The sequence below is a fragment of the Papilio machaon genome, chromosome 7, assembly GCF_912999745.1.
Source record: "Papilio machaon chromosome 7, ilPapMach1.1, whole genome shotgun sequence".
In the NCBI taxonomy this organism is placed as follows: domain Eukaryota; kingdom Metazoa; phylum Arthropoda; class Insecta; order Lepidoptera; family Papilionidae; genus Papilio; species Papilio machaon.
Genome location: NC_059992.1, coordinates 4,943,155 through 5,429,522, shown reverse-complemented (window position 1 = coordinate 5,429,522; position 486,368 = coordinate 4,943,155). Strand labels below are relative to the sequence as shown.

At 33.2% G+C, this 486,368-nt stretch overlaps 33 protein-coding genes, 1 long non-coding RNA gene and 1 pseudogene across 35 annotated transcripts; 15 read left to right on the top strand and 20 right to left on the bottom strand.

Annotated features, from left to right (window-relative positions):
* Positions 1-1,374: 1,374 nt before the first annotated feature.
* On the top strand, positions 1,375-10,648 carry LOC106714959 (acyl-CoA Delta-9 desaturase). Of its 2 annotated transcripts, none has more exons than XM_014508102.2 (5): positions 1,375-1,592; positions 3,929-4,154; positions 4,837-4,967; positions 9,502-9,707; positions 9,975-10,647. In XM_014508102.2, exons 2-5 carry the CDS (start codon positions 3,938-3,940, stop codon positions 10,477-10,479), a joined length of 1,059 nt encoding a protein of 352 aa, XP_014363588.1. In that variant the 5' UTR covers positions 1,375-1,592; positions 3,929-3,937; the 3' UTR covers positions 10,480-10,647. The 2 variants fall into 2 exon arrangements, with proteins under 2 accessions (XP_014363588.1, XP_014363589.1); XM_014508103.2 differs by lacking the exon at positions 1,375-1,592 and adding an exon at positions 2,819-2,949 and having other exon boundaries at positions 9,975-10,648.
* A 1,933-nt stretch (positions 10,649-12,581) lies between these two features.
* On the bottom strand, positions 12,582-18,188 carry LOC106714811 (probable protein S-acyltransferase 23). Its single transcript, XM_014507925.2, has 9 exons — positions 17,688-18,188; positions 15,903-16,099; positions 15,448-15,622; positions 15,259-15,358; positions 14,716-14,981; positions 14,224-14,466; positions 13,731-13,966; positions 13,234-13,489; positions 12,582-13,037 (listed from the first exon to the last, which is right to left on the bottom strand). The coding sequence occupies exons 2-9, from the start codon at positions 16,034-16,036 to the stop codon at positions 12,846-12,848; spliced, it is 1,602 nt and encodes a 533-aa protein (XP_014363411.1). The 5' UTR covers positions 16,037-16,099; positions 17,688-18,188; the 3' UTR covers positions 12,582-12,845.
* A 1,493-nt stretch (positions 18,189-19,681) lies between these two features.
* On the bottom strand, positions 19,682-21,450 carry LOC106714832 (ELAV-like protein 2). The gene has a single exon (XM_045678606.1). The coding sequence runs from the start codon at positions 21,426-21,428 to the stop codon at positions 20,523-20,525; it is 906 nt and encodes a 301-aa protein (XP_045534562.1). The 5' UTR covers positions 21,429-21,450; the 3' UTR covers positions 19,682-20,522.
* A 2,117-nt stretch (positions 21,451-23,567) lies between these two features.
* On the bottom strand, positions 23,568-32,342 carry LOC106714793 (proton-coupled amino acid transporter-like protein pathetic). The gene is made up of 6 exons (XM_045678540.1): positions 31,936-32,342; positions 31,496-31,673; positions 28,231-28,588; positions 27,505-27,680; positions 26,821-26,993; positions 23,568-23,963 (listed from the first exon to the last, which is right to left on the bottom strand). Exons 1-6 carry the CDS (start codon positions 32,195-32,197, stop codon positions 23,725-23,727), a joined length of 1,386 nt encoding a protein of 461 aa, XP_045534496.1. The 5' UTR covers positions 32,198-32,342; the 3' UTR covers positions 23,568-23,724.
* Positions 32,343-33,078: 736 nt separating this feature from the next.
* Positions 33,079-35,062, top strand: LOC106714859 (5'-AMP-activated protein kinase subunit beta-1). Its single transcript, XM_014507978.2, has 5 exons — positions 33,079-33,564; positions 33,671-33,817; positions 33,967-34,098; positions 34,242-34,340; positions 34,528-35,062. Exons 1-5 carry the CDS (start codon positions 33,247-33,249, stop codon positions 34,672-34,674), a joined length of 843 nt encoding a protein of 280 aa, XP_014363464.2. The 5' UTR covers positions 33,079-33,246; the 3' UTR covers positions 34,675-35,062.
* Positions 35,063-36,944: 1,882 nt separating this feature from the next.
* Positions 36,945-40,254, bottom strand: LOC106714873 (UDP-galactose transporter senju). The gene is made up of 4 exons (XM_045678638.1): positions 40,182-40,254; positions 39,515-39,638; positions 38,436-38,619; positions 36,945-37,580 (listed from the first exon to the last, which is right to left on the bottom strand). Exons 1-4 carry the CDS (start codon positions 40,252-40,254, stop codon positions 36,945-36,947), a joined length of 1,017 nt encoding a protein of 338 aa, XP_045534594.1.
* An 847-nt stretch (positions 40,255-41,101) lies between these two features.
* Positions 41,102-44,507, top strand: LOC106714975 (TBC1 domain family member 23). Its single transcript, XM_014508134.2, has 2 exons — positions 41,102-41,271; positions 41,535-44,507. Exons 1-2 carry the CDS (start codon positions 41,243-41,245, stop codon positions 43,543-43,545), a joined length of 2,040 nt encoding a protein of 679 aa, XP_014363620.1. The 5' UTR covers positions 41,102-41,242; the 3' UTR covers positions 43,546-44,507.
* A 3,045-nt stretch (positions 44,508-47,552) lies between these two features.
* Positions 47,553-110,237, bottom strand: LOC106714704. Its single transcript, XM_045678636.1, has 7 exons — positions 109,990-110,237; positions 59,906-60,114; positions 57,532-57,667; positions 50,083-50,216; positions 49,633-49,809; positions 48,224-48,440; positions 47,553-47,695 (listed from the first exon to the last, which is right to left on the bottom strand). The coding sequence occupies exons 1-7, from the start codon at positions 110,060-110,062 to the stop codon at positions 47,553-47,555; spliced, it is 1,089 nt and encodes a 362-aa protein (XP_045534592.1). The 5' UTR covers positions 110,063-110,237.
* Positions 50,642-51,824, bottom strand: LOC106714976 (brachyurin). Its single transcript, XM_014508135.2, has one exon. It carries the CDS (start codon positions 51,803-51,805, stop codon positions 50,933-50,935), a length of 873 nt encoding a protein of 290 aa, XP_014363621.2. The 5' UTR covers positions 51,806-51,824; the 3' UTR covers positions 50,642-50,932.
* Positions 64,188-65,085, top strand: LOC106714977. The gene is made up of 2 exons (XM_014508136.2): positions 64,188-64,218; positions 64,291-65,085. The coding sequence occupies exons 1-2, from the start codon at positions 64,215-64,217 to the stop codon at positions 64,689-64,691; spliced, it is 405 nt and encodes a 134-aa protein (XP_014363622.2). The 5' UTR covers positions 64,188-64,214; the 3' UTR covers positions 64,692-65,085.
* A 4,732-nt stretch (positions 110,238-114,969) lies between the features above and the next one.
* On the bottom strand, positions 114,970-122,714 carry LOC106714831 (glucose dehydrogenase [FAD, quinone]). Its single transcript, XM_014507947.2, has 6 exons — positions 122,701-122,714; positions 122,013-122,408; positions 119,552-119,776; positions 118,183-118,315; positions 116,482-116,601; positions 114,970-116,226 (listed from the first exon to the last, which is right to left on the bottom strand). Exons 2-6 carry the CDS (start codon positions 122,401-122,403, stop codon positions 114,987-114,989), a joined length of 2,109 nt encoding a protein of 702 aa, XP_014363433.2. The 5' UTR covers positions 122,404-122,408; positions 122,701-122,714; the 3' UTR covers positions 114,970-114,986.
* A 13,503-nt stretch (positions 122,715-136,217) lies between these two features.
* Positions 136,218-149,036, bottom strand: LOC106714705. Its single transcript, XM_045678635.1, has 7 exons — positions 148,941-149,036; positions 142,445-142,681; positions 139,259-139,387; positions 138,831-138,945; positions 138,566-138,744; positions 138,388-138,453; positions 136,218-136,303 (listed from the first exon to the last, which is right to left on the bottom strand). The coding sequence occupies exons 1-7, from the start codon at positions 148,981-148,983 to the stop codon at positions 136,218-136,220; spliced, it is 855 nt and encodes a 284-aa protein (XP_045534591.1). The 5' UTR covers positions 148,984-149,036.
* A 7,610-nt stretch (positions 149,037-156,646) lies between these two features.
* Positions 156,647-165,810, bottom strand: LOC106714932 (phospholipase A1). The gene is made up of 8 exons (XM_014508059.2): positions 165,558-165,810; positions 161,587-161,653; positions 161,378-161,487; positions 160,655-160,812; positions 159,948-160,096; positions 159,160-159,386; positions 157,955-158,117; positions 156,647-156,771 (listed from the first exon to the last, which is right to left on the bottom strand). The coding sequence occupies exons 1-8, from the start codon at positions 165,604-165,606 to the stop codon at positions 156,702-156,704; spliced, it is 993 nt and encodes a 330-aa protein (XP_014363545.2). The 5' UTR covers positions 165,607-165,810; the 3' UTR covers positions 156,647-156,701.
* Positions 165,811-168,544: 2,734 nt separating this feature from the next.
* On the top strand, positions 168,545-176,697 carry LOC106714945 (annotated as a pseudogene).
* A 1,117-nt stretch (positions 176,698-177,814) lies between these two features.
* On the bottom strand, positions 177,815-261,083 carry LOC106714972. Its single transcript, XM_014508132.2, has 12 exons — positions 260,648-261,083; positions 237,823-240,257; positions 237,554-237,690; positions 213,589-213,681; positions 210,323-210,469; positions 182,123-182,355; positions 181,718-181,850; positions 180,361-180,491; positions 179,880-180,137; positions 179,491-179,790; positions 179,089-179,378; positions 177,815-178,959 (listed from the first exon to the last, which is right to left on the bottom strand). Exons 1-12 carry the CDS (start codon positions 260,654-260,656, stop codon positions 178,749-178,751), a joined length of 4,377 nt encoding a protein of 1,458 aa, XP_014363618.2. The 5' UTR covers positions 260,657-261,083; the 3' UTR covers positions 177,815-178,748.
* Positions 261,084-262,170: 1,087 nt separating this feature from the next.
* Positions 262,171-264,669, top strand: LOC106707382 (palmitoyltransferase ZDHHC23-A). Its single transcript, XM_045678736.1, has 6 exons — positions 262,171-262,642; positions 262,776-262,985; positions 263,212-263,289; positions 263,410-263,586; positions 264,276-264,379; positions 264,485-264,669. The coding sequence occupies exons 1-6, from the start codon at positions 262,434-262,436 to the stop codon at positions 264,520-264,522; spliced, it is 816 nt and encodes a 271-aa protein (XP_045534692.1). The 5' UTR covers positions 262,171-262,433; the 3' UTR covers positions 264,523-264,669.
* Positions 264,670-265,560: 891 nt separating this feature from the next.
* Positions 265,561-267,951, bottom strand: LOC106714706 (coiled-coil domain-containing protein 191). The gene is made up of 6 exons (XM_045678752.1): positions 267,353-267,951; positions 266,741-266,961; positions 266,533-266,678; positions 266,076-266,459; positions 265,838-265,992; positions 265,561-265,711 (listed from the first exon to the last, which is right to left on the bottom strand). Exons 1-6 carry the CDS (start codon positions 267,949-267,951, stop codon positions 265,570-265,572), a joined length of 1,647 nt encoding a protein of 548 aa, XP_045534708.1. The 3' UTR covers positions 265,561-265,569.
* Positions 267,952-269,194: 1,243 nt separating this feature from the next.
* On the top strand, positions 269,195-270,606 carry LOC106714902 (post-GPI attachment to proteins factor 2). The gene is made up of 3 exons (XM_014508025.2): positions 269,195-269,727; positions 270,045-270,263; positions 270,435-270,606. The coding sequence occupies exons 1-3, from the start codon at positions 269,316-269,318 to the stop codon at positions 270,560-270,562; spliced, it is 759 nt and encodes a 252-aa protein (XP_014363511.1). The 5' UTR covers positions 269,195-269,315; the 3' UTR covers positions 270,563-270,606.
* Positions 270,607-271,308: 702 nt separating this feature from the next.
* Positions 271,309-274,059, bottom strand: LOC106714825 (L-2-hydroxyglutarate dehydrogenase, mitochondrial). The gene is made up of 4 exons (XM_014507940.2): positions 273,654-274,059; positions 272,700-273,572; positions 272,404-272,624; positions 271,309-272,042 (listed from the first exon to the last, which is right to left on the bottom strand). The coding sequence occupies exons 1-4, from the start codon at positions 273,746-273,748 to the stop codon at positions 271,882-271,884; spliced, it is 1,350 nt and encodes a 449-aa protein (XP_014363426.1). The 5' UTR covers positions 273,749-274,059; the 3' UTR covers positions 271,309-271,881.
* Positions 274,060-274,969: 910 nt separating this feature from the next.
* LOC106714707 lies at positions 274,970-285,132 on the top strand. The gene is made up of 17 exons (XM_014507812.2): positions 274,970-275,174; positions 275,629-275,769; positions 276,628-276,759; positions 277,158-277,280; positions 277,372-277,448; positions 277,689-277,837; positions 278,076-278,295; positions 278,671-278,863; positions 280,188-280,422; positions 281,472-281,638; positions 281,901-282,072; positions 282,466-282,612; positions 282,929-282,999; positions 283,251-283,367; positions 283,797-283,892; positions 284,309-284,442; positions 284,925-285,132. Exons 1-17 carry the CDS (start codon positions 275,097-275,099, stop codon positions 285,130-285,132), a joined length of 2,460 nt encoding a protein of 819 aa, XP_014363298.2. The 5' UTR covers positions 274,970-275,096.
* Positions 285,133-287,894: 2,762 nt separating this feature from the next.
* On the top strand, positions 287,895-292,238 carry LOC106715066 (aminoacylase-1-like). The gene is made up of 9 exons (XM_014508275.2): positions 287,895-288,076; positions 288,633-288,805; positions 289,044-289,209; positions 289,458-289,604; positions 290,121-290,197; positions 290,429-290,545; positions 290,768-290,863; positions 291,187-291,320; positions 291,975-292,238. The coding sequence occupies exons 1-9, from the start codon at positions 287,938-287,940 to the stop codon at positions 292,234-292,236; spliced, it is 1,311 nt and encodes a 436-aa protein (XP_014363761.2). The 5' UTR covers positions 287,895-287,937; the 3' UTR covers positions 292,237-292,238.
* A 382-nt stretch (positions 292,239-292,620) lies between these two features.
* On the bottom strand, positions 292,621-296,068 carry LOC106714708 (aminoacylase-1-like). Its single transcript, XM_045678634.1, has 8 exons — positions 295,981-296,068; positions 295,477-295,649; positions 295,106-295,277; positions 294,888-295,034; positions 294,104-294,180; positions 293,909-294,019; positions 293,376-293,509; positions 292,621-292,882 (listed from the first exon to the last, which is right to left on the bottom strand). The coding sequence occupies exons 1-8, from the start codon at positions 296,066-296,068 to the stop codon at positions 292,621-292,623; spliced, it is 1,164 nt and encodes a 387-aa protein (XP_045534590.1).
* A 999-nt stretch (positions 296,069-297,067) lies between these two features.
* LOC106714916 (aminoacylase-1-like) lies at positions 297,068-301,287 on the bottom strand. The gene is made up of 9 exons (XM_014508042.2): positions 301,064-301,287; positions 300,568-300,740; positions 300,261-300,432; positions 299,773-299,916; positions 299,388-299,464; positions 298,919-299,029; positions 298,629-298,724; positions 297,945-298,081; positions 297,068-297,383 (listed from the first exon to the last, which is right to left on the bottom strand). The coding sequence occupies exons 1-9, from the start codon at positions 301,212-301,214 to the stop codon at positions 297,119-297,121; spliced, it is 1,326 nt and encodes a 441-aa protein (XP_014363528.2). The 5' UTR covers positions 301,215-301,287; the 3' UTR covers positions 297,068-297,118.
* A 1,851-nt stretch (positions 301,288-303,138) lies between these two features.
* On the bottom strand, positions 303,139-307,475 carry LOC106714888 (aminoacylase-1-like). Its single transcript, XM_045678685.1, has 9 exons — positions 307,231-307,475; positions 306,560-306,732; positions 305,919-306,090; positions 305,598-305,741; positions 305,208-305,284; positions 304,971-305,081; positions 304,110-304,205; positions 303,722-303,855; positions 303,139-303,475 (listed from the first exon to the last, which is right to left on the bottom strand). Exons 1-9 carry the CDS (start codon positions 307,382-307,384, stop codon positions 303,214-303,216), a joined length of 1,323 nt encoding a protein of 440 aa, XP_045534641.1. The 5' UTR covers positions 307,385-307,475; the 3' UTR covers positions 303,139-303,213.
* Positions 307,476-310,440: 2,965 nt separating this feature from the next.
* LOC123720926 (aminoacylase-1-like) lies at positions 310,441-315,383 on the bottom strand. The gene is made up of 9 exons (XM_045678684.1): positions 315,182-315,383; positions 314,737-314,909; positions 314,095-314,266; positions 313,788-313,931; positions 313,405-313,481; positions 313,147-313,257; positions 312,618-312,713; positions 310,901-311,034; positions 310,441-310,708 (listed from the first exon to the last, which is right to left on the bottom strand). The coding sequence occupies exons 1-9, from the start codon at positions 315,333-315,335 to the stop codon at positions 310,444-310,446; spliced, it is 1,326 nt and encodes a 441-aa protein (XP_045534640.1). The 5' UTR covers positions 315,336-315,383; the 3' UTR covers positions 310,441-310,443.
* Positions 315,384-320,592: 5,209 nt separating this feature from the next.
* On the top strand, positions 320,593-340,223 carry LOC106714709 (protein dissatisfaction). The gene is made up of 10 exons (XM_045678760.1): positions 320,593-320,602; positions 325,211-325,291; positions 325,609-325,770; positions 337,158-337,324; positions 337,522-337,701; positions 338,003-338,113; positions 338,747-338,986; positions 339,288-339,374; positions 339,599-339,708; positions 340,031-340,223. The coding sequence occupies exons 1-10, from the start codon at positions 320,593-320,595 to the stop codon at positions 340,221-340,223; spliced, it is 1,341 nt and encodes a 446-aa protein (XP_045534716.1).
* A 624-nt stretch (positions 340,224-340,847) lies between these two features.
* On the bottom strand, positions 340,848-343,638 carry LOC106714711 (cysteine and histidine-rich domain-containing protein morgana). Its single transcript, XM_045678667.1, has 6 exons — positions 343,434-343,638; positions 343,187-343,323; positions 342,867-343,069; positions 342,033-342,249; positions 341,546-341,740; positions 340,848-341,220 (listed from the first exon to the last, which is right to left on the bottom strand). The coding sequence occupies exons 1-6, from the start codon at positions 343,510-343,512 to the stop codon at positions 340,993-340,995; spliced, it is 1,059 nt and encodes a 352-aa protein (XP_045534623.1). The 5' UTR covers positions 343,513-343,638; the 3' UTR covers positions 340,848-340,992.
* A 407-nt stretch (positions 343,639-344,045) lies between these two features.
* LOC106714712 (WD repeat and FYVE domain-containing protein 3) lies at positions 344,046-372,284 on the top strand. Its single transcript, XM_045678794.1, has 55 exons — positions 344,046-344,509; positions 344,667-344,912; positions 345,153-345,311; positions 345,759-345,951; positions 346,217-346,281; positions 346,616-346,737; positions 346,840-346,878; positions 347,686-347,887; positions 348,329-348,648; positions 348,835-349,208; positions 349,624-349,793; positions 350,727-350,894; positions 351,452-351,597; positions 351,740-351,896; positions 352,222-352,415; positions 353,080-353,238; positions 353,465-353,596; positions 353,722-353,876; positions 354,388-354,609; positions 354,948-355,097; positions 355,337-355,506; positions 355,638-356,012; positions 356,086-356,370; positions 356,462-357,048; positions 357,131-357,286; positions 357,441-357,732; positions 358,032-358,152; positions 358,278-358,453; positions 358,976-359,071; positions 359,804-360,013; positions 360,223-360,401; positions 360,508-360,686; positions 361,040-361,242; positions 361,467-361,651; positions 361,939-362,197; positions 362,457-362,605; positions 362,966-363,069; positions 363,197-363,294; positions 363,476-363,705; positions 363,782-363,887; positions 364,397-364,546; positions 365,190-365,408; positions 365,800-365,951; positions 366,061-366,188; positions 366,589-366,823; positions 366,903-367,129; positions 367,564-367,817; positions 368,269-368,517; positions 370,065-370,241; positions 370,326-370,581; positions 370,681-371,088; positions 371,207-371,416; positions 371,506-371,678; positions 371,771-371,878; positions 372,007-372,284. The coding sequence occupies exons 1-55, from the start codon at positions 344,309-344,311 to the stop codon at positions 372,169-372,171; spliced, it is 10,845 nt and encodes a 3,614-aa protein (XP_045534750.1). The 5' UTR covers positions 344,046-344,308; the 3' UTR covers positions 372,172-372,284.
* Positions 372,285-377,478: 5,194 nt separating this feature from the next.
* LOC106714713 (protein numb) lies at positions 377,479-382,704 on the bottom strand. Its single transcript, XM_045678633.1, has 6 exons — positions 382,483-382,704; positions 380,730-380,881; positions 378,630-378,841; positions 378,242-378,437; positions 377,822-377,996; positions 377,479-377,718 (listed from the first exon to the last, which is right to left on the bottom strand). The coding sequence occupies exons 1-6, from the start codon at positions 382,687-382,689 to the stop codon at positions 377,479-377,481; spliced, it is 1,182 nt and encodes a 393-aa protein (XP_045534589.1). The 5' UTR covers positions 382,690-382,704.
* Positions 382,705-382,741: 37 nt separating this feature from the next.
* LOC106715030 lies at positions 382,742-406,996 on the bottom strand. The gene is made up of 3 exons (XR_001357192.2): positions 406,655-406,996; positions 395,409-395,432; positions 382,742-382,758 (listed from the first exon to the last, which is right to left on the bottom strand). It is a non-coding gene; the product is annotated as an uncharacterized LOC106715030 (long non-coding RNA).
* Positions 406,997-407,324: 328 nt separating this feature from the next.
* Positions 407,325-408,175, top strand: LOC106714927 (cytochrome c oxidase assembly protein COX20, mitochondrial). Its single transcript, XM_014508054.2, has 2 exons — positions 407,325-407,494; positions 407,730-408,175. The coding sequence occupies exons 1-2, from the start codon at positions 407,441-407,443 to the stop codon at positions 408,042-408,044; spliced, it is 369 nt and encodes a 122-aa protein (XP_014363540.1). The 5' UTR covers positions 407,325-407,440; the 3' UTR covers positions 408,045-408,175.
* A 1,153-nt stretch (positions 408,176-409,328) lies between these two features.
* On the top strand, positions 409,329-416,696 carry LOC106715021 (xanthine dehydrogenase-like). Its single transcript, XM_045678793.1, has 8 exons — positions 409,329-409,446; positions 410,887-411,041; positions 411,261-413,385; positions 413,474-413,782; positions 413,872-414,209; positions 414,300-415,104; positions 415,317-415,484; positions 415,834-416,696. The coding sequence occupies exons 1-8, from the start codon at positions 409,375-409,377 to the stop codon at positions 415,882-415,884; spliced, it is 4,023 nt and encodes a 1,340-aa protein (XP_045534749.1). The 5' UTR covers positions 409,329-409,374; the 3' UTR covers positions 415,885-416,696.
* Positions 416,697-417,527: 831 nt separating this feature from the next.
* Positions 417,528-426,439, top strand: LOC106714714 (xanthine dehydrogenase). The gene is made up of 8 exons (XM_045678536.1): positions 417,528-417,720; positions 419,566-419,720; positions 420,950-423,122; positions 423,210-423,518; positions 423,624-423,961; positions 424,509-425,313; positions 425,511-425,678; positions 426,349-426,439. Exons 1-8 carry the CDS (start codon positions 417,649-417,651, stop codon positions 426,397-426,399), a joined length of 4,071 nt encoding a protein of 1,356 aa, XP_045534492.1. The 5' UTR covers positions 417,528-417,648; the 3' UTR covers positions 426,400-426,439.
* An 870-nt stretch (positions 426,440-427,309) lies between these two features.
* LOC106715018 (transport and Golgi organization protein 1) lies at positions 427,310-434,875 on the bottom strand. Its single transcript, XM_045678563.1, has 13 exons — positions 434,684-434,875; positions 432,860-434,605; positions 432,488-432,687; positions 431,876-432,167; positions 431,438-431,634; positions 430,699-430,830; positions 430,319-430,467; positions 430,028-430,129; positions 429,538-429,749; positions 429,034-429,172; positions 428,649-428,816; positions 427,953-428,089; positions 427,310-427,394 (listed from the first exon to the last, which is right to left on the bottom strand). Exons 1-13 carry the CDS (start codon positions 434,778-434,780, stop codon positions 427,351-427,353), a joined length of 3,615 nt encoding a protein of 1,204 aa, XP_045534519.1. The 5' UTR covers positions 434,781-434,875; the 3' UTR covers positions 427,310-427,350.
* Positions 434,876-435,661: 786 nt separating this feature from the next.
* LOC106715019 lies at positions 435,662-439,685 on the top strand. Its single transcript, XM_014508204.2, has 7 exons — positions 435,662-435,722; positions 435,906-437,198; positions 437,275-437,428; positions 437,948-438,209; positions 438,435-438,558; positions 438,669-438,829; positions 439,464-439,685. Exons 1-7 carry the CDS (start codon positions 435,662-435,664, stop codon positions 439,683-439,685), a joined length of 2,277 nt encoding a protein of 758 aa, XP_014363690.2.
* Positions 439,686-486,368: the final 46,683 nt, after the last annotated feature.

Sequence of the window (486,368 nt, the reverse complement as noted above, 5' to 3'; positions counted from 1 at the left end):
CATCAATTGCTACAAAATACCATCTGATTCATTTTTTATGGAATGTTTTTTTAATTTTCATGATTATTTTAATTGACATAAGTACATTTTTTGTGTATAAAAAAGTTGTAAACGTCTTTATGTTGTATACTTTGAATTTCAAAAGATACCTAATAATTTTTATTCACTGACTACCCCCAAGCCCCCGTAAGTGTATATTTCCAACATATTTTTCTGAATATTTTGTAGAAGTGTAAAGTTGTATCGTTATTTCATCATACAAATTTCGTAATAATATAAATAATTTCTCATAATATGGTCTGATTTATTATGTTACCTTAAAGCATTTGTTTTCGCGGAGAGTAAAATGGCCGGATCACTACATTGGCTCGTGTATATAGACGTGTAGTTCAGCTGGGAGCGAGCACGGCGTGGCGTGTTGCATCGCGCCACCGTGTTGTCCAATCCTTGGGTTCCGTGAGCGGTCGCGCATGCCGCGTCGCGTTGACTCACTCCATCACAAAGACAATGTTGCCAGCTTTCAGATATTCACAGTTTAATATGTAGTTTTTGCTAAAAAAATAAGATGAAAATATTAATACCTCTTAAAATAAAAAGAGCAGTAGCAATATAAAGCTTGTTTAAACTTTATGCAAATTAAACCAGGGCAGGGGTCGATAACGCTCTGGATGTGACGCTGCGGCCTTTTAGCATACGCGAATCATATAAAAATCGTACTCAATCGATTAATGAGGATTACGCACCATTTCTATCTCTCAGTACAAGTTACAAGTTCACACCTAACCCCTTATCATGGTAGTCTTAAAAACAGATTAGATTTTATACAAAAACTTTATTTATGCAACTGCGTTTTCTTTGTGTGTCCGCATGTACATTGATATATTTATTACATACTTAGGTTTTTAAGGATAATTTTTGGATATTAATTTGCATTATTTTTATTTCTTAAATATGATCAATATGAGTATTTTTTCTGATAATTACAAAAAAATAGTGTACAATAATTATTTGGGTGTATAATTTGTGATAAATCTTATATATATTATGCGAAAAATCGTAGGTACTTTAGTATTTTTAATAATTTTGTGCTTACACTTGAAAATTAATTGTATCGTATGACAATGCAATTAAAAAAGTACCAATACAAAGTTTCTCCAGGTCTTAAGTTTAATTTAAATAACTCATAAAACTTTCACTAAACATATTTGTGTAATGATTTATAGATACGTACATATATTTATGAATACATAAATATGAAATTATGAATATATTAATGAAAGTTATATGTAAACATACACACATAATTAAATTAGGTGTATTTTTATTGTATGGAATTTTAAATGTATCTACTGGCAACACTGATTTACGTCGTCATCACGAAACTGCTACAGCAGATGAATTGTGACGTGAACACGTGAATAATGGTAATGCCGGGTCAGAGATTATAATATCGTTCGTGATAAAGGTTTATTGGTTTTGTTTATCAATGTCAATGCTTATAACAATCTTTGAATCTCAAAAATATTCGAAAGTGAACGTTAAATCGAACCTGTAAGTGTAATCGGTGCATTAAATTTGGATTTATCAAGAAGGTAAGCCTTAAATAATGGTCGTGAAATACAAAAAAATTATGCGTATTATAACAAAATAAAAAATTGTGGACCTATAATAAAATCTAATTAGGTAAAAGTAATGTAAAGAAATGAACAAATGTTAAGCGCTTATTGGAAAAAGGCCAATTATACATTTTATTGTTTCTTTATTCGCATATTCTAAAAAGCTTATCAAAAATTGAATAGTCGTTAGTCGACACAGGATGGAATTATATTGAAAAGAAATATAGATATAGAATTTGGCGACCATAATTTTTTGTAACTTGGATTGCATAATGTGCAATATAAAATTCGCATTATGAAGTTTTAGTTCACATCACCGACATTTAATTAGGTTAATTTGGTTACGAGCGTTACAGGAAAATCAATCAAAACGACGTGCTCATGAAACATCTTTCACCTTTACTAAATAAAAATATATTAAGTATTATAAAATTGAAAATTGTGACGAAGTATGTACGTGTGTAATATATTACATAAATTTCAGAATTAAGAAACCAAATCGTAAAGAATTTTTAATGCACAAATTTATATCTATCTCTTGTGTCAAACGAACGAAAGTTGCAAACAATGAAACCGTGCATGCATATTTTGCGTTAAAACTCGTCAAATTCTCGGATATTTTTAAAATACTGAAATTTTATGGTTGTATGTTAATAAGAAGATTTATGCGTTCATTTGAAATGAGATATAGGTATGGGTAATGATCGTTTCAGTCACGGCCCACCTTGTGACAATAGAAAATGAATTGAGAACCTCTAACTAGAAGAACTAGTTAGAACAACTAGAACATTTTCTGTTAACTATTGTCGCGTAAAACTACCTGTTTGAAATTATACAAAAATTAGTGTAGATATAGCGCCTAACCTTTTCACTGCCGTAGAAAAGATTATCGACAAACCATTTAAATCATGTTGTTAATGTATTTAATTTTATTTAAATTTCGGCTGTGGTTAAAAAATTTACGTTAAAATATCTACAAATATGTTGACGTAATACAACTTCCTAGACACATATTAGCATTTTAAATAAACTTGTGTAAAGGTGGAATTTCAGTATCTGTGCACCAGGATATTGAAAAGGGTGAAGTGTGTTATTCGGATTTGCTTTATCCGTAGTATAGATAAAATATTTATCTTTTAATACAAATATATAAATACATAGTAATTGTATAAACACATATATATATATATATGTGGCACAGTTGGCCTTTAGGTTCATTCAACAGTCATCTTTAAAAGCGCAAAGTCTTCCTAAAGTTTCCATACAGTACTTTAATACAATACAATACAATCCAATACAACAGTGTTTGAGTTTGTTTGCCTTTATCAATCATGTAAGTTTAAATTATTTTATAACGTGTTCTTTATCGTATTTCGAAAAGGAAAGTAACCGGTAATATAACGTTGTGCTAGTTTTTAATTAGCACTAATATGATAAAGGTCTATAAAGATTGTTCTAGTGTGTAGGTCTATAAAGAGTCCTAGGCTACACGGTAAGCCGGTGCTGGTGTGAGGGCCGGTGTAACCCTCCGCCTCTGAATATGCCGTCGTTATCAATGTCGTCATGTATGGGTGTCATATTGTAATGGAATTGTTGTGACACTAGCTGTGATAAAATAGACCCTCCGTCATATACTTATATTTTATTTGCTATTAGTTTGCATAAATTAGACTTTTATTAAGATTTTCGGTGCAAAAAAAAAACTGTAACTGCCTCCTTCAGAAACTGTTTTATAGCGGTGTATCGAGCGTGCGTCTCTTATCATCTTCAAAAATATGCACAATAAATTCAAATATAACTTCTGCGAATCTGTTTAAAAAACAACTTTATCGAACGTCATCTGTATCAAGATTTGAATATGTATAATAGTTTATTCCAAATTTATAATGTGAATTAAAAATTTACGCATATTGTACAATTTTAAACATGACTGAAAAAATGTTAATTTATCGTATACATTAATTTGAATACGAGTTATAATTCAAAAATAAATTAGTTTTGAGTTTTTCTAAAAAAAAATACATCTTGGCCGCGTCTGAAACTCCTCTAATTGTAAATTTAGGTAGCGGTTCCAAAAAAAAATATATTAATTGTTTCAAAAGGTTTTAAATTTGCACGCACGGAAGTAGGCAACGTAGACGAAATTATGAAACAAACGAATTAGAACCAGTAGTACTTATGAACATTGACGAATATTCTTTGTCATACGCTATTCACAACGAAATTTTTAATAATCAACAAAAACCGTTAAGTTCCATAACAATTAGCGATTTTCATAAAAATGATATTATAATATCTTCGTCTATTTGCAGTAATTCAAGATGGCGCCAAAATCGGCGGACGCTAACGGGGTGCTCTTCGAGTCTGACGCAGCAACACCAGACCTGGCGCTGGGCAGCGCGCCCATCATGCAAGCTGACAAACAACCGAGAAAGCTTGTCTGGAGGAATATCATCGCCTTTGCCTACCTTCACCTTGCAGCTATATATGGAGGCTATCTCTTTTTATTCCACGCTAAATGGCAAACAGATATATTTGGTGAGTATTTTCATTTTGAATGTTTCATCAGATAAAAAAAGTTCTTTTGTCGCTTCTCTGATTGGTTGAACATCAACTGTATTTATTCATCAACCAAAAAGTCTATAAGCCTACAAACCAAGACTACAAAAAGTTTTTAGTGTATAAATATGCACTGCTTTTGTATTTTTTATCTATTTAATAATTAACATATTATTTCGTGAGGAAGACATTTATCTATAGTCACCGTGTAATCTGTTTTATAACTGTATAGATTACCAAGATAAGATTATCTTTTTGTTTTAAATATAAATCAAGTAGGATGTAATGTTCCTAAACACTTAATAATACTGTGCAATCTCTTCCGCGAATGTTCTTGATACAAAAGTTTCTAATTCCTGTAAAGGTCTTCCTTGTTTAGTCATATTTTTACCATATTGTTATTCCATTATGACAGAAAGATTAATCCCCGAGTATTTTCGGTGTTAATTACTAGGTTAGAAAGGAAATGTGCAAATACATTGAAAGTAACAGGTTTCACGAAGATGAAATTCCCGTAACTAGCACGTATGTTCCCTTTCGTGAAGTCCTTAGAAAAGTACCATCAATATTGATGAAAAGTAGTAGGAAAACAAAACATAGCTTCAAAATGTATAAAGACCAATTATGATAGGATTTTAAAATTTAATTATATTGTCCTCAGCGTACATTCTGTACGTGATGTCAGGTCTGGGCATCACGGCGGGCGCGCACCGCCTCTGGGCACACAAGTCGTACAAAGCCAAGTGGCCGTTAAGACTCATCCTTGTCATCTTCAACACGCTAGCATTTCAGGTAAGGTAGTTTTTGATCATCGTCATCATTATCATCATCTCCCTGTCCTTGTCCCACTCACGGAGGGTCGGCGTCTCATGTTTTCTTCCGCCATATCGATTTATCTTCCGTTATTTCAGTCAGTTGTAGAAGTAATTTAGTTTTACATTTATACAATAATCAAATAAGAATGTGCATGAACCTGTGTCCTGTGTCCTGCATCATATTGTGACGTTTAGTTGAAAGTAGTACGTTTCTAGTTATTTTTGATAGACTGAGGTCGTTGAAGGGCAGATTCTTATTAGAAAAACATATGTACGAATAGCGTAAGATGAATGGTTCTTTATAGAGGTAATGGCATGATGTTAAAATTCTGATTTATATTTTAAAAAAATGTTTATACGAACTGTGTCATGTTTGTGTTGCATGTTGTTTTTCATAACTCTTACCTTGAACAGATTACATGTAGTTTTGCAATGAGTGTCAGACAGTTCTTGGACGATAGCCAACAAAATAAATTAAATAATTTTTTTAGCTCATTATAAATGTTTACGATATCTCAAACTTTCCACTTGAAGGGAGTAACCGTGAAATTTCACTACTGTAAGTTATATGTTTAAAACACAGTTTGTCTCTGTTTATTCAAATAAAAGGAAAGGGATGACAATGTGTTTTTATACAAGTGTTTTGACAGTGAAAACCCATATTAAATGTGTCGCGAGTGACCTATGCTTTGCAGAATTTGATTGTCATGAAGAGCGAAACGTCATTCAATTAGTCTTTTGCTGACATAAAATCTCGCTGTTTAAATGTTACTAATATTACAAATGCGAATGTATGGATGGATGAATGTTTGTTTGAAAGTATCTCCGGAACGGCTCAACGGATCTTGATGAAATTTGTCACAGATGTAGAACATTGTCTGGAAGAACACATAGGCTACTTGTAAAAATTTTTTCTTTTAATTCCGCGCGGACGGAGTCGCGGGCGACAGCTAGTTTTAATATATATAAAGATAAGAAGTAAAAGTTCAGAATAGGCAGCAGGCAAACGCTGCGTGGGCGATGCTTTGTTGACGGTAGATAAATTGCACTCATCGTTTATCAAGATAACAACACGACAGAGGACGGAGAGAACATTACATTTTATGTTATTATTGAAATTGCATTGTTTTTTTTTCTTTATACATTTTATAAACATGACACTAATGTGCTTTCTTGATCCGTATCTATCTAGATTCATGCTTAATAACTGAAGGCAAATGGGTGTTTTTTATGAATTATATTAGTTCAGTGTTATTAACCTTCTGAGAGTTCAAATTTAGTTGCACTAAAAGTATTAATTAATTAGAACAGTTAACAGCAATAAATAAGCATTGTGTTTACGAACGTGACATTTTTTATACGAGCACTAAACATTTTATTATCTGTCAATGTACCTACTTTTAAAATATTACAATAAGTTCATCGACAGCCTTGTCCTCTAATGCACCGTGTTGGCATTAATTCAAATAATAATTGCTAATAAAAATATGAACTACGAGGGGAGGTCCAAAAGTTCGCGGAATGAAAGGGTTGTCAATGAAATATAACAATAAATTTATTTTTCCTTTTCAATATAATCACCCTTAAGTCTAATACATTTATTCGATCTATGAATTAATTTTTCTAAACCATCGAAAAAATATTTTTTGTCTTTGGCCTCAAAATGGGCCGAAATTGCCTCCTTCACTTCATTATCGTCGGAAAATTTCCTTCCCCTTAGCTCTTTTTTTAAATTTGGAAATAAATAAAAATCGCTAGGAGCCAGGTCTGGACTGTAGGGTGGGTGAACAAGTGGTTCGAACCCATGTGTGTGCAGAGCAGCCATGGCAACTCGGCTCTTGTGAACCGGCGCGTTGTCTTGCAAAAGCAACACACCCTTGGCCAATTTTCCTCGACGTTTTTCTTTAATTGACTCCTTTAACTTTTCTAATATGAGTGCGTAGTATTCTCCGGTTATAGTGGTACCTTTTTCTTTATAATCAATGAGTAATATTCCCTTACAATCCCAAAAAACAGTGGCCATCAACTTTCCCGCCGATTCTGACACCTTGAATTTTTTGGGAGGTGGTGTACCCTTTTTGTGCCATTGCATGGACTCCTGTTTGGACTCAGGTTCAAAGTGATGAACCCATGTTTCATCTCCAGTAACAATCCGCTCCAAAATCTGCACGGGCTCGTCTCCACACAACTCCAAAAAGTGCTTAGACGCGTCGACGCGCTGCTGTTTTTGAAGCGGCGTGAGCATTCTCGGCACCCATCTTGCACTGACTTTTGTCATGCCCAGGTGGTCGTGCAGGATACGCAAAATAGTTGTATCTGATACTCCAACAAATGCAGATAATTGTTTCTTCTTCAAACGTGTGTCTTCGAGTACAAGTTTTTCGACTTTTTCGACGATGTCTGATGTGGTGGCGTCAGCTGGCCGCCCAGAGCGAGAGTCGTCTTCAATTGAATCTCGACCATGTTTAAAAAGACCATGCCACTTATAAACCATTGTTTTACCAGGGCACTGATCTCCATAAACGGCTTCCATTTCATTTAAAATGGTTTGAACGTTTTTTCCTTGCTTGGTAAGGAATTTTATCACAGCGCGATGTTCAATTTTCTCCATAGTTGCAGTTTGCTTCCGGATTGACTTGTTCAGCAGGCGAGTACTCGTAAACGAATGGCACTATAGGGTTGAAATGTTATATATATACTAATTATGAGTGCCCAATTAGTATGACACTAAGCGAGCTACCCTATCCCCACTCCATCCCCTCCATTCCGCGAACTTTTGGACCTCCCCTCGTAGGTTATTTATTAACTCACAGCAGACGTCATACTTGATGTAAATCTCAGCCGATTTCTAAGAAAAACTAAACCTACTAAATTCAGTAAGAAAACCTTGAATGTCGTATCGGCATCGAATTCAGGACCTGCAGTGTCTCTTTGCACTGAGATTTGGGGCATCTTTCAGACCTGATAAATACTGCACTCAACTAGTTATCTATTTAAACAAGAAATCTGTCTGACTATACCCCATACATAATACTTTTGGGAAGAAAATAATTTATCAGTGACATTCAATGTTTCTCAAGATCTCACGCTACATTCAGACACACAATAGAACGGACTACATACATAAAAACCTACTGTGCATGTTCCACTGTATTACGTGACTTGAAGAAGGCAAAATATATTAAATACGTAAAAAACCGCTTATTGTTCCGTCAGTTTCATTGACAATTTTGCATTCAGTAAATCACTGCGAAATTACTCCTCTTTAAGCAATTTTCCCGCTAATTTAGTGTTGTTTACTCTGACTCATGATATCCGTTCAGATGGATAATATTGGTATTTTTAAAGCAGCATTAACTTCCATTAGGCGACTGCTTTATGTCCAAGTGAAGTGGTTTATAACTTACCAATAAACTAACTGACACAATACTTCCTGGCAAAATATTTTTCGTTTCACAGCTTATTTGGATATTGCGAGATACGATTTTATTTGAAAACTAGCTTTTACCCGCGACTCCGTCCGCGCGGAAAAAAATGCACACAAGATAAAAAAGTTCCTATGTCCGTCTCCTAGTTCTAAGCTACCTCCCCATCAATTTTCAGCTTAATCAGTTCGACCTATCTTGAGTTATAAATAGTGTAACTAACACCACTTTCTTTTATATATATAGATAGATAAGTTCCAACTTATTCAGTACATTGTAAAACAGGCTCTAAATATAATAATTAATAAAATAATAATTTAATCAGATCAAGTAAGGTGACTTTAAAGTAATGAAATGGTTAGACTAGGATCACATTAGTAGATCCTACCCAATATAAATATTTCGTTTATGTTACAGTTGTATGTTCAGTACTTAAAATGTATCGCGGTCGCATATTGTTTCATTAACCTGGCTTCATAGAGGTTAATGTGCTTACAGACAGTAAATAATGTATGCAATAACGTCTGGCCTACATGACCTGTTTAAAGTTCAAAAAGTGTAATCGGATTTCTGATTATTCTACATAATACTCAGCCAGAGTACACTTCAATGCTGCGTGTTATTTTGATACAGGGTCTGAAATGATGATGCAACAAAAACAATTGACTCATACTTACGTGGTTTTAATGGTTTACTTTAGATCCTAGAGTAAACCTCAATTAACAATTACATTGTCTAATAAAATATATTAGTAACAAAAACGAATCACCTTATATTTTCTGCGTTTATAATTTTAATATTCATTAGCATGAAAATTTATATAACAGCGATTTTTGTTAAGATACGATTACAAGTTATTCGTTTGCGTCATAGAATTATTTATATAGTAGATACCTGTGGTTATGACCGTCCAAATGTAACTGCATATTAATAAGATTTTTTTTTTAGTTTTTACCTTTGTTGCCTACCAATTTTAGTAATTTTCTATTATTAAAAGATGGCATGACATCAGGAGGTGGTTAGACTTTTTTTTTTGACAATCAATCTAATGGCAATAGAAATAAAGTTCGTTTTCTAAAATTGTAGGATTCAGCAATAGACTGGGCGCGTGACCACCGCATGCACCACAAGTACTCGGAGACAGACGCGGACCCGCACAACGCGACGCGAGGCTTCTTCTTCTCGCACATCGGCTGGCTGCTCGTGCGCAAGCATCCCGAGCTCAAGCGCAAGGGCCAGGGTCTCGACCTCAGCGACCTCTACGCAGACCCCATACTCAGGTTCCAGAAGAAGTCAGTATCCGTTATTGATTTTCTTAATATTTTAATTTTCATAAAATAATTTAGACTAATAATAACATTTACTTTAAGTTCAAACTATAGGTATAGTTCAGAATAAAACTCATTTGAAAACACATTATAATATTAGCCAGATTTTCTCTATGACATTTAAAAAGACAATTAATGAAGTTGATTAGGTCAACTTGGAATCATAAGCTCGACCTTCATCTTAACATAAATAACTGAAGATATTGCTAATGATAAGAAATTATGTTGCAGATATTATCTTATCCTGATGCCCATAGCGTGTTTCGTCTTGCCTACCGTGATCCCCGTGTACTACTGGGGTGAGAGTTGGGTCACTTCCTTCTTTGTAGCGGCTCTCTTCCGCTACGCTTTCATATTAAACGTTACTTGGCTCGTCAACTCGGCTGCACATAAATGGGGCGATAAACCATACGACAAACACATCCAGCCCTCAGAAAATATATCCGTCTCCATCTTTGCTCTCGGTGAAGGCTTCCACAACTACCACCACACCTTCCCCTGGGACTACAAGACGGCTGAACTCGGCAACAACCGTCTCAACTTCACCACTAACTTTATCAACTTATTCGCCAAGATCGGATGGGCTTACGATCTCAAGACCGTATCGGATGAGATCGTACGTAACCGTGTGAAGAGGACAGGTGATGGATCCCATCACCTCTGGGGTTGGGGTGATAAAGATCACGCTAAGGAAGAAATCGATGCAGCCATCAGAATTAATCCTAAAGACGATTAAATCTTATTTCTATTTTGCTTATTATTACGTATAACATTGAAAATTGTTTTGTCTCAAGGATCTGGACATTTGATGTCGTAAAGTTAGAAGAAAAAAATACTTTGAAATTATAAAAAAGCAAAATAATTTTTAATGTTTTATTTAACACCCAAAGATTTAAATATAAATAAAATGGTTCGATGAATTATTTACACAGATGCTCTACTCTAAGATTATTCTTTACATTGTTCATTAACAGTTAGTTTTCGAAAAGAAATTTTTTTTTTTTTTTCATTTTTGTCCTCTATTTCCTAGCTTCGATTCCTAATTTAAAGTAAAATAGTTATGCAAAAAAATCTGGATTTTTCTTCGATCACATGTTTTGAAATGTCGAGCATCTTTGATTTATTATTATTAATATTTAAATCTTTGACATATTTAATATAAAAGCACTGCGAAGGCACACGCTGTTTCTAACTCACACACAAAGACATTTTACATAGTCCTTTTACTAATTTACTCTATTAAATAACTGTTAGATGTTAAATTTTCTATATTACATAGTTCTAAATGATTCTGAAATAAGAGAAAAATACTAAAATGCAGAACTTTAATATATTAAAATATGCATTTTTAAATATATTATTTCAGTCATATTAATGATTAATATATGTGCCTGAAGACAGTATTAGTTTATTTAATTCTATGTTTTTTTAAGTTAAATCTGATTTAAATAATTTTTCATATATTATCTTGTTAACTACAGAAAAATTGAATTTAAAGCTTTTCAAGTCAACTGTTAAAATACTTCAGCACAAAATTCGTATTTAGAATAAATCTTCCATAAAACGTCTTACCAAATAGCCCTTCCCATAGATATCAAAAAATGTTTACAAATGTATCTTTTTTTATATTGCATAGTTTTAATTATTTTTTCATAAAACCAATTAAAACCTTCTGTGCTATATCAGCTGGCAAATTAACTTACATGCAAAAAAAATCGTAGTGTCATTTATCGTGTTAATTTTGTGTTATTGCTTTTTATGCATTATCATTGTTATTTCACAAGCCAGTGTTATCTACTGATAATTTTTTTTTGTCTATAATTTTATCTAAAAAATTAGTCACTGAAGGAATTAAAATAATACAAAATATTTAGAGGCATTAAATTTTTAATGTTTATAACAATAAGAGTAGTGTTTCACATTTGAGGTAACAAAAAAAGCTATATATTCTATAAAATATATAATATCTTTTCAGGACGTAATAGTGATGTGGTCGTCCATTAATCGCGTGATGTTTTAGCAACTTTTTAAATATCTCTGATACGTGGTTATATTACAGATTAGTATACCACTATATCTAGTTAGAAGTCGTAATTCAACCACTTTCTTCACGTGATGGACGATCACTGATATAGTGCACTATTTATTAAATATTAAGTTTTTTTTATAGCTTGGTAGAGTTTGACATGAAATAAACATCTACGTATAGTGTTTGTGTATTATGTTACACATGTAGCATCATTAATGAAACGTTGTGATATATTTAAGAGGGTAATTAGAAAGTAGAGACGCTTTTTTTTTTAAGTTTAGATAATTTTCAAAATTTTATTCATAACCAGCGTAATATAAATGTGCTTAACAACATTTAATGTAGATGTACTTTTGCTTGTGTCAGCTATAAATTCACATTATACTGAGACTGATGAAATATTTGTGTTTTATTTAAATAATTTCCCATTACATCTTACTAATATTATAAATGCAAATGTTTGGATGGATGGATGTATGATTGTAAGTACGGAACGGCTCAACGGTTAATTTAGCACAGACGAATACAGTCTGGAAAGAATATATAGGCTACTTGTTAAGTTTTTTTTAAACACTGCGCGGACTAAGTCGTGGGTAACAGCTAGCTATGGCCGGCTATGTAATCTTGTAACAAAATGTGCCTTGAGTATTTTTAAACTAAATTTTAATCTTGGCAAAAACGCACAATGTCTAAAGCTTAGTGAAAATTGTTGCTTTCGTTAATACCGCTACGCTAGACATACAAGTTTCAGTTTTTCAGTTCAAGTTTGTGCAAGACACATTAGCAAATTTAAAATTACAATACGGTGCTATAGAACAATCGGCACTTAATTCCCGCAATCACACAAGTTTTAAGTTCTTTACAACGAATCCTTTGCAAATATTCCTGCGCAGCCACTTCTAAATTAAATATAATTTCAGCAAGTGAGGCAAATGCCTTCAAAGTCTTATTAAGCGTTAAACTGCAAACTTAGTCTTAGCATTCCTGCACGTTTGAGCCTGACGCGACAAGATGACAGCTTCCTTTGCCTTCTTCCGCGACAGGCTGCAGTCGCTTTGTCAGCGCACTTCGTATCAAATGCTCTCATCATAGAAGAAGTCATGTTCATCGTACTTATCCGGGAGACAGACGAAGAATTCTATGAAGTTCATGATAGGTCCTCGAGAGAATGGATTCTGGTAGCGTCCTCTCTTGTCCCTCAAGTATGGGTATCTTTTGTAATTAAACATTTCGTTAGTAGTCAGGTTCATGCACGCGTGGAGGATCTGCGGACAAAAACATAAGTCAACACTAATCGTAGATTTCTGAGACTAAAATCCCCGTTTAAAACATATTATCTTTGTTTTGTCAAAGTTAATGAGTTGGATGACGATATGTTTTATACAAATATTTTGATTTCAGAATCCAACGATGAGTAACTTAGCTAAATGTATTAGTTAAATAATTTAAAACAATACTCACAGAAGTGCAAGTGAGGATCCAGCCGAGCGCGCAAAACGTTATAGCTTCTAAAAGTCCCAACATGTACAATAAACCAAAACCCTCTAAGAACAGACAATAACATGCGAAGTATATAGATAATGTGCAGTTGATTGCAACGCTCATGACGAATAAAAAGAACCACATTCGGTTCCGAACGCCGATGCAGTTGTAGATGAAAGGACAGTGATGGTCGAAGTACGCAACGCAACGTTTGCAAATCCGACAATGTTTGGCTCTGGAACGAAAGGAACATTATATGAATTAAACAGATAAACACATAATACGTTGTCGGTTAAATTCATGAAGTACATAAGGTAGTAAATATAGTAAGGCCAGAAGACAGGAAGAAAGATAAGGTGCTGTTTTTAAGAGCGCAAGAGTTAGGTCATTCTCTGCCATAAGAAGTATTCATGCATTAACCTAAATAAAATAGGTAAAGGTTTAATTTTGTAAAATAATATTTACTAGTACTATACCTCAAAGGTCTTAGGCACCGACAAGTGTGACACAAACGTGACAGGATAACGTTTCGTTTCTTCCACTTATCGTAGTAAGGTATCTGTCGAATAGCGCGGTAATATGTCTCCGAGTTCTGCGGGATGTAGCCGGGGTCGCGCCGGTTGGCGACCACCCAGCTCAGCCACATTATTACGTTCCAGTATAAGAAGAAGTAATGCGATAGACGTAATGTATTCCATGTTAGTGGTATGCACTGAAAAATGACAACGATAACATTATTATAGGCTAGATTTTTTTTAATTATGAAAAAGAAAAAGGTTTTAAGAACGCACAATAAAGGATTTCTAGCTAGGGAATATTTTCCTAATTTAACAGTAAGTATATTTTACATAATCATTTACAATAGTACCCGTTTTCTAGTTTTGAAGTGAGTAGTATATTTGAATTTTCATAAAAGACGCAATAACTATTATTTTACATAGTTAAATAACAAAATAGCTTCGTTATTACCCTTATTATGTACATCGGATAGCCCCACAGCAGGACGGATACCAAGAAGAACAATAACGGTCCTTTGGAGTCTCCCGCGCCGCCAAATAGTAGCGCCCAGAGCTCAGAGAGTGGTGGCATCCAGTGCGATTTCCTTTTCATCTCCTTCTGCAGCAGTTTGACAACCTCGGCGTGTCGGTGGCTCTGCGCCAGCATTAATGGCGTTTTGCCATTCTTGTCGCGAGGTTCTAATTCCGCTTTGACCTGAAATTAAAAAAAAGTATGTCACAATTGATTTATTTCATTCATCTTAGGGTTTTCGTTGAAAGATGCAAACGACCACTGCTACGATTACGAAAAGAACAAAGGATTAAAATCGATTCGCCCTCATAACTATTTATGAACCGCCTATTAAAACTTATGTTGTACAAAATTATGCAAGATTATCTATCATAAATCTTATCAACAAATACGATAAATATGAAGATATTGTGTATGTTCAATATAAATTACCTTTTCACATAGCAATCTAACACATGTGAGGTTCCCGGAGAGACAGGCGAGATGTAAAGGCGTTGATCCGAAATTATCCGTGCAGTGTAAAGGCACACCGGAGTATATCAGTAGGCGCACGAGATCAGCGTGCCCTTTGTAGGCGGCCCAATGCAATGCGGTGTCGCCGTTGATGTCAGAGAGACGAGTCGCCGCGCCCATGCCCAGTAAATACGCCGCGGTTGCTGTCTTACCGTACATACATGCCGTCATTAGAGGGGTTAGACCTGAAATTATGAAATGTATTAGAATTATTAGTTGAGCTTAGACGTGTAGAAATAGTTGTGAAGTAAATTAGAACGTTCGTGTAATTTGTATGTAACGCCTGAGGTAATACGATTAGCAAATGTACAAATTGCCGGAAAATACATCCAACTGAAAATCAACCCGAAACGAATCCTTTGATTAAAATATCATAAACAATGTATAAATATTTAAATGCTACGACTATCTTTAATATTCTAATTAAATTTTAACGAAGTTATAAACGAAAATAGATTTGACCTTTAAAATCAGCTGCATTGACTGCGACCCCAGATTGCAGCAGCACTTGGACAACAGACGCGTGACCCTTTCGGCACGCCCAGTGTATTGGTCTTGGTCCCTGAAACAATCATATATAAGGTTACATATAGAATTTCACTTAAGAGGTAAAAGGAAAAATATAACTGTATAAAGAGGTGTAACGTGTACCTGTGTGCCCAAACACGAGAGGTCGACCGGCGCGCCACTCTCGACGAGGTAGCGCATGACGGCGACGCTGCCGTCGAGAGCAGCCCAGTGTGCGGGCGTGTAGCCGTGCTGGTCACGTGCGCTCAGCACCTCCACACCCAACTTCTCCACCACCTTCTCTATCTCACACACTTCTCTGTCAACATATACAAATTTACTGTAAAACATGCCTCTAGGCACTAAGCTCTGAAAAAACAACACGCAAATTTACAGTTTTAATATGGAATCAGATTCAAAATCCTGTTTGAGCTAGGTAGCACCGCTGCTGATTGAAGAAGTTTCTTTAAGTCCTTCCGATTCCTAAAATTGTGTGCTGTGCAGCATCTCATCCGAAATTGGCCGCCATTAAATTTGCATGACACAGCACGACAATATAGTAAGTACCATTTACTTTAGAGTTCTGTGTTCAACTATACCCGGATCGGACAGCCTCGAAGATGAGTTGATGTAGATCCGAGAGATGTGTGAAGTTGGTGGTGATGCGAGGGGGCGCGGCGGGAGTGTCCGGCGAGAGCGGGGAGCAGGCGGGCAGCGCCTCCTCGGCCGCCATGTTGCAGGGGGGCGGCTGCGGGAGCGCCCACACGCCCCGCGCCGCCCCCGGCCTCGGGTACACCTTATGAAAAAAAACAAACACTATAAATTTGCACCTATTTTGCAGTACACATTACCAAAGGGACAGCTTTTCTATTTTTGGCTACTATTAACGTACACTTAACTCAGGTAAATTCAAAGTTTCATTTAAGTTTAACCAGAGCACATATTATACATATTTACAGAAATACGTAACCCCATTTTGAGGTAACTTAACCATTGAGGCTAGGTAAATCTAAAAAGGCACAGAACGTTATTATTTACTACCTAATCACTGAACTATGTTGCTTCATTAAAAATCCACAGTTTTTTTTTAATTGAAATACCCAACATTCCTTTAGTTTTAAGGAATATGCAATTTCAGACGGCTTTACTTTCCTTAAAAATTATTTGCATGAGGATAATAACATGGAATAATGATAAAATATTCAGTAACGGTCTGTGGTAGTAATCAACAAGCAGCCTTATGAAAGATAAAATATTTTTATATTGCAAAAGATAATTAACATATAAATTGTTTCAAGTTCATAAATTTTACACAAAAAAAACACTGTACCAGGAACGAATTAATTTCTTGGTAAGGGCATATAAAGTTACATATCTTGATACAACTATATATTTCTATAGCAAAAAATATTGAAAGACTATGTATCAACGCCGCACTGCGGTTAAACAACCGCATGACGTGTCTATATCAGTTTACATTCGACCGATTTTTGTTTTACTGCACGTAAATATGTTTATTTTAAACAAATCTGTACTTACCATTTAAATTCACTTTCAAAATAAAATTTTAGTAATTTTTTTTACATTAACTCAATGATACAAAAGTATACAATGAAAAAATAAAATATCAGATAATTTAATTCTTCACACCACTGTATTGTATCCTAGAAAACTACACTCTAACATTTACTCGTAGTGTGGGCGTAGTGACGGTTTGAAATTAAGACTAATTCCATAATTGTCGACACAACGGCACCGCTAAGTCGAAATGTACACATCTCGAGAAACTTTAACTTATTCAAACCATCATTTTACGTTCATTCGTTAAAAAAAACTATGTAGTTGAAATAAAAAATTATAACCAAATAATTTAATAACAGAATCTAAAGACTCAAATATTAGGTATACCGATGTAATCAGTGATGCAAGTATTTTACTTTTAAACAGTCTGAAAGAGATTTATAATTACCTAGTACCATTATAGATTGGTTTTATGTAAGCTTTTCTCTATAGATATTTTATTTTTGCTCAAAACCACTAGATGTCGCTTTAACATATCTTCCACGACATGCAACCACTTGCCGTGCAAATTGATCTGAACTACAAAATGTTCATGCTGGTTTTTATCGTTGGATTGACATTCAGTGCTACTATGATTTTAAGGTTATTAAAGTGAACTAGCAGAGAATATGAATAGATTGTGTGAAAGATGATAAGCGTAAGAAAGGAGTGATATTAGATATAACGCTTAATATATGTTGTATGGTAGAGTAGTACATATCGTGCTGACCCTACGTAGATAGAAGGGCAGGAAAATTATGTTTAACTCACAGAGCTGTCGTAGGCACTGAACTTGTTAAATTTAACAATCATGAGAACAATACCTTGCTATTCACGGCGAGGCCGACGCCGACCGCCGCCGAACCTGTATTCTCTCCGTCCGCCACGGCCACTGCACCTTGACACCAACAATCAAAACTCCTCTAGACCTACAGCATTCACAGAATACACAAATCTTATAGCAGCAAATAACGTCCACTTGCAGCAACAAACAAATGCTACTGTCTCTCTATTGATTCTTAATTCTGTGGGCATGCGCCGTGCTGGTACCTTGAAGCGCCATATTCAAATGCTTGGAAACTAAAAGTAACAATCAAATCAATAACAGATTAGAATATTTAGCTTTTTTATTTGATATTTGATCATATTGAAAGTAGATTACTAGTATATTTAGGTATATTCGTGAAATGTAATTACAAAGATCATTTTCATGATAACATAAATGGTATAAAATATGTTCGCTGTCGTGTATGAAATTGCACGACGTGTTAACAATGACTCACTTTCTAAGAGTATAGTAAGTGCGGTAATTTATATACCTACGTACATTGCAACGGTTAAATAACCAATTCCATCTTGTAGCCTAATGTTTAGACGACCGAACTCGAACATCGTGTCCCAAATTCGATTAAATCGTGTTATAAATAATAGATTATTTAAGCCTCTATAAAAGTTACGCTTCATAGTTGGCGGTGTTAAAATTCACTATCCATCTAATAACGTTGAAACTATGATTGCGTGTTGTATATGTATTGCATTATACATCGGAAGTAAATCAATTTCAATACCTCCGTATTGAAGTGAAAACGTTAAACGCACATTTAGTACACTCTTATACCAAATAGATTTTAATGACAAATTAAATGTATTATTTGGAATTCAATTTACATCCAATACCAGTACTGGACCGGCGTGGTTGACTATGGCCTAGTCAACCATATATTAGGCAAGCTCCTAAGCTCTCGTTGGGGACATAAATATGAGGTGAAGACCATCCATTATGCTGTTTTTTATAACCCATTCAATAGTGTGTTTACTCGATTTGTTAATAAATACGTTAAAGCTTCCATACAAATTGTAAAAATGTTTCTAATATTAAATGAAAAAAAATTGATCCTACTAATTTTCTGTCTGCATCTTTGAAATATCAATCACAATTTAATACATTATTTGGACTGCAGATAAAACGGGTCAAGGTGTCAGGAATACGAATGATTTAGATAATTATTCATTAAAGTATTGCACGCTTATTAAATACTATTGTACTTAACCACGGAATGATGCTTTGATTTATTACGCTAGTGATACTCTAACCCAGTTATTGCTATCTCGTGACGTAATTACATCATCATAGGTATTTGAAATAAGGTTGCCGCTTACGAGAACAGACAGTAAGCAACCTATATCGAAATATTTCAAAATCGAGAAATTAAATATATTTTCATGATATATTTGTAACTGTAGAGGTAAATGAACTCGCCAGGGTTTTATATCTTTTAACAATTTCTAGTGGCAAAAATAAACTTTGAAGTTTTGTAACTGATGGTGATAGCAGTTGTGATTTTTTAAGAAGCTTGATTTCGAAGCAAATTTAAAACAACATCAGTTTTGAAACTCAGATATTTCATATTATATATATGTGTATTATTTTGTCACGTGTTTACAAAAAAATAATTATCTAATTGGATTCGAAATTGGTTGGTTCAAATTATGAAAAAAATCAATTTAAAATTTATAAAAATCATTTTTAATGATTATAAATTGATAAATGTTAGTGACAATATACCACAAAATTATTGCTTCATAAAACAAAATTATTAATAAATATTTATACAAATTTTGGACAACATCAAAAACCGAGACTTAATTTTACAAATGTATAGTGCATCAAATCCAATATAAAGTTTATTACTTATTGAATTTAAAATATACACATATATAGCTGTGTAAGAAAAACAAAAAATTTAATTTCTAATTATAAAAAATATACAAAGTAAATTATATAAATTTTGAAATACATGCCTATTTATAAGATATAGGTAGAATTAATATTGCAATTAATAAAATTTTCTATTAAAAATTTACTAGGGTGCAAGTCAATGTAAAATAAAACAGAAGCTATTTATAATTAAATGAAGGCAGTGTGAAATAATACAAACATGTGCTCTCATTCAAATAATGCACTAATGTATGATGTCAGACTTTCATCAACACATACATTGTGAGCCAGTTGAATACAACAAGCTGCAACTCACTTATCACCACCAAGTAGAAAATATCCCATAAAAGTTGTAGACAATACAAAGACACATTAAAATTGTGAAAATGAACTTTAATTCAGCAAATTTTATACTAAATGTATAAATATGATATAATCTAGATTTCGTTTTCACTACCTAAATAGACATCATGTTATAAAAAGTGTACCACTAAACCTAATAGCTGATTTAACATCTCATTGTGGCTTAAATTAATTAGATCTTGTAGAAGCACATTCTTTAGAAAGGTTGATTATACTTAAATAATAAAAAAAAAATCAAAGCACATAGCTCACAACTGATGTTGAAGTCCAAATAACATACATCATTACAAATCTTAAAATCCTAGTAAACTTGAAACATTTAACGAGCAAACTGAATAAATTATTATTCATAATAAGAAACAAACTTAACAATGTTGATAGCTCAAAGTAATATAATATTTTTTAACAAGAGTCAACAGACTTCACAAACAGTAAGTGCACTCCGGCTCCCATTACAAGCTCCAAACTATTTCATTTTGTATCAAATGATGCCAATCAATGGTAAAGAAATCCAATCATTTTGTCTATTTATTACTGTATTGATATTGTAAATTGTATAAGGCCCCAAATTGCGACATTATCTCTTTTGCGTCTTGAAACTAATAGAAAGAGGTTGGCCATGGAGGACATAGCCGTTCAGGCTCTGTATGGCCATCGCCGCCTGATCGTAATTTCTCATAGTTACAAAGCCAAAGCCTTTGCTTTTATTAGTTTGATGATCCTTAATTATCTTAACAGATACAATAGCACCATATGGACCGAATAATTGCCATAAAGTCAATTCTTCTACTTCAGGAGCAATATTATAAATATAAATAGACCAAGTATTCGGGGAGCTGTGGTCTCCTAAGGCGCTCATGTGATTAATCCAATGATAAGGCTTCACCAATGGGTTTTTAGAAAAATTATTATTATTGTTTTTATGTTTGTTTGGATTACTCTTATTAGCATACTTAACAGTTAATGGATGCATAAATCCAGGCGGCGTAGTGCCGTGGATACTCTGGATGGCTCTCTCAGCCTCATATTGATGTTCATACAATACAAAAGCTATGCCGGCGGCAATACGAGAATTGACTATTTTACCAAATTGTGCGAAAAGTCCATGTAAATCCTGCAAGGTCAGTTCATTAGGTAAATTACATACATAGAGGTTCCAGTCTGCTTCCGGTTTCGATGGTGGTTTTAACTCTGGATTGAGCAGCGCGTGTGATACCTTCAGAGTCTTGTTCTGCATCAACAGACCATTGAAAGCCTTTCGAGCTTTGACTGCATCTTCAGGACAAGTATACTCGACGAAACCGTACCCTCTGTTCGCTATCAATTTACAACTTTCTAATTTACCCATGGTTGAAAAAAGTGAGAACATCATATCCTGCGTCATAACTTCAGGAATGTAATTGACGATGAGCTTCGTTGGTGATTCGTCAGGGCCATATTCGTTATTTCCATGACAATTACCGTCTTGACACGATTCCGACATTTTTTAATTGTTGTCGCCGAATGACATTTGGCATAAGCATTGCCACTTTCTGTGTTACGTTCCGAAACATCAAAAATTTTCTTTAACAACAACTGAGAAAAAAAAAAGATAATTTGCCAAATTAAGATTCAAAATAATATGAAAACTCACTACTGAATTTCAGATGAAGCTTTTCAGCATTTATAAATTCACATTATTTTTATTTCTGTTGTGTTTCGGACGATACAACCACTTGGTGCCACAAACTATTTGGCCCGGTGGGCAAAGTTAAAAGAAGTAATCTAATCATGTGTGCTGTATTAAATTCCAACAAAACATTATTTTCTGGTAGTATTATTTGTGATTAAAGCGCTATTATTAGTAGGCCAGATAAGCTCGTGGAACTACACCCGAGTCCATCAAGAAAGATTTCTACAACAAAAACTTGAAGTGTTTTGCTCTAGTGTCATCGTTAAGAGTTGTTTGTCCTCCTAATATAAAGGATAGGATTTTTCTATAGTTCCAGTGAAATTAAACTGTCATCTTGACAGCATTATAAACAATAAGGGAACGGCAGCCAGGCCGTATAAGGTTACCTACCCTTTTTATATTTTCAAAATACAAAAAAAAATCAAGTGTGACGATTTAACATGTAGTTTTAATTTCTAATACCATGAACATGGGTATCATAAAGCTAATATAATTGTTTCTTATTTACCACCTTTTACTGTAAAAAGAGGACCAAAATTATTCAAATCAGTTCACATTTACGTCATAAACATAGTTTAGGAAAATTACACACTCATGTAATGCTGTCATAAAATTTATTGCCTTAAACATTTAGTACATAAATACATGATTTTTTTTGTAATCGTAATACGAGTACATTTTATTACACAGCGTAGATTTGCAACACATTTTGTCAACTCACATATAAATATTTACTCTACATACTTGAAAGCTTTTTAAATACGAAAACAAGAAGCAGAAAAACAATTAAACAATTTTTGCTCGTTATAACTGTAGAAAATTTAAAAGCGCGTAGAATACACAGCACAATATCAATGCACATTAAGCTTGTCGAATTAATATTTTTTTATTTATTAATAATTATTTACCTTTTATTATGGTAACATCAGCTTTAGTGAAAAATATATTATTTGATATATAATATTAGATATATAGATTCAATATATAATGTTTGGTAACTGTAAATGTGCGTTTTATATAAATTTTTGTCACATTTGTAACTTAAAATCCTTATTTTTTATTATTATAGTCATAGTATACGTCATCGGTACAAACATAATAATCTATTTTGCTAAATTAATAGCATCATTTGATTCTAAAATTATAACCAACTTTGATAAAAGTTTTCAATTATCCTATAAAATAGATCTTTTAAATGTTAAACGTGTTTTGGTATATAATGTAATTAAGCGTTTACATATTTAAATATTCAAATTTATGTATACTAAGTTAAAGTATGAATACAGATAGAATTTAATATTTGTACCTTTTCATAAATTTTTTGATTATTATTTTTCACATATCGCAAAATTACAATATATTAAAACATCTTTTTAATATAGTTTTTATAATTCCGTTAAATTTTCACAACTTTTCAACTCTACAATAAAATGTTCTACTTTTTTTTTAATTAAAAGAGTTGATAATATCCACTATAACTATTTAACTGCCATTTTGTGAAAGCGATAAAAACATTTATCAATTAACAAAGATAAAATATTTTAACATTAAAATAAAAAAAAAAATTGTATTATTCTATTTAAATATATTGTATTAATTGTGCTATAATTATTTCAAGTTTCAAAAAATAATCTAAATTCAATGACAGATGGAATTATTTATCTATGGTTTTTCAATCGCTTTGAAAGCACTCAAAGACAACATAAAAATTATCGCTAATAAAAAAAATAATCACACACATTTGCGTAAATAAAAATTATCATATCACAGTAATCGTTACTTACATCAAAATATTAACAAAAACATGATTATAAAAATAAAAAATAAATCTTTAACATATTCACTTTGGATCAGAATTAACTCGTACGTCTTATTGCGAAGCGTCAATTAACATATTGTTTAATAATTTAGTTAAATAATGTAACTAACATTGTATGATATATATTAAATTTGTAATACTTTTATAAGGGTTCTACTAAAAAATACATTCTGAGTATATTGAATCTACACCTACCAGCTATGCATAAAATCTCTATTATAAACTAAATAAAATTATTGTCATTGTAGAATTTGTCTGTTTCAGAGATCTGTATAAGTTGTCTTTGGTTTACGGGGTTTGTAGAATATTATCTATGCTTGCGTAAGTACCGAATGCAAAACCGGACACACCGAATACTATAATTAATACATCTTTCCATAGCTTCCAGTCATCTTTACCGAGCCTGTCTGGCCAAAACGTTATGATCTCGATGAATGGCGGAAAAATAATCGCCAAAGCGGAACTGCTAAACGCTCCCACTAAGGAAATGATACCACTCAGATTGGGAATGATTGCCGCCAACACAACTGAAAAAAATATAGATTATAATTATTAATAAACATATTTTTATGACACTTTCGAGATTTCAATGAACGACGCGACAAAATGTAATTTGTAACGAAGTGTTATGTGTAAAATATGAAGTACTGCATATCAATATTTTTTTTTATTAAACCAAAAAAATCTAGATGTCCTACAAAATAATTTATTAACAGAAATAGATTAAGGACAATAAAATATCCATATTCATAAAGAAATTTATTTAAGGATTTTTTGGTCAACGTCACTAACAGAACGAGTCCTATATGTGATCACTTAAAAAAATAAAACAGTTATTAGACGGACTCTATGTATGTACTCTTTCTAGAGATTCGCCCATTTAGAACGTAATAAGTACAACGACCGGACTAAAATTAGAAAGATCAAAGTTAAAAAAAATAGTTGCGCAGTTTTAAGACATAAACAATACGTCCCGTTAGATGTATAATTTGACGAGCTAGTCGTTCTTCAATCTTCAACGTAGAACGAAGTCAATGCGATGATTACTGAAACGAGACGGCCTACATACGGTCTAGTACCGATGAAAGTTAACCAATTTGCTCCACAACTCGTCATATTATAACGAGCTATGAGAACCTTTTGTTACTGGCCTAGCTTTAAATATATTTAATCGAATATAGTAAAATAGATTTTCAGTTTCTTTATTTTCAGAATGGTTTTGGACTCGATGAATTACTGGTTTTTGGTCACTGTTGTAAAGGGTATATTCGGATAGCTTGCAGATTGAATCATAGTTGCATGCATTATAAATACGTAGGCGTCGTAAGAAGAGGCCTTGAACTACAATGCCAGCCAAAATCAATACCAGTGACGCCAGCCTCCGTTAAAATGCACGTCTTTATCTCCCTACACTACTATAAAAGTCATTTATATGTGCATTTTTTCGATGTCGTATGCAATAAAATCTTACTAATATTATAAATGCGAAAGTTTGGATAGATGTATGTTACAAGATATATCCAGAACAGCTCAACTGATCTCGATGAAATTTGGCATAGATGTAGAACATAGTCTGGAAGAATTAATTAAGTTTTTTTTTAATTAATGCGGATGGAGTCGCAGATGACAGCTAGTATTCTACACTTCTTATGGTATTTTAAAGTCTATCTTTTGAAATTCAATTGGTGTACGTAAAAATCAACTATATTTAATTGTTTGTTACTAATCTTTATTAGATATGTATATAAGCTTTCAAAATTTTAACCGTCACAAGTAAAATAGTATAAAATTTGCATGAGATAAAATACAATTCAAAGTTATAAGCTAAAATGTGTACGCGGAAATGTATACGAATTATCAGCATGACATGGATCGGCAATTAAATGTCATTCGATAAGTACGTTATTGACATCTGGATATAGGACAGGCATGCCATTAGCAAATAACCAGATACGCCCCTGACAAGATAAACAATGTTGTAGTTAGGAAAATTGTATGACATCATTCGTTTTTCTCTTTCTTTATATGTAGTTCTATTCGATTTGTGATATAAATGATTAACTGTTGGTTTCTGAGGCCAAAATATATGAAATAAAAAAACATGGGACCCATCTGCAAGCACTTCCTTTCGATTAAAATATTTTTTATCAAAATCGGACCACCAGGAGCGGAGTTTCGCGGTAACACACCCAAAAAAAAATACAGTCGAATTGATAACCTCCTTCTTTTTGAAGTCGGCTAAAAAACATATCTTTGACAAAAGAAGACAACAATAAATTTTAAACAGAGATTTTGGTTTCAGAAACCAAAGATACTTCAATTTTATTTTATTTATATGAACTTGTTAACTAAACTTCAAACCGGTCGTGTCGTGTGTTTTCTATGTTTTGTTTAAATGTGGCTGCGATAAAAAAGTATTTTGTTGTATATATTTTACATATTAAAATAATATTAAAGTTTAATTAGCGTCTAGTCCACTGTATTTGATAATACAGTTTTGAAAGCGATAGATAACCTTTTAAGTCAAGTTATTACATATTTGGGACAATTAACGAGTCTTGTTTCAAGATTAATTTGTTCGAAGCAATGATTTAAGTAAAATATTGACGTGATTTACTTTTGTTTATAATAATCTTGTAAAAAAAATAACACCGTGAATTTGCTCTAGCAATATTCACTTAAGACATGTTACGATGTCAGTTTTCTAAACTCGTGATAACAATGAAAAAATTTTATCATGTAAAAATGAACTTTTTAAGGTGAATGAGGAGTTATTTATTTTTTCTTACTTGATTATGAACGCAATATAATATGACCTCTAATATTATAGATGTTTATTGGTAATGAAGAACAATTAATACGTTAACTAAACCCCAATAAACATGCAATATTTTCCATAAGTGAAAAACTCGGGCTAGAGAGAAACCTCTATAAGCGAGAGAAATATCGCGGTCCGTTGGACTCTCGCTTATCTCGGCTCGATTGTATTACATCCCATGAAATTGCCAACATAACATTTATAGCGTTCCCAATGTATAACGCCATTTCAGTGGCATTATACATAGTAATAATATTTTATTACGTGAAATTAAACTGATAACGTAATTGCTGGGACAATAAATCTAAGTAAAGTGTATGTACCTATTAAGTAAGCTGGCACATTTACTTAATGCAAGTTGTGTGTATTGTCGTAATGCTGCCGAAGGATTCATAAAAGTTGATAAAGCATAATACAAAAGATGTTTTGTTTCGAGAAAGAAAAAAAATTTCTTCGAAGAACAATTATTTTATCTTTTTTTTCTTTATTCGCCTATTTTTCAGTGTTAGGTTCCAAATGAGATGCTTTATTAAATTGATACCATTAAATAAATAAATAAAACTTACATGTGATAAATACCATAACGACTCTTGTCGCTGCTTCGCCGTGTTTCAGAGCATAATCTGAAGTCAATTTAGATTTAACATATGGCCATACAATATTCATGGGCACGTAGAACTGTAAGCCGAAAGACAGGAAAATGGAAAAGGCCATCACGGCTCGTACACTTTGAGCCAACCTAAAAAAATATAAAAGTCAAATAAAATAAACAGATTACAAAAATACGGCTTCCTAATCTTTTTAGCCGACTACTTACAGATGTACTATTTTAATGTGTTACCCACATTCGGAGAAATTCTGTGCATTTTTTTTTCAAATTCAATTTAACGAATTTATTTTGATAGTAATTGAGTAAACTCTATTGCTGTTAATAACTTTATAGGAAAAGGTCTTTTATCCAGTTGCTTTTTTAATGTTAGCGCCTTATAGTTCCGCAACTCGACAAGCTGGAATTTTGCTTGAAAACTTGCTTTAATACTTATTCCTAAATCAAACAAAAGTCTATTTACAATGCCCTTTTGTTCTGTGCTAGTGAACGTATTAATTCAAACGGATTCTAATAATTCATAAGCGGATGCCATATCCTGCTTATATGAGGCGAATTACCCGGCCAGTTGGCAAAAATAAATAATAATAATTTCCTTCTTACAGTATTTTTTATTCTAGAAACATCTAGAATGTGTACTTACAAATCGCCCGGTAGGTTTAAAGTGATACTGCCATGGACATGATTGCCATACTTCAAGTATCCAAAGAATCCAATAGATGCGTACAACACGGCAACTATCACCATGCCCGTATTGAGCACGCCATTCCATCCTCCAAATGCTTCTGGTGTTTTCATATTATTCTCTAAAGGCAATACCTAAAAACAAACTTTATATATAAAGCTACATATTGCTATAAAAAGTTGCAATTAGTTAGCTAGAGTTAATCTATTAATTTGGAAAAATTAAATATAAGGACATATTGTATATTTAATAATTTAACTTGCTACGCACTTTTGTGCCTCTATTCAAAATTAACCAAATGTTAAAATATTCATAACAAAAAAAAACATATAAAATTATTCGAATATTTTTTTTCGAAATGAACACCGACTATCATATTTATAACGAGTTATTCAAGTTTTGTAGTGAATTATAAAATTTGTAGTCATTTCGGTTTTATGCTTAAGTTAAGGACGTGTATGTTTATTTTTCTAACTGCTTATTTGTTATATTATAATAAAAAATACTAGATCTTAACATGTTCTATATAATCACAGAAACAAAACATGGAATATTTAATATTCTTACTAAACGCAATTTTAAACTACATGCTACATACATTGTATGAACATAAATCTATTACTTTGTTATCTGTATCCTAATCTACAAACTTAGTCAGTGAAAATCCACAGTTAATGTACTCACCATTCCAATGCCCTCAAACGCAAAGATAGCGGTCCCAAAGTACAAAGGTAATTGATGCCAGCTCGCAAACGGTTTCACAGTATTGGTGTGCGGTAAGTTTTGCAATATATAATAAAATGTCACTATCAAACCCCAAGCTGTCATTATAGAAGCTACCAATGAAACTGGTGTCAGGTACTTTAAGTTCTTCACCATAGCCAAGGCCAAGAAACATGGAAACAGTAACACTAGATACGTATGTACGCTCAGGTTGATGTGAAATATTTCTAACGTATCTTGAAGATTAGTTGCAACAAACAAAAAGTAAACACAACAAAATCCCAATTGTGTTATTACCAAAAATATATTTACTATATTCCTGAAACAAACATATTATGTACATATTGCATCGGTCATTAGAAAGTGATTTATAGAGACAGAAATTACACGGTTTATTGCCCTGATAAGTTACAGCTACCAATAACTTATAATTGCATAATTTGCTATATGTATCAATTGAGCGGAAAGTTTTATTAAATAATCTTGTAGAATTTATATGCCTTTTGAATTATTATTCTAACTACTACATGTTACAGAGGTATGTAATAAAACGTGAACAATAATATACCAACTTCTTATTCGTTAACATATAAGCAAATATATTTACGTTAAGTATATGCCTGCAACACTTTTCTACCTTATGTATTATTAATATATAATATATAGTTGGTTTCAATGGATTAATCTTTTTGTTCATCAGTGTATTTAGTTCGCAATTTTGATAAATACTGCAATGAAATACTAAATGTGAGTTATAATCCAAATGAAACTTGCAGAATATAAGCCGTAGTTGAGATTTTGGCTAAAATATACATTATTGACGGTCGAGTTGGCGATTGTAGCTTTTATGGCGAACACAATTATATCTAAGGACTTTTTTTGACCGAGATTTGAATGAGAATTACAGAACAAGTTATCTAGTAAATCTTACTAATATTATAAATGCGAATGTTGAGATCGATGGATGGATATTTGTTACAATGTATATCCAAAACGGCTCAACGGATCACTCAAATAGATCGATCGATAGAGCATAGTCTGGAAGGACACATAGGCTACTAATTGAGTTAATTTATTAATTCCGCGCGGATGTAGTTGCGGACGACAGTTAGTAACTAAATAATCCTTAGTTTCTGACATCTAAATCCCTGTAGAAATACGTATTGTTATCTTTGTTTTGTTAAAGATATTGAGAGGAATGACAAAATTTTTTATACAGTGATTTAAGTCTCAGAAACCAACAATAAGTCTCGTATATTATTTTCACGATAGTCTGGTACACCGTATATCGTAATTTTAACATTTACATTCGACAATCACCTAAATGACTAATACAAACTAAATAGAACTAGCAATGCACTAGTTATCTCTGTGAATTAATTACATTCACACCGCAATCAGTTTCAGTCAACATCAACAACAACGATTGATAAATGAACAGTACAAACACAAATAATATATTTTCCACTCATTATTTAGGTTGTAGAAAATCTTCCACAAACAAAATTATTTATCTCGAACAATAAAACGCGTGTGAATTGAACTTTTGTTGATTTATCGATTTTTAATTGATCTAACATTTATTAATTAATATTTGCTTTACAGTCGTCGTCAAGTTAATATGGACAATAGCAATAGACGGTTCGTTTCTAATAAGCATACAATTGTAATATTTAGTGTAATATAAATATTTAAGGGTGCAGCTTTTCGTCAATAAACTGCTCTTGCAGTTTGCCGAAATTATTGTATCGTAATTAAATTTGATGTACTGTAAAATCTATATATATAAAAGAAAGTCGTGTTAGTTACACCATTTATAACTCAAGAACGGCTGAATCGATTTGACTGAAAATTGGTGGGCAGGTAGCTTAGAACCAGGAAACGGACATAGGATAATTTTTACCTCGTTTTCTATTTTTTATTCCGCGAGGACGGAGTCGCGGGTAAAAGCTAGTAAATAATTAAAAAAGATTCGCCGTATTGTTATAAATTGGGGGCCCACAGAAATGTTACGGGTTACCGCTAAAAGTAGGTTGAGGATAAAGCAAACATTACTTTAGATTGGAGGCTATAGTGATCGACATGTGTTAACAAAATTAAGATTTATGATCGTTATAAATATTTTAGTCCTAATAAGAAAAGGGTGGGAAGGGAGGAAGTTTGGCGGAAGAGGGGACGCATAGGAAGGGTAAATATTCTCTTTCTGTGCGTTCCCTTCTCCGTTGATTAAAGGTAGGTACCGCATCTCAATTTGCGGATGTCTATGAGCAACGGTCGCTTCTCAATTTTGGCGAATAAAGGAGGTCATTTGCTCGATTGCCAACTTTTGATATAAAAAAACCCTATTTGATCCATTAAGGTAGTGAATTACATGTTTTTAAAAAAGGACGCCATCAAAGAAATTTCGCTTCGAAATTGTTAATGGTGTTTATGATCCCCATACTGCAACCGGTAAAGACGAGAAATTATGGGTCTATCCATTCTGTTTACAAATTTTCAATGTTAAAAATTTAGTTCGTACAGGCTGGATCGTTAAAAACGGTGATAAAATCTAAGAGATAGTGGAATTTGGCGTTTAATTATTAAGCTTTAGCTTGATTAAATTAATATCTGTTTTATTATATTTTGTTAAAATAAAAAAATGACACTAACATAAAAATAGTGGTCGAAAGTGTAAGTTTTAAAATGAGATGTAACAGATAAATCAATGTATAAGGTCGTTGACCGAGGTTGGAAAATACACAAAAACCGTACGGGGATAGAACAACGACCGTTGAGGTGGTATGAATTGAATTTGGAACTCATTCGTTCTTTAACGGCTACCTTAGTCCGATTATTGATCGCCCTGTTTCTGTTTCGATTTCACAGACTCCGAGCATTGCTCGCTTTAGTCATTGAGACTCTACCGTATGTAGTCACCAGTAACAGGCATCGGCATTTCGTTGATACTGCAGTATTTGTGACGAGATTTTTTTTGAACCTTGTACAGTTGATTCCGATTCAAAAATTAACATTTTTCTAGTGTTATAACCCGTCTACGTTAAGTAAATAGTACTTCGTTCACCAAACTCGTCGACGTCGAAAATGACTTCGTACTGTAATTCTAGTAGGTGAAATACGTAACATATAGGCCAGGACTGTAATCATTTTGAAATTAATATGCAGTGATAATACATATTTTCTTTGTTATCGCTACTTATAAAATCATTAATTAAAAAATACTTACTTCATTCTTTGAGAGTGCGGTCGTAGTGCTACTGGGCCCATGGCAAATGCATCTTCAACAACTTCCGCAAAACCCATCGCCGGTCTTTGATTTCTTACACAAAGCTCGGTTGCGCACTGAACTAATATATGCATGCAATGTGTGCAAATAAATCCCATAAATAATGTACCAAAAACACCTAAAAAATATTTTTATAAAATATAATAAACCTACAAACCTAACAACACATAATAATTTCAGAGGAATTTACCGATAAATTGCGATTTAATTTATTTTATAATTAATACTATGATTTTTTTACTATACACAAAACATCGATTTACTCTAAAATTATCAAATGTGAACATAGTGCGACTGTCCCTAATTTATTATAACAATTTATGCCATTGATATTTATGTCCTTTCTTTCTTATATTATAGAAATATTTAAATTTACCTACCAAAATATAATCCCGCATTTTTAAAGGCGTCGGGCATTGCTAAGATACCAGTGCCAATATTCCCTTTAAGTAGGTGAATCATCGTATCGAAATTCGAAGTGGGATGTTCCAGGTGCCTTTCAGATGCAGGATGGTACACATTTTTCACCTTTTCGTCCTTTGGAGTAAGGATAGGTCCAGTCGCTAATTCTAGTGTTTGAATCTCGTTATTATCTAGGGGACTGTTTGGTCCTATTAATAGTGGTTGTTTTTCGTCGTTCATTTTTATAGGTGTCAATATCAATTATAGAAACTCATTACTCTCATAGACTCATATCACATCATAAAAATTTATCAATTTTCTTTCAACGAAAAATTACACTAACCACGATCGACAATTCGCAACTGACTGGACTGACATGACGTGAGCATGAGAAGGAAGTGAGATCTTCTCCTGACACGAGTGCGAATGCGATAGCACGATGCCAATTAGCCGCTGCTGTACGAGCCCTGCCGAACTTGCCGAGACTCAGATTAAAAATTGCCGAGAAGATCGATTTGTTATGTTGGTATTGTAAGCGTAAAAAGGGTATAATCAAAGAGTAAAATTTTACAATGTTTGTAATACAATTTGTAAAAACTAAGGGATTTAAAAATCTTGACAGGACTTGGAAGGCATGTGGAGATACTACTTTACCTACACGTGGAGCCTACATCTGCGTTCTGCTTGAGAAATACGACCACTCAGAACACAGGCGTAAAGAAGAAGAAATTCCGCATTACATCTCATGAGTGTGCGAGTCGGATCTTAGGTCAAATTCTAACATCCTTTCTTCTTCCGAAAAAGTAGATTCGGTGGGGGTTTTGCGTCTACAAGGGAAAATGTCCCCTTTCTGTACGATCTCTCCACTGTCGATTAAAGGTAGGCATCGCATCTGCAATTGTGGATGTCCTTGGAAAAGTGACCATACTTCACTATTTTGGCGAATTCAGGTGGCCAATTACTTGTTTGCACACATTTAATAGTCAGAGTTTGGCTTAAAGCTCTCGTAACCATGCTAAAATCTTCAAAAAGAAAAAAAACATTGGTAGTCTCTGCTTCTTTGTCAATGTCAATTGTCTTTGCCAAACAAAATAAAACTTAAAATATTTTTCATGGTTAAAATGGTTTAACTCAATAAAATAATGTAGATATTTAACAGTCTCTTAATTATATTTTACTCGATGAAAACTTCGATTTGACGACTATTAACAAAAATTCTATACATGGTTTCATAATACTCATCGTAAATCAGTACAAGGTTTTCTTGTCAATTGTTCATTGTCGTTAAAATGGGTAATGCGGGAAGTAATCAACCTAAAGAATGGCATAAGGATAATATATCTAAGCAACTTGACGCGCCATCATCACCGAGTAAAGAGGGAGAAGCTTTTACATTTGATAAAAGAACTGACGATGAACCAAGCGGCCGCGAAGATGACAACAATATTGAAGACGGAGCTCCATATTATACGAAGGCAGTTCCGGAAAGTAATGTGGAGTATCAAGAAACTTCGGATCTACCAACTACATTAACGGACAGTAGTAATATCGTTGACGACATCAAAGTTTTACCAACAGTATTCAAATGGGAAGGTGGAGGAAAGCAGGTACATTTTATGCGAGAACTAGGGATTTATTTTAAACAGTTTTCTTGCTAGACTCTCAGTATGTGAAACAAAGAATTTATATAAAAGTGTTTTTCTGGACTTTCAGGTTTATATTAGTGGTACATTTACTGACTGGAAAACTATTCCAATGGTGAAGTCTCATGGTGACTTTGTGACTATAATTGATTTACCTGAGGGTGAACACCAGTATAAGTATTTTGTTGATGGGGAATGGCGTCATGACCCCACTGTGGTATGTATTGTAATAATGTTAATTTATTACAACCTACTGATGTATTTATTACTGTCTGAAATTATAATTGGACTCTTTATTTACATTCTCTTCATGAGTAAATTCAATGAAGAAATAAGAAATTCTTAACCTTGTTATTCTTTTTACAGAAAGTAATAGATAATGGTATGGGTTCTAAAAATAATTTAGTTACTGTGAAATTGTCAGATTTTGAAGTATTTCAAGCACTGGCCAAAGATAGTGAGGGAATTCACAGTGGAGCACAAACTGAATATTCACAGGTATTGCTTCATCTAACCTTTTCTGCTTAAAAATTATTTTTAGTAGTAATAGTTTTAAGAATAGTTCAACATAATTAATAATTAAAATATATACAGTTTATGCAATGTTAGAATTTATCAATAAATCTTGTTTTTTCTTTCAGGAGATACCACAGTCTAAGCCATGGGAGAAAGTAACAGGCCCTCCAATATTACCACCTCATCTTTTACAAGTTATTTTAAATAAGGACACTCCACTTTCGGTAATTTAATTATTGTATTATTTTACAGAACAATGCAATCTACATTAAATTGAATCAACTATAAAAAAATTGGGTATTCATAATGATGTTTTTGTGTGTGAATTTTTTCAGGTTCATACATATTTTATGTCTATTACATTATCCAAATACAAGTTACTTTCATATATAATATTTCAATTTGTTTCAGTGTGAGCCTACATTGTTACCCGAACCGAATCATGTCATGTTAAATCATCTTTATGCATTATCTATAAAAGACGGTGTTATGGTGCTATCGGCTACTCACCGTTATAGGAAGAAATATGTTACAACTTTGCTGTACAAGCCTATATAAATACATGTTATTAGTACAATAGAAAAATGTATAATGCCCGGTTTACATAATTTCAGTTCAATGGTCGAAACTAGCACTGGATTGCAAGTGGAAAGTTGTAAAACCTTACTGAATCCACAGGTTATTTAGTGCTGGTTTGGATTGGTGGACTGGAATATAAACTGGGCATAAAGATATTTATTTTATGCTTGGTGTAATGCTAATTGATGTAATTTAATTGTTGCTTTCAAACTATAATAAAGGCAGAAGTCATAAAAAAGTAATAGGTTGTGTGTATATAAAATAACAATGGATTTATGTACTATCTAAAGTCTTTTTGTAATTATGTAAATTGTGTAGAAATAAGTATCTGCTTCTCTATCTTGTATCTGTTAGCTTTGTTATGTGCATTGTGCAATGTTTGACATATTTTATTTCAGTTTATAATTAAAAAAATAGGAAATTAATAGATAACAATTAGCTTTTTAATTCCATTCAATTTTATTAAATACATTTTTAAAACAAATGATTTGAATATGATGATAATGGATCTTTTAAAGTGGCCTTAAATAAATAGTGAAAATTAATAACAAAACTTTTGACTTTTTCTTTTTACACAACAAAAAATACTCTGATATATATAGTAATAAGTTGCAAACTTAGTTACATGAAGCTGTGAACTTGTATTAACAAATATCACATGGATAAACATTTAAAAGATTTTAAGGGAATATTAAGTATGAAGTGAAACAATCAATACATAAAGTATGAGATAAAACATACTAACAAAATATTACCTATGTATTAAACATACTTCTACAGTTAGTCTGTCTGTTAGTCTGTCATGGCCATCCCTTTCATTATCTTTGACAACAAAGATAGCAATATGTTTTTGTATGCAGGTGTTTTGAAGAAGGAAACACTGATTTTTACATACTGAATTTGTTTACATAATTTACATTAATCCTGGTAACAAGTAGCTTCATAATTATATTATGTAGTGTTAACAATACATTGTTAGCTTATTTCTCCACCCAGAGGTTCTAGTGCCGGTTTTAACTCTATCAGCGCCCTGGACGAGATTTCTACGGCGCTGCCTATTTTTTATTCTTGAGGGCAGATTTCGTCCCTTTCTGTCCAACGCCCTGGGCGGTCGACTAACCGCGCCCTACTCTAACGCCAGCTGTTCGAGCCTACCCATAGTTAGGGTCGTCTATTAAACATCACCCTAATAAAAATACATCAATTATTCAAATAAAATGTAACATATTTTGGCCTTACAATTTTTTTATGATCTGAATAGAGCTATTACTTCATCTATCTCGTCACTGATCTTAATGTCTGCATGGAAAGAGATGAAAAACAAAAATTATTAACTACATTGAAACAAAAAGCTTTTTTTCCCTAAACAGTTATCCATATTGACTTATAATATTTTATACTATTCAATATGGCTTTACACACTATGATTACTGGTTACATAATATATTAAATACATTACTAAATAAAAGTTTATGCGACTTTTTTGGTAACTTTTTTTTAATTAAGTCGTTTTCTAAGATTATTAGAATATGTTGAGATGAGATGAAAATCTACAATGTCTTTTTATGTCCATACTAGCTTTTACCCGCGACTCCGTCCGCGCGGAATAATAAAATAGAAAACGGGGTAAAAATTATCCTATGTCCTTTTCCTGGTTCTAAGCTACCTGCCCACCAATTTTCAGTCAAATCGATTCAGCCGTTCTTGAGTTATAAATAGTGTAACTAACACGACTTTCTTTTATATATATAAGATTAATAGAGCTTTGGCCTTTTTCGTAATCTATGCGTTTTAAAAACCAATAAGCTTGACTAACACTATAATACTAAATGGGGGAAAACAAATTGAATGACTCCTTAACTTAGTTACGAAAATTATTACCCTCCTATCAGTCGGGCAATAAATGACCTTTCCAAAAAAAAAAAAATTATTATTTTAAAGTGTTTCAAAAGATTATGTTAAAAAATTCTATTATAAAATATGAAAATCGTATATTCATTAATTCGAGCAATTTCTTTTCCTTGTAAAATCTGCTTTAGTTAGCTCTGTAAGCATAGGCTCGTCTTCGGTACCAAGATCGAGTTCAGAGGCACATTACATAAAACAAAATGCTATAACTCTGTTAAAACACAGTCTGAAAAGCAAAACATACTTTTGTACGGAAATTTGTATGTGATCTTTTAATTTTTAAATTGCGATGAAAAAAAAGTCCTTGGAAAAGGTCAACTATAATAAAAAAAATATAAAATTTAATCAGTCACAATTTCTAACAGCGGTTGTTTATCTTTATCATTTGAGATGTTTGTATTATTAACAGGATTCTTAAAGTACATTGCAACAGCAACACTAACCAGACATATTGATATGATAGTGAAGCCTGTAATAACAATATGAAATAGTATATAACATACAACAGCTGTTATAATAAGTTCCAAAGCGCTAGCATATGTTTTTAAAATTGAATTTAAATTCTTCAAGAAAAAACTAGTTACTATACCGACAATGGCACTGTTCACAGTAATTAATACTACAGTTATATCTTTTAAAGACTCCATATCACGAAAGATATTGCCTAATTCCCCTTTGTACATTAAAATAAATAAATTACAAATAACAGAATCGAGATACATAAATACATTTTGTAAAAATATATCTACATTAGAACCTTTGGTTTTCAATAAATATTCATTATAAGTACCGGCTAAACAAGAGCAGAAATTTTGAAAATTTATTGATAAAAAGTATATATTAAAAATTTGTAGCCATATATCTGTATCATCGTCAGATTGTACAGTTGCCGCATCAAAATTTTTAATCATACATCCTAATGTTAATATGACTAAAGAGATCCATTGCATAGATGTTAACTTCTTGCTAAACAGGAACTGAAAAAAAAAATAGCACACATATAGTACATACAGGAAAAAATTAACCTAGTTAGTTATCGCCCGCAACTCTGTCAGCGCGCAGATAAAAAAACTCAATAGGGTGCATATAAAATATCGTAAAAATCGGATAATTATAGTAACTAACAATGTGAGAGAATTTTATACATAACTAGCTTTTACCCGCGACTCCGTCCGCATGGAAGAAAAAATAGAAAACGGGGTAAAAATTATCCTATGTCCTTTTCCTGGTTCTAAGCTACCTGCCCACCAATTTTCAGTCAAATCGATTCAGCCGTTCTTGAGTTATAAATGGTGTAACTAACACAACTTTCTTTTATATATATAGATATATAAGATTTAATTTACCCACATGGCAACATTTTTTTTTAGATTATCTGAGCATAGTCATGTTATATTCTATTTATATTTGATTCTTATCATTTGCTCAGTTTATTCAGTGTCATATAACATTGAAAAATCTTTGAAATTCCACTACTGAAGAAGGGGATTCCTAAAATGCCACCAACACTTATTGCTGCAAGAAAGTATTCATTGCTATCTCACAGTAGAATTCCACTCTGGCGACACATTATTAGTACATATGGTCAATATGCCCCTTTCATTCTCTGTGACAAAACAGATAAGCGAATTTTCAAGGGATCCCTGAATTTTTTCTTGTTTAGAGGCTTTCTTTAAGGTCTCTTTAACCCAAGTAACTTGCTTATGCAGGTCACCTGTCAGAACTTATCCAGTTTTGAATGTTATTTTTTTAATTTTTAGTTTTTTTTATTGTTACAGTCAGCAAGGGCTTTATGCCTACTAATATAAAATAAGTAACTTCTTTTCACTCACCTGAAATAATAATGCAGTAAGGACAACCCTGAATTGCAGGAGAATATAATATGATGTAGGGTCATAATGAGATAAATTAATAAATGCCAAGTTGTTGTAAAAACAATACAACAAAGATGGTATAAAATACAGCAAAAGAAGATTGTAGTTTATTGCAATTGCTTTAAAAATGTGCGGCTTATTTCTGAAACAAAAATAATTAACTAGTAGTACGGGTTTCATATACTTAATTTGCTTGCTGCTTGCTTATTTGCCACATTATACTATAAATATATATATATTTACGGGGTTATTTTTTAATTACCTGAAAATAACACAGCATTACCTATTGCCAATACTGATCATATTTATGAAATAAAAAATTTAAATCAACATCAAATCGAAATTATTCCAAACAGTAATCTATATTGCCTTTTTTTCTAGTAATTAAAAATAAACATGTATTTATTGTTGACATTTTTTAGAGTCTTTTTTTAGTGACAATTAATCTTGTCTACATCTAAATGATAAGGAGTTATGAAAAATTGTTGCCTACTCATTTAATTGTTTTCAGTTATTAATAATAATTTATCAAAATATAAGATAAAGAATACATTTCAACAGGTAAAATAACTATACTATCTGTATGCATAGCTGTAACATCCATTCCACATATTGTTTTACATATCCTATTGTTACCACTGCAGTTGGTGGCTCAAACATCAATTTTCATTGCCAAAATACCTATAAAACATATTGTTATTTCTGATTTTTCAATTGAAATGAAGAGGCCAACAATACATTGTTACATTTAATTAATTAAAAAAGTTTATCATCATTGAAAGCGAATCAGGTCAGAAAAAAATTATTAGTGTGATCTTTTTTAACTACAAATTATACCATACTATTTGGATAACATACAGATTTGCAATATATATATATATATATATATATATTATAATACATCTTACTCCTATTTCATTAAAATCAAATTAAAATTTGCAGTTTAAACTATAAAATTCACGAGTTTGGCATTTATATAAATAAAAACAATGGGTGGCATAAATAATTATAACACATTTAAATGAAAAAATACTTACTCTCTTTTTAATGTGTAAAATGTAGCCGATATTATTAATTTTAGAAATTCTGAAAGGAATACAACAAGTGTAGTGTTGTAATCGTATCCACCATTTTCAGTTTTCGAAGCAGTCACAAAAACGCCTGAAAAATCAGAAGAAAACATTTATCTATAATTTTCCTTTCTGACAACTTAGCTGTGGTATTTCAAATTTTTTATCTAAAGTGTAACTTTTTAAAAACATACCTTGAAATACGAATAAAATGATGTACGAAGAAAAAATTATAAATGCTTCCTTATTAGGGAACAATTTATTAAATCCTTTCATTTTTGTTTTGTTTTTTTAATTTTAAATAAGTATGAAATTTCTTTATAGCTTTCAGTGCACTTATTTATCATTTATTACATCTTTTTAAAAATAAATGTATCTCACAATTCACTACAAACTATACTAAAAAAACACTTTTCTTGATACTGCTTGCTACACTATAAACACAGCACTCGGCGGCAGTCACAGTGCTGTCAAATGCAGAGTATATAGGGTATGTTCCGATATACACTGCGAGCACTGCACAGTGCTATCACTGTAGAAAAATTCGTTCCGTTATGGACTGCCAGTAAACTGCCGCAGTACCCTAGGGAAATATATGACGTCATAAATCGCCGCCATATTCTACTGTGAGCACTGGCGTTTTCGAGGTAAGGCACTCGCAGTACTTTGATCACGTGATCAGTCAAAACCACCCGAGTGCCTGACATCTTATAAACAAAGCTACAGTTTAATCAGAAAATGTTAAAGTTCTGTAATTCGTTTGGATTAATAAATAAAACAATGGAAGAATTGTAAAAATTAACCTTATTAGACTGTGTTGATAATGAAAAACATATTCTTTTTTATGAAAAAGTACTTATTTTTATTACATTATAAATTCAATTTATAATTAATATTAATTAAAATATTTTTAATTTGACAGTACTCCAAAACAGTTTTTTTAATGCACTAGAAAACTTGAATACACTCATTTGAATGTCGCGTCAAAAAATGCGGCTGACAGTATACGAGATTGCGTTCCGTTTTAAATCGTAACCAGTTTAACTGGCTACAAAGGAGCGGCTTCACAGTATACTGAATTGACGTCACACTCCACAGTGGTCGCAGTGCATATCGGAACACACCCATAATTTCTTAATCTGAGGTGTCAAATAATCAATAATACGCTTCTGCTTCGTATGTCAGAAACAGGGCTGCCAGTTAAATTCTATTATTTTTGCACCAACGCTTGCGTATAACCGATTCACAAAATAAATAAAATCTTTGAAAAAGCACTGATAAGCGGTTCATAAGCATTACTATATATGAATACTTATTTGTTAAAATGTTGTTGAGTTATCAACAGGCACGGTAAAAGGGGCCTTATATATATTGGTAGCAAACAGCAATATTCAATCTGTTATTTTGGTGTGGACGGAAATTCAACTGACAAAATGTTGACAAATGACAGTTTTGGGAAAAAAGTCTAATAAATTGTGAATTTTGTTTGCGAAAACAAAAACCTAATAATTCTTTTAAGAAAACAAACTAATTATTGAATCTTGGTGTATTTGTAGGTTGAATATAAAAAAAATATACTCAGCTAGAATATATTTAGAAATAATGGCTAGCTGCTTATAAAAAGTGACACTGAATTTTCTTCATTTGTGTACAGAAAAAGATTGAATAGTCGTTTTATATCTTATTGTAAATACTATGGCAGGCGACGAAGATGATAACACATGGTAAATATATGTTCCAAATACGAATGTGAATGTATCACTGTGAAATGTATTTTATATAGTCTTATCTAAGTCCAAGTTGTTAATCTCTTGTGAAATTTTGTAAAACTGTGATATGTCAGTTATTATACAGTGATTCAACTCTAATACATATAGTGTCTAGGAACTGTTATGCTCCTAGCGAAATGAGGAATTTACTTTTAATTGGTGTTTATATAAGGTAAGGTTCTGTTCTGGTTTAAAAATAACATTGTTTATTATTTTAGGCTTATTGAGTTGGAGTCAGCATTGTTAGATGGATGTTCACCGCAAGAAATCAATGTTATTACGAAAGGCAAGAAGATTCCAGATAGTCTTCGCCCAGATGTTTGGCTTGTATGTCTAAATTGTCAAGATGGTGTTAACCAATTACTTTTATTTGATGAAATTTTTGATTTACCAAATCAAAATGAACTACGTGATGATGTTAAGAAGTTTGTTCAAAGATTGGATAATGAAGATGAAGAAAAACTAGCAGTAATATCAGACATAGAGTCAATCATTACATTTTATTGTAAATCTAAGTCAATTTCCTATTCTTCAAATAATGGTTGGATAGAGATTCTGTATCCATTATTAAGTTTGAAATTACCAAGGTCTGATACATACAATTTGTTTGAAAAAATAATAAAGCTATACATTCCAAAAGGCTGTATAACCAATGGGGTCCCCTTTCATATTTTACGATTGGTTCTACAATATCATGATCCGGAACTTTGTTCCTTTTTGGATACAAAACGAATTACACCAGAACAGTATTGTTTACCATGGTTAAGATCTCTGTTTGCTGGTACCTGTAATTTGGAGGTAGTACTTTTTATGTGGGATCTATATTTTCAAAGATCAGACCCATTTTTCATCTTTTTCCTCTGTCTAATAATGATTGTAAATGCAAGAGAGCAGTTACTACAAATGAAAACTGAGGAAAAATCCACAATTATAAAAACTTTAGTTGGAATGCCTGGTGATTTAGAAGCCAATGATGTATCAGATTTTTGTTCGTTAGCACATTATTACTCATTGAAAACCCCGCAATCATTCCGTGAGGATGTGTTAGAAGTACTATTTTCAGAAAGTGGCTTAGAAATCAATTCAAAACTTTATTCCCAAGCTTTATGTCTTCCTGTAGCTGTACACGAACTAATCGAGAGTGCTACGGTTGATGCTGCGGACGTGGACAGTGTAAAATTTTTCTTGGTGGATTGTAGACCAGCAGAGCAGTATAATGCGGGCCATTTGTCAACTGCTTTTCACCTCGACTGTAATCTGATGTTGCAAGAACCGAATGCTTTTAACACAGCCGTGCAAGGCTTACTTAATGCACAACGCCATGCTTTAGCGGCTGGCTCGCTAGCTGCAGGTGAACACTTATGCTTCGTAGGCTCAGGAAGAACTGAAGAAGATAGCTATGCACATATGGTTGTTGCATCATTTCTTAAGAAGAACACCAAACATGTGTCGATGCTCGATGGTGGATTTGTAGCGATTCACGACTACTTTGGCCCTCATATGACAGATTGTCTGGAAGAACATAACATTTCCACATGCCTCGTGTGTGCCCCTAATAATAACAATGTTAATAATGAACCACGCAAAGCGAAAGTCCGGGAAAATGTACCAGCTATACAACTTTTCAGCAAGTTATCATCTGCGATGAAAGCAAAAAGTCAAGAGGTGAAAGGGAAATTAATCGAATATATTGTTAATCCTAACGCGAATGTTAATAACGGAGAATGGCACGTTTCTGCCAATGATCGTAAAGATCACAGATACAGAAATGTTCCCCCTGTGTTCAGTATAAACGACGAAGATGACGACTCACATTCCGATTCACGAAGAGATATCATGAGCTCTGATGCTTTAGAAGAAATAGTCGAACTGCAGACATTCCTTAAAGGACATAATGTTATAGACAACTTTCAATGTCAAGAAGTTTTACTTAACGGTTACATGTATGATTCATATCTGATCGTCACTGATACACATTTAATTATATTACGTGAAATACCTAATAAACGTGGTTTTGCGAAAATATTATCACGAAGACCGCTTTCTACTATTGTAAAAATAACTGCCAAGAAGAGACATCCAGAACTAATAACGTTCAAATATGGAATACCAAATGGTGATGACCTACTAATTAAAGATATGGATCGCTTTCTTATACCTAACGCGTCCGTAGCGACTAAAGTGGTCTCTAATCAGATCGTACTACAGTTGGATAATAAAAATCAGTAAATTAGCAGATAATTGTCTTTACTTGATAAGAGACATCGAATGTTGAGTCATTACCTTTTAAATGTCGATTACATTTGTAGAATTGAACGTTATTTAGGGTAAAAAAATAATTATTATTATTTTAAAAGCATTAAAAACGACGAATTAGCACATGCATAACCATAATGTCTATATTCCGAATAAATTAAATATTTAGGCAAATTTTAAAACTTATATTTATCCACTAAACTGCCTTTCAAGCTACTACAGCTGAAAATTGGCTCTACAGAAAGAAAAATAGCCCATGCTTGGATATTTCAACCTTGTATTTCATTTACTCTTATTGTCTTACGTCATTCCTATTAAAGCAAAAATTGTGTTAATCTATAAAAAAAAATATCTGAAAGGTACTTTGAATATGTATAGTAAATAGTTAATAGTATTCCAGTTACCGCGATGCTGAATTTCATTTTCTAGTTTTAGTCTACAGTAAGGTTTCAAAGCCATATGCGATATGCATTTATCTATATTGAATACCTACAATAAGTCTATATTGCACAGAGTACCTAACTTAATATGATAACTTCACTGAAGCTAAGTAAATACAATTGAAAATGAGTCTATACTTCATTGCTGTGATTTTTACAATAAACAGTTTAACTTGGATAAGCTAGTCATTGTCTGGTCTAGATAGACGACTTCCATAAGCGAGAAAAATATGGCGGTCCTTTGGACTCTCGCTTATCTAGGTTTGACTGTACATGGTAACATTTGTATGAAAATCCGATATGTATATCGTTCGTAAAGTTCATTATAAACACAGCTTTAGTGTTTATTTTTATTATTTTTTCTGTAGAATAAGATCGCATGTTTAAATAGATATTAGACCTCACATGTGCATTTGCGAAACGCACAAATTAACAAGCTTGCCATGAATGTTTTATAAAATGCGAATAACAAACAAATTAATTTAAATGGCATAAAGAGGCATAAATTTTATAAGTACCTGCTTTCTATTTCATTTTTAATCATTAATTTTATTTTTAATAAATAATTTTCTTTCGTATTTTTAACGTGAGTAACTACTATTATATTAAGATTACAAAATATGATTGTATTTTTTTATATATGCATTACTAGATTTGATCTCTGATTTTTTTTACAAATTACGGTTATTGGACATTGTTCGTTTTAAAATTTACCAACGTTTTGTATTATTAATTATTCCAAGGAAATTTTCAATTGAATTGCCGTCTTATAAAGCTTTATCAATTATTAAAATAAAATGTATTTGAAATAAGTGACATCACGAATGTATGTTTTTTATAATTATGTAGATATGCACATTTTGTATTTTCAATTATATATCCGACCACTTTATATAAGTAAATATAGTGTTTCACGTATATGATGAACATATTTGTTGTGATATAAACCACATTATACTTAAAATAGAGTTTTTATTAGAGGTATTATTGTTATAAGTTCTTATAATTACCATTGATGTTATATTTATTTTATTCCAATAAAATTAGGTGATATAGTAAATATAGTATTTTATTTTCGACCATTCGTCGGTACAGAAGTTTTCAGATACCTTGGCGGCTCTTAACTTCGCGCGAGTTGCTACGCAGGACACAATTTTCGGTGTACCGGACCTTCGGTGCCGATGACCTTTGGCGGCTAAAATGTTTGAATAGAACTATACTTAAATCGAGTGATAGACTTGGTCGCCTAATATTAGTGATCACAGCCCACGAACTGCAGATGTAAGTTAAATGAGTTTCCTCCGTTGAAACATTTGTAAATAAATTTTAATTCTATTTAAAAGATCAGAAAGTTAAAAGAGCACAGTTAGTTACAGTAAGGGTTTCAGCAGTAGAATTTTAGATTAGGAAATAAAAGAACAAATTCTTGAAGTATTGAAATGTTTTATTACACGGAAATCTAAGAGGCTTAAAAACTATAAGATCGTAAAGATTAAGAAAACATTTTCATATCATAATTGGAAAGAGTTATCTGGTACATCAGTTAGTAGTGTCTATACGTAGATCAGTAATTTTAATTTAAAGCAATTAGGATACAAGTGTATTTTCAAAAAATGTTTTATTTCGATTAGGATCTGTATATTTAAGATAGTATATTTTTCTATTAATAATTTATTGTGTAAAATATTACCTTAGTTATCAACAAAAACAAAATTGCCATAACTGTTATGTGCAATGTTATAACAATAAAATCAATTTGTGAGAATTCAAAATATTCGCTTGGCGATAACAAATTGTGCTGATAAAATAAAAAAAAAATTCAGTCGAATTGATAACCTCCTTCTTTTTGAAGTCGGCTAAAATATACATTCGCTAGAAGAACTCCATGTAAAGTTAAAACAAAATTACCGTAGATTAAAATATGTATATTCAGTATTCTATTAAGGTAATTTATTAAATTTTTATCTAAGATATAAGGTCTACATATGGAGCCACTTACCATAAGCACAATAAATGGACTTATGTTTGCACCATTCCTGAGATTTCATTGCCAACACACGTATACAAAAATATGTAACCATAAACTTCCTTCGAAAAGAAATATAACATGTTTTATACAAGTATTTCTGTAGAAATTTAGGTTCAGACTAATGGGGAGCGAAATTATACCTAATGTATTCCAACTCACAATATACCATACTCTTTTTAAAGATGTTAAATTTCATTACGGTTTAAGGAAAAAAAATTCTGAAGTAATCTGAGTTTTACAGTGAAATTTTCATGTAAGAACTGAAACACAATATACTTATTGAACATTGAAAACATCAGAAGAAGCAGTACACAACACCTATTATATTAAACATACATCCCCTTAATATTATTTGATCCCAAGTAACAAAGAGTTAGGTAAGTCCGTCCATTTCGGTTTTTATATGAATATTACATTATATAATACACGGGATCTTTCACGTCTACAATTGATTAATTTTATTACTTTTCATAGTATAGATATGTTGTTTTTACGTCTTATATTAAAGGAATTGTTCCAGGCAACATTGATATGTTTAAGTTTTGGCGATTTCGATAAAATCTAGGCACAACAATGTTTAAGGTCGTCACAATATAATATTTTGACAATTACCAGTGGGTTTTCACTGTCGAATCACCTGTACAAATGTAGTTTTCAAAGAAAACTAAGTAACAGTACATGTTTTTGTATCCAGGGACGGCGTTAGATGGCGCTGGACAGAGAAGCGTGCTACAGAACTGCGAATTACAGTCTCACGTAATCGTGTTAACACCCCACAAAGGCATGGTAAAAAGAGGTCGCCGTTGAAATCTCGCCCAGGGCCTTATTAGAGCTAAAACCTTTACTGTTTGTATCATTGTTCGACAGTAAGAACTCACGATAAATAAGAATATCCGAATGATCTTGACCTTCGATCATAATGTCCATGAATGTAAATAAATAAAAATATCGATTTAAGTTGTTTTCAATTATTCCGTTATCAATTAATCCTAATAGTAAATTAATTAAATTGTGAGCTGTCAGACGGAACTACTAAATTGTGACGACTTTAAAAAGCCGCTAAATTTAACTTAACCTAATAATTATATCTTAATACAATAATTACATATGATTTAATTTCTTAATATTAACTGAACGTTTTATTTTACATCATACGATAAAAACTACTGATAAAATATGTAGTCTTAACATTCTGTATAAAGAGGTTAATTATAAAAGACTGTTAAAAATAAATATTAACGAAACAACCACAACGTTATGAGTGTTATAAAATTATTTGAGATAATATTGATTAACGGCTAGTATAAAATATCAAAATGAGAAGAAAGTGCGTAAATAATCTAATAAAAAAAAATACAAAATAATATTTATTCTATAATATTATAAATTAACAAGGCATTTTTGGCAAGCTATTAGAAATTAAACCTCCAGCAGTATTACATTAAAATGATATTTATATTTTATCACAGCCCAATAATTAATTTGATTTAAAATATGTATAAAAACAGCTGTCAAACAATTCTTTTGAGGCTTATAAAAGGTATTGAAACAAAGACGTGCGAAAGAGTCAAGCTACTGGCTTTTGATATGCTGGATCCTGCTTTTGTCGTGTCATTAGATTCTTGAGAGTATGTCGACGGTTTTATTAAATCCACTGAAAAAAAAAACATTTAAGTAGACAGACAATTATAAGAGATGTCGACGCCAGTAACAACATCTGTTACACGAATGGGCCGGATCGCCGGACGCAATACCACGGCTACACAGAAGACACGCGTGAAGTGGACGCATTTTCGCGTTTCGTCTGATGAGTGTGCGTGCCGGAGGCCTAATTTTAGTCCGTTTTCCCTTCTCATCCTATTCTTTTAAGGAAAGGATGAGAAGGGGAAGTGGATTGGACGGAGGAAGGGCCTAATAAGAAGGGGAAATATTCTCTTCCCACGCGTACTCTCCTCCGTCGATTAAAGGTAGGCAACGCATCTTCAATTGCGGATGTCTATAGGTATTGGGCAATGGTCACTTCGCTTTGTCAGCGAATTCAGGCGGCCGCTCGTTCCTTTCTTACCTTCTGATTTAAAAAAAGACTCAACATTTTTGTTCAACCACTACTATTGGCCTATACTGTGATAATAAAAATATTTTTATTTATTCTTTTTTTTATTTGTAGACTATTGTTACTCACCGACAACTGTATCATTTCTAACGTCCGCGAATTTGTCATCAATACTTCTGAACTCTGGAATGGTGCTTACGCAGGTCACCTCTAGTCTCCCCGTTGCTAGCAGTTGTATTTCAGAAACCGATACGTAAAGATCCCGGCCACGGCTCGGTCTTCGACCTCTGTGTCGACTGTTCGTCCGATTCACGTTTGTTTCTTCGAGATTATTCACTAATTCAATCTGTAAAGTAAAACGATTAGTTATTCAAATATAAATACATATTTTTAACTATGTATTCATTGATTCTAATCCAAATTTGTACATTCATTTTTTATTCAGTTTAGCATTTAAGCAATTCTGTAATGTTTTCTCATACTACATTGTTTAGAATAATATAAAGTAAAATGTCTAAGTCTAACTATTAAGTGACCAGTAAACGACTTTAGTGTCGCAGTTTTTATCAATGTTCAATCTTATAAATCGAACGGTACAATCGAAAATATTACATTATTTAAAGTTTTATTACATTTTCAAAATTCCTTCGAGCGTACTGGAATGCGAAGTACTGCTGAGGTCAGATGGCTGGGGAATTGTAAAGATAGGATCGCTGGGTACTCGTACAACAATCTTGTGCGAGACGTATCGCTCTGTCTTTGGATAGCATTTGAATAAAACGACCCTTTAGAGAATACATCGTGCATTGGTGGCTCACATGAATTTAAGATTTACAGTTAAATAAAATATTTTATTTTTATACGTGTTTTTTATGTTAAAAAAAAGAAGAGTTATAAAATACCTAATAGGTGTGATATGTTATTATTGCTAAAAGGACAATTTAAAGATAAATTGTACCTTAAATTGCACTTAACTTATCTATCATCATTTAAAGCTGCACCCACATAACATGTGCAACATTTTATTTAAATTGAATTGATAAATTAAACACGATTCGGAAATTAAATAAGAAAATCTAAAATAGAAACCATTAAATTGTAGAACTACATGATTTTAACGAAATAAAACATTTGCCTTTATAGGTGTTTTTACATTGTAATTAAATTGGAGTGTCTGTATGTAATATCGAAATCGTTTTTAGTGCACATTATGTATTTGCTAATAACGAAAAAACACATTTTAAAATTTTTAATCTGAATGTATGTCTGTCCGCAAGGTTGCGTTTGTGCCGGGTAATCTCCGGAAAGATTGGACCGATTTTGACTTGGTCAGGAAGGTAGCTGATGCACGCGGACATATTATAGGTTACTTTTCAAACGCTGTCGAAGTCACGTGCTACAGCTAGTTAGAAAATAAAACAATGAGCTCCATTATACTAACCTAACCTACCACTATAAAAATCAATATAAAAACGGAGACGGAGAATTTAACATTCGTTACTTTTTATAAATGTTTTGTGACGTCACACTATCCTCACCTGATTTTCCTTTATATTACATCCAGGTGCTTTTGTAGCGACGTGTGAGATGTGCGTGAGCGCCAGCACTGGCGGTGGTGCACTGCCACTCTCGTATTCAAACGGCTTCTGCAACCCTCTGCGTCTCTCGTTCAAAGGTACACGGTACTTATGAGAATGGACCACAAGTTCGTCCATCTGTAAAAATCAGATATATTTTTTATATCAAGTGGTGATCTGCCTCTTGGTATTGCTAGTTCGAACGATTTAATTAAGATACATAGGTAACACTTCATTTTTGACTAGTTGATTTTTCTTTTCAAACTTGATTGCGGGTCGGAATAACGCAGGAAAATCTGTATGATTTTACGTGTCGTCGGAACAACGCAACGTGTCGTCTGGTTTGCTTTGGGTCAAAACAAACCAGATCGTGTGCTTTGGAACCACTAGTCGCTTAAAAGTTACACTTACTTTTCTACCGTTAATGAACCACGTGATATGAGGCGCGGGGAGAGCGGGCGCGGTGGTACAGTTTGCACGGAGAGTCTCACCGAAGCTGATATATCGTGTGGGGAAGTCGATCCTCGGATGATGCTTTTGTGGATCTAACAAAGGTAAATATAAATAGTTGATTTACAGAAGCCAAAAAAAGCGAAAACTTTATTCGAAAAAAAAATTTGGAGAGAAATTCGTTTTTGACTAACTGAGATTTTTGAAATCCGAAAGAGGATGGATGTGGTATGACAACATGTTGTTTTAAATATACTAATTGTTATACATTTTATGATCAACTCATACCAAAAATATTAATTAATTATTGTTTAAAAGTAACATATTTTACACATATTGCTATCTCTGGTTTGTCAAAGATAATGACAGGGATGGCGATATGTTTTATACAGAGATTTTGGTGTCAGAAATCCACTGTAAGTCTAATTAACGTTCACTTGTTTTTTCCTTCTTGAAATGTAAGAATTTGCGAGATGTTTCCATAGCCTGGGATTTATGTTTCTTCGACTTGTGATTTATCTCTCCCTTTCTGCTACAAAACTGTTTGGGAAATGTTTTTCTATCATTGAGATTCAGGACGATACACGTAACGCTTTTTGCTGGTAATAAATAACAAAATTTAGTGTTGTATTCGTGGAAATAAAAGGATTGCTTTGTTTGATTTTAATTATTTATTTGCACGTTACGTTGCATATTAATGCGGTGGTAGTTTTGTCATATTCATTTCTGTTGTCGACAAGCCTTAATTTTCGCTTTAGCATTATTTTGTTTGCACATTTTGTTTGTTTACTATCACATTTAATATCTAAAATTACATGTGGCGGTGTATCCAGTCAATGTACGATGTCACTCTCGCGAATGCCGATGGAAATCCTAACTCACAACCGTCTTGTGCCACAAAGGAGCTAACACCGATAAGTATATCTTGACCCTGAAATGAGTACGTCAAAGGTCCACCGGAGTCACCCTGACAGATGCCTACTCCGCCGGCGCCGTTCGTGCAAATATTCGAATCTAAGATAGCATTTCCATATATCGCCCGACACTGTTGCGTCGATATAGCTTGAAGAAAGATATTCCTCACCATAGTGTTAGTGGTAGGTGTGCTAAGATCAGAGTATCTTCCGTATCCGGCTGTTTTAAACCAATGTCCTGTAAAATCCATGTTAAGCAGATGCCTATGCGGCAAAGCTATCGGTCTAATCGCGTCCGAGAAACTGACGTGCATTGGTAAATATAATATAGCAATATCATTGTTGAGAGTTCTCGGGTTATACTGTGGATGGACGGCGATCGTGAAGGTAGGTATTCTGACTCCACCGTGGAACAGGAATGGAGAACCGAGGACGACGGTGAAACGCCAAGCGGTAAACCGGCCGTCGTTCCAGCAATGAGCGGCAGTCAGCACTCTTGTAGGCGAGATTAGAGATCCTCCGCATGCCGCCGGAGAAGGGAGACCTATGACGTCTATTAGAAGACCTGCTAGGTACGGGTGCGATCCAATTGGCGCGATAGCTCCTCCGACGATGCGCGACAGTGGACCGATTAAATATTCAGAATTTTTTATTCTGCGCGCATCCTCCATTCCAGATTCTAGACTCCATTTAGAAACGCTTTTTTGCCACGCCGCTAGCGAGCACGACCAATTAACTAAGAGACACGCCAACAACAGAAATGATTTCATTTTGAATTTGTAATGTGCAGTTGTAATTTAAGTTTCGATTTATATATTATTATACTTTAAATACTTTAATAAGTATTATCTTTAATCGTGACACCGGGCTTGTGGATTAATTTGACAAATCATTTTATTACCTTTAATTAAAAGGGATTACTTTTAAGTACATATGGAGAATTAAATCGTCATAATAAATAATTACATTTTCTATATGATATATATTACTACTACTAAAATAATTTGGACGATTTAAAAGATCCCAGTCAATAAGAATTTATGTACGTTTCGTGGTTCTATAAAATATCGGCCTTAGATTACTATTTTTTTTAATTAGACTTACATACATTAAAACAAGTTTGTGATCACTGGCCAAAGTTGATAAATTTTAACAATGTAACAATTAAAAAAAATACTTTTAAATTATTTATTAACAAAAATTGAATTTTTCAATTCTAAGGTATTTAAGAGTAAAATGGAATAAAAGATTGTTTAATCAAACTTACAGGATTGTAAAGACAAGGTTTTTGTTTCGTACAAAATAATTCCTCCCTTAGTTGGACACATGCGGTGATACTCTTACGCATGCTGAGAATTAAGTTTCTTGCGGCCACCTTGGTATCCAATTCGTAATACGAGGGGAGGTCCAAAAGTTCGCGGAATGAAAGGGTTGTCAATGAAATATAACAATAAATTTATTTTTCCTTTTCAATATAATCACCCTTAAGTCTAATACATTTATTCGATCTATGAATTAATTTTTCTAAACCATCGAAAAAATATTTTTTGTCTTTGGCCTCAAAATGGGCCGAAATTGCCTCCTTCACTTCATTATCGTCGGAAAATTTCCTTCCCCTTAGCTCTTTTTTTAAATTTGGAAATAAATAAAAATCGCTAGGAGCCAGGTCTGGACTGTAGGGTGGGTGAACAAGTGGTTCGAACCCATGTGTGTGCAGAGCAGCCATGGCAACTCGGCTCTTGTGAACCGGCGCGTTGTCTTGCAAAAGCAACACACCCTTGGCCAATTTTCCTCGACGTTTTTCTTTAATTGACTCCTTTAACTTTTCTAATATGAGTGCGTAGTATTCTCCGGTTATAGTGGTACCTTTTTCTTTATAATCAATGAGTAATATTCCCTTACAATCCCAAAAAACAGTGGCCATCAACTTTCCCGCCGATTCTGACACCTTGAATTTTTTGGGAGGTGGTGTACCCTTTTTGTGCCATTGCATGGACTCCTGTTTGGACTCAGGTTCAAAGTGATGAACCCATGTTTCATCTCCAGTAACAATCCGCTCCAAAATCTGCACGGGCTCGTCTCCACACAACTCCAAAAAGTGCTTAGACGCGTCGACGCGCTGCTGTTTTTGAAGCGGCGTGAGCATTCTCGGCACCCATCTTGCACTGACTTTTGTCATGCCCAGGTGGTCGTGCAGGATACGCAAAATAGTTGTATCTGATACTCCAACAAATGCAGATAATTGTTTCTTCTTCAAACGTGTGTCTTCGAGTACAAGTTTTTCGACTTTTTCGACGATGTCTGATGTGGTGGCGTCAGCTGGCCGCCCAGAGCGAGAGTCGTCTTCAATTGAATCTCGACCATGTTTAAAAAGACCATGCCACTTATAAACCATTGTTTTACCAGGGCACTGATCTCCATAAACGGCTTCCATTTCATTTAAAATGGTTTGAACGTTTTTTCCTTGCTTGGTAAGGAATTTTATCACAGCGCGATGTTCAATTTTCTCCATAGTTGCAGTTTGCTTCCGGATTGACTTGTTCAGCAGGCGAGTACTCGTAAACGAATGGCACTATAGGGTTGAAATGTTATATATATACTAATTATGAGTGCCCAATTAGTATGACACTAAGCGAGCTACCCTATCCCCACTCCATCCCCTCCATTCCGCGAACTTTTGGACCTCCCCTCGTAACAGGGCGAATTTTTGTTCTCTTCCCTTTCCAACCCTTTTCTTATAAGGGACGGATGGGAAGGGGAAATGTATTTGGCATAGGAGGAGACGTATAGGAATAGGACTCCTCTGCGATTACAGGTAGGCAACGTATCAAATGCCAATGTAAATGGACAATGATCGCTTCGCTGTTTTGGTGAATACAGTGGCCGCTTGCTAGTTTGCCTTTACTGTGGTAAAAAATTGTTATGAAAAATAAAGTAAACTTATCGCTTGACTGTACTTATCAAAGTATTATTTATGGCCCCGCTTAGTTTAGATTAACGAATAATATTGTAATTACAGGTTCATAATAATTCTCCCGATTTATCTTGAAGTTGACAAACTTTTTAACATCGTTATCTTTTTTGGATTTTTCAGAATTGTGTAGACAAATAATACATTTACATTTGTTTCCTTATATCTTTTTATATCAATTATCAGACAATCAACTATGAGTATTGAATTACTAATAACAACAAAACATTTTACTAATATCAGTTTGCAGGAGAGTTTTTTGACTGACAGACTAAAATACTTAGTTGACTAAAATACTGAATTGTTCAGCAAAATCCATGCCCGAGTTGATTTCGATATGATTATAAAATCTAATAATTTTTAAATTGACCGTTAAATATGTTTTATTAAAAAGCGCAAGTTACAGCGTATACAATTTTCTTTCCATTTACACGTGTATTTTCAAAACCCGTAAACGATCTGAAATTGCATTTAAACCGGTGCACTCTTACGATATCGTCTCACGCTCTTTAAAACCCATTCGAGCGTATAAGCTGCTCACAGATGGACAATTTAATTCAACTTTTCTGTTTTGTTTAACAGATACGTCTTTTAGAAGGTTCATGTATTTATTTACATTAAATTTGAACATTTAAAATACGTAAGTAATTGTAGAGTAAAGTTAAAGTTATGATTGTATTGGATCTATCAAAATTATCTCTGTATGCCTATTAAATAGGTAAAAGGTAAATGTTTTTTGCACATTAATTAAATAAATTAACTTCAGATTTAATCTTTCTATCTTCCTGGAATCGATTGAAATCGCCACCCGTCACGTTTCGTCTTCCGAAATGGCGAAAAGTGGATTGCGGAGGTTCGTTTAGCCACGCCAAATGGAGGTCCGTGATCTCTGCTTACCCCTCTGGGTTACAAGCTGAGTTGTGTATGTGCCAATTAAGTAAACCTTCATTTATTACTATTTGTCCTTTGGTAAAAATGTCTGAGACCGTGTTTGCTAAACATGTTACATAAGTCTTTAAATCATGAAACAAAAATTCAGAATCAAAAAAGCTTTCATTCCGTAGGTCTCAGCTGATATCAGTTAAGGGTGTTTTAAAAATATTAACCAATTTAGAGTCGTATCCCAGTGGAGCAAAGTCGAAAATTCAATAATTAAATATTTGAAATATTTAAAGTTATTTGAGATTCATATCACGAAGAGCCCGCTTCGTGCATTGAAATCATATGCTAATGATTGTGTTTTGAAAAGGTTGGGGAAGCTCATATTTTGTAAACATGTCCGTATATTCATAGTTGAGAGTGTATGTTATTTATAACCAGTTAACGAACAGTTTAGTCGTTAATCAAATTAAAAGTTATTACTTTAATTAATTTAGACACTCTGGATGTGTTTCATGTTTATATTTTACGTATTGTTTATTCCTTAATTAAGTAGTACTAAATGTTGTAATTAACCTTATTGGTTAATTAGTTTTTTAAGTTATCAATTGTTTATCTATCTTGTTTATATCTACAAGTATATTGTGTTTTTATTAGAACCACAAATATTGTTTTCATCTGAGATTCGAATTATGGAACAACGACTTTAAAGCTAGGCGATATTTTAGGTAAGCTAAACGTAAACGATGTCAATAAATAACGTAAGTATTTTTGTAACAAAGAGAACAAAAGGATCAAAAATAATCCTTTTTAATCGTTTAATCTAATTGTATATCGTTAAATATTGCCGAGTATTGTACGTAAACTTTTGTCTTAATCTTTAGACGTCTAAAAGGTCGTCGTCTAGAATCTAGTAGATTGTTGATGTTTTACAGTTCGATGAATATATTATTATTCTCAAAATCGAGTACTATTTGTGGGTTTGAACTTCAGCAAGTAATTTAAAGATATCTCAACTCGTATGTGGTAAAGGATAATTATAATGCACTGTTTTGTAGCGTCCACACAATGATGAAGAGAAGTTTTCTTTAACTACTAAGTTTTTTTATACAAAGTAAGGTGGGAAACGAGAGAGCGTCCGCTTGAATTCGTAGACGACATAGCAAAGCGATCGCTGCCCAATGCCTATAGACATTAAGTCCTATAGACATCGAGTCAACGGAGAAGTTGACTCATAGAAAGAGAATATACTGCCCCTCCTCCGATAAATCCCCATGTCATTCCCATGGAAGGGGAAGAGGACTAAAATTAGGCTTCTGGCACCAGGCGAGCCGGCCAATTCGTGCAACAGATTTTGTTGCTGGCGTCTACCATTGTTAAAGTATCTTGTCAGAGATACAAATTTAAATCCTACATTTTAAATCGGTATCAAAATTTAACACAATTATGAGTTAAATATTCATTTACTAAAAACCATTCTCAGAATTAAGCCTCTTTGATTGATAAATTTTTGAAATTCCTAATTGAATCGAACCCTTAACAACACCTATTTTACAATATTATTGTTATTCTATATTTATACTCATCAATACATAGTATAAAACAAAGTCGCTTTCGCTGTATGTCCGTATGTATGCTTAGATCTTTAAAACTACGCAACGGATTTTGACGCGGTTTTTTTTAATAGATAGAGTGATTCTTAAGGAAGGTTTGTATGTATAATAAATGCATAATATAGTAGAGAAACACTGATAAATTTAAAGTTTTCTAATGTGATGTCGTAAATAAGCACGTTTTTTTGCGCTTATATTGCAAACGCTGGCTGAACCCTACGAGATAGACCAAAATAATGTACTACAGTATTGTTCACCTTAAAAAGTTCAACAAAAAAGTCCGCGATGGTATATGTCTATCTCTTAGGGATAACCCAGCATAACCATTTTTATTCTTTTATGAAGTGATTTTAAACAATACAGCATTAATCCTTATCCATTTAAGTACCTTAAATAAATTGTGCATTTATTCTGTAGTAGGTATATTTTGCATTGCACCCGTGCGAAGCCGGGGCGGGTCGCTAGTAAAATATAAATGTTTGTGTTGTGTGTACAAAAATAAATGACGTCACATTATTTGTCCAGTATCATACGAACACTAATGAGTCAGTCGACAATCAACTCGATATCCCACAAGCTAATTGTTGATATCATTTCGTATTTAATGTTAAGCTGTCACGTCTTTTTAAATCAAACTAAGTGGATTATAAATTACATATTATTTGAAGACGCAGACTAAAACTTCAAAGACAATAAGGTCACAAATGTAACACTTCAACCTAGGTTTAGAAAAAAATTAATATATTTAAAAAAATAATTACTCTGTAAAATGTAGACACTTATAAGTTATCGTTCACCATTTGATTCGATAGGTTCAATTTCTACACTATGAATTGTGAATGTTTAGTTCGATCTACAAGTTCATAGTTAAAAAAAATCCTGGTCAGATTATAAAGTGACAGTCAGTCACATTCGATCGCTGACCTACAAAATAATAAATTCTTTTGATTAGAAAAGAGTTTGCACATTGAGGCAAATGAATGTCGTAAATAACTTTTTAAATTTACTTATTCCTACTTAGGGCAATACTTACGGAATACTGTAAGCTGCTTAGCGGTGGATTCTTTGGTATAAATTGGCGTCTCCATGGATACTTCACAGGAATAACTGCCGCTCGCCGCAAAGTCTAAGTTCTGTAGGATTATTGAATTATCTGTCGCCAATGCTATCTGCAAGTAAATAATAGGATAATAGGTATACATTCCGTTGACCGCAAATAACAATTAAAAAACTCTTTCGGGCTTATTAATAATAATAAGCGGTTGTTCGCGACTTCGCCAGCGTGAATTTTTTTTGCCTAAGTTACTTCTGCATACATCAACTACAGTCCAGTGTAGTAAAAGTCGCGTCAAAATCGTTTCACCTAATTCGGAGATTACCCGATCAAACGCGTATTTGCGGACAGACACAGACAAAAATGTTAAAAAGGATTTTTTGTTATAAGCGCAATACATCGTTTGTATAAATTATGACATTTTTGTGATATATACACACTGACATACTAATTTAACTAATTGTATTAGGAGATTTCTGCGACTCTTACATCTGTGGCTTTTAATGTTTTTTGTTCTGATTACTAACTTTAAGCATAGTTATGTTATAAATTTTAAAATTTTAAATGTACAAAGACTAGTGGGAAAAGACAAAATGAAGAAATTAGGGTTTCAAAATGAGTTATGTATGACTTTAGCTCATTTTAAAGCCGCGAGGTTATATGGAAGCTGAAAGCTTATAGACGTGAGTATTATCTTCACTACGTGACTCAGAATTCCAGCACTTTAAGAACAATTCGCCCAGAATTTAAATTTTATAAGGAATATAAATGTAGATGTAATGATGGCTTGGTATTATATTTTACGTATAAATAAAATTGCTATCTTCAAGTCGGCATTTGATGCCCAAGTTCTGTAAATCGGTTTCTTGAATATATTTAAAAATCATATAATTTATGCAGCACTTGGACCTTCTTTTCCTTGAAAAATTGCTTTTTTATTTCCACTTGAGAAGTTTGAATGAGTCAAAGAAAATAGTAAAAATATAATTAATATGTCACATCGAAAAAATTTTACTTGTTCGTTATGAAAAGGAAGAAAATCATAAGTACAATAATAATATTTTGGCATAGAAAAATAGGCAAATAGAATTGTTACTACATATAAAAAATAAATGTAGAAGTTAACCCAACGAGAAATGGAATTTTTAATAACACGCGTATACTGTTTCATAGAGACTGGCCACGCAATACAGTCTAATTGTGTTTGTAGGTAACAATGATATAAATTGGCACCTAGCGAATTGTTCCTACCTACTACTGCTACTACTCTGTGACCCGGCTCTGAGGTCGACCTGTTACGCCCTCCTGCAGCTAAATGAGCTATGTGCATGCAACGGAACGTACCAGCGAATTAATTTTAGTGCAACTTTGCATTTCTGTTTTGTCAGGCGCCTTTACCTTCATAATTGACACCGACATTTTAGCCATTTACTAGTCGTTTAAAAGATAATAATTTTTTACTTTTGGATGTTAATCCATAAACAGTCAGATTGCAAGACTCTTATCATCAATCACTTAAAATTATTGTGTAGTGTAGTGATTCATTACTACCAAAAGATATCTGCAAGGTTATTGAAGGTAGTATGCGCTTAGCAGTGCAACAAGACTTTTGCAGTCTAAGTTTCAAATGTACGTAAATCTATATTTAAATCGGAAAAGGCCAAAATTATTCTAATACACCATTAATTTCAGTATGTAACAATATGTTCATATGTTGAACAAGCACGTTCTAAACCATGGATATTCACTGAACTATCATGAGGAAGGTTGTTTTGAAATTAAACATTCAGTAAAGCTTTTACAGCGCGTTTTCCGTTGTAAATAGCTTGGTTATCCTACACGTAACTTCGACCCGGAAAATTAACTCGTCTCGGCTATTACACGGCTGGTATCCGTGTTTGTTGCCTTTTAAGGTGTTTGTATATCAAGTGAATTTGCGAAATTTCCTTTGCTCTTACGCTGAGTGACTATTACGACGTGTTTTTGATGACACGCACAAAGGGTTTGTATTTGCCTCTGTTGTGACGATTTTATTAATTTAATTAATAATTATTTTATGGAAATTACTAACTAAATACATTTTAATTTTGTTAAATAACTTTCATTGTGTCTGTTGGCTGACTAACTGAAATTGCGAGTGCCGTCCAACTGTTTCGCCTCGCTGAAGATAGATAAAAAAAGTATACAAAATTGACTTACTTTTGATCAGACCTTCGATAATTTGGAGAATAATTAGTTTTGGTTTAAAAAAAGGGGATGTATTTTGAGGCGCGGCAAGTAAACTCTAGAGCCTTGTAGTTTACAATGTTGAGATTTTTATTAGGAATAATAATAATTGTTACAAGACACATACATTCAGTACTGCTCCTGGGGTTGTGAAGTTCCTATACGGCGGTTTCCTGTCCTTGATGTACTGAAATATTTTGGTGCCGTGCCTGAGGAAGACGACCTTGTCGAGGAGGTGCGGCGGCACGTCGTGCACGCACCGCAAGCGAACCGAGCCTCCCCGCGCCGCCCACCGCTCCATCTGCAGCTCAACGCGGACCTCTGTATGACCACGACCTGGAAACAGTCATATTATTGAATGCATTTTACATCTGTACTTGGTTAAATGGCACAATGACCTCAATGACAAAGATGATCAATGAGCCGACCACTAGCTGTAGACGACGAAAATATAATTAATGCCATTTTCTATCACATCGCTCTAAGTCTATATGAATTAAATAAGGACAATGTGGGATACAGGATCTTAACGATTTATTTACTTATCATGGAACATGGTTTTATTTATTTAGCTTATATTATCACTCACATGTAATTTTATAGAAATAGCTGCAATGATTTATTTCGTTGTTTATTGTTTAAGTCGGTGCAAGCCTGTAACTTCTCGACTCGTGGTGTAATTTAGCATATGCCAGTTGGTAAACAACATAAAGAAAATTACTATGGGAAATAATTTCATCGGTATCGTGTTCGCTTGTACAAAACTTTATTTAGAAATATTGTGAAGTATTACGCGCATATTATGGTTGATTACGATTCAAAAGATACAAGTAAGTCAAGATTAATTAATGTAAGTCGCCAAAATAAGTAGGTACTACAACAATATGTTTTGTACAGGTATAACGACGGTGAAAACTCTCGGTAAGAGAACCTCGATCCTATTTGAATATTATTTGTTTTTTAACACTTCACAATTTATTGAAGAGAATTTTTTAAAGGTCTTTCATTTCTTATATTGCAGCTATATGTTTACTTCGGAGTTTATATCTTATTCTTCTTAGTAACGTGATCGGATTGAAAGTTATAAATTATGCACCTGTTTGTGTGCATTGGGTTACAATTTTTAATTCATGAGAAATGCACGTTGGAATTGCAAAGATCTAATTGCATTATTATAAATGTAATGATGTGGAAAACAACGGTCATATAACAATTTTCTACTTGTACTGATGGATTATATTTTAAGACGTTATGAACTAAGTTTTACAAGCCTATAGAGGCCTGCGAACGTTTACGAACATATTTCTCTAGTCTACTCTTTATCGAAAGTTAATTTAATATATATTACGAATTAAAACATAAAAGTTTCTTTATTTGATGAGCATCGTTCATGCATGACCGCTGGTATAGAATCCAAACAGAGTGAAGGTCATACATAATTTACAATCCTCTATCCGACAACGTACAAAGCGTTCCGCTTTCCCGCGCCGCATTCCCGCATCACGTCTGTACCTGAGCAAAGATATCTACACATTCGTGTTATATTTCATTTGCATAAAATAATATCTGTCTTTGGTTATGTTGTCTGTGTAATATTAACGCTTTTGGTGTATTCAATTTTTCTTTATTCTTCATTTTATTTACAACAGTTCTTAAAACCCAAGTTGGTAGATCACATGTTTTCATCGTTTACTTTCCACATATTTTTGTAGTTCTATATAATTTAAAATATCATATTTTGATTATCTAGAATCAATAATTGCATCTACTTAATTTCAATATCTTGAACCTTATCTAACGAAGAACTGTTACAAGTCTTTTTTAGCCTAAATTACTAACGAAAGTACATAACTTCCGAAACAGTAAATTTTACACGCCATTCCTCATACTCCTAATGTAAAAACATCAAAATTAAACGTTTCCTTATCTTTGTTACATGATTTTAGTTACAATTCAAAATTTAAGAGGCTTATAAAGAAAATAATGAAACGTTATGATGCCGATTGCGACTCACAATGAGTTAATTTCGTGTCACACGGCCGTTCTAGTTACAATAACAACCTTTACGACATGGCGTCATTACAAATTTATTTAATTAGCATTTAGTACTAACGTAATTATACGTTATGTATTACGTAAGGGAATTTCTCTTAATTATTAATTCCTTTATATTTGACAAAACTTTTTATTCTTTTTTATTTACATTTATATTTTTTATCATTAATATTCTGTCTCGCTCTTTCGTCTATTTTTAAGGCAAATCCATAGTTCATTTTAAAAAAATTATGTGTAAAAAAAAGTAAAAGTTGCTTTGAAGTAGCTTAAAGCAGATGTTGCTAGTTTAAAATGTACAATTCATGTTGCACTGCATGGACGAGATACAAGTCGCGTGTTTTAAAATTTAAATTCAGATAAGATAAACAAGACTTACGGACTTTTTCCTTTAGACTGGGTATATAAAAAACTTAGTTTTATTAGAGTTTATACATAGTAATTTTGATAATGAGCACATGGAACAGAACAGAACTGTTCAGAGTCCGCAGTAGTTAGCTCTTATGAATTTATCATCTGTAATGTCTCTATATTTCCATAATACCACATAACGCAAGTAATGACTATATTTCGCTCATTTATTTCTATTTGAAGCTTTTAATGTAGCGAATTTCACAGAACTTCTCAATTATCCTCGTCTGAACTTGGTCTAGAAGTAGTTTAACAAGACGTGGGAGCGGTACGCTAAAGTATTCAATTATAAAGCTTTAACTGAATAAAATAATAAAATGAAATGAGCCAAACTTTTACATATGAAAAATACACGAGAAACTGCAAATTGTGGCCCATTTGTATGTTTTATATGGATAACTTGTTTGACTGTGTGTTTTGTTAATTTCGATTTTTTTACAAGATATTTTTGGTTTAGACCATCCCCTTGACCATGTCTACAGGAATATCATATTTAGGAACTAAGACATTCACTTAATTGGTAATGTATTTTTGGGTATATTAGGCCTTCTACTTATGTGAATAATAAATAAATAATATTTTTTTAAAAGCTATTGTATACTGTAGAGGTACCTATAAGTTATCGATTCTCACTGGAGTTTAAACGCAGAGCAAGATAGTAAATGGACGACCAGCGGCTGCAAACATCTGTACGTAAACCGACCCTTTCGCGAACCTCATTTATAATTCACGAACCAATATTTGTTTACCACTTCCTATTGCGCTTAGGGAAATCACAAATTAGTCGACTTTTTTTTAGAAGACGTGAAATTTATACTTGATTTGTATTCACAATTTTTGTACCATTTTTTTAAATGTTTAAATAACTTTAAACTATAACAAGTTTTACTAACATTTCTTGTTTTTAAATTAAATCCAATTTTTTTTTCTTTAAACGTGAAATCATTCTAATTTTACAAATGCGTATGTTTGGATGGATATATGTCTAGTTCTAGGTATCTCCAGAATGGCCCAATTAGCTAAGACGTAGAACATAGGCTATTAATTAAGTAAATGAAAAATGTGCGCAGACAGTAGTTAAGTTTAAAAGATTAAATAAATAAAATTAATACACAATAGACTTTACTAAATTGTTTGTAAACAAGCACTTCAAGTGTGAAGTCTGCCAAGTAGAATTAGGTCACGATTTTTGCCATTTGTTGGTGCAGACGGTTACTAAACTCCCGCTTGTTATTAAAGTAGTTGTAGTGGTGTTAAAAATTTATTTTTGATTTCGATTAAAAAACGACGCTAGTGTTGATTGCTGCTATAATTATTAAAATTTGAATACTTTTGTTATGGTTTCCACTTTAGTTTCTATTTGCAAGATATTATCGATTAAAATTCGTACATATCGTATCGAATATACGTATTCGTTATTAAGATTCGTATTTGCGATTAAATTATCAAATTTAAATTAATTAGTTGAGTTACATATAATCCATGTAATATTTTTCCCATTTAGGATACAAAATAAGTTAGTAATAAGCCCGCAGACTATGAAATATTTATGAAATATTTTTCTACAACTCGTTTGATAGAATTTTTGGCTTTCCAACTTTAAATTGAAATCCGTTCGTTAGAATAGTTATGAACTTGTTTCAAAGCAGGCACTTGCAGTTGAAAAACTCAAAATTGAAATTATAACGGATAAGGAAGGGATTGATTTCCAAAAACATTGTTAATCTAAAGTTAAAAAAAACATATCAGTGATCAGTTACTTTGTTTATATTCTGTAGTGCATTTTGTCATAGATTATAGAAAAATAATCTTTGTCGTACTCGTTGTTTATGTTTTGTGTTTACAAGCAAGTTTTGAAGTCCATTCCGTTAAAGTTTTATTATGAAGCAATAATTATATTTTGCCACTATTAATAATTTAATATTTGGGTACAAAAATTCCTAAATTTGTTAAAAAAAACACTATTACATAAAATGGGTGAGCAACGCATGACTTAAACTTTTAAAATTACGAATCTTTAACCAAATTAAAGAAACTTTGCTTTTTTAGACACAGAAGACCTAACATTAGAGGAAAAATGCGAAAATCTTATGAATGTGGTCGTCGAATCTCGAAAAAGATTTGGTAAAATGTGCGTGGAGTATGAACAGAAAAGTTCGATAATGGAAAACAAAATACTCAATTTGCAACTAGAATCTTTATCAAAAGCAAGGTTTAAGTCTAAACATCCGGTTCCCGACATAGATGTGGATAGTATGAAGAAAGAAGTCGATGATTTCATCAGCGACATACAAGAAAGACAACAGAGAATTGAAAAATTGAACAAAAATTTGAGAAAAACAGAGCAAATTGTATTACAACTTAAGGAAGATAAAATTGGTAGAAAACTAAGGCAACCACTAACTGCACAGGCTAGGATAACTACTACTAAGAGTCATAAATCAAAATAAAAGTTTAACCCGTTTGGTGGTTTGCATACTCAGTGATCAAATAATATGCCTAACACTGACAAGGATCATATCTTGCTGGTATGTATTTTTGTATACCATATTATAATTAACTAAAGTTATATTTTAGTAGATATAAGAAAATATAATAGTATGATGGCTTAAAGAACAAAAGAAATTCCGAGCATTACTCTCCATGATTATTAGTTAATTTCAGTTAAACTAACTTCCAATAAGTGTTTAAGTGATTTGGTGGTGATTTTTATATGTTCCAATTTAAAAAAAATGTAATAAATCTTATTGAAAAGCATATTTGTATATGTTACATCAAACTATGAAGTCTCATTGAAAGTGTAGTGAGATTTACATTGGCCTAACAATGTGCTGAAATTGAAAATGAAAAAATTAGTCACAGTGACAAGTATTTACTGATGTTATTTAAAAACAAGTATAGCATAAGTATCTATATTTTGCTGTTGTATAGTAAAATAAAAATACAGATTTTAATCATAGTATTATTATTTCCTTGTTAATTACTTTTAGTATATAAAAAGAAATAGTGGAAATAACACCTTATGGGTTTCTTTGTGTGGAATTTTATGGTCCTCCTAAATTATTGATTGATAGTTATGTGAAGTTTTAAACACTTAATTACATGCTTATCAGATAAATTGCCAAAACACCATTTCCTATTTAATTTCATGAATATGTTCTACAGCCCGACTCCTTTCCTTTTCCCTTGCGCATGCATTTAGAGTAGTGAAAAAGATATGAAAAGAAAATATCCAAGGTAGGCAATGTATCAATTTTTTTACTTTTTTATTTTAAACTAGCTTTTACCCGTGACTCTGTCCGCGCGGAATAAAAAATAGAAAACGGGGTAAAAATTATCCTATGTCCGTTTCCTGGTTCTAAGCTACCTCCCCATAAATTTTCAGCTAAATCAGTTCAACTGATCTTGAGTTATAAATAGTGTAACTAACACGACTTTCTTTTATATATATAGATTAATAAAATGAATTAGGTGGTAAAAAACAATTGTACTTTATAAAATAAAATATACATAATGCATAAAATATTATATTTATCCAATTTTGTAAAAATATTTTAATGATTTTGTTTTTCTATGGCACAAATTAAAACTTTGATTTCTTGAAACTTATAAAACGTTGGTTTTTGCAAATAAACAGCGTGGATTCAGTGTATTTCTGCACAATTTTATTTTATTTACAATCATGGTAAGCTTTCCAGGGCTACAGTGTTGCCCTTAGAGATTAACATAGTAATTCATCGTACTTAATTATGCTGTTTGTTGTGCACGGTATTTAAATTTACTTCGCTAGCGTAATAATAATAGTTTATTTGAACAAAAAACACTTATACATATTACATCAGTTGTTGGAGCATCCTTTTAAGTATATAATACTAGCAGGATGATCCGTTCTTGCGTAACATACATTTTTTTTACAAGATAAATACCTAACAAATAAATAAATGACAAACAATTTGGGTACTTAAAAAGAGTGCATACAATTAGTGAAACATTGCAAGTGTTTATTATGAGTGTTCGGTAGTAATAGGATATAATAATATAAATTATAATTACTTCAATTATAATTATAGAAAATATTTTATCTTACTGAAACAACTCATATAGTCTTTATTATTATCAGCCAGAGTCTGACCATAGTAAAACCCAACACTGGTCGTAAAATTAAAGCTTTATAAATGAAACAATTTTGAACATGTTTTTTAAAATTTTTTTTTGGTACTAATTTGAAAACGTGCTTTTTTATGCTTCTATATTGTATATCTACGGTTTGTCTAGTATAGCCGTTATTACTTGGAAGCTACTTCCTTTTAGTAGAAGTACATACTATGGTTTATTTTCATATCAATTGGCTTTCTGTTTTTTGGATTGAACAAAAATTTAAGTATATATTCACGAGACTTATTTTTTATCTATCTCAATTACACAAATAGCATGTGTTTGCGACATTAAGCAAAACGGTCGCCGCAAGTCTTTGATTTATCGAGCGCTCGCTTTTGTCCACTGGGACGAATGAAGAAGCTTATCTATGACGATTCGAATACGATGGCATTTTGCATACAGTTTTAGAGGAAAATTTAATCTATATCTAGTTATAGTCAAATACACATATATATAGGTATTGTTTAAATTTTAACCATTGAAATGATTATCAAGTGATTTTCAACTTTTTGTTACGGAAGTGGCCGCGAGATTGCATTTTTTTATATTTTATGTTTTTATAGTATAAAGTTAATAAGGATTGCATGTTAAATATAGTATTGTTTCAATTTACACATACGTATACATTATTAGCTAATTTTATTAACTGTTTTAGTGTAATATCCATTAGAGATAACTTTGAAACTACTGTTAAATTACTCAATGCAATGGCTTAAAAGCAGTGAGTTAAAGTTACGAACCTCTGAAGTTTGTATAATATTAGTTCTAGAATAGTACCGCTTCATGTAGCAAAAGATAATAAACTAATTAATTGCATGTTTACAATTTAAATTGTAGTAAACAATATACTTTTAATAGTAGATTAAAATATTTGTTATTTTTTAATAGTTATTTAAGTCATTAAGAAAACTACACGAGTTTTCTTCAAAGTCTTTCCTTTTCCAATTAATTTCTATGTATCTAGGGAATTAGTAACAAAAGTTAGCGTAAAGTTATGTAAGACTAACCTGTATCAGCCGCTATGAATGCTGCACGATGAAAGTTCTTAACTACGAAACTTCGGTTAACTTTCTCAAAATTAAATTATAATTGACGTTCCCTTACAATAATTTAATAGTTATTCAGTTTGCTAATACGAGAATATTCTATTATAAACACGTCAGTTAATCGTTGCTTTTAACTGATTTAACTTAGGCATTAAACATATTGTGCTCTCTTTTGTCAAAGTAAATAAAAAAGTAAATGAGACAGATGACAAAATGTATTCATACATGTTTCGATAGTGAATTCTCAGTTATATGTAAGTCCAGTCAAGTCAGAGTTTCGCAATATGTCTCGGAATGACTGATAAAGGGACTTACTACTACGCTGTCACATTCAGCTTGATGGATTGATGTAGTACAACGCAGCGTATGTGTATCTTTAAGGCTCCTTTTTATTCATCAACTAGTATTTGCTGGTTCTTCCGAGCGGAATTAAAAAGCTACCTAGTATAAATATAGCCTATTACACCCGGGCATAGTGTAGCTACTCCACAGTAGTTTCAATACAAACAATCAAATATTTCCTTTTTCTAATATTGAGCATAGATAAAATAAGCACATATAAATTTTCCTTTTAATTAAGAACTAAAACAAATAAAAAAACTAAGCTATTCAGTAATTTTTAAGTTACAAAAAATAAAATGTAAGGTTAGAGACTAACACAACAGTAAACGTTTTCCTTTATTCACTTATGTTTTAATAAAATGACCTATAAAATCTAACATTTTAAAGGCGATAGTTACAAGGGACAAAGACAACGTACTAAAAGTCGCTGCCGTCTCAAAATGTTTCGCATCCAGTAAAGCAACATTGCGGCCAATAAAATTGTAACTTTTATAGCCTCTAGGGATTACACACTTTTGCCTTCACTTTATTCTAGGTTGTTGGCAATGTTCAAGAAATATCAATACTTTCGAACGACTATCAAAACCAAGTTAACGACTGAGTTAAACGTTAATTGACTTGGTCTGTTTATTTCGGTCAAAACTAGTAATTGAAATTACACCCATTTCTTGTTGATAGATCTATCTTAAATTTGGTACAAATCTTAAGTTCTAAGGACAATACAAAACAAAAAAAAACGTCTGATGTTTTACATTTTTTAAGCAAATTAAATAAATTTTAAGTAAACGGTTAAGCACTATGAAAACATGTAAATACTAGGGCTGGTTGAAAAGAATCCGAAACGACAATAAAAAAAAAAGAAATAAAACAAAATTTTACTAGAAACGTAATTTGCAGTCTTTTACGATCTCAATACATGTAATTTTAGGAAATAATAATTATTTGTTTAAAAAATATTCAGCTTTATAGTGAGACAGTTTTCATTTTCATGAAAATGGAGAAAACGGAGGTTCGTGCCGTCATAAAGTTCTATGTTTTAAAAGGGAAATCGGCGACCCAGATTCAAACTAAGTTGAATAGTGTGGTAGGGGGTTCTTCACCTTCATTTAGCACTATCCACTCTTGGGTGGCAGAATTCAAACGAGGACGAACGAGCTGCAATGACGCTCCCCGTAGCGGAAGACCAAATGAGGTAACTACCCCAGAAATGGTCAGTAAAATAAAAAATATTGTATTAGAAGACCGTCGATTAAAACTCAGGGAGATAGCCCAAATTGTGAACATCTCATCTGAACGCGTTTTGAACATATTACATGAGCATTTATCTATGAAAAAGGTTTGTGCCAGATGTGTGCCGCGGCTTTTGAACGACGAGCAAAAGAAACAAAGAGTGAATGTTTCAAAGGAGTGTTTGGAACTTTTTAGACGGAATCCCAATGAATTTCTTCGTCGATTTATAACAGTTGATGAGACCTGGATCCACCACTACACGCCGGAGACCAAAGAGCAGTCTAAACAGTGAACTAAAAGCGGCGAACCCGCACCAAAGAAGGCGAAGACGACATTATCGGCAGGCAAGGTTATGGCAACCGTATTTTGGGATGCTAGAGGTGTCATCTATGTGGATTACCTTGAAAAGGGGAAAACAATAAATGGCCCATACTATGCAAACTTGTTGCAAAAGTTGAGTGACGCAGTGAAACAAGAAAGACCCCACTTGAATAGGAAAAAAATATTGTTCCACCACGATAATGCACCGGTCCACACTGCAAAAGTTGCGATGGCAAAAATTAAAGAGTTACGCCTCGAATTACTGCCCCTCCCGCCATATTCGCAAGATTTGGCCCCCTTCGACTTCCATCTGTTCCCAAATTTGAAAAAATGGCTCGGAGGGCAGAAATTTTCGTCCAACACTGCAGTGATTGACGCCGTTAATGGCTATTTTGAAGGACTTGACAGTTTTTTTTATAAAAATGGAATAATGGCCCTGGAGAAGCGTTGGTCTAAGTGTATTGAGCTAGGAGGAACATATGTAGAAAAATAAATTAAATTTATTCAAATATCTCTTTTTTCTCTTCTTCATTCCGGATACTTATCAATCAGCCCTCGTACCTAGCCAAATAATTCATGTTCGCCGGTATTCGCGTTAATCTTTGAATAATTTTAAATAGACAAACGTCTTATCACCAATTATTGGGGATTAAACATCATTATGATAAATTGTAATTACAGCCTCCGAACGAGTGGGTCTGAAAATGAACATGGATAAGACGAAGATCATGTCGAATATCCATGTTCCACCCACTCCAATAACCATCGGAGGCCATACCCTCGAAGTTGTCGACGAGTATGTTTACCTAGGACAAACTGTCCAGTTAGGTAGGTCCAACTTCGAGAAGGAGGTCAATCGCCGAATCCGACTTGGATGGGCAGCGTTCGGGATGCTACGGGGTATCCTCTCGTCCCAAGACCTACCGCAGTGTCTCAAGACGAAAGTCTACGACCAGTGTGTGTTGCCAGTGTTGACTGAGACGTGGCCCCTCACTGCGGGCAACTTTAGGCGGCTCAAAGTCACTGAAAACTTTGGGGGAGGCCTATGCCCAGCAGTGGGCGTTACGAGGCTGAATGGATGGATGATAAATTGGATTAAGTAAACGCTTGATAAAAAGCAAAACAAAATGTTTAATTGCTGATATTATCGGGGTTTTGTAAGCGTAGTAATTTTGTGCTCAAACTGAAGCGACAGGTACATTAAGTAGTACCAATTATCTACGAATGTTTAATATATTTTTAATTTTGTTATAACAATAACTTAAGTTTTTTCCTTGTTAAAGAAATCACTTGTATTGTTAATCAAAAATGTTTTATTCATTATTCTTTAGGAAACAGGAAACAAAACAACGAAATGACGAAACGTGGGCACTTCTTGTGCATAATCCAATTTAAAAGTTTTATCGTAAGTGTCATAATGTAAGTCATTACACGTTCATGTAATAAAAATATATATAAGTTTTTAATTATGAAATATACATAAATACATTTAATATAGACAATAAATAATTATAAGCACATAAGCAAAGTAAAAATTTAAAAGAACAGAAAAGGTTTTTTTTATGATTATTTTTCTCAACTTGTATGGTTTTGAGCCTTCTCAAAGATGTCGGATGTCCATGAGCGATGTTGATTTCTTAGCATTAAGGGTCCCTTTACGTTTGCCTCCTTATGATATAAGAAAACAATGGAGTAACCTGTCTATACTTTTTTGTGGGAATCACTTGCCATAAGAATAATTCAATCTTTTGTTACGTGTGTGCAGAAATTCCCGAGAGGTTGCGCAGGGTTGTACAATTTTACGTGGCACAGCCGCAAGTAGGTTGCACGTTTTATGTGAGACATAAATCCTTCGAGTTGTGTTCGCTGTACTTATGTCGATCACTCGCAACGAGTTCCTTTCATAAGTCTTCCGGGCAACAATGTGGTAACTTTTTTGTTCTCGAACCAATGATCGAAAACCGTTAATTGATGCAAGTTCTTCGTGTTTCTGTCTGTGTGAAAATACCTCTAAAATTTCGAACAATATGATTTCATATAAACTTTGGATATTAATTTGATGTAATGTGACACATTTAAATGTGTGCTAAATTTTTATAGAAAAAATGGAAAGAATTTACTTTTTAGCTAGAAAGCTATCTGTGACATAGTTCTAAGTGCATGTTTTAAATTGATAATGCACAAGTACATTAAGAATTCTTTCTATTAAAATAAACTATTCCGTATTGGAAATTTATGAGCAAAACTTTGAAGTGGGTAACTGCGAGATCTTGCTCTCTATTATTATTTTATGTTCATTCCTTGTTTTCTCCGTTGAAAGATATACAATATGCAATAAGTGCTTGACTTTGTCTGCATATATTACTTAAGATTTATTATAATATTTCTACAGATTTGTAAGACATAAAGTGTAATTGGAGTATGTTTTTATTTTTATAACAAAGAATATTGAATGCAGATTAAATATGGTTTTTATTTATTTCACCATTTTATATTATTTATAAAACAATCAATGTATATATTATATAACCGATTATAAAAACAATAAGAATGCGCTTTAATATTAATTATCTGTTCACTATGTATTTGATGTAACGAATTACGTTTTGTTTTTTTAATGAATAAATTATCAATAATGTTCTGAATAATGAAATAAATAAATTAATCACAAAATGGCTTGCTGTCCGAGCTGCCTAGTGAATAGAATACAAAAGAAAATAATGAAATTAACATCGTTGTTTATTGTTACCGTATTCACAACACGTGCGTAAAGGAACAACTTTCGGTAATTATTTGGGTAAGTCTATATTATTCAGATATATTTTCGTATAAACAGTTCAACTGTTTGTGTGCGTTTAAAAAAATTACTTGCTTTTTTAACATTTATGCAAAACTTTAAAAACCTTGTGGCTATTTAAATTAAGTTTAAAAATAACAATTTTTAAAGTGGCAGTTAAGTTTTGACAACTTATAAACTTAAGCTATTTGAAACAGTACTAAACACTAACTTGGAACTTAACGACATGGTAATGTCGTTTTACATTCACTTGTGCATACGCTTTATAACAATAACAGTTCTTCAGTTGTTTTGGTAACAATTAAAGTAAACAAATTACTTCTTGTTACTTATTTTAATATGACGGAATGTGCTAAGAAGTTAAAGTTATGTAAAAAATACCGTTTAAACAGTTTCACAACTTTTCATGAGAATTCTTATTTGTGTATTTCAACTTTCAAACATTAGTATAAGACCATATCATCATCCCTTTCGTTTTCTTTTATAAAAAGATAAAGCAATATGTACTTTACAGCCTTGTATAACAAGATGCACCACACGGCAAAATGATTTTTTTCTTTCCGGTGACATAGAATCGAAGTGTCTCATGGAATTATTCATGGATTTATCCAATTCAATATTACACTTGGATTTCATTTTTTTTCACCGAATGTGAAGCTTTGGGACTTATAAATAATTTATGTTCATATGATTTGAAAAGGCTGGTCTTATTTTATGTGACGTTACAGTGAAAAGAATAGACATACGGCATTGTTCTCCGATGGTTTGGTTACAAGGACATTTAAAATTTAAACAATAAAAGAAAACAAAGAAAGAAATTCTGAAAACACAAACATAATCTAAAGCTCTTGGTAAACTTTAATATTTTTTGACGCTGTGATTGACGTTTTTGTCCAATAATTGTTTGATTTGTTGAAACAAATTTACAAAAAATAAAAATATATTTTACTAATAAATTTGTTTTATATTCCAACGAAATGAATTAATTTGTTGATATTAAATGCGCATGCGAATAAATAGTTAAAATCATACTTGCATTAAAAACAAATTTAATCTAATACATCACTTATGGGTAAATGGGTCAAGTGTGTTAGTACAGCCTTCAACGGAGATGGAAAATTGCGTTTAATAGAGAGTTTTTATTTAATAAATAGTTGCCGTAAAAATAATTATAACGTACCATTATAAACACTAAATAATGATTGCAAATATATATATATGAATTTTGTACCCGTGATTATGAAATAGTAATTTCCAAAAATATAACGGATCACAAAACAAAATCAAAACAATACCAAAGTATACCTGCTTGATACCAAACAGATATAGATGTAAACACATAATATGCGAAAGGCTTTAGACTTTTAGAGATTCATAACTAGAATATCTAAATATGGAAGAACATTGTAAGTCCGTAATCCACAGGCAGTAGACGTTGTATGAATTATTAACAATTCCCGGAAAGGGTAGAATAAGTTACTGCAGGTGAAAGAACGAAATGTACTGTACTGAATGAGCAATGCAAGTAAATAATTTTCGCTTGTAATTCCTTTTTCGTAGTCTAATTACGATTACTTGACGCAGAGTATTTTTAGTTTTTTCTTCACTAAAATTCGTGAAACGGTTAAACTACTGTGCAAATATGCGTTGTGTCGGACATTGGCTTTTTAATTCCTAAAATAGCATGTAAGTGTAGCATAGCATTAAATTTCCAAATTCATTGAAAAGAATACTGTAGCTGATTCGATATTCAAATCATAGTTTTAAATTTGTTGTTGGAATGTTCTGTTTGCATTAGGTTTCATTGCCAAAATTTTTGCAATATTTTTGGACAGTGGAAAATAATGTTTAAATTAACTATAATACCAATTGTGTAGCGTAACATCAATTTAAAATACAATTTTGCTCTTTAGATTCCTATGCAAACCAATAGAGTAAGTGGAGTAAGTATCGCTAGGGTTAAAACTTCTTTACTTTCAAACATATTCCGAAGTTAATAACGAAGAGCTCAATAAGTATTAGAGTTCGGCGTTCGGTTGGATTCAGATAACACTCAAAGAACTGGAAACTCTTCCTCGATCGCTGATAACATCGATGTTTAAAGTTCCCACTGATAAAACTTCTCTCAGCTTCCCCTGGATAGGTTACAAAAGTTTAGCCTTTCACTATATTATGGTTTATTTTATATTTAAAGTTTTGGTTCGGTATTTTTACTGACTTTAAGTATGGAATAATGCTTGAAAGTTAAGTCTTGTGGTCAAAGTAGTGTAAGATATGTTTGTTCTAGTTATGAAGATTAATTTACGTTCTTGCATTAAATAAGAATGAAAATGTTATTAAATTTTAACTAGTTGAGGTTTAAGGCAACATAAATGCACGAAAGTTATCAATAAAAATCAGAATTTTAATTTTAAAGTTGTACAAATAATTTTAATGACGTTTATTTAAACAAGTTTTTAATTCGACTCGACAGTTGCATGAGAACAAATAGCCCGACGAAATAACGAATAATGTACAAAATGTACGTTGTCAGTAAACAGAAACCATTAGCTCGGTAGTTTCGTGTCAAATAAATCACTAAAATAAAAATTTAATATGAGTTAGAAAATAAAAACACGTAAACACATTTATAATCTAGTAGGTAATGTAAAGTTACTGTAGACGGTACAACATATGATAAAAAAATTTAAAAAAAACTTTATGAGAAAAAAAAATGTTTATTTTTTTTTTTTTTTTTTTTTTTTTATAGGAGAAGGGGGCAAACGAGCAACGGACCGAGAAAGAATGTTTATTTTCTCATAAAGTTGTCTAAAATTATATTAAAAGCAAAAAAAAAGTGGAAAGGCATAATGTAATAGAATTGTTTCCTCGTGTCAGTATTGTAGTGACAACTGAAAATATTGTTATTGCAAGTGGGTATATGTTTTGGAGCTGACCCTCGAGGACTATATCAACCGGACCCCTCGTTCCGGCAGCCAATTCAACCCTTTTCCTTACTCTCAGAAATATAAGTATTTTAGTTGAAAGTGCGCGAAAATTAATATTTATTATTGATACTGGACTACTAAAGGTTACTCTGATCCTCGACCGAGGCCATTTTCAAGCTCTAAGTAATTTTAACGATAAACCTGCATCAAATGGATTCTATAGCTTGAACATTTTCACTAAACCAAGAAGTATTTGATAGTGATAGTTTTTTCATAAATGATTTCAATTCATTTTATATTTGTTTGGTAAAAACAAGTTACATGAACATTTCATTATTAAATAGCACCGGTTCGTTTGCAAAACTCTCGTAACTAACTTGATATTGCAGCGGCGTTTCACAACTCCATACCGACACAGTTTGATGAACCAACAAAACAAAAATGTTATGAAATGTGTTGGTGTTATTTAATTTACTATTTTATATGTATGTTCAGATTACGTTTGTCATTGAAATTTATAATTATACGCGTTAATAAAACTACATAAAATTGTAAGTCTTGTGTTCGTGAATTGTGAGTTATTTAAAAAAATATATTTATTAAATAAAAGTTCATTAAACCTGTAAGTTTTTTATTTTGTATCTCTCATTATTTAATCTTTAAAATAAGGAAAGTAAAATAAAGACAATTGGCTTAAAGTATTACTAAATCAACATGCAAACTCCCAAAAAATGATTTAGCATTCTATTCATACTAATATTCGAATAGCTTCTTTTTAGTAATACTAATGATTAATGATACAGATTCACGACCAGAACGTCATAAATAGAATTACAAACCACCTTTTTACATTAATTTAAGGTTTTATTTGGGATCTCGTTTGAAGTTTTGTTTTTCTAATTTAATATTTTTTAATCGTTCAGATTACCGAAAAAATATTAAACAGCTTAGTAACTTTTCGTTGCAATTTCTTTCTCTTACGTATACTGACAAGATCAGGAATGAAATGTTCATACCGGCAACAAGTTTACTAAATTTTATTTTCATAGAACTGTTGCAAATTCAATCTCAGAATCTTTTCTATTTCTAGTAGTATGAAGAGCGCAAAGGAAATCAATTTTTATAAAACTCAATTTTAAAAGCCGACAATTTCGTGATGTCAAAATTTTAAAGGCTTAACTTTTCGATCATAAAATATTTTTGTTGAGAATCGTAAGAAAAAATTTAAAAAGCACAAAGATCACAAAATATGAAGAATTTGTAAATAGAAAAAGTTACAGTATACAATCAAATATTTTTTTGTTAAAGAAAGAAAGTTAATGGTTCAATACTAAAGGTAAAATATTAAAAAAAATAACTTTCTAAATTAAGAAACGATTAGACATTGAAATAGCTAACAAAATAAAAAAAGGTAATAAACGAATTGAAAAAAAAAATCGTTGCATGTGAAAGCTATTATTTTCAGGCACTATCTTGATTGAATTCAAACCGATTTAATTTTATTATCAAAGCGCTGCAGCAAAGTGAAATATAATGTTTCGACTGTTTGAAATTCCCTTTTACAGTTTTGTACATTTAATATATTTGAAAATATGTAAGTTTTATTAATACCACAGTCGAAGAACTGTAACGATCATTTAGTTTTAAAAAATTTGATTTAATTATGATTTTGCTATTACTTATTTTATATATTAACTACTATAACTCTTTAGTATATATAGTTTTAAATATATAGTCAGAAAAATGAATAAAAAAATAATTTTAATCACATTTCTTTCTACCCAAAGGCATAAATTTTACGATGCGCATATTGAATTAAGCAATTTCCTCAACGGCCTGTCTGACATGAATTATTTAAATGTAACGATTATTGCCGACGTAAGTGCTGAAATAATTACAGGATTAACAATCGTTGCTTGGCTGTGGAGGTATCAGGCTTGATACAAGCTCCCACAACTATAAATGAATCGAGATAATAATAATAAAAATGATGTTAGAAATACAAATGATTTTTCGTTTTGGCTTTTTTTTCAGTTATTTTTAGAAAACGGTGGTCTGTTAGGTAAAGACTTTTATGAAGGTTAAATTATTTATTTATAACTTGAAAAAGATTTGCCTAACGAATACAAATGCTCGTTAATTGGAAAAATTAGAAGTGTTCTTTGTTTTTCATTTGTTCCCGCTGCATATATGAAACATTGAGTATGTCCGACTTTACATTGAAATGTTTTCTTTTCTCTCGCAACAGGGGCACTGATTGTATGGTCTAAATAAACAGAACCCACTCTGAATTTAGATGAATACCACAACGCTTGGCCGCCTGCCTATGCTATTTGGAGACTGAGTTCTTGAGATTAAAATATAACAAAAATGTGCTCGTGTGTCGTCAGTTAACAAGTCGTATAAATTTAAAATTATTGACTTCATAGAATAAAGAAAGACTCAGGAAAAGGGAACTATGATGACATCATCGGAATCAAACAATTTCCTACTTCTCTCTTTTATCAAATTTAAATACCGTGGATTTACTAGTACTTAAATTGCATATTTATTATATGCAATTTACTATGACCTTATAAGATCTGGTAGTCTTCATCAATTTATTTAGGTTGTAGGTATGCTTCTGCCAAGTAGGGTTGGCGACAGGCAGGCGGCCGGCCGTAAAAACTTAAGCCAAAACTTTAAGGTTCATAAAACCTGTGTGCCGACCCTACGGAAGTGGGATAAGGTCAGGGAGATGATGATGATGATGATGTATGTATGATGTATGCTTCTGGTGTCTTAATTTGTACTTGTAGTCTTCTAGACTTTATGTGTAAAGCGCTTATTTATACGTGTAATATTACCTTAAACGTCCGTGTTGTAAATACGTTTAAAGTTTACAGTTTACAGATCACCATGTTCCAAAGCCATGAAACGAATCGCTCGAGTTGATATAATGTTAGCTCCAGCAAAATGTTTTACGTGCTTTGTTTATAAAATTTCGGCTTAGTATCTTTAACTACTCTAATTTTTAATATGTAATGTCTTATGATTTTGTTCATGTTTGATTGTTTGAATGTTATAATATTAAGTTTTTTCCCCTCATACAATATTTATCGGGTAAGTGAATTCTTTTAAGCTGTAATTGATTCAGTCGAAACATTACCAACATTGTTGGAAAATTACTGAGCTACGTTAATTTAGTAGCAGTCCTCTACGATAAATACGATAAAATTAGTGCTTATACGATTCGTTGTTTTCTTTCTAATGCATTTAGTCTAATGGGGTAAGATTTGGCGTGCTGTCTTTTACGGAATAACCGAAGCGAAAGAATAACACGGTGGGAGGTTTTTATATCTATTTTGCGTGTCTTACACGATTACTGGATTCCTTTAATAATAACCTTAAGTATATAAATCGTCAGAGTTCTTTATTTTTTGAAAATTTATGTATAAAAAAGGATTTCATGTTAAATATTATTTATTAAGATTTCACATATTATTATTTTTTATTTTTGTTTGTATATCATAAGGTGGCAAACGAGCAAGCGGCCACCTGAATCCGCCTAAACAGCGAAGCGACCGCTGCCCATAGACATCCGTAATTGCAGATGCGTTGCCTACCTTTAATCGACAGAGGAGGGGACGCATAGGAAGAGGATATATCCTTTTTCTGTGAGTCCCCTCTTCTGTCTAATCCACTTCCCCTTCCAATCCTTTCATATGAAAAGGGTGGGAAGGGAACGTGGACTAAAATTAGGCCTCTGGCACCACACTCATCAGGCGAAACGCGGAATTGCTCCCACTTCACGCCTGTCTTCATTATTATTGAAAAGCAAAAGAAATACGACTATGGTTTTGATTTTAGTGGTCCGTTTCTCAATAGTTCTCTAAAAAAAGAAATCTTTATCATAATTTATGATATCACTGTTATCCATAAAAGTAAAGGAAAGATTTTACTAACTCCTATAAATACTAAGTAAGTATATTCCTTAATGCGTATGCTCCCGTATAAGAATTAATAATAAATGTACGTAATTTCGACCCATATCAAATGTACAGAAGGAATAAATTATCTTGACCACATAGATCTTAGATATAACTGGATAAAAGTAAACTAGTACCATCATTTTGATAATCTGCTTTGTTCCGTTGTTACACACTATTGACAGTAAAATAAATGAGCACAATCAATTTCGTTGTTAACTCGTTCGTATCACGTCTTGCACTCCCTTCGCGCCTAAATTTGTCGTTGTAATTTTTAATGTTAAACTGGCCACGTCGTCACAATTTCGTTGGCATAAATGACCTCTTATTTTAAATAGATAATTTAATTAATTCTAACTATTGCGTCTATTTTATTAGCGTCATCTGTTGTTCATATTATTGATTGACCAATTATTGATAATGTTGGTAAGGCTGTTTGAGGTTATATTAGGACTAGCTGTGGCCCGCGACTCTGTCTGCGTGGAATTAAAAAACTTCATAAGTAGCCTATGTGTTCTTCCAGGTTGTGTTCTGCGTCTATGCAAAATTTCAGCGACATGCAAGCCAAGCAAAATTGTTTGAAGGTGTCTCCTTCTGGAGACACCTTTGCAATTAGGAAGATTATATATTAATATTAAAATTTTTATGTCATGTTAACGTGTTAATTATTAAAAATTACATGATTGCATTGGTAGCAATGATTGTCTACAGCATACCAAAAAATGTTAGTTTATTCGATACCAAGTTAAGCAAACTTCTAAGCTAATTTGAAATCACGTATTTGTTCAATTGTTTTGGAGTCGTGGAAGATATATACAAGCAATTCTTAAATTTTTAACTAGACATGAATCATTCCAAAAAACACATTTTATTTTTACATATATTATACATTTTTGGCAATTTCTAAAAAAAAAATCTTTTACTATAATATACTATAGTTTACTATATTGTATTTCTATAACATTTTTTTTATTATATTAACCAATTAAATACAACATATTTCAATATTATCCTAAGATGTGATTACTGAAATGCATTTCAGTTAGTACATCTAACGCTAGTTCGTTAGGGAGTTTGTTTTTCGAATTAATTTTCGACAGCCAGAGCGGCTTTTAATCAAGATTATTCGCGAAACATTTCTCTTTAAAAGTTTTCGCTAATTCCAAGTGAATTGTAAAGCAATTCACATATTCTCAAAGGTTAATATTTTTCATAAAGATTCTTCCGGACAATTTGAATTATACGAATATAAGGTAGGATTTCGAGTTGTAGCATTGAAAAATTTCTTACCACGTATATTTTTAGTTCGGATTTAGATAGTTCGATTCTAAAATAATTTGCAGCAAGCAACTGTCTTTATTAAAATTATTACTGTCTTTCTATCCGTTATTTTGTTAGATAACGCAGAGGAAGACATTAATTTTAATCTATTTTTTAATTGTTAAAAATTACAAACAGACAGACATTAAAAAATTTAAAAATGGTTTTTCGTTATTAGCAACGCAAATTCATATATCATTTGTACGAAATATGTTTTTTTTTTCAATGTTATATACAGACGCTCTAATTTTATTAATATGTATAGATTTGAAATGCATCAGGATCTTACGACCTACATTTAAGTAATCGCTTCCGGATTACACAAGTTTAAGCGGCTCAAAGCTCGCAGTTAAGTGAGCATGAAGAAACTTCGAAGCGAATGTAGATCGTTGACGACAAATTACGTAGCTATCAAGACATCGCGTTTGATCATTAGAAGCGCAATTTGTACGGTGAATAACTTTTAATTTATAGTACATTGTAACTAAATAATAATATATCATAAATTATCTTAACATATCTATAAGTATAAAATACAATAGGTAACATATTCTTAAAACGAATATTATTTTAAAATAATTATACGCGTTCAAGCTATAATGAAAAATAAAATATAACCTTTGATGGATTGCTATTTAAATTGACAACTTCTCAGAGATACTTTTCCACTACATCGGAAGAATTAGATCGAATTGATCTGAGCATTGAATATAGGTTTAGTAAAAGTAAAGTGTCACGAAGATATAGTTTTGAATTCAAGTTTCTTTTTTCCTTTCGTGTTTCCTTCCAATGGTTAGATTATTAAAGAAATGAGCGAATTACGCGTGTTGTGTTTACGTTTTCGTTTAAACGTATTTAAATCTATTGTCTCTGTACCTTTGGTAATGTCTTTTGGGGTTCTACTTAAGCGGTAATCCTTCCAAAATATAAAGTATACAAGTTTTGATCGCAGAAACTTATTAGATGTTGGCCTCTTGGATTATATAGTCACTGGACTGCTTATTATGTACATATATTTGCATAAATCGTGGGGTTAATATATTCAGGGTTTGTTTCAAAAGTACGTTATGTATCTTTCGTGATCAAATTTCCCCTTTTATTATCAACAACGAGTATTATTTTAACTGTTTTTTGTATTATGAAGACTAATTTTAGCTTATTTAATAAACAATACTTTAAAAATCCATGTTTTTCTGCATAGAAGATAACATAGGAACCACTGACGAAATATTTGAAACCTGTATTTAATTAAAAAAATAGAGGAATTAAGAACCTTCTCCGTTTTGAAGTCGCTTAAAAAAGATGTAACGCATGTGAGGCGACCAAAATGTTACCTGACAGTGAATGGGCTCTTTACAAAAGTACTTCGACTTTTGTGCATAAGACTTATTTCTGGTATTAATTTTAAGTGTAAGTTCATTTTCATGAATGCTCCCTAAGGATTATACGGGAAGATTATTGTCAATAATACCTTAACCTGAATTTAGAATATGTCTGTAGGGAATAGAGGTATCTCATTTTGCATACATATATTTAGTATATTGCAATAACAGTTTAAAATAATTTTGCTACTGTAAAATAATAATACATTGATAATCTTTTACAATAATAACTTAAAAGTAATTTCTGCTTGAAACCGTAGGTAATGTCGACCGCACACATTTGGCTTTAAAAGCGTCATGACCTCGGAGTGATATTTGTATAACTAGGATGCAGACGACAGGCGTTAGGTTTGCTTCAGCAATATGAGTTTCAGGAAACCGAAATTATGTCACGTAGGTGTTCGAGATATTTGCTGCATAAAATATATAAAGCTTGATTTTATTTACAAAATGTTTCGATATTTTAAAACAGACGAGATATGGGAGAAAGGCAAAGAAATAACGCTTCATATTTCCATTTTGAAAAAGTAAATTAATTTTGCGATACGCAACAACATTGCAGACAAATAAAGCAGGAAAAAAATTGTGGTAATTTAGAATCCTAAGACGTGTATGACTAAGTTAATTAATTTTACATTTTAAATTCCTTCATTCTATGCTTACTGGTAGATGTCCGTTATTTGTTGAGGATGTCATTAAATGAAATTCTACAGTTTTAATATAATTGTGCAAAATTCTGTTACAGACAAGATTTCTTTTAATGTTTTTATACGATGTGTTCGTAGCACATACTTTGGTGTGTTCCTGACACTGTAAAACAGCTCGCCGACGACTATAAAAATGTCCCGTACGTAAGATACGCTTCCCGATAGACTGTTCGTCTTACAAATAAATTTCTTAACTGCTTCCTTAGTGTGTTCTGAAAGAATTATCTCACGTCTTGTAATCCTGGCTGTCATGCTGTAAATGTCATTTCAGTGTTGCCAGACTAGACGCCTTGCCATTTTTAAATTAATCCTGAAAATCTTAATATTTTATATTAAACATAATAAACGTACAAATTGTATTCATACACGTAATCAAACAAGAATGTAATTTTTTACGGTATCTTGTTACTCACGAATTTAGTTATTTCCGTCCATGTGTTACGAGGAAATTATAGTAACGTTACGACTACCATTAACTTACACAAATTAAGATTGATCGTTTATATGTGAATGTTGTTTTCGCCTTCAAAATAATGACTTGCATTTTTTCATGGAATAAGCCAATATAGATTTGGAATAGCAAGAAAAATAATATAAATCTTATAAGCTTGACATACATTGGATATTTTTTATCTTACTTCTTATCTTATTTTAACAACATTATAATTTCGAACGATAACAACGTTACCATGTAACTTGAGAACGACTGAACGGATCTGGATGAAATGTTCAATAAACGTAGATTACAGTCCGGAATAGCACATCGGTTACTAACTCAGTTTTTTTTAAATCCCAAGTGGACGAAGTCGCAGGCGATACTTGATTTTCAATCAACCTTTATTTTTTAATTATCCTTTGAGTTTCGAAAAGTAGTATTCGAGTTCGTCTTATCTTGACATCGATAAAGAAGTGACGTGTTGAGTGGAAATAACACTAAACGAAATCTTCGACAATTTCGATTTACCGGTTTCGTCGACACGCGATTTGTACACGCCGAATAATTCTAGTAAACAATGTCAAACTAATTTTTTTTTGCCTTCTTAACAACGCCGTCAAGAAAACATTTAGGAACAAAAGAATTTTAACATCGAAAGAAACGATTGTTTTAATAATAGGTTATTATTCTGTAACTATGAATAACCTTTTAATAACTGTAGTTAAGAAATTTGAATATTAAATTACTAAATACTGGGTTGCGAGCGGTGAAAGAAAGCAAATAGAAAAACAAAGTAAAATTTTAGCTCGCTGCATGTTTTTTTTAATTTTAAGTATCTAACTAACATACTTTAGTAAAACGGGCTCTACCGTATGCCATATTTTTTGAGGAAAGAAAATGTTGTAAATAAAACTATAAAACAAAAAAATGAAAATTTGTGTAATAAATTTGTAAGAGAAAACTTTTGCTATTACTGAATATTAAGTCTTCGTAACGCAACTAAGTTTTTTCGCGACCTACTTCCCTATGGCGTATTCAAACAATAATTTTATTTAATTTTTATTTTGTTTCTCATATAGTTATTACTAAAGGCATGATACATTTAAATGTTGAATTAAATGAGTGTTCCGTACAGTTGGGTTCGTCATATTCAATGACCAACTATAATTTTTCTTAATTCGCGGTTCGGCTATTATCATGTAGGTAACCCGACATATTTTTATTTTCTCCCCGCACATGTGGGTAGTTGGAAATCCCTCACCGCTTCGGTCAGGCCTGCGGAAGTTGTGCGCGGAGGGAAGTGAGTCGGCAGCTAGATTTAACGTTGATAGTAATTCGGAAATTGGATGCAAAGAGTTACACATCGGACGTGGCGTTTTCATACTTAGCGTCGAAGTCGCTTGAGGATGCGGTTTTGCGTTCGAACCGTAAACGACGGAGACTATAACGCACGTACGGTAAACGGTACATACAAGTGCATCAGCAGAGCAGAATCAAAGGTACCTATAGACTACTTGACTGACCTCGACAGAATTACCAGGCGCTTGCAGTACGTTGAGTTGGTAAGTGACCTTCAAGTTATTTGCTATATTACGTGCCTTTGCCTAGTAATCTTTTGTTTTATAATCTTTTTAAAATGTGTGTCACTTTGTAAAATAAAATATTACAAAATAGTGTTTAACAAGAATTTGCTGTGTTTTGTTATTAAGCGTTGCCTTGCGTAATTAAGTTTTTATAAAAAAAAAATACTTTTAGACGCTTCGTAGAAAATGTTTATTACGGACTACTGTTTTACAGGCTTTTTTTTTTCATAATTACTAGCATTTCTTAACTTGTTTGGGACCTGACTAGACTGAAATATTAATCAATATTTAGTTAGTTAGTTATTATCAAACCTATTAATAGTCGACTAACAGAATTGAATCATTTCATTAATACAACGATAAGTTAGACTCGATTAATCTTCAGTCAAACATTAAATGAGATATATTGCAAATGTGTTTTAAACACTAAATTTAAATAGTTTTGTGTATTATTTGTATACTTAGTTGCAAAACAAGTGAACCAGTAACGATGGAACTTTGGTCGGTTCAGAACAGAAGTTAGGCGGCCGTTAATAGTAACATAGTTCCGAACTCTTGTATGCAGTTCTCAAATATCTTGGTCATATTAAATTATAATACGTTGAAAATTAGTAGAATTCACTTTGTATATATATAGTTATAATATCGCTTGTTAACGTAATTTGTTTTAAGGATAGAATCTCAAGCAAATTGTTGTTTGTGAATTGATGTTTTGTCAGGTGAATAATCAATCCGACGTGTTTTACTATAAAATTGGGAAAAACTAGAGCATTACATTGTAAATGGAAACAAAACTAGACGAAAAAGTATGTATAGTTTCTATCAAAATAAAATCACAGAAATACAATCAATATTCAGTGAATCGAAGTCGAACAAAATTGTTTCAACACCGGCAATAAGTTATTCGTCCTTTACCATGACCTTTGTTAATCATTTACACCGCAAACCGCTCCAACTGGCGGACTGCTGATTTACGAAGCTTTTATACGATTACATTTAAATAATAATTCTGTTAAAAAAACTGCAGCATCTCTTCTACACAGCTCCGGGTTTCAACTGTGTAAAGACTTGTATAAATAATAATGGGATCCTTTTCATATTATTATCGAAATACTATTGAGTTTTTACGTCCTCTGTTGTTACAGTAACGATAAGTTATTTTTAAAAATTATATTTAAATATATTGAGTTATTTAAAGTTCATATAATTTATATAGTTTCGTGTGTGAATTTTAAAAGGCTACTTAGGTATGAGAAAGTGAAAGGTTGAGGATGAAAGCGGTGCCGCCGCGTGCAGATTGCTTCACCCCGTCCCCGCCCCCACCACTTGCCTCTCGCTATTGAGACTATCATTTAATATTTAGCATCCTACATTGGTACTGTATAGCTTTCGAGTTATGTTTGCCTTTACTATGTTTTAATAATGTTCATTTCTTCTTAAGAATAATTCAAATTATAAAGATAGATTTGAATTTTATTTCGTGCTTTGGAAGATGAATTTTGTGCTTTAAATTATAAGTAACATTTGCTTTGTACAAGTAAGTTAGGCAAATATTTTGAAAATGGATACTCGAAATATTTGTCATAATTGTAAAACTAACTTAAGTATACATTTTCATGTAGGTTTTATTTCATCTTTATAATATTACATACGATTCATTTACTGATTATTTACTGAATTACTGACTGATTTAAGGGAAGAAATTATTAACAAATTGCAATTAAAAATCGCAAATAAAAGATAAGTAAAAGTGCTTCGAAACGTACCAAGTTGTATGTTATCAAGTAAATTATTCATACTAATTGCATAGAGACAAGGAATATCTATTGCCGATACAATAACATGAGCTCTACTTGTATTTGCGTTCAATGTTCGCACATCAATTAGTTCCGTAAATAACAGAGTGAAAATTGTAATCAGAAGGAAGTTTGTAAAATATAGACTTTAATAGGTCTAAACAAACTAATGCTTATCTATGGTAGCATTTTTAATTAAATATTTACTTAACAATCAACTTATCTAAGTATGACATTAGCAGCAAGCTGGATTTAACGATTACCTAATCGTGCAGAAAAAAAGAGACAGCTACGGAAGTTTAATAATAAGTACTAAAAAAAAGGATTTTAAATATCACGTGTAAATTATTTGGTTTAAAATTAGTGTTTTTATAATAAAATAATAATGCAGAATTGCGTGTCCTATCTATATTGTCTGTAGGAAAACAATTTTAAATACAAATTTATGAGCAGCAAGTTAGATTATAATCTGCATAGTGTACCTCGTTATCAACAGGGAACAACGAACGTGTTTGTTATTCCTATTGTTTGAAGTGTGACATTCAGATAAAGTGCTCTTCAGTATAATACGATTTAATAAGTACTAAACGTATTAAATAAGAATGTACGAGTGCTCGATCGTCGTGTTGTGAGAGTTGGAAAATCAAATTCTGAAAATAAACCATAGTAATTTCGTGACATATGTAGATCTCGTAATAAATTGTACGTTAATGGACGTTCCCCGCGTCACGTATTCGCATTGTTTACTGAACATTAGGTGCAGGTTCAGATATGAACCATTACGAAGTGAAGCTAACACATTTAAATCTCCAAGAACATAACATGACTATTTATTATGTTAACAAAGAAGAACGCTATCTTGTAAGTCTCAATATTTTTCAATATAATTTGATCGAATAAAGTGCATTGATGTATAATTTGGTGTTGATTGAATTGCAGTGTTTTTGGCTGTAATTTTAAATAGATGGATAGTTTAATAAATAAATTTGCTAAGAAGCTTTACTTATCTTGAAATTTAAATGCAGCTATAAAATGAAAATTTAACGGAGTCGAGTAGTAAATTAAAAGCCTTATTAGAATTAACAAACACCAGCTTGTAGCAATTCTTAAAGTTGTAAACATTTATTTCCCGCGACTTTCAATATAACAAGAAAAACTTGATAAAAAATGTAAGGAAGAAAATAAATAAGAAATGTCTGGGATCGGGCAATCGTAAATTTACCTCGATATAGCTGAAGTACCGCGGTGACTTTTTCTACTTCGTACAATTCAAGTATATACTAGTAACAAGGAAATTGAAGAAAATGTATACAATGTTCTAAATACCATCATTAAAACATCGTAATGAGTATGGAGCAAATATTATAATAGAGTTTGACTGCATGAGTATAGATTTCAACTTCAATGTTTATCGCAAATCGGATAGAATATTAGATAAATGGCCTCTGATGACACCATAGTAGGTAAAATGGAACTTACATAACTTTACATATAATATAAGTTTATTATAAATGGTATTCAATCCCGTTAACAATTTTTCATTTTATAAAGAAGTTTTTAAAATAAGCTTTTTAGTATTAAGCTACGGCCATAAGAAACGTACGTAAATCTGAGTGCATGGCTAGTCTACAGAACCTCTAATGTAACATATGTACGTGCTACGCCGTAGCAAAATAGGTCACTACGCATCAAGTTTGCGTGCGGTAAAACATTAACAACACTGATTCATGACTTGCAACTTTGATAATCATCTAAACAATGCAATTTACTGGCCCTAATAGATATTGATGGGAGTATTGAAATGTTTTGAATGCCGTCAAATGAGATAGGGTTAGTGAAACGACTGTAGGAGGCAGGTAGAGTCATTGTTTGTACGTAAGGTTCATTCTTATAGTTTAAATGTGCATTCGTTCATCATTATTCTAAAGGATTTATTTTTATTTATTTTATCTTCATCATTTAATATGGTTTGCTGCATTTAATAATGAAGCTATGAACGTTTTTTACCAATCGCACTTTATATCACATACCATTTTTATTGTATTATGTATTGTTATATTATATTAAAACATTAAATGAATTAAGTAATATGAACAGTACTTAATTAAGTGGAAACGGTTCGTTTGTCGTCCTCTCGTTTAACTAACTTGATATTGCAAGCGGCGTTACACAACTCTACTAACACAGTTTGATAATTAACAACTAACAAAATAACGAATTTCTAATAATTGAGTTGATTATTTTCGCTGAATTTGCTTTGGACTACAGTTTATTTTTGCAATTCAGTTTATCGGAAAGTGACATTAAGAAACTAAGTTGTTTTTCTCTCAGTAACAACAACAGTTTTATGTTCTCAATTCAGTATCTTTAAGCCAGGACAAGAAACGACTGGGTTAGTAAGTTTTAAAATGGGATACTAAATTGTCAATCGACTTGTACAAAAAAATAAATAATTTCTTAATCATCTTTTGCTTTTAGCTATTATAATCCTAAGAAAGCTATTGCTTAAGACGGATTGTATTATAAAATAATTAACATAATATTTAGCGATAAGACGACCCACTTTAGAGACAAGGAATGTTGAGTGGAATGTATTTCATATTCATGTTGCCGCGACGGCAATGCAGGTTTATATTTAATCTACTAAATACTCTCTAATTATTTCCGTATTACCATATCATACCATAAAATGAGTGACCACCCTATAATTTTAACTTCATTATATATATAGCTTATGTCCACAAAAAAACGTAGTAACTAACCTATGCGCTATTCTAGACAGTAATCGATCTCTGTGCTACCTTTCATCCGGTTCTGTTTAGCCGTTTTAGAGTTATCAACGTCCATCCATACAACTAAACCTTCACATTTATAATATTACTTATTTAAAGACAGTGGATTGTGAAACCTTTCATTGTAACCAATAGTATAGAATATTATAAGTCATTTTTTAGAAAAATATCTTACTTTTATTGTTTTATTTAATTCAAAACACTATTTAACAATAGATAGAGTTTATTACAATTTTAGCAAATGTTTTATGACATGTCTGTTAAACAATACGATGATAGAACTAGTGGAAAAGTTTAGTTCACGATGTCCCGTCTTTATATTTTTTAAATATCTGATTACGTTGATTTAACAAATACTTGACCACGATCCTGTCTGATGGTGTTTGTTCTAAGTGGTGATGTGCTCTAAAGATAGCGCTAGTTAGTATCTAAGTATATATGATTCGAAAATTCCACTGTCCATTAGAAGCGCTTATGCATTTCAGTTTAATTAATAGTTCCCCTAGCGTGGTGCAATTTATCACAGCAGGAGGACGGACAGAGGAAGTTACCACTGCGCTGTCACGTGCAGCGTGATAGATGGATGTCCCTTTAACCGAATGTATTCATCTTCGCTCTAAAACTTTTTTTTACCTCAGTTTTTGTTTTGAATAGGTTTTTACTTGCCTATGTGTGAATTTGTCTTCATTTTAGTGGAAATTCGGTTAAATGTAAGATTTATTAAAAGAAGAAATGGCAATAATAAGGCGATAATGATCAAGCATGCTTAAGTATAACGCCCAAGTTCGAATAAAGGTGTGTAAAATCAATATTTCTGTCTAATTATGTAGATAATAGCTAAAAAGTTAATACGTACTACTTTAAGACGTTAATAACACTAACTGTAAAAAAATACGCACCTTTCTTAATCATAATATTATTTGTCAGAATTTTATTAAATATAAATATATGTAACCCATTGATTTATTTTTTAATAATTTTATTTACAAGATATAGCATTATTTGCAAATGACGGTCCTGTGAATTCGGGTAAAATTTGATTTCAACACGTATTCATGTGTTGGTAATATTCATTATTATAATTAATTTTAAATCAATCGAACTGGAGCCGACAAGTTTATTCAACATGAAAAATCAGGCAAAGCGAATCAAAAATAACAAAGCCAATTAAATTACACAGAACTGAAAATAATTTACAACAATTAATCACGCTATAACGATCAAAGTGTTATGTCAAATTTTACCCGTTTGTCGAATTTGAATTTCGAAAGAAAATTGATAATTTTCTTCCTTTTCATTTTATAGCTTTAAGTTTTATTTTGTGTTAACAGGTAAGAATGATTAATGTTCTAGTTAAAAATAAAATAGTTACAATGTAATAAATTTTCTCTTCTAAAATGTAAGTGATCCATTATACTTAAATCTGGCGTTAAGTTTTTCAAAGCAACGACGACCCAGCTTGACTTTGCTCCTTTTATCAAATTATTCAAGCTTAAACGCGTTAGCCTGTGACCTGCTTTAGCTAACAAGCAAACGTTGTCGAACTACTCCTTGTGAATTTGTTAAAGAAACTATTAAATTATAAAAAAATTAACAAGATATATAAAATACATATTAACTAACATTAATTTTAGGACAAGACCAAAACTTTAAATATTTTATTATCGACTTAATTTTTTTTATATCATTTATTTTTATGTTTTTGTTTATTTCTTATATTTTTTTAAATGTAACTTAATTATATAAATTTATTTCTTCCGCTAACTGCATACTTAAGTACACTTTGTGATATGATGGTTTAATTCAACTGCCAAGTAAGGCAATTTACAGGATATTCATGCTGTAATGACCGGACTTCTGCGATAATTACTCAAATTAAACGAGTCTTAAGAAACAAAAGTTTGAGAAAAATGGTTTGCACTTTATGCGACTCTTATATTAAGTACTAGCTGTCGCCGGCGAATTTCGCCGCGCGGAATTAAAAAAAAAAACGCTATGGAGCCTATGTGTTTTTCCAGACCATGTTCTACGTCTGTGCCAAATTTAATTATGATCCGTAAAGCCGTTCTTGAGATACCTTCAAACAAATATTCATCCATCATTCATCAAAACATTCGGATTTATAATATTAGTAAGATATATGCCACTGTAAGCTTTTCTGAGGACTATATTGAATAGTCGCTTAATCCAAAGTGTATGAAGCTGTAATTTTCTAGTCCATTACTTTTTTTAATTACAGACAATGAACGTAGTAATTTGATCTATCATCAAAGAATTTACTACCGGTAATTATCATAGTTAATTTAAATAATTATAAATTGATAAATGTAAGTTAATTTTATTATAAAACATGTTTATTTCTTAAATTATACGAGTAGTTTTATAACAACACAAAGATATTTCAGGGTAAAGTTACAGAGTTTGTAGAAACACCATCTGTTTTACGAGAATGTTGGTGCTAAGTTAGGAGATTTAACAGCTTACAAAGTTTCTGTATTACTGCAAATAATTAACATATTCAATGTTTATTGAATATGTTAAGTTAGTTAACTTGAATGTACAGCATATATCATTATAATGTCTCAAAAATATGTTAAGTTACAAATTATCGATTTCAGACATGATTTTTTTTAATGTTTTTATATAAATTTATTAAGAAATAAGACATGTACTAAATTACAAATAATTACTTATAATATGCCCGCATGTGCTAACTACTTTCCAGAGAAAGTCCTGTCAAAATCAGCCCAGCCGTTTAGTAGATTACCCGCAACAAACACGGCTTGCGATCACACAGACAGACAGACAAAAATATAAGATCTACCTATTACCTCACAAGGATTGCATTAAAACGTGATAGGAAGGCTAATGTGCATATGTAAGCAATTATATCTTATCTACGAGTAACTTGCCACGATCTAGATCGAAAGCCAAACGTTGATTCATTATTAAGCTTCTATCTCCAAGCTATTTCAATCAAGTGAAAGCTGTTCTAATCAAACCGAATAGTACCATATAATATATATATAATATATATATATATATATATATATATATATATATATATATATATATATATATATATATATATATATATATATATATCACATTGCTAAACGCAATTAAACTATGAACATGCTTAATTATTAAAAAGAATTTCAAAATAATCACGCTTTAATATCCTTTAAACAAATATTGTTGTTAAAAATACAAAATGTAAGCAACAATGCGACAGACACAACAATTATAATCTATATACATAATGCAATTTGTATGTGTATTTTAAAAATGAAATAATCATTATTTCGTACACAAGGTGTATTTTCGATGCTGAGGATGAAAAACTAATTTTGTTTTTCTATGTTAGTGTATCTGGCTGCAATTGTTTCGCGTTTGTTCCGGGTAAGATGTAACTGTAACGGCTGGAATGATTTGACAGGACTTCGACGGGAAGGGAGCTGATGCACTTCGAGTATATTATAGGTTACTTTTTTTTTTAAATTCCGCGCTGATGAAGTTTCGACTGCTATCTTAGAACTTTACTATAATAAAGGCTGGATTTTTCGTGTCACTATTTTGCAAATACAAATAAAAACATTTTAGTATCTTGAAGATGTAAGGAAATAGATAGATTGGTACATAGTTGGAATAATTAAACTACAATCGTCAGATGAGATGCTCGGACGCACACAGAAGCAAAAGAATAAATGATTAAACAACGCAGGTTACATTAAACAGAATAGTAACGCTGAAATCCAATGGGAGTCAAGCGTGTGCAGCCAGTAACTCTGTGTTCCAATGTGGATATTGTATCGCCCGCAAGGGACCACGCTTTATTTAATAGGAAAAGAAGAATATTAAAACAGTTTATCTTCATATACAGACCCGCTCAACGCTTACGTTCGCATATTTCGTATAAAGAAAACTTTGTTCTTATAACGCTATTAAGGCAAAAATATTAATACCATAAAAAAGTTGAAACTTTTATAAATAAATAAACATCTTTTATTGTCCAAAATTACACAATTTAATATTTTCGTGAGAAAGGTTGATATTGCGAGGTATGTTAAGTAGTAAAGTGAAATTTTGTAATGTAGAGAGATAATCTTATAAGTCGGTAATTTATAAGCGTAAATTATGAATTTTCTTATGTATTTATTTTCAATATAAATGTACATTTAAAACTGGGTTTAATAGACTATTGTAACTAATAAACAATTCATTAATTCTTGTTATTTGTATTTGGATGATTTAAGTATTGGTTATATAAAAAAAATATTTCTAAGTTACGTTACTTTAAAACCAAAATGTAAAGTAAGCGTTTAAGTGGAGACACTTGACCCATGTAACATTGAAGGGTTGCAAGGGTTCCAAGGGTTACGGAGTACATACACAATATGTATACGTCTGGCACACAGCTACCTACGAACCCCAGGAATACCTCTCCTCTACCTGTTATCACCGATAATAGGAAAAATATACAAAAGAACTTCTGCGTAAAACATTGTTACTTGGAAGAATAAAATCTTAACCGTTGCTCAGGAATAGGAATTATAAAAAAAAATGCGATGTTAAGTAAGCAATACTGTATTATTTTAATGTACGAGACTTAACGAGGGTTTCCACCAACAAAATATTTGTACAGAAACAAATACTGTTGTTTCTGTTATTTTAAGGAAAATGAGAGGAACTATATTATGTTTTATATAAGTGTTTCGGTAGAGGAAACACACTGTTAGACATGTATTGGTAAGTTAAGAATGTCTTTTATTTTCTATCTTTAGTCTTCAAAGCACAGATTATTTGCGGTTAAGTTAGCCTTCACAGCGATAACGACAGTTATAGCTAGTTTACTTTTTATGCCATATACAAATGTCGCGAATACTATTGTGGGAATTTCTACTATAATTGAATGTTTTTTACACTCGAGTGGAGAGTTTACGTCAGACTTGACCTACTTATTGTTCGCACGAGTGCATTACTAACTCACAATAGAACTGAAAAAATTTCAAGTGGAATTTGTTTTCTACTTTTACTATTATTATATGAGGCATAACTTTGTGTTGTATTTTATTGGAGAAAGGGATTCAGAAAGAAAATAAAATAGCGAATGAAATTAAAGTGCAGTTGACTCTTAGTAGAGGTAAAACCGAAGTCAAACTCTACTTACTATAAACCTTTTAAAGCCGATCAATTTTTTGAAGTAATTAGAGTTTCGTTAGAAAGTAATATCTCACATAAATATGAACATTATAAATGCTTCAAATATTACATTATCTATCTCAAAAATTTTACTTGCCAAAGTTATGTGCTTATGCTTTTTGATAAAATCGATACAGGAAAATAAACCATCATTAGATATTTTTTAATATATTATATTCTCACCATGATCATTATTTTTTATATAGCGTATTATGTAGAATACAAGTGAGTAAATGAACATGTCTATTAATACGTGGTAGGCCGAAGTAGAGATGGCCAGATGTCGTCGAGCGAGATCTTAAAAATATCGGCATTAAGAGCTGGATGCAAAAAGCACAAAGTAGACCAGTGTGGAGGAATTTACTTGATCAGGCCCAGGCCCACCCGCGGCTGTAGCGCCTCAGATGATGATGATTAATACGTGAACATATAGCGCGAACGGATGAGTGTGAAAGACTCAGTAACTTAATATGACGAAGAAGTACATACACCTATTTTAATCAAATATAAAAAAAAAACTTCTTTGAATATGAACGTTGTTTGTAAAAATTAGAACAATAGGCTACCACTAGTAATGTTCGACTAATAATAATAATAGTTTGATAGCCAACAAAACCAGACACAGAAAAGTATTTTTTTACTTTCTCTCGAGTTCTTTTATAATATTACCATCGGTCATTGATAATTGCAAAATGTTTAATCAATATAATGAAGTGATGCAAGTTAATTACAGCTAAATAAATAAAATGTCCATTTTAAAAAGTTGCCCTTAAGTGTTGAGGGAGAAACATCTTTTCAATCTACTTGAAGAGATACCGCACGGCGTTAGCTAACACAATTTTAGGTCGACACATTGAAGATATTGAAACACGAGTGCCCCCGAAGCCATTTGAGGCGAGGTGTCTCAATGAATTCAATTTGTTGCTTTCAATTTCTCAGAACTTTCGGATAGAATATATCTTGTAAACATTTACTCATCGGTTGTCTGTCGTGTTTTTATAAAACATCGCGTTTTTTGCATTTTAATTTAATAGGGTAATTGAAGCAAAACGTTCAATTGTTTTGATCCTTTCTGTTCCTATCTTTTCTACTTACTAATTAATTTAGTAATGTGATCCGCATACTGATGACCTTGCCACTGACTTAAGACTTAAAATATCATTTTACGAAAGACACGCTAAAACCGTTTCTTTTTTATAAAAAGGTAAAATGTTACCTAGTTCGTAATTTATCGTGACTTTTTGTGTAACTATTTCCGCCGATAATTAATAGAGAAATAAGGATTGTATTTCGGTTAACTCAATTATTTAAGATTAATTATATGGTTTGTATTGTTATTTATAATGAAAGCTTGATGATAAGTAATTTTTCACAACATTATTATAAAGCCTACACATTCTTTAAACATATTAAGTATTCATAAAAAGCTTGTGATAGTAATAAGGTTGTTTTGAGGTAGCTGAGATAGAATTTTTTATTATTTGAAACAAATAGAACCACAATAAACACTTTTATTTGAACAAAGTTCCCACGAGAGGCTTTAGTACCTACTGGCCTAATTACTTTGGGAGAGGCCACAAGCAATTTGCATCTGTACTTCGGGTCTGTAGTTTGCGAAATAGCTGTGTCGGTTGGATCACTTTAAATTTGAGTTTAGCGAAAGTATAAACCGAAAAACCTTAAGTTTTCGATTTAACAGTATAGTTTAGTAGTTTTGCTCATAAAATTACAATGTTTTAGAATGTAAGCAATGAACGTGTATCGAAAGATATTAACGTGTAAAATTATTACACAGATTCGTTGAGAGATACCGTCGTTTAAAAATTAATCCTGGAAATATATCAAGGTACTCGAATTCTACTAAACATCGTCTAAAATATAAGTGAAGCATTTAATATGGAAGGAAGTAATCGTGTTGTAGATGGCGATAACATATCTCTGATAGCTCGTAGCGGCGATAAAGCTGCCTGCTGCGAGTTGCGACCCTCTACGCGCTACGTCGTACGCTACGGTACGCTACGCTGCTACAGATAAGCTTTCTCGTAACGCTATTTAATCCACTTGTAAGTGAATTGTTTTATATTAAATACAGATTTTTTACTTTCAGATGGTATATATAGGGAACTGATGTATTTTACAATTATGTATAAAAAATATATATTTAATATCAATTTCTTTAATTGAACACAACGATCAAAATTAAAAAAGCGATATCTAAACTTAAGAATTCGTGGTACATAATTTAATAACTTTATTCAGTTATGAAAAAAAATTAAGTTAATTAGTTGAATAGTGGTTTTAAATAGATATTATTAGGGTATTTCTATTTATAGACGTTTTCCAAGAACACACGTAAATAATCTAACCGCAATAATCAAAAATGAAAAATGATAGATCAAGTTTATCTTAGTGCCTTATACGAGTATGTTAAAAGCAGTGACTTGCTCGATTTCTACTTATAGTCGAATTCCCCAAATTTAATATCATTATTAGACTAAGTATAGTAAGTTGTCGTTGTTTATATTCTTAAACAACAGTACATAACAAATATATTCATATCGATGTTGAAATAACAATAATGAGCAGTAAAATTATTTTACTGTGCGACATGCTAATGTGTTTTTGATAAGGCTAGAGCTAGATGGCGGCCACGAAAGCCAGCTTATTTATGATCATACGATGATAATGGTTTAAAATGGACTTAATGAGTTTTACGATATTCAAGCATGAGATAGTGAACTTATCTAATTAAAAATTTATTTTCATGGATGTATAACTAACAGATACATCTATATATAAAAGAAAGTCGTGTTAGTTACACTATTTATAACTCAAGAACGGCTGAATCGATTTGTCTGAAAATTGGTGGGCAGGTAGCTTAGAACCAGGAAACGGAAATAGGATAATTTTTATCCCGTTTTCTATTTTTTATTCCGCGCGGACGTATTTAATAATATACATAAAAAAATGATAGGTCTCAAAAACTCCAAGGGTCAGTTATTAGCAAATAACTTTATTTATACAATTAATTATATTAGAGTGTCTGTATCTAATATAGAAAAAAATATTCCGTACACAAGATGTATTTGCGTTGAATATGACAAAAACATATTTTTAAAATTGTTATCTGTCAAATCTGCAAATCCGTGTTTGTCGCGACAATCTCTCAAACGATTGGACCGATTTTGACGGGATTTTTACTGAAAAGTATCTTATGTGTCCAGGAGTAACTTAGACTATTTTTTTAAATTCCGAGCTGACGAAATTGCGTGCAATAGTAAAGTTTTGTGGTATCACAAATAGCACGAAAATTAAGACCTTGACGCGCGAGCTTGCATTTATAGAAATTTATCGACTGGCTTTTGTCGCCGGCGTCCGTCGTCCGTACTACCTAAATAATGTTAGCGGCGTTAATTTCACAAACATATTATGATTTATTGACTATACATATTGTATAATGAGTACAGCTATTTTAGAGTTCAGACTTCATGTTTTAAATTTATTCTGTTCTTCTGTTTTCATTTTAAAAAAAATCGTTTTAGTATGTATCGGGTATCTGTATGATATATTTTATTTAAACTGGTCATTTTGAAATAATAAGGCTAGAGACAAATTCGTTGATACAATATCTTTCATCAGTAATGGACAGATATATAAATGATAGTTAACAAAATATCAGCATATGTGTAAGGGTCACTGCCACACTCACCGTGTACTGAGACCAAAATCTCTTTATAAAATATTAGCTTTTTCCCGCGACTCCGTCCGCGCGGAATAAAAAAAAAAAAAACGGGGTAAAAATTATCCTATGTCCGTTTCCTGGTTCTAAGCTACCTGTCCACCAATTTTCAGTCAAATAGATTCAGCCGTTCTTGAGTTATAAATGGTGTAACTAACACAACTTTCTTTTATATATATAGATGTAGATAGATATCTTTATCTTTGACAAAACAGAGATAACAATATGTTATAAACGATGATTTGAGTCTCAGAAACCCACGGTCAGAGACGTTAAATACAGTCAATACAGTTCAGTTAGTGAATTGAGTACAGTTCAATACAGTTACAGCAGTCTCTTACTGTAAATCTATCTATCTTATATAATATTACAAATGTGAATATTTGTTTGAATATTTGGATGGATCTCCGGAACGACTCAACGGATCTTGATAAAATTTGGCACAGATGTAGAACATAATCTGGAAAGACACATAGGCTGCTTATTAGTTTTTTTATAATTCCGCACGGATGCCGTAGCGGGCTACAGTTAGTTTATTATATTGGTGTATATGTTCAAAGGGTAGATTTAAATCCCATAGCCTTATAATAGTGGAATACCAAAGCAGTAAATTATAGCGCTAGTTTTCATAAAACTAGATATGCACCTGTCCCATATTTGATTTTCCCTCATAACTACCCTTAGCCATGAGTTAAATTAACTATCTATTCCCAAGCTGGATTATGACATCGATTTAAATGCAATAGTAAACTTATACTAGGATGTTCCAAGCCGGTGATTTTATGTCGTTAAATAGTTAAATTTTTAGTACTAGAATATTGAGATAGGTTACGAGAAGTTCAAGAAAACTTTTGCATCGAATGAACTAACAGAAGAATAAATATGAAATTTGTTCGTGAAAAAAAAAATGTAAAGACGAATATTTTGAATACAACTGTAGTAATTTATAGTGCGAACGATTCGAGGTCGATAAATAATATGTTTATCAAATGGACTATCATTATACCACTCCGTATGATTAATTTGTCGGTAAGTGTATGTCCATTAGACATTTTACCTAAAAAAAAAACACGAATAATAGTAATAACTCTTGCTTTTAGATTATATAGTGACATAAAACTCTTGGTTTTCACTTCGAAACCGTAGTGTATCCTTTTCATTATTTCGATAACAGACATTGGGCTTTTATATGAAAACTCTAGACAGTGTCTCAAATATATTTTCAATTAAACATATGTCAACCCTTTTATCGTACACTGATATTAGACATGACCAGATATCATGGTAACTTGAGAAATAAATAATTACTAATTCAGAAAGTAGTTTTGTTGACTACTTTGATGACCACAATATAAATCACCAGCGGTTAAAGGGTGAAAATACGTGTTTAACTAAGCAGTGTCTAACCGTATTTTTTGGAGTAATTCAGAATAGGTTTTTATACAAGTGTTACAGCAGTGGAATTTAATGGTAATACATTTTAAATGATTGATGAATGATGAAATGAATGATTTTAAAAGAAGATAAGCTTTTAATTACTGCATTAAGTAAAAAAAATGATGAAAGATTGGATATCTTATAAAAAGGTAAAAGAAATAAATGTTATAGTGTTAGATCGTTAAAGTTCAGTCAAGTTATGAAGTTTAACGCAAATTGCTACCTCGATTAGATTAGAATCGCTATTTGTGGCGAATTGTTGTATAGGTTTTGTTCAAGTAAAATTTGAAAATACAAATTTAATTACAACCCATTTTTATACAGTAAAGAACTTTAAGTTTTAGTAAAAGTTTAGTAAAGAACATTCAGTAATTCTATTACTGAAAGCATTAATAAATTATGCATTTTATTAATTTTCATTGAATTATTTTGGTGTAGTTTGTGTTTATATAATACTAGCTTTTACCCGCGACTCCGTCCGCGCGGAATGAAAAATAGAAAACGGGGTAAAAGTTATCCTATGTCCGTTTCCTGGTTCTAAGCTACCTGCCCACCAATTTTCAGTGAAATCGATTCAGCCGTTCTTGAGTTATAAATAGTGTAACTAACACGACTTTCTTCTATATATATAGATATTAAAATTATTTTAAGTAAGTTTTAATATATTAAAATACTTTCATATCATATTGGCAATTGGTAAATAAATATTCAAATTTAAAATAATACATAATGAAGTACATAGATACATTGTTAAATTTTCTCGCCATTTTAATATCGGTTTACTGACGCATAATTTTTTAGTTTCTTTAAACTACTACTGACTAGTCGTGAAACTTTTTTTTCTAGTTTAAAAGCTCCTAACTTAAAAAATATAAAGAACTGTGTACATTCAGCGCTGGTTTTTCTTTTTCGGGAATTGAAACAATGCCTCTTGGAATTATGCATGAGCTTGTCTCACATAATATACCCTCTGCGATTTCTGTTTTCGCGGAAAAAAAAAATTGGAGGAAAAATTCAACTTTAAAACCGTGTTCGCTGCAGATACATTTGGGACACCATCTATATATATAAAAGAAAGTTGTGTTAGTTACACCATTTATAACTCAAGAACGGCTGAATCGATTTGAATGAAAATTGGTGGGCAGGTAGCTTAGAACCTGGAAACGGACATAGGATAATTTTTACCCCGTTTTCTATTTTTTTTTATTCAGCGCGGACGGAGTCGCGGGTAAAAGCTAGTATTAAATAAATTATGTGTTGGGATTAAAATTTAATACCTTAATTATAATCAAGTATTTTTTTATGAATTGTTTACTGAAGCTACAATATATTTATGATTCTAATCTAGTCTTGACGATCGTATCTTGAGTTTTAACTACAGTTATTTCTGTACACCGGAGTATTACCATCCCTCTCACAGTTTTTGAAAAATATTGAGATGAGAATATTTTGTGGTTCAGTTCTGGCGATGGAAACTCATTGTTACCACCATTAAGTGTAACAACTGACGGCACAAAAGAGTATAATATGATATATTATTTCATGCTCACATGTATGTATTGTTATATACATGTACTTTTAGTTTCAATTTATGAAATTGTGTAGAGACTAGCGTGACTGACACCAAGGTGTAGCTAATAGCGCCAAAGGACGCTGACATCACACGTGTTATAATACATGTTCCACTGGGATTAAACGCCATCATTAAATGTCACAACGATTATTATGATAATTGAACTAGAATGAAAATGTACAATACATTACAATGAATGAGGTTACAATTTCAGATCGGTAGTCTGTTACCAGCTTCATCAAATACTACTGCCCGCGACTTCGTCAGCAATTAAAAAAATAAAAGAATATGTTAAAAAAAACCTTATAATATGCCATGCATCATCTACCTTCCCGTTAAAATCGAAACAGCCGTTTCGAAGATTTCCCGGAACAAACGCGGACCTGCAGTCAGACAGGCAGACAGACGAAAATTTAAAAATAAATGGATTTTCATTGTCAGCAACGCAAATTCATCATGTTTGCATTTTCTTTTTCGACATTACATACAGTAATTTCAATTTGAATAATTGTATAAATAGATAGAGAAAACTACGTTTTTTTATGTCTTCCCAGTTATTTACTTTGTTAAAACAAAGAAAACAATGCTTTATTTACAGGTCTATTGAGAGTAAAATTTGTAAATAATTATACTATCATCATATTAAAACAAGTATATATTCAAAAATTCTTAAATAATGTTACGAGTCTCTCTAAACCTTTTTAAGTCAACAAATTTTTCATCGTCACGTTTAACCACTGGAAATTCTTTTGTCTTTAGAGGTGCAGTGCGGTGCTCAGGACAGCTTACTAAGATTTTACTCTTCAGTTATTTATAAATACAAACGTTTTTCAATATTGAGTTATTTCACAGACTTCTACTGAGCTAAAATACCATAAGCGCCCGCAAACAAATTTTTACAAAAAAATGTGAAAGCTTATGGTTGATTTCTCTTTTTTATTTTTAGCCACTATCCTAGACATCGATGTCACGTGAAATAGTTTTCCGAGCATAAACATAGTCCAGTACAAAGCTTGACCTATATTCGTGACATTTAAGTACCACAGATGTGTCTGAATTGCCGCTTACATTATATAGTAAGTACGTTTATATGTGTTGAATTCATAGTTACGACAAAACATTTGTCTATTCATTAATTATAGTTTATGAGAGAAATGTTTGTGTGGGACGAGTTGACGACGAGTGGGACCATTTTGTTTATGAAACGCTTATTTCTGTGTAATATCTACCTACGCTTTAGTTGACTTAAGTATTTTTATTACTTTGATATTTATACAGTTAATAATGAAAGATGTAATCGTGTTGACAAAAATATGGAGATTCAAAGATATTAAAGAAGGCTAATAATTCAAATTAAATATTTAGTTCACATGTTTAACATACAACATAATGAAACCTTGCTTTATTTCTATTGATTAAAATATTTTTCCTTCATCAATACTAGAAAATTCAAGGTTTGTACATCGCTGGTGTGTTTTAGTTGTAATTATATATTGTCCGCTTACATTAAATGTCAAATAAGTAGGTCAGCCTTGATGTAAACGGAATATCGCGGTCTCACTCTTTTATTGTTAACTTTATAGGCCTTTGTGTGAAGTGGCTATTGTTTTTTTTTATTACGTCCCTAAGTTTATTTGAAAAGTACATTTTATGAATAAAATTTAATTACTAGGTGACGCAATCGATATTTTTATTCCAAGCGCCTCCGGAAATTTATTATAAAGTTAAAGTTATTCGAAATTAAAAGTTATAAATTCGCCAATTCATTAAATATGGAAAAACTTTTTTATTGTGAAGAAAATGACCTTCAAACATATGATAAATATTTAAAATACGGTTAACGCACAAGAAAACTTAAGCTATTACTGTAACTATTAAAACTTAATACGTTAAAACTATTTCATTTCAGACGAGGTTTCGCGTCGTATGCAAACTTATAGTTTGAAAAGTTATTTTAAACAAGTTTTTGAGAAACGGCATTAAAAGTTAATTTTGTTTTTCAAATTCTTTTCAAGAGGAAAAAACAAGATTTTATGCTATGTTAGAACCACTTCGACATGATATACTGACCATTCTATGGGTCATCATTGTGGAAAAGCTTATATTAAAAATAATCCCATCCCTCTCATTTTCATTATACTAAGACTACGGCAGTACTTTCGGCAGTAAAGTTTCATAAATACGTATCCAATTCCGTATTCCAATTAATTTGTAATCGATACCAGAAGTATTTTAGAAGATAAATCCCAAACGAGAAATAATAACACTCATAAGAAACATGTTTTGCGATATCCAACATATTATGTATTAAATTGTTTTCCCTTTGTAGATACTCTTCAAAGTTAACTTGGAAATCTTTCGAGGAATATATTTTTCATGGTAACAAAATACAGAACATCATAAGGAATTCACAATTAAGGAGAATTATAAGGAGTTCAAATCCCATGATACGTTATGAATAATAAATGCGATACTTAAACACGTTCAACTATACAGAAGATGTTTTAAATCATAATGTTATACTTGTATTTAATATATTGTCAGCCATCACATTTTATTTGAAAAAAAAAAGAACATGTGTAAAAACAAGTATGATGACAGTCGAAACCCGCAGTTAAGAATGGCTAAAGGAATCAAGGATCAGCGTGTGTAGAAAATGTAACATTCGACTATCGCTATCGCTAGTAGAATTGACAAAATATGTCGAAATTTATAGGAAAAATATATACACGTGACATATCGAAAGTTATTGTCACTTCCATTCATTTTTGACTTTTAAATTAGTGACTTCGCTTATCGAACGCTACTGGGTCTAGCCCCCCTGATAAATTATCCGACAACGTATAACAAGTATCGTGAAAACGACTTGCTTCTTCGTGGCGTCGATACACGATGTTTCTCATCTTAAATGTCCCTTTGGGAACGTTTATGTTCGGCCTCTTGATTTTCTTAATATTTAGACGGTTTGCCAAAAGCAAGTATATGGATGATCAAAATAAACTTCTTACTTAAACTAATAAATGGATGCACTTGCTGAATATGTCGCCTAGACTCGTAGATACTATATGCTACGTGGGCTCGCTTCAAATTTGCGGATTTTACATGTAAAATATTACAATGATAACTCACAGAGAAACAGGTTTGCACGCTATCATTTATTCATGTCTAAAACGTGGTTAAATCAAGTCTTGAATAAAATATCTTAAAGTTGTTGACAGAGATTCATTTGCTAATTTTATAAGTAACTTAAAATGTCACATTGCTTACATGTAATTCTTAGTGTTATGTCCTTGCTATATTTTGGTTACTAAAACATAGTATTGAAAGGTATATTGTTTAATAATTTAGTACCCTACTACAGCTCGAACCGCCCATAAGAATACGCTACGCACAAAGGTACATTTTACTAATCAAAAATAGATTAGTTTAGTGCAGGACCAATCAATATAATATGTATATACACACACGAAAATAGTTCGAACACTATTGTTAAAATGTGATGACCTAATTTATTGTGTTTAAATCTCGAAGACAATTAACTATTTCTTGATTATTATAATCGAATCTGCAATAGACTTGATTTTATGATAATTAAGGAAGTTTTGTAATCGTTGTGTTTTCATGAGATGTATTTTTATCTAAATAATAGTTTTCCGGTGTTTTACTGGACACTAAGTAATATTGATAAAAGATAAATTTACCTTCTTTACTCACCAAAAATGACCTCAATTATTTTTATACGACAAAGACATAACAATAGTAATAACGTTAAGTATCTGAAAGACAATTACTATAAAAGTTGACACAAATTGTATATCAGATGACTTGAAGTGCTGATGCTCTGAAAAAAGAAATTTTTTGCGAGGAGCGTACTTAAGGGGCGCTCAGTATTTGTTTACAACGTATCTTAAAAACTTTAGATTCATAACAAGATACAAAATTTATGTTTGCTATAAATTATAATTCAAATAGTATATTTATTACTTTACAACATACATCAAAGTTTGTAATGTGTAAAAAGAATCGAATTTTTATAGTTAAATATTTATGTTAGGTTATATTTCAATTTTTAACATTTCCTTTAAGAATACTGTTGTAAATAACAAGAGAGTACTACCTTTCTAATGTTTATTGAAGTGAAAGATATATTTTTAGAGAAGCTATTATTTTAGTCGATTCATTGAACAAATAAGACAGATTATGTATCACAAAGTTTGTGGAGCAATTCTAAGAAATTAATGTTACCTTCACTTTACGTTTACATTTTATTGCGTTTGTTTTTGATTTGAGATTCTAACTATACTCGTATGTTTCCTCTGCCTAAAGATTTGTATAAAACATCGACATACATTTAATTCTTGTTGAAAAAACAGCTATCAGCGAAACAGCTACTTATTTTTTGATCTTGCGTGTTTTTAGATATTATAGTTTTGTAGTTTTGAGGTAAAAGGGATTTAAGAAAAATTCAAAAAAATCAAAACAAATATGAAAGTAAGAAAAAAATGGCTCGCAGCGCTGTAGAAACAACCCTACAGAACGTTTCTTGTCACGAGTGTCCTTAAGGGATGTTGAATGTTCCATTCTCTTCCCAGCCTCACTATATAGTTGAAAGGCAAATATTAAAAAAAATGCAAACAAAAAAATATGTTTCAATAACCACAAACAGCTGAAGAAGGATATAGTTTTTATAGGCACTTAATTTATTTAAGCTAAAAATATTAAAGTACTACTACTTCGAACGATATTCTATGAAACTATTGCGATTAAAAAGGTCATAATGCCACGAAAAAAATCAAGTTTCTTAACACGTGTCTAAGGTATTACTACCGTTAATTTTTGAATGTTGCAATTTGTCTAAAACTTCCTTATTACACAGTAAGTGTTGTTTTTTTAATACCTTAGAAATAGTTTTTGCGATAAACTTACTACGAAAATTTACGTTTACTACGTCAATTATGTAGCTAAGTCAGAAAGGGATTCGTCTTGAATTTCTTTTTATATTTACTCATGGCGCGCCCACTTACAGTTTGGTACGCCCACGCTTGCGCGCAGTACGCCGTGGGTGTGAATCCCTCATTATATCAATGAAACTTCAGTGTGGCGTATACTAAAGAAAAGTCTTTACTTAACTACAAGCAGATCATTAATTAAAGTGTACTAAAAAAGGAGGTTTTTTTGTCGAGAAAACTAGACGAATCTGATCCTCAAAGTGTACAAAACATTTTCGCTAAACCCTTTTACGCAGTTTAAGACAAATTTATTTAGAATTTCATTGAAAAAAACAACAAAGTGCGTAAGTAAATAAAATTTCTCGTCCATTTTACAAGCAAATAATAGGACGAAATATGATTTGAGACGTTTATGGCCGGATATGTGCGGCTGTTATTTATGAAATTGGATTAGACTTGATGGCTTTTTTTACCGAAACTATTATTGTAAAACATTAATATTACAGAAGTAAAGAACGTATTTAACAATGTAACAAAGCTTAATTGCGAATTTAAAACTAGAATTATTTTAACAAAATCTTTGTAAACCTTTCGCATCAATTTATGTCGTATTTGCAAATAGAAAAATTCTAAACGATATTTTTTGGCAAATTTTGGTTAACTCTTTCATTTGTAATACGCTAAAACGTTTTCCTGTCCGCTCTTTGAATGCGAGCTTTTTACGGATTTCGGTGAAATATAAAAGGACCTCAGCCCTTAATTTGTTTTTTATTATTTTCAGAAATCTGATTTGATTTATTGCTGCAATAAACGTGGTTCCCTATACAACTGAACACCGAAACGTTTTGTTGAACTAATCCATTAATACTTATATAAAATTTCCATTGCCTTATTTTGCTCTTTTTCAAATTTAAGATATGCAAAATGCCAATCGTAAAGTGAACAATTAACATTCAGACGAATTTGGGAAATGTCGTTTCATCTTCGTCGTTGTTACACTTCGTTTTTAATTCATAATAAAAACATGGTTTTGAAATTTTGTTGTATTGCAAAAAATGGAAATTTTTTTCGGTAGAATTAAAAATTTGATTTAAGTGTTATGACGTAACACTATGGACTTGGTTGTGCACATTCTTATTTAAAACGTAATAACTGAGAGCAACTTCTTATTTATATCGATCAGTATACCCGGATGTCGTGTGCTACGAATAAAGTTTGCAAAAAATATCTTCAAATATCGTAACTTGTGTTTACTTGTGACAATCTCATAAGCTTCACACGTTCGCATTTGCTTATAATTTTGTTATTTTATTACCTTACATGTCTGCAGAGTATACGGAAGTTAAAATAAATTATATTATTACGACCGAAACTACTTATTTGTTTGGAAAATTATATTCAAAAACAACATAGCAGCGTCATCTGTCGAGTTAAATTTATAGTAAATCCGAAGAATAATATATATCTATCTATATATATAAAAGAAAGTCGTGTTAGTTACACTATTTATAACTCAAGATCGGTAGAACTGATTTAGCTGAAAATTGGTGGGCAGGTAGCTTAGAACTAGGAAACGGACGTAGGATAATTTTACCCCGTTTTCTATTTTTTTATTCCGCGCGGACGGAGTCGTGGGTAAAAGCTAGTTTATATATAAAAGAGAGTCGTGTTAGTTACACTATTTATAACTCAAGAACGGCTGAATCGATTTGACTGAAGATTGGTGGGCAGGTAGCTTAGAACCAGGAAACGGACATAGGATAATTTTTACTCCGTTTTCTATTTTTTATTCCGCGCGGACAGAGTCGCGGGTTAAAGCTAGTTTATAATAAAACCTATGAAAAAGCAAGGCAGCATTAACGTAGAAGAATGTGAGTCTCAATTAAAGGTAACAAATAGTTTTAATAGATAATTTAAGTGTGCTGAAATAATTATATATTGTTATATAATACTTTCACCTTTGTGGAAATACCACACGATCAGTCACATGACAAGATTGATTACAGCGTCTTTGAAAGAACTACATATAAAGTCTAGCAAAAACTTGTCCTTGGCCTTTAAAAGTTACGAATATATGAAGAAAAATTCTCACAATGTTGGAAAATGACAAGACACATAATGAAAAAAAATATTTCTAAATACATATATGCATAAAGTACGTATGTATTCTATGAATAAAGGATTACAAAATCTGCTGCCTTTGAATAAACATTGATATTTCATAGAACAAAAGCAGAATATGTCCATTTCTGTTTTTTTAGCGATGAAATGGAAAAAATTGTTGAAGTAACGCCTACGTCGGCTATTGTCATTTAATGTAAACCTATTTTAAAATATGAGATATAAAAGTAGGAGAAATAAAAAGCTAAACATCTATACCGACAGATATTTTATATACGTACTTTCATCAATATTAAAGCATATTTTGAAAAATAGCAAATAATTAATGCAGCGTAATTTTGAGCAACTTTAATACGTGTAATTTCAGTCGAGTTTATACACTAATGATTTTCAATATCCACAAGCTAAGCTTCGATAAACCACGTGCTGTTAATTGATCGAATGCGATTGTATCGTTTTTATTAACGTACCGTAATTAATAAACGTGTATCGCATTTTAATGAATATGAAATACAACATTCAAGAATTGCGAACATTAAAAGTCAAGACAAATTATACGTTAGAAATAATGTGACTTGCAGGGCTGCAAAAACGACTCGACAGAGACGTTTCTCGTCACAAGGGTCCTTAAGGGATGCTGAATGTTTGCTCATGCCCTTCTTAACTTAGAAATACAGTAAAGATTTTACGGTCGTTGCAAGTAATGTTTGAGAATTTAACGATATTTACAAAGATGACTGCGGAGGACAATTTGAAGATAAATAAAGTAGAAAAATAAGGTGTACCAAAGGAGACAAAGTTATAAGATATCAAGGTTGTACTACAGTTTGTTTGTATAAAAGCATAATCGCTGAAATAAACCCTTTTAGGATGTAAGGAACAGGTATATCAGATTCAGCCTCATTACTATTTTTTATTCCTGTCTAATCAAAGATACATTAGCGTGCATGCAATACGACAACTGTGATTTACTTTTGTTCCATATATATATGTAACAATAATACAATACAATAAATTTACAGCAATACCAATAAATTTCTTCGTAACATTCATTTGATTGTTTTCTATTTCAATCAGAAAGTAAAACGCAATCACTTGATGTGATGACACATTATATTGTGAATGTTAACGAGAGGGATCGTAACTTTTACGTTTATGTTCGTATTTCACGAGCCGTACGATAAATAGCATCACGTGGTCATATAACTGTTTGCTGGTGACAGTACATAGAATTAATTGCTTCCAATTAAGTTAAAGATATGTCTTAATTTGTTACAAAATGAACTGACCTGATCGTGATTATGGGAACTCATTATAATTATCAGTTTTTCATTCATAAAAAGAGCGAGCTATCAAAAATCGCTAAAATAGCTAAGTGGGTATCTGCAATAAGTTTGAATTACAGTATAATTATAAGTGACAAATCTTTATTTCTAATGGTTAATCTAAACTTGGGTTTCCACCATCAAATCATTTCTATAAAAACATGTCATAATTAGTTTTCTGATATGAATAATGACAATATGTTTCTGTACTAGCTTTTCGCCGGTTAATTCTACGAGTACTTGGTATTTATGAAACAATCCGTAGCTTTTACTTTTTTAATAAACCGTATATTCTTATACACTCACTTGGGAGTCTGGATCGAAAGAACTTTAGGTAGCAAAAAATACTTCGTGCATTTAAGCTTTTGTGCAATTGCATTAATTATTACAAAGATGTAAAGTTTAAAGTTGAGTATTTATGTTTCAACAAAACTACACACCGAAACTTTGTAGTTTTGTTTAAATAAAATATTCAACTTTAAAATAAACGCGAAGCAAAAAGAAGCAAATCTTTCCAACTACATTCCTATGTAGTTAAAGAACATAAAATTATAACAAAAAAACATAATTAAAAAAATATATTCGATGCATACTCACCAGCAATAGCTCGTCCCAGCAGAAGAATGCTGAAGAAAATCGACAACAAACGTTTGGTCCTCCGCGCCGCCATCTTGTTCCTTGATCACAACCAATATCAACTATCACTGCAAACCATTCCTAACGTATTCATAACACTAATTATTAATTAAATAAACATTGAACACATTGTCTATTAACTCTTTCATTAATGTTCAACACATTTCAATATTTTAAAGTTGAACATTTAAATATCCAAGAACACATAACATTACACTTTATTCAAAACGAAATTTAATTAATTGAAATTACCATTTCATTTTCATTTCATTTAATTTCAAAATGTTAGTTTCGTTACATTAAATTTGTAATTGTATTCTTCTTTCTAATATTATAAATGGAAATGTTTAGATAGATACATATATGGATGGCTCAATGTATCTTGATGAAATTTGGCACATATGTAGAATATAGTCTGGGAGAACAAATAGGCTACTTATTAATTTTTTTAAAATCCGAGCGGACGGAGTCGCGGTCGACAGTTAGTAACTAATAAGAGGCAATGTACACCGTATTGATTGAGTTCTTCGTCGAAGGCAATCATGGTGGTGGTGATATACTTGGCAATTTCAATTTAACGTGACAGTAAGCGCATTATATGGGCAATAGAAGCGAGCGTCGTAACTCGTTCGTTTATGTCGTTTTTCACGTCCTACGCAGTAATAGCTTCACGTACCAAGCAAAACCTTGGAAGGGAAGGTACGAGGTGGGCATAGACTCAACAAGATAAATAATAAAAGTATTTGGAATTTATCACCTCCACCATCTTGATTCATGATCCAGTTAATGCTTAATATTTCAAAAACTCAACGTATTACTTTTGTGGCGTTCCAAGATTAAAACGTTCGAAGTCTTTGCTAGTTAAGAAATGATCTCGAATTTTTATTTCGAAATGAAAATTGTTTTGAGATCGAATTTATTTTCGTCCTACCATTTTCGACATTTTCTTTTTCAATATTCCATCAATGAGATAATATCTCATAGTATATCGTCATTTTATTAATCGAATAAGAATAGATACATAAACAGAACATCTCTATTTATATAATCGAAAGATTGTATAAAGATTTATTACAGGGTAAATCATATTTTTCAGTAAAATTTGGTATAATCTATCTTAATGGAAAAGCTTATTACTTTAAGATCGGCAAGCGCATTATGTAAGCATAAAATTAATGTCGCCGCTGTAAATAAGCGAGTAGTGCACGTTAAACTTCCTTTCCTCCTTATAGAGCTTTAATGATGAAAGCTTTAACCTTTATATTTGAAAAATATATTTTTTTTTAATTTCTTTGTATTATTTGAATAATAAAATATTGTATTATTAGAAAGTGCAAATTTAACTTCTGATAAAGAATTACCTAATGGTTTATTTTGTAAAACTTTTGTTTTATAAAAAACCTCACGGCCATTATGTTGACAAATCGCTTTGATGAAGCTTATGAATGGAACGGAATTTATTTCAGTTAATTTGATTTATCACCTCCACTTCACTCGGAGTCAAAAGCCCGTAACTTACAGCGCTATAATAAATCTGAACTTTTTCTGATTTTCAAAATTTTCCTCAAATGTTTACTAATTTTTACGAGATAACGAACGTAATGTAAGTGTTATTTTTAGCTAATTAAAAAAATCATATGCAATAAAATTATTTTTTCATAAAAAATAAATTATCACCCACTTTTAAATATTAAGAGAAGACAGAACAGCATATTTAGTTTATGCCACTTACAAGCTCAAACATGATATCCTTAAGTTCTGTTACCATTGTACTGAAATAGTCTAAGAAGACTCTGTGATGGATGCAGATTAATTTCGTAAACTAGTAGTGCAACTGATTAATTAATTGGCAATGAATGTTATACGACCACTATATAATATGTTACTAATAAATTCAGTCTTTGTAAAAAGGTCGCACAAAAATGTTTTTTTCGTACTGTTTTCTTTCGTGTATTTCTATATATCACTGTTTTATTCATAACGTGTCGTCAGTAGTTATTTTTCCCAGAGACTAAATTGTGGGTAAAGTCCTTCGAGATATTTCCACACAGTTGTTTGAATCTATTACGGTTTTTAATAGAAAATATAAAATATTTTTAGCCCAAAAGTCGAAATATTTCGGAAGGTTTTGATTTATTGGTCTACTAAATCGTCCTTTTATGATTGAAAATTTTTTGTTCAAAAATGTTTTATGCGCGATATTATACACTAAAAATAAATGTAAAAAGTATGTTAAAATCTTAGCGGTGGTATCGATACAAAATATCTCTTTCAGACTAGAGGGAAATAAAAGTAGTCGAAAAATAGACTCTGCCTCTCTTCATTTATTCTGCTTTATCAATTACGATGTACGGAAAAATAGTAGCACTTTGACTTTAGTAATCTTTGTGTAATTTATTAGGAATATTTTTATAATTGTGTAAATTTTACGCTTTATTTTATTTAAAAGAAGTTATAAAAATTAGCGCTTTAAAACAAAAAAACAACTATATTAACTAATTTGCATTAAATTACATTACGAAAATGATCATATATGATTAAGATAGAGAAATTAATTTCACAAATTTAACAATAATTCCTTAAACTTACGACTGAAACTTTCTAGCAATTCTAGCAGTTGGTCGGCATAAAATTAATTTTTTTATTTCTTACAACATAAATTTAATATTAAACTATTTAGTTGTAAAATAATCACTACAAAACTTCACTTTATTTAAAAAAAAAAACAATATTTTTTGCATGAACACTGTTAGAATATTTCACATAGCTTTTTTTTGGTAAAAGCTCTACAACTTGCCTCACTTGTTGAGGGAGCGCGAGACACTTTTCCAACGTTCGCGCGCGCCACTGAGCGTGGGCGACTGCGCTTCCCGCCCATTCATTGAGCAACCTCGACTTTACTATGAATTCTCGATTCGAACTCATCTCACTGACATCTAAATATTATGTTGTTACTTATAAGTAAGCTAATTAAAAGAAATACAAAATATTTTATTAACTTTCGTTAAATAAACGCTTCAAATATAGAAGTCTGACAGATGAACCTTCTTTTAGACCAGCAATTAGTGTATAACTAACATAATTAGTGTTGATTTCACCTCGAAAGAATACATATTTTCAAAGTGGGTTCTATCAAAAACTGTATAATTAGAAAAGCAATTTTCACGCCATATTTGAAATTCTTAATTTCGAAATACTGGAATAAAAACATACTATAAACCCTCTTTTGGAAAAAAAGATAATTGTTTCAATACGAGCATTAAGGAATGTGTAAATTCACGGCGATAGTTATCAATGTACGGAACCTAATTTCGAGACTCGTAACACAATAAGTAGTGGAAATTGAATATATGCAGCGGATGTATCACAACTTGAGTTGGTTTATATTGCAAACATGTTTACTTATGATGTAATTAAATTAGTGTTAAATTTAGTTCTAAGTTTAAAATTAACAAATAATCGTGTTTTTATCTTAAAAAAATGCATATTTTCTTCATCCATTTTCTCAGTATACTGGTGCTCCTAATCGCTAATAACAGCAAATAAACGTAACTGCAACTTTGCAGCTAGTTATCTCATTTGTATTTTTCATTTTACTTAATGTACGCTTAAGTCATATAAATCTTGTATAAATTAAGAACAAGTTAAAAAGAAAATAATATGAAACAATTTTTAACATAAGTATAGATTTAGTGTTCACGCTTACATATCTTTGCTATGTTATTTCGGTAGTATCTTATGAATGAGTGCGACTCATAGGGTGTTGGTATTCAGAGTGTGTAGGCGTCGAAGGCGTGGAGATTTCCGCGATAGAGGACTCCCTTTATGAAGGTTGTTGTTTGAATACCCAAACGATTACATTCTCACTTGAGGTTTATGTAGACGGTATTTTTAGAAGCTCGTTTTCTTGTTTTTTGTTCTTTTCAAACAATTTATGTAGATTTTCTTAAACTGTATGAAAATTATATTTATGTTTTAATAGTTACTAGATATAATTAGTTATCGAATTCGTTATATTAAAAAAAATATTCATACTTATTAACCTGATTTCATAAAATATTTCTTAACGTAAATTCGAACGTAATATAAGAATATTTTGTTAAACCGAAATGAGTAGTATTTTTATTATGACAATATTCAGAGATCCATTAATGGAACTCTACTGAGGAACCATTAATTTTCTTCGCGGAAAGATGAGTTGCTTAAAATCTTTCAGTAAACCTTAAGGTATTGAATCAAGTCATGACCACATCTTTTTAAAGGTACTTTGTTATATTCCGTCGATGCATTTTAACGCTAATAAATACAACAAATCATATAAATATTAATAAAATTAGATTATCTGTATGAAATATAAATCTTCTTATCTATATCTATATATATAAAAGAAAGTTGTGTTAGTTACACTACTTATAACTCAAGAACGGCTGAATCGATTTGACTGAAAATTGGTGTGCAGCAGTGCAGCTTAGAACCAGGAAACGGACATAGGATAATTTTTAATCCGTTTTCTATTTTATATTCCGCGCGGACGGAGTCGCGGGTAAAAGCTAGTAAAACATATTTCGTACACATGATGTTTTTGCTGTCTGATGACGAAAACCAATTTTTAAATTTTCGTATGGCTATCTGTTCTTAAGTTGCGTTTGTATAGGTTAATTTTCGGAACGGCTGGACCGATTTTGGCGTGATTTGATGGGAAGGTAGCTGATACACGCGGGTATTCATAATATGCTACTTTTTTAAATTCTGCACTGACGAAGTCACGGGCGTCCGGTCGTATGACATAAACCTACGTAATACAAGACTTTAACTTCTTTCATATCTTTTCATATCTGAGCAATTTTTTATTTAAATAGCAAAGTCACAAAATAGAAAATTCAATATAAAATGGTAATTAAATGAAACATAAATAATTTATAATAATTTATTAACCTTATGAGTAAACCTAACTAGTATCACACGACCACATTTGACCAAATCTTTTTAATCATATCCGCAGCCTTTTCACCAATCATTAATGCCGGAGCAGTCATATGCCCACTAATTGTGTGGGGCAAAACACTCAAGTCTACAACTCTCAGTCCGTCCACTCCATATACTCTTAATTCGGGATCAACGATAGCTTCAGGGTCGTTAGGAGGTCCCATTTTACATGCACCTACGTGATGGTGTAGGGACACTACCATTGTTCTAATAGCGCACTCCCAATATAAATCAGAACCAGGACCATGGTGTTGGCAATTAGGATATGGTGGCAGATATAGCTGGGCACCGTATTTTTTAAATGGCTCTGACTCTCCCAACTTAATTACATATTTAATAGCCTCTTTCATTGTTTCCATATCTTGTGGATCGGTGAAATAATTACCGTATAATTTTGGATGTGAAAATGGATCGTTATCCCTAAGCTCGAGGTAGCCTTTGGACTTCGGATGAAGAAGTATCGGAATAGCGGACCAAGTGTCAGAACCATGGAGACCACTGAATGCAGTTACGTATGTCTTGTCTGATATTTTCAAACTTTTTCTAAATGCACCACCATTGTCTGAAACTATAGAGCCACCCAAGTTAAGTAGTTCTACGTCTGGTACTTGGCCATCAGAATGCGAAGTTTTTATAAAACCTACAGCCTCCACTAAACCGGGTGTCGTCATCAAGCCATCCCCGAATTGTAACCATTGCATTAGATTTGGGAGTGTAGCAACTTTTAATTCTTGTAAACTGGCATTGTTTGAATTTAATTTAAACACTATTCCCGGGAATGCTATATGATCGTATAAACTTTTTCCAACTCTTAAATCACTGATTACGGGAATTCCTAGTACATCTAATTTTTCTTTTGGCCCGATGCCTGACAACATTAGCAGTTGTGGTGAACCTACAGAACCAGCTGCTAGAATGATTTCTCTACGACAACGCGCAGTGTGCTTGATGTGATTTTTAAGATACTCAACCGCATATGCTCTTTTGGTTTGAGGTTCAATTACAACTTTAGTTACTTTAGCATCAGTTAGTATGTGCAAATTCTTCCTTCTTTTATGAGGGTGTAAGAAAGCTTTAGCGGCGCTCAGTCTATGTCCTCTATTTTGTGTTGTTTGAACATATCCAAATCCGAGTTGATCCGGTGCGTTGTAATCGATTGTCGGGTTGCCGTGCAATCGTCCCGCTGCGAGAAAAGCTTCAACTAGACCAGTCCTGAAAAAACATAAAATCGATGTTAAATGAACTGAAAAAATTAAACCTGTCAGGGTGCCTTTTTCAGTTCAATCGGTGGTTGTCAAACGTGAACACGAAATGAGATAGACACTATAATATCTATTAATAAAATTAGTAAATACAGTAAAAAAAATGTAGGCATGTTATCATTCAAACCACAAATAGTCCATTTATACCTTATCAAAATTCGACTTGATGTGCGGATAATTCTAGTGATTGAGTCTATTCACTCACCTGAACGGGACATTCTCGACCGTTAGCTCGCCATCACGTCCACTGTACGTAGCGTTTTTGTATTTCCTTAGTTCGCATCGCTCCGATTTCTTATAATACTGTAGAATTTCGTCGTAAGACCTACAATAATTATATACAAAATATAATTTATACAACAATCAAATAGTGATTTAAAAGCTCTAATACATGTTTTCAAGTTTAACTACCATTAGCGTGCTTAAGAAATATTCAATAGCTAAATTTTAAAGTAGTTGCATAAATGTTATGATATATCATTTTATGTTTGTCCTAAACGTTACTCTTAAACAATGTTTAAGTAGAATAAATTATTACTAGGCCAGCTATAATAATTTGAAGTAAAGATATTTAACGTAAAAAAATTATTTATAACATACTACAGTAGAAGTTATTTCAATTAAAGCCTTGTAGTTGCGTGTCTATATTTTATGTAGGCTTTTATCAGATGTAATCAGAGTTACACGATTTCATGGAAACATACTTTAAAAAATAACATACAAACACGCGTCTTATTATAGATAGTTAATCTTTTAAAATGTTTTACATTTCATTCAGGAAGTGCTTTCGGAAACATTAGAAACCTTATGTCATTTCAAGTCTTAGTTTTAGTTTTAGTTATTAATTTAAAACAAATTTATTTACGATGTCAACATTAAGTTAAATTGGATTTAAAATATTGCACGATTCTGCTAGAAACAATTCATTTTATATGGTGCTAGATAACGTTGAACGAAGTTTAGTTACGATTTATGATAAATCGATATTTGTCCATAAAACTTCTGCCTCTTAGATTTAAGATTTATATCTTCGTATAAAGTTCTAGACTGCCGCTCTTTCTGTAAATCTATGACTATCATGAACAACATCTTACTTTTAAAAACAGATTAATTAGGTTAGGTCTAAAAGTTTTGTACGACAAAATTAATTGACTGTACCTCTGTTATGAAATCGACAAGTTTAAAAATGTTGGATAGTTGAAATAAAAATAAGGCGTAATGAAGTGACTGTCTAAATAAGTCTGTAATAATAATAACAATAATTTCGACATTGCACGACTTCTGAGAATCAAGACTCATCGGGCGTATCCGATCCATTAGCTTATAATACAGGGAGCCAAGATCTACACCGGCTTTAGAATTCGGTATCTGTTGTAGTTTGATTTCCAGCTTTTGCATGTTCATTGAATAATACAAGTTTGCTCTTCATGAATCAATGTTTTGGTAGAGAAATATTTTTTAATTGAAAGCAGGATTTTATAAAAATTATATTAAATTTTAAATAAGTTTTAATAGTGCCTTTACCTCCGTCATTATGTTACTGTTACGTGTAAAACTTTGAAATAAATAAACACGAGTTTATAGTTACGTTTAATACGTTTTCAGTAGAGTTTCACTAAACGATTTCCAATACTGTTCTCTAAATAAATCTAAAGCCTTACGTAGCTGATTTTAACCACGATGGTATTTTGTTTTTCAGTAAGATTTCTTTGTTTGTATCAACAGTTAACTTAATACTAACAAATCCCAATTTAACTTTTGTACAAAGCACGTCTTGACTTAATAAGTAAGATACAGTTTAGGCTCGGTCCCGAAGGTGCTATTAAAGAGCCCGTGGCACCGAGGTAAGCTTCGCTGTATAATAATATGCAAAGTGGTTCATGAGATAGATAAGTTTCAAACGCACCATCCATAGTTACCGTCGGCAGCGATTCTATCCCAATCCTGAGGGCGACCGCGGGAGTAAATCATGTCGTTAACGACACTGCTACCCCCTACAGCTTTGCCTTGGGGTGAGTAACAACGCTGTTCTTCACTACCTATAAACAAAAGGAAGATATTACACATTCTAATGTCAGGAAGTTACGTCTATTCTATTTTTAATAATGAGATTAAACACATAATATAACTATCAAGGCTGTTTTCGGTGTTTGATTGTTTTGTTTACGATGCACGCAACATGTTCCGTAATTTTATCTATTCTATTTTTGTTCGTTAATAAAATACACGTTGATCGTACCAAAGACATTAAATGTACAGAGTGAGAAACATTATTGCATTCCGTAGCCAATATAATGATGTCCTTGCATGGAATTTGTAGCTATAAAATCTCCATAATAAAGCACTGGTTAAGACAGGACTTCGAATTATAAGTTGTTTACAATTTGATGTCCTCGTTTTCGAACCGGTTTCTTTCTACTTTTAAATGAACATCCCAGTCTTTTTATAAACAGAAGATGAAATTACGACTTTTTTTTTAAATTCCAATTTAACCGCGCACATCCAAGTTGGCATATGTAAAAATTATTTTACGTTCAAGTTTAAGTAAGGAATCCATATTATTATTACTTTTTATTTGTAAATAGTGCTATGAGGCGAATCACTTGAACTGTTGAATTTATTATTGTTGATAAGACAGATTTAGTATCTGATATTCATGTTTGACACGTTTATACACAATTTCATAAAAAAAAATAAGTACCTTGAAATTTTAATATACAATTTATATCACTTGGAATGGTATCTCTAATAACAGAATTTAAAGCTCTATTTTCCAAACAAAAGTACTTGTAATCTTCTCGGTAACAACGAGCTATCCAAAGTTTGTATCAATTGAGACTACTTATTATCTCTTGTTCGCTGTTTTCCGTAAACGGTACAAATACCATAATAAGCTAACCTTGTTAACTAGCTTTAACCGGGAAAACAAACTGGGACCAATTTGGCTTATTTTTCGTTTACTCAACATCCTTTTCTTGCTTACTATAGAAAATATTCTTGGTAAATAAATGTCATTCTTTGTTAATAACACTTTTGTTAACGTAAACACTTACATTTGTTTGATTAATATAGAGTATTTACTTGTCTTTATGAGAGTGCATCACAAACGCTTAACAATTGAGTTAACAGTACTATATTAAAAATTGATACCGAATAGATAACGGCGACCATGTAGCTATTGTTCCAACATAAAAGTATGAACTCCTGCTCTACACATTGGTCAACATGTTGGCGAATGATGTTGGCCGATGTGAAAAGACCGCATTAAAACTTACCCAAGCACACTCCTGGTTGATGTTCCATAGTATATGGCCACACGTAATGTGTTAGTTTGATATATGGCGCAAGTGCTGGTATATCTGATAGCAGCATCTCAGGTTTGCCAGCTTCAAGCAACAGAACAGTTGCTTTAGGTTTGCCTTCAGTAAGCCGCGCTGCGAGAACTGACCCAGAAGTGCCAGCACCGACTATTATATAATCATACTCTTCCAACAGTTTACCTAAAAAATTAAATTCTTGTTATGTACTGAATTTCTTTTACTACAATGAGATTTATGTATAAATCTTCTTTGTTTTAGTTAATTTCCTTTCAGTCACAAATAAAACAAGTAATTTTGTATTATAATAGAAACAACAATATCGTAATTATCCTGAAAATATAACGTATTTATGGCCACGCTGCTTTGCCATTCATCAAGTATTGTAATCGCTTTGTTTGTTTTTGCGTATGTATGTGAAAATTAAAGAGACTGTAAACAGACAGGATGCATGTATAAATAATGTTGCAAACATATATGAACATATATGACTGATTATTCACACATTATAAACTTGTCCTAGCTATAGTAACATAAGTCATAGGTGTGATAAAGAAGGTTATAGAAAATTATATTTTAATAAAATACTGGTCTGTAATAAAAAACCTGTGTAGCTTCCATTCCGCAGCAATTCATAAGAATCCATAGAATTAATCGGAGTAATGGGAATATATTTTTGATTCTATGGACCATCGGCTCATTGGAAAAAAAACACTCGAAAAGCTTAAGAAAAAAGCATTCTTTTATGTGTCGTTTATTAACTCTTATAATAGAGCTCTAATATAGTATCTGATGGTAATATTTACTGATACTTAGGGACCCTAACCTATAGCTATCGTTGAGAAGCGACTAGTACGATCGTTGTTTATTTGAGTTGTGAAATGCCTGTGTAATAAGCTACGCTTGTATTTATGTTCATTATTACGATATTTTAACTGCATAAGGCAAAGCAGCTATAGCCTATATTAAATTACTGGAAAAAAAAACAGTGAGTAATTCCAACCATCCGAAGCAATGGCTCAAATGGAGGCGTATTTGAATTTTTTTATAACATTATAAAAATTATTTTTATAGGAATTGCTGCGAATTTGTGGATTATTAATTGTAGTCATTAAAGAAAGTCTCTCTTTTGTCTGTATCTTTAATATCAAATATAGTATTTATTTTATTCTAGAGTTCCACATAAATTGCAACTCTGTCATTAAAATCTTATTGTATGAAACCAAAAACAAATACTTTGATTTATTACGCGAAGTGTAATAATATATATGAATAAAGACAGTAATTTAACGTATAATGAATCCCTTCTATGCATATCCGGTCATCATTAAAGCAACGTTATTTGCGAGCGAGAAACAATCAACAATTAATTTCTGTGTTTTGGCCCTGATTATACTCGTATGAACTATTGTTAAAAATTGTTTGAAGGTAAATTGAATCAGATTAGGTTATATCACATTGTTTTCGTATTTTGTGAGAACATTTGCTTATCAGCTATAGTCATCATACTCGTGAATAAACTGGGATTCAGGATATGACCTCCTTACTTAATGGAAGATTTCCCGCAGCTTCTGAGTGCATAGCTTCATTGTGTATTAACATTGAACATGTTATTAGTCGTGGTATTTTGTGCCTAGTTGTTAATGGCGAACCATTAGTTGGCAAACAAAAAGTGGCTACCTGAATTCGCTGAAATAGCGAAGCGACGGAAGAAAGGACGCACAGAACAAGGATATTTGTCTTCCTGTGCGTCCCCTTCTCCGTCGAATACATTTCCCCTCGCCAAACTTTACTTATAAAAAAGGTTGAAAAAGGAAAGGGGACTTAAATTGGGCCATCGTAACGCACACTCGTTAGACGAAACGCGGGATTGCTTCCACTTGACGCCTGTCTTCTCTGTGGTCGTAGTATTGCACCGGGCGAGCCGGCCCATCTTTCTAACCACCACTCTTAAACTGCGCAACCGTTGGTAGTTCTAATTAAAAATAGAGATAGGAATAGCCGACAGTATCTTGTAACTCGCTTTTTTAATTGGGAATGAAGCAAAAGCTCTCTTTTGTATATGGCATTAATTTTAACTTAATGTCGAAAATGCAATCATTTTTAATTATTAATCTGATGAAAGACTACCATAGTTTAGCGTTTTTGGGGGATATCTTTAACGACGTATTGTTCACCGACTTAATGTTACCATGTTACCAACTGCTATGATGAAGTTTTGCTACTCACAGCTCTTTTGAAATCGTTACAATTGTGTATTCATAATTCTACCAGATGACAACATTATTGACAAAGAAAATTATTAATATAAAAAAAAGAAAACGGCAATATGTACGGTACATGTAAATTGGTTAACATTGCAATGTTAAGGTATTTACACAGACCCCTATGGTTAGAATGATAAAATCAAAGCACTTACCCTCTGGCAATTGATACGAATCCCGTAGGAAATCGAAAGGATCTCCCGCTACGTTGGGAGAATAATTAACTGACATTGTTTGCATCATCATATCGACTATGGGACTTTGTGGATATGACCAGTGCAAGAACCTTTTCTCTCTAGGTTTAACATCTTTGATATCCTTTTCATCAGTTTTACTTTCTTCGTTTTCAGGTTTAGTCGTACTTTCCGCAACATAAGGCCATAGTATTCTTTCGTTTCTTGCACTTTCTACGTCTGGGTTGGCAATCTCATTGACATTCTGGTAAGGATTATCCTCAACTGTGACAAATTCATCTTTGTCGATAACAGCACTTTGAACGTAACTAATATAAATGGTCACAAATGTGATCCACAATATTTTATTCATTATTTCTGTAAGTAAAAATGTCATGATTCTTCTTATCCGCATTTGTAGATGAACAAAATAACAATGTACTGGTATTTAAAAAAAGGAGGCGCATAATGCACCGAGAAAGGCGTACGTTTTATTTTTTTCTACTAATCTCTAAGGCTCAAATAAATTCCCATATTTTGCAAATCAAGTAAGAACTTTAAATTGAGCTTGATTATAAATTTATAGGAAATAAAAATTTAATAGACTACAAATATAAATATTTCTTTGTTCAATTTAATTTTTTTTTAATGAAACTATCTGAAGACTTACCGAAAAGGATAACCAAATTATTTTTTTAAAATTTTGCGATATTGAAAAAAAAAATCCTGCGTCGCGTATTCTCGACGAGCCAACAGCGAGTGATCGTTGTGAACTGACCGCGCGTTTAAACCAGCCTTGACCGTGCACTTGGATGTACCGCTAACTCACCGCAATACGCTTACAAAGAGGTCTCCGATAAGAGAACACACTTATTATACTTTTTTACTGGGTCGAGGTAATTGCATTTTTAATCCTCTCGAAGCTTTCTTAGCGTATACATGACTAGAACCATTAATTAACAAATTAGGATCAGTTATATTTAAATAGTGTGTATTAGAATAGTAAGTATGTTTTGAAACTGTGAAAAAACTTACCGAAAACGTAAAAAAGTTTTGTTTATTTACCTTTCGTTTTGTATGTTTTTAAACAAAGTAATATTCTTTTCACGATTCCATCCTTTAAAAAAAGTTTTTGCGAAGTAATTGTAATTTTATACTGTGATATTTTTGACAATATTATCTCCCGAAAGTTCGTAAATGTTCTCGGATGTACAGAACTCGATCTGTTTACTCGTATAAAGTGCCTGATTGGTTTTTAAAATAAAACATATCATTTTATCATTAAACAAAGGCATTTTATTTCAGCCACTTATTCTTACGTTCTGGTCTTGAACTTTACATATTGAATTAGAAAAAAAAAACAATTTATAAAGTAAGTGAATTGAAGTTATCTTTGACTAGAGAGTTGGGAATTTGTATGTCATGATAAGTGACGGAGTACCGTAAGATTGAAGGCAAACACCTCTATGCTAACGTGTACGGTACATATTATCGTCTACGCTTTTCAGAATTGGCAGGAAGTTAACTCAGTTCACACATTTTGTATGAAAGTTTATATTGATAAGTAACTTTAGAGAATTTTGTTAAGATTCAATTAAATGCTAGTGAGAACCTATATAGAAAATAACTTCTGATTAAGATTTTAAGTTCAGAAAGGAGCTTACAGAACCTACCTACAAGAGCGTGCATTAACATACAAAATAAATGGTAACGTACAGTTATATTTTATTTAAAAAATTATAAGTTGAAGGAAAATGTATTTATTTATCGTTATATTCTAAATGCTTCTTACAAAGTATAAATGATAAGTTCAATGCAATATTTGTGCGAATCGTTCAAAATGTAATTGCTCTTTGTGTTGTTGCCTTATTTAACGAGTACATAACACCTTGTTACATAGCGTTACGTCTAATTAGCATTAATGTATGAACGCACATTGCTTGACGTGACTCTCAACCCTATCGTGATTGTTACACACGCGGATTACTACTGAGTTTTTATACACTGTCGAAACACTTGTATAAAAACAAACAACGTCCCTCTCACTTTACTTAATAAAAAAAGAAACAACAATATGTTTTAATACAAGTATCGGCAGTGGAATGCGATTGTTCCTTTTCTGATTATTTATTGAACGATACAGCATGTTTTACTTTAATTACAATGCAAATTAAAATTATTTTGATAGAAGGCATACGGTTAGCAAAAACGGTCAGCGAGGAATTTAAATAACAAAAACATTGATGTATTTACGCAAAATTGTTTTTATTTTTTAATAGCTATTTCGGTCAATAATAAGTGAAATGGCGACTAACATATTTATTTTTAATTGGTACTCATCTCATAGTGAAAAATTGTGAAGATATCAACGGGTTTTTGAAAGCTAACTTAGTTATGAAAATAATAGATCTTCGATGTAAAGATTCTATCTATAAGATCTGGCACAAACACGTTAAAATAATAAAATAACAAAAGAACCTATATCAATAATAGGTCAATGACCGTACGAAGTAGGCGAAAGTGATAAGCATTCGCGGCCTCGGGGTCAGTTGGCTCGTGGGCTCGAGGATAACGGACCGGACTGACAAAATAACACACAGATAATAAAAAATAAGACAAATAGTTTAATCTCGCTTGTATCATTCGGCTAACAGAATTTAGATGCCGGATTAAACATAGTAAATTCTCTTGAATCATTACAAAGATCTATCGATGGGTGTCCTCATATAGTAAATTAGCTTTCCTAAGTCCTATTACGAGAAAGTTCTTTTTCATTGGATGATATGTGCTGGATATTATACACGGTTAAGCACGACTTTAATAATATTAATAAGAATACCACTGTGCCAAGATGAGTTGACCTAACTATAACCGGCTAAACAAGTTGCGAATTTCACTTTTCTATTGATAAAAAACATGTTTAATTATGAGTGAAATTTATTTTATCATTATAAAGCAATTTAATAAACTATCACGTTTGAAGATGACATATGTAGGACAATACCTATATATGGATATATGACAAGATTAAAAGACGAAAGTTATTCTGTTTTTTCAATTGACGTTTGAAGTTAGCACATGTGATAGGTTTTAATTATTTCTGTAACGTGATATGATGTGACTATATGGGCTCATTGGCGCCAACTAATGTAACTCACATTATTTGAATTTTATATTTCCGGGATCATAGCTAGCCTATGTGTCTTCTAGACTGTGTTTTACATCTATACCAAATTTCATCGACATCCACTAACAAGCATCCATCCAAACATTCGCTTTTGTGTAACCTGTGTCTATTATGGAAAACTTTACTAATCTATATATATAAAAGAAACTGAACTGTATTGACTGTATTTAACGTCTCTGACCGTGGGTTTCTGAGACCCAAATCATCGTTTATAACATATTGTTATCTCTGTTTTGTCAAAGATAAAGATATCTATCTATCTATATATATAAAAAAAAATAAAAAAATAAAGAAAAAAAATAAAATCCAGTTTATTAGCCAAAAACAAAACAAATCACACTTATAAGGATATCGATTAAAGAGAAAAACAAAACAAAAAAATAGTTTTTGGCTAAATGGGAAGAGGCTCAGCTGATGCTGCCTCCAGCCTGTCACTGAAGGCCGCGCTGGTTTTCAGCCTCCCCGTAATAAAAGAAAGTCGTGTTAGTTACACTATTTATAACTCAAGAACGGCTGAATCGATTTGACTGAAAATTGGTGGGCAGGTAGCTTAGAACCAGGAAACGGACATAGGATAATTTTTACCCCGTTTTCTATTTTTATTTCCCGCGCGGACGGAGTCGCGGGAAAAAGCTAGTTTAATTAAAAGTAAACTTTATGATAGTCAAGCCATTATACTACGTGTAAAAGCATAATTATTCTTACTAATATTAAAATTCGGAAGTTTAGATGGATGCACGGATGGATGTTTGTTTGAAGGTATCTTTCGGAGATCTTAACATTCGCATTTATAATATTAGTAAGATGTTGTTTTGTTTCTAGTGTCAAGATTAAATGTAAGGAGATTGTATCAGCTGTTTTAGGTAACTACAGTTGTATTCCTCTTAAAGGTCTGTTTTTTAGACGTTTAAAATGTTGCCAAGGAACTAAGAATTACTTGTAAAGCTGAACGTTGTTTTAATAAACGTGTATAAATTATTAACTCTAAAAAAGGTTAATTAACAAAGATAATTATTAATTATAATGTTTATTACTTAAAGCCGGCTAAAATCCAAATTTAATTGTTAAGTGGATACTCTAGGCCACGAGAATGAGAATCTTGGAATATCAGGAACTTATTTAATCATAGTTTAATTCTGTGTGTGCGGAGTATTGTTTTAAAATTCTGATTTTATTATTTTTATATGTTCTTTAAATGTAGGCAACAACATTGTTTAAGGACAGCTTCAATTTGTTCATTGAAATGTCGGTCATTTTCTTGTGATAATGTGATTACTGCTCACTGTTTAAGCGTTGTAAATAATCGGCAAGTTCTTTGCGGGATCTTTCTAATAAATGTTAAAAATTCTTTCGAATTTTTTTTTGTCATTATAGTCATATTATGTTTTTTGTTTGTTTATGTGTTTTGTTTCTATTTGGTTAAAATCTAAACTTAAAAAATCCATACCATATGATAAAGCTGTATGCGCCCGAAACATTATATAAAAAATAGTCGATGCTCGAAATTAATATTTCCTGAATAACGTTTTTTTTATAATAATTTAGTTATACTGAGCGTTTTAATACACAACAGTGCCATCTAGTTTTAGCCAAACCACACTCTTAAAAAGGAGGTTTCAAGAGTCTACCTCATGTCTCATCATGTTTTTGTTTTAACTGTGATGGTTTTCGCTAGATGTCTCTGATCTTCAGTTTCTTACTCACAAAACATTTACATCTTTTGAATTAGAAAAGTAACACTTTTGATTTTTTTTCGTTAAATTTATGTTACATTAACAAAAGGGCTAATCTTAATACAATTTCAAGTTTGAATTTGAAGTGCATATCGAAATATCTCGAATAAAATTCGTTAAATAAAAATAAGTTATATTTTTAATTTAAAAATTAATTTAGCAATAATGTAATAAATACCTGAAGCCATGTTTTTACCAGCAAATACAATCAATTTATAAATAGAACATGCTGCAAGCGATTACGTGCATAGGATATTTTAATCTCCTTTTGATTGACGCGGTTTAATTATGCTGAATATCATAATAAAACAGAACAACAAAAAAGATATAGAGGGATGAACAAAAAATATTGTAATCCTCGCCAGAGTGGTATTTTTTAATTTGTTTTATAAAGTGAATTTCCCCTGCAAATGTTGTGTATAAATTGTTTTTTTTATTGAAATTTTTCATTTTTAAAACCCGTTGTCTCCTTCACATCTCTCTTCTTTCCTTTTATTTAATCAAATCTATAAAAAGAACTTCCACTTCGTGGTCTTTACTGCTGCATTTACAAAAGTGGAAACTAGTGGTGATTTTAAGAAAGCAAGTAAGTTCGATCGTGTTACATTTTTTCATAAAGCCAGTGTACTATAAGTATGTCATGTTACCATGAATCTATTACTATGATTTGCAAAAATTGTAAGAGATTTTAGAGCAAACGTACCGATAAGATTTATGACTTTATTGATCAGTCATCTATTAAAACAATTTCACACTACTCTCGATATTTTTTCTGCCTTTATACATCGTATTTTACTCCAATAAATTCGCATCCACTGTTATTTTTGGAATAAAGAGAAATAAAAACGTAACTCATAATTAATTGATAATTATAGAATTTGGTGATTCTCGTGAAAACGAAAATAGAAAATTTATTTTACACTATAAATTTAAATATCACCGACTTAGGCGCAGGTTAACGGTAGTAGAGCCCGTAAACAGTGATCCGCAGTAACACCTCTTCCATAAATGGGCTGATTCACCCGGTGCAATATCGAGACCACACAGCGTGTGATGAGTGGATGAGAACATACTGGGGGCTTAATTTAGTCCTCGTCCCCTTCCGACCCTTTTAGTACATGGAAAAGATTAGAAGAGGACGTGATTTTGGCGGAAAAAGGACGCATTAGTATGATAAATAGCCTTTTTCTGTGCGTTAGATGGGCAGCCAGCAGTCACTTCGCTATTTTGGCGAATAACGGTATCTGCTTGCTCGCTCGTCACCTTATACTATGAAAAAAGGTTAACAGTCAGTTTCCCATATTTAACTGTACTCTTTCAAAGCGAAACAGATAGGAGTTGAACAAGACAAAATAAGTTATAAAAAATAACGCTTGCTACACTGACTATCTATAACTAACCTTCCCTAAAAATCAAAACTCCAATATCGATTCCTTGTGTTATTGCTCTCACACGTCGCTTGTAGCATTCAAGTCTCGTAGAGGTTTTAATTCTCTTTCACGTGTCACCTCTAATCTTTGCATAGTATGGGCAGCGGGTAGCGGGCAGCGAGCACCGGGAACCGGGCAGCGGGCAATCCAAATCGTTATCTCAACGGCCGGACTCGACCATACAAATTGGCGGCACAGATTAACCCGATCGCAAACAGTTTTGACACTTAATTGCAAAATACTAGATTATTTCCTTATAAGCGTTTCTTTGATATTCACAGTTTAATAGTAAGCGCTTCTTACATTTTGCCACAGAGTATATCGTCGCGTTATAGTGCCTTTCTAAAGGATAAATAACTACCTTGAAAACATCGTAAACACTGTCAAAGGTGGATTCTAATAGAAATTGAGCTCACTTTTTACCAAAAACTTTATTTAGGTTAAGAAAATGACCGTATTTGAAATTATGAAATTTGATTTCATTAATTTTGTAATACTATCATTATTTTCCTTTTTAATATAAAAATGAAAAAGCGACAAATAGCCGTTGCGGAAATTGGATCTAAGTGTTACAAGCTGGTAAGCTAGCTAAGTTTTTTGTTTTGTAGGATAATCACACCACGATTTTTCATGCACGTTAATCAAGAATTAATTTACAATTTTGGTTGACTACCAACCTTAAACACTATGAAAACTTAACAAAACAAAATGTTGTATTAACATAGATCATAGAGGAGAGTCTGAGAAAATAATAAACATTTGCAATGAGAATTCTGAAACTGTGAAGAGATGTTAATTATTTAATATTAGAATCATGCTTTGATAAAAAAAATCTCTGCTCGTTGGTTGCTGTACGTGAAGTGTGACTGTAATATATATTGTAAAACGTAACCAATTTGAATCTTTGCCAAATGAATGGCCCACAAACGTGCGCGGCTGCGCCGGTCACCTATTTAGCGCCGCAGTAATTATTGATAGAACGTACATAATTACTTTAAAATATACAACATTACTAATAAGAACGCTTTGCACTAATGATATATGAATTGGATGTAAATTGATGCGTGTTTTTTAATTATGGCAGATATCTTTGTATACTTCCACCGTTAGCTCTAGCTGTCGAAACCCTTGTGCATCCTTCTTATTCTTTTATAACATAACTGAGATGGCAATATGTGTTGTACAGATTTTTCGGCAGCAGAAACTGAAGGTTTTGACATTGACAACTTCCGCACTTTCTGGTCTTACGCACTAAAAACAACGATTCAAATCACATGACATAAACGCGACAAAAGCATCAAGATTTGTGCAACCACATACTTTTCGTTTACAGTTATTTAAATTGAAAATTTTATAAATATTCTTAATACCATTGAAAACCTGTGTAAGATGAAGTAGCACATTACTGCTGTTCTCGTCGTGAATCTGAAAATCCAATTACCGTGAGATAGGCGTTCCGTTACGCCCTCAGGGGTGACGACGCATCTAAATCTTGACTTTATTGTCGCAGACGGAAATATCCCGGTGATTACTTAACATAATCATGTACAGGAACCTCGTATTTTATCGCTAAGGTCATATTGGAAGTCGATAAACATGCATGATGTGACAATTTTTACATATAACCCTTGTAGGATCCGAGGAAAAAGAATAACACGATACACTCACGAGAAATTTTTGAAACCAAAAAGTCAATGTGAACGACAGAATAAAAAAACAGCATTATCAAATGTTTTTATTCTTTGTTTTAGCCAGTTACCACGGCACTCGACACGTTACAATGTTGCGAAAATATTGTACCTAGTACATACCACTGACAGTGAACACATTTTCCGCTTTCATGTTTTATTTTTATTTTAAGTAATTTCTTGATTTATTTAAGATAACTGTTTTGATAGGTTTCCTTGATTTATTTAAGTTAACAGTTTTTTTTATATTAAAAATCTAGCGCTTGACCACGGGATCCCATCCGATGAAGTGATGATGTGGTCTAAAGATGGTACTTAAAGGCCCCCATGTCGTACTTGGATGGAAACTAGAACTACACTATAACTACTACAGTTTAACCTAGAAATATTAAAAAGAAAAATAAAAAAGGACTGGCCAGTATTTTACGTTTGCTTATCAACAGTTTCTAATTTTACCATGTCCTCTCTTGAATCGACAATGTACGGCACAAAGCTTTAACGCTTTATCGATACCTAATTTCCATTGTTTAATCGAACGAGGAATTGTTCAAATGTGTGTCAGGTATGGACAAGAGTAGAATTCGTTTTTAATACCAGCAGTTATTATGTTTCAGGAGTACAATTGAAACTGTTGACTTTTATATTTATTAACATAGTATTTATTTAATTATTTAAAAAATATTTTTCACATTAAATATTGTACTTTAATATTATGGTACAATCATGTAAAAAAATTATGTTGTTCTTAAATTAGTGGTAAGGAGGTGGTGTTTTGCTGATGTTTTAGGGACATATTTATTTATTTTGCAGTAAACAATTGACTGTAATTGGTCAGTCTTTTGTCTTTACTTTATATTACGGTTCCATTTTATATTACGGTAGCTAAGGACACTGTGGTTTTGTGGTGCCGTCGTAAAGGCCCCGGAATTTTAAAGAAAAGATAGAGGTGAATATTGTACATGAAAATTAATTATGAAAATTCTTTTTATAACTTAAGAATGTGAATAACTGATACACTCTTATAGATTCATTATTATTTCCTTTAGCGATTAATAGCAAACGAGGTCAGTTTCTATGAATACAACCGCTGGAGGTTACGTTGAAAGAAAAATAGAAAGATTTTTTTTAAATGCGGCGTTCGACTTTATGTGTCCGATCTTGCGATGTTTTTTTTAAGTATATTACATACATAATATCTAAATTTCATAATATTAAAAATATTAAATTAATAGAGATAAATTAGTGTCCCTTTTAAAGGCTATTTTTATGTAGTTATTTATGTGTTTTTGTTGTTACATTGTAGATATATAATAATCCCAAAAAAGAGAAAAGATGCTCAATAATCACGAAAATCAATATTAAAAAACTGCTTCCACATTTGAATGATACCCACCTTTAGGGTTTTCTGTTACGTTTCTTTGTTCGGATTTGTTATTTAATCGCAAGGGATAAATTGCTATTGTATGCTGTATTTCCAATTACGTTGTCGCTAAGATACGGAGTAATTTCACGGGTCCTTGCAGGAAAAATTATTCGACTATTCAATGGTTGAGGATACAACTGAATTGAGACGAGGTTTGACGCAGGGTAATGATTACTTCAAAGATTTTGTTTTTCATTAAGAAAAGTAAATTCCTTTTGCAACGATTCGAGGTGAATTAGTTACATATATTGCAATTAGATACAAACCCGTGCACGCGGATAATAAAATAAAAAAAATAACAAAGAAACAAACTTTGATAGCTTTTAGGTATTATTATGCATGAAAATATTAATCTTACGACAATTTGCTAAAAAAATTATCCAATACAAATTACTTCATGAATAATCACAATTAGTAATCTTTTTTGTATTTATAATATAAATTCTTTTATTTTTAAAAGGTTTAAAATCAATGGATTAAGTTATCAATTTAGAACGGACTCATTTTTGTTTTGCAAAATTTGTTAAAAGATTTGCATAGCGTCGAAATTGTGTTTCTCCTCAATCGCGTAATCCTAGATCATGCTCCGACGTTCATAAACGAAGTTGTTTCTGTGTGCACTATCCGATTGAAATTCTAATAGAACCTGAGACTAAAGGAAATCGAACGAAAAAAGTACAATGAATCTATACCGTACTGCTTTTTATACGTTCCAATCTTTTGTATATTTTAAAATTTCTAAAGAGAACATCAATTTCAAAAACCCTTTTTTATCCGTGTGACCGTTAACATGGATGTTTAATTTAATATTTTGTTGCAATACTTACTGCAGTAACAAAAACTTCACCCTTGTGTAATAAATATATTATTGTGGTTTACATTTGTGTCACATAAAACATACGTCTGGTGAACCTCGTTTAATGCAAATTATGAACAATAAATAAAATACATTTATTAAATGTAATGAAACTCACTCTACTACACTTTAAATCAGGGATTCCCAAAGGGTTCAAAATCGAACCCAAGGTGTCGATATTGAACTTAAAGCATTGCTAATTCTCACTCTGTCTTCTTCTATTCACCTAAGTCAGAATAAAAAATAATAATAATAATAAAAATAATTGATCTTAAAAGTAGATAATTTGGCCATGGGGGTCTGTGGACACGGTTCACTTTAGAAAAGGGAGTCACTTGTCCAAAATAGTTTGGGGATCCCTGCTTTAAATAATAATATCCGCATTAACATTGATTTTTCAGGAGATTTAGATAACTTAAAGCGAATTTGTTAATTGTAGCGACGAGGTACTTATTCGGTAGTACAAGAACTAAATTGTGGAAAACTTACTTTTAGTTACAACAACGATGAAGTGCGTATTGAAATAGTTATTCTTTTCAATTTGTTTCATATTACAAGGTACAAGCAGCCATATGGTCACCTGAATTCGCCGAAAAAAGCGATTACTGCCAGTAGAGATCCGCAATTGCAGATGCAATGCCTACTTTTAATCGACGGAGGAGGGGGACGCACAGGTAAAAATTATTTTCCCTTCCTATGCATCTGCTCCTCGGTCAAATGCACATTTCCTTCCCAATCTTTCATAATTAGAAAAGGAGTGGGAAGGGAAGAGAACTAAAATTAGGTGAATTAGGTGAAACCTAACATTCATGAGACGAAAAGCGGAATTGCTTGCACTTCATTCCTGTCTACTGTTTGATTGTAGTATTTCACCCGTTGAGCCGGCCAATAGGAGCAACAGATGTTGTTGTTGCTGGTGTCTACCACTTCTCTTCTTCTCTATATTACTTTTTTAATTATCTTTACCTAAGTAAGATATTTTATAAGACGATGATTTTCTCTTTACTAATAAAAATGTATCATTTTTCTTATTGTATACAAAAGAAAATTATTAAAGTAATAATACTCATAAATTTGTACAAGTATAATCTTTAGCAAATCTTTTGTGGTCTCGTCTTTTGAAGTCGCAATAACCATTTTATCGAAAAACGAGAAACTGTTGTTGTTATACGTTTCCAATTATAATGTCGCTAAGGATACGAAGTAATTTTACGACTCATTGAGCGAAAAAAATATTGACTTTTCATTAACAGGAAAATGTTTACATATTTCGAAAAATATCTCTTGCCATGACAATTTTTTCATCATCGTTTATTACAACGGCTTATATTGAACTTTTTATGCTGTTTTTTTACGTATACATTATTTATGTAAGGAAATAGAAACTCGAATTTAAATAACATGCCAAATATTGGTTGACGTAGCTTTTCTCTCTCATAAGAATGATATAGAGAAAAAATAATACATCAGATCTTAGTTATTTAATTCAAAACACTTTATCGCTTTGACATTCAAGTCAACTTCCTATTGTCTTTTTTACGTAACCACATTTCGCAATTGTCCAAATAAAATGTCACATACCAAAATTAAAATTCATTTGTCCGCGTTGAGGATTTCAAAATGTAAATAAAGTTACTTGCTAAAAACTTTACATATTACTCGTGGAATGTATTTAAGACGGGATCAAAATGATGTTGAATTGTCGTAACAGGCACCCCTTTACTCTTGCAAACATAAGTAGAATTTCTCGAACTCATTCCCCTTTATTAAACTCTATCACGTTTATAATAACAATAGGTTTTTTATATTATCTAAGAATAGATTATTAGTATATTTAGCATGATTTCTATGTATAATTTTCTTTTTTATTTTATTATATTTGATGCTAAGAGACCAAAGAATAAGTTTTTTATTTAAATTATTTCAAATTTTCTAGAATCATATTGCACATTTCTTTCTATCGGGTTGGGAAATGCATAGTTATAAATCAATTAAATGACTAAAGTAAGAAAAAAATGAAAGTGACATAATTTGGCTTGATTCCAACAAAGAAAATAAGTGTATTACATTAAACATGAATGTTATAGCAGTTAACGGAATGCAGGCTAATAAATAGTAACTTCTGTGTTATATTTTTGTTTACAATCTTGTTGGTAACAAACGGTAACCATTAAGTGTATTTTCTACTTTTTTTCAATTACCTACTTATTTATTTTTTGTTCTTTATGTACTACCAAAGTCATTCGTAATAAAATTAAAAAGGAAAAACCTTTTTAAAACAAGCTTTAACATGTTCTTGTTAATTTAAATTATTCGTCAAGGCGGCCAAATGAGCCCAAACTTGTGTCGTTTTAAAGCCAAGTTCCTTTCCATTACCTTTCAGTTCCATCATCAGATCTGCACCATGTCACACGATTTACATATGTGTACTAAATTTCAGCTCAATCAGTAATCAGGAAGTGGATCAAATTTAATATGCAAGACTTGATGACAAATATCGCGACAGGTCAAACTAAACAAATGCTTGTCAAAACCAAATTATCACAGTATAAAGTCCAGGATTGGTAGGAATATCACTTGTTTCCTTATTAAATACTAGCTTTTACCCGCGACTCCGTCCGCGCGGAATAAAAAAAAATAAAAAACGGGGTAAAAATTATCCTATGTCCGTTTCCTGGTTCTAAGCTACCTGCCCACCAATTTTCAGTCAAATCGATTCAGCCGTTCTTGAGTTATAAATGGTGTAACTAACACGACTTTCTTTTATATATATAGATTAACTTGTTCTTGTTTCCTTATTAAATATCAAAGCCCATATTAATTTCTTCATTTAATTTATCTCATACAATACGAACTAGTATTGTAATCTCTCAAAGGTTATCACGATCTCTACACGTATCTATTTAAGCAAAATTCAAAGGGAGAAGAGCAAAATTACCTGCGTGTATTTGCTTTACTTTATATTAACATACACGTATGTACTGCGAATACATTACCCTTAAGTCTAACGTATAATTCGAGAGTTCTCATATCATAAAACATACCGCTATTTAGAGTTTTCCTAAAAGCTTTTTTGATAAAATATTTTATAAAATAGAACCTCCTTCGTTGGTTTATTTAAGGAAAAATTCTAGAGCTAGAATAAAAATTCTAAAGCATCATATTTGTTTAGGGGAATATGTAGTATTTAGTTTTTGTACTAAATACATTAATGGTTCGTTTTACTTGTTTAATATTTATGCTAACGGCTTTAAGATATAAATGCGGGTGTATCGCTGTGTGTGTATATTGTGTTGAACTTTTGACGAGAAGAAAATGACCAGAGATGAGAACTCGTGTAATGGGTACGAATTTGTTTGCGCTAGTGTGTGTGATTTTTAGTGTGTGACGGCAAAATAAACGAAACAATTTTTCAACATACAAAATTTATTGTTTTTATAAAAACATTTTTATTAATTGTCATACCATCCAACTTGATTGTTTAATTTATAGCTAATAATAATTATCTAAGCGGCACAACGAAATTAAAAACGCCACAAAATTAATTGTAAAATTAATAAAATAATTCGAATAAACATTTATCACAGTTTCTTTTATTATTCACTAAAAGATGGAAGCTAAATAAATTTGACGTAATAATAAATCAAAAATGTTCAAGTATAGGAAAACATATCTAACAAAAACATTGAGAGAAATATTCGTGAATGTAAAATATAAAGAAAACAAATGGATTCGATGAACAAATGTTTGTACAATATAAAATGGAACTCAACAACAAATAATCTTCACGAAAATTTATACAACTTCTTACAAAATTAGATATTTATTTTACATTATGTAAGGATGTAATATAATTATATCATGTATTACTTATATATTTATACATTTATACTTCAAGACGAGAATTGAGAAAATTATCGCAAATCCGTTGCTTGTAGAGTTCGTTGCCCCCGAGTCTAAAACAAATAATAACAATTCTAATTAAATTCAAACAACAAAATTTAACATAAATAAATACTCTATAAACACAAAAGATAAATTTATAAAGGACACGTTAAATATATATATATATATAAATTATATAAGTTAAATATCTTCTTTGCATCAAACTCGACACTGGATGATAAAGGTAACTCGCCGCCGAAAATCCCGCGCGTTGAGACCTCTATGTCGGATATCCAGTTCATCCAGAGATCAGTGCGTAAAGCGCTGCTATCTCTGGATGTCAACAAGTCGAGTGGGCCTGATGGTATTCCTCCTATTGTGCTAAGGACATGTGCTCCTGAGTTAGCACCGGTCTTAACGCGTCTTTTCCGGTACTCCTACTCCTTAGGCGTGGTCCCGAAATGCTGGAAGACTGCCCTAATTCACCCGATCCCTAAAAAAGGCGACAGCTCGGATCCAGCGAACTACCGGCCCATTGCCTTAACCCCCTTGTTCTCCAAGATAATGGAGTCTAGCATTAATTGCCAGCTCATGAGGTACCTGGAGGAGCACCAGCTCATAAGCGATCGCCAGTACGGTTTCCGTCAACGTCGCTCTGCTGGTGATCTTTTAGCGTACCTCACTCACAGATGGGCTGAAGCCATTGAGAACAAAGGGGAGGCCCTAGCGGTCAGCTTGGACGTAGCGAAGGCCTTCGATCGGGTGTGGCATAAAGGGCTTCTTTCGAAGCTTTCTTCCTATGGGCTTCCCGAGAGACTATTGGCCTGGATTGCCAGCTTTTTGGAGGGTCGGAGCATCAGAGTCGTTGTAGACGGTGCATGCTCAGACCCTAAACCAATTAATGCTGGCGTCCCACAGGGCTGCGTACTGTCGCCCACTCTCTTTCTTCTGCATATCAATGACTTGTTACATCATAGTAACGTCCATTGCTATGCAGACGATAGTACGGGCGAAGCTTTGTACACAGCCCGAGCTAATGTTTCTCGGGATAGCGTCATCGAGTACCGGAATAAACTTGTGTCCGAACTGGAGACCCTTCTGGGTAATATCTCTGATTGGGGGCGACAAAACCTTGTCGAATTCAACCCCAAAAAGACACAAGTTTGCGCGTTTTCCGCCAAAAAAGAACCCTTTGTCGTCAACCTTAACTTTGAGAACACTCCTCTGGTTGCCTCAGCCAGCATTGGTATCCTCGGCGTTGACATATCGAGTGACGTCCAATTCCGTGGTCATCTGGAAGGGAAGGCCAAGCTGGCCTCTAAGAAGCTTGGTGTCCTAGGGAGAGCGAAGCAGTATTTCACGCCAGCCCATCGCTTACAGTTATACAAAGCGCAGGTTCGGCCACATATGGAATACTGCTCGCATCTCTGGGCTGGAGCTCCTAAATACCAGCTTCTTCCTTTTGACCGCGTGCAACGACGTGCCACTCGAATCGTCAATGACCGGGGTCTTACCGATTGGCTTGACTCACTGGCTTTGCGAAGGGATGTCAGTTCCCTTTGTATCTTCTACCGCCTTTACCACGGGGAGTGTTCCGAAGAATTGTTTGGAATCATACCTGCCGCCGAGTTCCGTCATCGCACGAGTCGACAGAGCGCCAAATTTCATCGCTACCATCTCGATGGGTGGCATTCCACAACGACGAGGTTTTCACGAAACTTTCTACCTCGCACAGCCGCGTTGTGGAATACTCTGTCCTCGGCGGTATTTCCAAACAGTTACGACTTAGGGACCTTCAAGAAAAGAGCGTATACCTTCCTTAAAGGCCGGCAACGCATCTGCGATTCTTCTGGCGTTGCGGATGTCCATGGGCGTCGGATCAAATAATTCTCGGTCCGTTGCTCGTTTGCCCCCTTCTCCTATATAAAAAAATATATATATATATATATAAAAATAAGTAAAGAAGTGGGTAAACAAGCAGCGGGAACACCGAGGTTTTCATCAACGCCCATGGACATCTGTAATACCAGAGGAACCGCAGATGCGTTGCCGGCCTTTGAGATGGCGATACTCTTGCTTCTTGAAGGTCCCTAAGTCGTAGCGGTAGTTTTATACTTTTATTTTATGACGTTTATGCAAATGTATGAAAACTTACCATTTGATAATCGTTCTTGTGGTTTGTTGACCTCAAATGTGGCGATATATGCGGTTGGCATTAATCCTGTGAAACGATTCCCTTGTTAATTATTAACTATGTTACAAATGAGACCCTGATTATTTTAAGTATTCCTTCTCCCTTCATCATATAAAACATAATAGATTTTTATAGTTACCAGGATAGTATATGGTGGTTCTATTAATCGTATAATTAGCTGGCGGCAAAGACAGCTCACATACGAACTCTTCGAGAGGCGTCTTAACGTCATCGTCGTGTACCACGGCTGTTGACATTACCGAGTAGAGACCCCACGAGTCCATCTTTATTTCTGTCACTGTTTGTTTTAATGGTACACTGTAAGAAATAGTTATTGATATTTTTATTACTTTATTTCTCGTATCTCGTTTTTTTTGTTCGAAGAGAGTAAGCAACGAACTCACCCATTTGATAGTATGACCATTATAGGTTTTGGATACATATTTTCAGCAGAACATATTAACGTGACTAGGAAAACGTATTTCTTTTCTTGGACGAAACGAAAATTTTGTGCTGGACCTGCGTACGAATTAAACAATTTTTTATTGCAATGAAGGTCTTAATCTAGTTAGACACAAAGTTAGATCTATTAAGTAAAATGTCTAAATTATCATCTCCCTGGCTTTATCCCACTTACGTAGATGCGGCGCAAAAGGTTTTATAAACCTTAAGGCTTAATATTTTTACGGCCGGATTTCTGCCTGGGATGAAAAATGTATATTAAAAACATAAAATTTTAGGTACAATGTCTAAATACGTTGTTTTTTTTTTAATTATAAAACCCATATTGTCTAGTTCTATGTTATAAAATAGTTCGCTCTAGTTATCTTACTGTATACAAGCATTGTCCTCGTTTGCCGATCCTCCTCTAAGAACGTCGAGACGACGCAAGTGTAGTTTCCGCTCAAATCTGTCGTCGGATTCCGTATTTTTATTGCTCTGTACGCTTGCAAGGGATCATCTGAAAATAGATAAATACATTTTGTTATATTCGTAATCGGATTATTTACTAGAAGTCGACCTTTGATTTCTCAAGGTAACTAAAGTTCCCTGACAAAAAAAAAACAGGCAAATTTTTTTTAACAAAGTAATTTGTAGTTATATGTCCTTGGATTAAATTTTATAAAACATTTATTGGAACGAAGTTCCTTATCGCGCGTTGTGAAAGGGGGCTAGACGGATAAAATTCTTACGAAAAGTTGTCACGACACTTTTTGCTATGGCACTATTCACCATGGCAACGAAGTGACAATATTTAACGAAAATTCATAGAAATAAAATGTACTTCTTGTGAAGACTTAAGTTTTTTATTCATAGAATAAACATTGGTTCCGTCACTAATTAATTGAAAGGAACTTCGTTCCATCCGGGTGTCCCTTGACACCTCTCAAGTTTTTTTTTCTTTAAAACTAAACTTCCAAGTAACATTTTATGTAAAAATATTGGGAAAGGACTTTATAGTGGCGACATATTGCAAGCCGCGGTAAAAAAACAGGGAAACTTACTCCATAGGTACCCTTCTTGATTTTAGGCTTTGCTATGATGTTTGTTTTCTTTATACAATATTATAAAAAAAAAAAACTATAAATCACTCCCTAAAGGTCACGCCTAAAAGATTTTTCTTTTAATAAAGCAAATTATTACAATAAAAATGGTTCAAGAATGTCTATAGATCAACACATCTGCAATTGTTTATTGTATGGACAATGAGTTTCAAATATACAAAATTTTCTCAACTTCTTCGTAACTAACCGTAATGTATTCCTTAAAACATGCCCTCTTATACGTTAATGAGTAAAATTTCTAAATAAATAAATAGCTAAGACAGAATTTTTAACTCCATAAAATATTTTATTCACTTTCACCTCCATAGAGATCTGAGTTAAATGTGCATGCATGCTTTGTTCGACTGCATTATTCGCTCTATAGCGCATATCTTTGAATCTTTTAAATTAAGAATTCCCCTTCGTACAGACGTAACTGGAAGGCATGCGCCTGTCGCCGTCGCACAGCTCAAGAGGCTGGCAAACTGCGCCACCAACCGAACCTTTGTAACGGAGGAACTATTTACAAACGGAACATAAAAACTTACATATTGAATTGAGCTGTTGCAAGTTGTAAGCTTACATTGTTATATTTAAAGTGTAATATAATATTCAAATTTCGCAATTACCATAATTCATGTTCAAACAAGACTGTAGTTTTATATGATTTGTATAAGGAACGTAGGATAGAGTCGATTAGAGATTCAAATTACATGCACATACGTATGAGTATGAGACATTGATTTCTGATGATACTATAATAAAACAAGATAAGGTTGAACTCATTTTAGTACATGCCTGCTATGATTTTTTTAGCAGTATATAACAAAGGAGCATCGGTCTCTTTGAAAGCAAGCTTTATAAAGGATGACTTTTGAGCTTTAGAATGCACTCTAAACCATTTAACTTCGTTATCGTTAAGTGCATTAGAAAAACTCTGACTAACGCGAAAAAGTCATGGTTCGAAGGTATAATTAATTCTGCCTTTTTAATAAATAATTGTAAAAGCAAAGTTTTTCTATTTTAAATTCTTAAGTTTAAGTTTGTATTCGAATGAAATGTTATTTATTTAACGAGAAAATTAGTAGTAAAATATAGCAGCAGCATACATAAGTTACTAATATTTCGAGTTCTAAGTCAACTAAAAGACAATGAAGCTATATTTAAATAGTGTTTATTATTGCTAAGTATTTACTAGATTAAATATACACACGGTAAGAAAAATCCGTCAAAGTAACATATTCCATTACCGAAGCTAACATCTTAAGAGAGATAATAAAGTAACATGATGTAAATAATAAATCCATCTTAAAAGAACTAAGAGGCTTTTTACTTAATCTTATCAAACGCAATAAGGAGCCAAATATTTTGTAAAATCTCCGTATCAAAGTAATCATAACTTGTTTTGGTAGTCTTGGCAGTGACTGTTCAAAATAAAGTCCAAATATTGGTATATTACTCCTACTCGGTCTTTTGTGCTTCGGACAATAGTGTCTACATATTTAGATGCCAAAAAAGACAGATTATATGCCGGACTAATATATTTTAAATATTTAGAAATTTGTATTCCAAAAATTACTAAATGATTTGATTATAATATTTCTATGCACTCTTACGTCCTACTTTATATAAAATACTAACTAGCGCCCATGACTCCGTCCGCGCGGAGTTAAAATAAACTTAGTAGCTTATGCTATTACAGACTATGTTCTACATCTATGCCAAATTACAACAATTTATACATCCATCCATCCATGTTAATATTGGCATTTATAATATTAGTAAGATTAGCAGATTATTTTAAACTTATGAATGTTTCTGTTAACTATTCCAACTAAGACGATTCAAATCCACGACCTCGTGATCGAAAACATGAACCCTTAACCATTAAACAATTCGCGTATAGTTAAAAGAATGTTAAGTGAACCATATCTCGACTTTAAAACTAAACAATGATCAAAATACAATTAAAATATATTTAATTTATATACAGCAGAATCGTAGCCAACAAACTTAGTTCGCAAACGGAGTAAAAAGTTCGGAAAACTAAATCCTTTATAAGACAGTTTCTAGTTGACAGTTGTAGGGCATTGCTGTACAATTAGAAGACATCTTTTACGCTTCTATTTTAAACTGTTTATTTATTTGTAGTTAATAATCGTTAAATACGAAAATATATAAATAAGTATTACTTTAAATATGTAAAATTTTTAAAAATATACGATAAAATTAGTAAAAGAAACTATGTGTATAAATTATACATCTTACTATTATTATAAATGTGAGTTTGGATGGATAGATGGATGTTTATTAGAAGATATTTCCGACACAACTAAACAGATCTTTCTGAAAATGACATAGATGTATAACATAATCTGGTAGAACACATATGCTACTACAAGTTTTTTTTTAATTCCGCGCGAACGAAGTTGCGTACGGCAACTAGTTATAGTAATAAGTACAACACAACTTACCTGAAATTTTAAAGTCCAAATCAACTTTCCCCTTAAGAAGTCCAATAACTTGTGGCCGCATAGGCGGTATCCACTGATACACGAGCCCTGAAGATCCGTTGAAGAACCATTTCATAACTAGGCCGACCTTTGGAGACATCTCGTCGATGCTATATTGACAGTCAAGCACCACGGATTGGGTACCAACTTCCACTAAAGTTGGTACCACTATATTTCTGATATTCACCCCAACACATTCTAAAAATATTAAATATATATTAAAAAAACATTGATATTATTGACTTTATTACCATAATATTATTATTTTTTTAATATTCCAAATTCTAGGAAATCAAATACAAATATTTAACGTGTACATAATTTTATGTGCGTTTAAGTTTTCATGAAAAATTCTTTGCATTGGACAAATATACAGCTATTGTAAGGTAACTAGAAATCATTTTGAAACGTTTCTTTTAGCTTTGTAACATTTTAATTTAATGTTATTTCTTTATAATAAAAATAAAGCCGTGTATAATAAACCTGAAACAAGTTCTATTTCTTTCTAAAATTAGAATTAAATATTTAGAAAACTTTAATAATTAATGACTGAAATATTATAAAAGGAGTTCAATAAATATGAAATACTTTTAAAAACAAATTTCTAACTTCTCAAGCAGTAGGTCAATTGCAATTAAAACTAGCGGTGGTTATTTACTAAAGTTTTATACAACAAAATATTGTTACGCCATCTACATCCGCCTGCTGAGCCTGCACTTAGCAGAGCGGAGCTACAACGCCATCTACATCCGCCTACTCGCCAGCAAAACGGAAGTCGTCGCTGATCAATCTTTAACGCCAACGATGTCGTCACATCCCGTGAATCTACCCTATATAAGCCGTTGCACTGACACCGCAAGTTCAGTTTTTTTTCTGTCGTCGGAAGGTCAACATAACTTCAACTTCAGTTTGCTTAACTAATGAACTCGGAACCAACCACGCTGCCGGTTACCTGCTTGTTAGATAAGTACTGATTACTGAGTCATTTCTGCCTTTTTGTCATTTTGTATTCGTGATGTTAGAATTACAAATCAGTTTAAACTCTAGCCTTTGGTAATGATGTGTTGAATTTTGTGTTGAATTATTGATTTCGTGATAAAATGTAAAATCGCGTTGTGATAGACATCTTTCATCTAGGACTTTTAATAATTCGCTTTAATAATTTCAGAAGTGGGATAGGATCCGCGTGATTCTATCCAATTTGCTCACTGTGTAGTTGTTTGTATTTTCGTGAAAATAAATGCAAAGTGAAAAATGTCTGATTGTTACCGTGATGGTGATAATCGTTGTAGTCGCAACAAGTTGAATCGAGATCAGAATCGTACCAGTGTTCGCGAAGCATGGGTAGCGTGGACCAAGCCATGGATTCTACATGGGAATATGTGGGCAGTGAGACGCACGCGCTGTCTGTGTTTTTCACAGCAGACAGGATTGTGGACGCGATCTATTCAATTTGTACTGCGGTAAGATTGGACCAATATTTTTATATTTTAAGTTTCATGCCAAATAAGTCAACATCAGACTTTTCAATTAATGTAAAGATGTGTCCTTTACTAAAGACTGAAATTGAATACCTCGATCAGTTTATTAGTGAGGGTCAGGTAAGGCCGAGTCGTGACAAGATTTTAGCCATTACCTAAGTCGACGGATGTCATTATATCTAGTCATTGATGCCCTTTATGAGTTCAGTTTGCTATGCTCCAGGTATTGTCGAGATACTCTGCGTTGCGTAGACTGCGGGTTACCCAACTGCAGAAGTGAGATAGTGAACGGACTGTGAGACGTTCTGTATCAGGAGATGCCTCTAGGGTATCTTCAGGATTGACGAACTGCAGGTTGCCATTATTATCATGTAGAAGACAATGACTGCAGGATTGATATCGTTTGTAGAGAGGATGTAAAACTATTACCGAATCAGGCGGTCCTAGTGTTAGTAGAAAACAGAGGTTCGTCTGGGGGAACGAAGGTATTTTAATCTTGCAGGATGTGAATACATCGTACCCTCTACGATACTGGAGGGGCCTGGTGGCGTGGTAAAGGTTTACAACTTGGGCTTGGAGGACGTAGAATTCAAGGCGGGGCAGGTGCTAGTTCGCGGACAGTTGTGTGAAGGTATTGGGCAGAAAAGAAAACGAAATTGTAAGTCAAATTCTTTTATGTTTTTTTGGTGTAATTTTGATGTACATAAAGATGTGGCTGGCTCCGTACCGTGCTGTTTGAATAGTTCTGTTGGCTTCGTACCGTGCTGATCGAACATTTGTGTTGGCTCCGTACCGTGCTGGTTGAATAGTTCTGTTGGCTTCGTACCGTGCTGATCGAGTATTTGTGTTGGCTCCGTACCGTGCTGTTTGAATAGTTCTGTTGGCTTCGTACCGTGCTGTTCGAATATTTGTATTGGCTCCGTACCGAGATATTAAAGAAGTTCTTCTGTCGATGTTAACGCTGTAGATTTGAGTAGAGATGTCGACCGTTCACTTTCGGTTGAGGTGGTAGGAGGAACGAGATTGAAGGATATCGATGTAGGCGAATTAAATATTTTCGATTTGCTTCAGTTATAATATGACCTCTTAATAAAACAACGCTCATCTTTTGTATCCGATACAAATGAATTAGGATTAACCAATTTAGCAGAAATTTACATTAAACTAAACGCTGACAAACCAGTTTTGGCAATCTATGACCGTGGTACATATTATTCATTGCTGACGCTTTCTCTAAATTTGTTATTGCTCTCTGTGTTCGAACCTAAAGTTCTGCTGAAATCATTTTAAATCTAAGAGAAGTTTTTAGTTTATTTGGCTACCCTTCCATCATAATATCTGACAGAGGTCTTGTATTCTTCAGTAGACACTTTAAAGATTTTCTCGTAGAACGGCAAATCAAGCAGGTATTGGACTCTGTAGCAACGCGAGACGTTGAATCGAAGAGGTCGAATCGCACAATTTTGAACGAGTTGAATGTAGCGAGTGAGGAGAACACGTGGGACTTGAAGCTGCCAGACGTTGTTTTTTGGTATTAACAATTCTTTGCATGATACCACACGCCACGCCCCCTTTAATCTTATGTTTAAACATAAAAGTAGGGTGTTGCCAGATTTAGAAATTAGTGAAAATAATTTAAATTTAGATGAGTCCAGACTAACAGCTTCCAGAAATATTGTAAATAAGCAAAATAAGATGAAATCACGGTTTGATAAATCGAGGAAACGCAGTCATTCGTATAAAAAAAGGGGATTTGGTGTTGTGGAGGAATCCAAAGAGTTGTGCTCAAGCAGGTATCAATAAAAAGTTAGATCCTTCTTATGCTGGAGCCTATAAGGTGTTTAAGGTTCTCGGACATGATCGGTATATGATAAAAAGTGTGAAAAGTTTCAGAGGTTATAAACACTTTAATACCGTAGTTGCTGTAGACTCGCTGAGACCTTATGTTGGTGCTATAGGGTCAGATACTGAGGCTGATAATGATAGTGTGCTTGATACAGAAGATCTTGTAGATCTTCTAGAAAGTTAACTGTGTACTAATGTGTTTCGTGTGGTCACTCAATTACAGGATGGCCGAGCTGTTACGCCATCTACATCCGCCTGCTGAGCCTGCACTTAGCAGAGCGGAGCTACAACGCCATCTACATCCGCCTACTCGCCAGCAAAACGGAAGTCGTCGCTGATCAATCTTTAACGCCAACGATGTCGTCACATCCCGTGAATCTACCCTATATAAGCCGTTGCACTGACACCGCAAGTTCAGTTTTTTTTCTGTCGTCGGAAGGTCAACATAACTTCAACTTCAGTTTGCTTAACTAATGAACTCGGAACCAACCACGCTGCCGGTTACCTGCTTGTTAGATAAGTACTGATTACTGAGTCATTTCTGCCTTTTTGTCATTTTGTATTCGTGATGTTAGAATTACAAATCAGTTTAAACTCTAGCCTTTGGTAATGATGTGTTGAATTTTGTGTTGAATTATTGATTTCGTGATAAAATGTAAAATCGCGTTGTGATAGACATCTTTCATCTAGGACTTTTAATAATTCGCTTTAATAATATCGTCGAGAAAAATCTTTAAATTATATTCTCATTCACAAAATGTTCTATTTAATATAAAACTTTGTATATTTATTTACTGCCTCAATGAATAAAAAGAGAAGAAAGGGTTAGATCTACGACCGCCTTCAATATTTGAGAACGGTTAATTTCTATAAATCCTATTTGTTTTTCAGAGGAAAATTCCAAAGGGAACAAAATTTATTATAGCGTGTTAAAGTTTGTTTAAGTAATAAACAACCTATTCAGTGCTTGTTATATTTCTAGGAATTCATTGTATGAAGCAAACAACAGGTTTCGCAATTGAAAAAGAAGTAATGTGAACGTAACAATGGTTCTGGATAATGGAAAATGAAATAATAATATCACCGTGACATATTCCACGCTACGACCAGACAATTTGTTATTCTTACTTAGTTGTACACACAAAGCGCCGTATTATTTTATTTATTCGGCTTGTAAGAAACCCATTGCACGAATTAATAATGTAATAAAAAGCGAAAACAATTTAATAAATAAAGACTTTTTCTAAAAGTAAACATCACGAAATATATTTAACAGTGGTAGACGCAGGCAACAACAACATCGGTTGTATGAATGGACCTGCTTGCCCGTTGCAATACCGCGACCACACAGAAGACAAGCGTGAAGTGGAAGCAAAACCTCGTTTCGTCTGATGAGTGTGATGCCGTAGGCCTAATTTTAGTCTTCTTCCCCTTCCCACCCTTTTCTTATAAGGAAAGGATGGGAAAGGGGCAGTGGATTTGACGGAGGATGGGACGCATAGTAAGCGGAAATATTCTCATTCTGTGCGTCCCCTCCTCCGTCGATTTAAGGTAGGCAACGCATCTGCAATTGGAGATATTTCGACAGATTAGGTGGTCGCTTGTCACCTTATACTATAAAAAAATGAATCTTTACAGTAATTATGAAATTTATTATAATATTCCAACAATAAACAAACTTACTCTTATTATTAAAATATATATAAAGTATACAAAATATTGAACGGAGAGAAAATATTGCATCCATATAACAAAAGTTGTATTCAGAAGGAAAGAAATATTATCTGTAATATAGGTTATATTTTAATAACTAATATTTTACTAACGTTACTTTTTACTCTGTATATAGAATACAAGGAGCAAAATAAGATAATAAAGCGTACACGGTTATACTAAAGTTTGTAATGAAACTGCTTCTAGCATTGTGAAGGTAAACCCAGTGGTACATAATGCCCGTTACTGCGTAAGGTGTGTTAGGGAAATTGTAATGAGAAAGCTTACACACAAATGTGCTTATATTAAAACATAACAGAGTAAATAACTTCATATTTTGCTTTCATTATTTTATTATTTCTAAAGTTATATATTTAAGTTGGTAAAATGTTCTGTAATTTTTTATGCAAAAATTATCATTATACTGTAGTGAAGGAATAAACCTGAAGTAGTGTAATTTTCAAAGTCCTTGTAACAAAAATTTGTAACTTTCTAAATCTAACTTCAATGTACACTAATTGAAATAAGTTTATACTTTTCTGGTGTGGTTGTTTTTCAATTATATTAATTGCCTTTGAAAAATATCTGTAGGTATCTGTATTCATACTTCTAACATTATAATGTATTTTAATATGTCCATTTTAAACTGCATTAAATTAAGTGAGTTACTAAAACAGATAAAACAAAATAAGTAAGTAGTAAACAAAATAATAATAAATGTAGCACTAAGAGCATTGTTTTGGTAAGTTATCTTGCAAATGGCATATGAATAATGCATCGTCTTTATAACCAAAGTACGCCAGCATAGCCACCTAGACAACTGGACGCTTTTACGAATATTAGAGGCAAGGTATCGCAATGGCGATTATTATTTATTGCACAATTTGTTACCGGCTTAATCACCCTCCCGCTGCTCTTCAACTTCCCTTTTATCTGATTTGAGTTTCGGTAGTTATAGAAAAATTTGGAGATGTTATGTCTTTTAAAGCTTTAAAACTATGGCAAGTTATGTACTCATAAATGCTAAAAATATGGTTAAAAATCCTGAAAAAAAGCTATTACAAAATTCTTGACATGGCAAGTGATTTTAATACTTTTTATTCACAATATTAGCGTGCTTGGTTTAAATCTTACCTATTTATATGTCAATTTCTTTCATATGGTTAAGTTTAAATTTACTTAATACAAAAAAAAAAGTGTTAGGTGAGAATAATAATTATTGTAAATTATGTGACCTGGAAATTCTACAAACTATGTAACTTTAATAAAAGCAAGTCACTATTATAAAGAAAATTCTAAATGGAGGTTGACAAGAAAATTACATACGCGCGCTGCCGACAAAAGTTTTAACACGCAAGTAAAAGCAAAATTTTATTATTATAATAATTAGTGTATAATAGCTAAGGAATAATACGAACTTGAGGATAATATTAGAAGAACGATGTATGTTGTTTGATCCATTGCGAACTACATAACTTGTCACGTGTTGATGGTGTTACGAAAGTCTTTGAAAGGAGGTCGTATGTTGAGGAGGTCCACTCGACACTGTTAGAGCGCGAGAACTGAAAAGTTTGTGGTGATAGAAAAAGTCTGTGCTACACGCATGCGTACTTCGGTATGCCTGTTGATTTACTTCAAAGCTTCGACTACGGCAATACTAAAACCGTAATTACCAATGTTACAAAGAGCTTCTCGTGAACAAACAACTCGCGGATATAAGTAATGAATGTAATTTTCTCTTCTAAAAGCACTAAGTATTACTTCTTTTTTTAAATTTCCGGTTTATTTCAGTCAAATACAGTCAAAGCGTTAAAGTTAAACATTTCATTTAAAAATTAATTCCAATTTTAAAATTGCAAATTTAAAACCGCCTCTCGAACTGGCAATAACTGAAGTTTTCGCCACACTATGTCAGCACCATGAATGGATGTCCTAAATAAAACCAGATAACGCTAGCATTTTTTCTTGCCAATAGAATTCGGGGTTGCTGCCCATTTTGGTGCGTTGCCAGCTTCAATAATCTCTTTATTCTTTGGATATGCTTTTCATAAACAAATCTATGAGGATGGACCACTGGACGGCATACGAGTTGTAATATCGGAAAGCTATAGTAGTAACTACCTACTGACAGTATTTTACTTAACATAAATAATCTTTACATTTCATTAGAAAACATACTTATCATATTTAAAAATTATAACTCTTACATTACACGCTAACTCCCGGCATACACGGACTGCTTCAAGCAATCACTAACGACTACTACAAGCGGTTAATATAAATCTAGCAATTTTTATTATCGGCAACTGTAAATTGTGGATCGAGTATAGCGAAAGTCAACTGATAATTGCCCAAATGCCAACTGCTTGAGACCTACTGTTTGATACAGTCCGTGTATATTGCCCTTAAGTCAATAAAAGTCGTCATGCTATGTTGCCATATTTACAATCTCAATTATTTCATTTAATACTGGTTAAGTACAGACAAAATGAAAATAAAACAAATTAATGCATGTTTTTCTCTTAAAAAATATCTGAATCTTGCAATTAACAAAAAATTGAATTGACAATTCATTAGCTGTAATAGCTTAATTCTAAATATAACTTTTCACCGGGACACATTCCGCAACATTGGCTCTGCCCCAATGCGAGACAAAACAAACTTTTAAGATTTCAAATGACAAGCAAAATATCAAACTTGTGAAACTGCAATAATTCTAAAAAAAAAACTAAGTCTAGGGTATAAGATAAACGTAATATCATTTTATAAAGTACAAGCCCGCGACTCTGTCCGCGCGGAATTAACAAAAAAAAAAACTTTATAAGTAGCCTATGTGTTGCCTATCAGACTATGTTCTACATGTTTGCCAAATTTAATCAAAATCAGTTGAGCCGTACCGGAGATACCTTCAAACAAACAAACATCCATTCGTCCATCCATTCATCCATCTAAACATTCGCATTTATAATATTAGTAAGATTATTTTTGTTAATTAATATCGTAACAAAATGTTGATTGTAATTAAGAACATTTCAATTAATTTATTTCCATCCATTGTCATTAACGAAATGATGAATACAATCATTTGGCAGATAGAACCGATAGAATATAATGAAGGAATCGTCCAAAGCTTTACATTATTCATGCCAATACATTTCATCTTAATTCCCAAGTACATTAGCATTGAAAGTGAATGAAATGGACGGACCTCGCTAAACTCAGCATATGTTAATAATTTATAGATCGTTGTTCTAATTGATGGATATATTATTGTAATAGTTGTGTTTGTAGAAATAATTTGAAATTCACATCTTGTTTTAATATTTGACCGGCCTCGATGGACTGAACGGTTCCCTGACTCGATCCAGTCGCAGGGTTACCGAAACAAACTTCACGTTTAATTCTATTTAAAAGTTATAATAACCTTTGATTTATATCTTGATTGAAAAATTAGCTACGAAATAACTTTTCTCGTTACTTAAATTTGTATAATGTTTTAAGGTTCGTTTTTAATTAAGGGAAACAAAGAATACAGTAATAAATACTACGAAATAAACTAGAAATTGACTAGAAAATCCAATATTCCATTGTAGGGGTACACTATGACTCTCTTGAGAATACAAATCAAATCACTCCATACGTACTCTTCAAAATCGGACAACCTATGTAAACTTCAAAGGGTCACAATAGAACGGACATTCCTGTTAAAATCTCATGTCTATCTCGTTTAAAAATGGAACAAGATACTAAATATTTTTTTAATTCAATTTGAAGACAATATCACATCTCAGCTCAGAGTATACACGTTGTTTTCGGAGTGTTTATCTTTGTGTGCACGTACCCGTGTTGATTTGTCCGGAAAAGCGGACTTTACTTGGAGCATCGCTTCTAATTAACGTTTAAATTGAAATACCTTTGGTTTATTATCTGCATGGAAACTTTGTATGGAACTCCGAGAATATCTAATAATATTTTATTAAATGTTGATTTACAAATAAATGAATATCTCATTTAAACTTATTTAATTGGTAAATGTTTGTATTTAATTATTTTGATTATATTTCATGAATTCATAATGATCACAAAAGGCCTTCATGTGAAACATGAAAAGATGCCAATCCACTGTTTAAGGGCCCTATTATTTTGTATTTTATTTAATATTATTTTTAATACGTATAATAAAAGGGGTTATTACGTATCTTATTGTAATTGTAAACATCGACACCCCTAAAGTCCCTGAAGAAGTTTACCTTTTAATAATAAAATGGACGACTAGTAGAAGTTCGATAAAACTAGGAGGCGGTCGCCAATTTATGTCTACATTAGAATGAATAAGGATGGTCAATAAGTTTGTAGACGTAACACTCGCCGGTACCCGCTACCCACATTGATCAGGCAAACTAAAAAGTAACGGGCATTTGAACTACCCAAATCAATACCGTCTTGAATACTGTCGAGTCAGGAAAAAGTACGTGAAAATTTTGTCCTTGAGTTAGCTAAACTTAACTAATGTTCAAAAATATATTGTAGTGCGTCTCATTCTCATTTAAAAACCGAGAGAAGGATTTGTTTCAATATGTGTTTCGGCAGTGAAAACTCACAGAAATAGTAGTGGTTTGGTTCGCGATGTAACATTAACAATTTTTATATGTTGTTAACATTTGAATTTTATATTGCACTACTACAACCACACACATGCACAACAATAAACAATACGATGAAGAAGTTTTTTCGACCGCGAGTTTCCAGTTTCCGCAGCCAAATAATTTGTATATAAAACATATTTAATATATGGTTGAAGAACACATTTACAATAAAATTTGTGTTACATAACTCTACCCATATCTGTATGTAACATGTATTAAAATTTAGTTCAAAGCGAAAAGCTGACTTGTTTTTAAAGTTTTCATCAGACAGTGCACTTGAAGTATTTCTTCAGCGTATAGTTCACTTCAAATATGGGTTCAAGTTTCAAAGAAGTGTTTTCACAAAATATTAAGGATATGGGAACTTTGTTACTTTGTGGGTTTTATTTTTAGAGTTAAGGAAACGAAGAATATGCTTGTTTTGAAGAATTGCATGTGTGTGTGTTTAATATTGTACTTTGCTTAGTATGTTCGGATGCGAATGGCGCTTCTTTTTTGTAAATCTGTGGAATAAAAAGTCTTTACAGGGTTTCACTTGTCAAAAACTTGTCTACAGTATGTCATACACGTGTAAATTGATAAAAAAATGAACTATGTAAAATTGACGAATGGACAAATGGTAAATAGGTAAATGCTTTCTTGATAGTTTAAATTGTCTGCAGTAACAGAAAGTTATAGTTTCATTAATGGTAAATATACGGTTGTACCAGACTGGAAGTCGGTTGTCTAGCGTTCAACCCCGTTCTTATATTTGCATAAATTATGAGCAGCAGTGCCTTCAGCCAGGCCTCAAGGATATTTACCTTGAAGCATCAGTTATAATTATTGTTCAACGTAGCTTGTGCAAGAATTAATATTTTATTCCACAGAACTGATAGGTGATTACAGTATTTCAAGGTACATTGCATCGATTGATTAGTTTACTATATTCTTTTTAACTAAATGCAAAAATAGTAACTTAATTAGAAAACTGAGATAACTTAAAACTGCTAAGAAAAATCTTATCATAAACTTCAAAGCGGCAAAGGCTGTACCCTAGACGACTTGACTACGACCTGCATACAGTAATATACTCGTACATATCTTTTCTTAGCTAACAACACCTCGTATATCATTTTTATTAACTGGTTTTATCAAAAAATGGTGAATTTTTTTAGTAATTTCTTAATAAATAATACATACTGAGCGATTAAGAAATAATTATTTCATTAGTTTTGGTCGATTAACTCTATTTTAACATTTTAACTATGTTTCTTTATTTTTCATCTATCATGTGACCAATGGTTAGACGCGGAATGAGCAGCTCCATCTAAATGTATTAAAATGTGAAAACTGCCAATTTTCGACTTGAGTGGTGTTTCAACTAAGGGACGATATTATGATTAAACATCTAAGACAATAAGTAGTATATAACAATATATGTTAACGACAATATAATATGTAGTTAGTCATATATCAATTGCAGTTGTCAATAAATCATAGGTCCCTTTTCTTCCACGTGAATGCATCAATTGTTATGACAAACCACAATGCATGTGGAATGTCACCAGCAGTGATTAAAAAAAATACCTTATCAATAGTTGGAAGCTATTATAAGAGAAATAACAAAGTCTTAGGTGCAAGCAATTTGTATTCCGGATGCCGCGGCTCACTGAACTTAATGGCAATAAATTTTAAGGCGAAACGAAATAAAGGGGCCTCTGGTAAATACAACCCCTTTCAGATTTTCGTAATTTTTAGAGGTTTTCTCTCCTCGGAATCTACGTTTTATTGATGTTATTTTGCTTTACGAAAGTATCGAATAACATTTGTTTGCTGTTTTATCACCTAAGTAATTCTATAATTCTAAAGATAAATAAACAGTAGATGTTGGGAAATGAATGCTTTTAATATATAATTATTTAGCGATATTCTTTTACTTTGGAATCATTTTATTATGATATTAGAATCAAAATATATTTGAATTTTTTAACCAAAATTTTTTGATAAAATATATTTCAAAGTCCTATGAAGTATTTTGTAATTTGCTAAATTCCCTTAACAAATTATAAAGTTCTCAACAAAGTAATTCACTACAATCCATGCGCGAAATAAATAATTGGCAGTCCACTTTGAATGAACCACAAACACACATCGTGAACTAATTTTCAAGTGCTCTTTTTTCCTCCAATTCCCACAAGAATTAAAAAGGTCGAAGCGAGCAGACTACATCGGAGGGTCGGTCCCGCAAAAAGTTTTGAAGGCTTTAATTTAGCCCGTTGTTAATTCGCGCGCGACCGATTCAAAGGCACTGCCGGCCATTATTAAAAGCGTAAATTGTCAAACAGATGTTGCGAACGACTTTGGTTGCGTCCCGCCTAGTTTAAAACGCAATGAAAATTTTATCAGTACAATAAGGGCTCGATGCTTCGAGGCCTATCGAGTAATTAGGCTTTTGATATGACATCGTTCTGTCTCTATTATGTTTTGTTTTCGATACACAGTCATTTATAATTCAACATTTTACATACCAATGGTTTTTGTTTATTATTTGAACATTGACTTTTAAAACTAAAAATATGCAACGATAGCGATAAATGTTTTAATTCGAATTATTAATCTTCACAATTTAAAATTAACCTTATGTTATCCGGCTTTTAGTTTAAACTTATTAATTAGCTGAATCAAATAAAGTAAAATCCTTAACTTATAAGTAACAAAATAAGATTAGCTTGGCTGCTTTACTTCAAGAATTTAATCAGTTCTTAAAGAGGTGTTAAAAATGTATACGTTGTTAACTTTTAATACAACTAACACTTAATTAGACGTTCTAATTTACGAGATTATATCTAAAACTTTCATTAATCTAACTAAAAGCTTTTAATATTGACATTTTTTAAAGCTCATATTAAAGGATTTTAACGTAATGAATTATACTTTATAATAATACCTAAATAGTTAATTGTTCGACTTCAATTCGAATTTCGAATTTTAAGGTTTTAAAGTTTTTACTAGTATCTTCTGGTATCATGAATGTAAAAATTTAATTATTTAATATAGTTACTCTTATATTTATCAAGTAAAAATGCAAACCACCTCAAAAAACAAAAACCTCAACAAAAGGACGTTAGAAATTTTGCCTTTAAATTTCACATACAGCTATTTAAATATTTAAAAAATACAGATAGTACTTTCATTGTGTACTTTCTTATTATAAAATAGGGTAATACGAAAATGTAGGAAGACTATAAGGGAAAATATGTCCGCTTCAAAGCTATAACCTTTTTTCTCGTATCATGCCTTGTTCACAACTCATTCCTATGAACAGTTCGCTGCTGACTGTTTGCACAGGGAGGATGTCGCGCAAACTCAATGCCCTCCCCGGGGGAATGTTCCTACGAATGTTGGACATCGCAGTTGAATAGATATAAGTACCATCTATAATTCATTTTAACCAAAAATCGTTTATTTCAAATTATATCCTTAATTCTGGCTGTTGAGAAAGATTAAGTGAAAATTACTTACGTTGCATGAACCGGTTTCTAAAATGGATTCATTGTCTCACTGTGGGGTTCCTCTGGTGAAAGACTAGTACAGAGTTTCGGCAACATACATGAAGAATTACATACACACTGAGGGGCTATCCTAAGTTATTGGTGAGTAGGCCATAGTCAACCAGTGCGAATTGGTTGAATTAACAACACATATCTTTGAATTTCTTCGCAGATATGTGTAGGTTGCACCACGATGTTTTCTTTCATCGTAAATCGAAAAATTCGTTGGCACATAGCGGGATTCGAACCAAAGACCTAATACAAGTCAACTGCTTAACCTCTGAGCCACCGATGCTCTTACAGTAGGTAATATACAAATAAGTATAGTGAAAACATTTTCTTTAGCAACTTTATTAAGTGTAGATATAAAAGTCGTGATTGGTGAAAAAACGAATCTTTTGTTCTGTTTTCAATAATAATTATGATATTCCAAACTTGATATTAATGAAGAATCCATTTGGCTTTCATTTCGAAAAGTCATTTGGCTTTTAAGTGATCAAATTGATTTTTATCACAAAAATAATCTTTACAATCTTTCAGAAGACTCGTTCGATTCATAGCATTTTTAGGAAAATTAATATTCTTATTTGTTCTGAAAGCGGAATGCGAAAACAAAAACAAACCTAAAGAGAAATATCTTTATTATTTTAACGTTCATTTGTTTATAAAAATAAATAAAAACTTAAACCTACAAGTTTTTTTAATCTACGACATTTCCATTATATTACATAATATTATATTATCCTCGCATCACTCATTACAAGAACAGCTTCCTTATAAGTTAAATAGATGAAAAATATTGTATCAAAAAACTTTTCCATACTTTTATTTTTGGTTAAAATTCTTAAAACATTTGAATTTCAAGAACTTATTAACCTATTGCTAAAATATCTCGAACTGTCTTTGATTAAAAAAAAATCATTGAAATGTGTTTTATATGTCTTATCATCTGTAAAAGATTTTTATCCTGCTTTGTAACTTTAATTATATATTTAATTTGTTATAAACCTTCTTCTCCTCGTCCAAAAGGAGTTTCAGCATTAGTAGTCAAGTAATAGTTGCCAGGCACCCTGAAAACGTAATGGAGTTCACGTTATAAGTTCTTAAGTTAATTAATAATAGCTATTCAATCTCAACGAAAGTTGAACGTAGATTTTAACATAATTTACGACTCTGAGTAAAAGCATTAATGTTACTACATTTTAATAAACATGAAGCACCACTGTTGATATAAATTGATATAAATAATAGTTTTGAGTCTTAAGACTATGAATACAAATATTTTACACATATACTACAAAGTAGAGTTGGCGACAGGAAGGCGACTGGCCTTAAAGAATTAAGCCAAAACTTTAAGGTTTATAAAACCTTGTGTGCCGACCCTACGTGAGTGGGATAAGGTCCGGGAGATAATAATGATGATTTTACACATATACTTTTAAAATGTTGTAATATTTATAATGAACTCTATCTTTTATCCTCTGTATTTTTTGTACTCTGCATTAATATTAGTATTTATTGTATATAATTATTGTAATATTATATAAAATATCAACTTCGAACATTTCTCATTTACTCAGCAACGATATTAAACATATAGAGGGAACCTACATTACCAGAAACGTAAACCTTAGGTACCTCAATTCAATGAAATTCACTAGCAAATCTTCCATTGAATCTATTTTTATGGAATTCGTCCGAAGTGAGAAAGGTTCTAGATCATTCCTTGTCGCGTATGTTCATATAATGTATAATGAAATATGATGTTTATATGTTTATACAATTCTTAACAGACAAACATTTTTCAAAGAAATAAAAACTTATTGATTGCATGTAGACAAACTTTGTCAAATTCGATAATGTGATGCGTTCTCGTATTGTTCTACCTAGAGTAGTTTGTTGATGCGAAATTCCAGAATCCAAAAATTCCAGAATTTCAGGGAACATTCCAATCTCACAATCTTATGAAGATTATGAATAGATTTCATCATTAAAATTTTTAGTAGATGATAATTTTTATTACTAACTAGCTTTTACCAGCGACTCTGTCCGCGCGGAATAAAAAAAAATGCACACAAGATAAAAAAGTTCCTATGTCCGTCTCCTAGTTCTAAGCTACCTCCCCATCAATTTTCAGCTAAATCAGTTCGACCAATCTTGAGGTATAAATAATGTAACTAACACGACTTTCTTTTATATATATAGATTATATTTGTGTGTTTTAATTTATTAATAACAATTTTAAAATCTTACGCATTCGGGTCGCACTTTCCAATAGTCATTGTGACGGCTTTTTTCTCCTCTGCCGAGTAATTCTTCCATACCCTATAATTCTTGGCATGAGATCCGAGTAAGGTTCCAGGATGCTTCATAGAGTCGATCAAAAGTTCCCAGCATCGATTGTGATTACATAAATCTGTAATGTTATTATTTTCAATACTATTTCTAATATGTTTTAATTCTATGTAACGCATGCCGTATCATTATTATAAGGAAGAAAATAGTAATCGCTCAGTTTACTATCCGTTGAAACAATGCATATCATTCTCTTTAGAATATTCTAATAAAAAAACGCGACACGAATCTTTGTCACGACACGTGTCGTCACGGTCGATTACTCAATTTTTTAAGTAAGAGTAAGATATACTCAATTTTTGCTTGTTAAATATCAAATAAAAGCAAAGAGTTGTAAAGAAAATATTTACGTAAATCCTAGTAAGAAGTATTTATATAGAAAGAAAGAGCATCTTAGAATTTTTTTTCTCAGACATTACTTTTTACTGTGCTCAGAAATCTAGTTAAAAACTTGCTACATAATAAAAGTTAGCTAGCAATAGTAACGCGGAGGAACATAAATCCAATATTAAGACATACAAAGTATGCAGCTAGAAAATGAATATAATATTTCAGTTTACAAACTATTATTAAAAGTTACATTTTATAGGTTAGTTAGGTTTCTAGGTCAGTCCTACATTGTCTTAATAACTAGTCGCTTAGCTCAGCGGTCGGCGTAGCAACGTAATGACGGGTTTGATGTTCGGACTAATAAAATATTTGTTGGCGTTTGGATATTGTATGTAAAAATACGTCATACAATATGAGGGAGACCGTAAAATGATTCACTAGTCAGGATAATGTCAAGACTGAAGAAATAACTGCTGAAAAAATAAGCTGACATAGTAAAATAGCAAAATAAAAGAAAAAAAAAGTTTACTTTTAGCTTGTGACATATTGTATAACATTAATTTATCTTATTATTTTCTTCTTATAGATATTTTAGTTTAATCACCTCTTTTTAAATATAAAAAAAGAAATTAACCATATTGTTAGAAGTAATGGATTATATTTATTTTCTAAAGCTGGACGACCACGTCGAATTCACTTCGTAAGAATTTAGAACTAGTAGAAGCCATTTTACAAAATATTAATGGGAAAAATTATTAAAAGAAACTTCATACCTGCCATTGAAAATGTCTGTGCTGGTCTTTCATCGCAGCCAGGTTGAATTACATGCCCGTTGTTTCTAAAGTTCGGCCAAAAGTCCACTTTACCCATCGATCCTTTGGCACCATATTTACTACTATCCGTGTGTACCACAACCACCGATTCTGCAGACTCTGGGTTCAATCTCAAATGATATGGTTTGTTGTCAAAACCAACCCTCGATGGATCAAGACCAGTGATACTGTAAAAAGAAAACTCTGGTGATAATTTGTGGAATTGAAAAGGTCATGGAAGATTAACTTTCGGTAGCTTGCCGTAAAAAAAGTAGACAAACCTCTTTATCGTCTATTAGTTTTTCCTACAACTTCCGCGCGAATTTAAAAAAAATTGTTACGTCTCACAGAAACGGGATAAAAGTATATTATATCCGTCTCCTGGTTCTAAGTTATCTGCCCACGAATTTTGACCTAAATCTGTTCAGCTGTTCTTGAGTTATAAATAGTGTAACTAACACGACTTTCTTTTATACACGATATCTATAGGTGTTCTTTACATCTTTTATTTAATACATGATACTGAACATAAAAGGAATTTTGTTACAAGGCCGGAAAAGGAATAAAATATAAATGTGGACAGCTAAATGTTATTATAATCTGACATTCATTAAAAACCGTTTTAGTTGTTGTTCAGTAACGACGCAGTTTATCTAATTGCTACAATTATTGTTTACATATTGGGATATTCCCAGACATTGTTAGGAAAATAATAATCTTTCATTCCATAGAAAAATCAAAAATATTACCATGAAGGTTGCATTCCTCTGCTGGCTAGCGTTGTACCAGTAATACCAAACAGATGGGCTCCCAATGAATGTCCTATTAGATGAATCTTTTTCAAATTCAGACCAGCAGCAGCCATGTTACTTAAAGTATTGGCAAATCGAACTCCAAGCTACGAAAGTTTTAAGGTTGTATATTTAAAACAAAAATTAAAATTACGTCATTCACAACTTAGGTAAAGTGGAATAATTTATATTGTTTATTGAGTAACATGTTATTTATGCCCCATTTTATTCCACTGTCTATTATCTTATCGACTCTTCATTTTATACAAAAAGCGTGATAATAAATTTGTAACTTGTGTCATTGTTGTAACTTAAATTCAGGCGAGTCTATGACACCTTTGCCGCTATAGTCTACAAAAATGTACACAAGAATTTATACATGAAATCTATTTCGCATGTTCTTGCTAATAAAAATTAATAAACGTGATTTATTAACATCTGTCGTGTAAAATATCTTTAATTTAGTTTTCACATAAAACATCTTTTTATTGCGTTTAGAAATTGATTAACTATTCATAAATAGCTATCTTCATTTGAATATTAGAAACGTGAAAAATATATGAGTAATGCTATAATTATAATTCTAGCTTTAAACTTGTTTCTTGTCTAGACAATCTAATAGCGTTCACGAAACCGAATCAAGTCACTTTATAAATGTCTTTCACCTTTCGAGCATTAGGTGCTGCCCATTTCATATACGAAGAAGCAAAACCTGGTAGTGCCATAGAGGCCAGATCTTGCCAATTCAATAGCACCACATTGCTTTTCCCTTCATCAATGTAAGCCGTTATTACCGCAGTCACGGCGGGGCCGGTGGGACGACCTAAAATATTTAATCGTTTTATTTCTGTACCGATAAAGTTCGCACCACACTCAAGTTTCTACTAAACTAATCAGTAACCTATAGTTTAACTTCTACGACTATTTTAAAATTCAGCTACGATGAGGGTATTATTAGTTTATTAGAACAAGGTAGAAGTTTGGTTAATTGCAAAGTAATACTATAGATTTTCTTTGTTTAAAATTGCTCTTCATGATAAAAGAAGATAAAAAGATTGATTCATATGGACAAAAAAATAATAATTGAGTTTGCTATATTTTGATGTAGTTACGCAGACGTGTGATGTAATATAATTCTGTCTAAGTATCTATAGTGGTTACATAAATATCTATAGTGGACTGCACATCAATACGTCTAGATGTAAATTACAATTGACCTTTAGGTTATTAAGCAGTACGAAATATAGCTCGACCGCGCGTCTTGGCATTGGTTCAAATAAGTTTCAGTGAAAAATTAACTAACGACAATATTTTCATTCATAGATCATCCCTTTCGGTGTAAAGTGGTAAAAAATAAATGAATATAAATCACTTTTTATTATAATTACCTGTAAATCCATGTGAAAATATGACTGTACTCTTGCTAGAGTCATACCACGTCTCTGAAAATATCTTATGGGCTTCGTATATATATAGTTCAGTATAATTCTCCATCGAACTTAAATCAGAAAAGCATACTATTAAAGTTTATAATCCTTTACACACAATACATTGGTCAGAAAATTTTGTATTTAAACTATACTATTAAAATACATACCCATAGTAAAAACGAAGTTTTGCTTCTTGATTAATTTTTATATCAATATCTTCTTCATCGCAGCTGGCTGAAAAAATTAACATTACGTATTTTAAAAGAAAATAGATATCCATATAAGCAACAATAATTATTTTATTGATTTGTAAATAATCAGTAATATTTGGTGTATTTGGCTGTAGGTAGGATACATTTTTTTCAATAAGCAAGAGTGCAATTATAAAAATTCCAATTAACAAATTCACAGTACTATGGCAGTCAGTTATCGAGATCAGTCCAGTACCGTTAGTAGAGAACTGGGACGCAATTCAGTCGCACAAGCCTGCTTTTTTTTTTTTTTTTGAAAAGAATCTTGTTTTTAATTTTTGAATTACGTACGACCTATTTGAGTTTCATTCACTTCATGATACAAAAGAATTCTTCTTATGGAAGAGGAATGTAGATTTCGTCGCAAATTTTCTTGACTCAGGTATTCAGATACGACATATTCGACTGCTTTTGTTGTTCAAAATTAAAAAAAAAATTATATTATAGTCCGACCATATCCATAATTTGAACTATAATATAGATTATAAATTGGCACAATAATCTGAATATAAAGGAACAACAAGGGAAACACAAACAAATATATATGTCGTAGCATTATATCACTGTAATTGTTCCAAATATATACAATAATATATGTATAAAGATTGATTGAAAAATTTTAAAATTTAAAAAATGGTAATGGTTCATATCCTTTTTCATTCCCGATATCCGTCAAGTGATGGCATAAATATGTGATAAAAATGCAGGTAACGGTACCTTTCCCTTTGGTCAACATCGGATTGAAAAAACATGTTCGAATCAAGGTTAAGTACGGCCCTGTTCTGAATAAAAAGAAACTATAAGCTGTTTTGTATTCAAGCTGTCAATTTATGCTAATATCCTTTCTTTTATATCCAATGGCGAGATTTTTAAATATACCAGTTTTTATTATAACTAAAACTTTGAGAAAAAAAATAGTGTTAACGATAAACTAAATGGTATTAATAAAATATTAGGTCCTTACATATGAAATTGGCGTTTTTCGTACTGGCCACTTTAATCACGAATTTCTCCTCTTTGGTAAGGAATTCCAAATTCAAATTTGTACAGCTATAGACTCATGTATTTGTGGTTCGATGACCGTCATTCATTTGTTTTTTTTCTTCTGTTTTTTTCTGTTTGCGTCACTCATTTTACAAAATGGAAAACTTAAAATATCGCATTATTTACGAGTACGAGTTCCGCCGTGGCACTAGTGCTGCGGAAACGACTCGAAGGGTGAATGATGTGTATGGCGGTCGTGTTGCAAAAGAAAACACAGTTCGTTTTTGGTTCCAACGTTTTCGTTCTGGAAATTTCGATCTGCAGAACAAGCCCCGTGGACGGCCTGAGACTCAAGTTGATAATGAAGAGTTGAAGGCTATTGTGGAAGCGGATCCATCGCAAACCACGTCCGAGTTAGCTGCAGGCTGCGATGTTAGTGATAAAACTGTTTTAATTCACTTGAAGCAAATTGGGAAGATTAAAAAGCTTGAAAGGTGGGTACCTCACGAATTGACTGAAGCAAACCGGCAAACGCGCGTCGACTGTTGCGTTACATTACTAAACCGGCACAATAATGAAGGTATTTTAAACCGAATCATTACCTGTGATGAAAAAGCGGTTCTTTACGATAATCGGAAGCGCTCAGCGCAATGGTTGGATCCTGGCCAGCCAGCCAAATCCTGCCCCAAGCGAAAATTAACCCCAAAAAAGTTACTTGTAAGCGTTTGGTGGACTAGTGCCGGTATTGTTCATTACAGTTTTCTCAAATCTGGCCAGACTATTACGGCTGATGTCTACTGTCAGCAAACGCAAACCATGATGGAAAAGCTAGCGGCTAAACAACCTAGGCTGGTCAATCGCTCCACGCCACTGCTGCTTCACGACAACGCTAGACCACACACTGCGCAACAGACGGCTACTAAATTAGAAGAGCTTCAATTGGAAAGTCTGAGACATCCTCCGTACTCCCCGGACCTTGCTCCAACAGCTTACCATTTTTTTCGAAATTTGGATAACTTCTTGCAAGGGAAAAAATTCAACTCCGATGGGGCAGTCCAAATCGCCTTCAAAGATTTTATTGATTCTCGTCCGACTGGTTTTTTAGTAAAGGGATCAATGAACTACCTATGAGATGGCAAAAGTGCATAGAAAATAATGGTTCATACTTTGATTAATTAAATATATTATATTAAAAAATATTCGACTTTTTGTTCCTCCCATACAAAACGCCAATTTCATATGTAAGGACCTAATATTTCTAGTTGAAACGTTTTTATATACAGTTGAAAAGATAATATTAGAGAACTCCAGACATAAATCATACAAATTTCATACTAATGTTATAAATGCGATACTTTGAAAGGCTGTATGTTTGATACTACGTATCTCCAAAACGGCTTAACGGATTTCGATTAAATTTGGCACAGATGAAGAACGTAGCCTGGAAGAACATGTGTTCTTCCAGCCTATGTAGGCTGCTTACTATTTTTTTATTCCACGCGGAAGAAGTCGCGGGCTAAAGCTAGTATATATGTTTTTTTTTTTTTGTTAAATTGGTATAGACAAGTTATTTTATTGAAAGTTTTTCTGAAAACAAGATTGAAGATACATGAATTGATTTGATTGAACATATTATAAAGCAAAATATTGCACAACTACTCTAATTAATCCGCTCACACACTTAATTTATACCTTTGTAAGATTTGTTTTCGTGTTTAAAAGTTTATTCACATTAAAATTAAGAAACAACAAAAATACAAAGTTTAAAAAATAAAATTCGTACAAATCACACGAGCAAAGCTGTGGCATGAACCTAGTCGTTGAATATTAATGAGTTTCGGCTATTTCCGTTCCATGTTATGTTAATGAAACAAGCTAAGCGGGTCGCCATTCCGAAACTGCAAAAAGTTACGAACATCAGAGAAAGTTCCGCATAAACAATCTTTACCAACGACAAATGTTTACTTAACGGCTCAATTTACCATGTACGGTACGCTACAGTTATATTTTCATACTGGCACTTACAAAAGTGTTAGCCTTATTAAAGTTTAAAGTAGTTGTAGTCGGCAAGTGGATCAATTTGATCTAGTTACATAATGTAAACTTACAATTAAACAAGTGGTTAATATATGCACATTTTATATAAAAGCCTATAATTAACAATGCCTACGATCTACGATAACATCTCCTCAATTGAATTGATTGGTTTTTGGAGAAAAGAGACCGTGAGTATGTTTTTCAATAATAGGAACACCAACAAATTTGTAAACCTAGAAACGGTAGTAATGTTACTTTTTCTAGCTAAGTACAGATTGTTATCTACAAGTTGTTCGTGACAGGATTTATATATTTTATTGCCTTTGTATTTGGCACACTAAAATTTAAATATAAGATAAGATTTTTTCATAAAAAAACTAGGTACTGTAATAAAAAAAACTAAATTTAAAGTGATAACTTGATTAATTAAATACTAGCTGTCGCCCGCGACTCCGTAAGTGCGAAATAAAAAAATAAATTGTAATAAGTAGCCTATGTGTTCTTCCACATTATGTTCTACATCTGTGTCAAATTTCATCAAGGACCATTGAGCTATTTCAGTGATACCTTCTAACAAATCAAAAAAAAATCCATCGATCCATCCATCTAAATAGTCGCGTTTATAATATTACGAGTAGTAAGATTAACGTGCATAACACTATTTGTAAACCGCTCAACTTTAGGAAGAAATAAGTACTAATCGAGCGTCCGTGGCTCAGGGGTTAAGTTTTTAATTAATTCATTAATTAACTATTATAAAACAAGCACGCTTTTATCCTCACGACACACTACACAGATGTTAATAATTACACACACATAAATAGAAATAATATAAAACAAATAATGCACACAACAAATCGACTCACCAAAAACAAACAACACTGAGAGGAACCAAAACAACACGCACGCGTTCATTTTGCGTTATTTTCACAAATCACCATTATTTCGGGCTCCTTATGTTTATATATGGGCCTGCTATCAGTGCGTTCTTACGTATTACCTGTAGTAATACTGTCTCCTTGACCTGAACAGATTATAGTCCTAAATTTGTTGTGCGTACGAAAATGTATGTATTTTTAATCTTCATTAACAATGACCTTGTTAGACATTCCACATGCGGGTGTTTTACCTTTCGTAGTTAAAATATCAAATGGGAACAAAGCCTAAAATACTATTGTTTTATCCGAAGTCTTGTGTAAAACTAAGAATATTTAAAGCGTTTATATAAAAACATTGTATTATAAAATATATTGCAAATAATCTTATAATTAAGTAGAAATGAGAAAGAGGCGAAGTAAATGGAATGGGGTAATATAATAGAGTAGTTTGATAATGTTGAAACAATGAACAGAGATGATAAAAAATTTGCTGCAATAATAAATATCATTAAAGATAAAGCGAGCCTATGTGTGTAGTTACATAATTGTATGGAAAATTATGTATTGATCGAATCCAAATACATATTTTATTATTTTAATACGAAAAATACTTTTTTTTAAATTATGAACAGCCACAAAATATATATCGGTAACCATCAAACTAATGTAAGTTACGTTATTCAAGTTATGTGGGTTCAATTTTTTTAACAAACCACGCAACTTATTGTAGGAATGACAATTGAAATGACGGAAGATAGATCAATGTGGAGAACTAAAACCTGGTGCGCCGACCCCACGCGAGTGAGATAAGCATAGGGAGATATTCATTTCTTGTGACACTTATACTTTTTGTTAGTTTTTAATACACCTTACTAAATCTTTTTTTTAAATTTCAAATTAGGTAGTAGTAAAATAGAGAAAACTATATTCACACATTCCAAGTGTAACTTTCTGTCTCACCTGCTACCGTATGTGCATTCAAATTAGTCTGTCAAATTATTCTTAAAGTTTTTATTAAAGAGTATCTAAAAATACAGGTGCTTTTTTAGTCTTCTACCAATTAAACTGAGCATTTCAGAGCCGTTTGGCAGTTTTTTAGTAGTTGAAATGTGGTTTTTTTTAGCTTTTTTATTGACTCAAAAAGACTTTGTGCATTGTTTAATAACCGCTACGCTTTTTAATTCTAAAAAATATTTATTAAACGAAAATTTTTATAATTAATAGTGACTAGGGATTTCATTATTGAAACATTTTATTCAATGTGATGAACTTGTTTTATATGATGTTTGTTATTACCATGGACCAGGAATCCATGGAATTTTAACACCAAGTATAAAAAAAAATTGTACTTCATTGAAACAAAAGAAAACAATGAATTCATGGAACTTATTTCTATCATATATTCTTGCAAGTCTAAATAGTCTCGTATATTAATATTTAGTACATGTTTTCTACAATGATATTTTGTTTCATTGATTTTGTGATATACTGTAACAGAGTACATGAAATTTTGAATGAAGCTTTAACATTAAATCAAACACTTATTCCTAAGGAAAACGAAAAAGCTTGTAGTTTTTCGATATACTATAATAAATACTAAAATCTGTTCCATCCATAAACAAAATCCGTAATATGTATTTCTGTCTGCATATAATTTGATGTTATCTGAGTGTAAGTCTTCTCTGCCAAATAACCTGTACAAATATTGTCATCCTTATCATTCTATTTGCAGAAATAGAGATAACAATATGTATAGACTTCTTGACAATGGAAACTAAAGCGAGACAAAGTTTTTTTGGGTTGGTGGGCAAGGGTAATCAACTTACAATAACCGTTTAGTTAATTCTTATTTTTTTTTCACTTGCATAAGGCCATGTAACTTTATGTGAAAATAATATCGGCGTATCGGCAATTAGGAGGAAAGGACTAAAAAGGATTTTTAATCCTGCCTCTAAATAGATTTTTTATTAAATCTAAATTTCACACATAATGAAATAATTTCATCATAGACTCCATATACCTTTTAAACCTAGCAAAGTAATTTTTGATAGCATACCAAAACCAGAAATTTTATCAAATGAGTATTTGGCGTGCATAATTAATTAATGCTATTTTTTCTAAAATGTTATAAAAAAAGCATCGATAATTTACATAATTACACTTATCATTCAATTATTTATCAGTCCATTAAGCCCGCTACACACCTTGAGTTTAACTGTACAGAACTTATGTGTGTTGACAAAACTGAAAACTGAGCAGTTTAACTGATAGTTAAAACTGAATGTGTGTAGCGGGCTTTACCGAAAAATCAGCTGGACAGCCGGATGTTTACAAGATTTTACTACTTAATAAACATATGATATTGATATGACAGAAAAGAGATCAGGCATATATTCTATACCACCAAGACTATTATAGCTGCGATGCTCCTTCAAGCCTAAAAATCTCCTGTAAAAGATGAGTACGAGACCCTCATATGTATGCTTATTCTAGTACCTTGGCGCTTCCTGGAAAGTTACCTAAAATTAAGATAAATGGATCACCTCAAACAAGATCTGAAAGGAATTAATAAAAAGAAGAAATTTACTATACCAAGCCTGTACACAGATAGTTAGTAGATTCCAATACGTAGAAATACTTGGTACGTTTGTACCTTAAAAAAAATGCTTTACAACATTCTGAAGTGCTTCAATTTCAGGAGGATAGTAGTGACCTCTACAACTCACAAAGAATGGTCGAAGCAAACGATTATTGAACCTGAGAGCTATAAAATAGTTGACAAAGTTGCATGATTGAATTTGTTTTTAAAATGTTTTCAATTTCAAATAACTATAATGAACTCTAAATATAATTTTAACTAAATTAATTCAGTTTAAAAATACGTCCTGATAATTTTAATATACTTCGCCTTTACATTTTGTTAACATAAATTACAGATAAGTTGTAATAAATTGGAAGAATATTTTGTAAATAATGAGAACATTGCACTTCTGTTAAACATACAGTTAATCAAACATCGTTCGTTGTCCCAAAGGTAAGTATAAATTTTATATGTTTTTCACGGACTTGTTTTAAAATCTTCATAGTTTAATGACTTTTATACTCAACATGTACACAATTACTTCGTTTATATTCATTCGTGTAGGATTTTATGCAAAACGTAACTAATTAGCATCATTGTCCCTATCGTAGGTATATTTTTGAAATCTTACTAATACTATAAATGCGAAAGTTTAGATGGATGGATGGATGAATGTTTGTTTTAGGGTATTTCCGAAACGGGTCAACGGATCTCGCTGAAATTTGGTACAGATGTAGAACATTATCTGGAAGAACACATAGGCTATATATTGTTTTTTTTTTTAATTCCGCGCGGACGACAACTAGTATGAAATGTTCTAAGTATTTAATATAAATATACGTTCCTGAAGCATGCTACGAGTATACGCGTTCCTGTAGCATTGGAAAAAATTTGACACATGTACATAGGTGTTCTTAAGGCACCATAGAAGGGATTTGCAAAATATAAAATATTTGTCAGAAAGTCTTTGCTTGCAGTTTGTTTTACACCGCTACTCTAGTGGAAAAGAGGCGTAGGCGTACTTTTTTCATTAAGCTTGGAGCCTCCAGTTCTTATATAATAACGATTGTATTTATTTTAATCAAGCAATAAATAAAACATTTTCTATCCCGTAGAAAAAAGTAACATGAAAAGCTTATTGTTATTTGTGAGTTTATTGATAATGCAACAAACGAATGCAAACGAATGTGTTCACCCCGCTGTGCGATTGCTTCAACGATACGTTAAAATAAACACTACAGTCGGTAATGATCAGTGTAAGTATAAATTATTTTCATTTAGATATCTAAATGCTATGTACATTTTATATCGAAGTAAATCAAGATATTTTTTTTCTAAGTTTTCCATCTACCTTGTTCCTAAACTTACGATCATATTGCAATAAAACGTAAGTAAGAATGCTTTGAGGACCCTCACGCTCTTTTATGGTCAAATTAATTATACAAATTTCAATGTTACAAACTTATGTGAATGCTATTCAGAAGTAAACGCATACCAAATTCATCTAGCATAATTAAAATTTTATAAGTTACCAATTATTTCCTCAGCTGAAGCGATTAAATTTTGGAAAAGTCTAGCTAAAAAAGCAAAGGCTACGTTTAACACGTACGACTATATAGAAGGCTTTCCTATAGTAGTACTTAAATGGAAAGGCACTAATTCATCACTGAGCAGTATCGTTCTCTTGTCACACATAGATGTCGTTCCCGTCGCAAACGAGGTAATTTTTTTAATAGCGGGTTACCTGATGTGAAGTAACCATAGTGACCCCGGACATTACAAATTGTGTACAGTAATTTCGATTTTAACGGGTAACGTTTTACATGCATATCCATTTAGGTATGTGTGTGTGTATGTAAGTTTCGACAGTAAATGATGGAACCAATTTTGACTTTTAAGGTATCATTCGATTTGTGTTCTTCCCCTGAGTAACAGGGTTATAGTCATTTGGGATTTTTTTGTTATTTATTTGTCTATTTCTTTCGTTTGTTATTGTTGTAATTATTTTTTAGGCGGAATGGAAGTACCCGCCATTTTCCGGAAAAATCACAAAAGATGGTTTGTTACACGGTCGAGGATCACAAGACTGCAAATCATCCACTATACAATATTACGAAGCTATACAACGAATAAACAAACAGAAAATTAAGCTTCAAAGAGATATAAATCTTATTCTGTTTACAGGTGAGTTGCAATTATGTAAATTTAAATTGGACTAAACAAAAGAAGACTCAAATGTATCTTTTCAGTTCAAATAGTTTTACGGAATAAAATAAATCCCAAATATTTCTTTTAATATTTTAAATTGTTGTTTATTATCAGAGATGTTTTAAAATCAATTCTTAAGCATTAATATTTATATCAAATGCGCAGAAGCTTTGCCGATGTCCTCATGAATGACAGTAGCTACAAACTGAGCCGAGCGCGGTGTTAGTGGGAGGGGGAGTCATCGGAAAAAATCTGCGCGCGGCTAAACTAAAAAATAGCATATCTAATCGTTAAATGATTTTATTAGTTAAATTAATTATTTACAGATCATGAATTTGGTGTATCAGTGGAAAAAGTACAAAGCTTTATAGAAAGCAAAGATTTTGCGGACATGTCCATCGGTGGGGGCATAGATGAAGGAGTTTCGTATCAATCAGACAAAGTACTACTATTATACCAAGATAAAGCTCTATTAGGTAAAAAATGAAGCAAATTAGATTAAAAATGTTAATTTATAGACTATAATGTTTTTTTTTTTTTTTTATAGAGGGAAAAAATGCCTTGGGGCACCGTCAGACATGGGAGCTACATGCCTGGTGTGTCGGGCTCAGGCTCATTAGTGTTCACCTAACCTAACATGAGTCCCGTTACCGACTAAAACAACCCTCTCTATGGACTTTTCGGTACCCCTCCGGGACTACCTTCCGGTATTACTTCGGAGGGGTGGTCTCAGCAATCATGCTTTCCCTTCTAGCTCTCTGCGCTTTTTAGCTCCTTGAGTCCATTGCGTTGGCTTTTCGCCGTATTTGCTCAGCCCGCCGTACCTTCTTTAGTACTGAGGCGGCGTATTCGCTAACTTTATTCCATGCTTCTTCTGTTGCAAGCATGTTATCCACCAAATTTGCGACCGTAGTAGGTCCGATACTGTTCTCGAGTTCTTCGCGCTCCTTGGAGTATGCCGGGCAGACAAAGAACACGTGCTCTGCATCCTCTGGTTCGCCGCACCCGTGTGGACAATCCGGGAGAATTTCGTGCCCAAAACGGTGTAGGTACGCACGGTAACATCCATGGCCCGTCAGCATTTGGGTGAGGTAGAAGTTCGTTTCCCCATGCCTGCGGTTTATCCATTTTTCGACTTGTCCAATTAGTTTGTGAGTCCAGCGGCCCTTTATTGAGTGATCCCACTCCTGCTGCCATTTGGTGATGATCTGTCTTCTGACTAGACATCGCGATTTTTTCCGCGTTGCGCTCGGATCACTTCTTCTGTCAAACAACAGTTTTCTCTCTTCTGCAAGTAGATGCACGGGTATAGCGCCAGCGATTACACAGGCTGCATCTAACGATACAGTGCGAAACGCGCTGATGATTCTGATCAAACTTACCCGATACACTGACTCCATCTTTTTCCTATTTATTTTGTTACTTAGAGCGTCCGCCCAAATGGGAGCCCCATACAACAAAACGGAATTACTTACCGACATCAACAGGTTCCTCTTCTTTTGCCGTGGGCCACCCACGTTAGGCATGAGCCTGGCGAGTGCCATGGTAACCTTCGATGTCTTCACGGCTGCTTGCTCCACGTGGTGGTTAAAGTTTAGCCTGAAATCTAGGTACACTCCAAGATACCTAATTTGTGTTTTAGATGTGATGCAACTTGATCCCACGGCTAGCGTGATCCTTTCCACGTTCTTCCGACTCGTGACCAGCATTGCCTCTGTCTTGTGCTCTGCTAGCTTCAGCCCGGTCGTTGTCATCCACGTTTGTATGCGGCGGTACGTTTCTTCGAATATTCTGCGTATCTCTTCTGTGTGCTTCGCGACTATTGAGATCATCGCATCGTCTGCGAAGGCAGTGAGTTCAGCTCCAGCAGGTAGTGTGAGATTCAGCAGTCCGTCATACATAATGTTCCACAAAAGCGGTCCGAGCACGGAGCCCTGTGGTACACCAGCCGTAATTTTGTACTTTTCCGGTCCATCATCCGTGTCGTAGTGAAGGACCCTGTTACTAAGGTAGCTACGTATTATCTTCCTGAGGTACATCGGTACTTCCAATCTATCCATAGCCTTGCAGATGATGTCCCATCTTGCCGAGTTGAAGGCATTTTGGATGTCGAGAGCTACCAACAGGCAGTACTTTTTGCCCCCACCTTTCCAGCGATGGCCCCTGGTGGCGTTTTTGGCGATGTTTACTACTCGTTCTATCGCATCCAGGGTAGAGCGGGCTTTTCTAAAACCGTACTGGTTGTTGTGGATGGCGTTTCCGATTGCGGCTTCCATTCTATTGTGGATTATTCTCTCCAGAACTTTCCCCGCTGTGTCCAGCATGCATAGAGGACGATAAGACTTTGGGTCTTCCGGGTTTTTATTGCCCTTGGGTAAAAGTACTAATCGCTGTCTCTTCCAGATTTTGGGGAAAGTACCTTCCTGGAGGCACTTGTTAAATACCTCCTGAAACCCATTTTGCTCTCCCTTCATTGCCGCCTTCAGAGCTACGTTAGGGATGCGATCCATACCCGGTGCCTTCTTATTCTTTATTGCGTTGTATGCGCCTACGAATTCCTCGTTCGTGATCGCAGGGACTTCGGCGGCGTTTGCGGGTATTTCGTAGTCCAGCTCTTCTTGTTGTGGGAATAATGTGGTGACAATGCTTCTTAGTAGTTTTGTTTCACGGGGTTGTTGTGTAGTCCTTAGTTTCTTCATGACAACCATGTACGGTCTACCCCAGGGGTCATTGTTGACTTCTTCCAGTAGTTCAGCCCAAGTTTCTCCTTTTCGTTTTTTAATCGCCTTTTTCAATTTAGTTCGAAGGTCTTTGTAGGTAGCCTGCAACGCGGGAAATGAATTTTTCTTTCTTGCCCGTTGTGCTAACCTTCGGGCCTTCATGCATTGTTCTCTGATTTCTCTGATATTATCGCTCCACCAGTGGACCGGATCTCTTTTGTTTTTTCTGTGACCGGTTCTTACCATTGCACAATCACACGCCCTAGCCAGCTTTGTCATGATGTTCTCTGCCATCTCCTCTGCGGTGTTACCTTCAATCTTACTGTTCCACTCTAATGCGGCGTGAAATGTGTCCGCGTCGAAGGTATTCGTTTTCCAACCTACGAGGGGAGCCGCAAGCTTCCGTCGGCGGACATTGTTGTGATCGGGGATACTCCACGTAATTGCACAATGGTCGCTGTGTGTGTAGATATCCGTTACCTGCCATTTTGTGTCCCGCTTTGCTATGCTGCTGCTTGCGAAGGTCAGGTCAATAAAGGACCTTGCTTCACCTTTGATAAAAGTGGGTGACTTACCGTCGTTCAATAGTGTCAGGTCCCATCCAGCTGCGGTCTCTAGGAGCGTTTGGCCTCTCTTATCCGTTCTGCTACTCCCCCACTCGGTTGCCCAAGCGTTAAAATCCCCTGCAATGACCCGTGGGTTCATATTTCTAGAGGCATTAGTGAGGTTTGCTAGCATGTTCTCGAATTTGTCCTGGCTCCAGCTTGGTGGGGCGTAGCAGCTATAGAAGTGTATGCCATTCACTTTGGCACCGATGACTCCTTCTTCTTGGACCTTCAGGATTTTTTGCGTCGGGTACATGCCGCAGGACCAAATAGCGGCTTTATTTGCAGTGTCTGATATCCAACCGGGTTGTTCAATGCTGCGGTAGGGTTCCGATATTATTGCCAGGTCAATGCCTTCCTCACGAACTATTTGCGTGAGTAGGTCTTGGGCAATCTTGCAATGATTTAGATTTACTTGGACGATCTTAATCTTTGCTTCTTAATGATCTCCTGAAGTGCTTTCTTGTATGCAGCGCATTCGCGGCTGCCGGCAATGTGTTTGTTTGCCTCTCTCTTACCTTTGTCGCTGCAGAGTACGCAATAGGCCTCTCGTGTGCACTTGTCGATTTTGTGACCCTCACCACCGCACTTGACGCAGCAGGAGGACCTGTTGACGGGACTCCTACACATTTTGGCCAAATGGCCGTAGTTCCAACACTTATAACATTTAAGTGGTTTAGCTACTTCACGAATACGGCATATTACCCATCCAACGCGAACCTTCCCTGCTTCGAGAATTTTGTTGGCCAGCTCCATTGGTAATACTTCCAAAGCTGTTTGCATGCCACCATACGTTTTCTTGACGGATTTAATGGCATTTATGTCTACAGTTTCGCCTTTTCCCAGTACGCTTTGTAAGGCATCCCTAATTTCTTCCCTTGTGGTGATTTCGTCAAGGTCCTTCACGATGATAGTTTTCTCTGGGATTCTACTTTTGACCAGAGCTTCTTCACCCAGCACCGTTTTTATGGCGTTGCAGTACTGTTCGGTTTTTCCCGTACCATGTTTGTTAATTACAAAAATCATGTCTCCGCCGGCAGTCCTGCGGATTTTTGCGACATGGTCTCCTACACCTTTGACTTTGACTTATAGACTATAATGTGCATATAGATGTAGACTATAATGAAACAATATAATGAAAACCAATAGAATACAATATGAAGGTGTTCTCAATAATTTCTCTGTTTGACAGTACTTGAAGTTGACTGCTACGGAATAGAAACACACGGATCACTTATGCCTGATTCGAACATTACAGCTATAGGAAAGGTACATATTTTACCATTGAAACTAAGTAATACCTATGTACTAATGTACTTTAATAAAAATACAACGACTATTGTCTTATTTTGTCAAATTAAATAAAATACCAAAGTCTGAAAAAAAAAAACAAAATTACAGGTATTTCAACTCATAGTAACGTGTTCGACTTTATGATAGTACCTTACCGTAATTGAACGTTTTAACTGATACATGAACAGCTCTGTCAAATTCAGACTAAATAGGTTAGAATTAATTTTTTATCATTTTTAAATTTTATGTATGTATACAGTGCGCGAAAGTGATCGAATCATTACAAGAATACCGCGACGAGCAAATTGATTACATGAAGAAGTTGAAGGTCAGCGACACCGGTGACTTTACCAGCATCAACTTGAATAGATTACAGGTCAGTTTTAGTAGATCCAATTTACCGATTTTAAACTAGTTCAGGTCAGTTCGTAATTTATGGGATGAAAACCTTTAAATGGTTCTATTTCTTAACATTAAAAAAAGGTATCCGTTGTTTTATATTTTAATAGTAAGCAAGTTAAGTGAGCAAAATTTTCTTTTCTTATGATTTTTTTTATTTGTATTATCAAATATTAATTTTATAAGTAAGTTACAAATCTGCTATGGCATTGCACGTAATAAATCACTTTATGTTCCAAGATATTTAAGTTCAAAATAATATTAAATGGCGCACTTTTCAGGGCGCCCTGACGGATAGTGTGCTGCCCGGCCGCATAACTCTTCGTTACTACATCAATCCGTCAACCAGAACTACAGTATCGGAAGTGTTTGATGAGGTATTTATAAAACAGCATAACAATTAGTTTTAATATAAACGAAAAATAAATAAAACTCATTCTCTTAAAATTAGACTTCATGTTGTTTAAATTTGAATTTCTATTATTTAAAAAAGAAATTTATTTTTTGCTTTCTTTGAAACGGATTACAAAAATGATCATTATTTCGATCTCAAGATCAGTTAAATTTGAACGAAAAGTGATTAATAAAAATGAAAATACCTTGGATAAAAAAGTAGTGTCTGATTAAATTCATTAGATACTCAACGTTAGTTTTTTTTTTAATTTAATTTTAAGTATGTTTAACACATTAACTACCATGTAGGGTAAGACTTTTGCCTAAGGTTTGATATATTTGCAGCTGAAAGCAAGAATCCAAAAACTTGGTACCGATATAAAGTTGACCATTGTACGTTCTTCTGAAAAATCCCCCGTAGTCAAAACTGACGACACGAACCCTTACTGGAAAGCGATTTCCGATGCCGCCAAATGCACGTGAGTATAAACCATATTTATATTTAAATGTCGTTCAATAATACTATAAGCTTATATTTTTTTTATATTGTAAATTGAATAAAAATATTTCAACTTAAGGAAGTAATAAAATTTAATTTTACTTTACGTTACTTTGTTTTCATTCGACGCAAAATTTTAAAAGCATTAAATAACCTAATTCATATATTTTTCTTGCAGAAATATAACTTTCAACCCAAGCGTCATCTTCGACCAAACAAACGCCGGTGTTATGAGAAAGTTTGGAATTCCAGTCTTAGGTTTCTCTCCGTTACAGAAAACTGAGTTCCTAGTGCATGGAATTAACGAAAACATAAATATTACCATATTCTTGAACGGAATCAACCTGTATCAGAAATCTATACAAAATTTAGCGAATCTCTCTGAAAAGGAAGTAGCGAAAGATACAAGTTCCTATCTGACTGGTTATAAGAAAAATTAAATATTTGTAGCACAAGCCTTTACATTATCCTGCAATTCCACTGTTATGTTTATAAGTTTTTATCCCATGTGTTTCTGCGGTTAAAATCCAGTTACCAATTACTCGTACACATTACCTTCATTTCGGTGACGTTATCGATTAGAATTAAAGCTTCGGCTCAGTGGGCCTAGCACGAAAATTTGCGATAAGCGACTTCGACAAATTTTATCGATGACTTTACAATGGCGATTGTCACAAATACCCGTTTCAGACCGTAGGATTTCACTGTCGAAACACTCAACAGACAAAATATTGTCATCTTTCTTATTCTTTCGAAATAAACTAAGATAAAAACAAACAATATTATAAGGGGTTTTTGCAATGAAAACAAACGTGTTTCTTATTTTAAATATGATGCAAAATTTCATCGCTTATGTAGTATGCACAAAAAGTAATGCAATTCTCAGTCAACATGATAAAATGAAACAACTTTTTATTTTTCACATATAATTTTATATTTTGTATTATTAGATAGTCTCCTAATCACGTAATCATTACTTTCGCTTACAATTCTTAATTTGGAATGATATTATGTGAAACATTTAGCTTAAAAATAAATAAAAAAGAACATCTGACTTATTTTCCTTCTCCTGCGCATGCAAATTAAAAAAATATATATAAGGAACATGACAAAGAGTTAAGATGAATGATACTCTTTGGTTTTATTGCATCTTTTAATATTATCCGTACATCTAAGTACATAAAATGAAATTGTAGACAAAAAAAAAATCGAAGTGTACAAGCGTCAAGTGTCCGCTAACTGCTTCGACACTAGCAGTGAGACATTTCAACGAGCAAAATGCTTTACTTAAAACTAAATTACATCATTTAAATTGTTATTTGTACATAAAAATAAAACAATGCCAACAACCATAATAAACTATAAATAATTAAGTTATAAATGTAATAATGGACACCAAAACAATACAAGTATATTATAATAAGATAAGCAGACCTCACTGCTTCATACATACATATGCCTGAACAAATGAACAGCATTAATTTTTTCCATTACATTATACATTTTCATACATTTTTTAAAACAAAAATTGCGCCAATGAATAAAAATTGAAAAGTGAAATAAAACTTCGTAGATCAAAGGATGTAAGTAAATTAAAAATAAACATCAAAGGAATAAAAACAGATCAACAGAAAGGATGATGGCAGATAAGATGAAATTTTAGATATTGGAAATGGGACAATTTTCATTTACCGGCGCAATTAACAGGTACAAAATATTGTCTTCTCCAAAATGTAGCCAATTCGACGCAATAATATATTATATAGAGGCCAGATTCTGAGAAAAGCTAATTCTTATAATAGTGAGTTTGGAGTCGAGCTGTAGGTTACTTCAATCGTATCCACCGACATACATTTGACATCATTAAGACAGACGTCATTGATAAATAACCTACAGAACTGATTCCGGTATTTAAAATCTATGTTCCTACAGTACAATATCATTGGCGAGCTAAACATATTCATATCACCATAAGCTAATTCCGTTAAGAAAGAGCAAACTTGCATAACTATATAACTATATAAGAAATAATACAACCAAGCTCATAAATTATTCGCAGAGTCTTCAATAGCCATATATAACATCATATTTATTGAAGAGAATTCAAACGTGAATATAAAACACGCACTTCGGGTGTCACTTCCTAAGAGAAACGGCTCCATCGCAATCGGCGATTCAACTTCTCACGAATTTCTCATTGAATTATCGACTTTATTACTACTATTAATACTTTCCAGTTGGGTCCCACAGTACGATACTTTGCGAAAAGTCCGGCAAGAATATCAAAAATCAGGTCGTTCAAGTTCATTATCACGTGTGTTCACCATATAACACGACTCGCTCGGCCGAGCGGCGCGGCGTGCGTACTGTCGCGTACTGCACCTCGCCGCGCCCTCGCCTCGGTGTATACGCGGCCGTACACCGAGCACGCGTCAGTAAAACGAGTTAATCGCGGACGTAACACAACGTGTAAAGTTTATCTCAATATTGGCGGTCGTCGTAGATGTAGATGGCCTCGCCGGCGGACTCCTTGAGCGGCGGCGGCGGGAAGTCGAGCTCGCCGGGTCGGAACAGCTTGGAGGCGTTGGGCGCGGGCGAGGCGGGCGCCGGCGAGCTGCCCGGCGAGCCCCCGCCGCGCCGCTTCACCCCGCTCGGGGACGCAGACGCGCGGAAAGACGATCGCCTCGCCAACCTAATAATACCGAACAAAACGATAAACTAATTCAATGCAGTACTTCAAGAAAAGATATTTTTAATTATTCCTGATTCTGTTATTATTATGAAAACTAGTCTGGTTGTTAAGAAAAAAATTGTTACCCACCTCGTGGCGACTTCTTCGGGCGATTCTTCGATCTCCAGCACCCAGCTGACAGAGTCATGTTTCTCGACGACGCCCTTGACGGCGGGCAGCGGCGGCGAGTGAGGCGAGTGCGGGGAGTGCGGGGAGTGCGGGGAGTGCGGCGCGTCGGGCGCGGGGGAGGCGGCGGGCGAGGCGGAGGGCGACGGGGAGTCGGGGGGCGGGGAGCCCGAGCGCGCAGACTCGCCCGACGACGTGCGCGTACGCAGCGGCGCACGCTCGATATATCCGCCGCCGGCGAGCAGCGATACCACCTGACAAAGTACAGTAGCGATATATTATCATCAGCGTGTTTATGTTGATTTCTTTTTATAATTAATAATACTGTACGCAACGAGCAAGGCATAGTGATCGCGTATTTCTCACCTGGCTCTTCTGTCGCAGCTTGTATCTGAGCTCCTCGTTGAGCGCGGCGAGACGTGCGGCGTGGTCGCGGTCGCGCGCGGCGGCGTCGCGCAAGCGGCGGTTGTCGTCGCGCAGACGGTCCACGTCGCGCTGGCGGGCGGCGGCGCGCTCGCGCAGCTCCTCGGCCGCGTGCCTCGCCGCGCGCGCCTCGCGCTCTGCCCCCGCGCGCCGCTCGCGCTCCGCACTCAGCTCGGTCCGCGCGTCACGCAGCGATGCCATCTCGGCTTGTTTCAGCTCTATCACCGCCCGGAGGGAACGCACCTACAAACGACAACAAACAACATAATACACATAATATAATCTAACAAATTCATTAACTACCTTCAGAGTCGAATATACACTGAACCAACCTCAGCGGCTAATTCGTTAGCGTCGGTGCTAATCTCCTGTCCGGTTTCGAGCCGCAATTGGTATTCCTCAACGTCGCAGCGCACGGGGTCGCAGGCGGCGTCGCGGCGCGCGCGCCCTCCACCCTCGCCGCGCTCACCCCGCGCTGCCTGCGCTCGCGCCGCCTCCAGCTGCGCGCGCAGCGAGCGCTCCACCTCGCCGTGCGCGTGCAGCCGCGCTCTACTCTCTGCCACCTCGTGCTTCAGAGACTCTATCGTATCCTGAAATCATTAACGTTGTCTTAGTAATAATAGTATTAAAATATATGAAGTCTTGAGACTTCCTACAAATTTAGGTAACAGATGAGTGTTTGAGTAACGACTTAATTTTTACTAGATGTTAATGCTTATGCGTTGTTTTATGCAAGTGGAGAAAATTGGGTTCCGGTAAAAATAGCTTATCACACTCACTTTTTGTTTCAAGGTTTACATGGATTTTACTCACTTTAAGTCCCTTGATGTCATTTGCCAGAGCGGCCACCTCTTCCATGTGGATGGCCTGGAGTCGAGCGTTGGCTTCTTCCTTGGAAGAAACCTCCATCTCTAGCTCTGAGATCTTGCTCAGGCATTCTGCGACTGGAAAATAAAACAACTCGTATATGTACTACAAAATTGACTGTTATTATTAGGTACTTTATTATAACATATTATTCACGTACATATAAAAAACTTTGCCGCATAAGATCATTTTCCATGATCTAACCTAAAAGATGAGGTAAATTATAGTAATCAATCGATTAGCAAATCAGCATCCAAAAGCATAAAGTAACAAAACCTTATTTTAAATATACCAACCATCACTTTTTATTCTCTAATGACATGGATAATCTTTGAAGACCACAGTTTCACTGGGTTTTAACAGTAAAGACATACGTATAGGAAAAGTAGACTAGGCATTCTGATATATTAGTTGCAATATTCCGAATTTATAATATTCACACACTTCTGAGTGAACTTTCGATTGTAGCCTCGTTTTGTATTTGCTAAGTTTAAACACATTTTGTTTTCGTTTGCATTAAGGCATGTTTATTTTGGCTGTCGAAGAGTACTTAGTTATATCGACAAACAATTGATTTCATTATTTGTATCCGATATATCGGATCAATAAAATTTCTTTTACTAGAACGCAAGATATTTTTTTGACTGTGAAACCACCATTTTTCTTATTTGAGGTTCACCTCTATTTACTGAATGATCCTCAGTTTTCACTATTCTTTTTTGGTTTCGTAAAAGTCAATTAAGATTCAGCTGTGGACAACTTCACTCCTAAATTTGTGTCCTCCTATTTTTGTTTGTAATTACAATAATAAGGTGTGTAACACGTCCTTAATTTCCCATGCCTTTGTTACAGTAACAAAAATAAAAACAGCGTAAATTTATTTATTTGTGTCCGAGAGTTGGAAATAGTTTTGGCAATGGTCTCTATATTCAGGCCGGCCTGTTTAAAGATGGATGGATACATTTAGAGATTTGGAACAGCTTTATACTATTTTAAGTGTCCTACACTAACGTATGCGCCAAAATTCTCATACAAAACTCATTGTATTAAATACTTGCAATATTAATCAACAACTATTAAGATAATATGTTTTAATTATTAGCATTTTGGTTAATAAACAACGTTCTTTGTTTTGTTTGCCACATTTTACCACTTTGACGTACTATTTAACACTTCTGTTTTGACGTACGAAGGTTTTGAATGATCTGTACCTTCTTCTACACTCTTTGGTTGTACAAAATTATTGTATTGTATCTTTGTCTTTTCTATATAGTCAAAGTAGGGTACCAAGGAGCATACTCACTGGTGTCGAGATCCTTCTGCGCGCGCTGCTGACGGTCGCGGTCGGCGCGCGCGGCGCTGCTGCGCTCGGCGGCGGCCACGCTGCGCCATCGCTCCGCTTCTAGCCGCCACGAACCGCCGTTTAGTGCGTCCAGCTGAAAAACCATAAACAAAATTTTATTTTGTGTTTAATTTTACTGAACTCATTATAGCCACATGAGATTTTTTCGTGTTAAATGTTATCTTTGCAACGCCTTAGAGATTTCGTTAGTCTCGTGTTATTTATGTTTTCAGGTTTACCCTTCTTTCTTAAAAATAGCTTACAATGCTTTTCATTATTGTGGAAACGGTAGTAAGAACCACTTCAAGTTGTATGTCCACAGTGTGAACTATAAAGTTAGTAGTACATTTTCAAAGGAATACTCACTCTAAAAACTAAATACTGCACTAAAACTCCCAGTGCTTCGACGCCTTTAGCGGCGTGAGCTAGCGCTGTGACGTGTTCTCGCGGCGGCGTGGAGGGCGGAGCGGGCAGTGGGGTGACAAGCGGAGCGGTCAAAGGCGCGGGCAGAGGGGCGGGCGGCGCGGTCGTGCGCGCCGACTGCGGCGTCTGCGCCCGCTTGCTGCGCGGCCCCACAGCCGCTGTGACGCGCGGCGGCTCTGCAAATTAATACAACAATGATATCAATTGTTCCTAAAATACCTTGTTGTCATAATAGAATTCTCCAGTCGAAGCAAATTGGTGTTAATTCTTCCTTAGTACGTCATCGCTACTTTAAATGACGTCTTTATCATTAAGAAATCTTGTGCCAATTTTTACTTTATTTTTATTTTATTTCTACAAATTCCGATGAAAATTTTAAAACATATAAATGAAGACATTTGTGACCTATCGTAGAAAGTGAAAACTCATTACCGACACATTAAAACAGTTCGTTCATCTTGTTTTTAGTGATACATATTAATTAAAACGCACATAAAAAGCAATTTCGACACAACATTGTACATCAGTACGATTCTATTGTTAAAATAATTGCACAATTCAGCGGAGGCGAGTTCTCATACGTGCGAGCACAATACAACAGTCGTGTTGTCGGTCGGTTGCTGCAACTATTGTACGGCAGAGCAAAGAAATCGGTGCTTCTTATTGTTCCTTATTATCTAAACTGAACAATCGCGACAGCATTGTCGATGTCAGAGATCTACTATCTCACAATCATTATTCAATTGATATTTGACGGACGTTTATCAATACTACTGTATTTGGTATTATTATATACAAGATGCAGCAGCACTCTTATAAACAACACATCATAAGACTCAACATTTTGTGTATTAAATTTCTTGATGACCTTAGCAAATTATATTTCTTGTTTTAGATGGTGTGGTATTTCATGTAATTCCATTCAAGTACTGGATATGTGAAACTGCCATAACTTCAAACACGTGGTAAATATAGTTTACAAATGGCAAGCCAGATGCGATTACATTAGCGTCAGCAATTTCTTCGAGCCATTATTGTTTGTTTTGACGTGTATTGACGCGTGTTGATTACAAATCTAGATTTTAGCATTGGTATTTAAAGGCTAACAAACAGTATCGTATTTCATTAACAAATTATCATATGCGATATTTAACTAACGAACTAACAAAGGAATGCATTGCAATCACTATTGTCGGTACTGCGTAAATCATTTTTTTATAATTAGCAACTAACCATAATTATTTAAAAGCCAAACTTGAGATTTCAGAACAGATTCATTTAGAAAAAGTTGTAACTCATTTTAAGAGTTTCCATTTTATTATACGTTTGTTTAAATTAACTTTATTAAATTTAATTAAATAAACGATAAGGCCTTAGAAACCCCTGTTGACGGGATATATTTTTAGTAGTTGTAAATTATAAAATGTTATCATGAAATAAAAAAAATCGCCGTTTATACATTTATGTTAATATATATCAGCAGCTTAAAATTAAAAACTTTCGCCTGTTACAAAGAATTACAAGACGTTTGGTACTACATTATTGTAGAGTATGAAAGTGAAATCGTCTACAGAATTAATTATCGATTTATTCACGAATATTGAGCGAGCATAAACTAACAATTAGTAGCGAATTGTAACAATAAGTCTAACAAAATATTCTTCTTACTTTAAACAACGTTTACACATTCTTTAAATTCAGTACACTATAAAGTAAACATTTATCGATAGGTAGTAAGGTTTCCTACTTCATCAGATAATTGTCATATTGTTTGCAATATTTTCATCACTAACCTTCGTAAATTTGTATTTGTAATTGATGAGTTTACTCTCATTGGAGCTTCGAATTATTTTATTTTTATTAAAATGTAAGTAGTAAAATTGCATTACATGAGCAACAAACGTTATTAAAGTAGCGCATACCAGATTTCGACCACATAACTACGTGGAATCATGGTCAAATATTGATATATAAAATATTGAACAAAATTTAATGGGTGATGTTTTGGTATTTGCATTTTTAAATTTATTTATTTTTAAGTTGACAATGATCTGAATAAATATTTAATCTCCTTGACCAGCAAAGTGACATTGAAACGTACATTACACTGGCCATGAATTTAACGACCACACGAGTGACAAAAACAGATGTGAAATGTAAAAGTTAACGGAAATGAATGACAATAAATCATTGAATTTCATTATAATAAAAATACAATTTCTTTTTTCAAGTTAACATTTCCCACGCGGTCCATTGCCAGTACTAGTTGGATTTACGCATCATTAACTTATATGGCTGAAGCCAGCGCCCATTTCCGACGAGACACAATAAATAAACTATAAAGAATTTAATCTCGGCGCGGGCGAAATGTACAAATGTAAACTACTCGTTAACTCGCTTGATGAACCAAAATTAAGAAATGAAACAAAGAAATATAAATAGTGGTAAAGCAAACATGTTGAACTATCTTGCATGAAAACTGTCAGTAAACCAGTTTGACGAATTAATTTAAAAATAAATTCTGAAAAAAGCAACAAATTAAAAGAGACAATGTTCCAGCATTTTATTAAACTCCTAGGGTAATATTTACAAACATATACAAAAACTTAAGATCTGGCGCGAGCATTAGCATTCATGAACATTACAACATAAACCTGCCACAACGTAAAAGAATTTTATTATCCGTGTTGGTCTCTTTGTTCTTACATAGGTAGGGCTTAAAGTACTAAAATGATGATCACAGATGAGATAATTATGCGGATGGTACCTCAACAGTAATTTTGTGAATTGTCGGCACAGGGTCAGGAGACGTGCGCTCTGCGCGTGGGCAGGCAATTGGGAGCATCGTTGAGATTTCAAATTAAGTAATATTCAGGGCTGCTATTTAACATCGAATAAGTTTACTTTATATTTTATTGTGTATTGAAATTTATTTACAATTATAATCGGTCAAGTAGGTATACAACTAGACAAAACTAATATACTATAATATACATTTATTTAGTTTTTATTTAGAGCTCTCCAGCTATAGTATATTATTGTAAATAACTTTTTAATATAATAATGATGCAAAAACATATAAATATGTGGAAAATGCCTACAGAAAATTACAATCTTCCGCATTTGCATAAACAAATATAAACACATCCAGTCACTTTCACCCACCTTTATCAACACGTGTTATGTGTTTTAACGAACGTAACTTCAGGTCAAGTTGACCGCACTTGACTCCTAAACCGATTAGGTGACACTTTGTATGGTTAAGTATGGCGTGAGGCGGAAGTTTTGCGTTTCGGTTAAAGTTTAACTGGTAACGGGAAGTTACAATTCAAAGTAGCAGTCGCACCGTTTACAAGGCGTATTAAATATTATGTGATTTTTTAGCAGTAGTATATCTAAGGTATAATATTTTTTTTTTTATTATCCAATATTTATAGTTTTTTACGTGACGTACTGTTATGTAGACATATTATTTACTTAATTTAAGCACATTTTAAGGTATCTTTTTAATGTGTTTTTTGCAATAAAGTTCGTTTGTTTTTAAGTGTTATTATTTTAGAATCACAACCCTAATAAGACCTTATAAATAAAAGATAGAACTCCTACGCAAAGCCCTAAAAGTCGTGTAAGGTATTAATTTAAACAGACAATATTTTAACTACACTGTGCATTTCATACGTGTGCATTCCATCACAGAGTATGCAAATATCAAAACTGGCTTATTCATTTTCATGTAAAGAACTGGATCATAATATGTCTTAATGTTTAATCATACGTATTCAGCAAAAAGTTGGCGTGGTCGGCTTTCTCTGTAAAGACTTTGCAAGTCAAATGTAATACGAAATAAATTCGTGTCACTTAACTTGCATGAAATACGTGCAAGTTAATTATGCTTTCATAAAACCAAATAAGATATACATCTTAGATATTCTTAATCTTTTTAAACTTGCCTGTAATTCGTATCGTAGAATTTAAGTAATAATATAAGTTTTTTCTTATTCATCAGAAGGATTTATTCCAAATCTTCGCTTTTTGAGTATTATCATATTCTCGCCCCGGAATTAAGGTTCTTAGAAAAACACTTCCGAATTGTATAATGCTGGAATTTACTGCGATTATAATAGGCATTATGATATCTTCATTCATATAGCGTATATTATTTGGTCAGAGACCTTTGCTAATCATGTATTTCGTAATAAAAGATGTTCTCAGTTACATAAAAAAGTTAACACGTACAATAATGTATGTTATTCAGCAAAAGGAAAAGCGTGTGTTAAACACAAACTATGAAATATCAGTCCTACGTAACAAGTGGGTGGTCTTCTAGATAACACAACTTATATAAGCAAATTGATTATTTTATGTTGGCGTATTTTTATGCAATTTGGACAACAAATGGGCACACAATTTAACAAAGAGTTAACAAACTCTGCTCTTTTGCTTCAACTTTGACATCCATATTAAATGCGGAAACTAAACAAATATGCGTTGTCACTGGAAAGTAAATGTAAAATATTTGCGGTATTGTGGCTTCTTAAATCTATGAAATATAAAAAGCGAACTGACAGAGAGTCGGTTTACTGAACATGTAAAATAAATGATATTACTGTCGGCCAAGACATTGATTTTCTAAAGTCAGTGTATAACAACTATTGTACCATGTAATATTACGTGTATAGAAAATCTTTATTACGGATGTAACCGTCAGAATTCCACATTTAAGTGGGGTAACGGGTCTCCGTGACAGCCGTGTGGTGAATACGCCATTAAACGATGATGGCTTCAAGATACAACACGAGTCGCACCTACTATCTTCCCATAGCCCACATCACTACAATGATGTCTAAAAGTTGTACGTAAACTGACTACTTAAATACATGTTGTCTTTGGTAAAATAACGAGCATTTGAATTGTACGTACCATTTTAAATATTGCGCACTAAAATTTCTCCACTGAAGTCAACAATTTACTAGATTCGATTTAGTTCGTATCGATATTTTTAAACCATACCAATATTTTGTCATTTGACTACTATATTTTAGTACAATGAACAGTACTAACATTTAAAACAATTAAACCATACCAACCTAGAGTTTATTGACCTTTAAGCTAAGTAGTAAATGTCCTCATTATTATTTTTTATTACTTAATCACATCTGATTTTTCATGTAACATCAAATACTCAAACTTATAGACACAGAAAATTTAGCATTTACATTTTATTATAAACTTTAATAAACCTCGAATGCCACATATTACATCTAAGGCAATCGAATTATTTTAGGTAAAACTTATTAAAAATTATATTCTTATATAGAAACCGTTTTAAAATATTTTAATCCATTTGCGATAACAGTTTTCAATTAAAGCAAGGTATTAATTAAAGCTAGCCGCCGCATTAACAATATTTGCCTCATTTTAAACGGGTTTTAAAAGTTTTTAATATCTTAACCACGATCCTGTTTTAAATACTTGCTCTTTTACACCGTCCTCGACTTATCGATTAAGAGGAAAAGGCACAGAATTTTTGTATCACGTGAAGTCTTGTATAATAATGAAAATATCCTACATCGAATAATTTCCGTTTGCCGTATAATATTCGACCTTCCGGTATTTCGAAATACGATTTTTTTTTAAAATTATGGCAGCCAATGATCATCATGGCTGGCGTGATCCATGACCTGCCCTCAGGCAAAATATGCGCAAGACGTGGAGTTACGAAAGTCATAAGCTCCTTATTACTATTACCACTACTACGGCCAGGTACACCTAAAATGGTGTTCTGCATAAAAACTCGGGCGAAGTTAAAAGCCACCGAGATATCTGAAAACTACTATACAGTTGTAGTTGCTGCTTGCATACTATTTACTTTTAGCAAATTCAAATAAAACGAATGTAGAGACAGAGAGAACGTTTTAGTGGTTAATTCAGTAATAATTCTTTAACTTAACTTTCAGTGTTATCATGGAATCGGCCACTTGACTTCCATATTGGGATACACAATAATCAACTTATTTTATGGAATAAATAAAATAAATGAAATAGTGATATAAAGTGAAATTTCTCTGAACATGTTTGTCGAGAAAAGTAAATAAATATATCCTTAAATATAATTTTTTATGAGAATAATAACAATAGTAGTTTATTATCCATTTACACTACACTATGAGTTCGCTATTAGCACACATTTGTAATAATTTTTAATCTAGTTTTATAAAGGCGTTAAAAGTACCCATAACCAAAGAATAAAGATGAGAGAGTGTTCCGAGATAGTTCTCAAATCCGCAATTTATCCTTGGTCTTTATGTTTAGTGCGTGAGTGGTTATGTATTGTGAATTAAGATATTGAAAAAGGAATACGTTAGTATGATCCATTTATATCTTTTCACAGAATAAATAAAAAGGAGAACAGTTTTCGTTAGCAAAGTTAAAATAATTCCTTAAATGGCTCACTCACTTGATTCGATCAGCATTATGAACGTTCGGTAGCTGATATAAATTTCGCGCCAGTCAGTCTGCCAATGAGTGATTTAATTTACTCATTGTTGTCTAAATATGAAGTTAGTATCTAATGACAACAAGCTTTGACGTCAGAGAAGACGTGACTCGTTTACTAATGATAAGTAGGTACCAGTACAAGTACAAGCAGAAGACGCAAAAAGACTTGGAAAAATACTGATCTGTTAAGCGCGTACTCATTTTTTATTTTTTGGAATAATTTTTATATTGTTTTTTAAGTATAATATTATGAACAATTGGCTGGTATATGAGAATGCCCTTCGCCTTGCCTGTGTGAAAATAGAACGGACAATCTTGGAGTTCTTTTAAGGTTGTCGACTGAGCATAAATATTTTCTTTCATAGCGTATATATACATTAGTTATAATTTTAATTGAATGGGAAATATAAAAACGTAACAATATTGGTCGTATCTACCTAAATATACCACTATCAGCAGACGTACGTAACATTACTTAATTGCGTTTCACGTTATCTGCACCGTGCGTCGAATAATGTCGACGATTTCTAACGAATACTTGACGTAAGACTTAAGTTTGATAAGACAAGTGGTATAATGTTTTGTGTAGGCTATTATAAGAGGCGTTTCTATAAATTATTTAGATTTTCTTTTACCAACTAATAGGAATAATATAAAATAATAGGAGAATTACAATACATTTATTGTTTCCATATAGGCAAAGGTTTATGACCTCATTTCTCGTGCTAATGCAAAGCAAAATAACAATAAAAATAAGGTAAAATTACTAGCATTATAGCGGATATCTCTATAGACCGTCACGTAATAGTTCATTTACACCGTTACTTCCAAGGCATAAAGACGCTCTATAAATACTATAATCCATTCGTTTGAGTCTAGCGTGCGGTGAGAATCACAATCTAATTTTAGTTCTGTTTGTATGTGTGTCAGGGGGCCGCGGTGTCTCCGCCCGCCCTACAAGGGTCATCAGTTCAAACGACAGTGGAGTAAGCCCGCACAATAAGACGCAAACAAACACCAAGCGTTCAGACTTCATATCCTCTGTGATCTTCTTTGAACCCGGTACACGTACAGTCTTTGCTTTATTTCTAATCTTGGCGCCTATCAATTGCCACGGATGTGTTAATGTGCACAGATACGGTTGTGTCTTTGAATTGAATGCGTATTTTGACATTCTTAGTCAGGTGATATTTAAAGTTATTAGATGATTTTGATTTGAAACGCTTTCTGAATTTTTATGTGTGTGTTTAAATTTAATATACAATCTTATTATGGTTGTATTTGTTATTAAAATTATTGGACGGCGAATGCCAGAAAAAATAAAATCATAAAGAGACTAGTGAGATAAGTTTGTTTACTTTATTGACGGCGATACACGAAACTGCAAGAAGGTCATGCAGCTGATGTTATAATACGATCAAAAATAACCTGAAACCTAGATCAGAAAAATACTGAGAAAAAGCTATGACCTGAACTGTTTAGAGCAGTTGTTAACATACTTTTATTAACCATACATTGCGAAACAAAGAATATTACGGCATTGGACATCACGTTAGTATGGTGTTATATAACCTTTTTTAAAAAATATGATGTAATCTGTGCTAATATACAAATTAATCTGCCACACTCAGATTCATTAAATGTTCACTTAAGGTGGCTTTTACCATGATTATTCTTTTATTATTATATCTCTGTTTTTTTTTAATTAGATAGCAATATTGTGGAATACTCAGTTAGAATATGTTCCGTCTTGTCTCTCTCCTAGCGGTATTGTCTTAGTGACTCACAATTTGCGGTTTCATAGCGGGCAATAAAGATGTCGTCGCGTGCCCCAACTTCGGCGAATAAACTCTTACCCTTGTTTCTCGGAATAAAGAAATATCCAAGCCGAGATCTGCACATGTAATTGATTTTACGAGACCTCGACATCGTTAACACTTCCTTGCTTTTCATTTCGACATCGTTTGGGTACAATTTTCATCGGTCTGATTTTTTATTTAATTCAATGAGTGTCCAATAATCCGTTATATTGACCTGAACTAGTTACAATAGAATAGGATTTACATACAATAAGAAAAATTTAAGTTAGTCAAAAAAAAAATACTGAACTAAGAATAGTTAATATATTTAAATGAACTTTTTTAAAGTACTTTCTTGCACTTATCAATATTAGTATGCAAATAAATTCGAGCTTATAAAACAACTCTACACCTTGCCAATTACAGATAAACCTTATATTAATGTAGAGCCACTTACACGTAACAGTATAGAAATCGGATTAGTAGATATAAAAAGCGGTGCGCGTAATATATGCGGACAGCATATCCTGACTGGCCATGCAGGTCGGCGAGCCCTCGGCTAACATGTTAACATTCCCTTACGTTTACGAGCGTGCGGTTCCAACGTCCGGTCTATCCCGCGATTAATTAAACTCGGGTTAAAAGGGGCACTTTTAAATTATAGTTAACGATTCATCGACCTATAAGAAGCACAGGTTACGTATTACATCGGAAACGGTTAAAAGTCTATCGTCTTGTAAACGTACCTACTTTATATTTCTTTCGTCCCGCTCTTAGCGGGGTCGGCACACCATGTTTAGTTGTCCAGCTTGATCTATCATTCGTTGTTTCAAACGATAAAATCGATCACGGGAAGATGCGTACCGATGCATTGCACAGGAGATTAAAGAGCCCCGCTATAGAGGATGGCCACCGTGGGGTTAGTGGGTAAAACCCACATAACCCTTTTCCACCCCAGGAGCAGGGTATCTTTATTAAGATTTTCATCATGATACCAAAAAAACACCGTTCTTAATCATGTCACTTTCAATCCATTCATTTCTGATGTATATAGTTAGTAAATATTTATTTCTGATTCCAGTTTAAACAAAGCTGCTTACACAAACTTACAACAACAATAATTGTTATTTTATTGCACTAATCAATCGTGTCTCACTATTATAGTACGAGGGCCAGGTAGTCCGCCCACACATGGGACTGATTGAAATATTTCCTGATTGTTAGGAAGCGCGGCAACAAAATGTCTTTATAATGGCGGTAGTGATAAACTAGTGGTACTTTTGAAAAGTCCGCGTAGCTCGGATTTATAGCGAGAAAGTCGAAAGCAACGATGATGTAGCACCTGCTTTAAGACAATAGTACCTAGTGGAGTGGACTACGCTTGACGGGATTTACTACGCTGTAACAGTAGTTACATTTTGTACTAAAATATTATACTTAAATTTGAAAAACAAATGAAATATATTTATTGACGATGTCAACTTGTACTATTAATTTTAATTGTGTACTATTAATTTTATAGATGGTGATAGCAACCTTAGCGACTGTATTAAAATAATTTTAATTGAATAATCGTCAGTTCACAAAAATGTTATCGTTTAAAAATAAAAATCGAAATTTTATGTTTCGTTGAAGATAAAAAGTGTCAGTCAAAATGTTGTGTTATTTCTCAAAAACCAATATACGATAAGTAAGATCGATCTGTAATTTATTCCTATGTTATAACACTCTGTTGAACAGAGTTACCTGGTAACACATCATATTCTCCATCAAACGGCGATTTTACTCGTTTATTATCAAAATCAGTAAAATAATATTAGAAAATAAAACACATCAATGAAACTGTTTAATTGCATTCGACTACCATATTGGAGCTGACTTTATAACTGTCATAGTGTCCAAACTTCGATGAATTGAATGTTAATTGTCATAAGACAATCATAGTGGCGACCTCGGTTCCCAACGGGTGGCATTGTTTCTGGCGGTCGGCCAATGTTAATATAAAAATGAGCGACGAATGAACCAACTTGCCGTTTACCTATTGTGCCCAACGACAGCACACTATCCGCCAAACTTGTTCTACGAAGTACATTCAAGACGATGCAGAAAAAGACGACACAAAATATTTCTCGTCTTAACAAACATGCGTTTTGTAGTTTGTTTTCTTTACTACTGTATATAGTGGGAACATTACACATTTTCCATTACAATGTTTAATGGGCTATTATTTTTTTCAACAAAATCGAACATGGAATTTAATTATTAAAACTAAATTATTTAGTAGATTATAACTTTAACCGCTTAATATGCATCATATTCTATATTATTCCAGTAAAGTTAAAGCAAATCATAAAAATCAGTACGTAAAAATTTCATTGTGAATAAATTTAATTACTGTCAGTAAACATTAACTTTTGTGCAACTAAATGTTACTTTTTAATTTATTAAGCGTATATTTTTTTCCATAAAATTTATTACGAACCGCACGCTATCGTAAATTATCGTATCGTAAAAAGCTCATAAACTCCAATTTGAAATGAAATTTAATTTTAATTTTAATTGCAAAATAGTTGCCTTAAAAAATCGCGTCAACATCAGTAATCGTGATAATAGGTTACCTTGACGAGGGCAAGGCCAAACGGAAACTTTCGATAGTAACGAGCCCTATGTCCGCGACTTCCCGCCCTGAAGGCCAGACGTAAGCCTTTATTGAAAATAAAACCTCCTTTAACCGGTTGCGAACTTTTAATATTTATTCTGTGTAATGTTTGCAGCGTTCGTGCACATATTAATGCATTTATAACCGAGTAAAGAACTAGTTTTTTTTCATGCCAGCTTGACAATCAGCACATTTGAAACACAACTGTAGTACTGTTGTACTGTTTTTTTTTTTTTTCAGTTTATGGCTAATATTTTGATATATGCTACTGGCAGAAGTACGGCAGTAATGTACGGTTTAATCTATGTTGTGTTCTAAATTCAAAACAATTGAAAAAAAATTTAATGCAACCGCTTTTTATACATTTCACGCACAGTTTATTATGAATTATGCTAAGCCTCTTAAATTACGGGGTTAATTAACTCTTTTAGTGCATACACGTCTAATTAATAAACCAACCTCGTCCGTCCAAAAACATCGGTGTAGATTGCGCTAACTCATAATACGGCACAGGTTATTTATTCCACCGCACACGGGCACCACATCACCAATATGAATACACATTTTGGCGAACAAACGATGGCTCAAACCTTTGCCAATACAACAACGCAAATAGACGTAAGCAACAGGGGCGTCCCGAACGTGTGTTCACAGGCGAGCCATATGTTGGACTGGCATTTTCGCTCGTCGTAGTCGCTCCAGCGGTCGCTAGCAGCGGCTACGTCGAGTCGAGAACCAGAGCATTTCTCGTGAATTTTCTTTCGAACTTAAATATTACAGTTATGTAGTTTTATTTCGCGATTTTTGCATTTAGCTGACCATGGAAAATACTTTTATCTTTTTGCATACGAAAACACTAATTAGCATAAATGTTTCCAAACATACATAAAGTGTAAGAAAGTTCAACTTTAATTTGTTGAAGAATTAATGATAAAGTATGTACTTAGTAAATAAACTGATGTATTCAAACAAAGCAGTAGATAAATAAATATTTCGTAATGATATTAATAGTTCAATTGCCTATTAAGTTGCTTAATTACAAGGAATAATGTCACTTAAACAATCGTCATTTTTATTGATTAATAAAATTGGTGCATACTGCTACCATACGGGTACTTATATTTAAGTAAAACTTCAACATTTTAGTTCAAAAATGATAATTAACAAATACATTGTCTATAAAAATGTATGCTAATTGTTATAGTAAATTTAAAGGCCTCATCTCATAAACACAATTGATTTTTAATTTGAATTGCGACCAGCATAATGTATGTCAACCTTAACAAAACCCGGATACAATATAGACACGCCCACGTCCTTAAACAGTTACCTGTGGTGTCGATATGCAAGGGTTACGAAACAACCAAAACTTGTTCAATAAGAGATAATATAAAAATAAACTAAATTAACAGCAATACGAAGCTTTCTTGGCGTATCACTATGTCAACTAAGTACGTTAAATATCTTAAACTGGTGTTACATCGATTTCTTGATACTTTGGCGTCTTAGTGCAATTTTTAAATATTACTCGAATGAAAACACAATAGCTTGGTTATCGAGTCTTCGCTATATAAGCTTTAGCAGTTGGCCACTTATCACATTTTTTTGATTTAATGCTAATGTTTTACATGCTAATGTTTAACATAATCTAAAAAATCAGAACAATAGAATTAAATAAACAATAGCAGCAGTTCTAATAAGATCCCTAACAAAGGACTTTAAAAAAGGACCAATCTAACTACATTAATGTTTACACGACAGTTTCGCTGAGTTGCTACGTGATCAAGCGCCATGTACGCATAACAAGATTCTCTTATAGACTAATTAGGCTTAATTCTGACCCTTTGGCTAAGACAATTGAAGTACTTTTAACAAGCATAGCTTGAACCTTCATGAACCTAAACTAATTAGGCGTATAAACAACTTTTATTAACTCTTTAGTAATAAACTAGAGTGTCAAAAATAATTGTTGTTTGAGTTCTTTACTTTTTACTATTTACATTTAGGGAAAGATGTATTTTTGCTAATCTGAAAAAGTCAAATTAGTGAAAAAGAATTGTTTGTGCAGTTGATTTACAAGAACTAAACAATAGTCAGGAAGCGAGATGCAGTTATTAACTTAGGCCGTTTGTACAGAAGGCAACGTAAATATTCGAAAGCCGGTAATTTTATTCGCTAACTGACTTACGCAGTAGAATATCATAGAGGTTCGTACACTTTGCCGACACTTGTGTCATCGCCAAAGAGATTCGTTCGCATCCTTTTTGTCAAGATCGTGGTTAGAAAAGTCGCTGTAATTTTCAAAATGGCGGGAAAAATCTATACAGTTGACATGTATTCGCTTTGTATGTACTGACCGAATTCGCGTCGACGATTTAACGTTGTGTGTACGTTGCCTTGTGTACGAAGAGCCTTAATCGATTTCAAGTTGGCAACTTAGTAGACTCTGTAGACTAAGCATTTAGTGTAAAGCGTCGACGTGAGACTGCAACCATTAACGGGTTCAGCTTAGACTCGGGCGCCTAAAGTGCACCGGAAACTGTGTGTCGTGATGTGTATAGTACGCTATGCATAACAGCCGTTATTTCCGTATAAGAAATCACAGTTATACTAAAAATATTAAATCATATTACAGGGGCTTAAATTAAATAAGACTATTATCCACTATCGTCTTACGTCCTTCTAAATTCTACTCAAAAAGTGTTAGCGTCATCACATAATAGGCGTATGAAGAAATAAATATTTACTTTGTATAATCATTACTTGATAAGTTATATTTAGCGACAAATTATACAAAGTAATCAGAGAGTGTAAGAAACTAATAATAGTACACAATAGAAACACGAAATTTATCTTACTAATATTATAAATGCACAACTATCTTAATAAACTGCAAAGTGCGGAATCACCAGTAAATTGTAGCCCGTTTCGGTCCGTCGCAGCCACCGTACGTACAAAGCATATACATTGGAAACTGACTTTCTTTACACTTAGAACGCGCATTAGAATTTTGCAGATCTTTTGTTCGCGAGCAACCATGCGTGTGCGACGTTCGAATAGAAGTATTTAAATTGATGATTACTACAATGATTGTACAATGTAGATTCCACTTTTTCCGTGTTTAAAAACTATCAATCACACGCAAAAGCTATGAATACCTTTGATTTGATAACCGATTTAATGAGTAGTTTTGTTAATAACTGAGTCAACAGAAAGCTTTATAAAAAAACACCAGAATAATTATAAGTTATTTTCATGTCATTTTCATTAATAAATCATGAAGATGTGTCTTTCTCTCATCTCATTTCATACTTTAGAGATCCTAAAGTAGGAAGTAATATAAAGACGCAGCGTCGTAATACTTCCTATTGTAATTATTTTAAGTTGTAAGGAAAGTAACTTTTCTTATTCTATCATCAACATGACGCGTTGCATAAATGTGGATACATCCGTCATTTTTTACTGAGGAAAAAGTCAAATGATTAGGCGACTTACTTTCATGTCATGTCACAACGATTTTATCGTATTATAGTGCCAATAGCATTGAACGAGTTAACATCACCAGGAAGATGTCACGGGTTGCCGTAAACAACAAATATGAATATGAGATGCGAATAAATAAAGTGTGGTTTCAAACACTCTTGTTTCCTCCTGCTAAGTTAGGCCAAAAGCGAAATGAATCTATTCAATATTTAAACGCAAGATAAATTAACGAAATGAGTATTAGTATAATTATTATTGTGGGTGCTAACTTATTTGGTACGCATATCAAAATTAAGTAAAAACTGTTCAATTTCAATGTCTTTCAAAACCATTCTATGAGCATTTTAACGGCTATTAGAAAAAAATTGGCAACCTTCTGTTCAATTTCTCAAACGCCGTTGGTACTTATAGTAAAGGTTACAACGCATTGCTAAATTTAGATTTTTATGAGATTCGTGCGTAAGTCAAATAATGTAAAGACGCAATAAAAATTAAAGTAGAGCCACTTTTTAATGTTCCACTTCTGGGCATTTTCATTAAAGAAGTAACATACTCTTGATTAATCAAATCCGCTATAAATAATAATAATCATAAATTATAAAGGCTCGCGTAAAACGTCATCATGAGATTTATAAATCCCATTAATGACTTCAAGATTTTATAACAGAGTTACATCACCATATTGAAAAAGACATTTCCTAGTTAAGGTTCCACATTTCTTTGAACGAGTTTTTCCTTTCTACGTATGGCAGGAAAGTTGATGTAAGCTAAGGCGATTGAGGAACATCGGGTTTCAAACGCACCAAAAGTAAAAAGAATCTCGCGAGAAATCTCTCCGCTTAATTAATTAGTTAAAAGCTACATTTAGGCATTAGTATCAATACACGTTTTAATGTTTACCATTATCCATACCAAAATTATATGTGAAGATTTTGACATTTTACGACATATTTTGATTATAATTTTATTCGACGATGGAAAATGTTGTGTAGGAAATTACAACCTATTAAGCTATGTATATTCAATGTGGACAACTTTATAGTATTTATTATTCCAATACTAGGCTAACTTGTAGTTAAGAAAAGTTTATGTGAATCAGTCAGTTTTATAAGAGTAGCGGTCGCCCGTGACTTCGTTAGCAATGGCGATACACTAGCATCCAGTCAAAGTCCCGTCAAATTCAGTCCAGCCGTTCCAGACATTACCCGAAACAAACGCGTACTTGCAGATAGAGAGACACACAGCCGGACAAACAGATAGGTAGAAAAAAGTACGAAAGTGTATGAGTAAATTTTGAAGTCCTTTGTCTACCGTATTTGATACATACAATTCATTACATGGAGAAAAAAACTAGTCTGCTTTCATGCAAGATGGCGTCACGGGTGCGGCGCGTGCGCACGCACCGGCACAGCTGCACCGTTAACGTTCACGTTCACCGTACATAGCCGCACAAACTATGCGGTTATGAATATGCATACAGCTCCGTAACTAATTTCACAGTCACCGAAACGCTAACCTGTTAACTACGTTTCACCGTTTTTATGTATGCAATAATAAAATCCTTTATGTAAACCGTTGACCTAACATAGTAAACTTAGTAACACTTAGTTATAAAACTTCCAATATTTAAGTCACAAAATTAGCTGTTTAAAAATAGACTGTAGTGTTTAATTATTAAGGTCCAAGTTAACATGTATTTTTTTCTATTTCCTAAATACGAATATAAATGTTCTTAATCAGAATTGACAGTTCTCTGGGATAAATGATGATAACAAACCGTCAGGTCGTTTTCATGATAAGAAAAGTTAATTCTAAATGACATGTTTAACGAAAATACTAGATAGAGGTTAGTAAAAGTTGTTGCCAATTGCGCTTGGACAGATATGCTCTAGTAAATCCGTGTAAAGAAATAAGGAATGCTTATTTTTCTATCCAAGAAGTTACTAAGCGGAAACTAGCGCCATTAAGTACATTATCTTATTTGTAGTGGTCTACTATTTACATTAGTGTATAAACTTTCGTAAGATTTCGTTGCTGATCTCGAACCCAATAATCTATCCTTCGTTTATATCAATTACCTCGTATGATAAGTAAAGGCAATACGGATCTATCGATTAAATTTGAAGCAAAAAAGTGATCGAAATTGATTAATTTGTTGGGCCGTTAATGAAACTAAATGGGGATAAGGAACTGTTACTAAGAAATAATATAAAGACTAATTTCATAGTCATAATCATGCAGAGGCAAATTCAAGAAGTATCTCTAACCAAGACACGACAACGTGCCTTCCAAAGGACAAAACTTTCGAAAATAAATGTCAAGGGAAAGGTCACGTATGCAAAACTTACTTGAACCTATGTTAATAATTACAATAAAAATAATTCACATTTAAAATTGGTTAAGGAACTAAGTTAAATTTGTTTCAAGTTTAAATCGAGATAATGATAGAGTTATTACGATTTAATTCGGTCCTGAACCTTTGTAGGTAGAAATTAAAGTATCAAAAATAATACCGTGAAAGGCAATGGGAAAGCCGTAAATTTGGCATGACTGAAACAGGTCAATTAATCAGTTTCCTATAGAGAAACAATCGCCGACTGAACTTGTCTGATTTGAATATAAAATGTATCATAAACCAGTCACGTTCACGAAGATATTATCAATATTACATCAAAACTTTACAGTATGTATCATAGATTATAAACTTTATATGATAATTTTAAACAAGATGAGATATAATATCATCTTTGATATTATATCTTTACATCAATATTGCATATTAAGACGTTAATATAAGATTAAAGAATAACATCGATATAGTACATTTATAGCTCTTAGAATTATGGTTTCTTAAACGACATTTGGATGATGTAGAACAGTAGCAGCGCAATAATTTAAAGCACGACGCACGTTTGTGAACGGATGTGTACGAATAACCAGCAGAATTGGCCTCACCCGGTCCATAACTCAACATAATTCTTGCCTGAAAACAGAATAAAGGAACTGGGAAGTCTAAACATTACAGCAATATTGTACTATAGATAGAATATAATATCAAATTCATTGTACCGGTGATTATGAAATAACGAGTCACAAAAGAAAACAAAGCGTTTGCAAATAAACTTTTGTATACAAAATAAGGGTGTTATTTTAAAGTTAGATATACACAAGAAGGTTAGATATATACATACATTTGTTTCCACAAAATCTTACTCATATTATAAATGCGAATGTTAAGATGGATGGATGTTTGTTTGAAGGTATCTCTGGAACGGCTCAACGGTTCTTGATGAAATTCGGCACAGATGTAGAACATAGTCTGAAACACTTTGCTACTATTTATTTTTTTTAATGCCGCGCGGACAGTCGCGGGCGACTCATAGTAATGAAATAATATTTAATCCTTTTAGAGGCAACATTAACGACTTACTGTGAAAGAACATCAACAGCAAGACCGAAATCGAATGAAAACTCTTTACCGTCTATTGAAGTTAAATCGAAGATCAAACGTGCTATTTGCATTCCCGCGGGAAACGAAAGCAATTCACAGCTAAAACCGACAAACTCAAGGTCTGGATGTAGCTTTAAAAATAAAACAAAACTCACAATGAAGCTGTATCAATTCTAGTTTCATATAAATGGGATTTAAAATAGATCGAATTTTAAAAGTATAGATACATTTGAATTTATCTTTGTATGGTAACGGTTCATACCATAAAATTCAAAAGTTTAAAATAAAAAACAAGACTTAGTTTAATCTTATACAAAAATTTAAACTAAAGCGAATAATATTTTACAGCTTTCCAAGTATATGTTAAAAGCGATATTATAGCCATTCCATTTTGCGAATGACATACATTTATTTCTAAAGCCGATTCATATTTAAACATATCAGCTATAAAAACACGTAGTAGTTTTCAACAGTAACGCATAAATATCAAACAACTGAGTATTTACGATTAAAATATAAAGGCCGTGAGATTGAACGTTTAAATTTAATTTCCGGCGATTGACGAAAACCGTATTGTGTAGCACAGATTGCAAGAGTAAATAGAAATGGCCAGTACTAAACGGTTACAGGATAAGGTGTGTCTCCCAGGGCGCAGGAGACAGGATAAAAAAAAGGACAAGCGCACATCGGTTTCCGATACAAAAACCTCACTTCCTCGCAGCAATACTTCCAAGAACTAATGAAAGGTACGTAAATAGTCTCTTGTCGGACGGAACTGCGCGTCGCCGCCAAAATGCAAGTGATGGACCAATGATTGATTGGCAGTGACATTGAATCAACAAGGCGAGAAACTGTAACTACATTGTAACCAATAGTTTTTTAAATGGATTTCTGTAGAAGCAGAAAAAAGTTTGTCATTGCTTTTTGGTCTTAAAAACTTTGTTGGATATGAAAACAAAATCGAACAGAATTTTGCTTAATAATGTGAAAGAAAATAAATATACTTTCAATGATCAAAACAGTCGAAATTCTATACGATAAGAATATTACTTCTTATTAGTGATCTATACGTCTAGACAACCAGAAGCCATGCACCAACTTATACGATACAATAAAAATTGCTGCCAGGTTCAAGATCCAATAATATAAATCAGATAAGATAAATATTAGGAAGTAAAACACTTTTATTACACCTATTGTTCCAATAATAAAAATCTAACAGTCACACTTTATATTCTCAAACGGTAGCTAAATAAAAAAAGACCGTAAAGCGAACTATAATTCTATTCTTAACCGATATGTCAAATAGTCGTAATTAAAAAAAAAACAAATGCTCCCGGTACAGCAATGGTTTATTGAAGACGATACAAATAAAACTGTTAAGGAATTTGTTTTACCTTCAAACGTTTTCTGCGTAGCATTCGTTACGACTCCACATATAGATTCATAGAATTTTAAACTGAAAACAAATATAAAACCTTTCGCAGTCTGAGTACAATAGTTTTAATCGATTTTATTTTTTTGTAAATTAAGATACAATGTCAAAGAAAAACCGGGCTTTCCTACTAATTAATTTTGTTGTTTTCCACTGCCCTAAGACGTTTTCTAAAGAAATGGTTAACAGTTTTTAAAAGACGTGAAGAGGGGCGTGAAAATATATTTTGTAAGGCATGACAATAGGTTTTTGAACGAGTGCTTCGGAAACTGACTGTTAGTGTATTAACGCCGCTAGGCTTTACGAACTTTACTTATTATAATCTGTAAGTACAAAATCTATTTTTGGATTATTATAGGACAAAGACAATTTTAGCGCATTGTCCTACAGCTCATGTTAGGATCAATTAACAACAACGATGCATTGTGTCAAGAGCGTTGTTAATGCAAGTATTAACGACGCAATTCGTTCATATTCAAACAATAGTATTAGATTATACGTGCATTGACACTTTTGTTTGGTTAACTAGCAATAACCAAACAAAATATTAAAAAACGGTGATCAGGAAGGTCAGAATTCAAACGCAATAACATCCTAAAACAAAAGCAGAAATGCAAAAAGTTTCAAACGCTTTGACAAGGTAACCTTCAAATTCGTTTTACCATTAGTTACTATAAAATCAGATTTTATAATTTTTTATACTTAGAGTTAAGATAGTACAAACTTTTAGGCAGTGGGAATATTAAAATTTAATTGAAGTACCTATGTTTTGTTTTTTATTAAATAAAATTTGCTGTAATTTTCCATTCAATTCTCTCATACATACGAGTATACTTGCGAATGAATTGATTTTAATAGCATGTTACATTTGAAACCCATTACGTTGGCGAAATATCGACGCCGATTAGTAACTTGATATGTTTTATTTCATATATATTACAAGCCACCATAAGCATAAAACCAAATGCTAACATTAAAAAAGCTTACGCTGCATTCCGGTAATACCCGTATAGGAATCGAAAGTACAGAAAGTTTTAATGTAAAATGCTTCAATACGGGTTTAATAGCTAAAAGACATTTTAAATTTAAAATAGAAGTGCACGGTTTGATGTTGAAAAATATTATTGATTTATTTCATACTTATAGTATGTTACAAATCGATTTTAAAAAATAAATTGATTAAAGAAAATTCATAAATAGATATAAAATAATTTTTAGAAACATCTAGGTCTTATCACTGGCAACACTAACGCCATCTAGTTTCAAACTGAAGGATCATTCAACGTCTTGATGAATCAATGTAATACATTTTTATTAAAAGTATGTTCAGATAAAGGAATAAAAAAATTGATGCAACAACACTTTAATGTTAATTGATAAATAATTACGGAAATCCGAACGTATTCCACTTCGTACGTACACATAATTTATGTAATGGCATGGAACATATAATATGAATTATGTAACTTAATAGCTTTAATATATTCGTAACATCTGCACATGTAATTTGTGTATCTATTAATTACTCTATGAATATATTAGAAATCAGTGACATCGACTGTGACACTCGCAGGTCAAGTTAATTAAGAAGTCGGGTTTTACCATCGAAGATTTTATATTACATACTTCAAAATGATTCGAACTATTAAGCAAGTGCTCATAAATACACAAATCAATTTGCAATTACTGCGTAACGCACAAACTAATTGAACCACTTTTGCCTTAACGTTTGAGGTGAATAATGTATTTGATAAGAAGACACTGTTTCGCTCGTGTATGTGCAAAAATATCCTTTATCTGCGTATACCTCGGTGCGCATAATATCCTCTAATGGGTTTTCAGCACTTGAGAACTAGCCAGAAGCGATAAAACTGCACATCTGCCCGCCGGACGAGTGGAGAACCGATTGATATATTACTGCACTTTAATGCTTTTAGTGCCAAAATTAACTAAACACTTCCGACTACTGGCGCGTACGTTTTTGATCAGATTATCAAGACTGAAGTGCGTAAACTTTTTTATTATCGCTACTTAACCTTTTAAATTACGGTTTATTGCCGATAATATGGGTGCGGTTCGATTCGTTTGCGCTTTAATCGTAAATAAGCCACTTTTAAAATACAATCCTTTAGTAGTTTAAAATGACGTTGTTAAACAACAAAGCAAATTATGTTACATGTATGTTATTAACTTTATACAAAATGTGGAATAAAACCTTTTTACAAATATCTTACGATAACTTAGCCAGAAAATTGGAATTCCAATATTGTGAATACAAACGAAGTCAGAGCAAAAAGAACTATAACATTTTTATTATTTATGGTTTCATCACAACAGTTAATTTGTTTAAAATGTCTGTTAGCTAGCAAATATCTGGTATAACTTTTTTTACAAAAACCACGTGTCCTTAATTAAAATTTGTTATCCCTGTTATCAAACTAAAATGTAAAAAACAAAAATAAGAAGTTTTGTTTCTTGTCTAAGTTCTTGTCTAAGTGTCCACATGTTAAAAAAAAGAAAGCAAAACCATTACGAGTATTGATACACCCACGTGTTGATGCAAAGGATGGTGCAATATAATTTCTATATTCTAGTGAAATATTTTTCTTGAACATGTATTTTAAAAGTGTAGGTTACATTAATGTTGTGAAGGAGTTTTTTAAAATTTACATTTTATACACCAGTATTTTTTTTAAAAAACACAGTAAGCCAATAAAATTTAAGTACCGTTACGTAAAAGTGAAAACAGTTTTTTGTTAAAACAGTCAACAGAACTCATTAATTCAGGGACAATTTCTAAGAACTAAAATACATTAATAAGATGACAAACTAGAAAACACAACAGCTAGCTTCGCGTAGGTGTTGTAGATATCTCGTAATCACAATGTTTTGAAAGCATCGCAACACAAATTAAATTACAGTTCCTATATACGGAGAACGTAATATCAATTTAGTGATCAGTTTAATATATAGCCGAGTAGCAAAGCGTCTCTCTTCATATCTTGAGTTTTATAGATTCAATTCGAATAATTAAATTTTCTTCTTTTCTTTCGCTATATTTGTCTTAAAAAGACTAACACCTTATAAAGAATAAATCTAAAACAAAGATGTATTTATAAAGAAATCCGCATCCGTACATGGATCTCAAATAGCAACAAACCTGCTAATGAGCCATATACTGTTGTTTTAATTGCTTACCTAATTTGTTAATTTATTTCTTTGTAAACTTACAAGTCGATTGAAAATTTAGTTACGTACATTCGTAATTCGTTCTAAGTGTCAGGGTTCATGTAAAATTTTGTGTTTATCGAAATTATTTACATTTTACGTTATAACTTTCCTAATTAGTTCTTTATGTTAAGAAATCTTAAATGTAAATTTTCCTTACTATGAAGAAAATAATATGATAAATTAGCGTTCAAAATTTTATTTATATTAAGTTAATTAATAAAAGAAATAACATATACTCGTTTTGACGAACTGTTCTCGTTCTGTATAAATTTCACCGCTTCGTTAAATCATGGCGAAAATTAATATCTAAAAAATTTAAAATTACGAACGTAGCAATAGACGAATCAATTTAACGCTTTCCACGACATTCCTAGAACAATTAGAGAAGGTGAGCGCGAGGAAGTAATAAATAAAACGTGGGAGTGCCGCCTGATGGAATTCCCGGAGATGTGCTTTGAAACGGTCGTTTATATGAGGAAGAGATCTGACAACGCGATGACAACGAAACTGAGGCCACACAATCACCTTTAATAGATTTCGGTTTCCGATAACCATGACTATTTTGCTAGCCTCAGTAGAAGTATTTATAATAAAAAGTAGTTCAATAATTGTAATTTGTTTTTATATGAAATTATTTTTAATTTAAATAAAATGAAAAAACAACACGAGAAAAATTTATTACTTTATGCATTAGTGCTAAACTAGTGAAGAACCTAACTGGATATGAAAGAAACAAATCCATAGAGTTATATAAAGACTTATTAATTACTTTAGGCAGTAAGTATCCTTTAAGAAAATTTGTACGGTCAGCATTCTCTTTATCATCTTCATGCGGATGCTATATTAGGACATACAGTCAGCATAACACACTTTCTTCTATTGAAAGGAACATCCACCCACGAATATCGGCACGGATCATACCGGTTTCAAAATGCAAATCGACTGGCGATTTCCGACTTTTGTGTGGGTTACATAACAGTTACAAAAAGATTAACGGCGGACAATTTTTATTGCCTTCGTATTTTAGCGAACGTTCGTGAGAATAAAAATTGCGACTGATAGAAACATGTTAGATTGAATTCGCAAATTAATTTATGGGATTTGCAAGTTTTTAATTAATTCAATTTTGAATATTAGTATTAGAAGTCAACAGAAACTAAATTGCTGACTAAATGCTTTAAATTGTTGTTAAGTAATATTTTTGAAACATGAGTAATAGTAAATTGTACTATAAATATGTGAAATTTACTGCAAAAACAGCATGAATCCGTCAGAATCAAGACCATTTTAAGTTGTATGTTACCAAGTATGTTTTTACATACATTTGTTAGATGGAAAGGTTAAAGATCTGTTTTCATGTAGTCAGTACAAATTGTAATAAATTTATATTGTATTATACAATGAAAGTAAACAGAAGTAAATGTTCAATGTCTAATTAAATAGTGTAGAGACGTAAACTGGAGTTTTATGGAAATTCTGGTAACGCCCCTATTTGCGGTTACCGCATAAACTACATAGAAAATTATAACCCATGTGTAACTAATTATATAGGCCGTTGTAGAAAACATGTACTTGATATTTAAAATACATACATGAAACGTACAAAAAAATGTCTAACCATAAAATCTTGTTACCGTAAAAAATATTTACAGTCGTAAACTTTTTTTTTTTCTAATTAGCTAAAACATCAAGATAGCACAAACGTCAGACGTTAGAACTAAATCATATCAGCTATAGTTAGAAAGTTTCAATAAAATAACTACCGTTCGCGCTTTCTCACAATTTTGCGTGGAACGCGGCCGCTGCAAAAAATACGAGTGCAAAAAACGTCTCACATGAGGTGAACAATAAGCCAATACAATATAAAACTGTATCATACAGAAAACATTTAAGATATAGTAGAAAAATATTTTGCTATAATTTTGACACTGAATGACAGTTTATGACGATAGTTTATCGTTTACTTCACTCTTCCAGATGCCTACTACCTTCATATAATGACTGTACCCCATACAAACACTAGTGCATCTACAAAACATGTCAAAATAAAAACGCCACCCACGACTATGATGGATTATCTCTCTAGTAATGGATGTATCCGGTTCTGTTCCTTGCCGTGCGAATCGTAACGTAAATGTAGAACTTTTTATTGGTCTTGAACAAGTTCAGCCCTCATGCATACAAGTTTTAAAAATATCCAGCCAGACTTAAAGTTTTTATTTTTATTTTTAAAGTTAACGACCAAAAACTAGCTTAGTATATTATGTGTACAGGTGCTATTGTATAATAATTAAAATGTACAAATTTTATTCTATGAAAAGGTGATCGAATTTCAAAAACGGCAAAACATCGTCTCATAATCCAAACACGTAACTAGCTATTATTCCGACGCATCGACTTTAATCGATTTAAGTGTGATGAGGAAGTGCCGGCAAATTTTCGTATAAACATTCGATGAAAGCGATAAACAAATATCGAATAATCGGAACATCGAGTTAATGAATCAAATACCACCCACAATGGTAAAGCTTTACGAATCTTATTAGTTTCCGCTCCGGACATTGATAGACATTGATGGGCTTCGCTTTTAAGATATGCTTTCAGACAATTGTTTGCAATTAGCATTGTGTCTGCGATTTTTTTTAGGGCACGAGCTGCGTGAATGTTTATACGTAGGCAGATTTACTGCGCACGCGACGACATATATTAATTAAGAAAAATATTTCGTGCTCATATTTGCAGATAATTTTATTTGTGAAATTACTGTTTAATGTAATCATAAATAAACGCATTTAATTATCACGAACGATATAATGACGTACTATATACAGGGTGTTCTGTACAGAATAAGAGGTGAAAAAGCAGTGGGTCACGTAACATTGTACACTAACGCCAGGGGATCCACAGATGTGTTGTCAATTGCTGATTACTGAACAGTTGTCGACAGTTTTAAGACGTTATAAAGTACTTATGTATATTTATGATACTAAACTAAAACTCAATCGAAACAACTTCAAATACCTACAAATATTCGAACTGAATATCCCATCCGAATTGTTACTTAACAAAAGTATCGTCTTTGGATGAAAAAGAGAAAAATCTAATTGTTTCCGAAAACTCTATATTTTGAAAAGAGAATTCGTTGTTCGAACGTGCATATCCTAAGATTACGAGCTTATTGCATCATGAAATTATCGTAAGTAAAACTCATTGGCTAACGTATGATGGATGAATTTTTATTGTAATAACAATATGTAACAATCGTTAGAAATATGAGCGTAAAAAATATGTATATTGTATTTGTCTCTGTGGCAATTCATAAACTTCTTAGTGACTAAATATATTTTTTAATTATTTATTACAATGACCTATGTGCCTACATCATAAAAAATAAAAACAAATTAAAGTTGATGGTTTTTGGATTCCCATGTTTAAATACTATGCAGTTTAAAAGACTTTATAAAGCAATAATTATAATATATCTATTTTAATTAACATACAAATAGTAAAAACAATAGACATGGCCAGACTCACCTTTGATACCACAATATCCATTCAAAGTGCCCCATTTATGTTTCAAATCCTCGACATCACTGCGAATATTCAATTCACTCGAAAATATTTTTTGATGTAATAACGAATTCTTGCGGCTACTCTTCGAGTTCGGTTGAAAAAGCGACACGATTTTATTTAACGGACTCATGTTTCCAACAATAAAACCGAAAAATAACACAGTAGATTCATAAACACGTATAAATAATAAATCAAAATCACATTTAATGTCTACGAAGTCTAATAATTAAACAATAAACTAACATAGTCGTAATAATCTAAGATTTCGAAAAAATTAGAACGCGCCTAATGCTCTATAATATTATTTAAAAATTATCAAAGCTTCAATTGTCTATGGTATAAGTAAAATTTTATAGAAAACTTTTTGGTGAATATTAAAATTTTAATTTGGAACGAAAATTGGAGCGCTCCAAATGCACCAGCAGTTTTTTGTCATAACCGTTCGGATGCGCGCACAACAGTGTCCGTCGTGCCTTCGTCTATGCCTGGCGTACACTTTCTTCAGATACAAACTTTCATTGGACAACGTTCGGTGCATGTTTTACATAAAGCTTCAATTTCAAGCGTTAAAATTTATCGCACGGTACTCTAACACGTTTCGAATTACACTTAATCTATCCGCGTCGTACAGGATAACTGTTCATGTGTGATTTTAATGTCGTATTGTTTTTTCATTTGATTACGATTTCGATTTTTCGACTCTCTCGCTGTTTATAGTACTTTTGAAATTAAAGTACACGGAGATTTCGCACGATGTTTTTAATTATTAAGTTGCGTATACCACAATAATGCAATTACGTAAGCGCGTGAACACGTAACTGAGAAAATTAAAATTCATTTGTATTATCTTCTTAATCGCCAGCAATAAATGTATAACTATATATGTATTTGTAACGTAATAAAAAATTATAATGAATACGTCACGGTTGTGCTTTTGTATTTCCCACAAAATTTTAACAAATGAGGTCATTAATTATGTTTACCTTAAAATATATGTTGGGTAAGATAAGAGTAAATGCATAAGAACATAAATCACAAAATAGTTTCAAAATTTTGTTTACTACTTTAAAAAGTTACAACATTTTTGATGTTGTTACAAATTTAATTTTTTGTTCTGGCAAATATTGGGTGCTTAAATATGGATTTAAAACTTTGAAAAAATAATTGTAAATATGGTGATAATGTTTATGTTTATAAATTAAAATTCTTTTTTGAGAGGGAATTAACGAATCATTAAATTGTTCAAATTATTAAGTCGATCGGGTACCGAACCCACTATATTGTAAAAAATTTCGTTACTAATTTCATTCGCGTTGACCGTTACCAATAGATGGCGCTGTTTATTTTTCGACTTTATACTAGATGGCACTGTGTGCACTATAAAAATAGTAATAAAATACATAATGCAAAGTAACTAATGTATATTTATTTAATTTTGTAAGGCAGATTACAATGTGTATTTGATTGCAATATGAAATCAAAAACTTAAGACACTTTCAAAGTTTATCATTTTGCAAAAATTACAGTGCTAAAAGTTGATGATTAATTAAATAATAACACGAAATCCATATAAAATAGTGCTTAATATGTTCAAGTAATATTCAAATTGTATACACGAGAATACTGCCATCTGCTGACGATAGACCAAACCAAGTCAAACATGAATCTTCGAAGTATATGTCATAGATGGCAGCACTCAGTGTTGCGTGATCAAAATTTTTTGAAACCCACATTTTAATGGGTTATATATTGACCGGGCCATTACGCAAATTGACAAATTTTTAGTAGAGACTTTCAAAGTTTCAATATTATATATTTTTTACGTACATCAATGCTTCGTCGCTTTGGTCTATATAAGTAAGATCCATTGAATTTGTTCTAGAACGAAGATTATATCTAATAGAATGTGGTGGAAAGTCAACACTTTTACTAAAAAATAGTGATATATTAATATGCATATTTATTTTCTTGTGTTAATGCTTAAACACTTTTGACTATTATTAAAGAAACTTACCTTTATTGGTGGTCAAAGTGTTTGGCCGCTGTGCTGGTGTGCGATGTGGGGGAGGCTTCCTGGGGGATGGTGGTGGCGCAAGGGAGGTGCGCGCCCGCACTGTCACGGGGGACGACGATAGCTTCTGCACCACACCATTCTTCTTGACTGGAATGAAACATTATGTATTAATAAATTAAAAACCCACAACATGGTGTATAATTCTAAGCTATGGTATTATTGCCTTATGACATCGAGTGACTTATTTCACCATAATCCGTATGACCCTAAAACGCCAATGTCAAACCCGTGCCTAAATATGAACCCATGTAAACCCGTAGAATTCAAATCAAACCCAAAGACTTAGCATTTTAAAGGCAGGTGTTATCTATTAAAAACAACTCTCGCTCACTACCAAATTAATTGCGTTATTCCTTTAAAATTCTATTTTGGTTAATAAAAAATGTAAGAGCGGGTTTAGTAGAATACTCCAATGGAACACTCAATTAAATCATCAGAACATCATAAAATCTCATTTCTTGAATGGTTTTATGCAATTTGCTACACATGACGTATTCAACCTGCTTTCTTTACATTTTTATCACAAGCTTCCGTTAACTTACCGGTTATCAAAGCATACATGCATAATACCGGCCAGAGAAAGGTCTCCGCAATGTTATATTCAATAATAAAAACTTATATAAGTAAATGATTTTCGATTATTTAAGTAATTTTGATAATCGAGATAAATGAAATAAAGTACCACAACATTTTAATAAACCAGCTTTTTATATATTTTTATCAAATGTATTATAGATAAACTGGATCATTAAACAGCTTTCAACATTTAAATCTGCTTTTCAACATACCAGGGGTGACATTACACTTTACGAAAAACCAATTTTGAAAATTTTTGCCTGTTCGCAAATTCCTGTTTGTTCCGAATAATCTAAAAAGATGGACCGATGCTGACGGGAGTTTTAATGGAAGGTAGCCGTTATATGCAGGTGTAACTTATGGAATTTTTTTATTCCACTCTAACGAAGACGCGAACAACAGCTACTAACTACATAATTGTACACTACACTATGCTGTTTCATTTGAGATTTCAGAAAGTTTGTTACTGGGACATCTCGCTAGGTTTCGTCAGTAAATAGTAGATCTTGGCCACCAATGCCGTGTAGGCCTAAGTCTTAATAACGCTGTATAGGTCTAAGTTATCAAGTTGGCCACCAACACCGTGTAGGAATAAGCTTTTTTTATAATATGAAATTTGAATGAAAATGCAAACCAAAATGAATTATTTGCTATTAGAGCGTTTTTTTACCGTTTTAAAAATGTGGCTTTTTAAATTATTGCTTCACCTGTACGTCAGGAAGTCAATGTGAGAATAGGTCGTTTCCATTTACATTTTGAACGATTGAAATCTTTAAATTGAGATTAAGGCATTTGTATACGAAAACATCATTGTTTTGTAGATACAACAGTCATGTGGGAACATTATACAATGTAAATTGATACGTTTGCACATGTAGCCCGATATCAAAGTTGGTAATGTAGCGTGGCAGTGAAAGCGAGGGACCGCCTGGGTTACATTACACGTTACACAAGACATTTTAATCTATTTGATCTTTACATATCAGTCACAAACTTTACGACTACCAGAACACTAAATAGATGTTAATAACAGGATAAGAGACAATTTAAAATTCGACTTGAACCAAACACCCTTTTATTATAAAGGATAGAAATGGGATGTGGATTTCGCGGGGAGATGTTGTATAGAAAGGGTATAGGAACCTTGCTTTGTTATAACTACTGAGTTCTATTTTTCATTTATTCTTTGATTAAATGCAAAGGCCTGAGTGTAAAATAAAACTTATCGCAGACACGCAAATCGCTTTAAACACATTTGAAAACGTAGTTATTACATTAAGAAACACGATTGGGGTTAAAAACCTTCTTGTACTTATTTGAATTTAGGACAATTAGTCACGTTCTAATCCTAAATAATTATCCATTTAAATCAGATTTTTCTTTACTATCAAAATCTCTAATACCGAAGTATCACGTTTTATTCTCAGATCTTTTTATTCTTTATTAAGGCTTAAATCTCTATCCTTAAGTATAAACTAACTATTACTAACTAATGTATTGTTAACAATTGATACCATAAAATCTATATATATAAAAGAAAGTCGTGTTAGTTACACTATTTATAACTCAAGAACGGCTGAATCGATTTGACTGAAAATTGATGGGCAGGTAGCTTAAAACCAGGAAACGGACATAGGATAATTTTTACCCCGTTTTCTATTTTTTATTCCGCGCGGACGGAGTCGCGGGTAAAAGCTAGTTATTTATAAAAAATATCACTTTACTCTACAGGACTCCAACAATTAAAAATGGAAGGGCATGCTTTACCGAACTGGTTACCTTTTGACACACTTTCCAAAGGACAAGTTTGCGCAGGCGCTATTGTCTGTCTATACTTAGCAGTTAAATAACGCGTTGTTACGTAACCGCATGCACCACGTTGCTTGATTAGCGATGTTTAAGATAAGGAGAACATAAAACGACTAGTTAACTATCGCCGGGGGCGGTTACCACCGAATGGTAACGCATTGCTGGTTACCATTCTATAATTATAAGCATTTAACTTTCTACTTAATGTATGTTACTTCATCGAAAACACATCGCAAAAAATAATCAAAAAATGGGACCCATCTGCCAGCACTACCTTTCGATTGAATTTTTTTTTATCAAAATCAGAGCACCAGGGGCGCAGCTTCGGGGTAACAAACATAAAAAAATAAAGTCGAATTGATAACCTCCTTTTTGAAGTCGGCTAAAAAATTAAGTCATTTGATCACCGTATTCCTGAAATGCTATGATTTCTAAGACGCTATATATAGTTATGCCAAAGTTACCTACATAGGTACTTATAGTTTGGGATATTACTTTATTCTTTTAATTTACGGGTGCTGCCCTTTTCTATAAAATTGAATCCAGGACCTAATCAAATCTATGATCCTCTTTTTCTCCTTGCTAAATCTAAATTAAAGTCTACTTAAGCCTTGCTCAATTACATATTTTTTGTTTTAAATTTTAAAATAGTTGTAGTGTATTGTTTTATAGAAACATAACATTAATTTAGAAATAAATCTAGGTTTTAGCTGCATTGCGTTAAATCTAGTGCCTAGCCTAGAATTTAAAGTGCTATTAGAATTCGTCGTAACATAAAGCCCCTATCGATTTTCATGTTGGCAGTAAGATGTATGACTCACCCTGTGCGGGCGCGGGCGGGGGCTGAGGGGGCGTCGGCGGGGGTCGTGCGGGGGTGGTCGGCGTCGGGGCGCTGTCTCGCTTCTTGCCATTTCCTGAAAAAGATGACATTTTTCTTATTATAAACAAGAAACATTGTCTAGATGCAAAATGTATTTTTTTTTATTCTTGCGCATTTTGAAAGTCTTCCTTGTATAAGTTACTTATTTCTTAGTTCTCGATTCAATGCATCGTTTCAACCATAAATATAATCGAGTGTAACGAACTAATCGTCTAGGTTATGCACTTATTTTGCAGTTATATTCGCATAAAGCAAGTCATAAATGGGCTGCCGTGGGAAGATCTCGCACCAGACTTAATACAAAAAATCCGTGAAAAGTTGTCTTTGCAGCAAGACTACGCAATATCTGACGACACAATTAATAAATTCATTTCATAATGAATGTGATCAACCTCGTAACTGTTAATTAACCTGCCATAAAAGAACTTGAAGAAAGAAATCTTTTGCACGTAACGCAAACGTATTTCTAGTAGTGTCAAATAATAACATGCTCGCACCTCAATCTATTAAAGTTCACTGGAAAAGTAGACACCAATCTTTCTTAACTAAAGTAAACCGCAAGCGTTTTCTATGTGCAAACGTGTATCTTAACATAGTTTCTTGCACTATAAGGTTTCCAACTGCAAGTGACCGCGCGCACGTGCGCATTGTCGTCAACACAAGACGAGTTGTTTGAATTCCTTCTTTATATGCCGCGAGCTAATAATACATTAACGGCGTAAACAGAAAAGTAATAAAATTACAATGTTCATGGTACTGTTTCTTTGCGTATACTCTACTACATTTAGTTATTTTAATGTACATACAAATACAAACAAAAACATTTATCATCAATTACGATTTTGAAAAAAAACAAAACATAAGCGGTTACAGTTGCAATGGACATTGAATAATTTGTTTCACCGACCAATCAGGTGTTAAAATTTAAACGGGTTATTCTTAACTAACTTTACATTTTCATAACACCTTACAAAAAAATCTTCATCTCTCTCATTTTCCTTGAAAAACTAAGACTATTTTTTTCACGTGTGTTTCGGCAGTTAGGTACTTTACTGTTAGAATATCATACTCAATCCTTCACCGTAGTTTGATCAGACTGTAATTGATCTTTCCAAAAAAGAACCCAAATAAAAAGAAACCAATTATAATATTGCATTTAATGTTACACTTCAAAAAAATGTATTGTGTACTTTTACCGTGGATTTCTGAAACCAAATTCTCTGTATAAAACATATCGTCATCATTGTCAAAGATGAAAACAGGGAGTTTTCTGCTTTGACAAAAAAAAGATAACTATGTTTTAGAAGGAGTTTTTGGTCTCAGAAACCCACGGTTCGTTGGCACACATAATTAATTAAATACATTAAAATAAGAATATTGAGGCGTCTAAATATACGAGTAAACATACATATGTATAACTAAACATTGCGAGAAGTACATTCGCAAAGTAGCCTAGTATAGACTAGGCCAACGTTTCTATTCGAAATTAAGTCGAGGAAACGACACAGTAAAACACGACACAGCGCTAAGAATATCTCAGTTCGTGTGCTGCATGAACACACAATGTATGGACAAGAAACACACAGGTGCGGTTTACGTTGCAAACCGCAACTCACACGCACCACCACTTGTATTGCGGTAAATGTAACCTATTCCTTGCAAAGAATAATAGTTCATTGCATGTGTGAGGAAGCAGCCGGATAACAAGGGATGTACAGTCAAAGAATTATATTCATTTACTACTTAGGATCGAATACCAAGCAAATATGTATATTGTATATTGTAATATGTATGTTGTTAAGACAATTTGCAAACTAATTGCATTGCGAGCCTCAAATGACGTTTCATCGAACGTCCTCGTTAATCCTCGCCTGTAATAATCAAATCAAATTAACAAATGTGCATTCTCTTAACGGATTATCTTTTATATTGTGTATAACAGTATAATAAGCATTTATTTCTAATAATAAATTTTTAATATCATGGTTACAGTGCTATGAATTCCACTAAGTATTATATTTGCTATTGAAGAACCTTTAAAGAGATTTAAAAATAAATTAACACAAAAGCCACTACATTACACAATAATAGTAACATACATCTCAATTTATTCCATTATATTAAGGAGCAGGCATAGGCAAATTACTGTGCATTTAATATTTCAATTATAATTAAATTTAATCAATTTCTTTCAACTTTTGTCACACAACCGTAACCTTCCTTATAAAATATACCAAAACAAGTTGAATGGGAAGTATTTGACAAATATATGTTTTTATTTATAACCCGGAGTTAATTAAACACGAGTTACTATATTAATGCATTTTAGTGCTTCCCGAAATAAATGAGAAACATAGTGTTAATTTTAACCCAAAGTGACGACGGCCCAGGAAATATATTTTTATACCAAAGTAAAAAAAGGCCGCGCAACTTTCGCTTGTCTTCCTGATAATACTATTTTAGTCTGCATGTTCTTAGCGATTTATTTATAAATATTAGATGTTTCCTTTCTAGAAGATTCCTTTAAAATATGTGAAAAATTATTTATTTTTTGGCGCGATACATTAAATCTCATCAAATTTTATTATTAACAAATTGTTATATTTTTTTAGCTCCATATTATCTTTGTTATATTTACGTTTTAGACCAGACCAACATATAACTTAACCGCTATTAAAGTTGTGGTAAATAAAAAATTAAAACAATTGATAAATATTTTTATATTGTGATTATAGAATTCTTAGAACATTTACCGTTAGGGTTACTTGTGTTTTGTATTAAGGTAATTTTTTTAACCTTAATCTGGTGATAAAATATCCTGGTGGCTTAATCCCATCTACTCGACTTTGTTACTTCCACACATTCATGTTGGCAAAAAAATATCAAACTGCTATCGCTTCTACTCTTCATGCAACCTATTTCCAATCTGCCAGTTGTCTCTATTATTCCTTCATCTGTCGGAACTTGCAAATTATTTTATTCTTGGCCTATCAGAGTGTAGAGAATATGTTCGTTGTAATGCTAGATTTGAACATCGGTAATAAGAAAAGAGTTGTACTAATTGTTTAAGTTAAATGTTTTAGGAAATTATGGTGGACTACATGAAGATTAGAAACACATCTAACATAATGACAAAATTTATTTCACATAAACGCCTTCTTTGAAAAAAATATCTTAACTGACTCTTTATAGGTTCAGGTTACGCGTATTGCATTTATCATTCCGAGTACAAGTATACTTGTTCCATGGAACAATGGAAGGTCGCGAGGTAAAGTTAAGGTAACAAGTAGGCGTTAGCGAGAGTGAACTAAGTTATTTTATAGTATAAAACGTTAATAACAGTCGCATATACTTCACATCGAAAAAAATAATTAAAAGTATATTAATTATTTTAAAGTTTTCAACTAAATTAAACTTAAAATTTGGATTATAAAATTGTCATTAGAATCCAAATGGACGGAGACTCATTGATGCAAAAATACCTTATTTCAAACTTAAAGCAATTAATCGCATGTTCTTAAAATTATGGCCGCCTGGTGCGATGCAGTGACGACCTTGCGTAAGTAAACTCGACTCGAAAAGAACTGTCAATCTCGCGTTCGTCCTCTTAATTTTCTAGTTTTCCTTATTGCCGCTAAGTGAAATATTCACTTTTGTACATAAACTTTTTTGATAGATTTGCCTTTTTAGTTTCTACATAAAAAATGGTTTAACATTTGGAATTCCTCTTATTTCACATATGTTTCAATAAGTTTAAAATCAGCTGAAGAAAACAACTGTAAAGATCCATTAATGTCTGTTGGTTCAGAATAACTTCTAAATAAACATGAATGAAGAAGTAACTCACCTCTGGTCCCAAAAGAGCCGAATCTCTCTCGATTAACAGCAATTTTATACTTCTTATCATTAGGAACCGGCAGCTTCGACGGATACTTCTCGGAGTTTGCTCTGTAGAGCTTCTCTTTGGACCCGTGCGCTCCCATGATCACAATTTCATAAGCTCTCAGAGCATTTCATCATAACTTTCATCGATAATCGACGTACGTCAAACGTATTTTTTTATCACTTTACACTATACACTAGAGAAGGCATCAGTCAGGAACTATTATTATCTTCTTATGAACATATTAATCGCTAAATTGGTAGTATTGAAGTTATAATCAAGCTTTTATTATTTCGTAAGGTGTCATAATTTGAATAATTTTAAATAAGTAAAACTTTCAATCGTATTTAAACAATATGAATATGTTAAACTCGGACAAAAATCTGAGAAGTTACGAAAAACAATATAGACAAATGTAGGGTAGTCTGTTAAATGAACTATAACTCAGCCCATCTATGTATAAAAATATGTATATCGGTATAGAGTTCATTTTTGAAATTGGAATTGTAATTCATATGAAAGTTAAAATGCTTGTATAAATAATTTAAGTTTCAAATGCGTACTAACTTCACCGCAACAAAGCAGCAGCTGATATAATTATTGCAATGTTATGTGTAATCTATTTCTGTAGTCGACTCATGCAGTACCAACATAAAATGAACCCTTGCTCGTAATATTTATTCCCGTATTTAAACAAGAAAACGCGTCGTACTAATTGTGCAATCCCTCAGGTCTTGTTAAAGTGGTTTGCTTACGTTTTGTTAAAATGTATTAGTTTCTGAGAAATGAACATAATATTAAGGGCCTTTGTCGCTAAAAAAGGACTATATATATGTACGTACATAATATCAAAATAAAGTCTCACAAATTACCACAACGTAAATTTCCGTACAATTTAATTGTTTTTCTAAGGTGCAAAAACTTAATTCATAGCAAAAACTTAGACAGAATGTTTTCATTGTTTATAATTACAGAGCACTATTTTGCTGCTAGAATCATATTTCTTTCTACTTTCGCCGAAGGATATGGATTGGAAACCATTACATTAAATCAAATTATAACAACATCCTCAATTAAGTTGTTTGTCAGTTAAATGTCATCTATTTTGAGGGCAAACATTATGTGGGGCCGGGGAATGCTGAAGGCACGGTACTTTAGCTCACGAAATTTTTATTATGATGAATGAATGTTTTAAGAAACTAGAGTATAATATATGATATATGCTTAGTATTACTCTTAAAGTGTTTTTTTTTAATTCAAAAATGACTTTATAAGTGTTATATTTTGTTTATTTTAAAATAGGAATGTATTTAAAAAAAGTTACACAGTACACAGACATACAAAGTCGTATGCAAAACTAGTATATACAACTGTCAGACGTGCGAATACAAACTCTGCGTTGCCTAACTACCTAATTTCCTAGAGGAGATAGACTAACCTTTACGTTATATGGAATAGCTATCCGATTGTATATACATACAACGTACCCGTAATCATTTAACACATTTGACTTGTACAAAGTTAGCCGGAGTATTCCGATTTGAAATTCAATTGCTTTTTTGTCCGTTACAACAAGGTTGTATCAAACGCATTTAAATTATATTCATAATTTAATATAATCAGATAATAATTTTGTTTTTTTTTTAAATATAACGTAACAATTGAATTTTTTAACAGGTGTGCATGGAAACAATAATTTGTTTTCAAAAACGTGTTGCAAATTAACCAAGTACGTAGCACAGCTGTGAAAATAACACTTGCGCAACACGTAAGACCTAAATTATTCGATTAATCAATTTATTACAAAACATGTCCAAGGAGAGTCGGTATCGAATTTTAGCGAAACTTTTGGAAAAAAGTGCACTTAATGTGAAACAATCATTAATAATATATGGTAACACTACCATGAATAAATGTTTTAGAAAGTAAATAATAAAAGAGCCATTTATATTAATTACTATTGTCGAAAGACAATTAACAAAGCAATCTTAAGCATTTATCAAAATCGTAATAACTTATTTTTTAAAACATTGAGGCAGTAAATTTAACCGGTTATTTAAAATTCGCGTACGACGCCTTGAAAAAGGAACAAGGACAACATTTAGAAATGCCGCTATTTCAGTGAGCATCGCTTTCAGGGTTAAATAACTTACGAGACAAACGCATGTCCTTTCAGGCGATATTTTAAACATCACCGTTCTAGTGTTGCGTTATATATTTAGTCAGCGGAGACAAATGGGCTACACACACACACGCACATAACATATGAAAACTAACACACAAGCACAAAGCGAGAGTGACTTAAAAAGACGCATGTATTATCTACTTGCTTGTCGCGGCTGCCACCGGATATTTTAAACTCATGCAACATTTTATCACAATAACAAACAAGTCCAGACAGAATAGGGTTGCCATTTCCAATTTATACACAGCGTTATTGTAAAAACTCAATGAGCAATAAACTTTGTATTTAATTTTTTACGTACACTAAATGAAAACATATTTTAACTCTTAATTATGACTTCAATATAAATATGTATTTATTTTAAGACACACCTGCGTTGAGCTTGAGGTAGCAGAGCATACTGATATAATTAACCTATGCCATTGTAGAATCGTATTAAAAATTTCTACCATAGTTCATGAAAAACATTCCTTATTACTCATAAAAGATCTCTACCATCATCTCTCTGATCTTATCCCACTCTACGAGAAGTCGGCACAACAGATTTTTATCTTCCAAATTGATGTATCATTAATTATTGTAGTCATCAGTCATCACTTTCATTTTATTCATGTTTCCCTTCACGCAGTCTTACATCAATTCATCAAAAGCTATTGCAATTTAATTTTATGAAATCCAAGCGAAAATGTGTGTGCACAACCCTGGATAAAACTTGCACCCATTGTAATACTTTGAAATGTACTTCATAATCGCTTACTTGTCACTCGCAGGATGTGTGCGTTACACAATTCTTTGTATTAATTAAACAAGTAGGTGTGAAATAAATCGGTTACTTTGTTGTTCAACCAATTTCAATATCAATCATTATAAAATAAACCCTAGGTAATAAAGATCAATTACCTAGACTTCAGTATTAATCTGCCGTCATTTAATATGCCAAGTATCTAGAGCAGAAAAAAAAACAAAAGTAAAAACACGTCATTTGGACGAGACCCAAGTAATATTACTTAGTTTTCGATGTAAATGTCATTTAAATAAAAGTAAGTTTAGCGGTTGTTTCGAAACAACAAAGTTAGCAGTAGCATTATGACGATTTTATTAGATCATCGCCAGGATTTTGTGAGAACACAAGATGACATCACGTAAATGATGGCTAGAATTTATACAGTCGTTATCTTAGTTAACTGAAGGCATAAAATTTTGTAGACTACCACAATTTAAGCTTATAAAAACGAAATTCAAAAACAGTCTGATCTATTAATACTTCGTAAAAACTTTTTTTAAATAAAATAATTTAGAATTGCTATGTAAAAAAGCGTATTAAATGATTTTATGTACTTTACGAATTCGCTTAATATTCTTGTCATATCGAACACTCAAAAATTTACATTAATTGTAAACTTTTCACGTTTCCACGACATTACATTTGTTATTCAAATTAGATTCACGATTCTCGTACAGGTTGTTATTATTATTTGCACTGATGTAAGAACAAAAACGACATCTCAAAATAGACATTACACGTTCCGGCTCAGATTTTGTCCGTAATATGAGAATACACTTTACATCATCATTAACTTCAAAACTTGCAATAAAAGAAGGTAATAAACAGTCCTATCTTGTTTTATTTAGTACTTTAAAATAGAGATATCTAAATATACATACAATTTTTTTTTTACAACGAAGTAGCTGGATATCAGCTCCAAAAAAGCATACTTAAAAGCATGGTCTGTTATGTGCCGAACAAAACTTTTTATTTGCAGACATGTTAGCACTTTGCCCGCAGTTATACGACAATACAAATTACATGCAAATTGACGCCCGCGAATCACGACTGACCCAAAGAGGCGGATCTATTTGACCTTTTGATCTCGACGTTTAGTACCTACTAACCAAACGCAAGAAGAGCGCAACGTAACGTTTGCCTACATAAGTAGTACGAACAATACAATCTCAAAAACTCAGATCTCATCTAAATGCTAAATCCAGTCCTTACAATATCTTTAAGCAACAATTTAATATAATTGATAAAAAGTAACCTGCCTTCACTCACTGTGCTCCATTCACTGACCAGAAGAATATTGATAAGAATCCAAAGTGTAATTTGAAAATTTTATTACTTTATTGAGAACACTAAGCACCAAACACAGATATAGTAACTATAGAGTTCTTCAGAACGTCACATATATTGTATTAAGATATAACGAATTAAAAAGAACATTGGCACAACAAAGAAATTTGGCACAGATACCTATACAATAGTCTGGACATACGCTACGAATTTATTTATTTTTTAAATTCCGCGCGGACGGAGTCGCGGGCAAAAGCTATTTGTTTATAATGTTAAACTCATTTACTCCGTGGAATGACAAGAAACTATTGCTGTGTTAAACGTGACTCAAGTTATGACCAAATATTCCGGTTTGATTAGTACTTCTACAGACCAATATAACTATTGATTCTACGACAGGGTCTTGTTAGATAGTAGAAATAATACAATAGTGATACATAAAGATGATAAATTAAGTCTTGTTTGAGTAGCTATTTTTTAGTATAGCCTAGAATTTAAGTGATACGATACTGCCAAAGTATAATTTCAAACTATAAGCAATTAACACTGATTATAATGAAACGCCAAACATTTGAAGTGTGTAGAAAACATATTATTATGTCTGTTTTTCTGAGTGTTTTGGCAGCGCAACGGTATTGTTAAATGACATTTAAAAAAATGGTAGTTAACGCATTACAATGATCAACTCACCCATACAACTAAACACAAGACTGTAAAACAATATCTTATCTCAGAGATATCCGTCGTTATCCCACCGCACTGGGGCGGAAGATCCCGCGTATTGAATAGCAGACAACAATTCAGTAATGGGTTGGGTAATGATATCTAGTCATGCGAAACATTCGATCCAATTCTCTCTAAACAATACTCTAATGTCCCTTATTTTACGTTCACGTCACTGGAGGTACCAAGCTAATAAGCATAGAGTTTCCCATCTGGTGGTGTTTCGATACCAGGAGATCAGAACAAAATAGCGGGTTGTAATAAACAACAGAACTTCACAATTTAAGACAATACCGACACTTTATAGTTGGTCAATTGCCGAGCGTCAATCTTACTAATATTATAAATGCGAATGTTTAGATGGATGGATGTTTTTTTAAGTCCGCGCGGACGGAGTCGTGAGCGAAAGCTAGTACTACATATAAGTAAACTTAAAGAAAGATGTAAAACATTTTGTAATTTAAAAACTTTGAGTATCTATCTCGAACAATTTTCACATGGCCGCCACTGCATCCGTTTCCTTCGATTGTATCGTTTCCGCGACTCGGATGTGAAAGGACAAATAAACGCGTCTTAATTTGCAAATATTTTTCATTATCTTCGTAAATAATAAAGTAGTGTTTAGATTCGTTGTGCACATGCTTAGTATAAACTCTGCAGATGTAGAATTTGATATACTGATTTAAGCGCTTTATCTTATTAAGCGTAATTCCTATATGTCTTTAATTAGCCATTAAGTCGATTCAAGGAATAACAAATATCTTTCCAGAAAGAATTCATTTGTAGCCTAAAAAAAGGCTTTAAAATATAAAAATGCCTTAGCGAGAGTTGTATAAAGGAAACTGTGTCGAAGAAATAGCGCTTAACCCACTTATCGCCTATTAACCCATAGCTGTCATAACAATTATAGCTCGGCGTCCATGGAACATCTGTTCAGAAATAAATATTATGGAAATTAAGCAATTTCCTTTTTTATTTTTTAAAATCGTTATCTTATCTAATATATAAAATTCTCGTGTCACAGTTTTCGTCACCGTACTCCTCCGAAACGGCTTGACCGATTTTCATGAAATTTTGTGAGCATATTGAGTAGGTCTGAGAATCGGCCAACATCTATTTTTCATTTTTTTTTAACTGCGCGCGGACGGAGTCGCGGGCGACAGCTAGTATTCCTATATATTTGCCGAATGAATTGCTTGCACTTTAGTTTTAAACCTCGAATAGGACTTTAGAATGTTTAACGATAATTTTTCACACATAGTGGCGACAACTTTATACAAGTTTCTCTACACTGGAAACTCACAGATCAGTCAGTCATCTCACGCTGATATATGCAACATTGTTTACCTGTCATTTGTATCAAAGAATTCGGAGCAGACAATAAACAAAGATTTGAATTTGTAAACATTGCAAGGGAATGCAAACAATCGGACAACTAAGCTAGTAAACGATACTGAGTTACACAAGATTGGATTATATTTACTCAGAGTAATAGAATATTGACGTATGCCGTGCATGTGTTTATCACAGTTATGGTGACCATATTTCAAATATTTTTAGAATTTACTAAAACCAAAGCAAAATTGTCTTGACGCATTAACTAAAAAATATAATGATACATTTAGTTAAATGGCCTGGTTTGTAACATCTACTAAATATCTTTATTCATAATTAGACTACTTCAATTTACACAAATACAGCATAAAAGAACCAGAAAGGAACCAGTGCGTCCTATTACAAGATTCAAACTTTATGGTATGGACTCATACTTAGTTGCAAATTTTAACAAATTGTGAACAAAAGCGTTCGTTTATGTCAGGCCATATATAAATTGTATTTTACAAAGCGTCTCGTTCGTAACTGTGAGCCGCCGTAAGGTTTGATCTTGACTATACCTTGCTAATTCAAATCTTGCGCAAAATATTCCTATGAACGTCATAGGTTTCGAACTGGCGCAGAGATATCGTAACTCGCGTGGTTAATGTAGTGAGTTTATAGTAAACAGAAGATGATGTTTGTGATATATCTGGGTCGGCCTATTGCAACAGTTTCAACTGAATTCCGTAATAAACAAAGCGTCACGGCGACTGTCTTGGCCGTTGTCCAAGATGCAGACGCAAAGGGAGCATCCTGCGAGGGACCGCGTTGATTGATAAACCATTTCGATAGCTAACTACTTCGTCATTCTATAGAAATACTAGCTGTCGCCCGCGACTCCGTCCGCGCGCAGTTAAAAAAAAAAACTAAATGGGGGAGGGGGGTTATGAAAAATAGATGTTGGCCGATTCTCAGACCTACTGAATATGCTCACAAAATTTCATGAGCATCGGTCAAGCCGTTTCGGAGGAGTACGGGAACGAAAACTGTGACACGAGAATTTTATATATTAGATAATAAATTCAGAAACGTTTGTTTAACGAGGTCCGTTTTAAAAGATGTCGACTTTAATTTTGTGAAAAAATTTGGTAAGCGATGAAAGCATTTCACTAATCTTTTAAAGGTATTTTCTACCTTTATTTATACCCGTTTTGAAAGATGATGCCAACAACATTAATTAAACTACATTAATTTAAAACATAAATTATAATATGTCTGCTATATAATTTAAAAGTAACATGTGACGCAAACAAGGAAGAGAATTAGACCTCCTACATTGAGATCGAGAGTCCCAGGAACTAAGCTATCAATGTTATTATACATTATAATGTCTAACAATGTTGTCGGTGTCTGGGACACAGGGCTAGCGTCCCCGTTTAAATTATAAAGCGAGGCCGTGCACAGATTAGCATCCGGCGATATGCAAGCTCGCAGCACGGAGCACCGAGCACGCCTCACTAAGAAGTATATAGAATTATTGCTAAACAAATAGGTGTTTAGTAAACTAAGTCACGTATTCGTAAACAGTATTTGTATAACCATAAGGAGAACCAAGAGACATCATCAGCTAAGTTTGCTTGAGCACATCTTGTATGAAACATAAATCGCCTATGAAATTAACGATTCAACTTGATTTGTCTAATGAATGGTCCCTCTTTCATCTTAAGAAAAGCACGCACCACTTTACAATATCATCAATTAAGAATAAAAAATGCAAACATATAAACCTATACTATTATATCTGTAACCGTATAAAAATAGTTGGTCTTGACATCTTTACAATAATTTATGTTTGTTTTAACTGAAATTCTAATTTCGTAACGTTAAAGCATAAACATTGAATAATTAAAGATATATTTGTCGTAGTCACTTACCACATTCCAGACTTTCCATATCGATGGATGCCAAGAATGTCGAATGATATAATTCTACTAGGATTTAGTTGACCGAATACTTGGTTATTCTTATACACTTTGTCATAAATCGTAACAATAACCTTGTGTCCCGCAGTATGTGAAATAATTAAATGGAATATTTCTTCGTCCATACAATAAATGTTCATCAAAGATCACAATGACGGAATGTCAGCGATAAAGACCTCATAAAGCTAACTCGATGCGATGGAAAATTAACATAAACTCACCTGTCAACCGAAACTAATATCCTGTAGTTCATTAAAACAATTGAATCCCATCCTGAGATAAATATTTGTGTTAGGTTGGTATTTTCTCATTTTCCTTTTACTTAAAATATCACGTATGAATTGTTTTAACGTGCCTTAGGGTTCTTTTTATTCCCATGAACCATATAATTTATAAAAATAAGCATAGTACTAAGATAGGTAAGATGTCTTATTTCTTACTTCTTATCTTATCTTACTTCTTACTAATTTATAAATGCGAATGTTTGGATGGATGAATGAATGGATGGATGGATGTTTGTTAGAAGGTATCTCCAAAACGGCTCCATGGATCTCGCTGAAATATGGCACAGATGTAGAACATAGCCTGGCAGAACACGTAGGCTACTAATTGAGTCTTTTTTAACTCCGCGCGGGCGACAGCTGGTTAAATTATATCCGTGTTACCACACCACTTTTTACACGCTCTGGTAATCTCCTATTTTATAGTGGTATTATGCAAGACTGATCCTTCCTTGCGTATCTACAGACATAATGTGAAAGCATTTTTTATTAATAATAAGAAGCAAACACTTAACTTTGTTCATAATTACACGGACAATCGCGTTCTAATAAATTCCCAAGCCGAATGGAAATTGGCGTATTTATCAGATTTACATGACTAAATACGATTGGATATCAAAATAATGATTGAAGTCACATAATTGCTAAATTACATAGTCGTGTCTCGTTCAAGTAGGAGCGCGTGTGGACGACTCGGCGTTCTTTACAGACATAATTTTTTCCCAACTACATGAAAACATATTCCGAGGTTAAAATTCGCAGTATTCAAATCTGTAATATATCTTGTAGTGTAATAATTATAAGTAAAGGAATGAGTAAACAATTGTTGACAAAAAGTGCGTAAAATATTTTGATGAGCTAATGAACCGTCAAATACATAAGGTATTGTCAATAACTGGACGTAACTTTCCTTCTAGGAGTATGCATAGTGCGTGAAACTTCATGCGCATTTAAATATTCATCGATTTATTATTCAAGGAAATTCAAATGTTAATTGACGTTTACACAGTTAAAAACACCAGTGAAATCCAGAGAAAGTCTTAAAAATATTAATTGCATGGAATAGGAAATATGTACTTTTAATACTTTGATTAACTGCTTTTATATTTATTAAAAGATTTATATATTCCCTTTTTCGAAGTTATACGAACCCATTTCAGCATTTTGCATTTATTATAACACTAGCTGAAGTCCTCAACTTCATCCGCGCGGATTAAAAAAAAAACCTAATTAGTACCCTATGTGTTCTTCCAGATTATGCCTGAGATCCGTTGAGCCGTTTTGGAGATACCTTCAAACAAAAATCCATCCATCTAAACATTCGCATTTATAATATTAGTAAGATATGTAAGATTTTATTTGTACATTTGCAAAGCTGAAAATGCTAATATATTTATTTTGCGCACAATTTAAAAAAAAATATGTTTTTGTGAAGCAACAAAATTGTAAAGGAAATGCTAAAATTTTCGATAGAATAAAAGCGACAACTTCCTTCCTAAACCAAACTTCCCGGTACTTTATTAACTTCAAAGGACTTCTATCTAAACTCTTCTTGTGTTTTTTATTAGTATTAACGCAGTATAATGTATGATGTTGGTGAATAAATAAGTCACTCACTTTTAGAATAGTAAAAGTATGGAAATTCACTGAATACCTTTTTGTTAACTCCAATTTGGCGGCTAGCACACGACCAGCTGGGCGTAATCGCCATTTACTCGTATGTTATGGATTCAAGTGTACCTTGTCCATCCACCCATCTAAACTTTCGCATTTATAATATTAATAATATAGTTATACGACGATTGATGATAAGAAATTCAAATACACGTGTGAAGTCAACAAACCCACATTGGGCTTGCGTGGTTGACCTAATCATCCCTAACTTATGGTATCTGGGACGTATAGTGATCTGATGATAATAATTATTCTCTACTATAGATAAAAGCATGTGATAATCCGTATGTATATAAACTTCTTTATTGACAAAATTGTGAAGATAAATAAACAACAAAGCGACATTACTATGCCTGGTTTCAGTCTGTCTTAGCATCGCTCGTCTACTTTAAATTAGCAACAGTAGCTCGCATTGAGCGGGTTGTAACGGTACCCTGGACACAGTTACACTCACTAATGCCACCCGTTTTGGATTAGTACAAATTAATATCGTTGCAGGCTCAATCACGTCAAGTGGTGGAAGAGAAATTGTAAGACAACAAACACGCGTATTATTATTATAAATAATACTACTTTTTACGGCTATATTATAATGACGATGACGGATATAATATATTACATTTTTCATTATAAGATGTGCTCAATACCTTGCCCTTCCGTTAAAAATTATATTCAATGCATCTTTATCCTCTGGCACCTTTCCCGAACTTTGGAAAGTTGCGAATATTGTTCCTATATTTAAAAAAGGGGATCGAAAAAATATAAAAGACTATCGTCCTGTGTCATTACTCTGTACATTGGCTAAACTCTTTGAATCTTTAGTAACTCCGGTTCTCTCATCGCACTTGAACGTTGTATTAAAACACCAACAACATGGCTTTAGTAAAAAGAAATCGACTATAACCAATCTGGTATCATACGTTAATGATATATCTACGTCCATAGACTCTAAATTACAAGTAGATGCAATCTATACTGACTTCAGCAGCGCATTTGACAAGGTGGACCACAATATTTTAGCAAAGAAGTTATCTAGCTATGGTGTGCATGGGGTGATCTTAAATTGGTTTCATTCTTACCTTAGTAATAGGAGACAGTATGTAGTCACAGGTGGGTTTAAATCAGAGGCCTTTGTTGTTGCATCTGGCGTGCCTCAAGGTTCACACTTAGGTCCTATATTATTTTTAGCCTTTGTAAATGACATCGTTAATGTTATAAAGAATAGCAACTGCTCAATGTTTGCTGATGACATTAAAATTTATAAATGTGTACAAAGTTTAGCTGACGCTCAATTATTGCAGGACGACATAAACGCTATTGAGAGATGGTGCGAATCAAACAGGATGGTTTTAAACGTCAAAAAATGCTTTCATATAAAATTCACGAAAAAAACTCGGCCTCTTCCTACATCCTATTCGGTAAATAATGTGGTAATGCATGAAGTTTCCAGTATACGCGACCTGGGCGTTCATTTAGATTCTAAGCTCTCATTTATAGACCATATCGACAACATGGTCGGTAAAGCAAACAGAACTCTAGGATTTATTAAAAGGTGCTGCAGGGACTTCAAAACTATTTTGCCTCTAAAAATACTCTATAACGCGTATGTAAGGAGCGTGCTCGAATACGCCTCTCCTGTTTGGAATCCAATGTATCAGTGTCACATTGATAGAATAGAACGAGTCCAAAAAAGTTTCACGAGGTATTTAGTCTATAAAGATAAGACCTGCTCGCGCGAGCTCGATTATGTAAACAGATTAGATCGTTTTAAAATGACGTCTTTAAATCATCGTAGGACTGTAACAGATATATTATTATTATATAAAATTATAAATGGTATGGCTATAGCTCCAGATTTAATCAGCAAGATTGAGTTGCTAGTCCCTCGACATGCGTCTAAAAGATATAGTAGAAAAAGAGATATGTTGATGATTCGCCGTTATCGCTCGAATGTAGGCAGGAATGCACCTATCAATAGAATTTCACGTGAATTTAATGAAACGATTAATAAGTTATCGGATATAGACATTTTCTTTGATTCAGTGTCATCTTTTCTTAAAAAACTTAATGCAACTGTTTCCTTAAAACCGGATAAGTAATATATACATTTTATTCTGTTTGCTTATATTTCATTACATGTTACTAAATTTTTATTTTTATTTTTTTTGATTGTCACTGCACTTTGTTTTGGATCTCTTTAGATGTGTATAAGTATAATGTTATTTATAGTTTTGTTATTGTGATACTCTCTTTGATTACATGAATGCTGTGTTTGCCTGTAATTGAAATATGTTTAAGATTACGCTTAGATGAAACTTACGTTTTAAATTATGTATAACTGTGTGTAACATATTTTGTTGGCAACCCTAAATAAATAAAAAATAAAAAAAAATTACTGTTGTAGTAGTCAATAATTATGCTAACGTAACATGGATTAAAATCTTAAGCCTACATACCTTGTCCTACTAAAAAATTAAACTTCTCCTTAGAAACTAAGACAAAACAATTATTGAAAAATTTGGCAGTAATCAGCATGTTCAAAAGGTTAATTTCATAGTATACATATCGTCATAATATATAGGTGATTGGTTTTTGTTACAATCTGAATGCTAACTACATGCTACAAATTTTTGGTATGTTAATCAATAGTCAGTGCTAGTCAATACTAGTCAACAACTTTTACGACATTAGAGCAATTAATGCTTACTAACTCCTGTTATTCTCGCTGTTCATATAACGAGACTACAGCAATGTAAAAATAAAATACGATACCAAATAAAGGCAAGATAATTGGTAACACAGTTCGTTCACCGTCTATCGGCTAAAAGTCTATGCTGCCCCCCACAATAAACGAAGCAACCTGTTTGGTAAAGGAATCACCTGTACATTGCATAGAAACCGGTTTGCTTCACGAAACCGCGGATCGTAGTCATACAACCACAAATGTCAACTAGAGACGACAGACGATACATTAGTTAACACACGCGACTCAAATTATTTTATTGTCACCCACAATAAGGCGATTTCTTTACAAGTAAAGAAGAGTTATTGCGAAGCACAATCTTTTGCAAAAAAAATTCTTCGTATGCGAGGTTCCTAAAACCATAATATATTGGAAAATAATAAAACCTATATTGATTGTAGGTAACATATTTAACAATAGAAGTCAAATGAATTTAAATTGTTGTATTTATGTTTATGTTGTAATCTAAAGGGAAATTATATTTTTAGAATAAATATTAAAATCCAATTTTAAAAATGATTTCTTTGGACGAAACAAATAGGTACCTATATTTTAAACAGATTGTTGCGTAGTATTTTTTTTTTTGTTTTATATTGAATAACCTAGCGATATGTTCCACACATACTGTGAACGAATCGTCGGTCAAGGCAAGATCTGATTTATAATATGGTAATTAATTCCTTATTTTCTTGTGGCCTTGAGTTCTGTTCGTAAAACAAAACAGTTATCATTTTATACATTTCTTAACTTATTTTCTCGTATGATCCTTTGTAAAATTTATCAACGACAAGATAAATAGTAAATGAGTTACTTAGCGTAGCAACTACGCAATATCACCTTTTGCACATTTCGTCACAAACTTGACTGGCCGGTTATTACTGCACGAATCAATTTACATAACATGTTAAAATATACAATGGACACTTTTCAATAAGCTAACTCCTTAAATGACAAATACTTATGACATTACAAATATCACATACGGCATGAATAAAGAAACTATTGCGCACATAATTAGATTACAGTTTGTAGCTAGTACATCTATTTAATTTCAAATGACTGGTCAATTTATCATGTCAAAAGGCATCTTACTAATATTATAAATTCGAATGTATAGATGGATGGATGGATGTTTTGTAGGTATCTCCATAACGGATCTCTATGAAACTGGCATAAATAAAAACATACTCTGGAAGAACACATAGACTACTTATATAAAGCTTTTTTTTAAAATTCCACGCGGATGTAGTAGCGACAGCTATAAGGGAATAAATAAGGAACTTAATTATTAGCGGAAAAAGAGGTATTATTTTCAATATTACCTTTAATCTAAAAAAAAAACAAAATGTAATGACAGTATCATTTCTCACGCGGAACGTTGTAATTTAAAACGAAATACGAAACTAGTCTAAATAATAAGATCGTAATAAGATCCACTTTATGTATTCCTTTTATTCAATTTTGATGTAATTTGCTAGTATATTACGTAGCACAATACAAACTCAACATAGTAATTTGTTTTAGACATATAAAGGAAAGAAAAGAAAACTATTCATAAACAAATATCTAAACAATTCAAGATATTATTTAGTACGCTACAGTAAGCAACAGTTCAATCAGGTGAAATTGTTTAAGCTAACTTCTGACAGCGGTTTAACACTTAAATAAAAATAACTTAGGTAACAAAGTCCACGTCGAAAAAGAGTCACGATCCCTAAAGTAAACCAAAGTTGGAAAAAAAAAAACAAAAAGGCTTCTTAGCTTCCGAATATTGGCAATTGTTCGTACTTAATAATTGAACACGAAAGCTGATTGAATGAAATAAGCGAATAGAAACGAATTGAGCGAAATGATGTATTTATTATAGACCAGAAGTTAATCTTACTAATATTATAAATGCGAATGTTTGGATTTAGAAATAAAAAATTATCTGAATTGTTCAAGTTCAAAAACTGTCGATATCACAAACCGTTACGAGGTTTTCATGTCAATTCGATGATAAGTGCCTCTAGATATGATAATTTGTGAAAACCGTGACTGATAAAGCATTGCTCGAGATTATTTGCAACGAACAAGTCGTAATTTCAATGGTTAGACACAATTGCGGTTTGCACACAGGGTCAAACATGGAAACTGCAGTGTAATTTCGGTTCCATTTCTACGAATAATTGTAAATTCGTGAGAATAATTCCGATCGTGGCATAATCAGTAACTATTAGACCTTTCAATATTAGTCACACAACGACTTCCAAGTAACCAAATGTCAGTAACCAAATCAAGTAAATATTACAGCTTATCAAATTCAATCATGTTGAGAGAAAAAATACATGTTTCTAGTTATAATTTGAGTATTCAAATGCTAGACGATAAAAGATATGAAATATTTATACATAAGTCAATTAAGGTTTCCCATTAATGATGTTATACAATAAAGTAACATGTCCCCAAACTATACATCATTGAACGTTGTTACGCCTGTCTGCATTATTCCATTGATAAAGCGATATTCCGTGCTTTCAAAGCTTTTAGGCAATCGAACTTAATAGCTTCAATATGGGTCAGGGTGTTAATAGCTTGTAATCTGTATGTGTTTGAAAGTATATTATATGATGCAGCGTTTATTACCTTAAATGAAACATTATAAAAAGGAATAGTCAAATCACTCAGTACGTGTCCACACAGTTACACAGTTATTTTACTGCAAAATGTCTCGTTAAATTATTTACAAAATCTGATAAACTTTAAAAAAATCAAAAAGTAATCCTGCTATGCTAGCAGACTTAGTTTTTACTGTCATTTTAATGATATTATATGAACATCGATTTTGATCTCATTTATGCATGTCTCAACAAAACCATCGCGTTTTTTTCTTTTCGCTTCGTTCGTATTAACCGATCGTTTGACACGCATTGCGTTACAAAGTTTTAACATGATGTCCATTGTTTAGATCATTATCGTATCGGCCCAACTTAGAAGTTAAACAGTTTGCATTGCAGTCAGTTTCGCCTTCACCGGCGACGGGGTCAACGTATCTCGGCTCGTCAACAAATCCATCGACGAGAATAACCCGTTACACTGCATCGGCTTCCAGCGGATTTCACTCGCGCATTGCCTACTAGACCATATTAAACCTCAACACTTTAATGGTCAATCACGGCTTAACGTCAGTCTACAATTTAATAAGATATTTAAAAATTACACACAATTATTGGTCAACCATAAAGCACTTTAAATTGGCAAAAAAGCATGAAATTAAAAAGTTGATTTTTAATCGATTATGATTGTCAGCAGTCTATATCGATGCTATAGCTTTTTAGCCGACTTCAAAAAGTAGGAGGTTATGTCTTTTTAGAAACAAGAATCGATAAATGTTTTTATCCATAGAGAGATACAACCGTTGTTTGATGTAAAGAAAACGAGTTATAACGGATTAGCTTGTCATCTTTGACCGTTTTATCTAACATTGATCGATCTCCGGATAGTACTGATATTGTTGTTTATTTCGCTGTTACATACAGCTATTGTACTTGTATTGTATTTACAATGATCATTTCTTAGACATTAAAAATTGAATTTAAATATCCATGGCAATGACTTTTTAATTTGAAATCATATTTAGCACTCAGACTAGAATCAAATTAGAATACAGCAAGTTACAGTTTAGCAAATTTTCCTTCCATGTATTTGTTTAAAATATTAACAAATCGGCCTTACATAGTGAACAGTACAACTTGTCAATGACCTTTTCGGCGATAAATACATATGCAATCAAACTAGTCAAGGAGACCTTCAATATTTTACTTTAAACAAAACACTACGTATCTGACAAATCATTGTATTATACAATTACTTCTTGCGTGTCGTTCTACACGACACCTATAACATTACATTATAGACAAGTGAAAGGTAAGAAACACATGATAACTTCGCAGTTTTTTAATTCGTCTCAGACGCAACTGAACTAGATAATTTCTAATACTTACAGTTTTCCTGTAAACGCCATGTTTTAAAAGCGATTTGAACGTCACTTACAGAGAAATTGTTTGTAGAAAGTTAATTCTATTAAATCATAGTTAATTGCTATGAATGGGACTGGTTTGTAAACTAAACGATGCGTTACCTTTTCTGTTTGCGAATTGCATTTTACTCGTTAAATACAACATTTATTAGTATTTTATAACAAATTTACGACTACATTTACTGTTTGGTTTATAATTTAGATACTATTAAGTACCTACTATATAAAAGAAAGTTAGTTTCCGGCCTTCAAGTTAATTACTTTTATTTATATACAATATTAGGTTTGTCGTCAAAAGCTTAAGAAAATAGTAAATTCAAGAATCTTTTATAAAAAAAATAAAACAATCAGGGACTATCATCAAAGTACGATCTAACTTAAGAACAGTTTTTACTAAGTTAAATTATTATTTTTTGCCACGTTGGTCAACTTGTAATAATAATGAAAAAAGTACTGAAAGAGAAAAAGTCGACAAAGCTTTACTAAGTTATTCAAGTTATACATATGTCTATATATGCTTAACAATTTTTTCCAATTCGCTTTTATCGTGTAAAATGTCAACAGCTTCGGACATTATCCTCAGTGAATCAATTTTTATTTATCGCATCAGCAAGCTGCCGTAGATAATTTATGAAGCCTCTTCAAATCATATTCTTCGAATAAGAATAAAAAGGTTGTTTAGAAAAACTGCATAATTGGCTATAGTTAGTTCAAGTAGTTTTTGCTCGTTAAGATTTCAAGACGAATGATTTCTGACTTCCTGTACAATAATTTTATAATACAGTCATTTTCAAAGAAGACCACTAATAGCTTAATATTTATAACTAATATGTATTTAACTAATGGGATGATAACAATACCGCAAAGGGAACTGATTCAATTCGATGCTATTATTATATGATGAATTACTGTTCAAGCATAATATCGTATCCAATTTGAATATGAAAGAACAGTTCCCTTTTATCGTAGTTTAGTTGTCTTGCTTATCAAAACGAGACATTTGTGTACTTTTGCTTGTTTAAAAAAAAAACTCTTTATAATTTGAGTATTCTTCAACAATTTTAATTAAAACGTTTTCTGTTTTGTTGTTAGTTAAGATGCATTACTTAATTTGGTTACTAGTTTTTTGCAAAGGTGCGCAAAATCTGACAGTGGAGCTAAGGGGAATCTTTTTTGGATTCTTACATTATTGGATTCAAATAGGAAAAAATTGTCTACCAGTGAAAGTCTTCTCACAACCGATAACTGAAATTGTAAAAATGTCCTATAGAATTCGAATTATGACACCACACAAAAATTCAGCGACTGTAAACCATTCACACGGCGATCGGCATTTCACGTTCTCCTCTGCGTTCGCATCGTACAGTTCACTATATCACTCGCATATTTCACATTTTCTACGTTTAAAAAAATGCGGTATGCTAGGTAACCTTAAGGGTGAAGAGTTGTATCTGTATCCATTGATTTTTCGCGTTGCAAGTTGACGTCACGGACGCGACAGTGTGGCGCAGTCGGCGCGCGCCGGCCCGCGTCTCACCGGCGACTGGCGAACGGATCGGCGAACCGAATGCCGCGGACTCGTCGCACTCGGGAGGAAATACCAGTAACCATGCGGTCCTCCCCGAGCTAGTCGTAATGTCGACCTTCTGGATTGCTTTGTCAACGACAAACAGCTGATTTTTAATACAATAACAAGCTATAAACAAGTATAAAAACAACAAACAACAAAGGACAGACTAAAAATATCCATAGATTCTATAAAGGTCATATTTGTAAGTGCATTAATAGACTGACAATGACAATCTCTGCAACAATACGCCAGGTCGATAATAATTAGATGAAGCCCTTTAACGTTTATGTCTATATTAAATATATTCATGGTTATGTCCTGCTCTCTTCTTATTGCAGAGTTACAACCAGCTTTAACTGGGTGTAGCGATATTTTATTAGGTATTGATTGATGAGTCTAAGAAGAAGAAACACACCAAAACTAAAAAATATCAAGGTAAGGGTGTTATGCCCGATCGATACGGAAGGTAGCCGCCTCTGGAGAAACGATGTAGAATTTAGGTTATAAGTCAAAGTATTCCAAGTGCCATGTAGCAGCACCAGTTTTTAAAGAAGTCGAATTATTTAGGGCAAGTTGTAACACAAACGTACTAAACAAGTTTGTGGTTCTTCTAATGTCGAGGTATCGTTTCTTCGTCTGTCCCTTATTTTCCAAAAAAGACCATACAACTTTATCCACTTTCAGATTTTCTCATGGATCGATATGCAATTTTAATCATAATTTTACTGTATAACGACTGATATTTCACATGTTAAATTACTTCTTTTGATTGGCAAGGACTTATGCACACACCGTTATGATTTGCACAGTTAATTACTTAATGCTAGCTTAAAGATAGAACAATTGAAATTGTATCAAGGTATTTATGAATTGATTGAATTGTAAAAATTGTTATTGGTTCACTCGTGAAAATATTGAGTGTCTGTCATTGTTTTCTCCTGCAACATATTTGATGTAATTTTGCAGTTATTACAAATTGCTCCTGAAATTTACTAGGCGCCAAACGATCACATTTCATAACAATCAATGTGTTACGTTTAGTTACTAAAAATAACATTGTAGTGTATGGTCCATAAGAACATTACTATATGTTGACGGAAAAAATGTTACATCGATTTCATTATAACACTTTCGTCAAAAATTATTTTGTATAAAAAATATAAAAGGTAATGGAACCTCATATCTCACAGCTATTAAATTATATTTGAGTAAATAGCATATAATCAAACGAATTTAGTTTAAAAAAATCAGTGATAAATATCAAGTTAAATTATTCTTCGTCAAGCCGAAACAATCTTAGCGCCTAGCGAAATATAATAGCTAAAGCATAAGTTAGACTATTTAATACATTTATCTTTTGAGGGTGGATTACGATATGATTCTTTAATAAAACTAAACAAAGTTATTTTTTAAACAAAAAAAAGAGAAATGAACGATAGTATGTAATGGAGATACTTACTCAGCAACGGGAAGCGGCTAGTGGTATGCTTGCCGAGCGGCGTGCTGGTGGCGCTAATGTCGCTCTGCGAACTGTGCAGGCTGCTCTTGCCACTGCCATTGGCCGAGCCCAGGTCCATTCGCATGCGCATGTGACGGCTGAAACATAGAAGAGAGGAAACTTTACTAGGCTTAATATTCAGTACCGTTATGTTTTTTTATCATGAATAAATAGAATTCAAAATATAGCGTAAGTCCAAAACAATATAAATAAATTTAGACGCTGATTACCTTTTTGGTTTCGTGTTCATATTAGTAGATTTAGCGCTTAACATTCTTGTAACACTGCACGCAGTCTGCGACCGTTGTAACGAAAACGTGCAATCAACTTTCGATTTAATATCCTTGAAAGATTTCATTTTGTAGTCGTTCTTCATTTCCATTGAAGACTTTTTTAAAAAACTTTCTCGCCTCTCGCTCTTTTTAGTCGCTTTTGGACTGTTTTGTATGCTAGCATCTGCATCAGTTTTTCTACTTGCCAACATAGTTTTTAATTTACTAGGGACGTCACGTTTGGGCATTTTGTACTTCTTTAAGGTAAAGCTTCGTTTTTCTTCTTTATTTTTATCGATAGTCCGAACATCTTTTTCACTATTTATAGAGTTTCTTTTGCTAGTATTCTTGGGCGTTATGTCGTCATCGATCACGTGTGATACATCAGAGTTTTGCTCTTCCAAGGTATCTTCTAATGGTGTAAAATACGCATTTAGTTTATTAGAGCTAGAATCCTTCTGACTACACTCTGATCGAGTTGACGGTGTTGAATCTGGAGACATATCTTTTATTACATGTAAAAATACTGGAGATGCACGATGGTTTTCAAAATCTGTATATACGCCACTTGACTCCATGCATGAGTCTTCACTTCTCGTGACAATCAAAGGAGCATTAGTGTTACCATTTTTGCCGCCATATAGAGCTCCGTCTATAACTTGAGCTCGTCGATCACCTTTTTGCATGTGTTCGTCTAATCCATCGGCATCACTTTCAGTAAAGAAATCGGAGTCAGTCATGGGATCTATCCTTCTTGTCACAGGAACATTTTGCCAATCCATATCGATGACATCTTCCCGAGGTTCCATAGGGTGATCTGCACTTCGACTAACTGGTCTTGACATTTCCCCGTCCCCTTGATAACCGTCTAAGCTAGTTATGCTAGTGATACTCGTTATAAAACTATTTGACACCTTTGAAGTCTCCATTGATTTTGTATAATCATTTTTGCTGTCTGAAAAAGTCTGTGAATCATGCAACGTAGACGCTGAGAATTGAGAATACGTGCTGATTTCGCCATTTATTTCAGAACTATCAAGTGGTAAATCTTCCGGGGATGGCGTTTGCTCTATACGATTAGAAGCATTACGATTATCTGCTTTGCAATCTAAAGGAATTTCTAAATTGATAGTTGTATCTGCAATAGAACTCGCAGGTTCTAAAATACTACCATGAATCGATGGCATAAATTCCTCGTCTACCAAATTTTGTGTTAATTCTTCAGACTTGTACAATTCAATATTGTCCTCCGCCTCCGAACAGTTTTTAGTTTCTTTTTTGGTATCTAATAAACTGCAAAACGTTTTATCATACAAATTAAGGACTGATGTCTGATTAATGTCATTACTTAATTCATTTTTATTCTGAATTTGTAATGCTTTGAGAGAAATAATAGGTGCCATGGAACTTGAAAACGTATTTCCTTTTTTAACATTTACGGTCTCAAAAGTTTCATTTTGTATTGTCGATGCAGCTGAATTGCTTTCAGTCTTATCCGTTGAAGGCGTGTCACCATTATCAGGTGAAGCCTTATAATCACCGCTATCACAAAATATCGGTAGTCCCTCGACCGTAGGCGAAAACGCATTCTCTAAATAACAAATGTCATCCATTTGATCAGGGGTTAAAATGCCTAAGCTGTCATCCAAAGAATTTTCTTCGTTGTTTCTACTCATGGAGTTTTCGTTCGGACTGAGATTCGTTTCGTAAGTTCGTGGATGAACATGTGATTTAAGTTGTAAACATAGATCGGATCTTGAATGTGTATTAAATGTTGTTTTTATTGGAATTGGAACTTCTTTCTCACATGAATATTCAAACTCTTTCATGCGTTTGTCATCGAAGTTAAGAACATTAGGTAACCTTTCAAGACTTTTATTAGTAGAAGTAGTTATTTTATTTATGATTTGTGGCGCATTATCAGTAGAAACATCATTTTGAGATCTTTTCCACGATTCCCCCTCATTAACTTTAACACATGATGTGGAAGGGTCTGTTTGAAGGTCAAATAAGAGACTGTACGGACCTGATTCATTAGTATCTTCGACAAACTGCTGTGTTATATCATTTAAATAACTTTTCGTCTTTGCATCTTTAAGATCTTGTTTCTTTGTAATCTCGTTTAATTTTTCTCGCAAATCTAAAATTCTAGGATTTTTCTCTACAACTTTTTCTATGTTAAGACTCATTTTAGGTATGAAACTTTGATAAGTTGTATGAAATATTTTGTCGTTTATGTCATTGTTGTGTGGTGCATTCACTGTTTGTATCCTTTTAGGAATATCTTTAGGTTTTATGTCGCCAGAGCGTAGGCTTCCAATCAAAGAGTAATCTTTGAAGCATACTCCGTTAATATTTAATGATCTTGATTTGACACTTCTATCGACGGGGATCTGAAACAATAAAAAATAACAATAAATTTCTATTTTTATGCTGTTGTAACAGAAGCCAAGCGGCATGACATTATACGAATCACTCTGATAACCTTTTATACTACATCACAGTCATCAGTTAATTGGACCATCTCTATAATTCGTTAAATCACACTTAACACAATTGTACAAGTTAGAACAAATTTGACGAAATCAGAATTCTCTATTTTACATTGACAAGTGACAAGATATGTCAAACTTTTCAAAGGCAAGCATTACTTTTAGGAATAAAAAAATATTGAACTATAATGCAATATATTGTGGTAATTATAAAAATACTAGCTGTCGCCCGGGACTCCGTCCGTGCGGAATTAAAAAAAATTGTAGCAGACTATGTTTCTACATCCATGCCAAATTTCATCGAAATCCGTTGAGTTGTTCTAGAGATACCTTCTAATAAACATCCATTCATTCATACAAACTTTCGCATTTATAACATTAGTAAGATACTTCAAAAGTACAAAAAATACAATAGATACAACTCTATTTTGTGTTTCCATCAAGTTTATTTTAACATCTAAGTATAAATGTAGTTTTATATTGACTTGAACGTGCATCGAAAAGTATCCTGCCAGTGTTTGCATCACGGTTCAGAGCGCCGTCACGCGAGGTGCCCCTTATATACTTGATTATAATCGGAAAGTCTGTTATAAATGTACCCTTTAACCTTCACTAACATTACTTATTCCAGACAAAATAAATTCAACAGACTTATCAATCGACAGGAACAGAAAGAGGTAGCCAAAATATTACGTATGTTCGTATTAAATATCGAACCAACACTAAGTTACATTAATTTGATTCTATATAAAAGAACGCAGTACTACTTGATTTCTGTATAATGTTGTGGTGAAAGCGATCACTCTATAAATTTCCTAGCGTTTCTTTCCCATAAACTGGAAAGGATACAAACAAATGTATTGGGAGCGTACGATTTCCACGTACGTGTCAGAGATAAGTATCAGAGCGCAAAGTCACGAATGTAACTATTGAAACAATTGCCCACTCCAATGAATCATTTTCCCAACTAAAAAGCGAACCAACTAGTTCGTAGTACTAGTTCACTTGAACACGATATTTCATATTTAATTCAGCACTTTATGGTATACGTAAGTTATAAAAAATTGTCCGTGATTTACAACATAAAGTAGATAGACTGTCTAATACAGTATGACATGATGTAGACATACATGAGCGATTGGCCGTAGAAAGAGGAATATATAGATATAATAGATAGATAGAAATGCCTTCTAGGTATGTATTGCAATCTAAAAGTTGATTGAAGTATTTTTTTTGCAAAAATCAGAGGAAATAGCCCCCTCGATCTCTATTCGCAAATTAGCATATGATAAAATTGTGAACTAGCAAGTTAATCTCTTAGCTTTTTCACGATGTAATATTTTAGGGCATAATAAAGGTGGTGAAAAATATAAATATGATCGGTGTCCACTGTTTTCTGTTCACGCACATATAATATTGCGACCTTTTCACTCAATCTTTTAATTTGTATTGATTTAATAAGGTTACAAAAACCCTTTAGGTGTCCGTGCAAAGATAACGTCAAGTTTTCGTGTAAAAAATATTGATAATACACGTATTATCTACATGTAAATGTCACAGATTGCATTGAGCAAACACCGATTTAATTATTTTTATTCTGCAATTGGTTACTGAATTTAAAAAATTGCATAATTCCGGCCGCGCGCAGTTAAAAAAACTTAATAGGGGTAGAAGGTACAGAAAGACTTAACGGATCTCACTGAAATTTAACATAGATGAAACATAGCCCGAAAGAACACAATCTACTAATGATGTAATCGAGAGCAAAATCTAGTGTTAATATAAATGCAAATTTAATCATTTTAGTATTGTCTTAAATAATAAGACGAACTAATGAATGTGATGATGGCATAATATAGGTAATTGTTATTGTATAAAAGATTTTACTCCAAGAGACTTTTTTTTCATCAAAAAAGTAAATAAATAACTAAATCTTTGAATTAACAAATCAAAAGAACATTGTGTAAAGTTTGATAAAGGATGTTTTCATTGTAGAAACGTACAAGCGTGACTGTATATATGTTTTAGCACTCCTTATCGGTAACGAATATGTTCTTGCCGTGATAACATAATGGCGCCTAATTATCCGGAAACTAAATTCTTTATCATTAATTTGGGCATCATGTATCACCATACTTTTTTAATCTTAGTACTCTTTATAGGTTGTAGGTGTTTTTTGTCACTACCCATACTCGTTAATCATAGTTACCTGAAGAGCATAAAAGGAGCTTCGCTTGAAACGGTTTCTTCTAAAGCATACTTTTTACATCCTGCTCTGCCTTACTCTAGCCCGTATATTAATTTATTTTAGGATAAAAATTAAAAGCATTACGTATTACCTACATATCAGAGGAGAGTTTAGTATCATCATCATCAGAATGAATAGTGGATTCATCCCCTTTGAGGGGCTTGGAGCCTATCCAAGTTAAGGGTAGTCACCCTTCATCTTTGTTAATAAGAAAGGCCAGCGTGGTTGACTATGGCCTAATGCGGATTGGTTGTCTTCACACATGTCTTTGAATTTTTCTGTCATATGTATAGGTACATACAGATTGCAAATATCGGCGATTTTTTCCTTCACCGTAAGCAAGTATGAAATTCGAAAATCGAAAAACATTTTGGTATACAGCGGGGATCGAACTTGGAACATCTAGAATATGGTCCGGCCCGGTCAAGTGTTTATGAACGATCAATAGAATTATTTAACACATAACATTACGTTTTACCTTGATTTACAAATATCCTTAAGTCTTAATTTTATTTACGGTACAATGTTATCTTTAATTGCATAAAGAGGTCAATTAAGTTAAAATTGCGTAGTAACGTAAACTTAAACGTAAAAGTGTTTACGTTTAATTTTTTTTTTATATTACTTTTATTTCTTGTATATAAAATACGCGTTATAAAAGTGTCTATCAAAATGACCGATTTAAGCTGTAAAACCATCAGATTTGTACCAAAACCTCTAACCGTTCGTTTTCACTGCCAAAATATTTGTACAAAAACACATTGTTAACTCTGCTTTTTCAAAGAGAATGTAAGAGATGACAATTTGTTTTCGAACATGTGTATCGACAGTGGAAATGAACGTAAATTTTCTATACAATGTCCTTAAATGTGGGTCATGTACACGCTACGATACACCGTCAAACTTTATGATAGATCTGTGTGTAAACATAATTTTGCAACAGTCTTATCTACCGCAACTCGCGCTTGCGGCAGCGCCCTAAAGATTAGATTCACGCAACTAAGTTCTTTAGGCCTAGCACGAATTTGTGACAAGAGCCATAGTATCATCATCGATGAAATTTATATTGCCGCGTATTTTTTTTGTCCAGTTTGTATTAAAATATCGGGCGTCAAGTACACCAAAAATCTCATACTAATTTTGACATAAACGGCGATGATGATACGAAGGAGCTTGTCGCAAATATTCGCGCTCATGTAAATTATAAAAAGTGATTTTATATAGATTACAACGCGTAGTAAACGAGTTATGTTGAATCAATACAGTAAAAGTAGTGCAAGTAACGCCATTAGCGCAGTTTATAGTGTGAATTACCGAATAATATGTTGGTTCGATTAAAAAGAACATCACCATCAGCTCACTATACGTCCCCACTGAGGGGCTCGGAACCTACCCCAAGTTAGGGGTGACTGGGTCATAGTTAACCACGCTAGCCCAGTGTGGGTTGGTTGACTTCACACATATCTTTGAATTTTTTCTCAGATATGTGCAGGTTGTTGTTGTGGTTGGTTGATAAATGTACATATGTAAATCGAGAAACGTAAAACACATTGGTACATGGCAGGATTCGAACCCAGGACCTGCAGAATAAAAGTCAAGTGCTTAACCCCTGAGCCACCGGCGCTCTAAAAAGAACATATAGATTAACAATTAATTTTGAACAAAGTATATACATATACACACCTATTTAACTTGTACGCATTTTTATGTTAGCAATAAGGAAAATGTTGTACGTGCGGACCGTGTAAGTACTTCAGTCATGATTACTTAGGACATAATTGTATATCTTAAAAAAGCGACTTATAAAAGACCCTATATGGATTGAAATCAATAATGACTGTATTTACCTATTAAGGCATAATATTATCGATTTTTGGTTTAAAGTTTTGGACTTGGTTCAATTAAATACAGTTTTATGGGCTGATACTTTAAAATATGGTAAAAAGATGGGTAATGATGCAGTCAAGGTTAACTTTGGGTACATCACAACAAAAATTACATAAGCAATACCATAATTATGAAAAGATAGGTAAGCACACACTGACAATATCTACATGGGTACTTGAACACTTAATTGATTCCTGAGACCTGAAGTTATTCCGATCAGGATTAGCTTAATTCCACTCCAGGATAAATTTACAATATATTGATATTTTTTAACATTTTTTAAAAACATTTACATCAAGGTAAGGCACTAAACTCTTCTGATATTTCTATCTTATAATCATATATATAAAAATAAAACTACGTATTTGCAAATGAGCAAAAGTTTTCCACGACAGCGGTTGCTTAAAATAATGTTAATTTAAAGATTAAAATTGGCTATAAAAATTAATATTGAATACCTAGTTGTTGAAAAAATAAGCGAAATAACCAGTCTTTGTCGCGACGTCTCGCCTGAACATTGCCAAACTGGATCCGTGCCACGAACAGGCGCCACGGCAATAGGAATTTCATTTAACGATAATATACCTTGCTCTTTAGAGGCTGAGGTATGACGAAATTCATGGACACACACGACAACCGGTTACATGATTTTTTGAAGATTTTGTTTCTGATTTTATACTTTTATGCAACTTATTCGACGAGTGTTGAAAATAAATATGTTTCAAACACTATGAACGTTAGTAATTCCCGTACTCATATTTCAAATTTACATTATTAAACAGAAACATGGACGCCCACACTAATCTAGATACTAAAAGACCTTAAACCTGAAACACGACTGCGTAGAACATTTAATGGCTTGCTTATGTGCTCTCAAAAAAACCATTTAATGAAATCGGAACCTGAATCTGGTTTCTTCTAAACCCAATGATACTTAGAGGTAAATCTTTTGTTGTATTTAAGTATAGAGAAAAGAAATAACCTGAAACAAAAACCTTGTCTCGTATTAGTTACATCGATATAGTTTTGTTTTTCGTTAAAGTTATCGACCGCAAAAACACTAAATAATCGGTTGATTTAGAAATATATTCACAAGCTAAGTGTTAGTTAGCTTTATTTATTGGTTGTAACAAATTTAACAAACTATGTAATTTGTTATTTGATTGTAGCCTGAAGTATGAAGGCTAACTGATGTACATTGATATTCAAAAAAATATCGGTCAATTACTCAAATTTTATGTTTTACATGAATTCGTACAAACTGAAACGAATATGTTTAAATCATATCACTCGTAACATATATAATAACTATACCTAGTGTGAAGTTATTTTGAAATGATTACGTTCATCTATCGATCGATCGATAGATGAACATCGATCATAATTTAAGACAGCAGGATGAACAAAAATACGCTATAATAATGGAGGGTACAGGGTTAATTAGAGTTAGGCGGGGCCACGGAAGAAAGCTAAAGCGTTCCCGTGGCGCCCGCCATAATGCGTTAGAGGGCAGTCAGGTTTTAGTGGGTATTCCGGTCACCTTCTGTGACCGGCGAGTCCCACACTCCCTACGCCATTGCACAGCCCGGCGTAGGCGTGCGTAAACGCATTCCCTGACTTTAAAAAAAAAAAAAAAAAAAAAGGGTTAATTAGAGTTGCAATTAGCGTTGGGCTTTCCGAAGATGTCGAATCTTATAACATTAAAAGGGTTTCTTAAATGTAATATAACAAAATATTTAATAAAACCAATATGTGTTAAAAACTGTAACAAAACCTATGTACGATATTCAAGGCAATAAACGATGTATGTAGCTACCGCGCGTTATCAAGTGCTCGAAAGGCCATTGTTATTTACACCATAAAAGATCTTGATAGCTTGTAACTAGAGACAATGAATATCAATTACTAGTATAGAATACATAGTTTGCTTCTAATACGTATGCCGTAAGTGGATCTCTGAACTATGCAATAGTTGCTTAATAGTTAATTTTGTTGTGACATAAAAAGTTACTATACCTTTAACCTGATCAACGGTCACACGTATAAAAAAGCATAGGTTACCTAACTACTTAAATATTCACATAATGTAATGATGTTGACAAGCATCGTAAATTGAAAAAAACATATTTAATTAATAAATAAGGAACATTGATATAACAAATCCGCATCAATGAAGTAATACTTCCAAAACAATAAGTATTTAAATGTAATAAAAATATTAAATATATAAATGATATAAAAATAATAATATATGGAAAGCACGTTTAATAAAACCAGTACTACACTATTATTATAAAATCCTCTTCAATTTAACAATCATTTCGATCGTACAAAAACAAGGAAGTGCGATAACCAAATATAACTTCCGACGCTGCATAAAAAACTGCGGAAGCCAATTTAAAAGCAAACCGTCTAACTAAAACTAAAGTAATGCACGTACCTGGTTAATTTAGATTGGGGAGCCGTTATCGGTAACCGAGTTGCTACGAATTAAAAGGTTACCATTTAAGACAATTCAATTGCAAATTCGCTTCTAAGAACATACTACCTAAATCCTTATAAACTTTGGTACATACGGACGGTAATTAATCTTAAAACATTGGATTCTGAGACCAAAATCTCTGTATAAAATATATCGTCATCCCTGTCATTATCTTTGACAAAACAGAGATAACAATATGTTTTAAACGGAGATTTTGGTCTAAGAAATCCACGATAAAAGATGTAATAGCTAAACTAAAATAAATTAGACCCGTATGCTGTTGTTATTAAGAACAGTGTTAACGACATTTTAATTCTTTCTAACCGTGTCTTTCCACAGCCAAAAACTGAGAAATTTTCTTCAGAAACCAGTTAGTTTTGTATCTAAATTGACCTATATTAGTATTACGCTAACATCTTAACGTACCACGTATAAAAATATACCATCAATACACGTAGTCGGCACGTTATAATGTTCAACAAGGTCGCTATGGGGTACATTTACATGGCAATAGCATCGTGCGAGATGATGTAACGCATACGGAAGATGTTTGTGTATTTAATTCAATCATGTCCAATCTACGCTAACTAGATAAAAACTCTCACGAAATACAACACAGAAACACAAAGCACAAATACAACTTTATGTACGTAGTTGCTAAGTCCAAAATTCAATGTTTTTTTTTTTAATTTATGACTGTTTCATTGTATCATTTTGGTACTCGTATTAACAACGTTCACTTCATTACGAATTATAATGAAGTGTTGATTCAATAGCTATCATATTTCTTTAGTTTAAACTTAATTAGTTTTGATTAAATGAAAGTTTTTTTTTTATAAGAAAAGGGGGCAAACGAGCAGCGGGAACACCAAGGTGTTCATCGACGCCCATGGACATCTGCAATACCAGAGGAATCGTAAATGCGTTGCCGGCCTTTGAGATGGTGATACGCTCGCTTCTTGAAGGACCCTAAGTCGTACTGGTTTGGAAATACCGCCGAGGATAGACCATTCCACAACGCGGCCGTGCGCGGCAAGAAATTTCGCGAGAACCGCACTGTTGTGGAATGCCAGCCATCCAGATGGTATGGATGGTACCTGGCGGTCTGTCGGGTCGTCCGATGACGAAACTCGGCGGCAGGAATCGTTCCAAACAGTTCTTCAGAACACTGCCCGTGGTACAAACGATAAAAGATGCAGAGGGAACTGACGTCCCTCCGCAAGGCCAGAGTATCAAGCCGATCGGTAAGAGCTCGGTCGTTGACGATTCGAGTCGCTCTCTGTTGTATGCGGTCAAATGGAAGAAGCTGGTATTGGGGTGCTCCCGCCCAGAGATGCGAGCAGTATTCCATGTGGGGCCGAACTTGCGCCTTGTACAGTTGTAGGCGGTGGCCCGGCTGGAAATACTGCCTCGCCGCCTTTTTGGAGGCCAGCTTGGCCTTGTCTTAGTTAGTTGCTAGTTACTTGCAAATTTAGATAGACAGTAGGATAAAAAAAAATGCACATAACCGAGAACGGAGGACAAAGCTCACACTGTTTCTATCACCTTTTTCGCTTCTTCTAGTAAATAATTACGTTACAGTGGAAAAGACAGGTGATAAATGAACAACAAAGCATGACCTGCGTTAGTGTTGGGCGCGGTTAGTCAATCGCTCAGGGCGCTGGACAGAAAAGGGCGCCACAGGTCTGCAAATTACACACATAACACTGTTAACCTCTAAAAAAGGGTGCCGTAATCTCAACAAGGGCGTAAGTAGATCTAAAACCGTTACTCGTAATTAAGTCAATCAGTAAGTACAAGTTACAGTTAAGTACAGATCTGTATACCTTCATTCCAGTACTGTTTACAAATGATCCAACAATGAATAATGAGTACTATTATGCCTATCTATGATGTGTATTAAAAGACTACGAACTAAAATAACAGCTATAACGAAATTGTATTCGTGAGAATCCGCAATTTGCAGATGAATGTAAAAAGTTATCTTTCCGTTACTAGACCTGCTAGAATTTAGAATTTAAGATCGTGTGAAAGCTGTATTACATTGTCTCGTATAAAATTTCTCATACCAACTAACATTAAAATTGTTCTTTAAGAGTACAAGCAAATATGTACAAATGTTATGTTAAATGTAAATTGTATAACATAAAGAATAAAAACATTTGAATTAAATTATACATTAAATTATAGGCAACACTAAAATAATGTACTTCAAAAAATACAATTTAATAAAGATATATTTAAACCCTTTTGACTGTCGGTGAATGATAGAATGTCAACGTGGTTATAAAAAGGTGTGTTTTACCTTTAAATATGCATCACCAAAACTGCTTCTGTTTTAAGTACTTTCTTATTTATTTGTTTATTATTAACCCATTTGAAAGGCCGCGTAATCATATTTCAATAACCATATTTTTTTAATTTCACTAAGATGTAATATAAACACTGTTTTTTTTACGGTTAGGCCCTATGTTTTTACCGTATATAAGATATAAGCGAAATAAATTCACGCTGAAAAAGTAATGTGCAGACAAAAGACAGTGAACATTCGTTTATTTATTTCTAAAGCTCAATAAATGCTAAATTAACAACGCTTACTTCATTGCACAATTATAATTGAACTCTATCTGTCGACAGACAAGCTTTACAAAACAAACTACCAGTTGCCGATAATTATAACATTTCAAATACAAGTTAGAAATAAGTAAATCAATTTAGTTTTTTTTAGTAAATAGGCATTTAATATTAACTGTAAACAAACTGTAAAGCAATAAAGGCTATTTTATTTATTTTATTTAATTGAACTCTATATAGTAGGGTAATATATGCCAATTTGCTTAACCAAACTGTTGACCCTTTTAACTCGAAGAGATAATGTATTGCTGTTGAAATGCACGTATCGAGATTCAATTTATTTAAGGTTGTATTTAATGAACATACAGATCGTAAGGCAAGTACTGTTGCATAATTCAGTGCTACATACAGTTGACATTTAACGGCTTTTACATTATTTATATTAATAATAATTAAGCCATCAAGTAACCTGTAAACACAAAAACATGGAATAAGCAAAATCATGTGGTCACCAAATTAGGAGATTTTCAATTTGTTAATTTTTATAAAATTCTAGCTTTTGTCCTTGCGGAATTTAAAAAAAAAACATAATAAGTAGTTTATGTGTTCTTCCAGACTATGTTCTACATCTGTGCCAAATTTCATCAAGATCTGTTGAGCCGTTCCGGTGATACCTTCTAACAAACAGCCATCCATTAATCCATCTAAATATTAGTAAGATTTTTGCAATATACGATGACTAATTAACGTAATTTTTTAATTAAGTCATTTTGTATTTCTACTAATAAAATGATTGCTTTTGTTGCCAACACGCAACCGTATATTAACAGCGGTGTTGACCACACGCGGTGCGGAAATTAGATCCCCTTGTCTCATGTGCATTGGAATTCTAAAACAAAACTATAACGGTGTTGAATACTCAATGAAGGTATGCATAAACTATCTCAATCCTTTTGATCTTTTTGATTAAAAATTCATTAATATCCATCACTATGTAACTCGATAAAGTCAAATCTCCAGGTATCACGTACCGTAAATGTGCCGCGGATAGCGAAACTTTTACCAAATGTTTTGGCGTGAATACAGATTTGCTAATTTTTTTTGCTTTTAATTGTGAAACCGCGTGTTATACGAGATCACGTAAAAGGAGAGCTGTTCTAAGTGGGCTTAAAGTGTTGAATAACAACTTAAGTCGAGATCATCTCTTGGGTTCTTTAGCCATGTTAGTCAAAGGATCGTTACGTAAAAAGACGTAAAACAATGTAACGATCTTCATCGGGGTTCTCAAGCAAATATCATATTTTTATGTTGTTAAAAAAAATTCTAATTATTTTGCTTCTTAAAGTACTGGGATTTTATACGACTTCAAAAAAATTAAGAGTTTCCCAATTCGACGTTTTTTGACGGTGCTTTTTGTTGCACTGCCCAATTTGCAAGAATGTTTCAAAAAATAGATTAGCAATTAGATAAGTGGATGCGATGTTGATGATTGTTCCGACAACAGGCGTACGTGTTCACCGTTGTCCGCCCGTCCTTCAGGTTACGTAAAGTTTAACAGGAACATTTATTTGAGTATAAACATAGCATAATGAAATAATTTTACATTATGTCGTTACAAGAACTCAAATTAAAAATAAATTGCTGTTTTAATACGAGTACAATAACAGCGGGTTTCTGTGACCGAAATCTCTGTATAAAACATATCGTCATCCCTGTCATTATCTTTGACAAAACAGAGATAACAAAATGTTTTAAACGAAGATTTCGATCTTATAAACCCACGGTAAGTCATTCCATATTTTTGGGTACTTTCCTCGTTTTTTGCATTTTTCTGTTGAAACAATATGAAAACAGGAAAGAGGAAAACTGTCAATACCTTTAAGTACGTTTGGGTTGGACCTTGTAACGTGTGTGAAAATATTTCTGTGATATTTAAAGTTTATTTTTATATTTTTATGTGATCTTATCGTGGACATGATGCGTGTAAAAAATTAGGTCAGTGACACTTTCTTACACATAAATTGTTTGTTATTGCAAGTAAAGTGTTTCGTCATTTCAGCGAAGTTGTATCTTTTAAGTATAAATTAAATTAAAAAAAAAACGTTCAACAGTTACCTAAATTTGAAAACGTATTATTTACATAAATTAGGTTGTGACGCAGTTCACAGCACTCGCTCATAATGTAACGACACATACATACATATATCTCATCTCATCATAGAACCATAAAAGCGAAAGAACGTTTGCGTTTTATACATATACTTTTTAGAGGTATATATACTAGCTGTCACCCGGGACTCCGTACGCGCGGAATTAAAAAGAAACTTAATTAGTAGCCTGTATGTTCTTCCAGACTATGTTCCATTAAGCCGTTCTGGAGATACCTTTTAACAAAAATACATCCATCCATCTAAACATTGGCATTTATAATATTAATATTAGTAAGATAAGTAAGAAGTAAGATTACAATAGTAGTAATAATAGTAATAGCTCTGATAAATTGAATTAAATTTAATCGCGCACCTAGAGCTATAATCCTTTTTAGTCAACACATTGAGAGCTTTATGTATCTGTGTCCCGTTTATTTAGTTCTTGCAAGCTAACATCCTCTTACATTTAGACCACAAATAGCGATGTTAGACATCTAGGGCTATCTCCATTGATCAACATCATTAAACTGAATCTTTCACATCTTATAAACAACCTATTGTAATCAGATTCTATGTAGTTTATCGTCTATTCATTGCGCATTAATAACGTAATTTATAGATTCTATGCATGCAGCCCGCACCTGGTTTATAATGGTACAGTAAAATAGCAAATAGACAATTATTCAGTCGGCAAGCGTGACAATTGTTAGTATATCTTTTATTTACAACATGCATCGGACAAGGACAAACAAATGTGATGTGAATATAATTAACACTATATCTTTGCTGGCTTCAATTAACTCTGTACAGAATAAATGGAATGTTTTGAATTGTTTACCCTTATCTTTAACTTATTCCACGTGACCCCTACATGGTCGTAGATAGCGGCAAGTCAATCGTTACGAATGCAGGCATTCCTTACATTCTTAAGATGTAATTACTATTTCTGCCATTACTTGTAACTAGACACCCACCTAACTTAAGCATCGAAGTACATTCATTACGCTTATATTTTTTCTGAAGTAATATTGTCGTCAGCAGATTTATCAATCATATTTTTATTTAAAATTATCGACTTATTACAGCCAATTTTGGTTTAATTTTAAGATTGTATTCCCAATAACATTCGCTCTCTTTAAACTTTATTAAGTAACGGTTCAAACTCAACTAAAATGCGTCAAATGTCTGTCGAGCTCGTCTCGTCAAACAGTTGCAGATAATAGTTGTTTTGGTTTCGTAGAATTACATCTGACGATACGAGTATAATGGAATCTTTCCAATAATATAATAATACCCAGTGTTCAAACAATGAATCTTTGGCATAACTCGGTTTATTAGAATCACTTATGAAGAACCTGCTAATTTAATTATGAACAGTCAAAAATCTCAGAAAAACCTTGATATAATTCTAAAACTTCTTCATACAATCTGCAAATCTACTCCACTATAGATATATACCCAATTATGTCTAGATATTACACCATATAAAAACAAATACGTAAAAGTATTCTAAAATATAATCTCCTTAATCTATTCATAATAAAAAATGGAATGTATGTATGTAATATTGAGGAAAAAATTATATTTCGAATCCATTAACGAAAAACCAATTATCAAACAGTTTTATGGCTGTCTGCATGTCTGTCTACGGACTAAAGCACGCGGGCATGTTACAGGCTACTTTTTTAATTCTAACGAAGTCACGGGCGGCTGCTAGTTAAAAGTATGAGCTTACATCGTACGTCGTTATTTATTTAGGTAAAAATTAATGATCAATAAGTATTTTGCTAACAACATTTATGCGTTAACGATACTCGCAATGCCTTGAATATGGCCCATGTCAATATTTCTCTGCAATAAGCCGAAAAGTACCGGAACAAACTTGCTTCGGAGGTCGAGATATCGTTTAAACAAAGCCACGGATTGGGGTCAACTAAAGTTTAAGCACTGAATTGAATATGTTATATATCATTTCTTTACTTTTCGAATATAATTTAACTAACCGGAACCTTCAGTTAATTGACGCGATAAACGATTAAGTTCAAGATAACTTTATAAAAGTAACGAGATTCAATATGCACGCTGTTGCTGTTCAACGAATGTTCGTTCGGTAATGTTCGTTGACGTTCGAAGTTCGATATTCTCCAAATGACTGCTTCTTAAAAGATGATAAGTATACCTGCATAAAAAAATAATGTAGCCTGTAGTTTTAAACTTTAAACCAACCCACATTTGACATCATTAAGACTAATCGATCTCGTTTAAAAGTATTGTCGTACGTTATAGATACACCTAATAAAGTGTAATGATAGATGTTCGTATCTGATTTCACCAGTGTCACTGATGTGTCAGTCGCCTTGAATACACAATGCGCAGACACTATCGGTTGGAAAGTGGGATCGAGCAACGTTAGGAAACTTTCCCTAGTTTCTAATTTAAAATACCTAAAAAAGATACAAAACAACAAAAAAAAGATCGTTTTTAAATACGCTTCAAATATACTAAGATTAATAATAATAACGAATCACTCAAACAACCAGTGGTGAGGGCTACAGAGACAGGAACCTCCTCACCTCATCACCGCAGACGGTGGTATACTATTTTTTATATAATATATTTTGTTAATTTTTTTTTATAAAATGTATTATATAAATAATAAGATAATAAATGAATAAGAAGAGATAACGAATCAAATGATAAATTTAAAATATCTTCCACAGTTAGAAGACATAATAACAACAAAGACATAATAGTTCAACTCATAGTACAGTGACATAGCAACACTAATTGTTTTAGACATTTATACTAATACGGTATAACGAGCATTGACACCGCACCGGCCTACTTCGCTATCTGTGTAATGATCGGCTCCAATACAATGTTTAGGCTATGTTTGGTCACAATTCCCAAAGAATCTTTTTTATAATCTAAGACAATCCATCAATATGTAGATAATTCTGTAAATCCTTCCAACCATAGTAATAAATACAGAAAATAATAGTAGTTCGTATTCTCTGGTAGCTCTCATGATATTTATAAAATCATATTTACTAAAAATCACTGACGTTCTACATGAGAGGAAGAGCCACAATCACACGAATGAACAATCCGATAGTGTACCGAGTTAGATCATTGTTTGTAGATAATCTTAAAGAACAGGAACTTCCTATTTACCAACATACCAACGGCTTCCGAGACGACCACAGTTCACGACCCGAGCCGAGTTAGAAACGAAAGTGATTACATCAGTGTAAGTAATCACAAAAGACCAGCTAAGAATATCAACGAGAACATGATAATCGCTAGTCGTGTAGTTATATAAATATTTGACCATACAATATTGTCCTTACCATCGATCTTGCAATACGAAAATTGTTATCATACGGGATGAGTTAGATTACTCGTATACATCGGTCGTCGACTAATATTTTTGCCATATTTTTTGGAAAGGTGCACTGAAACTGTTGCACTCATACTTGTAAAGAAAACATTCTTCATATGGCCAAATAAGAATTAAGGACGTAAGGCCTAATCTCCTGATGTAAGCATCCGTTAGCTTCCATTTGCCTGAACTAAATTGTTTTTAATATAGGCAAGGATGTCCCAAAGGACATGTCATTCAATAGCCAAACGCCTACGTTAACGTGGTCTCGATTACCTACTGTAACTATTACCCACGGCAATACACCTCAAGCAATATGACCTTCAAATTACAACCGTGAAGAAGTATTTATGAGCATTGTCGTCAATGTATTACGACTCGATCTCGACAACTGATTGAGGTATTATATTCACATAACTTTCATTTATGGTTACAAGTACAACTGCGGAAAATTATCTCGTGCATTTTCAAGTCTAGACTAGTACAATACTGTTGTTAATATAATATTTCGTCATAAAGCTATCAAACAACTTTGTTTCAATTAAGTTATTTATCTATCTTTTCTTACATGATCAAATACCAAAAATGACAAACAGATATAGAAGCCTATAATGTAATAAAATAATAAATAACATAAAAATTATAATTTAATAGTTTTTATGACTGACTGTTATATATTTTTATGCAAAGGATTAATAAGGTTTTAGTAATTCATCTAGCGGCTATCGTTCATTCTTCATATATTACAATGTAAAACATCTTTTTTTATTAATTGAAAATTGTAACTGGATCTAATCCATTTCATGTTTTAAAAAGTAAAAGCTTTAGTGTATCATAAATAGGTTTTGAGTTAATAAAAGTTTAACAGAGATTTCGCGTTTAACATGCGATGAAGAAAATCGACAGATCAACGCCCTCTCTTTGTGTAACTGTTGAATAAATAGCGTATAATTAATTATTAATCCGGTTAATAAATAAAATTAGCTCTTACTTTAAGTTATTTATTTTCAATTTAGCTATTATTAAGAACGTTACTTTCTAAGAAAGAAATATTGCTATCAATATTTATTTAGATTAGAACATTAGCTGATAATTATAACGCTTGGTCTAACTTTATCCAAGGCTTAATCCACAAAATTTAGTTTTCTAGGTAACCGTGAGTTTCGACTGCTTAAAAAAAATTTGTATAAAACATATCGTTCTCTCTGTTTTGTAAAAGTCTTTCGACAGTGGAGACTCACCGTATGATTAGCTCATACTGCCATTTAAACCTACCTATCTTCTTTTTTTGCTTGTTGGCAGTACGGATTAAGGCATGACGTAGTCCTCCGTGTTAATATTGTGAACGCCTATAAATGGGCTAACGATAATTTGCGCGTGAATAAGGTTCAAAACTCTTTGCAAATTTGTACGGTAACAGTAAATGAAGTGAAGAAGAAATAAAAAGAATCGTGCTCAGGTCGTTGCACCGAATTGTGTTATTCCTCGAAGTGTATATTCGATTTGCTGACTAAAAGTATCTTGATTCTAACATTTGACAAATCTAATACCAATTATCATCAATCAGTATGCATGTCAGTTCATATATACATATGTATTAATATACAATAGATTAAATCCATAAAACATAGAATTTTACGTATACTGTTGTTAATGTATACGAGCAATATTATAAAGACCAAAAATTTAAAAGATCAGAAGACAGTAAAACAAATCTTTATTTAAATAATATTTAAACAGCAACTGCAACAGTAATACATATAAACTACTTATTTTAATTTCTAATCAGAAGCTATTTATAATTGTTATTAGATTCGATTTTAAATTTTAAACATTATTTCGTATAAAATTTTAAAATTTGTAATAAATTTGGCGTAGCACTATGCAGTAAAATATTATGAATACGCTTTTAATTTCACCTTGAGACAGTCCGTCTACGCTGCCCTTGAACTAAAGTTTGCGAATACATTATGCCCTGCAAGGAAGAGCTAACAAAAAAAAACTTCCAATACCTTTCATTCCTTTATTTTGTACTCCTTCGAAAAGGCTTTGAGTCTTAGTAACAAAAGTAATAGACTTAATTTACATTTATTTCTATTAAGATATATATAGTTTTTGTCTTAACTACATATTATCTCAATGGAAATATCAAATGTACAGACAAACACGACTTAATCACAAGGTTAATACGCATGTACTCGTTACGTTCAATAAAGTTCTTCGTAACTCACGACGAACGCTCACTTTTAATGTTACGATTTCAATTGTATTATGGTGTTTATGCATAGTATGTGTTATAAAAAATATAGACAAAGTTATTGATCGCTATTGGTCCAATTTTATCATATAACGTAGCGTAACCCGTCAACTAAATGAGCATTTGATTTAAAAAAAAAAGTCAGCAGTAGTTCTTTGGACGGAATCCAAACGAATAGCAAAAAACTAAAACACCTATCGATTTAAGCAGTTTTATGGTAAACAACATTTTGATAACATTTAATGAGCTTTTGGAGAGGACAACTTCATGATTACATTACGTATAATTTTAAAAGACAGAACATTTAATGTAGAGTATAGTAATACTATTAAGTTATTCAAATAACCCTATAGGTATTACGAAACTTTACTTCGCAATAAATAGACGCGTAACCAAAGAATATAGTAAAGTGATATCATAACAGTTGGACACTAAACAATTGATACCTAGGCTGGGCGCACACTGCGGAACAAATAATCGTTGGAGCGTACAACTAAATGTACCAACTTCATTTATGTCAATAATGAATAATAATGAAACGTCACGGCTAATAGCTTGTGATAAACTTGATGAAATCACACACATCAACTTTTATATTTATATAATTTGAAAAACCAAAAAACCCGACTGACTGCCGCTCATTGTTGGTTTGTGACACCAAAATTCCTTTATAAAACATATCATCATCGCTTCCAATATCTTTGACAAAACAGAGATACGTTTTATACAGGGAATTTGGTCTCAGAAACCAAAGATCAGAGAAACCTCACATAACAAAACCGGTTCAGTCAATTTCAAAATACTACATACGCTAGAAAAACATTACCCTCTAAGTCAGTCGGGTAATAGCTAGAGTGGCGCATTAACCCAAAGTGGGCCTTGGCCTCCGACGATTCAAGTTTCCACATTCCGAAGTATTGCACTACCTGGACCCAGATTTAGACTGGGAGCTAATGCAGATTCGGCCTCCAATTGTGGGATATTTTAAATTAAATGAATTCATAAAAAAATTGTAATTAGTAAATTGAGACGAGACATGTTTGTTTCATACATTTTTAATAGAAAAAGGAGAATATAAGTAGCTGACGTAAGCTTTTGATCTTTTGTTAATATATTCAATGCGATCGACCAGTGCGGGTTGATGACATCAGAGGATCGTCAGATTGCCATTATATATTCGCTATTGCCTCTCCCCTTTCCTATCAGTCGCCTTTTGTGAAATTGTAAAAGTGGTGTAATATTTTTCATATAACTTACTACTGGTGTTTATGCACCAGATGGTAATTTTTACGGGACGTATAAAAGAAAAAAATAACTCCTAATTACTCACAAATCTGTGAAAATGGCAAAGTAAATGAAGGAGGAATTAGCATAGAGTTTAATAGAATCACAATGGTGGCCGAACAAAAATAAAGTGTTAAACTTGTAAATTATTTGTTATGTTCTTGATAAGACAATGACGTACTAATGCTGATCATAAATATACCGTCGAAAAACCATGTAACCAACTAACTAGTGATGCAACGGAAGTGTCATACCGGAACCAGAAACGAAAACAGATGTCAAAAATAAATTTTAGCAGAAACGGAAACGGAAACGGATGCGGAAACAGAAGTGTAAATAATAATAAAAAACATATTTACAAAAATATTTTTTTCGGTAAAAACAGTTTGTATTCGTTTTTAATTTATTAAGGCATTGGATTTCGGTGTCGTTTAGCCTTCAATGTATGTATTTTTACTGCGCTGCAATAAGTTAAAATACGCGTTTTTTTTAATTTATTTTCAGGAAACAAAATTACACTATTTACAAATTAAAGTTCGCCAAACCACTCGTGTTGACAAACGACAAATATATTTCTAACTATATAATGATGATGATATATTACATGGTTATCACTTATTCAAAAGTACATTTAATAACTCGTAAGTATGAAATAGTCACATTTTGCCAGTTGTCAAATTTTATATGGACAACAACTAGACAGTTTACTCCAGCAAGAGAAACTGATTGTTTCAAACAGCAGCAGAAAATATTACGCGCTTAAATTCACAAAATAGTACGTAAACAAACAAATGCGACAAGTGCCGAAAGGCCGCGCACGGACTGCGCGTCTCTCGCCGCGCATTTGGATCTCTCAGCCGTCGTAAAGTTCCGTTTTATCTCCGTTATAAAAGTTGCGGAAACAGAAGCAGAAACGGATGTTGAAAAGCACGCGGAACTTCCGCACTTGCGGAAACGGAAACAGACATCCGTTGCATCACTACAACTAACTAAAATGATTTATGACTTAGTTATGACCTAATCTAGTAAAAAAGAAAATATTACCTCCAACAGAGCTGGCTTGAGCTTGTTTGCAGATGTAAAATATGTGACAAATAATTCGCTGCCTACCCTCAATGGCTAAGACAGGAGGCAAGCTTTATAAGGACCAAAAGACGCACCGATTAAAAGAAGGAATCGTGAGGTAATTTTTTATTCGCAACAAAAAATAAACTGAACAACGAAAGGCTCTGATAATTGAGTGTAAAACCTATCAGAGTCGTGAGTGATAACAGTCGAACTCCTTACGAAGTAAAACATTCAGGGAACCTTACCTACATATCTACACCAATAGCGATGTAGCCTACATCTATAAGCCTGTGTAAAGTAGGCACTAACAATCCATTTCATCGATCTATGTTCTGTTGCTTTTCTACATTTCGTTATGACATATTGTACCTACAAAAATTATGTGTATGTCACAGTTACAAAGCTAAAATTTTAGGTTAAACATAATCGACCTACCTAATTTTGCCACTAAATAATCACAACTAAAGGTTTAATATGCATACATGAACAACGAAGACAACTTGTATTTTTATAAGAAAGAAGTATATTAGTTCATTCATTGATTTATAAATTAATTATTAATACGGTGGTTAAATAAAAATGTACAACGATACGTTTTACAGCAGTTACAGCCTTTGTTCTGTTGTGAATATTAAAAAATGAGAAAAATGCAAGAAGGCAACATGTTAGTGATTTTAATTATAATGACTGCCTTTGTTCTTACATTGTTCAAGATTTCTGAAAATATATCTCATCAGAATAATTATCATTATTCCCTCTTTTCTCACATCAAAAAATGTTAACAAATATACATAACTAATATAAAATTGTATTATCTTATTCGATAAAGTCTAAGCCAAAACAATTAAGATACCAATTAACAAATTACATACAAAATATTCAATGAATACGTCCTTGGCAATGATTTAGAACTACCTGCATCGCTGTTTTGTAACTATTGCTTTAACCATGTCACTCACCTTCGACATAATCGTTATATTCACTTCGTCCTCTACAACACATAAACGCCTTTCTCCAACTCTTCCATATCGAAGAAGGCCGGTATGAGACAACAAAAATCCTATCGAACACCGTTTGACCCGCGCGAATATTCGTATAACATTTTCGAGACGCCGTATCGCGGCGAAGGCCCGATCAATACTGGATAGGTTCGGTGCCGGCGGATAAGGTAAAAACGGAGTTGGGCACGCGTGCGCGCGCAAACTGTTGTTGACTGAAGCGCATGTGTAAATGCGATGTGATGAGTGGTCCAGCCCCTGGCCTGGCCCTATGCCGCTCTGTATCCATACGAGGTCGTCAGCGGACGCCGCTAATTGAAATCTTAGACTGGTAATTACATTGCAGTATCACTTGCAACTGAATGCATATACGGACCAGCGCGTGTCTACGTTACGAAGGATTACGAAATGGAGCATCACCGGTATTGCGTACAACGTCATATCGCGCCGGTGAACTAATTTATTTATCTATATTTTAGTAGACATGCATTGCGATATTTCTTTGGTCTAGCGTTATGATTGTTTTAGAGGAAAATATGTGTTGGCCCCAATAGCCGCAAGACACATCCATTGATCGGTATCAGGTTCAAATCAAAATGGACTTATTTAAGTTTTAAAAAGAAACCTAGGCAATCAAAATTCAATTGGTTGCCTGAGTTAAGAAAATTGATTTGGGGGTTGTTTAATCCCGTTGTTGTATATCGCATTATGTTTTCATATTGTACTTAAAAAAAAAAACGCCTATTCTGTGCTGGTCAAACTAAACTCTTTCAAGTATATTATCAGACAAGCTTTTTCCAATCTATGAAATAGCTCTTTTCGGCAAGCCAGCCAATCAGTTCATCGGCCGGCCAGATACTCAAACTAAAGGATAAAAATTCAAGTAGTTGCTCCCATTTCTGCAGTTTACTGAAATCTTTGGGACTAGCTCAGTTAGACAGTTATAAATTTCGTAAACACCATCATTATATCGAAGTTAATAATCTGTATTTTATTATCTTTACACGATATTTGTGTAATTGAAATGAAGGTGGTTATTGTGGTTTTATACTCCAGTTTAAGTAACCTTAATACACTACTGTGTGTTTACAAAGATCGACTTAAGCTGAAATCTAAGTATCTCATGTTATATTTAAAGCAGCACTTTAAATTACAAATAAAATACGCAAAATTACCTACAAAACCTAACTTACTGCATACTAATTAGAATATGTTTAATATCGCATATTCGTTTTAGTGGCGTCGTACTTAAATATAATATCTATAAAATATCAGATTTTTCATTTGAAGGCACAATTTATTTTCGATATCAAATCAAAAACAACGGGAACGATCCTGTTTTGGCTTTTGCGGCAAAATTATGCAAGTTTCCGGTTTCAAAATATTTACTGCTTACCGCTGAGCAATAGACATTTTTTTTTCTGTAGTAGCGCCAAGATTAGTCAAAGTTTTCATTAGTCAATTTGTCATGTAAAATGTCAAAACAGTTGTCAGTGTCAAGGAATTGCAAGTGCAATTTACGAATTTGATACTAAACTTTTAAATAATAGCCAACAAATAACGTTAGTATAGTTTATATCAACAATTGCAGAAAACTGGTTGTTACGAATGAAACTATTTGATTATTTTAGCTTGTAAAACTGCTGCTGCAAAGTATAGGTACTAGAATAGGGTAAATACAGTTTTTATCATGTAAGAACTTTGTCTTGTTTGGAATAAATATAAAAGAAATTGGATAAGACTGGTCATGACAACCATAACAATTCAAGATGTTTTCTGTTTCGGATTTAATAAATCCAGCAACAAGAAAATTGACAAAGATGGTGTTCTGCCATTTATTATATTGCCAATTTTATTATTGTTCGCTACTGTATCTCTAACGATAACCATAATAATTATGATTGTTATTGGCATGGGAGCATTATATGTACAGACAAGGCCACGTCAAAAGAACAGGTACTGTGTATAAAAAAATTAATGATTATTATAAAGTTGGCTTTGAAAATATTAATTTAATAAGATTTGTGCTAGTGCTAAAAGTACAACTCATTATTTTGCACGACTAATAAATATTCTATGTTAATTTCAGATCACCATTTTTTTTCTCATGGACATTATCATCTGGTGTTTGGATGTTTCTAGTATTTGAAATTGCAATACTAAGATTACTTGAGATAACACAGTTGGAGCACTTTGTTTTCTTAGTACTACTGGCATGCACATGTTATTCCTTTTACAAAGTAAAAGCTATTGCTGATTTTGAACTTGCGACTGGGTCATCAAAGGGAAAAGAATACAGGTAGTATAGCAAACATGTTCTATCTTACTGTCAATATCTTTTCACCTTTATAAATGCAATAAAAATAACATGCCTAGACTAGAATTAGACTATATCTTATTTTTCTATTTGTGTAGATGTCATATAATTTAAAATTGTTGCAGTAACTTTTGGTGTTTCACTGTGAACATATAAATCTCAATAATATTTAAAGAAAACTAATAAATCTTTTATTGCCTATTTTCAGCCCAGTGTTAACATCAGACTCACATTACTGTCAAGTATGTCAAATAGAAGTAAATGATAGATTTTTCCATTCAATATGGTAAGTTGAAATTAATTTTATTATCTCATAGCTTAGCTTATAGCCTAAAAAGTATGGATAAAGTTATATAAATGACTAACTATTTTATACATTTCAAATAAATATGTTTTGTGTATACAGGTGGAATTGTTGCATCTTAAGACAAAACTACATTTACTTCTATGTTGGGCAGTTGTTTGCATTTTCAACAATCCTATACGGAACTAACTTGGGTCTAACAACAATATGTCAACCATTTTTACTTTACGGCATTATACTGTTACCTAAAGACTGTCAAGATGTGTATTTTGAGTTCCAGTAAGTGATTTGATTATTAAATATGGACTTATTATATTCAATTAATTAACTAGGTAAAGAGTTTAAATTAATTAACCACAGATAAGAACAATCTTACTATCTTATTAGTATTATAAATGCGAATGTTTAGATGGATGGATGTTTATTTGAAGGTATCTCCAGAATGGTTCAACAGATCTCGATGAAATGTGGCATAGAAGTAGATCATAGTCTGGAAGGACACATAGGCTACTTATTACGTTTTTTTTTAATTCCGCGTGGACGGAGCTAGTCTTAAATAAATATTAAAGTTATAATAATTGTATGTATGGCCTGGCTGAAATAAACAGTGGTCTTTGCTGGTGTTATTCCACTTACAGAAAAAACCACCTCATTTCTTGTGAAGTAAACTCAGCCATCTTACACATAACTATTAAAACTGACTGATGAATAGTATTGAATATGCAATTGTTGCAAAATTTACCAACATTTTTTCCTACATACAAAAACAAAAATTGTCTATTATTTCTGCTGTAATGTCTGGTTTACATTATACCAGTACAAAAGAATAGTAGCGATGGCCTGGCATTGTCTCTTATGGCTCACTGGCGCCAGTTGTATGAGACTGCTGATACTGTACCTTTACTGGCATAATGTAAACCAGGCAACTACAATTTTTTTTTTATAAATACATTTTATTTTATTTCCAGACTAGCAATATCATTTGTCTGCTGCATTTATGGATTGGGATACTTATGTGTTGTCACCCTTCTATTGATACGTCACTTATTTGTATTTATACCGAAATATATGGGTAAGTTTCATTTAAATATCCAAAAAATAAAATATAATTTTTCAATAATTTACAATTAAAGTTCTTATTTCACGAATGAATTTCAACTATTACATTTATTTTCAGCGCCACAGTGGAAAAAATTGGTAAATCCGACTGTGTGATATAATCACAGTGTAGTCTTATATACATTTCCAAAGATATAAAATTATTACATAATATAATGTTTATTTAAAAGTAGTAATAGAAAAAATGAAATTGATCATAATAAGTAGGCATTTTTCACTGTTACAATATATGTAGGTTGAAAAATCTGGGCTTTTTAATGTATTACTAATAATACAAAAAGATAGTTATAGTAAATTATTAATTTCGTCTACTTATTATTTATTTTTTGATTGTAAAATTACATTGCGTACAAAAAAGGACTTTATAATTCCAAACTTTAATAAACACAAGTCTTAAAGCATATCATCACAGTTTACATATTAAAATAATTTAAAATAAAACAAAATTGTAGAACGAAAAGTGGACTAAATATCTAAGTATATATTTCTAACTTAATTAAAAATAAATAAGTAATATAACTTGCTGCTTCTTCAAAAATGGTCCTAATAGTTTAAACCTGAAACGCAATTTATTGCATACTCTTTGCAAATGGGGTGATCAAATTGTCATGGGCCGCCTTATTTCTCTCTAATAATTCTGTGTTTATTATTTGTATCTTTTCATAGCTGTTTGTAGAATCTACTATTTTCAGCTTCATTATATTGTGTACTATTATCTTAAATCTGTAAATGTGAAAGAGAGTAACATATTCCCATATTTTGTTGCTTCATTGTACAGTATTAAATAATTATATAAGATCGCAGTATATTTTGCGGGTAAATATAATTGGGTTAATTTTAACTTAATATTTTATATGCCATAATTTTTATATTATTTTTGTATTACATGAAAAATAAAATATAATTACAACAAGACAGTTTTATTTTGATTTTTTTTTTGATGGATTTTAAATACTACGAGAGTATTTTTGAACACAACGGAAAAAAAGGAAAAAAGTGGAATAACAAAGTGAACATACATTAAAAATCGTTTATTTAACTACATATTATTCTTATAATTAGAAGTAATTTCCTTAATTAATAAAATGTATGCTTAATATTTAAAACACATGGAATCTTAATAAAGATCGTCACAATTTCACTCTACTCTTCAGGTGGTTTATAATCTGGCACAACTTGCAACACTTTTTCCCGCCATCTTAATTTTCTGGCTTCTTGTTCTCTTATTAATGCGTTTAAAGCGGGTAACGCCCTCCAACATGTAAATGTTTTGAAGAGTAGATTACTGTAATATTAAAATTGAAAATTAGGTAGAAATATTCGGTAAGTATAAAACATGGCCTAATGCACTTGTGTTAAATCAATTTAAAAGTCCTCAGTTCATTCTAGATCCCTCCTGTTATAATCGTACCTGTTATGATAAATTTCAGCCTTGTACCATTTCATCTCATACTCTTTTTTAATCAATTCTATCCCTTTACGAAATTCACGAAACACTAACTGAGATACGTATAAATCATAATAATCTTCGGCCACTTGAAGTTTCAATTTATAATCACGATGGTTCTGAAAAAGTAATAAAACTTACTAGCATACTCTATTCTACACTTGGATTTGTTATTAAATCACATAACATGTTTACCTATTACCTGTTTAAAAGAGTTGAACGTTTTACGTAAAATTTTCTTTCTATAAAAATCTTCCGCTATGTAATTTCTTTCCAACCACATATCTTCCGTATACCACATCCAATGCAAAAAGACATTCTTCTTTACTTGGAAAAAGTAATGTGATTTAGCCTTTACCATATTATCTAGCTTAATTGCCATTAGCTTCCTTAACGGATTAATTCCATATTTTGCCATTAAATTTTTTTCATAATGTATATCCGCCATCACAATGAGAGCCCTCATTCTTTCAGCATGTTGTTTCTTTCTTATGTTTTCTATTTTTTCCTTCTTTCGCTTCTCTTTTAATTCTTTCATTCGTTTCAACTTTTCTTCTTTGTCCATTTCAGCTTTAGCCAATTCAGTCTGTAATAAACGATTAACTAAAAACTTGCACATTTTTTTATTATACTTGCGAATCCACTGGATGGTTGGCCACCTGCTGTTTCAGCCTAATGCGTTCTTCTTCCATCTGCCGTCGTCTCTCTCGAATCATAGCATGTTTTTCCTCACGTTCTCTTGCCCTTTTCTCCATACGTTGAATAAATTGCGGCACTTTTAAACAGTGAAGCACTAATGCTGGTTCTGGAATGAAGATTTACATTAGTGTGCGTTTAATCGTCCTTGTTTGTTTGCAACTAACATACCTTCTATTTCTCGAATCTTTAATTCGTTTGTTAAACATTTGATCTTCGGCTTGAGTTGTCGATCAATTTGGTAATACGTTTTACAAATTTCGTCTCGCATTGTTTCCAATGACTGCTTTGATGATTCAATAATTTTATTATATTTAAGTTGTTCTATAACTTTATTTTGTTCGTTTAATTTCATCTTTTGTAAAGCAATTATATTTTTTTGCACTTTGTACCTGATGAAAATGGAAAGATAGTATAAATGTAATCGCAGATGTAAACGTGTACACTATTTGCTTTGACATAAAAGTAGTAGTTGTAAGTTCATCTTGCATTTTCCTCGTTATATATATAAAAAAATACTGTATATTTTCAAATAAGTTATGACCTGTAGGACTCTGAGCTACTGCATAAGAATTTGCGAGATATTCCAGGATACTGTCGCAGTGGCCGGAGTATATTACGACCTAGCAGAAGGGAACCAAGAAAGATTATTAGCGCCACAAATTATCTGCATGCTGAGGATATTTATCGGCGACAATAATTATATCTCACTAATTTAAGCTATTTTTAGTTGAATTGTGGCTGTGTCTACAAATGGAATCGAAAAACATATTTTGTTCATACCTGTGTTGATAGGTGTTGTAATCTCGAACGTGTAATTTTGTTTTATTAACAGATTCAGTCGATTGTTTTGTACTATTCTTTTTCTCCGTCAGTTTGTCGAAAAACTTATTAATAGCAATTTCTCTTTCTTTTGTTTGTCTCCTTGTATCGGTGAAAATCTTCCATTTTTGAAAATATTTCTTTCCCAAAAAGTTATGTCTATTTTGGGCTTCAGTTCTAAAGGGGATAATACAGAGTACTTCTGATATTTTACCGTTCTCTTTTCCAATTGTACTGGAGATTTGATTATTATGATCGTTAGTTTCCACGTCTAATATGTTTTTTTGAAAACTATCATCTCTTTCTTTGTAGTCAACGTTCGAATCAATAGCCATCATAATTAAAAGAGATTCCAAATCAGTACGATGTTCGTTAATTTTGCTTGCAGGTATTTTGTTGTCATCTACACTTTGGGTCTTAATATTATAATTAAAATCTAAATCATTATTGACACACTTGATGTCGTTAGGTAAATAATTATGTTCTAAAGTATTATCCTGAGTGATTTTTCTCTTTTTGTTTATGTCATTAATATCAGTATTATCTTTTCTCTGCTTCATTTTATTACTTACTTTAGAACGTATCTGTGGTTTTATTTGAGGTTTAAAATTAACATCATGTTTTACAATTAAATCTTCAGAATTGTCGCTACTAAAATCAAATATATCATTTTCGAGCTCCTCGAATTTCGAAATTTCTTTCCTCAAGTTTGGCTTACAACTATCTATTTTTTTCATGGTATTCTTAATACAAATTTCATTCCGCAAATTAAGCTTATTAAAATAATTTCTCAAATTAACAATATCTTTGTTCATGTTTGACTTAAAATTTTCGCTGAATATATTCTCAAAAATTGGTACATTAATAAAGTACAATTAATTTTCATTCACTATAACTGAAAGTAGAGATAAAGTACTGAAAAGATTTTTAAGTAAACTAATGTTATAATTTATCGGAAATTGGAAAAGAAACAATTTACTTAATTTTTTGTACTTACAGAACTTGTTGAATTACATTTAAATAGTAATATAAAACCATACCGCAGAATTCCTCAAGCTTATACTTGTAAATGCCTACTATTTATAGTATAATAAAAATGAATTTGTATTTTAAAGTTTCTTACGGTGTCCTTAAGTAAAAGAAATGTATTGATCTAATAACTTCGGTGCTTCAAAATTCAAAAACAGCAGATGCTGCCATGGCAACAGCCTTTCAAGAAGCAAGATATTTTTTTAAATATAAATGCAGTATTCATAAATCCGACGGATTATTATAGTATAAAAAACAAAGTTAATAATTATACTTTCTCGAGGTAATGCAACTGGCTATTGTGTAGGTGCATTACCAAGTGCTCTTATGTATTATTGTACTCTTTGCAAGTGCTACTGTGAGTTTCCTTCCACATTCGAACCAATTGTATAAAACCATCACTCTTCTGTTCCTTGAAAAACAGAGAGAACAAGATATTTTAACATAAGTGAATTATATTTTATATAAATAAATTCATATTTTAAATAAATTCAGTAGTGCATTTACAGTAAAATATTTGTCATACAATATCTATAAGATAATTCACGACTTTTATTAATGTTATTATGTAAAAAGGACCAAATCACCACAACCTATAAATTGGCATCCCTATTCCAGTGACAGAACACGGTGACAATTGACACTGACGGCACTGACAGATAAATAATGCATTTTTTTGACAGTTATTTTATTTATGCAGGTTTCTTCGTTAATTATTAAAGCAATTTATGTTATATAACACAAATTTGAAATTATTGTAAAATTTTCATTTTCTGACAGTAAATAAGATGTTTTTCTTATTTGAAACAAGCGTTATGAAGAATCTAAACAAGTAAACCAATATCTGATTTGTGCATCACTACTGCAGTGAAGAAAGTTTCACATGAAAAAGTAAATGTATCTACCTCTTTACAATGTATACGAAAAGAGATGTGTGGTTAGAATCTCTATATCTAAATTGGGATTCTTTACTGTACTACTTCCATTACTTGCTTTCATAATATGTATTATATTGACAATGTACAAAGATTTTGATAGAGCAAATAACACACATTGCAACGTACCAAATATATTTCCGTCAATATCTGCATCTATTGGAAATTATGAACCTCAAAGAACAATTTGGAAAACTGCCATTTACATCCATGCACCTATCAGGTTCTTTATAATATACTTGCGATGGAAATATTATAGAGAAATTATATTAGACACTTTTGGTGTAATAGTTAATGTAGCTGTGTCTTTAAATGTCATAGAAAATTTTTCTTTGGTTGGCCTGACTTATTGGACTTCATCTCTGAATTACCGTAAGTACTTTTACATCATTTTCATATCTTGTACAGTTGAACCTGGAAAAGTGAGAGTTCAAAGAACCGAGATATTTTACTCCCTTATAGAGGTTTCTCTCTTATACGACTATCTTGATTATGAAGGTCATCATTTCTTGCTTATACGGGGTCAACTGTAAATATTTCTTTGCTATGATAAGCTTTGATAAGATCACGAAAAAGAGTAAAATCATCATTTTCTGCTTTATATCACAGTAAAAAATTAGACATGATTACATTGGTCACTGACCTATAACTATTTTGTGGGACCAATCTTGTTATTTTTTATTTTTCAGCATTACATGAAGTATGTTTCAAGACATTTATTGGAACATCAATATTTTACATGCTGATTACAAGTATAATGGTAACTCAGTACCGTAGGAAGTCTCACATGACTCGTTTAGAGAGAAACTCTGTTAAATTGAAATGGAGAGCATTTTCCATTAATGTTGTGTCATTTACAATTGCAGCTTACTTTTTTTTAAGACACAACAGGCTCTGTGAACCTTATGGTAAGTGAGACAACTTGCATATAAAAAAAATAATTATTAAAAAAAAATGCATTATACCACATTTTGGTACATTGTATCATTTTACACTCTTTTAAGATGTAACGTTTTGATTCTCAATTTATTGGTTGAATTGAAAACTGTTTGTACATATTATTTTTTTTATCATTTCAGTATACTCTATGTTCGGGTTTTCCGAATATATTGTTGTGTTCAGCAACATTGCATTCCACATGACAACAGTGTATGATTTGGAAAGGAGGTATATTTATCTTGGTACAAGAGGTATTACATTAGAATAAATGAAAATCCAAGCCAAAATAGCTTTAAAATAACAATTAAAATATATAAATTACATAATTAATGTATGATTTTAATTATTTTCTAGCAATTTTATTTATTTTTTTATTTGTGTAATATGGGTAACTTAACTTTGAACTTTGTTCAACTTTATTCTTTAGTACACAGCTTTTAATGGAAAAAACTAATTTAAACTTCATCCAAAATCATTATAGCCTGTTAGTTTGCTATACAATAATATCTTGATTTTTAGTATTACATGAGTACTTATTATTAGTATAAAATAATCAAATTTGGTTTCTAGTGTTAATTTTAATTGGATAAATTTTCCACATTGTCTTCCTTTATAGATTTGTAGATAGAATGTATTATATGTAAAAAAATATTATAATGTGACGCAATAAAATATGGCGAAGTAAAACTTTTTTTTTGTTTATAATTTAATAACAAAAATATCAACAATATATCATTCATAAAAAATATAACATTTACTTTGTACAAAAATGAGTAAAATATTTAAAAAAAAACTAATAAAAACATATTCGAAAAGAGTACTTAAATTCGAAATACATGATTTTAAAAATAAAAATTTGTACATGGGGAAAGTAATATGTTTTAACATAAGATAACTTATATTAGCTTATTACATATTAAATACACTTATGAGAATTTTTTTAGACGCCATAATTTGTTTGTTCTCTTTAAAAATATAATTATACAAAAAATAAATCTCTGTTCTCGTCTGATATGAACTATATAATCATGTTAATTAATGATATTTAAATGTCACCCACATGAAAGAAACAACAATCTGACTTGCATTTACAAGACTAGATAACATAATTACAATTCCCAATAATGAAGCTAAAACTATTTAGATTGATTTTATGCTTATATTATTTTACTCTTAATAAAATAGGATTTGTTTTAAGTCCTATAAATTTAAGAACGGTAACATTGTTTAGTTTACCTCCATCCAGCAATGGATTGGAAAGTAATAAAAAAAATACATCATTCATACACTGCATTTGTTTACTGTATTGTGTGCATGTTTTTATATAGTTAAATAAGAATTTTATCACTAAGAAACTATTACATAACTGTGTTATAAGTCATAATAAACATACTTGTCATCAACAAGCAGATAAGATGTCTGTCGTTAAAAATACATAAAACATTACAGTTGAACTAATTAAATTAAGCATTCTGTCTGGAATATTACATGTTACAGACTCTTGTAAAATAATAGCATATTAAAAAAGTTGCTCTTACAATATTGTAAATAGTGTAATAAATAAAAATATACTAAAAAAAGAACCTGCTATAGTTTGAACTCTTCTTCCATTTTATCTGCTATCATTTTAGCTATAGCCAAAGATGAGGTGGCACCGGGTGATGGTGCATTTCTACAGTGCAGCACTCGGCTACCAATCGCACCAGACCCAGGTTGTGAATCAAACACAAAGTCTTCTATCAATGTACCTGAAATTAATATATTTTATTCATGTAAATACCATTTCAATACAAACATTTTGTCATGTAATACCAAGTATTTTATTTTCTAAATTCAATAAATTCCAGTGAGTAAGCAAGGTGGCATGACAATTTTTTGGAGGAAAACTTCCTAGTACATAATTACTAAGTACAAAGTTATGACAAAAATCTCATGGGAAAACCAAAGTCAAAGTATGACTGGTTTTCCATACTAACTCATTAGTATTCTTTCCCTTATAAAATGTAACTTAAAAACATAATCAACAACATATAATAGCATATTATCTTTCACCGTTGTCACTACTTAGTGATGATCAAACACTAGTTTATTTAATTTTAAAAAACCCACCATCTTTTGCCATAGCTTGCGCTCTGACTCCTGCCGGCCCTCTTTCCACATCAGCACTAGTTATATTTTGTATATATTTTTGTATTTGCATTACTTGGAGTGGCATAATAAGTGACCTACTCATTTCCTTCAACCCAAAACTTGCATATTTCAGAGCCATCCTTTGAAACCCAGAGAATTTAATTATTTCTCTTAACTCCTTCATATTCACATCACCCCATCTAAAATAGAATTAACATTTAGTAATAATTTATCATAATCAAGTTAAGTTATTGAAGATAAAAAAAATAATTTACCTATATCCCTCTTTACAAAATGCTAAAATAGCATTTGGTCCAACAATAACTCTTCCATCGATTTTTGGTGTCAAATGTACACCAAGGAAAGGAAATCTTGGGTCAGGTACTGGGTAAATATTGGCATTTGCAATTTTACTCTTATTTGGCTTTAAGTACAAGTATTCACCTCTAAATGGAATTATTTTTGGTTCTTCAGGGCATCCAGTTAACACTGCTACTGTATCTGATTGTAAACCGCAGCAGGTCAACACATATTTAGCTTCTATTTTGTTACCTTTTGAACTATTTAAAGTAACAGGGTACTCAGCACCCTCTGATTCAATGAACTTGGTTACCTCAAAGTTAAGGTAACTCTTTCCACCACATTCCTCAAAGTCTTTCACATAAGAATTAGTTACCTCACCCCAGTCTACAATACCTGTGTGTGGTGACCACAGGGCTTCCAGTCCTTTACAATTTGGTTCTAATTCATGCATCTCTTTAGAATCCATAAGCTTAATATCCTTAACACCATTTTTAACTCCCCTATCATACAAATCAAGAAGACGGGGCACTTCTGACCTTTGTGTAGCTACAATTAGTTTTCCACATTTTGAATATTTAATACCTTTCTTGTCAAGGTATTGGTATGATAAATTAAGACCTTCTACACATAACTTGGCTTTCAATGAACCAGGTTTGTAGTAAATACCAGCATGAATCACTCCACTGTTGTTTCCACTTTGATGACATGCAAAACGATTTTCTTTCTCAACAATTGCTATCTTCAGTGTCGGATGTCGTAATATTAATTCACGGGCAGATGCAGATCCAACGATTCCTCCACCAATTACCACAACATCATAGCTGTCTTCCTTCTGATTACTGTACCTAAAATTAAAATAAGTTGTGCAAATTGTAATATCAGACCACTGCCACGCAAGGCCACTTTTAATCGATATAGTTTTTTACCTTCGTGTTACTGTGTAATTTAAAAAACCTGAACATTGAAAGATTTTCGAGGACAAAACTGTTAACGACACTGCACTTTTAGTTATGAAAGACATTTTAATTAGCTTCTGATTTTTCTTCTATCTGTCTACCTAAAATTACGCTTTAAGGTACCCTTCAATACTTCTATGATTCGAACAAGATATTTACATCACAGTTGCATGTTAACAGTTAACACTATAAATATAAAAGTAGTTAGAATAAATGACAAGAACCAAGTATTTCTAAATTTAATCTAATACTAGCATCAACTATAAATAGCAATTCCGTCTTACACCGTACTCGTACGTCAAACAATATAATGTTTATTTTATTTATTTGTGATAAATGTTTGATTGACTACGATATCTGAGATATGAAAACACAAAAAAGTTGCAAAGTTACAAGGTCAAAAATAAACATGACATTAAAACATATGTTGCTAGATGAATAGACGAAACCTACTAAATTAAGTCTATACTTTGTGCCTTTCCTATGCTTTCCTACCAATAAAAATAATCTCAGGGGACACGCTATAAAAATATATACAAACCACAAATCAAACAATTGACTTGGTGCAAAGTAGCTCAAACTCAAAATGACCTAATGCTCAGTGCATGCTATGAAAAACTATTTTAAAGATACATACATACGATACATACGATGTACGATAGCATATTATTATCGTACGCAGATTGTACGATAATTTCTATCATGATGCAAAATTTGAGAATTTATATTATTTCACTCATGCGTTGACTATATTAAAATATAAAAATTATATTTTCTGTTTTTATGAATATAAGTGTATATTGATATATAAAAAAAATTCTTTGATTTTTTATTTCACCACCCATTCATATCCATTTCTTCTTTATAAATACAAAATTTTGACGTGTTTCATACCCAACTTGCATGAGAACAGTGAAATTTTGTCTAAGTGAATTTTAAGTTTGGCGCGTTTATTGAACTTAAAGTGGAAAGGGAATCAGTTCAGGTCTGTACCACGTGTAAAACATTTGGGTTTCAGTGTTCTGTTGATTTGACAGCGGTGGTTTAAAAAAGATAAACTATAAAGTACTTGCATGCATATCAATATTACAATTTATATGATTAATTTATCTATAATAGACATTATCCTAAAAAATACGATAATTTCGATCCATGTACGATAATTTTACGCCCCTGGTACGATAGTCAGTCCACTTCAAGTTGCTAACGCTGCACTTGACGAATCTGACAGTTTAAGTTGTTGCTTTTGGTGCGTTTTATGTCAAATTTCCAGTTGCATTGCAAGTTCCAGTCTGCTTTTGGATTATTTTCCAAATACTTTCTTAACCATTGCATGTAATTAAGTTTGTTTTAAGTGTACTTTAAAGTCTACAGTTTTGTTATTATCAAGCCATAGTCATTTTATAATGTAAAATGGTGCAACCGCAATTTGCGTTGTCTTGGGATTCGTACAAAACTAATATCTGTGACGGCTTTAGTGCTTTGCAACAGGTATAAAACTGTATTATTCATTATGAAAAAACACACTTTTAAAACTAAAGGACGTAATAAATTGTCTAAGTATATACAGTCGAACTTGGATAAGCGAGAGTCCAAGGGACCGCCATATAGATTTGTGTCTAACCCGAGTTTCTCGCTTGTGGAGGTTTAATAAATAAACAGCAAAGAATAAACGATCCATGCAATAGTAGTTTTTAGAATGAGCATAATTAAAACTAATCATAAAAATCTCAGTTTTTTTTTCTTGCCTGTATTTTTGTTGGTGCGTATCTGCAATGTCACACACCAATTTATTTAGCACATGTGAAATGTTACATTTAGTCGGGTTTATTGTTTTTAAATTAATTAGTTTGTAAATGAATCTTACAAAAAATGATAGTCTGTTTTCCTTATATTTGTTATATGTTGTATAAATAATTCTTATGTTGTATAATTTTCTTTAAAGAATGGGGAGTTTGTTGACATGACTCTGGCAGCTGATGGTCATCTTGTGAAGGTCCATCAGGTGTTGCTAGCACTTGCTAGTCCATATATCAAGGAATTGTTGGCTTCGGCCCCATGTCAACACCCAGTATTTTTTCTTAATGTAAGTATTTGTTTCCAGTGAAAATAATCATTACACATGTTTTTATTAGAGTTGTATTTGCTATCACATATGTTTATAAAATTTCTGTTACTGCATTTATATTATTTTTTTAAAATAATGAATAAACTCACACTTGATTGACATAAGTATTGATGTGATATTCTATTTAAAAGCACCTGCAAATTCCAGGCACTTTTATTCAAATATTAAACAAAAATAAAGTGTATATCTGATGATAGAATAATAATTAAGAGTATTAAATAAATTTCTGCATGTACAAATGAGAATGTAACTCGTAAGATTATAATATCCCCACAACTAGTATTTACGTAGGATCGCAGCATATAGATATTAAATCTGCATATGGATGTGAGGGATGTTGTTTTATAAAGTAAGTAGCGGTCACCCTAAACTTTGTGGACGCAACATTTAAAATTAAATCAATATCAGCCTAGCTGTTTTGTAGATAACCTGAAATAATAATAACCTTGCAAACAAACATAGCAATAAACAGGCAATAATTTTAAAAATTTATTTTTCTTTATCAGCAACACAAATAAACTGTGTGTATGAAGTATGATATTTTTTATCAGACACTGAAATTTTACTAATATTATAAATGCGAATGTTTAGATAGATGGATATTTGTTTGAAGGAATCTCTGGCATGGCTCAATGGATCATAATGAAATTTAGCACAGATGTAGAACATAGTCTGTAAGAACTCACAGGCTACTTATTATTTTTTTTAATTCTGCACTAAGGGAGTCGCTGGTGACAGCTAGTTTTTTTGACGTGATCAAGAAAACTTGTAATTGATTATTGCTATAACTTATTTCATCTTAAATTTTTGTTTCAGAATATATCGTACACAACATTATCTCACTTATTGGAATATATTTACACTGGAGAGGCTCTTGTTCCATCTGTTAACCTAAATGCTTTCATAGAGGCGGCTAAATCCCTGCACATAAAGGGACTTGAAACTATTGTAAGTGATTGATACTAATGTTAACTTTTAAATTTATTTACAAAGTAAAATTTGGTATATTATATTATATACATATCTATGTGAAACTTTTGATCAAATTTCTACATAATATGTCAGTGTCTAATATACTAATCAATTTTATTTTAAATCCACAAGTTATTAGTTACTCTGTCAAAAATCCTTAAGCATAAAATATTACTGTTTCGGTTTTTTCTAGCGGAATAAAAAGGATAATTTTATGTTTTTATGTGTTTTAGTACTGGAACTTCGTGTTTCATAAAACATTGTCCGTTAAATATAATCAGTTATATATTTTTTTTAGTTTTAGTTTTTTTCTTTACTTTCAATCTGTGACATTCTTTGTGTGTTAATTCTCTAAATACCATATTTTTTTTCAGATTGGCCATGAAATACCAGTTTCTGGTACACCCAGTAAACGAAATGATGAGAGCGATACAAATGTGGTATTTCCTGGGGTCAAAAGATTAATATCAACTAACAATGAAATTTCTTTAGGACAGGTGTGTTTCAATTAACTTGTTGACTTAATGCTAACAATTCCAAGCATAAAAGTTCTACTTGAAATAGTATTTTTTTATTTATTAATTACAGGAAAGTTTACCACTGAATGCTCGGAAGATATTAATAAAGCAAAGTCAGCCTGAAACTACCATAATTAGCTCTGCAGGGTAAGAATTTTTATTTATTAGATTTACATATGTTTACAATATTTTTATAGGTACTATCAGGGTATCTGGTGGTGTTCCACCTTAAGTGACAATCGTTTGAACCGTGGTAACCCCTGTGGTATACGGATGCGATATGTTGTGTTGTTGTATGATAAGATTTTTTTTGTTTAACTTAAATCGAAAAATCTAATTAAGAAAATATAATAACACAAAGCTTCTAATTATTTAGTTCTATTGCAGTTCTACGAAACAAAGTACCCTAAGTAGTTATGATAAAGAGGATTCGCGAGGGTTCTCGGACAGCGACGATTTTGGTAACGACCACCATGACGATAACGATGACTTTGCAATATTAACAAAAAAGCCAAAGTTGGGAGAAAATGTTAAAGGTTAGTTCTGTACATTTATAAACTTGAATTATTTTATGCAATAATAATTTTGTTACGTTTTAATTGATATTTAAATATTAAATAATATTATCTTAGTAATAAAAAAAAATTAAACGTGACTGATAACAATAATAGTGATTAAACTGAATTATATTTGATGCAAGGATTTTATTACATGTGACATATTCGTTCTTAGGTGGATCGGAAATTTAATTCCTTGACTAAATCTTTGTTTCAGTACAAGCATCAACAACAGGAACTAATTCACCACAAATTTCCAATACAAATTTACAATTTACAGTATCAATAAGAGGTTCATTACAAGTTATACTGAATAGATATATGTATAATTTGAATTCTACTCAGAATTCTGGCGTGAAACGATGGCGTTGCGTTGATTATAGGAGTACTAAATGTATGGCCTTCCTTGTCACTAAAGGGAATCTCGTATTAAACAGGTAACTGAGGTTTCACATATTTCTTACTAGCTTTTACCCGCGACTCCGTCCGCGCGGAATAAAAAATAGAAAACGGGGTAAAAATTATCCTATGTCTAAGCTACCCGCCCACCAATTTTCAGTCAAATCTATTCAGCCGTTCTTCAGTTATAAATAGTGTAACTAACACGACTTTCTTTTATATATATAGATATAGATTTTAATTGCTTAAACATCGGTAATATGATTTAGTACATAATTATTTCAATAAGTTGTCATTAAAATATATGAGAAGTTAAATTGTTGTTTCAGTCATTTTCCTATTTATAAATTGATGTTAGAAAAATTAAAAAAAGTCGGAAAGAAACTCGTCCTTATTTTTATGTTTTTTTTTAGGGCAAACCCACATTGTCACCCGTACCATGATAAAAAGATATTGGCTAAGATAGAGAAGAATGCGGTATTCTCTGCTCTGGACGATGCCGAAGGTTACAAAGAGATGGAGAGTAAAAGAGAAGAAGAAGAAATGGAAGCCGTTAGCGATGACTATAGTATTCTACATACCAGTAAAGATACACAAAAAGACCCTGTTAAAAATAATTAAAAAATATAGTTATTTAATATTTACTTTATATTAAATTTGATTAAGTATTTTAAAAAGTTTTATTTGAAATTTGACGTCATCCTTTCATTTTTTTATGGAGGTGACTTCAATTTTCACTTCATCCTTGAATCATTTTGATATTTTTTTTCGTCAGCAGAAAAAAAAAAGAAAAGGCCCTAGCACGAATATTTGTGACAATCGCCATTGTGTCGTCATAGACAAGATTTGTATTAAAATTTGTGCAGCGCCTCTATCGGGCATAAAGTACACCAAAAATCTTACACATTTTTAGATAATTGACGATACGAAGGCGTTTGTAACAAATATTTGTGCTAGGCCCACATATAATCCCATGTAACCGTGGCACTGAACTACGTGGTACGTGCGCTGGTTATAAGCTGTGATATTTTGTGCCTATTTGGTTTTTGCCATTTTGGCGCTAACGGTAGCATTTGGTGCCGGTAGCGAAGATTGAAACTAACAATAGAGAAAGAATTACCTGTCAGGAACAGCCGTTTTTATGTCGGAACGAAGCAAAAGCTAGCATTTTCAAGGAGCCTATGGCCGTGGGCTTACATTGCAAAAGAAGGTTATGTGTACCGAGGTGTTTCTGCCGCGGAAATCCGATAAAACAATCTTACTAATTGTCTTAGCATTTACATAAAGCATGGTTGGACAAAGTTTAGGTACCCATTTAAATTACGTCAAAATAACAGTGGGATTCGACTGCAGTGACGCTTGTTTGAATTATACGTTATCCCTCACATTCTCTTTGAATAAACAGAGACAGCAATATGAGATAATATTGGTCACGACCGTCGAATACCACATTTATATTATGTCCTAGTTTCACTGATAACAAAGATTTACAGCTGTCATTAATCATGAGAAATATAAATAAACATACATAGTGAAACAATAGTAAAATTAAATCAAAGTCTCTTCTCAAAGTACCTCTATATGAATGAGCTATGTTTTTAAAGAATTGTATCATATTTATATAATTCAAAAATAATTTTAATAATTCGATTTCAAAAATATATAAAACTGACATTAATTATTAACAATTACAATCCAATTTCTGTAATCATAATTTTGGAGTCCGGCCTATAGCTTATATCAGTCCACTCGTATTATATTCTACTAATACTATAAATGCGAAAGTTTAGAGTAAACTTTTTATTCTGGTAAATCTCTGAGATATATTTTTATTTTTAAAACAAACAATAACTGCGCAAGGAAGTAAATGGACAGTTTTTTGTTATTTCCGCGTTGATAAAGTTAGTAATTACATATTATGATGTTGTAGTTCATTTACGTTAATTTGCGTATTTGTTATATCAACATTAAAACGTTCAGTATAACACCGAGTGTCATCGAGTATTCAAGGATGACTATTTTAATATATCTTTTTATATTTTTCAACTTGACTTTCTCAAATCCAATACCAAAGGAATATGTTATACGAAAATTAATGAACGAGTCTACAGTGCAATTATTGCAAGAGTATATGCGAATAGATACAAGTCGCGAAGAGAATATTGGTGAGTTTTATATATTTAATGACATATATGTTGAAGCAATAATTAAATTCAGTTAAAAACACGATTCAGTTAAACGAATGTTTCTTGTTCGATTACAAGATAATTTAACATATTAAATTTAAATGAACCATAAAACGTGAGTAGATGTACTGAGCAAATAAAACAAGTTCTATTTTAATTTTTTTAGACAGAGAAGGGTTAACACTTCGATATTATTTCATATGTTTGATATTTCGCGACCTGTTCCATCGCGATCGCGAGTCAGTGTGAATATACCTATAGGCTGGGTACTAACCGACTTTAGGTGTAATAAAACATATTACACGGCGGCCATTCAGGTAGGTGTTAGAAAGAAACCAGCGAGCCACGTGCCTCTCGATGGGAACGTTACAACTCGTAACATCGGTCAATACCTAGCTTTATGCACACGATATTGTTGTTTCAGTGAGACAATAGAATACCCGATTCAATAGAATTGAAGTCAAGGTTATATGCCTACCTTTATATTGAAATACAGATAACCTATACTAGTGTTTACCGATAGACATAATATATATTTATTTATTGATTATGTAAATAAATGCTAACACTAGTTAGGTTAATAGCATTGTAGCTATTAGAACTCTGACAAATATTTTTTTTTTATTTGAATGTCTTCGTTTACTGACTTTTTTAGGAAAATATTAACATTGAATTTAATTTAAAATTCAATAAATTATTTTGTCTGGGACTGTTCACTGATAATTGTTTTTAAATTATCAAACACATTTTCAAAACTAGTTAAATACTTTATGCATTACTAGTTGTTAGTTGGGGTTACTTGGTATAACTCGTCGTAAAGGTTTTAGAAATAAATGAACATTGTAAGACATACTTTCCGCCTAGGATTAGTCTTTTTGCCGTTATGATTAAGTCTTCACATAAAAGTCTAGACTAACGACTGATAAACAGGATAAAGAAGACTAGAACTTACTGTGTCGAAAAGGGCGAAACCGGTGAACGGTTGTATCTTTTACCTCACGTATTCTGCCTAACATTTTTTTTTTCAGAATCGGCTGTCTTATTTTGGAAACGGCAATCAAACGTCTTAGGTCTGCCATTTGCAGTATACCGTCCCGCAAAGAAGCCGATTTGTGTCATAACATGGACAGGCTCTGATCCCAAACTCCCGAGCATTATACTTAACTCCCATATCGATGTCGTAACAGTTGCAGAGGTAAAATAATAATAATACAAATGAAATAAACTGATAAATTGAATCTTATTAATATTATAAATGCGAAAGTTTGGATGGATGGATGGAGGTTTGTTTGAAGGTATCTCCGAAACAGCTCAACGGATCTTGATGAAATTTGATGAGATGTAGAACATAGCCTGGAAGAACACATAGGCTACTTTTTAAGTATTTCTTAATTGCGCACGGACAGAGTTGCGCGCGACAACTAGTATTTAAATAAATATTATTCTTATTGTTTTAGCAAGAGTGGAAATATGATCCCTTTTCGGGATATATCGATGAGAACGGAGATCTGTACGGGCGCGGCGCACAGGATACCAAAGCACTAAGCATCACGTATTTAGAAGCCATCAGGACTCTCAAAGAGGAAGGCGTTAAATTACAGCGAACAATTCACGTGTTACTGATGCCAGGTCCGTAAAATTTTTTTAAAAGCCTTTATTACTAAAGATAAATATGTCTTAACAAAAATGTTTCCTATCTATTCTTGTGTCGGCGTGTCTTTTGAATTAATAAATATTAAATAATGTAATTAGAGATGCTGAGTACTAAAAACCAATGAGACCTTTTGATGATAACGTAAAACACTCGGGGGTATAACTCTCCATTAAGGTACGAGCTGTCAGAGTAGAACAGATATGCAAACATACAAGAAAAAGGGATTATCCTCTTGGCAGTTAGGAAATAGGAGTAAAAAGTAATATTTAAGCTTACAAAAGAATAGGGAATGAGGGTTGAAAACGATAAAATATAAACGAATCTTATTATTCAGCCTAAAATTCAATAACCATAATAATTCATTTCAGACGAAGAAACTGGCGGGTTTAGTGGTATGATACCTTTTATTGAAACTGAAGAATTTCGTGCTTTGAACCCTGGCTTCTTTTTCGATGAAGGTATGACGTCTCCTGACGGCAAGCTGTATGCTACATATCAAGATAAAAGACCTTGGCGTAAGCATTAAGTTTTTAATTCTACTTAAATTATCGAATATTGATCTCAATGCAATCACTGGTAAGAAAGTTTATATTGCAGCTTAACTGTAGGATAAACGAGGAGGTAGTAATGAAAAAGAGCATAAAGATGAATTGAGAAACTCCTCCTTTTTGAAGTCAGGTTATGATAAAATTTGTTCTAATTCAAGTAGTACGGACCTATTTCGGAGAACATTGTTGCCAAACATTCTTTGATACTGTCTTATGTCGTCGTTTCTCCATCATTTGGTTATATTTTTTTTATATTAAAATACAAGTTTTGTCTGTTTTATAGAGCTTAATATAACACTTCACGGAGAAAGCGGTCATGGATCAGCGGTTACAGATGGAACCGCTATGGAAAAGGTAACAAATACTTTATGTTATGTTTCTTTGTAATCAATCCCATGTAATTACTTTACGTTTAATTTTTTTGTTCTAGTTAAAAATGCAATAAAAATTAAAATGTTTATTATTGAGCAGTTGTATGCTCATTCCATTTAATTAAAATGTAATATACAAGTATACAACAGGAAAATTTCCATTTGTTTCGTATACTGCAGTTTAAAAATCAGTTGTAAAATAATTTATTTATTAATTTTATTGAATTAACGCAGTTGCAGAGATTATTGGATATTACGAGAGAATTCAGGACACAGCAAAAACGAATCATGAGTTCTAAGGAGCCAATGGATTATGGATCTTACACAACGCTCAATGTTAATATAATTAATGTAAGCATTTTAATTGTAGGAATAATTAAGGTGTCGTTTTGTATTCATTAATTATAAATAGTTAAAAGTGATAATGACTACGCAAAAATGCATGAAACGAATTAATGAAACACTGAAAAACACAACATTGTTGAAATAGCTAAAATTTTTAACTAAATACTAGGATTATTATTATTTTCCATTAATGAAAATACTCCTTAAGTATTAATGTAAGTACCTTGTTAAAAAGTGCTTTCTACGTATGTTTTTTTTTATTTGACGGATTTTCGAGGATATAATTTTGTATGTTTGTTCTATTCTGAGCTTAAATATTTTGGTCTATTTTGAAGAGTGAGATATCTTTGATCCGAATTCTAGAGCTAAAAAGTCAAGTCTTTTGATCTGTCTCTATCATTCTCTCTCACTCTATAAACCTATTTTCTTTTTCAGGGCGGCGTCGCAACGAACATAATACCCAGTAAAGTGAATTTGGTGATCGACATGAGACTGTCGATGTCTGCTCAAGTTAGTGACGTCAATGCCATGGTAAGGATCATTCTTGCGTACATACTGTGTAGGATAACCAAAACATAAGAAGCTTATCTGTAACCCAGAGAAGTAGAGAGAGTAAGGATATCTCTCACAATTTCTATTTCCATTCATCTATATAATATGTACGGGTCTATACTTTATGTACTATTGGGGAAACTGGCGGTATTCTACCTTAAAATCGACAGTTCTTTGAAAGTTTCGTCAGCAATGAGATGGCGAACGGAAACAATAACCAAGGACGCTGCATTTAAGTTGTCTGTACGAAAAAAAAAACCGGTCAGTGGTTCAAGTCAAATTGCTTTTAAGGAATTTCTGAAAGTGGAACACCGCAAAGAGCTCTGACTGTACCATGAACAATCCGTTTTGAACTTATAGTGATCATTTATCTCGTTTCGATTTTTTCATTGCAGATACAGTCTTGGATTGAGCAGGTGGGCAATGATACTGAACTGTCATTCATTCGTAAAATAGAGGTGTCAGAGCGTACTACACTGGACGGGTCTAATCCATACTGGGTAGCCCTTGTAGAAGCTATGAGAGAGATGTAAGAGGCATTTATTATTTAATTATTTTCAATATTTAGGTATGCTATGGAATACGGATATTTACTTTGATAACGTAACTAAGAAATAATGACAAGTGACAACGAAATCTTAGTTAATATCTTAATATATATAAATCTCGTGTCACAATGTTTGTCCTCAATGGACTCCTAAACCACTTAACCGATTATAATAAAATTCGCACACCATGTGCAGTTCGATCCAACTTGAGAGATAGGATAGTTTAAATCTCAATTTTTTTTTTTAACTGCGCGCGGACGGAATCGCGGGCGACAGCTAGTTGACTAATGTAAACTGATGTATAAAGTTGACATTATTCTTTAGTGTGAATTTTCACTTCCGTAACATTTGTATTAAAACGTGTCAGTTTTTTCAAAACAAAAAAAAAATAGAGATGTCAATATCTTTTAACACAGAGTTTGGTCGAACTCCACATCTTACATCTATAATTGTATATTTTCAGGGATCTTAAGATTGAGCCGATCGCGTGTCCGGCCACTTCGGATATGGTCGAGGTGAGGAACAAGGGATTCCCCGCGATTGGCTTTGCCTACAGACCTTACACCGTGCCGCGTATACATGCTGCGGATGAATACATAAACATAGCTACATTTCAACAAGGAATACAAGTCTACGCGAAAATTCTTAAAAGGGTAGCAAACATAAAGTAATAGGGGTTGTAATGCTCATTTAAGAAGCGTTTGTTTTTGTTTTGTTTGTTGTTTTTTTTAATTACAATAAAGAAATTATTTAACTTTGTTTTTTATTTCTATCAAGATAGCTTAGTCAACAATTCATTGAACATTTTGATGATATTCGTTCATAGAATGTACTTGGTTAAGGTAAGATATAATAACAAAAAAATCTGTTAAAGTGAATAGTGATTGATGATACAAGTGATTTTACACGTTGCAAAAGTTTTGCTTAAAAGTGAGGTCTTTGAAGATTTCACCTAGAGAATTGATATTTTTCCTAATCTTTCAGCAATACAAAGTGAATATTCAATTCCTTCTTTCTTATTTCCTTCAAAATTAAGAAGCAGGCATTTTTCTGCATGAATAGGGACGAGAAGGGGGCAATATAGGGTGTTAATAGGCACTCGTAGTCGAAAATACCAGTGATAATATTAATCTACAATATTTAAAAAATAATGAAAGGGAAAATAATATATTTTTGTACATGTGTTTCGGTAGTGGCGCAATGTGCAACCATTTAGTAGAAGTATGACTATGGATAATTTATAATGATAAGTATGGAATTTATGTATTATTCAACTTGGTAACAGTATTTATATTTAATCAATGTAATAAACACAACGTTTAGAATAATTTGCATGACTATCAAACTCGTAAAACGGGTACAAATTAGGTAATCCGGTGACAATTTTGAGGTTTTTGAACCAACTACACAACTTTGAGCTTTCTTAACCACTACCATGGTTTTGAACCATCAGTCAAATTATATTACTTATACTAATGTTGAGAGAAGAGTAAAGAGGAAAGATTTGTTTGTTTGTTTGTATTAAATAATAGATTCCAAAACTGAGGAACCGATTTGAAAAATTCTTTCCCTGTGGTGAAGCTACACTATCCCCATGTGACATAGGCTATATTTATCACTTGATTTTTTAAAACCCGCGCGGTGAAAGTCTCGGGCAACTGCTAGTTGGTAATAAAATATCGACACAAAATGTCGAATTAACAGCTATACGTAGTCTTGAGGACTAGGTATAGTTTGTTTTTCTTAAGGCATATAAATTTAGTTTGGTCTAAGTGACTATGTCTATATCTATGACTATATCTTAACTCAATATTACCTTACTACTAAGAAAAAAATAATCACCGCCGCGTCATTTAATCTTCATATAAGCAGATGCCTTCTTTGGGACAATTTGTATAAACATTGGATATCATCATTTTAATAATATATTTTAATTTACACATTCTTTGATAAATTTATCTTAACTAAAATACATATTAACAGCTAAGTAGTTGTTCTTAACTTAATGAAATTTGGTCATGGTTTAGTTTATTTGTTAACAATATCTTAAAAGACATATTTGTCGACAGATTGATATTGGAAATAAAATGCATTTTTCTTCGTTAAAATGAACAAATTAGGATAATTCATTTCCTCTTACCTTTTAGCCGACTTCATTAAAGTTAAAAATAACTATCTATATATATAAAAGAAAGTCGTGTTAGTTACACTATTTATAACTCAAGAACGGCTGAATCGATTTGACTGAAAATTGGTGGGCAGGTAGCTTAGAAGCAGGAAACGGACATAGGATAATTTTTACCCCGTTTTCTATTTTTTATGACTGAAAATTGGTGGGCAGGTAGCTTAGAACCAGGAAACGGACATAGGATAATTTTTACCCCGTTTTCTATTTTTTATTCCGCGCGGACGGAGTCGCGGGTAAAAGCTAGTATACTATATATTACAATTTGAACACGATCACTCTATAATGCGATAATAAATTATCTGTCTGTCAGTCTGTAGCGCTTACAAAACTACTGAATCGATTTAAATAAAATTTAGTACACAGATAACCTGAAAAAGGACATAGGCTACTTTTACTGTGAAAAAGGGTTTTAAGTGGTATAAAAAGTTGTTTGGAAGTATTGTAATTTTTTAATTTTTTGTTAGTTTGATATAAATAAATATATCATTCTAATTTTTTTAAAGTTTTACCCTCAATGGTGTAATATACCAATAGGGAAATATGTAAGATTAATGTCTTTTTAGCCGACTTCAAAAAAAAGAAGGAGGTTATCAATTCGACTGTATTTTTTTTTTTTTTTTTTTTTTTTATGTGTGTTACCGCGAAACTCCGCCCCTGGTGGTCCGATTTTGATGAAAAATATTTTAATCGAAAGGAAGTGCTTGCAGGTGGGTCCCATTTTTTTGTTTTTTTTTTTAAATAACTAGAAGACTAGTAGATTTTTGTTGTAAAGATTTAAAAGTTTAAGTAAAATAATTAGCCTAAATAATTAAAATGCTACCTGAAGACAGTATTTGACGCGGGCGAAACCGCGAGCAAGTGTTTAATAAGTTTGCGACCAGAGACAAAAAGTTAGAGCTATTTTGAACACTATGGAGTCATTACAAAATGTCAAACTGAAATTAACGCGAGTAAGTAATTTTACCTTTTTTTGGTGTCGGGGGGAAATAAAACCCCTTCGGTGGCCAAACTCCAGTGCAAAAGAAGAGGATTCTGTGATCTCCAAGGAACGCACCGGAACCCTCAGAACTACAAGCAATGTTATCTAAATACACTATTCCACATGGACGAAATCGCGGGCACAGCTAGTAGAAATATAAAACTTATTGTATTTAGGTTATGCAAAAAACTCTTATCGTTACTACATTCGACTATCTTTCCGTTTCCTTAGTATAAATTAGTTTAAATATTCTGCTTGCGTGGAAATACCATTGGTATTTAAGTATTACATACCAACAATTTTGAAAAAATGTACTTTTTCTTGTTATACGTTGCATCAATAGTGATTGTTGGTGAAGCTTCAACTATCGAGCAATTGTCAAGAATTCCAGAAGTGCGCCGGTTCCAGCAGTATATACAGATAGACACAGTCACTGGAAAAGATCTTAGTAAGGCATTAATGATTCATTTCCATTTCTATGTAAAGTCGACTCAGTTCAGAACTAACATCACTTCAGAATTTACGTATGTAGGCAAAGCTGAGGACTATACAGTTTATAGTTACGTACGTAATACGTATGTCCGACCCTACAGTTAACACTGAAGGTCTGATGTCAGATTAATCAGATTAATCACTGAAGTCAGATTAATCAGGAAACACAAGAGTTTACACAGCGGGACGCAGTTTGACACAATAATATGTCAACATTGTCGTCACACTTTCATTGACTCATATTGTTGTCTCTGTTTTTAAGAAAATGACAGGGATGACTATATTATTTTATACAAATGCCCCGACTAACGAATCAATTACGAATTTTGTCAAGTCGCGTCAATTTTAATCTATAGCCGCGATATGTTTGACGCAGGTAGAACAAGCTCCCCCTAGATAATGATTGTGACCGTGCAGCAACAAATTAGATGAAGAAGAATTATTACTTTCACTTTAAGTTTTTTTACCTTTGCAATATTATACACTGTTTGAGTTACATTATTTTAATATAGCCCCAGCTGTTAACTTCTGGAAGAAGCACGCATTAATTGCCCGAGCAAAGTTGTCCACTTACGAAGTTATAGAAGGCTATCCCGTGGTAATCCTGAAATGGCCTGGCAAGAATTCCTCGCTGCCCAGTATGGCGCTCGTCACGCACATGGATGTTGTGCCAGCGGACATGAGGGTATTTGCCTTATAATATATTTTTTAATTAACAACGTTCGCCCGCCTGTCCATGTTTATTTAAGTCCCTTAACCTTTGATATTATTATTTTGGAATTTGGAAAGCAAACCTTCTGTTTGCTAAAATATATAAAAATAAATCGTGTTAACCATTACTGTTGACATCACAAGGCATATTGTTAGTATAAAATGCCAGATAGACCCTACGTCCTTTGTAAAACTTGATAATTAAATTGTAGGAAGGATGGACATACCCTCCGTTTTCAGCGCACATAGATGAAATCGGTGACATATACGGGCGAGGCACACAAGAGAAGTCCGTCACAATGCAACAGTACGAGGCTCTTATGCGAATGAGAAAACAATCTTCTGCTCTTAGGGATGTCTATATGATTCTTACGCCAGGTACAGTCAAGGAATTAAATTCGATCCTCATTTTATCAAATTGCCTCTATAAGAATTTTAATTTAGCACATAAGTACATATGTGAATAACACAAGTATTCGACCTTATTGCATCCAGAATTGTGTAGGAAATAAAAATCCTCGACTATACATACATACAAATGTTGCTAAGACTATGTTTCTTTCATTGCCTTGTTGTTATTTACTGATTATAACTTTTTAAATGAAAAATGAATTTTTACTGAACAGATAAAGAAACGGGATCGAGAAATGGTATTGCGCTGTTTTTAAAAAGCAAATCGTTCAAAGAGTTGAAAATTGGATTTTTCCTAACAATCGGAGTACCTTCAATGAGTAAAGACATCGCTTTACTGTACCGAGGCAAGACACGATGGTGTAAGTAAAACGTTTTTTTTTCAATTTTACTACTAGTCTGGTACGATTTTATACTGTAGTAAATAAAGATAGATCAAGTCGACGAATATGAGCCACGTGCAACATTATTACAATAACCATTTTTGTGATGTGTCTAATCTCGTTAATTGCGTTTTCACGGTTGTCATTCACATAGGAAAACAGGTCACGTCCTTATTCTAAAAAAATTCACACCTTTCATTCTCGGATGGAAAATTAATAAGATTAAACATTTTATTTTAGGTTATTATTGTATTATAAATAAATAAATAAATTAACTAGCTGTCGGCCGCAACTCCGTCCGCGCGGAGTTAAAACTCCGGACTTAAAGACACTCCGGGGATAAAGACAAAAGGCGTATCAGTGTGAATAAGTTCAAATCGACTCAGTGGTTAGGTTCTAGTCCATTACAATATTATATCTATACAAATCCACACGCATAAATACAAACTTACATATGTATTCGAGAAAAACATTACTATTTCTTTGTTCTTCCAGCATTCGAAGTGAAATGTTCGGGACCCAGTGGAGACAGCACTTTATTAATTGACCCAGCTATTTCAGCAGATGGAACGGTAAATGTTTAATATTTTACAAAGGATCTAAAACCATAGATTTTCAACATATTTTTTATCTAGTAAAAGGTGGCAAACGAGCAAACGGCTCGATCAAAGAACTCTGCGCGTAGACATCTCCAACAAGTTGCCCATGATAGTATGTACGATGAACGGAATCTCTATACAAAAGTACCCTATAACTACGACTTAACACTAGGTAAAAAGATATTAATGGATATTTTATTTCAGTGTGGCCGCTTCTACATGTCATATACGAAATACAGAAATGAACAATACAAAGCCGCCGAAGAATCAGACTCTTCCGAAATGGACAACATCACTGTCATTAATTTTGTAGGACCAAAAGTAAGACTCAAAAATACTATACCCCATTCCATGTTAACGCATAAACCTTTGTAAAGAGAGAAACTTTAAAATACCATACTTGGCAGCCATTAAACGATTTCATACTTTGATGGTGGTAGAGGCTGAAAAATTTTAATTTAAAATTTGTACAGGTTATAATATAAATATGATGTTTGCGTAATGTTTAATGTGGTTACTTTAATAAGTTCTGTTTTCCCACAGGTTAATACTCTTCTTGGAGTAATACCTTCTACTATTAATTTATACTATGACTCATTTCTGGCGGTTAACACGAGCTTTGCTCAATTCAAAAAGATCGTAAGTGGATAAATATTTAAAATTTTGAGATATATATTTTTTTAGTACAAGGAGCAAGTGATCACCTGATTGCGATACAGTGAGATGACCGCTGCCCATGGACATCGGCAATCATTTAGAAATTATTTAATTTAGTGTAATCAACATGATTGAAATCATACGGTAACTCAAAGAGAGAATTACATGACTAAAAAGAAATGTCAACAATGTATTTATCAAATAACCAGTGTAATGTACCTATTATAAGATGCTTTGTAAGGGAAAACGGTGGATTAAAACTAAAAGGAGATGAACCGTGAGCAATATTGAACTTCTTTTGACAGGTTTATGGGTGGCTTGAAGAGGCGGGGCCTAACGCTAAGTTGAGAACATTGCTGCTGCAAGAAGCCGGCCCCGATTCTGTGGTGGATGATGATAATCCTTACTACAAAGCCTTGGAACAGGCTTCCATAAAATTGTAAGTAATTTTTCAACACTTCTACACTGATAATACATACAGAGTTATTTTGTTTTTGTATACTTATCTATATCTATATATATAAAAGAAAGTCGCGTTAGTTACACTATTTATAACACAAGATCGGCTGAATCGATTTGACTGAAAATTGGTGGGCAGGTAGCTAAGAACCAGGAAACGGACATAGGATAATTTTTACCCCGTTTTCTATATTTTATTCCGCGCGGACGGAGTCGCGGGTAAAAGCTAGTAACAAATAAATACACAATTACTACTATGTTTGTTAACGGACCGATTTAAATAAAGTCATTTTTCACTGGGATTTCCATTCATTGGTCTTCAACAAATAGAACGCGACAATTTTTTTAATTAGTATTCTCTATGGTCCAAGAATTGTTTCGTACTAGTAACTAGTGCTTTGGGACAAAAAAAAAATGTTGAAATGTGACAGTAGTGGCTTTTACGTAGGGTTATTACATTAACAGCTTATAAAACGAAAGGTTGACGGGTTTTACTATAAGAGCAGTTAGAGTTGTAGTTAAACGAGAGATAAGCCTAGAAGGGTTAAACATGAATTTCTTGCCTATCTAAAATCTTGAACACTTCATTTCATCAAATTGCCACTATCTTTAATGTATTTCACTTTATTCTTAGGGATATAGCATTCTGCCCACGCACCGCCTCTCAACCTCAAGAGGCAGCGTACGTGTCGGCTGCGGGCTATCCTGTTTTCGGCCTCTCTCCAATAATCGGCACCGAGAACCTAGTCCACGCTGTCAACGAACGACTCAATATACATACATTCTTAAACGGAATAACAATGTACGAAGAGATCTTTAAACAGTTATTCAACTTATCCCCAGACGAAGTATCGAACGATCCCAGTGATTATCTGACGACGAACACAACTAAATAATGATTTTGATTATAATGAAAAACTCTAAAAACATATATTGGTGTATGGATTTAACTAAAATTATTGTAATACAAAAAACAGTAAATCAAACTTTATTATTACTATTATACTTTTTGCAACTTATTTTATTTTTATAGCTGATTCCACGAGTCACTATAGTACCACTTTAGTACTTTAGAGGACGAATTTCGTCTTTGCGAGAAAAAAAACATTATTTTTTTCTCCCAAAAATCAACAATTATAAGTAAAATAAATAACGTTTTGTATTAAATGTGAAAAAAAAATAGATTTATTTGTCACTAAATATAGGTGAATTGTGAAATTGTAATGAAATATTTTTGTAGCGAAACTATTGTTGTCTTACACACGTGCAATTTCGATACTTTATAAAACACGTGGTTTTATCAAATAAACTGTAGGATCATCATTGACCTGATCATCACATAAATTCGCAATACGTCTTAAAATTCTTTCGTAAATCTTGATTCCCTCGAAAAAGACTGGTAACGATAACCTTTCGTTAATTCCGTTCACTAAAATTGGTGTATTCCTTTGAGGGGTTATAGCAAATCCTGGTACACCAGTTCCTACAACGAAGGATATGTCAGCTGTGGTGTAACCTGAAGTCTGATTTATGGGAATATTTCTGAAAAACAAAAAAACGTATGTTTTAAAACTACGCAAACAGACTGTACCCCTATACTCTCAAACTGCGAGGAGGAATACATTCGAATGGCGAACTCAACATCGAAAAGCTATAATAATCGTAATAAATATTTACCTCGTTTGATTTGTGCGAAAAAAGGACATGGTCAAGAGAATTTAAATCTCACACTAAAAAGAAAAGATTACCCTTTTCCTTATCACCACCGTGCCCTAACGTTCATATTTCACTAGATATAAGTCGTGCCTACAAGATTTTCGCTATTTCGCCATATTGTTGGAAACTCGAACTAATATTAGAGATAGAATTTGCCGACAGTAATTTTAACTGGTGCTTTTAAATCAGAGCAAAGCAATATGTCATTGCAAAGCGACCAATCCAGTATATATCTCCGATCAGTGTTTCCATGTCGAAACACCTTTAGAAATTTGTTAAGTGTCTCTAATATTTTAAATAGACTTATTCTTATACTTACAGATCGTTAAAAGCTTCATTAATTGCCACCCAATAAGGATTTTTACGATTCACTTTCGTAATATACGTTCTTTTTCTCGTATAAACAACACTAATCGTGATATTTTTTCCCGCCCCAGAAGCCCAACCACGTATCTGGACAAAAAAACCATAAGTATGTTTAGTTATAACCTTTTTCAACCTATTGTATTATTCTAAAGGTACATATGTATTATAAGATCAACAATATTTTATTAAGTATAAGATAATTTAAAATAACTTACTATTTTGTTGAATTCAGCCAACGAGGTGTTATGTGCCAAGTAGACTATATAGTACGCAGCCACATGCGCTGGTATCGTGCTATATATTAGAAGACTCTGTGAAAAAATGTATAACTATGTAACGAACAATTTTTCTTCAAAAAAGACATTATAAACATTTTACATTATAGACATTACAAAAATCGTGTAAATAAACAACACATGTAGACATGCCTACAAAGTACTAGTGGAAAAGACATAATGGAACTATGCAATACTATATTATACTCACCCGCTCGCCGACAAAATTAACTGCAGTAAAATCACCAGGATTTGTTGTTTTTAATAATATATTATACTGCTCCTCTCTGTATTGTTCGAAATAACTGTAGAATTTTGAGCACTGAAAATAAATTAATGGAAAACGATATAACTAATCTTGATAGTTAAATGAAAATAATGAATAATGAAAGAAAGTGTGGGGTACCTTTCCATATGAGGTTGTGTCAATACTTGGCAAGAATGAACTAGAAGTTGATGGATTGTAGCAGTCAATACGGAATACTAGAACAGATTAAGTAAACATGGAATGAATAATATTGCATAATCTTCGATGGGTCCTATGTATAAGGGCCAAAGCAACAAATTGATGATTTTTACTTTTTTGTGTTAAAAGCTACCTCTTATTTTAATTAACAACATGCACTAAACAAAATACACATTTACAGATGTAAATGTTATTTTTTTGCTAAAGCAAAAGGGCCTGTGCGGCCTATTTTCTTATATGGTTGAAACTTTAAGAGCCTCTCCTGAAAAGTTGTCAATTTGCACACTGGCCCTTATTCGTAGAAGCCATCGAATTTGATGCCGGTATTTTCATTTCAAGTTAATACTCGTAGATTCTGATTACCTGCTTACTACATAGATTTAACTTGTTCCGTTTTTTAAATTGAAAATATTAATTTATATTTCTGTTCTTAAATTCCTTTCACTTTAGAAGTATGTTAGTAGTAGAGGATATAATTTTCTCAACTCAACGACTGGCATGTATTTTGCGTGAAGGTAGAATGGATTACTCCAGTCAACTACTTATACCATATCACATATTACCTTCAAGAGTAGAGTGAATAGGCATTTACAAAGCTAGCGCGTACCATCTTTAGACCTCATCATCACTTCATCAGGTGGGATCGTGGTCAAGCGCTAGCTTATTCAATATAAAAAATATATATTACTATTGCTATTCTCTAAATAATAAAAAATTAACTCACCGCGTGTTGTTTTATCGCTATTAAATATAAATATTTCATTATTTGGATTAGGGATACTTCTGTCTAAGACAAATCCCACATTCAGTTTTTTGTATGTATTAGATTTTATAAAAGGCACTATGCCGTTCATTGATCCAACTGCTCCGTCTGGAAAATAAACGAAGAAAAGTAAACGAATCCATATTTTAAAGAATAATGTAGAAAATTTGGTAACGAACCTGGCGTGACAACCATATAGACATTTCGAAGCAATGTAACGTTATTTTCTTTAAGATTTTTGAGAGCTTGAAAGTATTGGATTGTAATAGATTTCATATCTTGAGTGCCGCGCCCTACAATTTCACATTGGTCATTGATTTCACCGGAGAACGGAGGGTAAGTCCAACCATCCTAAAAATATAATGATCAAATAGAAAAAAAAACGTTGGACAAGTTTGAGGATATAAACTTGGTAATTTTATTGATGAGATTCAAAGGGAATATAAAATTGATAATATTATAAATAGTTCTAATGCAATCAGAAGGGACCGGCGCCTTTTGTTATTTTATTATAGGTAATGTATTTTAATGAAATATAAAAGAATAATACCTCGTAACACGCGGGAACGACGTCCATATGAGAAAGAAGAAGAATGCTGCGTAGCTTAGGATCCAGTCCCGGCCACTTGAATATGACCACAGGGTAGTTCGGCTTGGCCTCGTAAACGGTCACTTTAATGTTCTGTGTATCTCCTAACCTTCTTAATAAATCGACGGCCGACCCTACAGAGATAATGTTTGACCGTTGTTTCAATGATTTCATTCAATTCCAATTTAAATAACAAAAAGTCATTAAATAATGAATTAAACATTTTCGGAAACAAAATAAAAGAATTTTTCGAACCTTTGGATTACAATTATAGTTAATAGCCTCATCGTTTCAATACTACGTGTGTCAATTGAAGCTGATACCTTGTCTTACAATTTTATGACATTAAATTTTTATAACGTAACTAAGGTATTAAAGCATTTTATTGACAGTGTGCTTTTTAAAGTACAATGGAAACGGAGTAAGACAGGTTGCCAAACAACACCATGATAACATTATACTTACTTAAATTTCTCCCCGGCGAGGTGTTAATGCCAACGTAATCTTGAAGCAAGCGCACTTCTGGCCTACAAGCGTACTGCTCACATTTCATAAATTTTGTAGCCCGCACATCGCCGAGAACGATCCAAAGAAGGAATAACACGACATAAGTGGTTTTTATTTTTAAACAATGAAATTGCATTGTATGGATTTATTAATTTTACTTTAAAACACCTTAACACTAATTAAAAAGTTGAAGTTTATTCGTTAAGTAATTTATTTCATAAAAATTAATTAATCAAAAAAGACTACATGGGACTTAAAGGTTATTTAATACAAAATATAAGTTTTATATACCTTACAACCTTATATACTGTAACTTTGCATAAACAATAATCGCAGGGCGATAACAAAGGTTAAAAAGGAAAAAAATAATTGGCCATAAAGAAAGTTAATTAGTTACTATCAGCTCAAGTTTCAGATCATTAAGTGACTTTATTTAACCATTTAAATTATGTAGCTTTTGCCCGTCCTCGCGGAATTAAAAAAAAAAACTTAATCAGTAAACTATGTGTTCTTCCAGGCTATGTTCTACATCTATGCCAAATTTCAGAGAGGTTCGTTGAGCCATTCTGGATTCTAATAACGCCCATCCATCCATCTAAACATTTTATTACAATTTTTTAAATCAACATATATATTAATAAAGTTGAAGTGTCTATATATGTAATATCGAAAAAAAAATCCATATTCGTACACATGATGTATTTACGTAGCTGGTAACAAAACACATTTTTTTTTAATTTATATCTGTCCGTCGGCAAGGCTGTGTTTGTTCCGAAACAGCTGGATTGATTTTGACGTAATTTGGGCACGCAAGAATATTACAGGTTTTTTTAAATTCTGCGCTGACGAAGTCGCGGTCAACCAATAGTTTAACATGTATGGTATTTATTAAAAAATAATTTTTAATTTATATTAATTTATTATTAAAAAGCAACTGACTATGTCTAAAAAAATAACACTTAAGAATACCAAGGAGATGTGATTAATGTAAATGGATTCAACTAAAACTCAATACAAAAGAATAATAATTGATTATACTGTTTATTTCTCCTATGATTTTTTGTCCTTTTTTATTTACATACAGTCATCTGAATAATTACTTATTACATTTAGCTGACTCTAAATAAGTGGAAGGGTCATCCGCCACTTTGTCTTTGGGTACATTAGCAAGACGCGTTACTATCTCTTTCACGATACGTAAACCTTCAAAGTATGTGGTCAACGGCAATCGTTCATTAACTCCATTCACCAAGACCTGTGTGTTCCGTATCGGTGTCAATCCAAAGGCAGGAATACCGACTTTGACAATGGACGTCGTGTCCGTCGTAGAAGGTGTGGTTAAAATTTGAAATGGAATACACCTGAAATATACAATAAACAAAATAATGTAAGTATTCTAAAGTAAAGCAAATAATCCAACATGAAATACACCATTTAATTAGCTTTTGACTTAAGCGATCGGTAAATAAATTATTTGATAGTACACGTCATTGTTTACCGCTTGAAATTTTTGATGGACATGTCGATCACATTTGACAAATAATTTGTTTAGGAATTTGATTGTACAGCGTGTTATCCTAGTTATTCTACTAAGGTCATAATAACACTAAGGTTTAACCCACCAGTTCGTAAAAGGTTTGTCAAAGATTAAGAGGCGCCAAAGAATAGAATAAACAAACAACACAACATGTCTTATTAAACTACACAGACCTTTATCAAAGTTTGAAACCAAACCTGTCTTCTGTAAATGGGCTTTCGACCACACCGCCCCATGAGTCTTTCAATCATTCACAACCAATTATCGATAAACTATTCCTATACAATAAATGTCGGTCAACTTAAACAATATCCAGGATTCGTATTAAGGTGGTCAGAGTAGTTTTTAATTAACACAACTCATCTATTACTCTTGGTATACTCACAGATCAATAAAAGCTTCTTTTATTGCCACATAGTACGGGTTGCTGTCGTCAGTCTTAGTGTAATAACTACCGCCTTCTTCTTTGTAGACTGAAGTGGGCGTAATATTTCCACCCGCATCCAAAATCCAATCTCGTACCTGGATTATTGAAAACAATTCACATTTTTAATCTTACAAAAATATCAAATGGAAATAAAAATGAAAATCGGACAGTTATATAACAAATTAAATTGAATTAAATCCATAACGATAATCTGAATTCCTAATTTTCATTCTACAACTCTGGGTAACTAGGGGGAACATAACGTAGCCTTGCAATATTGTTATAATAATATACTGATATAATAATGTACGTCATATATCTTATTTCCTTGTATAAGCGCCAATTGTCAATAAAAATATAAATAACTTAACCCAACTGACTAACTCAAGTGTAATCCGAATCGAATGACACGGCTACTTACTAATATTATAAATGCGAAAGTTTAGATGTATGTATGGTTGTTTGTTAGAAGGTATCTCCAGAACGGCTCAACGAATCTCGATGAAATTGGACACGAATGTAGTCTGGAAGAAGACATAGGCTACTAATTAAGTTTTTTTTATTTCGCGCGTTCGGAGTCGCCGCAAACTTGTCAATGTCAATGTCAACGTCAATGGGGTATTAATCATAAGAAACTCTTACTATTTCAATGAAATCTTCTACAGTGGTGTTAAGTGCCAAGTCAGCGACGTAGTATTCCGCTAAGTGCGCTGGTATGATACCGTATTCAATGAGACTCTGAAAAAATAATTGATAATTTTAATAATAAAAAATCTATATAAAAATATTATTGCATTTACAAAGTGAGGAAGTCTTAGAGAAAATATAAGTCGTAATTAACTTTGCCAATCTCCATAACTAAATCCATGTAATATTTTTATATCATTGATTAAATTAAAAAAAAAAAAATTAAAAAAAATCGAAACACTCACCCGTCCCCCAAGGTAATTAACCACTGTATAATCTCCAGAATCTCTTGTTTTTAAGGACAAGTTATATTGCTCTTCTCTGTATTTATTGTAAGCTTGCAAAACATATCCACACTAAAAAAATAATTTAAATATCACAATAACTGTAATAAGTACAAACTTACTGTGACTTTCCACTGCCAAAAGAATTGTCTAAAACATGCTTATATATCAATTTTATTTTTTAATTACTTAATATTTATTTTAATCAGTCCAGTTAAATTGGAAACTTGTATTCCGATATGGTTCAAGACAATAAACGAATTACGGTATTGAAACCCATAACCACGTGATCGGTAGTCCGTACTCTTAATCATTAGGCTATTGGTGCTTTGGATTTTCTCCAAAAAGAATGCTATAGATAACAATATTTTTATATGAATGTATCGACAGTGGAAACTCAAGGTAAAGTCCAAAGATAAACAATACATACGAACTCTGCAGCTGTGGTATTATAACTTGGATATATGGCACTTGTTGCAGATTGGCCATAGCAATCTAAGCGTATCACTGAAACACATTTAAATTAATTAAGTAAATTACTTTAATTATAAATCTCCTAGGTAATGTAATTTAAGACTTAATTTGATAATAAATAACAGTATTTATTGATGACTAGTGTGACTTTACATAGTTGTATTTAAATATTGCATTATTACATATACAGAATGAGCTGAGCTAAGTAGTCTATTATTAAAAAAAGGTTTTAAGTTACTTTTATGTAATGCAAGTTTCATTCAGATAAAATGTCTTATTACTTTGAAAGCTTTGCTATTACTTTATGTGTAACAGTTGTGGTTTAAAACTTTTTAACTTACCGTACTGTGTTTTAAATCTATTGTACAAAAAGATTTCCTGCTCCCCGGACGGACCTCCCACACCCAATGTAAAGCCTACGTTCATGTCTTGGAATGTCTTAGTTTGAATAAAACGTTTTATACCATTCGAACCAGCTGTTTGATCTGAAATATATAAGAAAAGTAAAAAAGACTCAAAATATGTCTGTGGCAAAACACAAACTATAGTCTCTCCATTAAAGGTAGGGAATGCATCTTGCAGCACGAAAATTTGCAAGAAAGTATTCGTAACGTTACCGACAAAAGTATTAAATTTGTACAACAGCAAATCTCATACAAATTTTGACATATTTTGTCGTTGAAGTTAAGAAATCCTATATCGCAAATATTCGTGATAGAGCCTCTGATGTCTTTACTCTTTACGTCGTTTTTTATACCAAGGGGCCGCTAGCTGATGTCCTCTTAGTAAAAAGTAAGCCGTTTTATCATAATTAATTTCACTAACAAACCTGTTGTGGCAATTAGATACACAGTTCGTAGCAATGTTACATTGCTTTGTCTCAATTGCCTTAGTGCTTCAAAATGTTGTATTGTTAAAGATTTTTGAGCTTGAGTTCCTCGCCCTACGATTTCACAGTTATCGTTTATCGCCCCAGAGAACGGCGGATAAGTCCAACCATCCTAAAATCAATAAAAGTAAAACATCTAACTAAGAATTTTCTCTGCCAATCCAAAAAAATAGTTTAACATCTAATCCTGATGATAATATGATTTTATAGGTGTTTCGTAGATTTAATTTCGCAGTAACAATAATACCTCATAACACGCAGAGTTGACGTCAATATGAGAAAGAAGGACGATACTTTGTAGTGCAGGTTTCTGCCCCGGCCATTTCATAATGACTACAGGATCATTCGAATTAGCCTCGAACACCGTTACTTCCACACCTTGTTCTGCACCTAACCTTTTTAAAAAATCTACCGCTGGCCCTGAAAATATTTTAGTTCATAAACCCATATTTTTACAATCTACATTGTTGTCTAAGCAAATGTAGTTTTTTTCCATGTTCTAGAAAATTGCCATTTAACCTAACTAAGGGTTATTAACGCCTCAGGTGTGAGTTAACGGTCATTGTATAACATCGAACGTTTATTAACCCCAGAACTTCACTGCATTGACCCACACACAGTAAAAGTGTAATTCGTCCCTTACATTATCTTTAAAACATAGACTGCTACATGTAATAATACAAATTGCAATGCAGTCGAAACGCAAAGTGAAACACTTAAAACAAAAAACGATAAATACTTACTAAAATCATCTTGTCTCGTTGTTCTGATATTAATGTAATCGCGGAGTGTTTCTATTTCTTGTGTACATGTTAACTTCTGGCAGGACTTTATTGCTCTACTGATATGGACATGTGTAAAACAAAACAACAGTAATATCTTTATATTCATCATTCTGCAAAGAATACACGAATAACATATGCTCTAGAACCAAACACCAAAATATGAATGTTGTACAGCCACATCAGGCTATATACGCCTATATGCATATAAAAAATACGATAATGCAATTATACATAAATTTTAATTATCTTATAACATTATGCAAAGTTCTTAAACATACCTATGTCTGGATAAGAACTGGTAATTTACATTTGATAACTCACGCACACACGCTAATTAGTTCATAATTATAATAATTTGAATTCCAAGTAAATTAAAATGGTAAATTGACTTCACTATCTAATTTTAATATTTACTTAATTTGATCATTATTATTCTAAATAAACAAAAAACGATGAAGGAAAAAATAGAGATAGGGAAACTTGGTGAATATTTTTATCGATACAATTGAATTAGACTTAACGTCGTTTGTTTCCATGTTGATTTTAAATATGCCTGGTTTACATTACGCCAGTACTACTGTAGATACATGTACATTAGTGCTCAAAATCAGCGCTGGAATATATGGCATGTTTTAAATACTAACAGTCGCCAGAGAGCCCATACTATCCTACTGTACTGGCATAATGTAAACCACGCATAGAATTTATTACAATTTAACTATAGTACTGTGGATATCGGAGCACGCTTAAACCCGTTGTATAACCGCTACTTATAATATCTACCTATATATTATGTCTATGGATCTTACATTTTTTTTTGGTGATCTTACCTATTTCTACGACCATTAGTAAATAGTATATTTTAAGGTTAGTAATAAATTAAATTGATATTAATATAAAAATGGTCTCCATCAATATCTACTTGCTCTATTTTTGCCTAAAAAAATCTATTACGTTATCATGTTTTAAGTTGCGATTGACACTTTTTTATTTCTCTCATTCATTAAAAAAAACTATATTTTGAAAGTTTTGTATCTGTTTTGATCAATAATTACCACAAATCTATTTTTTTTCATTTAACTAAATAAAAAGATAAATATTGAATGGCTTGTTAAGAATTAGAGAAGAAGAGACGACGGAAGAGGGGACGCATAGGAAGGAGAAATATCCTCATTCTGTGCGTCCCCTTCTCCGTTGATTAAAGGTAGGCAACGCATCTGAATTTGCGGATGTCTATGGGCAACGGTCGCCTCGCTATTTCGGCGAATCCAGGTGGCTGTTTGCTCGTTTGCCACCTTATGACATAAAAAAAAAATTAATATGAAATTTACTTTAATCATTTGGTTCAATAAGAATTTGGCGGCAGCCTATGATTTGAAATGTCTCGAAGTTAAAAGAGTACTTTCAGTTCAGTTGAGTTCAGGTGCATATTTTAAATATCGAGCGAATAAATTCAAATTAGTTACAAATTACATTAGATAAGAAATCCGAGGGTTAAAATTGCAGCTTTGATATACTATTTCAGTAAAAAATAAATTAGTCGCAGACGAGGTACAACGAAAAACGCAAAAAACTGATTCAATTCGATTTTTTTATAATTTTCAAAAAATTATGCAATACAATAGAGGACATTGATTTCCTACGCATTACGATGAAATGTCATTTGATATTATAAATAATATAAATATTATAAATGCGAATGTTTGGGTGGATAGATGGATGTTTGTTTGAAGGTAAATCCAGAACGGCTCTACGGATCTAGATGAAATTTGTCGTTGATGTAGATCATAGGGTGGAAGAACACATAGGCTGCTACTACACATAGGCTATGTTTTTTTTTTTATTCCACGCGGACGGAGCCGCGGTTGACAGCGAGTAATGTAATAAGGTGCCAGCTTGATGTGTGGTATTCGATCCTAAATGGGAAGGGAATTTTTTTTTTGTCTATATATCTTCTAAACCACTCAGACCAAAATACAAATAAAACACATAGGTAACTTCGTCATATTCATTAAAAGGTTTAACTCTGATTATTGTTTTATTGAATAAAGTTGAATAATTACATAGCATCGATATTAATTATTTAACATTCGAAACGTCAAATCTAATTACTTATTAGATTTCGATAAAATTAAGTACTTCCGCGGATTATCGCCAACTTTGTTGTCGGCTATGTTAGCCAGACGCGAGATCACAACTTCCAAGATCCGTATTCCTTCCAAGTAACTGCGTAATGATAACCGTTCATTGACTGCATTGACCAGCAGTGGTGTGTTCAGTACTGGGAACAATCCGAAGGCAGGTATACCGGTGTTTACCAAATATGTCGTGTCCGACAATATTGACGCCCGAACTCGAAAAGATATATCCCTGAAAATTATAAACAAATATAATAACTGGCACACGTTTAATAGTAGGCAGTCCTTTAATCTAATGTATGTATCATATGTCTTTAATGTATCATACGAAATCAATGAGGAATCCCTTACCGACCATCAAACGTCTGTGGTGTGAAAAATGTTTATGGATTATTTGTATTTACACGTACAATTTTTTGCAGGTCAATGTGAACTGAGTGAGTCAGTGACACTTAACATGTTAACTTTATATACTCACAGTTCATTGAAAGCTTCTTTTAATGCAACATAGTAAGGGTTACTGGCGTCAGTCTTAGTGTAGTAAATACCCTTTTCCTTGACGATTGAACTTAATGTTATGTTTCCACCTGCAGCCGATACCCAACCACGTACCTGTGTCGTATTGTATAACGGGAAAAAATGATTCAATTGGGATACTGATTAAAATTGGGTCTAATTTGGGGAACGTAAAATAATATTTAAGTTCATAAGCAATATTGCAATAAGTCGACTCTAGATTTTCGCTAAAGACGTTGTAGGTGATGACAGCTAATTTTGGGTGAAATGAAGCTGTTGAATTAAATAATTTTAGATCTATTATAGGTATAATAGATTGTATAAAATGTATATTTAAAAGTCAAACTTACTAATTCAATGAAGTCATCGACTGAGGTATCAAAAGCCAAGTAGGCGGAGTAGTAGACTACTACGTGCGCTGGCACTGCGTTGTATTCTACGAGGTTCTGGAACAATAATGTTTTTTCATCTAATATATAAAATTTCCATGTCACAATGTTAGTTACCGTACTCCTCCGAAACGGCTTTACCGATTTTTACCAAATTTTATATGCGTATTTAGTATGTCTGAGAATCGGCTACTATCTATTTTTCATACCCCTATTAACTTTTTTTTTAACTGCGCGCAGACGGAGTCGCGGGCGACAGCTAGTTTCAATATAAGAAGCAAATAAGCTACGATAGAAAGTCATCGAAAAATACCATTAAACATAACTATCCAAAGTGAAAAATAACAAAGCAGAGTTTTATTGTATTACTAGCGGTCGCCCTCGAATTCGTCAGCGCAGAATTTAAAAAAAGTAGCAGCACAGAAGATAGGCGTGATGTCTAAGTAATTTCGCGTTTCGCTTGATGAGTGTGTGTGCCTGAGGCTTGATTTTACTCGTTTTTCTCTTCCCACCCTTTTCCTACAAGGAAGGTATGTGAAGGGGAAGTGGATTTAACGGAGGTGGGGATTCAAAGTAAGGAAAAATATTCTCTTCCCGTGTGTTCCTTCCTCAGTCAGATTAAAGGTATTGTGCAATTGCGGTTGCCTATGGGTAACAGTCGCGTCGCTTCGATTCTACGAGTATTTCTGCGAATTCAAGTTGCCGCTTACTTGCTTGTATAATTCCACTGTGGTAGTAAACAGCGCACTAGTTTTTGGTTTGGATCTATCTCCCGCTTTAAAAAGGCTTACTATGATATTTATAAATTTAGTGCATACTCACCTGTCCTCCTACAAAGTTGATTACTGTGTAATCTCCGGAATCCTTACTTCGTAGTGAAAGCTTGTATTGTTTTTCTCTGTATTGGTTGTAATAATTGTAGAAATTTTCACACTAAAATAATTTTAAAGGTTATATCTAATTTGTTATTATCTATTTTAACTATTTTGTGTACCATCGTTACATTTTGTTTTAGAACATGTCACATATAATTTTTTTTTTTATTAAATTAATACGTACCACTCCTAAAGCCGTACTGTTAACATTAGATAGAAATGCACTAGATGTTGACTGCCCATAGCAATCCACTCGTATTACTGAAAGAAAATATTTCGGTTAACCAATCACCTGCACACTGGCCTTAAAAGTTAATGCCTTTTAGTTCAAAAGAAAAAAATAAATTAATACGGATCTAACTGTACTTTGTGATGTATCAGTGAAAATCTAAAGCAACTCTAAATGCAAAATCTAATAGAACTTCATTTTGAAATGTTTGCTTTATTCAAGCTTTGAATAGTGACAGAATTATAAAGTTTACTGCATACAATCTTAGATTTTCCTTAACGTTTAAAATACAAATATTAATAGTAGTAGTATATAAGTAGTAAACATATGTACATATATACTTACCGTACTTTGTTTTAAATTCATTATACAAATAGATTTCCCTCTTAGGGCTCGGACCTCCCTCACCCAATGCAAAGCCTACATTCATCTCTTGGAATGTTTTAGTTTTAAAAAACATTTGTACGTTATTCCGTGGTGTTATTTGATCTGAAATAAAACATTTTTTATCGTCTCCCCTTTTTACTTACGTAATGTTGCCATAGTCTCATATCTTCCCTTCTCAGGCCTACATATCCCTATCTCTCCTTACACATACATAGTGTTTATTATTATTTTCTTTTCCTAGTTAAAAAGCTGATTCTTTAGAAAGATGTTAATACATACCGGACGTTAATACCATATAGACAGTCCGAAGTAGAGTTTCATTGTTTTGTTTTAATCGACTTAGAGCCTCATAATGTAGTAATGATAAGCATTTTTGGCCTTGAGTCCCTCGTCCTACAATTTCACAATTATCTTTTATTTCTCCAGAAAAAGGAGGGTATATCCAACCGTCCTAAAAAAACAATGTAACATTATTACAATTAATTTAAACAGTTATTTATCCTAATTAAAAAAACCCAGAATTTTTCAAAATGGTCTGACTAAATAAGCGTCCTCATTATGTTCGTCTAGATTCCTTGTTATTTTAATAGTAGAAAATGGTGGTTTCTGAGATCAAAATCTCTGTATAAAACATATCGTCATTATCTTTGACAAAACAAGATAACAATATGAACTAAACGGTGATTTTGGGCTCAAAATTTTCATTATTGCTTAATAAGTAAAAATATACTGGAATGCACTCTATGATATATTTGTTCGCAATAGCTTTTCATATTTTGGAAACATAACTTGAAACTAAAATTAAAATTTACAAATAAGATAATGATAAAAAACAAGCAAGTAATCGTCGTCATCGTAAATCGTATCCACTGATAGGGTAAAATAATGTAATAATTATAAATCTTAGATAAACTAAATACCTCATAACAAGCAAAGTTGACGTCAATATAAGAAAGAAGGGCGATACTGCTTAGTGTAGGATCCTTCCCCGGCCATTTAAATATTACTATAGGTTTATTCGGCTTTGCCTCAACCACGGTTACTTCCACACCTTGTGCTGCTCCTAACCTTTTTAAATAATCTACAGCTGGTTCTGAAATAAAACCATCTTGATATTTTTCCATTACATGAACTACTCTATATTTATACGGAAATCGAAAATTTTGTGTTTATAAAAAGTGGGTTTTTAAGGAAATTGACGAGATCGTGAAATTTGACACAGATAAAGTTAATGGAAAGAAGAATTGCATAAAGTTTTACTTATTAAAAAACTATTTGACTATCAATTACTAGCATTTCAAGTACCCTGTGCATTCTTCCAGACAGTGATCTACATTTGTACCAGATTTATTCAACTTCATGAATTTCGTCCAGATCCATGCAGCCGTTCTGGAGATACCTTCTAACAAATATATATCCTTACATCCAAACTTTCGCAATCATAATATTAGTAAGATGGTCAAATTTCGACTAATGGGCGACTACAATTTATATTAAATATAATATAATTATTATGCCGGGAACCTCGCTCACAGTCAACTGATAGTATATTTTACAGGGGCCTATTAACCAGAAACAGATGCTTACTTACTTAAATCTTGATCTTTCGTAGTTCTTATGTTTATATAGTTACGCAATCTTTCCACTTCGGGCGTACATACATACTTCTGGCACGAAGGTGACGCCTTAATGTACAGAACATGTACGACACAGAACCATAGCAGTATTCTGATATCTTTAAACATGTTTCTTTAGATCCGAAATATCGTATACCAAAAATAAAACAAAGTTTTTCGCGAGTGTGCAAAGGTAATGAATTTAAAAGGGATACGATGGCAAGTCTCCGTATTAAATACATGCATTATATACATGTAAAGAATATGGTAATGCAATTATACATAAATATAATTTATCTTATAACATTATGCAAAGTTCCTAAACACACCTATGTCTGGATAAGAACTGGTATTTTATACTTGATATCTCACGCACCTAGCCAATTAGTTCATAATTATAATAATTTAAATTCCAAGTAAATTAAAATGGTAAATTGACTTCACTATCTAATTTTAATATTTACTTAATTTGATCATTATTATTCTTTATTTTATAATAAATATAAATGTGTTAATCAATATAAAAGTTAATTTTTTAGGAAAAAATAGAGATAGGGAAACTTGGTGAATATTTATATTGATACAATTGAATTAGACTTAATGTCGTTTGTTTCCATGTTGATTTTAAACATGCCTGGTTTACATTATGCCAGTACAGTAGGACAGTAGTGCTCAAAATCAGCGCTGGGATATATGGCATATTTTAAATACTAACAGTCGCCAGAGAGCCCATACTATCCTACTGTACTGGCATAATGTAAACCACGCATAGAATTTATTACAATTTAACTATAGTACTGTGGATATCGGAGCACGCTTAAACCCGTTGTATAACCGCTACTTATAATATCTACCTATATATTATGTCTATGGATCTTACATTTTTTTTTGGTGATCTTACCTATTTCTACGACCATTAGTAAATAGTATATTTTAAGGTTAGTAATAAATTAAAGTGATATTAAAATAAAAATGGTCTAAGCATTATCTGCTTGCTCTATTTTTGCCTAAAAAAATCTATTACGTTATCGTGTTTTAAGTAGCGATTGGCATTTTTTTTCTCTCTTTCATTAAAAAAAAACAATATTTTGAAAGTTTTGTATCTGTTTTGATCAATAATTACTACAAATCTATTTTTTTTTTCATTTGATCAAATAAAAAGATAAATGTTTCTTTGCATGTTAAGAATTAATATGAAATTTACTTTAATCATTTGGTTCAATAAGAATTTGTCGGCAGCCTATGATTTGAAATGTCTCGAAGTTAAAACAGTACTTTTAGTTCAGTTGAGTTCAGCAGCATATCTATATATATATATATATACACAGGTGGGCACAGTTAATCGAAATGTTAACTTCGTTAATCGTTAATTCGTTAATTAAAAAATTAACTTCGTTAATCGTTAAAGCGTTAAATTCTCGAAAACTTAACGCAAGTTAAAGTTAATCGTTAACAGTTAACCATACCAAAGTTATTCATACTAATTTCACACTTATTGTGGTGACACTTGTTTAAAATATTAATTTGACTAAAAATTCTATAACACATTAGTATTAGAGATAAGTATGAATGCATTATAGTATATTTCATTACGAGTGCGGAAAGCCTGTCATTGCAAAGAGTTCCGACAAATGTCTACCCGAGCGACCCGAGCCGAGGCGCAGCCGAAGGTGAGGCTTGACAGTTGGAACAAGTTGTAATGACAGTTCCGCACGTGTACTAAACAACTAATACTTACAACTTTTAATATAGTTGCGAAAAAATTAAGCAATTTAAAAGACTAATAAAAACACAATAAACTCAACTCAATAAATTTTTGGATAAATGACGCCAACCGTAAAAGAATACAAACAGATATATTTTTTTTGTTTTCTTCACCCATTCTGGGGAAAAGGGAACTATGCCCAAACGGCCAGGTCTTCAGTAGATTATTTTTATTGATATGAAATGAAAATGAAATTTAATGAGATGAAACAAAATGAAACCTTACCTAATTCAGTGAATCAAATCATTAAATCTGATATTGTAACAAATTAGGAGCTTCTTTTTAGAAATATTTGCATGAATCATAAAAACTTCAATTATATTTTTTTTGTAAAAACTTCGTGGTTGTTTTTTTCTTTTTAATAGACATTATTTTGACAGTTGGGAAAGAGAACGCACGAGTTTGGAAAAGCTTAAGAAAAAGCACGAGTAAAATAGTGTTTTAATACAGTTGCTCAAAAAGTGGCGTATTGTAGAGACGAAGAGCGTTCGGAATGTGGGCTATTACATACTCTTGCTTTTATAGACTCGTTATGAAATATACTATTTCGAACCTTATTTTGATTTTTTCCTGTTGGTCACGTCTTTCCCGGACGCTCTGATGCATCACACTTGCACGCGAACTTCACATATATCAATTATCAACTCGTTCGTTCACCATTCGAGTCGCCGACAGTCGCCCGACATAGTTGAACTTACGAGCGTGGCGTGGCACGTAACTTAAAGAAAATGACGGCACGTCTCCAAGTTTCTAATTTAACGATTAACGGACTTTTATTAACGGAAGTTGAGTTTAACGCAAGTTAACAAAAGCGTTAACAATTTTTTAAGTTAACTTAAAAGTTAATCCGTTAAGCAAAATGTTAACTTCGTTAATTAACGATTAACGGATTAACGAGTTAATGCCCAGCTCTGTATATATATATATATAAAAGAAAGTTGTGTTAGTTTCACTATTTATAACTTAAGATCGGTCGAACGGATTTAGCTGAAAATTGAAGCTTAGAACTAGGAGACGGACATAGGAACTTTTTTATCTTGTGTGCATTTTTTTTATTCCGCGCGGACGGAGCCGCGGTTGAAATTTGTCATAGCATCATGTACATACACGCTAAATTGTATCTCTTATTGTGCCAACTTGGTGTGCGATATTCGATCCTAAATGAGAAGGGAATTTAATTTTTTGACTATACATCTTCCAAACCACTCAGACGAAAAGCAATAGGCGAAAATTTAAATAAAACACAAAGGTAATTTCGTCATATTCATTAAATTATTTAACTGTGATTATTGTTTTATTGAATAAAGTTGAATAATTAATAAATAATAATAATAATTTATAACAAATAATTAAAATATAATTAATGATGTTATATTATTGAATAATTACATTGATTATTTAACATTCGAAATGTCAAAGCTGCTTACTGATTAGATTTCGATAAAATTAAGTACTTCCGCGGATCATCGCCAACTTTATTGTCGGCTATGTTAGCAAGACGCGAGATCACAACTTCCAAGATCCTTATTCCTTCCAAATAACTGCGTAATGATAACCGTTCATTGACTGCGCTGACCAGCAGTGGCGTGTTCAGTACTGGAAATAATCCGAAGGCAGGTATACCGGTGTTTACCAAATATGTCGTGTCCGACGTAGTTGCTGACGCCCGAACTTGAAAACATATATCTCTGAAAATCATAAACAAATACTATTGTAAGTGTCACACATTTAATAGTAGACAGTCCTTTAATGTAGATATTATATAATATTATCGTATAAATTATCTGTATTAACACGTACAATGTCATTACGGTTTTTTGCAAGTTTATGTCGAGTAGAGCGAGTCGGTGACACTAAACATGTTAACTTTATATACTCACAGTTCATTGAAAGCTTCTTTTAATGCAACATAGTAAGGGTTACTGGCGTCAGTCTTGGTGTAGTAAATACCCTTTTCCTTGACGATTGAACTGACTGTTATGTTTTCACCCGCAGCTGATACCCAACCACGTACCTGTCACAGGTGGGCACAGTTAATCGAAAAGTTAACTTCGTTAATCGTTAATTCGTTAATAAAAAAATTAACTTCGTTAATCGTTAAAGCGTTAAATTCTCGAAAATTTAACGCAAGTTAAAGTTAATCGTTAACAGTTAACCATACCAAAATTATACATACTAATTTCACACTTATGTGGCGACACTTGTTTAAAATAGTAATTTGACTATACATTTATAGAATGTATACATTAGTATTAGAGACAAATATGAATGCATTATAGTTTATTTCATTACGAGTGCGGAAAGCCTTACATTGCAAAGAATTCCAACAAATGTCTAGGTTGACAATGGGAACAAGTTGTAATAACAGTTTCGCACGTGTACTAAACAACTATTTTTGATACAGTTGCGAAAAAATGAAGCAATTCAATAGAATATTAAAAACACAATAAACTCAACTAAAATGTTTGAAAAATGCCAACCGTAAAAGAATACAAACAGAGATTTTTTGTTTTTTTCACCCATTCTGGGTAGGCAAAGGGAACTATGCCCAAACAACCAAGTCTTCAATAGATTATTTTTATTCATATGAAATGAAAATGAAATTTAATGAGATGAAATAAAATGAAACCTAACCTAATTCATTGAATCAAATCATTAAATCTGATATTGTAACAAATTAGAAGCTTCTTTTTAGAAATATTTGCATGAATCATAAAAACTTCAATGATTTTTTTTTTTTGTAAAAACTTCGTGGTTGGTTATTCTTTTTAACAAACATTATTTTGACAGTTGGGAAAGACAAGTTCAGAAAAGCTAAAGAAAAAGCACGAGTAAAAAAGTGTTTTAATACAGTTGCTCAAAAAGTTTCGTATTACAGGGACGAAGAGCGTTCGGAATGGTGGCTATTACATACTCTTGCTTTTATATACTCGTAATGAAATATACTACTTCGAACCTTCTTTTGATTTTGTTCTGTTGGTCACGTCTTTCCCGGACGCTCTGATGCATACACTTGCACGCGAACTTCACATATTATATCAATTATCAACTCGTTCGTTCACCATTCGAGTCGCCGACAGTCGCCCTACATAGCTGAACTTACGAGCGTGGCGTGGCGCGTAATTTAAACAAAATAACAGCACGTCTCAAAGTTTCTAATTTAAAGATTAACGGACTTTTATTAACGGAAGTTGAGTTTAACGGAAGTTAACAAAAGCGTTAACACTTTTTGAAGTTAACTTAAAAGTTAATCCGTTAAGCAAAATGTTAACTTCGTTAATTAACGATTAACGGATTAACGAGTTAATGCCCAGCTCTGGTACCTGTGTTGTATTGAATAACGCGAAAAAATAAACGAATTGACTAGGATACCTATACAAATTGGGTAAAATTTAGGGAACGTATAATAAATAATATATAAATTCATATTATGCAATATTGCAAAAAATGACTGTAGATTTGGCTCTGCTAAAGACGTCGTAGGTTGCTAGCTAATTTTACGTGAAATGAAGCTGTTGAATTCAATAATTTTAGATCTATAATAGATATAATAATTTATACAAACTGATAAAACATATATTTAAAAGTCAAACTTACTAATTCGATGAAGTCATCGACTGTGGTATCAAAAGCCAAGTAGGCGGAGTAGTAGACTACCACGTGCGCTGGCACTACATTGTATTCTACGAGGTTCTGGAAAAATAATGTTTTTAATTTCAATAAAAGAAGCAAAATCTAGGATTACCAACCATCGGAAAATACCTAAAAGTGAAATATAGCATAGTAAAGTTTTATTGTATTACTAGCGGTCGCTCTCGAATTCGTCAGCGTAAAATTAAAAAAAAAATCTTACAAGAAAAGGATAGGAAGGAAAGTGGATTTGAGGGAGGTAGGGATGCATGATAAGGGTAAATATTCTCTTCCTGTAACTTCCTCCCTCCGTCGGTTTAAAGGTAGGCAAGGCATGTGCAATTGCGGATGTCTATGGGTAGCCGTCGCTTCGCTAATTCAAGAGGCCGTTTGCTTGTTTGTGTAATTCCACTGTGGTAGTAAATAGCTCGCTTGTTAGATATATCTCTCGCATAAAATATCCCTGTTATGATATATAAATTTAGTACATACTCACCTGTCCTCCTACAAAGTTGATTACTGTATAATCTCCGAAATCGTTACTTCTTAGTGAAAGTCTGTATTGTTCTTCTCTATATTGGTTGTAAGAATTGTACACATTTTGACACTAAAAACAATTTTAAATGTTATATCTAATTTGTTGTTAACTGTTTTAACTATTTTGTGTAGTTATGTATTTCTGATGCATTTTTAGTCTTATTCTGTGTTAGAACATGTCACATATAATAGTTTTTAAAACTAAATTAATACGTACCACTCCTAAAGCCGTACTGTTTATATTAGATAAAAATGCACTAGATGTAGACTGCCCATAGCAATCCACTCGTATAACTGTAAGAAAATATTTAGGTTAACTAATCGCAGTGGTCTTATAAGTTAATGTGTTTTATACCAAATGAACAAAAATAAAGTAATACTAATTAAAATTATTAAACATATCAACTTTTAATACTTTGTGGCGATCAGTGAAAATCTAAAGCAACCTTAAATCCAATATCTAATAGAACTTCATTTAGATATGTACGCATTATGCAAGTTTCGAATATTGATAGAATTATAAAGTTTACTTAGATTTTCCGTAATTTTTAAAATACAAATATTAATATAGTATATAAGCAGTATACATAATATACAAACCATATTTTGTTTTAAATTCATTATACAAGTAGATTTCCCTCTTAGGGCTCGGACCTCCCACACCCAATGCAAAGCCTACATTCATCTCTTGGAATGTTTTAGTTTTAAAAAACATTTGTACGTTATCCCGAGGTGTTGTTTGATCTGAAATATAACATTTTAATCGTCTGCCCTTTTACCTACGCAATGTTGGCATATTATGTAATATTTTCCCTTTCACTTCTCATAGTTTCGAGTAAATCGTTTTTATTATTATTTTCCTTTCCTTATTCAAAAGCTAATTCATTAGGAAGATTTTAATACAAACCGGACGTTAATATCATATAGACAGTTCTAAGTAGAGTTTCATTGTTTTGTTTCAATCGACTTAGAGCCTCATAATGTTGTAATGATAAGGATTTTTGGCTTTGAGTCCCTCGTCCTACAATTTCACAATTATTATTTATTTCTCCGGAGAAAGGAGGATATATCCAACCGTCCTAAAAATACATTATAACATAATTACAATTAATTTTATGCTTATTTGCAGATATTTATGCTAATTAAAAAATAAAACTCCAGTACTTTTTCAAAAGGGTCTGACTCTAAGTAAGGAGCCTCGTTATATTCATCTACATTCCTTGTTATTTTAATAGTAGAAAATGAAAGGTTAACCGTTGGTTTCTTAGATCAAAATCTGTGTATAAAACATACTATACCCCATCCCGGCGAATTGGCCATAAACGGAGATATTGGGCTCATAAACCCACGGTAAGTGATAATTATTTCAGAATTCACAATTCTTATTTTTGCTTAATAAGTATAAAAAAATACTGGAATCTATGATACATTTGTTCGCAATAACTTTTTTTATGTTTTGGAAACAAAACTTGGAACTGAAATTTAAATTTAGAAATAAGGTAGCGATAAAAATGATGTAACAATAATAAATCTTAGATAAACTAAATACCTCATAACAAGCAAAGTTGACGTCAATGTAAGAAAGAAGGGCGATACTGCTTAGTGTAGGATCCTTCCCCGGCCATTTAAATATTACTATAGGTTTGTTCGGCTTTGTCTCAACCACGGTTACTTCCACACCTTGTGCTGCTCCTAACCTTTTTAAATAATCTACAGCTGGTCCTGGAATAAAACCATCTTGATATTTGTTTCCATTGCATATACTACTATAGTTATACGGAAATCGAAACTTTTGTGTTTATGAAAAGTGTTTTTTTTAAGGAAATTGACGAGATCGTGAAATTTGACACAGTTAAAGTTATATGCTATGTTATATGTTATATGTTATATGTTATACTTATATAATTATTATGCTATCGTCGGGAACCTCGCCCGCAGTGAGCTGATAGTATATTTTACAAGAGCCTACTAACCAGAAACAAATGCTTACTTACTTAAATCTCGATCTTTCGTAGTTCTTATGTTTATATAGTTACGTAATCTTTCCACTTCGGGCGTACATAGATACTTCTGGCACGAAGGTGACGACTTAATGTTCAGAACATGTATGACACAGAACCATAGCAGTATTCTGATATCTTTAAACATGTTTCTTTAGATCCGAAATATCGTATACCAAAAATAAAACAAAGTTTTTCGCGACTGTGCAAAGGTAATGAATTTAAAAGGGATACGATGGCAAGTCTCCGCATTATATACATGCATTATTATTACATGATAAGTTAAGTAATTAAAATGTATCTATGAATAATTGATGAATAAATTTTTATTTTTATTTATTTCAGGATAAAAAACTGGTAAGTTACATAACAATTGATAACTTTGTTGCAAGCTATATACCAATTAACAATTTAAATTTTTAATTGTTCACACAGAATATACTTTTAATTTGAATACACGCTATCCCAATAAAATAAAGAATAAAATGAAATGCGACCATAACTCTATAGATTTTATCTTATTTATCAATTTAATGCGTTATGAAAATAATTCATGCTCTACATATTACCAATAAACCATATTACCATATTACCAATACGTTTGTACTTTCTGACCTATTCTAGCCCATTATAACCGGTTACCATAAGTCTAATAAAAAATAATTTTCGCCTTGTTCTAAATCTGTAAATCAACAAGCGGCACTTTGCAGTAATGGACGTCCTCCTTCCCGTACGTGCCGCAACATTTTTAAAAGGACTTTTTCGCGAGCGGTCGCTCCTGTTTGCCGAGCGTCGGATTTGAGAATAGTCACGCTTTTAACGAGCAAATGAATTCGATGGTATAATCGGGATTCACAAAGCAAACCGTTTAACGCAATCATGGAAAAACATTTAGACCACAGTATTTATTACCATTTTCTTTGAAGCAATTAAATAGCACAACATTATTTAAACCTAGATTTTGACAACTGACAAATATAGTCAGGAGTATACAGACAAATGTAGTCAGGCGAATTTGCATTTTGTTTTATTTTTTATCTGTAATAGTGTTCCAATTAGCAAAGTAAAGAGTTACCAAACCCATTTGATAGAGTCATGGACAGAAACAACCTGCACGAAACTAATTATGAGATAAAGTCTAAGCCTTAACATGTTATTTTAACAAAAATTATATTAGAATAGGTTTTCGAACTAAAGCATCTAAACTGAATGTGTATTTCTAGTTTGTTTTGCTCATTCGCCACTTTTTCAATTTTAACGTGGCCTCCAGCGGTAAAGCGTTAATTGAAATAAATTGTCGCGACTCGATGTCGCTCAAACATAAATCAGAGTGCCGCGGGCTACTAAGTGCCAGCTACGCTCAGAGTGACCTACTTATGTTTAGACAGGATCATGTTTTAATTTTTTTTAATCTAATATTATAAGTTTGTTTGAAGGTATCTCCGGAACGACTCAACGGATCTTGATGAAATTTGGCACAGATGTGGAACATAGTCTGGAAGAATACATAGGCTATTTACAGAGTTTTATTTAATGCCGCTTGAACGGAGTTGACACCTAGTTTAATATAAATAAAAGATTAATAGTAATCGCTACCTACTTAAATACGCTGAAATAGATCTATATTTGTGAAATTTAAAAAGATTCATTTTGCAGTGAAAAAAATAATTAAATAATCAGAAAATCATACTTTGTGGTGGTTTTCAGCTTATTTTCAAATTACCTTTTAAAAAATATTTTCCATATGTATTAATATGATAACCAAAACAATAATATTTAATAATTTTATGCCACGCAAAGCGTTCTGAATTGGTTTTTTGCATCGTATTATGCAGTTTAATTTGCTACATAATAGCTAAATCAATTCTCTTCTAAACATTTCAAATTACATTTGTAATTTTACATTGTAAAGGATAAATTGATTACCCCATATTTTAACACTGATTATAGCATTATACATTTAAAAGATCTATCCAGTCTGTACAATACCTAATGCTTGATTCGGGAATGACGCTCTAAGAGACACCATAAGACGAATTAATTCAAGCAAGAGAGGCGAGGCGAGCGCGACGCGATTTTTGCCCGTAGTGCTCATTTGTCACTGCAGGTGTGTATCATCGCACCGGTAAAAGCGGCTGCCGACACGGAATACTCCTCAAGACAAAAAATAGATGCGGTATTTCTACTAAAATCTTACTAATATCAATAATGCGAAAAAGGTGAATGTGGTTTACCAGGTAACTCCAAAATGGCTCAACGAATCTGAGTTAATATGTCATTTAGATATATTATATTACAATGTGAAATAGCGCATAAACTAATTTTCATCCCGGAAAATTGTACGAGTCCTGTTTTATTTTTTATATACTCAATAACTTCACAACGAACGATGTCCCGAGGAACAATAAGTTCCTTATTTGACAGAGCAATTTACTATCCTAAAATATGCATATGTACAGAAAAATCGCATCTTTGTACATCAATGTAAAGTACGGTGCTTTACGTAACCAAGCGCTAATGACGATAAACGAAGGGTGCGGTGCGGTGTCTCCATATTGAATGAGTTGTCATTCAAAAGGTGAAGGCAAATTCGTATAGAAACCACTGTTATACGACTCTAAATGAAATTCAAGAATAACATTAAAACTAATTTGAGAAATATAACACCTAGATAATCACACCATAGGTGTTAAGTGTTTTAATGTTTCTTTAAAAGTAATCGTTGATAATTGTAAAATAATGTTACATAAATAAAGGCGTTGGTTGCGTTAAAACCGCTTTAAGAATTGTTTTATTGTCTGTTCAAATGGGGCTTATAAAGGACCGGACCTACAATAGGCCGGCACGAGCGCATTATTCAAGTGTTTGCTAACTCACGCAACGCCAAGGGTCACCCTTTCCGACACGTCAACTGCGCATATGTTTTTATTTAAAATTAACAATTGTAGAAACAGTGTCCTGTCTATTTTAAATTTTATATTCTTTGTTTTGATAAAATATATTTTTTTAAATAAAGGGTTTATACGTGGGAAATTCACACGATAAAAATGATGTACTGATATAACGTTGTACACGTTAACAATATTAATAAACAAGAATGATTAAATCTATAGAACTTTGGAACCTGGATATAATGAAATAAATTTTACCTACGAAAATTACTTTGAAAATTTTTTAATGTATAATCTGAATAAAGCATCTTTGATGCTGACTATAGCTGATATCAAATCGTTCGATGATTTCTTGTTTATAAAATCTGAAGAGTCAGCAAAAATCAAACAAAAACGTCAGAAATCTCTGTATCTATACATATTAATAACATTGGAATATCTGTATGTAATGCAATGTAGCTAATGCAGGCGGGCGTATTATAGTATTTTTTCTTAATTCTGTGCTGACGAAGTCGTTCTTTGAATACTGTTGTAGCAACTATATTTGCAAGTTACCTATTTATATCAGCCGAAGTAACCCTATGGTTTATAGATTATCTAAACCTACTGGTGCGATTACGTGTGATATAAAAGAATTATTTACTTTGAGACTAGGATAAAAGTGGAGTGCACTTTTATGGCAATCACGTCACGTGCGGTCCTCCTTGTAGTGGCTGCGACCGCCTCCCTTAAAATCAACATAGTCGTATGTATGTACTCAAACTAATACTAATGATCCCTAAAATTTTCACTTAATCACGAATTTCTATATGCTTAAAATATAAAAGACTCTAAAGTAGTTTATATTGAACCATTTGACCTCATTGCTGCAAATTTTAACAAAATTTCCTATGAAATTAGTCTAGTAGAAAATAGATTATATACAAAAATACGTATTTCTTTTTACTTAATGTTTTTAATTAAGAAACGAAAGGGGTATGCCAGAATTAAAAATTTCGGAATAACTACTGGCCTAGATATTTTGATTTCTTGACTTCTACTTTTTAATTACATTTTTTTTTGTTTACAGTCAAACCTAGATAAGCGAGAAACCTCTATAAGGTAGAGCCATTGCCGGGTCGGACGGACGACTTCAATAAGCGAGAACCATTGCAGGGTTGGACGGACGACCTCAATAAGCGAGAAACTCGGGTTAGAGGTAAACCTCGATAAGCGAGAAAAATATCGCCGTCCTTAGTACGCTTGCTTATACAGGAACGACTAAATTTATATTTATATGATCATGGTCTTGTCTGTAATCCAATGATTTTAATTTATTTCGAATATTTTTAAAAATTAAATATCTCAAAACAAATTTTACCCATTAAATGATCATATTTAGCTAACTAACAACGTACTTTTAGTTAAAAAATATTTAGTTGTACCAAAATTGCGAGAAACCCTAATTATAAAGACACCTGTCTAAGGTCGAGGCACACATGGCGACTTTCGTAGCTCGCCGTAGCAGTCGTCGCCGCCGTAGCTCGCCGTAGCTGAGGAGGCCAGCTTGCGAGGCGCCGCCCACGGTACAGTCACGATTCTGATTGGCCGCAAGCACGATAAAAGCTCCCCCTTGCTGCTAGCCTCACTTGACATTTTAATGTTTACAATACTCATGTTAACAGCTAGAATTAAAAATTGTACTTTCTTACGTTTCATATCTTTGTAATATAACAAAAACTTCTTAGTAATTCTTAGTTTATAAAATTTATAAATAAAGTCACTCAATAATATTAAAAAAGTCACATAAGGTAGTTTAAAACTATTAGGAAAACAATAACTAAATCTTAATTAGCTTTAAATTTGATCAACTTAGAAAAAAAACTATAATGTACACTAAAGTGAAACCGTAGTGTAAGAAATTAACATTAAATATTTTATTTGTTTTAAAATACGTAAAATTATAATGAAATCAAAAATGTACATATTTTTAAAAATTTAAAACTCGTTTCATACTGCCAATCAATGTGTGAGGCCATTCATTATGTTTGCATGTAATACAGTCAGCTTGGAGCCGCGCGAGCCCTGACAATGTAGCCTGTGGACTGGGATACAAGATGTGCTCGCAGCTGTCTCCCTCGCACTTGAACATTGGTGGTATCGTTGTCCCGTTCAGGGGGTGGGTCTCGATGTAATCAGGGGATGATGTGACTCGCGATCTCCGCGGCTTCAAAGATCACAATTATCAGAGCAGTCTGTCGAAAGCCGCCACCGTGTGGTGAAGTCACCGAGAAAAAGTCACTGATCGCGTACTGTTAATAATTTTTTTTTTATTATGTAAATTAATTTTTATCAGACATTGTCAACAAACGCAAATAATATTAAAAATAATAGAGTCGTGTTTGTAATTTAAAACGATCTTAAATATGACTTTAATTTTAGTTATGTGTTAGTGATTCTTTTATGGACATAGAGATATTCGAGCTGTCTTCATTTTGGGAGAAGCAGCGGACGCCGGCAACGGCTTTCCGTAAGATGGGCACAGGTAGGAATGATACTGGAGAGAAACATTTTTTACGAAAAAGTAGTAAAAAATTTAATTATTAAATCGTTTTTTGAAAGAGATTATAAAATTATACTACTTAAGTTTGATCATATTATATGCATTATGTTTTCCACTAATTTTAAAGTTGTTGCTAAGAAAGCTTAAAGCTAAATAAGTTAAAAGGTACGTCTTAACTTTAATAGTTAAACAAATTAACATGCATAGAGTAAATTAACGTAACATTTTTTTACCTTCTCCAAGACCGTCAAATGTAAATATACCATTTCTTGAGGACTTTCTATAAATACGCATGAAAGTATATAAGTAGGTACTAACAGTTACTTTAAATGTTACAAGAAGTGTCTATGGTTTCCTATAATATGTCAGAAAATTGAAAAGAAAAGGCGAAAAGTCTCCGATCGAATTTTAATAACTTGTTCTTACATCCGTTAGAACTTTCTTCTGATTTAATCCCAGGTTTTCTGCAATCAGATAAGTGAGCTGATCACAGGATACAAATTTATTGTTTATTTTTCAGGTGACTAGTGATCATTATCACCTTAGAGATTAGAGAGAGACTTATCGATTATTCATCAAATTATTCAAATCACTTTCCGAGTTGTTAAATCACAAAATTTTACTGAATTTACTTAACGAGACGAAGCCCGACGGAAACCGAAGCGTCGGTTCGCGGAGTTGCTTAACTTAATTTACCGAAATAAGACTGGCCGCCTTTATAAAAATTATCCTTGTTATAAAATTGATCAACACGATTCAATGGAAGATACCAAATGATAAATACGTTATGGTGCAACTATTTCTTTTGGAGTTGTAATGTAATTAAACGTATTTCCAATTCTCTAAAAACTCAGTGTTCGGAGGTTTGTTCACTTAAATATGTACATATGCAATTTACTTGCCCAAAAGCTTTAAGAAATTTGTAATGAAAATAAAAAAACTGACTGTTGAAATGAACAAAATCATATAATTGTTTGGTTTTAAAGAATCCAAACAATTGTTTACTTAAATTCTATTCTAATTCTTTGGTATATTCAAAAACAAGTGTATATACAATAAAATTAAAATACCTATAAAATTCTATAGAATATTCAGACATCTCTACGATGACTTATTCCATGTCCGTGCGAGATCTGCCGTAAGCTCTCCATTGTTTACAGTGAGCGTGCAAACACGATCCGAAGACGAGTGGAATGAAACAAAGCGCGGCTCCTTGCAAACGTAACTTAGGGACGGACCCGAAACTTGGAACACCCCACACTATCCCATCTACATCGTGTTTGCTTTACACCCTTGTTTTATTTTTCTTTCTTATGTGATGCCTTGATTCCTAACATTAGTTTAATGAAGACAGTTTTAATTGTATTCAATAAAAAAATCCTAAATCTTTTATAAGGAAAAAAGGTCACATAATGCAAACTAAATTAATAAAATTTGTTTCAATACCAATTACCTTATAGAGCACATTATGGGGTAAAGTACGGGTCATCCATTTGGAAATTTACAGTTGTGAAAATATAGTTTTAATTTAAATTTATTTATTAAGAAAATCTAAATCTTAATATTTTACCTGTATTTTAAAGCGTAATTTTATAATGTAATATTTATTTAACTATGAACAACATCCTGTATAGTTAAAACACAAGCAAATTGAGAGCCCCTACTGCAAGCCCACATCTCGGAAACTTTGGCGATCAACATACGAACTGATACGTAAATCCAAATTACTTATTCAGTTGATCCTTTTCATTGCTAATATTTAATAGGCATTATTTAATGTTAAAATTTCGTTAATTTTCTTAATATCTAATTAAAACATGAAAAATGGTCAAATGTAATTTTCCCAAAAAAAAAAAAACATTGTTATTTTTGCTCAAAGACATTTCAGAATATATAGACTAGATCTGACGAGACACAGTGAACTAAACATTTTTACTGGTTTCATCTCTGAATAGTTGCCTCAGTTGTCAAGTTTGACATGCCTAGAACTTTCCCAGTATTTAAATTATAATTTTCATAATTCTTAAAACCTTTGAACTATATTTAAATCTTTCTGTACTTGCGACTTTAGTTAATATTTTATTATAGCATTAAATATTAAGTACTGCAAATTGTCACAGTTATCATATATTATTGTTTCTAACTATATACTAATCCCTAGTATAATTAAATAATCGCGAGCATGTTATATTTATGCACGTTTAACAAATGCTATGTTGACTAAATTGTGGGTTGTCCAACATATTGTCCGGAAAACGTCGGCTAAATATTTATTTTACGGATAGTGGAACCTAAATAAAGTGTTTTTAAACTTTGAGCTATTTATTTACTTCAGGCGGAAAGGGCGAATTGAGTGTTACTTGTTATAAAAAGATGTATACCGTTATTCATCACATCACTAATATTGTTACCTATAGCACTTTAAGATTGGAAATACAAGGCCTGCTTTAAGCTATCGATAAGACTGCATTTAATGCTGGCTGCAAAACTTCAATCCGTATATGTTAAACGTCAGTTTTGTAACGAAACTAGACCGATACCCGGAGTCACAAAACGTTTTTAAAAACGAGCAAACTATTTACATCATGCTTCTTTGAGATCTAAAGATATTAACCATTAAAAAATTAAACTTTGTAACAACGCCACCGCTATTAATGTAACAAAATACTTCTACAACTAAAGTAACATGTTTAAGTATTACAATGAGTGTTGCATTTCACACGGTTGCTGTAATTTTGCGGGCATTACTCTTCGGACGCAATGAACATGCCCCCGCGTATCACCCCAGCATCCCCCGTCACGGCTGTTAAGTGAAACAAATTAGCACTTTGATCGCGTTTTTTCAATGATTATAAAAATAAAATAAATACTAAGAGGGTTAAGGTAACTGAAAACTTAACAGTTTTAAGTAAACTAAATATTGAGTGATAATAGCCATAGAACATTATAAACTGTGACAGCATAGACATGTAACCTACTAGCTGTCTCCCGCGATTCCGTCCACGTGCAAATAATACAAAACATATTAAATAACCTATGTGTTATCCTAGACTACGTTCTACATCTGTACTAAATTTCATCAAGATCCGATGATCCGTCTAAACATTTGCATTAAAATATTACTCGTAGTAATATTTGAAAGATCGATATCTAATCTAGAGCACAAAAGAGAGGCGAAAAGAAAAACTCCTCCGGAGGCCTTGTGTTGGATGAATTTCCTCAATGTTGTTATTTACAATACAAAATGAGATTTCAAAAATCGACTCTCGATTAGATGTCATAGTTGTAACATTCTACCTATGTGTGACATATCTATGTTACATATCTATGAATTCGTAATTCATATCTGTCAGTAAATCAAATCTTTTTGTACCCTTTAAAAGAGTAAAAAGTGCTTTTAATTCATTTACTGTATTTAAATGTTACATAACAGAAATCCACAATTGCTTCAATGATGAAAGGCAATGCTTAATTTTTTTTCATTCAAAGCGAGTTAATCTCGAAAATTCTTTTTGGTACAAAATCCTTTTAGAGGCGAAACGAAAGGAGATAATTACGACACTTCGCGGCTTTTCTGAGAGCCCCCAAAGACGATCACTAAAGTCGTCTAAGTCCATTTCGCCGAGGAAAGAAAAGATCTTTAGAAAGGATTCTTGGTATTATAGATGACCACCTCTTACACAGTAGCGTAACAAACATTTTCATACATTATTTTTATTACAAAAATCTTTATCTTTTCTTATTTAAAAATAGCTGTCGCCCGCGACTTTGTTCGCGACTTTCGCATTTATAATATTAGTAAGATGTGTAAATTATAGTGATGTAATAAAAATAGTGATGTGTTTGTATTATATTATATGATCACGCCTATCACCGTTGTAAAAGATCAATACTAAGATCTCAATCATACTTAGCTTAAAAAACTAACCCTAAAATAACGAAACATCTATAAGAATTCCGTCACATTTCCTTACGATACGGTGTAAATGTAGTCAATTGCGAGCGTTGAGGAAAAGGGACTGAAGGGGAAGGTTTCTGTAAACGGAACAAAAACACCAACGTTATTAGCGAGATTGTTGTAATCTGACTAATCTATTTTGGCAAAGGGAGCGCCCGTCGGCGTCGGTGGGCGGAAGTGTCAATTAATAGATAAACATTTCTTGTGAGGAAACGGAGTAGATTTAATGATCACCAAACAAAAGTCCAGTGTTGTATTCATTCAAAATGCTTAATAGCTGCATGATAAAGGAAGACTTAAGTATATAGAATGCGCAAACTTTAAGAAAGAAACAATATTTTGAAATGATTTTTAACCAATCATTGTTTAAGCTTTCATAAGACATTATTATAAGTTAACTAGCTGTCGCCCGCGACTCCGTCCGCGCGCAGTTAAAAAATGGGGGGGGGGGTATGAAAAATAGATGTGGGCCGATTCTCAGACCTACTGAATATGCTCACAAAATTTCATGAGAATCGGTCAAGCCGTTTCGGAGGAGTACGGGAACGAAAACTGTGACACGAGAATTTTATATATTAGATTACTACGCGACTCCCAACGCTATGTTTTTGACACGTATTAATTTCTATCAGGAGATCGGTTGCTGGACATACCGTGCAACGTGTGCGGTGACAGAAGCTCCGGCAAACATTATGGCATCTACAGCTGCGACGGTAAGATTTGATCGTAAGTTTCGACTGCCGAAACATTTATGCAAAAGATATTGTTATGTTTCTTTTAATATGTTACGGGATATGTTTTGGCAGTTGGGACCCACGGTAATTTTCTTAATAAATTGTTTACATAAAATACATCTGGGATTTATCACGGACTAAGAATTAGAATTGAACTCTGTATAAGTGATGCCGGCATCGAAACTCAGATCATACATATCAGACACTTTCAGTGTCAATATTTTCTCCTGGCAAGCTCACTTACATATGAAGAAATAGTAATGACATGAAGAGTGTGAATAATGTTTTATGTGTAGGGTGTTCGGGTTTCTTCAAGCGGTCAATACACAGAAACCGCGTGTACACGTGCAAGGCGGGTGGCGAGCTGAAGGGCCGCTGCCCCGTCGACAAGACGCACCGCAACCAGTGCCGCGCCTGCAGGCTCGCCAAGTGCTTTCAGGCGAATATGAACAAAGACGGTAAGACACTAACCATGTTAACTTTTATAACAAAACATTATTTAAATATCTTAATATAAATTAAAGAACTCGGAAGCTATGAAATCTTTCGGGATCTTGTTATTTAAAGTCGTTGATAGTTACCAAACTAGCCGATCGCTACGTGTAAAGTGCACCCTGGAACGATTTTAAATTATCTCCTGTACTCATTATCTGCACTAATAACACAAATAATAGGATAGAGACTTGCTTTTTACCCGCAAGACGAGAGGGTAATGCATTTAACTACAAAAATATAAGTTTGTTTAGTTTATCTGAGTCTTGTATGTTTGTAATGGATAAACTCAAGAACCACTGGATCGATTTCGTAGTATTCTATCGCCATTTGTATATTGTACCTATACATTATAACATTGTAACACTTTAAATTATAAAAACAAAAGCTTGGATGGATGAATTGATGAATGTTTTATACTACGTATCTCGATTTAACGGATCTCGACGAAATTTGGACGAAGTCGTGGGCAACAGCTAGTGGGATATATTGTTATTATAAAGGGCAAAAATTTCAAATCCACCGTTGCGAAGTCGGTATAGGAACAGGCCGTAGTTTGTTATAAATTACACAATTCCTGGAATTGTGGTAAATTGAAATACCTAGACTGTAGTTTTTAAAAAGGAACACATTCTATCAAATAATGTAAGATCGTATGAAAGATAGAGGGTGTAAAGAGAATGCTTTGTTAGTGTTTCGATCACGCTCACAGCAGGTCGCTTTGTGCTCTAGTTGATATACTGAATGTAATAAATACGGTGGCATCTCTCAGCCAGCCCCATTCGGAGCGGACGATACATCTGTCATTACGTCATTTCCATATATCTGATATTGAACGTCCTCCTGGTCCTATCCTTTGTCACCTCTATTTATTGTTATTATATATACACATAGGAAAAATAGTTTTGAAAATTTTACTTTACTACTCCTCTTAAGTATTTGATATTAATCGACTTCCAAAAGGAGGAGGAGGATTCAATTCTCAACCACGTAAATACTATATTTATCTATATGACTTCGTGAAGTTATAATTAAAATCTATCAAGTACGTATATGCTTCATAAACTTTGTATTTATAATTTTCTGAAACTCGTGCAAGCAACGACTCCTCCATAATTTGCATATATTGCAAAATCTCGACAATTAAGCATAATTTGGTTAATAATTGAATATTCATAGTGCACCGCGTCCGCCACAAGTCGTGCGGTATCTCTCATCATGTGACAAAGCCTTTACTTTGCCTTAAAATACTTGGTACAATCACTCAGGGGTGGCACTGAAATATTCTATATTGTATATTGTTTTACAAAGACAAAGTTGTACACAAAATGAGATAATTAACTTATCTTTCAACTATGAATGCGAAAGTTTGGATTCTTGGATTTTTGTTACTACCTATCTCCAAAACGGTATAATAAATTTCGCTAAAATTTGACACAGATGTAGCACATAGTCTGGACTGCACACACTGGCTAGTAATTCAATGAAAGGAATTCGTGAGTAACAATACAATTACAATTCCGTGCACTATTGTTATTAAAACAAATACAATTGTGCCTTATCTAAAGGTTTCCACTACTATCATATATTTGATCCAAACATATTATAGATATTTTTGAGATTCTACGAACAATTTCACTCAACCTCTTCAATATTCAAAAAATTCAATTACATATTTGCATCAGATACTAGCTTTTTCCCGCGACTCCGTCCGCGCAGAATAAAAAAAAAAAAGAAAACGGGGTAAAAATTATCCTATGTCCTATTCCTGGTTCTAAGCTACCTGCCCACCAATTTTCAGTCAAATCGATTCAGCCGTTCTTGAGTTATAAATGGTGTAACTAACACAACTTTCTTTTATATATATAGATAAGTAAGCACGTACCTCTTGCTGCAAGAAAAACTTGACAAAAGTTCATAGACCATCTTACTTAACACTTTAAGAGTTACAATTTTGTACAACGGAGTCATGCGGCAGTCGGGTAGCCCTCGCGCGCTGTGGTCTGCGCGCAGGTGCCGTCGCTGAATTATTCACGAGCATCACTTTGTGCCGCCGCGACCCGGATTACCTTTATATGTTTACTCGCTCGCGTAATTATACGCCCTCACGAAACTTAGACGCCGCGCCGCCGCTCAGCCAACAGTAAACTGCGTTACTTCCATATATATAACATTTATAACGAAAGCCTAATGTAGTCAGTGGAAGAATCAGTGTCGAATTAATTACATTACTATGACAGTTAGGAGCCACTAATATTGTATACAGTTTATGTAGTTAGATTTAACCCACTTCACTCGTGCTGATTAAAAACTATTTAAAAATGCAGGTATCGTATTGTTTTTTTCTTTTATATTCTCTAAATTATGTGAGACCGCCCTTCATTTTAAAAATTTTACAATTACAAAATAAAAAGGCACGTTACAACTGTTATAATTCATATATACTTACATATAACTATAAGTAATTATTTTTATTTACTTAAAATACATCGTAAATGCTGATGTATATTTTATATAATATAGTACGAGCCGACTTCGACTGGCAGCGCCAGCGAGAGCGAAGTAAGCCGATAGGTATTTATAATTCATGCATTTTCACTTCGACTAGGTCGCTTACCGGCCGCAACCGCGGAATAATGGATTAACTCGGTAAATTAATCAAGGTACAGACAGACATTTTGTCTCATTTCACTTAACAGATCACAATATAGCTTGTTATATTATTTACAGAGAGGTCAGAAACAATACTTCATATTGTTTCTGACCTCTCTGTAAATAATACGGTACATATTCTACCGGTACATTCTAAATAGGCTTTTTTGGAATTAGTAACTAGATGAGTATGTGCAATACATTTCCTTCTGTCTTCCTTTCTCCGTTATTAAAAATAAATAACATTAAAAATATAATTTACTAGTAGTTATCCGCTATTTCGTCCGCGCGAAATTAAAAAAAATCTAGTAATAATTATAGCCCAACAGTGTCAGAATTTTTCAAATCGCTTCAGTATTCAATACAAAAAAACAATCAAATCTTTCCTCATCATAATATTAGTAAGTACAGATGTGTACGTAAATTATAGAAACCATAAAATTCTAAGTTCGTTACCAGGCTTTCAGATTTCCATTACATCAATCACGTTGAGTTTAAACTGCACATCGACTGTTCAGTTAAAACTCAAGGTGTGAAACGGGATTTAACAATTTGTATCAAACTAAATAAGTATCGAACTTTGAAAAAGTACCCAGACGTTCGTACATCAAACCATACGCCTGTTCTTTTAGGTCGAGCTATTCCAAAAATGTATTTTACTAATATAAACAAAAGACCGAATCTCTCTGAAATCACTTCCATAAAATAGACGTAATCCCCAATTTAACTTTGTGAAAATTAAATTAAAATCAATGAAAACTGCGAGCAAGCCAACGCCTACTTCGAGTTTCAACACTTTTTGAATATCACTGAAAAAGTTAAAGGGTTTAAATCAAAAAGCTTTTGATTTTTTAATTTAAAAGTATCGTTTTTTCCTACTTAATAATTTACATTATATTAAGTGAAACTTTGTTAATTTTGAGCACTCTTTATTTATTTAACTGTACAAGACTATAGATAGTTTGAAATTATCATATTTTATCAATGCATTTTGACCAACAACCAACTCAGATGATATGGCATGAATTTATTCTTTAATTTGTTCTTGGGTTCGTTATTACAATTTATCTAGCGTATCATCACCTTTTATGTATTCGTACATTTAAAAATACAAATATGTTTATAATTATGATAAGGCTCAAGGCCACTTTTAGCGGAGTGTCGCGAAGACGCATAGCCGACGGCGCGCCGCCGACGCCGCTGCCGCGCCGCCGATAAGGGGCAAACTTTTCAATTACCGCCATGTCGTGTTACCCCGCAGCGGGTTAAATTAATTCTCTCCACTTCACAAAAAGATTCACCTTACCCTCCCCCGTTCCGCCCCCCTTGCCCCGCCTGTGAACTGACAGCGGCTATTCTGACGCTCTTTTATTTTTTTCCCGATATTTCCCGACCCCTAACATGCTGACGTTTCGGAATATTTATTTTTAATTTAACGGTTCGCGCGCAAGATTTGTGTTCCACCGTGCGTTTACCTTTTTGAAGTCCTTTTGTGCTAAAAAGAGTATTTAGAATGTAATGAAACCCTCAGCTTGGCAGCGCCCGGTCTCTTTATATTGTTATACGTGGAATCGTTTCATGAATCTGTTCGCTATCGTGTATTTTACTTTGTGCTTTCTATACCTTAATTAATATTATTTAGTTAGGTATTCATTAAATAAACATTGTTCCTTTGGTACGGAAACCTCTGTACCTACTCTACAATACTTAATAATACTCTTTAGTATTATTAAGTATTTTCTAAACGTTTCCATGCACTTACCTGCACAATAAATCGTGATAAAAAGTAATAATTTTCATATCCATAACCGTAACTCATTACTAATTGTAGAGTTCATCAAAGTGGAGTGTATCAAATGAAATAGATCGCATCTCCTGGGATCGCTTTAGGATCAGTAGCACGTGTTCACACCTCCCTCTCGTGTACGCAAGGGGTGCACTGAGGGTGCTGACAATTGCTGCATAATAGTGAAATTTAGTTATGCTTATGAAACTATAATTACGAATTAATTGATTAATTTGTTGATAGAATTAAATTTTATTAACTTCTCTATTGGATTTTCTTTAATACTTCTTCAGAAAATTGGTGGTTTTGGTGGAAATAGAAGGAATTTTTATTAATTTTACTTTAGTATAAATAACAAAATCTTTAGTTCTTTTTGAGTGCATCCATCTAACATTAAAATTAAACTGTTTAACGTTACCCTTAATAATTCTATGTACAACTTCTACATTAAATCATTTAAATAAGTTTGTGAAGTACAAAGGTATACGTCAAAGGACAGATAAATAGTTGATCTGCGTTCGTTTCGATCCGATTATGTGATTTATTCACCGCTTTACCGGCGCAGGGTCCTCGCATCTCAAATATAACCTCTATTTTGACAGTAACCGATTCATCCCTCGCTCCCCCTAACAAATCTCGCCCATCTAATTTCATTTTAATGTCTTGCGTGAACAAATTATTGTCATGTCATAGATAATAAAATTAATTTCAACAATAACGGTACCACGGATACATCTGTTTCTAAATGATTTTTTTTTGTCTTGGTTCGCGTGATTATAAATAGGTTTGCACGATGCATTAATTGACTATTATGATTGAATGGATTTCACGCGGTTTTGCTTTTGATTGTTTTAGATTCCAAATTAGTGTTTATTACATAGAGTGTTTCTTTACTAATAAATTATTAATTCCTGATAGATCTTGATAAATCAATAATTATTCTTTCATGGTCATATTAGAAGTAAATCTAGAGATGAAATACATATAAGAGATCTACAGTGTTCTAATTGGATTACACACTTAATGAACATCAAAGCAAATCAGTGTGTAGAAGATCCTGACTTAGTTCCTTTCAGACGGTCTGTATATTGAACTCAACAGCTTTACTTTATCAATTATGTATTAATTAATGTAATTAATTTTATAATAAAAGTAGTAAATAAAAAGCTACTCTTTTATTAAGTTAAATAAGTTAAGGTATAGTAGTAGTATATCTATGGATTGAAATAAAGTATTGCGGTGGTGTCGGTAGTTGTTTCTCCTCGGCAACGAACTAAGTTCACAAACTGCCTCCGCTTCCGGATGTCGCTACAACTTTCGCCGAGATGAAAACTGTCTTTTATACTTACTGTTGTTTAGTCTTCCCCTTCATTGCAATATTCACAATGTAAAATAAAATTAATTTTTAACTAAGTACTTTTCTTAGTAAATTTCTGTATTTTTTTTTTCTTTTGGAGGATTAAGTACCCGAGTCACCACCCAGCTTTAACATCAGGTATTCAGTAATTTCTAAAACTTTTGATAATAATATTGCTGAATTATTATCTCTGCCTTAAAAATAATCATTCTGTTAAAGGAGATAAATTAAAAACACTTTTTTTTTCATTTTCATTTACCAGAGAAAATATTAATTTCCATAAATATCTCTTTTCTCACGTCTCGTCGAAGGTGTCTTTTTCATGTGCTGAGCACGTCAGGCGTGAATAAAACATGACAATATGGAAAATACAAATGAAAATATTGCCGCGTGGGTACCTATTGTAGTGACTAGCGGACATCTATTACGGACCTTTATATGACCGGCTCGGTGGGCACCGCCGCGCCGCAACGGGCGGAAGGTGAATAAAAACCTGGATATTTCTCATATTTATGTCCGTGCACTGGAAAATATTCCCCGTGTACGGTATACACGTGTGTAGGGATATAGGCCCTAAAGGTGTGCGCGGTAAGGGGTGTTATCGCGCGCAGGTGTAGGGAGCGTGGGAGCCGCCACCTGGCGCGCCCCCTCTGCCTCTTCGCTGCCCTCCGCCCTCTCTGGCTCGTTAATGATGATGTGCTCAGCCAGCAGACTATTTCACTTCTGAATACATCTTTCTCACTTTTGATCCTCCGACCCGCTCGCTCTCGCATGCCGCACTCGATCCGTCCCAGTCCCACCGAGCTCGCCCGGTCTCATCCGCCTAGTCAATTCGGCAAACGCGTATCTACTTTGTGTCGGAAATGTAATGGAACAAATGCGGCTGGAATTAACGTCGGAACGAATGTCGGAACACGGGGTCGTTCTCTCATCGGATATTTTCCACGCGATGATTTTGATGCGCATCTACAGGGCGAAACGTTTGTGGTCAAATATTTATCACAGCACTGTGTGAATATTGTTTACCTTTGTGCTCATCGAATATGTTTATTGTTTAGTAAGATTTATTACATCGTTCAGTCCTAATAGATAAAAAGACAAGAAAATATTTATTATAAATTTTAGAGACCAATTACTCATCATGTATGTAATGAAACTATGTAAGTACTAGCTGTTACCCGTGACTCCGCCCACACGAAATTTAAAAACAAACTAATTAGTACCCAAGTGCTATTTCAGATTATGTACATCCTATTATTATTATCCCATGTAACTATTATTATCTACATCCATGCAAAATTTCATCGAGATCCGTTGAGTCGTTCTGGAAATCCCTTCTAACAAATATCCATCCATCCATCCATACATCTAAACTTTCGCATTTTATTATTTTTATTTTTAAGATGTAAAATGTAGAAATGTAACCATCATACAATTTACTTGCATTAGAAGCTGGTGACCGATGTAAAATAATCTCGATCTGATTCAATGTCTCGATGCGACGTCCAAAAATATAAAAATTGTTAAAAGCTATGTGAGTTAACTTACAACACCTTAATATAATATTATGTGATACCATTACTTAATCGTCATGTTTGCGGTTAATCTAAAGAAAGCTACGAGTCATGCTTAGTGACTGATATCTTAATAACAAGACTTTCCTACTCTTTTCAACGCCAACCGAAATATGTACAAACGTATTTTTATAAAATTGCTAGCTGTTGCCCGCGAATCCGTCCGCGTGACAGAAAAATAATAAGTAGCCTATCTGTTCTTCCGGACTATGTTCTACATCTATGCCAAATTTCATCAAGACACGTTGAATCGTTCTGGAGATACCTTCAAACAAATATCCATCCATCCATCCAGCATCGAAAAATTCGCATTTATAATATTAGAAAGATTAGGATACGCAAGAATATAAACGTCTTGATAGATTATATACGTCGAAAAAAAATATTTCGTAGCTCTTCCGCTACGTTTGGAATTTTTTTCGTAGCTCTTGCTCTACGTTTTCGAGAGCTGTCGTTTTGTTCGTAAAATTGTTCGTAACTCTTCGTTAACGTTTCAAAAACCTTTCATCCAGTACTTCATCTACCATTACAACATCTTTCGTAGCAGTATAAATGTTAACAGTACTCACATTGTTCGTACAGTAAATTATTCCTATTCATTAAACGGTTCTGTTGAAACCTTGAAACATCTTCATATTTTGTATTCAATTCACTTGGTATATGAGGTAACAACGTCTTGCGCTCGCTCGTCAGTCAATAAACCTTTTGACCATTCACCAATTCGGCTTCGTGAAGCTTTCGCCGGGCAGGCAGCAGCGTCGGCGGCGGCCGGGATTATTGGGTCATTAATCACAACCCACATCGCTCGCCTCCGACCTGCTCGCTTGCTTTACCACAAGAGTTGGCTTTAACATATCGATAACGTAACTTTTATTTGGAACTACTTCTTTAAAACAAATGTCAACCAGTTTGGGGTCACGTATAAAATCACAAAAAAATGAAATCTCATGACATAACAACAAACGATACAAAAGTATAAGATTTTATTAAATCGACGCAATTGCTTTAGAGTTTCCTCTTTATTAACAAAGTATTGACTTTAACTAAAAGTATGAGTAGTTGAACATGAAATTATTCCGTACTTTTGACAATTAATTTATCGACATTTTAACAAAATATTTGTCGAACGTCACTATAGTATCGACCGCAGAGCTCAATTTACTCGGGCAGCAAGATCGTATGTACTCTGTCCGACCCAACTCCCACCTCCCAAGTCGCTGGTGTGGGCACGTTACAACACTAACGATTCGCCAACACCCCGTCTGTCTGAGACACCATACCAAGCTAATACTTGAGAAAATAACACCGATGTAGTCAATGTTGTTAGACCTCAGGTCAAGTTATAGGTCAATTTACTTTATGATTATGCTTATAGCTACATTAGTAGTATATAAATCCTATATAAATCATATTATAACAGCGAACTTATAGGTATTCAAATCGCTTTGTCCATTTTTACATTACGTTATTTACGTTAATACTTCCAACCTAACTAGGTACCGAACACTGACTGTTGACTTCTAACATACTGTCTGGAATATTTAAAATATCAAATAATAAAAAAAGAAATGTTTTAAAAATATAGTTGCATTTATGTGGTGGTTATTCTTTTTTCACCCCTCCAGGGCATTATTAACTAAAAGACAGAAATTGAAAAGAGAGAGTAGTTTTGTTTGCTTTCAATTTGATGTAGCGAAGGGTTTTCTCGTGATGATGTTTGAAGTTAAATCTCCCTCCTAAACGCTTCAAATGTGATTCAACGAGCGCCTTTTTACTTCGGCTTTAGTTGAGACTCAAACGCGCGCGTCTTCGTTTTCATAAACAATTCATCAAAATGTAGATGCACACGTTTAAAAGATTTGATCTTTTCTGTTAAAATTAATATTCATCAATTATAGTCAGGATTGTGGATAATGTCGTTATAAAAAACCGAGTTTCAAATAATGCAAATTTTAGAAATTGATTTTGATATTTTTTCCTCAGTTTTGTATCAAATGGATTTAAAAATAAATAAATGATTTATTCAACTTTGAATGTAGTACCTACTTATTATATTGACTTTTAGAACTACTAGTAAAAATACATTTATAAAAGTGAGATACCTATATAGCAATGATTCGTAAACAAAAAACGTAATTCGTATTTCGTCGTAGTATAATTAAAATCCTGTCCATTAAATTCGCATTCGTAACTAACCCCTTGGCTTAGATGACCCCTAGTGTAATGTCGTACTCAAATATAACTTCTAAAGTCATATGTTTTGGGATGGAAATCGAATGTAATCGATCTCAAAAGGGAGGCGTTGAAGCCGAGAAAAAAGCACGTGTTCTATTTGGGATTACACGCGCCCCATAAACAAAAGGTTAACATCATAGCTTCCGATACACGTAAGTATAGCCCTTACGATGCAATTCATCAGTGTTTTATTGTCTTGTTTTTTAAGAAAACAACGTCTCGACTTTATTTTAAGTAAACAATGCGTATACTGTCCAAATAAATTTGGACCCTTATAAATGTTTTTTTTTTAATTTTCCTTGTGCAAACCCCATAAATATTAAAAAAATAACCTTAAGTTATACTTAATTAATTAACAAACAAGTATTGAAACGATTGAAGGACCATTCTCAGTAATGTTTTATACAATGAATTTGCAGAAACATATTAAGACCTGAAAACTAATATACAATCTTATACTGACCGTAGTTTTGAGTTTTAGTAGGAAGAGAAAGGTCTCTTAAAAGGTCTCTTTTATAATTACTAAACGCAAGGGCGTTTAGTAATTATAAAATTAACTTGGACTAATTACTAGAGACATGAATTGTAGAATTGTTTATTGAAATGTAGTTATATAAAGTACGTAACTACGACAGCAAGCTATATTTCCAAAGACACTAAACGCCCCGCAAGCCCCGAGCTGTGTAGATTTAAGCCGCTCGGAGTCCAGCGGCACTATTCAGCCGGTTTAAGCCGGGCGGTGGCCGGGCGACAGGGCGCGGGAACGCAGCGTATGCGCCGACATGTGCGGGCACAATGGCCGCATTCTCATGGACTCAGCCGCGGTAAGCTGATTGCGTGACGTCATTACAGAAACAACCCGATATACACACTGGGGACTTTACGAACGTAACTATCGATATTTAAGAAAACTGATTTTTTTTTAGTTATATAAATGGAAACTATATCGATACTTTTTATCGGAATGATTAGGTCGTAGGTCATTAAGTGAATATAACTAAATATTATGTACAACTAACGGGTGCAACTTGACTATTGGTGGAGTCCATTTTTGATGAAATTATGTAATGGGGATGACGGTAAGATTTGAAGAATGGGCACATAAGAATAACCGTTGAGTACGTAGATTGTATGGATTTGGCCAACTAGAAATCTTTCTCTATGTCCATCCATCCCTCTGGGCTAGGTTCAATATTTACCTTTATATGTTTATGTACATACATACATACATTGGGCTAATATTTTGCCTTAAGTACCAGTACCTTAGCTACCTGAAGTCGAAAAGAAAATAATATAATAAAAACATTTTCTCACGCTAAAGCCACTTGAATGTTTTGCAGATAATAAATAACTATTAACATAAACGCAGTGTGCACACAGCCTAGGTCGTAATGCCGACTATGGGTGAATGCGATCTCGGCTTACGGGGATCTGCAGCGAATAATCGGTTCACGACTCCATAATCCAGCGTGTAAAACATTGCCGGCGTTAGTTACTTTAAAAGTGCTTTTTTAAAAGAAAATTTTATCTATTTTACTATAAAAAAAAAAACATGTTAAACCAAACTAAAAAATACGTGTTAAATACTTACACAATTTTTTTCAGAACAATTGAACGCTTGCCTTAAGCTAGCGATCTACGTTAGATTCCTGTTCCTAATATTAATATTTAAAAATTATTTAAGGCATGTCTAAATATTGATGACATGAGTTTGTGGATAGTCGTCTAGTAAATGTCTCTCTTCCTTAGCCGTCCAGCACGAGCGAGGTCCACGAAAGCCGAAGCTGCACTCCGGCGGGCTGGGCACGCTCGCACCGCCACTCGCGCACACGCACGCGCACGCACATAAGCCACACGCGCTAAAGCTGTCTCCGCCCTCGCCGTACGCGCCGCTGCCGCAACCCTTCAACTTTCAAGTAACATATATAGACAGAACATTTATATAGTAGAAGTAGTACAACTAAAGTTGTAATGCGCGCTAGTCGTAGATTTGAGGACAAATGACCCTATAACTCAGAAGAAGCCCAACGTTTGCCCTTCCTCGAAACTAGGTTTTTTTTTTAATTATGTACCCTATCATGCTACTTTTTAGTAATTGAATTTATTACTTTAGTTTAGTCTGAGCGGCGTGAGCGAGCCTGCACCTCTGAGCGCGGCGTCGTCGGCAGGGTCCAGCGGCGCGGGCGGGGGCGGAGGTGCGGGGGCAACAAGCCCGCTGCCGCTGCTCGCCGAGCCTTTCCTTGCGCCACCGCCCGGCCTGCTGCATATGCTTATGTCCTCGGATAAATGCCAAGTAAGATAAATTAATACTTATAGGCTCAAAGGCAGTTTAACAGAGGTAGAAGTAGAAACAGCTGTTAAGTTAATGGGAGTTATTTGTACGGGTAGGAGCCTCTACCTTCAATATATCGGTGTGAAGAAGAGGTACTTAAGCTATAGATGATCGCTCCAGTTGTATCGACGTACGTGTACGAAGTCAAAGACGCATTTAAATAAAAGGGATGAGGATTAGAGAAAAGAGGGGAAGACTTGACGATAATGGGAGTCACTATGTGTATGAAATTTAATGTTTATTATTGTGTTTTTCGCTTAAGGAACTAATGTGGAGCGCAAAGCAGTTGCAACTACAAGGAGACCCCACACTACTGCGGCCGCCGCCTAGTCCATTTGGCGCACCGCTTGCGCCGACTTGGGAGCTTTTACAAGTAATTAATTCTATGTTTAGTAATAAGATGAACTTTTTGGTTAAGAAATATGTAACTATATTGCGATGGTCACAGCCTTATGAATTATCAGAAAATCGTAATTTAAATTAAATATCGTAATTTACTTCTAAGAAAATTCGTTCTAGTTACTACAAAAACTAAGAATAGCTTAACTTAAGTAATACAAATATCAGTCTCTAATACATATAGCTGTAAGTAAAATAAGTAAGGGGTGTATACTGCTTGGTGGCTTTTTGGCCGCAAGGGCGTCGCGGGCTCGCGATTGGGCGGCTCGAGGGTGACTTTTCGCCCTCACTTGACTTACCCCGCCCCTAGGCTCGCGATACCAACTGTGACAACACGATACACGCCTACAGATATCATTCTTTACATTATATACAACGTGGTACACCTAACAATCCACATATTTTTAAAAACATTTTTAAATTAAATGGTTATAAAAGTTAACAGATTTGTTAGCTTCTGTCATTTATTTTGTGGAATTGAATATCTTTTCTATTTTGAAATAACAGTAACATTAAGGTCGCGACCACGCGCAGTACTCGTATCTGTTATAGATTCCACTAACGAACAGAATAGATATAAAGAGTCGACTTATATACGTTGTTTTAGGAAACAAGCGCACGTTTGCTGTTCATGGCAGTACGGTGGGTGCGGTGCCTGGCACCGTTCCAAGCACTGGCGCCGGGCGACCAGCTAGTACTCCTGCGTGCTGCGTGGAAGGAGCTCTTCCTGCTGCACTTAGCACAGTGGGCGGCGCCCTGGGATCTTGCCCCGCTACTCGCCGCGCCAGCCGCCAGGACTCGTCTTCCGCCAGACCCTCTCGCGGATTTGGAACTAAATACTTTACAGGTAAACCTATCATAAAGATCATGCCTATAAGGTATTTTAAGATAACGATTAATGAGATAGTGTTCTCGTGTATTAATAAATCAGTAGACGTCTTATGATCTATATCTCTAGATCTAGATCTATACCGTCTTAGATAATACTAACTTGACAGAACTTTGTTGTAAATCTGGTGATTTATTGTATCGCGATTATCCGAATAATGCAAACTTCTTCGGCATCAATTTGTGATGTACATTGTTAAATGCAAATTCTTCGTTTGGGTACGACCAAATTGTTAAAATAAAGTTGTGTATATTTTTAGGAAATTCTGTGTCGATTTCGTCAAATAGCGCCAGACGGCAGCGAGTGTGGCTGCATGAAAGCTATCGTTCTGTTTTCACCAGGTAAAATTGTTTAAAGATAATATAACAAATATATTTAATTTTTTATGGAAAAAAAATTTATTAGTTGCATCCTAAACTTGTTTTGTAACTGTTTGCACACAAAAAATAATGACACATTATATCGTTATCATAATGTTTGGTAACAAATATTTCATTTGAAAAGTTATGAGCCACATTAACGATGTTATCTTTTAAAAGTACCTAAATTTTTAATGAAATCAAAATTAACACAGACACGCCCGGCTTGAGCGAGACACAGCCTGTGGAGATGTTACAGGATCAAGCACAATGTATACTGGCGGACTATGTTCGTACGCGATACACGCGACAACCAACGAGGTTAGTCATACAAGAAGCTTTATAAGGTAGCAAGTTACTCTATTTCTACCCGCAACAATATGACCTTTAACTCAATCAACAGAGCGTTCACAGCTAGGGTCTTCTCTATAAAGTGACACAATTAGAGCGCTCTTGCTGCCTGCGTCTAGGGGATTCCTGATCTATAATTGAAAACATCATATAATAGATTTATGTATGGTCTTCCAGACCTATGTATATATTGACTGACTATACGTGACCACTATTATAGAAATCTATCAGTTATACAAAGCCATTTTTGTGCTGAATTATTTTGGAATATTAACATTAAAAACTGGTGCAGGTTCGGGCGACTGCTACTCCTGCTGCCGTCACTTCGTGCGGTGCGAGCGCGATCTATTGAGCTGCTGCTATTCCGCGAGACTGTGGGAGATGTGTCAGTAGCCACACTGCTGCACGACATGTACCGCATGCAGCCCGCCCCCGCCCCCGCGTTCCCCCCACCCACTATCACCGAGCATTGCGCCTCACCATAATCCTTTACAATTTTATAGGTTAGGTTATCACAAACTAAGAGCGCTCCTCTCACTAGTCATTCGAAATTTATCAATCATCATTTTTCGACAATTTATTGGTCACAAATGTCGTTGGTATTAGAAAAAAAATATGGTTAACAAGTATGTTTTCTTTTATTTAGATTACATACTGTGTACTAGTCCAAAGTTTGATCTCTACCCAACATCTAGTCAAAATTATATCTTCGTCAATATTAGTCATAGTTGTAAGTTGAAGCATTACTATACATAATAAATATAGTAGCTAAAGTAAGACATTTTAATCCATAACCATAATTTATGTTTAGATTAAAAATTAGTTCTAGTCAATTTATTATTTATACAAAATATACTTAAGAAAAGTTGTAATATATTGTAGATTGCTTCTAAGTATGCAGTTTTATAATAATATCTGAATTTGTTGAACTTTGTATAATAACTGTGTTTATTGTCTTAGGGAACAGACATATCGCTACAATTTTCAGTCATTGTAAAAAATATTGTGATTTATCAAAAAATTAAGAGTGTTATAGAGGGTAAAACCAGTTAAACCTGTTAAAAATAAAAACAGTATGTTATTCAATCGTTTTATTTAAAAAAAAAAATGGAAGCAATCTTTCATAGATAATTGAAAGCTCAAACACTTGCAACACTGATAAAAAATTACATTCCCAGATGTCTAAATCAAAGTCCTTGAAGTGTTACTCTATGTAAAAAGATAAAATAAATATTTTTTTTAAATGAATGCAAGTTAAGCAGATAAGTTTAAGTTATTCATGGGTGTGATAGCTTCTACGGATGATAAGTCTACAACATCATCTTTATCTTCCACTTGTGCTACTGTTGCTGGCACTGTTTCCTTTTTCGGCTCAGTTCTTGGAAAATCTAGTTTACTCCAAGCACCAGGTTCCGCTTTCTTCAGTTTAATCTCAACTTTGGTGCCAAGCATTGAGGCACTACTTCTTTCTACGTCAATTACCTAGAAAGGAATAATTTTTACTCTTAGATTAAATCTCACTAATATTAAAAATGCGAATGTTTAGATGGATGGATGGATAGATGGATGTTTGTTTGAAGGTATCTCCAGAACGGCTCAACTGATATCGATGAGATTTGGCATAGATGTAGATCATAGTCTGGATTAAAATAATTAGTTTTTATTTTAATTTTACGCCGACGTAGTTGCGGGCGATAGCTTAACAATAAACAAAACTTTGGTAGTGTTAGTAAAATTGAGTTGTCCTTTAACCCCACTACCAAAGACGATACAACATTTATTTATAAAAGTGTTTCATAAAACTTACCCCTCGTAATTCAAGATCCAACTCAAACACAGCACTCCCTTCTTGATGGAACACCAACTTTGTATTTAATCTTATTGGGTTCAATTTAACATAGCTTTCAACTGGATCATATTTCTTTGCATATACACTTACAATTACATATTCTGGTGTCTGATGCCAGTCCCAACGACACTTTACTGTACCTGCAGTTGTTGTCTGAAAGATAATAGAAAAAAAATCATGATAATAATGTACTACTTTCATTCAAACATAACCGTAATATAACCCAACTTTACATTTCAATATTTTATCTGTTGGCTGATATAAGTTTTGGTTTTACTGAAGTAAAAAAAGCATGTCCAGGAATACATTAATGTGCTCTTACATTGATTATCTTGCTCTTTATATTGTTGCCTCTACATAATGTTTTAGTTGTGTTGCACTAAACTAAGAAATGGAAGACGGAAGACTCAATAATGAATTTAAGTATATTTCTCACTAAACTAACCTCTTTAAACCATTTGTGTGATCCAGTTGTGCATCCAGGTTGTGCTAAGAATGTATTAAAGTCAGTTGTGCGTTTTTGACAACATGACCAGAACTTAAGACCTTCATGAAAGATAGGACAGCCTGGGTGAAATGTGCACATTGTATCATTTGTCTGTGGTCCTTCATAAGCAATGTTACATCCAGCATTCTTACAAGTTGTACCTATTGCTATTGTTCTGCAAGTAAATGTTCAAAATAATGAATTACTTTATAATTTATTATAACTTCATTTATGTAACATATTGATGAATGTTGAGTTAATGAAAGGTATTAATTCATTTATTAATAACAAGCTTTTGCAACCTTCAAGCTACAACTTATCTGGAATGTATAAAAAAATTCTAGTAATAAATAAAGCCTATGTAACTTACTGATAATGGAGCTTTCAAACAGCAAAAGAATTTTAGAAATTTGTCCAGTTGTTATTGACTTTATTAGTTACATACAAAAATACAAATCTTTATAATTTTACAATAAAGAAAAGGTAATATTAAAATTTTCAGTCATTTCCTACTTAGGTCATTATTTCATTTTTAGTAAGATATAATTATTGTATTACAACTCTGTAGGTCCTGTCGACAACTTTGTCCATGCGAAATTACAAAAAATAAATACTAGTAATAAATATAGCCTGTCAACCAGGAATAGTGTAGCTTCCTAACAGTAAAAGAATTTTCAAATTGGCTCTGTAGTTTTGGAGCCTATTCAATGCAAACAAAGAAACAAACAGACAAATCTTTCCCTTTTATAATATTCATATTGATGGAAATAGCAAATTATACCAGACAATTACCCATCCGATTCTGCTACAGACTTCTGCGCAGATTGCTGAATAGTATTTTTCAGAGATTCTGCAATTTGCGGTTTCAAAGTGACTAAAGAACTCTCAAATGGAGGCCTCGGCAATTGCGGACCCAATACTGGTGCTCTGACTTCAATCACTTCCTTTTTCTCTAACTCCTTATCTAATGCCTTCTTTTCAGGTTCTGGTGGTTTCTATAAAAATTCAAAATTAATATATCAGTACTATTTTAATTTCTCCTATACCAAATAAATACATATTTACAAAATTATCATATCATTTTATTAACTTTGCATATAAGGCCAACCTACCACGTTAGAATGTTTAGATAAAGTACATCCTTTTATATTAAGAAATTCAGTGAAATCAACACTTTTCTTATTGCAACAAGACCATCCTTTATACGCATCATGAAACACTGGGGCACCAGGATGGTGACAGCATACATCTGAAACATAAATTAGCCTTCTCTAAAAGAGCTTATACCAAAATTTTAAACATAGTAAACAAATCAATTCGTATATTCTGGAACCTGGATAGTTCTAGAAAAAATCTTACCTTTATCATTTTCATTCTGATCAAAAAGTTGACCACATCCACGATTATAACATTGGACTAAATTTTTATTTTCAGGCATTTTTATATTACACTTAAATTATTGTAAGGTAAAATACGCGTGTAAATAAAAATAAAGATTGAATTCACGTTAACTTCGCTCCTTTACGAAATTTCACGTTTTCTTTCTAGTTGACAATTAAATAATGACAAATTGATTGACAAATGACAAGCACGCAGCCACAGTCACAGAATGTATTCGTCCAACGACTTTGCAATTCTTGTACAGAGTTCTGCGAATCTGGTCTGCATCTTCTGGTGATGAGAGATCAGTGAGTTCAGTGTTATCTAATAAGAATAGTCATTATTTATGAGCCAAGCACCATCACTAAAGATTTCATGAAATCAAAGTATTGTAATAATTATTTACTTCTAATTCATAATTCCTATTATCATAATTTTTCCTGTATTTCTTTTTAAATATTTTTTTAGTAGAACTGTTTATTTTTATTTTCTTTTTTCCGAATTTCCCAACAAAATTACCAATCTATTATCTACCCCCACCTACACAGCAAAGCAAAGTTTTTGTATTGACAGATTTGCGAATGTATAGGTTTGCAGTATGTGATAAAAAACGCAAAGTAGAAAAATTAGGAAAATAAATACTGAAAGGTATTATTGCTATTCATTAAATTTTTAATTAAGTGGGCGGTATTGTCGTCGTCTAACGTAAAACGTTTGTGAAAATGTGTGTTTATTGGAAAAAAATGTCAAAGATGTGCGTCGATATGTAGCACCATGCACAAATAAGTATTATTTGCTCGTATGCAATTTAATGAGGACAATGTTTTGATAAGCATTATTTAGAATTCCCCAAGATGAATTTGATGCGCAAACTAAGAGGAGCTTCTGCCTCCTCCTCTACTGAGACTCCAGAAAGCTCCAACTCCTCGTCACACGTTCAACTTGGTCTTATGCACTTAAAGAAACTCTTTGCGGAGTACACCCACCCACCACAAACACTCACTGAGGCAGAAAAGGATGACAAACTGTACAACATGTTACCTCTCTTCTGTAAGGTAAAAATAAAATATTTATACTTTTTATATAACAATAATACAATAAAAATAATGAAACAGATACTCTGTATGCACCAAATGTTTTATAAAAAAAAAGTTAAGTATAAGAAATTGTTGAATAGAATTACAAAACATATTTTTTTGTATATTAATGTAGGTGTTTGGAACGAGTCCATCCAGTGAAATGAATGAAAAATTCTGGGATATACTATCATTTTGTCAACAAGTTTCAAAACTTATGGTATCAGAAATAAGAAAAAGAGCTAGCAATCAGAGCACTGTGGCAGCTAGTTGTGCTATTGCCAAATTCTTAGAGATAGAGAATTCGGAGGAATCTAGCAATGGATGGATGTTGCTCTCTACTTTAAACCTTTTGGCAGCAGGAGATCAATCTTTGATACAGGTTAGATCACAATCTTTTAAACTAAAATTTATTAATTTTTGAATTGCAAATTTTTGGTAACATGAAAATTATATGTTATTTTTGATCAAAGTCTCATTTTAACATTTTGATATATTTAATTTAATAAAAAGTGATATAATATGTAAATTACATAATCATATAAGGATTATAGATTACATAAGACTCCTTTAGTTTTTTCTTGAAATTCAGTTTGGTTTACACAACAATTTATTTTTTTAGGTGATGACAACTGCAGCTATACCATCAACTTTAGTAAAATGTTTATATTTATTCTTTGATCTCCCGGAGATTCCTGATTCGGAAGCTGATGTTCAGGATGCAAACAGTGATTTCACACCAAGAGAGAGAAGGATACTTTTACAAAAGATATTTGTGCAGGTAATTTATACTAGGTTTTGAAAATACATTACAAAATATTTAAATGTACACATCTCATTATTGTGTACTGGTTGAATAAGAGGACATTAGCTTATTGAGCTGCAAAAATGTATGATATTTATCATCAATGTGCTCAATCCTTCAAAACAGTATGTATTTCCCAATGAGCCTATCGGCCTGCTGATGAATCGGTCCGATGGGAATGATTGTTCTATTGGGCAGATTGAATCTATAGAGTTTATTGGTAGCCCAATCAATCCAATTGGAAACATCTAATATAGTGAGCATTGGTCTTTGAGAGTGCCTTTGTCACCATTTGCACACTGTCAGTTATGTTTAACAGCTGCATTTTAATGTCACATTTAATTCACTATTCTATGTTTATGCAAAATGTAAGTTGGATAGTACCAATGGAATTATATTTTTTACTCATTGTATACTTTATAGGTACTTGTAAGACTATGCAGCCATCCATTCCCCTGTGAGGAATTGGCAAGGAAGGATGATTTGAGTCTATTGTTCTCTGCTATAACATCTTGGTGCGCTCCACACAATATAATGTGGAGGAAATCTGCTGCGGAAGTATTGATGACACTATCTAGACATGGACTGACACAACCAGTTGTACAATACATACATAGTGAGTTTTAATTAATTATTAATGAATACAAAATTTGTTATATTTTTGTGTTCAGTTTTATAGTACATATAATAAATAAGTTATGTAATTCTTTTATCACTACACTAACTAGATGCTACATATAAATTTTCAGCTTGAACATATTAATATTATTTATCATAGGAATAATGGAATATTTAATCATAGACAAGCATCTTCCTATTGCTCAATCATTTTATCTATATGCAAAAATTTATATCTAAAATTCTTACTCTAACAATTCCAGATAAAGGCTGCGTAGCTCTTTGTATAGAAAACATGCAAAGAATACCAGAATTGACACCATTGGAGGTATGTAAATTTTTATGATCTAATAATTATATATTCACAACTTCTTGTACACTTTGTCAATATTGTTTATTAAATTTGCAAACATATTTGTTTAGTATATGACCATAATTACTATTACAACAACCTGTACTCAATGGCTGGAAATATATGCTAACCTTAGCCGGTTAATGGGTTATTAATGTTATGTATCTTTATTAATGTAAATGGTTACTTAACACATTCAGTGCCACTGACCAAAATAGGTCATAAGAATTTTAGTGGCAGTAAATGTGTTAACTAAAAAAAAAACATATTTATATTTTTTGTAATGTTATTTATCTGTATGTCTATTCAGGTAGTGGAGATGTTTGTGGCTGTGTTCTGTTTCTTAAAGGACTCAAGTGAAGTCAGTCAACTCTTACTTGACGATTTTCGTTCATGTCAAGGCTATCTATTCTTATCGGAGTTTTTACTCAAGTAAGTTAAGTAATATTTATTTAGTAAGCATGCATTATTATAACAGCTCAGACAATTTATTTTTATTTAGATTATTTTTTTATATTTTTATTTGTATCACAGACACGAAAAGCAAGACGTACCCGATTATTTGACATCAGGGTAAGATCAATTCGCTGTTCACTAACAAACTAAACAGTTGGATGTATAAGAGCTAACTAATCTAAGCAGACTAACCATAAGCTTCTGGTGTTAAATTTTATTGCCAGTTTTGGTGCTTGACTTACATTACTTTATTCCATTTGTGATATATTTATACCTTCTATCTTTCTTTTTAAGTCTTTTTTTTCTTTCATCTCTGATTCCTATAGAACAGCTGCCAGCAATATATACATGCCATTCATTAATGAGTTTCAGTACTCTAACAAATACTGCTTGCGTTTCCACAGTTTTTCTTTTAAATTATATTTAGATTGTACAGCTTCAGGTACCAGTTACATGAGATTCAAGTATTCTAGTAACTAAATAAGACAATATTTGGTACAATTTGTATCAGAACAAGGTACTGAAAAGCTGATTCAATAAACTATAAGGGCGTAATTTCATTAGTCGATAATTTGGTCGTTATACAATATGCTGGGTCGCTTCATATTGGCTAACGATTAATATAAACGATCGATCGATGCGCAAGTCTCATGCGGGGACTCAGTTGACGAGTACAATGCGCAGTAAGGAAAAGTAAGGACTATCGCTATGCGGGCCCTAACACCTAATGAAAACGGTCCTCGGATGCGAGTGCTGTGGCATGCTTAAAAAAGCAATCTCTCACCACACAGAGTTTTCGACTAATGAATTTGCGCTCTAACTTCACCGTATTAAATTCATTATGGAAAATAACTTGGGGCTAAGATTCTTAGCTATCATATTAGGTGTTTTTTATTATGTTTGTTCCACTGTGTCATAAAATAGGTTAGAAGAGGAGCGTGTGTGCGGTACGGAGGCGCGCGCAGCACTGCGCAACCTCGTTCTTATGATATCATCGTTGTGTGCATGCGGCTTCTCCGAGCTGCGGCCAACACGCGCCAACACCGAGCTGTTCCAGCTGCAGGGCTTTGTGCTGCCACAGCCCACCACACAGGGACAGGCCGTCAGGAATGTGCAAGCTTTTCAAGTAAGCTAGATCCTAGAGCTAAATATATGAGTAGAATCGTCAATAGATATAGTAACAAAACAAGCACGGCCGTAACTCATGAAGGATAGGATTTCCAATTGGTGCAGTTCTGGTATGCCTTGCTCACTTCATTTCCATTTCAAAGATATTCCGCGCGGAATAAAAAAAAAACATATTTCATCAAAATCCATGCAGCCGCTCTAGAGATATCTTGTAAAAAACAAACATTCATTCGTCCATACATGCATCTAAACATTCATATTTATAATTATAATGTTAGTAAGATTAAGAATTAAGTAAAGTAGCATCGCAAACAAGAAAGTCATTTTACTCAACTGTAAATAATTGGAGTTTTAAATTTGATACGAATTTTTGTCGTTTTAATGTACACTATATATATTTAGGAAGATATATACTTATTGTTTATTTGTATTGTTGTAGGTTCTGCAATCGGTATTCATAAAATCTAATTCACCTGCGCTTTGCTGCACAATTCTAGATGCAATATCGAGCGTATATCACGCGGATAACGCAAACTACTTCATACTCGAGAACCAAAATACGTTGAGTCAGTTCTCAGAAAGGATTTATACGAAAAACGCAGAAATACAAGAAAAATTCTTTGAACTATTGGAGTTCATTGTATTCCAGCTTAATTTCGTACCGTGCAAAGAGTTGATATCACTTTCTTTGTTGTTAAAAGCAAATAAATCAAGAAGTTGCAGCATTTTGTGTTTGAAAACTTTATTGAATATTTTGAAGTGAGTAATAATGTTATATTTTTAATTCCACGGAGACATTTTGTATTTTCAAATAGTTAAGAGACCTAGGAAAGAAGTGTGCATACTTAGCTAGGGAAAAAAATAGTTTGTGGATTATATTGTGTGTTGTGTTCTACATTTTTATGTTATTTTTAATTTTTTATTAAATGTTGATTATCTTTTCAGGCACAATACAATATTCAAAGATGTGTACCGCGAAGTAGGTATGCTGGAAGTATTCGTAACGTGTCTCTCTCGGTACGCCGTCTTCTTGAAAGACAAGCAAATACTCGAAGAAGAGAAGTTAAAGAGAGAGGGAGAAACTTCTGACGGATCTCCTATAGCACCTGAAAGAAGAAAGCGATTATCCAAACATGACTCTTTGATCAAAGATCCTAATACTGATGTGGAGGAAGAAGAATTAGGTACATTAGTGATGGAAGGTTTAACGGCTCTGTTGAATGGAAATACAAATAATTGTAACGTATTCAGAGACTGCGGCGGAGCTAAATGTGTACACGGCATGGTTGTACATGAATCTTGTAGGACTAAAGCTTTAGGTGAGTTATTTTATTTTGTCAATTTATTATCATGTATAACTAAATTAGATTTCTTACATTTTACAAATTACTGGTTATTTATAAATGTGAAAATCGATGTAATTTTGAATCGTTATCAATGTAAAAAATATGAATGATTAATTTATATATAATACTAGTTGTCGCCTGCGACTCTGTCCGCGCAATAAAAAAATTTAGTAGCCTATGTGTTCTTCCAGACTATGTAGGACATAGTCATGCCAAATCTTATCGAGATCCGGGAGCCGCTCAGAACCGCGCATAGGACCTTCTAAAAACATCCATCCATCCTTCCATCCATACATCTAAACTTTCGCATTTATAATATTAGTAAGATCAAGAATTAACCAAATTGTATATTTAGACATGGTAAAATACAATTAATAAATGGATATAGGTGTGATACGGGAGCTAATTGTGAGCGGTTCCGGTGAAGAGGACATGTCTGCACTGCTGTGTGGTATGCACGCCGCGCCCAACGACGCCCTGAGACTGAAGCTGCACATACTGAAGGCATTGCTCGCCTGTCTGCGAGACTCGCATCGCACAAGAACTATTTTTAGAAAGGTATAACATTTTTGAGATATCTCGGCGGCTCTTAACTTCTGGGGGAGGGATATTTAAAAACAGTTATAACAGTGACAATTCTTACTAACAATAACTTTTGTATGGGTTTTGTAGCCTTAGTATTAAAAAAAATAGATCTTAATTGCTTATTATACAATTGTGTATATCTTTCTTTTCAATTGATGAAAAAAAGAACGTCAAATTCCATACTCGTACATGGCGGCCATTATGCTATTTCTATTTTTCAGTTATTTTTATAAATCAATCAATACATAGTATAAAACAAAGTCGCTTTCGCTGTATGTCCGTATGTATGCTTAGATCTTTAAAACTACGCAACGGATTTTGACGCGGTTTTTTTTAATAGATAGAGTGATTCTTAAGGAAGGTTTGTATGTATAATAAATGCATAATATAGTAGAGAAACACTGATAAATTTAAAGTTTTCTAATGTGATGTCGTAAATAAGCACGTTTTTTTGCGCTTATATTGCAAACGCTGGCTGAACCCTACGAGATAGACCAAAATAATGTACTACAGTATTGTTCACCTTAAAAAGTTCAACAAAAAAGTCGGCGATGGTATATGTCTATCTCTTAGGGATAACCCAGCATAACCATTTTTATTCTTTTACGAAGTGATTTTAAACAATACAGCATTAATCCTTATCCATTTAAGTACCTTAAATAAATTGTGCATTTATTCTGTAGTAGGTATATTTTGCATTGCACCCGTGCGAAGCCGGGGCGGGTCGCTAGTATAACATAAAGTAATATTGTAAAAGCTTATATTATTAGTTTTATGAGAAAAATTTTATTTACAGTAAACATTTTACAATTAACATGTTATTAAGTAAATAGTGAATTAGTCTATGGTCGAAATATTTATGGTTTGTATTAAGATTAATTAGGTAATGTTAAAATAATGTGACAGGTGAGCGGGTTCGTGTATGTGACCAGCGTGCTCGTGTCTCTGGAGGGCAAGCTCAAAGGGCAGGAGCTGATGCAGCATGATATGCTGCAGCTAATACATATCGTCTTCTACACAATCAGTACGGCGATGAGATTTGAACCTGCAAACGCTAAGTTCTTTCACCACGAGGTTTGTATTTAGTTCTAACTTAAGACTTCATAGGCTCTAAGTAAAAAGAGTAACTTATAATATGCCTGCACACACACACACAGATCTTGCTGACCAGTCAGACAGACATGCAGACAATTTTTCTTATAGGTAAAACAAATACTTACACGAAATATGATTTCTTTTATATTATATACAGATATTCCAATTTTATTAATTACTAGCTGTCGCCCGCGACTCTGTCCGCGCGACATTAAAAAAACCTTTATAAGTAGCCTTCAAACAAACATCCATCTAAACAGTCGCATTTATAATATTAGTAAGATTAATAAGATATAGATTATTTTAACATTAATATTCATAGTTTTTGATGAATAGTGAATATTAAATTTAAAATTTATGTTTCGTAGAAGTAAACGTATTTTTTCACTTTAATCACATAAATAGAGGACACTACTTTATTTATTTATTGACTCTTATTGCTATTATAACTTATACAGAAAAAAAGACTAAAAACTAATTTACAAAGCACTTAAGTACATATATCTTTTTCTTTTAAAAATATTACTTGTTTTCAGATATGTATGACAACATTAAGCGAAACAATCAGACTGTTGGGCTGTTTCACTGACACCACTGAATTATTGAATGACACTGAGAACGGGGATCCGGAATTATATGAAGTTTTTCATGAAATTTTCACTGGAAATATATTGGAAATGACGTACGTGTATTATGAAAATTATAAAAATGTTCATTATACTGTCTCTGAGTGCGATTAATTTCTTTCTATATCAGATTATTAAGATGATTTAGACCTAGTTTGTAAGTTCTAAGTTTTGTATGTCATAGTAATATTGTTTCAGATTTCCTTCGACTGTGCCAGTGGTGTTTGTCCACGCGTGTATAGTATTGAGATTGTTGTACGACGTGGCGTTAGATTCTTTCGACAAGCCAACGTTTTGTGGCTCCTTGAATGTCAAATCTCCGAGTTTAACACGACAGAGTTCCGCTATAAATGAGGTTAGTCTCCTTTAATAACATATTCACCTCTATACATGGACAGGCTATAAACTGTGGTATTTTGTGCCGATTTCATTTTCTCCATATTGGCGCTGGCGGTTGCTGTTGATAGCGATGGTGAGGATAGGAACTAACAATAGACAGAATAAACTGTCAAGAACTTCGACAAAAGCTATCATTTCTAAGCAATTGCCAATCCATTTATATCGATCATTGATGTTATTGCTAAAATTTATTGGTAACTGTGAAATTCCAGTACCAAATTGGTTTTGTTTTTTTTTTCCAAAAAGAATAAGATGGTTGGTGTTATATATATAATGTGTAGACAAAGCCTGCGGGTCGCGCGGCACCTCTCAACCTATCAACGGGAGGTACATCGGAGGCATGGGTGATACACTCTGGCGTGGTGATAGTGCTGGCCAAGCTGCTGCCGGCGCTGCCTCGACCACAGGACCACGAGGACCACGCCAGAGCTCTGCGGGATTATCTCGCGCATGTACTCAAAAGTCTTGTCAGAAGGTGAATTGATACTAAAATTAAGATATTGACAGTATTAATTAAATTAAAGTAAGAAATATGAAGCAGTTTTGAGATAAGAGTAAATTTTGCTTCAAAGTAATGCACTAGATTTTCTGATTCGTTTTACAATCATTCGTTTGATAAAATTTGTCAATATAACTTTACTGGGATTAAGAGCGTCGGCGACTCAGGGGTTAAGCACTTGACTTGCAATTTGCGGGTCCTGGGTTCGAATCCCGCTATGACCAATGTGTTTTTCGATTCTTGATTTACTTGTGTACATTTATCCGACGTTCTAACGATGAAGGAAAACATCGTGATACAACCTGCACTTATCTGAGAAGAAATTGAATGATATGTGTGAAGTCAACCCGCACTGGACCAGCGTGATTGACTATGGGCCTAGTCACCTCTAACTTGAGGTAGGCTCTGAGCCTCGTCTGCGACAGTCCAAGTGGGGACGTATAGTGACCTGATGATGATGACTATACTCAAGTCTTGCACTATAAGTTGTTATTCTTTCTGTATTACTGCCTTGAAAGTCCTGTGTCGCAACACTTGTGTTGAAACATAGAGTTATGTCCAATTTTTTCAAATAGATAGGACAATATGTTTGTATACAAGTGTATTGGCAGTGTAAATGTACAGTAATTGTGTGTTGTAGCGAGCGCAACCAGCAAGTGATGTGCGGTGCGGGGCTGGCGGGCGTGGTGCTGCGCGTGTGCGGCGCGGCGCTGCGCTGCGAGCGTCATCCGCTGCACGCGCCCGCCATGTACATGCTCGAGAGACTTGCCGCGCACGCGCTCAGGCCAATAGAGCTGCGGTCAGTACAATAACTGCCTCCCATTGAACTACGGCTACTAGACCATACACTACGTCATCTTGTTCAAAACAAAACAAATGCTATTTGTTGTACAGCAATAAAAAATAAAAAAAAAAACCTCGCCATACTTTGGTAGAATTTGCTAGCTTCCCCAGTATTTCATATTCTTGTTTAGACTATAATTAATTTTTATTGTATTAATAATGATAAAAATGTCACCTTTTAGGGATTTCCTTCGTATGGGCAACCCATTGAACTGCCTCGCTCCGGAACCCGGTCAGGTGTGCAAGCCGGGCGGGCCCGTCCCGCTGACAAGGATCAAGACGCTCGTCTCTATGACCACGCCTAGAGATTACAGGTTGGGAAAAGAAACTTCTTAAAAAAAATACTTCGAAAAAAAAACTTACAAAATCTTGTTGTTGATAAGATGATAGTTATTCAAGTTATTTGAATAATCCTATAAACATGGATGTCTCTTAACAGATCTCAAAACTCATGCACCTTGCCACCGTTTGTGGAGTTCGATATGTCGGCGGAGGGTTTCGGCTGCCTGTACCTGCCCAGCATCGCGCCGCAGTCTGCCAACTTGAACGCACTCGGCACACAGGACACCGCCACATTGGGAGGCATTGGATATGGTATTTTATACTATTTCAAACATTAATATAATTATGAAAAACACATTACAAACTAAATTGAATCAGTAATAAAACACTAAACATCTTATCTTACTAATATTATAAACTAGCTTTTACCCGCGACTCCGTCCTCGCGGAATAAAAAATAGAAAACGGGGTAAAAATTATCCTATGTCCGTTTCCTGGTTCTAAGCTACCTGCCCACCAATTTTAGTCAAATCGATTCAGCCGTTCTTGAGTTATAAATAGTGTAACTAACACGACTTTCTTTTATATATATAGATATAGATGAATGTTTGAATGTATGAATGGATGGATGTTTGTTAGAATGAAATTTGGCATAGGTGTAGAACAGTCTGGAAGAACATGCAGGCTACTAATTAAGTTTTTTTTAATTCCGTACGGTTGAAGTCGCAGGCATACGCTAGTTATCAGAAAAATATAGTAGGATGTTTGAAAGTGAAAATACTCCCAGGATCGTGGTAATTTTAAGTTTTTTTTTTCTACGTAGGTGATCGAGTATTCCCCCCTCAAACTGGTCTATCGTATTCGACGTGGATTTGCGTGGAGAAATACTCTGACCCTCGCACTGATCCTCACTGCGTGCGTCTACTGACACTGGTCCGTAATGTGAGCAGCGGCCGAGATGACCACCTCGTGTGCCTCGCGCTGGTGCTTTCTGCAAGGGATAAGGCCATCATTGTCTCCACGCAGGAGACCCTGGTGCCGCATAGTCAGTATACTATAGATTTTTTTATAGAATCGCAAAGAAACAACTATAGTTTTCTACCACTTAAAACCTCCTTAAAAATCAATTCCTAATAGATAAGAGATGTCGTGACCGTGGAATTCCACTCTTAAAATACTTGAACATTTCATATTCTGCTTGAAAAACACATAAACTAGTGCAGAATCGAATTCAATCTAATCGATTCTATCTTTTGTCTGTATTAGTTAGTCTGTGAATTGATTGTGGGTTGTTTATAGTTTTAATATAAATAATGACTATTGTATGATTATATTTATGTCACTGTGGTGAGTTAATTGTTGCGGAGTGTACGTGTGGTGCAGACGTGGGCGAGTGGGAGCCGGAGGGTTCAGGCGAGTGCGGCGCACGCGTCTGGTGCCCAGACTTGCAGCACGAGGGCCAGTGGCATCATTTGGTGCTGGTGCTCAATCGCGCTGTCTTAAAGAATTCTTCCTTCTCTCTATATCTCGATGGTAAGTTGGATTTGAAATGATAGGATACTTGGCAGTTTTACATTTATATTTTTAATATTATTGGTCTTACGACTCTGAATAATGCGTCTTTTTTTCCCTAACTTATTTTTTTTTTGTTACTTTTTAAAAAGTGATTTTTTTTGTTTAATTCATTTAATGTGTTAAAAGTAATTTTATGGTAAAATGCTACATGATAGTAAGCAGGTGATGTGCTGTAACAAATCTGTTGTACTATCCAGGGCAGCACATGCACTCGGGCAAGCTGCACTACGTGAGCGCGAACCCGGGGGGCGGGGCCGCCACACTGTCGGGCGCGTCCAGTGTCTACTGTGTGCTGGGCACGCCCCCGCAGTGGCGGCGCTACTCGCGTCTGCTGTGGCGACAAGGTCCTGCGCTGCTGCTCGAGGAGGTGAGACAAGCATAAGTCCTAAAGGTCATCTAACTTAAAAAAATAACACTTATTTTATCCATTCATTACACAAGGTCATCCCTAGTTCAGCCACCTGGCTCTTGTTACTATAGTTTTATTGTTCATTGCAGGTTTTGTCAGCACAAACCGTATCAATAATCTATCAACTGGGACCGCATTATGTGGGAACACTCCAAGCGCCGCTACCTCCCGGTCAGAACCAGGAGCCGCTCACACCGCTGGTAGCCGAGGAGAAGGTGGTGTTCGGCATCAACGCGCGCGCCATGTCTCAGCTCACTTTGGCCAAGATACGCAAAGTGTACAGCAAGAACGACAACAAGGCGATAGCGAAGCAGCTCGGCATGTCCTCGCACGAGAATGCCACGCCTATTAGAGTGTTGCATAACTCTGCCGGACACCTCATGGGCCCGGCGAGATGCTTGGGCGGAACTGTGGTCGGATATTTGGGAGTTAGAGTATTTTGTCCTAAGCCCGCAGCTATTATGGTAAGTTAAATGAAAATAAACTGTTCCTGGTATGCTCGCATATCATTTTATGACACTTGATCTTTCTCTGTAGATTGACACAGTGGGTGGATGTTCAGTATTATTGGGGCTGATAGCGATGGCACAAGACGTAGAGTGCCTGTACGCGGGTGTCAAGGCGCTGGTGTGCGTCGTCCGCTCCAACAAGGCTGCCCAGGCGGAGATGGACCGTCGCAAGGGGTACCAGACCCTCGCCATGTTGCTGAAGAGGAAGAAGCAGCTCCTAAACTCGCATATACTGCATCTCATATTCGGGCTGGTCGGCACAGTTGACAGTCAAAAAGAAACTTCGTCTATTCCCAATTTGACAGCTTTTCAGGTAAGTTTACTGTTTTAGGTTTAATTTAAAAATACCACTTTCTAATTATATGTTTATTTTATTCTTCATTGGTGTCTATTTTGGTACATAGGATTTAATCTGTGAGCTGGAGGTGTGGCTGGGCGCGCCTGGCGGACTGATCAAGTCGCTGCTGGAACACCTGCTGGAGCTGGCGACGGAAACGGCACACCGCGCTCACAACTTGCGCACCATGCGAGACCTGCAGCTCGTCTCCCGTCTCCTGTACATCATCAGCGACGCCAGCGCGCGCCCGCCTTCCACACGACATGTGCTCATACAACTACTCGCTGCCTTGCTCGCCGGACAGCCGAGACCCAACGACTTGCTCTGCCTCGGACAGTTCATGGCCTACACATTACCACTGCCCTCGCAAACGGAAAAAGGATTAACCTTAGTGGAAAGTGACTGCGAGAAGGAATGCGAAGGTGAACATGTCATTCTCCGGAACAAATGCTTCAATGTTCTCCACGGGTTGTTATTCACCGCGAGGAATCTTGTCAATACTATTGTGTGCGAGGAGATATCGCGAGTTCTCGGCCTCGACTGGCTGCTGAGCTTCATGCAGGAGAATGTTCATCCCACCACGGTACTGTGGGCACTGAGGATACTTGTTATTCTCTGCTCGGGACAAGGACAACCTTCTTCTATTATGCAAAGGTAAGACACATTATTCAATGACGTTTGTATAGTTTTATAATATGTGGAAGAAGAAAATTAAATTAAAATGTTCAATAAACAGATTCCGCGAGGGCGCGGGCAACGGCGGCTGGTTGCGGCACACTGAGGGCAGTGCGGCGCCGCAGCAGGCGGGCGTCGTGCTCGCCTCCGCCGTGCGCTCGCAGGCTCATCTCCACTCCGCACTCCTGCACACCGCTGGCTTCACCTTGCTCACTTGGTAAACTGCTCCTATACGTTGCAGGAAACGATCTATAAAATCAATTTGTAACTTTAAAGTATCTGAAATCAACTAGTTCAAGTCAACAAATCCAGTGAGAAAGTATAATATAAGAGATAAAAGGTCGTATAGGTAACATTATTGTGGTCAACAGGTTGATACTATACCACTTGGAGGTCCCGGAGCTGTACTACCTTCTGTTCGGTCTGATGCTGGGTCAGCCGATGCGCGCGGTGTGTTCGGAGCGCGCTGTGTGCGTGGACCGCGTGTGGAGCGCGGCGTGGGGCGCGGCGGCTCCCGCGCGCCAGTCGCCTGCCGCGCTTGCCGCGCGCATCACGCTCTGTGCAGAGCCCGCGGTGGCGCTGCTGGCGGCTGCGCGCGCGCTCGTGCACGCCGACCCCGCCCCTCCAGACTGGCTGGCGGATCATCCAGTCGCTATCGTACAGGTACAATCTACATTTTATACTACATAATACGTTGGAAGGAAGCCGGAAGTCTAATTTCAGTCCTCTTTTCTTTCCCACCCTTTTCTTATATGGATAGGATTGGAAGAGGAATAGGATTTGATGGAAAAGTGTGATCTACTTCACAACTTTTCTTCTTTATATATATTGTTCTATTGCTGCAATTTCTTTACTTTTCCTCATAAAATTAAAACTTTTTTTTTAAATAATTTAGTTTAAAACATAATGACGTTGTTATTGACGAATAAATGCGAACAATAGTAAAAATAAGAATTAACCAGGTGCTGTTCTCACTGTACAACACGTTGCCTGACTTCGTGGGCATCATGATGACGGCGGAGGTGCTCACCGCGCTCGCCTCAACACTCTTCCCGCCGCACACCTCAGATGATATACATATGCGTAAGTTTATACGGAATTAATTAATTTATTTTATGACTTGTAACACTTTCATATTGTATCTAAATCTTGATGTTTTTTTGTGTTTTAAAACTATTTCATCAAATAATGTGTGAATATATTTGTAGCGATTTGCGAGAGTGGAGACAGTTCTGGTGCATCAACACCAGGTTCTGAGAAGGAAGTGGTGATACCGTCGGGTGGTGCACTGACCACTCACCCAGTCAGGGCTGGGGTCATGGACTTCCTCAAGGTCATCGTCTTGGACTCCTTGTCCCTGACTGTTACTGGAAAATCTTCGCCGGTATGTCATCATAATGTTTTATATACTAATTTAAAATTTTACTATTGGATAAGGTCGTTATGAACTAATTTTCTCATATGAAAATTAATATTGGCCTAACATGCAGTTAAATATAAGGTACGGTTGCTACGAAGTGAAACATGTGTAAGATTTTGCTGCACAAATTATATTATCCATATAGAAAATATCACATCATGTGAACAATAACTGTGATGCAATCTTTAATTTAAATAAATATTAAATTAAAACTTAATTTTTTAGCACTTCTTTATAGTTTTGTTGCAGCTTTATACTTTGTGTTAATAGATGTACAACAAAATACTAATATTTGACTTTTTATTTTATGTTGTGAAATAAGCATGTTATTAATAATTGCGTTATAATTGACAAAATTATATTAACACTTTCCATTTAAGATTTTTTCGTATGTGTTCACTACACGTCAGTCAGTAGCACTGAATGTGTTAAAATCCAAACTCAAAGTGGACTAAGCGAGAACAATACGTAATTGTCGTTTTCTAGAGCGCTTCGAGCGCGGCCGCTGACGCCGCGACCTCGTCAATGTTTTGTGCGCCTTGTAGCCCGTGTTCAGCTCCGCCAAGATCATTTTTTTATTGCGTAAATATGCGGAAATTCACTTTTACTATCACATGTAAAGCTTATGCATCAATTACATGTTATAACCTAAATTCGACCGAAAATACAAAATACTGGATATTGTTACCCATCAAGATTGACCATGCTGAAATAATAAATCTAAATATGCATACCGTCTTTCTTAAATCTTAACCAAAATGTATTAATCTGTCAGTCTCTTCAAGGAGGACGAGAGGTATAATATTTTTTACACGTGATTAGGCAGCAGAAAACTCCAGATAAAAAAAAAATAGATAAAGTCACTACAAAACTGATCAATGAATGTTTGATTTATTAAACATCAAAACAGTTCAATTCATTCATTCAGTTCATTCAATTAATCTACAATATTAATTTTGTATTCGAGTTGTCGAAATTAGGTGTATATTATACATTCATTAAATATCACCCGCTAATTAACTTCTAAATGCTGAATCCGCTTCGTGTCTGAATAAAAACACATTTTATGTCTAAATGTCTTACTAAATAATGCTTATTACTAATCTATAATTTCTTTAAATTATTTTTAACTATATTTTTAATGTGTATATTATATTTTAATTGATTTTTAATTTAGTTTTTACTACAAAACTTTGATATAAAATATATTGTTCCATGTAATTGTGACTAACGACACGCAGCGCTGAAAGAATCAACTAACATTAGAAATCAGTTACTTTTTATCATATCATTTTAAAGCCATTTATATTTTAGGTGATCGATTTAGTGCTAGATGCATCACCACCGAATTCTACAAGCCAACAACAAGTTGAATACCAAACAGAAGTGTTGACGACTGTAATGGAAAATCTTCTGAACACGGAACTCTTTGGTACTGAGTCTAATATCTCCAATGTGTGCTACCTCGCCGCGAGACTGGTCGACAAATTGTGGCAGGGACAACTCTCTAGAGATCCACATGAAGTAAGTACACTGATTAATATAAAGCCAAAATATCTGAAAGCTACAATACTTTCCGCTGCCAAAACACCTATACGAATTTATTTTCACCTCTAGAATTTTTCTTTGAAAAAAAAAAAGAACATTTTTGATTTTGTGCTTCACCAGAATGGACCCCTTAGTCGGATAAGTCTATTTGTTCTTGCTGGCTTTTGATTATTTTTTTTTTCTAGGTGTTCGACTTTATAGTGAAGCTTGTGACCCAGGCCAAGAAGAAGTCATCAGTGATATCATTGGAGGGTCTGCACCACTGCCTCAACCGCACCATACTGTATCTGCTGTCTCGATCCACTGACTCCATAGCGGACCAAATGTCTGTGCTTGAAGCATTACATAAATTAACTACTAATAGGTAAACATGTTGAATTTGTCTAGATCGTATTAAATTTTGACAGCAAAACGTGACAATAACGTACCACTGTCAACCAATATTGACAGTACCATTTTGGATAACACAGGTTACTAATATTCGGTGCGGGGAACCACGAGTTGGAGTTCATCGGGTGCCTGACGTACTGCCTGCTGCAGCTGAGCGCCAACATGAAGATAGCTCTGGACGCTCACATGCGCACCACCTGGCATGTCAACCCCAGCGGTGACCTCGAGTCACGTGATGACAGGCTCACCACGCACCAAGGTGTGTCATCTTTGATGTAACTACACTCGTTAATAATATGTTCTAAATTCTTATAGAAGCTATAATTTTATTTTGATAACATATTTTCAAAGACTGACACTAAACTTTTGGTAGGAAATGTTATGAAATTATAATTGTACCTTAGTATGACTTGTCTGGCAATTATTTGTTTATTTTACTCTTTCTTTTGGTCTACAATCTGTTACAATTTTTATTTTTATTATGAAACAATTGAGTAACTAAAACATACAAGTAAAATATATAGTTATTTGATAATAGGTTTTATTTATTTTTATTGTCAGAAGTGGGAAATTATTTCTATTACATGTGGATACATGATGAATCTTTACTAGGTCGTAACTTAATGGCGGGTGCGGCGCGGCGCGTGTGGGAGGAGCTGTACGCGTGCAAGAAGCCCGCCATCGAGGAAGTGTTCAAGGTGACGCTGAGCGCGCCCGTTGGCAACGCGCGCGCGCCCGACCTGCCCGCCGCGCGCGACCAGCTCGCCGACGCCGCGCACCGGCTGTGGCTCAACTACATCGACACTGAACGCAAGGTGAACATTATATACTTACCACATGGTAACACTTTATAGAGCAGTTTATATCTAGCCGATATTCCTTTGTCTAGTTTTCCAGAAAATTTTTAGAATATTCCAAGTTTTTATCCAGTTCGTAGAGTTATATTTTTTACATCTCAATATAAATGTTGCTTTTTTACCGAAAACAAAAAAAAAAATACCTTTTTCTGTTTAATTTATCTTATTATTCTTCTTTACAGGCAGTATACAGAGTGCCATGGGAGCTTCATAACCAAATCCAGTCGAAGATTCAGAAGGTGACTGGCGGGCTGACGCGGTTGGCCTCGCGCACCAAGGTCAAGAAGGAGGAGTCGGCCAAACAACGTGCGCACCTGCCGCGCGAGCACGCGTTAGCTTACATGCAGGACCATGTGCAGTTAGTCAGGTGTGTGTGGACATTCAACAGATGATAGAAAGATATACATCAGGCGCTTACCAACCTCAGCCTGCTGGCTGAGGACATTTGTATTAACGAGATAAATACTGTAATGGTGCATTTATTAAGTGACCGTTTTTTTGTACTATTTATTAGCTTATTTTATTTTATAAGCTCGGAAAGTATCGTCGACATTCGAACTAAAGAAGAAATGAAATTCATACCTCCATTTCGAATCCTTAATGTAACTTAAAAATTATATTAACGAATGTAATGCAAGTGTCGTGTATTTATAGGCAAGCGTGGTGCGTGCAGCTTCAGACGGCGGCGAACACGAGCGCGCACACGACGCGTTATGTGCAGGCGGAGTGGGCGGGGGCGTGGCGCGAACTGACACGCGAGCGCGGTCTGTGGGGCCCGCCGCGTGCCTCCCCCCTTGATAAGTGGGCCCTCGACAGCACCGAGGGGCCCTGCCGCATGCGCAAGATGCTGCGTCGCAATCACCACTTCTACCTGCACTACCCCTACCGCCCGCATCTCCAGCATCCGGACAACGTACGTCACACCTTAATATATCCGATCTATAATCAAACAAGTATATCTAAAACGTTGAGAGGCGCTACTATCGCGGTTGTTTCTGTCAGAATATATAAAACCTACTTAGACATAGACTACAAAGAGACATGGCATTTTTAACGTTGATAGAGGGGCGCTACTGTGCTGTCTTATTTAAATTTGACTTATGTCAACTGGTTCAGAAAGCTTTGTCGGTGTATACTTATGTTTTTTACAATAAAGGTAATTTAATTTACAGAAACAACTGAAGTACAAAGTAGCACAAAGTCTAGACAGCAAGGAGTACTACAGAGTGTACCAGCAATGGCGCACAGCGGGCAACAGCCTGGGAGAAACTGACTGCATAGAAACGTCAGACATTGATATGTACAAAGAAGAAATAACCAAGTGAGTTCACTTTCTATTTCATAATTTCCCCTAAAATACTAAAATTGTTTATTCTTTTTGTTTTAGCTGAACATTCCGTTCCTGTCCATTTTAAATAGCAAAAAGAATAGAAAAATTAAATTTGCTAGCCGTTTTGAACATTTCAATTCATGAGAATTATTTAGCAGTATATTCAATTAGCTGTCGCCCGCGACTCCGTCCGCGCGAAATTAAAAAATAAAGTAATAAATAGCCTATGTGTTCTTCCAGAGTATCCCTTTAGCCGTTCCGGAGATACCTTCATACATCCATCCATCCATCCATCTAAACATTCGCATTTATTATATTATTGAGATATAGTAAGATTGTTGATATTTTCAGTAATAGAGACACATCTTTGGATGTGACCAACGAAGAAGGTTCACCTACAGACCTGGTCAGCAGCGGCGTGGTCAGCCGCGGCAGTAATAATACGTCTGGTGAAGGTATATTTATTTACATCAAATGTTTTGTCCGCGAACGAATAAGAAAACACGAAGTTTTCAATATAATATCAAATTAATCCATAAAAGTAATAAAAGTAGATAATAGTAAAAATGTATAATTTTTCAGGGAATGAGGATGGCCCAGATGTTGAAGACGAGGATGAACAACAATCACCACCACCTGACAATCAAACTCTTCTACGGTTATTGGAGCATCACGAAAAGGTATATTAACTTGTAACTAGACAACTACACTAATAAGTAATATAACCACTTACAGATAGAATCAAAGGAGATATAATTTTTTCATTAAAACAATTCTATTCACAAACTTAAGACCTTCTTAAACAGATCTTTCCTTTCGAAAAGCTAATGAACTAGAAGTAATTTATTGTCAATATTACAGATCTCACACATGTTCCGCTGTGCTCGGATACAAGGTTTGGATACCACTGAAGGGTTATTACTGTTCGGTCGCGAGCACTGCTACGTCATCGACGGCTTTACCCTGCTCAAGAACAGAGAAATCCGGGACTTGGACAGCTGCCCTGATGACTATGAACCTATCCTTCCCAGCCAGGGTATACAGAGGAGCAATCAGAGACAATGTTCCAAGTTCTTGTATGAAGACATCAGGTAACTATTTCAAATTTTGGGTAACTTTTAAACCATTATACGACTAGAAAGTGATAATATAATTTATTTAATTCAGGGAAGTACACAAGAGACGATATCTGTTGCAACCAATTGCACTGGAAGTATTCTCAAGTGACGGACGAAACTATTTGCTAGCATTTCCAAGAAAAGTACGGAATAAGGTAAATCTCCATTATTATAAAATATTTGAGCGTCGGTGACTTAGGGGTTAAGCATTTGACTTGCAATCTACAGGTCCTGGATTCGAATCACGCCATATACCAATGTATTTTTCGATTTACATATGTACATTTATCCGACGTTCTTACGACGAAGGAATACATCGTGATGCACCTGCACATATCTGAGAAGAAATTCAATGATATGTGTGAAGTCAACCCGCACTGGGCCAGTGTGGTTGACTATTGCCTAGTCACCCCTTACTTGGGGTAGGCTCCGAGTCCCTCAGTGGGGACGTATAGTGAGCTGATGATGATGAAAAATATTTCCTAGTTATTTGCCTTTTACACCATAGGACAGGTTAATCAGACTTTCTCCTCTATTCGGGGGCACAGCTGCGTACCCTGATCAACACAGTACTTTGTAATCTAGTCATGGATTTTGCATAATTTAATTTCCTTAGTGTATATAGAAAGTAAGCAATAAGTATATGAGATGTGTTATGTTGCAGGTGTACAGCAGGTTCACAGCGCTGGCGACTGGCATGGCGGACAGTGCTGCGGGCTCGGTGGCGGGACAGAAGCGCGGAGTGGCAGTGGAGCAACCTGCCGGACTGCTCGCCTCACTCATTGGTGACACCTCTGTCACACAGCGCTGGCTGGTAACATGCAATTACAATATTGCTTATATTTTGTACTCAAGTAAGCCTTTATTTATATACACCTATAGGAGCAGTAAATTGATGCCATATTAATTTTCAACACCAAGCAAGAAAATCAAACCATTTTTTTACTGAAATAGATTATTATCTTAAATAAAAATAAAACAATTATAAGTATATAAGAATATTTTCAGCTTCCAGTTTCTTTGTCAGGTTGTCCTTCGACATAGGCCTCCACTGGATTCCTCCACACTTCCCTGTCCCGGGCTAATCTTCTCCACCCCTTGGGTAGATCATCTTCCCATCTCTTTATTTGACGTCATCTTTGTCTTTTCCCATCTCTGGGGTACTATTCCATGACTTCTCATGTCCATTTATCCTTATTTGTCCTCATTATGTGTTCTGACCAATTCTATTTCAGTTTTTTGATTTTTTTAGAGACGTCGCTTACTTTTGTTTTCTTCCTGGTTTTTGAAGTAGTCCATCGATCTCGTAGCTTTATCTTTAGCATGCTTCTATAAGTAAATACTCGTCGATTAATTAAAATGGGGGTATTTTTATTGAAAGTATTCGTAAGCATTTTTAAAACATATATTATAAAGAAAGTAATGAAACAAGTTTGTGAATGTAATGTTTTTTACAGAGAGGAGAAATTTCCAACTTCCAATACTTGATGCACCTGAACACGTTAGCTGGAAGGTCGTATAATGACCTGATGCAGTATCCCGTTTTCCCCTGGATCCTGGCTGACTACGACTCGCTCGAGCTGGACCTCACCGACCCTGCGACCTTCCGCGACCTCACCAAACCCATGGGCGCTCAGAGTTCTGACAGATTAGAACAGTTTAGAAAAAGATACAAGGTCAGTTTTTGATAAGTTCACTTTTTTACCAGATTGTAGACGCCCATATATGTTTAGATCAGCGCGACGCGATTAAACAGCGCGCATTATTTTTTGACCTCTGAACACGAAAGTTCACGAAGTTTCTCAAGACCCAGTGTTCATAATTATGAATACAAGCATCTCCAAGTTATGAAAATATAATACGTCATGTATTATAAACTAGCTGTCGCCCGCGACTCCGTCCCCGCGGAATTGAAACAACACTTTATTGCCTATGTGTTCTTCCAGACAATGCTCTACATCTATGCCAAATTTCATTAAGATCCGTTGAGCCGTTCCGGAGATACTTTCGAACAAACATCCATACAAACATTCGCATTTATATGAGTAAGATGTAATTGTGTGTTAGGAATGGGACGACCCTCACGGCGAGACGCCGCCGTATCACTACGGCACACATTATTCCTCCGCCATGATCGTGTGCTCGTACCTCGTGCGCATGGAGCCCTTCACCCAGCACTTCCTGCGTCTGCAGGGAGGACACTTTGACCTTGCTGACAGGTATGTCTTAGACCCTTTACGAACTATTATACATGAAGTTTTCACTTTCTCTTGTTCCCAGACAGTGTGGTGACGTTATGATATTTAAATGTTATTATTCCTTTTTCAGAATGTTTCATTCTATAAAAGAAGCGTGGAACTCAGCGTCCCGGCACAACATGGCTGACGTCAAGGAACTAATACCGGAATTTTTCTACTTGCCAGAGTTTTTACTCAACTCGAATAACTTCGATTTAGGTAGCTAACGTTATTATTATCAAATTAAGTATAAGCTTTTGATTTCTGCAATAAAATTGCATTTTATAAGTTTTCTCGAATTTCTAAAATGTCATCATATCAAGAAGTTAGGATCAATCTTACTAATATTATAAATACGAATGTTTAGATGGATGGATGGATGTTTGTTTGAAGGTATCTCTGGAACAGCTTAATGGATCTTGATGAAGCTTGGCACAGATTTAGAACGTAGTCTGGAAGAACACATAGGCTACTCATTATTTTCTTTTAAAACAGCTAGTGTTAAAATAATACTTAACATTTACGAATTATTAGAAGCGAAGAAAATTTACTTTTAATGGAAATTCTTAATGTCTGCTTGTCCATTGGGTTACTGACTTGAGTTGATATTTGTATCCAGGCTGCAAGCAGTCAGGAGTGGCGCTGGGTGACGTGGTGCTGCCGGCGTGGGCACGAGGAGACCCCCGCGAGTTCATCCGCCTGCACCGCGCTGCGCTCGAGTGCGACTATGTGTCACATCGTCTGCACCACTGGATAGACCTCGTCTTCGGATACAAGCAGCAGGGACAGCCTGCGGTTGATGCCTGCAACGTCTTCCATCATCTCTTCTATGAGGGAAATGTTGATATATACAAGTAAGAATCTACCGAAAATAAATACAATCTTATCATTCCCAAGAATATATTAATGTAATGTTTTTGATCACATTTTCAGTATCGACGATCCGTTAAAAAAGAACGCTACGATTGGCTTCATCAATAACTTTGGCCAAATACCGAAGCAATTGTTCAAGAAAGCTCATCCTAGTAAGAAAATGTCCCAACGAAGTTCTACAATACTGGATCCTAACAATATTATACCATCACAAGGTATAACACCGCCGGAGAAACTATTCTTCCATAACTTGGAGAACCTAAGGCCATCATTGCAACCCGTGAAAGGTATTACAAATAATGTAGATTTGCGACTTATTTTACACATCAATTTATTAAATAGTATTTTTTTTAAAATCTTAAGTTTACAACTAACTTTGATAACTAAATGATTATTTTAAATGAACCTATTTTAAATCTAGGTGAACTGTTGCTGTTAATATATATGTATATATTATAAAATAGCTTACATTGTTTTATATTATTTTAGTTTAATAGTTGCGGTATTTGTTTGCTCATCTCAGATATAAAATTGCTATAAGTGAAAACTTGTTATTGGCTTTCAGTCATCCATTTTAGAGTTATTTAGATTAATATAGCTGTAAGTTTTCCATGTAATAAATAAATAAATAAATAAAATACGTTGAACAATATTTTAGTAAAAGGAAGTGACAATTTCAAAAGCTTTAAAAAATATTGTTAATATAAATATTGTTTTGTAGAGGTGAAAGGTCCCGTGGGTCAAATTTTGTACACGGACAAGGCGATCCTGGCAGTGGAGCAGAACAAGGTGCTGATGCCGCCCGCGTACAACAAGTACGTGGCGTGGGGGTTCGCGGACCACTCCTTGCGTATTGGTAACTACGACAGTGAGCGCGCCGTCTTTGTCAGTGAGGCGGCCGCACACGCCTGCGGAGAGCTCGTAGCCTGCGTCTGCCCCTCCGACAAGACGATCGTCACTGCTGGCACCAGCACGGTCAGTATACACAAGCTTTTATTAATAAATAAGCAATAGTGGCTAAAAAATATTCCTAGTTTACATTATGCCAGTACAGTAGGACAGTACCGCTCAAAATCAACGCTGGCATAATAAAACACTTTCTGGCCCCATTGAACAGTCCACGCCAAGCCAGCGCTACTGTCATACTATACTGGCTTAATATAAACCTTGCATTTATTTTTCTATGATCATCAAACTTTGACTAATCATGTCACTTGTGACATTCCGGAAATTATACTTAGCTCTTGAAAATAATTCAAGCCGTTTAGTTCACAGGAGGTTAACAAATCATTTTGACTAACGAAAAACATTTGAAAAATTCTAAGTCTGAGAACAAAATAACTAGATGCAGGGATAGTCCGTCATTTTTTTTATAAGAGAAGGTGGCAAACGAGCGGCGAAACACCGGTTATGACATTGTGTTCAGGTGGTGACAGTGTGGCAGTACTGGGCGCGGCGGCGGCGGCTGGCGGTGAAGGTGTGCCTGTACGGACACTCGGAGGCGGTGACGTGTCTGGCGGCGAGCGCGGCCTACAACCTGGTGGTGAGCGGCAGTCGCGACGGACACGCCATCGTGTGGGATGTGGAGCGCGGCTCCTTCGTGCGTCAGCTGCTGCCCCCCCACCTCGCCGGGCCCCCACCACCTGTCTCTGCGCTCGCTATTGATGATCTCACCGTTAGTAGTCACATACTTGTACGAGGGGAGGTCCAAAAGTTCGCGGAATGAAAGGGTTGTCAATGAAATATAACAATAAATTTATTTTTCCTTTTCAATATAATCACCCTTAAGTCTAATACATTTATTCGATCTATGAATTAATTTTTCTAAACCATCGAAAAAATATTTTTTGTCTTTGGCCTCAAAATGGGCCGAAATTGCCTCCTTCACTTCATTATCGTCGGAAAATTTCCTTCCCCTTAGCTCTTTTTTTAAATTTGGAAATAAATAAAAATCGCTAGGAGCCAGGTCTGGACTGTAGGGTGGGTGAACAAGTGGTTCGAACCCATGTGTGTGCAGAGCAGCCATGGCAACTCGGCTCTTGTGAACCGGCGCGTTGTCTTGCAAAAGCAACACACCCTTGGCCAATTTTCCTCGACGTTTTTCTTTAATTGACTCCTTTAACTTTTCTAATATGAGTGCGTAGTATTCTCCGGTTATAGTGGTACCTTTTTCTTTATAATCAATGAGTAATATTCCCTTACAATCCCAAAAAACAGTGGCCATCAACTTTCCCGCCGATTCTGACACCTTGAATTTTTTGGGAGGTGGTGTACCCTTTTTGTGCCATTGCATGGACTCCTGTTTGGACTCAGGTTCAAAGTGATGAACCCATGTTTCATCTCCAGTAACAATCCGCTCCAAAATCTGCACGGGCTCGTCTCCACACAACTCCAAAAAGTGCTTAGACGCGTCGACGCGCTGCTGTTTTTGAAGCGGCGTGAGCATTCTCGGCACCCATCTTGCACTGACTTTTGTCATGCCCAGGTGGTCGTGCAGGATACGCAAAATAGTTGTATCTGATACTCCAACAAATGCAGATAATTGTTTCTTCTTCAAACGTGTGTCTTCGAGTACAAGTTTTTCGACTTTTTCGACGATGTCTGATGTGGTGGCGTCAGCTGGCCGCCCAGAGCGAGAGTCGTCTTCAATTGAATCTCGACCATGTTTAAAAAGACCATGCCACTTATAAACCATTGTTTTACCAGGGCACTGATCTCCATAAACGGCTTCCATTTCATTTAAAATGGTTTGAACGTTTTTTCCTTGCTTGGTAAGGAATTTTATCACAGCGCGATGTTCAATTTTCTCCATAGTTGCAGTTTGCTTCCGGATTGACTTGTTCAGCAGGCGAGTACTCGTAAACGAATGGCACTATAGGGTTGAAATGTTATATATATACTAATTATGAGTGCCCAATTAGTATGACACTAAGCGAGCTACCCTATCCCCACTCCATCCCCTCCATTCCGCGAACTTTTGGACCTCCCCTCGTAGCTGCGGTCACAACAGTGAACAAACTTTTAACAATAAGTCACAGAAGACAGGCATGATATAACGTATTTTATGTTTCTGAGTCAATTATTAGAAATACATGACTATGTCATAATTGAAATATAATAATTCACTATTTAATAATCGTCTAAAAATTTATTTACCACAATGATAAAAGATTTTTTTTGTTTTTTTTTTCTGGATTATTTATGTATGGTGTTCACCGTCAGGGCGACATAGCGACGTGTAGTGGCAGTTGGCTGCACGCGTGGTCTATCAACGGTCAGCTGCTGGGCGCGGCGGACGGCGGCGCCGGCCAGCAGCTGCTGTGCGCAGCCTTCAGTCAGGCGCGAGAGTGGGACCCGCTCAACGTCATCATCACTGGCTCTACTGATGGCGTAGTTAGGGTGCGTATACATTCAAGCACACAAGCTCTTATTCTATACTTATTATGATAATTAACTAATTCCATTAAAATTTTGTTCCTTCAGATGTTTTCAATTGACTACGTAGCGGAGACACTAGAAGAAGAAACTCAGAGTCAGGATGTCAGTATCGAACCAATCACTAATTCAATGGAAAGTGAATTGAAAGCGAGACCAGCTGTACCCGCACAGGACAGTGAGTGTGTGACCACGACGGAGAGTGAAGTTAAATCGGATGCGGAAGACCAGGTCGATGAGGCGGCGGCCATCAAACGAGTTGAGGAGTTGGTTAAACAGATGAGCCTATCACAGGAGCCTGAAGGTAATTTACTTTCCTACGCAGAGTTCTTCAATGGTTATTAAACATCCGCTTTGAGTTGATTTCTCATTCTAGTTAAAATCCTGTTTATTTAAATTGTAGGAAACCTCACAAAGTCTGGGTCAGAGAGTTCCTTATCTGACGCGTGTGAGACGACCAGTGCCAAAGAATCCGCGCGCCGACACGACGAGAAGGACACCTGCAGCGATAACGACGAACCCTACAGAGAGAAACAGGTCGTGTACAGCGACGACATCGCACGACACTACGACAACGATAAGGACGGAGATAGCGAGGCCCATGGGGTTGAAAAAGAAGGAGATACTGGAACCCACGAGGGTAATGACGAAGATAGCGGAATCGAAAGAATCGACAAGGAGGAAGATATCGGGTCCCAAGAGGAGGACAGGGACGCAGATGTCGAAAATGTGACACATAGAAGCAAGCTGCAGAAGCAAGGCCACGTCGTGCTCAGGCGGAAGTCGAAAGCCAACCCATTGTACAGGAAAAGTATGTAAACATTCTTATTGCAAGTCAAAATGTAATTTTCATTTAAAAATATTGTGGCATGTATTATGTCTCGCTACCAACTCGGCCTGTATAAAAATTGGTGACGTATGTGTTACAGGCGGTGGTAGTATCGGGGAGTCTAGCGAGTCGGGGTCGCAGGAGGCGGGCGGGAGCGCCGGCGGGGGCAGGGACTCGTGCGAGGGCGCGGGCGATGGACTGCGCACCAGCAAGTCCGACACCAGCCTCAGCGACTCCTTCGTCATGCTCTCTGCACCGCCCTCTCCCTCGCCCAAACCTGCGCGACCTTCACACACCGCCACGTCTGCAGGTCAGTCAAGAGTAAATATTAAATGGAATGTTCTTCGCGTGGATCCGACTAGAAGGACCATTGGATGACTTGTCTGGTGTGTGCAGAAGTGTCAGGAGATGGCGCGGGCGCGGTGCGATGGCGACGGCGGCTGGTGTTGCGCGGCAAGCTGACCATGCACACTGCGTACGAGCGTCGTGACAACGCCAGCCCCGCCGCAGTCACTGCGGTCGCCGCCGCGCGTAGCGGACGCGGACTCGCCGTAGGGGACGCGCGTGGACGGGTATCATATTTTTTCTATATTCTGACTTTATTGTTATAAAGCTTGTTCTTGTTGCTTGTTGTTATAAAGTTACTATGTAATTCGTCAATTAGATCTTCCGGTGGTCGGCGCCGGACATGTCGAGCGCGGCGGGAGCTAAGGGCGGGCCGGCCGACCATTGGATACGCGACGACACCGCACCATTCTGTACCCAGTGCCAGGTAACAATTGCATTCATATTTCTTCAAATGAAATTCTGACTACTTGTATTCTGTGAGAGTGAATTGATAATGATGAATTAGTTAACTGTGACATACCAATATATCGCTGTTCCGCTGCATGTTTTCAGGTTCGATTCACGGCCCTAGAGCGCCGGCACCACTGCAGGGAGTGCGGCGCAGTGTTCTGCGGCCGCTGCACGCGATACGAGGCGCCCGTGCGTCGTTTGCGTGCGCTGCGACCTGTACGCGTCTGTCAGCGTTGCCATGACAATATACATGGCAAGAAGGAGTAGACAACCATACGTGAACAGTCAACACATCCTGACCTCGCCGCGTTTGCTCCGCCCCTCTCCCCCCGCCCAATTCCGATACGGCCCCGCCCCTCGTCGCTACCAATCTTTGAGGAATTGAATGCTTCTCTACGCCAAGCGTAAGTAAAAAAAAAATGTTAAAATGTATTGACATTTAAGATTTCCAATTATACTAATGTTAATGACATTTTTAAGTTTCTAGTGTTTGTCAACGCTGATGTGATACAAATATTATGACGGTCAATCTTAGCTTTTGTTTTGTAAAAACTAGAATATTGTAGATTTTTCAATGTTTTAATAAAAGTTCTGCCAATCACTTATAACAGTGAAATTATGAAAGAAAGTGACAATTCATTTCTCATTAATTTTGTCAGAGAATCTCTATGAAGAATACCTGATTTCAAACTAGGTAGCAAAATCATATAAATGTTAATAAAAGATTTCAATGAGTATATTTATAAAAAAGTATACCTAAAATATAATCCTGAATAAATAATTTAAATGCACCAAAAAATTTCGAAAGACAAGTAAAATAAGATTCAAAGATAATCTTAAATGATAAAATTTTAATTATACGATTTTAGTAAAAGACATATTGAAAAGCACATAATAAATATATAAGTATTAAATGTATGAATTTCTGTGTGTTTGTGTTTTCTCGCTGTTGTTGCAAATTATAATTATGTAGATATGTTCCAAATAATTCACATGTATTTATCACAATCAAGTATTAACTATATTTTGTTAGATTTAAAACCTAATTTAATAAATCAAATTTAACCTACAAAATGCATTTTATGAAATCAGCCATTTTGTTTGAGTTTGTTGATGTTTTATAATACATATTTACTTATAATTGTATTTATAGGTTGCTTGTTTTATGAAAAAAAAAATGAAATTTTTTCTACTTTAGATTTTTGTTCATTTTATATTATTTATAATGAAATTACGTTTAAAAATAAATGACACAACAATAATAGTCACACAAATGTATTAATGTAAACAGCATTTTTATTGCAGCTTTATTATTTAATATTTGATAATAAATTTATTATCTGTTTTGCTATACCATATTTTATACGTAATTTTTTTTACCTATTCTTTTCGTAATGGGTTTCTAAATAAAAAATATTTTTCATTCTTAATCAGTATTAATATTGTAAGAAAAAAAGTATAGATAAAGAAAATAATCATAGATCTCATTGCATCAAAATTTTATTATAGTAGTAGCGTGTAAACGTGGGCTTCCATCGCCGAATCACAATCTCATTGTTCTTGATAAAAGTAATATAAAAAAAATTATGCCGGCAGTGGAAACTCACGTTAATTTGTATTTTGTTGCTATTTTTTTCTATTAAATAAATGTAATACGTGTAAAGTAAATTTGGTGAATCTTGAATATTTTGTAGGTTAATAAAAATAAAGAAGAAATATTTTTATTTACGACACTAGTCATATTCTTGAATTTAAATATTATTGTTGAAAATATTAATTTCTTTAAAAATTCCTCGCATACGTCAATTAGTTATCTGAAAGTTGTATTCGAACTAATTTATTAATTTATTTAATTTCATTATAATTTTGCATTTTAGCTCACATTCCTAGTCCCAGCTGCGTCTAAACGCAGACTGCAAAGATAATCTGAAGTATAGGAAACATTATTTATATTTAAGTCTGGTTTACAACTGGCATAATGTAAACACTAACTGGCGCCAGTGAGACAAAACAGTCCATTCCAGGCCAGCGCTACTGTCCTACTGTACTGGTATAATGTAAACCAGGCATTACTTAGTAAAATAACCATTTATGAAATTAAAAATCTGTACAGTAAACATTGGTTACTAATTTATGAAGCACATATATATTAAAATATATTTGAAATAATTACAAAAAAATGCATAATAATTTTTTTTTTATTATTTTGTTGCTGCTAATGATGTGTAAAAAATACCACAAAATTATATGTAATCATCTTATTTAAAGGCAGGACCGTATTTTAAAAATTTTCATGCAATTGTAAACTAAAATCAGCTTTGTTAAGATGTTTTCTCGTAGCGGTCACTTCTGTATGCTTTAACCGTGAGCTTCCACTGCAGAGACACGAATACAAAAATATCTATCTCATTTTATGTTTCTTTAATGGAAACTTACGGTTAGAATAAATAATTCGATGTGCTCCGGAACCGTAGTGGGCCTAGCTCGAATATTTGTGACAATCATCATATCGTCATAGAAAAAGCCTCTTTCGGATGTACACCAAAAATCTTATACTTATTTTGTCATAATTGAAGATGACACGAATGAGATTGGAAGGATATTCGTGCTAGGCTCTCTATATAAGATTAACAGACAATATATATGTTGTTTAGGTAGTACGTAGGCACTGAAGTTTATGCAGTTGGTTATATTCATGTAAAAATATAATCAAATAAATTGGAGCAACAAATAAATGTTGTTTTATTTCGGGTACGATTCCTAATAAAAACGTAATCCTAATTTACCTATACTTATTTTCTTGCGAAAATCTTACGCTGTAACACCTGGACGTAAATATTTCTCTATCTCTATTTATCCAAAGGGAATTGGAAAGACAGAAAATATTTTTTTACACATACATCTAACAGCAAAACAGAATATAAAATATGGCACAAAATAAATTTAAGGATGTTTGCAATAAAACCAACAAAGAATTTCAACTAAACATAATATTTATTATTCTCGGTAATATTTGAACTCTCGTTATCTAAAATATCTACATGTCCTGATTATTTACACGTTTCAATTTAATTTAGACAATAATACAATAAATTGTAGAATATACAAAATAACATACAACAATCGTTCGAGTTAACGAGAATTTTATATATTAAGTACAACACGTCCAGTTATAATTTAGAAACAGGATATATTACATAGTATATATAATCACAAACTAAGTGCTTACGAAGTTATTTTACGTGCCATTTATTAAGGCGAAATTTTCAAAATTACAATTAGTGCTTTATATATTTGTGTGCTTGAACATTTACAATAGAAATATTGCTTTAATAAAGCTTTATAATTTAATATGTAGTTTCCATAAGTAGAAAAAATAGTTTTTAAACATCTGTAAAGCAGGTTAATGGGGACTTTGTAAAATATTTTTCATTAGTTATAATTAAATTTTAAGTACTATTTACGTAAGTACAATTATGAGTAATGGCGATGAACAACGACGCCAAGGTTTGGAATGTATAAAAAATATAACAAACATTGTGCAAGTGTTGGATTAATAGTCATAAAGAAATTATGTATTCGCAATTAACTTCTTGATTTTTACTCCAAATAGACAAAGTTTTTATTATAATCTATAGACAGATATAGAAAACTTAATAACATAGTAATGTCATCTAAAAATCGCTTTGTGTTCATAAATTAGTTTTAGATTGATTCTAATCCTGAAGTTAACTGCAAGCACAATTTAGGTAAACTAAAACTCAGGTTATATTGACCTAAAGATTTTAAAATCAAAATAATACGAAATGTTTTCACAATAACAGAGTGAAAATAACAAAAAAGTTGTCGATGAATAATTTTAAGGAAAAACAAAAAAAAAAGATTGTACTATTACAATGTCCTTAAATACCTGCTTAAAATGAATGTAGTCTAATAAAAAAAAATTACAAACAAAACAGATTCACAAACAGTGTAAAGTTAAAAAAATATCCTACAAATTTACAATTATATACAAAAAAAAAGAAGTAAAAAAAAGTATATCCAAAACCCTATTATACAAAAACCTTATATCGTTTACTTAAATACTGCATTGTTTTGTTTGTTTGTTTGTATGTCGCGGTCTACGTCTGCTCTAATACTGTCCGTGGACGAATAACATAGAGTTAGTCTTAAATTACGTATTCATATAGACAGGACACTGTGCAGAGCAAAAGCAGTGCAATATCTGAATATATTAATTATATCTACTAAAATAACGATTACTCATTCTCTTAAGTAAATATAATTTTTTTGATTCAGTTATAGGAATATAATTTTTAAATCGTCATCGAGTAATTCTATAGTCTACTAAAGTTTATTAAAGACAATGTTTTTAGTCACTCTGAATAACCGTAGGTCTCCACTGCCGAATGTGTCATCCTCGTTAAAAAACTGATTTCTCACAAGTGTTTTGACAGTGAAAACTCAGGATAAATGATTGTTAGAAAAAATAATTCTTCTCTCTCTCCCACTCTCTCTCTCTTGGTATATAATCCAACTAAAAAGTCTTCGTTGAATTTGACACATTCATAGACAAAATATGTTGTCAAAATTGTTGACAGTTTAAGTTATAGAAAATAGATTAGGAAAATATTTTTTTTTTTATAAACAATCACAGGTCAAAACTACGAAAATCTTAAAGCAATAATGATGCATAAATGCGCTAACTATCATGAAGTTAAGTATTACTTTATAAGTACTTTGAAGTTAAGATACGAAGCAACAGAATATTAAATTGGTAATCGCTTCTGTGACTTTGACAATGTGACAATCTAAAACCCGGTTTTATTTTTTTATTTTCTGCTTTGACGTCAGATATCTAGTCATATGGACGGTATGGTCAATGTTTTCCAATAATTCCATGCAATGTTAATTACAAGTTTTATAGATTTATTATTTACTAAATGTCTGTTAACTTTTATTTATTTAGAATAATAAAAAATACTAAAGAAGTTTTCATTGATTTAAGTAGAAATATTAAGTAAAGAATTGATCAAGTCTTTATTTTACGTCAAGTAAATTGCCGCAAAATTTATAAGTAATTTGTTCCTATTAAATAAACTGATTTGGTAATCCATTCACATTATATAAAAGACTCTCAAGAGGAACTGATTATAAACTAAATTATAAAAAAGTATTTACAAAATTCTTTACTCTCCAAATAAAATCGTTCATCAAATCATTCGTCGTTCAGGAACTGTATCTAATTGCGTTGCTTTGTCCATTTATATTTTGGCCTTAATAAGTCTCTTGACTTTTCAATCCTTAACATTGTAATACATTTGAACAAGAAATCCGTTTATAGATGGCGTTTTTATTTCTTGGTAAAGACCCTTTGTGACTGAGTTAGCTGATACTGTCGCTTAAAAGAGTATTAATTATACGAAAGTTAACAATTCTCAATCGGTAATATTAGACATTCGAAATCGAGCTCATCTACGAAAGCCGTATTATCTGCTATCGGGTGTTTACTTTAGTCATATAATTTAGTGTGCTAACAACATTAAATACGAGGCTCAAGATGTTATACGTAGTTTAGAGCGGCGCGGGCGTGAGGAAGGGGTTGGTGCTGGCGAGGGGGCGGGGCGCGCAGTCTGGGGGCGGGGCCGCGGGGGCGGGGGCGGGGGCGGGGGGCGCGGTTTGGGCGACGCGGCCGAGCCATGCGTCGGGGTGAGGCAAACCGCGCGCCGCCACTGGCTCCTCCGCCAGCGCGCGCAGCTCCAGCGACAGCTGCTGGCACATCGCCGCCACCGGGTCCGCGCCGCACGACAACTCCTCCAATTTCTCCTAAATATACAAGAATATTCATAAACGAAAGTAATAATAAGTGCAGAATTTTGCACAATCGACGATTCGACTTAAAGTAGTGTATACGTACGTCTAGTGGCGTGACGTCAGGTTTGTGGGCGGGTATGGCGGGTAGGGCGGGCAGGGCGGGCGCGGGGCTGGGGGCGGGCAGGGCGGAGGGCGGGGAGCCCAGCCCCATGCGCTGCCGCTCCAGGTTCGACGGCAGCTCACTGATGCGCAGCGACATCTGACGCTTGAAAGGAGAACTGAAACGACATGAAAACATGTTAAATTTTTAAAATTGCATGGTTTGTCCAAGTCCGTTTTTTTTTTCGAGGGGGAAATCTTCAAAAGATACCCTGCCTTCTGGGGGAAAGGCAGAGTTATGTGAGATTTGACTCACTAAAACCCCCTCGGTGGCCATCCTCAAGTGCAACTGGTGAGAGTCCCGGGATCTCCAGAAGAACGCACCGGGACTTGTCAAAGTTCTAGTCCAACTCTAATGCCCCACCTGTTGTTGAGGTGCGCGAAGCCGCGGAAGGAGCCCTGTCGCTCGAGCAGATGAGGCGCGGCGTGCGGCCGCTCCACTGCGAAGGGGTTGTGTGGTCGCGCGCCCACCCCACCCCCCGAGTTCACCACGCCCCCGCCCACGCCCACGCCTGGCGTCACTGACGGCGTGTCCGCTTCCGACGCGCGACGTGTTATACCTGTCAATGTTAAGTCATAAAAATAAGTTTTTATTCCTTATTTTTGCTTTTATAAGCTAGTCTGTTGTGTGACACAATATTTATTTCACATTTACTGTAGGAGTCTTTAATTCGTCACTAAAATGTTTTTAGCCTATATTAAATTAGTCTTTGATTAGATGAATTAGAGAATTAATTTTGTTAGAGACTGACCGGATTTGCGGAAGGAGCCCTGCCTGGTGAAGGCGTGGCTGGCGGCGTCGATACTCATGGAGACGGCGCACTCCTTGTCGCGCCGCTGCTTGCGCTCGAGGCAGGCGGCGAACGCGCAGCCCACCGCGTGCGACAGCCGCTCGCCACTGTCGCGCGCCGCCAGGAACCCGTGACACATCCAACGGCGTGTAGTGCCGTCGCGGCAGATGTAGCTGCACACAACAAAACGTAACATATTTAGTCACAGATATGACTTTATTTTGTAAGGAAAAAACTTTAACAAAAAATTGGCGTGACATACTTAGGACATAAAAGCGCGATAAAAAGACGAGTAGAAAAACATTTAAAAGGAACATCGTGAAAACAAGATTTTATATAAATTTAAATGTTATTTTATTGTTGATAATTAAGTTTTAACTTCTTACAACATCACAATAAATTTATATTTAATCGTTAAATGGACAAGGAGTAATTAGTAATTCAAGCCTTACAGGGAACATTACATTGGATAAGTTAATCTATGGATTACACAAGGTTTAGTAAATTTAAAGCCGTCTAAGCAGCTGACGTCTACGAAGGATCATATTACGTGTAAGTTATACGTATGAGATTAGGAATAATATCCTAAAATAGACGCTGTTTTTTACAAGATACAAAGAAAGCAATGTACTTTTTAAAGTATTCATTTCTGATAAGTTACATTGCATATTTTAATTATCCCAATCAATCTAATAACCGTCTTTTTATATAAAGTCAACGGTCATCATAATTTATTATATAAGAAAATGCATTAGCATCATATCTGAACAGGTACTCCCACATTAGAGGGCTTCCGCGAACCATTCGCCGCCGTCGTATCTCAAGTTACACAACGCACGCCGCCATCTTTGTTTTGAGACGACCCAATACCAAGAACTTAATCAAAATAATCTTACAATGTTAACATACTTTCTCTTAAATTCATTTTAACTTGGCTGTAAAATATTTTGAGTGAAAGAAAGCTGCAAATGTGGTAATTGAATAAGCCGTTTTTATCTCAAAGACTTAAATGCTATCTTTACTGTCTACTGCATCTATTTGACCTTCCGCCTTTGCATTATATTTGCAATTCATTCCTCTATTGAATAAAAAGGCTAATAACTTGTTTATAACATTTTCTATAATTATTTATAACGATGTTGTAAACAAACTAAGTTTACACCTTAGAAGCATTGGTTTGTATCAACACTTCAATAAATCAAAAGTTTCAACACAACCACTAGTAGGGCGCTGCGTTAGTTCTAAGCCGTGCAATTACTTCATTACGAGGAAACAACAAGCAATCAACGAGATACGTTTATTTTCGTTGGAAAGAAGAATTGTGTGCGGTGTACGAAACAAAATCTTTCCACAGTTATTTGTTCAGCTTTGAGTGGCCACAGACGGTGCTCGTACACAATATGATGAAACTTTATCCCATACAATTTTATGATGCATTATTTAACTTTTCTACTTTTATATTAATTGTATTCAGAAATAAAACATAAATTTCTGATGATATTAAAAAAATACAATATATGTTATTAAGTACGTAGTTTTAATTTTTTTTATATTACACCAATTTAAGTAAACATGTATAGTTGTTTAGTGTTTATCTTCAATAGTATAAATAACATCGTGGGATATTTTAGTGCCATACATACGAACAAACATAAAAACACTTTACTTCGTAGTGTAGTATTCGGAATGAGGCCATAGGAAGGTTGGACTGTCAGGGACATCGACTGTACTCAACCCACTTGAAATCGATAAGAAACAAATTTGCACAAATATTTCGCTTCGGTATGTAAACGACTTTTCGCAATGCTTTAGCTCTATGTACTGTGTTATAATGTCGCATAAAAACGCTTAGTGATCAATCAAATTTTTTGTCAATTTTGTGTTTCTCAGCTTTATTTAAATTTAGCTCAATAAAATTAAGTTAATAATAAGTTTTTAAGTGCTTGAATACGTGAGTAAGAAATTTTTCATTTTTTTTTCTTTAAAAGCCGGCACCAATTACATTTTTGATTTGTTAGTTTGCCTGGCGATGGATACAATGCGGTGATTAGGATAGCTCACCTAAATCCCCTTTCATGATTTCTGTCGGGCGCACAAAACGACACCTTTTCGATGGTCTGGTCGACGATAAGTCCCTTGGTCTCCTCTTCGACGACGCGCAGTCCATCGCCACTCACATGCAGAACGGCGCGGATGGGTCGCCGACGAGAGTTCTGCAATACAAAAACAAAATCATAATTTCCCTCTCAATTTGTCGAGACGGATCTTCATCCCATCTAGAAATTATAAAGTCATTTTTTTTATATATTAAAAATTTTATGTCACCTGAAAAATAATCTAATATATAAAATTCTCGAGTCACAGTTTTCGTTGCCATACTCCTCCGAAACGGCTTGACCGCTTCTCATGAAATTTTGTGAGCATATTGAGTAGGTCTGAGAATCGGCCAACATCTATTTTTCATACCCCCCCCCCCATTTTTTAACTGCGCGCGGACGGAGTCGCGGGCGACAGCTAGTATTTTTTATATATTTAGCAAATACAAAGTATTAAGTAGTCTTTATGGCAACCCTGGGTTATACTTAAACTAGTTTAGACAAGTATTAAATTTAAGTAAAACTGGGCCGAGACATTTCGTGACAGCCGACACTTGGCACTCATCCTCCATTTATCACGAAAGGAATTCGCAGCTCTTGTACAAATGTGGTTTATTATCATTATAGAGCTATATACACAATAGTTATAGAGCTATATATACAATAGTCGCAAAATATTCGCACTAATATAACGAATATGTCACATTAATAAAGCATTGCTTTTAGTTTATGATACCATTCTTAATTAGTCATGTCAATTTGCACATTTTTTTAATAATTAACGCTTTATATTTTTTTTTGTTACCAATAACTAGCTTTTACCCGCGACTCCGTCCGCGCGGAATAAAAAATAGAAAACGGGGTAAAAATTATCCTATGTCCGTTTCCTGGTTCTAAGCTACCTGCCCACCAATTTTCAGTCAAATCGATTCAGCCGTTCTTGAGTTATAGTGTAACTAACACGACTTTCTTTTATATATATAGATGTTGAAGAATGATTTAAGGAAATGAGAAGGGAAATTTACTTTGTAAATGTGCCTTAAGAATAATAGCTATGACCCCATAAAATCCTGACTTTTCAGATAAATGAGATTTTTGCTTTCATTGGTATCTGAACTAGTGTTAATCAATAAAATCGATTTGTCAATCCATCCTTTTCTAAACACCATTTTACACAAATATCACAAATTAGATCGGAAGTTAATTATGCATAGACAATTAAATCCCGCTAAATCAGTCCGATAGCAGGTGAAAGCCGAATAAAGTCAAACAATAGAGATACGAGAATGGCGCAGCGAACAAAGAAATTAAAAAAAATAGTATGACCTTACAGCATTTCGCTGGCACCCTAGGGTACAGTAATGCAAATTGCTCTCACGCTCAAAAATAAAAAAAAACAAATAAGTTCTCATAACTGCGGTTGCCATGCGTTCACATCTTCCCGGATATGATTTTAAAGGCATCACCGACTAGGACTGCATCCGTTGTTTTTACATATTTCGGTGCAGATGTTCAAATAAAAAGTAAATTAAGTAAAGTAAATAAAAGCAAACACATTTCGTAGTTTTCGTATACAAACTAACCATGTGACCTTTTATTTAGTATATTTTTGTAACAATTGCTACGTAGTAGTAGTACAAACCGAAAAGGTTTGTTTAGTTTAGTTGTTAGTCAGAGTTTTTGACGACGTTTTTGAACATTGGTTTGTATGCACTTACTCTGAGTACTTTAATGGCCTCTTCGCAGACCTGCATGCCACGCGACTCAAACACCTCGACGCAGCCGAGGTACTTGACGGGGAAAGTGCAGGTGCCGGCGCGCACGGCTGCTTCATCCGCGTGCCACTGGTGCGGGCGTGCCGACTCCGGCGGGGTGCCTTTGCGCCGCCGGAACGACTCGCGAAACGACCGCCTCAGCCGCTCCATGCCGGCGCGCGGCGGCGACAGCGCGGCGCCCGCGCGCGCCCGCCTTAGCGAACCGCGCACCGACGACTTCTGCAATACACAGAATACACCACCTTAAAATCACATCTCGCATTGAACTAAATAAAACTTAATGTACAGAGCCAAAACACGAAAAATGGCTTATCCATCCTCTGCAACCTCCTATCTTATTGCTAACGTCTACAGTCAGCAGTGACTTCCCTATTTATACGATGTCGGGCGGCATAAATTTGATGAAAAAATCTAATTACTGTCCTGCGTCTCTCCATCACCAATCATATTTAATATTTATGTATATTTTATATGTATGTTATTTAAAAAAATAATCTCAATATAGCGCAGTGGTAGTGGATTTAGATAGGGTCAAAGGTCTTCCCAGTGTTGGCAATAGTAACCCTAGGTTATGAATAAGCAGGTTATTCATAACTGCAATATTGTTGCGTACACTATGAAGATCAATTTGGCCTGGGGAACTGTTATCAATATACGTATTTGAAAGCTGGAAATATTCCAAGAAATCTGGAACAAATTCAAATGTAATGAAATACGTAAATGAAATTACCACAAAGTGTTGAAGACGCACTTGTAACCTTGCTCGTGTGGTGAGTTGAATTGTAATCGCTTATATAAATAAAACTAGGAAATGTTGGACATATAAAATTATGAGCACGAAGGGTCCTATTTACAATTCATACGGTTTGTATCTTGTTAGCATAATGTCATGTTGACTAGTATTTAAGTTAAAGGAATTTTAGTCTTAATACAATGACGTACGATGTACACAATACAACGTGAATAGTCTAACCGTGGCAAAATATTAGACAAAATTCTAGCAATTTATAGATGAGCTAAAAATTCACCCAAAGGTAATTTTTTAATACCTTTTTATATCGGTTGTATGTAATTAAAGAGTTAAAAAATGTTTAATAAAACTATTAACGATTAAACGTTACAACATGATTGTTAAACGTTTTTTCCTTTATTTGCAGTAAATTGCATATTGTGTGTAATGGTAACACTGTTATCTTACGTAGAATTACCGGACCTCGTGCATTTGTTTCCGACTGGTTTTCTTACAAGTTTTCCTTCACCATTGTTCACAATCTCTCATAGTTTATTCTAAGAATTTACACGCAGTTCTGCCACATAAATATAATGAAACAGAAGTAAGGTTAGAAAACTACGAGGTAAACGTGGTAAAAAAGGGTTTTCTTACGAAGTCTCCTTTTGTAGTTGCTTTCCCGTTGTAATAGAATTCCAGGGTTCTCAAATAAACAATGATTAACTGTACTATACTTTTGTTTATATGAATGTGTAGGTCAATGACCTACATCTGTCAAAAATATCTAAATTAGTAATCTAATTAAATTTAACTATTGCTCAAAAACATTGTTAATTCTTCTCTGCATTCTACGGATTTCTGAGACAGATTTATGAACGCAATAAAATACATTTGAATTTTCACAATGTTTTACGCAAAAAATTATTATTATTTGGGTCGAAAAAAAAAACTTAATTGTGTGATTCGTGTTCGTGACCACAACGTATTGTATAACGTTATCTTATACGCAACAACATTAACCAAATGCAATAATATTAACCAAATGTTTAACGTTTTGTGCGCGTTTTCGTAAAATTCACTTGAAAAAAATTGAAAAACATCATTTGAGTAGGTCAGAAACAAACACTATCGAGGTTAAGTAATGAAAATGACATGTTTTTTTACTTTCTCTTTATTTAAAATTATACTAGAAAAAGGGTTATTTGACCTAGAAATATAAACCAGGCACTGTGCAAAATAACGAAAAAGTGTATTCAACAGACTTTTTGCAGAAAAAAAGCGGCACTAGCTTCGTAACAACTTTAATAAATAAAAATAGACATACAAAATGAGTTAAACCTGAAGATCTTCAGATATTTTAACTTAGTTAACTCGAGTATCAAGAATGTATTAACAAATTACTATCACTACATATATCAGTCAAAAGTCTGTTATTACAAATTCTTTAGAAAAAAATTGAAATTTAATTAAGTCACCAAAATTAACACTTGTTTGCGAAAACAAACTCAAATTAATGAAATGTTTATAAAACATTTATCAATATTGGTAATATTAATTTAATTTTAAATCATACCGACCAATATGGCAATGGATATGAAATATTTTGATAAGATATAAAACGATAATGCTTGCAGTATCGTGATATATAACCTAAAAAATGTTATAGTGAAAAGTGTATACAATCGTATACCGTAGTGTTTTGTTACTAATTCTTAAATCCGATACCATGCAATTTCAAGAGAATTGGAAGGGAAGGGTCTTAGGTATAACGCTCTCTGACCTTTCTTTTGAATGGCTTCTCTTAACAGTCATTACTAATGTTTTTGCAAGGAAGCTAATTTTAGACACGTATTACATAAACTTTAATCTTTTGAAATAGGTATTTACAAATAGTTACTTTGTAAAAAAAACAACTTGTAAAAAACAATATCCTTTATATATCTTACTAATATTATAAATGCAAATGTTTGGATGAATGGATGGATGTTTGTTACAAAATATCTCCAAAACGGCTCAACAGATCTTAATGAAAATTGGCATAGATGTAGATCACAGTCTGGAAGAACACATAGGTCACTAATTAAGTTTTTTTTAAATTCCGCGTGAACGGAGTCGCGTGCGACAGACAGTTTTATTATAAATACCAACAAACAACCAGTTAGCTATTTACCTTGTGATAGACCATTGTTTTTTACAAAAGAAGATTTGAATAACGATACCTAGAACATTAGGTCATGAAAGTCTGACTTTACATTCCTAGAAATATGTTAATATTCATTATAAATTTATGACTAAATATATTTTTTTATGACTAAGTTTAATTCGTAAGTCATTTAATAAGTTCATATTAAACCCACACATAGAAGGACAGCAATAAAAATCTGGGTTTAATATTTTAACAAGCGTGTTATTCTTAGATGTACATATTTATATCCAAATCGACTAGATTTAAAATACAATCATTTTTAACGTGCTAATAACATAAGTGGGGTTGGGCTGGTAACTCGTCAAATACTCGCCATATGGTCAATTATGTCATTAGATAATATTTGCGCAGATATATTTTTTAAACTATTGTAAATTCATTTTAAATCAACACAGATGTTAAGCGGATGAGATAGTTCACACAGATACTTTTTCATAACCCCTATTAGATACTGAAAAGAATTAAAAAAAACATAATCTATTTAATGCGTTTTAGTTGAAGAGGTTACCGCATGACGGTGATAGGGGTTGAAATTTTAGGGACGTTCAGGAGGACAATTCTTGGCTGAATAGTAACAATAGTTGAAGAGTGCTTTAGAAGTGAGATTGGCCATAATTTACTCTCTAGTATGCGGATTACGTGTGACATATTAATGGCCTACAGAATTGCTGTCACAGAGTTGTATAATGGCAACATTAATAGACACTTAGTGTAGATTTACAATGTTAAAGCTGCGTAAAGTGTTCCCCTTAGCTACTATGAGTGTGATAGTTAAGAGATTGAATTAAAATTATCGTTGGTTTCTGAGATCAAAGGTCCTGTATCGATCATATCGTCTTCCCTCTCATTATCTTTGACAAAACAGATATAATTATACGTTTTATACACGGATTTTGGTCTCAGAAACCACTAATTAGATACGCCATCTTCTATTCTCCTATACTTTGTGTTTTTCTATTCATTATAGTATTAAATGTTTAATACATGAGAGAGATGTGATGAACTTAATTTTTTAAGTTAGTTTTTTTACAATCACACTGACAAACGTAAATTAAATACGTCAATCATTATTTTGTAAGATTGTTGTCATTTCCTTAATTGTAGATGATGTCCTCTGTGCAACGTTATTAACACAAAAACAAAGACAATTACATTCATTGTTTACTTAAGGTTTATTCTTCAATATTTAGTATGCTTATATAGGAAGTATTAGAGTTACTTGTAACCATTTTTTTAAAGAAATCGTAAAATGAACAGTGTTTCTGGGGTATAAAATTTAATACCTACCTACAAAGCACAGTGTTATTGAATGGGTGGTTAGGTGAATGGAAAATACTAGTGTAAGGTAAATTATAGTAACAACATATCGGACTCAACTTAGCAATTTGGGATTCGAACCCCGAATGTCAGAATGCATATATTGCGCATATCCATTGAGCCTTTCATTTAAAGTTATAATGGAGCATTGTAGGTGCGTATTCATATTAAAATATAAAAGACAGATAATAGAACAGCAATATCATTAGAAGAGGCGGCCATGTGCCAGTTAAAACAATCGGCTATGAGCGCACAGCACACGCGGTGAATCAACGTGTGCTTAACAATCGCTTATAAATTAGCAAGTTAATTAACGGTTCGAACCATTTTAAGGTCGGCATTCTGCGCTTGCGCACGATCCAGGGGCTCGTGCGGTGACGAGCCTTGGTTTCCCATCTTGCCAAAGCTCGCAAAACTTGATATGTATGTGACGTCACTCCAAGTGACCACTCAAGCACTAAAGCGAGACATCATCACAGAACTCGTCGAATTCAACGGTCACTTCACAGATTATTCATCACACAAGTAACGCAACGTCTACAGCCGTGTCCTCTTGCGACAAAAACACTCTATCCTTAACACAATAAGATAAAAATTTCGACGAAGATTAAACTCCACAAACATGGCAAAGCTCAAAATAAACAATACAGTTCCTCTTGCTGGCGCCACTACCTTGAAAACTTGCGCATAATAAAAAAAACTCACACTTTTTATCTTTTATCTATTTGATTACATCTGAAGTTGCCCGTCTCGTGTTTTGCTCACGTGAAAAAGAAACGATTGCGACAAAATAGTAGAAGATTGGCGATACGTATTACGAATTAATCTCACGCGCAAAACTTTCGAAGATCGTCCAAGATGCGGTAGTAACACATAAAGTTCGTGTGAATTCGTTAACAATAATTTTTAAAGGGGGGTCAACTTTTCCCACAAACGATGAATAAACGCGGAGAGGCGCATTGAACCCGGCACCCGGCGCGCGCGGGGAGGGAGCTCGGGCTCGGGTAGGTAGCTGGGAACGACCGCCGATGCCAGCTGAACGTTATTTTTTCCCACAGCATTGTTCTTTGGACCGTAGCGAGTAACGACCACAGAACTATATACTTTTTGGTAATTAACGAAATATTTATTTTAAAACATTCACTGCACTGAACTGCATTTTTGCTGGAAGGTAAAACTGCAGAAATATTAAAAAAAAGAAGAAATAAAGGCGCGCGCGCCGCGCTCGTGGCGAGCCTCGCTGTCGTACTGAATGCGGCGTGCGAGGACCGCGCGAACCCGGGTGCGAGGCGTAGTGCGCCCCGCACCTCACTCTGAACCCCTCAACGACCGGTCCTTTGCATTGTCAAGATTGACGACCGGTGAGATCATCATACGAGTTCGAAGCTTTTAATTTGTTTCCGATGCTAAATCGTCTATTACACAAAAAAAATATTCAAGGCGCTGCGCTGCCCTTGCGCTGTCAGACAACTCTGAAGTTGGCCACCGGATTTTTCTCGTTTACTTTAGATCAACAGGTACTTCTTAAAATTAGATTATGGTGAATTTTTCTTTCAAACTAGACAATCAAGGTAATGTTAACACAATGCCTGATAAAAGATTACGGATTTTACTGAATTCAACTAATCAGTGGAAATAGAATAAGTTAGAGATAAATCACAAATATTGATTGGCACTAACAAAACTTTCATGAGCTTTGAAGCGAAGATCGTAGTAATGGAACTAATGTAAACCTAAGTGTTGCCAAACGTAAAGCAAACACGTTGGGCAACAGCTGTCGCGGCGCGTGCGAGCGGGAAGGACGCAGGTGGCGGCCAGAGGCTTTGGCACCCGAACATATGTCGTCTTCGATATAGATGAGAATGTGCTATTTCTGGTAAGTCCATATGCAACACGACCACATATAATATTTAGGACTGGCACATTATACCTATAGTTCGGATATAAATATAAAACATTTACGTCCGTCGTGCAGTAAGATAGGCATAGAATGTGGATCTCAAAAAATCCAAGGTACAAGAAGTGGTGGTTTTGGAAGTTTACAAAGATACAAATATTGATCACTTGATACATTTTAAATATCTTGCAAATCTGCTTGCACTTTCGATGTAGTTCAGTATAGGTGTCAAGTACAATATGGATTGGGGAGTAAGCCTTATCATGGTCACATTTTGGGCTTCCAGACAAGTGACGAAGTCCGTTAACTTTACCACGTTTATTATAGCATGTTTTAGTATCTTTTTTATTCTCTGAGTCGATATAAATTTGATAATGTAAGGAGATGAAAGATGAGTAATTCACTAGGGGACTTTTACCCTAAATAACAAAATAAATGGAGATGTAGCCGAAAGACACCGAAAAACGTAAAGGAATGTTGCGGGCGACAGCTAGTTGATTATAAAATATTAGAAATGAGGTTAGTAATTGTGAAATTCTTTGATTGGGACAGTCGCCGAGGAAATTGTAATGTAGGTGTGAGAGTTTAGTTACTCATAATTCGTTGTGCTCTTTTTCAATTCCTTATTGAGTCACGCTCTGAGTCACCTGAGATACGAGCACGAATTCCTGCACCCGACACCGACGCCGACTCTGCTATGGCAACATGATGCCACATAACACGAACAACTCTACTATCCTTATCTATGAATACAAAAAAAAAAGAACCAAAATAAAATATGGCCACGAAAAATAAATATACCATGGGTAGCTTGCTTATAGAGAATCTTATTGACAGTTCAATTTTTTTTTAAATAAATTCAACTTCAACATCAAAAACAAAGCACGAAAAAAAGCAACTATTGACATAAATTACCTCCAAGGTAATGTTGAAAGCAAATCCGTACATTACACAATAACATACAAAATTACAAATTATGCAATTTCACAATTTAACCTCTAATAATAATATTACAGATACAAATCGCATTCGTGCTAACATCACAGAATAAACAAGACGTGGGTCGTCAGTTAAATAAACATCCACTCGTTCAATCAGTGCTGGTCGCATACAATGTACAGAAACCTACAAACTAAGCAAATTGTAAATTAGGTCATTTTATATTATGTTGCACACTAAACAGATTTTTTGATAGCTAAGTTAATTACTCGAATTACAATTTTACGGTCAAGTATTGTATAAAAATTACCTATATAAATATATGAGTTAGAAATGAATAGGTGGTTCTATTTAACCTTCAACTTTCGTACAATATTAAATTTAATATTTGAGCTTTCATTACCGGTCCGGTGACAGTTAATCTAAGTTCAAACAAAACGCGGTGGTCGAAAGAGTACAGTGACACTTTCACGGTGCACGACACATCCAGCCACCGTGACACTGCCGCTCGCTGCCATCCGCCATCTATTATGAGATTCAAACTTTATGCGAGCTCGTCGTTTGCGAGCACATGTTAGCTGAGTCCGATTCCACTTCATTTCATCCAGTCAGCGCAGTCAAAGGAAAGTGTAGTGATGTTCCAAGTACATGAAGCCAAATTCTAGTCCTTCCCCCCTTCCCACGTTTTGTTAAAACGAAAAGTAATATTCTCTTTCCCTATGCCTCCTTCCCTGTCCAACAAAAATAATCGTTTGCAAACTTTTAACTCATCTCGATTCTAAACACATCACGGCGATACCTTAAATTGATTTTTGCGAAGCGACTTGTACGAACTGAGAGCTAGCATAAGTTTGGATAGTACTGTACCTCTACACTCGTTATTGTGCCTTATGCAACATTTCCGCTAAACGAACAATTCTATTCAAAGAAACCACCGTTATGTATTGCTGAATCGGTTGAGCTTGTTTATGGTTTTTAGAAAACTGAAAATGATATGTTCCGACCAATTATCTTGCGGATTCTTCTATTGTTTTGAAAATTAAGCTGAAGTCATTGAGAAGAATTATTGTAATAAGCGACAGTAATGATGAAATAGTTATTTTTTCTTGTTTTAGGCTTTTGCCTCAAAATAAGTTCGAGGAGCATTTTCCCAAGTTATCTAGAAGAACAATTCATAAAATGCATATGGTAAAACGACGATTGTTAGTAGAACAAAAAGTTTAAAATGACAGACAGGTGCTGAAGTTTCACCATAGAAAAGACAAGCTGGTAGACAACTGTATAAGTAAAATCTTCTTGGTACAATCTATTTTTAAGTCATAAATAATAAAGCTAGAATGTTGCATTGTCATCGACATAGTACTCCTTAAATAACAAGAGAATGTGCATAGGGTATTAAGCACATACGTGCAAGCGAGGCGTTCGTGAAATTTATAAAAAATAATCTTCACTTACAATTTTGTTGTTTAGTAACTTAGATAAATCTCCTTTTTCTGCTTTTCATTAGAACATATTTGAATTAGCATACAAGTACAAAGACAGTCGCTCTCCTGCTTTCAATTACAATAGAGAATAGAAATAAAATCCATACCCTAGAAACTAAAATACACGACGAACAAAATCGTATAAAAGCGGCATTTCTTATTAGTCTTTGTCTTCCAAATCTAATTAATTCGATACTTCTTTAAGAAATAACAAACTTAGAATGACTAAACTAGAAGACAATTAAGAGAACGTTACATTGTTGAAATTCTTTGATTTTGAATTCTTCACGATCAAAGTGCATATATATTTATTAGTAAACTATCATAATTTAATTTGAAAAATAATACAAAAACTGAAATTTAACATTAAGTTGCATTTTCCGATCTTCGACAGAAAATGTAGTAAACAGTAAACAATATTAAGACGCAATCAAATGGCGAATAAAACTTTAACAAAGAAAAAAACGTAAGAAAACGTTATTAAAGTAATAATTTTGTTCCGACACTTAATTTCGTTGGTCTGGAAATGGTTGTATGTATTTTTCCATTATTTACACAAGGCCGGTTTTAATTACATTAAATATTGTAATTCTCATTAAATAAAGCTATGAAAGCGACGCCGTGGCTGAGGGACACAGGCTTGCCACTTAGTTTACGTAAATTAAGACTCGACAGGAAACCAGCTCCGACTAGTTTAACAAACTTTTTTTAAACTTGTTTTTGATATTCTTGTGTCTTTTAAATATACCAAAAGTATGGCCGTTGCGTTCACGCCAGCCAATCTTATAAACTAAATTTTGGCTTATCCGTCAGACAATGCTGAAAAATAAACTTTATTACTTTGACAGTACATTCATCAAATAGACAATGAAAGCGCGACCCTCCGCCGACGTCTGGTTATTGAGATCAAAATAAACATAAATTGGACACTTCAATAAAGTCAATCGGGTCAATATCAGACTGTATATTAAACGAGCGATCTGTACGCGAAACGAATATAGCCAGTAAGTAAATCATAAAAACAACGGTGATGTTAGTACCAATAAGGCGACGCACCCTGTCTAGTTCATTTTTATAACGGCCATCATACTATCCCTGGCTATCGATTGTTATTAAAAGTACGAGTAGCACCAGGAATAACTAATTTGTTCATAGTTCGAGCGGCGTGTTGTAGCGATGTGCCTAGCATTGTGATCAAGCTTGAAGCACAGCGGATGTTAGAGGTGTGTGACCAGATTCCTTGATAAACGTACTCGACGTTCCTCGAACACCAGTTAAAGTGTACCTTTTCTCGGGACCAGATACCTTTATCGTGTTGCTTGACAGTCGTATTTTTTAATTTGGGAATAATTATTACTGAGATAAAAATAACTTTTAAGTTACAATTACTGTATCAAAACCGGTACGGTCGGTAAAAAAGTTTGTCAAAATTGTTCTAAATTTGAAATTCAAGACGGCGCAATACGGGGACGAAGCGATGACCGCTTGGACGATGTTCAGTTGGAGGAGACTGTACAACGGCAGAATGGAGACGGTGGAAGATTCGAGGGTCGAGCTGCCGGCGGACACCAGGCAGCTGGTGTACAACGTCTATGTGTACTTCAGCCGGCGCCCGGGGCGAAGCTCTAAGGCGTCCATCTCGAAGACCGCTCGAGCCACTATGCTGCCGAGAGACATCGTCGCTGATATTATCAGAGACAAATATCGGGACTCCGAAGGATTTAAAGGGTAGCATCAGACTGATAGAGAGGCTAAAACCTGTTAACTCATCTGACTGTTAAATGGACCAATACAAGAAAGAACTTCGCAGCAACTATAAAAGATGCGACCGGATATAAAGCAGAATATATGGAAAAGATATAAAATGTACAGGAGAGTGGTAAATAATCTGTTTAATATGTAAGTTTTGTAAATAATATGAAATAAGAATGCAGAGCAATAAATAAGCGGAGTAAACATGTAATATTTTCAACAACTCATATCATCTCATTATGTAAGGTAAGTCTTAATTCTTATCTTCTTAGAACATATAATGTAATTAAACTATTTAGTAAGTTTGCATAAAGTATAAAAATTGTGACATCAAATGTTATATTTCAGTGATTATTTAAGAATTATTGCGTCGGCTTCGTGGCTTAAAGCCTTTGTTTGCTGGAAAGCGATAGAGTAATTCAATATTATAATAAAACCAAAAAAGTAATGTTAGTGAAAAATTATATGCGTTGATTGCAAATAAAAAATTGTTGTTAATAAAAAGCTGTATGCTGTAAGTTAATTAGTTTGTTTATAATTTATATGTGTAATATGTGTCATATAAAGAAGGTGAAATTAGTTACCAATAAAAGTAAAAAAAACTTATTAAGTTTTAATGAATTATGCTGTCCGTTTTGTAAAGAAATTTAGCTGAAAATTTATTTGTTATGAATGAAATCGAATAATCGAATTAAAGATAAAAATATTATTGTCTGCAACCGATTAAAATGATTTTAACAAATAGATTCCTTTTTTTAAGTATTTTAAAATAAAAGCCTATAATTTACGTCACATCGCACTATATCAAGAGATTGTACAACTTATTTGCTTTTGTATAAAGAGCTAGTGTTGACTATGATCTCATTCAAACATACTTGTACATATACCTACAATGAGGTATGTTTCGAAAAACATTCTCTCGTATACATTGTAAACTGAGAATTAGGTGTAAAGTAAATATGTTAAAGAAGTAAATAAAATAAAAATATGATTTTCAATAAATTTATTTCAAAAACATTTGGTTTTAATATGTTCCAGACTTAATTTCCTCTAACAAAATGAGTTAAATGATACGCCTTCCGATTTGCAATAGCAATGGCGTTTGTTAAGAAATTCAGTTGCAGAATATTAGACACACAATAATAGGAGGTCGATTTAATAACTGCTTTTAGAAATAAATATTGAAAGCGCAAAAATAATTGCATTTGGATGAAGCGGTTGAGTATATAGGGTTATAATAACTATTTGAAGTTGTATTTCATTTTTTTGGGATTATGCTTTTTACCTTCATTTTTGCGTCAACATAGCAATCTGATGAATAATGTACTCGATCGTTACCTTTGTTCAAAACAAAGAAATCAACGGAGCGAACTGACCCTGATTCGTAAGAAATTCAAACTCAATTGAACAGCATTAGTGGTGTTATTTTAAGGTCCATATCACCTATATAAAAGCTATATTTAAAAAAAAAAACTATTTCTTTCTTCCACTCTGATTTTAATTATTCATTATTCATTTGAGATAAACGTTGTAAAACAACAGCAAACAAACTAAACAAGTTTTACTACAAAATATAGCATCGCAAAAAATTAAAAATAAACGACTTTTTTGTACCAAAAATTATAGAGCGTTGAAGTTTTTTACATGAGACAGACGTATGTATATTTATATAAAATATTACTTTGTCATTTTTATAATTTGACTAGTTCCTTAATTTTAGTTTCAGCCATACTAAACAAACAACATTATTATTGGAAAAAAAGGAATATTTGGCAAATATAATTGAACACAAAACGACTGAGACTAAGTTTCGTAAACGCAAATAAAGGTATAATTTACTTACAATTTATTCAACTACTATTTGCAGCTGTATTTATAAATTGTGACAAAAACAACAAAGCATATGACCTCTAAAGATCACCAGTTACTTGTTTATTCATTCATATTGATTTAAAAGACAAAGACAGTTCGTAAATATACGATAGCGACATTAGCACAATGGTTTATTTTTGCGGCATTGAATCTACGATACAAAAGTTCAATTTCTAGGGAAATTAACTACAGTACCATATCATATTTTATTATTTAAAGTTGTTTGTTTAGTTATTATTTTAGGATGGTCTGTTATTAACACACTTCATCGAAGAATATTAAGAGGAATTTTAAAATGTCAAGGTATGCAATATTTACAACATGTATGTATGTACGTATTTAAATAACGTTTAGTTTTATGCATATACACTTGAGTAGTTACATAATATAATTGTCAGTTAAATTTACAAGATCCAAAACAAAATATACTTAGCGTATGTAAACTATTTTAAGGTTTTACATAACAAAGTCAACTATAATAAGTCGAGAATACTTTCTCGCTTTTCACAAAATGTATGGTGCCAGGAGTATAACCTTGTTGCTATTGTTACTTCCAGCGAGATTAATTTTAACAGATGAAGGCATAACTTTTACATTCCTAAAATTTTCTACAACAATTATTACCTTAAAAGAAACATAGCTTATTAATTAAATCAAAAGAAAATTACTCACGTTTCTTCAAATTAACACCATCATCTGAAACAATTACACAATACACTCTTAATACGATAACGTACACAATCGAGTCTAGATTAACATACAACACTATAATTAGCTACGGAAAATTGCGTTAGTTCGATGATCGACTGCTTGCCAAGAACCACATCGGCGTGTGTATACTCCACTAATTACACCAGTGCACTGACTATTTTCAGGTGCTTACACGTGAACCAGCTCGTTGATTCACTGATACATCGTCAACAACAGCACATCGAAGGTTAAAAGTGATCCGCTCTAAAAGCGGTCGTGCGCGGTTTAAAACAAGTTTGAGGTTTACTTTTCAGCATATTTAAGAGTTCATATCCGTGACTGACGTCAAAATGGCTTTAGTGATGCTCCGTGTTATTGCATTTTTTTAATAATAAATTGTCAACTATTATCGTGATATCTTTTATGCCTTAAAGAATGATTATATTATTACTTTCTCCGTATTAATAGTTGTTACGTCACGATACAGCACGGCCTAATCATTTAAGTCACCACCACAATTTAATTTTAAAATATAGACTTACGAAGTACAAATACTAGAGTGGGGCTACATTTAGTTAAGCCGAAGATAACAATCACATTCGTATACATACATAAATGTTGATCTTTAAATTAATCGTACTTTTTTTTAACCAAATAAGGCTTAAGTTAATTTCGTTTCCCACAGCTTCTTTACTCTATTATAGTAAAAAGATGGCCTTTGATTGCGTTCTCCTACATTCATAGAATGCTCATAAAGTAACATCAATATTGGATACTAAGTATGTTGTGGGAAGCAAAAGTGGGCGTTTGCTTAGTAACTGCTACCATAAAATTTGAAACATACAATTGCTGTTTGTTGGTGGGCGTACTTAATTTGGAAACAACGGAAATAGCAATAACGTGTATTTTTATTAACATACTAGCTTTTAGAATATTTTCCCGTGGAAAGTTAAAAACCACTCGTTTTATTACGAAATATGTAGTTGCTCATTGTAGTTAGGTTTTAGTTAGTCCTAAGTTGGTGGTAGTTTTTAACAGTTTTCAGTTACGAGACATTTACATTAAACATTTTTATCATACGTCATAAAATGCCTTAAATTAAACTATGTCCATGTATAAATTTGAAAAATAAATTGTATCACAATTTTCAAAGTTCTCATTATATATTTAACTGTGTACATATAAACATAGTAACATGGTGCCCTTCAAACTGGAAATAGTAATGTTTGCGAACTGCTGCTGATAGAAATAGTAATTACTACCCACGTCAGATTTTTTTGGAACATATGTTCAACTAGTTTACGCTCGCGACTCCGTCCGCGCGGAATTAAAATATAACGTAATAAGTAGTCTATGTGTTCATCCAGACTATGTTCTATGTCTCAAATATCACCAAGATCCGTTCAGCCTTTCTGGAGATACCTTCAAACATACATCCATCCATCCATCTAAACATTCGCATTTATAATATTAGTAAGATGTATATGCATGACAACTAACTGTACATGTATTCATATCTCCAAATGTATATCGAAGTTATATACTTATGATCGTTACACATATAAATAAGACCTATTTACCGTTGGTTTCTGAGACCAAAATGTCTGTATAAAACATATCGTCATCCCTGTCATTATCTTTGACAGAACAGTGATAAAAATATATTTTAAACGGAGATATTGGTCTCAGAAACCTACGGTTAGTATTTTACTATAATTAGGGGCATAATTCACTAGTTAATAATAGTTTTTAACTAGAATCTAGTTGTAACGACTGTTTTACATCGAAGATGACAAGAGACAAATGGTTGGGTTTTATCATTTAATCCATATTCATTTTAATAGTCTTTACAACTTAAATTATTCCGTATTATTTGAAAAAAAATTGAGAGGTGTCAAGGGACACCCGGATGGAACGAAGTTCCTTAATTAATTAGTGAAGGAACCAATGTTTATTCTATGAATAAAAAACTTAAGTCTTCACAAGAAGTACATTTTATTTCTATGAATTTTCGTTATATATTGTCACGTCGTTGCCATGGTGAAGTAGCGCTCATTCGTCTATAGCAAAAAGTGTCGTGACAACTTTTCGTAAGAATTTTTTCCGTCTAGCCCCCTTTCACAACGCGCGATAAGGAACTTCGATCCAATATAGTTAATATCGTAGCATATATTACAATGTTGATGTTGTTTTATGTGAAAGGGTCTTTATAATTGTGGAATGCTAAAGGTTGTCAACAAACACATTCAGTAGGGGCCATTAAAACGAGACGAGACGCTCTCCAATGCTTTTCATTTATCTACATTTCTAGTACTTTTTATATTCCTCGGACCATTTGTAGCTTCCTTATTATTTTTTTATGGCTACAGAGTATTAGAAAGTGGACACATTAGAAAATGACTCAAATAAGTTGCTTAATTCCGAATGTTTTCCTACTACATTAAATTTTAATTTATACAATTTTTTTTTCGTTCATAAAATTCAGTTGGATTGACATTTAAAACGAAGTTTGCTTCTAGCAATTAAGTAAAGCGAGCTTGCATGCTTCAGTTATGTTGAAAAAGGTTTTTTATGTTGCTTAAAATATACCTTTAAGAAATCATTTCTTAACTTTGCTGAAAAGCGTATTTGTGGTAGAAACCTTATGTTTTTTAATAAATATTGTTTATGCTGTTAAAAGTTTTTAGATTTTTATCATTCATATTAGCCGAAGAGATAAGAGAAGAATATCTTAGCAATAGAAATTAATGTTTGACTGAAGGACGTCACAGAAAAATTAATGATATTCTTTAGATTCTCAGAAATAGATTAAATTCCTCATCATACTTTATCAGATTTATTGCCGATTTTACAAATGGTCGAAGCAGCCTACAACTACATATTTGGTAATTTTGTATTCTGGCAGATTTTGCAATAAATCAGCAACATGAACGCATGTTAATATAATTCTACTGTGTGTACACACAGACGACTGACACGTTGTTTAGTTAAAGCAGTTATCTGATAAGATACGCTGTTGTCACTCGACATCGCCACATTCAATGTCTTTCAGGAAACCCTGTTAATGACAGACAATAATACAAGGAATTAATTTAGTTTCTCCTGTTACTGAATGACTTTGATAATCAAATTATATAAACGGAAAACAATAATTGTTTCATTCATTACAGCCCCCTAGAGCTAACTGGCCGTTTAAATGTTACTATACAACATTTTAATGTCAATTTAATATACTAAATCTATACTCATTCATTCAAAATCACAAGATTAAAAATGCACTATTTAAAGTTGTGCAATATTTATGTTATTAAGACATATGTAGATGTATGATTATTGTTTTAGACAAAACATCCGATCGGCCATTTGAGTCTAATGTCTATTCCTTAATGGTTTATAGATTAATCCGATAACACGAATCAATTGATGGACTCAAGGTTAAATACCACGCGAATTACTAGTTACTGATAGAACGTGGAGCGAGGCGATTGATTTAGATGTACATAGCATAGCATATTTTAAATTCTAATACATAGTTTACTATCAAATTTTACAATTATTTTACAATTATAACAATCGAATAAAACAAAATTATTTTATGAAACATTAAATAGCTAAGTCCTGACGTTAACCTAAAATATGTATTACGAAAAACGAGGAACTCTGAAGCTAGAATTTAGACAGGACATGGAGTATTGATTTGTCTGTGACGTAATCAACCTTGATCCAAGTGGCCTATCACGAATACACTATCTTTTCTCTTAAAAGTTATGAACGAATCGTTTAATGCATTTGTTATCGTGTATTATTATACAAGAGTGTTGCACATTGTATCCGACTGGATATCTGTAAGGTCGAACAGTTAATTAGAACAGACGTTATGAAAAGGATTTTAAAATAGACCACAGACGTCGCGCCTACGTAGACAGGACACCCGTTATCCTAATAACAATCGATATATTATTTAAATAAGTAATAATAAATATCCCAACGGATCTTCTAATCATAACAGCCTTCAAAATAATCTTTACTGACATAGATTAGTAGTAAATAACCTAAAACATATATATTATGTGATTCGTTTGTTTCTGTTATTTATTACTAGCAGTTGCCCGCTACTTCGTCTGCTAAATACTATAGAGATCCTCTATAGTATTTTACTTATCACACATTTTATTTATCATGATAGCCTACTGTGTATTAGATCCAACGTTACCTTATGACAACAAGTTCTACAAATTATGCAATAAAGGTTGTGAATTCATGAGAATTTTTAGCCGATGCTTGATCTGTGACGTATAAATGCCCGGTATTATTGATAACTATTAAAAAATACAAAGATCAAGAGTTTAAACTTGTAACGTAACACTGCCAAACGCATTATAAGGCGACCCCTCTCCAGATGGAGCGATAACCTCTGCAGGCAGGATGTTGATGAGTGCATGATTGTTGCGCAAATTTTACGAAACGTCGCCAAAGCAAGCTTATTATTGTCATGAACTTTAAGTAATTATTTTAAATTCTATATCATTTGTTTGTATTACTTCTTGGAGAACAGAAATTATGTATTAGTATATTAATTCATTGGCTATAAAATGTACAAAAATGTAATCTAATAAAAGAATAATATGTCGCAGACATCTTTCATTTACTTCAAATACACAATCGTTCAAACAATAAAATATTCTTAGCGAATAATCCAATTGTATAGACACTAAATAAACTGAAAATGGATATACATCCATTACTATCTATATAACTATAATACTATCAGGAGAACATTTTAGGCGGACTAGATAAATTATTAGATGACATGGGGTCATTAGTCTAGACTGGTTGGCGCTAATCAAGTAATTGTTAAGGTCATAGAATTTATCTACGTAAACTACAACTACTATTTTACGCTTATTTCTTAATCTCAATCATGAAAGTAATCTATCTAAAATACCTGTATAATAATTGTTTTGAAATAATTATTACTATCTACTTGAAAAACTTTTAATTTGGAGATTTTTACTAATCTATGATGTCATCGTCTCACAAAATATGTCTTCTGTCAATAATAGAACATATATTCATCATCATCAGCGCAATATACGTCCCCACCGAGCCTCGGAGCCTACCCCAAGTAAGGGGTGACTACGCCAAATTCCGTCTTAGAAAACGTGCTATCCTTAAAGTGTAGAAATGTTCTTATCTGATGATGTATTCTTTAAAATTAACCGATCTAGGCACCCGTATTTAAATTTCAAGAACTTTCAAAGTCATTGAATGTAAATTTATAGAAGCACTTTTTGTTACATTAGTTCGAGTTTAATTTATATATTTTTGTCAATTTTGTGGAGTATTTTAGAAATTTATACATTGTTTAGACTTGAATTTTGAATATAAATAATGGCAAGTGTTCTATGTACGGATAAGTTATAGTCATAGGTTATTACACCTTAAAGCCATCCATACATAATTATTTTACTATAAAAGGGTAAAGTAACGCGTAACAAGTCTCAATAAAGGCATATGTTAATAAACAACTCGACAGTTAGTTATAATATGTTCATGACATTGGCCGTGGTAATATGGATACTTATTACGGCAAAATTAAACCGCAATAAAACATAGTAGCCTATTAGTGTATATTGTGGTTTGTAAATATAAATAACGATTGTGTCGCAATAAACTTTTTTGAGACCAATCTATAACTTAACCAGTGCAGAAACACCCGAACAAAAATATATATTTTTATAATTAAATAGGATAATTTCGCAGCCGCTTAGTGTAGAAAAGATCTCAATCTACATTAAGGGGATACCTTAGTGGCTATTTAGGGTCTTTGAGTATGTTGGTAACATCAAATTGCTTGTTTAATGCCACTAAAATTTGAGAAATATCAAAAAGGTAAATGGAACGATAAATCGCACAATTTAAAACGAAACTCGATCTAAAGCACGTTCTTAATTAAAATTAATTAAGCTGATAACTTGAATAACAAAGATTTGTGTTAAGCGAGACTTGATTTAGAAAATTGCCCGCTTCATTGGAGGCCTTGACATTTTGACCGTCATAAAAATCGATTCTGTCTGTTCTCAATTATTGATCTTAATTACTCTGGAGGTTAATGGTACGCATATTGAATGAAATTTAAATTAATTTATCCTTTAGCAGCACATCAAATACAAGAAACGGTGTTTTGTTAAACGCTGGTACATTCGTTAAGGAACAATCTGTTTATATGTAACCTGTTAATGTGGTAGCTAGTTTTAATTTAACGTATTGTTTTACGGCAGTAATCTATATTGAATACTTGAGATCTATTGGAAAATTATTTTAATTACTTTGTATGGAACTAAGTACAAAAATTATTCGAACGCCATCTAAACAATAGATCATGTTTGTCGATAGCTTTTGCGAACTTCATCTAGGGTTAATTTGAATCAAATATATTAAATAATATAGCGGAAAAGCAAAATAGCAATTATGCAAATAGTTTAATTTAGTTCAATTATGATTTCAACGGTTAGTTGTCTCAACAAATCTGGTAACAAATTAGTATAAGTTGGCCAAATATGTTGGATGGTATGAGTAGTATAATGTTGTGTCTCGTAAAATATGCGATCAAGCATGTTCCACTTCACGTAGATAACCGGCAGCGTGCAGTGAGAGGCATGAAGGATGAATGCGGCAATATCGCAATACTGGTTGCTTGCATTCCGAAAAATATCTTGTTTCTATTCGCTTCGAGACAAGTTTCACTCAGGGAAAAAAACTCGAAAAAGTTTCATGTTACTAATTCGTTGGAATTTCCGACAATAATAATAATACAAAAGTTTTATTGATTCTTTACAAATTATAAATTTTACAACATTACCGACAAAAAGGTACTGAGAAACTAAATTTACACATACTCTTTATGCTTAAAAATAAAAAAGTAACAATTTAAAAATTATCGCTGTAATTATTGGAAATATGTAAAAGCAGATGTTTAGATATATGGATGAATGGTTGTTTGTTATTAGGTATCTCCAGAACAGCTAAACGGATCTTGCTAAAATTTGGCATCGATGTAGAAGATAGTCTGTAAGAACACAACATAAGCTACTAATGATGTTTTTTTTATTATTCCGCCCAGAAGCAGTCGCGGGCGACACCTAGTTCTATATAAGTTACGTAAAGGGAATGACATTTATTTTTTTAGAACGGATTTTTCTTATAATACCTACTTACAAAATTGGAAGGATGGATTTCAATCCATGAATATTATAAACAAACAGATAAATTAAACTGTGAATTATTACCCGGAAAATCACATGTTTATTCTTACGTATAACTAACTATACTTAACAAATATTTAAATAAGGATATTAACAGGAAGTGTTTTAATATTAATTTAACTTAATCGAAACAACACATTAACCAGAACATTTCAATGTCTATCAAAATATGATATTGATTAAATAAAATAAATTTTAAATATACTGTAATAAGACATCATAGACTTGATATAAAGCTAGGTTAATTTGACTAAACTGTTCCAGAAAACTATTAAAGAGAGCAGTAAAAATAAAAGAACAGTTATACAAACGTCGTACTTTCGTTTTCTCTTTTGCTACTTCACTCTATGTTTTACCTAACTCTTAGCAAAATAACTCGCTATTTGTAAAAAAATAACAGACGAATTGAGAACCGAATGTTTTTGAAGTCTTTGCAAAAATAACAGAGCTTATACTTAGACCCAGTGTAGGTTAAGTAAGTCTACAAATTTATACAATGGATCCTGGCGACTTAAATATTACATCAGACGTTTTTAATTATTCTGATTTAGGATTAAGTACTAAATTTATTTATATGTGGGGATTTTTCTATACTAATATTATAAATTATAAAGAGGAAAGTTTTATTAGTTTACATTGTTAAGCACTGAAACTACTGAACCGATTTGAACTTTCACTGTTGGGAAGCTACACTATACCCGGGTGACATAGGCCACATTTATTATTAGATTTTTTTAATTCCGCTCGGACGATGTCGTGTGCAACCACCAGTACATAATAAAGAGAGAATCCTCATGAATTAAAAGTTCATGCTATTTAAAAAGGTCAATGCTAATTGACGTTTATAATTGGATTAAGGATCTCATCAGTATATACAGAACGACTGTAACACCGTTGTGCTTAAATCATAGACATCTTTCAAGATAAATTGTGTAAGCGAAAAAGCTACAAATGGCTTTCTTATGACTTTATCATACACTCAATAATTATATAATTTGAGCCTTATATCGTTAAAGAATCTTTTCAGCTATTTAAGCCATTAGTTTAAGACATTTCTAAGCTGGGTAAAACATTATTGAAAAATATATTTACGGTAGGCATTTTAATAACTCTTTGTGGGGACATCATTACATTTTATATCCATCTTACTTATTGATATAAAAAGTAAGTAGGGCATGCGTCCTTTGGGTCTCGGGTCGGATCGTTACTGATCCTTCATGCGTGATGTACCGGACCGCGTTACACGCTGAGAATGGCCCACTGCCAACACATCATAAGGATTGCCTGCATCTTTTTTTTTTTGATGGCAATCTATGAAAATTTTAATTAAATCCCATATGATTTAAAATAACTTCACAAAATTATTTTTAACGGTGAAAATTGACGGCCCGGTATAAAAATATACAGAAATGTACTGTAATTTTACTATAATAGTAATGAGCAAAACATAAATGCACAAAACAGGAATAAACCCATTTAACAAGCGCAAAGTAATACAAGGAAAAAACAATTCTTGATTTTACAACATCCTCTTATACTTTAAAAACCATTTAATGGCAAATTAGAGTAATTGTGTTGACCTGTTTACTAGAGCTTTCTAGAACTGTCAAATTATACAGATAAACTTTTTAACGAAAAAGTTTCCGAAGAAAAAGTTGCAAATGATGTAAACATCACGTAAACTCACACTTTTACCGACACAAACATATAATAAATTCACGCAGGTATTTCCCACGGCTAATACAGTGGTGAAAGACGATGACGTTTCCACTTGTCTTGGAAAAATATTTCTATACAAAAGTTTGCGAAATTTGTTACGTAGTTTCCCAACTAAATCAAATAAAAACCCAATTTATTAGGCAACTGAAGGCTGCAGAACACTTTTTTGCTCTTACATAAATGAGTAGAGAAAGTAAAAAGACTGCAGAATAGCATTGTGAATGATATTAATCACATTTAATATCAGTAGTTTTTAAGTTAACTTTCGTAACTATGAATTATATCACTAGTGTTTTAATTCAAACATCAGGAACCAAAGTACCGTCCGCCAGACATACCAATTCAAGATCGTACCTAGCCTTTTATTTGGCGAATCAAAGTACTTGTTTCACCAATGCAATTATTTTAAACATATAAAAAATCTGATTTTTTTAGACTGATAGATAACTAATCTTTGATCTAATCAAAGACTACCGAATAATTCTTACTACGACTTTGACAATATGATAAAGTATGATTTTAGCAACAAAAAAAAGATAGTTTAAACGTCCGTAAGGTAAGGTCACAATTATATTGTGGCGGCAACCTTCACGGTCTCGCTGGCGGAGGTGTTGCAGATGTCAGTTTCTCAACCGATTGAAACTTTTATTACACGCCACATCTATTTCTAGACTCAAATCCACTTCATATTGACTTTATTGTACAACTAGCTGTCTCCCATGAGTCCGTCCGCGCGGAATAAAAAAAAAACTTGAGAGATGTCAAGGGACACCCGGATGGAACGAAGTTCCTTTCAATTAATTAATGAAGGAACCAATGTTTATTCTATGAATAAAAAACTTAAGTCTTCACAAGAAGTACATTTTATTTCTATGAATTTTCGTTAGATATTGTCACGTCGTTGCCATGGTGAAGTAGCGCTCATTCGTCGTTAACATACTTACTATAGCAAAAAGTGTCGTGACAACTTTTCGTAAGAATTTTTTCCGTCTAGCCCCCTTTCACAACGCGCGATAAGGAACTTCGTTCCAAAAAACCTAAATAGTAGCCTATGTCTATGTAAAGATTTAAATGGGGAATTGTTTATTGTATACAACTATTACATGATAACTATACATAATCTTACTAATATTATAAATGTGAATGTTTAGATGGATGGATAGATGTTTGTTTGAAGGTATTGCCGGAGCGGCTAAACGGATCTTGATGAAATTTGGCAGAGACTTAGAATATAGTCTGGAAGAACACATAGGCTACTTATTACGTTTTTTTTAAATTCCGCGCGGAGGGAGTTGCGGGCGACAGCTAGTATTACGTATAAACAAAATAATAACAGATCAAAATATATGACCAAAGAGTAGTTGATAATGCACAATGATAAATTATTGTCTATGTTAATTAATGAAGGTAAATGTTCACATGAAGTACTTTTTTTGGCTTAAAGATTATAAGGTAAAGATTACAAAGTGGGACACCTGGCTATCACATGTCAAAGCATATTTTATTATTTATTATGATAAGGATAAAGTATTACTAAGATAGAAATTTACTTAATCTCCATTACAAATATTTAATATAGAAATTGTATGTATTGCTATATTGTGTACCAAATATCAAACTAATAACTCAAACATGATTAACATAACACCATCTGATAAAAAGTTATATGTACGTAACATATCTTAAGAGATCATAAGAGATGTAACTCTTTTCATCAGCTGGCTTGATTTAAAGATACAATTTAAAATAGTTTAAAGTTTAGCTTAGTATGAAATTTTTATCACCCAATATTTATAGATTCTGGAATCAACTTGGCAATCTTTTATTTTAACAATGGTTAAAATACATCTGACCTAAGATAATGTTTGTGCTAGGATATGGCTCAAGACAAAATGAAATGATAGATTTAAATTTGAATCTGCTTAAGTTTCTACAGTCTATTATCTTAACCATTCCATACTGGTGCTTTTTCCTAATAAATTTTCCAATAAAAAAGTTAAATTATAAGACGAAAAATATTATTAATCAAATTTCATCAATATGAGCAAAAAATCTAACTATTTTTTCCTAAAATGTTTTGCATAATTTACATGTTTTAATAAAGTAAAAACGTTACATAGGCATGGTACGTTATAAAAAAGAGTAAGATAAATAGTAAATAGTACAAGTTAGTGCCGTTTAAAGCTAGAAATAGTAACTTTTATAAATACAACTCACAACTTCTATTAAAAAATGGATACTTACCTAACATACAATATATTTGAAAGCAGTTCACAACTAGCAAGCCATATCTCACTATTTCTGACTACTAGTCAAATGCACAAAACGCGGTGTTCTTTTAGTTTTTGCTCTCAATAAAACTGAGATAATACGAAATGTTAACTAAACACCGCCCACGTAAACTAAACAGCTTTCTACGAGCGTTTGAAATAGTTGTAATACTTTAAAATGCACAATTTAACTTGAAAGGTTTGAGTTTGAGGTTTATTCACTGAGATTTTTGCAATGCCTTAATCACAACCATCAAATCTGAATCCTAAACCTAGCCTGAAATTCTTGTCTTGCAGTAAGAAATGTCAAAGTGACATCAAAGCATTTGACATTTGTGATAAAAATCGAAATTGGATGTCAGCATCAAACATTTTTTTAAATATCTGCCTAAGGAAAAAAGGAATTAAGATTTAACTCGCAATAGACAGGATGCACTATCTTACATACATATTAATTAATTGTGAAAACTCAATCAATGTTTTCTAAAGTGTATGTCATAAATATTTTAAAGTTTAAACAGAGCGAAATGTAGCTTGAGATGTTTTATTTAATAGCAACACTCGCAAGTGACAAAGACGAAGATCATAGAGAAATATTGTAACAAATAACAAAAAAATATTTTGACATTGACATTTGAAATAATATTTTGCTCAAATAAATATACCAGGCGTTTGTATTGGAGGTTATTTTATTTATTTACATCTTTTGTTACCAAAAATTGTAAATAGAATTGATTATAGAAAAACTTAAAAGGGAAACATGGATACCGTTGTCAAAAGTATGATGGAAGAAGATCCTGAAGAGGAAAAGAAGGTACAACAGTAGGACTCAACCAAAATTTTATTTAATCAACTTAATATCAGAATGTTATATTTATATAATCAATAATGTAGTTTTAAATTGTTGTTAACATTTAATTTTAATTAATTAATTTGTTAGGAAATTACTTAGCATGGATAAATGCAAATCATTGAGAATAATTATTATTTTCCATTTTAATTAGAATTACAATTCTTTGACACTTGTTAACCTTAATGATTACTTTCAGGGCTTAGTGCTCTTTGGTCGAGACTTATCAACAATTCCATGTTTCCGTGAAAGCTTTCTATATGGCATCGGTACTGGTGTGGGGGTTGGAATAGCATCTTTTTTCAAGACCTCAAAACCGTTATTGTCACAGCACATAGGAATGGGAGCATTTACAATAACAACATTGGTATATTGGTCATATTGTAGATATAATTGGTCAAAACAGAAATTTGATGCTCAGTTACTACAATCAGCTTTAAAAGATAAAATAAGATATGAAGGCACAGGTGTTGAAAAAGAAATGGAAGAGAAAGGAATTCTGAAATCAGCATAGAAATATTTGTTATGTATATTGTTGTACAATTCTGTAAAATATTTAAATCATTTCAGTTCTTAGATTAAGAGAAATGTAGTATGATATTTTAATTAGTTGCTTTTTTTAGATTGCAGATAATAAATTATTTAAACAACATATTGTGTAATTTCAATATAAATACGCTTGTAATATTTTGAAAGCTATCAATTATATTATTTTCCATTATGAGGGCTATATACATTATATATATTACGATATATATCAATCGGGACTACTATGTAATTGAATCCTGTGCATGTGAAAATATCTAAAAAGTAATACTCGGTATAATATATTATTATATTGCATACACAGGTATTGCTATCAGAGTATTTATTGAAGGAATTTATGTGTAGTTCACAACATAATAATGTAAAGAGTAAGGTCCATCGCCAATTGCAGCTATTTTATTTATTACATTTGAAGTTTTTAATACTATAAAAGAAAATATAGCAATATACCATTATTTATAATTTCCATAATCTCCCAAATCTTACTAATATTATAAATGTGAAAGTTTAGATTGATGGATGGATATATGTTTGTTGGAAGTAATCCCTGGAATGGCTTGAATGAACCTTAATTAAATTTGGCATGTAGTGCATAGTCTGGAAGAAGAGATCGGCTACTTATTGATTTTTTTAATACTGCGCGGATGGAGTGGCATTTTGGAGGCTGTCAACAGCTAGTGTTAACAAAAAATTTCGTCTACTACGCGTGCTCAATAACATTATAAGCGCATGACTTGAGTCGTGCGTTTGCTCACTCACGTCTTCTTGATTGTCCTGGGAAAATTTTGTAATAGAACATAATAAAATGTTAACAAAGTAAAAATGTATGTTAAGCACATAAGAAAAAGATACCAACAGTTCGCTGTGACTATCGTATTTAGATCTTATGTTATTATGCATGAGTTGTAGACATATCTTACGAAAATTAAAATGCGAATGTTTGGATGTATAGATGGATGAAAGTTTGTTAGAAGGTATATCCAGAAGCCGTTCTACATGTGCACATGGATACAGCTGAATTTTGACATAGTCTGGAAGAACACATAGGCTACTAATTAAGTTTTTGTTTAATTGCGTACGGGCCATTGCTAGTTAATAAGTATATAAGAAGGTTTGTGATAAATCATATAAAAATAAAACTTGTAGTGTGTCCTGGCCTTAAAGTAGTTTAACGAGAAAACACCGACGCATTTAGCATCAACAATTTAGTACGCCGCTGATATTGAGCGCTGATAGTCATGTTATGTACACATACATAGTTCATTGAAAAGTTCGTGCAAAGATTATTCGATTCAAAAATGGATAAATTGAAAGACATCATCTCCAAGCCGATCCAAACAGTACTTGTTTTTTTTGTTAATGGAAAAAAGGTAAGATTTATTTCAATTTTCGAATTTTTATTATTTATCAGTATGTAAAGTAAATGTTGTTTATAATCTACACATATTAATAAAATTGGAATGTCTGTATATAATGTCGAGAAAAAAATCATATATCGTACACGTGACATATTTGCGTTGTTGATAACGACAAACCGATTTTTTAAATTTTTCTGCATGTCTGTCCACAAGGTCGTGTTTGTTCGTAAGTTAATTTCCGGAATTGCTGGACTGATTTTGACGGGACTTTAACGGGAAGGTAGCTGATACACGCGGGTATATCATATGCTTTTTTTTAAATTTTGCGCTGAGAAATTCGCGGGCACTCTAATAAATATACTCAGTATAACTTAATCTAAAATAACATTGTTGTTATTTCGTACGTCATAAGATGAAAATACAGTCAAACCTGGATCAGCGAGAGTCCTTAACCGGAATTTCTCGCTTATGGAGTTGTCCGTCTGGAACTCAAAAAGGTTTCTCGATTAACAAGGTTCGACTGTATATTGCAAGCACATAAACTGTAATGTTTAATATGGTTAACGTAATTTTAATAATTTGCATTAAAAGATATAAATACATGATGTCCGGTATTATTATGTAGTAAGTATAACTAGTTACAATGTAATATCGCAAAGGTCAAATGCTTTCAACTTTGCTTATCAAAAAGTATTCTACTTTAGAGAAGGGGTTTCTTCCGTCAGTATTAAATATTTCGGAATATAGGAAAGGAGGTAACAAATAAAGGTGTGGGTGTTTTAATAATTTTCGAGGTTACAAATTCTATCCACACTAATATACCTACAACATCCATTTATTTTGTAGAATGATGAGCATTTTAATAATATTGTAAAAATACAAAAAACAAAACAGATTGTAAGATTAAAAATTAATTACTATTAGTTAGACTATTGTATCCTACTATATTATAAGTTTTAAAAACAACTTTACCCTCGTTATCGAAAGATCAATGAAACTTGCAATATCTGTACACGAATCTTGCTATTACTTATACTGTAAGTATTATATATAAATACCTAGAGCGAATACCATTTTATCTTTTATATTGACATTAAAATTAATGTCCTGTTTTAAAATTGGTATTTTTACTGCGTTTCCGTTTCCGACGTTCTTACGGTGAAGGAAAACATCGTGATGCAACCTGCACATATCTGAGAAGAAATTCAATGATATGTGTGAAGTCAACCAACCCGCACTTGGCCAGCGTGGTTGACTATGGCCTAGTCACCCCTAACTTGGGGTAGGCTCCGAGCCCCTCGGTGGGGACATATAGTGAGCTGATGATGATGATGATGATGATTTTTACTGGCAAACATGTTGTGGCTTAATAACATATTATAATGTTACGATGTACTTTTAATATAAATATTGTAGCAAAAGAGTTCTATGGACGGCTAAACTTTTTTTCAGGTTGTAGAAAACTCTCCAGATCCGGAATGGACTTTGCTGTGGTATTTGCGCAAAAAGCTCCACTTGACTGGTACAAAGTATGGCTGCGGGGAAGGCGGCTGCGGTGCTTGCACTGTCATGGTATCCCAGTACTTACGAAATGAAGATCTTATCAAGTATCCTTTTAGTTTTTTTCTGTTTTATAATTTTTACTATAAGACAATAATGTAATAAAGACCATTTGTATGGTTTATTTTTATTGATACAAACCCATGCAACTGTCTAAAGGAGTATCATCTCTTATGGTATGTCTTAATAGATTTAACTCTTCTCGTCGCATGAGTCGATATGTTTTATGCGTGTAAATGATATTTATTGCCTTAACGTACAACCAGACATTACGCTGTTAACGCATGTTTAACACCTGTTTGCGCCATGCATGGCTTAGCAGTGACTACAGTTGAAGGTATTGGTTCTACTCAAGATCGACTACACCCCGTACAGGAGAGAATAGCGAAAGCTCACGGGTCACAGTGTGGATTTTGCACTCCCGGTATCGTAATGTCCATGTATGCATTGTTAAGAAATAAAATGAAAATAGACTACAATGATCTTGAAACCGCATTGCAAGGAAACCTTTGCAGGTGTACTGGATATAGACCTATAATTGAAGGTTTTAAAACGTTTACTGAAAAATGGGAACAAAATTATGTTAAAAATACACAGAGTTCGTGTGCCATGGGTAAAGATTGTTGCAAATTGAAGGCAAAAGAGAAGACGGAAAATCGTAATCTATTTAATACATCAGAATTCCAGCCATATAGTCCCACACAGGAACCTATATTCCCTCCAGAACTTAAAATAAAAGACGATTATAACCAACACAACTTATTATTTATGGGAGAAAACGTAACATGGATACGACCAAAGTCGTTAAAGGATCTATTATTATTAAAGAAAGAATATAGATGTGGTAAAATTATTGCCGGAAATACAGAAGTAGGAATTGAGATGAAGTTTAAAAACAAAAAATATCCTGTCTTAATATCTCCTATGTTTATAAAAGAAATGAATGTTTGTGTCACCTCGGAAACTGGCGTGAAAATAGGTGCAGCTGTTTCCTTGACTGAAACAAATAACTTCTTACGCGAAGAGATCTCAAGAAATAAACAAAAGATCGAAGTTCTCGAAGCAATACGAGATATGCTGCACTGGTTTGCTGGAAATCAAATTAGAAACGTTGCGACTATCGTAGGCAATGTAGTAACAGCAAGTCCCATATCCGATTTAAATCCCATTATTTTAGCGAGTTCGTCAAAACTTTACGTTTCAAGCTATTTAAGGGGAGAAAGAGAAATCATTATTGACTCCAATTTCTTTGAAGGTTACCGAAAGGTGGCACTGAAGGAGGATGAAGTTGTTACTTCTATTGAAATTCCATTCACTAAAGAGAGACAATTCTTCAAAGCATACAAACAAGCCAGAAGAAGAGACGACGATATATCCATTGTTACAGCAGCTTTTAATTTGGTTCTGGAAGAAAATAACGACTTAATTAAAGAAGTAAAACTGTGTTTTGGAGGTATGGGACCAACCACTATTTGTGCAACGAAGTCCTCGCAAAAGATTGTTGGTATGCAATGGAATAAACATTTATTAAAAGTTGTTTTTGAATCACTTAGTGAAGAACTGGAGTTAGATAGTTCCGCACCGGGAGGTATGGCGGAATACCGCAAATCACTCTGTCTTAGTTTATTTTTCCGTTTTTATCTTTATGTGTATCAAAAAGTGATAAATGGGCTGACGACACAGGAGAATGAAATTTGTGCAGTACAAGAAATACAGTGTGAAGAGCCGAAAAGTTCACAATGTTTCGAAATCAAAAATAATGATAGAAAGTCATACGATACTGTCGGGCAACCAATCATTCATACTTCCGCTCTAAAGCAAGCTACAGGGGAAGCTATATACTGTGATGATTTGCCTATTATTGAAGGGGAATTGTATTTATCATTGATATTCAGTGACAAATCGTTTGCAAAAATTAAATCTGTGGACGCTATTAAGGCTTTATCAGAACCTGGGGTGGTATCTTTTATTTCTGCTGATGATTTACCAGACGAATGTAACAAAATGGGTTCCATATTTAAAGACGAAGAGATATTCTCAAGTCAAATTGTTACAAGTAGAGCTTGTGTAATTGGAGCTATTATTGCTAAATCGGAAAGTGCGGCGAGAAAAGCTAAGAAATTAGTGACCGTGACATACGAGTCCCTAGAACCAACTATTGTATCTATTGAAGACGCAATAATACACAAATCTTTCTTTCCCGGATATCCTAGAACACTATCGAAAGGAAATATAAAGCACGCACTTGAAAACGCAAAATATGTTCAAGAAGGATATATTAGAAGTGCAGCTCAAGAACATTTTTATTTAGAAACAATGTCAGCATTTGCAGTAAGGAAAGAAGATGAGTTGGAAATTATAGCTACTACTCAAAACCCAGCAGAAATAGCAGTAAGCAATGGATTTCTTAAATCTTAAGTGCTGTATTCAGTGAGTTTCAATGGTACTTTAGAATTCAATCAAATTTTTTTTGTTACAGCATATAGTATCTGAAACGCTGCGCATACCAAATCATAAAGTAGTCGCTAAAGTAAAGAGAGTCGGCGGGGGATTTGGAGGAAAAGAAACTAGAGCTGCTTTGTTAGCTGTGCCTGTTGCAATAGCTGCATATAAATTGAAGAAACCTGTTAGAGCTGTTTTAGATAGAGATGAAGATATGCAAGTCACGGGGTACAGGCATCCAATTCTAACAAAATATAAAGTAGCTTTCAATGATGATGGAAAAATTACTGGTGCTATATTCGATGTTTATGCTAATGCTGGGAATTGTATGGATATATCATGCTCTGTAATTATTTATTCTTTTTATTTCTCGATTTATCGAAAAGCATTAATAAAAATACATTTATAAAATACATTATAACATAACTATTTCAGATGATCGAGAGGCTGCTGTGCCATTTGGACAATTGTTATGTAATACCAAATATAGAAATTAATGCGTATTTATGTAAAACTAATCTACCATCGAATACTGCATTTCGAGGATTTGGAGCGCCAAAAGCAATGCTCGCTGCCGAGTGCATGATAAGAGATGTGGCTGCTAAGTTACAGAAGAGTTATGAAGAAATAATGAAACTTAACATGTATCAGGAAGGAGATCTTACACATTTTAATCAGGCGCTTAACTATTGCACCATTTCCAAATGTTGGAAAGAATGTATCGAGTCTTCGAATTATTGGGACAGAAAAGCTGCAGTTGGAGAATTTAATAGGTAATAAAACTACTACACATGAAATAATTATATGAATATTATAAGGTTAAACAAAACAAATTAATATATACATACATTTTACTTTTCCAGATGTAATCGATGGAAAAAGAAAGGCATTTCTTTAGTTCCCACAAAATATGGTATATCGTTTCAAACTGACCTTTTAAATCAAGGAGGTGCTTTACTACTTGTTTACAACGATGGTTCTGTCCTTTTGTCTATTGGTGGAATTGAAATGGGACAAGGCCTTTTCACAAAAATGTCTCAAGTGGCCTCAAAAGCACTGGGCGTGGAAATTAGTAAAATACATATAAGTGAAATGGCTACCGACAAAGTTCCCAACAGTTCACCAACAGCCGCTAGTATAAGTTCAGATTTATATGGTATGGCTGTCATTAATGCTTGTAACACTATAAAACAAAGATTAGAGCCATACAGAAGACTAAATGAGGATGGTAAATGGGAGGATTGGGTTGCGGCGGCTTACGTGGATAGAGTTAGTTTATCCGCAACCGGATTTTATGCTTCGCCAAAAATAAAATATGACAAAAACACAAATTCTGGAGATCTTTTCGAATATTTTACATATGGTGTAGCATCTTCTGAAGTTATAATCGATTGCTTAACGGGTGATCATCAGGTGTTGAGAACTGATATCGTGATGGATGTAGGAGAGAGTTTAAATCCAGCCATTGATATAGGTCAGATAGAAGGTGCTTTTATGCAAGGATATGGATTTTTTACGTTGGAAGAAATGTTGTTTGCTCCGAATGGAGAGGTGCTAACTAAGGGTCCTGGGACATACAAAATTCCTGGTTTTTCTGACATACCCAAAGAATTTAATGTTTCTTTATTAAAAGGTGCGCCAAATCCAAGGGCTGTTTATTCTTCTAAGGTAATTAGTTTTTATAGCCTAAATGTCATTTATGGATTTCATACCACAGTTAGTATAGGTTAAGGAGTTATGGGCAATTATGGAAAACGTCGTATCTATAATATTTTAGTAGACAAATACATAGTTATTTTGTATCATTTTCATATAGGATAGGACAATGCAAAGATCACTAAAACCACTGAATATATATTAAAATTATTTTACACTTCCAGGCTGTTGGGGAACCGCCTCTATTCTTGGCAGCTTCGGTTTTCTTTGCTATCAAGGAGGCTATAGTAGCATACCGAGAGGAACAAGGAATATATTCAGAATTCGTTTTAGAAGCTCCAGCGACATGTGCGCGGATCAGAATGGCGTGTGAAGATAAAATTACACAGCAGGTATTTATTTTTACATGGTTATAGTAAGCTAATAGATTTGAGATACAATTGCTATAAACTAAAATAATTTTGTAAGTTAGATAAGCATGTTTTACTAACAATAAATTCGTAAAAGTATTTAAGAATATTCTATGACACTGTTTTTTTTTTTGGAGCTTAAAACATGCATGTATAATTTTAATGACCTTTATGGTTTTTGCGTTAAATATTCTATATTTCATAATAATTTATACTACGTCTCGTCCATTTGTTATATAATTTTTAATAGTCTCCAATATTTTTGTTATTATATCTACCATTCGACATAAAATATTGATAAGATTCGTAAGTGTCAACTTGTTTGTTTCAGGTCAAGCAAACTATAAAATCGGGTGGTCAACCTTGGAATATTTCGGTTTAAACCACACTAATCTTTGGTTTCTACTACCAAAACATCCACATAGAAGTATACAGAGATCTCTCTCATTCTCTTTGTATAATGTGAGATAACTTATTTTTGTATTGATGTTTCGGTAATGAAAACCCACGGTTATGTGTTAATTAATCTTGGTGCTATTTTTATTAAACAAATCTTGGGTTACGTAAACCTAAGTTAGATTTCTAAGACTTATTTACAAGATACATTGAACTTATTCAATAGGTTTTAAGGTCGTTATAAACAAGTTGTGTCAATCTTTTAATATCTGTGCAATTGGGTTAATTATTATCTTAATAATTAAGAAATACCAAAGACGAAGCTTGTAAAATATTACTAGCATTTCGATATGAATCTTTAATATAAAAATATATAAAAAAGTACAAAAGTAATATTGAAGTTGTAGACATGGCAAGCTAAACGAACAAATTTTTTTGGTTAAGAGATCCAAATTTAGGGACTGCTAAATATAAAAAATAAGGTTATTCAATAAATATATTTGATAAAACATTGGTTGGTTGGACCAAAGATTGGCGATCGGCTAGCCGCCGGTTTTATTAAAATATAAATCCCAAGTACAAACCGGTTGGGCAACTTTAATTAGTATTTCTATAAGAGATTCTTAGGTTGTGAAAGATTATATAATTTTTACATCAAAAACCTCTACGTCACAAGTCCATATTAAAATATAGGTTTATTGAAATAATTGTACACTTTAACTAACACAGTTAACTCTTAAACACAGAAATATTTAATTAAAGAGTTAAGATGTTCAATTTATATATCTTCGTACTATTACCACAGATAAAATAATGTAATACAACGAAAAACATTTGCCAGATGTTTACTTTTTAAAGATAATTAAGTGTTATTTTGTTTCGGTTTCGTTCTCTTTTTGTTTTTGTGTTGATTTATATGCATGTTACTTAAAATAAAACAAAAATAATACTAATTGTGACATTTTGTTCATTTTATGCCCTTACTTAATTTTTAAGTCAATTAAAGCAAGCAAAGTTACTTACTATGAATAAACTAAAGTGGTTTATGAAGTAATACTTATCGCCTCCGACTCCGGAACTTCCTCTCTTTCTTCCGGAATATTTTCTGTATCTCGGGAATGGCTAGACTAATTTTTGACGGAACTTGGACGGTAAGGACATATTATAGGCTACTATTTCTAATTCTACGTTGACACAGTCGCCGCTAATCTATATATATAAAAGAAAGTCGTGTTAGTTACACTATTTATAACTCAAGAACGGCTGAATCGATTTGACTGAAAATTGGTGGGCAGGTAGCTTAGAACCAGGAAACGGACATAGGATAATTTTTACCCCGTTTTTTTTTTTCGCGCGCGGACGGAGTCGCGGGTAAAAGCTAGTATAACATAAGTGACGATAATAAGACGTTCTCATTCTATTTTCGAAATTTAAATACAATCTATGAACAGCATTTAACATTTCAATGCTTATATATTTCTGTGAAGTAAAACATCTTTACACTGCCATATTTATCAAATAAAGTAAACAGGTATTCTCGGCATTATACATATATTATCATGCATAGTCTGTTTTCTAGATTATTGGTAAGTTGATGATGCAAGTAATGTGCGCGGGCGCACTCGAAACATGTTATCAAATTGCTCGGCCGTTCTCTCTCTCGGTTGTCAGTAATAAACGGACATTTGTGGAACACGCACGACAGTTTTATAATTTCGAAGAACATTAAAAAACTAGTAATTTAAACAATATGGGACAGCTTAATGCGGACGAGGAGAGTGATGTGTGTACAGAATTAGTTTTTTATGTGAACGGTAAGAAGGTAAGTAATAATCTTACAATAATTATATAATTTAAATAAATAGTTGATTGTTACTAGGAAAGTGATAAGTTGGAATATTTACGTATTAATATTAATACATTAATATGAGTGTTTTGAATATGTTGTATAATGAAATGATTCGTATCGTGTAGATTACATCGCAATGTTATAATTCAGTTATGTTATTTAACTTAGGTTATAAAAATCTGGTATATAAATATGTATATACAAAATATGACTGTATTGACCTGTTGATATAGAAATAAATATCTTATATTTTAAAACAGGTTTACCAAGGATGAATATATTAGTTTATGTTTTTGTATTCAGTTTCACTAATCTGTTTAAACGTCAACATTTTTTATTTTATCAATCAACATTGTGAAGATTCGATATTTATTTGATATTTATAACTACATATTAGTTTTCCATGTCTCTTGAATGAATTTCTATTAGATATTACGAATAACTTTTAGCTTTTAAACATGACTAGATTTATTAAACCTAAAAGTAGGGTATACATATTTTAATTATAAAAATAAAAACTGTGAACTGTGAAATATCCATAACCACTGAGTATTTATTATAATAATATATTTATATTTATTTACATACTATTTCAACGAGTCTATTTTCATTATTTTTACTAAAATTGTGATAGATGGTTCCCGAATGCGTACACAATAAGTAGTTGCAGTTGAATGTGAACTAGCTTTTGTTTTTTTGAAGTTGCGTACTCTTGCTTAAGCATTTAAGCAAATTATTATTTTTATTACGATTATGTTTCTACCGAACATGGAACATAATTTAAGACTCAATAGAAACTATGTACAAAAAATAGTACGACAATTGCAAGTAATTCGATAACCGTTTTTAACAACTCATCATGCAATTAGGTCCGCAATTGGTCTTGGGTCAAGGACAGTAACGATTACGTAGTTTCTTACAACTCTCGAAGATTTCTTATAACATTATTTTGTACTAAAAGTAAATAATATTAACGCACTAATTAATGTAAAGTGGCCATCGACCTTTGATCATTTGTATCACTTATAACCTATTTGATACAACCATCTGATAAATGACGTACTATCGGAGAATCTGGCGGTATTCTACCTTAAAAAATATAGTAATTTGAGCGCTTTGTGAAAACGACGCAGAAATAATAAGTAATATGACGCAGCTTTTAAATGTATGAAAAAAGGACGGTAATTGATGCACGACTAACGAAGGGCCCTGACTGTATCTCTATGATATGCCGTGTGGAGACAAACAGCGGAGGTGATTTTAAGATAATTTGTATTTGGTAAAATTTAAGATGATGAATGTTAAATGTATGAACAGTAAATTTTGTACCTCTGCGTTTTGCCCTCGTGTTAAACTAGCTTTACTGTAGGTGACACAAGTACACGAATGTTTCATCATTCTACGATTAGTTCTCTTATAATTTGATAACAACGGACCAATGTTTGCTGCGGCTGCCGACCCTGGCAATACTGACCTTTTTGCCCTTCTTGTTATTATATTACGGACTTTATTTGTCGCAAACGGACTTCTTATCTTTATGTTAATAGCAAATGTTACTATTCTAAAATGTTTTAGTTAAATATTTTCACAGTTCCAATTATAAGCTTGGTGTATCTATTATTAAGGTCATAAATTAAAAAAAAAAACTAGTAGACGATTAAAAAAGATTTTATGCCAACTGATTGAGGCTAAGTAAGTTTTCCAGTTTGTTGCTAATAATACTTTATTTACTGCTATCTGCTAACAACAAAGAATTAAAAAGACAATTTATTAGGCATTAATAAAAAAAAACTAAGTATTGTTATTATATTTGCGCAGGTAATAGAATCGAATCCGGATCCACAGTGGACACTATTATGGTACCTACGGAAGAAACTTCGCCTGACTGGGACCAAGCTAGGCTGCGCGGAAGGCGGATGTGGGGCATGTACAGTCATGGTTTCAAAATACAACAGAAAAGAGAAAAAAGTCATGTATCCTTTTAATTTCGGAAACATTAATTCATTACAACCAGAGCTGGGCATTAACTCGTTAATCCGTTAATCGTTAATTAACGAAGTTAACATTTTGCTTAACGGATTAACTTTTAAGTTAACTTCAAAAAGTGTTAACGCTTTTGTTAACTTCCGTTAAACTCAACTTCCGTTAATAAAAGTCCGTTAATCGTTAAATTAGAAACTTGGAGACGTGCTGTCATTTTGTTAAAATTACGTGCCACGCCACGCTCCTAAGTTCAGCTATGTTGGGCGACTGTCGGCGACTCAAATGGTGAATGAACTAGTTGATAATTGATATATGTGAAGTTCGCGTGCAAGTGTGATGCATCAGAGCGTCCGGGAAAGACGTGACCAACAGGACAAAATCAAAAGAAGGTTCGAAATAGTATATTTAATTACGAGTATATAAAAGCACGAGTATGTAATAGCCCACATTCTGAACGCTCTTCGTCCCTGCAATACGCCACTTTTTGAGTTACTGTATTAAAAAACTTTTTTACTCGTCCTTTTTCTTTAGCTTTTTCAAACTCGTGCGTTCTCTTACCCAACTGTCAAAATAATGTCTGTTATAAAGAAAAACCAACCACGAAGATTTTACAAAAAAAAATCATTGAAGTTTTTATGATTCATGCAACTATTTCTAAAAAGAAGCTCCTAATTTGTTAGAATATGAAATTAAATTATTTGATTCAATGAATTAGGTTAGGTTTCATTTTATTTCATCTCATTAAATTTAATTTTCATTTCATATCAATAAAAATAATCTACTGAAGACTTGGCTGTTTGGGCAGTTCCCTTTGCCTACCCAGAATGTCACCCATTCTAAACAAAAAAAATCTCTGTTTGTATTCTTTTACTTTTGGCGCCATTTTCCAAACATTTTAGTTAGTTGAGTTTATTGTGTTTTTATTATTCTATTAAATTCCTTCATTTTTTCGCAACTGTATCACTGTTAGTACACGTGCGGAACTGTCATTACAACTTGTTCCAACTGTCAACTTGTAGACATTTGAAAATTAGTATGTATAATTTTGGTATGGTTAACTGTTAACGATTAACTTTAACTTGTTAACTTTTCGATTAACTGTGCCCACCTCTGATTACAACTAAACTGTAAAAACTTGTATCGTTCCTTGTACTCGTATGTAGGTATCATAAATGTGTTTAAATAGCATGTTTCATTAGAATCTTTAACTCATGTGCAGTCATTTAGCGATCAACGCGTGTTTGGCGCCGGTGTGCGCGATGCATGGCTTAGCCGTCACTACCGTTGAAGGAATTGGTTCGACAAAGACAAGGTTACATGCAGTTCAAGAAAGATTAGCCAAAGCACATGGCTCCCAGTGCGGATTTTGTACACCTGGCATTGTCATGTCCATGTACGCTTTACTTAGAAGTTCTGAGAAAATAAATTATTCCGATATGGAAGTAGCGTTACAAGGCAATTTGTGCAGATGCACTGGTTACCGGGCTATAATAGAAGGTTACAAAACATTTATAGAAGATTGGGAGAGTCAACGTGTTACCGTCAATGGCACATCTCAAACTAACGGGGTATGCGCAATGGGCGAGGCTTGCTGTAAAAATAAGACTGATCAGTCTGAAGATAAAAGCGAAACAAAATACATTTTCGATAAATCATCATTCTTGCCATACGACTCTAGTCAAGAGCCAATTTTTCCTCCAGAATTGAAACTATTTCCATCGTACGACGAGCAATTTTTGGTCTATCGATGTAAAAGTACAACGTGGTACAGACCGACCGATTTAAATACACTGTTAAAACTCAAAGAACAATATCCCGAAGCAAAAATAGTAGTTGGCAACACAGAGGTCGGCGTTGAAGTGAAATTTAAACATCTCGTCTATCCTGTAATAATAATGCCAAATTGTATACCTGAAATTAATTCCATAGAGGAATCTAATACAGGACTAACTGTAGGAGCAGCAGTGACACTAATGGATCTAGAAAACGCTTGCAATAAATATATAAAAACGTTGCCTACATACCAAACGAGGTCTTTAGTAACAATTAAAGACATGTTATACTGGTTTGCTGGTAAACAGATACGCAACGTAGCCGCTATAGGTGGAAACATAATGACCGGCAGTCCAATATCAGATTTGAATCCCATTTTGATGTCGATGAAGGTAAAATTAAATCTTTTAAGTAAACAAGGTGGGGTACGGTCTGTGCTGATGGATGAAAACTTTTTCACTGGTTATCGAAGAAATGTTGTTAAACCAAATGAGGTACTAATTTCTATCGAAATTCCTTTCACAACTAGATATCAATTCGTGAAGGCATATAAGCAAGCGAAACGACGAGAAGATGATATATCTATTGTCACAGCAGCTATAAACGTGGAGTTCGAAGCTAACAGTGATATTATAAAGAATATAAATATGGCATTTGGAGGTATGGCACCAGTAACAAAAATAGCCACGAAATCTAGTCAATCTTTAGTCGGTATGAAATGGGATGAAGTAATGCTTGAAAAGGCATACACATACCTATTAGAAGAATTACCCTTAAATCCATCAGCACCTGGTGGCAACATATTATACAGAAGGGCTTTGACGATGAGTTTATTTTTAAAAGCCTATTTAGCAATCGGTAAACAAATGTCACAGGACTATTTACAAAACGAAATTGTTGAGCCGTACTACAGCAGTGGCGCCGAACAATTTCATGGTCAGGTACCAAAGAGCGCGCAATATTTTGAATTGGTTGGCGATAAGCAACTCAAGAGCGATGCTGTCGGGCGACCTATACCGCATATGTCAGCATTGAAACAAGTCACCGGTGAAGCTGTTTACTGCGACGATATGCCCTCTGTAGAAGGAGAATTGTATTTAGCTTTCGTTCTGAGCACTAAAGCCCATGCCAAATTGAAATTAGTAGATCCACAAAAAGCATTACAACAACCAGGTGTTGTTGCATTTTTCTCAGCTAAAGATTTGACTACAGAACAAAACACAATCGGTCCCATATTTCACGATGAAGAGTTATTTGCTACAGAGAAAGTTATAAGTCAAGGTCAGACAATTGGTGTCATCGTGGCTGAAGATCAAGCAACAGCTCAAGCTGCAGCGAGAAAAGTGCATATTGAATATGAGGAATTGCAGCCTATCATTATTACCATTGAAGATGCCATTAAACATAATTCATTTTACAAACAATTCCCCAAAACATTACGAAAAGGCGATGTGAAATCAGCTTTCGATGACACAAATAATATTATTGTAGAAGGAGAATGTAGAATAGGTGGTCAAGAACATTTTTACTTGGAAACACACGCTGCATTCGCTGTACCCAAAAGGGAAGACGATGAACTTGAGATATTTTGTTCTAGCCAACATCCATCAGAAATAGCGGTAAGATTTTCACTACTTTGATCATATTATTGTGATGATAATTTAGAATGAATACTTTGAGGAATAAAAAGACTTAATTTTTTTCAGAAATTAGCAAGTCACGTATTACACGTTCCTATGAACAGAATTGTGGCACGTGTAAAACGAATGGGTGGAGGATTTGGCGGCAAAGAATCTAGAGGTATTTTGACTTCGCTGCCCGTGGCCTTTGCCGCTCACAAACTCAACAGACCGGTGAGGTGTATGTTAGATCGTGATGAAGACATGCAAATGACCGGAACAAGACATCCCTTCTTAATAAAATACAAAGTCGCCGCAACCAAAGAAGGCAAACTTATGGGAGCAATTGTTAACATTTACAATAATGGTGGATATTCGATTGATTTATCTGGACCAGTAAGTTAAAATTTATTTTATGTAGGTTTAATGCACAATGTTATGGTCTGTATGTGCTTAACAAAATGTTACTATTGTACTCAAATGGTTTTTTTCCCTTTATAGGTAGTTGAACGTGCGATGTTCCACTTTGAAAACGCTTATTATATACCAAACGTAGAAGTAACAGGCCACGTTTGTAAAACAAACCTCCCTTCAAACACAGCTTTTAGAGGTTTCGGCGGACCCCAAGGAATGTTCGGTGCTGAAAATATGCTAAGAGATGTCGCTCAAAAATTAGGAAGAAACATCGAAGAAGTCATGAAAATGAATTTGTATCGAGAGAACTTAATAACTCATTACAATCAAGTTCTCACGCATTGCACGTTACAAAGATGTTGGGATGAGTGTGTAGAAAAAAGTAACTTCACGGAAAGAAAGAAGGCAGTAGAAAACTTCAACAAGTATGTTTTTGGTTGTAATTTTACTTTTCAACTAGAATTCAAGACTGATCTGACTTCAATAATGATTTGTCATTTATTATAAGTTTTTCATATAAAACAAGGTATCTTTTAAATGTTTATAGATAAACTAGCTTTTACCCGCGACTCCGTCCGCGCGGAATTAAAAAAAATGCACACAAGATAAAAAAGTTCCTATGTCCGTTTCCTGGTTCTAAGCTACCTGGCCACCAATTTTCAGTCAAATCGATTCAGCCGTTCTTGAGTTATAAATGGTGTAACTAACATGACTTTCTTTTATATATATAGATAAGATAGATATATTAAAAAGTGTTTGTATTGAGTATTATTTAAAGATAATAACGACATATATGTTTTATCTTGTTGTTTGGGATCTTTTATCAACGAGAGATATAACTGTCTTTGTTCACAGTGGATCTCTATCTAGTAGTTATATGCCTAAAATGTAAACTGGTCTACATATAACATAGCAATGAGTATTAATTATGTACATTATAATAACCTCGAATTTATCTATATTTTATTACAGGCAACATCGATGGAGGAAACGCGGTATGTCTATTATACCAACAAAATTCGGCATCGCATTCACAGAAAAACTCTTGAATCAAGCCGGAGCCCTCCTCATAGTTTACGTCGATGGATCAGTTTTACTGTCACATGGTGGTACAGAAATGGGCCAAGGTCTGCACACGAAAATGATACAAGTGGCATCACGAGCCCTTGGTATAGACGTCTCCAAAATACACATAACTGAGACTGCCACTGATAAAGTACCGAATACCTCCGCTACAGCAGCTAGCGCGGGATCCGATCTCAACGGTATGGCCGTCCTAGAGGCTTGCGAGAAGCTTATGAAACGACTCCAGCCGTACAAAGAGAAAAATCCAAACGGAAAATGGGAAGACTGGGTCTCGGCAGCTTACGTAGACCGAGTTAGTTTATCGGCCACCGGGTTCCACGCAACACCGGACATCGGTTTCGATTTCAAAAATAATTCGGGGAAACCTTTCAATTACTTCACTTATGGCGTTGCCTGCACCGAGGTCGAAATTGATTGCCTAAGTGGCGACCATCAAGTGATCCGAACGGACATCGTGATGGACTTGGGTGAGAGTATCAACCCGGCTATAGATATCGGTCAGATAGAAGGTGCGTTCATACAAGGCTACGGTTTGTTCACTATGGAGGAACTGATCTACTCACCGACGGGCACGCTGTACTCGCGCGGGCCGGGCGCCTATAAGATCCCCGGCTTTGGCGACATCCCGCAGGAATTCAATGTGTCGCTGCTCAAGGGCGCTCCCAACCCTCGGGCTGTGTACTCATCTAAGGTAAGTTTAACAAATGATATTTGCGTTACTGGAGAGTTAGTTTTTTTTTCGAGTAATTGAAGTCAATCCTTGCCTTTGTAGTGAAGCTAGGGAATATTTTAGAAATCATTTTTATATATTTTTTAACCTTCAATAAAGGGTAAAAGATTAAATTTCTCAATGATAGTAGTAAGTATATCAATTATTTGTATGTGTAGGCTGTGGGCGAGCCGCCGCTTTTCCTGGCGTGTTCAGTTTTTTTCGCTATCAAGGAGGCCATAAAGGCGGCGCGTGTGGACGCCGGCGTCTGCCCAGACTTCAAGCTGGACGCGCCTGCCACATCCGCCAGAATACGAATGGCCTGCGAAGATCATATAACTAAGAAGGTAATATTTACTTATAGCTAGAACATTTGGAATAATGTCAGTTATTTGGTCAGATTTCAGCAAGATTTGTTGAGCCGTTCTGGGGATACTTTCTAACAAACTACCATCTAAATATCCAAATTTTTGCATTTACAACATAAGTAAGATAAGATCATATTCCAAGATGTAATTAATAACTGAGTTTTGTCACTCATCATCATCAGTCTATAACTTACTGATGGTCGAAGCTTCTTCATTTTGTTTTGAAACATGCAAACTTTTGCCTTCTATTATCTTTATTAATGGAGCTATAAAAATTTGATAGTATTATTAAAATAAATAGAAGCTAACTATTATAAAAAAAAAACTTGAAAGGTGTCAAGGGAAACCCGGATGGAACGAAGTTCCTTTCAATTAATTAGTGAAGGAATTCTAATAATTTTTTTTAAGTCGCGACACCACACTGTTCAATGCAAAATAGAAATGAAAATATCTGGCTTGCTTTCTATAAGAGAGAGAGAGAGAGAGAGACAGACAGAGAAACATGGGACGCCGCACAGCTTACAATAGCTTACTATAGCAAAAAGTGTCGTGACAACTTTTCGTAAGATTTTTTCCGTCTAGCCCCCTTTCACAACGCGCGATAAGGAACTTCGTTCCAATAAAATAAGGTTCCTTTGTTTGATTACAGATACCAGTACCGGACCCAGAAAGTTTTGTGCCTTGGAATGTTGTGCCATAAATTATCAACTGTCACTTTAATTTTAAGGTTATTTTTTTATTTTAAATCAATTAAAATAGTTTTGGTGTATTCAAAATAAGATGAATTAAAATAAATTCATTGAATAAAATTATTTATTTTACAATTGTTTATCCTATAAGCAACCAATCAATAAAGTAATTTTTAATTATAACCTATAAATTCCCAGTCGACATATCAACTAAGTACTGTAATGTTATTTATTGCGTCATATCGCAGATAAATTTGAATATGGACCACTTTTGAATTATTTTATATTTTTTATTTGTAAAAGTAATTTTTTAAATTTATACATTTTATTTAATAAAATAAAAAATAAATAAATTATAAGATTAGAACAATTTGTTCTAAGTGGAATTATAATAAATAGTGGAAGATAAAACAGGTACAAAAAAACCTGTAATAAATTATACAGTAAGGAAGTATCTCAGTTTAGGTATGAATTTTCAAAGAAAGTTTATTTAAAAAACTAACTTTAATACTATAAGAGAGAGTGAGATATACTGAAAAAAAATGACTTCAATAGGAACATGTATAAATAAAAAGGAGTATCGTAACAACATAAATTCTGTATATAAAATAAATCTAATTTTTATTTGCCCCTTTGATATTTTTAACCTTTTTTTATTACTAGCTCCTTGTCTATATTTCAATGTCACAACATTTACAATGGCAGTAACAAGGAGTAAAAAGGATGAATAATTTTTTCAAAATATTCATATTAGATGTTTAGGTATTTTTCAAGCCAATGAAACAAAAAAATATTTTTGGCTCTATATCATTTTTTGACTAAAATTGGAAAATTGTTTTTTTCCCTAAACAATTTTACATTTTCATAAAACATTATTTCATTCGTTTTTGTTCACCGACAATTTATAACATTTGGCCTTATTAATAATACAGGACATTTTTCTACATCAGACTAAATTCGTTTCACTTATCCGATTCCGAGGAACATCCGGATCCCGAACTAGGACCTGTAACAAATACCATAATTTTAAATTAAAGTTATATTAAAAGTAGTTATACATTTAAATAATAAATAAAGTCCGATTGACTTTCATATGAAGCTTCAGGCAACCTCAAGAGTCGTATGACACCACATAATAACATAAATACTGTAAGTGAAAACGAAGTCGCGTAGATAATTTTAGAAAAGGGTTCTTGCAAAGACATCACATCAGGATGTCATCGAGGGAGTGTCTAAATACAAATTAATATATATATATATATATATAAACTAGCTTTTACCCGCGACTCCGTCCGCGCGGAATAAAAAATAGAAAACGGGGTAAAAATTATCCAATGTCCGTTTCCTGGTTCTAAGCTACCTGCCCACCAATTTTTAGTCAAATCGATTCAGCCGTTCTTGAGTTATAAATAGTGTAACTAACACGACTTTCTTTTATATATATAGATTTAAAAAACAGCCACGTTAAGAGTAGCTAAATGGTCACGCTCTGAATAAATTCAATATGAGAAATGTCCACTAAGGAGTTCCTTAACGACTTTGAGTAAGACTAAGTGCATTGTACCCGATCGGCTGGAGTATCTGGTACGTCGTCGTGGCTGTCGAGGTGCACGCGGCTGTCGCGTGGGACTGTCAGAGTTGTACTCCGTCTCCGTGTCCGCGGGGCCATTGCGCGCTCGAGACCCGCGACCCTCTGTATACCTATAACCATCAATTTATAAATATATATAGTTTTTGAATTAAAAAAAAAACTATATAAGTAGCCTATTTGTTCTTTTTGACTATAGACTACATCAGTGTCAAATTTCTGCAAAATTTGTTGAGTTGTTCCGGAGATATCTTCAAAAAATCTATCCATCCATCTAAACAAGGGATCCCCAAATTATTTTGGACAAGTTACCCCGTTTTCCAAAATGAACCGTTACCACAGATGCCCAAATTACCTAATTTTAAAATCAATTATTATTATTATTATTCATTCTGACTAAGGTCAATAGAAGACAGAGTGAGAATTAGCAATGCTTTAAGTTCGATATCGACCCCTTTGGGAATCCCTGATCTAAACATTCTAAACATTCGCATTTATAATATTAGTAAGGAGTGAGATATACTTTCACTGATTTATATCTTGATGCTTCAATATTAAAAAAATCAATTTTAGGGTAGTAGAGAGAGAGAGAGAGAGAAAGAGAGAATGTGTGTTTGAGAGAAAGGAGACTTTCTCTCAAGTCGCAGACTGCAACAAATAGTAAGTAGTGACCTGTCTCTCGATCGTCTCCTGCGCGGCGAGTAGGGCGAGCGGCGAGAGCGCGGCGAGTAGCGGGTGTCGGGCGAGTAGCGCACCGTCCCGGGCGAGTACCGGCTCTCAGGCGAGTATCGACTCTCCGGAGAATACCGACTCTCCGGCGAGTAACGTCGATCGTTGTATCTAAAGTATTACACCATTTGAAATTAATTTAGAAGGCAATGTTAGAAAAATATTAAGATAAACCATGTTTATTACTGTTTCTGTACCGTTTAAGAATAATGCATATATTACTGTGATTATTTTAATGTGTTGACTACAGTTTACATAATAAGTAGCAATGACTACAAACGGATATTTCAAATATTGTGAAGTGACAGTGGGCGAGTACGGGGCATACCTCGGTGGGTGTGGCGAAGGTAGACGGCCGAGTGGCGGTGGGCGAGGCAGTGGCGGAAGCAATGGAGGCAGAAACGCGAGAGGTGGCAGTGGGGGTGGTATCACGCCACTGTCCACACCATCTAACGGGGAAGACACTTCTGCAAAGAAAATATTTTATTACAATAGGCGTCCGTAAAACAATGTTAATGCTTACCGTTGCTGAAATAATCTTTTATAAAACCACACAAATAACCCTGGATGCTAAGGCAATGAAGAATGATGATTGTGGTTAAGTTCAATGTTTATCCTATTGAGTGGATTTCAAACTGTCGATTTATTAGTAGTTCTAGCATTTTACATAGGTTATACCTAATTCCCAGCATAACTACCTTAAAAGTGTAGTCACAGCGCGAACACAATGTTAGGTATAGCGGTGCACAGCGGGATGAAGTGACTGAGTAGTGCACACATGTGATATACTCCAGTTAAAATGTTCTAGCCTAGTACATTGTTGCATACTAACGTGCATGAGGCGAGGCAGCTCCGTCTGCAGTACTGAGGGAGGCGAGCTTGCGTCGTAACGCGGTCGCGTCGTCTCGTGCCGCGTCCGCGTCACGTCGTGCCGCACGTGCCTCAAGCCAGGCGGCGTGCACACGCGCCTCCATCTCACTCACAGCGGTGCGACGTGTCGACTCCGCCTCTGCTAGCTCTAGTGTTAACGCGTCGCATTTCTCTCTGGATGGCATTTTATACCTTATTTATAAGCTGACAAGGTTTATTGTTGCGAATTAAACATTTATTAACAACATGCGAGTTACCGACTCATTGACCTCTAGTACTTTTTATAGTGACCTATATTCTGGGTATAAACTATGCAGTATGTAATATTGATATGACAAATAAATTGTTAAAAAAAAAATTAAAACTTAGAATTCTTTAAAAATGGGAATGCATTATTGGATCTTGAATTATTATTGCACTATATTTGTATCTATATATCTTTATTTACTTACTTAAACCTTTGTAATTCTTGTTGAAGAAGTTCAATCTTCTCCACGGTACTTGCGGACTCGCCTTGTTTGCTCAACCATAATGACTCTTTGGCATTTAGTTCCCTATAACAAATTTCATAACAATTTAAAAAAAATTGTGTTTATCAGAAAATAAAATGATGACATCATTTCATTTTTAGAAGATTTTTTTATAAATAATAACAATTCTATCACCAATTTAACTAATGAACCAACTAAACCAAGGTCATACATTAAAAAAAAATTTTTGCTAATACATTATAAAAAGCTTACTTCATCAGTTCACTTTCTCTCTCTTGGAAGTATTTGCCGAGAACCTCAAGCCTGGTGAGTGCCTCAGCCGCCTGCTGACTGGACGTGCTGTATGACTCTTGAGTTGTCTTCAGCTCTTCTGCAAGACGGACCCTCTCTTTATGTTCTATCTGAAAGAAAATGTTGTAAATATTAGCTTTTTTTTTTTAAAAAAACATTTCAAATATAAATATTACCTACATCTTGAAGAACGTGTATTTGTAACAAGCACAAAAATAATTACAAAGTAAATATGAAGGTCTATTATTCTAAGGCACAGTCACATTTTGCATGTACTAAATGTATTAAATTGTACTTTTGAAAACACCAATTTGAACATTCATTTTATTTAAAAAAATTACCTCATATTTACTCAAATATGTCTGTCTTTCCTCCAATGCTTTAGATAACTTAGCTTTTATCTCTGTATGGTCTATCAATGTTGCAGCATCCACATCAGATGGTGTCCCACTCTTAAGTTCTTTTATAACATCCTGAGGAATAAAATTCAATACATTATAATAATATCTACCACTAATTTGTTTACATTCCAGAAGTTTTAGCTCTAACAGATCTCATGTTCATAGAAAGTTTGTTTTAAGTTTAATACATTCACTGCCACTGAATTCCGATGAGATAACTATAAAAATACTAGCTGTCGCCCGCGACTCCGTCCGCGCGCAGTTAAAAAAAACTTAATTGGGGTATGAAAAATAGATAAAAATAAATGTAGCTTATTTGACACGTTCGTAGATTTACCATAGCAGCGCCATCTATTGATTACTTACTCAACTCAGTCGAAAGGTATCGACATCTGTTAGAATCATTTGGAGTTAACAGATAATTGTGACTGTCAAATAATAACAGACAAATAATTAGCAATAAATTAACATTGCGACTATAATTTGAGATTTAAACTATCCTATCTCTCAAGTTGGATCGAACTTCACATGGTGTGCGAATTTAATTATAATCGGTTAAGTGGTTTAGGAGTCCATTGAGGACAAACATTGTGACACAAGATTTATATATATTAAGATTGTGGTAGCATGGAATGTGTTAATAAACGTTATTTAAGTAAATATAATTAGTAATTATTACCTTTAGAGCTTCAATTTCGTGTTTTTGTAACTCAATAGTATTGTTAGCTTCAGATAATTTCTTGTTTATTTCTTCAAACTGTTTCTTTTGCTTTTTGTATTCCTCTAGTGATGTTTCAGCTGAGACGAATTTCAATTGAAAGTTGTCCCTTTCTCTACTCACTGATATTAATTCTTCTTCAAATGCTTGAATTTTTCCTATAATATGAATAAAACAAGTATATATATGTTTCTAATAAATAGAAAATTTTATAAAGAGACATATAAATTAGCATAAAAATTATATTACATAGTTCCCTCGAAATAACAAAAAAAGTAATCTAAATTGTTTCATTTTATATGATCAAACTAAAATATTAGTTAATTGTTCTGCAAAGACCTATTCCAATGCCATCCACATTCAACTTCAATTCAAAAATAAAGTTATATTTGAATTTACCATTTAACTCTGCAATTTGTTCTTCAGCATGATCTCTCTCAGCTAAAAGCTCACTCAAAGTATTTTCAACTTCACCCAAAGTATTCTGTAATTCACCGGCAGTATTCTCTGATACTCGAAGCAGTTTTTCATTGTCATCTAAAGAATTTCGTAATCTATCGTTTTGTGCATTCAGTTCATTAATTTCTTCTTTTAACGATTTCACCATATCGTCCATACCGAATGAATTGTCTTCAATACCAGTTAACTTATTCTTTGTAGTTGCAAGTTCCTCTTTAAGGATCTCACACTCCTGTAATGAAATACTTTAATATTATACATTTATCTGAGAGATAAAATTTTTGATATCATCAATTGAATCATTACGATTTTAATCCTTATCTCGCACACATAATCTATATATATAAAAGAAAGTCGTGTAAGTTACACTATTTATAACTCGAGAACGGCTGAATCGATTTGACTGAAAATTGGTGGGCAGGTAGCTTAGAACCAGGAAACGGACATAGGATAATTTTTACCCCGTTTTCTATTTTTTTTATTGCGCGCGGACGGAGTCGCGGGTAAAAGCTAGTTTGTAATAATTTCTTGTACTTATATTTATTTGTTTACCTTTGTGCTAAATAAGAGGTCCCTTTGTAGTGAATTAATTGTACCAATAAGTTTTCCATCTTGCCTTTTATTTTCAATATAATAATATCCCAAAGTAAATAAGAGGACAGCACCGGCGGTTGTTAAGAGGAATGTTAGCAATCTGTGTTTTTGACTGAAACTTTCACCATCACAATATTCATCAGTAAAACATGTTTCTCCTACAAAAAAAATATGGTCAAATTATGTTTCAATTAAAGACAATTAAATCAATATTATGGGATGAAGGCTACAGTTTTTTTTTTATTTTATAAATAAAAATAAACACCTTTCAGCTTCTAGAAAGCAATATTACAAACATTTGTAGATGTGTGTGTTTAAGGTTAAATATACCTGCAGAAGCAAATATTGCTTTTGTTTGCTCATTGGTCCCCATGACATTATTATAAGTAGATACTATGTACTTCATTATTGAAAACTCCTTTTCTACTTCAGGTTGAGGATTCTCTGGATTAAATAAGCTTTCATAATGTGGCGGTGTCTCAGTTGTTGTGGGCCATAAGCTAGCAACTGTAGAGTACATGTCCGATATAATACTTTGAGTACTGTCTTCATTTACTTCGGGACTTTCGGTTGACATTGCGTACAAATCTTCAATTGTAATTTGTTGTGATAAACTTTCAGTTTGAGATGTATCTGAATCTGACATAGTTGTACCATCTGAATCCTCTGAGGAAGTTGAAGATGAAGAAATAACTTCATCAATATTAGGGATATTAGTAGTTTCAGTTGTTGTTTCATCCCTAGTTTGAATACTTGGTGGGGTTGCATTGTTATCAACTTCTGCAGTAGTCTCTGTGTGTATAGCTTCAATTGTGGCCGCTGGTATTGTATTTGATGATAGAAAAGGTTGTGAATTTTGTAAATTGTTCAGAATGTCTTGTTGAGGCAGATTATTAAATTTGTTATTTATGTTATAAGGAATTTCAGGTTCAGTAGGCTTCTGTATAGATTCAATCTGTGTGTCTAATGGCACATTATTTTCTTCAGCCTTTGGTGAATTATTTTCCACATTTTCGGTATTAGTGGAAGGAATAATATTTTGTTTAATGCCTTCTGGTACTTCTTCTGAAGGCAAAGTATCTGGAATATTTGTACTTTCAACTGGTATTTCAGTGTTGGTATCCAGATTTATGTTTTCACTAGACCTAGTATCTTGTTCTTGTGAAGAAAAGTTTTCAGAAATAGAATTCAAAGTTTCTGAACTAAGGTTTTGATTATTTTGTTCCACTTGCTCTATGTTAGCATTATTTGAAGGGGTGGCGAAACTTGGGACTTCTGATTCCTGTGTTGATGTTATTGTTTTTGGTATTTCTTTACTTATGTCAGCAGATTCAAGGTTTTTTTCTGCGTCTATTGTTACATTATCAATAGTTTCAGTAATTATTTTCTCACTTTCATCAACACCTTGTGCATTGTTCTCTTGAGTATTTGAATTAAGTAACACATTTTCTATAGAATTACTATTTACTTCTACATTAGGATGTATAAGATTTTCTATTATTTTATTGTCATTATTACTTATTGAATTTTCTTGAACCTTCAATATATCACTTGCAACATTATCTGTTACAGGATTGTTATCTACAACTGTCGCTGTTGCAGTATTGACAGATTCCGAAATGGTACTATCATTTTCAGATTGAACTGAGTCATCATTATTTTCACTATCTATATTTTGTGTCTCAACTGCACTTAACGAAGGTATCGAACTTTCGGTGGTTACACTTTCAGGTTGCTCTGTAATACTTTCTTCTTGATTACTCGTGGCTTCCGTTGTAAAGATGGTTGTGCCTTCAAACACTTCATGTGGTAGTTGCACTTTATCTGGTTGTACATTTTCTTTTACATTTTTTTCAATTGGAACTAAAAATGTTGGATTTCTTTCAATAATTTTTGTTTCTCGCAAAAACCTCGAACTCACAAATCCCGTTTTGCCATTGATTTTTGCATACCACAAATCTGGGTTACTACCAGCTGATTTCATATACACTAAGGCCTCTGAATTGGCTCGAAATGATATAAGGTCTGGGTCACCGCTATTGTACGTTAAAAGTGTTTTTGCTTTAGATATGGGCTCTGAAAATATTTAAATAACTTTAACATAAATTTCCCAGTCTATTCTTACTAGAAATGACATGTTTCCACCAAACTTACCGCTGCATTTTTCATTTGCACATATAACTTTATCTGGTAGTCTACATTGAAATAAAGATACAAGTAACATAAACACATAAAATTGGAAAACGATCATATTTGCATTTTATTTAATATTATATTAACTATGTAATTCATAAAATTTCTCAAGAATCAAACATTAGGCCACATCATCTGTCAAGTTGCTCCGACAGACGCGTTTCGTTTTACGCAGAACGTTATACGCTACGCAAAGTGGTGACATTCGTGTCAATGTATAAAATTGCCAAAATATATTTAAAATAGCGCTTGTTTTTTTTAAAATTGCTTGATTTGTAAAATATGCTTCATATATGTATCTTAATAATTATTATTAAATAAAAGCGTATCAATGGTCACCCGCAAATCGTGAGCTCCGCCTGTTTGTAGTTTGCCTAGGCAAATTTTATAGACTTTATTTTGAATTGCATGTTGAATGAATTAATTCGAAAAGTAACGCCCTTTCATAAAACATGAAGAATTGATTTAACCAATTCATTAGCTTCCGCATTGTATTGAACGTTCATTAGAACGTTAAATACAATATTATTTGTTGCGGCCCCTAAGAGGCTTAAAACCCCTTTAGCACGAAATTGGATTTCTCATTGGACTGATTCTAAGTATTCCTATAGTCAATCCAACTATACCTACGACGTTTTAACTTTAACGACACACTCAGATACTGGTTTTAAATTTCAATACTACTTAACAGATGGGTAATATTGGTTTAAATTAATCTAGATTGGAAAATATAATGCGTTTATTGATTGAGTTTTTGATAGACAAAATATGAGTTGAGAGTAACCTATACTCTTTATGACAATCTGAAATGAAGGTATTTAAATAAAAAGTCTATTTATTTGAATAACCTTTGTTCGAATAAAAAAAATAACGAAGTAATTTTCAATTTCATATAATGACAGTTTTATCAAGATGAAAAGTCAGATTTGACACCAAAAAATGTCTTTAAAATCCGAGATATCTTTAATAGAATTGTCCAAACAAATTCCTTTTAATATTGGTAAGTAATATAATATTAATAAAAATACCAATAAGTTATTTTTTATCTATAAAAATTTGCAAGTGTATAAGGTAATTATAACACGTGTATGATAGAGTATAATGGAAATACTGCAAATTATATTAAGTTTAGATACCTTAAAATATTTGCGCCTTTTTTCTTCATTGATTTTTAATATTTCAGATGATGCTTTAAAACAACAGTTATGTTTTGGCGAAACACTAATTATAAGTTGTGGACATACAGAGGGAAAATCGTATGACATTTTATCGGATTCAGAATGTTCCTCTTCTGGAACATCGGTCAGTGAAGAAACCGATAAAGTTCGGTATATTAAGCCTTTGGAAGCAAAGGAAGAAGTCGAGGAGAAGGCTTCTAAGCACTCTAGTGACGAAGATAACGATTTTCACTTTTACTTTTTCCCCGATTGTAGTAAACCTGTGCCTTCCAGAGACAGCAAAAGTAGCCTTATTATTAAAGATGGTATGCCACAGATAAATCGAAGAAACGTCCATCAAGATAATTGCACCTGTGAGGTTGATCAAAAAGGTCGATGTAAATGTATGGTTGAAATACCCTGTCTCTGCGGCACCGAAGAGAAACCGGAATGTGTGTGTGCTGCATTGGAAAATATTTGTGTTTGCAATGAAACAAAACCAGACATCAAATGTTCTTGCAAAAATACTGAAATATGCACGTGTATGGAGGACAAATGTCGTTTAATTTGCACTTGCGATAAAATTGATAAACCATGCATTTGTCACAGAGATAAGTTTCCACGACCCATTTGTATTTGTAAACATAAACCCGTGACGTCCGATTATTCAGTTCCTTCGGACGTACCAGGCGAAAGCGTAATTGAGGAATCAACTACTAAAACAACTAAATCTTCCTGTGATTGTCAAAAATCAAAGCCATCTGAACCAGGGGTACAAGAAGAAATTTCATGTGTGTGTGATCGAAAACCACAGGGAAAACGCAGTTTAAGTTGTTCCTCAACTTGTCAAAACCCTCAAGAGTGTTCTTGTAATCGTAACATAGACGATACTTGTCCATGTTTTCCCGATACTAAAAATTGTACATGCGGAAATCCAGAGAATTGTAAATGTTTTCATATTTGTGAATGTACTGCGCCTTGTATATGTGACATTGAAAGTAAAAGACAAGTTGAATGTACTTGTATAAAATCTGGTGGCGGTGTCGATCAAGGCGAAGTCAAAAAACTAAAGAAAGTAAGGGCAGGAAAGCATGGATACCGCTGGTGCCATGACGTTGATCCCCGACACACATATTTCGATTACGGTTACGGAAGACACGATAAAATTATGCATAAAGAGGTGGAAGAGAAGAAAGTTGTAATCACCGACATGAAAGGACAAAAAGAAGCCGAGAGTGATGAAAGTGAAAAACCAAATATACCAAGTTATAGGAGAAAGACAAAAAAATTGTCTCTGGACTGCTGTAGCGCTGTTGGAGGTACCAAACTTAACGACATATAATTTTATTGTGGGACAATATTAGTTCTGCTTTGATGATTTAACAATTTTTGTAGGTATAACTATAAATGTTGAGACGCTCGGAGAGGACAAAGGTAAATTCCTGGTCCAGGTAGTATCACATTCATCTAAAGAAGCTGCGAAGACAGGGTCTAAAATTGTCAGCATCGTTGATTGTAAGCTGCATACATTGGAAGAAAACAGGACTGAGTAAGGATATTACGTTCTCCTTACGTATAAGTATGAAGTATATCGTTACGTCTAAAAAATGGTATCCTGTTATGTTTTTACCATCATTATGTTGATACCCATAAGAGTGATGGTAAAAATAGGTCATAGGGTTTTAATGGTGTGTCAGTTAGTGGCACACTAAGCAAAGATAAAAATACACAGTGGAAGTTAAGGAATTGTATATATAATAGGAACAAACATAATATTAAATAACATAAATTAGTTACACACATGACACGAAAAATTATTTAAAAGATAAGTGACATTCTCTGTCTAAATATTATTTCTTTAATAGGTATTCAAACTTATGTCATACCATAAAAAGGTTAGCACTCAAGAGATTCCATCTCTTTAACAGGTTTGACTAGTATAATAAAATTGTTATAAGAAGGAATTGCCTTAAATATTTTTAACAATATAATATGCCCTCTTAATAAAAACCAAGATATTATAATTAGGGCATGTTAATTTTTTTTTTATTTGACAATATTTTCATAGGTACATACAGAATAGAGATAAATTTAAAGAGAAGCGAAATTATATGGCAATTTGCGAGAGCGGTTACTACAATAAAGTCACTCGTATATGTGGCGACCGTCATTTAATAAAGCGGTTTTATCATACCTTTGAAGAAGCCCATAACTTTTTGTTGGAAGGCGCTAATATCGTGCTTATGCGTTATGTGGGTCTGACTCGTTACAAAGGATGTATTAAAACGGATACTGTTCTTATTAACGGCGTTGTGTGCGAAAGTATTTATGTAAGTATACACATTAAGACTTATCAGTTTCTTTATTTATTGTAATATGTTATAGTGTTTCTAATTCATGCGCTTTCAAATTGACAGTCTGTTGAAAAGAAACATCATTATGATTTTTACGTGCAAAAATCTTATTTTAGTTCTGAAATTACAAAGCGACGACAATTACGATTATTAAATTAATAAAAAAATTATCATATTTTATCGTAATTTTAAATTTTAAAGGTTTGCCTTGGAGTGAGTAACGCAATTGTTAACGGTAAACCATTCTTTGTGGTGAAAGTGGAACGGCATATAATAGAACCCTCCGGCTACGTTCACCAAACCCTTTTGGTTTTGTCACTAAGGGGTAAGATATTTCCTTAGGTTGTATCATATGTACTTTTGAATCGGCTAAATATAAAGGTATAATAAACGTAAAAAGAACCATTGAGTACCCTTTCCGTTTTATGTTAAAAGGTTACATCGTAAGCCAGGAGTGGGCGAATAACAGCTACATTCTACATTTAAATCCGTTGTTACGGATCGTTCCTGAGAAAGACGAAATAGAACGCCACGAGCCTCTGCGTGAGACATGGCGAACCGACTTGCAATTGTTATCGGATTACCTTGACTTTAAGGTAACATTAACTGCTATGTCCAATTTACTGCATCAATTACCTATATTTCAGTAGTTCTGAAATGAGCGAGTTATAAGGTTTTATATGATTTGTAACATAGAAATAAGCAATATTAAATGTAGGGAAGTGAAATATTAAAATGTAATCATACTTTTGGTGTGTAGCCGTGGGTTTCTAATATAGAAATTACGCAGCGTATAACATGCAGATATATTATTATTTAATCGTTTTGGATTTCGATTTCTGTTGAATGCAGCACGTTCATTATTAATGATAAATGACTCAGTTTGTTTATGGTTAGTTTAGTATGTTTGATGTCTGACCGCTGCATTTAGCGGTAAAGTAAATCAGGGTTTTCACACGCGCTTTGGTTTGTTTCGAATAAAAACACGTCGCGAGGACATGAACATTATTTCCTATATATTTTTATTCATATTAAATATCAACAAAGTAAGAAGAATTATTGGAAATGTAAAATTAACGTTGGTCATAAAAGGTTACTATTGAATATAACATTTATCTTGCTTACCCATACCGCAAGTTCATCACAGGGATTCAAGGAAATCAGAGTGGACATAACATAAATAGAGAAAGGTTTGAATATGATCTGTAGGCAAATACCTATTTATTCCAGTCTACGAGAACTTCTGAAGGCGGACGGTACGTATCTGAGAACGGCGAGCTGACTGGTACAATCCGCGACTACTTACAAGCCGTTCTCTTGCTACGTCCCAGCGACGCTCTGCACTTCACCCGGCATTACTTTGGAGCTGCACTTTCTGCTCTAGACTTACCCCACAACGAATTCTTTGACTCCTCAAATAAACACGTACGTTATTTCTTCTTCGAAGATTAACTTGCTTTGATAGTTTTTTTTAATTATTTCCGATAAAGCTTTTTGAAATTTTTAATCTTTTTGCTAATTGCTAAATACATTGTGGAAATTTAAATAAAAAATTGCAATAGTTTTATTGGGATTTTAGTATTTTTTAAAAGATTTTAAATTATAGACACCACGTTTATTGATAGAAAACAGGGAAGGACATAATGATGTATTTTTGATAAATTATTTGCTGCGTGTTCTTGATTTTTTTATAAATTCTGAATAATTGCTGGTATTGCAGATGTCCATGGGCATCGATGAACACCTTGGTGTTCCCGCTGCTCGTTTGCCCCCTTCTCTTATATAAAAAAAAATAATAATTTTAAATTCGAAAATAATAAAGCTGAGTGAACGTAAGCGGGATTACTGGCGCAAGTTTAAATGAACTGGATGCCGGCGTCCTTCCGAGATTACGTTAATTAACATTTCCCCACACTGGGAATACCAATTATGGGCTCAATATTTCTGATTTCATTTCCTAGATTCATTGCTTACAGACATTTCGACGAGATTCACTTGCAAACTTTGATTAAAATGAAGAGAAATACCATTTGAAAATTTCCTCGCAAATATCTGAGAATTCATCGTTCCACGTTTTCTCTTTCAATTCATACTTTTCGATGAGAGATTGATAAGTTTGATTCGTGTTCCTTAAAGATTGTGATATAGAGATAATTTTCATAGATCGTTTTGATGTTTTATGAATGAGTATGTCAGGTCAACGAGATTAGATAAAATTCATAAATCTTATTATAAATGTTTAGACGGATTGGATGTTTGTTGGAAGGAATCTCCAGAACGTTTCCATAATCCAAGGTAGAGCATAATCTGGAAGAACACATAGGCTATCTTTGATCCCAGAAACAGTTACGGTTCCCGTGGGATACTTGGATCTATATATTTGCTTGATAACTCCCGAACGGTTCAACATATTCTATTGAAATTGGGCACAGATATAGAACATAGACTCGAGTAACACATGAGGAACTTTTCACTTTTTTTTTTAGTTCTTCGCAGACGAAGTTGCGGACAAAAGCTAGTAACTAAGATAAATTGTAATTGTATGAATTTTTTTATTTGTACCTATAAGTACTAAACAGGAAATTATAGTTTGATTTTAATTATTTTAATATTAGAGTAACTCAATGTTTAAAATGTTCCAGCGGGCTTATTTTGTTAAAGGCAAACAAAAGGGCGAAATATAATTTGGTTTAAGTATAAATCAGATATTAGCCCTTTGTTAATAATGGCGAGACGGTGAATACTCCATTTTAATTAAGACTTAATAAGACGATGGCAGTTAAAATTTCTCTTTGCTTGTTAATTATCTTGAATTATACGTAATCTTAACAAGGCTGATTTCTAAACATTGAACACAATTGAGAGCAGGTCCTTACATCCAATGATTGCGAAAGCATTTTATCGCAAAAAATCTTAAATGATCATTACTATCTTCTTAAATTTAAAGGAAAACCTTAAATTCTATTTAAGATAAGTAAAGGAACGGAACTATTGGTAAGTGAGTACCTAACATTTTGAAAAACTACGTATTTTTGGTAGTTGTAGAAGTCGTAGTAGTTAAAATATATATCATTAAGCAACTATCGTAGCTGTACAAAAATCTATAAAAATATATGTATTTATTTGTCAATAAGTTACCGACAAATTAATCTATAGTTAATAAAATTGAAAAATATTTTTATTTTGCGTTAATTATAACGAAATTTTAACTTTTTAAATTTGTCCTCAGGTCCGTGTTTTTCCGGGTAATGTCCGAAACTGTTAGAGTGATTTTAATAGATCTTTAACTGGAAGGTATTTGCTGATACACGTGTGAGTAAATTAAGCTATTTTCTGTTTTATCTTTAATGTAGTAATAATGACAAGAATTAAGTAAAAAGGAATAACTTTCTTGTTACCTTGCGGCAGAAGACGGCTCAATAATTTCGCTACTTTACGACGTCACGTTAGTAATGTTTGCACATTACTGTTTCTGTGTAGAAATGGAACCCTCCTTTGAGGAATTAACAAAGATAATTTTACCAAAAATGTGCCCATGTAATGTATCCAGTCCTAATGTTTTTTCGACAATATATTAATTTTAGTACTGAAGAATAATCCTCACAATATGTAGAGGTAAATGAAAACTACTTAAAATAAAATTTTACAATATATTAAATGAAAACAAGTAACTTTAACAATAACAAGTTTCTAATTAATTTTGTTTTGCGGGGTTTTCAAAATAATTACATAAGTTTGCGCAATTAAAATTTAAAATGGAACAGTTTTAAGGACCTCGTTGGTTGAACTTATTCAATCCAATTACGGTTCAAAAGCTGTCTGTTTGACGTTTCATAACGATAATATTTGTTATAACGTGTTATTACGTTTTTGTTTTATTACTTTTTGCTACGTATAAATCGTTGGTAGGCTAGTTATTGTGTCTTGTTAAAACATTAAAACACAATTCTTAAAAGCAATCATTCAATAAATGTTCACTTTTTTGGTTGGTTTTAAATATTGTGTCAAAAATCAATTGATGTTATTTCTTAAACATTAAATAAATATTTAAAAATATCTAGGATAAGAACGATTTTTAGAACCTGAACTGGACGAGTTGAAATTAAGGATTTTGAAAGTGGACTAGCTCAAAGAGCGAAGTTATCCGACAAACTCCTTCAGATTGTAATATTTTCAGTTTTAATTGGGAAAAGTTACGTAATTATTCACAAAACTTTAAACTTTCGGACTAAATAAACTAAAGGGACCTAAGTTACTAATTTTTCTTTGTTTATTTAATACGTAATTGATATTTGCATCGAGGATTTTCTATTTTCATTCGTGATAATTTTAATTCATGCCCGTCCCTTACATACACACTTAATGTCTTCCATTCGTATTTGTTGTTTTCTTTGGTCTGGTTGGCTGTATACAACGACAGGCTTATCCCCTGTCACATTTGTGATGTACTAAGAAGGGGTTTTAAGTTGTCTCTCTCCTGATTATTGTGTAAGTAAAGTTGTTTTAGAAAACAAACAAGATCGATTTACACGATTCCGCGTCGGCCGTAATTACATCTACGTAGTTGAGTTTTCAACTGTTAACTAAATCAGTAAACCCTGCCTTTATTTTTGATGTGTTCAAAGAAAATAACTCGCAAACGTGTAAGCAGAGTACTTGTACATCACAAACATGTTATGTTCATAAATATTTATAGCATTTTAAAAGATTATTTTTTTGCTTAGTATAACAGCAAGGTAAGATTAGGTAGAAAAATAAGCAAATAAAAAAACTTAGAAATATTTATTTGAACATTTGAAAGTTTCACGAAATCTCTTTCTGAAGTTTGTACATCGCAGTCGGTAACTTTATCTTCACTCTTCAGTGTGTTTTACTCTTCAAAGTATGAAGCCGTAGCTAAAATTAAAATTGAAACAGTTACAAAATGTTTCAAATTACACGTTGAATTGAGCAAAGAAATTATTCACTGCAAATTCAAATAAGACATCAACTACTTTAATATTAAGTTAAGCAAAAAATAGCAAATAATCTATGAACTATTCTAAACAGTAATCTATTTTTGTGCTAAAAATCCAGATCCGTTTAAGCATTTGGAGTAATCTGCTAACAAAAATCCATCCTAAACCTTCGCATTTATAATATTAGTAATATTTTCCTTATAATTAAAACAAACAGTAACGTAACCTCCTATTCTTACTAAGCTTGAGATAACCATAATATAGGCACATAATACAGAGAAATTTCCTTGCTATTCTAGAATTTAAAAATATTGTTAATGCTTATTTTCCCCACGGCGGCGTGGAGTAAAAGGTAACTCGAGCTTACATTATGTTTCTACTTACGGCAGAATAATTATGACTTCCACGCCTTTGTTCTTATAGCGAATGTGTTTCAACGTAAATGTGAGCAGAGAATATTTGTAGGTTTCATTTTATTTGTCATGGCTTACAAATTTAATATTCACCTACATGTAACTCAATACAACGTTAATTATTTCAGTTATTAAACACTTGTTTTTTAACTAATTGAAAATTTTTGATTCAATTTATGTCGAGCTAAATATGTTCAAAGTAAGATTGAATATTTTATGGTTAATTTTAATATATTTGCAGCATCTGTTGAGACCGTTTACTTGATAAGTTGAAATGTTAGTAGCAAAGTTTTGATTAGATATTCTAAGCTTAACTCAACAAAATGTATTTGGGCTACCCTTTATCGATGTTTACAAACAAGTATGACGTGTTTGGATTAATACTGTGTATATGACATAAATATAGTTAAAACTAGTCTTAACTCCCTGAAACAAAATTTGTTACGATGATGATTGATACGTTGTTATTATAGATAACCTAATATTTTATGTCTATGCCATGTCAAATACCATATTATTTTTTCCCATTTCAAAAATTAATATAAGCTTTTATTTGCCATAGTTTAAGGATTTCTAACACTAAGCCTAGTGTTAGTTCAATCAATAAATTAGCGACTTCGTTAGCGTAAATTAAAAAGGCCTATAATATGCCCGCGCACATCAGCTGCTTTCCGGGCAAAACCCCGTCAAAATCTGTCAAGCCGTTTCGGAGATTACCCGGAACCAACGCGGATAGACAAAAAATTTTTCGTTATCGGTAAAGAAAATACATCACGTAAACGAAATATGATATTTTTCGATATTACGCACAGACACTTAAATTTTATTATCTACAATATATAGACGAACAGTTACGTAATTATTTACGTAACTGTTCGTCTATATATTGTAGACTACGTAATTTATTTTAACTTCACATTTAGCGAGATATTTAACATATATTCCAATTTACCTATTTTATGGTTCGCCGGACAGCAAACCCTTGAAGGCAAAGTTCCAACTATAAAGCTTTGCTTTATGTCACTTTCATATTTCAGAACGTCCCCGAACGTTGTCTAGCTTTATATTAGTGGACGACTCTGTTATTATTACATCCCAACTTGTTTTATGGTAGTTACAAACTATCCACTATTTATTTATGCAGAATTAACCTAAAAATTAATGTAAATACAACTGGAACAAATAAAAAATACATGTACAAAAATGTATGTACTGTCTTCACTTGATTTGATATTATTACTTTGCTTTATATGATTAAACAAGTTAATTACGTTATATATTATAGTTATAAGTTATATATTTATTTTTTGGTTACCTAAATCGACCAATGGTTCTTAATTACTAAAAATTATTAGTAACTAGCTTTTACCCGCGACTCCGTCCGCTCGGAATAAAAAATAGAAAACGGGGTAAAAATTATCCTATGTTCGTTTCCTGGTTCTAAGCTACCTGCCCACCAATTTTCAGTTAAATCAATTCGACCGATCTTGAGTAATAAATAGTGTAACTAACACGACTTTCTTTTATATAAATAGATAAGATAAGGTAAAATTGGCTGATAAATTTTCATAATTAAAAATGTATGAATGTTACTGTAGCCACTCCTGTCAATATCTAAATAAAGTATCTACGAAGTGGAAGTTCTCAAAGAAAACTTTGGAAGTGATAAGTTTTTCCCTATGATCGAAGTTTGCGATTCAAACGTAAGTCGAACTCGCACCACAGAAGTTAAATAAAAATGAGATTTCAGATGAACAAGTGTTGCTTCCTTACCTTTATTGATTTTATATCACATCTTCTAGTAGTCGAAAACTTTCAAATTACACCGAAGATGTATATCAAATGCAAATCGAAATAACTCTGTTTTTTAAAACTTTAACTGGCTTTAGACCTTTGAAATATTGTATTATTAAAATATATTGACATCTTTGTTTTTTCAAATAGAATGGAAGGGATGTCGACATGTTTCTGTACACATGATGGCGCTGGACATCCACGGCAATTTATCATTTCTGTCTCAATTGTTTGTAATTAATTTCCATGATATTTGTATAGATCATAGATATTCTTGAAAATGATGATACATTTTGTAATAGAATAAAAGTGAGGTATTCAACAATAAGTAAGAGAGTTTTAGATTTATTGTTTGGTTTAGGTTTTATTGCGTGTTTATCGCTTGTAGCCGCCATTAATCTCTCTGGTCAATATGTTATGGTACATGGCAATCAATAAGCGGCCTCTAACAAAAACTGCGGAGTGTATTTCTTTAACAAAAGATAACATTGTTTTAGTCAATATTCTGCCAGCTATATTTTTCTTCAAGTAACATTTGATGAATAATTTAGATTCATAGATTTACAAAAATAAACAAGAAGACTAATATTCCAAAGAACAATTATTCTAACAGTGGTAGATCCCACAACAATATTTGTTGAGTGCACGAATTGGCACGCTTGCTATTTAGTCATATTCAGGTGACTGCTTTTTCGTTTGCCACTTTATCATATAAAATTCTTAGGAAAACATGAGGTTCTTAGTAGAAATATAAACAGTGACTATACCACCAACTAAATGTTTTAAAGAAGTAAGTGACCTGAAGGACACTCACTATTATTGGCTTCACTAACTTACCAAAGGAAAGTTAGAATGAAATTTGTTCCTAGAACTCTGTCTTTAGTGATTCTTAACTTAGATAGGGACTAGTTACAATCAACTTAGTGAAACGTTGCTTAATTTATAAGTTACGTGTTGTTCTTACTTAGCCGTAGCACATATTCGCTGCGATAGCGTACCCTAAACAACTTCGTAACTGCCGACTGCTTGTTTTCATAGTTCACTCGTTAGCATATTTGCTCTGTGAATCTCTATTATAAATATTTATAATGGTCTTTGTTATAAACAGACCGCAATAAATAATAATGTACCAGAGTTTATTGCTTAACTTGCACTTTATGTTCGGACAAAAACTAAATAATTTATTACATTTTAAATTATTTCAAATCTAGTTCAAGTAGTTTTAAAAGTCTAGTCTATTTAAACACAATTTGTTTAAATACAATTGCAACTGTATCAATAAGGCATTTGTATACCTTAAGTAAGATAGTGAATTGCAGGTTTAGCATACAGAATATAATTCAGATTAAAAAGTTTAATTTACCTTGGAATAGTCGTAGTCGTATACTGAGTATACATCGCGAGTATCTTACCTGGTTTTAATTAATTTATCACACTTGTCGACAAGAATTAAATTATTCGTATTCAGCACAAGTCGACCGCTTCACGTAATTAAGTAGGTGTCGTACGTAGCTTTTGAATTTTAACTCGTATCTTTCCTTAAAAATTTCTACATTCTTGTGATTTCAAGTAGTTGAATAAAAGTTTCTCTTCAATTTTATTTTCAGTTTTCAGTCTTATAACAGATGGTTAGTATTGAATGTTGAAGAACTACTTAAAATTTTAATATATTTTAACATTTTTTGGCCTAAAACATGTATAAATAATATGGTTACTTTTGTATCGACTAGTTTTGTATCACCGTTAAAAAGTAAGGTTGGTAAATATATATTTTTACCGCAAATAATCAATGATATCCAATTGAGATGCTATCCACTAATTTGATCACAGTTAAAAATACAACTTAATGCATCGGTAACCAAATTAACAGATTATTACAATAATGTTTTTTTTTAATAATTCTAAAAACTTCAATTTCAGTGCCATCTCTCTTGTGGTAAATATGTAAGTATGTTTATAAAGTTATTTAGTAAACCAGTAAATTAATTCAGTATGTCATTTGTACGAGGAACTAAAGTTAGTTTGGTTGAAATATTTACAAACGGGCCGTGGGATTCAAAGCCGAACGGCCATTTAGAAACGTTCGGAAACATTAAAGTGACGTAGAACAGTGCTTTAAAGTTGGAACTTTGTGTTTAAGGCTTTAAGGGTTTCACATTTATCATTTAAACAATAGGAAAATCATTAAATATCTTTTTTGGATAGTTACGTGTTGTCACAAAGAAAAACAACAAAGAAATAGTTATTAGGGAGCAATATGATATCAATTAGTATGACATTAAAATAGGAGGGTGACCCCTCAATATTACTAACTAGCTTTTACCCGCGACTCCGTCCGCGCGGAATAAAAAAAAATAGAAAACGGGGTAAAAATTATCCTATGTCCGTTTCCTGGTTCTAAGCTACCTGCCCACCAATTTTCAGTCAAATCGATTCAGCCGTTCTTGAGTTATAAATGGTGTAACTAACACAACTTTCTTTTATATCATTAATGTGAATGTTTAGTTAGATGGATGGATGGATGTTTGTTTGAAGGTATCTCCAGAACGGCACAACGGATCATGATAGAATTTATCACAGATGTAGAACATAGTCTGGAAGAACACATAGGCTACTTTTACGTTTTTTTTCAATCCTGCAGGGACGGAGTCGCGGGCGACAGTTGGTTTAAAATATAAACTAAATATCGGTCTCGAAGGCTGTAAGTGTATTTGTTTTGTATAATTTTGAAATTGAGTTTTGAGAAAACTTTTACAATGAAAGTTTTAGGTCAAACTGGTTATTTGACCGCAAAGTTTCAATCACTCTTGCCAACTGGGAGATCGGCGATAAAAGAAATTACGCATATTGAAGAAAGTATTTTCAAACTGCTCCATTTTGGAAGGTAACTTAATTATTAGGTTAAAATATTATTATAAATCTCGTTTTATTAATACATATTAAAAAAAAAATAATTCAAATTATTATATTCTGGAAAAATTTAGCGCTCAAATAAATTATATTGTGGTCGTATATATAGTAACTATAGCATAACCTCAACATGTAGTCTCTGTTTTTTTTTCTTCAAAAATAATGAGAGACGATGAAAACTAACGATAAGTGATAAGAACTTGTAGTAATTTATTTAAAACAATAGCTTTTGGATTTAAAGTGATTACGTGACAATCAAGTCGCTAGAGGATACTCCGATGTACTACTGTTACTCGATTCATTCGAGTGAGGCGGTGTGTGCAGCGAGTCTCCAAGTGTCTCCACTCGACCGATTGCAATTCTATTATTGCGGTCAAACCAACAATACGTACTACAAAATCAATGTATTGTTCTCTATTGAATGTGTACTCGTTTTTCAAATAAAATTGTATGTTATTTTTTTATTATAAATTAAATTTTATTTACGAAAACAAAAATGAAAATGTATGACTATATTAATATATTTTCATGGAATTACTATCGCTTCTATTTAGAACCTATGTTGTAGAAACTTGAAATTAAAGCGCTGATATTAAAATTTGGCTCTTCGTTTATTAGTTGTCTACATTTATTTACGACACTGAATCGATTCACCTTACTTAAAAATCGTGTTATATATTATGAATATTGTACGTTATATTAAAGTGTAACAACGTTCCAAACATAAAATAGAACTGCTATTATATCAAATAACATAAAAAAAAAGGTAGAGGGACGCTTTGAAATCCACTAATTTTACCTCAGTGTTAAATATGCAGGATAGTGAGCGAAAACGTAAGAGCAAGTTACACGACCGCTGTGAAATATAAATATACAGACGTGAGTGTACTGGTTTTTGTTTAGAAAACTTTTTTATATCGATTTATTCAAGGCTGGCACTTTATAGTTTGCGATAAATATGAAGTGCCGATTGAAAAGTATAAAGAAAATATATTGTGATTTTGTAATTAAAGTTAAAAAAGGTTTCTATTGACTATTTTCATAGTAACGGATGTAAATGTTACGTCGAAGATATTTTGCATCAGTAAAATAAGTGCTAGTATTCATATATGTAAGTGGGATAAAATAAAACTTAAAAGTCATATTAATGAGAAGATAGCAATGTAATAATAATACAAATAGATGCGACAAAATTTAATTATTGGCACACGTATGCACCACGTAGGTTGGCTGCGCTCCAAGCGATGTAGCGAACCACTTATGCCCAATACAATATGACCGGCATGTAAAGCTACAAATTAAAATAAAACAACCAAAAAATATTCAAACCTAGCGAATTTTGAAAGTTATTTCAGAATAATGGCTGGTTATTAAACCAGTACTAATCTGGATTTTGATCTGGTGATGATAAAACTGAGATTTATGTTTTTTTTTTTGGTTATTTATCTATTGTTACTTTGAAACACCGGAAACCAGATTGACTGTGTATTATGGAATCTATACAACTTATACGAAATACATTACTTTTTTAATTTAAGTTCAAAATTCGATGTTGTTTTTTAATAACATTTTTGAACTGTTATCAGGAACTTGACGTTTCGTGTCATTAATGACTAATTGAATGAATGAAATGCAGAATAATTTTTGTTAAATTGATATTTTTTTATTAAATCAGTATGGGTTTAGAATCAAAAGGGTTAAACACATTAGTTTTTACTGGCAACCTTGTTATAAATAAAAATAACAATGACTGGGCTTCTAGACTGGAATTTTATAGTGTCTAAAATTCTCTGTCTAATTACAGACGGAATATTTTTAACCTATTTGTGATTCCATTTGCCTTTTTGTGCAGTTAAATAAAATACTAATTTCATCAAAAGATACTTTTTATTGGAATATTGGAGATTGTTGGAAATTAAACGCTACAATTTCTAATAAAGTCGTATAAAAAAAAGTCGAAACAAATTTGTTTGATGTAACATACAGTGTTCCACCGTGGATAAAGTAATAAATTTTCTTAAGCAATTTATTGACTCGAGGCCGTAAGCAATTTGTTTGGGAGCTTTTCAATATGATAAATATAATATGCTCATGTAAACACTTAAATTCACTAAACAAAAACATAAATCTAATAGTCCCTTCTTTTACATAAATAACCACAAAATTCTTAGTTATTGAGCTAAATATAATACCCTAATATTTTATTACAACCATCTTAAAGCAGTAAAGTTACAAAAGCTTGTTCGTTAAGTCTTAGGAGAATCCTCTAAGTAATAACTAAACGGGTTTTGCTAGTTTTACTGCAGTTCGACTAAAACTGTGTCATCTACTTACTGTGTAATAAAGACAAAGGCTTAACTAAAGCTGTTGATGTTCGCATTCCCCGCTCCCAGCGCCCCTACTGCCACTTTAAAGTATTAGGCCTGCTTAAATTTACATTCTTATTTTCTTTTTGTATCTTATTTTGGTACAAATAACTAACTAACTAGGTTAATGCAATGACTCGAAGTGGGCCTTGGCCTCCGACAAAAAGTCCCCACTTTAATCGATTTTGGTACAAATACTTTTGTTTTTAGCGAGAAAGAATGAGCAATCGCACCGTCTAATTTCAAATAGTAATTATTTATGGCAGAGTAATTTTCGTAGTGAAATAAATAAAGTAAGTAATTAAAATTAAAGACACTAACTCTTTAACAAAAGGGATGATTGACTCTACTATACAATTCAAACACTAATTTCTTAGAAAATGTAATTTATATCTATCACTAGTTTCTCGTCGCTTTAAAGTTCTTAATTACAAAAACTTATCGTGAAACGACGTCTCGAGAGAAGCAAAAACGTTAATGTCAGCAAATGATAATGTACCAAACACAAAGCAGAATTATAATCATTCCAGCGTCGACTCTGTGCTCTTCTTAACGTATTAACCCTTTGTGTCGTGCGAGCTGCGGCAGTCAAGCGTCTCTTGACTTAAATATTACTTCATTCCTTCTAGACACTTCGCTATATTGTATTGTTTGTACGAACTACAAAGAAATTAATCTTCTTCTTATATATGTTAAGAACTTTTTTAATTAAAACATCTTACGCCATCTAAGTTTAATTACAAAAGGTTATTTGCGATACAATAATCCTAGTGAGAGCCTGTCGCCTAGTGGTGTGACATAATCTTGCCACACTTTCTTTTTCTCCTAGACCATACTTCTGAGAAAACATTTTGTTATGAGAGATCTTTTTATTTCATCATCTTCATTTGTCTTTGTGTAAGTGAATAAAAAAAAATCTACATTCACCCTAAAAATATTTATTCTATAAGAATATATCGTATAAATTTAATAAACATTTGGTACATAACATCGGTTCTAGATTAAAACGTGACTGTTCGATATAAATGAAATTTCCGTCAGTGCATTGTGAAAATTGAGTAAAAAGAAAATTTAATCAAAATATGTCAACAAAGTATGGTATATGTATGCGTTCGGGGATACCGAAATTGCGATGTAGTTTTCAACGAAAATTTATACGAAATTCTTTTATAGACTTGTACTTCGTGCCAAGAAGATACAAAATAATCTTGTTGCATTCCATTTCATGCATACATCAAATATAATTTTAGAGTGAATTTTAATTAATTGACATACTAAGTTTGGAGAGTAGTAGTATTTTAATTAAATTAATTAACAAAATTTATATTAGTAAAAAAAAAAACAATATGCTAATGTATAATACCATCATTCAATGTAATAAATAAATGTAATAAAAGCATCTAAAATCGCAGGATAATTTTAGTCGACATTGAAGAACAAAAAAGGCTAAGAAAATGTAAATGGCGTCCCTGAAGGACTTTTTAAAAGTGAACTGTAATTTATTTGAGTATTTTGTTCTAACAAACTAATTAGCGCCCATTTTAAGTCTTCCCTAATCATTCTCAAATTTCACGGTTGCTCCTGGCTCTTCACTTAGCTTTTAATTTACGACCCGTATCTTGAGACATAACGAACTTTGAGATAACTCGACTCAACCGAAGCCGATATTTTAGTAAATTATCGGTTTTCAGTCGGGGTGACGTCACTGGTTTAAGAAACGATTGGAGACATGAAAATTATAATAATTATGTTAAAGGATTGTTATCCATATCAAAATTATTTGCATTTAAAAATAAATAAAACCACAGTATTAATTAAAAATAGGAATATAGGTCTTTGTGATATACAAATGACCCTAGAGAAAATGACTCGAGCAACTAGTGGTCCGCAAAGAATGGAACCTCCTTACATAATAAGTGTCTTTTGTATCAGGCCCTTAATCAAACTGTTTAGCGATAGCTTCTCAAGGTGTTGGTCGAAGCTCTTCGGTATGGACAGATAGGACTATTGCAAAAATGGAAATGAATTTCACATAACGGTAACATCGTAAGCTAAATCTAATAGTATTTTAACAATTTTTCAGACTCAGCTTTCACGAGATTTTCGTCATGCGGGATAGGATTGACTAACATTACACAACTGTCAGATCCTTCCCGTCCTTTTTTACCCGACTTCAAAAAGAAGGAGGGTATCAATTCGACTGTGTTTTTTTTTATGTGTGTTACCGCGAAACTCCGCCCCTGGTGGTCCGATTTTGATAAAAAATATTTTAATCGAAAGGAAGTGCTTGCAGGTGGGTCCCATTTTTTTTTTTTTTTTTTTATAGTAATAATAGATCGATCGAAGTAGAACGTGATATGGCTATTTTTTAGAACTGTTGAGGGTTGGTATTGGTAAATGGTACTTCAGTATCCACAATGGTATGTAATTACAATAATTATTATGTAACTCTAGCATTGATTTGGTCTCGTTACGTCTTATGTTACGTCTAATTATTCGAGTTTTTGTATTGTGTTACTATATGTAAGTATAATTATGACAATAAGTCAGTCTCTAAATATATGGAGTTACTATGTATTTCTCTAAAGTTCTTGTTTGTGTGTCCAATCTCTAATCTTGATATTCAAGATTTTGTTTCTTAGATTTTTGCTTACCCAACGAGTAATATAACTTTGGTTGTAAATCAAGTTTTCGTTTTTAATTTAGAAGGTAAGCTGAACAAAATTGGTTTGACGTTTACGTTATAAGTATGCTCAACCTCAGAAGATAAGATAATAAATAATGTTTTGTGTTTTCTGTTCAGGTGCTCGCGTTCGCTTATATTAAAGTTTTATGAATATCATAAATAAATAAAAAATTAAACAAAAGACGCCCTTCACCCGTCGAGTCGCTTGTTTTTCAGGTGTATCTTTTTATATTAAAAGGAAAGCTTTTGTAATAATGCTTTTGTATCAAGTTCCAGTGCATTTTCTATATATTAAAAACTAGTGATTTATGACATCAAATTAATGTTCTATCATATCCAATAGTAGCTACAATGAATCAATGATTTCCAACGTGCCATATCTGATATGTACAGGTAGTACATAGTTTTAATATTTGGAAATTTGCATGTTTACGGATTCTAACATGGAATAACTCGTTGCACTCTATCCAATTGGAGTAAAAATCTACGATTGAAATTGTAAATAAACAATAAAGAGGTGTTCGGTGCGGTCAAGTAAGGCAAAATGGGTCGTGGGTTTTCTATTCTCAAGGGAATCTACGGGACAAGAGGCTTACATTAAGAACAAAACTACTGTTCACGCATTTGTTGGGGGTAGTACAAGCGTTTGGGGATAGATAAAAGGTCAGATGTGTCAGTTTGCCATTTTAATTTTATTTTTGTTTCTCGTTCGCTATCTTACTTCTTACTATTCTTATTAATATTATAAATACGAATGTTTTGATGGATGGATGGATGGATGGATGGATGGATGGATCTTTGTTTGAAGGTATCTCCGGAACGGCTGATTGGATCTTGATGAAATTTGGTACAGAAGTAGAACATAGTCTGAAAGAACACATCGGCTACTTATTAAGTTTTTTTTTTATTCCGCGCGGACGGCAGATGGCTCTAAATAATTTTTAAATCGACTAAATGTCATTGTTATAATTATTGTTCATGTTATATCATTAATAAAAACATCAAGAAGCGAGCGTATCACCATCTCAAAGGCCGGCAACGCATTTGCGATTCCTCTGGTATTGCAGATATCCATGGGCGTCGATGAACAGCTTGGTGTTCCCGCTGCTCGTTTGCCCCCTTCAATTATATAAAAAAAAAACTGCGATCCTCAGAGTCCTTAATTATTGATAATATGAGAAATATCTATCACTCAGAAACTGTTTAAATCAATACATAGTATAAAACAAAGTCGCTTTCGCTGTATGTCCGTATGTATGCTTAGATCTTTAAAACTACGCAACGGATTTTGACGCGGTTTTTAATAGATAGAGTGATTCTTAAGGAAGGTTTGTATGTATAATAAATGCATAATATAGTAGAGAAACACTGATAAATTTAAAGTTTTCTAATGTGATGTCGTAAATAAGCACGTTTTTTTGCGCTTATATTGCAAACGCTGGCTGAACCCTACGAGATAGACCAAAATAATGTACTACAGTATTGTTCACCTTAAAAAGTTCAACAAAAAAGTCCGCGATGGTATATGTCTATCTCTTAGGGATAACCCAGCATAACCATTTTTATTCTTTTACGAAGTGATTTTAAACAATACAGCATTAATCCTTATCCATTTAAGTACCTTAAATAAATTGTGCATTTATTCTGTAGTAGGTATATTTTGCATTGCACCCGTGCGAAGCCGGGGCGGGTCGCTAGTAACAAATAAAAGAATTTATGCGTGATAATTAATTTCTTAACAAAAAAAAGGAATTTTTAAAGATAGTTTGCTATAAGAATATAAAAATATGGTAATAACTTTACATATCGTTATCATCTCATTTTATGTTCTATATAGTTTATGTGAATAGTGACAATGTAGCGATATTGAATATGAAATTCGATACCATAACCGTTTATACAACGGTTATATTATTCAATGTTGGACTTTGTAGCCGTTTATGAACACGTCTGAAATAACGTCAAAGGAAATATAAGACTCAAAATCTTAATACTGTTAAAAAATGTTTTTATTATTTTTACATTCGACTATTTTACTTTCACCGTTGGAACAAATTTAAATTTATTTTTATGTAAAGATACATAGTTTTAATTTAATTTTAAATTATAAATTTGGTAATTACACTGTAAATCTGATATGGTTTAATAGTTAGTATGCTTGTACGTACACAATGTTAATGAGATCGTTATAATAGCAAAGGTTTGCGTGGTTAATTGAAGTTCCTCGAATATTGCTCTTGATAGATGATAATGTAAAATATTTATTATATGGTAACTTTATATAATATATTATGAATATATACAAACGCAAAACTTTATATTTTCCCAGAATTGCAATGATAAGTACGATAATAGTAAAATTAACCAGTATTTATTTTTTCTTTAATATTATTTGGAGTAAAAATAAAAGGTCAACACGACGATGGAAACTGTCTAGAGAATTGGTTTTTTTTTTACGAACAAATTGATATTCTGCGTACACGTTTCTTAGGAAATTTCGAATATAAATTAGGTAATAATAATATTGTAAAGCAATCACAGGAATCAATCTGTAGTCTGTAATAATCCTCATTGGAATATGGAATATATTTCTTTGGATATTGTAATTAATAAATTGCGTATATCATTACGTGTTAGTATCAGCGAGAATTGTTTATAGTATAAAAATTGATATTTTCTTACGAGGAAGACACCCAAATATATATGGTGTACGGAATACTAATTCAAACGACTGTTTTTTCTTTGAAATAAAAATAAGGTTATCATACATAATAATAAGATTAATATCTAGTAGATTAAATATCATAGCTCGGAGCTATAAGGAATAAATTTTCACTTCTGAGAGCCAAATGAAATTTCATAATATGTTTCGTTTGACAATTTCTAGATGGCGTTGGGAATCTATAATAATATAAAAGAAATCCAGAGAAGGCTCTGACTGACTCTAGCTGACCCCAGGTATAAGTTGGAGAGTGATAGGTTTTGAGAAGAAATATTAGAATTTCTTATTTTAACACTGAAGGAATAAATAAACACAACTCCGATTCCCAGCTTACTATCAGATATCGCCACAAGGATTCTATTATGTAAGCAATTGATAGCTCAGTGCATAATAGAGCGGTCATTCAAGACTGAGTGTAATGTTTGCTGTTAATAACTTGATATTGATTCTGTAATAGTTGCATGAATATCAGGAGATGCTTTAGATTTATAGACCGGCGATTTATATCGAGATTTATCCCAAGACGAAAAAGATGGGATGGGGCACAAGGATTGGTGTTTTCCATTAGACCAATCGGCCCAACGGGAAATACCCAATAGGATGTGTTTGTTTAATCTTTTTTCCTTTAAAATTTAAGGAAGACATCGCACTTGCAGCTCTTAGGCTTCTTTTTGCAGGTGCTTTTAGGTTCATCTAATGATTTATAAAAGACTCAATTGTTACACGTTATCATCTATTTAAATTACTAAAGTAGGAAAATATTACGCTGTCTAACTTTGTAAACGTGTTTTTGTCTGACACCTCTTTACTTAAACTTGTAAGGTATTCAGCGCCTATTCTTTCACATTAGGTCAAGACAGAAGTATTCCTGGCGCACGACTTTTGTTTTCAAATGTTAAAACTTGTGAAACTGAAAAACGGGTCACGGCTGGGAGGAACGCGCTTCATTAAATTTTAAATCGCCTTCCCGTGACATGGTATTTACTATGCACTGTTCCGTCAGCCTTCGTTAATAATTGCTACATTATGTTCCAATTACGCGCGGAATCTGCGAACGTAACAAATAATTAACGCTTGTAGTTAAAATAACCTCTGGATCAATCCTCTACATAGTTTATCTGATACGTTATTTGATTTTGGATTAGATTAATGTTTTAATAATCTGCAAATTGGCTATAGATAATATCTGACAATATCAATTTCTTATAACTTGAAGTCGAAAATTATGGTACTTAGTTTAAGTGTGCGGTTTTCAGAAAACAAATTAACATACTATGTTATGTTACTAATATTGCAAATTCGAAAGTTTAGATGGATGGATGTTTGTTAGAGGGTATCATGGCTTAATGGATCTCGGTAAAAATTGGTATAGATGTGGAACACAGTCTGGAAAAAGACATAGATTACCTATGATCCTGTTATTGTGTACGATTTCTATGGGATAGGTACGTTTGATTTTAAAATTTACTCGATATTGAAATTTTACACAGATATAAAATACAGTCAGTCTAGAATAACATATGAGATACTTTAAACTCTTTTTTAAACTTTGCGCAGACATAGTCACCGGCAAAAGCTAGTTTGCCATAAATTGTAGGGTACAATTCTACATAAATCTCACTGCTATTGTTTTATAGCTGTTGTGTCTAGAAAGTTGAGTCGAGTGTTAAACAAACATAATAAGCGGCATAAATATAATATATAAGTCGAATGAAAAATAAACATAAGCGGATAAAAGATTTTATTATGCTTTATTTTCTGCTAAAATTTCTACAGAATGAAGTGCTTCAGTAAATATTATAAGATGTAATATTTCTGTACCAAAGTATACAGGTTAAGAGAATTAACCTCCAGTGACAAGCGTCCCGGCATTTAATGTTCTAGGAGAAAGTGGTAATTCCACCGCAAAATTTTAATTATGTATGTAAACTGTGTGGGTGGAGGTAGTAAAAGTCCCTGTCACAGGGTAACTTGTTTAAAATGTAACAAATAATGCAAAACTCACTCGGGACGGATTTTGTAAACTACCCTACATTTTCGCTTATATACATTTTAACGAGCGCTGTTTTACTTTATAATACAACTAGTGTAACATTAATTTAGTTTTTGCTACAGTTTATGGTTTCGCTACAATTTTCTTTTCATTTTTTAGATGAAATATTGGAAATTATTTAAAAGAACTTACTATTATTTTTTGTTACTGTTTCAAATATGCTCGAGCTCGTGTTAAGATACTCATAATATTACTTGAAAGGTGAGATTTGAACCCACGACCTCAAAATAGGTAGACCTTTCCCCTAAACCATTAAGGCAACTGGTGGCTTCATAATAATGTAATAAATAAACTTGAAATTGTGTTTAAAAATATAACACAAAAATGCACGAAAATGTCAACAATTAATTTTACGATAAAAATTTCCATTGTCATTTCTGAAGCGTAATTTAATTGGTACTCGACATTTTTCAATTACCGTAATGAAGTCAATTTTTTTTTGTAGTACCTCAGTTTTTCATGTACAGCTATTGCGCAGAAAAGCAAAATAATAATGTTAATTATTCTTTTACGTTTGAAAAATGCTGTCTGGACAAGAAATGTTGAAATTTATAAAATAGGTTTCGTTTGTGTGGACAGAAGTATTAAGGAGTAACAGTGTTTTCCACTTAGTGTACTGCATGTTTTGGCTGGACGAAGACAGTAAGTAACAATGTACTTATTTTAGAAAAAAATCTACAATGCTTTTAGGAAAACGTAATATTGGTTGTGCAACTATTACTTCTTTAGCATTTTTATATCAAACAAAGGGATTAAGGTATAATTTATATATATAATGTAGTTTGTATGTATTTCACATTATCCTTACATCATTCTATTAACATTTGAATTAAAAAAAAATTACCCTTACCCATTACCCTTTTGCAAGATTAAGACTCAATTGCTTTTGTTATTTACCTACCTTTTTTGTTTTCTTCGCAGTCTTTTACCCATTATTAGATAATAATCTATTGTAAAATATAAAAAGCTATGTTATTCAGCTTGGTTGCCTCTTGGGGGAATTTAGACTGCATTTGTGGAGCGTTGTGTATTCGTATGTACGTAATATTCGTAGCATCTAACACTGTCTCAGCTCTCTCTTTGCCGTCGTATACATACATTTCTCTTAACGGAGACGTGACGTGGTTCCGGCCACTTAGCTTACGAGTATGTACTAACCGAAGTCAATATTTGTGCAAAGAACCGGTGTTTACATTTAAGTCTGCGTTTATTTGTAAGTTATGAATATCGAAATATATCTTAAATTAATAATCTTACCGATTCTGATCACGTCTAGCTGTCGCCCGCGACTCGGTCCGCGCGTTATCTAAAAAAAACATAATTAGTAGCCTATGTTTTTTTTTTCAGACTATGTTCTACATAGATGTAGAATTTATGCCAAATTTAATCATTATCTGTTGAACCATTCTGGAGGTACCTTCCAGGATAAACATCCATTTATCTAAACATTCCCATTTATTATATTAGTACGATATAGTTATGGGTATAGACGTTAAATGTTCCAATATAATATAATACGAAGAGGGCAAGTGCTAACAGCGAATTTAAAAACTTGAAATAAAAAAAATTCTAAATACTTCATTAAATTAAATGTATTTATTTTATTATGCACAATTTAAACACGTACACCAAAAAAGTATGTTTAACCGCTGATTAATCAAAATTGTTGATGAATACCAAAATGACAATATTGAATTGAAGTGTAGTACTTGTTCCAAATGCAGGCTCTGACCACAAATTAAATCACAATACTCGAATTTGTAACAAACTTTAAAGGTAAAGTGCGTTGTTGCATGTGTTAGTGGCATTAATATGAATAGTATATTTTCTACACTAAAATCATAAAGGTAAAAAAAAATCACATAAAATTCTTTGACAGCTAAACTACCCAATGAATTGTGAAAATTAGTAACATTATCGTATTTGTTTACTTGTAAAATTTGTAGAATCTACTAGCAATTTTAATTATTCTAAAATTTTAAACTTAATATTGAAAATAGTAATGGCTAATTGATTAATTATGAATGTTTTATCATTTATTATCATAGTTCAACTTTCCTTTTTGTTACAACGAACGTTATGGTTCGTTGCTTCATCAAAATAATTAATTGAAGTGTAACATTTTAGTTATTATTAACATGAATCGAAGTAAATGTTAGAGCGATTACGTAACCATGTCTAACATATATGTTTGATTAATTAATGAGGAGTATTTACCATCTCGTATAAACTTCTGTATTGCGGGACGAAGGTTTTCGCTACAAATAATAATATCCATCTTTTGATACATGAGTGGCACAATGATAATTTCAAATAGTATATCGTCGGCTAATATGTGTCCCCACCAAGGGATTCGAGCTAAATTTGTGGTCATTTTAATCACGCTGGTCCAGTGCGGATTGGTTGACTAAATACACATCTTTAAATTTCTACGCATCTGCGTACATATCTATGTGTACTTTTGTGTCTTCTCGTGATAACGTGACATACATGTACACATCAAAATCGAAAATTCAAAAACCCATAGGTTTACGACAAAGTGTTAACCATGCGAATGAGTTACAAAAGCAATGCTTAACAAACTACATTACCGACCGATATTTGGTATAGGTATATAAAGGAGTATTTGCATAAATTGTCTTTAAATATTATTTCTAAATCAAAATAAATGAAATAAATTTCTTCTTACTCTACTATTCAAAGCGAAGCAAATGCGTAATTAACTGCGCTTTGTGTATTTCCAGTAGTAGTTTTCATAACAAACTTCACAACGAATGCCAAACACAAAGCATCCGCATTCAAGTCAGCAGTTTACCTGCCGATGTGTGCAACGTCAAGTTATAAACTTTAAATATTTACGATTGTATTACGTAAGAAATTGTTGAGACGACGCACAGCATAGCCTTTATCTTCGCAAAGATTGAATCTATGATTGTATTTTGGGAAAATTGTTGGAAGAAATGGCATTAGGCGTTTAGATTTAACACGTTCAATGCCTTCGATTCATCTGACGAGTGCACTGACTGCTTATTCGTTAAATGATAAAAATGAGAACATCGACTTAATTAGGATCTTTGTTAGTAGTACTACTATTAGTAATACGACTAGTTAGTAGTAGATACTGGTGGTACTAGTAAATACTCGTTCAAATTTCCTTTATACACTTCATATTTTATTCCGGATTACTTGTAACATGTCATTAGAGTAATGGAATTAAGCTCGTAATTTGATGATACGCGGAACTGTTGTATCTCATCGGCAGCGTAATTATTTTCCTAACAAGTTTCAGATTCACCGATAATCTACGCTGGAAAATATAATTAAGTTCTAACACAATGACTCCATAAATAACAATAGATAGCTCCAAATATCCTAAAATGTATCACAAAGTGTTAGTCGATGCATATGGATAACTATTATTTCAATTACTCGATCACTTGACAAACATGGACAGCTAAGTAATTTAAAGTCCTAGGTTATTTTAAATACAGAACGTAACTGGAATAAATTTAACGTCCGACAAAACGATTGCTTATTTTAGCCTCTAACGACAATGTTTGTTTTGATAGATCCGAAAAAAAACAACAGATAGATTACAATCTGGAATAGCATATAGGTTATTAACTTGGTTTTAACTTGTAGCGGACGAAGCGGGCGACAACTAGTGTTACTATGCATGTTGATCGGATTATTTCGCGCAGTGCTGAAATAATGCAGTTTTTAAACCAACGCTGTTTCACGTAAATTGTAAATTCACATAACCGTGTATAAAGGGATTGGCTTATCGTCGTGCACCAGGCACTAAAATAATGCAGAAAAAACGACGCTCATTAGCATAGCTTGGGTAGGTTAAGTAGTCTCCTGCTTCCTGTCACGATTGCACATTGGTAGTACTAATATGTGTCAAAAAGAATTGAAATACAAACCATCCTGTTTTTATTTCTCTCTTTTAAAGTAATTATCTCAAAACGAAATGGAAATATTTGAAAGTAAAAATGATAGGTTTGCATATTTCACATCTGGATTAATTAAAATAACGTGTTCAGCTTGATATCGAAATGTATGGATTTAAGAGGAAAATAAATATGAGCGATGATAGCGTAATGCCCTCAAACAACATCAATTGTAACAGTGTTGTTTATTTATAATTTAAAAATGCGTTAGCAAATTTTTCTAAAGTTATTTATCAGTCTTTTTGTGTTATTGTGGTTCTTGTAATATTTATTTTTATAAAAATTAAATTTTATTATATTTGGGGCTACTTATATCAAGACTATTTTTTTCCGTCGTGATGGTTACTTTTAAAGTAACTTGAGATTATCAAACTGAAATAGTTAAAAGTTTTGTTGCAAGTTACTATAGCTATCTTGTAATAAGAAAGATGAATTTAAATTATGTGAAATAAACGGATTCTTGCGGAATAAAGTTGTTCCGTGTTTTAATTATTCATGGCGGTTTTGATTAAAAACTTTTACATTTCAGTCTTCGTGAATAAAGTTAGATATAGCGACTTGGTTACTGTAGCATTTATGCATGGAATTTTTTCGTAAATTAATATAAAAATAAAAAATTAAATGTCTTCCGTTTTCTAAAAATGTTTGCGTTCATTGCAACATTATATTGACTATAATAAATTAATTCGACACTTGACGTTAGAATTTATTATGTCATTGACAACACAAACATTAGCTAGTTCTTAAATGATAACATAAAAAATAACATGATCTATACCGATGCATTTTAATAACTAGACCTCTAGACTCTCACTTTTAATTAAAAAGAAAACACTTTGCTACAGAGTAAGTTATCGTTCAAGCATATCGTTCAAGAAGCACAACACACTCTTTTAAAACAACTTATAAACAGCTCATGTCTTCAGTCAACGACGACGTTGAAAGCCACTTCCGAACCCGGTTATTTCAAAAGATTTCTTTTAAAATTTTCTTACCTCGTAGCAAAGTTTTAATTAAAATATTTTTTTTAAATGAGTTGCTTATTTAATAGTATTTTATGGCACAATGGCAAAGCTTTTCAATGGAATTTTTAGCAGTTATAGTAATTAAACATTTAGTTGTTAAACTCACTATTCTACGTTTAACTCCAATGATCAGTATTTTAAGACAGTGAAACGAATAAGATGAACCAACTTATAACAGTGCCTGAATTAAGTTTCTCCTTTAGTTACAGACATGTCCCATTTATGAAAATCCCGCAAAATGTATTTTTAAAACTAACCGGTTTTAAAAATAGTACTAATCTATACTGACTTTAAGAAAAAATATTGTTAAATAACATGAATGTTTCTATATTTAATTTCATTAAAAAAATGGTTTTAAAATGTCTGTGAATATTTTTTTGAAATTTTTAAGACAAGAAATTAAATATAGGATAATATTTTTCACAAACTACGTGTATTTAATTTAAACTTAAATAAAAACTAAGTAGAACTTCAGTAACATTCGTTTCAGTGGCTTCCGTAATGAAATCCTTGTGGTCGAGTTTTCAACTGCAAACTACAGCACTAAACGTCTGTTTAATACCTTACTTTTTAAATAAATTCTGCTAACGTTTACTTAGTAGCGTTGTTTACAGTTTTTTTTTTCTAAAAGTTTAATGATCTGAGAGAAAATTTATATTTCCAGTAGCAAATTTGGGAATGTTTTAAAACAGATGATTCTACGGTTTTATATGTTCTAAATATTTTGCTTGTTCTTACAAAAAAATTTGCAAATCTAAAATCCGGTACGATATTATAAACATTGTTGTCATTTTTGTAATTCTTCACAAGTTTGTGGAACAGTAAAGAATGAGTACACTTTTCCTTACAGTACTTCATTTACATAATTTATTTTTAATATTATCTTTTAATTCACAAGTTTTATCTTAAAGACACCATTTTAAGAAAATATAAAATTCCCGTTTATGTTGCTTGACTTTTACGAAGTATATTTTCTGGCAACATTATACATTATTATAAGATCCCGAGTTATATTTCGGGCTCCTTTTCAAGTACGTAACTAATTAGAGGTTTATCCATTTACGCACTTAATTACAGTACACTGGGCGAACAGAACTCATTAAGGTACACTTTGGAAGTGTAATATATATCTGGAAACTGGAGAAGTAAAGTCAGTACACACGAGAACTACCAGGTTAATTAACAAGAAGGTCCTTTACGTAAACAAATTTGAATAAGGTAGGTATACAAGATCTTTAGTAAGATTATGGGTTAATTGTAATATATAGTATTTACGTATACCGTGTTGTTTAGCAATCATTCTAATGTAAATGTAATTTGTATTTAATTAGATTATGTCCGCGACTTTTTTTACGTAAAAATATGACAATATGAAAATATACATTTTTTCGGGACGAAAATAGCATTAATGCTATTCTAGAATATAGGTAATCAATCTTTGTTCCGTACTTCACCTAGATCCTTTTAGCCGTTCTGGAGTCATGTGTTGACAAACATCCATCTAAACTATTCTATTTATAATAGTAACATTAATCAACGAATTTTTTTTAACGTACTCGAAGTATTCGGTCCATTATTTCCATTATCCGCTTGACATGGCTGTAACAAGTTGTGTAGTGGCTCCACTCGGCCGTGCCGCGAGTGCAATTCAAACGCTGCGGTCCAGTTAACAATCAGTACTTACAGATCTGAACGTGATTGTTCCGCTGTTGAGTAAATTCTGTAAATCTACTGGTATAATTTGTCTGTTCTGAAGTATGATAGTCGATAGATATCAACAGTTTATGATCTGTTTGGTTTGGTCTTAAATAAAATTATTAAAAATACGATAAAATTTTCCTTTTTTACAACTTTTTGCGATCAAGTAATCAACTATTTGCGAATTGATCTAATAATAAATATCGAAGTGCAAAGATTCATTCGGTGATTCGAAATTTGCTTAAATAGATTTTTTGCATAAAACTTATTTGATGTAAATAAAATTAACAATTCTACAAGATATGTTATAATATGTTATACCAACCCGCACTTGGCCAGCGTGGTTGACTATGGCCTAGTCACCCCTAACTTGGGGTAGGCTCCGAGCCCCTCGGTGGGGACGTATAGTGAGCTGATGATGATGATGTTATATGCGTAATTTGTTGTAGAAATAGAAGCGTACTTTTACGTTGTAACGTGTAATGCAATAACATCATTTGGAAGAAAATAGGCAATAATGGCAAAAATTAGAGATACCATCTGGTCCCGGAACAAAATTCGCGTTTAAATTAAAGATCTCCTCAATACGTGGCGAAAATTCTAACGCTAAGGCGCATTTGGCTCACGAAATTGGCATTAAAATGGAAAAGAGTGCCCGTGGAATTTTTAACATTTTCTACAAACACTGAAAATGTGTTAGATCTTTTTATTTGCTCGTATAAACTTGAAATTGGAAATTTTCTACCAATTGTGCTGTTTCAGAAAATAAAAAAAGAGTAAAAGGTTTAGTTTTTTAAAGTTGGCAATTGGGTTAGTCGTAGTAAAATTCGGTTTTCACATGAGACATTCGGTGACGTAGTGGTTACCTGCATGCAAAGCCGCTAGGGCGTGTGATTAAATTGTTTGGTTAGCTATTCTATAAAACTCTTTTATTCGGTTATGTCCGCAAGGTTAACACCTTAATGTAAAACTAACGTGTATAGAATTGCACACATGAGTTTTGTAAGTGGCCGTCGTAAAGAGATTAAATAAAATTATATAGATAATATTATGCTATATTTATAATCGATTAATTTTATTAAAGTAAAAGGACCTTACATAATGCAAGAGGATAGGTAAAAGCGAGTGTGTTGAAAATGTAAGCTCCTAGTTTTAATAGGCTTATTGAAGCTTTAGACAGATTACCAAAACTTTGTTCGACCTAACTCAGCTCCAGACCTCTGAAATACTAGTCTATCTAATGCATTTCGTTTCGCTAATTGTGTATTAATTACCAATACACTTTCTAACTTTGATTTAGACTTATGCTATTCTTCAGCGCTTTCCCACCATATGATTCTTAGATAATTTCTTAGCCATCCAGTTTGTAGCTACGTAGTTACCCTTTTAAATGTCGAGTTATTGTTTTAAACTACAATCCAATTAGATATCCAGAAGGGTTGCAGATGACACCCTCTCCCACTAACACAGTAAATGCTTGACGTCATTGGGCCATCGGAAAAGCTTCTGTGCACGAGTAATTTTAAATTTTAGCTATCGCACCTGCAACCATTAAATTTAATTCATTAACAAAATTGCAGTGCATATAAAGTAATGTTCACAACATACTGTTTTAAATGTGACGTAAAATTTTTAAAATACAATACACGGCAACTGGTGTTCACAACACTCATAAAAGCTATTGTTAGGCTCAAAACTATAAAATAAAAATAAATGTCCTGTAACGACTAATAAAAATAAAATTGTTTTAAAACATAAAATGAAAATTAAAAATTGATTTACATTCGTATTTTTAGTACATATACATATTTTATTCCGTTAATTTGCAATATTTATGGAACCATTCAAAGAAGAAAGCAACATTTCTCTATCCTATTACTTCGATACATTATCACACACATACAAGAAAGCCCTAATCCACAGTATTTTCACACAATCTTTTGTCAGTCCATCTTCTGCTTTATGGTGTTAGAATACATAAAGAACTTAAAGAAGTATTTAAAACTCTATCTACTTTTAATAAGGTTGATTTTAACACAAACGAAGATGGTTCTATTTTATATCAGAATAGATAAATAAAAAAATTCCTTATACAATTTTAATACAACTCCGACGTACGGTTAAAGTTATAAAAGCTCGTTTGCCACGTCTTACCAAACTTGCATAGTTATAAGAAGTTTCGTGAGTTTTACTGCAGTTTTAGTTAAGTGATGTCGTCCATTTTTAGTATAATAGATACAAAGATTTAAGTTTTGATATAAGGTGAGCATCTTTTTATTTAGAAGCAACGTAAAAATTTTCGTTTTCATTTCAACTTATAACGACATTTCCTCAAAGCAAACATCCTGTATTATACATGTTACATTTGAAAGTATGTAAAAAGTCTTCCAATTATAAGTTAAATAATTCATACAAAATACTTATGATGTTTTACATTTCTTGTTCATTATTAAACTTTTAATTGAAAAAATCAATCTCAGAAAATACAAACTTACAAATTAACTTATATAAGTAAAATGTAACTTATTTGTCACAAGATACAACTTCATTATTTTAATGTTGTACTTCGATACTTTGAAGAAACAAACTTTTAATTACACTAAGAGCTTTTCGTCCCTCTTTTCCTTCATAATTACTTAGTGTAGGTGAAAACTATTTTCGGTTTTTCAGTTGCGGTTATAATTATATTAGGTCCTTACATATGAAATTGGCGTTTTGTATGGGAGGAACAAAAAGTCGAATATTTTTTCATATAATATATTTAATTAATCAAAGTATAAACCATTATTTTCTATGCACTTTAGCCATCTCATAGGTAGTTCATTGATCCCTTTACTAAAAAAAACAGTCGGACGGGAATCAATAAAATCTTTGAAGGCGATTTGGATTGCCCCATCGGAGTTGAATTTTTTCCCTTGCAAGAAGTTTACCAAATTTCGAAAAAAATGGTAATCTGTTGGAGCAAGGTCCGGGGAGTACGGAGGATGTCTTAGACTTTCCAATTGAAGCTCTTCTAATTTAGTAGCCGTCTGTTGCGCAGTGTGTGGTCTAGCGTTGTCGTGAAGCAGCAGTGGCGTGGAGCGATTGACCAGCCTAGGTTGTTTAGCCGCTAGCTTTTCCATCATGGTTTGCAATTGCTGACAATAGACATCAGCCGTAATAGTCTGGCCAGATTTGAGAAAACTGTAATGAACAATACCGGCACTAGTCCACCAAACGCTTACAAGTAACTTTTTTGGGGTTAATTTTCGCTTGGGGCAGGATTTGGCTGGCTAGCCAGGATCCAACCATTGCGCTGAGCGCTTCCGATTATCGTAAAGAACCCATTTTTCATCACAGGTAATGATTCGGTTTAAAATACCTTCATTATTGTGCCGGTTTAGTAATGTAACGCAACAGTCGACGCGCGTTTGCCGGTTTGCTTCAGTCAATTCGTGACGTACCCACCTTTCAAGCTTTTTAATCTTCCCAATTTGCTTCAAGTGAATTAAAACAGTTTTATCACTAACATCGCAGCCTGCAGCTAACTCGGACGTGGTTTGCGATGGATCCGCTTCCACAATAGCCTTCAACTCTTCATTATCAACTTGAGTCTCAGGCCGTCCACGGGGCTTGTTCTGCAGATCGAAATTTCCAGAACGAAAACGTTGGAACCAAAAACGAACTGTGTTTTCTTTTGCAACACGACCGCCATACACATAATTCACCCTTCGAGTCGTTTCCGCAGCACTAGTGCCACGGCGGAACTCGTACTCGTAAATAATGCGATATTTTAAGTTTTCCATTTTGTAAAATGAGTGACGCAAACAGAAAAAAACAGAAGAAAAAAAACAAATGAATGACGGTCATCGAACCACAAATACATGAGTCTATAGCTGTACAAATTTGAATTTGAAAATCCTTACCAAAGAGGAGAAATTCGTGATTAAAGTGACCAGTACGAAAAACGCCAATTTCATATGTAAGGACCTAATATATCGGCTTCTTTATGTCTTATTTTTATCTATACTGATGTTATAAAGAGGAATGATTTGTTTGTTTGTTTGCATTAAATAAGCTCCGAAACCACTGAACCGATTTGTAAAGTTCTTTCACTGTTGGGAAGCTACACTATCACCAGGTGACAGGCTATATTTATTACTAAAACTTAAATAAAATAGTAGTAAATAGTATGTAGCCTATGTGTTATTTCAGAAAATGTTCTACAACTGTACCAAATTTGATCAAGATCCATTGAGCCGTTCCGGAGATACCTTCAAACAAACATCCATCCGTCTAAACATTCGCATATATAATATTAGTAAGAGTAAGATTAGAAAGTGTGTGTATGTTTATCTCTTGCGTTCCTAAGCCCCGGGAAAGATTTTGATGCTACTTTGATAGGATGTTTTGAGTACGCTAGAGAAGATTATTTCTGCCTTATGATTTTTTTTACTGACATCTACGCAAGCCGCGGTAAGCTAGTTATAAATATTAAAATTTTCAAGCTAGGTACTTTAAAATTTCTCTAATATTATGTATTTTGTTATTTAGGATAGGCAAATTTGTATAATATTTTCAGTAGCCTTGTTTTATAAGTTAAGCTAAATTTTGTTAGTTTATTTAAGCAAAAATACAAAAGTAGAACCTTTTAAGCTTAACGTATTTCTTTAGTTTTCTAGAATTTCGCCCTTTCAGTGTTTTATGCAATAATTATTCCTTCCGCTTTCTTTCAATGCTTTTGTTCTTTATGAATATTCCAGCCTTTGTTTGCAACGTTAAGAAACTTGCATAAATTGTGCGTTTTTTTTCTGAGATGGTAATTTCTTAAAAATCTCTGTTGCTATCGAAATTCCTACTTGACCATTAAAGAGTAGGTAACCAGTAGTGAAATTAAAGAAGACCACTAAAATACTTACTGTTGATTTCCGAGATCAAAATCTCTGTATAAAACATATCGTCATACATAGCTGTCATTATCTTTGACCAATCAGAAATAACAGAATATGTTTTAACGGTGATTTATGTCTCAGAAACCCACGGTTGATACCAAAGTATTTAGTAAGTTAATAGTATCGTTTGAAATAATTTTTTCATTCGAATTTAGGACCACAATTGTGGTATGTGTCAATGGTCAAAGATGCTAAGTACACAATACTTCCAAGGGTTAACTTCGGATGTAAAAATTGTTACACATTTTAATAGTACAAAGTGCCAAGCGAGCAAACGGCCACTTGATTCCGCTAAAATAGCAAGGTTGCAGAATCGTTTTTAATGGACTGAGGAGGGGACGCACAGAAGGAGAATATTTCCCCATCCTTTCCGTTGTCTTTCCTGTCAAATCAAATCCGTATAAGGAAAGTCTGGGAAGTGGAAGAGGACGGAAGAGGAAAATAATTTGGCCTACGGTACAGACACTCATCAGAGTAAATGAACATATGAATGAAGTGGACTCTAAATGTAGACAAAGGTCTACGTCCGTTTAGAGAGTCGAGATGGAATTTTTTTTTTAATATCTGTAGATGAAAATAGGTGAGTGTATTCTGAGCCATTACAATGTTTTCATATTTGAATGAAGAAAAAAAAAAACATATAAAAGACACAAACATTTAAATTATGATTCTTCTCGTGTTTTCTTCGGAGCTGTTTGTCATAGTCTTTAAGGGATTTGGAAAATTTTATACGCAAATCCTGCAAGCGCAAAACACATTTAGGAATGAACAATTTTACTTTATTATGTCTCATAAAGAAAAAAGAAATATACGTATTTGCCCCGTTAAGCTTTTGGTAGGAAGTTTTTACTAAATGTTGGAATGTTAAAATATCCTTTATAACAGGTTTAAAGTATTTTAGATACAGACGCACTGTGGTTTACTTCAATCGCGAACTATATTTTTGAATTTTAGCTCGAACCATTTTTTATTCTCCCCTTACAAGTGGGTAGATTGAAATCCCTCACCGCCACGGTCGAGCGTGGGCCCGCGGGGGCTTGTGCGGTGAAGGCAGTGATTCGACAGAGTTCGAAGAGTCAGCATCGGGAGTAGAAGGAAGTTGGACGGAAAGATTTACACTTCGGATGTATCGGTTTTCTAGCGTACAAAGTCGCTAGAATATTCGGTTCCGCGTTTGGTTACACCGCGCCTCTATACCCCGCTGTCGGGAAGCGATGCATCGGTAGCATTAGGAGGGCGGCGTAACTGGCGCTTATAGACTATTTGACTGTGACTTATTGACTCGACTGACACCGACAAAATGACCAGGCACCTGCAGGCATTGAACGGGGCATCGAATTTAGTTCCACTTCATCTATTTATAATATTACGCCATCCACAGCAACGCGTAGCCTAAGGCAGGTTGTGCCGCGGGACCCGAACTCGTCGTGTACGGCATAAAGCATGTTTATTGAATATACTTGATCGTATGATATCTATCCCAGTATCTATCACGATGGTAGATATTGTATAAATAGACTAGACTAACATATCATGAGGATCATAAAGTTTGTATGCCATCATAATTTTGTAAAAAGTAAACCTTGTAAGGCTGAGAGAATTATACAAATTGTAATTTTTTTTAGGTGGCGAACGAGAAAGCGGCCAACTGAATTCACCGAAGTAACGAAGACATCCACAATTGTAGATTTGCTCTCTACCTTCAATCCATTTTCTTACTTCTAACCTTTACTTATTAGAAAAGGGTGGGAAGGGAAAGATGGCTAAAATTAGGCCTCCAGTGAGCACACTCAGCACACAAAACGCGAAATTTCTTCCATTTGACACCTATCTTCTGCATCTTGGTATTACACTGATCGAGCCGGCCCATTCCTTCGATGTTGTTGTTGCTGCCATCTATTACCGTCTAAAATTTATTACCAACTTCAAATCTTGTTTTGACAACTGAAGCTGCTAAGCTGGGAATTAGATTTAGAAAAACAGGTTCGTAGTAACTTTAATTTCAATGTTATCTGATGACAAAGTAACGATACATTAGAATAATTAAGGTTGTTTTACAACTGTGTATGTTTATCTACCATCTGAATTACTATTCTGAGTTTTATTTAAAAGCCTCCCTACATTAACGAATCGTTTTCCGTGATTTATGCGATCAAAAAGATCATTAACGTGGTTTTACAAAAAACGTTGATAGTGTTTTTGTCATTAGCTACACCTATTTTTGTTAGTTTCTACTTTATTTTAAGATTTTTTATGAATCGTGGTCGATCCATTTTTTGTTTTTCTATCATTTTGCAGATAATATGTATCGTATTATTGAGTTTAAGGGTGATCGTACAATTAAAAACTGAACGTAAACTAACTGCTTTGTAAAATGACTATATTTGTCTGACTGAATTGATTATTATTATAGAAATCTTACAAAATTTCAAAATACTTTCTGGTATCAAAGTTACGTAAATTGAACCAATTTTAACAATATTAAAATGACTACAAAGTATTTTCATATTTAATATCTTGTACTCGTAACAAGCACAATTAATAAAATGTTGTTTCACTTGTCTTACTTACCCCAAAAGCTTTCAAAAGTCTTATTAAATATGTGTCTGGAATAAACTCAAAAACTATTAAAATTATTATAATGAATTGACATGACATAATTATTTTGTGTAGCGATTTTTACACCTATTAAATTCTGGCTAACTTTTATTTTTATGGAATCCAGAATATAGCATGTAATAATTCTTAAAAATTCGTTAAGAGCTCTCTGGTGAATGATTTTTTACAGCATGATCTATGGGCTTATCGAATACGACCGGGACGTGACTAGCACGTGAAATTATTTTATTATAGGATTTTTACTTGCTATTTTATTATTACAGCCTATGGTAAGAATATGGACGCCTTGTTTAGAAGATATTTTTAAGAATCTTTGTGCTTGGTACGATATTATTTAAAGATGTATTAGCTTAAAGAGGGTGCATCGAAACTAGATTAAATTAAATGTGGTAAAAATATAAAATATACTATGGATAAAGTTAAAATAAAAAATAAACTTCTAAATAATATAATTAATAACCTGTACAAAACAATAATATAATATAGGGATTCTTCAATAAAATCTTGAAAGTACAGTTTATAAAAAATGCAAAAAACGAGATTTCCTCGTTTCTACCTTTCAGTACCGTTGGGACCCAATTAAGACTTTTACTAGAAAAAGAAAATACTTGAAGAATTAACTCGCTAAATTTAAATGCTATGGAATACGTAACTATAGTTGAATTCAATAGAAACGAGAAATTGCATTTACACAGTTCAACAACTGACAATGTCATTTATTGCGTACTTGCTATCGACCGTGACTCCGTCCGCGCGCAATTTAAAAAAAACCACATATGTGTTCTTCCAGACTTTGTTCTACGTATATCAATGCCAAATTCCATCGAGATCCATGCAGTCGTTCTGGAGATTCCTTCAAACAAACATCCATCCATTCATCCATCTAAACATAAGCATTTATAATATAAGTATAATGTTTAATTTTTGAACTTTTTAGAGTTTATATCTATTTTACAAACATATCTGTTGTAATAATTATGTGATTAGGGGAAAGGATGTTGAAAGGAATATTTATGGTGCGAAAGTGAACGGCAGTGTCGCTCGGGGCATTCCCAGACGGAGTTTTGACCGTCCAGATTGATGAAATAGTTAAGAAGAGCGGTATTAAATCCGCATCCGCATAAGAGCATCCGAAATCGATGTGTATGTATGCATAGATGTATGAATGTAGAAGGAGAGAGGTGTGTCAAGACCGCGCCAAATGAAGGTCCGTGGTCTCTGCCTACTCCTCAGTTGTTATATTGTTGTTGGCTTGTTTAATTTCACATTTCTATTGAATTTGACTATAGATATTGGATGAATTTAGAAATGCTGACGATTAATTGCATAATTTATTATACGGTCGATATCAAGATTTATAATTTACGCAACGCAATGCATTGTCTTTTATGAAGGCAATTACGGGACCATAATGCAATCATAGCAAATGCCTACAGCAGGCGATAACGTAATATATTTTGACGCATTGCGAGTTGTTAATATAAGTTATTTTGATTTTAACTTAACTTTAATTGGATATGTGAAAGATTTTATGAGCCATGAAAAAAAAAGCGACTGAAACATGTTTACCATAGTGCATAAATTATTTGTGCACTTCTATCATGTTTTATAAGGTTTGTATGTAACATTATTTGATATTATTTTGATTATTTAGATTTTTGACTTCTATCTTTGGCATTGCAATGCATATCGATTATTTTTATTTTTTATTTATTTTAAACGACATCTACAGACTCTTAGTCCGTACTCTTTTTTCCTTATTTCTGATTTTATTTTAATTACAAAAATCTGTGGTCATGGATGTAGGAGAATACCGATACGCATACCGATTTCAACTATTTACATTATGTATTTGTAAATAGCTCTAAAGCGCTGATATCAGTAATCTATCGAACAAAATACCACTAATCCATTTAATTTTGTTAGCTATTTTCGCTAATGCTATTACTTTATCAATTAACTGAAGCAATATAAATTATTTATCAAACGAGCTATAAATACTATTTGCTAGTTTTGTAGTTTATTTTTTGAATAATTGTTTATAGTTTTAGATTCATTTCTACAACAACTGGGTAAAATTATGTTTATTGTTAAATGGTTTCTCGTGTACATATTTAGAATTATAATAAAATAAAACTATACCAATTGTACATTATGAGTACAGCGATGGTTATAATGATAGACAGTCTAAAAATAAAAAAATATAAAATATATCTGCCACTTTTAATTTAATTTAGGCTTTCTATCGAAACGAAGGTTAAAACTTGCTGTTGAATAAAGTATGCTTTATTGTGCAAATAATGTGTGTACATAATATTGAACAGGAATAACAAAAGGTAGAATCCTTACGACAACTGTAACTCGATTTTAAGTACAAAAATGTATTTTATCATTCCTGCAAAGACATTTTGCGCAATTCAATTTACTTTCTCAAAAGTTTTTTTTTTTTTGGAAAAAATAACTCATTTCTTGCTTGGAAATATTGTGATACGAAGAAAAGGTTTTATTTAAGCCAAATGTGTTTTCTTATAAGTTATGTTTAACGTAAAGAATTGACCTATTCTATTGTCCCCACGGGTTACATCTTCTTTTGAGAGGTTTTATGTAAGTTATATGTTTTATATAATAATCATTTTATGTACAAAAATGTGTCACGAGTTATGTCCGGGATAAAAACCGTAACTGTTAAATCGATAAAGATAAAGTTTTGATTTTTTTTTGTGTAACATAATTAAGACTAACAAAATTATTAGAACGTTATCATTTTTATATCAAACTTGGATAGATATTAAATATTACGTCTAATACGGAGAAGAGGGTCGGACGAATTAAGTTAAAATGAAAAAATAATAATGTACAATTATTTTTGAAAAAGAAATACGCATAATGTTGAAAAAAAGTCCGCCTCTCATTAATTAACGTTCATGACAATTACCTTTGTAAAATGTCAAAGGAAGACGACTTCATTTGGTGTAAACTAATAAAAATTTATTACAAAGACTTTTAAATAAGAAAAAAGTCTGAATTTTTTATTCCTTGCAGCACAATGAATTATTACTAATCGTTTTCTTTATCAATTTCATATTTATATAGTTAATTCAATAAAGAACACATATACATCTGTTAAGATAATACATATGACATTTTTCATCACCTTACCGTATTACCATATCACTTTAATGACATGCGAGGCCAATCTGGACTATATTAGGTGCCCGGGTACTGAATCTTAAGGGTGCCCGAGTACCCCGCGCCCTTTGAACCATTGGGTTAATACAGAACTGGCTAATGTGTATTGAGGTTAGAATCTTACCATTTGCCTGCTAGACAGTGACGTAAGCTTCAGTTTATAATTACCTTTATCTGAGACAATGGAAGATATCTCCTTGTTAATTGAACATGTTGAAATGTTCAAATGTTCTTTGTAATCTACAAAGAACATTTGAACATTAAAACACTTAGTAGTGAAAGAAATAGTAATGGTTTTTAAGACAATTGTGGAAGATTTGATTATAACATTCAGTAATTCAACATTCAACTACGATATGGTTCAGTAAATTTTATAACTCAAACAAGGAAAGAATACACGAATAATCATGTATCCGATTATATTGTAATAAATATTTCTTATTGAAAAAGTAATCTTTATAATTAATTCAGACTTTCTCAAATGAATTTTGTACTCCATCACATTATTTTCATAGGTAAACTAATTTTAGTTAACTAATATTAAAACGTAAAGCTTTTATTTTCAGCAAACTTTATACAACTTTATTTAGACAATCTTTTTGAGGTCGGTCTACCAGTTGACACGTATAATTGAAACTTTGTGACCAAATCGCAAGCGTCCTTAAACTTTTAATGTTGCTGAAATGAGATCCATTCTCCACGTTGAAACAAAAGGGAACGAAAGCTTGGCGAAGTTATAAAAAAAGGTTATACATGTGACCCTATAAGGACTAGTTAAAATGGAACTCTTTGTTATATATTTGTATATTTTGGATGGATTTGATCTGATTTCTTTTTCGTCACTTTAAAGTAGTAGTATAAATTCATAACTTTAATATCTATTTATCATTAATTAATAATGCTTTGAAACTAAACGTAAATAGGTAATCATTTTCATAATTATAATCGCAACTATATTTTACTAAATTAATTACCATAAATCACTGGTAAAAAGATAAAAATCTCGTAACAAGTAAACGAAAATTTACATTGTTGACAACCTAAACGGATCATAACATAAATGAAAAAAAAAAAATTACGGGCCCTTTTCACGAAGTTGAAAATTTGTTTACAAACGAAAAAATTAGGCAAGGCAACAGTAAATTTTGTTACGAACAAAGCTATCTTATTATGCCGACATCTTTGTAAATATTATGATTGTTCTTGTAAAAACTTAAATAACACTCATTTGTTAGAACTTTCAGAAGTTTTAAGTTAATTTGTTTTATAAAGATTTTATAAATTAAACTAGTTAACTCATTATTGTGGTCAACTTTTTAAATATATTATCGTTTTGTTTGATGCTGAGACTTTTAAATTATCTTATCTTAGATAGAACTTTTACCACAGCCTTTTTCCTTCCAAGTTAAATGTACTTTCGTCTCAAAATTGAATGCGTATTAAACAAACATTTGTTGGTTTATCTTAGGATATAAGAGAGTCAATATTAATGTTATTTCATTAATGTTAATCAAAATATATATTTAATTCATATCGCAACTATACACAATACATACATACATACACACTAAGTAACGAATGGAAACTTGTTTGTTGAACTATGGTCACTTTATCTCGTTATTAGAGTTACCACGGCTACTCGCTTGGTAATATTATTTACGTTTGTGTGACGCTACTTATACGTCTGCCGAAATTTCCCAGTACACATTACCACAGGAAACTCATTAATGTTTTGTCATGAAAAACCAGTATATCGGAAAAAACCTGATACCTTTACGCTAAAGTAGTTTAAAAATGTAAACATTGATTAGTTCCTGCGGATGGCGTAAATATTTTTAACGAGGTATTTTTTTTAAACTGTACAGAGAAAGTACTAGTAAACTACAGTCGAATCTGGATAAACGAGAGCCTAAGCGACTACGATATTTTTATCGCTTATCGTGGTTTCCCGCTTATTCAGGTTCGACTGTATTTGAAAAACCAAGGATACTTACGACTGCACGTTATGATACGTTACGAATCGAATAACACCTGTGTACATTTTTAAAATCGGTGAAACCGTTTAGGCTCTAGAAGGTTACATGTGAATGTAAACTTATAAATGATAATTTATAATCAGGTAGAATGATTGATATCCCATGGTTTTATAATGGATTTTGCATCAAATCGACTAAATCTTGGACCACAAGTTTATCACAGTTAAAAAATGTATAAAACATCAATATGAATACCTGCCGATTTCAAATAGAAATAATTTTTACTTTAAAATAAAATAACGCTGAGTACGTAAGCGGGATTACTGGCGTAAGTTTAAATGAACTGGATGCCGGCGTCCTTCCGAGATTACGTTAATTAACATTTCCCCACACTGGGAATACCAATTATGGACTCGATATTACTGATTTCATTCCCTGTATTCAGAGACAAATTAAAATTTATAGAAAATACACATTTATGAATCATTAACATTTTATTATTTAAGTAAGCCGAAGTTACACAACAATTTAATGTAAGTTGAATTATTTAAAAACCGCAATAGAAGCCTTATGTAGTAGTGCACATTATTTGTACCCGAGTTTTTTGTTTACAAAATCGAGTTTATCTAAAAAAAAACCTTAAAATTACTCAGTACTATTGAAAAACCACAAAACATTATTAGGACGTTATCGTTAAAAAAAATTCATTAATTTTAATATGACAACTTCTAATTACGTTAATATGAAATAGTTGAGTGTCGTGAGAAATAATTACATTAAATATGAAACAGTCGTGAGGTGGGTTTGCCTCACAAGTTATGAGGCAAATTGTTGTCCTTAAACTTTTGATTGATCTTTAGATGTAATGAAGTTTACTCCTTAATTAGTTTGCTACTCGTAATATCCGAAGTTGTTGGGCTTCTATATATAATATTTATCTCCTATAGATTGTTTTACACATTTGTACTAATGAATAAAAAAATTGTACTTATATAATTATAGCTGTCGCCTGTGACTCCGTCCTTCGTCGGAATTAAAAAAAGAAACTTAATTAATAGCCTATGTGTACTTCCAGACAGATCCCTGAAGATATACGCCTCAGCGATCTGAAGATATCTTCAAACAAACATCCATCCATCCATACATCTAAACATTCCTATTTATAATATTAGTAAGAAGTAAGATAGCCACAGTTCCTATTAAGGTCTCTGTAAAATAAACTTGTGTGATACTTGTTTGAGATGCAAATTTTTCTTGAACCCTTACCTTTGGATAAGAAATTACAAACACGGAGGTGTAAACCACATTGAGCATTAATTGATACTTTTTTTTCCCGTCCTTTGCTTCCAGATTAACGAGTTACGTATATTTTCATGGTTTTCCTTTTTGTGGTTTTTACTTCGAAATAAAGTGTTCTTGTAATTTGTGGCTTGTATAATTCTAACCATTAATTCATTCGAGGGTTGTGACAGAAAAATCTTTTAGTACGTTCTTCTGTTAGAAGTATTAATTAAAGAAGAAAGAATTATTCTATATTTATTTATTTTTACAGACTACTCTACTACTTCTTGGTATCAACATTTCCAATCTTTTTCTCTTTCTCTTCTCCTTTATAAATATTCCATCCTCTTTTCATCATCTACATAGATAATTTAGCAAAGAATAAACTGTATAAGCATCTAATACAATTTTATAGGCAGTTATAGTAAACGATAAACGAGAAACTTCAATTAACGGAATATCCTCAGGCTATAGACGCAATGTAATATTGAGCTCAATCGCGTAACGTTGGTAATAAATAATACATCCGTGGAGACTAGAGGATAGAATAATTAACTGTATTATATTTTCATCATTTCAGAACTATAACTACGATAAACAATATATTTAATACTAGCGGTGTTCTGTTTCGTTTACCCAAAATAAAAATAAAAAACCTATAATTTTATATACGCACATGTCACACAGTCAAAATCGGACCAGTCGTTTCGCAAATTACCCGTGCATTATTTTACTATAACAAACGTGGCTTGCGGACAGATAGACCCACTGACAGAATGGAAATTTAAAAAAAAATGTTTTTTTGGTTATAGGTAGAGCAAATATCACGTATACGAAATATGATATTTTTCGATATATCAAGTTTACTAACTATAGATAGAGGAAGACTTAAAAACTATGAATAGATTGTGTAATTCTGACTCGTAGAGATGTATGGAAGAGTACATACTATGCCGACACTAAGTGTAGAGATAAGTGCAGTACAGAAACATTTAAAGGTACTTAAATGAATTGCAACGGTCAATAATTTCAATAGAAAGCTTTTACCAACAACGTTACCAGTTAATCATTACTAAAAACTTTTTTTTTAAATTTGAATTCTAAATGAAATCCATCGACGTATTGACCCGAATTTGATGAAATGTTTTACGATTGTTTCGGGACATATTCGTGACACCTGTTTCTAAAATCAGCGAGCTCAATAAGCTTGAATTTTAATAACAAAGTTTTGATTGAACCTTCACTGGTATGAATATTTTGGGTTAGGCGCATCAGATAGGAAACTAAAATGAGTAGATTGAGTTTAGCTTTAGCTCTGGTACTTTCCCAGCATATTGGCTTATATATTTTTACTTTATATTTCAATAAGTAAGTCCTTTGTTTATTTTTATTTGTGAGCATCTTAAAACCATCATTAATACGTGTTTTTGTTTTATCTAGATCTAGAGTAACAGTTACTTTTTTCACATTCGAAAAGGTAAAATCAGGAAGCATTTAAATAATTGAATTTAATATATATCCTATTGTAATTTGTGTAGTGAAGTTGTAGTCTTCTTATTTCGACAAAGTTTAAAAAAATGGTATGGATTTCATTAAAAAATAATGCTTCAAACCACGACATTGAAAAATAATAAATAACATTACAAATGTATTAGAGAGAATTTTGAGAGAAATTCGAATTAACAAGAGACATGTTCCCGTCGCTAATTAGTAATTAGACGAAAAAGATTGAACAAAGACGTAAAACGAAACGCTTAATAATGAGGGAGATAATTGAAGCGAAAATTGTGGCAATATTAATCTTTTAATACTTACTCGTAATATTTAGAACATTAAAAAACGAACAATTGGGTTTTATGCTACACTAAGGTTTTTTGGTAATCAGTCTGTGTGTTTTGATTCGTTATTATATGTGTCGATTCTTCTAAAAAATTTGATAACTACAAATATCACCGTTAAATTTGGAGTTTTAACTGTTGTAATAAACAGGGGTATTACTAGAAGTAGTAACAACTGGCCATTGGAAAATAAAAGTATGCAATTTCCATTTGGTCAGAAAAAGTGACCTTTTTAAAAGCATATCTGAATATAACGAATCGTATAAAGAAAAGGTTAAAGTAAAATAAAATTCTGAGTATTAGTGAGGCGTATGGGGAAAAGACAGAAAAAGGTTAAGTTTCAACGAGAAAGGAAAAAGAAACGCCCCATGTGAACAGGCTAATTTGACCGCAAAGTATTAAATATACATCGCTAGGGGACCGTAGGATTCGCATAAGAAGGGATCACATGTACTTGACATGAAACTTTGATATGTGTTTTGTTTCAGCTTTCTTGGTCCTTATTTTCTACACGTATCCGTAGAATAGTTCGTTTATTTTAGTCAACCGTGCTCTTTAATACAATCATTATGCGATTATTGGCGAAAAACTAAATATAGCGAGATTCCATTTATTTTTTGAAATTCATTATGTATTGAGTGTGATCTTCATTAATATTTCGAACTGTTTTTAATGTAAAAAGTATTATTCCAAGAATATATGGTTAATTATGTAAATTTTAATTTTAATTTAAAATTGTTATAGTCTAAAAGAGCAAGGAAAATTTTTGCATTTTAAGGGACCGATGAAACCTTCATAAGAAAGGATTAAGATTGAGATTGAAATTTAACTTGCAAAATATTCAGACTTAGAATGAGGTTGAATTTATTTTCCATAAATCTCTGAACGGTGAAATATGAAACAAGCTTTTTTTGAAGCCACGTAATTATTGTTTGCAAACGTTGAGGAATAGGTAATATTATGTTTATATGACTGTGTTATAATTTAAAATAATATATTTATCTTACTTCTTACTAATATTAATAATATTATAAATGCGAATGTTTATATGAATGGATGTTTTTTGAAGGTATCTCCAGAACGGCTCAACGGATCTAGATGAAATTTGGCATAGATATAGAAAATAGTTTAAAAAAACACGTAGGCTACTAATCAAGATTTGTTTCGATTCCGCGCGGTTGGAGTCGCGGAAGACAGCTAGTATTCTAATAAATACATAAATATATAAATAACCAGTGGGAAGAATTTTCAAATTAGAACTTTATTGTTTTTGCTTTCTTTAATCAGATTTACGAGAGACGGAAAATTTCTCTGAATTTATAAACATTCCCTAGTTTAGTAATCGCAGTTTAATGATCTGATTTCCACGTAAATAAAGAAAATAAACGAGGCGACTTCTGTGAAAAGTCAAGCGAAATGGGTCTCGCGGATTGAATCTTTTGAAACGTCAAACAAGCGATTTATTTTTATATAATACCTTATCTTGATCGTTTTATAAGGTTTCCAAGAATTAAAATCAACAGATTTGCTCGTGGTAGTCTTTTCTGTTTGTAATATTTTAAATTAAAAAAAAAAAGTTAAAATTCATTACGATTTATTTTTTATGGAAATCCAAATTCAAATGCCACAGTGACCATAATTTTAAATGATCCATTCGCCACTGAATAAACTAGTATTTTCAGTGACGATGAGTTTCTGTGGCTTGTCTAATTTATTTTCAATACACATTTGTACGGTTAGGTTTTCAATTACAAGCTTTCATATACATATAACCAAGACTATGTGTGCGTGTGAAATTTTACTCCAAATGATTCAACCGATTTAGTGTTCAAGAGGCACCCGGTTTGGGTTTATAATTGGATGCGATAGGTGGTGCAGCCATAGAATTTTATAACATTATTTGATTTTTCACAAATTGTATGATAAAATATATTGTTTGAACCGAACACCAAAATCTTCGATGACAGGACAACTGTTGGATACCTTAGTTTATTATATGAGTAACAATTAAGTTCATTTGTTCGCAAAACATAATATACTTACTTGCGAGAATGAAAAACGGGTCACGAATGGACCGAGTTGTTTCATTGTTCATTAAATTTTAACCCGGCTTCCTGCGACACGGCCTCCGGGTTCCAGTACACTTTATTTATAATTTCTGCATTATAGGTTAATTTACTTCATATTCATTTTTTGAATAACATTACTAATATGAATTGTAAAATGTAATGAAATATCTTAAATTTTTGTACGTTTAAAAATTCTTTCAAATATTTTGTTGACTATTCCGTCAGAAGTCAACGTTGAACAAAAAGCTTTGTTGACTGTAGAACTCCGTTGCCGAAACATCTGTTCAAAAAACATCCATGTGTTTTGGTGCATGTTGGGGATGTTGTCCCTCACTTTTGTAAAGTTCCTTTTTGAATCTACGATCATTTAATTAAAATAATTATCAATTATATTGCAACGATGGCTATGCTAACAGAAAAAGGAAATTTTAATAACTCTAGCTTCGGCGCAAAGCTCTTAACGTATTATGTCTTTGTGTCGCTGCGGCAGTCAAGCGTCTCTTGACTTTAAATATTACTTCATTCTTCGTGCAGCTTCCGCCATATTGTTTCATTTGCGAGATGCTACACAAAGAAATGAATCCGCCTCTGCATTTCGCTTTTAAAACTTTCTTAATTACTTACCACAAAATTTGAGAGTTTTTTTTTAAAGACTTAACTATCAACAAACAGAAGTAGATGAGTGAAATAATAAGCATTGCTTTTATAAAAATACTAGCGACCCGCCCCGGCTTCGCACGGGTGCAATGCAAAATATACCTACTACAGAATGTCACAGTTCACAGTGTTCACAGCGTTCACATTAGAAACCTTTAAATTTATCAGTGTTTCTCTACTATATTATGCATTTATTATACATACAAACCTTCCTTAAGAATCACTCTATCTATTAAAAAAAACCGCGTCAAAATCCGTTGTGTAGTTTTAAAGATCTAAGCATACATACGGACATACAGCGAAAGCGACTTTGTTTTATACTATGTATTGATTATAAATGTTTGTTGAAAAAAGTTATTTGGTTAAAAGCTTATTTTTTCTATGATTTTTTTTCCAGCTTGTAATAAAAGATACTATAGATAAAATTTAATAGTTAGGCAAAAGGTTTTAAACTGAATATCTGCTATTTTATTAATGATACTGCATCGATTCCTATTATTATTGGATTTTAATTAAAGTCTAATTGACTACTGCAATAAAAAAAAAACATAGTAACTGGAATAAAAGTAATTAGTAAGAAGACAGTTTAGAAAATGTTAGTGTAAGATTATATAAAGATCTTTATTTAATCATTAAACACGAGTAATTAACAGGAAGATGGGGCCTAGCAAGAAAATTTGCGAGAAAGTATTCGTAATGTCATTTGTTCAGCGTCTAGTATAAACCTATCGAACGTAAAGTTTAACGACGAATCTCATACATATTTTGTCGATGACGTTACGGTAACGCATATCACAAATATTCGTGAAAGACCCTTAGTTCGCTCCGCTCATATTTATCATGTTTTCAATGAAATATGGAATTCACTTTTATGTCATAATTTCGTATAGAAAACAGGTGAGGGAAATTGGTTTGACTTTTATGTAATAAAATTTTCTCCACAACAGTGGATAAAATAATAAATTTTCTACACAATTTTACTGGATTAAGGGTCACACGAAATTCGTGGGAGGAAAATTGAATAAACCTAACCCAAATAACATTTTAAATATGGGAAGATGTACGCCTTTCGAATTTATACTGTTTGTAACTTGAAATTAAGGTTCCATTAATGTTCATGGGTAAGAGTGTATCAAGAATATTCAGTTTGGCTTCAAATTCCACTTAAAATATTTGGATTTATTGAAGTTCTCACAATATACAATGTAGTGTGTTTTACAAACCCTTTAAAACCAAAGTGAAGTACAATGGATATTTAACGGTCAAAAGACGGTTTTAAAAAAAGACTACATCCTCTATTTTGTAAAAACATAAATCGAATCAGAATGAGATTATTATGATCAATATCATAATAATCTCAAAACTTAACCTAAAAGTGAAATTTAGTCATAACAAGCTCATGTTTTATTATGTTTACTAAAATAAGTACAAAGACACGATGACTTTTATACTAAACTCTATCATAGCAGCGAATCTAGAATTAATTAAAACTTTTAATGAAATTTTGTTAGGACGAGAAACTTCTTAGAAGTGAGACATAATTTCATACAAAGTAGCTTTTACCAAATTTGCAAAGGATCTAATTTTTGTTTGGAATAATATCAAGTTGCTGATGTTTATTAATTAACTATAACTTTTATGGTATCTTGCTATTCAAAATATATGAAGTTTTTTGTTGCCTTTAAATATGTAGTTGTAAATCGACTTACAGTCTATGATAGTACCAAGACCTACTACAGTACTATTCAAACCTTATGGCGGCTCGCAAGTTTACAAATACTGTCAACAACACAATTTTGCGGAGTGCACACTCTTGAGCACACTTTTCTACTTTAGTTGGCCACTGTCCACGAGCGACAGTCGACTCTATGACAATAGAGTTTGAATCGTGTCATATTGAATAATAATGCCTAAACCTGGGTTGAAAGTCCTGCTATTGATAGCCTTGTTGTTAAGATCTGTGTTATAGACAAGAGCCTAAATAAAACCTTAATAGTTGATTGTTTTGATTGCGATATTTATAATACTGTTTAAATTTTACTAACGACATATTTCAATATTTCATCTATCTTAGGTGCATTTTATTCGAAATGTCATTCACACTTTGAGACTTTAACCTTAAAGCTTGAGAAATTCATTAGTTTGAATCTCTATGGACCACAACCTCTAAACATTTCACCAGACGAATGTCAAACTGTCTAAGTGAGACTTAGTATTAAATTGTTTTGAATGTTTTACTTTACATAGATTAATGTCGTCTTATTATTACAAATACAAGCCTGATTCATATCGGTGCCTTCATTTTACAATACGCTACATTCCACGTTTCTTGCCCACAGTTTAATAAGTGTACTTCATTGTTGTGTGGACTTTGTTCAGAATCTATTCGTTTATTGACCTGAAAACTTTAAATTATACCAATTCACAGTACAGCGATAACAATAAAACATTGCCATGTTGCTTTGAACAGTATCTGAACCGCGATAAATGCTTATCTTTGCGTGGTTTATAGCCATTTATTACTTTAATCTTAGGAAATAGAAAATCCATAGTGAAATTAAAAAAAATGTAGAACTAAAAAATGGGTCATGACCGGACTTGCATTTGCATGATTCATTAAATTTTAAGTGTTCCTGTGTCGGGCCGCTTAGTCCGCATCGCCTCACCGCTCGCCGCTCCGCGCGCATTGCTAATTTCTACGTCATATTTCAAGAAAGAAATTAGGTCTTGAAAAAAGTCAGAAACCATATTAAATTTCTCTTAAAGTATAAAAAGATTGGTAACGAATACAGGTCATATTCGACCTATTAAGTATGAAGAGCAGATACTGGTAACTCCCGTCGATAGACGCGCCATTCTAGTCGCACACAATCGTTATTTCTATAAAGAAGGAACATTACATGTAATCTGCAACTTATTATCACAATTTTTAGGATCTGTTCTTTTTAAAGCTATAAACAGACTGACTTCATACATATATTGTAACTGTTGATTTTA

What these genes read in the sequence shown, in the direction of transcription:
- LOC106714916 (XM_014508042.2), bottom strand. Translation starts at nt 301,214, where the DNA reads ATGATGAATATAAAGATATTACTGTTGTTTTGTTTTACACATGTCCAT. An exon ending in AACGAGACAAGATGATTTTA is followed by an intron (nt 300,741 to 301,063) that starts GTAAGTATTTAT and finishes AAATATTTTCAG; the next exon opens with GGCCAGCGGTAGATTTTTTA. An exon ending in TAGAAGATTTCATTGAAATA is followed by an intron (nt 298,082 to 298,628) that starts GTAAGAGTTTCT and finishes TCAATAATCCAG; the next exon opens with GTACGAGATTGGATTTTGGA.
- LOC106714959 (XM_014508103.2), top strand. Translation starts at nt 3,938, where the DNA reads ATGGCGCCAAAATCGGCGGACGCTAACGGGGTGCTCTTCGAGTCTGAC. An exon ending in ATGGCAAACAGATATATTTG is followed by an intron (nt 4,155 to 4,836) that starts GTGAGTATTTTC and finishes TATTGTCCTCAG; the next exon opens with CGTACATTCTGTACGTGATG. An exon ending in ATACTCAGGTTCCAGAAGAA is followed by an intron (nt 9,708 to 9,974) that starts GTCAGTATCCGT and finishes ATTATGTTGCAG; the next exon opens with ATATTATCTTATCCTGATGC.
- LOC106714705 (XM_045678635.1), bottom strand. Translation starts at nt 148,983, where the DNA reads ATGGATCAAACAACATACATCGTTCTTCTAATATTATCCTCAA. An exon ending in TCTTCTAATATTATCCTCAA is followed by an intron (nt 142,682 to 148,940) that starts GTTCGTATTATT and finishes TAATATTTTTAG; the next exon opens with AATGTGTTGGGGTGAATATC. An exon ending in GAGGACAATGCTTGTATACA is followed by an intron (nt 138,946 to 139,258) that starts GTAAGATAACTA and finishes ATTCGTACGCAG; the next exon opens with GTCCAGCACAAAATTTTCGT.
- LOC106715019 (XM_014508204.2), top strand. Translation starts at nt 435,662, where the DNA reads ATGTCTTTAAAATCCGAGATATCTTTAATAGAATTGTCCAAACAAATT. An exon ending in TTGGAAGAAAACAGGACTGA is followed by an intron (nt 437,429 to 437,947) that starts GTAAGGATATTA and finishes ATATTTTCATAG; the next exon opens with GTACATACAGAATAGAGATA. An exon ending in CGGATTACCTTGACTTTAAG is followed by an intron (nt 438,830 to 439,463) that starts GTAACATTAACT and finishes TATTTATTCCAG; the next exon opens with TCTACGAGAACTTCTGAAGG.
- LOC123720926 (XM_045678684.1), bottom strand. Translation starts at nt 315,335, where the DNA reads ATGTTTAAAGATATCAGAATACTGCTATGGTTCTGTGTCATACATGTT. An exon ending in TCAACTTTGCTTGTTATGAG is followed by an intron (nt 314,267 to 314,736) that starts GTATTTAGTTTA and finishes ATGTATTTTTAG; the next exon opens with GACGGTTGGATATATCCTCC. An exon ending in AAAGAAGCTTTCAATGAACT is followed by an intron (nt 310,709 to 310,900) that starts GTGAGTATATAA and finishes TATGATTTTCAG; the next exon opens with AGATATATGTTTTCAAGTTC.
- LOC106715018 (XM_045678563.1), bottom strand. Translation starts at nt 434,780, where the DNA reads ATGATCGTTTTCCAATTTTATGTGTTTATGTTACTTGTATCTTTATTT. An exon ending in AGCAATATTTGCTTCTGCAG is followed by an intron (nt 432,688 to 432,859) that starts GTATATTTAACC and finishes TTTTTTTTGTAG; the next exon opens with GAGAAACATGTTTTACTGAT. An exon ending in ACGAAATTGAAGCTCTAAAG is followed by an intron (nt 430,831 to 431,437) that starts GTAATAATTACT and finishes TTTATTCCTCAG; the next exon opens with GATGTTATAAAAGAACTTAA.
- LOC106714832 (XM_045678606.1), bottom strand. Translation starts at nt 21,428, where the DNA reads ATGTCGGAATCGTGTCAAGACGGTAATTGTCATGGAAATAACGAATAT.
- LOC106714707 (XM_014507812.2), top strand. Translation starts at nt 275,097, where the DNA reads ATGGTGCAACCGCAATTTGCGTTGTCTTGGGATTCGTACAAAACTAAT. An exon ending in ACCCAGTATTTTTTCTTAAT is followed by an intron (nt 275,770 to 276,627) that starts GTAAGTATTTGT and finishes TTTTTGTTTCAG; the next exon opens with AATATATCGTACACAACATT. An exon ending in TCAATGTTAATATAATTAAT is followed by an intron (nt 283,368 to 283,796) that starts GTAAGCATTTTA and finishes TTTCTTTTTCAG; the next exon opens with GGCGGCGTCGCAACGAACAT.
- LOC106714927 (XM_014508054.2), top strand. Translation starts at nt 407,441, where the DNA reads ATGGATACCGTTGTCAAAAGTATGATGGAAGAAGATCCTGAAGAGGAA. An exon ending in ATCCTGAAGAGGAAAAGAAG is followed by an intron (nt 407,495 to 407,729) that starts GTACAACAGTAG and finishes GATTACTTTCAG; the next exon opens with GGCTTAGTGCTCTTTGGTCG.
- LOC106714706 (XM_045678752.1), bottom strand. Translation starts at nt 267,951, where the DNA reads ATGAAGCAGAGAAAAGATAATACTGATATTAATGACATAAACAAAAAG. An exon ending in CGTTCAACTCTTTTAAACAG is followed by an intron (nt 265,993 to 266,075) that starts GTAATAGGTAAA and finishes TTACTTTTTCAG; the next exon opens with AACCATCGTGATTATAAATT. An exon ending in GCTGAAATTTATCATAACAG is followed by an intron (nt 265,712 to 265,837) that starts GTACGATTATAA and finishes TTAATATTACAG; the next exon opens with TAATCTACTCTTCAAAACAT.
- LOC106714902 (XM_014508025.2), top strand. Translation starts at nt 269,316, where the DNA reads ATGTATCTACCTCTTTACAATGTATACGAAAAGAGATGTGTGGTTAGA. An exon ending in GACTTCATCTCTGAATTACC is followed by an intron (nt 269,728 to 270,044) that starts GTAAGTACTTTT and finishes TTTATTTTTCAG; the next exon opens with CATTACATGAAGTATGTTTC. An exon ending in CAGGCTCTGTGAACCTTATG is followed by an intron (nt 270,264 to 270,434) that starts GTAAGTGAGACA and finishes TTATCATTTCAG; the next exon opens with TATACTCTATGTTCGGGTTT.
- LOC106715066 (XM_014508275.2), top strand. Translation starts at nt 287,938, where the DNA reads ATGTACTTTTTCTTGTTATACGTTGCATCAATAGTGATTGTTGGTGAA. An exon ending in AGTCACTGGAAAAGATCTTA is followed by an intron (nt 288,077 to 288,632) that starts GTAAGGCATTAA and finishes ATTTTAATATAG; the next exon opens with CCCCAGCTGTTAACTTCTGG. An exon ending in GAACAGGCTTCCATAAAATT is followed by an intron (nt 291,321 to 291,974) that starts GTAAGTAATTTT and finishes CTTTATTCTTAG; the next exon opens with GGATATAGCATTCTGCCCAC.
- LOC106714708 (XM_045678634.1), bottom strand. Translation starts at nt 296,068, where the DNA reads ATGAAATGTGAGCAGTACGCTTGTAGGCCAGAAGTGCGCTTGCTTCAA. An exon ending in CTCGCCGGGGAGAAATTTAA is followed by an intron (nt 295,650 to 295,980) that starts GTAAGTATAATG and finishes TTATCTCTGTAG; the next exon opens with GGTCGGCCGTCGATTTATTA. An exon ending in TTAATTTTGTCGGCGAGCGG is followed by an intron (nt 293,510 to 293,908) that starts GTGAGTATAATA and finishes TTTTTTGTCCAG; the next exon opens with ATACGTGGTTGGGCTTCTGG.
- LOC106714811 (XM_014507925.2), bottom strand. Translation starts at nt 16,036, where the DNA reads ATGGCGGCCGAGGAGGCGCTGCCCGCCTGCTCCCCGCTCTCGCCGGAC. An exon ending in TCTCGTGTTTGGGCACACAG is followed by an intron (nt 15,359 to 15,447) that starts GTACACGTTACA and finishes TGATTGTTTCAG; the next exon opens with GGACCAAGACCAATACACTG. An exon ending in CAATGCAGCTGATTTTAAAG is followed by an intron (nt 14,982 to 15,258) that starts GTCAAATCTATT and finishes TCATAATTTCAG; the next exon opens with GTCTAACCCCTCTAATGACG.
- LOC106714793 (XM_045678540.1), bottom strand. Translation starts at nt 32,197, where the DNA reads ATGAACGACGAAAAACAACCACTATTAATAGGACCAAACAGTCCCCTA. An exon ending in AAATGCGGGATTATATTTTG is followed by an intron (nt 31,674 to 31,935) that starts GTAGGTAAATTT and finishes AATATTTTTTAG; the next exon opens with GTGTTTTTGGTACATTATTT. An exon ending in TTAAACCTACCGGGCGATTT is followed by an intron (nt 26,994 to 27,504) that starts GTAAGTACACAT and finishes ATATTTTTTTAG; the next exon opens with GTTGGCTCAAAGTGTACGAG.
- LOC106714709 (XM_045678760.1), top strand. An exon ending in CGCAACCCTTCAACTTTCAA is followed by an intron (nt 337,325 to 337,521) that starts GTAACATATATA and finishes TTATTACTTTAG; the next exon opens with TTTAGTCTGAGCGGCGTGAG. An exon ending in TGTCCTCGGATAAATGCCAA is followed by an intron (nt 337,702 to 338,002) that starts GTAAGATAAATT and finishes TTTTCGCTTAAG; the next exon opens with GAACTAATGTGGAGCGCAAA.
- LOC106714714 (XM_045678536.1), top strand. Translation starts at nt 417,649, where the DNA reads ATGGGACAGCTTAATGCGGACGAGGAGAGTGATGTGTGTACAGAATTA. An exon ending in GCAGTAGAAAACTTCAACAA is followed by an intron (nt 423,962 to 424,508) that starts GTATGTTTTTGG and finishes ATTTTATTACAG; the next exon opens with GCAACATCGATGGAGGAAAC. An exon ending in GGGCTGTGTACTCATCTAAG is followed by an intron (nt 425,314 to 425,510) that starts GTAAGTTTAACA and finishes TTGTATGTGTAG; the next exon opens with GCTGTGGGCGAGCCGCCGCT.
- LOC106715021 (XM_045678793.1), top strand. Translation starts at nt 409,375, where the DNA reads ATGGATAAATTGAAAGACATCATCTCCAAGCCGATCCAAACAGTACTT. An exon ending in TTTTTGTTAATGGAAAAAAG is followed by an intron (nt 409,447 to 410,886) that starts GTAAGATTTATT and finishes ACTTTTTTTCAG; the next exon opens with GTTGTAGAAAACTCTCCAGA. An exon ending in GGGCTGTTTATTCTTCTAAG is followed by an intron (nt 415,105 to 415,316) that starts GTAATTAGTTTT and finishes TTACACTTCCAG; the next exon opens with GCTGTTGGGGAACCGCCTCT.
- LOC106714711 (XM_045678667.1), bottom strand. Translation starts at nt 343,512, where the DNA reads ATGCCTGAAAATAAAAATTTAGTCCAATGTTATAATCGTGGATGTGGT. An exon ending in TCAGAATGAAAATGATAAAG is followed by an intron (nt 343,324 to 343,433) that starts GTAAGATTTTTT and finishes TTTATGTTTCAG; the next exon opens with ATGTATGCTGTCACCATCCT. An exon ending in TGGATCTTGAATTACGAGGG is followed by an intron (nt 341,221 to 341,545) that starts GTAAGTTTTATG and finishes ATTCCTTTCTAG; the next exon opens with GTAATTGACGTAGAAAGAAG.
- LOC106714831 (XM_014507947.2), bottom strand. Translation starts at nt 122,403, where the DNA reads ATGAATAAAATATTGTGGATCACATTTGTGACCATTTATATTAGTTAC. An exon ending in TTCGTATCAATTGCCAGAGG is followed by an intron (nt 119,777 to 122,012) that starts GTAAGTGCTTTG and finishes TTAATTTTTTAG; the next exon opens with GTAAACTGTTGGAAGAGTAT. An exon ending in TCAACCAGGAGTGTGCTTGG is followed by an intron (nt 118,316 to 119,551) that starts GTAAGTTTTAAT and finishes TTTTGTTTATAG; the next exon opens with GTAGTGAAGAACAGCGTTGT.
- LOC106714859 (XM_014507978.2), top strand. Translation starts at nt 33,247, where the DNA reads ATGGGTAATGCGGGAAGTAATCAACCTAAAGAATGGCATAAGGATAAT. An exon ending in GGCGTCATGACCCCACTGTG is followed by an intron (nt 33,818 to 33,966) that starts GTATGTATTGTA and finishes TTCTTTTTACAG; the next exon opens with AAAGTAATAGATAATGGTAT. An exon ending in CACAAACTGAATATTCACAG is followed by an intron (nt 34,099 to 34,241) that starts GTATTGCTTCAT and finishes TTTTTCTTTCAG; the next exon opens with GAGATACCACAGTCTAAGCC.
- LOC106714712 (XM_045678794.1), top strand. Translation starts at nt 344,309, where the DNA reads ATGAATTTGATGCGCAAACTAAGAGGAGCTTCTGCCTCCTCCTCTACT. An exon ending in TGTTACCTCTCTTCTGTAAG is followed by an intron (nt 344,510 to 344,666) that starts GTAAAAATAAAA and finishes ATATTAATGTAG; the next exon opens with GTGTTTGGAACGAGTCCATC. An exon ending in ACATCGACACTGAACGCAAG is followed by an intron (nt 361,243 to 361,466) that starts GTGAACATTATA and finishes TCTTCTTTACAG; the next exon opens with GCAGTATACAGAGTGCCATG.
- LOC106714825 (XM_014507940.2), bottom strand. Translation starts at nt 273,748, where the DNA reads ATGTCTTTCATAACTAAAAGTGCAGTGTCGTTAACAGTTTTGTCCTCG. An exon ending in TTTTGTAAAGAGGGATATAG is followed by an intron (nt 272,625 to 272,699) that starts GTAAATTATTTT and finishes ATTCTATTTTAG; the next exon opens with ATGGGGTGATGTGAATATGA. An exon ending in GCAAGCTATGGCAAAAGATG is followed by an intron (nt 272,043 to 272,403) that starts GTGGGTTTTTTA and finishes TATTAATTTCAG; the next exon opens with GTACATTGATAGAAGACTTT.
- LOC106714932 (XM_014508059.2), bottom strand. Translation starts at nt 165,606, where the DNA reads ATGAACGCGTGCGTGTTGTTTTGGTTCCTCTCAGTGTTGTTTGTTTTT. An exon ending in CTCAGTGTTGTTTGTTTTTG is followed by an intron (nt 161,654 to 165,557) that starts GTGAGTCGATTT and finishes TAATTTTTTCAG; the next exon opens with CCAGCTGCGATGAAGAAGAT. An exon ending in ATTTTCACATGGATTTACAG is followed by an intron (nt 160,813 to 161,377) that starts GTAATTATAATA and finishes TAAATATTTTAG; the next exon opens with GTCGTCCCACCGGCCCCGCC.
- LOC106714975 (XM_014508134.2), top strand. Translation starts at nt 41,243, where the DNA reads ATGGCAGGCGACGAAGATGATAACACATG. An exon ending in GACGAAGATGATAACACATG is followed by an intron (nt 41,272 to 41,534) that starts GTAAATATATGT and finishes TTATTATTTTAG; the next exon opens with GCTTATTGAGTTGGAGTCAG.
- LOC106714888 (XM_045678685.1), bottom strand. Translation starts at nt 307,384, where the DNA reads ATGTTTAAAGATATCAGAATACTGCTATGGTTCTGTGTCGTACATGTT. An exon ending in TCAACTTTGTAGGAGGACAG is followed by an intron (nt 304,206 to 304,970) that starts GTGAGTATGCAC and finishes TTATTGTTCCAG; the next exon opens with AACCTCGTAGAATACAACGC. An exon ending in AAAGAAGCTTTCAATGAACT is followed by an intron (nt 303,476 to 303,721) that starts GTGAGTATATAA and finishes TATAATTTTCAG; the next exon opens with GGATATATCTTTTCGAGTTC.
- LOC106714713 (XM_045678633.1), bottom strand. Translation starts at nt 382,689, where the DNA reads ATGGAGCGGCTGAGGCGGTCGTTTCGCGAGTCGTTCCGGCGGCGCAAA. An exon ending in GGGCTCCTTCCGCAAATCCG is followed by an intron (nt 378,438 to 378,629) that starts GTCAGTCTCTAA and finishes TAACATTGACAG; the next exon opens with GTATAACACGTCGCGCGTCG. An exon ending in TTCGCGCACCTCAACAACAG is followed by an intron (nt 377,997 to 378,241) that starts GTGGGGCATTAG and finishes ATGTCGTTTCAG; the next exon opens with TTCTCCTTTCAAGCGTCAGA.
- LOC106714873 (XM_045678638.1), bottom strand. Translation starts at nt 40,254, where the DNA reads ATGTCAGGCACTCGGGTGGTTTTGACTGATCACGTGATCAAAGTACTG. An exon ending in TTTTACACATTAAAAAGAGA is followed by an intron (nt 38,620 to 39,514) that starts GTAAGTATTTTT and finishes TTTTTGTTTCAG; the next exon opens with AAATAAGCCGCACATTTTTA. An exon ending in TTACTGCATTATTATTTCAG is followed by an intron (nt 37,581 to 38,435) that starts GTGAGTGAAAAG and finishes TTTTTTTTTCAG; the next exon opens with TTCCTGTTTAGCAAGAAGTT.
- LOC106714972 (XM_014508132.2), bottom strand. An exon ending in ATGACATCAAGGGACTTAAA is followed by an intron (nt 180,138 to 180,360) that starts GTGAGTAAAATC and finishes TAATGATTTCAG; the next exon opens with GATACGATAGAGTCTCTGAA. An exon ending in CTAACGAATTAGCCGCTGAG is followed by an intron (nt 179,791 to 179,879) that starts GTTGGTTCAGTG and finishes TGTCGTTTGTAG; the next exon opens with GTGCGTTCCCTCCGGGCGGT.
- LOC106714704 (XM_045678636.1), bottom strand. Translation starts at nt 110,062, where the DNA reads ATGGCGGCGCGGAGGACCAAACGTTTGTTGTCGATTTTCTTCAGCATT. An exon ending in GCTGGGACGAGCTATTGCTG is followed by an intron (nt 60,115 to 109,989) that starts GTGAGTATGCAT and finishes GACTGTTTCCAG; the next exon opens with GTCGTGGTCATACAGAGGTC. An exon ending in GTAATATAAAGGAAAATCAG is followed by an intron (nt 48,441 to 49,632) that starts GTGAGGATAGTG and finishes TTTACTTTACAG; the next exon opens with ATTGAATTAGTGAATAATCT.
- LOC106707382 (XM_045678736.1), top strand. Translation starts at nt 262,434, where the DNA reads ATGACAACCATAACAATTCAAGATGTTTTCTGTTTCGGATTTAATAAA. An exon ending in TCAAAGGGAAAAGAATACAG is followed by an intron (nt 262,986 to 263,211) that starts GTAGTATAGCAA and finishes GCCTATTTTCAG; the next exon opens with CCCAGTGTTAACATCAGACT. An exon ending in GATGTGTATTTTGAGTTCCA is followed by an intron (nt 263,587 to 264,275) that starts GTAAGTGATTTG and finishes TTTTATTTCCAG; the next exon opens with ACTAGCAATATCATTTGTCT.
- LOC106714976 (XM_014508135.2), bottom strand. Translation starts at nt 51,805, where the DNA reads ATGAAATCATTTCTGTTGTTGGCGTGTCTCTTAGTTAATTGGTCGTGC.